A 576,716-nucleotide genomic window follows, 5' to 3' on the forward strand; every position below is an offset into this window, starting at 1 on the left:
GGGGGAAGGTACTCGCTATACACTCTTAAAAATGAACTTCACCGCAAAGCACGCTCTTAGCCAATCATCATCTCGAATGATATTGTTTTCTGCCCCGATTTGTTGAAAACGGGAGGCGTACGCCTTTTTTGTGACACTTATGCTGTTCATAATTGTCACAGAAAAGGCGTACGCCTCCCGTTTTCAACAAATCAGGGCAGATAACGATTCATTTGAGATGATGGTTGGCTAGGAGCGTGCCATGAGGTGAAGTTCATTTTTAAGAGTGTACTCCTGTCGGGACTGATGCATCCATGTTTTTCGTTTTCTTTTAGTCTAAACTGCACTCTTAGAAATGAACTTAACCGCATAGCACGCTCCTAGCCAACCATGATCTCGAGTGATATCGTTATCTGGTCTGATTTGTTGAAAACGGGAGGCGTACGCCTTTTCTGTGACAATTATGAACCGCATAAGTGTCACAAAAAAGACGTACGCCTCCCGTTTTCAACAAATCAGACCAGATAACGATATCATTCGAGATGATGGTTGGCTAGGAGCGTGCTATGCAGTGAAGTTCATTTTTAAGAGTGTAGTCTAAACTGTATTGGATTCAGAAGAAGGAATGATAAAAAAAAAGCCGGTATTGTTTCTTCCAGAATTGGCTTGGGTGAGGGGGACCAAATAAGCGAATGCTACTCGGCGATAGACCATACAATACTACTACCAATATAATAGTAATAAAAACTGGTCGTAGGCATTGTAGCTGTAGAGGGCCATCAGTGATGCTAAGTGTTTTGTCATGTAGTCACTGTACTCTAAAAACAGAACTTCACCGCATAGCACGCTGTGCTCCAACCACTGCCAAGAATGATAGGGCAGATTCACCATCGTCAGAGAAATTACTCCGAACTGGCCCTGGCAACGCGTGATTTTATAACGCATTACACACGCGCTGTGTCTTTCGCTTTCCTTTTTTTCTTCTCCTGCACACAAGCACACACACACACACATACATTGAATGATGGTGAGGTGGTAAATATCACCGGTGTGCTTTTTGCGGAAAGGACCTTCCTACGAGACCCCGGGAGGAGAAAAACCAAAGGTCGCTCTATTTCCTCCTCCTCCTGCTTCCGCGCCGCTCGCTCCCGCTTGACAAAACCACGGAGCGCGTCGCTAAAGCGCACCGTGCAGCAACTTTACACTGGTGGCGGCTTGCCTTTGCAACGAAATAAATAATCCGACAAAAAGACATCTTCCTTCTTCTTGTTTGCTTTTTTTTCCCCGTCCCGAAATAGCGGTTTGTTGAAAGCGGGAAAGGAGCGTTTAAAATAGGAACCCCGGGTTGGAACTCCCTTAGATTCTCCACCGCCAAGGGGTTCCGCCAAGAGAAGAAGCGCCAGTTGAAAGGCAGCTCGCTGCCTCATCCAAAGCGCGCGCGCGCGCGTGTGTGTGTGTGTGGGCCGCCGCGAGTGACATGTGCTTTTTAATTTCCTGATTCAGCAAGCGGGCGATTCACCCGTTCGAAGTGGGATGATGTGCGACGGATACTGCTCAAGGATACGTTGTTTCGGTAAGTGTCTTCTCTTCTTACTATACTTCTAACGAGGAGGCAAAACACGAACGCGAGACAAAAAAAAAAAGAAAAAAAAAGAAAGAAACAAAAGAAAAGCGCAGAAAGACAGGAGAGACACGAAGCACGCGTGTCTTGGTGTCTCTCTGTGTTCGTTTGTTGTGTTCGTAATTTTAGTCTCACACTCTTAGAAATGAACTTCACCACATAGCACGCTCCTAGCCAACCATCACCCCGAATGACAACGTTCTCGCCTTAGATTTGTTGAAAACGGGAGGAGGAGCCTATTTTGTGCCGTGCATAATTGACACAAAATAGGCTCCTCCTCCCGTTTTCAGTAAATCAGGGGCCAGAACGTTGTCTTTCGGGATGATGGTTGGCTAGGAGCGTGCTATGTGGTGAAGTTCATTTCTAAGAGTGCACACGCTTAAAAATGAACTTCACCGCATAGCACGCTCCTAGCCAACCATCATCTCGAATGATATCGTTATCTGCCTTGATTGGTTGAAAACGGGAGGCGTACGCCTTTTTTGTGACACTTATGCTGTTCATAATTGTCACAAAAAAGGCGTACGCCTCCCATTTTCAACAAACCAGGGGAAAGAACGATATCATTTGAGATTATGGTTGGCTAGGAGCGTGCTATGCGGTGAAGTTCATTTTTAAGAGTGCAGTTAGAAGTACGCCTTATCAAGAAGCCCGAAGATCAATTTTAATTCGTTCTTTCCATACTTGCCGATGACTACGAGCAGAGTAAAAGTGATTATTTTCCCGTTCTGGGGTTGGGAGAATTGACCGGGATCGCGGGATGCAGTTTATGATCTCCGATCACTTCAGAGGTCTTCTTCTTTTTAAGTGATGAGATGAGAGGTCAGCCAATACTTGGCTTGCCACTCTTATAAAAATAAAAATAAAATCACCCGGACGAGGTCGTTCGAGCGCCGGTTCCGCGTATACTTCGTGACTAGACGAGGGTAACATTTTGCAGATGCCACGCACTGATGATGATTATGGTAGAAGGAAAAATATGGAGATGTGAGCCCGCTCACCACGGGACAAGCTACTCCAGATCTAGTTGAGGAAAAGAAAAAAACACTGATGAGTTGCAGTGATGATGACTGGATCTAGAGTACTCGCTACTATATCGGAGACAGATACTCTTACGTGCGCAAAATTGTCGCTATATGCATTTACCGATCAATGGACGTGTACAAGCAGTCTCGCGGTACACCTCACATTCACCGGGACATCGTTGTAGTCAGAACACGCTATATGGAAACAACCTTTGCTCGTTATGTAAGTTTTCGCCGTATATAGACGTACAGAATACGGTCTCAATCGTTCTTTTTTTTTTTTTCGAACAATGACAGAAACGTTTTCGTCGAGTTATACGTACCTAGCTCGAAAAAAAAGCGTCCTGCGAGTGCGACAGACAGTGCATGTATACGCGTCAGGGGAACGGGGTATTGTTCCGTAGCCCCTCAGCGGGGCACTTTGCGCGAGCACTTTAAAAGGACGTCAGAATCGAGACAGATTCGTGTCGAACGTCACCAACTCCTCATGCAGAACGTCATGCTCGTTGTGGAGGTCCAACGCGGACTACGTCGAGGTAAACAACGAGGATTAGCCGAGGCAGGCTACAAACAAAGACGACACACACGTGCAACCCTCCTGAGTTGTTTGATTTCAACGTCGCGGTTTCCTGGCGGTTGCGTGCCATTTCATCGAAAGCCGTTTCATCGAACGCCATTTCGTCGAAAAATGGACGTTTCATGGAATCGGTGGCCGCCACTTTTTCTTGCGGCAACGTGTGAAATACGTAAAAGGCTCTCCTGACCTAACCTTGATGAGTCTCCACAACGTGTGAAGCACGTAAAAGGCACTTCTGACCTAATCTTGGTCAGGCGTCGATGAAACAGCGTTCGACGAAAAGGCGTTCGACGAAACGGTGTTCGATGAAACGGCGTTCGATGAAATGGCGTCGATGAAATGGCGTCGATGAAACGGCGTCGATGAAACGGTGTCAATGAAACTGCGTTCGATGAAATGGCGCTCGATAAAACGGCGTCGATGAAACTGCGTTCGACGAAACGGCGTTCGATGAAATTTTCGGACACCTTTTCGGGCAGGTCTACAGAGAGGCAAAGTGAGAGAGTGAAGGAGAAAGGGAAAACTTCACCGTTTGTTTGGTACCGCTGACCAAAAGTGTTGTATATGAATGCGTTCTATCCGCACGTGCACATACTTTTGTGCGCCAAAGACGTTCACACACGTCAAATAAATCCGCAACGAAATAAACGAGCGTTGTAATTACTACTTCATACATGACATCAGTTGTATAGTTCGTTGCCGCCGACGAATGCGCGTTGTACCTTTAATCGAATCTGAAATTTTCTGAAATGAGCCAGCCTGCTGACGTGTCCACACGCCACAAAGTCTCGCCTCAGACTGAAAGAAAGCGCGCACTGAGTCAGCTCTCCGTAGACGTGCACCCCATGATCTGTGACGTCATCGAACATCTGGTCAACCAGAGAACAGCGCATACTTATGCAAACAGCACATAAAAATTTCGAGCGTCAACACTGACGCATTAAAGCACTACACACAAAGTAAACCCTTTTTTTTCTCTCTCTCTCTTGCGATCCGACCACAGTCCCGAAAGATTCCGAATGCATCCGGATGAGTGCATTCACTGAAGCACACCTAAGGGGTGCAACAAACGATTTTTTGAAAGAACATCCATTATTTCACACGACCGTCAGGAGCAACTACCTGTGGAACGTGTATGAATCGGATGCGACAAGTTGATAAGTAAAATTTAAAAAAATATGGAGAAATTGAATTCGGTACCCTATCAATCCTGCAACTCAAGAAATAAATAAACAAATAAATATAATTAAAAAAGAGAGAGAGAGAGAAAGAACAGAAACTCGTGTCCTAACATACGCTACCCACCAAAACGTAGTCGGAGGCGACATTTTTTAAAGGACTCCATCTTTTGAGCAAATCATTATGGCACGCGTGACCTTTCTGTGACCTCTACTGTCAATGAAGGGTGTGTCCCGTAGTCGTAGTTTGGATTTCAAAGTGCAAAAGAAAGTCTCTCGAATGCAGCAGGATGTCGTTTGTCGCTGTTCACGCAGGCACGCCCGAAAACCTTTACATTGAGCAAGGCTGCGGTTACCCTTACGGTACCAGAAAGTATTAAATAAAACGTAACGTACGAAAAGATGGTAATATCAGGGTGTTAGGATGGCACGCAAACAAGTAGTTCGTCTGTTTGTGGTTCATGCGAAACAAATCTGATTTTCTTTAAAGCCCGATCTTCTTGCAATTCTGACTGCGCTTATTTTTTAAGTTCGGCATGGTTGATTTTGATTTATTCGCTCGTTTTATTCGGGTTTAGTACAAGTTTTGTTCACTCGTGCTCAGACATTATTTTCAAAATTTAAATCGACATACCTTCGTCAGTTCTACTCGTGCATAGGACTCTCTTAACCACACCACACCGCACCACACCACACCACATGGTGGGATTCATCTTCGCCAGCGAGAAGGCTAGGCTGGCATTCTACGACTTGCTGAACGTGTGCTGTGTGTGCCCCTCAGCGATTCCGACATTCTACGCTCACTTGGTTGAAACTGTTGAATTACCGTGTTGAGCTCCATCACTTTAACTCGTTCATCTGTTTGTATTTTCGGCGTGTAAGCGTCCTGGGGTAGCCAGTTCGGATTCGTCGTGACTGACATCTCCTTTTTTTTTTTTTTTTTTCTTGATCACATCTCCATCACCAAGGCAAGGTCACGTGCACTGGGAGAGGGCACCACCTCTTGAGAAATGCTTCGCTTTCTCTCATTTCTCTCTCCCCAAACGTTTCTTTTAGCCTCTCACATTAGAGTAAAAAATTAAGATACAAGGATTAAACACCTCAAAAGGTTTTACTGACAAGCATCACTTCTCCTTCATTTATTGTTGTTGTTGTTGACCAGCTTTCGAGCAGATTTGACTCCACTGGACTGTGTGCTTTTTATTTTTATTGCATTTCTTCTTCTCTCGTTAGGATTTCCATATATTCGTGCGCCTCCAATTGTCATTTCGGGAAAATGGTGTGACGTGACACCTCTCGTATATGCTATTGCATCCTGCCTGCCTGCAACATTTTCTTTCTTACGTGTCCAACTGGAGGTAAACAAAACCGCCGCGTCGTGTGGGAGTCACAGACGGGCGCCAAAAATACCCTTCCTGCAGGACACCCACCTCCTCGTTGCGTACATAAACGTGTGACAGGAAAGCCAACAGCTGTTGGGACGTCACGAAACGCACGCGTTCGAACGCGTCACACGGGGCCACGTTTGCACACGTGTATTTTGGTGACGAAGGCTAAGGAAAAAAAAGCGTGGATCCTGCGGGTTGTGTATCATTTAGACCAAGTTCTCAATCCTACAGACTAAAACCAGACTGAGGGGTCCAGTCTGAGTGGGGGGGGGACAGATGTGGCGATCCGTGGACGACGACGAAGTGTCAGGACTCATGTAGGGGAATACCATATCCTCTACAGTCTGAATGAGCAGGTGGTCGAAATGATACCGGACGGGACTCGCCGGACTTATATTTGCTCCAAGCCTAAAATCGTGTATACGTGTGATTCGTCGTATGAGATCACTGTTGATAGTTACTTAAATGAGGTAAAGACAATGAAACGAAACTCGAAACGAATTTCTACCACGGTACCACAGTTCCACAACTGACCACATACTATCAGTTTCTTTTTTTTTTTTTCTTCTTTCTTTATCCAGCCTGTCCAACATAATCACAGGTTCTACCATGGGAAAGTGTTCCGAGTCTGTACGAAGAAGACTTACGAAGAATGTATCAGTGAAAGGTAGGGAAATAATTCCACGTAATAAACCGATGATGGTGTGGCTAGAGTCACTATTTAGTGACTCGAGGTGTGGCCGATTCACCACCACTGTAATGGTACACTACCCCATTCTTCGACGCAGAATTGGTTCACCTCAATTTAATTCTGGGCAGGCTTTGTTACAGACTCAGAAAAAGCAACAACAGAGGTGAAAGTCAGCGAATTATGCGTGCAAACGTATGCAGATTTCGTCCTTTCGATAACCGTGAAACGGGTTATCAACGTCGATAAGGAGAGCGGATTAGAAAAAGACTGTTCAAACAAACACGCACGCATTATTTGCATGCGTAGCGACTGTGAAGCTTATCGGGGAACGCAAGTATCGCCTTGAAAAATTGAAATCGGCACGCTGATGAAAACCTTTTCTCTCGTCTACACTGACTGCTCTGTGGTGGTGGTCATCCTTTTGGGACCAGTGTTGTGTTCAATATCTTGCGAACGGAAGCAAAAGTGAAAATAAAAATTTCTCCAACTTGGGGGAAATGCTGATCCTACACTGTAACCGTTTTCACACCTTTAAAGGAGCAATAATACGCATGGCGCACGCCTTTTTCGGTGTAATTTTGGTAACATCCTAATAGAGTACGGTTTAGCACTAATTTTTCTTTACTCGCATGTCTCCTGTCCTCCAAAAATTCAGTCTTTCAAAGTCTCAACATTGTTGGACAGTATAGTACACACGTGCACGTGCACGTGCTCGATTATCGGTAGCGATGCATATATGCATTAGCACGTATCTACGGTATCTAAGACATAATGAAAGCAACATTTGCACTGACACCTGATCTTTTGTAATGCTTTCTGGGTTTTGTAAAGTATCATCACATAAATAGGTACAATGTTAGGCAACCACACTCTTAAAACAGAACTTCACCGCATAGCATGCTCCTAGCCAACCATCATCTCGAATGACATCGTTCTCTTACCTGATTTGCTGAAAACGGGAGGCGTACGCCATTTTTGTGACAATTATGCGCTGCATAAGTGTCACAAAAAAGGCGTACGCCTCCCGTTTTCAACAAATCAGGGCAGATAACGATATCATTCGAGATGATGATTGGCTAGAAGCGTGCTATGCGGTGAAGTTCTGTTTTAAGAGTGCAGGCTTGATGTGCATGGCGCACCTTTAAAGGTGTGAAAAAGTTTACAGTGTACATCAATACAACTGATTTAAACGAAGCAAAATACGATTAATACGGGAGTTACCGAATGATTTATCTTGTTTACATTAGAGTGCGTTCGCAGATCGTCGATAACGTGAGTTCCGCAGTACCGTATCGCTCGCCCCTGATCGACAGATATAGATTCTGAGTCATGCAGGACGCTGTCATTGGTTCCGGTGTGTACGATAACTTCACGGTGATGTTATCGACTGTGTCTTATCGTTTACCTTATTTGTTAGGGATCTTTATGAAAACCTTGAAGTTTCACGGTAACGTTTCCGAACACATGATAAGCCAATCGGCAGATTCCTTTGGAGAGGGTGACATCGCGTTGGTGATATCTGATAGATCTCTACCCGAGAAACGCCATCATGGATGTGCGCGGCTCCAGAAACATCTTTAGAAGGCGGTAAAGCGCGACTGTCAGAACCTGACGAATAGGCTGAGTATATAGCCATGAAGAAGACCGAGAGGCACGGACACAGAAGTGGGGGGGGGGGACGACACACGTAGGTTCTCCCCCCCCCCCCCACACACACACACATACCTTCGGTGTCCGTGTCTCTCGGTCTTCTTCATGGATCTATACCAGCTAGCCTGCACCCTTTCCCTTGTTCCTTTAGACTGTGTATGTCTGTGCTTGTACAAATATAGCGACGGTAAACGCGCACGTAATGTAATATCGAGTATAACGGCTGCAACAAGCAAACTACAAACGTGCGTCACGTGTGAAAGCAGCGATTTTTAGCTGCAGCTGAAAAAAAAAAGCGTTAAATTAAAAGTGTCAAAAATTCGTTTTTGTTGTTGTGGTTTTCATATTCTTCCATACATTCATATGCAGGAGGGGTACGCAGTATTACCGTCGCTGTGCCAATACCTGGCATTGTATAGGGAATAGTCAGCCCTTCACAACAGGTCATCAGCCACCCACACTGCTTCAGAAGCGACTGGGAAACCAACTTTAAACACGCAGCGATCACAAAGCATGCACCTTGCCTATAGGAACCTGTGAGGCGCATGACGCGGAAGTGAGGACACTGACGTCATTTCTGCATGAAATTACCGGTGACCTATTCCATTAAAGTGGCTGATAGTGATATCACGTTCCTGCGCTCAGGTCCGACGCTCTATGGGTTTCGTTGCGCGTTTCCGACAGCGTTTCGGACGGAACGCGGGCTCGCAAACACTACACGCGCCAGCTTGCCAAAAACTATAAATAGTGCGTGATTTGCGCGTAATTGTGTCGATACCATTTCACGTCGCAAAACAAACAAGATACGACGTCATGGAAATCGTGAGTCGGAAGAAAACTCTCGTCAAGGGCACAAAGGAAAGAGAGAAAACCGGGGCGGATTGAGCTCTCTATCTCTCTCTTTTGCACTCGCTTTTTTTTTCTTTTTTGTCATGGGCACAAAAACTATAAAAAGTTTCAAAAACGTGCTCAAGGTTGTTCGATGGTCAACGTTCGATATATAGGAAGCACTCATAGATATCAAGCACGGCCTATTTTTCGAACTTTTTTCGTGTATAAAACGCGTGTTGTACATCGAAAATTACGGTACATATTATTTTGTAGCAGCTGCTTCTTTTTTTTTTTTTTTAATTCCGCTTTGCCAACATTCCATTCGTATAAGTTGTAGAAGTGTCGATATGTTGCCGGTTATTGAATTGTTTGTTCTCGTCGTACAATACGAAAGACAAACTGGGGAAGGGAGAAAAAAGAAAAACTGCCTTAGACATTCAAGGTTCAAGTTGTCATTCGGTGCAATAGTCCTCTCAGTGTACATGATAGCCTACGAGACTTCTAGTATGTCAGCAACTTGGTGAAATGGTACAAGTTGCTCAGGCACGTACTGAAATTTCGTTGGGCACGTCTCTTAGCTCTTTTTTCTCTCTCTCTCTTAATATATTTTGTGCGTTCTGTCGCTCCAGCAACAAACATATATGCCAGGAAGGTTTCCACAGAAAACGCCGCAAGAGTCGGACGATGCCGCCTTCTTGTTTGCAAGTGGAGAGAAGCACACAGAGTAAGGGTGAGGCGACAGGTGCCGGAAATGAAAGAAGGGATCACTTCCGCCTTCCGTTCTGTCTTCTGCTTCGGTTGAAAAACGGCCACGAAATGACAGACGAAATGGGGGGGAAGGGAATTCGCAACCCCCTTTTCACCCTCTCCATTCAATGTCAGTCCAGGGTTCCTCGCATGTGCGTCTCATTATTTGAGTTTACAATTTGTGATTTTGGTATTGTGGATCGTGAGATGCGGGATTTTGAACGCTGGGGTATCGTGGCATAACTTAACTATTGGGTACATCCACTTGAAAGTAATTGCTTGCAACTTGTAAGGACAAATACTATATTAGATCATTATATACCGAGTCTTTTCAATACACAAACAACCCATCAGGAGTCCTACAGCATACAATCTTAAAAATGAACTTCGCTACATAGCACGCTCCTAGCCAACCATCGTCCCGAATGACATCGTGCTGTGTCTGTCCCCTGATTTGTTTAAAACGGGAGGCGTACGCCTTTTGTGTGACACTTATGTTGTTCATAATGGTCATAAAAAACGCATACGCCTCCCGTTTTCAACAAATCAGGGCAGATAACGACATCATTCGAGATGATGGTTGGCTAGGAGCGTGCTATGAGGTGAAGTTCATTTTTTTAAGCGTGTAGATATCCGAACGATGTATGTCCGAAGCCGAGTATACTTCAAAAGTGCATGGACACAGGACTTGGCCACGAGTCCGTTGTTTTTCTTTCTGAGTACGAGGTAGGTTGAACCAGGTAAATCAGAATGTTCTTCCAACCCAGAAGTTATCCCCGAGTTATCGTGACGTCGCACACAAAACTGAAACTTGCTGAAGTCATTTCGATTACACTTTCTGTCTCCAACGCAACAAGATCGCCGGTACGCCATTTGTAGATGTCAACACTTTTGCATAATGATACATTATTCACATATGAAGGAGATATAACGTGACGCCGTTATGGCATCCAGAAAGTCATCAGCGTCACGTGGACGTTACGTCGTGTGGTGAAGTGACATCCAGGATATATTTCAATCAACTTAACAAATCAGCTTTAAACTTTGCGGGAATGTGTCGAAGGGTCTGCTCTACAATACTCAAAACGGTGTATAAGAAGGGCACATCTACAGGGGGCCTCTTAATAGCGCTCCGGGGCGTGCATAAAAAAAGAGCATGTACTTCCTCAATAACGGATATCATCAGTCAATCTCCGGGAAGTCCCTTTTGCGTCTTAAACGCGTTCCCCCAATAGAACCGACGCATATAGTTGTGGTTCCGACCAGAACGAAATGTCAACCTGTGGCAATCGGATTCCAGAGAAACGTTGGTTTTCCACGACACAATGGCGAATTAGCCGCATTGCAACGCTTTCCGATGAAAGAGTGCGATGGGAAATTATGTATCGGACTTACCTGGGAATATATTCGATCGTTCTTGTCCGCATGGGGCGACAGCTTTGCAGCAAATTCATCACGATAATACCTGCGGAAGAAGAAGATAAATGTTGAAGTTGTTCGAGATTTTGCGCCACGATACAACTGTATGGTCGTGAACGACCATTTTATTTTTTCTTGATATCATATCAAATCAAATAAACGACCACAGACTCTTAAAACAGAACTTCGCCGCATAGCACGACACAGCCAACCGTCATCTCTCTCCTGATATGTTAAAAAGGGGAGGAGTACGCCGTTTTGTGACAATTAACATTTCTGCATAATTGTCACAAAACGGCGTACACTCTAAAAACGGAACTTCACCGCATAGCACGCTGTGCCACAAATGATAGGGTTATCGATCGCTTCTGATTCGAAGGAAGGGGGGGGGGGGCGTGCGCCTGTTTGTGGGAATCTTTTTCCAAATTGTCACGAAAAAGGCGTACGCCCCCCTCTCTCATCGAATCAGATCCCTATCATGCTGGTGCAATGGTTGGCGCACTGCTATGCGGTGAAGTTCTATCAAAGCACCAAACCGCGGAAGCGGTGAAAACGGCACGTATGTTTAATAAAAATTTACCGAAGTGTCATAGCGACAACATATTTTCCCGGTGCCAACAACAGGTAATACGAAACACGCTGCATCCTTGGACGCCGTGTCAAATGCGGCAGCCTCATAGAGCCGTCACGTGACAATAATACGTGGACACATGGTGTCACGTGGTGATTTGCCCAATAAAGTCATGGACGGACCTACATGATTTGCTTGTCCTGTAAAGCTATGGGTTTTTATTTTTTTTTAATCCTCTCACATTAAATCCCTCCCGTGAGTGCCCCAAGAAATTAGGATAGTTATATCGCGTCCGCAGCCATATTTCTAGGTTGGCACACTTCCACACGCAATCAGCCTCTTCCAGAGAATGTCGAGCATCGAAACAAAGCGCCAGTTTTGTTCCGAGACTTCCAGGCGAGAGATAGGAAATACCGTGTAATATAGGCACGTATATTACCACACCTGTCTGTGCTCGTCTGCGGAAGCTGCGCTTCCCTGTAAAGACTGCTATCGGGGATCAGTCAGGAATCCGAACGTCAATTATTGCTGCACAATTTTCTCCGAAATGTCTCCATCCTATCTACGATGGCTGCCTGTCAGTTTCGAAAGTGTACATGCCAGCTTGTTGGCCAATGCTCCCTGCTTTATAGGTGATGTATGTATAGGTATATATCCATGTATGTGTGTGTTTGTGTGTGTATGTGTATGTATGTGTGTGTGGATGTATGTTTGTGTATGTATGTATGTATGTTTGTGTGTGTATGTATGTATGCATGTGTGTGTGTATGTATGTACGTATGTGTTTGTGTGTATGTGTGTACGTATGTGTGAGTGTGTGTGTATGTGTGTGTGCGCGCGCGTGTTTTCGCTACGCAAATGAGCTGAAACCATAACCACGCAGTTTTCGAGCGCAGAAACGAAACGCCCTACGCGTTACCTGGTGGTGGTGACGTAACTGCTGACGTAACTAGTCGGCCACGCTTAGGTGGGCAACGTCACGACTATCGCAAACAGATTAGCGCCTCCTCCAATCAGCTCCATCGCTCCAAAGCACGTGACCCTGTCACGTGCAATGCCTGTCTCTCATCTCTTTCCGCGCTCAAGTATAGTGCGTAGTTCCGGGTTAGGCTCATTTTGCATAGCGAAATTTGGCAATTTATATCTCAAGGTACGTTCGCTTCTATCAGGATGTTGAAAAAGGACGATGGATTTGAATAATGACTGGCTCAAAACTCAAATTCTGCTATCTCGCATTTCACAGAAATATCTAATTAGTAAGTTAATTAATGAATCTTAGCTAATTAGTCGTGCATACACTGTCCTACAGGATGTCCGCCTGCAAAGATGGCGTCACCGCTGCTCTCGCGGCTCTTTTTCTTAAGAAAATCTGTAATAAATAAAATAAATTAAATAACTGCGAAAACAGGTTACAGAAGCTTTCGTTATTCGTTTAAGTACACACTTCCTTCTCCTGGCAAACGAGGGGTTCCAACACGTGTATCGAGGGAATATGCGAAGGCAGATGACGGCATCGCTCATTCATGATCATGGCATGTGGAACTTTTGTTTACGCAGTCGAACTCCCCCCCCCCCCCCTTATCGAGTCCCTTAGCAGACTCAAACGTAACTTTGCCCGATCGCTATAAATAATTTTATCTTCCGGGCAGGCTTTCTCGCACGTGCATCACGCCACTGTTGCGCTTTCCTGCTGTCGACCACACATGGGCGATGCGCAATCACGTGCAATCCCTACGCGGCACGTGATGCTGAGACAGAAGTCGGTCGGAAACGGGATATGTCTGCGAAAAACGAATACCGCCTCCGCCTGGCGATACGTTGTCGAAAATATAACCTGTAGGCACAAGAAATTTTATACCCCTGTCACACAGGCATTTCGATCCTTCTCGAATCCGATCTGCATCGAACTTCCCGAGCACGCTCGAGTTTTGACGCTGCTACACTGCCACTTTCAATGCGTATTGAATGGTTGACCTGTGCAAATGAATAAACGGAACTCATTAATTTCGCGTTTCCTATATAACAGCGATATTAGTGGTAATTTATCGTATACCGATGTAAGCATCATTTGTAGCTTCGCGCGCATGTCCGTCTTAAGTTATGACAGTTCACCGGGGTCGAGGATGCAAATGGCGGCCGTCGAGCCGTCTTGAAATTCTCAATCCTGTTATGGGAACTGTCTTGAGTCGAGCAGGATCAAAGTTCGATCCTGCTTGGAAGCGGCCGTGTGGCACCATCCGATCGGCATTGGGTTCAAGCAGGTTCGGTCGAGCAGGATCGAAAATGCCCGTGTGACAGGGGTATCACATTTGCAGAATTGTCATTACCCAAGCAGCACAATGTACTGAAAGTCGAGTGCAATAGGGGTGGACGGTATGTGTCTTATCTATGTTCTTTAGTTTCACGAGTATGTTCAAGGCCTTCCACCTACCCCTCCACCCCTATTGCACTCGACTTTCAGTACATTGTGCTGCCTGGGTATCTCGAAGAACAACAACAACAACAAGTTTAGTCTCATGACGTATAACATTCGTGACGCGGTGGTGCTAAATTAATAATTCGAGGTACTACTTCATGAAGGTGTTATACATGTTCCTCGTCCTCTTTTTTCCTCGTTCCTCTTTCTTATCATCATGAATTGTGGCCCAACTCTTTCGCTTCTTGAAGTTTCATACTATATGGGCCTGTTGCTCTGGGCCAGGTGGCGCGAGTGAGCAGCGACGTCAGCGCCCTAATAAAATCATGCAACACTCCCTACACTCTTAAAAATGAACTTCACCGCATAACACGCTCCTAGCCAACCATAACCCCGAATGATATCGTTATCTGCCCTGATTTGTTGAAAACGGGAGGCGTACGCCTTTTTGTGACACTTATGCGGGTCATAATTGTCACAAAAAAGGCGTACGCCTCCCGTTTTCATCGAATCAGGGCAGATAACGATATCATTCGAGATGATGGGTGGCTAGGAGCGTGCTATGCGGTGAAGTTCGTTTTTAAGAGTGTAGTTTAGCAGACGACGCGGCACTTTCAAATACACGGTCTCGAGTTGTTCGCGCTTTTCAAGAAGCACCGCTTTTTCTGTGGATTTCCTACAGGTTTTGTAGCTTTCCTTGGCACCATATACCGTTTGACACACACCATACAAAACCCGCCGATGAAACTACATACTGTTGGGATCCGTGGCCGCTTGGGCCCGAAATGGCGCTGTGCAAACTTCACCGCAACAGCCCTATATATTCGTCAGCATGTGACACGCTTGTAACTGCACGTCTCAACTATGCTTTTGCCAAGCCTGTGGCCGCCATTGTTCCCATGCTATCGGCAGAACGTTCCCTATATCTATAGCTGAGCTTAGGGCACAAATTATGTACATCACGTCCCAAACAGAATAACGTAGCAGAAACACACGACATAATCAGTGTTGTTTTGGGTAGCTCTGCCAAGCGAAGCATTGTACCTGTCAGATAAGAGAGTCTGCCTCCCACATGCACTTGAACTTTCAGGACGTTCTGCAGCTTGGAATCCGTCGTGTGTTTCTAATCGCCCCCTCTGAAAGTGCTAACGACTCAGCACGGCGGCAGGCTCAGGCCCGAAATAAGCGTGCATTCAGGCCCCGAGTACCAAAACAGGCAGTAAAGAGGCACGTCCTCCTGAGGATGTATACTGACTTTCTTGTTTAGCTTTTCACAATATGCGGTGCTGGTGCCGGCGCTCGCTTAAATAATATCGTCAGCATATCAGTATAGTCACACAAAAAGGGTGTACCTCGAAATAAAGTGATCGAAATCCCCGTTGCAAAATAAGCTACCATAAATAAATGTTATCTCGTTATAAAATACAGAGTCGCGCGCGGGAAACTGCCAACAGCGAAGTTAAACTAACCTGGACATATACAGGTGCAAACACCGAACTTGGACTAACCTAATAATAAAGTAACCAACGTGCTGTTCCGTCGTGTCCGCCCTACTAAGCGTAACGGCCGCCAAAATGTGGCTTTCGTTCGCTAAAACGGCTTGGACAGACATCGAATTCCCGTGATTTTTTTTTTTTTTTTTTTAACATGGCATACTATCTTCCGATGCAACTGAGCATTCTCCTTGATTTTCCTCGTTTCGAGAATGTGGATTTTGATATCTTTGATTCCGCAACCGGGAATTATCAAGGTCATCCCCACAAAAAAATAGGTATAGTTGAAGTTAGCCGTCAGTTCGTTTTCAATAACGTTAGTGACGCAGGGTGTATGAATTCCAATAACGCTATAGCTACCGTCAGAGAAAGAGGGCTGAGTCGCAATTTCAGGTTAAGGGAATTTCATTAAAAAATGCTCTCGTTAGAAATTCTGTTCGAAGCTCTGCTAAAGAGGCCACGTCGCTCCGGAATCCAGCACATTCCTGTAGCAATACGTCTGCAGCAACATTGGGACTTTGTTTGAAGAAGGGGTTGCACTTCCTCGTGTCAAGAAACCCTTTGCAACCCCGCCGTGAGGTTCACGGATCAGGATGAATGGAGCAGCCGCTACTACAGAAGGAACCGCCTCTGAGAATGCCATCAACCCCCCCCCCCCCCCCCACCTCGGTCTCCCTCGACGTAATGCACTTTTATAGAACAGGGGGGAATTCATACGTAAGGGCATGAATAGCAGGGGGTGTGACACACTGATGTGGTAAACATGGGAGCGCGTGTGCAGTGGAATGTGTGAGTTGGCTGCCGGTAAATCACACTAGCCAATGTACCCCTCTTAATGTTGAAATTGCTGTAGAGGTCGTTGAAAGGTCGTTCCGACGAGTAATCGCTAAGGCTACCTCTTCTGGTGGTGTCATCGTCGAGTCTAATTACCATCACCGCGGTTACGTCTGGAGTGGGGCAAGGACATTAAAGGTCGACTTCCTGGCAATGAGACTCCCCATTCATCGCCTAAAAATAAACTTGTTGTAAAGTTGTTGTCGACTTCCTAAGTTCCTGTTCCATTAGAAAAGAAAACGAAGGAAAGGAAAAGAGGGAACAAGAAGAGAGGAGGACAGAAAAAGAAGAAGGGGAGGTGGAGAGAAGAAGTCGGATAGTCGAGCAGTCAGTATGGTTAGACTAAAGTCTAGTACTGTCGGTTGCCAAATGTTTCCGGTATAAGATGAAGACCGCAAAAAAAGTTGAATATGCAAAAGCTGACCAGTGATGAAAGCATAGAATGTAATGGGGCTAAAAAAACAACCAGTTGAAAGCATGTTCCCTGTCTAGCTAGAGACGCGAATAAAAAAAGAGTATAAGCCTAGTAACTATCTTAATAATAATAAAACGAGGCTTTAGGGACGCGATACGAATATGGCACGTGCGAACGACAAGTTGATGTACGCCTCTACCATTGGTGAATCCAGGGGGAGGGGGAGGGGGGGGCGATCGCCCCCCCAAAGCGTCAGTTTATGCATTGGATTTCCCTCTCTCCCCTCCCCCACTACGCGCTCCTACACTCTTAAAAATGAACTTCACCGCATAGCACGCTCTTAGCCAACCATCGTCTCGAATGATATCGTTGTCTGCCCTGGGGGCTTAATCGCTTCATCGTCGTTACAGTCGTTACAAGCTAACGAGTGGCGGGAAATTCAAAAAGACGGGCGGGAAATTTAAAAAGGTGGGCACGTGATAAAACACGTGCACGGCGCTCTTCGCGCGATACGTGAAGGCCCTGGTACACGTCACGCGCAATGTGTCACGTGCCCACCTTTTTGAATTTCCCGCCACTCGTTAGCTTGAACCGACTATAACGACGATGAAGCGATTAAGCCCCCTGATTTGTTGAAAACGAGAGGCGTACGCCTTTTTGTGACACTTATGGTGTTCATAATTGTCACAGAAAAGGCGTACGCCCCCCGTTTTCAACAAATCAGGGCAGATAACGATATCATTCGAGACGATGGTTGGCTAGGAACGTGCTATGCGGTGAAGTTCATTTTTAAGAGTGTACGAAGAAGTCGCACCCCTCCCCCGAAACCGAGGGTCTGCTGGATCCGCCCCTGGTCTCTACGCACATCCCTTTCAGGACGTTGATCTGCCGAAGATAAGACATAAAGTAGCCAGCAGATGAGTGACTGTATACGTCCCCTCTCTTTTCAGCGCATACTCCGTGATTGAGCCCCGAAGATGCAACTCATCTCTGTCCGGGAATCGGTCGATGGCACACGCGAGATATAAAAGACTCTTCCGACATAAACATATTCGGGAATTCCCCTGAGAGCGCTGCACGTCTCGGGCATCACGAGCTTCGTCGCTAACGTTTTTCAAGCGCCAGAAAAAAATACTCACGGTGCTGTTCAGGGTGACATCGAAATATACCAAATAACAAATAGAGACGCGAAGAGAAAAATAAGTTGGAGAGGGACTGTTGCTTTTATTAGTAGTAATTATTATTATTATTGCGTGTTACCACCGCGAAGCATAGACAAATGGAGAGAGGACTGAGCAGGAACTAGTGGGAGGGGTGGGGGTGGAGTGACGAAATCTGTCTGAGGCGGTACAGTGTTAGTAGTAGGGATTCGAACCCTCCACCTCTCAGTCCTTATATCGTGACTTGCCAAACGGTGGTGGTAATGATAACTCCGGGTTTTTATGCCTCGAGACAGCTTTTAGTTTTAGTGCGTCGTACACGCTATCGCCTTTGCGTGCGTAAGGGATAGCGTGATATGGCTCTTCGCCCACTGCGCGAAGCGCTCTTTATGTTCCGCGCGTGCGCAGAACCGCTCACAGTATCCCTTACGCACACTCTTAGAAATGAACTTCACCACATAGCATGCTCCTATAGCCAACCTTCATCCCGAATGACAACGTTCTCGCCACTGATTTGTTGAAAACGGGAGGCGGAGCCTATTCTGTGCCGTGCATAATGGCCACAAAATAGGCTCCTCCTCCCGTTTTCAACAAATCAGGGGCGAGAACGTTGTCATTCGGGATGATGGTTGGTTAGGAGCGTGTTATGTGGTGAAGTTCGTTTTTAAGAGTGTACGCAAAGGCGATAGCGTACGATGCACGATAGTTTTTCGAATAGCGGGCGCAGTTTTAGCGCACCCAACAAACGGGACGTTCGGAGAGTTAAACCGCGTTTAACGTCCCCGACGAAGAGCTATGTGTCCGAGCCATATGTGCCCCGCAACTAAACTGCCGCAGCCCTCGACCGGCCGGGTTCGGAAATATAACCTTGGGAGCGGTATAGGTGTACGCATTCCCAATCCAGACACCGCTGTTCGTGCAAATGTGGTGATGCACGTACCGTGTCCAAGGGCTGGAACAACTTGGATAACTGAACAACTTGAATAACTGAACAACTTCTATAACTGAACAACTTGGATAACTGAACAACTTGAATAACTGAACAACTTGAATAACTGAACAACTTGAATAACTGAACAACTTGGATAACTGAACAACTTTGATAACTCAAACGTGGCCGTACCCGTCACTGAACAGCTCAGAAGGTCACATTGAACGTGATGTCCTCCCTAGAGGGGTGTATACCTCGAAATAAAGTGATCGAAATCTCCGTTGCAAAATAAACTACTATAGATAAATGTCATCTAACTATAAAATGCACAGTCGCGCGCGGCAAACTGCCAACAGCGAACTTAAGACTATCCTGGACACAGAAATGAAAACACCGAACTTGGACTAACCTAATAATAAACTAACCAACATGCCGTTAAAATTTGGCTTTCGTTCGCTAAAGCGACTTGGACAGACACCGAAAACCCGTGAATTTGAGTGGTTAAATAGTAGATGTCATGTTTTCAAAACACGGTGTATAATCTTACGAAGCAATTGAGCATTCTGCTTGATTTTCCTTGTTTCGAGTACGTGAATTTCGAGGTCCTCCCCCGTATAATAGAGCACTGCACGAGCTCGGGTTTCCGCGAAAGCCCGTAAAACCGCGTAAAGCCTGCTAGTTGCCGGGCTGGTCCGGGCTCGGGTGTGACTTTAAGGGCCCTGTTGGAACCCGGACCCGGGATTGAGCCTGTGTTACCCCACTGTCAGGTATAGTCACGGTGAACTTTTACAGCCCGCTACACTGTGCTCTGGCCGTGCCCAGGGCCGGGAAATATAGTAAGTTTTTGGACTTGGTCCGGGCCAGGTAAGCCGTCGGACTGGACTGGAGCGGGTAAATCAAAAGGAAGGACGGGCTTCGGGCCGGGCCCAAGAATGCGGCCCGCGCAGTACTCTATTTCACAATGTAGATGGGTAGAAATCCAGCGAACCGGTAGAGATGTAGGAAGGGAGTTGCCTCAGGACAGAAGCCGCCGATATTTCGAACAGAGACTGTTCGAATACAGAAGAAGAACAGTCTCTGTTCGAAATATCGGCGGCTTCTGTCCTGAGGCAACTCCCTTCCTCTATTTCACAATGGCGGGCACCTCACCGACTGCAAGCCTCAGCGGAAACTCAGTAAGGTACTTCGTACGGGCACAGCAAAGATGCTCTCGAATCTATCAAGTGCATACACCTATGTTGCACAATATGCTTCGGATGTTGTCTTCGAGTTTTTACTCGTACGTTTGAGTTGTAAAGGATCTGAACTGAAAACGATTCGGGGCTTGATATAGGCTAGTATCACGTTTTATGGAAATGGAAAAATGATATTCTATTTAAAAATCACTTTTCGCGTCTGAATGCATTCGTATAATTGGTCTTGCCACATTTGCGCTGGCTCCACCGAGACGTATACCATCGAAAGCCTCGCGCATCATCGGCAGACAGACGCCATTCATCCTTCGCTATAACCTTCGGCAGACCCTGAGAAAAGTGGCCGGGCTTGATTTCAGTCCGACGTGCAAGCGGGCAGCAAGGGTCTTGGTGCCTGTACAATCTGCTATCAACGCATTCAGCTGCTGTTGGCCAATAAAGTTGACGAGCTTCCCCCTCTCTCTCTCTTTCGCACGCGAGACACGGCTTTGCTCTTACTCCGAATACTAATTGTTCACTCACAATGTGCGTGATAAACAATGTTATCGCTGACGTGTAAATATGTGCGGACGATGCTACTGTGTGATAGGGAGGACTAAACTGTTGGCATCGTGGCAACTTGGACCCGACCGCCGGTGGCAGCGTGGCCGGCGACGGCGTCATACTGAATATGCCTCCTGCATCGGCGGCGCGAATGAACACGTGTCAGCGACAGTGCGTGAGCACTATATCCGACTGCGCAATGAGAAGCAAATTCAAAACACAAATGTGCTATCGTACTTTATGGTGTCGAGTGACGATTACTGGAACTCCGTTTTTTTTAGAGCCAGGTAGAAGGGCTCATGGACCAGCGGCGCATGGCCGACTCCTTCCTGCTGTCCTCTCTCCATCTGTCCTCATCTGTACGCCGCTCGTAGCCACTGTTGCTTCGCGGCGCTAACACGAACGCAAAAAAAAAAAGAAGGGCTGATTGATCGCTAGCGCCCCACATACGTGGAGCGGACGCGCATGGAACTGTCCGTAGCGTTTTCGCCTTATAGGAATAGACCTCTACCCGAGAAACGTCATCGTGACGTGGGTAGACAGACTGACACCGAAACAAATCGGAAGGGAAGGCTCGGTTCCACGAATGGGCACTTGTTCGCTATTGAAAGAAAACTACACTCTTAGAAATGAACTTCACCACATAGCACGCTCCTAGCCAACCATCATCCCGAATGACAACGTTCTCGCCTCTGATTTGTTGAAAACGGGAGGCGGAGCCTATTCTGTGCCATGCATAATGAGCACAAAATAAGCTCCTCCTCCCGTTTTCAACAAATCATGGGCGAGAACATTGTCACTCGGGATGATGGTTGGCTAGGAGCGTGCTATGTGGTGAAGTTCATTTTTAAGAGTGTAGGGCCGATCGTCGCGTCCCTTTCAGGGACCATCGTAATCCCCTGAAGACCGTGGCTTTCGGACGCGACCTTGCTCGCTTTCAACTCTACCAAATTGGTGGCGCTGTCGAACACTATGACGTCATTCGCTTACAAACAGAGATAGAGGTATATTGGTTTGTAAAGGCAGGAGGTGTAACAAACTCCACACACATATTCCCAGTTTTATTGGACGGGTAAGTTCTGTGTGATTGAGCAGTTTGACTGAGAGAACCGATGGAGCCAAACCTCTAAGACCCGTGGGGACCCTTTTTGATTCTCCAATGCTGGTATACGTGCAAGGCGCATTATTACGGAACATGGCGTGGCGTCCCTGTGGCGGCGCATATATAGCTCTATATAAGGATTACACAATTTTTATCCTGAGAACGTGCCTAACTGGAGACGTTAAAGGAGCACGGAGGTGACTACTACCTTTTCTTTTCTTTTTAGTTCTTCGCCGCGGTGTGTTGCGACGACGAATAAAATGAGCTCCCGGGAAAGAACGACGACGAGTGCACATGTCTCGCATGTGTACATGTCTCGCAACGCATTTTCGCGAAATAATGTTGCTCTATACCGGTTTCACCGTTTTCGGTCTTAATCGAAAGACACCGAAAAACATACGTCGGGTAAATTTTCCCTTATTCGGTTTTAACCGAAAAACGCCGAATACAGAGGGACATTCCGGGACGCGACAGAGATAAATCGCTGCACATGCCCAGCGAGTTGTTGATGCAGATCAGAAAAACCATATACAGAAATACGATGGTCGTGAAAAATGTCCGTCTACTTTTGTATCAAAGTCAGACACTGACTTTTTTCTTTCTTTTAAAAATCAATCAATCAATCAATCCGTCTACTTTTTCGTTAGCCGTAAATCGCTGCCGCAGCGAACAACGCCACGGTGGACGAGCGTCGTGCGGAAATTACATCGTGATTTCTATTCGCCGATAACTGTCTGGTAAATCATGTACGCGCCAGGAAAAACACCGAAAAACGCCGATTTCGTGAAAATCAATAAAACATCGAAAAACATACGCCGAATATGCCCAAAAATAAGCACCGAAAACGCGGAACCCTATGACTATACGTGATGCGGAAAGAGCCGCAGGCACCCCCACGTAGTACCCCTATCAGAAAAAACAGTCTGGGGTCCTGGGGTATTATGATCCTGGGGTTACCTCAGGCTCATAGTACCTCAAAGTACCGAAATTACGTAATTTCGGTACTTTGTGCCCCTTGGGGTCTTGCTGCAATGTACCGATTCAATGTGGGAACTCCCGCGAGTCTCCGACGCCGTCAGTCTTGGCGAATCTTGCGTGCGTTTACAATGCATACTTTCCGCGAAATCACCCTCGATCTCCGTATTATACGCCAAAACGAGAAGTAACACTGCCCTTTCCGCGAACTCCACTCGTGCGCCCCGGGCGATAAACAATCATCCCAGCAATCACATACTCTCGCGTGATCATACCGGAACAATCAGTGTGTCGTATTCTGCGAAAAACCTTGGACGTCACAGAAGCACGAACACCCCGTAATTTGGAAGCAGATGAACGGTCGGTAACGCGCGATATAGCGCTACTGGGTATATCCCGGCAGTGCAATGGCACCCGGAGGCAGCGATCGAGGTTGATGAGCGACCTTGGGAGATGCCCCCTATCATAATAGACCTGAGAGTAGTTTCGTGCACGTCCAGACTCCTCTAACGTCCGTGTTTCGAACGTGACTTCCCCTCCGCCCATAACGAGTCCGTCGGCGCGATCTGCAAATGTGGCGAATCTTCGATACTCTTGCGGTCTCGACGCGAACGAAGTCGCGAATTCGATGGGGAATCAAGTATACGCAATATGACGCGGTTGCTAACGCTACCTCCCTATAGAGTTTATTCACCGACGTCACTTCGCCACCATGCTGTATGTCCCTCGAAGTTATGTTCCCGCGCACTCGTTCGCTGCCATATGCTTTTTGGATGACTATTAACATCGAAGACATGGAAATTGCTTGGATATGCCGCAAATCACACAGCACAATAATTTTGAAAGATCAACTATGCGGTGAGTGCGATTTGGGTAACGGCTTCGACGGGACCTACAATATGGTGGCCGACGGCAGCACATCTGCCTGCTAGCGACAGTGGCGGTCTCCTGCGGATGACGTCATGCGAAGAAATCCTATACTGTCAACCTGACTACTTTTAGCGGAATTTCCATAAGCTACCGACGTTGTATAGGAACCCGTGGGTCATTGGTGTTGGCCGACACAGGTCTCCGTACTGACGTACTGATATTCTCAAAAATGGATTCGTTGATATGAACATTTATATGTATATGGGCACAATGCTTACACACCACGATGATGCGTTGATGTGATGCGATAACAATACTGATTTGATCGTAAGTAGCTACGTAGAAACAAAAATGCATGACCTCAACATTATATGTTCCCTATGACCAAGACCACATTGCGATTTTGCCACAAGTGACTGCTCGGTGTTGGCTATAAGAATGGTAGGTGTAGAGCGTCCTTGTGGCACACAGTGTACCAGAAAAATACATGCTCTATAGTCAGTGACAACATAGGTCATACACTTGACCCCGCCCCCACACAAGAATCGTAGTGCGGCGCGGCCAAGTGGGGACTGGGGGGGGGGGGGGGTGCGGGGAGCGACGGAGGCCGGCACTACATCGCGAAGCAGGGGCGCCGTGCAAAGAGTGGCAGCCAATCGCAGGAGCCCTCCACGGATGAGTGGGCAGTCCCAATTGTAGGACTTAAGTTGTCACTGACTCCCCAAGCAGCACAACATCCTGGCCCAATATTGGCAATGTCGGTCCAATACTGGACCAAGATTGGACCAGTATTGCCAATATTGGTCCAATATTGGGCCAAGATGTTGTGCTGCTTGGGTCTCTATACCTGTGGTAACGGCGCTCGCGGAACATCAACCAAGCGTATGCCTCCCGTTTTCAACAAATCAGGACAGATAACGATATCACTCGAGATGATGGTGCTAGAAGCGTACTCTGCGGTGAAGTTCATTTCTATAAGAGTGTAGGATTCTGTAGACACCAGATTCAGCCCGATGTGGCGCTAGTGAGTTGCATCGTAACCCTCGCGTTTACTTTACGAAGAAACGAGGACAGCGTGCTATATACCGATCTGACACTCGCTTAGGAACAGGAACGCCTAAAAGAAGCGCGAAACGATAAATATCGATAAAACGTTATCTAAACAACAACAACGACGATATACACGAGTATGCCTACTCTTTACCTATCTCTCCATTTGGCACCGTTTACATTGTTCTCCACGTATCGGCGATTTTGAATTCACAGACAGCTGGCTCACAATAGTCTGGAAGGACCTTGTAACAATCGATGGATTTCAGACGAACACAAAAGCCACCCTGCAATTTCCCCCAATATAGCTATTCCTTTGTTCCATACGCCCTCACTTACGATAAAGTCGCGTTGGGCGGAAAGTCAAACTGGCAAACTCCGGACACAGGCCATTGTCCCGCAATGAGGGGACAATTGCCGCACGTTCAGCTGTTCCAGGCAGGGCTTGCAGAGTCCGCGCAAATATTTGCTATTTCAAAGGTCTCCCTCGAATAGCTGCGCAGCTGTCTTTGTCGGTGTTGATGGGCGTTTCTCATCAACGCGCGTACAGGCTCGCTGACAATAGACCAGGGCGTGCAATCTCCCGGCTAAAGATACTCGCTCATATTTACCTCAGTTACAGTTACATTCATTGTGCGACAAAAACATGCGCCCTTGCACGAGAAATGTCTTTGATCTGTACACCTTCTAGAAACCCATCGACGCTTTCATGGTGACGCTTCAGTGGATCCCGGGAGACAGTATAGGCTCTCTCGGTAACACCCGCGCGGACACAATGGCGAGACTCGCAGCATCTGCGAGAGCTCTTCCTGCTAGCCCTTTACCCCCAACGATCTCTCACCGTATACGCGGTAGTTCCGGGCGGATTCTACCTCATGCGATCATTTCTTACGTCTCATTGACCCCCTGCATGACTTTACTATTGCCTGCCGTTGCTATATAGAGCTGAAGAGTCACTCCTCCGTCGTCTTTGAATCAATGTTGCACGCACACCTTCACTCAACTTGACGTGTGGAAGCCGACATGCGGCACTACGTATATTATACTGCAACTGGTATCTCTCTCAACGACTCGCCCTCCACAACGCCACTTGCGCCAATTTGGTTACCCCAACGTCTCTTTGTCTCTTTGGCCACTCTGCTCGACCCAGTCCTGCACAACCAGAGGGCGCTTACGAGTGCTCTCTTGCAGAGCCGGCTCTGCCCTCTTGAGCTTTCTTGAAGGCTCCGGCCTCTCGACCACATTCTATAAAGGCCCCCTCTTGTGTGTGTGTGTGTGTGGTTTTTATTTTGTGTTTTCTTCTTCTTTTTTTTTAAAGGAATAGCAAGTCGGCCTACGCCTGAGTAACCTTTCCTCCCTTTCTTTTTTCAATATACATATCCCCCCATAAGCGAATGATGTTGATGTCGATGTTGGCGAAAAAATAATAATAATAATAGGGAGAGCTTTAATTCGTCACACGTCAAATTCGGCTACTTCCATACAGAGAGTATAGGAGTTGGACTTGGAATTAGGAAAGAAGAATACGGCGATGAAAGCTCCCAAAAAAACTCAGGGCCCGGCTGATCGTTGTGATGATGCCGCACCGTAACGGATCTCGCTAAGTCACATCAATTGAGTTTTTGTGTTAATTTGGATATATGATAATTGACACAAAAAAGGCGTACGCCCCGTCTTTCTCCAAATTAGAAGCGACAGCCCTATCGTCCGTGGCCATGGTTGGCGCAGAGCGTTCTGTTCTTATAGATGTGAGTCGCGACAATGTCGGACTGGCTACCCTATAGTACGCCCACACATTGGGATAGTCAGTCCGACTAACCACACCGGAAAGGGACTTTTTTTTAAATTCCGTGTTAGCGCCGCGAAGCAACTGTGGAAATGAGAGGCGTATACAGATGTGGACAGGTGGAGAGAGGACCGAGTAGAAGGACTAGGGGGACAGGGGGGATTAGTATGCGTCCTGGGCCGACTTCAGGGGGGAACTGCACTCTAAAAAGAGAACTTCACCGCATAGCATGCTCTGCGCCAACGACACCCTAAAAACATAACTTCACCGCATAGCACGTAGCGCGCCAATCACTGCCGCCAACGATACGGAACGCGGAGGCGTACGCCTTTTTGTGGCAATTACCATATATCCAAATTGCCACAAAGAGGCGTACGCCCCCCTCTCTCCTCGAATCAGAAGCGATAACCCTATCATTCGCGGCAATGGTTGGCGCACAGCGTGCTATGCGGTGAAGTTCTTTTTTAGGAGTGTAGCACCCAAAAGGACCAAATCTTCTCCACGAGCTCTTGCGCGAACCTACGCTTTTGGAGCGCGCGAACTTATCAGCTCGGGGCACCAGATAATTACGTACTACTCTATTTTTCCTTACGGTGAGCCGAGGACCTGCCACTGTAACATCGCAAATGATCGCAGCTGTCCACCAATCCGCAAGTTATGATCTGTTACCAACTATAAACAGCTCGGCACTTGTATCCGTAGCGCAATCTTGACAGCGTAAAGCAAATAGATAACGACGAGCTGAATAGTATCTCGTATATACCTCGCACCGTGCCAATAAAAGTTATCGTTCTGCCTACAAGCGCAATAAACGTGACACTGATAAGGCCTAAAGACAAGGAGAGATTAAGGAATGGTGTCCTTTTTGACGTCGACAGCACCACACCCAAGCTGCGACATTGTGACCTTATGCCTGTAACGCTGCGTTATTGGCGTGTGCCACTGGTCGATATGGAGCGAGTACACGAATCCGCTACAGAGCAACAAAATGGATCCAATGCGGGTCTACTAGCAAACGAGGATCGTGCTCCGGCTGAGAGGCTGTTAAAGAAAATAACGAAATTTGGGAAACAGCAGAGGCCATTTCGCTGGGAAGCAAGACAGAGCTGTGTCACTGTCACTCGACACTTTTATGACCCGGCCAGGGATCTGGTCCGAAGCTTCCAATGGGGAAGGTGGCCGACTTCCCGGTCACAGGGAGAGGCTACCGTTTCCAGGAAAAGAAAACGGGGAATGCTCATGACGAAAAGGGGAGACTTGGACTCTGTGCTTCGTGCGAGCAGCACGGACTTGTATTCAGTTTTGTGATCAAGAGCTTCATTTATGTATTCCGAGTGTGGTTATAATATACAGTTGTTTGTTGGTTGCGAATATTACTGAGTCGTCTGAGTTTGTTTCCTCGTCGACAATTTATTCGACGATCGCCATCAACGTCATCTGTAACAGAGGCCTTGGCAGAACCCGTTGCGTATATATCCGGCAAACTCAGCCAGTTGGTCCAACGCCTGCTGTTGTTGCCGCTGCGGTAGTGACAGCAGTACTTTGTTTGAGTCATTCATCATCTCAAATAAAGTTGTTGTTGTTGTTTGAGTTCCGGGCGAATGCGATCTTTCTCGGTGGAGTGTTGTACCCCGGAGCGAATTGATCGGAAACGGCAAGCGGAACACGCTAATCCACTCCGGATTGACCAGTGAAACGAGCATATAATTATTCCGACGAGGAGCAAATAAATAAATAAATAAATAAACCACCGCTCCAGGGCACCAATCGCAGTGCTGGATGGGGAGTACAATCTCATAGTTATAGGGGCCTATAAGATGGGGAGTAACTGCATGCTATCTATAGGGCACTATAGAATATGTGTAGTTACTCCCCATTTCGCTATTCTTTACTCTTCACTCTTAAAAATGATCTTCACCCCATAGCACGCTCTTAGCCAACCATAATCTCGAATGATATCGTTATCTGCCCGGATTTGTTCAGAACGGGAGGCGTACGCCTTTTTTGTGACACTTATGCTGTTCATAATTGTCACAAAAAAGGCGTACGCCTCCCGTTTTCAACAAATCAGGACAGATAACGATATCACTCGAGATTATGGTTGGCTAGGAGCGTGCTATGCGGTGAAGTTCATTTCTAAGAGTGTTGGAGTGAACTGTAAGGAGGAGGGTGGTTTTGTCCCCGTGCTTTGTATTGGTCGCCCAATATCAGTCAGTTCTCGTTATTTTTCTTTCTTTCCTTTTATTTTTATTTTGCACAAAGCTACATAGCTGCACATATGCTCTCACACACAGATACAGCAGATGACGATGATGATGTCCACCGTAAAGGCTGACATCTACTCAGTTTCCCGCGCGCGACAGGGATGGGACCATTTTTTACGGCTTTGCCGTCGGGACCATTTCTTCCGGGGCCATTTTCTTCCTACACCCTTTACCGCGCGGTCTGCAGATATAGGCGCACCCCCGCACACATCTAACCGCGGAGCCACAGAAGTTGGCGAAGTGACGGTCCATGACCAGCGACGTTTGTCGTAGGTTCACAGTACGTAGCGCGGATAACGTCTACGCTAATCGATACGGTTCGGTAAGGCTGCTCGTGCGTAAGGGACTGCCAAAGCTGCTGCGAGGACGCCACTGAGCAACTTCCTCAACGTTCGTACAAGCGGGTCTCGAAACTTCGGCTTTGCCACTGAAACGACAGCTTCACGGATATCAGCTTTGAGCAGCCACTGTTTTCCTTCGACTTCGGTCCTTGCATTTCACGACACTAGCGCCAGTAATGGCTAGAGTATCTCCCCTAGCGACGAAACTCTCCAGTCATCATCATCATTAAAGGTACTATAAAGCAGTAGACAAGCAGGATATGCTGGCGACGTGGCTTGAGGCTTTGTTGCTCGTAAATCCCACATGCGGAACCGTACGACCGCCAACGCTGTCTAAATATTTTTAATTTATCACGAAAAATCCGGCGTAGTGCAGCGACGCGACGCCTGGTGTCAAACAACCCCCTGTGCAGCGAGCAACACTGTCAAATATACAAATATGTATTATGTATACAGCACTATTTTGTCGCGTTTTGTTCGTTTGGTGGCTATATTATTTCGCATCATATTTCTATTGGAGTGCAAAGACACCTATTTAGTGTGTTTTTTGCGAAATATAATCAAAAAGAAACGCAGCGCTGTTCGGCTGTCGGGCCCAGTGTTATGCGCATGCAACGTGGTCGCCGCCGTACGCGGCTGAGAGTACGGATCCCTTCCGAATACTAATACAGTGTTGCCCGTAATCTTTAATTTTAATTTTCTAATTCACTGCACCGCTGACTGGAATGAAATTTGCGCCGTTTTTGTATTGATGGCTTGGACTGTCGAATAGCCCCTCTAAATGAAATTCGGCCTCTGCTGCTTTAGAGTACCTTTAAAATTAAGTTGCTCTTGTTGTTTGCTGTTCTCCGTGTGTGCATTCCCTAGATAGAAATCGGTTTCCCGTCAAGGATTCCTTGTGCATCGTATGATCGCGAGAAAAATATCTTGAGAAAAAAAAGTGCGTCGTTAGCGTGGTGGAGAGAGATGTATTCGCGGCGTGGAAGAAGATTGAGCTTGAAAAGAACCAGAAATATCATGTGATTCCAAACATAGGAAGGTCATAGACAAGTACAAGTACCCTTCCAAGGCCGACAGGGTGTTGCACCCCCACAATGAAATCACGGATGTCACGAGGCACAATATGTACTATCCCCGGCCGCGCCTCTGGGCATCACATGTGGTTGGCATACCAGATGGGGGTTCGTATGTATAGTCTCACGGACGGTCAAAAAGTCGAGTTCATGTTCCTTTACAGCGAATTGCGAGGCGTGGAGGTAATGCTTGGTCGATGCACTCTGTCACGGGGTTTCGTATTGTTACGTTCCTACACTGTAGCAGAAAAGTGTACGTGTAACACGATCTGCGCGAGTTTTCGTGGAAGACGTTTCGGCACCGGGACGGGCGGCAGATGGCCATCAGTTCCACGAAGGTGTCGCCTTTCCTTGTTTTGGGGGACCCGTCCGAGAGACATTCGCTCCAAGACACTGCCACAGTTTCTCGCACCCAACAAAGGATTCGGGGAATGCTTTCTCATGCCGACCGAAGAGATATAAGCGGAGACCAGAGTGACCGAGGCGTCTTTCTCTCAACCGATGATGAGCAGGCTGCACGGATCGCCGACAGTTTCTCTGTATCATCCAACTCTTGTACTTATGTAAATAGTTAACTTCATTTGCTTGTACCCTGAATTGGCTCATGGTCCTTTCATTGGTGTGTTGCCACGCTACCAGAGACGACACACGCAACAGTATGTATAGGGGAAAAGAGACGCAAAAGGGGTATATCAACCAACGGTACTCCGTTCCAAATGTCGGTTGCTCCCGACTTGAGGCTTCTGATTCCACGCTCCATTCCAGATTCCATTTCTCGGAGTATATATACTTTTTGAACGGCTGTCTTATGAGGCGGATTGCCGCTTTCAAACCGACAGAGGCCGAGAGGCCTCCTATAAGTTGGAGAAAGAATTTTATCCATGTCACGCGGGAATAGACCTCTACACGAGAGACGTCACAATGACGTTGGTAGACAGACTGAAATCGAAACAAATCGGAAGGGGACGGATGGGTTTCACGAATGGGCACTTGTTCGCTTCCCCCTATTTAAAAAAAAGTAGGACTGAAGCCCGAAGGTCGCGTCCCTGTCAAGGACCATCGTAATCCCCTCAAGACCGTGGCTTTCGGGCGCGACCTTGTTCGTCTCTAGCTTCCAGCGTAGTTCAACACTACCAAATTGGTGGCGCTGTCGAACACTATGACTTTTGTATGTAAATGCATAATGCATAATGCATAATGTAAAACCCCGGGACTAGGGAACACGAAGACGAAGACACAACACGACTTCGTGTTGTGTCTGTCCCTTCGTGTTCCCTAGTCTCGGGGTTTTATATTATGCATCATCTTCAGCAGCTCGCTTGCTTCCTAGACATTGTTTTTTTTCATTTTTTCACTGTGACGTCATTTGTTTACAAACAGGAAGAGGTCTATAGATTCTAGCCTATCTTCCGATGAATATTTATCGCGAATTACTATTTCGACGGCAGGTTTATCGCTTAGCTCCGCTTCAACCGTTAAAAAACAACAACAAAGAAACCGAGAAATAAGAAGATGAAGAATGTGACTGAAGCAGGACCACGTGGAAAATTCCACACGTGGTTTACATACCACGCGTTAAGTCATCTCATTTCTCGACCATCTTGCTCAACGACAGCAACCCAATCTGAGCCCGTGTTGACGTCGCCGGACGGCTTAGGTTACGAACACAACGCAGACGACACAATACGGCGGGTATATATTACGCTCCAAACATTTCGCCACTCCGAGGAATGAATTATTTTCGATACGGATCTCTGGCATCGGATCTGTGTTGCCAACAGCGATTCTCGGAACGCGACATAACACGCGAGGAAAGGGGAAAAGGTGTTCGGGTATGGCTTATACGTCGCGAGACGACTGCGATCATTCATGAACGGCGCCTACGTCGGTCCGCGGAATCTGTGGAATCCTGAGGATTCTGTTCCCAAGTCTCAGCGCACGGCAGACCATACTTAAATGTATATACTATACATATATAAAGCAGCTGACAACTTGTTTACGTTCTGTGTTGTGTGACAAATGTGACAGGGACGCTAAATATTTTTAATACGCTAGAAAAATTTGGGTAAAACAGCTCGAGGCGACGTCTGGTGGGAAATAGTCTGCAATTCGTCAAACAACTACTGACCTATGTGCGTGACTGACTTACTCCTGATGGCTACGTAGCCCGCTTGTACAGTGTACATACAGTTCACTTTTCCACAAATTTCGTTTTAGACTTAGTGTTGTCCGCATGTAACGTAGTTTTCTGCGTAATTTTCAGTTTTTGAGCTTTCTAAAAGACCATGAGCGCAAATGAGACGAAAATTGTGACGTAAGAGTATACTGAGGACCGCTTCACAGTCACTTATTTACCGGCACCGAGGTCGGTATTTGGGCGTGGGTGTCTGTATGTGATTTTTATTTCGTGATAACACCGCGCGACGCAGCTGTGCCTATATGAGCGGCATACAGACGCTCACAGGTGAAGAGCGGACTGTAGGAAGGAGAGGGTGACGGGGAGAGAGAGATAAGGAGAGAGAGGGTCTGCGTCCTGAGCCGAATTTAGGGGGAACGGTGTCGACGTCCGTCTGAAAAGTCTGTCGGATCTCGTCGGGAAATCGACTGAGATTGAAGGAGGAATGAAGGAGGTTAATTGAAATGCACTGAATGGGAAACAAACCAAATGAATGAATGAAATAAGATAAAAAGGTAAAGGGAGAGGCGAAATTACCGTCATATGAATGTGCGAGACTTAAAACAGCGACGATGCCGGATAGATATCAGTCTTCTTTACTGAGGTCCCTTTAGAAGTTGGTGTCCGGAAATACTCGACTAGAACGTTGAACGCGGCCAGGGCATGCAGGCCTCGGATAGTATACAGCGAGTAGCAGGAAATGCTCTTATTTCGGCAAAGGTATATATACCGCATAAAATGGCGCCAATACTATATACCGCATTTTCGGTGTATAACAAGCGCCAGTTGATTTCGATGGGATTTTGACCCGACATCACCCTGCGCGTTACACAAGGTCACTGGCGGTCCTACACACTTAGAAATGAACTTCACCGCATAGCACGCTCCTAGCCAACCATAATCTCGAATGATACCGTTATCTGCCCTGATTCGGTGAAAACGGGACGCGTACGCCTTTTTTGTGACACTTATGCTGTTCATAATTGTCACAAAAAGGCGTACGCCTCCCGTCTTCAACAAATCAAAGCAGATAATGATATCATTCGAGATTATGGTTGGCTAGGAGCGTGCTATGTGGTGAAGTTCATTTTTAAGAGTGTATATGCGGAAACGCATCTATGTTTAGCGCGCACTCATATATAGATAACACGCACGGCGTATTTTTCTCACTTTTTTTCGTGCATAACACGCGTGTTATACACCGCAAATTACGGTAATCGACGCGTCTCGATGATGCAAGGTCTGAAAGGGCAATACAATTGCGTTATCTTGACGATCGCGAAACAACAAGCTGACAGATATGTCGGAAAATTCTGTGAAGCGTTATCGGCTATCAAAGATGCGTTCCACAGACGCGGGCACTTGATGGTGTGCGAATAAAATGTCAAGTGCGCCGTTAGTGCTGCTGACGCAGGGCCGGCTCAAGTAATCTATAACTGACGTATACAAAGTCAAATAGAAATGTAACAAAATGAACAGCGACAAGCGCCGCGGAAAGATTACTCGCCGTACATCTGTACCCTAAGTGCTCTGTTTATCGACCTTTACTTTACGGTACACTTTAGGACGTATACACGACGACAATTGCGTGTAATCCAACGGCGAAGAGATTATATCGCGTTATTGACGGTGCATCGGAAGTGCAGTCGGTATCCAGATAAGCCGTGCATGCTGGAGTTGGAGTTGGAGTTGGACTAAAAATAATACGGAGAGGTTGAACTTGTCACCTGACAGGTTCTGCTACTCCGAGAAAACAAAACAAAAAGCAAGCCGTGCATGCTGCTGCTCACGTAACGAAGTTCTTTTCCGGTCTACAGCCTGCTGGTATAGGTGTGTGCAGAAGGTGGTATTAAGGGTGTGGTCCGTTATTGGCTCTGTCGTGATCGCTTCACTTAGGCGGTACCCTCTCCACAGAATATGATGGCCCAAACTATACGGCAAGCATATGCATACCCACACCCGAGGCTGTCCTTCCCAGGATTCCGCCACTCTCATCAACGTACCGTGTTATATATGGTAATCATATTATCATCGTCACAACACCCTAGAAACCAGCGTAGTGGATGGGATAACGATACAGAGCCTCCCTGATAGATACCTAAATTGGTCTTAAAAATTGGTCTAAATTGGTGCAGATTGGTCTAAAGCACAGCGGCATTGCCCGGCGGGTTAGAGTGTCCGCTCGTTGATGGTTAGCCAAGGTCGTGGGTTCGAACCCTACAACCGGCTGTGTGCTGTCGGATGTTTTCCCTGGGTTTTCCGGCAGACTTTCCAGACGAATGTCCGCATACAGTTCTCCTTGAAGGTGGCCCAGGACGCATACTAGCCCCTGTACCCCACTCCTTCCTGCTGTCCTCTCTCCATCTGTCCACGTCTGTACACCGCGCCACAGTTGCTTCGCGGCGCTAACACGGAATTAAAAAAAAAGATTATTACACTAAGCGACACACTTTGAGGCACACACTAAAAACAGAGCTTCACCGCATAGCACGCTGTGCGCCAACCATTGCCACGAATGATAGGGTTATCTCCTCTAATTCGAGGAGAGAGTGGGGCGTACGCCTTTTTGTGGCAATTTGGATATATAGAAATTGCCACAAAAAGGGGCGTACGCCTCCCTCTCTCCTCAAATCAAAAGTGATTACCCTATCAGTCGCGGCAAGGTTGGAGCACAGCGTGCTATGCGGTGAAGCTCTGTTTTTAGAGTGCAAGTATGGGTCCATATACGCTATAGTTTGCGCACATGCGACCCCAAAACACGAAATTGGGCTCTGACCGTGCGCAATGACGACCTCCAACTTCATTGTGCACGGGAGGAGGGGAGGAATGAGGTTTGAGGGAAGGGGTGCTTAGCCTGCTAAGTGAACGAAGGGAGGGGGAAGAAGAGAGAGGGATGAAAAAGGGAAGGGAAAGACGATGGTGATACGGGAGCATGAGGGGTGTGCAATCTCCCTTGCTTTGGGATTTTGGGTAGCCCAAGGGAACTGCCCATCACAGAAAACACGGGAGCATCCCTCAGTAGACTTCATTGGGATGCTCCCTGTGCGTATACCACGGTAACCGCCAGCATGATTGGCGAAGTTACCCCATAATCCAACTTCACCGGGGCCTGATGGCAGATCTATATTATACATGCCGTTTTCACGGCTTCCGGTCTGGTGCCCAAACGACATCCGGTTTCACAGCAAACACTCTCTGCGTCAACTACTGTGCCGATTGATACAGTTATCGCTTCTGATTTGAGGAGAGAGAGGGTCGTATACGCCTTTTTGTGGCAATTCAAACTGCCACAAAAAGGCGTACGCCTCCCGTTTTCAACAAACGAGGAAAGCGAAAGATATAATTCCGCATGGCGGCTGGTTCCGAGCGTCCTTAGTCGCGGAAGGACCGGTAGTCTTCGTGGCACCGGAGGTTGTGGCGGGGGCTTGTTCGTGTTTACCCGAGAATGTCACGTATCGATGAAAAGCTCACCACCAAAACGATGTTGCTATGCTGCCACCGATAACGTAGCAGTATAAAGGTACTGCTTTCCAATGACGTTCTCACTTATGAAAAACACAACGGCGATACAAGAGCGCGTCAAAGCAGATCAGAGTTGAGTGACAGCGTGACGTTCATTCGTGCGCAACAGAGTTAAAAGCACTCCACGAGGATTGACGTCAGAAGACGCTTTCTTATCTTGCCAGATATAAAGTTGGATACCATAAACACGCATCAAAGAGCAGCTTCCAGATAAGCTCGAATGACAAAAACGGCTGACGAGATTAACAAAGGCGCTATATCTGTCAAAGTGGTTGTGACGCTTTAATAGAGAGGTATATAGCGTGCATGACTCAAATAAAACTTCTTGTTGTTATACTTGTTGACTGGGCGCGGTACCCAAGCAGCACAATGTACTGAAAGTCGAGTGCAATGGGGGTGGACGGTATGTGTCTTACCAATATGTTCCTTACTTTCACCAGGTATGTTCAAGGCCTTTCACCTACCCGTCCACCCCCATTGTACTCGACTTTCAGTACATTGTGCTGCTTGGGTAGGCACGTTGACTCCGCATGTTGACTATCAGCAGATAGATCAAAGTGCAAAGGACGAAACGCCCCTCTCACCCTCTTTCCTCCTGCGATCTACAAATCTAATCATCAATAAGCTACCTAATCCAGCTACTGCCCCCCCCCCCCCCCCAAGCCGACATTCAAGCGAAGAAGAGGAACATATTCCTCAACTAAAACAAATGGAGCAGCAGACTCCATATTCGGTCGTCACCGCAAGCTCCAAAACGCAGCTACTTCTACTTCGGAGGCCACATTATCATAACGGTCTACTAATAGCCGTGACACGTAGCCGACCAAGCGCAGGTTACGCCGCAAACCGCGGTTATGGGAAACCGAGCTTGGCAACCTCGGTTACGCGAGGTAACCTAGGAAATAGCCGGTTGCCATAGCCGCGCGGTTAGCGCTGCCCGTGCGACATTTCCCGTAAGTAATCATGCGCGTGCCGTGTATTTAATTATCGTTAAGCTTATTAATTATCATTATGCGCCCTTTTCTTTTCGTGAGATACGGCGTAATCAAAATATACCTGACGCTTGCGTCAAACTAACTTCTAACTGGTCACTTCTAACATGTCATAAACTGCCCTGTGACAAGAACGAACCATGGTCCACGATAACCGCGGTTTGGTCGGGTAAAGAGGGTATAATACTCGCTATTGCTGGTTGGCTACGCGCATGCGCATGCAGGACCCGAGATTAAGTACAGGACATTACCCCTCAACACGTCGTCGATAACCATATACAGAGTACACTGTAATATTAAGTAGTAGAGTAATATTTTGCGAAGTCGCTCTCACATACCATACCTCTACCCGAGAAACGTCATCATGACGTTGGCAGACAGACTGAAACCGAAACAAATCGGAAGGGGAGGGCTGGGTTCCACGAATGAACACTTGTTCCCTGCCTCCTATTAAAAGAAAAGTGGGACCGAAGGCCGCGTCCCTTTAATTGGACCATCGTAATCCGTTGCTCAAGACCGTGGCTTTCAAGCGCGACTTTGATCGCCCCCTATAGCTTCGAGCGTAGTTCAACTCTACCAAATTGGTGGCGTTGTCGAACACTATGACGTCATTCGTTTACAAACAAGGAGAGGTCTAATTTTCTGCGCGCGAATGCCGTACTACAATCCGACGAGATGTACGACGGTGTACGAGGAGTCGTGTTCGTAAACCGCTACAGAAAATGGCAGTAGGCGAAAATACCCCGAAGTACTATTCTCAACAACAACAACAACAACAATACATGCTGACGATGAGATGGGGTGTTTTACCCCAGGTCATATACAGTCAAACTCCTTTACAACGAAACTCAGGGGACAGCAAAAAAAATTCGCAGTAAAGGCATTTTCGTTAAAAAGGATGTCCATTATTGGACCTATAGGGCTCCAGCGGGACCGCAAAAAAATTTGCTGTAGTGGTATTTTCGTTAAAAAGGTGTTCGCTATAAAGGAGTTTGACTGTAGTTCGCCTTGCTTACGCACTTAACGCTTCCCTTGACACTGAGAATCCTTAGTGGAGAGACGCAGGAAGCCAATTGAATGTATTGACCTCAGTGACGAAGCCCGTAAAGGCTGTCGTCTCCAGGACGACCAGGATCGATTGTCCTTTTGCATCGCTTTCCCCTTCCTCGTGAAAGTGCGTAATGTGGGGGCTTCAACATCTTTCCAACTTGCGATCAATACCACATGGCCCGTACCCCGACACAGCGCGGTCCACTCTCGTGCACCATGCAGTGCCACACTGCGGCCATCCACTGCTGTGAATCGCTGTGCCTCTGTCCCGTGGTGTGAGTGAAAAGAAAAGGCAACCATGTATTGATTGTGTTCGAGGTCGTGCATCTTTATTGCTTTGTGCGTGCGAAAGCGTGTGGTAAAACTGTTGGTTTTCTAGTTTACGACCGTTTGGTTTAGGTGACGACATCGGAGTCAACATTTATGGTCTTTGTCCTAGGTACGTATACGCTCGATATATTTTTATTTCTTTGTCGCGTGTGATTTTAAAATAGGTGAACGCGTTTAGAATGTGCAGTAAAAGAGTACGTAATTTAAGTGAACTACCAAAATTGTACGATAAGGGGGTTCTCTGTAATCGAAAGATATCGAAAACTTTTATGAGCGTAGAACTCGTGGAAGATGGTCCCTCTCGATCAGATATGAGAGATTAGAGGTAGGAGAAATGAAAATGCGATTTTACTATAATAAACGAAGGACACGCCACAGTTAATTTAGTCACATATCAGACCGATTCCGTACTACCGTTAATCGTAAGATAAGCATTTAAAGAGATTGAAACATTTAAATAATTTATTTTACTAAAGAACAAGCTTTCGGACGGAGTCCGTCCTTCTTCAGGTGCAATACATTGAACACTTGGTAGAGATATTTATACTGATGTGCGTAAGAAAAAAGGGATTTCTTTATCCCCTTTCTCTTATACACATCATGCTAGTGCGTAGTTCCGGGTTAGGCTCATTTGCATAGCGAAATTTGGCAATTTATATCCCAAGGTACGTTCGTTTCTATCAGGGTGTTTGATAAGGACGATGGATTTGAGTATACTGACTGGCTCAAAACTCAAATTCTGCTATCTCGCATTTCACAGAAATATCTAATTAGTAAGTTAATTAATGAATCTTAGCTAATTAGTCGCGTAGTACGCTCTTAAAAATGAACTTCACCGCATAGCACGCTCGTAGCCAACCATCATCTCGAATGATATCGTTATCTGCCCTGATTTCTTGAAAACGGGAGACGTACGCCATTTTTGGGACACTTATGATGTTCATAATTGTCACAGAAAAGGCGTACGCCCCCTGTTTTCAACAAATCAGGGCAGATAACGATATCACTCGACATTATGGTTTGCTAGGAACGTGCTATGAGGTGAAGTTCTTTTTTTAAGAGTGTGTCTAGGAACGCAGTGTTCACGGACACTGCATCCTACTTGCCCAGTTCTCCGCTGCTTATTGGAGAAAAACTAGGTGGATTTTCAGGAAACCCGACAAGGCGACACCATCGAGGGCGCCGTAAAAATTCAAATTCGAGGCCAGCAAATTGCTGGTCTCGAATTTGTCAACGAGTGAGTTGGAAGAAGAGCGCTAGTCAATCACTATTCAATCTAACGTGCGTGACGATCATTGGTAGACCCCTTCGCTCTTCATTCGTTCCTATATACACTCTTAGAAATGAACTTCACCACATAGTACGCTCCAAGCCAACCATCACCTCGAATGATATCGTTATCTGCCGTGATTTGCTGAAAACGGGAGGCGTACGCGTTTTTTGTGACACTTATGCAGTCCATAATTGTCACAAAAAAGGTGTACGCATCCCGTTTTCAACAAATCAGGGCAGATAACGATATCATTCGAGATTATGGTTGGCTAGGAGCGTGCTATGCGGTGAAGTTCATTTTTAAGAGTGTACAATGCGCTACAGGCAAACGACTAGCGAAATCCGCCAGAACTTTTCGCTACTCTATCTCCGGTACTTATATCTACCACTGTGCTCGCAAGATAAAGATCGTTTGAGCAGATCGGATGATGTTCACGGTAACGGTGCCGAAAACATGATAAGCCAATCGAGGGCTGTTTCTTCCAGGTGGGTGACGTCACATTAGCCGCGAGAGAAGGACATCGTGTCGAGTTATCGCACCTCCTCGCAGCTATCTCGACCAGTGGATTGGATGACTTGGCCCAATAGGAGAGGATCTGGTGCGATGAGTCGATTTACGATACGCTTTTGTCGGACTTGACAACTCCCTTCATCGTGTCGTTTTCATAAACTGTCCCCCAATGATAAAACTCCTATTAAGCCGGTTTCACGCGACCGTATTAGTTGTCTTTCCTTCAAAAACAGAACCTACACTCTTAAAAATGAACTTCACCTCATAGCACGCTCCTAGCCAACCATCATCTCGAATGATATCGTTGTCTGACATGATTTGTTGAAAACGGGAGGCGTACACCTTTTCTGTGACAATTATGACCAGCATAAGTGTCACAAAAAGGCGTACGCCTCACGTTTTCATCAAATCAGGGCATCATTCGAGATGATGGTTGGCTAAGAGCGTGCTATGCGGTGAAGTTCATTTTTAAGAGTGTAAAGGAAACTATGGCTGGGCGAACAGCGCGAAAGCCACCGATTATTATTGCAGCCCGGTTCCGTGCACTGAGACAACGCAAACCTGACCCCGTATACCGCACCAACATACTAGATTGCGGCATAGAAGACTGCAGAAGAATGACATAGGAGCTACGTTTCTTCGTAACGTCAATAGGCAGTTTTAGCACACCGTTGATAAGGTTATCGTGCCTATCGGAGCCAATCGCAGTCGCGTGTGACTCAGAATCTTGTCCACTGATTGGTTCCGGTTGATACGGTTCGACGCAAGCCACGTTATCAACGGTTTCCTAAGGCTCTCTAATAATTCGGGGCTTTATGTCGCGCGATAACCAAGACCATGAAATAACTTTGCACGCGCGAGCACACGGAATCGTAAAGGAGCAGACAGACACGTTATGTTGGCGCAGCTTGTTGCTTGCAAACTCAGCACAATAGGTCGTACATGTAACAGGGAACGCTTTAATTTGCTCCCGCTCGTTGGTATAGGAGCCAAGGTCGTGCTAATGATTCTGAGGTGGTGGGTTCGAATCCCTCCACCGGCTGCGCTGTCTTAGGGGTGTCCCTGGGTTTCCCCAAGACTTCACAGACGAATGTCGACACAGTAACCTCTGAAGTTCCCCCAGCGTCCCAGGACGCATAACTAACCCCCCCTTCCTGTCCCCCGCTCCTTCCTGCTGTCCTCTCTCCATCTGTCCACATCTGTACACCGCTCATAACCACAGTTGCTTCGCGGCGCCAACACGGAAACAAAACAAAACAAAAACAAAAGCATTAATTTGCTAGTAAAATTGCGGTAAAGCGGCTCGGTGTGACATCTATAGTGGGAATGATCCCCAATTTGTCGAGCAACAGTGATCTATGTTCCCGACTGGCTTGCTGCCCATAGACGGCTACGTAGCCGACTTGTTTTGTTTTGGACACAATGTTGTGCGCATGCAATGTGGTTTTGCGCCGTACTCGACGAACAATGCGAGTTGGTGGCCACTTCAACACTGTGTTGGCCATAATTTACAATTTTAATTTTCTAAAAGAAACTATGAGCGCGATTGGGTCAAAAATTGTGACTCAGGCTATCGAAGAGATAAATATTCTGAGATTTGCAGTACCTTTAACATCCGCGCAATGAAGACCACGCGCCTAAACAACTGAGCCAGTGTTTCACACGTATAGCAAGCAAGTAGCACCATGGCACGAAGTTGCTCGAACTCGCAGTTGCGGAAAAATAACTCGTTACCAGGTGATCTACTGAGGCCGGTCTATATCCAAACCCTGCTTTTGTGGAAATCGTGGAATGCGAACGTCTTAGCCACAGGAGCTCTTTTTTGTTGTTGTTGTTGTTGTTCTACGTAGCCCTGATACGGCAGTGAAAACACTTTTCTGTTGCGAAGAAGTTGGCAATACCCAGATGAAAAAACAAAAAAAGAAAGAAATCGCGGTCGTTTCCCATACGCCTCCCTTCCGTTCCGTAAGTGGTCGTTGCACTCTCGGTGTGACGGTTTTGAGTCCCGAAGTAACTCATTTGATGAAACTACAGGAAGACGACATAGCTTTACGCTTTAGAAGACGCGATAGCTTTAATTCGTCCTAACGTCGCCAACCTTTCCTTTCGCGCAGGATCAATCAATTCATAATTCGTCTTGCAAGCCAATGAAAGAAACTTGCAGAGCATGTAAAGCGTGCTTGTGATCCGCAGCAAACATAATGCGATGCGAAAAAAAAGCCCGGTAAAAAGCTCCGGAAAAAATATTCGGCGGTTTACGACAAGGAACCGATTCTTGACGCCGTCACCATGCCATGCAGGGGGCTTCTCCCAAGCACTGTGCTTCGCGTGGGGGAGATGCCGTACAGGACGTATCATCGGCGGATCCCCACAAAAAGATGGTGTCGCATCGCACGATCCGTGTTATAGCACCGCGAAGCAACCGTGGCCAGTAGCGTTGTGCAAAACGTGAACAGGCTGGTATCCGGAAATCTCAATTCTATCTCAATCGCAAGCGGAGATTATATGATCTGTGATTTGTCGAGCAACGCCTACTTGGTCTATTCAACGATGGATAGACCGCGCGGTCGCTTCAGGATCCTGGTTGAAGTCGCAAACAATGCCACTGTAGGATCACGCGACATTGTGTACCTGTTCGGTTCCGCCGATGACACAAGTTGCCTATCTGCACAGCCTTAAGTATTACGTTATCTCATCTCGCAGTAGCGAGTTGCATAAAGCTTACGCCGCATAATAGCCTGCTGCTCTACCGGTCCATGTTCCGAGCAAGTCTAAAGCCAGTTACTAAAGCTAAAGGAACGAGTATATACGTGAACATTTGCAAAGTATCGCCGGAAATGTTAAACGATTGTGTAGGAGTAAAGTGGGAGTAATGGGGAACGCACGAAGTTATTTGTTCGAAAACGTGTTCATCACCGACAGTTCTCTTTTTTTCAGCTCGGATATAAGTATAACGACTGTGTGTCTTTAGTACGATATTTAGAAAAGGGAAAGTGGCTGTGTCTTTGGACATTGTGCCAAAAGTGTTCAAATGCGGTGGGAAAGCAATGGGCCATCTTCCGATCTTCGGGCGCCCGCACTTCGTTTCGGCGCCGCGCATTGTAACTTCTTCCTTCTCTTCTCGTCTTCCCCTCTCCACAACTGTTACGGACGGACCTACACGACTGTCGCCGTTGGTGGGTCCAATAAAGCTAGGGATTTAATACACACGTTACGTTATACGCGCATAACACGTAAGTGAGGGCAGTTTCTGCGAGTATACCTAAAATGCACACTTTGAGGAGATATACACCGTAGCCTAGCACAGCGGACGCATGCTCTAGAGCATGCAACCGTATTTTTAACCGACCTATTTCTGAATTATGTTCTGGCAACTTTGAATGGTGGCCCTAATGATGCTCAGGAAGGGATTACCCCTTTCTAACAGTGCTGTAACAAGTGTAACAGTGTTCCCAGTGTAACAAGTCATACATGCGACAGGAACGCTAAATATTTTAAAGTTGCCAGTAAAATTACGCTAATACGGCCCGGGGCGACGTCTGGTGGGAAACAATCCCCCATTTGTCGAGCAACACTGATCTATGTACTCGACTGCCTTGCTGATCATGACGACTACGTAGCCAACTTATTTCGTTTTAGACCCAGTGTTATGCGCATGCAATGTAGCTTTGCCGCTGTACCTGACGAGCAATGCGCTGCTCGTGGCTACTTCGACACAGTGTTGCCCGTAATTTTCAATTTTAATTTTCTCAAAAACTACAAGCGCGATTCGAATGAAAATTGTGACGTAAGACTACTAACGGTTCAGGCTATCGGAGAGATAAATTTTATCAAATTGCAGCTAATGGCCGCGCTCTGACGTATGGCGAGCACATGCGACCAGAATGTGTAGAGGGTTAGATAATCCTGCCACACATATTGCCTATCACCAGGAAATATTCAGCTAGACTCACACAATTTGCAATAGGTAAACACAGAGAGTCCATTCTCTTTAACTAGCGGGCTATAGGGTAACAATATTTACGAGTATCCCTTTCTCTACTTCGAGTGTTGCTCAGCACCGGTGCAACACTGCCACTCCTGAGTCATATAGTGAGCAGACTGACTGAGTCGACCGGATTGGGAGCGATCGGCCAACCGCGTCTGTGCGGTCTCAGCGGGATCGCAATACAAGTAACATCTTTCACACGATCCACCTTGCTTCACTCTTCAGCAACACAGTAACAGAGAGACGTTGAGAGCTGGATTATGACGCAAGGCTTCGGCGTCGGTGACTGAAGTGTTTCTTGCAACGAACGAGGAACAATAGAAACCGTAATGGGAGAGAGAAATGGAGGAAAGCAAAGGATATGTGCGAGGATACGTCGCGAAACATTATTATGATTATGAGCGACGCCACAGCGGTTTGTCGGTGGATTCATTTTGTCCACCTCAGGGTTCTTCAACGTGTGCAAAAAAAAAAAGGAAAGAAAGAAAGAGAAAAAAAAAGAAGAAGGTGAAGAAAGAAAGAGAGAGAGAGAGAGAGAAAAAAAAAGCAACTTATTCCCTCGGAAAATTGAGAACGAGATTATGAGCTCCTCCTGATATCCTGAGAACGAGATTGTGAGCGCCAACCGGAAGTCGTTCATGCGGCGGTAGTGAAGTTAGTCTAGGTCAGGTTCGCGCAGCTAGCCTATCACGGCTATATAACGTCGCATAACGAATAACAAAGTCATACTCTCGTCCTCACAGGAGTGGGGTGTTCGATATGGCAAATGTGCCTCTCGCTGCTTGCTCCCTGCCACTAAGTTGCTGGCGTTCTCGGAAGGTGTCGAACCTGCAACCTTGGGATCAGTAGACCAATTGACGGATCCACCGAAGCCGGCTGTAGGTTATTGCCTTTTATTGTGTTCACTTCACGTCAGCAGTCACGTCGTGACGTATACGCTCGTCACCTGTTACGTGAACTGCACTGCAGAAAGGAAGGCGAGCGCGTGCTTCTAGTCCAAAGACGCTATGCAGTGACTGGATATCCCACCACAGCCAAAACCTGGTTTCGTTTTTTTAGGGTTTTTCCATCGCTTCTTTGAAGCCTAAGCGATATGCGATAGGCAAGCAGCACGGCGGAGCACAGTATGCTTCATAGTTCGACATCAATAATGTTGTTTCTGAGCACGGCAGGACAAACGGTAACATAAGAAGCTCACAGAGAACGGAGCTGGACTTTCGGTCGACACACGCGCGAAACTCATCATGAGAGAGAGATGATGACGATGATATGAACCCATCATGAAATCACGAGTGTTCTGGGAGGAATCAGAGTTCCTTTCGGATCATCAATAAATATTCCTGCAACAAGAAAATAAATCGTTTCGATTTAGTGATCGACAAATACCGACTTGCACCGCTGAAGATATGACGTGACACATTGGATTGGAACGGACCGCACTATACGTCAGGGTACCAGTGTTGCTCTTCTTTGCTTTTCGTAGCGCGAGCATCCGCCAACTTTGTCGGAGTCTGGTCCTTTATAAAAATGAATTTACTCCATTCCTGCAGCGTATTTTGAAAAAGCATTTTTGGGGCTGATGATTGGAAACTGCTTTGTCCTTTCCGCCCTTTCTTTCTTTCCGTTTTCGTTCTATTCATTTTACTATCGCTCGTCGTCCTTCGAGGGTCTCTTGACAGAGCGGCGGTGCTTATCAATTAAATATGAGGAACCAGGAACCGATTGCGACACAGCCAATGCGCAACGAGATTGTAGACAACAAAGGCTCCACGGCGCAACGGTGCCAAACGTGCACGCTCAATGGGCCGGCTTGCGACTACAGCATGACTACAGCATGACTGCGACTACAGCATGACTACAGCATGACTGCGACTACAGCATGACTGTTCATATATACGAGGTCTTGTGGGACATTAAAACCGTTCTCAAGGTGCTTAATGTTCAAACCGTAAGGTATGCCGTTTTCAAGTTAAATGTGTGCGAACTGACGCGTCTTCGGAGACAATTTTCCGGAAGTCTGTTTAACCTTCTTCCGGAACGTTCACCTATATAGGATATCCCTAAGCAGTGATCTGCCGGCACAGGAATGCAGTACATTTCGAATGAAACTTATTGCACGGGCGTCCGTACATGTCTCGGTAAAAGCGCTGCATTTCCGACTCCCGGAATGAGAGAAACATGCCTCTATACAAAGAAGCACGCATACTCCCGAAAGAGAGAAAGTTCGACGCAGAACATACTTCCTTTTGCGTCTTCATACGATGTGACTTACGCAAAAACAATAATATCCATTAAAGTGCATTCCAAGAACTGAGATTAAGGTGCATGATAAGGAACTGATTGGAATGACCGTTACACGGCGCGCGTATGTGCCGACCTAATATCGGCGATAAAAACTTTCATAGCTGTGGTCTCATTAAGCACTTTCGTGCGGTAATCTCTGTTGCCACATATGATCGGCGGCGCGTGATGACGTCACTTAGCTCTTGGCGAAACGTGTAAAGTACACTATGCAAGTAGGTCAGTTGTCTGCGCAGCTCCTCGGTTTCCATCTCGCCCCTATTGCTCGTAGACCGACCTCATTGGCTCCTCCCTCAAATCACGTGGCACCATTTTACGGTTGAGGCGCACGTGCTTTCTTCTGTGAACCCGTGCCGGCGTACGAATGCCCTCTTATTGCCGCATAGTGACTGCATAGACAGACACTTTGTCACGTGGTTTCTTCCAAGTTTTTCCTTCTCCCCTGCGCAGAGGCTAGCTGTCGTAGCGTGCTCCTTTAAAGATTCGTAGGGACACATGACGATCACTGATTGCATGTCTGGCGTTAGGACTTCGAATGATGTCGTTTCATGTTACGAAATAAAACAATTATCATATTCGGAGTTCCAGTGGTGTTCCAAGGGCGGAAAAGTGGTCAGTGTCAACGCCACCTATATAGAGAGGAAGCCCGCTTAGAGCCTCCTACGTGGTCAAAAGTGTCGTCTGCTTCAGTCAATCGTCGCAGACGATTTCAAATACGGGGCTTTCTGCGGCTACAAGTGACTCTCCATGCGGCTCATGGTGGCTAGCCTCCGTAGCTATATGGCCGTCGAAGCACGATCGTGATTGGCGGACTCTTAACGACTACGTCACGTCGTTTACGCTTTGTTTGTTTACGATTTGTTTGCTCTTGGTGGTGACGTCTCTGCGCACAATACAGGAACCAGTGCCGCGAACAGAAGACTCGCAGGAATACGGCAGCCGCAACGCAGGAATACGGCAGCCGCGGTTACGTAAACCGCACCGTATTACGCCTACACGTGCTTGATTGTACGACACCCGATACGGGTGGTCCCTGGGTCGTTTATTTCGGGCCCGCACCCGTTACGCAACGGGGCCGTTGTGCGCATTTGATTCGCTGCCATCAGGTGTGCATGAAATGAGGACGCTAAATCGGGACCAGTCAAAGAAATCAACACACTCGAGTCTGGGTTGCGACCTGGAGTTGAAATCCGATGACGGGACATGACGGCAGACGGCTGGAGCAACAAGTGACATTCCGTCCGTCTTCACCTGCGCGCTCATTATTTCGGCTAAATTTGCGACCCGTGCTTAGCTCGTGCTGTGTAAGTGGAGGCCAACGAATATTTTTTTTTAAATGTGTTCGCGGTACCCTATCCTTCGCCGGGTATTTGTTGCCCGGGGGGGTCTCGATATTCCCGTACGCGAAATTCCCGATTTCGGAATTCACGGTCTTGAAACAAAGAGAATGCTCGACTGCTTTCTCAGATGATATGCCGTGTTTCAAAATCCGATATCATAAATTAACCTCTCTCGAGTCTTCGATGTCTGTCGAAGTCGTTTACGCAAAACGAAAGCCACATTTTAACGGTCGTTAGCGGGCGCGTAGCATGGCGGACAAACCGGAACAACATCTTGGTTAGTTTATTCTCAGGTTAGTCCAAGTCCGGTGTTTGCATTCATTGTCCAGGTTAGTCTAAGTTCGCTGCGCGTATTTTCCCGCGCGCGAATGTGCGTTTTAGGCAGCTTATTTTCAATCGGAGGGACCGTGAAACATTTATTTTAGACTTTGACATTTATAGACTTTATAGACATTTATAGACATTAGATTTATAGACATTTATAGACATTAGATTTTAGACATTTATAGACTTTGTGTTGTGTCGTCTGTTTTTCGTCTTTTTCCCAGTCTCGGGTTTTCGTCATGGATTTAGTTTCGGCAGCTTATTTTTGCAGCGGCGATTTCGATCACTTCATTTCGAGGTATACACCCTTATTGTTGCCCTTGTGTGTACTATACTGCAGTGCTTTTTGACACTGTGGGTTCGCTACTGGACGCCTAATCTATGGCACACGAGTTGTCGTAGGTGCGCACGCTGCATAATGGTGCATGTTTTCGCTGAATTATCGAGCGGCGTAGTGGATGTTCGCATGAGCGACCAAGCAGGCAACGCTTCCGCTCTTGATCAATGAGCGTGCGCCTCTCTACATGCGGCGTGTCTCGCTACACCATCCCAGAACAGAATGTGCGGTACGCTTGACGCGATGAAACCAACTGGACGTAAATTAGAATTGCATTCGATAAAAAAAAGAAAATAACTGGAACGTCACAAAGATTGATTTCTCTCGTGACGAACATCACATACACCGAAGGTCGTGCTAATGCACGCACTTTAATAATTATTTTTTGTTCCTTCGTTTGTTCGTGTGGTCTTTTTCACCTCTTCTGGGCGAAGGTTTCGATAATTTTATGACATTTCCTTGTTTCAGCGTTCTTGGCAGCACGCACTGAATTTGAGCGGTGACTGATTTTGCTGGCGTCCCTGTGCCCTTACCGCTGCCGAGAACGAGATCAGCATTTTTTTGTTGGTACAGGAATTGCAATGGCCACTGATCAATGATCGGTCGTGTACCGTGTGTTCGCATTAGCGACATCCTCGCGGAATATTCTAGTGGAAGAAAAAGCGAAAACACCGCTCACAGAGCCGAAGTTTCGTCCCGTGTTATGTTGAGCATTCACACGGTCCGGAATATTGAGAGTGGCGTACCGCGCATTTAGCAGATGACACTTAGCAGACGACACCGTCAGCGTGTTCTCCTGTCGTCTGCTACGGAATATCTTGTGGCTGCGTAGCAGGGTATTCCCCACGGTTAGCAGTTTACGTGAAGACACGTCGTTGAGCGCTAGCGCTCACGTAAGCTCAGCAGAAAGCTATGACGCTTTTCGAATCTTCCGCTTCTGGGGGAACGTCGCTAGTGTGAGTACACGGTTAATGGCGAATTCGTGCGCTCATTTCATATCGCAATACGGCCTAGCGCTCGGAAACCGCTCGGAAACTGCCTGCGCTGGATCACGTGACCGTTGCCACCCGAACGCGAGTGCCAGGAATCTACCGGTTTTGTGGATCACGGAGCGGTTTTGTGGATGGAGGTGGGTCACGCTAGGGGCATGGCGGTCGCACGTCTTCGGGTTTCGTCGTCTGCTACCCCACGTGAACTTCGATGTGCGGGTCACTGCGGGCCCTCGCTACACTTGCAGTGCGGATGTGACGATACCGGATATAGTGCGGGCGACCCGCTGCCCGGTTCTAAAGAGCCTGGGCGTAAAAAAAAAGTGCTAGCTGGTACATTCCGGGTGCTCGGCAAGCGCCACGCGAACATGCGTGATTGCTTCGCTTTGACCAAGCGAACGTGACTGCCCGGGATCTGGCAAGAAAAGTTGCCACGAGATGACAACACGAATTCGTCGTAAGATTCTAACGGCAGGGAGAGTACCTGGGCAATATATGTACCGTGACACTGGATAATAACGTGTGCCATACGACTATCAAAAAGGGGTTAAAAATTGGGCTGTTCGGCTTTCTGGAATCATGATTAAAAACGTTAAAACCCCAGTGGCCGGGGAGCTAAAAATCAGCGTAATGTGTCTGTGTCTGTCTTTTTAGCTCCCCGGCGGTTTTAACGCTTTTAATCATGATATAACTATCGTTACGCGTGTTCATTGCTCGGAAATTGATGATGTAGGTATTTACATCAAACACCAATTTCTCTCTGAAGGAATCTTGATTGCTTTTTTTTTTTTTCTGTCCGATTCGTAAAAAAAAATTACCGTGTCATTATACGTAAGAAACTGCATGACATCTGTCGTGACCACTTGGAAACGTCGAGCCTTCAATTGGTGTTTCTGCAACGCCTTCCACTACTATTTCCTCCCAGAACTTTCATCAAGACACACACACACACATACAAAACAAACATCCCGGAAGATCACGTGCCACTGGTCTCACGGAAAAGAGTCACTTCTTTCTTTTTGCCCTTTCATGCAGCAACTGATGACGTCACAAAAAGAAACGTGAAAGAAGGACCTCCTGCCCCCTGGTGTGTGTCCTGCTACAGGGGGGTTATTATATCGAGCGATGGCAACAGCAGAGTAGATACTGTTGCAACCGTGGTCCTTGAATTGTCGAGAGATGAGTTTGTCCGTGTTCCTGTACGGTTCCCAGCAGCACGGAATTCTCTGCGGGGTCGGGCGTTGTTTCTCCGCTTCCCACGTGCCTTTGGTGAGTTGCAAATTTTCACCGAAAAGGGCATTTTAACTTTTTTTCTTTTGTCCATTATTGCGTAATTGTCTATTTGTTAATCGTTGTATTCGGACAACTGATTAATTGCTAATAGACATAATTGTCGCACATGATAAGTAATTATGGATGCGACTTTTTTTTGCCTGATTACTTCGGTCAGAGGAATTACGTCGTCTTAATTTAACGTGCATGTTGTTCCAAGCTGACGATTATCAGAAAAAAAAAGTTATATGAAACAAGTACTCTCCTTGATGTCCATGATTGTTAATATCACTAGGAATGATGGCAAAAATGTGCGCGGTTTGTGCCAGTCACCGCAGTAACCAATACTTAGTAGCTGGGTGACCGTCAGCGCATTCCGCCATGCAAACCGAGCATTTCGAATATCCCTCGTGACAGGTCACGTTTTAATATTCGTACGTGCAGTGTCTGATTGATGTCTTGGAGTCTTCACAACTCTAGCGCCTTTCTTTTTCTTTTTTTTTTTGCTTTCACCCGAAAACACCCGGACGCAATACAGTGAACCCTCGTTATTATGACCATGGTCGTTCCCAAACGTTTTGGGAACGACCATAATGCGGAATTGTCATATTAACGGGGGGATTTCTACAGGTTTCACTGCATTGTTCCCCAGGAGTATGGTCGTAAAGCGTGTATGTCACATTATCGGGGGTCATATTAACGAGGGTTCACTGTAATTACGCATTTAAATTAGATGATGGCATCCCCTTTTTGTCCCCCTAAAATTCGCGAGAGGCACTTTTCCCGACAGAGGTTCACACCGATGCAAATACTATACACAAGATATATACTGGTGTTGTGCACGCAATACTCTGATAACCGATCAAAACTTCGGCACTCGCTCGCGGCCCTACACAGTCGCCCTTTTGGTTGATCTATAGGGTTTTGGGCACCAAACCCCCCCGCATCAAAGTCAGTCTGCGCTGCGTGCCTTGTGGTCTCATTCCTGTGTGAAAGTGGTGCCGACGATCAGTTTTGACTTTTGTGCCTCTGTTTTCTTTGTCTTTTTCTTCTTTTTTTTTTACTGCTGTGACTTTGTGTGACTCATCGTATCTGAGTGGTTGCTCTCCAAGTGTCTATGTACGTTCATGTGTCCAGAGTGATGGTGCCAATTTTCTCCTTTTCGTTTTCTTTTTTTTTTTCACTCACTCACCCGCATGACAGCACAAGCTGAGGATGACTACATGCCGCGCTGCCTGACGATGACTCTGGGGTCAATTTTCCTGCGAAAGTTTGAAACCGTTAGGAAATCGTTCGTCAGATGGCCGAAGAGTAGTTCGGAAGCACTCTAAAAAAACAACGATACGATAAATGAGGCTGTCACATCAATCATCAGCAATGTGATGTCAGCCAGTCGAAAGAAACAGCGTGATTGGCTCGTGGCGTTTTCGATACCGTTATCGCGAACACTCTCCTAAAACTCCCCAATGAGGTCGGACGTAAACGAGGTGGCGCGGGATTAGATTAGAGTGAGACGAAGGAAATGACACTTCCGTTTAGACTCCCTTGTGTAACTACGGAAAACGTCCCGTCAAAACACTCCTGGCAATAAATAAGGGCCCAGGAAATCATCCTCTCATATATGGAGAGCCTTATACATTGACACTTTATCTCATTATCTATCCGCAGAGAATAACAACCTATTTTCTCCTTCTTCTGGAAAGCTTCCGAGATGACGTACACAGATAGCAAATCCTCCGTTATCGTCACTCACTCACTCACTGCCCCATGAGTATCTTGATCTGTGCATGTGGGATTGATAGCGTCACATGACGTAAGGCTGACATTCGATCCAGTGCACGCGATGCCCTCGTTGGGTGACAATGAGCTGTCGGGCTCAACAACCACTGTACGCGAGTGAAACAGAACTGCACTCTTAGAAATGAACTTCACCGCATAGCCAAGCATCATCTCGAATGATATCCTTATTTTCCCCCGATTTGTTGAAAACGGGAGGCGTACGCCCTTTTTTGTGTCACTTATGCTGTTCGTAATTGTCACAAACAAAGGCGTACACGCTTAAAAATGAACTTCACCGCATAGCACGCTCCTAGCCAACCATCATCTCGAATGATATCGTTATCTGCCGTGATTTGTTGAAAACGGGAGGCGTACGCCTTTTCTGTGACACTTATGCTGTTCATAATTGTCACAGAAAAGGCGTATGCCTCCCGTTTTCAACAAATCAGGGCAGATAACGGTATCGTTAGAGATTATGGATGGCTAGGAGCGTGCTATGCGGTGAAGTTCATTTCTGAGAGTGTATATGCCTCCCGTTTCTAACATATCAGTTCAGATAACGATATCATTCGAGATGGTGGTTGGCTAGGAGCGTGCTATGTGGTGAAGTTGCCTTAGATGTCGGCCCAGGACGCACATTCCCCCAGGGCGTCAGTCGTGACGTTGCCCACCTCTGTGAGGCCGACGACGGCGAGCCCTTTCGCCATCACCACCATCACCATCATTTCTAAAAGTGTAGGACAATGTGCCACGGAAGGGGGTTCTATACTGGAGGCATGGACCAGGCCATGAACTACTGGAGTAACAAGCCAGCCAGGCTTTGCTAATATCTCCGAAACGCAGGGCATTGCTTGTCGCGGACCATGTCGAGCAGTTGAGTTGAGTGTGGGTGCTTCAAATTATTGCAACGCGCACAGTAAAATAGCAATTAAAAAAAAAAATCAGAAGAAAGCGAAAGCTAACCCTTACGCGCCGCCGACTGCATGAAACGCCCTCTAGCGGCAGAAGGTGGTGGGTTCGAATTCTTCCAGCGGCTCTGATGTCTGATGCTTTTCCTGTGGTTTCCGTCAGACTTTCCTGGCGCATGCCGGAACAGCTCCCCGTGAAGTCAGCCCAGGGCCCGTACGAATTCCCTATGTCTCCCACGCCTTCCTGTCGTCCTCTGTCCACTGTCCGTACACTGCCCATAGCCACGGTTGCTTCGCGGTGCTAATATGGCCATGGAGTTAACGAGAAGCTGCCTGCTGAAGTATCGTGACCGAATAATACGAGCGACGTCATCTATCCTTTATATTATATACAAACTGAGGAGGCAAATGTTAGCGTTGCCAAGGGAACAGACAAAGCCTAGTTGCCTTTGTCCCTAGCTGTCACGGGAATGAACGAAGAAAATTTATACAAGTTGAAGCTTGCCAAATACCCACATTTTAAATGGTATCGATCGATCCTTCTGCATTCGAGCGTGTCATTGCCCACACCACCAACCATCTGAAACCGCACCTCTCCTGGTCTCTTAATCAGCTGGACCCTCCCCCCTCTCTCTCTCTCAATCTCTCTCTCTCTCTCAAAATTGCTTGGTCCCTGACCAAATCCAGCCCAACAACGCTCTGCCCTCCAAGCTTTTTTGACCTTTTTGGACACTATAGGACTTCGATCCTTATCGTGAAGGGGCGCATTATTTCATTCCCCACATCACGAATCATCTCAAATAAACCTGATGTTGTTCCGCATTCGACGTACAGCTCGTTTCAGAGTAAACTTGAACGTCATTCCGGCCTGCGGACCCTGGTGGAGCTTAGTAGAAGTAACGGCAGAGGCTGCATGTTTATATTTTAGAGGGGGGTGATCCTCGTCATGAAGGCCTTGTTTCCTGCAAGAGTCACTAAATAGGGGTACGGAGTATATATCGCATTCCTTCTCCGCGCCGCAGCCGCCGTTCCGTGTCCGCGATTGGACCCGGTCGTGTCACGTGGTTTCTCCCTCCAAGAACCACAGGGGTGGCATCCAATGTATTGCTCCGTAGACGAAAGCGTGCTGGGCGAACGCAATGCATCCTGGACAGGTCCTGGTCGCACGTCACAGCAAACGTCAGGCACACGTGACCTTAAAGATGGCGGCGCCCGAGATCGGCGGCCAAACCGTTTGTAAACAATGCGGGTGTTGTTTCTGCGCGGGGATTTGGATGTCTTTCGATCACGGTAATTATTTTCATCCGATAATCTCGCAGTAAAACGCGCAGTTTTGCACATAAGGCCTCGCAGTGTTGACGACTTCCAAAGATGTGACGACGACCGCGCGTTAAGACTCACTGAGCCGATGCGATGTACTTAAACTAAGGAGAAATGGGCTACCATGTTGCGGAAGAAGTACCGCATAGTTTACGCTGGCAAAATACGTCTATCTCTTGGCGTTATGACGCCGGAAATATGTCGCTAAGCGGCAAAACGACATGTAAACAAAGTCACATGACCTCAAAATGACGTTTTCTATGACGTGCGACCAGGACAAGATGGCAGTTTTGCCAAAAGCACCCGCTTGAGGGTAGTTACAACAATGGCGGGTTTGTGTCACCCCTGTGCCAAGAACGCACCGTCCATGTTGAGTCTCCTCCATCCAAAAACGGTTTCCCCGGTTGCGAGCTCTGGCTCGATTGCGCGCTGTTCTCCTGCGGAGGAGGAGGAGACTGGCGTCCCGTTGCTAGGCGACGCAGCCGCGCCGGACGCAAGATGGCGGGCTCGCTCGCCGGCGTCGCTCAGTGTCGCTACTCTGCTCCCTCTTTAGTGAATATTTTCTGCTAGACGCTCTTTCCGCTTCGCAGGCTGGAGCGTGGAAAGAGAGAGTTACACTTCCAACAGACACTCTTTCGCAGGATATGAGCCAACGTTCCCGTTAGTCTGCGCTTCGATGTATCGCAACAATGACTTCATTGTTCCGACATTTACACCGTATTCTCGCGCAATTGATTCGGGACGTAATAGGGGTGATATATTGGAGCGAAAAAAAAAAATAATAAACGTTGGATAATGGTGTAGCGTTCCATGGTTTAAGGTGTCATACCGTGTAGGGCCGATTTTTCGCGGGTTATCCAGCTTATCGAACCCCTTCGCAGGAGTACAGGAAGACTATAGCATTCATGTGGATGCACGTAAGTACATACCTCCATGAATGCGCGTGGGTAATCATAATCGGATCAAGTATGCTGCAATGGGAGGTAGATGGAACGATGTTTGGGGGGAAAGGTGCGGTTAGACTGCTCTGGTGTGGCGACTCAGTGCACCGAGAGGGGGGGGGGATGAAATGACTCACAGGAGGAAAGACGATGGTGGTGGAGGTTCTCGCACTCGCCCCCTGACTTGTCGTCGTCAGTCAGTTGCCATCCTTGCGTTCAGGTACCGTGTAATTCATTAATAAGGGACATATTTAAGGCCTCGGTATACGAGCGAACGGGGTACAATAAAACCCCAAGGCTGTGGATTCTAGCCTGACCTGACGACGCCAGCAATCCCATGGCATGGTATAGGTTGACCATCAGACAATCTCATTTACAGAGCAAAATTCTGGAATTTATAGCTCAAGGTGCGCTCGATTCTCAGTGTGTTTAATAAGGACGATAATGAAAAATGACAGGCTCCAATTCTGCCATCTCGCATTTACAAGAAAACAATCTAATTCGTAAGTTAATTAATGAATTTTGGCTAATTAGTCGTACAGTAGTTACATGCGCCATCCTACAGGATGCCCCCCTCCCCCCCCCCCCCCCCCGGTCTGGAACCCACGGACGAAAACAACATTTATGCAGCTCTAATAGTTTCTTTTTTAAATAAAAATTCTCTGTCGAATAAAGCAAACACCCCGTATAATATATAGACGTGTAGAAATTCTGGGAACCGGTAGGGAAGTATGAAGGGAATAGACGAGTTCAGAAAATCCCAGAGTGCTTAACGCCGCATTGAACTGTGGGAGTTTACTAATACGAAAATAAAGGGTGGCCTCCAAACTGTTCCGATTTCTTCAATACCAGTCAATTGTGCACGACGTGTCAAGGTCAGCGAAAGCGAAATGTGAAGGATTATCCTTCGTTCCCAGGATGCAATGCGTGCGCAGAGAGCACTGGGATTTTCTGAACTCGTCTATTGCGAGAGTCGCCGATATTTGGAACATAGACTGTTCCTCTTGTCTCTATTCGAAATATCGGTGGCTCTCGTTCCGAGACAATTCCCTTCGTAAGCCGGGATAATATGTCTTTCACTCACCGAACACTATATGGAGTCAACGTTAACTGGTCAGAGCGTATACGTTGTAAGTGACGTTAAACGTTCGTATATATGTCGCGCGTAGCATAATAAACGGTATTTCCTCGAAGCGGAACGACGTAGGTATCCTGCAGTGCCAACTTATCACTCTGTCTTCGTATACGCTTCCTTACGCTCAAGGAAATGCTCTTTCCTGGCATACATCAGCTCGTTTGGTTTCTTTGACATTGACCTTATTTCTGTATAGCCGGGAAGGTATCCCAGCAACAGAACGCAAAGCCCCACCGATGTCTTCGTCTATCCAACATCGTCAGACACTTGACGAAGAAAGTAACACTCTTAACGGCGTTACGGTGTTGAACGTGTTGTTGTCTTATTCGAATTCTGCGAGCTTCTACACTCTTAGAAATGAACTTCCCCACATAGCACGCTCCTAGCCAACCATCATCCCGAATGACAACGTTCTTGCCCCTGATTTGTTGAAAACGGGAGGAGGAGCCTATTTTGTGCCATGATAATTGACACAAAAAGGTGTACGCCTCCCTCTCTCCTCGAATCAGAAACGATAACCCTATCATTTGTGGCAATGGTTGGCGCACAGCGTGCTATGCGGTGAAGTTCAGTTTTTAGAGTGATATGGGGGGTGTGGGGGGAGAGAGAATGCGTCCTGGGCCGACTTCGTAGGGAAATGTACGAACATCTGTCTGCTTGCGGTCACGAAGAACGGCACGCAGCGCTAACTGTGATTCGATCACATCTCGGGTCACTCCATAGTGAACTGGTCACCGGCGACTGGTGCAATGTCAGTAGTCATATCGCAGAGCATCACGGGAATTTTTTTAGGGAGGGATAAGGTGTCTGCGTTGGCTACTATAACCGAACAGCCAGCTACTCCAAATCAGTTGGTGTATTAAAACAAATAACCCGTCTACTCTATACGCAGACTACAGATATTCCCGGTATCGCGGTACGTGCTGAGGCGGAATCGGGAAGTCATTGAAACCCCGGTCTCTGTAGCATTGAGTTGTATATTGGACGTGGATAATATATTCAGTTTCTATCAGCAATTCGATTGCATCCTTCACCATACTATAAAAAAAAAAAAAGAAAAAAAAAAGCTGGGTTCAAAGCCAGGTCCCATGTATACGGATTATATCCACGGTGGACAACATGAAGGAACTGTAGCTTCTGGAATATATCCAAGGCGATCAAAATCTCAGGCGCGAACGTCTTGTAGATTAATCGCTCGCCGTTAAATAACACACCTCTTAAGGTCAAAGTGAAGACCTTGATTGCCTTTGCCTCGCAGTTCCTGTACTGCCTTGCCTTGAAGACCCTTGGACTGTCTACTAGCCCGCGCTCGCAAAACACGGTGCAACACAACAAGATTAACTGCCGTCGTTGTATATACCTATACCCAACACATTGACTCTTGGCAGTAGACGCCCACCATAGTACACACACGAACACCCACTAGAAGCAAAGCGACGGGTGACGTCACACGTCGGTTGGGGGTTCCCCCAGCGATCCCGCTCACCTTGAAAAGAACCTTGACCATGAGACGTCACGTAGTGGAACATCGCCTTAACCCCACTCCACCCGGTGACGTCATACGCGTGAATGGACGTGATTGGCCTCACACCCACTGGATGTTGCAGACGATGTACGAGCCCTACAGGACTCCCTGTGGTCCGGCTCAAGCGGAGTCACCATCACCAATCTCTGCGGAATGGAATGGACATACAAAATTAGGAACGGGCCTCGGAAGGTTAGTTGGTAACATGTTCGCTAACTGGTCCCGAGGCAGTGGGTTCGAGCCCTGCCGAAGACGTTATAGCAAGCAACTTTGCGCTGTGGTACAAGGTTCCTATAGATACGTCCTCTGCCGTCAAGGTAAACATGTGCTGAGCACAGGGAAACACGATATCAAATTCTTCGTGCATAACCCGCTGCTAATTTTCCTTTCGATGTGTTCCGTGTTATGCTTCCTTTTAATGTCTCCGGTCCAATTTGGTCCGTTTGTATCCAAGAGGCGAGGTCGCTCAACATTTACCGCTTTCTGTGTATCGAAACATACCGTCATATCCACCCTCGAACGGCAAGTAGGACCACGAAGCGTGACGTGTTAAATGTTATAGTTTTTTTTTGTTTTTTTGTTTGTTTTTTTTTTGCATGATGAACTATAGCACTGGAAACGGGACAGAGTGAAGTACCGTTGACCTGTGGTAAATCATACATTGGCCAGATGGGGCGTTGTTTAAACATTAGGCTAAGGGAGCATGCTGCTATACCCTGAGGGGTACCCCGCCTGGTCACTTGTCTGTGCATTGTAGCACGTGTGGCTGTTCTCCAAGATTCTCGGAGACGAAGATTAAAAAGGTCGTTCTTGTGATCAGCCTACACCAGAGAAATAATAGAGAAATCATTCGAAATAAGAAAAAAAGAACGAGCAACAGTGCGTAAGTCGTGCTTCTATCACCTTGTTTGATAACGAAGTAAAATTCCTAAAAATGTGGGACAATGCGAAGGATGATGAGTGCGTGGATGGTGTATATTAGCCCTGTGGGAGCGATATTTAGAGACAGTATTATGTTGCCAATACATTCTTTTGTTGGAAGTCTAGCACCTGCACTCTTAAAAATGAACTTCACCGCATAGCACGCTCCTAGCCAACCATTATCTCGAATGATATCGTTATCTGCCGTGGTTTGTTGAAAACTGGGGGCGTACGCCTTTTCTGTGACAATTATGAACAGCATAAGTGTCACAGAAATGGCGTACGCCCCCCGTTTTCAACAAATCGGGGCAGATAACGATATCATTCGAGATAATGGTTGGCTAGGAGCGTGCTATGCGGTGAAGTTCATTTTTGAGAGTGTGTGCTGTCGTCTCCACTTCTCTCTGTCCCGTTCCCAGTGTTAGTTCATCATGCAAGATCAACACCAACATGCCCGCTTTTTTTACTTCGATGTTATAGTGGGTTGCTAGCGGGATCTTTAGCTCCGTTTAATATCACTGGGTGGGAAAAGATCCAGAGGAACCCTGTGCTGGCTATATGGCAGTATACCGCTGCGGAGCCAAAACGACTTGCCCATTCGCATATCGCTCGTATTCATCTTGTTGTGGAATCATATTCTGTATTACTCCGTGGGCATGTCAAGGAGGATGACGTTCGTCATTTTCGGATCGTAAATCTTGTATTCTTAGCAACATAGAGGACGATAAAAGACAAAGAGACAAGAATACCGTCAAACAGATCAGCCCTTTCTATCTTCGAGCTAATCCGTGCAATTTCATTAACCAAGAACTTGAGAAATTGCAACAAGGAAGGGTATTATCTATAAAGCGAGCATAAAGCGAATTTGACGAGGAAGATGTTACCCAAATTAAATCTGTCGTTGTCTTCGTTGTTACTTTTTATTTCGGATAACAATGTAACGCAGCGCTGGTCATTTAAATGTCATTTTAACGCTTCGTTTTCAGTCACATCGTCACAGTCAGTTCAGTTCAGTCACAGCACACAGTGCAAATTACCGTAAAAGGATGGCAAAAATTATTTAATTCTAAGTGACACCATTCGAAGGTGGCCCATTTTGAAATGAACTACAGGTGTGTTTGTGTGGCTGCGCAAATTCGTTTCGAGTTTCCAACGGAAATACGGACAAACGTTTCGCCTGCAGTGAAATGCCTTGTACAAAGCAGTCCTCAAGCCGTAACCGTCCCAGTGTACGCATGCGCGGTTCTTTCAGCCTTCGACAGAGTGTCTTTTTCGACGCGTGTCACTCGTCTGCAGTATACGACATGTGCATTTTCTTTTTGTTTGTTCCCACAGGCAGATGTTACGACTGCATATGTGTCAATGACGTCAGCTGCACGGGTTACAGCTTTCGGCCGTAACAATGCAACATCTGCTGCAGAGACGCGTATGCATTGTTGCTCCGGTGCTCTCGGTGCGCAATGTAGTCACAGGAATTCACGCGAACACTTTTACGTGGAACTGCTATACGCACACAGACAGTAGTGTGATCTCTACTTTTATTCATGGTCTTTATTCCTGTGAATGGCGGAAGTTTAATTTTATGTAATTTCTTTTCGACTTTAGTTTCTAGATAGTCATGTAGGTTAAAATATATGTTTTGTATGCGCACGTAAATGTCCCATATGAAACGAAGGTCGTTCAAAATGGCACACAGTTAGACGGAATTCCAGCAACCGTGCTAACTTCTGTGTCTTGCATTTGTCATTCTAATCGAGGAAGGATCACCAGAAGGCGACTGAGGCATTTTTTTTTAGAGAAAAAGGGAAGGCAGTGAGGAGTTCATAATATTGTCTTCTAGGAACGTGGCACTCAATAAAAGCAAAGTAAGAATCTGAGCACCACTTCTCGACGTATATCCTTCACATATACTGTAGAAGTTGCAAACACGTTTTCGTCGTGCCGTTGAGAACGGAAAAGAGCAAATAAAAAATAGAAACAGATACAATTGATAGAATTAAAAGACTAAATGAAGAGGATTGCGATCTTGTTGCTGTTGAACATTGGCCACTGGCACCACCTAGCGAGGGGACTTCCGGGTACAGATATCACCTGCTCTCTATCACTTCCTTCCTGAGTTGTGTCACGCATGCTCACCGACAGCTGCAACAATTTCGTAATCGATGGACAAGGGAAGGCACGCAGTGATGTCACTTCCATGCGGAAAACGTAAATCGTTAAGTGTTTTCAAGAAAATAGTTCATGAATACTTTATGCGTGAAAAACATTTTGTAATTTTTAATTTTGTTTCAAGGTTAAGATGCTGGACCCCTTGCTTTTGCTGCTGGTGTTCTTTTTTCGTTCTGCATGAGACGTTTGAAATACTAGCCATTGTCTGTTTGTTATGTTTTCTGTTGATGACTGCCGATAGTTAGGCTTGAGTTTTGTATATAATACTGGATCGATTTCACGCCTATGGCGTTTGATCCTTTTAGCTCGTGCCGTTTAACGCATATCAGTTACTGTTTAAATCTGTACTGCATTAATTGTGTACATGCTGAGAACAAAAAAAACAAAAAACACGTGAACTTGAACCGTGGTCAGTACACACACACACACACTCTTAAAAATGAACTTCACCGCATAGCACGCTCCTAGGCAACCATTACCTCGAATGATATCGCTATCTGCCGTGATTTGTTGAAGACGGGAGGCGTACGCCTTTTTTGTGACACTTATGCTGTTCATAATTGTCACAACAAAGGCGTACGCCTACCGTTTCCAACAAATCAGGGCAGATAACGATATCATTCGAGGTAATGGTTGGCTAGGAGCGTGCTATGCGGTGAAGTTCATTTTTAAGAGTGCACACACAAAGAGACGATGATGAGATGCGGTGATGCCGGTCAGGGTACCGCACGTTGGTTTCCTTCATGCACGAGGGAGCCTTGTCAAGCACACTTCTGTTGCTTTTTGCCCAGTTCCCCTAGCATCGTCATCATTTATTGTTGTTGTTGTTGTGCCTTGGTGCAACATAACAAACAACAACAACAACAAATAAGTTAGTGATAATGAATGGTGCAAAATAAACTGAAACGAAGCAAAAATGTCTCTTGCGTGGATCCGACCGGGTTGACCCAGAGTTTACCCTTACTTTATGCTGCCATCTCTCTTCCAAAGCCGTTCAGCCCGCTGTTCCACGGCCTAAATGTGTCCTGTAGCAGACGACTTAGGAAGGCGAACTCCCCTAACTGGCTAAATGATCCCTAACGTATCTTGTTGTCTCGCCGACGATATCATCAGTATCGACAACATCTTCCTTCACCCGACTGGACAGCGCACCTTCTGGCAGGACGAAGGCCCTCGGTCCCTTGCCTCATCTTCAATAACCGCAAGCTTCTGTGTTCGTCTTTTTTCTTTCTTTTTTTCATCTTTTTTACCGACGCCAAGCTGGTGGATTTACTATACGACCATAGGTGCGTGATTTCTGAGGTCCTTACTTTCAATTAGGAGGACTGGAGTATAGCCAACCATCTTTACGTTTTATTTCTTCTCCCACCAACAATGGTTCACTCCCCGAGTTATACACTCTTAAAAATGAACTTCACCGCATAGTACGCTCCCAGCCAACCGCCATCTCGAATGATATCGTTATCTGCCCTGATTTGTTTAAAGCGGGAGGCGTACGCCTTTTTTTGTGACAATTATGAACAGCATAAGTGTCACAAAAAGGCGTACGCCCCCCGTTTTCAACAAATCAGTGCCGATAACGGTATCATTTGAGATGATGGTTTGCGAGGAGCGTGCTATGCGGTGAAGTTCATTTTTAAGAGTGTACGGCGAACCCTCCTCTGGTTAACCAGTAGGGGTGTTTCTTACCCGAACGGTTCCCCCTTCCAATAACAAACAGCGGTGCTGCAAACCCTCGTCTAAACAACCTGCGGCATAGAAGGGTTGCGCAACGGGTCGCAATCACCGCTCAGCTGCCAACATTCGGGCGATATTTTGGGACACGCTTTTGTGGATTTGCTCTTCTTCAACGATGTTTGTTGATGATTTTGGGATGCGTTCAAAAAAGCTCTCGGCATTGGGCATGCGGAAATCACGGAAACGCGCTCCGCTAAAGTCAAGGCCGCAGCAGAGATGATGCCGTTCACGCGGGATGACATGCTTCGTGTGGGCAACGAACGTTTAGTATTTTATTTTACTATTACTATTTTAGTATTACTTTTTGTTCTTTGCTGATCTCTGTTAGCGCCGCGAAGCAACTGTGACTATAAGCGGCGTACAGACGTGGACAGCAGGAAGGAGTGCAGGGTCTAGTGTGCGTCCTGGGCCGACTTCAGGGGGAACTGTGCCTACACTCTTAAAAACGAACTTCACCGCATGGCACGCTCCTACACTCTTAAAAATGAACTTCACCGCATAGCACGCTCCTAGCCAACCATCATCTCGAATGATATCGTTATCTGCCCTGATTTGTTGAAAACGGGAGGCGTACGCCTTTTTTGTGACACTTACGCTGTTCATAATTGTCACAAAAAAAAGGCATACGACTACCGTTTTCAACAAATCAGGGCAGATAACGATATCATTCGAGATTATGGTTGGCTAGGAGCGTGCTATGCGGTGAAGTTCATTTTTAAGAGTGTAGCCAACCATAATCTCGAATGATATCGTTGCCTGCCCTGATTTGTTGAAAACGGGAGGCGTACGCCTCTTTTGTGACACTTATGAACTGTTCATAATCGTCGCAAAAAAAGGCGTACGCCTCCCGTTTTCAACAAATCAGGGCAGATATCAGGAGCAGACAAATCAGGGTGAAGTTCTGTTTTTAGAGTGTACACTCTTAAAAATGAACTTCACCGCATTGCACACTCCTAGCCAACCATAATCTCGAATGATATCGTTATCTGCCCTGACTTGTTGAAAACGGAAGGCGTACGCCTTTTTTGTGACACTTATTCTGTTCATAATTGTCACAAAAAAGGCGTACGCCTCCCGTTTCCAACAAATCAGGGCCGATAACGATATCATTCGAGATGATGGTTGGCTAGGAGCGTGCTATGCGGTGAAGTTCATTTTTAAGAGTGTAGAAAGTGCTAAAAAAAATAAGCTCATGACGTTTCGGATGAAGTTCCACCTTTTTCGGGCCTATTAGCTACATACGTAAGTATATTTATTATCGGGACCTATTGTCCGTGTACATACGGGGTTTTCATTTTCCCAGCAAGCCCAATAATTTCAGTGGGCTACAAAAAGAAAAGTTGCCAACATTCGGGCGGTATTTTGGGACACGTTTTTGTAGCATTGCTGTAGATCAACGAGGCTTGTCGATGAGTTTGGGATGCGTTCAAAAAAAGAAAAAAAAATGAAAGAAAAGCTCTTGGAATTGGGCTTGCGAAAATCATGGAAACAAAGGCAGTAAATGAAACATCTTCCGTGCTCTACAGGCAGAGTACCTCAATTTTTTAAAAACTTTCCAGCCTCGTCAGCAACGGCCTCAAACATACAATTTAAAAAAAAAAAAACCTCACGCTGGAAAGCGTCAGAGCTGAGTACACCAGAAGTTGCTTAACACTCGCGCCAATGAAGTGTGTGTGGCTTGCAGCCCACTTGTACCTTGGCCCCCGTCATTAAATATTGCGGTGCACAGCCGTCTGGACTTGAAACCGTGGCATTTCGGGAATCCCTGTAACCGCTCTCGAAAGTGCACCTGCGTGACATCCTCCACGTACATCTGTGGAACAGTATCTTCCATTCCTAGAAGGTGCGTAAATAACCGGGACAGGTGATGGGAACAGATGGTCTTCGGGTTGGACTCCATGCACCATCTTATCATGTGGCGCCATGCGTCTGGTCTTGAAAATGATGGCGTACGGGTAAGTGCAACCAGGTCGTCGGACGTACTTAGAAATTACACTCGATAGAATGACTGGCTTCCAGTTTCGAAATGTATTTTACTTCGAAACGATCGCATTGGCTGGAGAGTACATATAAGAGATGCACTCGTTCTTTCGACATGTGGCGCTTATATCCTCCGGTTAACGATGGCAGAATCAAAGCCGATTGAGGGAGAAAATAGCGGACAAAGCTCGGGACGACAATATGGCAGCTGCTGCTGGGAGGCACAGAGGAAAAAATAATACAACAAAATAGAAGCCAGCAATTAAACGACATCGACTTGCCGATATTCATGTACTTCGTTCTTGCCGAATACTTTCTCTCTTTTTTTAATGCAGTGTTCAGGACTTAAAAAAACAAAAAACAAAAACAGTGTGACTGATTTTTTTTCGAAGTAACAAAACCTGAAGTCAGAAAATTCTTACATGTACGAATGTCCTTTGAATTCTTTGTCGGGAATAAATTGCAATGAGCGATACTTACGACACGTTTTTTTTTTTTAAAGTTAAATACGAAAATAACATACTCGCGAGCTATGCGAAGGCATTTTGACGCCGACACGGGGTCTCAGACAAATGCCGCCACCGCCTAGTCGACCCTATGGAGGCGTACGCGAGCGAGGCTCCGCCCTCCCGCCCCACCCCCCTCTGGAAAAATAGTGACACAACCTGGACTAACCTTACCCGAACTTACTTTACCTAATCTATTAATCTATCCTGATCGAAACCGGCCACAACCGTCGCCACCCCAGTACCCCCTGCAGCTGCAGTCAAAATGCATTTCTTACAGGCACGTTTCTTGAAAATCTCACGCGCATGTCTTACACATAATGCGGATTAAAATAGGCAGAAATCGGTGGATACCTTGCTGTACTGTATCCTTCCCAGATATTATTTCGTGTTATGAAGTTGTTAATTCCGCGTTATGAAGTGTTAGTTATGAAGTTACGTTAATGCTGCGAATGAATTGCTGCGGCGTCCGCGTAAAATTATGCAGGGAAGCTCGGTTGTCTAACCTCATGCACTGTCTGTCCCAAGCAGCACAATGTACTGAAAGTCGAGTGCAATAGGGGTGGACGGTATGTGTCTTATCAATGTTTCCTAGTTTCAAGAGTCTGTTCAAGGTCTTCCACCTACCCGTCCACCCCTATATTGCACTCGACTTTCAGTACATTGTGCTGCTTGGCGTCTTTGGCCAGCAAAGGCGAACCTGATACACGTGGCCGAACGGGTCTTGCACTTCATAGACAACGTTGCAAGTTTCGCAGTTAAAGAAGACCGCTGTGGATATAGTGCGAGATCTCCGATCCACATAGAGACATAGAGCTCCGCGATATGCGATTGTGGGGTTATCTTCTCGTTCCCAGAATGAGGTCAATAAACTTGGCAGAATCTGCCGTTCTCAGAAAAGTGATCGGGACAGTGCGTATGGCAGCTGAGCGGGCAACAACACGGTGCTGGTAATTTGGTGGCAAGTCGACCCAATGCCCCAGATCGCCATCTGCTGTTAGGTTCTGTGTTGCGTGCCTTCTCCGTAATGCAGCTTTCCTAAATCCATGACACGTACTTCCTCGATAAACGAAGTTTTAAAAAACAAGAACCAAACGGATAGTTGAAGTGCAAGTCACTGACTTTGAAACCGCTCGGAACTTTGAGAAGGAATTTTTCTGCCTGCATGGTTTTCATCGTGGATGAACCTATAGCATTGTCTCCAAGGGGTGTGGATTCCTGTTCATCTGGAAAGGGCTCTCACGGAGGTTTTCCCTGCGCTCTTAGGCACACTTTCCTGACGAATGTCAAATCAGCTCCTCTAGAAGTCGACCCAGGGCGCGCATTTATCCCCCTCCCCTCTTTTTCTTTTTTTTCTTCCTTTGCTGGGAATAGCAAGCCGCCGTAGCGCAGGCTAACCTTTCCCTCCTTTTTTAAATATAATAAACATATATTCCCCCCTTCCCCATGTCTCGCTCTCACGCCATAGCCACAGTTCCCTCGTGGTGCGATGTAGAGCATTAAAAATCTCCAGAAAATAGCGAGTTTTATTACATGGGCAAGTGCTCACGATAAGGGATGATAAAACGTGATACTAATCCAATGGCATTAATTCCTTCGGGGTATAGTTGACGCGACGTTGCTGGTCTTTAATTTGACAGCTTCCGATGCGCTCAGATATACCTCCTCCGTATGATCAACCACCTGTTCCGCGATTCCTCCGTTATAGTTAGCGCTTGCGTCACCAACGTAACCGACTCCCGACGTAACAATAGCGGCCGCATCGGACTACGAAAGCGGCGTGCGTCAGGTAAGTTGGAGCGAAGACAAACTGCCAGCGACAGGTGGCCCATGACTGTGGGAAAGCATGGAAGCAGCTGGCGATGGGCCAGCCTCACACACCCGCTATACTCCCCCTTTCTTCTTTCTTTTCCCTCTCTCTGCTGCCAAACTTTTCGGGGTTGCTCGTTATTACGAACAAAAAAAGATCAAAGAAAAGCAACAGAATTGCGCGATTCTATGGTTTCTCACCCGTCCACCGGCCAACGCTTCGTTGCTGTTCTTGCAACACCTGGGCATTGCAAATCTGGAGACACCTACTCGGTGCACACGTGATATATGTGTGTGCGGGGGGTGTTTAGTGACGATGGGCCCAAATTACGAGAATAACTGGATATTTGGATGAGGAGAAAACACTTTCAGAGGGTCTTTGGAGGGAAGGCCGGCTGTAGTGTGACCGTATGAAATAGATCTCTACCCGAGAAACGTCATCATGACGTTGGTAGACAGACTGAAACCGAAACTAGTGAAAGAAAAGTAGGACCGAAGGTCGCGTCCCTTTTAGGGACCATCGTGATCCCCTCAAGACCGTGGCTTTCGGGCTCGGCCCTGTTCGCCCCCCTAGCTTTGAGCGTAGTTCAACTCTACCAAATTGGTGGCGCTGTCGAGCCCTATGACGTCATTTGTTTACAAATAGGGAGAGGTCTATTGATGGATTGACTGAGTTTAGATTTTTGGCGCAAACTGGTATGGAATTGGAAAGCAAGGACATGCATATAAGCTTATGGGGAATCGGAAATGACCAAAAAGGTTTCAATTTACTTATCAACTTATCAACGAAAAGCCTCATCTAGCTCAAAGGGCTACCACATGAAATCTGCTCTCGAACGACTGAACAACCGCAACTTTGACCTCGTAAAGGTGCTCGGGTCCCTGGCCACCTGACAAGAGGGATGTGCTGCCTTGTCAGCGCTTGTGATATTTATTCGGAGCAGTAGCGTTGGAGTCAGTCTATTAGGACCGTGTGATTCATTGTGCGTTACGTTAACAGGTGATTATTTGGCCGATATTTATCGTGAAAGAGGAGGGCTTTTCTTTTTTCTTTTAGGGGGGGGGAGGAAGTCAGTTTATGGGAATATAGCCGAATTTGTCGTGTGACGAAATCAATCTCTCCCTATTTTTTTTTTTCCGCCAACTTCAACATCATCAAGGAAAATGCTTACAGTGAAAGCTGTCTATATATTACAATTTCCTCGCTTCCGTATTCCACCGCGAAGCAGCTATGGCTATTGGTGGTGCGTACACTCTTAAAAATGAAATTCACATCATAGCACGCTCCCAGTGAAGCATCATCTCGAATGACATCGTTTTTTCTCCTGATCTGCTGAAAACGGGGGGCGTACACCTTTTTTGTGACACTTATGCAGTTCATAACTGTCACAATTGTGGCGTACGCCTCCCGCTTCCAACAAATCAGGGGAGAGAGCGTTGTCATTCGAGATGATGGTTGGTTAGGAGCGTGCTATGCGGTGAAATTCAGTTTTAAGAGGTCGAGACTGGGAGGTACCCGGGTTCGAATCCCGGTGCCGGCTGTGCTGTCTGGGCTTTTTCCTTGGTTTTCCTCAGACGCTTTCAGACATATGTCGGCACAGTTCCCTTAGAAGTCGGCCCAGGACGCACATTCCCCCAGGGCGTGAGTCGTGACGTTGCCCACATACGTGAGGCCGACAACGGCAAGCCCTATCACCACACCATCACCATCATTTTTAAGAGTTTGGATGCGGACAACACCAAAACGAACCGAGAGACGGGGGGTTTGCATCCGTCATGCTTGTAAACCAGATTGACAGTACACAGCCGGAGGCAGTATTCAAAACCGGCACCTCTAGATCTCTGGCGTGACCTCAGCGCGATGTCGTCGCGACGAGTACACGCTGTATCCACTCAGCCATCGACTTGTACCCATACATCATACCGACAGAGGTCATCCGGCTTGCGTCTATGCATAACCGATATCTACACGCTTAAAAATGAACTTCACCACATAGCACGCTTCTAGCCAACCATCATCCAGGGTGATATCGTTCCCTTCCTTGATTTGTTGAAAACGGGAGGCGTACGCCTTTTTGTGACACTTATGCAGAAATGTTAATTGTCACAAAAAGGCGTACGCCTCCCGTTTTCTACAAATCATGTGAGAGAACGATGTCACTCGGGATTATGGTTGGCTTGGAGCGTGCTATGTGGTGAAGTTCATTTTTAAGAGTGTACGCCGGAAAACTTCCTCTGAGTAACATAAAGATCTATTTCCGTCGTTCCAAACAGCTCGGCAACAGTGGTCGACTCCCATTGCAGGCATTTTTTCTCGCGAGTATGTGACTCCATTTGTTTCCCTTACGAAATCCTTTAAATGGAGCTTCGCCAACGCGCCAACCTGAATCATGAAATGAGTAGGGGCGCGTCATCAGGTTTCGTCAACCTACCCATGATGCCATGCCTATAACAGGTAGTGAGCCTCGCATGCTATACGCTCGAAACTACGATGGCGCATGGTGACGTGCAGGCATAATGGGTACGCTAAGCTAGAAACTGGACGTTCGGCAATTAATTTTTTCTGCGCGTTCTCGTATATGGGATAGATTTCCTGTATAGACGACCTGCGCCCCTACACTCTTAAAAAAAAAAGGGTGTACTTTAACTCCTTTTTTTGCCACATATATAACACCCTTTTGGAGAGTACACTCTTAAAAATGAACTTCACCGCATAGCACGCTCCTAGCCAACCATCATCTCGAGTGATATCGTTATCTGCCCCGATTTGTTGAAAACGGGAGGCGTACGTCTTTTTTGTGACACTTATGCTGTTCATAACTGTCACAGAAAGGCGTACGCCTCCCGTTTTCAACAAATCAGGGCAGATAACGCTATCATTCGAGATGATGGCTGGCTAGGAGCGTGCTATGCGGTGAAGTTCATTTTTAAGAGTGTATATCATACGTGGCAGTGGTTGGCGCACAACGTGCTATGCGGTGAAGCTCTGTTCTCCCTCTGCTCTGGTCTACCTTCAAATCCGCGTGTTGATCTTTCGCCTTTTATTTATTTTATTATTTATTACTTTATTTTTTTTCTCTTGTTTCTGTTCCGAGAGTGTGGCGTACAGCTCACACCATATATGTCTTTGCATTCTATATTTCTGTGTGTTGTACAGAAGCTATACCAGCTTAGCAATATATCAGTCTCGAAAGGAGAGCTGCTGACAAGAATGCTCCCATATATACTATTGCCCATTTCACATCCAGAAGCAACACTCCTGTTAGCATAGTGGCATGAATGATAAAGCTGACCATAAAAGTGGCCGGCTCGAGGACGTTTTCTATCTTCATCTTTAACGGCTGCGGCGTTATCAATCTACGGAGAGCATGCTTCGAGAAACGTACCATTTAGTCGCGATACTGTATGGCGAGTTGTACTGGAACAGATAATCCTGTTGTGGCGTCTATAGCCGGTGTTCAACCCACGAACGGCACTTCGGGTACCGTGTAGGAGTACCGTACTTTTCCCGCGTAGGTATAACGCGCGGGTTATATCGTTAAAGTGTCGCGCAGAGGCACTGCGCGTTATCTATCGGTGCAAACAACTGGAACTTGCATGACTGTGGTGCGCGTTATACATCGAATTTGTTTCCAATTTACGCCTATTTTAAAGGGTGCGCGTGCGTTATACACCGGAAAATACGGAATTACTTCGTAATACTTTCGAAATAGATGCAGTCATGAATGCAATTATGCCCGTTAACCGCACATCGGTCTCAGATGAATCGCTCTGCACTAACTTCCTCTTCGTTTTTCCCTCACGGGAAGGGGTTATTACGTTACAAAGATGAGCCAGCACTGACGTTCTAAAGTTGCACGCGAACGTATAAGGTAGAAATAAACGCTTCCAATCGAAGCACTGCTGGCTTGAATGTTTGTCTCGTCCACGTCTCAACGTTTGGCACGACTGACCCGGGGGAAAACGTTGCCCTAAACTGCAGTATAATAAACAAGCTCGCTAACGCCCTGTTAATTTGTTCGCGGTTAAGAGGCTGCTTACTTCGTACTTTCGTTGCGCCTTTCACGAAACACGCGCGATACATTTTAATAGACAGCGCGCTTCTTAGAAAGAGCAAATTGGATATCCCAAAAGGGGGGTCTTTCACGGGAAAACGTCGAGGTTATAATCTTTCGTGGACGACGCGGACGGTGCTAGTGTGTGATTGGCCCTGCCAGCTGAAAATGCGGAGTCACAGTTCTTGTCAGCTACAGCCTCCAGGTGGTGGTGGTGGTGGGGTTGAGACAGCGTCCACACTCTAAAAAAAAAAAGGGGGTTACTATGCGTTCTGGGCCGACTTCACGGGGAACTGTACCGACATGAACATCTGCCGGAAAACCCGCGGGAAACCTCGCGTACCACAGCAGGTGGTGGCTGGCACCGACGAGATGTTGTAACATGCGGTCGGTCACTGCAAGGGCAAAACTGTGCTTCCTGGTTTGCCCACCCTGTGTACCTGCTTGTCATTTTTCTTTCTTTTTCAGTGTAGTGTATGCCATGCTACCACAAAACTGTGATACTTTACTGAAAGGACGCGTATATTTTCCTGAATAGCTTCGGGATATCCGCTGCGATCTCAGTTAAGAAGCAGGTTTTTCTCACAATTCAATTCAATTCACTCTATTTCGTATAATGTAGTAAACCGCAGTCGTTTTCCTTCTTTCCTTCTTTCGCCGTCAGCTACTATACGCATTAAACGTCCATACTTTTTTTTTTTTTCGTGGAAAGGGGAAGATTGACTGTCCCCTTTCTGAAGCATCGACGTCGATAGGAACACGATACTCCTCTTTGTACACCTGGCTTCGTTTAATAGGTCGTCGGGTACAATTGGCACATGGAGGACTAAATTTAAATGTCTACTTAATTTTAAACGGCGACTTACAGATGATTCCACAGGGTTAAACGATTCGAAAGCCCACACTCTAAAAACAGAACTTCACCGCATAGCACACTGCGCGCCAAACATCGCCACGAATGATAGGGTTATCGCCTGTGATTGGAAGACAGAGGGAGGCGTACGCCTTTTTGTGACGATTTTCATATATTCAAATTGTCACAAAAAGGCGTACGCCCCCCTCTCTCTTCGAATGAGAAGCGATAACCGTATCATTCGCGGCAACGGTTGGCGTACATTGTGTTCTTCGGTGAAGTTCCGTTTGTGCAGTTCGAGTGCAGTTCGAGTGCAGTTCGTATCAAGTTCGAAATTGCGCGGAGATATCGCAACAAGAATGCGCGATACGATAACTCTTTTCACTATCACTAACTGTACATATCCACTCGCCTCACGTAGGCACTGCCCGCACAACGTGCAATGCGGTACAACGAAGGGGTGAGAGGGAGTCAGAAAGGAGGAGGGGGAGAGAGAGATACCGGGGGGAGAGGGGGCTCAGGGAGGAGAGCGACAGAAGGCCGCGCCGCACTTTCAAAAAGCCGCGCTGTCCGCTGACTGCCTACGTTGTAAAATCGGGTCTCTCCTTGAAGCCAGTTCGGGGGACTCGACGACTGAGAGTGTGTGTGTGTGTGTATATGTTACGCGCTGGTGTGTGCCTCGTATGGATATAAGGACGCTGTAGAGCAATTTGAAAGACGGATTATACAAGCAAGCTGGGATGCTGGCAGACGTCGACGGCGCCGGTGAGTTCGATCGGGTCTGAGCACACTTCCGAGACGTACGTAGCTGACGGTCGTGGGATTGCGCCAGTATACGGGATTAGTGTATCCTGTTGGGATTCGTTCGTTTATTTATGGCGGTGATAATAATGTAATGATGTATACCGACGGATAAAGTCACCTCTGAGTTGTACTCGCTTACAATTAATGACACGTACGAGTGGCTTTCGGAACTACGATAATGAGCGGCACCACAGGTGACGGGTCTGTGGATTAATTATCTATCTATTAATTATCTCATTATCTATTAATTGTCTATCTGAAAGTTATTTCGTGTGTCCATGCAACTTGTACCCTCCCATCGATTTGCTGGTGTCCTACACTCTTAAAAATGAGTTTCACCACATAGCACACTCCTAGCCAACCATCACTTCGAATGATATCGTTATCTGCCCTGATTTGTTAAAAACGGGAGGCGTACGCCTTTTTTGTGACACTTATGCAGTTCATAATTGTCACAAAAAGGCGTACGCCTCCCGTTTTCAACGAACCAGGGCAGATAACGATATCATTCGAGATTATGGTTGGCTAGGAGCGTGCTATGCGGTGAAGTTCATTTTTAAGAGTGTACATTCTTAAAAATGAGTTTCACCACATAGCACACTCCTAGCCAACCAACATTCCGAATGACAACGTCCTCGTCCCTGATTTGTTGAAAACGTGGGGCGGAGCCTATTTTGTGACACTTATGCTGTTCATAATTGTCACAAAAAAGGCGTATACGCCTCCCGTTTTCAGCAAATCAGGGAAGATAACGATATCATTTGAGATGATGGTTTGCCTATAGGAGCGTGCTATGCAGTGAAGTTCGTTTCTAAGAGTGTAGGCCAGGTTCGAACCAATATAGTTGGACACGCTATACGAACTAATCCATCGATACGGGTACTACAATTTGAATTACAACACTGCGCTATACTGCACAAGGTACTTGTACTGTGTAGTATGTACTTGTACTGTACTATACAATTGTAGTACTGCACCGTCACGTTATAATAAGGAAAGCGGTTAATTGCGTTTATCTTCTTTCACGTTCCAGTGAGGAGAAGTTGAGTGGCCGGCGCTCTTCACAAGCACCACCCTCTCCATTTTACTTATGTTTTACTTCCCATCAAACCAAACAAAGACGTTTATTGATCCGGAGAGGAAAGGGACACTAAGACGGCGGGAAGCAGTGGGCGAAAATGACACGACGTTTCCATTATATATCGTACTTAATGCGATGTAATCCAAAAACTGTAAATATCGCTCTTCTCTAAGCAGTTTTCCTGTTGTCTAGGTGACACTTACTTACTTAGTTACAACTTTCGGCGAAACTTACTGTAAAGTGCAACTACTCGGATAGTGCCATATTTTTGTCGTATATGTTTGTTGCACGCTTTCGAGGGACATTTCTCACTAGCGAATAGCGATCCGCGGTTGCTTCCAAAAAATTAATGGGCTAGATACACAGAGGCCTCGACTTGTGCGTCTTGTTTTTTTTCGTTTTTAAGTTCCTGTCTTTCTTTTAATATTCCGTGGCAAAAAAAAAAGAAAAAAAAAGGAATAACATGCAAACGAACGCGACGTCCTTCTCTACGCAGCTGACCGGTATTATGCGACCGGTACTCGCGACGGACGCACGCTGGCTGTGAACTCACCCGAAACTGGCGCGCACTTTAACGAGACAAACAGAAAGTGTGCGCAGGGCATGCACAGCACCGAAATATCGAAATTGGTATATATACAGTGCGTGAACTCGGTAGCTCGCTCTGTAACGTGTTGGCTCGCTGAGCTCAAGGTCGCGGGTTCGATCCCTACCCAGGACGGTAGCAATATGGTTAGTGGTGAGTCCTATACCCTGCGGCAAGTGCAACATATCGCCACACAAATATGCTGATTTACCTTACGCGTAAATCACTCCCAATTTGATTTCCTTTTCCTTTTCTTTTTTTTTCTCTTTTTTTTTAAAGCCAAACTGTGAGGCCTGCACTCTTAAAAATGAACTTCACCGCATAGCACGTTCCTAGCCAGCCATCGTCTCGAATGATATCGTTGTCTGCCCTGATTTGTTGAAAACGGGGGGCGTACGCCTTTTCTGTGACAATTATGAACAGCATAAGTGTCACAAAAAGGCGTACGCCTCTCGTTTTCAACAAATCAGGGCAGATAACGATATCATTGGAGATGATGGTTGGCTAGGAGCGTGCCATGCGGTGAAGTACATTTTTAAGAGTGTGCGCTTGCGCTATCTCTCGATATGCGTTTATACAATGCGATCTGCAAACCACGCGATCCGCCCCGCTGTTCCATATACGTCCGTTATATCGCTCAGTTGTTACGCGTTGCTAACGTGCAGAAGCATATCTATAATAGAGAGAGACGGAATTGAGAGCTGGCGACCCAAGCGAGCTCGGTGTCGACCTTCCTTTTCCGGTTCACGGGTTTTCTGCATCGCCGAGGCGTCTCAGAAGGTTGCCCTTCCCGTGTATGTATTCGCTACGCACGAAGGATCCGCATTAGCACGAATGCAACGTTGGGCTTTTAAAGGACAGCTGTAAGCCACGAATGGCTGGTTGAGATATCGGTTCGATAGCTGATTTAGCGACTTACTTTGCTCCCTGCTAAATATTGTATTTGAGTGACCGAGGGCTACTGGAAGGGAAAAGATCGCTGTCGATAAAGGGACTCGGTCGGTGGAGGTGCAGTGCAGTCTATGTCGAAACTACAGAAACAGAGGAACTGTGCAGTACAGAACAATGCTGTAAAGGACACCTTATAGTTTAAGGGACGTTTATTAGACATCTTTTAGCGATATGGCGGGGAAAATTACGTGCGCGTGGTCTTTGATGGTTATAACGCAATAGAAGAAGGTGGTGTACATTCGTGTAACATGTATTACTATGGTAACAACTACCGGTGGAAGACCGCCAATGCTATAACACAAAGTCGCAGTTATTTTCATTATGAATGCTCGTTATAGCTCGACTGTCATTAAGCTAAACAATGAATCGCGGTCACAACAAATTAAGCGCAATAAAGCCCAATAATCGAAGCTAACTCCGTATAATATAAGATTTAAATTTAATTCATTTTCCAAACACGCCTTCTCGCTATGAAAGTCGTATCAATCGCATTATTAGTATTTGACAAGATTCCTTCCTGACATCAATTCATCATGGCAACATTTGTGACGGACCCAGCGTCTACTTATAGCGATCTGTCACGGCTTGGTGTTCGTTAGCGAGCACTGTTTTGATTTGCCCTTCGGAAACCCTCGTCAACGAGCGGATTAAAAACCTAGTCACCGTCATGTTCGACTGCCGTCAGCGCAGCTGTTGGTACGGCACAGAGGTGAAGGACATGAGACGAAGCACGCAATGAGAACGGTGACTACATTACACGTAGCTAGTTCCGTACTTGATGACAGTAAACTCTAACATACAATTAACATTGTTAATTAACATTAACTCTAACATTAACAAAATAAATAAACATGGTACCGAAGAGGGTCCAAAAGGGCCGAGACAGCTGTTGCTCTCTCCCTTCATATATCCGGGTTCTTTTTAATATCCGTCGGGGAGACAGACTAAGCAATGAGTGCCTGCTCTTCGTTTGTAGGGCGAGGACAGTACTATTTTTGAAGCGTGATGTGTGCAAGTCTTGAGCATGTCCCATATCCTACAGATAGCAATACGTTTACATGCCATATAGTTAGGGTACCGCGCTTTCGGTTTTTATTTTTGGGCGGATTCGGCGTATGTTTTTCGGTGTTTTCCGGTATTTTTCACGAAATCGGCGTTTTTCGGTGTTTTTCCTAAGGTGTACATGGCTTACCCGACAGCTATGGGTAGTTATCTATAGAAATCACAATGTAAGTACTGTGCGTATAACGCAACCTTACCAACAACAACCAATGCGAATTACCAGTTTTGTGACATCGAGTAAAAGTAGAAAAATAAAAGTAAGTAGAAAAAGTAAACAGACTTTCACAACCATCGTATTTCTGAATGGTTTTCTGATCTGCATCAACAACTAATTGCTGGGCATGTGCAGCAATTTATCTCTGTCACCGTTCCTGGAATGTCCCTCTGTATTCGGTGTTTTCCGATTAAAACCGGCGGGTGAGAGAAAATTTACCCGGCATATGTTTTTCGGTGTTTTCCGATTAATACCGCAGTCGCTGAACCCTACGTATAGTTCAGCCTGCCTCTCACGAGAATCAAACAGGTTCGCTCCCCGGTGCTGACACATCGCAAGTGTTTTGCGCATCACGCGGTTTTCTCTTACTTAAAAAACAAACGCACACACAAAGAAAGAGCAACAACAAATCATCAACAACATCCCCTGAGGCTCTATATCTTTCCTGATGTCGCAGTGCCGTGCGTCCTGAACACAGGTAAACATTACGCAGTATCGTCCATATTGTCACAGTATTGTCTATACCGCAATATTGCCGGAAAACAGATATGTCATCGCCGAGCATCTATCCCCTCTTAGCCATTGTCCCCTGTATAGTGGTTGAGAATGTACTATAGGATCTGTTTTAGCGCATGACGAGGGGAACAACAACAGTTCCTTATCTTTCTTTTTTTTTTCCTACCTCAAATACAACGAGTTCTAGTGCGTCGTATACTCAATCGCCTTTGCGCACGTATAAGGGATAGCGCACGATTCACTAAAGCTCACTATTCCTATTCACTATACACTGTAAACTTTTTCACACCTTTAAAGGTGTGCGCTATGAACATTCAACCTGGTTGCGTAACATTGCATCTCCAGGATGATATTTTACAAAATTTGGAAAGCATTACTAAAGATCAAGTGTCAGTGCAAATCTTGCTTTCATTATGTCTTGGATATCGTATAGGTACGAGCTAATGCATATATGCATCGCTATCGATAATCGAGCACGCGCAAGTGTCTACAATACTGTTGAACAATGTTGAGATGTTGCAAGACTGAATTTTTGGAGGACAGGCAACACTCGAGTAAAGAAAATTTGTGCGAAACCGTGCTCCATTATGATGTTACCAAAATTACACGTAAAAAGGCGTGCGCCATGCACGTTGTTACACCCTTAAAGGTGTGAAAAGATTTAGAGTGTATTAAAGATGGAGAAAATATATTGAGTTTGAGGAGTAAGCACACAGGGACACGAACATACTTCTCCCTGTTCACTATCTGTCTGCACAGCAAAGTTATCGCCAGTTGATGATTCTTTATTTGGTTTGGAGTCCAAAGCGCTCGCGTATACCCTGTATTCTTACTAAAAGTGCCTAATATCCTGCGATACTTACCCTAAGGCGAAACAAGTCAATATAGGCTTTCGGTATGTACAGCTTGGGACAAAAGTTTACGGAACACGGGGTTGTCACATTTCTCCATTTGAGCGACACTCTAGCAGCAAACAGAGGTGGACGCACACATTGAGAGATGGACAGAATAGCCGAACACCCGTTTCTTATTCAATATCTTCTTGATATGTAGCAGGGGGCCGCTCACATGAAGAAATACGCCAGTGCCGTGTTCCGTAAACTTTTGTCCCAAGCTGTACTTGTGGGAATTCGATACACCCGCGAGACGTACACTCTAAGAAAAAAAGGAGTACTTTTACTCCTTTTGGGGAGTAATTGCATTGCCACAAAAAATAGTCCCTTTCGGGAGTAAATGCGCGGGAATAAATGAATGTGACAGAGTGAAGACCGCATTTCACGCGCTGTTGTAAGAGTCCCAGGTACATAATTGGTGCGCATGCATGAAGATACTTTGAAGCAAACCGTCAAACGTGATATATCGAGTGATATAAAATCTTGCGCCATACATATAGGGCACAATTTGCGAAGAAAGATGCGCTAACTGTTTCTTACTCTGTGTGGCTGGAAAATTGCTACGTTGTGTGAGTTATACAGCCGTATGTCGTTCAAATTGACCGAGGGCACATATTTACGTAGACTTTTGCATTCAGGAGACCATTCGCGAAGTTTAGTGACAATTTGCAGTCCTGGGGAGTAAACGTCGGGACTAAATGTTGGGTTAGGGGAATAAAATGGGGAGTAATTGCAGACTAGGGGAGTAGAAGCTGCAATTACTCCCCGTTTTACTCCTTTTTTTCTTAGAGTGTATAAGAAAATAGACCCATAGTGAAAGTCACTCATGATAAAAGCGCCAAAATTAACGAGCCACTGAAGCTCCACAAGTTACCGAAAGTGCGTGTGCATTATAGGCGTGGGGGCCACTAGTAACTTTACATGAGGTGGACAGGTATAGATCAAATATGTGTTTGTTTGTTCTTTTCGTACGCATATCTGTGAAATGAAGCGCCGCAGTGATAATCCAGCCACCCCTATGGACTTTCATAATATTGTGGTGCTTAAGAGACGATGAAGCAAAAAGAAAAGAAAAAGCAAAAACGATGCATCAACGACTTTCCTGAAAGAATCACGTTCGGTAGATGTTTTCCCGCAAAAAAACACAAAATCAAGCCGACCATACAGAGCATACAGAGTGACGATGACTCACTCTTTCCCTCTTTCTTTATTTATTCCGTGTCAACACCGCGAAAGTACATGTAGCTATGAGCGGTAGACAGAAGGAGCGGAAGGCAGGGGGGACTATACCGCGCGCGCCCTGGGCCGACTTCACTAAAAAGCCACCCGGAAGTCCCAGGAAAACACCTCAGACTGGCGCACAGCTTGCTCGAAGATTCGAACATGAGCACGTCCCAGCAAACTCTACCACACTCGCTTGTATCTCGACTTCGCTCCGTATATTTTTTAACTCAGTTTTATGTACTCACCAGCATTTGGCGCATTATGGCCATAGTTGTCGATGCGCCATAAAAATCCTAATCATCATCATCATCGCCTTCGTTCCGTCGGCCTTTTGCTCTCCGCAGGCCGAAGCGGATGCATCTTTTCGACTCCCTCGGTTCTCTGCTGAGCAGTCGTAAAGCAACAGGCGCTTTGAAATACCTTCACGTCCTCAGTGTAACACGACAAGGAGCTGAAGCATGGGCTGTCGGTCGGTCAGAAGGTCGCATTACGCCAAGACGTGCAATGCGGGCCGTGTTTACAAATACCGGCGATTCTCTTTAAAATGCGGCATTACTTGAACGCGCTTCGTTATCATCAACGATAGCACTCTGCACTATGTGTGTGTGTGTGTGTGTGTGTGTGTGTGCGCGCTCTTGGGGGGGTCGTTGGCACGACAACGGTCGCTTTTTGGGGAGGGAAAGAAACTGATGAGAGTAATGCTGGAATATGCGAAGGAGAAATTGTGATGTTCTTTTTTCTTCTTTTTTGTTGTTGTTTTTTCGTATGATTCTTGCCGGTGACCAATCTTCATGTAACAACGGTAGAATGCATTGTGCGTATTTCCTTTTAGTTCTTTTAGGGCTTGTCTTTAGGGCCTGGTTAACCCCGATTCCGCAGGATTGTTCCCTCGCAGGTTAAACCCGATCTATCCTCGAATTCTAATTACGTATTACGTTTATATCAAGTATTACGTACACAATTTAGTACTAATCTGTACGCGCGTCTGATGGAAATATTATCTCGGTACAACAATAAAACTATGCGAAGCCCATTTAAAGTTACACCAAGTGGTGTTTGTGACTATATTATCACGGGGAATGCATGTGTCTGTCATTAGTACGTGCACCTCAAACTACGGGTCACTTGCTGGACAGAAAAACAAAAGTAACCTGATCAAACCCGATTTTATCAACAGCACCCGATTTCACAATAGAAGACATGCGGTACTAGTATATCAATATTTTCTCTAATTTCTTATTATCGTCAAAGAAGAATATGAAGAGCCACGCGGTGCTGTACTTTTTTTTTTTTTTTTTTTTGTCAAGCTACAGCGCAGATATTGATCGAAAAATCAGTAATACAAGCGTGTCCCACACGAATGTTGGTCATATAGGAAATTATAAGACACCCGTAAAGAATGTGTTGCCTCACAACGAGTAAACAACAACCACGTCCTCCTTCACATCAGGATACGTAGACGACAGAGAACACATCCCGTAAGATAAGCCAAACGTTCATTCGAGCTTGCACATACTGGCGAGCCGTGCACATTGGCTGTTGAGCTGAAATTTCAACCTCCTACTACAACAGGGTGCCACACTTAACTGTTGTCGCGCTTTTATCGTCCGAAACGCTTTCGTAATCCACCCGGTCCGTCAACACTTGCATCAATGATTCGTCACACATTCGCTTTATCTGTCACGCAAATTTCGTCATTCACTTCGTAAAAAAAAAAACAAAAAAACAATATTGTTGTCGTCCTCAAGCACAGTCCCTGAGGCTGCGGCACCTTTCAATCCAAACCCACTCAATACAAGTGGAAGCTGCCATGGAGGAAGCAGCGACACTTCCCTTCCTTTCCATCGAACTCCTCTCGTGATGACCTTCGTTGTGATGTCACTTTGACGTCACACGTAAGTGATGTCACTGAATACACTGAGCCCCGACGGCAGATATTAGATGGGGCGATGCGCGGCTGGCGCGGCATCCCTGCACATATGCTTCCGTTAGCGGGCGCGACCATAGCACGCACAGACTGCACGTCGCCGCTGCTCGGAGTAGACGCACATGTTCCTGTTTTTCAACATTCAATGCAGGGGAGTCACAGTTGACGAGGTATGTGACATATTTCCTGCAGACGAAGTTTACTCCGTCACAGATATGTTCCCTCGTCCTAGAGTCATTGAATTCCTTTACGTCCGAAATCTGCGCTACGGTTCTTAGTATGCGTCGGTATGATGTGCAACCAACTCTCCGCTACCAGTGTCTGAATTTTTCGAAGCAGAAGACAGAGGTTCCCGAAAATGGTTTCTGATGAGAACATCGGATCGTATAAGTTGTAGTATAGGTTGTGTACAGTAGCGTTGGTAACGTGGTCAGAAAAAAATATTTCTGGAGGGCTTAACGTAGAGTTGTGGACTGCCCTCGTCATGGATGCGAGATTGGCGAGGGGACAGGCATGTTAGTTGTTGATTTCCCCTTGACCATCAGAAACCAGCGTCTGCAGCGTAGACAGCGTCTGCCTGCTGTTGATTTCTGGTTGTCAATGGGGGATTAACAAATTAACAGCTCACACGTCAGTGTGTGACAAATACTGGAAAGTGTGTTGCACGCCCCATTGATTTGCACTGAATGCATCACTGCACAATGCAGCACTCGCTGCAACATCACACATGGCGTCCTTCCAAATATCACACGTTTTGCCGCGAACCATCGCAGATGCAAAGCACACGCGCGCCGCGCTATAAGCTTTACAGACTTCCCGTCATAGTTTAACGGCGAAGTTACACACATACACTTGAAAAATACAATTCCCTGAATAAAAGCTAATAGAGAACGCGTTGAGGTGGTGCATACCTTGCGTTCCGTGCATGCGATGCGTCCAATTGCAGACATCTCGTTCTGCCCCATCTGCTGCACACTGAATTCCTGTAGGAGCTGAACATAAATGCACAGGTTCACATTGCTGGTAGATAGGACTGCAAAAGATATTAACTCCTACTCACCTTCGCACCTAATGCGCGAAGCGCAAAATGGCGGGCTTCTTTCATTCAAATTCTGAGCAGACGATCGTCTGATAAGACGTAAGAAATTAGAGGCAAAACAGCGTTTTGGTAGGACATTCAAAATAAATCGGCAAATTAACGACAAATGATTTTAAAATGTGTTCTACGTTGATGTAATTTTAATTTAGGGCAATGACCCCACCCCGTAAACGACATTTCGCTAGGGGGCGGCAAAAACGACGCTGGGTTCGCGGTCACGTTATGCGTGACGTAAATACGTAAACAAAACAAAATTTAGTATGCCTTGCTTTCTGCGACATATCCTCTCCGTTGTGATTCCGTCTCTGTGTGATCTGCATTGTAAAATGTCAAGTACACGCTGGTAGTAAGGATCCCACATTTAGTGGTGTCAGCGTCCACCGAGAGCAGTCATGATCCAGTTAAAGAGAAGTAAGGCGCCCATTGCTCAGCGTGTCTCATTTTTCACAAGTAACACATCTTCCACGTGTGTTGCATATCTGCGGCGATCACCGCAGCCTGTCAACAGACAACATTGACATGCATAACTGACAGCATAAACTGGGACCATGTGCTCCCTAGCCTGTACTGACGGGTGGACCAACCGTGACAATTCCACTGTCTCCTTGCAGAGTTGGCGCCTGTTCCTTGCACATGCTGTGAAAACATCTGCAGACATCATCTTCCAAGCCATGGAAATCTTCGCACTCAGTGCCCTTTCCTGGTACGAATTGCTTTCTACGTTATATTCATGCATGAGGTCTGAAGCCTGTAGTAAAATAGCGGTCGTAGAATGTCCCCCCCCCTTAGTGTAAGCTTCAGAGTCAGTATAGCTGTCTGATAATTTTCAGCAGAGCAATTGAAACATGGAACAAGTTTAATGGAAACGCTGGGAATCTAAGTCGACAGGATATCAGCCATTTGTTTCGATCAATGGGGTTCTCTCCGTCTGAATCTCAAGGTAAATGTTTCCAGATGTCTGATGTTGCTTTTTTGCTTTTCTTTTGTTTGCAGTGCTGTCTTTAATGCCAGTGCAGCATCTCCTTTGACTTTGTTCACGCTCGTTCATTTATTTAATCATGGATCTGGATGGCAGTTGTGTGTTTGCTTTTGTTATGGTAAGTTAATACAACTTTTTGCGAGGGACTTTATCATGCAGATTGGCTTAAATAATTTTCCGCAGACAATATTTCAGCTCTCCGATTAATTGTAGCGCGGATTGGATTCACTGTAAATTTAAATGCTGTAATATATGGATTTCCTGGAAACAAAATGCATTAATATTGCAATTTTATTGCAATTCTATGATGTCCTACACCTCTCCATTAAGTAACAACTTTAACAAAAACCTATGAAAGCAGTATGTTAGTAGAGGGCTAAACGTAATCATTCTATGTTTTCTAATTTTGATGGACACACATTAGCGGGCTACATCCAATTCTTTGTTGTGCCTAATTTATTTTATTTGAAACCCGTTGATTTTAATTCAAACCCAATGCTGTACTCCTATTGTAGTCACTTTTACGAGTGAAAACAAATTTTTTTCATTACGACTTTCATTGTTTATTAAACTGCCATGCCAGGGCAAATTGTGACGAATTATGAAACCACTGTGTCTTTTCTTTGCAGTTCACGAGATATGGCAGTTGACACGCACGAACCACGGCCCATTTAACTTCGGCATCTTTTATATTTGTTTGTCCGAAATGAAGTACTCCAATGACAAGCCGTAAGTGTGGCTATTTTGTTACTTGTTATCACTGACTGATCTTGAAAAGTATCGTTTAAGGATACATTTAACTATTATTTTGTAACCCAGGGTACCAAGAATCGAGCCGCTGTCAAAGCTCGACAGTCGAAAGCAGCTCATGAAACGGAGGTCGGAATCTGGTGAGTTCACGATATAGCCGGTACTTCACATCCTAATAATACTTCCTCACTATTTCTTTTTTTTTTTTTTCTGACTGTATTTGTTGTTATCTGATATTAAACTAAGACCTTTTTTTGAGAGTGCATTTTGTTGAAGAAATCGCATCCCAGCTCACTGATACCACTTGCCCTGTTGCATGCCTGAAATTGCGAATCCGTCATTTTAGCGCAAGATATTTGGATTAGATAATGCTGCTGTTCATCAGTTGATCCCTGCCAAGCATATTGTTTTAGTCATGTTAATACCAAGAATATGGGATACAGTGTGTGGATTGTATGTAAGGGAAAGCTTGAAGGCATGGCATATGTTGCACATGCATTCTTTCGCTATGCTGCAACCTGTGTGACAGTGACAGTAATAACTGCTTTCAGGAATTCAAGCAGTTTTCTGCAAAAAATTCACGATAGTTGAAAGTTAAATGTCGTCCTGTCTCTGTCTCAGTCCATCTTGTATAAGCGTGTTGTTACCATGTCACATGAATACATTTTGGTTCATAAAAATTGTGAATGTTTCAACAAATTGATAAATATTGACCACTAGTTATAGCATTTTTAATATTAGAGCACTCTATTATGAAGGAAGTGCTGTTTGTTTTTCACCATCGTACTTTACCATCATCAAGTTGACACACTGATTTGTTGACATTTACCTTGTTTACTCCTAATATTACCATGTACTGCTTGTGATTGTTTTATCTGAATCCCTACTTACTTTTTCTCTCTTTTTCTTTCTTTTTTACAGTCGAAAGTTCTTATGATGGTGAGTTCTCATTTTTCTACTGGGCTTTTTATTATTATTATTATTATTATTATTATTATGTTTTCTTACTTGTTACATTTCACCACCACAGTTTTCCTTGGTGGGTCCTGCAATCCCACGACTTGGCGCACGGACACTGCCATTCCAAAACTGAAGGAATTTGGGATCTCATACTATAACCCTGTAAGTAGAAAAGTATTTCTCTTTACAAATTTTACAAGTAAGCGTGGGCTAGTGAGAAATTTCCAAAATATTGACATTAAATTCAGCAAGAAATGAAAGTACTTATGCTTTCAGAACACTGTTTCATAATCTGTCAAGCTTCTTTGATGTGAAGCCAGGATTTGACCTTTCAGTCCCGTTTCTTTTTACGAATTTTGTATCATATTGCAATAAAAAGAAAGAAGCTAAGTTTGAAGTAAAATAATTTTGACGCCATTTCAGCTACTGCGTTAATGTCCTTTCGTTGTATTGCACCAAAAACAACATTCACAACGTTTTGTTGGGAAAAAACGAGTCTAGCCGAAACTGTTGCACACGGCCGATGATTGTAATATGCTTCACACGTTTATGAAAGGTCTGTTGCATTCACACTGTTTCTTGTTTTATTACCATTAGCAGGTAGCACAATGGGTTCCTGAACTCATAGAGCGGGAAAACCAAGCAAAAGAGGTAAGTCGATAATAATTTTTAAAAAATAAAAAATACTGAGACGGCATCGAAGCTCCTTCTCCCCATCATGTATTCATGCACATGTCCAACATGTTGTCTTTTCAGAGTGCGAAAGTCATGTTTTTCGTCATTGACAACCAGACCAGGTCTGTGGCTTGCATGATTGAGGCTGCACATGTGGCAGGTGAGGCTTTCTTCTGAATCGCATAGACAGAATACCGGATATACAAGGATGTCTCTAGGATCTGACTTTTTTGGGTTAAACTCGACCCCCCCTTATTATCCCTAGAGCCTGAAGTTTTCAGGAACTATTTCTTTCTAAATTCGGGAGATAAAAATCGGGTAAGTAAACGTGTGCACCAAATTTGTGCGAATTCGGGGGAAAAGACTTCCAGTATCCTAAATTCGGGGTGAAATCGGGCTCAGTTACTCAAACTAACTGTAGTGGTTTGGTGCAAGCGGTGATTTCACTGCATTTGCTGCCAAACAAGCAAGTTAGTGCATTCCTGCAGACATCCCAGTGAGGGCAATTTGCCGGGTAAAAATCGTGTAGCATCCTAAAGAGGCAGCCTTCAATTCGGGGTGCAAATTTGGGGAAGAATCTGGTAAAACATTGTGCCAAAGGACCCCCAAGCAGCACAACATTTTGGCCCAATATTGGCAAGAGATGGTCAAGATGTTGTGCTGCTTGGGCTTGCACAATTTTACAAAGGACAATAAATTGATTAGATCACAAGCAGGGTTCAACTTTAGGCTATTAGTAACCGCCTTTGCCTGCTTTTCCTCTGCACGTGTCCTAACAGTGTGTGGGTTTCATGTTCCCTTTCTCTTTCTCTGCACACGCTTTAGGCACTGAAAGGAAGCTGATGCTCATCCTCAATGATCCAGCCGAGCCTGGAAGCCTCGTTCTGGGGGAGCCCATCTCGGAAAAGGAGCACAAGGATCTGAAACAAGGAAGGGAATATCTCAAGGACATTGTCGAGATGAGGGAGATACCCGTTTTTCAAGACATCCACAAAGCTCTGGTCGAGACCAAGCGAGTGGTCAAAGAGAACATTCCACCGCAAAGGCTAGAAACCAGGAAAACGGGCATCTCGGTGCCTCAGCGGCCCCTGGCGGGCAAGTGCCTCAAATATAAGGGGGCCTTCGACAACAACTCCTCAAGGAATGGAGAAATACAGATCACAGATGTGAGTTACATGTCCTCGTGTCCTTGTGCGCTTGGTACGTTGACGTCTTACGGTTAACTGTGAACTTTTACCGTTACTTTACTGCTTAGCTTACCTACTGTTACTTTAACTGTAACTTATTACTACCTTAACTGTTTAGCTAACTGAATGTTGCTTTCACAGTTTAACTAACTTACTGTTACTTTACCTGTTACAGTTAACGGTTAATCTCCCCTACCCATATAAACATCTTGCACAAATCTCTGGTTTACTTACGCTGGTTAACTGTTTACGTCTACAATTATTGTTGTTGTAAAGGTAGCAACTTTTGTGATCACTTCATTGTTTTCATAGCATCTTTATTTTATTTTTTTCAAAATTAATATTTGGCTGGAGTGATTCATGGTGTGTTACTTGTTGTGACACTATCACTATGTTTAGTGCACATTAGCAGCATTGATCATCACCATAGTTGTCTCGTAACATAAAATATTGAATTATTATTATTTTCTGTTACATTTGTCTGTTACGTCTGTTACATTCTGTTATTTTTGTTACTCTGTTACATTTTCTGTTTTGAACAAGCTCTTTTATTTTAATCTGCACTCAGATCTCCGTGTAAATTGCCGTTCCGTTAACTCATAGGGCCGTACTACGACATTGATCATGGAGCATGCTCACGAGCATGTGAAGATCTTTTCGTTTTTTTCGAAATACAATACAAATGTACTGTGAATATTTTATATTTCCCGAAAACATGGCTTATTTGCTAATCGAAACCCATTTGACTGTAAAAAGTGCAAAACACGACGATTTTACAGCTGCCAAATTTTTGCGTGTGTTCTCTGTGTTGCAGCTTAAGCTGGAATTCAAAGCACTCACAGGGAGGGAGCTGCCCCAAGAATGCTTGGAGGCCATCGCAAGCAGGGCTCAAGGCGCAGTGACAAACGGCAGCAAGGTAGACATCGACAACCTGCGAATAAGTTTTGACCAGTTCTGCGTCATTCTCTGCGATTTGAAGCATCAGGTAGGGTCCCTTTGTTCTGATCATAAATAAAGCCTTATGTCTTAGAGTAAAGACCCGTTTTTACCACCTCATCTGCTCAAAATCCAAGGTAAATACACAAAATCCTGGACGTGCCTGAAACTTAGGAAGCTTGCAAACTTAGCTATACGCACAGGCATGGGTGAACGCTAAATAGCCTGTGCGTGGCTCTGCCTCTTCCTGTCTTACGTTCATCTAAAATCTAGGAAGCTTTTTTTTTTTAATGCATGCTATGCTATAACCAGATTTTACCCAGCTCCTGAATTAAAACTCGACTTTTACCCCAGATTATGAAAAAGAAAAAAAAACGAAACAATATAAGAGTGTCTATTCACACACTATGTTGCTGTATCATGTTATATTCCTCCTCTTCTTTTGCAGAACAAGAACGGCAGTGTGCTCAACAACTTCTTGCAGAGCGTGGCATCCTCTTTACGTGGTAAGTAGCTGTCCTCATTCTTCAGTTACAGGTTAAACACATAGTTCGTTGCCAAATTAGTACTGGCGAATTTTTGAGGCCCCGTGTCCATGACAGTACACGGTGCAGCGTAATCAACGTGCAGTGCCTTTCCCGCGCAGGTTTGTTCTTCCCAGAACGTCCAGGTGTCCTCAACGGAGTGCTGCCCTTGGACTGCGCTCACATCTACCTGGGTGGAGCATTAAAGAGCAGCACCTGGAGAGAGGAAATTGCCATTCCAGCACTAAAGTAAGTACAGTTTCAGTAGGTCTCTAAGTAGGGCTTGACTTTTTAGGGTTATACCTAGGGCCTGACTTTTTCGGGTTTTATTTTTGGCCAAATTCGGGGGGTAAATATCGGGCGATATTTTTCATTGGAAAATTCGGGTGTATTCGGGTTAAATCCCGTTACGGCATATTCTGTCGTCAGGAATTCGGGTGTATTCGGGTGATTTTTTATTGTTTAATAAAAATTTGTCTTAACGTGGAACTAATGTTTAGCAATGTTATCAAACGTTATTTTAATGCACGCTTATGAGCGTGCCACGCGACCCGGATGTTTTCGGGTAGATTCGGGTTAAACCCGAATTTTACAGATTTCGTTCGGGGGGTAAATATCGGGCAGATACGGGTTTAACCCTAAAAAGTCAGGCCCTAGTTATACCCGATTACGCCCTATATTTATCTGACGATCACTAATTAAACTTTATTTCCCCTCAACTGCGCTAAAGAAGTCAAATTGTAGTCAAATTGGGGAAGTATCGAACAATTCCGAATAATCGGAGTCTGAAAAGTCAATTGGCCGCTCTGTATGCCAAACGTCGGTTTAATTTATCGTTGTTATTACAGGAAACAGGGACTCACACATTTCTACCCCCTCCCATCACCATGGAACGAGCGCTTCACCCCCTTGGAAATGCACCGCATAGAGAACAGCAAGGTCTTACTGTTTGTCATCACAAAGACGGAAAGGTGCCTCTCCGAGATGCTGGTGGTACGTACAACATCTGGCCGTACGCTCGTTATGTAGGGTATTCGCTCCGAGATCGAACGGTGTCGGCGCGCTGCGGAGAACGGAGAACTACCGCAGTGTGGATAGCTTCCTCGCGTCGTCTGCTTCTACACGTTTATTCCCCGTTCAGTGCAGCAGGTGGAGCATTGGGGAACCGAACAGTATCGTACCATCGCGGCACAAGTGATCTTCCGGTGACTATACGCAAGAGTTATGGAAAAGAAACTCCGAACATCGGCCCACGTGTTATCCACACTAGAATGGTGACGGTGTCTCCCCCTATAGGTGGATCTCACAGCGAATTGGTTGGGGGGGGGGGGGGGGGATTCCAACTCCTCACAATACAGGATCTTGCCATATAGCGCCTTCTTATCTGCGACTTATCTTCGTGCTGTGTCTTCCGTGTCCTAAGCCTTTCTCCATCTTCAGGCTGCGCACTACGTTGGCCGTGGTTGCAACGTCGTCCTCTGCATACAAAACTTGGAAGACGGAATCGTCATCGACGGCGAGCAGGTAATGACACCTCCGTTGTCTAATACCCTCGGGCAGGGTGTTGCCTCTGGTGATTTGGGAAACTCCCCAATCATTATTAAAATAAAGTTGTTGTTGTTGATTACTAGAGCCTGAAGTTTTAGGGTTTTACCCGATTCTTCCCCAAATTTGCACCCCGAATTGAAGATTCACCCTTTAGGGTGAAACCCGATTTTTACCCGGCTAGTTCCCCTCACTGGGATGTCTGTAGGAATGCATTAACTTACTTGTTTCGCAGCAAATGCAGTTATATCACCGTTTGTGCAGAACCATTACAGTTAGTTTGAACAACTGAGCCAGATTTCTCCCCGAATTTAGCGTACCGGGAGTGTTTTCACCCGAATTCGCATGAATTTTTACCCGATTTTTACCCCCCCAATTTAGAAAAAATATTTCCCGAAAACTTCAGGCTCTATAATGATTACTAACGTTTCTTGTCATCATCGCGATCTTTGTCCCTGTGCGACGGTCCGAACTTTCAGTCTTCGGAGATTGACAGTCGCTTACTCCTATTCAGCATAATTACAATGTTTCTCTCTCTCTCTCTTTCCTTCAGTTAACGGAGCTTGCCATCAAGGACTACAACAGGGGCAGAATGTACCTGTCGGACCTCGCCACAAGGTCTGGAGTGCCCGTGTACGACGACATTTCAGAAGCAGTCGCCGCCGCAGCCGAGAAGTGCAAAAAGTGTCACACGTGTACATAAGACTAATGGACTACAGAACAGTGCGAAAACTCTCACGCCAAGACGGGTGCTTCACATCATCCATTGCTCATTCCACAGTGTACATACCTAGCATACCATCTCTGTGCTCGACAAGAAGGGGGCGTCGTGAATGTAGGGGGTTTCACTTCGAAGCGTGTAAATAGCAGCCCACACAATTGTCCTCATCCATCTGCAAATACAGGAGCATCTCATAACATTGCATTTAATGCTATTCCAAGGCTATTTAGTCGACTGTATTAAATCTCATGTTCTGTCAGTGAAGTCGTCTTTAATGGAACGTGACGCGCCACTGCATGTTCTTTTTTGGCCTGCGAAATGGGAGGGGGCTGGCTCGTGGCTGAAGCCATTCTGCGGCAGAAAATTTACTCCTCCGCGAAGCGGGATTTACAAATCCGCGGGATTCCACCGTATCGGAGCGAAAGAGGACGTGCAGCATTATTCCGATCTCACACACAGACTCATCCCTTACACCCTTTTTCCAGCCTTTCGTAACTTTTCGGTGCGCAAAGAAAACTAGACTCAACCCTGTCAATCAGTTGTTACATTTCGTTTTGTCTCGGCAAATTCAGCCGCGTGGGTGGCGGCATTATCAGCAGTATCGGGCATTGCAATCGTGACTCGCGAAAATGTCACAGAAGCATTGAAACCCTTACACGATTTTATAATATATTGAATATTTTGTGATTCTGAGGGAAACAGACGTTTGTGCTTTTAGCCTCTGTTCCCATCCACCCGACGGAAAATAAATAAATAAATAAATAAAAAAACAGCAGGTTCCGCGAGACATGGGCAATGCTGCGATATTTCGCGGAAAGCTGGGGGGCCCCACCTACGGCAAGTTACGGGCACCCACCTGGTATTGCCTGCAATGTAATTCGCAACGTTGAACATGATGCAAAGTAACTGTTCTGAGGCAGAATGAAACAACAGACAAACACAATACAAGCCTCAAGGTGGCCAAGAACATGAACAATCGTGCCATGCACCTCTCGATTGTCCATGCAATGTGCACAAGAGGGTTTAAAGTATTTCCCAGCCCCACATACATTTTGGCTGTAGACCAAAGGTTTGCTCATTGCTGCTGCTTCATCCTTTGCTACATGGACAGAATCTCGTGGTTTAGCCAACTGTTGGAGACAGTAATCAGCACGAAGGCTGTGGCTGCTCTTACAACTCCGGGCAGCTGGTTTCCACAGCAACAGCCACGACAAGAGTGCTTGGTATTGGAAGAACAAAAACAACTTTATTTAAATGATGATGAGTGGGTGGAATAAACCTCTACCCAAGAAACGTCGTCATGACGTTGGTAGACAGACCGAAACCGAAACAAATCGGAAGGGGAGGGCCGGGTTCCACGAATGGGCACTTGTTCGCTGCCTCCTATTGAAAGAAAAGTAGGACCGAAGGTCACGTCCCTTTGGGGGACCATATCGTAATCCCCTCAAGAGCGTGGCTTTCAGGCGCGACCTTGTTCGCCTCTAGCTTCAAGCGTAGTTCAACTCTACCAAATTGGTGGCGCTGTCGAACACTATGATGTCATTTGTTTACAAACAGGGAGAGGTCTATTGGAAGGATTCCCATGGAGTCATCACCTTTGCCAAGCAATCAGGTACCAATATAGGTATAGACCAAGAGACTAGTGAAGTATTTTTCTCACGCCTGAGCTTTTGGTACTCATTGTTTTGCATTTAAGGTGAGAGTCCGTCACAATATCACGACAAAGGTTGTGATACATCTGTAATGTTTCGGCTGTCAGGAAGATGGGTATACGAAATATCTCTTATTAAGTACTGCGCAGATTTTATTGAAATGGGCCTACCACCTCTGTGAAAAAAAAAGGTTTCTGAAAGCAACACTGGGCTCACTGTTGCCGAGTGCCCTTTTCCAGCACGGCTTTTTTTGTCCTGCTCGCGTTTTCGAAGAAAACCTTATTCCAATATTAGAATATTCATGGCTACCCCGTTGAGATCAACACCACTGTGGTCCATTCAATATGCTGCGTAAGTGGTTGTGGGAACTAACCTCGAGTCTCTCTTTTTCTCAAAATGTGAGGGAGAATGAGAAGCAAACTAAACAGGTTGAGTGGCCTGCATAAATCCGGTCAAAGCCCGAGATGGGAAAGGTATTGCTAAATTCTTCGCAGGAGTGCTGGGTACATAAATCTGGGCCCCTACAGTGAGCTTCCCTTGAGAAAAATTCCGTTTGCAAACTCCAGCTCCAGTGAACTATGAACGCTAGTTAAATTTTGAAATTAGCGCAACAAACTGATTATGGTGCAAGCACTTCTAGAACGAACTACAATTTTTGCAACATTTCAAAAACAAGCACTTTAAAAGTGCAACAAAAATCCTTGATGCCACTCATTTGTTGTGAAAGTTGGCAAAGGTCACACTACTGGTTTTGCTAGTAAGCAGCATTATAATGCAGGAAAGCCACATAATTGCACAACAGTTGTGCAAGTGTGATCAAAGTGAACCTACTTATAAAATTGCACAGAAAATTGTCAATCTACAAATAAAAGCAGTTTAGCTGCATCACATGTAACAAGTGCAGACCCCAGTACCACTGCAAAGTCATGAAAGATGAAAGTCACTGAAAATGTTAGCAAGCTGTAGGACTCGAACCCACATCTTCTGGATTGCCGGTCCAGGGCTCTACCAATTCAGCTAAGCTAACACGCCTTCTCAGTGACTTCCAGGGACAAACCAGTCACTCTCTCTCTCATCCTCCTTTCACTCTTACATTTTTGCTCACTCACACACAGATTCACACACAGATTCATACGACGGGATCGACGCAGGCGGCAACTGATGAACATGAAAGAACTGATGTTCTGAGGCTGGAACAACATAGAAGGGATAAATACAAGGGACAAAGTATTTGTTCCCTCTATGTTGTTCCAGCCTCAGAACATCAGTTCTTTCATGTTCATGCAAAGTCATCTTGCTTTCATCAAGGGAGCCACGAGTATTGCACACTTAAAAAATTACATTTCCTTCGTACAAATCATCACATTAAGAGAGGCAAAGACCATGAATACTGTCTTTAGTGCTTTATTGCAAGAAACTACATACAGTCAGCAACTTTCCTCGTACAATTACAAGTGCCCGTCCACATTTTTCCATTTGAAAAAAAGAAAGGCAGTAAAAAAGAAGGTTATACCTCCTCCTCACCCCTTGCACGCAGGAGAGAAAAAATGTACAGACCTCCAACCAGGTCCACAGAGAAAGTGGGGCGGTGAGGAGAAAAAAAAACCACAGGAAGCACCACGCACAGACGACCCCCCAAAAAAAGGATCACAGGGTGGCTGCCAGCGCCTACACTGTTGCAGACAAAACTAAAAAAAAACAAAAAAAACGAACGCTAGAACTGCATGGTTCTCTCTTTTGGTACACCAAAGAATTCCACACACCAACTAAACACAAAGAACAAGCATCTACAACACCGTAGCATCATTTGTTACAAAGCGCACGTGGCTATCCCGAATAAACGTAGAGGCTATCCCGTCCTCCCCGTTCTAGCAGGCGCAAATACTTCTTTTTCGAGGCTGCATCGTTGCTGTTGGAGAACGTTCATCCCCTCCCCACTTTTTTTTTTTTTTTTTCACAACCCGCTGGTCCGCGTTGGGATCGCCACAGCTTCTCAATCGAGCCGAAACGGACAGCCCGACTGCACCTAGAACGGAGCAGGGTTTACGATGGATTGCTCTCGACAGGCTCGGTTTTAAACCAGCGGAAAAGAAAAAAAAGAAAACGTAAGATACGACATGCATCTCACGCTTGTGTGTGTGTGTGTTTGTATACATATAAATTAGGCGGAGGACATCTGAAAAATTTACAAGTGGTGAAAACATTCCAAACACAGACTCAAAACTTTTCCCACACACATCCCTCGACACGAGCCGCCTCCTGAGAAAGAAAGAACGCATCGTTTACGAGACACCGAAAAAATGCACACATCACGGGCCAAGACAGTGTTGTTCCCGGGGTGGGGGGGGAACGGAAGGAGGTGGGGGGTACCTTTCCCTCTCCCCGAAAGAACAGGGGTGGGGGGTGGGAAAAAGAATATACACTCCCCTCAACTTCAGAGGAATAAGCTTTTCTTCGCTTTTTTTTTTTTAATGGTGAACGACAAACACTGAAGAGCTATGATGTGTGTAAGCAATACATGTTCAAAGTGGCATTTACACGACCCTCACACATTTGTAAAAGTAGTGTCCCACGCGACACGAGCTTACGGACTCGACTCCATCGACGGAGAAACCTCGTCGTGGTGGCAGCACTGTCCGCTTATCAAAAAAGACCGCTTTTTTTTATTATCATTCGGGGTAGAGGCAATAGAGCCGAGATAGTGACGCTTGTTTTTTGTTTTTTTCTGACAAGAAAGTGTGGGACTTTTTTTTTTTTTTTTTGTTATCTCTCGGTCGGTACGACAGGGTGCAGAAAGCAACACGATACAGCCGCGGAGTTAACAGCAGTGGAAGATAATACCGGAGTCGGGGACAAACCGCGGCCGTCACTCTTCGACGTTCTGCGGGGAGACGGCGGGAGCAGCCGCCTTGCAGTCTTCGGCGAGCTCCTTGATGTCGGTCGCCGGGGTTGGAGACTGGACCTTGGATTCCCCGGGGGACTCCTGGCCACAGGGCGAGCCGTTGCTCCCGACGGCAGCCGGCTGGGCAGCCGCCGGCTTTGACTGGGTAAAAAAGAGCTGAGTCTGTTGCACCGCATCGGCCCGCTGCTTCGCTTGCTGGGCAGACGTCAGTGGCTGACGGAGGGGAGGCTGCAAAAAAAAATCTTTCTTGAGGTTTTTTTGTTACTAGAAGTTGAGTACGTTCTGTAGCACAGAGATGCTTAAAAAGATCTAGAAAGAAGAGCCCCCAATGTTTGTTTCAATTACAGTGAACCCTCGTTATTATGACCATGGTCGTTTCCCGAAAAATTTGGTCATTATGCGGAATTGTCCTATTAACGGGGGGGGGGGGGGGGGGATTTGCAGAGGTTTCACTGCATTGTTCCCCCTGGAGTACGGTCGTAAAACGCGTATGTCAGATTATCGGGGGGTCATATTAACGAGGGTTCACTGTATTGCATTTCCTAGGTTCCACAAGTGTTGCATGTTGGCTACCTAGTGTACCTCTGTAAATTCAGAGCGTTAAAATGCTCTAAATGTGCTCTAAATTCATGCAAATTCCAGCGAAAAAACTTTCATTAAGCTAAATTCGGGGAGAAATCAGGCTCAGTTACTCGTACAAACAGTGCTGTGACTGTACCTGCTGCCAAACAAGCAAGTTAGTGAATTCCTACTGACATCCCAGTGGGGGCAATTTGCGGGATAAAAAAATCGTGTTTCACTCTAAACAGGCAACCTTCATTTTGGGGTGCAAATTCGGGGACGGATCGGGTTAAACCCGAAAACACTTCAGGCTCTATCAAAAATTCTGTTGAAATTTGTTTCTCTCAGTAGCCTTCACGTTTCGCCAGTTTAAAGGGCTACGACCCGAAAAGGATAATCAACGGACACGAGTCGTTTACCTGGCTCCGAAATCCGGGTCCCCTCTGCTGGGGAGCTCCAACCATCTGGGGCCCCAGCAAGGTAGCCCCACTACCAGAGGGCCTCTGTATCGGGCCAGGGTACTTGGGGCCAGAAGGGATCTGCGCCACCTGGTGATTGTTACTTCGCACTATTCCCACCGCAGGCAGAGAAAGCACGTGGTGCGCCCTCATGGGGCTGGCCCGCTGCTGCGGGGCCTGCTGACCAAAGCCAAAGTGGGGCTGAGAGGGGACGTAGCCCCCGGCCTTGGAGGAGGGCGGCTGCTTCCCAGGCGGCGGAGGAGGAGGGGAGAACAGCTGCTGAGCAACGTCCGTGCCCTGGTGGTTGCCCTGGATGTCCATGGCCGACTTGAAAGACTGGAACCCGCGGAACGCCTGCAGGCTCACCGTCGACTGGGTACCGAAGCAGCCCTGCTGCTGGGAGGGCGGAGGGTAGTAACTGCCCTGCTGGGGCGGAGGGGCAGAGTAGTAGCCCGTGGTACCCAGGGGCCCGGTGGCGGAAGGTCTCAGCTGGGATCCCAGTAGGTGTGGATTCTGCAGGCTCTGCTGACCCAGCACCTGTGGTGGTGGTGGTGAAGACACGTGTCAAGTGACGTACATCTAAAGCTACGGTCCGCAGCTGCTCTCGGTCACTGCCCAAATCAGATGGAATGTTACTGTCACAGAGTCTCAGTGGATTGGCTCTTGTTGCATCATCATGTCAGGACGTTCGCGGAGCAGCCCGGAAAATCAACGCAATCCAGGTTAAAGGTACTGCAATTTCGGAAGATTTATCTATTTGATAGCCTGAGCCCTCAGCAGTAGCCCTCAAGTTCTAAGAAAATGAAAATTACCAGCAACATTGTACACACAATTTGTCAAGTACAGTGGCAAAACTACATTGCGCATAACTACAGCCTTCAGTTTTAGGGTTTAGCCCGATTCTTCTCAGAATTTGCACCCCGAATTGAAGGTTGCCTCTTTAGGGTGAAACCTAATTTTTACCCGACAAATTGCCCCCACTGAGAGGTCTGTAGGAATGCACACTAGCTTGTCTGGCAGCAAATGCGGTTACATCACTGTTTTTCTCCCCAAATTTAGCATACTGAAAGTTTTTTTCACTAGAATTTGCACGAATTTAGAGCACACGTTTATTTACCCAATTTTTATCCCCCTGAATTTAGAACTAAATATCTCCCGAAAACTTCAGGCTCTACGTGTTAAACTATGCCGGCAGCGTAACTGTCTGTCTGCAGCTTTACAGTACCTCTATGGCCTTACTCGATATATCATTAATAGCCACACCGCCTGACCTGGTTCGAAGGCACATGCTGGGCTTGGTACGGCTGCAGCCTCAATGCACCGGGTGCAAAGAGGTCCTGCGCCGCGGGGGCCGATGGGGGCACAAACATGCTTCCTTGGCCAAATGCTCCGTAGGATCCCAGGGCAGGTGGAGGGTAGGCCGCAGGCGCTGCCTGAGAGAATTGGGCCACGGCTCGAGACACCTGGGGCAGAACCGAGTCTGGGAGAAGAGTCTGGTACAGGCTGGCAGACTGTGGCATCTGAACGCAAAAAAATAGGCTCCACTTCAATGCAATAAATCAAACGCAAAATTAACGAACTGGGAGATGTTTTCTCCCGCCCCCAATAAATAAAAGGTGTCCGAGGTGAGAGAGGCTGGAAGACGTTTGGCAAACGAAACCACGTAGTCGTCGACATTATCTGCAGAATGCCAAGACTTTTAAGAAGGCCATTTCCTAAGGACAGACTTTAAAGGACTTCAGGAAGGAGGCCTGTGCTGAGAACAGAGTGAACGGTCGAGGAAAGCTTAGGTTCCTCGACATCAAAGTTGCTAAAAGACTGTCGAGAATCCTCTATCCTACGGGCACTTGTGTATGCCTTGACTATTCCGATCAAAACCACCACCAGGAGCTAGCCTTTACTAACACAGGTTTCTCAACGTGCAAAATATTCGGGGGCCTTACCTGCTGCGTTCCGTTGAAGAGAAGAGTCGCTGGCGGACTTGGCACCGCTGCAGGGATGCCTGCAGCCACCTGCAGGTTGGCCATAGTCCGCATGTCCACCCCAGCGAGTGTATGTGGCGGAGGGCTGGCTGCAGGGGCGTGCTGCTGCGGCTTCACCTTGCACATGTTCGTCGGAGGTGGCATGCCGTGCTGAATGGTGTGCTGCTGAAGTCCTTGGTGTACACCCTGATGCATGCTGGGGTGCATGTTCTGCTGCTGGAGGTGATGCTGCTGCTGCTGGTCAAGCATCTGCTGCGGACGAATGGGCTGCGGCTGCACGGCGTGTGGCTGGTGGGACTGGGTCTTGAGCGGAGACGCTGAACTGTGGTGAAGAGACCTTGCAAGTTTATTACAACAAAAAAAAGGTCTGAAAACTACACTAAACTCTCATAACGATAGCAGCACTGGTAACGAGACGCTGCTGGACGTCACCGTCTTGCAAGCTTGCAATAGAAAGCATGCTATGTTTGCCACCTTTGTCAGGTTGTGTGGAGAGCTAAGAATTTTTTCCGCGCTTGTTTTGTAGTTCGAGCGATTGTATCATGTATCGCGAGAGAGGACCATAGTCCGAACGCAAGGCGCAAACCCAACAAAGGCATGGCAGCAATTCCAGTAGCACTGATGGTACTGGCACTAATTGTGATAAAAAATTTGTAGCAAAAAGATACGTGGTAAGCAGTGGTTATTCTTGGCCACTGTCCAGATCAGATGGAATGTTACTGTCACAGAGTCTCAGTGGATTGGCTCTTGTTGCATCATCACACCAGGACATTTGCCAAGTAGCCCACAAAACCAACGCAATCTAGATTAAGGTCTGCCCCTTCCTCGATGCGTCATTAATAGTCTAATTTAGGGCCACGTCGCCCGATATCAAATAACAGCCGAATTTTTACTCCGCTGTTTTTCAAGAAATGTCAAGAAGAAAAAGAAAACACAGGTCCCTAGCTAAGATAGGTATAGGAAGAAAAATATGGAAATCTTGACATCAATAGTCAAAAATCTAGTTACTTCAAAAGCATGAATGTAAATAAGTGTGTGTGTGCGCGTTACGTACAGTTGTAGCGCGCACAAGGTGCAAAAAGTACGTAAAAGCAGTCACAATAGCGTATCCCCAGATTCTGAAATGCTCAGCATTCTTAGAGCCTGAAGTTTTAGGGTTTTACCCGATTCTTCCCCGAATTTGCACGCTGAATTGAAGGTTGCCTCTTTAGGGTGAAACCCAATTTTTACCTGGCAAATTGCCCTCAGTGGGATGTCTGCAGGAATGCACTAATGTACTTGTTTGGCAGAAAAATTCAGTTACATCACCGTTTATACCAAACTACTACAGTTAGTTTGAGTAACTGAGCCCGATTTCTCCCGAAATTTAGCATACTGGAAGTTTTTTTCACCGGAATTCGCACGAATTTAGTGCACACGTTTATTTACCCAATTTTTACCGCCCAAATTTAGAAAAAATATTTCCCGAAAACTTCAGGCTCTACGCATTCTTTATCAGTGCTATACCAGCAGCCCAAGTCCATTTCTTTTTCTTTATCCTCAACACCCAAAAAAAGGCACAATAGATTTAAGAAACACTTCCATTTACCTGAACGAAACCTCTGGGGCAACATTCTGCACGACCGATTCCTGTTGGGCTCCCTGTTCCTGAGGGGCAAACGCGACATCCGGCCCGCTGGTGAAGGAGCCGAATGTGGGCTGTGCGGGCCCTGTGCCGCCCGGGCTGCACACTTCTTCCGAAGGGGCCAGGGGCCCAGAGTGCTCCACCACTGTTGGCAGGGGTCCAGCATTTTCCCAAACCTGCAGGCACACGCCGGGCGTTATATTCCACGCCCTGCCGCGACAAAGCTCTGTTTGCCACATCAGCACCACCTAGCGTTGCCCGAAACCTCCATCTGTTAACACAGCTTAGCTCTCCCCCACGTGGTCACTTCTTGCAAAATCACTATCTTGCCCCCCTGTCGTGCGTGAGCCCTCGTGTTTCCAGGTTCTAATGTCTTTCGAAAATTGCGGGAGTTAAAAATCGGGCTTTGTTTTGAAGCGTAAAATGGGATAAAATCCGCCAAAGCATATTTTAGGGTGGAAAAATAAAAGAGCGCCTCTCGCACTTTGGTGAACACAAGTTGCGGAACAGCTGTGCTGAGTGTGCAGTGCTTAGCTCTTCCCGGTGCCTGTATTGGCCCTCGTTGGCCCTATCATCATCATCATACCATCAGAAACCACACCCTCAATACTGAATACAGTCAAACTCCTTTACAACGAAACTCTGGGGACAGCAAAAAAAATTCGCAGTAAAGGTATTTTCGTTAAAAAGGATACCCATTATTGGGCCTATAGGGCTCCAGCGGGACCGCAAAAAAAATTTGCTGTAGTGGTATTTTCGTTAAAAAGGTGTTCGCTATAAAGGAGTTTGACTGTACAACATTCGCACGTGATCTTCGTAACGAACCCTGAGACTGGGGGAAAAAAAACACGAACAGGAGTCTCAAGAGACTTCTGTTTTTGAGACTCCTGTTCAGTGTTTTTTCCCCAGTCTCAGGGTTAGTTATGAAGACCAATTACCACCAGCTTGCCTGCCGCTCTTCACAACATTTGCACACATTCTGCGCGACTAAACTTTAAACGATGACAACTAGCAAACCGAAACTGTGCTCCATTACTACGGTGGTTCGTACGAAGGATACCGCGAAGTCACCCAACGCTGTCGTCTGCTTCCAAACCTGCATCCTCCCACAATGCATTACGACTGCCTGGCACGCTACCGGCTATGGAACGGCCGCGTGGTCTCGACCGGTCTGGAATTACCTTTTTGACGGAGGCAATCTTGAAGTTGAGCTCGTCCGTGGAAGGGGAGATTGGGGAATTGACTGCCGCCACCTCACTCGAGAGCGATCGGGCCATGTGCTTGGCCTTCTCTTCGCCAAACTGAGACAGCTCAGAGCCAAAGGTGAAGTCCAGCTTCATGTCGCCCCCGTCTTCTCCCTGTACGGAAACATACGGGGCCCTGTAAGTCGCTTGCACTCTCCACCTGCCTGCCTGCTACCACTAAACGGACGGTATCTTTCAGAAAGTTCGGTAGATGGATATTGTCGTCACGAGAAATATCGCTTTGAGAGATGTCATCACGTGGGGTGTGCAGTGAAAGCTGCAGGTGGTCGTTGGTGTTTGGTACTGTATTTGTCCGCATATAATGCGAGGTTTTTTACCTCGAAATTTAGTTGCTAAAAACGCATTCGCATTATACGCGGGCTCGCATTATACGCGGCACTTTGGGGCCGTAGCCCCACGGCCATCGCAGACCTTTGTGATTCTAGGGTTCCGTGTTTCCGGAGTGTATCGCTACGCAGACACGAGGGCATCGTATCTGCACAGCGATAAACGCCAAAAACACGGAACCCCGGAATAGGAGGGAAGGTTCATGGCTACGATGTTTGTTTCGTATGAGGACTGTTATCTCATACGAAATAAACACCGTAACCATGAACCTGCTCCCCTGCTCCTTCTCCTATCTGCTCTTCCCTGCCCCGCGGTGATTGGTCTACGGCAGCGCAAGCAGTGCGTCACGTGACAACGAAACGCCTGAGAGAAGAAGGCGCCAAAGGAACGTGAGTCACTCCGTTCCACGTGTGCTGCGTTCTACAGTTGTGTTAGCTCTCCCGACATGTGCGTTGGTTGAACGACGCTATTGACGCTGTCGAGGAAGTACGACGTGAACGAGTCGAACATTCGCCTTTGGCGTCAGCAGCGGGCATCACTGTTCGCTTGTGGGCGGATAAATTCGCGTTCAATAAATTTGTCACTCAATCGTGTTTTTCTTATGGGTGATAACTGAAAAGCGACTTCGCATTATACGCGGGTTCGCATTATATGCGGACAAATACGGTACTTTGACCCAAAGCAAGCATTTTCACTGTGCTACGTTTTTTTGTCTGGTGCTACAGTTCTTAGTGCTACACATAGAGCTTCCTGTCAAATGACAATACAGTCGCCGAACGATTTTTCGGACTCTGTTTGCCCACCCAGCTAATTTCTCTCTCGGGGTGACGGCAAATATTCGTGTTCATACCAAAAGTAACCGTAAGTAAAAGTAACCAAAAGTGAAAGTATATTCGTACCAAAATAAATCAACCAACTAAAATATTGAGGCAAGAAAAACAAGGCAACGATTCAAAATGCCCATGTCCGCCCGTGCGACAGCGCTGTAAAACGAGCTTCACCTAAAGCACGCATGCGTTAGGTGAAGCTGACTTGCGGATTTGATGGCGGCGGAGGTCCCTCTGTCAGTGCACGGTGACGAAATGTCGCTTTGGGATATCATAGAGTGTTTATTTTGAAGCTTTGAAGCGAAATTCGTTTTTTTTTTACCGCTCGATTATTCGGACTTTTGCGCTGTCGCTGCAGAGTCCGACAACGACAGTACCAGCAGGTTTCACTGCACGCATCATACGAAAAGTGCCCCAAAACAACAAAAACATTCAACCACTCACAGATATCTGGTTTTTGGTCTTTTCTCCTTCGGTGCAGTCCTTTCCATCCTTCGTGCCGACGGGCGAAAGCCCACTGCTTTGGCTGCCATGTTCCTGCGCAGTTTAAGAGACTTGTAACCACCGGCGGCAGACATACGCCCGTAAATGTGCCGATGTGGGCACAGTGCCACAATCAGTCGTCGGTGAATGGATACAGTATTCATATCCTGATGGATCATAGTTGGTGGAAAGCAAGTCATCATGTGGTGTGAACACCTATCTGGAACCCTACTGGTAACTACCATGGAGGAATGGAGGAGAGGAGTTGTGACATCACAGAGAGTTTCACATGGCTGGGTACACGGCAAAGCCATTTAACGAGCAGTTCTCAAATTCCTGAAAAGGCCTGAAAATGGCACCCTATGTGGCATGCTCAAAATGGCGGCCTCCTCATATGCTGCGACACTTATGGCCAATTTGCTTAGTCATAATGTGGCAACACCACCTAGCGTCCAAAATCGCAGTCGCTCACGTTGCGGTTTCGCCGTCTGCTAACCTAAACTTTGGTGTGTGGACCAATGGGGGCTCCCGCGATGCGGATGTGAAGACACCCGATTAACCACCACTGTACCATCCATTAATTTTTGTAAAGTTTGAATAAATTCAATTCAACCTACCACATCAAACACCTCACGCTTTTTTCAAATGCCCTCAGCGCACCTCCTCCTTTCCTCCACGGTTTAAATTTGTACAAAGTTTGCACACTCACCAGCTGAGACTTGGTCTCAAACTTGTCGAGCGCGGCGTTCTCCGCCTTGAAGTTCTTGTTCTCAAATATTACCGTCCCCATGGGCTTGCCGGTGTCCAGGGACATTGACTGGAGAAAGAGACATCAGAGGTGAGCACCAATGACCACAGTGAAGAAGCCCGGCTCAGAACTCACTGCATTGCTGGCAGAGGCAACAGTAGAGGGCACAGCCTTGGGACTCCCCGCCACGCTGCCCATCAAGGACTTGACGTCGTTGCTGGGCGAGGACCTCTGGGAGGAGTTGGCAGACGCAGGCTGATCGCTCACATCAATCCCACTGTCATGCTGATCATTCCTGTCAAAGCTACTGGACTTGCTCGACGCCAGCGCCGGAGCTTCCGACACCGGTGCGCAAGGTACAGGTGGTGCTGTGATGGGCGTGGGGTTTACAGTGGTGGAGGTGGCGGCATTGCTGCGCAGCGTGTGCGTGATGGGCTTGTCCCAAGCGTTGGGCACGGGTCGTGGAGCAGCCGGAACAGAGTCTGGGCACGGAAGGTAGGTGTAACCGAGTGGTACTATTCAGCTACGTCCGCGTACCTTATAGCTATATAACACTGTTCCCACCGAATTTTGGAACGAAAATTCGTGAGTCTGGGCAGGGAAGGTATGTGTACCAAGTGGTACTATTCCGACATCCGTGTACCTTATAGCTATAACATGGTTCCCACCAAATTGTGGAACAAAACTTCATGAGTCTGGGCAGGGAAGGTATGTGTACCAAGTGGTACTAGTCAGCTACATCCGCGTACCTTATAGCTATAACACTGTTCCCACCGAATTTTGGAACAAAAATTCATGAGTCTTCCAAGGACATTTTTGAAAGCTCATGCATCGTTGTGCGTGGGCTGTGAAGTACAGTTTATGGTACAGTTTATCACACGATAGAAAGCAAGGTTTGTGAATACAAGAGCAGTTTATTTCTCGCCACTTGCTGTTCCCCCTATTGACTCCTACTGCAATGAGTGCTAGCACCTGAGGCCTTGGAAGCTACCTCTGGAACTACTCTGGAAAAGAGGAACTATGACTAGTATCCCCACATAAATAAGAAAATAAAAAAATCCAGAGGATACCATGTATAGAGGATTACGACTGCCACATTTAGAGGCCACTAATACTACATATGATTAAAAAAAGGGACAGTTCAGATCAGACGCCAAAGCACAAATTCGTAGTCTATTGTTTAAGACTAGATCTTGCTACTTGCATCCTACACTTCATGAGCTACTTCAAAAAAATTCTCACACGCAACTCAGAAGCCATGGACGCCAGACCAGTTAAGTTTCTGCAAATCTAATCCACTGAACGCAAGTACACTAGACGTTCCCATCAAAAGGTACCCAACAAGTACCTTTTATGGAGAAAGTAATCTTCCCGTCCTCCTCTGATCCGTCATTGGCTGATGGCTGAGCAACCAAAGGGAGAGTGTCAAGTTTCCCGACTAGCAGGCGGTCAGATTCCCGCTTCTTAGCCAGGCGTGGGGGGAGCTTGTTCTGCCGCCGGTGTGTTCCCAGCTTCCCGGGTCTTGCGGTCTGCACAGATTGCAACGCTCAGAGCTGTCCAACACTTTTTTTTCCCGATGCCCAAATGTTATGCTATCCTCAGTTCAAAAAGCTGTTATCACAGAATTCTCAAGGGATTGACAGATTTGAAAAGTTCATCATGATAAGCAACCACTCGTGAGTACTCCGGGCCACTCCTTTTTTTTTTCTCAAAGTTTTTAGATGATGATGATGATGATTTGAGCTTTAAGGCACAAAAGCAGCTCAGGATATTATAGTGCACTAAGTATAGTGAGACGTGATGAAACGATGGTGCTAACAGAAGTCAACATGAAAGGATAAAAAAAAAAAAAACATGTCATTAAGATAGCTGCTGTCCACGCAAAATTGACACTCATAAGAGCAGCTGAAAGGGCCGGACAAACAGGCGCGATACAGAACTTGCTAACAAACATTTTGTTTTCATCAAAGATTTCACAAATACAAAGATCAAGAGCTATTTTGTTTTCATTTTTCTTCAAATTTTGCTCACTTTTTTTTTGTGCAACGGACTTCCATCAGCCCAAGCAAATCTCCAACATAATGAAATCGCGTACACAGTCCTCGAACAGCAACAAAATCTTCACAGGACAGAGATACACCAAAACGCATTCCTGCCAAGTATCTTCTAAACAGTCACCGAACTCTCAAAAAGTGGAAAATCCTGCCATACGGCGAAGGTGTATCGCAGCAAAAAAAATTTTGTTCTACAGCTCACACACAGAATGGGCATGACAGAAACAGACGCCCAGACCCTCGAGGCTACGATCAAAATGTCAAACGAGTGACAAAAACTGGGCAACATCGTGTTCAAAGGAGGGCCCCACGTACACACGAGCAGGCACTGGGACGACATCATCACAGGGATCTCACCATGTCTTTCTTGAGTTTCTTGTTGTCAGTCTCCAGGAGAAGCTTGTGCCGCTTCTTGGACGTCACTTCCTGGAAGCCGTCGTCTGCGTCGCAGACAATGTGGTCAGACACGGCAGGATGGTCGTCTATGACGACAACGCCGGCATAATTGTTCAGATCTATTCCTTCCAGAGCATTGTGCTTGTTGTCCTTCTCCAATTTGCCATTTTTCAGGGGATCTGGTTTTTTCAAGTTCTTCCTGAAAACATGCACGCACATAATGTCTTCTACTTCCATGTACTAGACCAGCAAAAAAAAAAAGGAATAAACAAACTAGGCGTAAAAGTCTCCACCATTTGTTGCCAGTCATCTAGTGTTTCTCTGCGACTCAGTGCAACTCGTGACAATACGACATTAGAGAGGGTTTTCTGGATGTTATAGAAGGAGAGTGCACTAGAGACTTGGCTTTGTGCACAGAATATGTCAACTACAACGTCACAAACAGTGCATTTAACACACGCTGTAATAAATTCAGAACTGTGCAGCTCTGATAACAACGCTTTAACTTGATAGTATCTGAGGCAATGAAACGTCGCAGGACAAACAGCATGGTGTAGCTCGTAGCTGGAAATCTTAGTGCATGGGTTCGGGTTGGTAGGGTTCGACACTGCTTGTGTGCCTCATCACCTGCCATTGGAGAAACTAAACAGAACCAGTTTGATATGGCTCGCCACAGCAGGTAATAACCAAGTTAGGTTAATAAAATTACTTAATTACGTTACAGCGAAAGATCCTTGTGGGTACACACGCTGCTGGGCGCAGAAGCAGTACATGTGTTCAGAAGCAGCTCCATCCAAGAAACTGAGCTAATAAAACACGCATTGGGCAGAGCTGCGGGAATGTTGAGCTACCAGGAACAATTTGCATGCCTAATGCCCATCACACATGAAAGGGTGAGGAATGAAGAGCATTCCTCTCTCAACGATGATGATAGTACAAGTTTTATTAACACGCAATGCTTTTTTTTTTTTTTTTTGCCTTCTCCCTCATCTCGGCAGCACACGGCAGTAAATTTCACGGAACATTCTTTTCAAATGGGCACATAGCAGAAAAGCCACTGCAGCGAATCAGATGTGATGGGCCAGTCTCTAGAGGCAGGTAAACGCACTTGAGCTCCGTTGATATGCTTCGTCATCTTATCAAACCTAACTTTGCCAATACAACAGACAGAGGATGAAGCAAAGAACCTGCTCAGCCTCTATTATCCATCACAATCAAAGGTACCATGAAATACACATCGTAAAATGCCATTCTCAACCTTTGCGCAACACATGGTGCGATGCCACCCCTCTAAGCAGGGGTTCAAAGTAAGAACTCACCTGGCATTGAGGTCATTGAGAGCCGCCTGGACGTTGCTTGGGTCCTGCAACTTTACTTCATCCATTCGGTAGACAACTGCGGCAGGAGGAGCATCACCCTTGGGCCCCGTATCGTTGGGTCGAGAACGCGCACCCTGTCCCCCTCCTCTTGGCCCTGCCATCCTCCCACCCCTCGGCCCACCGCCGCCCCGCGGAGGTCCCCCGGCGTCCCTCCTGGGGACGGAGACCCTCCCGTTGCGATCCGAACCACTGCCACCACCACCACCGCCGCGCCGCGGCTCCGGCCTACGCCTTTCCCCTACGGGGCGAGGCGGGGGTGCGCCCGGCCCCCCCTTCTTCGACCCCACGGGGGGCTGCTGTGACTGTTGACGACCTTCGTCTTCCGCCCTCCTGTCGGCAACGGTGCTGCTCTCGGACGCGGTCTCCCAGTCCTCGTTGGCCACATCAGAGAGGTTCTCCTTGGTCGGGGGCTTCCCCTGGCGGGGCTTTCCGCGTTCGTACCCGTCTACTCTTCGGGTCTGGTGTTTTTGAAAGCGCGGAGGAAGAGGCTCCATTCGGTTTGGCCTCCGCACGGCTGGCCTGCCGCTGCCGGGACGTCCCCCTTTCGCGTCCTCTTCCTTCCCGTCCTCTTCCGGCTTCCCAAAGGGTGCCTTCGCGGTCGGGGGTCCGTAACTGCTGGGGGGCCCGTAACGCCCGCGCGAGCTCCTTCCGAACGACACTCCGCCTCCGCGGCCCCTCCGCGAGGGCTCGCCGCGGGGAGAGAACGCGCTCTCCTTCGCGGGCTTGCCCTCGTCGCTCTTACGAGGTTCCCTGCCGCGCCCGTCCCTGCGCTGCGGAGGCGCCCTCCTGTCCTCCCCTTTCCGCTCCATCTCGTCGGACACCTCGCTGTCCTCATCCTTCTGCCTCAACCTACTGTTCAACTTCTCTTCCTCCGGCCCAGAGCTCTCCTCGCTGCCCTCCTCTTTCTTCTTCTCAAACCGTGGGCCCCGCTCTGTCCTCGTCCTGCGGTACTCGCGACTGCGTCCTCGGTATCCGACCCCACCGCCCCCGAACGAGGGACCACCCCTTCCCCGGCCACGGGACGAGTCGAAGCGTCCGCCCCGCGAGCGGGCTCCACTCCTCTCCCGGCTCTCCCGCTTCTTTTCGGGGATGTGCTCTTCTCTCTTTTGTTCTTTGGCTTTGTCATCCGTCTGTCTCTCCTCTTTCCTCTCCTCTTGCTTCGACTCTGCCCGTTTGGGCTCTTCCTCCTTGGGCACGGGAGCCTCAGGAGGTGGCGCCTCGACCTTGGGAGGGGCCTCCTTCGGGAGCGGCTCCTTCCGGTCCTTCTTCAGGGGCACAAAGTTCTTCTTGCTGGGACCCACACTGTCCAGCTGCTGCTGTGTCACGGGTGGAGGGTGATGGGTGTGCCAGTCCCTCCGCTTAGTCTCAGCGGGGAACGGGGTGTCGGACCAGTCCAGCGGAGCGTGCATCTTGTCTTTGGACCTGTCAGCGGGCCGCTCCCAGCTGTCGGCGACAGGTGGTGGCATGTCTGTGCGTTCTACAGGAGGTGGCCTGCAGAGGAAGACAATCATCTGGTTGACCAGTCGTTTGGATTCCAAAAGTGTATATTTTTTTTGTCAACGGCGGAACCAGCAGACGTCCTATAAAGCCAAGGTACCATAATTACCAGATTCTAATGTGCCCCCCCTTTTTTTCCTTGCAAAAATTAGGCCTCAAAATGAAATGCCATTTCAAATGGCATTCATGAATTTAGATTTTCCTGTTTTCTTGAGCATGGCAATAGACTCCGCTTTGAACTGTGGGAACTTACTTATCTGAAAGGAGGAGGAGGTCTTCAAGCAACGCATGTGCAAGGAGCACCGGGATTTCCCGAAATAGTCTATTGATAGGGCCTGACTTTAGGGTTAAACCCGTACCCGCCCGATATTTACCCCCCGAACGAAATCTGTAAAATTCGGGTTTAACCCGAATCTACCCGAAAACATCCAGGTCCCGAAAACATCCAGTTTGTTAACATTGCTAAACATTAGTTCCGTGTTAAGACAAATTTTTATTTAAAAAAAATCACCCGAATTCCTGACGGCAAAATATGCCGTAACGGGATTTAACCCGAATACACCAGAATTTTCGAACGAAAAATATCACCCGATATTTACCCCCCGAATTTGGCCAAAAATAAAACCCGAAAAAGTCAGACCCTATCTATTGAGTGTGCATTGGCATGGGTAAATATGGTCTTCCAATGTCTAACAGTATAAACCATTTCCCTCATTCAGTCGGATGAAGGCTTTAGAAAACATCTGGACCGTTTGATAATTCAGACCAAAAGTGAGGCGTGCAGGAGCGCACAAAATCAGTACGAGCCACCCATCAAACAACGCTGGAGACTTACCCAGCCCTCTCCTCACGCAAGGACTCTCTGCTCGCTCGGCTATCCCTGCTGTCGGGCCTGGACGGCTGAGAATCCCACTTGTCCTAAGAAAGCAGCACCCTTTGTTAATAAGACTATGCAACACATACCTAGAGCCCCCAGCTTTCCACAAAATTTTGCGGAATGTGTCACGCCTCGCATAACCTGCCCTTTCCTTCAGAATTGTCAGTTCCTCACGCAATGTTCGATATCTTACGGGACTAAGTAAGGATTCCAATCGATCCGCGACATTTGCGTGGATTAAACCCGATCAGTCGCGGCTGCAATGCCCCACACTAGAGCCCTGCACCATCCGCAGATGGAAGCGGATATCCGCAAGATACTTGCGGATTCGGACAAAAATTTAGCAGTTTCTGCGGTGTGCGGATCGGATGCGGATGGCTGGAGGTCTGATATGGATCGGATGCGGATATACCGCGAGCTGTAATTTCTGCACCAGCAATTTATTTGTACTGCGCGCTGACAGCAAGCGCATGCTCGGGTTCACCTTTCACCATGCACGGCCAAGACGGGAGGGGAGACATCCTGGTGTCTTGAACCGCGCAAGCACCGGCGAGGTAGCGTTCCACGCGTTTGTTGAAAGGTTTACCTTTGCTTGTCGTAGTGAGTCCTTCCGTGACAGCATGGAGGCATCCGAAATTATGCCAACATGCTTCCGGCGGTCTTTACGCGTCCTTCGAAACGTGCGAATTTTGCGGATCGGATGCGGATGGTGAGTCTTTGCTCAGCGGATCGGATGCGGATGTGAACTACTGTGTATGTTGCGGTGCAGACTGGACACAGCTGCGGGTCGGATGCGTATGTCGAAAATCTCATCAGCGCAGGGCTCTACCCCACACCACTGATAATGCTGACACACGGCTGAATATGCCGTGACAAAAGGAAATTTAACGACAGCTATGCCCCAGAAAGATTCACAGGATTGAGTCTAGTTTTCTTTCTGCAGTAAAAAGTTACGGCGTGCAGGACGAGTCGGTATGAAATCTTGGGAGAATGCTGCACTTCCCTTTTTTTCCCCCTTGTTTTCTCTTGCCCGCAGATTTGTAAATCCCACTTTGTGGAAAAGAAAATGTACCGCCGCAGAAAGCAAGGGGGCTTTACGCATACACGCAACAGAGTGACTAAAATTCCCAACTCACCCGACCACGCTGTTCGAAGTCCCGGCCCCAGGGAGCCACGTTCTCCCTGCTGTCCCGTTTTTCCTCCCTGACAAAACGTAAAATATGCCACTTTACAGCTAAAAACAAAACAAAAAAAAAAACAGCGCAGAACAGACAAAGAAACCTTTTAAAAAAAATTGCTCACTTTCTGAACGAATCTACGTGCGGCCGTCCGTCAAACGGGGGCTCTTCTTTCTCCTGCGGTCTCTTGGAGAAATCAGGCCTCTGGTCGTAGTTGGAAGAGTTGCGGGTAAAATCGGAAACCTGGTCATAGTAGCTGGAGGACTGCACAGACTGCCGCCAGTTATCGTACGGGACCGCTGCGGCAACACAACCACGTTCTGTGACAAATTGACAGATACCACGATACCCTTAAAATTTGCAAGCCCCTAAAATTTCGGAGAGTTTTGCTATTTCAAAAAGGGTGCACAGAAATTTCAACAGGAACTAACGCTTCAAAAAGTTTGCCAGAATCAAACAGCCGATGGTTAGACCGTGAAGTTTTCGGGTTTTATATTTTTCCAAATTCGGAGGGCAGACATCTGGTCAATAAATTGATGTCGACACCTCAGCTGCTGCAGTCAAGTCTAAAAAGTAGGGGATGTGGAAACAGTAAAATTTTGTTTTGAATCTAATATTTAATTAATTTATTATTCAATTCTAATAATAAGAACAAATTGAGTACAGTATTGCTACCTATAACACATAGAACGCTTCTAGTTTCAGTATTGTCAGTATCAGTATATCATGAATTAACATAGCTATCGTGATATTTCATGCTGTATTCCTTGCGGCTTTGTAAAAGAAAAAGCCACCAGAACGCCTTTCTTACTATAGGGCATAATGGTAGGGAAGGGATGGGAAGGGAAAGAAGGATGTGAAGGCAACAGAAAACTTGCATAAACGATTATACATCTTTCATTGCAACAAGTAGCCCCGAACTCACTAGTGGCTTTCTGCTAGCGGCTAACTCACTGATACTTTAGACTCTCAAGGCACTGTTCCAGGTTGTTGGAATCGATCTTGCGGAAAAGACAATGTTAGAAACATCTAACTTCCCCGATCACGAGCAGAGATAATAATATATGCCAAACATTCATTTCCGTGGTTTACTTTACTTCACATCATACTAATATTTTGTGCGAAGCCGAAAGACCCGTATCAACCGTGTTAGAGAAAAATATTAAACGAACCGAATGTCGAACATATCACAACATTCGACCAGATCATCAAATACTCACACGGCCCTACTAAAAGCAGAAAGTGCAATCATGCAGGTCATGGCAGTAAAGCTCCACCGCAGCACAAGAGAATAGCACTAACCTGGTGGCCCATGCTGAGGAGGCATTGCAGGAGGTGGGGGCCCAGTCCTCTCTCCCGCCCGCGGCTGCTGCCAGTACTCCAGGGGGGGAGCCCGTACGGGTGGTTCCCTCCCATCGTACGCGAGCCGCTCCCCGTCCTGAGTGTAGCCCCCCTCCGTCTGACCCCCGTCCGCCCGTGGCGTGCCCAGAGGTTTGGCCCCGGGGGGACCTGCCAACGGAGGCATGCCCAGCTGACCTAGGAACTGAGGACCCCCGTGAGGCATGGCCGCCCAACGGGGGTCAAAGTTGACCCCCATGACACCCGGGGGCATTGCAGAGGGCTGGGCTGCTGCAGGGTGGGGCATGGGTGGTGGTGGGGGTCCAGAGGGTGGGACTGGCGGCCCCGCTTGCTGCTTTCGCAGCTGCTGCATTTGCTGCTGGCGCTGAAGCTCAGCTTGCTTCTGGAAACGTGGGGGCACATTTTTTTGGAAAGGCCGCTGGTAGCTCTGCAATGGGAAAACAGTCGTGTTACCGTCAATAGAGTTAAATTTAGAGCCTGAAGATTTCGGGAATTTCTTTTTCTTTTTTTTTTGGGAAGATATCGGGTAGAACCCTAAACTTCGGGCCCTAGTCAGATTTAGCTGCAAAAAATTCAATTACCTGATAGCCACCGCCGCCACTGCTTCCGCCCGCAGGCGGCATCGCCGGCGGAGGCTGCTGGCGGAACTCTCCTCTAGGCGGAGGACCTGCCTTGTCGTCGCGGAGCACCTGTGCCTCTACGTGCCTCTCATCCTCCTTGTCCTGGTGGGGGACAGGCGGAGTGTCTTGCTGCTGCTGCTGCTCGAAGCTCTTGTGTGATGTAGACTGTTTGATCTGCTCAAAGCGCTTCTCCTCCTCTTCCCTGCGCTGACGCGTCCTCTCCACCGTCAGGGCCATCTCGTCCTGCTGCTGCCGTCGCTGACGCCAAATCTCGTCATCGTCCGGCAACTCCAGGGGACGACCCCCGCTGCGCCCAGCGCTAGGTGGAGAACTGAAGGCCCCGGGGTGCTGCTGCTAAAAACATCGCGGGGGCCTTTACTAACGACCTTACGCTTCGGTCACGGACAGTAATGGGTAAAGCCCCCTAGGTTTCTGCAGTGGCAAACATTTCCACTAGGTGGGATTTTTCGAATCTGCGGGATTCCGATGGCAAGAGAAAACGAGCTAAAAAAAATTGTTTTAAAATTCTGTTTTTGCACAGCGTAGCTTTTCAGTGAACAAAGAAAATTGCACTAGACAGTGGCAATTTCTCTTCGAGTGCTCCTGTCAAGTCTTCTTTCGCCACGAAACGTTCAGGGTCAGGAATTGCAGTCACGACTCATCCGGTTTAACACGCGAAAATGTTGCAGATAGACTGAAATCCTTACATAATTCTGTAGTCTATCGAACATTACACGAAAAACGCGCAATTCTGAGGGAAGCAGCAGGCTCCGCGAGACGTGGCCAATTCTGCAAAATTTCGCGGATTTGCAGAAAGTTAGGGGGCTCTAGTAACGGAGCAAACAAGGCACGGTCTTACGCACACTCTCTCACTCGAGCACAGACGGCGTGACAACGCTAGGGACAGACTTACTTGGGGAATTGAGGTAGGAGGCAAGCGAGCGAGTGGTGGCTGCGGTGCAGGCGCAGGAAAACCCGCAGGAGGAGCTGGGGGGTAGTCCATGGAAGACCCTCCGGGGGGGCCCGGCTGCTGCTGCCACTGGCCACCGGAGGGAGCATGGTTCCAGCCCCCCTTCCTGTCGTGGGGCGCGGGAGGCTGCTGGGAGTCTCGCATCGCGGAGCGCTCGCCAGCTTCCCAGTTGACCTCCCGTCCCCCCCGACCCCCTGGGGGTGCCTGAAGCTTGGCCCCACTGCCCACGCTGCTGCTGCTGCCCGAGCGACTGCGCTCCTCCTTGTCCGCGCGTTCCTGCGGCTTCTGCTGAGGTGGGGCCTGCGGAGGGGGCTTGGGGCTCGACCTCTCTCCCGAGCCCTTGCTGGGCAGCTGCTGCTGACTGGCCATTGATGGGCCACTACTAGAAGCTGCTGGTGGGGGAGCAGAGTCCTCCTCGTCGCTGAACACCAGCTTCGCGCTGCATGCAGGGCAGTCGTGTTTAGAACGCGAATAATTTCGTGCAGAAGCGTGTAAGGCCTCAGAGACATCTGCGGTATTCATACTGATGAGCACATCGCCATACTGCATATCGGCAGCGAACATGGCATGCCATGGCAAGAGGGTCTGGATGTCCTGACGCCCTCAATATGTGTTGTCACACAAAACACATGCGGACTCACTTGTAGTCTATCTCCCCCTTGGCTGCAGCCCAGCCGTCTTCAGAGTCGTTCTGCAAAATCTCGTCAAATCCCTTGAAGTCCTTTTCACTGATAATGGCTGCTGGTCTCTGATACACATCGTCATCCGGCATGTTTCGTGCAGATCGCACTCTGTAAAAGCACGCCCACCCGTAAGACACGAAACGGTGAAAAAAAAATAAATAAAATGCTCAACCTGCTTTCCGAATAGGAGTACCCTGGACGAGCCCCAGAGGGCATACCAGAGTAGTTTGGAGAGAAATTTCCAGGAAACCCTCTTCCGTAAGCCTGCATCAGAATGGCAAGGAGAAATCTCGTCAGGTTCTGCACCCCCACATCTTCCCAGCCCAAAAAAGAAAAGTCTATACCTGTACAAAGGGTGGCACCATATGCCTATATGGGGGCAGTGCTGAGGAGGGCCCTGAGCCCAGTGGAGGCTGCGGCCCCCCAGAGGAAGGGTGCCGTGGAGGGCCCAGGGTCCCTCGCTCTGAGGGCGACTGGCCGTTCACGCCACTGCCACTGCTCTGATGCTGGCCGACGGGTAGGCCGCAGCCCAGCCCCGAGTTGGCCCCCTGTTGTTGTTGTTGCTGCTGCTGCTGTTGTTGTTGCTGTTGCTGTTGAAGAGTGCCTCGTCCCCAGGTCCCCTCCACTGCAGTTACACAAAGAGGCATTTACGTGAATCATTCTGCAGGCCACAGCGCCCCACGAGAAAATGGAAGCCGAGACGTACTCTGGGGGCGGAGGCTGGGCCCAGGGCCATACTGAGAATCCGAATTGTGCCTTTGGGCCCCATCTGTGGGCACATCTCCACCAGCTAGCCTGGGGAATTCCTGAGGAAAAAATGGCGACTGATGGCCCAAGAAGCTGCGTTCTGGACCACCATCCTCTTGGTTGGATGTCACGCTGCTCCAGGTCTTCACGCCCGAACCACCACTTGCGCTGCTGCTGCTGGTACTGCTGTTGTTGTTGGCTCCGGATGGAGCAGTCTGCGATCGTGGCACCAGTTGTCAGGCTACGGTTACCCATAAGGGTGTCGCACTGCCTACCTTTGTGACAGGTGGACCTTGTGAATGTGAAGTAGGTGATTGCGAGTGTTGTGACTGCGTTGCGCCACTGCTGAAAACGGAAGGGTAAGCTCAACTGAGTCTGGGAGAAGGAGTCACACGAATGCAAATTTAGGTAGCGTGGCAAGCACCCAAACGGAGCGGTCTGACCATCACCTCCACCGTTTCATAGACTATGCACAACGTATACAGACAGACAGACAGAACAATGTGATCGCATTCCTGAATGGATTTCAGTTTTCTTGCTCAGCTGTGTCGCGCAACACTGGAGGTGAGTAACAAGGCTAGAGACATCTATAAGGAAGATGCCTTAGTTCAGGAGCAGCATGTTGGGTGCCAATCTCGGGCAGAACGCATTATTACATTTGTAACAATGAAACAATGCTGATGTTGCTACTTCCCGCTGCTGCACTAGAGTACACTCTACTGCATAAGTCCAGAGAATTATCCTTGACACTGCACTTACTGTCTACACTATGCTCATCACAGTTGCCCGGGCCCCACGGTTCTCTCTTCTTAGAATCGTTCAGCGAGGAGGAGCTCAGACAGGCATTATCGATAGATATTCGGGTTTTATATTTTTCCAAATTCGGGGGGTAGAAATCGGGTCAATAAATTGATGTAGAAAATTCATGCAAATTCGGGCAGAAAAATTACCATCAGACTGACTTCGGGGAAAAATCGGGCATTGTTGTAGAATGAACGTTCACTGTACCGTTTATCCAGAGTGCCAGAAGTAAGGGGCCAGTCGCATATTTTGTGAGCAACTAGTATGTCGATGCCTTGAGGTGCCTAGCCTAGGTGCAGTTTTGCAGGTAGAAATCGGGTTTAACCCTAGATAGGTGAACCTCAATTCGGGGTGCAAATTCGAGGAAAAATCGGGTTTAACCCTAAAACTTCAGGCTCTAATTATCGACAGCTAAAACTTGTTGAAAATTTTTTCAGAAACAGAGGGAAAATCACAAGGTACGACGTGCCATCAGTAAGAGGAGGGGAATTCTGCAAGTGCAAGGCTTAACCGTGTTTACCTGTTTTCTTCTGGTGTTTTCCCCTTCTCTTTTCCAGCACTCCCCCATCCTTGACCTCCACTAGGCACAAGACTAATATTAGGGTTGTTGCCGCTGTTTTCGCTCTTCAAGCTTGGAAGGTTGGCCGGAGGGGGCATGCGCCGCCCCGCACCAACTTTCCCCAATGACTGCAAGCCATGTTTGGGGGCCACTGAAAGCAATCGAGACACACCATGTAGCGAGTCAACGGCCACCAGGTGGGGGGGTTGCCCCGCATCGCGCCACATTCCCAGCCATGTAGTACGAGTGCCCGTGGGAGGTACAAACCATGGCGTGAGATCCAGCTACCCCAGAGGTCAACGACAAAAGCGTGTTATGCATGTTTGCGCGTTCAGTCATCCTCCCACGCGGACAACGTGTTTTGTCGGCTTCTGTCTCTCATAGGTAGATCTGTGTTAGAGCCAAAACATCTTCCGATAATTGTAAGACAGACTCGACACTGGCAAGGCAAACGAAAGCAACATTTCTCATGCTCAACGGCTGCTCAATTCATAGCAAATAATGGCGTGAAACCGGAAGAAGTGAAGTCCAAGCTTACGAGTGGAAGTGTGTGGCAGGTTAGAAAAATGCATTAATCGTCAGCTTTACGTCATGTATTGCACAGATGTGGAACTGTGGACCCTGAACACATGAAATGCACAGTCACGAATAAGCAGCTAAAACCTAAGGCAGAGTGCTTCGATTTCATGACATGTTAGAGAAAGCGTGACTAGGAGCATGTATGTGTCGATACACTTTTGTTCCCACGTGAAACATGGCAAGATTTGTGGCCACTTTCGAATTGGCGAAACGTGATGAAAATTTGCGCATCTTAGATTGCGAGAAACGATTGTGAGCAACCCCGCAGCACTGGTCTAGTATTATATACCCAAAGGTTCTTTAATGAGTGCCGGCACACAAGGAGGAAGCAATACGGAGGTCATAGTTAAGGTAGAGAAAAGTGGATGCAGCGTACTTCTGCATTAGATAGGGCACCACGATGAAACCAACTGATCCCCATTTAGGGACACAGGAATCTCAAATGCATGACATACCACTATAGGTAGAGACCTGGTAGAAACCCATGGTAATAGTTTATGGGAGTGCGGGGTCAAGGTTTAGCTAGACTAATAGCTGCAAGAACCCCTTTCTCCCATTACTGGCTCCCACGGCTCTATTAATTGGAGAAAAAGATGCGCATATTATCACTGTCACTGCTACCAGCTTGACAATGCGTACCTATGCATTGCCTGTGGCGTACGTTGCCGCAGTTCCTGCAAACATGACAACAAACAGTGCCAACACGAACCCCGTATCGAAGCAGCAACTGCTGGAACAGTGCAATTGCTAGGTCATACCCTGGGGCCTCTACCCGTCGTCGTAGGTCTTACTCAGATGCAGCACAAAGCACTATCCCCACATTAGCCAGAAAATAACCAATTTTCGTGCCAAAACAGTCAGAGAGTAGCCAAATTGCGGCACCCTGTACGTAAACTATATCGCGGAGGACCCCGTGTCTATGCGGCAAGTTGCTGGGGTATTGCTGGGGTTGCTGGGGTAATAATCCACAGAGACCTGTATGATGGTTGGCCACACCAGCTATATGCCTGCCAGCAGCTGAGTGCACGAGAAGCGTAACTCACCGGAAGTTTTGGGGTTCTCTAAACTCTTTCCCTTGTAGAGGCTATTGATGTCCAATGACACAAACTTTGACTTTCCTTTCTCCCCCTTTGAAGTTAGCCCCGAAACCGTGGACATGCTGACGAGGAGAAGTCATTGAGCACTTTGCTGCACTGCACCCAGGGAACGGTCCGCTCCCTGAAAGGACAGGGAAAAGGAATGTACTGCAAAGTGGGCAGGACAGCAAGACGAAAATCGTGCCTTCGCATACCCTGTAACATGAAGAATGTGTGTCCTGTATTGGTAGAATACATAGGCTTGAAATGACACGCAACTAAAGGTTTGATTTTTTTATGCCCCTGTGGTCATTGTCGTAATCAGCACACCACGAAATCCTCTCAAAGAGCCATTAAAAAATTTAAAAAAAGGGGGTATACTCCTTAGTGAAGGATAAACCCATCACTTCCCTCGCGATTCAACATGAACTCCCACGTGAAGGCCAATCACAACACTTTTAAATTGCAGCCCACGTGCTCGTCCTGTTTCCCGTGCCATCGTGGATTGTTTGTAGCAAATAATACACGATATGTTTTTGAGATTGGGGCCCAGAAACCTAACCCCAACCACACTCTTGTAACAAAGCCTCAAGTATGTTACGAGTTCCTCTGTCTCAAACAGACTGGGCAGTGTTTGTTCTTGTGCTTAACAATGACATCAAGCCAGTGTACTTTATAGGTACAGATGAAACATTATGCTAGGTGTATGGGCCACTAGTGGTTATCTCCATAGCTCATTTTGAAGCTAGTCATTTGAACTCCGTTCCTGAAAAACAGATTTTTAATTCCACAACATGTATTGGTTAAGCACTACTTCGCCACTTCGTCATTCTGTGGGATCAAGTAATGCAAGCCCTTCAATTCTCGGAAACTACATCACATCTCGCATTCTGCGCTTATTTTCAATTTATTTGCAGACAAACTCACGACCATACGCGCCAGCACCAAATCAATCACGCCCGTGCACTGTGCTTGGTTGTCTACACTAAAGACTTCCATAAATTCAGGAAACAAACATACACAGCCGCAGTACACGAACTGTTGCCGGCAGCGAATCGCACATAATCGAAGATCAAGCTATCTTACAGCATGTCTTGACGTTCTGTAGTTATTGCCTCTTCCGTGGCGCGCTACTCAGCAGGTATGCAATCCAACAAGGCTATGTGTGCATGATGTTGCTGCCCGACTCAACGAAAGGTCCTTGCAATCACGAGTGATGTGCAACTCAGGAGCTACCCATAAAACAGTGGACCGCGTCTAGGACTGTAAACTGGGCTAACTACAACCAACGCCTTCGTCGACAGAGAACTTGCAATGTTAATGCGCACTTCATACTCGTAAGTTATGCGCATGTCAGAGAAAATACTAGGAACGAGTTCCGCAAGTTATCTCATCAAGGGAGAAAACAGTGGCCATGTATCTGTTGCGGAGTATCGAGTTTTAAAGTGCATCCACAAAATAGCAACGTATGACGTCGGTCACCTCAGAATGACAAAAGAGTTGTCTACGCTCTTGCCCTGAATGTTTAGTTCCAAATAGAATAGAAGTGTAAGTTGTGCACACTGCACAGTGCGCAGCGTCAAGTATTCTACCAGCATAAACATGAAGAATGCAGCAGAAACAGATCAGTGAACTCCTTAACGTCTAAACGGTCGTTGTAAGCTCCTACAATGAATCGTTGCCCCGGTGTAAATTTAGGCCTAGTGATAGCGTTTGCTCAAACAACAAGCATAACTACTTCTCAGACAAAAATAGTGTAATCACACTTTGTAACAAAGACTTAACAACATTATAAACGCAATATATTCACCGATAATCCGGAAACGTATTGGGTATTCCTTCGTTTTATAAAACCCGAGCGCTTACAATAGACTAGTCCGAATTCTACCTCTGGACGTCAGATACAATGTGTAAGCATCCAAAATATTTACATACCTCGGCCCGTCCTTATGGGTTATGTTTTTTTAGTAAGATGGATCGGTCCTGGTGAATTTTGCAGGGACGGATGAATGCAGATTTCTAACAATTAGTCCAAAGGTCGACTCCCCCAACACCAATCCAAAATGGCGAACAGCGACGATGCAACGCTTATTAACGAAACTGATGACGTCATAAAGCAATCTATCCCATAGTGCCTCACGAGTGATTGGCTGGGCGGGAAATTCAAAGAAGTTCATTGCTGTGCTGAGCAGACAATACGAGTTTTATTCAGTAAATGGATAATATGATTTGGTTTCTTATACACCTGCCATTCCTCGGTTGAGTCTCGAGCCCAAAGTACTAATCTATCTTTAAATTTGTCCAATCTTCGAGGCTCTCACTATCATCTGCTAATCTGCAACATATGATATGTCATGCCATACCGTCACACGTATCTGTCCCGTTCCGTCATCCCCTGTAGTGCTTCAAAGAGCAAATGCTGGAAGCTATCTGATGGTGTTGTTTCCGGGAAGCTTCCGGGAAGATTTTTTCCTAAAGATTCCAACTCCAGAGCGGAGTAGACGGACTTTAGCTAGCCTGCAGTTATCCCGTTTTATCACCGACCCCTGCTTTCGCAACCCCCCTCCTGAGATTTGCACATGATTTTAATCTCGAGAGGGTGTTAGAATTCCGTACATTCATATCTGGTGACTGATATTCGGGCTTTTTTTTTTTTCTTTTTGGCATGTATTTTTTGGAAAGGGGCGCTGTAAGATCTCTGGGAGTGAAGGTGTGAGGGGCACTGATTTATTCAGCCTCATCTACACCCTCCAACACCCCGTTTTTTTTGTTTTTTGTGCGTCCCCTACAGGGGAACCTTTGTCGTTTGAGCCAGACACATTTGTCGGCAATTATTAAATACCCCCCCCCCCCCCCATACACACACACACCTTTGCTGATCCCGGTTTGTTCCAACACGCACATACGTGTGCATACAGCAAGATGAGATATGAAAATCTAGAATATTTAAACGTAAAAAATGCTGTTATATACATACAGGCTGTCATGGCCGGTGATGCCGCATCACGAGATTGGAAGTAGTTTGAAAACCTCACATTTTCAAAACTATTCAATGCTGCTTAGATAGACCGCCGCCAGAAACAGCAAGAACTTTCGTGATCGTCACGCTGGATCTCTCTCTCTCTCTCCCCCGCACACACCCACCTCCTCGGATTTGCACGATTTGCGTTGGTCGGCCCGTGGTAGGAAGGGGCTGACTACGCCACTGGTCACACACACCCTTACGAGGCACCAGCACCCCCTCCCACCCGAGATGAAAACCCTGGGGAAATATCTGCTCACATGCGGCGTGTGACACATTGTGGTATAGGGGCAAGCAAGGCATACTTTATACGATATAGGGAGAGCAAGTTTATTGTCGCCCCTATTTTCTATCCCCCTACCCCTGCAAATTCCTATCTTCCACCAACTTGGTCGCATTTACTGATCTATTTCTCGTTCCCGGCCTCCTTTTCATACTGTTGCGAAATAGTGACCCCCCGCCTCTACATCGAACACGCTTTCAAATACTTCCGTAAGCGACTATAGTTCACCACAGCACTGCACCAGACTGCACGGCGTCGGGCGGAGAGACCAAACGCGACTTATACCCCACTTAATTGTTTCGCATTTTTCGCAAAACGGCTCACCTGATCACACAAGCGTTTTTGTACCAGCTTTTTTTTTTCTTCTTTAAATATGTACTGCTTCTCTATCTTTTGTAGTGTCCCCATAAAGTCGGACCCGTCCATCGCAACTACGAAATCGAAACTGATGACCCAGTTGGCCTTGAAGACGTCCTTGTGAGGCTGTCTGAGCTAACGTCGGCCTCGGCTGATACGCAATACGAGAGTGTGTTCTTACAGACGTAATATTTCGCAAACTTGTCTTTTCAACTGTTTGGAAGTTGAAAATCGCATTGGCACGCGACAAGTAAACCTATGTACTGCAGCCTTTGTTGCTTTCCATAAGTCCTTCACCTTGCTCTCTTTCGTACCTCACCCCTAGCGACACCTATATGGCTTGTTTTCTTGCTACAGTGGTTAACTGGTTGTCTCCTCGGCCGAGAGTGCAGAACGTTGTGTTGCATCGCCGTCTGTGAAATATTGACATTTCGTCAAAATGTCGTGTTTGTGACCTTCGCCTGGTGTGATCCGTGAAGTGGGGGAAATCCGATGCATTTTCATGTCCACCGTGGTAGCCAACACTATGTTTCTGTGAATGTTGGATCTGCGATTCCGACGAGCCCGTCAGCCATTCACATTAGGCTTAAGAAAGTGATATGCAAACTGACAGAACTGAGTTATTCCTTCTTAGAAGGAACCGGTGAAACCGATACATAATGGAGGAGGGTATGTACAAATATATCGTTCAACATTTTTTGTATCGAATTAATTTGTTTGTCGGCGGTTTTGTAGACACCGTGCTGCAGTCAGATGACGATCGCGTGTGAACTGTGCAGGGTACTGACCCTGGACATGAACTACGGTGCCGAGCGTTGAGTGATTTATACAATACGATTGACACGGAATGCAAGCTCTCGAATAACATGTGCTTCGCGGACGATGTACAAAAAAGACTGTAATATCGGCCCTCTTTCATACGATGTAGTTCACTATCAAAATTTCTTAATTCTGTTGAAAAAAAAATTCCTCCTTCGAGGAGTGACTAATCCTCAGTGTTGACTACACTCCGGATGCTTTGTGTTGAATACGTGCAGGATTATCAGATTTACTGGAAGGTTTGCATATGTTTGATCGGCGGTGAAGATTTGAGATTGCCCGAAGCGATCGCCGCATTCCATAGGATCCTTTTCTTGATGTCAGACGTGGTGATCAACTCGCATACTGGATGACGTACCTCGTGTCTGTACTTGGTGTGAAATTCCGCATGAGTTGGGCGATTCGTTCTGTTAGTCGTCGGTACCATTGTTTAACAGACTGTTGATAATGGCACATCGCGGACAGCACGAGTTGCCCCTGAAATCTGGCCTGCATTCCGTTCTAACTTACTTTACTTTACTTTTGCGAACAACAATGATATCTCGATGACCAAGTTTTCTTGAAATAACCTGATGGTATTGTGCATGGGGCAAATGCTAGAAATGTTAACATGTTGCGTGGAAATCGCACACTCGAAGCAGAATCGCAGGAAGTTCGCGATACGTTCTCGTCGCTTAAGCTTACTGCACAAAAATTAAATCTGCGTATTGTTCACTGCTGACAGCCTTGCAATTGTATAGTTTGAGGAAGTTAGTGTCAGAAAGGACATTGTCTAGGTCGACTACGTAGACAAACTCAGAAAGGAGTTTGTATTGCTTCGTATATTTCGTTTGTATTGCTACTTGCATTCAGTGAGCATGGAATACGAAAAAATAAAGTAACAACGAGGATGCACCTTTATTTATTTATTGTCTAATGCCCGCAAACAGCTAGCAGCAGAAAGTGTGGTACACCGTTATAGGTGAAATGAAACAAAGAACAACACACAATTCGAACATCAGTTAAAAATGCACGAGCACATAATTCAAACAGAAATTAAGAACATATAGTTTGATATTAATTAAAGCAAGTGGTGATGAAAATATTAATGTTTAACAAACAAGCAAAACTGGGGGCGGCGTTTAGAGGAGAGGGACGCGGTTAAGGGGGTGCATGTTGTGAAATCGTTGAATATGTGTCATTGGCGAGGCATCCTTCAAGAGATCAACGTAGAGCAAATGCCTTTGATCTCATTCTCCTTGAGCGCAGAGAATTCACGGGCCTAATAAAACTGCACAATCTACCACACCTCGAAGGATGCACTCCACAAATCTCAATCATAACCCACACACTTTTAACATCCCTCGTGTGTAAGTGTCCACACATGTTGCACACTTGTCCACAGTTGTGTGCACACCACGTTGCTGGCATTGTCGCGTTTAAACGGCAGTCTCTCGCAGCACCCTGGACCAGAACACAGCATGAGTGCCGCAGCACTGCAAGCGGAGTCACCACCTGAAGTGGTGAGCAGAGGTGTGAAAGGTAGTAGCCAAACCGGGGAAGTGTCCAGGCGGCTTTGTTCATGGTGGTGCAGCTGTCCATGGAGGACTTGCGCATGTGCCAAGTGGCGCCCCAGCTTCCCCAGGCGCCGCAGGAAGACGGGGCCGACGATGGGGACGATCCAGAGGTCATGCAGGTGACTGTGCCCTCTTGTTTTTGACACGGTTTAATACATAATCGGTACTGACCAACGTCTTCGGGGGCTAACCCGATTGTTCCCTCCTGAATTAGGGTCAATTCGGGTTAAAACCGATAACTTACAGATTTCTAATCACATATCGCATTTGGTCACGTGCACTATTTAGCATGCACGGCTCACGTAAATATTACCTGAGTGCGACAATAAACTATCTGAGGCACACTTTATGTTAGAAGATGTGGTACTTGTCATTGTAAATCTCGAGGTATGTGTGCTTGATATGCACTATGCACTTTAGTGGCAGGACGTTTGCCGGATAGAAAGAAAAAAAAATGAATAAAAAAATAAAAAATCTGATAACACTTGAATGCATCAATAGCGCCCAATTTCACCTCGGATTACAGATCCGGGAAAGGCATTTAACCCGAAAATTTCGGACCCCGTACATATTTGAAGTCTCCAGTAGATGTGGTGGGGGTAGGGACACTCATTTTGAGGGGACTGGAGCTGGGACAACACTGAGTATAACGCTGCGTTGACCTTGTCTTCGGTGTGTCAGGTGACGCAGGCAGGAGTGGTTAACCTGCGGCACAAGAAGCAGCGGGTGAATGGCACGGGATGGGGTCCCGAGCCGGAGGACAGGGAGCGCCCCATGTCATGGGAGGGAGAGCTCTCGGACACCGACGAGCCTCCAACAGGCGCCGCTCACAAGTCCCGCGCCCCGCACAGCCCCATGGTAGTTGAGCGGGACGAGAGGGCGTCTCCCGTCAGTCTTGCTGCAACGTCCAACAGTGTCTCCCACATGGTGTGTATTATGCATTACATGTTTCCTTTTGACAACAACAACAAAAAATCCTGGAAAGTTGTGTGACAGAAACAAGGGCTTTGGATGGAACATGTTGTAAAGCTGCTATAACAATCTATACATCTAATCTAATCTAATCTAATCTATACAATAATCTACCTTGGTGCTACAACAAGCTGCTTGTAAGGAAAAGTATATTTGAATATAGTCCAAGTGCCGGGAACGGTCATCTTTACAACTAAAATGGCAAGCTACGACAATAAAAATTTAAGCGTACAATTTAAACGTGAATTAATTAAAATAATTAAACAAATAAATAATTATTTAATGAAATAATCTAACGAATAATAATTAAGCTTAAAAATAACTTTTTCATCGTTGTAGTGCTGGAGAAGTATTTTTCTGCGTACGTAAATTAAATTTTGAGATGGTGTGGACAGAAAGCATGCTACTTTAGTTCCTCCACACCAGGAATTGCTTTTTTGCATCTGGTTATGTGTCTAAACAACACCCACTATTTTCCACCCACCTGACATTGAATGGGCATTGGATGGACATCATTCTGAGCGGTCGAAGCGATGTGCATTGTCCTTGATGTATTTTTAATTTTTGTTGTTGTTGTTGTTGGAACATCATTGTGTTCCAGCGTTACTCACACACGTGCATCAATTTTATGTAAAGCTCGCAAACAGCAGTGGGGACAAGGAGGGTGTGCTGAGGACAGCCCCAGTAAGCAGCTCGAACCACACGGTGACACCCACCGTGCCTTACGGAGGAACAAATATTGCAGCATTTCAGGAGCGGGTCTCCCACAATCCTTCTTTTGGTAAGCCATTTGAAGCACACTGTTTCAGCAGGTGTCCTTTTGTGCAGGGCTTTATCTGTTTGACATTGTCCTTTCCTGCAACTACATATGCGCAGATACAAGTTAATTGCATTATTTTCAGTCAGGTATCTCTTTTCCTTTTCTTTTTTTGTCTTGGGATAGAGGCTACACAAAATAGCACTGCCAGTAAGATCTGTCATGGCATGGATGACTTGCGACTCGCTTGTTTTGGCTACAGTCTGAGCTACCGCAGCCATCATTTGGACAGCATTGTAGACTCCTAATCGCAGGTTGAATAGCCAGTTTAAGTTTTTTGCCCGGCATATATGGCAGTAACGTAGTTGCGTGCACTGATCACAAGCAGACGCCGCGAAAGCAGACGGCTCGATCAAAAACAGCTTCGTCGACAGACCCCACATTGAGCTGTTGGTGAAACTTCAACAATTCTTTCGACAACATTTCTTCTGACAACTTGCGGAAATTGTTCAACTGTCCATCCCGCACAGGCGAAGTGTCCACAAGCGGGCGGCCAACGGTGCTTGGCGGTGGCGGAGCCTTTCAACCGCCCTGCTCCATCTACAGCGAGAGCCCCGTGCCCACACCGAGGCCCACGAGCAGCTCAAGTTCTCGGTCCTCCTACTCTCCAACCCAGAGCCCTCTACTGGGCCGTGGGGGACCCTCTTTCTCGCACGCCCACCACAGTCCGGTTCCCCAGCACCGGCACTGTGCCAGCTCTGACGGCTCGTCCGTCTACTCTCCTGCCAGCAGTCCTTTGCAGGTGAGCCAATCACTGGGTGTGGTATAGCCTGGGGAGCCCGAAGTCCGACGGATAGAAAGGTCCATGTTTTTGGAGTAAAAAAAAGAACCCCTCAGTGAATGTGTTCCCTGATCCAAGCTCGGCGTCAATAGACTACTTCAGAAAATCCCAGAGTGCCTTGCGCCGCTTTGAACTGTAGGAACTCGTGTTATCGGAAGGAAGGGAGAATGTCTGCGAACTGTTTTGATTTTTCCCCTCTCGGCACATTTGTCCGCAACGTGCCAAGGTAAAGCGCCACGTGAAGCATCATTCTCCCTTTCCCCATGACAATAAGCATCCCAGGATGCAATGCGTGTACTAGGAGCACTGGGGTTTCCTGAAATCGCCTATTGAATCATGGCAGTTGAAGAAAAGGCGCAAGCAGTAGGGTTCGATCCCATACCCACTGGTTGCCAGTCAGATACGATAGTCTGGGTTCGAAACCCTCTGCTGGTGCCTTTTCTTCAACCGCCATTATTCAATCGAAGTACGCAACTGGGCCTTGCGAGGCTCGTGTTGTCTTTGTCCTTCTACGTTTAATTGCCTCATCCACTACAACATTTCATGAGTAAGGGCCTGACTTTTTCGGGTTAAACCCGTATCCGCCCGATATTTACCCCCCCCCCCGAACGCAATCTGTAAAATTCGGGTTTAACCCGAATCTACCCAAAAACATCCGGGGCGCGTGGCACGCTCGGAAGCGTGCATTAAAATAAAGTTTGATAACATCGCTAAACATTAGTTTCATGTTAAGACAAATTTTTATTAAACAAAAAAAAAATCACCCGAATACACCCGAATTCCTGACGACAGAATATGCTGTAACGGGATTTTTTAACCCGAATACACCCGAATTTTCGAACGAAAAATATCACCCGATATTTACCCCCCCAAATTTGGCCAAAAATAAAACCCGAAAAAGTCTGGCCCTATCCATGAGTAAGTTTAGCATCATTTTCTGTAAATTTTTGCAAAAAAATCCACCTTCGCTCGGCCAGGACTTACTCCGATGAGTGTTGTATTTTTTGCGTTTCAATCACGAAAGACTTTGTTTTGACTCTTCAGGGCAGGCACGTGCCCGTTGTGGATGGAGGGTCCGTGTATTCTCCATCACAGAGCCCCAGTCAGGGGCGACACCGAATTTCGGACGGCATGTCACCTACAGCAGCCCACCTTCGCAATCTGTCTGTCTCGCGGAACGCTTATGCTGGCGGGGATCAGGTGGGCCCGCCTTACCCTTACGTGGTCATGCCCGATCCAGCCCTGGTGCAGTCAACGCCGGATGCACGCTCAACGGGTATGTTGTAACCACTAGATTGTAGTGACACTTGCACCCCTTCCCAGCTCCGCATTTGGAATATGCTAGCAGTGGCCTGTTTGTTGCTTCATCAACTTCTACAAGACTGTCGTGTTATGTGTTTGTGTTTTTTCATCCCCTGTCGTTCATTCCGTCATGTCTTTTGTAGATACACTCCAAATGTTTGCTACAAAAGTTTCCAATTTGTATCGGATTGGATTTTCACCAGTGTTGTGCGCATTGGAACCGAAAATCCGACAAATTTAGCCCGTAGAAACCGGAACTGCCAGAAGACACACCGTCACAGGGGGCATAGTACTCTCGCAATAACTAGAAACCGAGCCAGCGAAGGAGGGGCATCTCAACGTGGGAGCCGCCATGATCGATACGTTAGGCCTACCGTAACCCAACCCAACCCAACCCAACCTAACCTAACGTGTTACGAACGGTGTCTCCTACGGATTCCGTGCGGCGTTTTTTTTTTTCATGTCGCAGCACGAGGCGTACACCGTACGACACTCGTTCCCTACGGAATAAGACACAATTCGAGCGCACACGTGAGAGCAGACAATGCAAACACACTTCGCACACGGCATGGCACACGGAAAGCCCAACGGAAGCAAGCACGACTTTCATTGGATTGGATACACGTCTTCGGATTTGTCTTTACACGTGGAAAGAAGGCGGTGGGCGAATCCGGCCCAATCCAAAATCTCGATCGTGACACCTCCCGGGCTTAGACATTGGGAGAGGGTCTTGCCTCCGTACAACCCCTTTGCTCTACCCTATTACTCTCTCTCCCAGCTTTCCTTCTAGCCCCTATCCTTACAATTTCTATGACAGGGGTGTATGATCGATGACTCGAATATATTCGACAAAATACTGTTCAAATCCGATATCCAATACACGATTGCTGTATGCGGCCCATAGCATCAAGTGCATCGGTGGCATCGAGCGCCTCCGACGAATCCAACGCCTCGGACCTGTCGAGCCCCACGAGGCGTCCCTCTGCGGACGGTTCCAGCGCGGACTCTGGAGCGGGTGCGGACGCGGGACCGGGGGTCTCGAGGCAACAGCTCCTGAGTGGTCCCTGCCCCGTGTGCGGGGACCGCATCTCGGGGTTCCACTATGGGATCTTCTCCTGCGAGAGCTGCAAGGGTTTCTTCAAGCGCACCGTGCAGAACAAGAAGCATTACGTTTGCCTAAGGGGTGCTTCCTGCCCCGTTGCCATATCTACCAGGAAAAAGTGCCCTGCGTGCCGCTTTGACAAGTGCCTGCGTACTGGAATGAAGCTCGAAGGTGGGTGTGCACCAGTGATTACAGTTAACATTCAGTAAAGATTAAAAGCTATTCAGGAATCTTGACAATGAAAGCTTCCGTGTTCATTGTCACCTCATTGTTGTTCTCTCTTGCCCGCGGGATCCCGCGGAAATGCCAATTTTTCCACCGCAGAGAAGCTATCCATGACTTCCCTCGTTCAGACGTTGTACGTCAACTGTGCTCTAAATAGCTGAGGTCGTAATAGTTGCTGCCATGTTGCCAGATTTTGTTACTGAGACATGACAAGCGCTTGTGCCGTTCAGCTATTCGAGAAGACCGTACTCGTGGGGGGCGTAGCACCTACCAGTGCTCCTACTCCTTGCCCGTGCAGCTGCTCAACGACTCTCGTAACCCCTTGGACGCCTCTGCGTGCGAATCCAACAACGAACCTATTCCGCTGCTTCAGAAAGGTAACGCCCATTTCTTTTTTGCACCGTAAGTGGAACTGCATCTTTAAGTGAACGCAACAGTACGATGTGTTCTTACAATCTTTTTTTTTCTGCACCTGCATGTGGCATCCATGTTTTCCCGCTGGTCCTTGAAACACTCGAATACCCTGAAATTCGAAAATGCCATTTTCAAGGCCTGGAAAACACCACGGTCCTTGAAAATCTTCGATTTTTTTCATCTTTTCCTTATTCTCGAGGAGCTGCTATGTTAGTTTGGCTTTTCAGGGATCACAACTATAGTTTTGAAGCCATTTATTTATATAGCTTATAGATATTTTTGCGAAAAAGTCCCGGTCATAAACTGTGGTTTACGTAACGGACAAAATGACGACCGAGCCTTAACGAGGTCCTTGAAAAAACGCTCGAGTATTTGTTCCAAAACACAGTGGGAAAGCATGGGCATATCATCTGATAACTGCATCGAGTTTTGTACTAGTATTGCTGCATGCTTTTATCCGAACCCTTTAACTGTACTGCTGTTGCGGGACAATTCACGCTTGCAATTTAGGCTTACAGAAATAGTCGATTTTGTTGAAGTACATATACTATAGCCGTGTTTCTTTTGTTGGTTCTCATAAGACTCCCGAAGTACGGGGTCTTGTTCCCAAGCAGAGATGGGCCACAGCTCTGGCAGTGCGTCGTCCTCTCCACGGCCTCAGCCTCCCACGATCCCTTCTTTAGTGCAAGAGATTGTCTCGGTTGAGCACCTCTGGCACTACACGGATCGAGAAATCAGCAGGTACGAAGCAGAACAGCGACTGAGCATAATTAGGGCCTGACTTTTTCGGGTTTTATTTTTGGCCAAATTCGGGGGGGTAATTATCGGGTGATATTTTTTATTTGAAAATTCGGGTGTATTCGGGTTAAATCCCGTTAGGGCATATTCTGTCGTCAGGAATTCGGGTGTATTCGGGTGATTTTTTTTTTTTAAATAAAAATTTGTCTTAACATGGAACTAATGTTTAGCAATGTTATCAAACTTTATTTTAATGCACGCTTATGAGTGTGCCACGTGACCTGGATGTTTTCGGGTAGATTCGGGTTAAACCTGAATTTTACAGATTTTGTTCGGGGGGTAAATATCGGGCGGATACAGGTTTAACCCTAAAAAGTCAGGCTCTAAGCATAATTAACAGCATTTGAAACTGTCACGTAAAGCAGCAGCTAACTTCAAGCTTTAAAGGGACCATGAAAGGGACCATGAGTATTACATCTTTAAAGGCCCCTATCAATCTTCCTCCTCTTTCACACCGTAGGAAATACTTTTGTCTGCGTTTATTCCATAAATTCTACTACACCACAACCATCCGTCCAGGGTACATCACCATGGCCCACTACATCTCCTTTACAGTCCCAGTACAGTTCATTTGTAATAGAGCCCGATTTTTTCCCCAAATTTAGTGTACTGGAAGTTTTTTCACCCGAATTTGCTTGAATTTAGAACACACGTTTATGCACCCAATTTTTACCCCCCGAATTAAAAAAAAAAATTCCCAAAAACTTCAGCCTGTAATATGATATAATACCTACTTCAGAGTGTTGGGATATTCTGCAAACAAAAATTTTGCGCACAAATTTAGCAGCCTTTTTAAGGAGATCCTAAATGTGTTTCCCTCTCTTTTTTTAACCATTTTATTTACAGGCTTTCCGAGCAGTTTGATAACAAGGTCTCGGCGGCCAGTCCGGCGGCGCCCCAAGTTCCAGAGCTCCCAGCGATGGATGGCAGCTCCAACATCCTCAGCAGCCTGTGCAACATAGCTGACCATAGGCTCTACAAAATTGTCAAGTGGTGCAAGAGCTTGCCCCTCTTCAGAGAAATACAGGCACGTTTTCACTGCTCTGCAAGTTGGTAACATATCTCTAATGTGTCAGCGTGCTAGGACAGCGAACATTGTTGCCTAACCTTCGAAAGAAACAGTTGCATTCCAAAATCCCACAAAATGAAGAAGTTCTTGTAATCACATTCGTGTTGTTGCGCGTTGGAACTTCCATAGTGAAACCACAACTGTTTTGCTTGGAGATTCTAATTGAGGGCCAGCTCCATATCCATGAAGAGACTTCCATCTTGAACTCCTTATTGAACAACAAGAACTTTATTTTAATGATGATGATGATGATTGGGACACATTGTTGGTGGTACTGTTTTGAAATGATGAGTTACCTCACAGTGAGGGCCCAAGTCCTATGGTGTCCAAAAAAGTTGTGGCTGGATTTGGCGATGAACCAAGCAATTTTGACATAGTGAGAAGGTGAAAATGCAGCTAATTTGAAGATGCCAGAAGTGTGGTTGTGAAAGGTTGGTAGTGTCGGCGAGGGAGAAGGATGTGTTCTAGCAGTGACGGCATCTAGGAGAATCAACTTGTCACAAATGGTAACACCACTGAGCTGTAGTAAAGGCCGCATTGAGTTGCATTCGGTGAGTGAATGCAGCGTCTTGACAGGTTAGTCTCTTAGATGAAAAAGCTGCATCTGTGGTGCTGTCAGCCCTTTTCATTCCCCATGAGACCACAATGCGCCTTATTGCATTTGATTTGTCTTGCTCAATTGATTAATTAATAATTATTATATATTTCATTCATTTTTAAATTTTAAACTATCTTATATATCTAATTTAATTTAAAATATAATATATATTATATTTTTAATTGTATTATTATTATTAATTAATGATGCAACCTGCTTGCAATTCGAGTGAGCCGTGGGCAACATTTCTCCTCAGGTGGATGACCAAATTGCCCTTCTGATCAATTCCTGGTGTGAGCTGCTCCTATTGAGCTGCTGCTACCGGTCGACGGGGACACCCAACGAGATCCGAGTGTCCATGGGCAAGTCCGTGACACTGGGGCAAGCCCGCGACCTGGGCATGGGTCCGGTCATTGAACGGATGCTTGCCCTGACCGACCTGCTGCGGCGACTACAGGTGGACCAGCGAGAGTTTGTCTGCCTCAAGGTTCTCATTCTTCTCACTTCAGGTGGGAAAAATAATTAAATAAAATTAATTAAATAAAATAATAAAATTAAATTGCATAATTAAGTTAGTGATTGGCCCACAGTGATGCTGGCCCCAAGCAGCACAACATCTTGGCCCATTATTGGCTGGATACTGGCTGATACTGGTCTACCATTGGACTAGTATTGCCAATATCTAGCCAATATTGGGCCAGTATATTGGGACAATAGAAAGTTTCTGTGTGTATCATCAGAGTAACTGTAAAAGTAGCTTACGTAGTGAGAGCAGCTTGTTACCACTCTGCCATCCTGCTGGATAATGGGCACTTTAGATCCTTTGCGAGGATTTTTTTATGAACATTAGCCATTTCAGTAAGTATTTTAAACTAATTTTGCTTTGTTTTACGCAGCCTTCTAAAACTCATGCATGCTTGGGCCCTTTCATGTTTTACGTTTTTTGAAAATCATGGGCAAAAAATAAATTTTATTTCGGGAGCTGTAAAACGGGGTGAAATCGGGCAAAATATGGTGGAAAAGTAGATTTTCGGGCGAAAAATATGAAACATCACTCCTAGCATTTCAGGTGAAGACGAGATTCCGCGCTGAATGTGCAGTGCATACCATTCTTCAGTGCCAGTATTGTTTGCCGAGTTTGCACTGAGTTTGGCAAGTTCGTGGGTGTTTTCGCGGGTTGTACCCTGAGGGATGATGACGTAATTGAGGGGGGTAAAAATTGATTTTGCGAGGTTTAACCCCAAGGCACAATCTTCTACGCATACTTCACGTAACGTTTGTCTTTTAGGTCTGTCAGTAAGTAATCTATTCACATGTAACCGCACTTTGGTACAGTAGAATCTCGATGACATGAATCTCTCAGGGTTGCTGAAAATATTTGTATCATCCAAATTCGTATGATCAGAGATGAAGTAGATGAGCACACCACAGTGCAGGAAATGCACTCTTGCTATGTGTTCTCTCTCTCTCTCTACTCACGATCAAAGAAGTCTGAAAGTTTTAACGCGATCTTTCCCGCAAGGTCGACCCCAGACACTTTTGCAGCGCATTAGATCATGCACAAGCAGTTAACTCGGAGACGAATGAGAAGCGCCGCAGCCAAGGGGCCGAGGCGCGGAACGCCGTTCTTTCCTGCGGAAGCACGGGAGATGCACACTGCTCGCGCAGCATTCGCCTCTTCGTATCATCGCTCGTTTCATCGCTTTTGTCACTCGGTGTCTGAAAGTATCAGTTGTAACCTATTACACATAACTAGGGCCTGACTTTTTAGGGTTAAACCCGTATCCGCCCGATATTTACCCCCCGAACGAAATCTGTAAAATTCGGGTTTAACCCGAATCTACCCGAAAACATCCGGGTCGCGTGGCACACTCATAAGCGTGCATTAAAATAAAGTTCGATAACATTGCTAAACATTAGTTCCACGTTAAGACAAATTTTTATTAAACAAAAAAAAATCACCCGAATACACCCGAATTCCTGACGACAGAATATGCCGTAACGGGATTTAACCCGAATACACCCGAATTTTCAAATTAAAAATATCACCCGATATTTACCCCCCGAATTTGGCCAAAAATAAAACCCGAAAAAGTCAGGCCCTACACATAACACATTCCAGCTGGGTCTTCGAAAAAAATGATCGTATCATCGAGATTCTCCCGTACATCACGACCAGAATTGCCTTTCCATCACAAAAAAAAAAAAAAAATTCAAAATCCCGAGAATCATTTTCGTTACCTCTTACGCGACAGATGCAAGCGGTCTGAAGGAGCCCGAAAAGGTTCGCGCATGCAAGAAGCAAGTGCTGGAAGCCCTCCAGGCATACACAAACTCCCACTACCCATCGCAACCGTCCAAGTTTGGGGAACTTCTGCTGTGCGTGCCCGAACTGGAACGTGCCTGCCAGCTGAGCAAGGAGTCCCTGGCTGCATCGCGGCGCATAGCCTCGGCGGGGGCGGCGGCGGCGCCCTCGGACGATCCGCAGGCGCCCAGCTTCAACCTCCTGGTGGAGCTGCTCCGCGGGGACCACTGACTGGGGGACCGCAGTGCGTGTGTGTACTTGTACATAGAAACCATTGTGGACGGCCGCCACTCCAGCCGTGTCGCTGTTGTACGATTGCGTGCAGTGTTGTTCTGTGTTGTCCAACATGTTGTGCACCCGGTTTGAAAAGCCTCCCCTTTGTTTTCGTACCGCGATGTCTTACCGATGGCGCAACACACTCGGCGAAAATTTTGCCGTTCTACGCTGAAAGTTGCGCGTGTAACGCGCTTTCAATAAGTGCGTCAATTCAACTCATTTTTATTTCTTCGCGGAGTGGCATCCGATGCCGTCGAGGGGTGGCACCCAAGCAGTGCCCGAAAAAAAGTGTGACATCATCGTCGAAAAATGCAAACCGGTTGGTGTGCGTTTGCACATATGTAACGTGCAGCGTGCGATACGCAGAATTTGTAATTTAACTCAGACGATGTTTTACTGCAACGGCGAATAAGCTGTAAGGGCTCCCGAGTGTGTGTGTTGTCGGTCGGATGTTAGGGTACGGAATTTTTCTCGTTTTAGTTTCTTCACATTTATTTGAGAGAAGCTGCGACTACATAGTATTTGCGCTGCGGTCAGTGAGACTATATACCTCCGTAGCTCCATCTGTCTGACCCACGGATTTCACGAGAGGTCCCACTTCATCTTTTACGAAAAGGCTGGCTTGAAAAGCTCAGTTGGTTTTAGCAGTCTATACACCAGTTTGTTTTTTAACATCTTTTAGGTTTCTCCGAGACGCAGGCAGGAACTCCCTAGTGGGGTTCGCCCTGTGATATTTGAATGTTTACTTTGCTCCCTGGTTTGCATGTTTTTTTTTTTTCTCTCTCTCTCTCTCTCTTCCGCTCAGCTTTGCAAATTGCTCTGTGGCCTAAACGAGATTTCTGCACCAATGATAAAATGGCAGTTTTTGTCCCATCTGGCCCCTCACAGCCTTAAAAGAAAAGACACATGATTTACCCCCAGACGTCTTGGCCAAATATCGGCAATACCGGCCCAACATTGGTCCAGTCTTGGACCAGCATTGCCAGTACCGGCCCAACATTGGTCCAACCTTGAACCAGTATTGCCAATATTGGGTCAAAATTGGGCCAAGATGCTGTGCTACTTGGGCTAGTGCGTCACTCCGAGGAAGGAATGCGCCGGAGCATTTTCTGTAAACTTTTGTCCAGCACTCGACATATTGCCTACTTTGGGCAGAATTGTAGCGGTGGGTTGTCCAGTGGTGACTAGCAACGGTATCAGAATTACTTGCCTACGTGTCCAACCTTCTAAAAGTTAAGTTAAAAGTTGAGTTCCAAACGGGAATACGTCGGGCAATTTGCGTCCCAAGATTGTGTGCTTGGCAGGCGTTTCATTTATGGTTGCTGAAACATCTTGCCATCCTGGACTATTCTTTGCTCCAATTGGAAATCTGTTATAGATGCTGTAGAATGTATGTCTAAGTGTTCACTTCCACGAAACCCGCAAAAAGTTTTCCTCCTGATGATGATTGCGATGAAAACTGATGGAACATCTTGCCCCAGACGTGAAAAGCACAACGGTGACGTGAACTGGCGACGCACATGATTACCCGCTTGACGTTCCTGACGCAGCCTCGTTTCCGCAGACGTCCGACAGCTCTTTCCGGTGACTACAGAGTTGTTGTTGTTGTTGCAGAAACCTCATGATTTCTTTCCACTTTTCTGAGTTGTGCCTTGCCCTACCAACTTGCATCCTTATCTTTCCTTGCTGCTTTGACAGGTTGCTTGTTTCCTCTTGTAGAAAGTGCCATCAATTCAGTGACAGCATTGATCAATCTTGCTTTGTATGAGAGAAGCACCCTGATTGTTTTGCAGCTGCACACAGCATTTGAGCAGCTCGGATAAGTGCCATAACACACTGTTTTTAAGAGAAGCACCACATTGCAAACACACTGTATAGAGTAACATTTGTACCTTTGTAGCTATACGTCTTGGTCCTCCGTGTCTTTTTTTTTCTTTATCCTCTCTAATATTTTTAAGCCTCTACCCATAAGTATATTCAGAATTAGTAATGATGCAACATTTTAAAATTCCTTCATTTTATACCTGCAGGGCCCATTTTAGCTAAAAGCTTGCCTCGTTTACTTGCATGCAAGTTTCCTCATTCATGCATGGCGCACGATCACTTGGATGTACTAGGAGAGTGCCCTCCCAACGTTCCGCGTTGGTCACGGCGGATGCGATGCTGATTGCGGGTCGCGGAAGAATAACTCAACTTGGGGTTGGATAAGCACGACATAGAGAAGCCAAATTTACGCACGTAATTTTGTGTAGCACCAAATTTCACATATTGCTACGTGGGTTTGTTTAAGAGGAAGATGGAATTTTTAGGCAAAATATGAGAAAATAATCTGAAGTGCTTTTTTTGCTCCACAGCTGACCAACGGACGCATTTTTCCTTTGCTCTCCTACGTTAGTTTGTCTTTGAGTTGGAGTTGACCTGGAGTAGTGGTCTAAGGCAGCTTGCTATACGCTATCTTTTTTTCCTTTTTTTTCTTTCTTTTTCAAAACCCACCTGTGATAGCAACTGAAGCCTCTAACTATTGTGATAGTACTTAATTCTTTCTACACCCTGTAATGTCGTAGAACGATAGAAATTTTGTATTGTTTCTCTGCTTGCCTTTCAAATCTTGAAGTTTTGGCTGTTGATGGCAACCTTCAACGAACACAAGCGTGAAAATCTCTCCTCGCATGCCACACCAGGTGTTGAATTTGAATACAAGTGCAGGGACATGCGTATGTGTTTCTTTGCATCCAATCTCGTGTCCTAAGGTAGGGGGGGTGGCATAGTACAGGTGTGTTTCTCAACGTAGAAAAATTACCTAATGTTCTGGAAGAGGTCCTTCGAAGGTGTCGTGGCGTCCAACCAGTTGAACAGTCGAAAAGGTCTAGTGACTTTCTCACATCTTTATTGCGAGTTAAACAATGAATTAATATGACGAGAATTTTCCGAGGAAATAACTCCCCAGGTGGTAGTCGCTAGATACACTTCATCGAAATTCCCTTGTACGTTCTGCAAGCCTTGAAAGACGTCCTTGGGCAATTTCCTTGTTCCTAAGCTACTTGTCAGCTTTTTCGGAGACTGGTCCTGTAAATTCTCGCGTTGTGCAGTAAGGAGATGCAGAGCGATCAGCGTGTATGATTATGTAGAGTTATTACGAACGTGCCAAAGCGACCTACTCGGAGCCTTTTTTTTTTTTTTTTCGAATGCTGTTCCGTGCTTGTAATTTGGATACTTGCTTGTTGTTTGTTCTGTACAATCCTGCACCATTTGGGCCAGCTTCAAATGGTTGTGCAGGATTATCTTTCGTTCAAGTGCACAGATTCCCCTCCTTCACATATGTGTTACATTTTTTTTTATGTTTGAATATGTAGCAAGGATGGGTGTCTCTAGAAATATGAGCTTTGCTGGTGCTTGTAGAATTGCTAGCGTGCAAACTGAAATGCCACTTAGTCACCTTGGCAGCAGTGATGACTGTTTTTCTATGAATGTGTGCTTTTGCTTTGCGCGCCGAGATGACAGTACTGGGCATACTGAAAGGGGGGTGGGGGGATAGCAACCTATGCAAGCCGATCGGCAGTATTCAGCAGATTTCCCGATTCATTTGAAATCGACAAGGGATGCAAAGGCTGTCTAGCATCACCTTTATGCATAAGGAAAACATCGACCTTGCTATGTCTGCGGCATCCGATAGGACAGAAAGTTCGCTGATGCAGACAAATAGAAGTCTGTTGAATGACTGGCACTTTTATGGTCTGACTGGCGGTTAGATACAACTTTCTGTTTTGCAAGAAATTTGCTGCTACGGATTCATTCTGAAAACATTGCCAAATGCGCACATAATTTTAACATGCTGAAATCCTGTTTCTTTCACTGCTGCAAGAATTGAGATAAGTTTAGCCATTTCTGTTTTTATTGTCGGACCCAAAGCCTTTTAGTGCCACTTTTATTTTAGTAATGTGGCAGTATCATATTATGCTTTCAACAGAACACTAATCACACCAGAACATTTAAGAACTTTGGAGCAGCTTTATGGTCATTCTTTCACTTCACAAATTGCGCAAATTTGCCAACTTGGCACAGACTGTGTACGTATGCCCTCCACTGTTGACGCTGCTTGTGAGACGTTTTGTGAGCTGCAAGCCAAAATCTCCAGGTTGTATTTACTGTACATAGTAGACCTGACATGAGTGATTATTTCTGGTTGGTTGGTTGGATGCATTTTGTACAGTGTAATGGAAGTGGAACTTCATGTCAAAGGCTATGCAGGAAGACATCTGTTGTGTCTGTTCATCAAGTGCAGCATACTGTCATCAGCATCTTCTCTTTTCTTTTCTTTTTTTCATTTTCGTTTCTTGTCTGGGACCAAGCCACGCAGGAAAAGCTGAATTGTAGGGGGTTGTGTGATCAGTCTAGAATTATCAAATATGGAACAACCGATTGTCATTGGTGATTGAATCTGAGATATTGATGAGGATGTCTTGAAATTTGAAACTTTTGAATGTGGAGCGATTTTGCTTTTTTTTTTCTTTTTTCACAGTGTTGGAACAGATTTTGCAGCAATGCTTGTGTCCTCGAGTGTACACCACATCTGTTCCATATGTTCAGAAGAGTGAATTGAGCGGAAGTATTCAAATTTTAATTCTATGTTGCCTCAGTTCCAAGAATACCTTTTGCATCTGCAACGCCTAGGTACTGAGGAATACTTATAGAATTATTAGAATTATGCTTATTCTAGAGCAGATTACGTATATTCAGATATGCTACAGACATTCATGCAGCATTTCTTTTTTTTTTTTTTCTATGAAAACAGCTTTATTTTGGTGATGATTGGAAGTGTCCCATTGCTTGCGGTACTCCAATGAAAAAAAAGAAATTAAAAACATCAGTATTGATGAAAAAAAATTCAGCATTCAAAATATTCGCTACTCATACAACCCCAGAAGTGAAAAACAGGACAGCAGCAGCACGGTCTCTTGAATGTGCCTAACGTGTAACTGACGAATAGGAGGGTAGAATCTTTTTTCTTTTTTTTTTTTGTACGGAGTCCCAACGTCCTCCCTGAACCGAACAAGTCGAACGTGTGTCGGTGTTGTGATCCCTCTTTGATACGGGATAAGTCTGATTGATGTGTCCGATACGTCTACGAGGCGGCGGAACAGAAGCGCTCCGGAACGACGCCCGTTTTGTGACTGTCTCATTACCAAAACTGTGTGGAATGCTAGCTTCCTTTTAACTTTTTGATACCACGTGTGTAACAAACAAAAAAAAAAAATTGGGGAAGTCGCTGGCAGACGCGCGTCTGTTCCGCGCTTCCACGGGCAGGAAGAGATGAAATGAAAAGCTTGTTCTAACAGCCGGGAGAGTGTTTGAGCAATATGACCTGTGTTGCGACATGCTCACTAATAACAGTTGTAATGGTTATGCACTTTTTGTACTGTTTCTCCATCTAATGGGTGCTGTCAGCCCTATATCTGTGCTTCTTTTCCCATGTCGAAAAAAAGAGTGTGTTGCGCAGCTCAGTGTCGATTATCCCAGTGAAGTGGTATTTTTGTCCCGGTGGTTTCATTAAATGGTGCAGAACTTTCTAGTGAAGAAAAAAAAAAAAAACAAGTGTTGGTTACGACTGTGAACTCTTCATGTGATACATTTTTTTTCCTTTCTTCCCCTCATCATTTTGTTTAACTTATTTCATCTTTCTTTGGTGACATTGCACTCAAAGGGAGTTCATTCATCACAGCTAGAGAAGTGTGAATCTCTGCAATTTCTCTCTTTTTTTTTCTTTCTCTTCCCGTTAAGTGCTTCTGGGTGGAGCTCCAAAGGGAGTGCAGTGATTGGCTGAACACAGACCAATCATCATGAGCAGCCAATGTGATTGGCCACATACAAGACCTGTCGTGGTGACAGGCTCTGCTCCACACCTGTTGAAGTATCTTGAGTGCAACTAGAGTTCTATGTTTTTGGTTTGGTTCACTATATACCAGTGTAGTGTTGAATTATGTTAATTTCCGTGACAATGTGCCTCAAGTGTACGCAAGCACACTGTAATCATAAACAAATCTGGAGACTAACTAAGGAATCACTGTGAATGCTGGCTTGGTAAACCTCCATTCTTGCAGTGCAGATCTGACTTCGCAGTAAGCATTCTCAAAATCAAAACAAAAAATTTGTTTGAACTGAACAAACAAATTTGAACCTGAAAAATGTTTATTTCAAAATTGTGCAAATGCCGTTCAGGTATACCTGCTTCAATATGATAGAGGTGTTAGGATATAATATATTTGGCACTTATATTGGACCAAACCAAAAATGCAGATCCCTAGTGACTTTTTGCTTCTGCATGCTACCTATGCCTCTATGACCTCCCTTTCTCTGAGTAGCACATCTGAGTGTCGTGGTGTGGTATATAAACGCGTGTGCTATAAATCAAAATATTCTTTATTTTCCCTTCCGACTTTTTCGAGATGTCTCCTCCTTTTTTTTTTTTTTTTTACCTGTATGTATATATATGCGAGTGACGCGATACACACCTCTGGCTTTGTATAACAGTGTGGAAGTCTTCTAGAAGTTGCGCCACAAGGCGCACTTATTTTCTGGACTTTTTATAGTTTGTATACTGTGGGAGCAACCCATCCGAATAAAAGATTGCTTTGCAGTAAACGTGTCCGGAATTTGTGCAAGATTTTCAATGTAAGTCAATTTCAATACAGTCTGGGGGAGACAGGCAAGCAGAGATCATTACGGGCAGCGGTTTATCCAGAGTTCGAAGCATGGAGGGGTGTTGGAAAAAATTGGGGGGTCATTATTATAGTTACGTCATTACAGCTTAACGTATCATTAACGACATGTGTCTAAAGCTGAAATCGCAAGGGCACCCCCCTGTAGGGGGTACACAGGTGAAAAAGTTAGGGGGGTGTCACTGAACATTTGGGGGGTCTGGATAAATCGCTGATTACGGGATTTTTTAAAAATTCCGTACAGACGTGGACAGGTGGAGAGAGGACAGCACGAAGGAGAAGGGGACAGAAGGGTTATTATGCGTCCTGGGCCGACTTCAGGGGGAACTGGGTCGACATTCGCCTGGAAAGTCTGGTTGCGGGATTCGAACCTGGGTACACGTGCATATGCGCATTGCGCGTTGTTTGTAAATATTAGTCACGTGAACTTATTCTCGACCCCAGGATCGTGCCAATCGTGCTTCCTGTCAAACTGCGCATGTCTCTGAAGTCTTGCCAACATGGCAGACGATGTAGACCGAAAAGAGAAAGTTGCAGCCGGTTTAAAAAAGGTATGTTCGCTTCTCGCACTGCCTGGTTGTATTATCAATCCAGTAGAACATGTGCAATACTAACTGTGCTTTGAAAAGATGAGGGAATGTTCTCACACGGCCCTTGCTGAGCTGTCCACTTGGATCAAAATTGCGATTCCAATTAAAAACTTCTGCTTCGCTCGTACATCTCTCCGTTTCATCTTTTATTGGCTGACACGTCTGTAGTTTAGATATATTTTGACCGTGCCAACCGTGCTCCTGTGAGCACCTGAGCCTATTTCAAAAAAGAAAAAAAAAAAGTAAAATCCAGAACGAGACCTATCACGTCATGCTATCGGTATACCGTTCCCGATTTTGCAAATGAGCGCTTTGAAAGCCTTGAAAGCTATAACATTCGTCCTAAAAGGTGCTCAGGGAAACTTTGCCCCTGTCTAATTTTTCTTTAGATAGACAGGCGTTGCGTACCCTGCAAATATGTTCTGTGTGGTTGTTTCAGTTGAAGCAGTTTCAGCGAAGATCTGCCACTAAAAAGGCCACGAAGCGTCATTCTTCCGGAGATTGGCAGCCGGAAATCTCTGGGGTATAAAACTTGCACCAAAAATATTTAGTGATTTCAAATTAAATTTAGCTGACACAGAATCCCGGCTGATGAAATGCGACATTTTGTCTTTTCCAGCAAGAAGAGGTTGCAGTGCAAGAAACCGAAAAAGCAGCTAAGGAGAGGTACGGGAGAGATGCTGTCCCCCCTTTTTTTTTTACGATCTGACAATTTCAGATCTGCCAGGATTCTTTTTGACAACCGAATTACAGTGTGATAGTGCAACTGATTGATGTGAACTACAAACGTCTACAGTGTCGAATGACAATAGGGAAACCTGGTTACTTTTATGATATTGTGCTTGTTACTGCCCTCTGATTTCAGTTGTGCCACTCGGGTTCCACAGCCACCGGAATTCCACCCATTGGCCGCAAGGTCCTGCGAGGATTTGACGCAGCTAAGGGACGAATGTAAATCGGCAGCAAAGTAAATGTCTCCAGGACTACATTCCATGAGATTATTATATTATTCACGTTTCTTATACAGTATAATATTGTCCGACAAGCTCGGACGCAGAAAAGTAGGGCAGCCTCACTAATACCTACGCAATAAATGATCTGTTTTATGGAGGATCCGGTATCAAAACGCAGCAGCAGACACAAAGTTTCCTTTTGTTTTGGTCAGGGAATTCGCTTGCGATAGTCAGTGAAAAGTCGGGGAATTGTGTTTGGTAGAAACCCTGATAGCTTTTAAGGTTACAAACCGATATCTGCCGATATCGAACTAGCTATCAACCGATATCAGATTAGGTAAAATTAAAAGCCATTCTCCCCTCTAAAATGTTGATAGCCATTTGCTTGAGTTGCCAGTAATCACTGTCACCTTGAACTGAATTCTAGAAGTCATATTTGTTAAAAGTGAATAACAAAAGTATGCGTTACCTTTGAAATGTTAAGGAGTCACTAGAGCAGATATCATCCAGAACTTTAAATGATACAGAACTAACTGACCTGCATACACATGAGTCTTATCAGGCAGATGCAGTGTTTAAGAGGTTGTAGTGGATGAGGTTAAGAGGTTCTTTTCATTTTCACAATTCATCAGTGGACAGTTGACTGACTGACGGGTGAATTACAACTCATTGCTTAATTGCAAATGACCCTATATTATGTGTTTGTGGATTATATTTTGCAAGGTCCAACTACATGTGCTGGTGAAGTGGGGTGAAGGCATATCATTGCACAAAAGGATAGCGTTATCACTACTGATTTGTGGAAAGCGTACACATTTTTTGACGGTTGACATAACTGTGTAAGTGTCACAAAAAGGGGTATGCATCCCGTTTTTGACCAATTGGGAGGGGGGATAGAACGGTGTTGGTTAAGGGCGTGCTATGTGGTGAAGCTCTGTTGGTGAAGACTGGGTAGCGTGCTTCTAATCAAATTTTCTGTTTCCTTTCAGCGTGCTGTCACCTTCGGAAAGCTTGAGACAGATTACGCTTCAGATCCACGGTCTGATGAACAACACGAGTGCGGCCCTTAATGGGGACGTGTCCGCCCTCACCGAAGGGTCGGCGACTCACGAGTCCCTGCTGCTCAGGAATCGTGAACTGGCTTCCAACCTGAGTGCACTTAGGCACGAGAAAGACCAACTAGAATTTCAAGTTCAACAGTTGGTTAGTGATGTCTTCCCTCTCGCCGTCGATCTTCGCGTGTATAAAGCTAATTTGCAGCAGTACAACGCAAAATCGTTGAAAATCCCAGAAACGTCCCGTACAGGACGTTTCCAGGGTATGTCAGATTTTACGTTGTCCTTGCAGGGGTCCTCCCAGTATAACACAATGTGTATTGCGAGGAATTTTTCATTTTGCACACACTCTTTATTCCATGTTTTCAGTGTCATCCCCTAGGGCTAGTGGGAATAGCAAGCCCACGCCGTGGCTAACCTTTCCCTTCTCTTTTTCTGTTTTTACTTTGCATTAAACATATCCCCCTCCACTAAGGCATGTAATTGATGACTTAAATGCACACTTTTTTTTTTTCTGTTTGCTGTTCAAACATTACAAAGGTAAAAAAGAAAAAAATTACTAGATAGCCTTCACCAAACTTAAAGGGGTTGTGACACTTTGAAATGCGCAGTTCGTACACCAACTTCAATTTTTGATTAGAAAAGAATCATTTTTGTGTTTCCACCTCAAAGCCGTTAGTCTCGATCTTCTGAAGACTCTTATGGTTTGTCAAAACAGAAGGCGAAACTAACACGTCAGCAGAATGAATTTGAGCGACAGCTGGAAGAACGTCATGAGCAGACGAGACGAGAGCAAGGCGCCGTGAGTGATCAGCTGCAGGTACGCCCTGTTTGAACTGATTGGTTGATTGGGCATGCTGATGCTTTGTTTTGCGTAGGTGCACATCCAGACCATTGGTATCCTGGTAGCCGAAAAAACGGAGTTACAGTCTGCCCTCAATCAGATGCAGCAGACGGCGAAGCAGAAAGCAGGTACACTGTCCACCGCTATAAATAGCTTGATGTCTGCGGTTTGCATAATGATAGTTCCATTGTGACTCTCTGTCTATCACATGAAACAATATCTCTTTGTTGTTGATTATGTTTAGACCCTGAAGTTTTCGTATAAATATTTTTCTTTTCGAAATTCGGGGGTTAAAACTCGGTTAAATAAACACGCGCTCCGAATGAATGCGAATTCGGGCGAAAAAAACTTCCAGTGTGCTAAATTTGCGAAGATATCGTGCTCAGTTGCTCAAACTAACTGTACTGGTTTAGTACAAATGGTTGATGTAACTGGCATTTGCTGCCAAAGAAGTTAAGTGTGCATTCCTACGGACTTCTCACTGAGGGTAATTTGAGGGCCTGTATTTACTCCTCCAGTCAATATATAGGCAATAATCGCTCGGAAATTTGCGATGCAGTGCAGACGTCTGTGAGAAACTATCTGGGCCTTACACTTTTCTATTCGATTGGGCTCGTTTGCACTCTTTTTACACTGTCTCTTGCACTTTTTCGCCAGTCGAAGACAGCTAGCATGAACTGGCATTGTGCCGTTTGTAAACAGCGGGTATCATACGGGGATTTGGAATAATTTCAGTGGAGACAGAAGAGCTGCAGGGCCGGCTCAAGGCCCTACGAGAACGGAACGCAGACATGGAACGTCGGCTTTCTTCTGTGTCCAATCATAGCCAAGCGCAGGAGAAGGTCTGTTGTTTCTCGCATTAATGTTGCGTGTATTCCACCTTTTTCGTCTCCTCCGCTCACTTGCAGAGTACCAAAGAACACATCAAGGAAATCGATAGGTTGAAAATGGACCACTACAGGTCAAGGTAGGTCATAATGTCTGTAGGTTACATGGCTATTGACACAAGACTATTACATGACTATTGATACTGGCTTTGCTTTCAGTAAAGCAATGGAGGAACTAAAACAAAAGGTGGACGAACTGACAAACAAGCTTGAAGAAAAGGTACGTGGCTGATATTTCCTACATCTGTTCCAATATCTTCCGCCTACTTTCTGCGATTGAGCTCGCTTGTATATTCCTCCGATTATTTGCCAGCAGTCACCCAAGAAACATTATGGGATACCACAATACAAGGACTATGGGTGTCAATATTGTAAATGTTCTCAGTGATCATTGTTTGAATGCTATGGAAGTAGGCCATGCTCCTGGTACATATGCCAGTGTGTTGGAATGCTACTGCCAAAAACAGTTTGTCATCTTTGGTTTGTAGTCTGCATTGATACAAAAGGATTTTATATGAAGGTTGCCATCTAAAAAATGTAACTTCAGCTGAGGCTTCACTCTCAACAGGCAGGTAATCAGATGATTCTGCCATTTTTATGGCACTATTTAAAAAAAAATCTTTTAGCGGCATAATGCCAGTATTTTTGAAGGCACATCACGGCATCTTTTTTCTTCTGTATTATCATAATTTATAATCTATAAAATCTTCAGAGGCACAAAGAAGCCTGTTCTGTTTCGCCCTTGCACTCGATAAATGTGTCAAATAGAGCAACGAAAACAGTCACGGCATTTAGTTTAGCATTTTGGCTTACAAACCAAGCAGCACAACATGTTGGCCCAATATCGGTTAAAGGGTGGACCTATATTGGGCCGGTATTACCAATATTGGTCCAACATTGGGCCAACATGTTGTGCGGCTTGAGTTAATACACCTGATGGGGGCACTGCAATCACTTTCTTTGTCTGCCTTGGTACACTTGCTTTTACGATGACAATACTGTCGTCTGCACAGCCCACATGGTCGTCTGCTGAAGTACTTGCACTCAACGTTTTTAGAGGCAGTTGCACAATGTTTTTGGAAGAAAAATGGTGTTATGCCCAGAAGGCCGTGTAACGGCGAGCGAGTAATCAACGTTGCTGAAGTAGTGTAGTAATCAACGTTAAGTAAAGTCAAAGTAATCAACGTTACTGAGTAATCAACGTTTAATTGAAGGTGAAAGCGAACGAGGACATGCAACAAGAATTGACAGAGGCTAAGAAGCAGCTCTCCCTCACCCAGCTGTATGCCAAGCAGCTCAGTGGTAGGGACCCCGAAGACACACGGGACCGTCTCGAACAGCTACACAATGAAAAGCTCCTCCTGGAGAAGAAAGTTGACGAAGTAAGTTCACATGACCATGGTATCTAGAGATGGTAAGGCTACGGTAGTTGGCAACATTGTGCCTGAACTTCTGTGTGCTCCTCGAAGTATATACTCCTCTGCACATTGCAGTACGTATCCATACACCTGCAGATGTCAGAGGAGCAAATGGACTGACCCTAAGCTCCAGTTGTTGCATTTAGCGTTGCTTTCTGATTGTACAATGTGTGGAGACCCCCTGGAGTAAGCTGTTGTCAGTGTAATTGATTAATTCAAAAGGAATTGTTTGTAGTAGGCTCCCATTTTGTGTTGTGTTTGGGGGGGGGGGTCCGCCCCCCTTGTTAACGCCCCTGATGCTGATAATTTTAAACACAAACTGAGTTCACAAACTGCTGCCTTTGCAGGCAGAGGCATCTTCCCTGGCCATGGCTTGGCTATGGCTTCTACAAGTATTTTTGTGATTGGATGAGACCATGCCTTGTTTTATCTGGAAAGTGTTGATACGGCCCATATGTAACCAGCACATTCATTGCATAATGCTCAGTGCCTAATTTTGCAAATCTTGTCACCGATTAGCCTTCTGTGGTTATGATGTCCCGTTGTACATTTCTGTTTCAGTACAGGGATGCATTGGAAAAAATGTCTTTGGAAAAACAGCAGCTGTCTGCTCAGTACCAGTCATTTGCAGATCGTCTGTCGCAACAGGCTGACGGGCACAGGGCAAGAGTACGTACGAATTTTAAACTGTTATGCCCAGAGCCTGAAGTTTTCGGGAAATATTTTTCTCTAAATTCGGGGGGTAAAAATCGGGTAAATAAACATGTGCTCGAAATTCACGCAAATTCGGGTGGAAAAACTTCCAGTATATTATATTCGGGGAGAAATCGGGCTCAGTTACTCAAACTAACAGTACTGGTTTGATACAAATGGTGATTGATTGATTGATTGATTGATTTTATTTAAAGTGCCCACAAACAGCCGTGGCCTTTAGTGTGGTGCACGAAACACAATACATACTCTATATACAACAGGGAACTACAGATGCATAATGCTGGCTAATTAAAGATTCCTGTAAGATTGATGTAAAGATTGATGTAACTGAATATTCTGCCAAACAAGTTAGTGTGCATTCCTACAGACATCTCAGTGAGGGCAATTTAATGGGTAAAAATCGGGGTTCACCCTAAAGAGGCAACCTTCAATTCGGGGTGCAAATTTGGGGAAGATATCGGGTTCAACCTTTAAACTTCAGGCTCTAATTATGCCACCTCCATGTTTATATAACCTTTATGTCATTATTACGAGTCACTTCGCTCCTCCTGTAAGTAAACATGAAATTTGAAGTAATGGAGATCCGTTTTTTTTTACGATGAAGGTAGAACAGCTAATAGGTGAAAAAGAAGCTTTGGAGAAGACAGTAGCTGAGCTTGAAAGCAAAGAGCAAGTCTGCATGCCTGGTAAGGAAGGTGCTTTTATTTATTCTCCATTATTTATTTATTTTCCATCTCTTCATTAAAGCACCACAAGATGAAGAACTCGTGCAGAAACTGGTGCAGTACGAACAGGAGCTTGCAAACGTGAAGAGTCTGTATGATGCGCAGGTGAGAGTTGTGGGGAGTTTTTGCGTAGAGCTTTGCGTCGCTGCATTTATCAACGTGCACCTCAAGTTCGGAATTTTGGGATGGGTGCGACTTTTAGGGTGCGAATTTTTTCGCACATATTCGCACGCATTCGGTAGACATAGGGTGCGACTTTTAGGGTGCGAATTTTTTCGCACATATTCTCACGCATTCGATAAACATAGGGTGCGAATTTTTTCGCACATATTCGCACACATTCGGTAAACATAGGGTGCGACTTTTTTGGGCGAATTTGGTGGAATTTTAATTCTTGGACCCGTTGCGGCTGCACGTTCCCATTCAGGTACAGGACAACCAGCAGATGAGTGCCCTTCTTGCGGAACGAGAAGCTCAAGCAGAAGCTCTGGAAGTGCAACTGAAGAGGATACAAGATGACCACGTTGAAAGCTCAACTCTTCTGGAAGCCCTGCAGAGCGACAAGGTGGCAGCGAGCAGGGCCCTCACTCAGAACCGTGAGCTCAAGCGGCAGCTTGAGGAGTTGCAAGACACCTTCGTCAAGTTGGTGGGTTTGTTGCAGAGCACGTTTGCTTTCGAGCTTGCGCGTCATAAATAGGGCCTGACTTTTTCGGGTTTTATTTTTGGCCAAACTTGGGGGGGTAAATATTGGGTGATATTTTTCGTTCGAAAATTCGGGTGTATTCGGGTTAAATCCCGTTACGGCATATTCTGTTGTCAGGAATTCGGGTGTATTCGGGTGATTTTTTTTTTTTTTTAAATAAAAATTTGTCTTAACACGGAACTAATGTTTAGCAATGTTATCAAACTTTATTTTAATGCACGCTTACGAGCGTGCCACGCGACCCGGATGTTTTCGGGTAGATTCGGGTTAAACCCGAATTTTACAGATTTCGTTCGGGGGGGTAAATATCGGGCGGATACGGGTTTAACCCTAAAAAGTCAGGCCCTAATCATAAAGTAGTAAAACTACGTAATGTTTACACATGTTACGCTGTGAGACCAGGATGCATCCTGAGTACAAGACCTTACATCATAATACGACGAATATTAGTGGCTGTACTGCATGTATTCAAGTACCAAACATAGTGAGCATTTTTATGGGAATAGCGAGACATCCATTAAACACATTTCTGTTCTGGATGTAGCAAAGTCTTTACCGAACATTGTGTGACTGTAATCATCTTCGAGAGCTCCCCAATACGTTGACCAAGGACGGCATCTTCCTTATCTGCGGTTGACCGCTGTTGAAAAATGTTCCGTGGTTCACCCTGTATATTGTGCTACTGCACAGACAGTGTCCTCCTCAGGATATGTGGCTTTTAACTGCTGCCAATAACAACCACAGGAGATTATAACTCTATGTGCTTTATATGAATGTGTGATATAGATATCATTTGAGTGCACCAATAAGTATGCGAAGCATATTTGATGTGGTGCTGGCCCCTATAAAGCGCGAGGTAGTTGTGTTTTTTCCAATCTTTGCACTTTAACCATGGACGGGGTGACTTAGTGGGCAGAAAGCAAAATGTAATGGTGAGTTTTAGTGCACCGTACGCCAGTGATGGCCACTAACTATACTTCTACAGTAGTTTAACTATAACTACTAACTACTTTGCGATGGAGTAGTTTAACTAGTAGTACAACTACTTTTCAGGGGAGGTAGTTAAAATTACTCCTTTAACTACTGCAATGTATTTTAACGCCATCAACACCAATCCCATTCTATAGTTTGGACACCTAAATATGAATCACAAGCAGTGATAAAAGTGACGATTTAGTACACGTGCACGGCACAATTGCTCTGCACCTCCGTTCTCATCAAACAAGTAGCTCAAGGTAAAAGTGGGAAGCGCAATAGTGCCGTAAAGCTTGCGGCAAAATCGGAAGTAGTTGGCGCCTGCAGTAACCTAACTACTGTACTTAACTACTCGAAATAGTAGTTTAACTAGTAGTTGCCACTACATTTCTGCAAGTAGCTGATAAGTACTTTTTAACTACAATCAGGTAGTTTAACTACATGTAGTTAACTACTTGCCATCACTGCCGTACGCTATTGCCTTTGCGTACGTAAGAGATAGCATTGATGGTTCCACGCACGCAAAAACATAAAGAAAGCTTTGCGCATTGCGCGGAACCACCATGCTATCCCTTAAGTACGCAAAGGCGATAGCATACGATGCAGTAAAACTCTCTACACCCTATAATACCTGAATGGAACAGTAGCACCTGATTTCACTCCGAATCCGGCTAAGGCATTTGACCTGAAATGGTGAGACCCTAGATATTAGCAATGAACTGCGAATTCTGTGTACTATCCATTGCAGAGCAATGACAAACTGGAACTGACTGAACAACTCCAAAAAGAGCAACATGTGACCAAAGAACTGGGCGAACGACTAGGACAGCAAGAGGAAGAGATGCGGGATCTCAGGGACCAGGTGAGTGTCACTTATAGCCCCCTCACACGGGGCAGTCTTCAATGATCATTGAAACCAATGGCCATTGAACATGCATGTGGCACCACCAAGTGTGTAATCTGTCAACCTATGAGGGAGCATTGAATCTAATGCTCGTAGGGAAGTTGACACGTTACATGCTTGGTGGTGCCACGTGCATGTTCAGTGGCAATTAACGGTACAAAAGAATGTGGGATGTGTCGGTAAGCGGTCTTGGGAGAATGCCGCAACAGTTTTTTTGCTTGTTTTCTTTTACCTGTGGAAATCCCGCAGATTTGTAAATCCCACTTCGCGAAAATGCTAAATTTCTGTCCAGAACGCTAGGAGCTTTAACTAGAGCTGTGCGAATATCAAAATTTCCATTGCGAATAGTTTACGAATATTTCACTTACACCGCGAATCGTATTTGAATAGTCAGAAAATGTCCAATTTGAATAATTTTGAATACCTCATGGTGAAATATTTTTTGGTGTTGTGCTCGTTAGATGATGTTCTGCTCCGAACATGTGAGCCTTTTCAACCGGCATAACATATCGTGAGACGAGGGCCCCTCTGTGTTGTGGACGGTAGACTGCATTAGTGGGATGAACTGCATCGAGAGTTCGTCAACATGATCCATGCAGCCTGCTTTGTGTGCATCTCCTCATTTCTGTGTTTACATTGTGAATTTCCAGTACTTTTTTAAATAGAAACTGCACATATTTCCACCTGTTACTGAACATAAATCTCAAAGTCGGGCGTACATTTACCGGAACCTGCAATGCCCAGAGCATAGTGATGACCATGAGCTCACAAAATTTGTAGACTTTAGTGACAGAATATTGCAAACAGTGTCAATCGGGCTTCACCTAACGCTCGAGAGCAATGAAGTGAAGCCAACTTGCAGAATGGAGCCACACACCAAAAGAGCAATGGCAGTAACGTGAAGTGGGCTTCACCTAACTCTTGGATGTAATGAGGCGAAGCCCACTTGCAGAATGGCGATAACGGTACCTCGATTCAGTACTATTCGAAAAATATTCGTAAACTCCAAATACTGGAAATAGATTGTGAATAGCATCAGATATTTGTTTCATATGCAAAATTTTGAATATTTGTGCAGCTCTAGCTTTAACTTTCGTACATGCTCTAGTAAATGCGGCTCAGTAACTTGACTGCTCCTTTGACGTTATTTTATTTTATTTTTTTATGAGCAGCTGGCTGCAAAGGAAGGCAAGGTACACGACCTCGAGGAGCAGACGACAAAGGAGATGTACCAGCAGAGCCAGCTGGCTGACCGGGTGCGTCACTACCAAGCGCAGTGCCAGCTGACGGACATCCTTCAGCAAGAACTGTCCCAGGCGCAGGTGCATATGGACCGCAGTGTGCCACACTTGCACACACTTAACATGTTGTTTGTTGCCCGTACAGGAGAGGATCAACGCCTTGGTCACCCAGAATTCTGACCTGCGGAAAGCTCTGGCAGACAGAGCACAGCTAGCAGTAGACGTGAATGAGAAAGATACTGGAAAAGTACATGATCTGGTGGGTAATCATACAAGCAGGGCTGATACATTGTGACGTCACTGTGTATGATGGTGACAAGTTTTGGGAAGCGTTACGTGAATGCACGTTTTCATCGAGGAAAAGGGCAGAAGTTTAATATGTGGCGGTCAAGTGAGGGTAATTAATAGTCCAGTGAAGTGACATGCAAACCCCAGTCCAAACTATTGTTATCGTGATCAAGCATCCTACAACAATCAAACGAGATGCTTCAGTTTTGAAACCACTTTTCACAGTCCACTAGATGGCAGTATCAGTGATAAATCGGGGCTTGATATGCCGTACTTACCGGCATAATTTGCGCACTTTTTGTCCCCAAAAAAAGTTGTGCAAATGGCGTGATATTCAAACGACGCAGAATTCCACAATTTTACTACGCCGGTCATATCGGCCACCCGGTAGAGCCAGTAATGATGTTATCACTGCATTGTGCAAGCACGAAAGAAGTCCTCGCTTACCGCGTAAGCAGTGACGGTCGGGAGGCAACATACCGGGCCCGCTACCGCTCGTCCTACCGGTGAAATACGACGATACGTTGAGACGCTGCTATAGTTGCACTGACAATTAAACACACGCTATGTTTGCCAACGTTGTCATGTGTTGCTGCAAGTTTGTAGCGTGTTTATTCAGAGTTTCTTTCAGCATTTGTTGTTTTGTAGTTCGACCATTGTCCGAACGTGGGTGCAAATCAAACAGAAGCCCAGCAACACTGACGGTGTGGCGAAAACCGTGTGATAAGCGAAAAACAATCACTTTGGTCACAGAGAGGCACGGACCAAATACGGGTGTGCAGATTTTGCAATTTTTATTTTATTGGCATTTTTTCGTACCAAACCAGGGGTGCGCAAATAATGCGATGGCACAAAATACGTGAGTAAGTACTGCATTGACCATTTCAGGGGCGTACGTATGTGCTTGGCTCTTTAAACCAGTTTTCACATACTGGAATGACAAAGAGTGCACAAACACCCTTTAGAAGCCATTGAATGTAGTAATGTTTGTGGTGTATGTCACAATACTCTGAACATTCCAGGTTGCCTCGCTGTCAGCTTCTGTTCAACAGCTGGAGTTGGAACGAAACCAACTGATGCATCAGATGGATGAACAGAAGGTGCAGAGGGAGGCCCTTCAGGGACAGCTTCAAGAATTCCAGAAAGTAGAAGGTAAACGATCCTGCTTTTGCTTCGAATGTGTTTGGCACCTACTGCGTAGTGTAGAAATCAGAAGTTCATCTTCAGTGTAAAACTTTCACTTTGGCTGCATCAGAGTCGACCACATTTAGAGGAAACTGCAAGTGTCATTTTAAAAGCAATAAAAGCACCGTGCTGGGCACATAAAAAAAGGACGACACACACGTCCTTTTGTATGTGCCCAGCACAGGGCTTTTATTGCTCGTAAAATGATGTAGTACCAAACTGTCCAAGTTTTAACCCTCTGTGAGTGTGTCTACCAGGATTAACCACATTTGTAGTTCTGGGTAATCCTGGAAGCAATAATAGTAGCCATTGTGGGCATATTGGAGGCTCCTGAAATGCCCATAGCCGATGTTGTTACAATGTTGTTACAATGTTGTTACAATGTTGTTACAACGATGTTACAACGTTGTTACAATGTTGTTACCATGCTACGTGGTACAACCTGGGTACAGCAAGCTTACCATCCAGGTTAACTATCCTCTTTCTTGCACCCCAGATATTGCAAATTATGAAGGCGAAGAAGTCTCGAAAGAAGCCTTCCTGAAATTAAAAGTGGCGATGCAGAGGCTAGAAGAGCGTTTCAAGAAGACCATGGACCAGATTGCCGACCTCACCGACCAGAAACAGCAACTCGAACACTTGGTCACGCAGCTACAAGGGGAGACTGACACAATCGGTGGGTGTTCCTCATTGCGTAAATGGGAAAGGATGCCTTTTACTACCTTTCTGTTATTGATAGACTTCTGTTTCTTCACCCTTGCACATGTCAACGAAAGTTATTGTAATTGAATTTCACTGTGATTCACGTGGTACAAAAAAACAACGAAGAAAAAGAAAAACACGAAAACTGGCTGAATCTTTGAGAATCTGGGCTTTGTATCCTGGGCCTGCTTGCATGAAATGTTGAGGAGATTCCTCAGTGGTGTCCTCAGTAGCCTCGCTAGTCCTTTGGGCACACGCTACAGTCCTCACCACCGCTCGCGCGTAAAGCACTGCTAAAGCTCCTGAGGACACCACTGAGGACACCACTGAGGACACCACTGAGGACACCACTGAGGACACCACTGAGGGATTTCATTAACTTTCGTGCAAATGAGCTCTGTTCCTGTGATATGTAACGTAGCCTTCCTTGTCTCTCCACAATTGTTACTGACGGACCTACATGGCTGTCGACACTGATGAGCCACGTAAAAATATCTCTCACATAATGAGAGGAATCGTACAACCAATCCGTGAACACAAGATGGCATACCAATGTGAGATGGTTTACGAATGTGAGGTGGTGAACTTGACGCCTTGCGCATGCAGCGGACTACATAGCCCTGTACCAGGTACAACGCGGCATCATGCGGAAGAGGGCTGCGGAGAAGGACGACTACATATCGCAGTTGGCAAAGGACAGGGAGGAGCTCAAAGTGAGACGGGTGTATACAGAGTTGCAATTCAGTTCACTGATGGGGCTGTTGTTTTGCATTAGGCCAAACTGGCAGAACTGCAGTGTCTCATCGTACGCCTGCTGGATGAAAGGCAGCAGCTGGAGAATGCATCTCAACCCCTCCCAGGCAGGGCACTCACGGTGTCCACACTTTCAGGTACCTACCGTATTTTCCAGTGTATAACGTGCGTTATAGGGCCCAATTTTTTCGTGTTATATTTTTTAACAAAAATCACGGGGGTAAATATAGAGTTACACTTGGCTTCAAGAATTCGGGTCTCGCTAACGGAGTGCAAAAAGTGAGCCCCCCTCCCCCTACTGTATCAGGTAGGATGGCTTTGCGAGAAACGAAGATGCTCATCCTTTTAGTTGCTCGTGTTTTGTGGTTGTCCTATGTACATATACTACATCCTTCATGGTGGGTGCTAAGCCAAGCCAGTTGATGCCTCGCTGACTTTATAGCTTGTCTTTTGTCGGTGTCAATGTTTTTATTTTATTTTGTTATTAGTTTTTTTTTAAATTTATTATTTATCTTTATTTTTTATGTGGATTGTTTGTAGGGTGCACCGTTAGGGTAGGCCCGTGGTCGTGCACGGGCACCCGAAAAATGCAAACAAATAAATGTCCTCCCAGACTCTGGGAAAATCACCAACAATTAGCCTACACAAGCTCGCTTCGATTTTGTATGTTCCACACAAAAAAATCTAATTTATGCCAGCTTCCTCTCCACATTTAGAAGCAGCGTCGGCCATGAGCAGAAAATCGCACACAAAGGACAGCGGCGACACGGCTGCCATCGTGAACGGGGAGCCGCAGTCCCAACAGAACGAAGAAACGGCGCAGAAGATAATGACCCTGCTGTCCGAAATCGGCACGTCGACGGTGGTCGACGGGTCTCCCGTCCCAGACACGTTCCACCCGTGCCCAGTCTGCTCGGGACGACTGCTGACCGTATAGCCCCTGCCGGACCAGCGGAGGGTTTCGTTTCACTTCAGCCTAGTCGGTACCTTGAATCATTCCAAGGGCATTGAGCGCCAGTGCGTCGCTCCATGCAAGAGTGCCTTGTTTTTACGTTTTGGACTGGCCGCGTGGTCCCGGGGCAATTTGTTTGGTAGCAATTTGTGCAAGAGTGATGAAACATGTGATGCGCAACGGTTCTAGGCTCTACAGGTTTTCCCGGCGATTTTAATCCAAGTGCCAGCTAAATTAATCCGTGCCCCATAAAGTTTGCATGGCACGTGGATTAATTTAGCTCGCACTTGGATTAAAATCGGCGGGAAAACCTGTAGAACGTTGGAACCTTGGCTTGATCCACGGAGCGATTGTTTTGAAAGTGCAACATTTAACTGCGGACTCGAGGGGGTACTTCTTTTTGCGACTTGTATCATAAAAGTATGAGCCCATTTTGCTGGATTAAGCACATTTTCCGTCTTTACTATGTACACTACTTCTTTTCGGAGCAGTGCAGAAGAAAGTTGCAGTTTTGGGCTCGCTGCACAGAGTCTACCGCCTGCAATATTTTTTTCAGATTAGCAACGGCGAAAGCGGTAGAACAGAGTGTCGCTCACTGCATTGAGTACGATTGTAGTATATGCACTACTCGAGCATTAACTGGGTTATACCCTTCTGGTTGGTTACATCAAGGGCGTTGTCCATGTTGGTATTCCTTGACATTATTCCTGCATCAGCACGATCGCCGTTCCATTCCGAAAGCAGAATATCATGCGGATGATGCCATAGGGTAACGATTGCTCAGCAGTAGTAATGTGCAACAGCTAGGTCAAACAGATATCTCTATTTTTGTCAAGGCAGTATATTACGTAGCTGCAGGGCTGGTATGTTTTGCTGTGTACTAAAGTGTTTGTGCAATGTCATATCAAAGCTGAATGCACCTCAGTACCCTCGCTGGTACATAGGAGCAAGTTTTTCTCAACACCATGCCCTATAGCCCACTTCTTTCCTCCGTAACAGATTTTTTTCTTTAGTCTTATTTCATTATGTATATTTGTGGAAGTCTTCTAGAAGCACCATGTTGCATATTAACCCCCCTTTTGAGTTTTTCAACTTTTTCGAAAATGTGAGCCTAAATTTCAACTTTGTGCCAAGTTTAGAATCGTTTTCCCTTGTGCTGACCCCGTTGAGTGTACGACCCTTTTCAGTAACGTTATCTAATATACCGAAATACACAGCAAAATGTGGTCAAGCTTAGTTGTAAAATGTAATATATATGTACTAGAAGAAAATATATCCGACATTGTGCACCTTTCAATACTTTGTTCTCCTAGGTGTAGTTAACTATCCGATTTGCAATGTATTCAGTTATAATAAAAGATGACTACAACCAACACTTGGCAACAATATGTTCCGTGCTGCCACTCTTGCGATGAAATAGCAACATCCCCAATTCAAACAAACTCATGAAAGCTATTAAAGCAATGCTGGGATGTTTGTACCACACACTATTTGCATGAAACATATTGTGCTCTTTGGGTGACAAACTCCTGCGCTATGGCAATGCAGCTTGCTTTTGTTGACGTGGGGAAGGGATGATTTTACGGAAAGGTGCGCGTGATGTTGCACGCGTAAAAGAAGACACAAGATCTGTAACGTAGCTTTTAATGCACCTCGAAATGTATAAGGTTGCACAATCGCAATCTATTAATATGTCGTACAGGGATGGCAGTTTGTTTTCAACGTCTGCAATGCACATACTGCAGGAACCTGGGACCACAAAAGGTATAAGCAATCAACAGGTTACAAATATGTACACTACATATAGTATAATATTAAATATTAGAAGCATCAATGTACATGATTGATTTTACCAGCTGCTGACTGGAAAGTTTCATTAAAAACCTTTATTTGCATTTCTAGATGTGTACATTAGTTAATTTGTATAGTACGCTTAAGTATTCAAGGTTAATGCTAACATTTTCAATGCAGGTATGAAGACAAAAGTTCCACTAACCTAAGTTAATGGAATGTTGCATATTTAACAGCCGGTAATGCGTACCTCGAAATTGAAACAGCTGCTGACCGGACATGCTTAGTACGTGCAAAGCAGACGGTCACAGTATGCAAAAGTGTTCTGCAAACTCGAGTTTGACGCAGGCGTCACTGCGTCTGTGCTCGCGCCTCCAGTAAAATCCTCAGCAGGAAGCAAATCTATAATCTTATATGTACGTACGACGTAATAAATAATAATAATAATATGCGGAGTTCTTCTCCCATACCCTTACTGCCGTAATCTAAGGCTGCTATACGCTTCTGCAATGCTTTTAATCTCTAGAACGAGAAGGAAGGCAGTGACACTCGTAAAATAAATACTCTCGGAGGTGACCTCGGTGCTCGGCAATGCGGAATGTGGGCCGGTGTTTCCGCCCTAAGAGAAGTCTTTTGCGGGGTCGTCCTTGTGGGCAAGCATGCCTACCGTCCCGAAACAGATCAAGGGCCGGTTCTGCCAATATTGTTCCGATGTTGTGACCTCATCTGCAGCATTAACGACCTTTATGTTGAATATTTCTCTTTTAGGTTGAGGAGTTTTCCGCCCAATTGCCTCGGCCCAGAACGCAAGAATTGTTCAATTTTCACCTAACTGAGGCTGCCATATGTGAATTACCCCTGCCATCAAATATGTACACAGTGCCATCAAGCACATAGCCTGTCAACCTGCCGCAGGGAGCATCTGATCCAATGCCGTTTGAGAAGTTGACAAGTGACACGCTTGGAAGCACTACACGCATGTTCAATGGCCATTGGTTTCAATAATCATTTAGACCAATGATAATCCAATATATACATAGTGCCATCAAGCACGTAGCATGTCAACCTGCCACATAAAGCATTGGACCCAATGCCGTTTGAGAAGTTGAAACGTGACACGCTTGGTGGCGTTGCACACATGTTCAATGCTAATTGAAACCAATGGCCATTGATCACGCCACCAAGCATGTCACGTTTCAACTTCTCAAAGGGCACTGGATCCAATGCTTCCTGACAGGCTGACACGTGACACGTTTGGTGGTGCTGCACGTATATTCAATGCTAATTGAAACCAATGGCCATTGAACACGCCACGAAGCGTGTCAGGTTTCAACTTCTCAAAGGGCACTGGATCCAATACTTCCTGACAGGTTGACACGTGACACGCTTGGTGGTGATGCACATATATTCCATGCTAATTGAAACCAATGGCCATTGAACACGCCACCAAGCGTGTCACGTTTCAACTTCTCAAAGGGCATTGGATGCAATGCTTCCTGACAGGTTGACACGTGACACGGTTGGTGGTGCCGCACATAAATCCAATCGCCGTTGGTTTTCAATAATCATTGAAGACTTGCCGTGTGGCAAGCCTGCTACAACATTCTAGAGATCGGTCAACCCGGCCCGCGAAAGACCACCCGTCGTGGCGAAACAACCGTCCCAATAACCCTCAGGAAATGCAGTATCAGCTCTGCACGGGGGGGAAAAAAGAGAACTGCAAAGAGCACGCATATATATTGCACTATGTACAGCAATGAACAGGAAACTCTGCCCTGGAAACAATCCTTCCTGCCGGAGTCGTCATCTGGAGATAGAGAAGAGGCATCTGTCGTATATCACAGAAATGTGCTTTGTGTCTAAAAAAAAAATGGAGTGAAGCCACTCTGGATGAGAGAGAGAGAGGAAAAGCGGGGGCAAATGTTTTTTTTTTTTGCGGGGTCCTTTTTTTTCGGGACCTTGAGCGGGGTCTCACGTCATCTGCACTCCCAAGGCTCGTCTGCTGTATTCGTAAACGACATAACTGATGCTGACGGCCGGAGCCACCTTCATGAAGTTTGGGGTGATGCCTCGGTAGAGGCCACTCACTCCTTCTGTCCGCACGATGCCCTTGATGAGTCCCATCATGGTTGCTTCTTGCTTCGTTTCTGCAAGATGTTCATGCGTTCAAAAGGGGGAGTTAGTGATCACTAATTGGACGAGGTTTTTGCCAATTACGATTAGAGCCTGAAGTTTTAGGGTTTTACCCGACTCTTCCTCGAATTTGCACCCCGAATTGAAGGTTCACCCCTTGAGGATGAAACCCGATTTTTACCCGGCAAATTCCCCTCACTGGGATGTCTGTAGGAATGCATTAACTTACTTGTTTGGCAGCAAATGCAGTTATATCACCGTTTGTACCAAACCATTACAGTTAGTTTGAGCAACTGAGCCCGATTTCTCCCCGAATTTAGCGTACCGGGAGTTTTTTCACCCGAATTCGCGTGAATTTAGTGCACACGTTTATTTACCCGATTTTTATCTTTTATCTGAGGGGCCTTTGATCTAACCTGGACGTCACAACCAAATGTTGCGCGACTCTGGTTAAATGGGATTCAGTGCTCTGCACCAATTCTATGATGGAGATAACACCGGTAATATTATATGTAGTACGTAATACTTACTTGATACATCTAGTGTAAAGAGAAAATGTGTAACGGAATGTCAGCTTAGAGCCCAGCAGAATATGCCAATGGCCAGTATTCACGAGTTACTAAAAAATATGTGGCTGCTGTGTAGATATGAAGCATGGAAACTTCAAATTCAGTGCTATCTTAACAATAACTTTTCAACGGGATGGTAGTGAACTGACTACTCTAAAATACAAAAAAAAAAGGAATTGCAAAGGAAAAAATTCAGAAATTTAAGCTGATGATATTAAACCTGCTATAGCAGCAATTGACATGCCACCGTTATTATATTGTACATAACAAAAACATTCTCTCTAATTTCCGTTTCGTTTCAGTCTCAGTTGAGTTTCATCCTGTTTTCAGTCCTACACCGCAACCAGTGGCACTGCTCTATAGGCAATAAAAAAACTGCAGTAAAAAAAAAGAAAAAAAAAGAAGAAGTTTATTTTGTGATAGTCAAGTTAATAGATCTATAACCAAACAAGAATGAAACTCTGTACAGCAAAAACATGGCTTAAGAAGTACTCTACAAACAAGTCATTTAGTACTCTACACTACAACTAACCCTGTGCTTGAAGCCGCGTTCGAACCAACGCCAGCGGATAGCTCGCAATCTGACCACAAGAACTGCTGATGGTTCCACAGCCGAGAAGAACCAGGACACCGGGATCGTCAGAAAGGTCGTGCCTCCTCAGGTACAACTTCTTCAGTGTCTATGCAAAGAATGCGAACAATGTAGACGCTTCTTCTTTTAGGCTCAGAATGTATGTACCTCATAGATGGCCAAGTCTATTCCAGCATAGGGTATAATTCCTAAGAGGTTGGGCAAGTAGCCTTTGTAGAAACTCCTAATGCCCTCTCTGTGATAAATTTTAAACGCTGCATCTACGATGCCCTTGTACTGGCCCGTTTTCCTGAGCGCCAGTCGGGTTTTCAAGACCTTCGGAAACGAAGAGCAAAAGATGGCATGACAATGGCAACTATGCACAACCAATCATAGATGAAGCTCTATACGCACAGGTAGATAATGTTAGGGTTGCCACCAGGCCGGTATTATACCGGCACGGGCGGTTATTTGCGCGCTCTGCCGGTTGCCGGTAGGAAGGAGGTGATACCGGCAGCCTTTTGCCGGTATTTGTGGCTCAGCACCTTTCATAGGGGCTTTTGCAGGGTTTTCCCTTCAACGTTCCACTACAACTTGAATAAGTCTGGAGCACAGACCCAACTCCGCAGTCACCAGTCGTATTCTTAGGTATTCATTGTTATTATTATTCATCGTTATTATCAGCGTTCATGCCTGTTTATAGCAATTTCTAGTATCAATGATCCAGCCACACACAGGAAGATGTGTTTCCTCGTCTTTCTCTCTCTCTCATCCTGTGCTGGTCCAACCCTCACCCACTTTTCCTCTCCTGCGTGTCTTTCCTCCTCTCCCTCTACTCTGCCTCCTCTCCCTCGGCCGCTATTTTTCACTAGGAAAGGTGGCAACCCTAGATAAGGTACCTAGGCCCAATAATCACTTCACCACCCGTTACACGCTCACCTCCATGGGATAAATTGTAGTCTGCGCAATGCTCCCTGCTAGAGACCCGGCCGCAAATCGCTGAAAGATGCCAACCTCGCGGTCGCTTTCGCCTTTTATTAGCCTCTTGGCCTGAAAGTTGCACGAGAGAAAAAAAACAGCTTCTTACATCCCGTCAACGTTGTAACAATCGCAGACGGCACCTTTTCGTACGCTAGGAACTTGAGGGCGCTCTCGGGAGCGATCTTTATGACGTTGATGCCATTCCCCCGCCAGAGTGAAGTCATGCCCCCTTCGTTCAGCATGTGGCGCAGAACTTCTTTGATGGACCCAAACTGGCTGCCCTTCACCTGGAACACCGTCATTCGGTCATTAGTACATCAATACATGCCCAAATGCACTTCACCTCACTTTAAATCAAAATTTGGGATGCCTGTAACTTGCATTCCTTCGATGACTGCACTGTGCAAGTTACTTTTCTTTTTTTTTTTAGAAGTTTTCGACGCTACGTGCTCTCTCGCTCCACAAACACGGCCGTGTGATCAGTTATGCAGGCCGATGCGATCGAGAGTTGCGGAGGGTTAGAGTGCTGTCGTAGCTTCCTGCAGTCGAAAGTTTTCCGTAAAGCGGGCACATGCAGCCGTGTGCACCGATGCTCCCATTCAAAGGGGACAAGGCACAACCTAAACCTAAGTGCAAGCATTATCAGGGGTGTTGGACATTGCAGTCGTGACTGATCAGGTTTAACCCGCAAAAAAATCAGAGGTCGATTAAATTCTTACAGAATACTGTAAGATAGCGAATGTGCAGCGACAGACACACGATTCTGAGGGAAAAAGCAGGTTCCGCGAGACACGGCCAATTCCACGAAATCTTGAGAGCTCACGGAAAGCTATGGGTTCTACGTTATCGCTAGAGCCTGAAGTTTTAGGGTTTTACCTGATTCTTCCCCGAATTTGCACCCCGAATTGAAGGTTGCCTCTTTAGGGTGAAACCCCATTTTTACCCGGCAAATTGCCCTCACTGGGATCTCTGTAGGAATGCACAAACTTACTTATTTGGCCAGCAAATGGAGTTCCATCACCGTTTGTACCAAACCACTACACTTAGTTTGAGTAACCGAGCCCGATTTCTCCTCAAATTTAGCATACTGGAAGTTTTTCCACCCGAATTCGCACGAATTTAGTGCGCACATTTATTTACGCGATTTTTACCGCCCGAATTTAGAAAAAAATATTTCCCGAAAGCTTCAGGCTCTAGTTATCGCATTCAATTTATGACCCTGTTCTATGCTGCCGTATGCCGGAGGTGTGCAGAATGTGGCACGCCTGCTGTGAAACGCTGATTTTAGGCAAAGAAGAAGTACCTGCAGGAAAACCTTTAGCCTGTCCAACGGAGCGGTGCATGTCCTGGACACGGCCCCCGCGACTCCTCCAGCGACGAGGTGCCTCCACCACATACCCGTGTGAATCTCTTCTTCGGTAAAGTCGTCAGGCACTAACGTGTCCTCTCCTATGTCGACAAACTGGGACACAGAAAAGAGGGGAACATGTTTCTTGCGGATTTTACGTAAAACGCCATCCCAAGCCTTTAGAAAGGGCTACAGAAGACAGGTTATTCGTGACATGCCAGCCAACTATCTCATTTACTGCTTGCGACATACCTGTCTGAAATCTCCAGCCCGTGGCCCATCTATATCCCCTATCGAAGGAGCTGTACCATTATCGCCTCCGAGGGGAGGCAGCGTTTCGCACAACGCCACCTATCGGGAGACATTAGAGAGAGATCATCCGTGACACTTGGGTGTCGTCTGCTAGCGTTCTTTCCTCCATGATAGCAGACGACGCCGAAGTATTACAGATGATCTCTCTCGAATGTCTCCCAATAGGTGGCGTTGTGCGAAACGCTGCCTCCCTTCGGAGACGATATTGGTACAATCCCCTTTCACACGACGCAGCAGATAGGGGACAGCTGGGACATGAGCTGGAGATTTCATACAAGTATGTCACAAGCAGTACTCAAGCACCAGCATCTGAAACATGGCATATCACATCCCTTCACACTGGGTAATGCTTGGGCTATCTTTCTCAACTCTCTAATCATCCAAATACAATTAGTAGAGCACAGAATTCTTTGTATAATGGAGACAATATAGTAGATAGTCCATTAAATTCACCATATAAATTATAATTTGTAATGGAATACAAAGCATATGAAATGCATGTGTGTTTATGTAAATATCTAGCATATACATTACACAAGAGGCAAATAAGTGTTTCCCCCTAATGTATGGTCTAATGGTTTTCTATGGTATGGTTTCACATTAAATGTAGCACCTTCTCTCTTGATGTCACGCATATACATCAAGATACAAATAGAATCTCAGATGTGCAAAGTGTAATATACCTTAGACACAACATTCTGGGACACCATCACACACAACATCTTTTGAGCATAATTTGCTTTGAGGGACCGCAACACATAGCATCTACTCACTGTGGCATGCCGCCAGTGGCGAATGATGTCATGAATCTCGGAGCTTGGATGAAACATTAGGTAGTCCCGCCATTCTTCGAAGCTTATCGTCAGGGAACCGTCCTTATCCATTCTGCGAGGAGGAAACCCCGTGCGTCATAACATCTTATCTCTCTTACTGCTCCGTCTGATTTCACGGGACAATACAGCTGTGACGGTGACTCGTCACACAGCTGTTGTACGTGCCAAAAACGGTGTCATGTTTCACCGTGTCACATGTCAATACGTCACATGTGTCAACGGTGTCACATGTCAATATATTTTGTCAACAAAAGTGCTATTCCCATAGATGGAGACGCATGAATTTCACATTTATTTATCCGTTCATATTTTGCATCCAATGAGCACTGATGGACAGCCGAGCCTCACGCTTGGGTGGAAGTTATCTCCATCTACAGCTGTTGTTCTCCTTCCCCCTGAAGTCTACAAAGGATGCACACTAACACCCCTGCCCCTACTTACTGTCCTCTCTCTATCCTCTATTTTTCCACATATGTACACTGCTTGTAGCCACAGTTGCTGGGTAACACTTGTTAAAGGAAATAAATAAATAAAATCGATACAGTTTTATTTCATTTAGCGTATATGTTACATTGGGCCAGCAGTGGACTATAGTTAGTGCCTCCAAAATTCATGAAAGGAGATTTGCGACTGAACAATTTATTAAATTTACCAGAAATGTGCTTTCACATGATGAGAAGGAGATTTGAACTACGTTGCAAGACAGCTCGTATGAAATCGCAATGAAATGTATTATGTATTATATTACATAACCTACAGGGTAATACAAAATAACAACAGAATTGGTGAATTTTGTCGAAATAATCAGCCAACTACCTTGGGTAAGAAGGTGATGTTGCTTCTGCTCTATAGTGCAACATACGAACACTGAAGTGCCTAAACAGCAGTTTCAGACGGAGCATCCTGTACATTCTGCCATGTGTTCGCCACGAGTTAACTTACCAAAAGTCTCACTTCACAACACATACATGCTACAAAGTACAGCATGGGTTACCGCTTATCAGACAAAGGAGCTTGCCTTTTCAGGAGTCGAACGGCTTCGTCATGATCAATGTTGATTCCAAGCTTTCGGAACGACGTCTTAATCTCGTTAGCATCAAGTGACCCTGAAACCATCGGAGCATGTAATTTGACGTGGATGACTGCAGCTTTTACAAACAGCATTGTGCTCATGTTATACTCATGTTTCCGATTACAGTTACACATGCTTCGGCAGAACCGTCGTTACTTTTCTCGTTAATGCGGTGAGAATCACAAAACGTAATATGTGTAGCAACCAAAAATAAATTATGCGGCTGAACAGTCAGCAAATCAACCGGTAACAGAGCTCTGGAGATCACGGATGGGCAGAGAAAAAATGTGTTTAAAACAATTATGCGTAGCTACGAAAATTGAAAAAAAAATAATAAAGAAAGAAAGAAATATTGTGTTTAATCAATTTTTTTCTACTACTTACCATCCCTATTTTCATCTAAGCTCTTGAAGACAACCATCAAGTTCTTTTCATGCTCGATAATGTAATGGACAAACTCTGCAAAGTCAACGGTGCCATCCTTGCCCTTGTCTGATGCCTCAATGAATTTCTGAAAGAACAAATCAAGGTACAACTCGATGAACATAATAACGATGATGATTTGGTGTTGTACATCGCAAGACAACAATGACCACAAGTATGTCACGGTGTTCGGCTGCAGACGTCACGCATGAAAAGTCACTAGGGGTACTACCTGCTGGATCTTTTTTTTCTTTCTTTTTTCACGGTTTATTGGAGGAAACCAGAACCGCGTGGCAATTTTTTATGACATTTAAGCATCTAATGTGGCCTTCAATGTGCAGTTTTGCTCACGAGAAACTCTTTCCATTCACATGCACTTCGTTGTAAATGAGGCACTCAAGCTTCACGAAACTCCGTAGTTACGGTATGCACATGTAACCAGGCTTGTACAGTAACTTGAGTAGAGTAAGTGACCGTAATTTCACGCATATTAGCCGAAGCTTATGCACAATTTTTGTTTTCCTCACGGGTGCTCTGCGGCTTATCTGATGACCATTTTGCCCTAGTATTTTCCCCATACCCCAGTTTTAACGAAAGGGCTGACGGTGATTCACGTCTTCTACAACACCACTGACTCATCGATCCAGAAAAAAAAAACACGCAACAAGGGCACACTCCGATCTTGGTAAAACACAAGAACTGACCTCCTTTAGCCAACCACGGAGTATGGACCACAGGGATCCTTCTCTATGGCTTCCTTTGTTGCACGAATCACTCGCCTTGTATTGTTCATGGCTTATCTGCCCGAAAATTTTCAAAACGTTCCTAAAAATGGGTTCTGCGGCTTGTCTGCGGTGCGGCTTATACGCGTGAAATTACGGTACTTCTTGCAACAACTTCTACTCATTTTCCCCAAGTTATTTTAAAGACACTTTCTCAGTGTGTGACAGAGTGGTTGAGCGAAAGGTTATCTTTTTGTTTCGGCAGCGAGCTTTGTGTTGTGCATAGCGTCCGAGATGTTCGGGACATCCACGTCCCTCTTGGCAGCGTGCAGTGCCTCGGGTTTGGAAGCATGCACGAGGCAATGGGTTGTCCCTAAGGGTATGCGGCTAAACCATTGTAGCCCCTATCACACAGAATAGAGTACCCGTGCCGAAAGCCATAGCGAAAGAGGGCACGTAACGTATTAATAACCCTCTTCAGATTAAAGCGACGATATGGAGCAAAATGACAGTAAACACTGTTGTTTTTCAGTTTTTTTTTCAAAAAACAATTTTCAAAATTGCTATTGGATAGGAATTTTGAAAAGGAGTTGTTCCTGCGAGCTAATAAAGCTCTTTGGTAATGCCATTCCCAACATCGTGCCCTTCATATTTCTTTGATAGCGAATTCCGGCTGTGACATCAAAGTATCTTGAAAGTAACGAGTTACTTTTGAGACTACTTCATGCTTCATGTTCAGCCATGTTTCTGTCCAGCTTCATAATCGGCCAGGTGGCACTAGACCGTCCCATCAGTTAGACAGCTAAAGATCTGTATTAAGTACTAAGTACAATATGCAAATTACTGAGTCTTCAAGGCATTCAACACCCTTTTTTGTTCAAGAAAATCAACGAATTAAAAACACAACTCTAATAGGTTGAGCACGTGGTGGCTCATTAATGTGGTAGCAGAAGTTGTGAGATAATTACTCAAGAAATCACTGATGTCTCGTTCAGTATTTACAGTTATGGTTGTCGCATTTAAAAAGTCAATGAATTCGACATTTGCGTGAATCCTAATACACACTGTGGCAAAGTGCTGGGGGTCGGGGAGACCCAAGTGAGTGCCCTTGGGCATCTTTACAATTTATCATACTAATCATTTTAAAATTTATAACTTATTATTGTTATGACACACAGCAACTGTCCAGCTTGTGTAATAAAATGAACACTTTGCAAGCCTGTGCTCTCGGAGGACGTTTCTACAATAGTTTCGTTTTTGTTCCATTTCTTTAAACGTCATTACAAACGACAGCACTGTGATTGATGATGACCTCTGTAAACAATTAGGAAAACGTCCTATACTTCAGGTTACATTTGCCTTGCTTCCTCACGAGAGCTTGAATTGTCAACTTTTTTTCCTTGCGAGTTTTCATGTAAGTTCACGTCGTGCACTTTTCAATGTCGCGTAAAAAGGCACTTTATTACAAATGAAGAAGTTGGTGTGCCTCAAAAATTTCTCCCATTGCGACCTCACCACACAACTAGCTGCAACGTGAATTCGACGAAGCAACCTTGACTATACGAACCAAACTAACGCTTGATATATAATTAGAACAGCAATTGAAACCTGTGCAAACCACTGACCTCGACACTCCCGGGAGTATGCGGTAATCCCAGCCTCCTCAATCCAGTGGTGAGATCATTGATATCGATACGTTCATCTTCGTTGATGTCCAGCTGCTTGAAAAGTCTTTCGAGTCTCTCTTCAACCTCCGTAGGCAATTCAGGGTAGTAATGTGGTGGGTGGGTGACACCATGATTATGTTTTACCGTGCTGTTCGCTTGGAGCTTCATTGTATGCTAACACATTATACCAGCGGCTCCCGTATGAATGAAGCAGTAGAGATATGGATGTGAAATTGCATGAATCCACTAACTCATGTTAGCGTACAGGGATGAATATCAAGCGTGTGATGGATGGGTTCGTGCTTTCACGCAGGTCTTCGTGATGGCTAGCAGTTATGGGCTGTGAATTGAGTTGTTGGTGTCGTTAGAAAGGAAATTCTCACCACATTGCTACCGCTGCCTCCAAAAGTACGAAACGTCACCTATGTTTCACTGCGGAAAACGCGACGAACGATTAGATTTTTTGCGAGTTTCTGCTTCGGATGAGGTCCGCTTTCTGGTCGTGTCGCTCAAATCGTTTCGCTCCCCACCATTTACCACAATTTTGTTTCAACATACGAGCGTGTTTATAAAAAAATATTGACGCACATAGTTACAAAATAATTAATAAAGGATATTCACATACTTTCGGAATCAATCAGATACTATCAGACGACGCGTCTGTTACTACGTCGGTGCGGTGCGGTGCGCCTCGTGTTGTGTTCACTCTCAGCAGTGTTTCGCAGCTGTAACGAAATATTTCCCGGTGCCAGAGGCCGAGGGTGACTCGTTGTAAGTTATACTCGTTAATTCGTCGCAGAACAGCAACTGTATGATGTAATTGTCAGCTTCAGTGTGCTTGCACGGCTGAGAATTGTGCCGCTTACTGTGTTCTGTTGCACTGCCTCTTGATAGAAGCTGTTACCGCACGCGAGCATGGGCGGATTTCCGTTGCTTACGTATTTCATTCGGGCTGACTTGATTTACGCTTATTGACGTGATGTAGATATGCAGCTTGACGCAGTAGCATGTGAATGAGTGCGTCAAGTTCTTTGTCAGTTCCCAGAAATGTGTGTTGTGCATAGTTTCGTTTTTGTCCTGTGCACTTTCGACTGGCTTCGTCATTTTTATCTCGAGTTTGGTCTTCCTTATTGAGAATTACACAGTCCGATATTGAATTATGCACTTGAATGAGTTGTGCGCGGTCTGCTACCGGCTATTATGCTGCGCAGAACCTGTTCCGACAGACTTTGTTTTTGTTTTCCCGCAACGTTATGCATAATTGCACTGCACATAGGAAACGGGTGACATGCAAAGACTTACATGGGCACCTGCAGCTTGATTGAGTACAGTTGATGTTGACACGGACGCCTGCTGCTCTCTACACAAGTTTAAACGCGATAGAGATGCATTTTTTGATAAACCGTCTGCGTGTTGCGTGTCTTTTTGGTAGCCTCTTTTTGTTGACCAGACAGTGGTGAGAAATGTGGTGCGGTTAATGCTCACTTGAATTCAAGCGCTTATAGTTACCTGTGCAGGACGTTTTTACGATTTACAACAGTTTTCGAAAATCGTGCTGCTTTTTTTTGAACCGCAGACCACACGTTCATGTTTTCTCTCACTATATATACCTCTTGAGCACTGTGCAGTATGTTATGCCGGACTCCAACAGTAAATGACGGCGTTTGCTAGCTTGAACCAGTGGGGTGGCTGAGTGCATACAGTGTGCCTTCTGTTGCGGTGGGGACTTCGTGGTCACGCTAAATACAGAGAGGATGTGGAGATGAATCCCATCAGCGGATTTCGCAGATTAATTTTTTTTCTTCAAAATTCCCCTCTGAAGGCGGCCCAGGACGAATATGAACTCTCACGCCTCCCACTTCTCCTTGACATCCTCTCTTCATATATCTCTGCAACCACAGGTGGTCTGCGATGCTAAAATGTCGGACAAATGTAGGAACTCGAGTAACAATGTGGGGTAGCTTGTGTGCACTATCATTCATCAAAGCAGCATTACTGGACAAGGATAGGCAACTCTCGTTGAGAGATGATTAAGCATGGGAATACAAGTCTTAAATTCTAGAGCGAAAATTGTAAAATGTGCGTTTTCATTGGTTTGTATTGCACGAATGTCTGTACAAACACAAAAGTCAAGGGACCAGCTGCCGTGACTTAGGCTGCGTTCACACGGGGCAGCTTTTTCCAACAACTTGAACAAGTGTCGAGAACAATTTTGAGAATGCATCCACATGCAGCAACTCCGTAGCGCAACCTTATTGCGACTGGAGAATGTGGGTTCCAATCCGACTGATGGTGCCTTTTCTTTTGCTGCTGTTTATAAAATCTTAGTCTGTTTTTTTTACACCATAAGATCATCATTATCTCCAAAAATGGCTATTGATATGTTTGTGTGACATTAGCAACAACAACAGAAAAAGTCATTTCTCAGCTGCACCTGCAGGACTTGTACCCGTGAGCCCACGAACAAAATCACGTCAAGTTGTCAGAAGTCACGCAACCATGATCAGTTTCTACACTGATATTGGGAGGTGATGCAGGTTTGAATCCCTGCACCAGCAGTACTGTCTGAGGTTTTCCCTGGGTTTTCCGGTGGGCTTTCCGGTTGACTTTCACAGTTCCCGCGAAGATCAGCCCAGGATGCATACTAAATAAATATACATGATATGTGATTAATACACGATGAATATGTGATTATATATATATATATATACCCCCCCCCCAACAGTTGCATTGCAGTGCTAACACAGAATTTTTAGAAAAGCCAAGTGCTGCACTGCTATACATTAGGGCTCTAACGTAGTGTTGCATACAAAAATTAGATAAGCACTGCCAGTAGCCCCCCATTGCCTGGTTGGCATCAGTAACATTTTGTGCTTTAATGTTTTGGAAAGGAAAGTATGGATATTAAAGAGCAATTTTGAACTGACAAACATATGATTATGAATGTCTGTCAACATTTGCGACAGTTGGTTGTAGTATAATACACAAAACGTCATGCCTATCAACCTGTCATGACTTTTGTTTGGTTTTATATGCGCGCATGAAGCTAGGTTTCATTGTGTATGTTCTAGCAGATGCTGATAGGAAGCCCAGATTTAGGTGTGACAAACATCTGTGCAATATTCACGAAAGTGATATCGCAAAACCTGCTGTGCTTGCAGACTGTGTTTGTGCAAAGTAGGCAAATTGCGCGTGTCATTCATGTGCAAAGGGCAGTATGAGTTGCGCACATTAAATGTACTGGGTGGTGCGAGTCCGACAATGCGGGAGTTCATTTCGGAAATTTGATTCGTTAACACATATTTTGCACATTTTGGTACTTCGTAGCATATTTTTTTTACTTTGTTACGAGGGGCCCTACACTGAAGGTTTTTGATTGTTTCAGCAGCGGCTGCTTTTAATTCCATAAAGCCAAGAAGAATGGGCTTGCAAGCAGCCCTTTTCACTCTAGCAGGTATGTCGCAGTCTTGCTGGCACCTTCGTGCTTTTGTGTAACGAGTTCTCGTTTTACAGTTACGTTAATTGCGCTGGCACCTTGCTGTGTCGCCAAACATAAGTCGCGTAAGTCTTGGCATGCTTTTTTTCTTCCCTTACAATGAAACAAATGTAGATTTGCAAGTTACGTAGTCGTAGCGTGTTGCCTGTGTTCTTGTATGCGCACGTGAAATCTTCCTTGTCTGGTGTGATAAGGCAGATATAGTTCAGGAATAATAATATAGTGTGTGGGGTTATCCTGTACAATCCTTGTTTCTGTTGAAGTTGCGTTTCACTGTCAACCTCCTTGGGCGATTAGAAGCACCTCAGGGTATCCATTCCAATTTCTTGTGTTTTTCATTAGGGTGTCATTGTTCATCTGCATACATTTCATTTATATGTGCCACACCACAAACATTGACATACATGTTAGGCATCGGAAACAAAGCGCAGATGGCCACTGTAATGCAGTCTTACAGATCTTTTTTTCTTCTTCTTCTTCTTTTTTTTTTTTTCGATGTACTTCTGCCCTGCTCCATTAGTCCATATACAGAAACTGCCAGTCTTGTACATGTGTCGCACGCCATAAAAAGCGGCATGACGATGAGTACATTTAATTATCTCATCGCACGAGCCCATTGTTTGAATGAATACTGAATAACAATAAACATTGTTCAGTTTCCGCTAAATCACCCCCCCAAAACAATGCTAACAGGATATTAATGTAGAGTAGACGCATACATATAGTATGTCGCACATTTTTGCATTTGCGTTGTTCGAGGAAACCCAGCCGCAGTTACTTTACCAAATATTCATTTGGAATTTTCTCGGTTTGGGATTTCTCGATTTATCCCCTTAGTGCACCCACGGGTTCAATTGTCCAATAAAATGCTGTTAAAGGCAAACCAATGCAAAGAGTGACTCACTCTGGCATCATCTTGGATGCTTTGCGTCAATTTTGGCTCATCCTGGTGGACGTCGACAGGCACTGTAATACTTACCTGCGGGTAAAATGTGGATATCCAAGGGAACCGCAGAGGTGTGCTTTTTTTTTTCGCTATGTGGCGCGGTTATACGCCCGGATCTGCGGGTGTAGCCGCCCCCGCCCACACCCCTAAGTATGATTTCGTAAGGTACGCAATCCGCAATTACGCCTGGCAACATGCCTACCTGAAGGTCAATTTTGGTCTCTGCATCGTTGAATATGAATAGAGAGCAAAGAGGCTCACACTTACACTCTTGCGCTATTGGAACGTGTGGAGCTTTGTGGTGGCTTTCAAAAATTAGCGTAGGCGCCTAGTGTTCACTGACGTCATTTATATTTTGCGTGCAGAGTGTTTTTGGTGAGGTTGACTTATAATATGAAATAAAATAGATATTGTTCATTAAAATTGCTCAGTGGGCCCAGTCGGTACGTGACAAGTAAATCTTAACGGACAGAGACCCACTTTCTGATCCCTTCATCTATCTGTCTCTGTTTAGTTCATTCCAGTTACTGGTAAATCATTTCTTTAGTCTGTAGTGGCTCTTCAGAACGGAGAACATTTGTTCCTATTCGTACCCAGTTTTGACTCCATTTCTAGTAAGAGAGAGAGAGGAGAAAGTTCTCTCCCATGAACCTGCTTCCATGATCCCAACGTCTTGTAACTTTTCTATCTTCACTTTTGCAGCAAATTGCCCGACGGAATTGAATTTGAACGCGACGGAAAATCTCAAGAGCTTCACGTGCAGTTTTAAGGAGACGAGTTACAACCTGAGTGTAAAGGTTGATGCTGGCAAAGAAGCGGGAATATTCCTGAAGTTCACATCTATTCAACTGTTTGAGGGGGACAACTTCTACTTGCTCAGAGATGCCTCCGATAAGAGCACTGCCTTCCTTCACACCCAGGGACCCCATGAAGGTGAGTGACAAAAGCGATTTGGTAGCTCCTGCCAACCACCCTTACTGGAGGCACTGTGCGCAATAACTTTCTACACCTCTGGTGTCCTTTCCCCGCACTGGTGTTTCCCTTTCCCCAAGTGGTTGAAATCAAACCCACCATCTTGCCCTGGTCGCTGTAGTGGTGGGTTCTTTTACCTCTCAAAGTGCTACACTAGGATACTCTGGAGTATGTTTATAGTGCATAATGTAGAAACCCCCGAGACTAGGGAACACGAAGGGACAGACACAACACGTGTTGTGTCTGTTCCTTCGTGTTCCCGAGTCTCGGGATTTTTTTACATTATGCATCGTCTTTACCAGCTCGCTTGCTTCCTAGCCATTTTTTCAGTGTTTATAGTATTTCTCAAGACATTATCAGGGTGTGTACCAACCTGGAAACCACGGGAGAAGCTGGAAAACTGGGAAATGTCAGGGAATTGTGATGCGGCTGGAAAAATGTGAGAACTTGCCAAAAAGCCGCTGAAGTCGCGGGAAAATCGCAGGCACGTGCAGTGATGATGTGCAGTGAAGCCAGTCAGTGGTTGAGTGGCAGTGCTGCAAGTGGCAGCTTTGCAATACAACAAGCTCGGGGGGCAGAAAAGTAGGGTAAAGGGTGGCTGCAGGTACCAAACCTCGTCTTTGTTGGGGAATTCGCTTGGAGTAGGCTTTGAAAAACCTGGAAAAGTCTGTAGGAAGGGAGTTGCCTCAGGACAGAAGCCGCCGATATTTCGAACAGAGACTGTTCTTCTCCTGGGCTCGCCCAGGAGAAGAACAGTCTCTGTTCGAAATATCGGCGGCTTCTGTCCTGAGGCAACTCCCTTCCTACATCTCTACCGGTTCGCTGGATTTCTACCCATCTGGAAAAGTCTGGGAATTTGACTGCTACAGCGGATACTGTTGGCCCCTTTATTTGTGAATGGAAGTCAGGTGCCAAAGCATTACCTCAGGTGCTGCATGCGAAAAGAATGCCGAAAACCCTCTTGCTGAATCGGTCAAATTGCCTGCAGAGTCGAGACTTTGTCGATAGGTTAAGCAGAACTCGCGACAACATGATCTGAACGTGTTCACGACGGGTTCCAGGTTGTTTTGCGCAGCTATCATCCTCACGTGCGCCATATGAGCTGTAGAATAGAAATGAAATGAACGCAAATTGCATGGTCAGAAATCTGTCCCCATCTCTGGAGGGTGGACTTTTGTCCACATGAGTGAATCCCTGATGAATGGGGGCTCACTGGTTGGGGGGAACATAGGTTTATTGCAAAAGAAAAACCAAACAACAGAGGAGCAGTCACAGGCCCTGTGTCAGCGTGAGCCCTGTATCAGTCAGAAAGCACATGAGTTCCCTTCCGACACTCCACTGAAGTGTGCGTTGCAGGGGGCCCAGGTGCATTGCCAGCGAAACCTCCCTCAGCCCCAGGGCAGCAAGCCGCTCCATGAGAGTGGCACGGCGACAGTGGAGGAGCAGGTGGGAAGTGTTGCCCTCGGTAGAGCAGGCTGCACATGCAGGGGTGTCAAGCGTGCTCATTTGGAAGAGCCGTGTTGGCGTTCGTGCCACGCTTAACCGCAGACAGTGGATAGCAGATGCCTCCCTCCTCGTGATGTTTGAGGGAGGGGCGTGTTGCATTTTTAGGTCGAGGGAGTGCAGGAATGTATTGGGCGAGATGGAATGTTCTGGAACACGGCGAGAGGACAAGCGACGTATTTGGAGCTGGCAGGCCGACATTGAGAGCGAGACGCCGAGACAAGGGGCAGCCGTGGGGTGGGCATACTGTATCAAATGCCCCGAGGATCTCGGAACTGTCATTCCAGGAACAGCGACTCTTAGTTTACTGGTGCACCCTTCCAGCCTTGTCACCGCTGGGGAACATGAGGCTGTCATATTTTTGTATAAATCATAAAAATTTAAAAAAAAATCATGAAAAAAATTCATAAAATTTGTAATTTTCAGAGTTTTCCTACTACGTCGCTGCTGAAGAAGTCACCGTGCTAGTTGAAGGCTCAGAACGTGGCAAGCAGGACAGGGTTTTAAAAGGAGTGGTCCACACAGGTGAGTTGCATCTGCGTCTGCTGAGAGACTGCACTAAAAAAGAGAAAGAAAGATAGGGTACGAAGGTTTATTTGCAATATACGGGGCATTTATTTTATCCTTTACAGATTTTTTATTAATAATCTGAGCACAGATGTCATTTTTGCATGTGAGTTATATGGCCAGGCAGACATACTCTCGAAGAAAGCACGCCACTTCAAGGTGACTAATTACCTGCAGTTTGTTGACTCTCTAATTAGGGGTCTTCGGGTTAAAGTGAGATAGCGGAACGTTGAAAGTCATGCCATGTTCTAAAAACCCTGGAACAGAAAAATGCGCATTAAAATGCCCACCTCCAAATTTTCATACGCAAAATGAGCCAAAACCATAGACACTGGGAATTCAGGGAGCTGGGAATTTAGAGCGCTGGAGATTGTTGCAGTAGGTGCCGATATGCTTGTCAGATAAACTGCTCTCCTTCCCAGATAAGCCTCTCTCGGCAAATATGATGGGATTACTGTAATCGTAATTCACAATCGTAATTGCTGTAAACGTATTTTTATTCGCGACGTATTAATTTTCGCGGATCGCGCATTCAGTCATTTGCGAAGTTATTTGTGAGTATTTAAATTCGAGATTCCTGGTCTGTTTCCTTTTTGCGGAATAAACGTCGAGTTGTGTTTGTGCGAGTACAATTTTTGGCAATTTTTAAACGGTCGTGAAAATTCGCAAAACTAATACGTTGCGAATAAAAATACGTTTACAGAAATTAATTTTAGATTATTAGTCCTCATTTAGTTGCTCCCTTCCAGAGGATGTCTGCCTGGAAGCAGAACAGAACAAAAAAAGAAACAAAAACATCATGTGTGCTGGTCTTATAGCTTTTTTGTAAAAACTCTGTAAAGGGTTAAAAAAAAACTTCCTGTATGTAGTGTACCTGGTTCAGTTAGCACTCTCCGTTACAGGGCTGGTGATATTTTTGTCGTCCATTGTCGCGTGATGCGGTTTGGATTACGTGCGCTACAAAATGTTGTAAACACGCGTAATTTGATTCAGGTCTGCCTGCTGCCATAAAAATGTGCTTGGTATCTTGCTGGCACAAATGTCCAGCAAATATGCGCATCACATTTACTTGTCAGTTTGTTCTTATCAATGCTCAGTACCCCTCGCTTGTACTTGCAGGCTGCCAAGAAAATATCACAGATGAAGTTGAAATGTACAAGCTGTTTTCCTACAACAACCAGAGTGTCACCACAAAATGCACCATTAGAATTCATCCGCAGAGCAAAGGCACGCACGTTGCAACGGCCACCGTTAGAAACGTTTCCCTCTCGGGGAAGAGTTCGCTGGAAAGTGACGGCCTGGCGATCAACTACAACAGTAAAAGTGAGTTACGTGACAAACACAACGCACGAGTCTTGGAAGTCTTATTTATTTATTTTTTATACTGTAACTGACTGCCTTTTTGAGTAGCTGACCCGTGTTTCAAAAACAGGTTTTACCCTTAAACGCAAGGACCTAAGTATGCGCTGTTCTGTTAACTTTTCTTTCGTTGTATCGAGATGTTTGTTTGAAACTGTTTCGTTCTAGCGAGTTTTAAAATGCATTGTTCCCTATGGTTGTGTCGCAAAATTCGTTGTATCGTGTTTCCGTTTGACAAGGTTTTACCATATTGCAATACGTTAAAACCTTGTCAAATGGAAACACGATACAACGAATTTTGCAGTGTGGTAAAACCTTGAGCCCTTGAAACCTACAGCAGTACATGTGAGTGGAGGAAATGTCCACCACATTGGTCAGTAGAGCATTCCATGTGCATGTTATCGGGTCGTGACGAGTCAAGCCAACGCCCCCTTGATACAGAAGGCCTGCTTGGTGCCTCCCTTCCCTCCTTCACTAAGTTGGCTACGTAGACACATAAAGTCGGAATTCGTCTGCTATCGTGATTTGCCGTTCTGCAAATTCAATGCCTTGCCTTGATAGCAGCTAATTTTGCAAATTTAAACCTGTAGAAAAAGTGAAACACGCTTTCCAGAAAATCAATTTTGAGAAAGATATGGGGCAAGTTTTACGCTTTATTTTTTGTGGTCCCATTTAGTACGAGGGGATGTTCAGTACTTGCAGACGACAGTGGCTGCCCACGTGGCTGACAGTGGCTTGTCTCCATGCTCCGGCCACTGAAAGCACATTCGTCATTGGCTACGGCCATTGAAAACAGGATCCTCATTGGCTGACTCTCACGTCGACGAGAAAGCAGGCTTTCTCTACATAGATGGTGTTGGTCAAGCACAACTTAATGTGCCTCATGCCACTGCTTAGACAAAATGCCCAAAGGCCCTTGACCTCGGCCGTCCTTGTCTCTTTCTCTGCAGCGATGGCCGCAGCACCGTTTGAGCTCATTCACGAAGAAATTACCCTGATACTGCAACTAGACCAGAGCATCACGGATCAGTCGTTCACGTTGCTGCTTGGCAGAGTTAATAAAGGTAATTGTGGCAGTTGTCGTTTGTGGAAAAGTGTTCCAGAAGCTGAGATTCGTCACGGATATAGGAAAGGGGTTTATACACAAATTTAACTAAACAACAACAAAAAAATTGTTCTGAAGTTTCGTTTCACACGCGCCCGCATGGGTCTGCCCGATGTCTCCCGCATGGAGAAACGAAACGCCAGAATAAATTGTTTTTTGTGTTGTTTAGTTAAATTTGTGTATAAACCCCTTTCCTATATCCGTTATCTTTGACATAACTCAGCAATTTTGTGGTTTTCGTGGGACAGTATCTGGCAACAGTGAGCCTGAGCCCAGGACTTGATAGATGGACCCTGTTGTATAACGTAGCTGTCTCGAGACGCAAAGCCCCAAATTATTATTAATATTAATATTAGTATTATTATTACTACCCCACCCCCCTTGGATGTACAAATCTGCCGGATTCCATAAGCAAGAGTAGTCTAGCAAGAAAGCGGCATTGTGCAAAGATCACCGGCTGACGCTCTTTTAAGCTTTTCTAACTTTTCCTTAAGATGTTCCTGTCACAAAATTTTCTTTTGTTGTGGCACGTTCGGCCGTGCCAGCAACAAGTCGCGTCAGGCATCGTGGTCACGACTGCTTGGGTTTTATCCCGCAAAAATGTCGCAGACAGATTGGAACCCTTACGTAATTCTGTGATGTGTAGAATATTGTGTGGAAAAAAAAAGAAAAAAGAACACGATTGTAAGGGAAACGGCAGGTTTAGCGGATTCGTGTAAAGCTGGGGGCTCTAGACTGTGGCCTGCGATCACCGTCGTGGAGTGAATACGGTGACTGTAATGCGGTGCTGCTTTCTCCCTGGCCGTCGTCTGCTTCGGGCAGGCAAGCAGTGAACCGCACGTCCTGACTTGGTGTGTTCACGATCCAGCTTGCAGTGGCATGTACAAGGTAGAGGACAAGCAGAACCTGACACTGACCGCGGGTGACGAGAAGCTGTACCTGAGCGATGTCGACTGCCGCTGGGTCCTGGAAGGACAGAAGGACAAAGTCCTGGGTGTGACTGTCTCCGAGTTTGCTCTGCAGCACGCTCAGGACTCCTTCGTGGTGACCGACGGTGGTTCGAGGGACTCTCCACCTCTGATGCAAGCCTTCCAGGCTGACAGCGAGCGTGCCAAGGGTGAGCCTTTAAGAAAATGGTTCACGTTTGTTTCTTGTTTATGGTTAAGGCCCTCGGTTTTATGTGCCCTGTCTGTGTTTGTCCTGCAGCATGGAAAATTTTGTAAAGCAGGCTTCACCGCATGCAGGGAAGCGTCGGGTGAAGCCCACTTCTGGGAGGTGCCGTTCGTATTCCGCGAATAGTCGAATATCCGGAAACCCGAATGTTGAGTATTCGATTCGCGAATCTAATACTTTGAGTGATTCTAATATTGTACTTAAATTCGAGAACTGGAATATCCGCACACACCTAAAAAAATAAGGGATGACGTGAAATTCTGTGCCAAGCGAAGGATTCCACGATTAATTCCGCTGAATCGCAGCATCGCGGAAAAGCGAGGGCCTTATTTATGGTAATGCTGTCATAAGTAGTCATGTCACGAACTGTTCGCGAGGTTCAACAAACTTTCAGTGTCCAGTCCAATGTGACCGGGTTTCACAAAGGTTTGCAAAGTTGACCTTTCTAACGAAAAGCTACATATGCTACGACTGATATAGCTCTTAAAATTTTGAACATCTGTTTGTCAGATGCGACAAAACATTGGGTAGAGCTACAAGTTCACGATGAAACGTGCTCACAACGGACAGGGACTGAGGAGGAATGACACCGCACAGCGGGCACTCATTAGTAACTACGGAAAGTTTATCGAAAACACCCGCTCTTATAATAATGCATTCGCAGCTCACAGACCTACCCTATATGATACCCTACCCTGTACCCTACCCTGTACCCTACCCTGTACCCTACCCTGTACCCTACCCCGTACCCTACCCCGTACCCTACCCCGTACCCTACCCCGTACCCTACCCCGTAACCTACCCCGTAACCTACCCCGTAACCTACCCCGTAACCTACCCCGTAACCTACCCCGTAACCTACCCCGTAACCTGTATCTAGGGTTCCGGGTCTTCGGAGTTTGTAATTTTTGAAACCTCTGGGAATGTGGAAAATGTGAAACCCAAAAACAAACTACAGTGACACAACATTGAATGGGCTCGTAATATTACGAAATAACGGGATAAGTTCCGTTTGTCAGCCACACCTGCCACATTTCCGGAGGTCTCAAAAATTATCCGACTCCGAAAATCCGGAGCTCTACCTATATCTTGACCACATGTACGCATGTGCTTTGGAATGTACGTCATTACATAAAGGCGGGAGGAAGCAATACTCATTAGCTGTTTTCACTGTGCCTTCACAGGTCTCCTAATTCGTTCTTCGGGTCAATACCTGTGGATATCGCTCACTCTCGCAGAGTTCGTGGGAAAGGACAAGTTCGATGCTATGGTCAATGTGTACGGTAAGTGACCGTAAGGTTGGTTCCACTAGACACTTGGGTGTTTCTGCATGTATTGAAATTATGGTGCCACTTTGGATTAAAAATGTGCTTCATTTTATTTCGTATCTTCTTTTCTGCTTCGAGACTTGGTAGCCGAAATAAAATTCAAACGGTTAGGAGAACATTGATTTAGTGAGATGCTTTACCGCAGAACCTGCACCTTATCAGCCGATGCAGTGCAGATTCTGCACAAAATGCTGTCATTGAAGCTCCTAACCATTTGCATTTACAGCTAGAAAAGGAAAATATGAAGGTGGTGGCTATTTGAATTTAATTCTGACTACCTCCATCATGGACTTGAGAGTTTTTGCGTTTGATCTATTTAACCAAAATAAAGAAATGAGAGTCGATCTTCTCGAAACTGGAAATTCTGAGAAACAATACCTGTTGTTTGTTTAGTAGCAAAGGTACAAGTTAGGTGAGATTCTGAAGGCAGATAATTTATTAGGGAGAATGATGCTTGTCGCCACGTTGATCCTGTTGAGAAATAAAAAGAAATCGATTCGTCGCAGGTGGAGGGAAGCGTCTTTTCAAGAACGGCGCTGTGAGCATCAATTCGGACGGAGTGGCGTACTTCTTGGAAGTTGATCCGGGACAGCAGGTGCTCCTCGAACAGCCCTCTTTCTCCCTGAAGCCGTCTTCGCACGTGCTCATCTACTCCGACTTCTCACGAAACAGTCCACTGCTGGAGGACCTGAAGGAGAGCTCTCCAAAACGTCCCATTGTGTCCACTGGCAATCGCATGTTGCTCTTGTCCAGCGGCTTCCAGAAGTCTGACAGCTTCAAGGCCAACTTCACCACAGCCAATCCAGGCACGTAACCGACATGTTACCGTATTTGACCGTAGGTTTTTAAAGCTAAAAAATGAGCCTTCAAAGATATGTATCGTATTTATATGTCGAGCCTGAAGTGTTTGGGTACAAATCCATGTACTAATCCAAAATACAGCTGTAGATAAGCATAACATGATACTTTGAACCTGATGACATGGTACTTTGATACTTTGAGGAATGAACACAGTAACGGCAGAAAAACAATTCAGTGTTTTTGTAGAATTCTTCAGTATCATACTGCACCCGCTTCCGTAAGTGAAAATGTCTAGTCATGACTAGAGCCTGAAGTTTTCGGTAAATATTTTTTTCTAAATTCGGGGGGTAAAAATCGGGTAAATAAACATGTGCACTAAATTCATGCAAATTCGGGTGAAAAAACTTCCATTACGCTAAAATCGGGGAGAAATCGGGCTCAGTTATTCAAACTAACTGTAGCGATTTGGTACAGACGGTGATGTAACTACATTTTTCTGCCAAACAAGTAAGTTGGTTCATTCCTACAGACATCCCAGAGAGGGCAATTTGCCTGGCAAAAATCGGGTTTCACCCTAAAGAGGTAACCTTCAATTCGGGGTGCAAATTTGGTGAAGAATCGGGTAAAACCCTAAAACTTCAGGCTCTAGTCATGACACACGTCAAAGTGAGGGATGCGCCAGACGGGCCAACGCCGATGAGAGCAAAACAGTAGTAGGTAAGGACGAGATGGAGATGAGCTCAACCAGTGTTGCCAACATGAGATACGTGGTACACATTATTAGGGCCTGACTTTTTCGGGTTTTATTTTTGGCCAAATTCGGGGGGTAAATATCGGGTGATATTTTTCATTTGAAAATTCGGGTGTATTCGGGTTAAATCCCGTTACGGCATGTTCTGTCGTCAGGAATTCGGGTGTATTCGGGTGATTTTTTTTTTTTGTTTAATAAAAATTTGTCTTAACATGGAACTAATGTTTAGCAATGTTATCAAACTTTATTTTAATGCACGCTTATGTGTGTGCTACGTGACCCGGATGTTTTCGGGTAGATTCGGGTTAAACCCGGATTTTACAGATTTCGTTCGGGGGGGTAAATATCGGGCGGATACGGGTTTAACCCTAAAAAGTCAGGCCCTACACATTATTTTTCCTCTCAGTTGGATGATTCGGGGGGTAAAGGCGGTACGAGCCGTAGGTACATCTACCTCCTGCACCAAAGCTGCGTTCCTCAGTCGAGATTCGTAGTTCCGCGAAGTTCCGTACTTAACCCCGAATTCCGCACACTTTCGCGGAAAAGTCGAGGCCTTGATGGTAATGCTCTGTGCCTAATGTGTGCTTTCGTTTGATTTACTCGCGTGCTCAGTAGAAGGCTGTATTGAAATCAATTCTCTTTCAGGGTGCCACAGCGTTACGTTGGGCAGGCATGGGTTCTACACACTCTCAGGCAACTGTAACACCAGCTGCAGCTGGGTGGTTCGTCCACCTTCGGCGGAAAATAATGGTAATCTTTCGTTACTAACTTATCTGCACTCTGTACAAAGGGTGGTCACACACTCATGGTTGGCCCATGGAATACATGCATAAACAGACGGAAAAAGATCAATTCTGAAATGTGTCTGTTATGTCGGTTAATATTTGAGTAATGCACCAAACGCTGCCTAAAAGTGGAGTTTGTGTAACATTGTAGTGGATGAGGTTTTACCTGTTTGTGTTCTACCAAACTGTGCAATGAGACGTTTGACTGTGTTTGGGAGGCCAAACGTGCTGCTTACCAGGGGTAAGAGAAATTATTGTTTCGGTAGTGTTGCACAGCAATCTGGGAGACGAAACTTTTCATTCGTCATTATAAAATAATGTACTCGTTGTTGTTGTTGCTGATGTAGGTAAGTAAGTCTCCTTATAGTACGAGGAAAAATATAAAAACAGCAGAATAATGCAATATGTATTTGAGAAATGGGAAGCGCCTCTACACAGGATTGGGGCAAGTCGTGTGAGACATTAAATGTGCCCGATATTCTAATACATTTTTTGTCCCTTGAACGCTAGTTTCCGCTATAAAAGTCTTCCCAAATGTTTTCTACAGGAAAATTACTCGTAACCTTTAGTCACTTGAACTTTGGAGCTGGTGGAACCCTATCCCTGAGCACACTGGACATGAAGCCACTGCTCAAGGCCAACTGCTCATCGTCCACTGTGCCCCCGATCGAGGTGAACGCTTCGGATGGCCTGTACCTGAGTGTGAACCGGGGCACGTGCTCAGGGAGTGATGCCAACAGCACGGGTCTCTCCGCAACGGTTACCTCTGTGCCAAGTAGGTGTTACGCTTTATATGCGCACACTTTTATACGGCACATTTTGTTATTACCGTGTTTTATGTACTTTATTTGCCTTCTTGCTGTACATTATTTGTGAGTGGGTTCGCTTCTTTCGAAGCAGCGAGGTTCAAGTGTTCTTTTGCTTCTGTGGGTATCTACCCTGCCACCTTAACCAGATCACTGTAAGAGTAGAAATTTTCACGATCGAACGTTTTTTTCGCAAAATTAGGGTTCCGCCAAATATAGGTAGCGGAAATGAAAAAGTATGGCCACTGGAATTTGCGACTCTGTGAACTCCACAAAGACATTGACTTACTTGACGACCTTTATCCTCACACTTTGTTCTTGTCGAACATTTCTATAATTGAAACGCCACAGCAACGTAAGTACTTGATTTGCATGGGGTATCACTTGGCATGCAGATACATGCCTTCACAAAACCACCACGTGTGTCACTGTTATGGGATTTGAGTTTACGTTAAACGTCTAGAACTCAGCCAGCATGTAGATGGCGGCTAATTCTTGTTGTTACTGTCCGCAGTGTTATGATCATCCTGCTTTCCGCTTTCACACAATTTCCGCTTCCACACGAATTTGCGAATTATTAAGACCATGAAATTAACTGCTTTTATGGTATTGGTTAAACTTATGCTCACGGTGACTGTAACGTTGATGAAACGGTGCCCCATGGGTATAGTAATAACGAAATGCTGCTATTTAAAAATTATTTGAATTTATTAAAAAAATTATGAAACTAATTAAAAACTAATCAAAACTACCAAACCAATCAAAAATTTTGAACTAATAGTAAAAAAATTATGGCATGATTCTGCGGCATTCGCATAGGTGAGACAGCTACGCCAGAGTTGGAGCCACACGTGGGCTATGCACTGCGATCCCCACGGTACCCCAACCAGTACCCTCTGAACTCTAACCAGAGTTGGTCGTTCAAGACCAGTGGCCTGGGCGGTTTCCACCTGACCTTCAACAGCTTTGACCTGAAGCCCGGCCACTTCCTGAACCTCAGCAACGGAGCCATCAACGTCCCTCTCTACGGGTCGACGCTTCCGAAAGACCTCCTCGTTGGCCCACAGCTCAACGCCCTGTTCTCGTCTCCGTCCTCGGGTAGAAAGGAGAGTGGATACGGATTTGATGCTGTCCTGACACCGTGTGGTAGGTACTTCGGGAGTGGGCCAAAAATTCCTCCTATGACCAATTTCTTATCAAAATGTACCGAGACCCCGGTTAATTCGCAGCTCATTCCGAATAATTAGGGCCTGACTGTTTAGGCGTGTACCCGATTATGCCCCGATATTTACCTCCCGATTCGGATCAGGAAAAGCGGGGTTTAACCCGGTGTTTCCCCGAAAACTGTTGGACCAGGGGGAATCCGAAGTCATCATGACTGACACACAGCTTTGGAAACTGTGTTGTAACTGCATAAATATGCTAATATAAACTGTCGAAACAGAGACTCTGCTGCCTCTTAGATGCATAGACTAAATATTGATACCCTGTGTCTACTGGTGTGTAGAGATGCGAAGCCCCGTAAAAAAAAAAAAAAAAATTGTGGGGAAAAAAGTTTTCAGATTTTTTCCTCGTCTCTGGAAAAATAGCCCCAGATTTCCAGGTGACAATATTCAAAAATGTAAATTTTCGTGCCTTTGATGCGTCAACAACCCGAAAACGTTTCTCCCCCCCCGAGTGATTCAAAATTTCCGGAAATTTTGCATTTCAACTAGTGTGTCATGTTATGCCTAATAAACCGGAGATTTACGCCTGACCCAACCGGATTCAACCAGAATTAGGCTGAATCAGGTTCAGTTCAATCGCGATTACACCTGAATTATAGAAGCAAAATCTAACCCAATATTTAACCCTCCCCGAACTCATTCGCTCAACGAGTGCCAATCTCATATGAAATGCCATTGGCAGTGGTGTCACCATGTGGCAGTGAACGAATGTCATTCACTGGGTGTGACACTCAGCTAGCCGTAGGACAGTTTTGAAACCTCCCCAATTCGGTTTTCCCCAAGCTGGCAGGTCTGCATTGATGTTTTTTTATCGTTCTCTGAAGACAGACACGTAGCCCTCACTGCCCAGATGTCGCAATCACGGAGATTCTTTCTCGCAGACGAGTTCCACGATGTCGTCAACAAGAGCGGATTCGTGGAGACACCGTCCTATCCGGCACCTGTCAAGAAGAACAGCCTTTACTACTGGTCAATTACCGTGCCTGACCCAAATAACAACACCGCTACTGCTGTCCGTTTCAACATCTCGTACAACCTGACGTCTCCACCACCCAATATATCTGAGTACGTACGGAAGATGTAATGTTAACATGTTTCGGAAGATGCAATCTAAATCAGAGTTCTATCTGTTGAAGGATTCTGTGCCTATTGTGACGAGTAAAAATCGATTTTTTTTGTTAGAAATTGTTATTGAATTTGTTATTGTTATTACAGTGAACCCTCGTTATTATGACCCCCGTTAGTCTGACATTCACGCTTTATGACCGAATTCGTGGGGAACGGTTTTTTCCCCATGTAAATCCTTCCTGTTAATATGACATTCCGCTTATCGGACTATGACCGAGATTTTTGGGCACAGCTGGGGTCAAAGACACGTATTATCCTCCCGTTATTATGACCGCGTCACGCACCCCTTTGAGTGGCTGCTTAAGTTTCTCAGGAACAAAGTGACACAGTTAAAGTGGGGCGCAAAGGATTAGGGTGACTCGAGGCGTTGTTGTCTTCAAGATTACTCATACCTCTTCTCGGATTGCTAAAGCAGTGAAGCACTGAAAGTTGCCTTATTGTTTTTTGAGCAACACAATGACATTAACAATGTTTGCGTGATCAATAATACTCTTGTACAGTTAGAAAAGCTGATCACTGCAAGCTACTCCAAGCAGTCATTGCTGACAGACTTTTTTTATTAAATAAATTGTTGTACAGCATCATGCGTACGTTTTGTTCTGCCGTGCATGCCCTCTGGTCCCCACTGCACCGCTTTCTCGTTATTATGACAATTCGCTTTATGACCAAAATCTGCGGGAACGGACGCGGTCATATTAACGAGGGTTCACTGTATTATGTTGTTTATTGTTTATATTGTTATTATTATGCTATTTATGTATGTTAGGAATTGTTATTTATTATATGTTATGTTGTTATTATTGTTATTGAATTGAATTTGTTAGAAACAAGACAAAAGGTGTTCCCTCTCCCTGTTTAAGTGGCAGAGTTTTTGAGCCTTGGCGACCGGATCTGAAGTTTTACCCGAGATGACAGCGATGCAATTCAGGAGCACAAACTGGTGCTACTGGATTTAACCTTAAGAGACGTCTGCACGCACATAATACTGATTTTTGTGTTTTCTCGCTTCCCTTCTCCCGACACACGAGGGACGGTCTCTCTAATGCTGCCTTTCCCCCTCTCTCTCAGTTTCCTCATCATCTATGATGGGGACAGCGTAAGGAGTCCTCGGATTTCAAACTTCACCAGCGACCTGCTCATCAGTCGGACGAGGTCGCTCCTTGTGAAGTATGAATCGTCTAAAAACGAGGCGTCTGGAACTCCAGTACGGATTTCCTTCGAAGCATACTGTAAGTAGTTCTGTTCACTGCTCATCTTTAGGGCCTGATTTTTTAGGGTTAAACCCGTATCCACCCGATATTTACCCCCCGAACGAAATCTGTAAAATTCGGGTTTAACCCGAATCTACCCGAAAACATCCGGGTCCCATGGCACACTCGTAAGCGCGCATTAAAATAAAGTTTGATAACATTGCTAAACATTAGTTCCATGTTAAGACAAATTTTTATTAAACAAAAAAAAAATCACCCGAATTCCTGACGACAGAATATGCCGTAACGGGATTTAACCCGAATACACCCGAATTTTCGAATGAAAAATATCACCTGATATTTACCCCCCGAATTTGGCCAAAAATAAAACCCGAAAAAGTCAGGCCCACTCATCTTCCCCTGTGGTAGTGTACCGGTTGGAGTTCAGAGTAAGCTGCTGGAGGGCACATTTGGATGCCATCATTCGTGTCTGTTGAAGATGAGATAGGTTGTGGAAGATGAGATAGGTTGTGGAAGATGAGACAGGTTGTGGAAGATGAGACAGGTTGTGGAAGATGAGACAGGTTGTGGAAGATGAGACAGGTTGTGGAAGATGAGACAGGTTGTGGAAGATGAGACAATGTTGGCGTAACATTCAACAGTGTCAGAGGCCCCCAGCTCTTTGCAGTTAAAGGTGTCGTAAAGGAGCAGACAAACAGGCTGTGCTGGAGGTGTAGTTTTTAACGGCTTGTTGCTCGTAAACCCAGCGCGACAAGTTACGCATGTGACAGGGAATGGTAAATATTTTTTTTTTTATTTGCTCGTATAATTGCGGTAAAAACTGAACAGTTTATTCGGAGAGTTTGGCAATTGGGAGTGTGTCATCTTACGCAACACGATAGGCGGCGCCAATGCCTGAGCCGCCATTTTGTAGTGGAGAGTCCTCCTCGAAATTTCCCCGTGCCTTTCATTCCGCCATTTTGGAGCGGAGGTACGGCGTTCAGATCTCCGCATGCCGCGGCGGCTCGCCTTTCGTTCCTGCCAAGTGGGCGGAGCGATGACGTATGCGATGTCACACTGGACGACGTCTTTGGGCAGCCCAGGATCAAAGAATGGCCAAACTCTCCTCATATGCAGCTCGGGGCGACATCTGGTGGGAAATAATCCCCAATCTATCGAGCGACTGTGGATCTGTGTTCCTGACTGGCTTACTGCTCATGATGACAAAGAAGCCTACTTTTTTTGTTTTACACCCAGTGTTATGTGCCTGCAGTATAGTATTGCCACTGTACTTGACAAGCAATGCGATGTTGGAGGCGATGTCGACACAGTGTTGCTCATAATTTTCAATTAATTTTCTAAATAAAAAAAAACTACAGTTGGGACGTGAGAGATATGAGGGCTCAGACTATCAAAATAGATAAATTTTCTAGGATTGTACCTCTAACTGCGTTATAGTAGCTGTCTTCGAACGGCGAAAAAGTGCAAGAGGCAGTGTAAAGGGGTGCAAATGAAGTGCAAATTTCTGAGCAATTATTGTCTGTAAATTGACTCGAGGAGTAAAAACATGCCCATCATAACAAAATTGATTGACAATACGCGCTATGTGGACGATAAACGATCGCCACAACCGCTCGACCGTCGTCTGCTCCACTGTGCGTGGAACGTTGCACAGATGTCTGGGACTGTGCAGCATTTTCGTGAACTCTTGCTGCACTTTTTCCAATCGAATGGCAGAGTGTAGTGCAAAGGCTGCACCTCCGCTGAATCGAATGCGGCAACTTGCACCGTTTGCACCAGTCGAGAAAGTGCAGCCCGATCGGAAGAGGCGCAGCAATACCGGAGCTCTGTGGGGATCTTCGAATCCCACGTATTAAACGACTACGGGACACTTCGAATGGTTTTCTAGTACTTAGATGTGATAGCATGGTGCCTGTTCTCTTGACACCGTAGCCAGCTTCGCCTTTTCTGTAATATTTTCGCTCTGCGTTATGTTCCTTTTTTTGACTCACAATAACACCACGTAGTTTCATATCAACCTGTGGACCTTGTTGTAAGCTCTCCCAACTCTCTAGCTCTTGTATTATCAATCTGTTACATTTTAATTGAGTATCTTGATTTACTAGTCTTTGTTCACTGTTATTTATTACTGTTTTGTGTTTTTTTCTTTTTTCCCACTCCCTCTGTAATGCTCTTGTATTATCGACACATTTTAATTGAGTATCTTGATTTACTGATCTTCGTTCACTGTTATTTATTACTGTTTTGTGTTGTTGGTTTTTTCTTCTTCTTTTTTCCCACTCCCTCTGCAATGCCCAACGGGTCTTGAGGGTATAATAAATAAATAAATAAATGTTTCCTCTTGATTGCTGTTAATAATACACTTCTCTGCTGTGCTCAGATTGCAACAAGTCTGACACATGCCACAACACGGGATACTGCATCCATGAGGACTGGCGCTGCAATGGAGTGAACGACTGCGGCGACAACACGGATGAGCTGTACTGCGGGGGCGTGCCTCCGCCCCAACCGCCCCCGGCTCCCACGACCCCCGCGCCCGGTCCTCCGAGCGAACATACTAGTGGCGGAGGTATGTCGAGCAACGTGTGGCAGTTTAAACAACCAGTTTTTTCAGACCTGTACCCGTTCGGAACTTGTTGTAGGGGAACACACAGTCTTCCCCTCAAAGGCATCAGATCACACTAAGCGTAATTGCTAAGAATGTTCAAGTATTAGTGCAAAATGTAATGCATTACACTTCAGTTATTTCGATTTTGGTCACTTATATTTCTCGCGTAGTTTCATCTGGTCTATGGGTAAGGGTCCGAATTTTCGGTGTTTTCATCTGGCAGTGGTCGGGGGACACTTGCCAGATTTTTTAATTTCTGGAATTTGTGACTTTTTTTATATACGTTTCAGAGAACATACAAAAAAATGCCAAATTTTCCAAATTTGGTCAAAATGCCAAAAATTTTCTCCATTTTCAAATTGAGAGTTGCGGTGGGCGCCTTGCTATTTTTGCCAAACGAAAACACTGAAAAGTCGGAACCTTATGGGAAAACGTGACACTGTCGTCTGCAAAGGCCGTGCAACCTAGTTCTCAGATTAAATCTGATTGCACCTGTACGTGGCCCAAACCCAATTTTTGATACCGGCGAGCGGCATCTAATTTTTTCTCTCGATCTCTTATCTCTTTACAGTGTCTCCAGCAGCATTTGCCGTCAGCATTATTATCGCCCTCATACTGGGTATCGCAGGCACGTTGGTGGCGCCGGTGCTGGTGCGCCGGTACAGAGCCTACCGGTACTCCCGATTCTCGAGCGTGTCAGTCACGGAGTGACTGCGGCGTAAGTTCGTTCCCTGCACAAAGGTGCAGGTGCATTGTGATACCGTGGCGTACCTTCAGCATTTAGTTAGTTGCAAACAGTTTCTGTTAAGTGTCAGGATACATTAGGTTTTCCCGTAGCATGTTAAGGAAATAGTTCGGTTCCCTGTTTGTTTTGTTTGTTACGTACTTCGTGTTCTGGGGAGAGTTCGCGAAAACCAGGGAGACTAACACTAACCATAGTAAAGGAAAACCTCACCACACACCGTCCATTGCCCCGAATGCATTGCTTTATCGAAAGGGGGCGTACTTCTATCAGAAAGGTGTTTCTATGCTTTTATGAAATCTCACATTGTTGCGTGCCTCTACGGACTCCACTGTAGATATTAATGTAGAGGAGCATGTTGTGTGTCAGCAAGCAAGCTGCGCTTAACGAGAGCAAGTCACATGTAACAGAGGTACGTTAATTTCCAGCACTCTTCACTCGTGTATCTTTCATTACATTTCTTCTGTGTGTTCTGTACAGGGTGCTAGTAAAATGGTTTTCTCAAGTTGAAACGTTGTTGGTTGATACAAATCGCTCGTCAGCGACCGTGGTTGTAGCGTTGAAGCTGTTGTGCATCCCGGGATGGGTCAGGGTGAACAGGGTTAGTCTAGGAAACATCGATCGCGTCGTAAAAATGGAAGAGTGCGTTTATCCTGCATCAAACCTTGCAGACTGATAGTGATTTGTCTTAAGTTTTTGTTTAATTTTTTAAATTTTTATTTAATTATTATTTCATTTTTAATTTTTTGCGAACATTATGGTCATGTAGAGAAAATATAAACACACTAGCAATATCTCACCCCGTGCATTTTCAATAGCGTGTATTAGACGCCATTTTTTTTCTCGTGCCTGCTTTTCTTTGTCATCGCTACACGCAGATGGCGCTGCCTGCAATAATGTGACATGTTGACGCTAAGAACTAATCCCCCTTTTCTGTATGTTGGCACCACCTGTGTGTGCCGATATGAAAGTGGAGGCACACAGGAAAAAATGGTTGCCTTTGAGTAAGGTAGGCCATAGAAAATGTGTGGGGCACAATTTTTTCTTGACTCAAAATTTTTTCTCTACATGAGAATAACGCTCGAAAAAAATGCCAATAAATGTTCGGACAAACGGGCTCTCGGTCTGCAAAGTTCCATCTGGGATAAACGCAGTCTTCTATTTTAACAGTGCGATCGGTGTAATGTTTTTATAGACTATCCCTGCAGACACATTGTAGCCTCATATTATGTGGGGGGTGATCACTTTTGTAATACTATGCCTGTTTTGTGGACACAAGGTCGCAGGTAGAAACCTCTGCACAAGAGGTCGTGTGCGGAGATTTTGGTACACTTTCAGTTATTGTTAGTTTTTGAAATCGGTCTAGGCTAAAGTAAGCTCAGAGTGTCTACCAACCTGATAAAACTGCGAATTATCGGTGAATTTTGATGGAACTGCAAAAAGTCATGGAAGTTGCCAAAAAGCAGCCACGCTGCAGTAGGTAACAGTTTCCCAATACAACAAGCTTAGAGGCAGGAGAGCAGGACAGCCGACACACTAAAAAAAGATTAGGGTCATAAGTGAGGTACGCTATGACTAGAGCCTGACGTTTTAGAGTTTTACCCGATTCTTCCCCGAATTTGCACCCCGAATTGAGGTTCACCTTTCTAGGGTTAAACCCGATTTCTACCTGCAAAACTGCACCTAGGCTAGGCACCTCAAGGCATCGACATACTAGTTTCTCACAAAATATGCGACTTCTGGCACTCTGGATAAACGGTACAGTGAACATTTATTCTACAATAATGCCAGATTTCTCCCCGAACTCAGTTTGATGGTAATTTTTCTGCCCGAATTTGCATGAATTTTCTACATCAATTTATTGACCCGATTTCTACCCCCCGAATATGGAAAAATATAAAACCCGAAAACTTCAGGGTCTAGCTATGACGCATAAATGGTAAGGTGTGTTTGCTTGAACACGAGAGAGAGTGTGTGTGTGTGAGAGAGAGAGCTCTATAAAAACGTAGGGGCAGACACCAAGTTCCGTTTTGTGCATGCTACAGTGCCGTAAAACACCCTGAGGCCTCGTAGAAGTTCGTGAAATATGATTTTCCTGAGAAACAACGTTTTGGTGCTGCCTATACCTTCTATAGCCCACTTCTAGTTCAGCGGTGGTATCTAAACAGTTTCCACAACAACATGCGGGAAAAATTTGAAAAACATGTTTACTACACAGCTCAGCAACAACTCAAGCAGTTTCGGATGATTTCTTCAGGTCTCCAAACACTTCCTCGGGAACCAGCCTCTGCTCAACAGCCACTTCTGAAAAGAATGGCAAAAAGTTGAGTTGGGAAAATGGAATACACAAAATGTGAAATATATTTTGAATGATCTGGGGGTTCGGACGGTGGTACCTTCTACCCTTTGGTCGTCATCCGATTCGTCGTCATCGTCGATGTTGATCTCGTCTGGGTTTGCTGTTCTGCTTCTCTCTGCCAGGTTGTCTTCATCTGCAGTGGTGCCACCTCTGCAAAACACAGCGTGTGGAGACAGATTGATTTTTCGACGCTTTTACACATATTCTATCCAAGCTGTGCCTTGAACGGAGCAAAATGACCATTCAATTCACTTAAAACTGTGCCTGATGGAGTAACCACATTTATGTTATAAATATGGAAAGTGTCTCAAATATGAGAGTAGCTGGCCAGCCTTCATGTTGTGACAGTCAGGTGCTATCTCATTTGTTAGAGAATGTCAAGAGAAATCAAATCAAATCAAAATCCTGATCGCGACTATACAATATATTTGATTGGTGCTGACATTGTGACGTGAAAACTTCTGATGTGTCACATCAGATGCAGACTTAAACCACACTAGTATCTCTTGCACGAAAATGCTTAAATGTTTCATGCCATTCTAAAAACACATTTTCTAAAAATACTGTTGGGGTTCGTATCACAAAAAGTACTAAAGCATGAAACCCGAATACTTGAGGGTCTATGCACAGCAGAGTACGAAAGACATCCATTCAAGCACATAAGCAACACCGTTACTCACACCAACATGACATACCTCACAAAGAGAATATCCTTTCCGGGTTTTCTGGCTTCCTCAGCCAATACTCTTGCTGCTGCCTCTAGCTGTTTCATGGTGTCCTTTGGCTCTTCTGTTCCAGCTGCAATGATACAATGAAGTCCCTTTGAAGGCGTCTTTGGCATACGGAAGAGCCGTATTCGCAGATTCGTTCGAATATAATATAACATGCTTGCCAAGGATCCACACGTCCGAGCAACTTGTACCACGTCACTAAGTTGCTGGCGTGTTCGATTGGGTTTGAACTCTCAAACTTGTAGTCTATAAGTAGGGCCTGACTTTTTAGGGTTATACCCGATATTTACCTCCAGATTCAAATCGGGGGGGAAAAACTGGGTTTAACCCGGTATTTCCCCGAAAAGTGCTGGACCAGGGGAATCCAAAGTCATCACAGCCAACACACAACTTTGGAAACTGTGTTGTAACTGCATAAATATGCAAATACAAACTGTCAAAACAAACTCTGCTGCCTCTTAGATGCGTAGACTAAATATCGACACTCTGTGTCTGCTGGTGTGTCATGTGTTATGCCTAGTAAACCAAAATTTAAACCCGATCCAACCCGGTTCAACAAGAATTAGGTTCATTAGGTTCAGTTCAAACCGATTACACCCCAATTATTGAAGCAAAATATAACCCAGTATTTACCCCCCCGATTTTGCTGGAAAATATAACCCGAAAAAGTCTGGCTCTATCTATAAGCAGACACGTTAGAAACTGGTCCGCTAAGGTCAAAAATTGCTACATTGTGGAAAGTATTACCATTGGCTGCAGCTTCCCGTGCCGTAGCACTGAGCATTTGCGCTGTCATGAAGTTGACCTGAGTGTTGTACGTTGCCTGGACGCTCCTCTTGATCCTCAACATCTCTCTCACCGTGTCTTCGTTCCCGTGGTGCACCTCAAACTCTTTCCACGTGTTCCAGAAGTTGGACGTCGTCTGCGAAAAAGAAAACAAAAAAGGTCACTCGAGCAACGGAACCGTTTCCGAAACCGACCCCCGCGTCGCACTTACACGTGGATCGCATATCTGGCTACAGTGAGCGTAGATCGCCCGAGCGCGGTCGATCTCTCCGAGCTTCCTCTCGAGCTCCGCGAAACGCAGGCACATGTCTCGGGCTTTGTCGTCCTGGAGGACTTCGATTGCCTGCTCGTAGATCTGCCTCGTGTGAGTCAGTCCGTAGATTTCTGCTGCCTTGCGGATGTACACGTTGAACATCTGCGGAGAGGTGGTGTGAATGTGCCGGGTCTCTTCCACGAATCCAGCGGATGACCTAAAAGCCTCCTCGCGTACGGTTCGGTATGCTATGTGCTGTCATCTTATATATTTTATGGGAAGTACGAGAAAATGGGACTATGCTACAACAGAGTTCAATGCATTTGTGTTGCTTATAGTCATAGGAGCATGGTTTCAGTCAATCTCTGTCAGCAAGCTACTCACTTCCCAAAACATAATGTACAATGAAGATTGTGGTGATTTTTCGGGGGAGTGGCCAAACTTGTATTTAATTCCCTGTATTTCCATACTCTGTATAGCCACCGGTTTGTTTCACCTTTTGTTTAACCTCCGTCCCCTAGCCCTAGACTCTCATATCTGATGGTACTCCTCAAATTAAGGGTGAATAGGAGAATGACACAAAAAGATTTATAGCTGTTTTAAGCACCATAGAAGTTGCCACAAATTTCTCGAATCAAAAACACATATTCTAGCCTGGGCTCTCAGAATTTTACCTCAAACTGTTCTTCCGGAAGCACCGCCTTGCAACCGCGGTCGTAGATGGCCATGGCATGTCGGGCAAGACCGTGTTCTTCTTCCAACTTCGCATACAACAGGTACAGGGCTGTGCAGTGATGTGAAATTTTATTACGTGTCAAATGGGCCTCAAATTTGTTGTGCACGGCGTAGTTTATGGCACATTTGGAGCCCAGTGAGATTGTGAGCGATTAATGAAAGGCAGCTGACGAAAGGTACCAGCAGTGGAATTCGAACCAATGCCCTGCTTTCCGAGTGGGTGCATCTCGGGTGCATACCAGCCATGGGTAAATTACTAAACAAAAAGTAACCGAGTTATAGTTACCCTGCAGAAATAGTAAATATAGGTTAAAGCTACAACTCAGTAACTTTACAGTTACATCTTAAAGGGACTATGAAACGATTTTTTTCTTCGTTTCGTTCGAAAGAAGACATTTTTCTGAGTCTAGAACCGAAATTTTACTTTCGTCGCGCGAGCGGATTTCTCGGGAGCGAATTTAATCGTAGCGGCGAAGGGAGGACACCTGGCGCCACGCCGTGACGAGCTGCCGAGCGGAGACACAACGGGTAACTTGACGCGACCACGGCCGGCTCAGCAACACGTCATCGTGACGTGTTGCCGAGCCGAGGAATCCCGCCAGGAGCATGCGCCGTAGGATCCCGCGTATGCGTTCATCGGGAGTGGAAATCTCCATGACAGCAGCTTTCGCGCGATCGGCAGGTTTCGGCAGTGGCGGCAGCCACAGCGCGAGCTCGCGGCATTACTTGCCATTGTGCAACACCGGTGACGTAACGGGGAACCGAAGAGCGGTCCGTACAGTTACACCATCGGCAGGGAAATATGCGCGGGAGAGGAGGAACGCGGAAGAGACATTTCCAGCGCGCGCTCCTCGCAGAGTGGAGCGATTTCGTCCGGAAAAATTTGTGGCATATTAGTTTCTCTGCGGGAAGAACAGTTTCCATCGAAAAAAAGTATGGGGGTTCGGGAAATTTCATAGTCCCTTTAAAAAAGTCTGATAAGAGGTGGCAATTTTTCTTGGGAACTGTACTGTCCAAGTGTAATTATTCCGTATTATAAACGGAAGATTTCCGGTGGCCAGTGTAAGGCCGTAGGAGTTAGTCTTGGGCCACCCTGGCTGTGTATGGGATGAGAAAATTTGTGGAACTCCTGCTTGCAAAAAATGGCTGCGCATCTGACGTTTCAACAAAATTTCTCTAGAGAACCGACGCGTGGAAAATACTGCAACACCTGAATAACCTATTTATATTTTACAGTTACTTTAACCAAAAGCAGTAACTACTTACTTTTGTAGAAAAGTAGCTAGTTACAAGTTACTACCCAAGACCGATGCATTACCTTTCGCGTATTTTGCGGGACAGCCTTCCAGACACTGCTCGAAGAGATCTCTCGCCCGCTCCAGCTTACTGCCTCCCTGAAATGGTTGAGAGAAACGGGTGTGAAAAAGGAATCACGAACCAAGAATGGCATTACGTAAATACAGTGAAACCCGCGTATAACGATACTGACGGTAATCGCGACTTCCATTGTTATACGGGGTACATTGTTAAACGAGGGCTGACCTAAATAGCGCATCCCCGAAAAGTCGCGCCACCCCGCGTGTAGCAAAACAAAAAGAAACAGATGCAAAGAAAAAACGCGAAGCTGTGTGACATCGCACTGGCTTGGGAAAACAGCGACCAGAACTCGTGGAGAGAATCAGGGAACATATCGGACATCTTCTGGCAACACTACACGTCACCATTCCGCAAGTCGGCTTCACCTAGCGCCTGCGTGCTTTAGGAGAAGCTTGCTTTAGAACACTGTCGCGTGACTCGCGGGTTTAATTCGTTTGATGCGAATTTCGGATGATACGAATTCTTTCCGCTACCCCGTGAGATTTGTATAATCGAGATTGTACTGTATCTTATCGTGATGAAAATCGCCGCGAGGTTACGCGCACGAGACAGCGTTCCACATCGTTATACGAGTACTCGGAACCGCGGCCTCCATCGCTGTACGCGGGTCGTTTCCCCATAGAAACAATGTATATTTTGACGGTAAAATCATGAACCATCGTTTTACGAGGAATATCGTTATACGCGTTATCGCTATCCACGGGTTTTACTGTATACAGCAATAACATTGCTCAGTTTGCTCACGTTGGAATTGAGACTGTTGTAGCGCTTGAGAAACTTTGTGAGGTATGTGTTCCAGATGTCAAAGACGTTGGGCCACTTGAAAAGTGCTATTCCTTTCTCGTAGGCCTGCAGAAGAAGTTTTATTGCACTCCGTTATTCTACCAATCAGTCACGAAACAAACCTCCTTACATGCACATGTAACTTTGCAAACAGACTTCACTTAAGTCCTTAGATAAGAAAACTCGATACAAGACATTCATTCCAACAGCAGGTGTCGAGGTACCTTACATAATGAAATCTGTACACGAAAACGTAGTACAAGTTGTCTTCTCTAAGGCTCTCAAGAAATTCTTTGTGTTCCTTGTACGTAAACTCTGCAAGCTTTGTGTGTTTGACATACGACTGCCTCATTTTTAACATATTAACTCCAGGAAAACCTATCTCGTATTCTGGTAACTAGAGCCCCTAGCTTTCTGCGAAATTTTGCAGAATTGGCCATGTCTCGCGGAACATGCTGTTTCCCTCTGAAACGTGGTTTTTCGTGGAATATTATATAACGAGATTATGTAAGGATTTCAACCGATCTGTCACATTTTTCGCAGGCTAAACCCGACCAGTTGCGACTGCAATGCCTCATTTGACCGATACTGCTGGCACTTACAAGGCTGAACGTGGCGCAACGGAAGAAAATTTAACGACAGGAACACCCAGAGATAAATTGGCAGAGTTGAGTCTAATTTGCTTTGCGCACTGAAAAGTTGCAGAAGGGCTGGAAAAGCGTGTGGGATGAGTCGGTACGCGTTCTTGCGAAGAATGCTGCAATATTTTTTTTGCTTGTTTTCTCCTGACCACAGAATCCCGGGAATTTGTAGATCCCGCTTCGAGGAAATGTTAACCCTCCACAGCAGAAAGCTAGGTGCTCTACCCATAACTTCCGTTCGACATCACGAGACACTGACAGGATGTTGGTCACACAGTATTTACTTACACACATTCCAAAGTGTGGAGGGATAATTTATAACGCAATAAATATAGCGCTTTATTTGAAGTAGAAAATTAACCTTGAATGCGTCTTCATAGTAGTTGTTTTCCTCCAAGAACAAGCCATAGTTGATGATGATCTGCGGTGTCGCTATCCTCAAGTCGATGATACGATCGTAGACTGCTTTTGCGGTCTACAGAAAAAATAAATAGAAAATCTCATCACACACCGACCAACTTGATAGGAGCATTGACATACCTTAAATGTTCCAAAGCTTTCTTCCAGATCTGCATACAGGGACCAAACTTTGAGCGATTTGTACACTCTAAATTGGACAGGTTCGTTCTGGAGACAAAGTAAGTTTCGTTAGTTTTCCTCGACAAGCGTAAAAGTGGGGGGGGGGGGGGGGTCATTGTTACCTGGTCGTGATAGGCAACTTTACGGGATGGAACGGCAGTGGCTCTCCGCATCAACTTCAGAGCCCCTTCGTGATTCCTTTGCAAAGAGAAACAATGGAGTCAAACTCGACCTGGACATTGTCAGGCCGTGTATCCGTAGCTTTTTGCCTGACCTTAACACCGTAATGGTGAAATAAGTAAGTTTGATCGTACAGACAGGTCAAAATGGGTGTGGTTTTAGAGAGATCTGAATATTTTGAAGCTGCACACCAAATCTTTTTTTTTTTTCACTTTGTTTTGTGTGTTTTCTTGCAACACAGCATTCATTTAATGCCTTCAGTGATCAAAATATATTATACCAAAGTATTATATATCAAAATATATTATACCAAAGTGGTATTGTACCACGTGTCATGCTGAGTGACGTGATAGTCTGTGATGGCATTGTTGAGTGATGTTATGCCTCGTTGCTGATGTTACTGATGGTCTGTGAGGGTGGTGATGAGCAATGATGGCAGTGTTGAGTGATGTTGTGTGGTTTGACGATTTTCTCACAAAATGCTGCAGCAATGTGACGATGAATTGTGTTTTGTGATGGGGTAATTATGGTGATGCGAAGGAGCACCTTGTGATGACTACAATTCCCACGAGTCAGCCAGCAGCCATGTTTAGGGATAAGTTATGCAAGTAGGTCAGCTGTCACCCCAACACCCCAGTTTCCCACAGTCCCCTATTGCCCACTCCCCCGGACAGACACTTTGCCACAAGGCTTCTCCAAACTTCGCCCTCTCTCCTGACACAAACTGTCTTAGTGTATAGAGCAACAACACTGGGGTCTTACTCGTGCCGAAGCTCCATCTCTGCCCATTCACACCAGATGTGGGCAAGATCTTCCACCTTGGTGTACGGGACTTGCGTCGCTTTCTCCAAGATGATGCGTGCCTGTTTTCAAAGGAATATAGTTTTCGTTCAAATTTGACTCCAATCGTCAGTCAGCCGACTTATTAGGAAACAGCACATTGCATCCACGACTCGTACTAACATCCTCAATTTGTTCATTTTCCTCGTAGAACTTGGCAAAGGCCACCCACAAGCTGGGAAGCTTCCCGGTTGCTAGCTTTGGGTCTATGGTTTGGACAGCTTCCGTGAAGGTGTTGATGATCTGTAAATTACAACGTGGAGTCAGCACCACCACCAGTTAGCGTAACGTTGAAACGGTGAACACACACTGACCTCCCGCGGTTTGCCCTCGAGTAACTTTACTCTCTTTAGCCACTCGTGGACGTTGTGAGGGTTCTGGCGGAGCAAAACGCTGCAGAACGCACAAAATTGTTAATGTAAGCTGTCGAATTTTATGCAACTGAGTAATTTAGTTGAACGAACCAAGAGTCCATACAGGTGACAGATGCAAAAAAGACAGACAAAAAGTGCTGTCTAGTAGTAATGGGTAAAAAGTGCAACAAGGTTACAATTAGTTACTCCTTGAAATATAGCTTGCTACAGCTAGTTATGTCATTAAAGTAACTTGAAAATTGTTTTAGCACTCGTAATAGTTATACCGCTAAATGGCTAAGCATTTGAATCCTTGCCAAAATGACCCTGGAAAATAGTGTAACTTAGTCACACTTTAGAGTTAAACAACAATCAGTAATTATTTACAAGTTAAAACATAAGGCTTGTCTCCTGTATGCACTCTTCGGTTTTTATCGATTATGTGTCACCAGTGTGCCCAAATTGCCATTGTTACCGAGTAAGCTGACCTGTTTAAAAGCAGAGGTCTCCGATCCATCAGGTCTTCAAACCTCGCCAAACGCAGCTCCAGATCCAAGTCGTCTGCAGGTAAAAATGTGTGGATGTGACAAGTGAAATGAAATGGTAAGATGTGCAATCCTCGTGTCGTTCATCTCATTGAAAGACAAAACAGAGGAAAGCTAAAGTACTCTTTAGATCCTTGAAGTATTTTTGCCAGTATTATTCCAAATCGTGCACTTCATGCAAAACAAGTTCGTCGTCTGCTAAGCACTGTATCTGGTGGCCGATGACGTCTTGGACAATTTTTCGTACCTTCTTCAGTTGGCCGAGCTTTGCTAGTCTGTTCCATTTTTGCACAGAGGATGCTTTCTTCAAATTGGGCAAACGCATCGAACACCTGAAACATGATAGTGGTGACTTGTTACCGTATTTCGTGTTACAGTAAACCAGACTTTTTCAATCTTGTACGAGAAGCTGCCGTGGCGGGAACTGAACAAACCTGAGTGAAGTCCCTGACAGTGAGTACTGTTCTGACGGCTTCTTCATAAATATCCCTTGCCTGAAAAAGTAAGAGAGTTTCTTTCCTGCACCAATGACATCGCAGAGAGCAATCCCCCGAAGCTCTCGTGCGGTTGGATCACAACAGACTGACCCTTTCAAACAGTCCAGCTCTGATGTAGTAGTCCGCGAGGGAATTCCACAGCTGACCAATCTGATCCGTGTACCTCCTAAGACCTCCGCGAATGATGGCGTCCACTTTGAGGGAGTGCACTTTATCCGGATTCTTTGAGATCAAATCGCAGAGTTCGTTCCAAAGCTAAGACGAATTTTTTACTGTTATTTACAGTTATTCATTTATTTATTTAAGGCTCCATACCTGATGCTTCGACTTCCCTTCTTTCGACACAAAGTCTTCCTTGTTGACAATGTCGGCCATCAACACTGCAGCATCATCGAGCTTCCCAACTTTCTTCAGGTATTCTACAAACTCCTCCGCATTCTCGGGGCAAAGCTGAAGAGAAAAACAGCAAAGTGTCACTCTGTTCCGAAAAGCAAAAATCTGGAACGGCTGATCACGCTCAACCCCTATAACGCAAGCAAGCGGATAAATGTGTAGCTAGACATAACAACAACAGGGCTCAGCACAAACTATTGTCTACACCAGCGGTTATTTGTTCAGAATTTCAATACTGCTATTCTAATAGCAGTTCTTATTTTGTAACAACCAGCGTGTAAGTTTATCTCGTAACGCTGATCACTGTACCTTCAGATATCGTCTGTAAACTCTGACTGCAGTCTCCTTGATGTTGTGCATGTTCACGAATTCTAAATACAGTGGCCATATACGATGATGTTGTGTGATCGGCAACGCCCGCAATGCACGATCAAAAACTTTCCGTGTGCGCGTGATCTTCTGCTGTTGCGTGAGGAACTTGCAGTAATCCATCCATATGCGAGGCATCTGCAAGGAGAGAGAGTTTCGCACAACAGGTAACTGCGTTACTGATTTATTACGACCTACCTTATGCATGAATACGAGGGATTTTTCGAATGTTCCATTCACTTCTTCATAAGCGGGATCCGTTATGCAAAGGTCCCGAACTTGTTTCAATCGCAGCCTCAGGTAGCTGTACCAGATCTTGTAGCTGAAGCATGTACGTAACAGTCATTATTTGAGATATTCGTTATGTACCACCACAAACCTCCCAGGAAGTTCTTTCAGTGCTCGTTCGTAAATTGTGTTGATGACATCTTTCGGTTCGTCTTTTTTGTGCTCAATGTATCTCATCCAGTGTTTGACCGAAAAAGGATTACGTTCAATCTCTTCTTCGTATGGTTGGTCATCCTCCTCCTGGAAATTGTTAGAATATTATACGCATTCCGTGTTGCTCACATGGGTTGCTTTGAGTGAGTCTTGCGTGCCTGTGTTCGTCACACCTGTGTGCTACTCACGTTTAGCATTTCAGGGGTGATCTTCATGGTGAAGGGAATTGGGATGCTTCCACGATAGAGATTATTTACATGTGATGAAGTTCACTTTAAAAATACCCCGCAAAACACCACAAACGGTTAGATGGACACCACTCCACAACGTTTATTGACGCTTGTTTTTGTGGATTTGGATTGTATTGGCTCTGGCTCTGGCAGATGTGCGCAGAGCCGTGAACGAGAGACACAAAGTCAATTTCACTAATCGCAAAAAGACTTTCTCAGATGATATGACGCTCAGACGCTTGCAGTTACATCTATAGCTAAGTTTATAACTGAATAATACTTTGATTTGGAAACAATAACTTATTCATTCTCGTTTACGTCACTGCTCCACAACCTCGCGATCGTCGAGACCTCACGAGACCTTTTCGGCTGTGGCCATTTTCCCTTTAGGTATGTTGTGCGGTTTTTGGGAGATATATCGTTTGACATCTACGTGAAATTATTATTTTTAAGTAATCAGTAACCGTAATTTGGAAGTTACGGTTATGACATTTCTTGCACACGTCGCAATTTGTTAAAGTTTTGGTGGAATACGTCTGGTATTCGACGCCGAGTATCACGGGCCTCACTTCTGTTTGTGTATCGTACAGCAAATGTCTCATTGCATTCAAATTGCTTGCATTTCAGCACCATGGCACCTCGTAAAGGAAAGCAAAAGGAAGAACAGCCCGTTGTGGCTCTGGGACCACAAGCACTGGACGGCGAAAACGTGTTTGGTGTAGCGCACATCTATGCCAGCTTTAACGACACGTTCGTCCATGTTACCGATTTGTCTGGCAGGTACGTCCGCAGTTTGTCAAATTTTCTAAAACGCACCGAAAAGAGCCCTGCATCGTAGGGTGTTAACGCGCCGCGATGGATGCAGGGTGTCATAGTAGTGCAAAAGCAGATGGAGAGAAACGTTTTCTGTTCTGTAGACCCTTCATTCACAGGACAAAAAATACTCTTGCACATGTTTACGCCGGATCGCCGATCTGCTTCACGAGGGCGTTGTTGGCGTTATTCGCCGAGTTTGCATTACAGTTCATTTGGGTACCTCGCATAATAAGTGTATTGTGAGCCAGAATTTTTTTTATAGTCGCTATGACACCCAAATACGTTAATATTACTTTTTCACCGCCAACTGTAGCCCACCGCCAACTCGATTTTTCACGCTCGATTCTACAAAAACAAATGATGGTGCTCTGTTCATAGTGGTGCCATATTCACATAGAAGCTGTGGGATTTTACTATGGTTGCCAAATTTTGTCCAAAATGTGAATGAGAAAATGAAATTGTGAGCACAGTTTGTACAGAGATCGATGAACGTTGTTAACTGGCAGCGAAATGTGAACATTCATACGTGCATAAAGCATTCTGCTTCAAATTTCAGTAGATACGACGTTTATTAGAAGGCGTACGGCCACAGTACACATAAGTGGTGCATGCAATGCTTGAAACTAGAGAATATACATAATGTGATCGTCAGGGTGGAGGAAGGGGTTCCCGTAGCTGATCACGCTCTGCTTGACAGTCTTTTGGGCCATGCGGAGAGTGCCTTTTAAAGCTGCTAACACGCTGTGCAGGGAAACCATTGCCCGTGTGACGGGAGGCATGAAAGTGAAGGCAGATCGTGATGAAGCATCCCCATACGCTGCCATGTTGGCTGCTCAGGATGTGGCAGAGAAGTGCAAGGCGGTCGGCATCACGGCGTTACACATCAAGCTACGTGCCACAGGGGGTACCAGGTGAGAGAGAACATCTTATGACACACTAAATTACTTTTACTGCAGTTACATTTACTGCGGAAAATGACCGCAGAAAGTAGCTCACAGTCTGGCTGCTCGAAGTACCGTAAAAGTACAAATATTCGCGAGGACTTCATCTTCGCAAAATATAGGTAGGGCCTGACTTTTTCGGGTTTTATTTTTGGCCAAATTCGGGGGGTAAATATCGGGTGATATCTTTCATTTGAAAATTCGGGTGTATTCGGGTTAAATCCCGTTACGGCATATTCTGTTGTCAGGAATTCGGGTGCATTCGGGTGATTTTTTTTTGTTTAATAAAAATGTGTCTTAACATGGAACTAATATTTAGCAATGTTATCAAACTTTATTTTAATGCACGCTAATGAGTGTGCCATGCGACCCGGACGTTTTCGGGTGGGTTAAACCCGAATTTTACAGATTTTGTTCGGGGGGTAAATATCGGGCGGATACGGGTTTAACCCTAAAAAGTCAGGCCCTAAATATAGGTAGCGCCACTTATGCATATATGTACGGTATATGCAGGGCTGAAATCAATTACAGGATTGTTGATCCTGTACAATTACAGCAGTGTTACATTTGTGTTGCGTGTTTGCACTCGAAAGAGCTCGGCATTGCTTCGGTGCGAAAGTGCCGCAATGGCGTGTCGAGTGTCATATGAGTGCCACAGCAACTGGGAGAATCGTTTTCTGTTCTGTTGCCCACCATGCACGGGGCAAAAAAATACTCTCAGACAGTCCCTTTCTGGGCTCCTCGGACTTCCAGTGGGATGGACAGTCGTGCGCTCTGAGAATGTTCGTAACACGGCACCCCTTCTTTTATCTAGGACAAAGACACCTGGTCCAGGGGCGCAATCGGCACTGAGGGCGCTCGCTCGATCAGACATGAAGATTGGTCGTATTGGTGAGTAGCCGTCTTTTTCGGAGCTTGATGCATTAAAGAGACGGTAAGGTTGGTTACCGTGGTTAGTGGTTCATGAGGAATGAAATGGCACTATAGTTTGAGAACCTGCTGGAACGGATGCGAATGTAAGGTGACTTTAAAGGAGTTCCGCTTCAGTAATATTTGAAGCTGAAAGCGAATGGTCAGAAGGGCACGGTTGTTGTTGGTCTATGGAAACTGTGGTTCCGTCCTTGACGTGTTATTCAAAGGGCCCGACTTTTTAGGGTTCTACCCAGTTTTGCCCGGTATTTATTTCACGGGTAAAATGGGCAAAAACAGGGTTTAGCGTGATATTTCCCCGAAAACTGCTAAACCAGGGGGATCCAAACTTTGGAAACGGTGTTGTGAATGCACAGATATGCTCATGCAAACTGTCAACAGACGTGGACTAAATATTGGTACTCTGTCTGTGTGCCGTGGTTCAATCTAATCAGTTCAATCTAATTCAGCCGGAATTGAGTTGAATCAGGCTCAGTTCAACTCTATTACACCTGAATTATCGAAGCAAAATATAACCCGATATCTACCCCTGATTTTGCTGAAAAATAAAGCACGAAAAAAAATCTGGCCCTAATTATTCATGAGAATGCACTGGGTCATAAATTTTTCGAATCTAGGGTTGTCCAAGGAATAGTTCCTTGCGAACTCAGCAAATCCTGCATGTTAGCTGTGCCTCATGCGCAAATTAATCTTTTTTAATTTGATAATTATACGAGACATCCGTGTGTGAAAGTAATGTTCTCATTTGCCAATTACCTGCACTGGTTTCAAAACCCTCACATCCTTGGAGGGATTGGAATCCTGGCACTGGCTTGTCAGGTTTTCCCTGGGCTTCCTGGCAGACTTTCCAGGCAAATGTCTGCCCAGGACTAATCCCCTTATTCCCTGCTCCTCCAGCTTTGTTAGCTTTGCGACAATAACGCAAAATTTTCCCCTTTTGTTTGTTGTTGAGACCATGCTGGAATACGCATGATTCGCATCAAACTTGTTTTCCTCTTGTTTGAAGCCCAACAAGCGTAGGTAATGCCGTCACAACATGTAAATCAGGATGCTCAGTCTCATGACCTGCGTAGCGTGTCGATGGGAGTTCATGTATGATGGTGATCTTAGGCGAATGAGAGTTCCTGCTACTCTGTAGTAGCAGAGCTACAGCTGCGTACCCTCATGCTTTGCATTAGAGCACCACATTAGAGCTTGCTTTCCGACACGTGGGTTGGCAGGTGTCGATCTGGTGCCACAGCAGTGACCGGTTCCTGGCTGGTTTAGGGTCTCTGGTACCATTTCCTGTGCCAGGGGCTCAGCCTTAAAGAACGGACATGCTTTGCTCGTAGTAGAAGATCCCCATTGATTTGGTTGTGGCATGGGGGTAAAATAAGGTGGAGTAACAGGAAGGGGGGGCTTCATTCGGGAGGGGTGGGGGAACTCTCGTTCTTAGTCAAAGCAGTCAGATATTGTGCTTCAAACATCATGTTCTAATTCCTTTGCTTAGGAATGCAAACAACATTTACACATAAGTAGGGGTGGTGCAAAAAACATTTGTGAGGCTAAAAAAACAGCATTATGTATGAGCAGCGTGTCGTTTAACATTTCGATCAATTAGATTTCTTTGTTCAGTAGGGCAAATTAAAGGTCTTCCTTATGGAGTCAGACGCATTGCCCTCAGTGAAAGGTCTTGAGAACACACAAAAAAACTTCGTTTTTTGTTGTCCTTGCAGAGGATGTGACGCCAATTCCCTCGGACAGCACACGCAGAAAGGGTGGTCGCCGTGGTAGGCGTCTGTAAATGTCGTCTAATAAAACCTTTGTCGCTGCACTTTCTTTTCTAGCGTGTTTGTCTTTCACTACATTGCACTTCCAACACCTCCCCACACTGTGCAGGGGCTGACAGTGCCTGCTAGATGCCGTCAGGCGAAACAGATTTTGTTACAGAAGGGCTGAATTCCAGAATGGTTTTGATCACTGTTTGATCAGAACAGCCTGTCTGCACGTGAACATCAGTACTGTGCGTTTTGAGGTTAGCGTAGGTGGTTCCGTGAAATTTCGAACGTATTAAATGATATTGACAATGTTTTCTGCTAGTACTACATAAAAAAAAAAACTGCTGCACTTCGTTTCATGGCCTTTTTTTGCTTTTGTGCCAATAAACTTCATCAACATAAACAATCATCAGCATCATCACTTCCATTCATATACTAAATTTTTATGTATGTACCACAGCGTAGAACTGGATTGAACGATGTTGTCCACTGAGTACCCACCACTGTTTTGTAAGGTGGTTGATAATGTGCCATAAAACTTGTCATCCACCATGTTCTCCATAGCCACTCAGTCCTCGTGAATCATGCCTTGTGCTGTCTTATAGGTCCTCAATTTTATTCTGCAGTGTTAACCAATGAAGTACAAAATGTGTTTGCTGAAGGTTGATTTCTCACTACCACTTTGCCCAATGGTCATACAGGTTTGGCCTGCCACTTTATGCAGTAGAAGAAAAAGCTTCCATTGTTCACCATACTAAGCACTGCTTCCTGTTTGGAGATACGAGTCCTTTCAAGGATCACTAATTCGAATGAAGCATGCATGCATGCATAACTAGTTCCCTTTATAGCTCAAAGCAGGTTGGGTGTGTATTACTCAGCGCTTCGTTGGAGCACAACAGTCTTGTGTGTGTATCATCATTTCAGTTCCGACCGTCATATCAGCAAGAGCAGTTGTATCCTGCTTCGGGTACGTAGATCGATACATTTTTCTCGCTTACTGCAGACGTTGCCCTTTTTTGAATCTGACTCGAAACTGCATAGTGTGACGTGGGAAGAGAGGCTTCCTGACGTAAATATGTGCGCACTGAACGTTGCCCCGCTATCAATCACGTAAGGATGTGTGCAAAGGTGGCAGAATATGTACATCGCTCCGCATGCCTCTGTGCAGCGAGTGTTTACGGTAGAGTTTGAAGCATGGGTGCTGCGTATGTTGTCCTTGCATTTTTGTGTGAGTAGAGCTTTAATGTTCTTTCCTTTAAATTGAAGTATTGTAGAGCAGTCAAAGCTGTAAAATATAAGTTGTCCAGGTGGTGCCATATCTGTCCACGCAACAGTTTCCAAGCATTTGGTTCTTTAGATCTTTAGAGCATTACAGCAGGAATGTTTAAGCACCTTTTGGTGTTGGAAAGGTGTGCGAGCTGAAACGATGGGAGCTGAGTGACGAGAAGTTCACAAAACAACTGCTGCGCATGTGTAACAAGCGTGCAGTATAATTGTGCTTTTCTTTTTTCAAGCTATCTGTAGTTGTAGCTTACTTTCTTAAGCAACTTATCCATGACCCGTGTAGATTTTTATTTTATTTTTTTATTTGGTCATACGTTAAAGACGCAAAGGGTGCATGCGAAGATGGCATTTTCAGTGGTTTAGTGAGACAGATGTAATGAACATCTTTGCTTCAGGCGCATTTCTAAATACATGTATCTGCGCTTGATTACCATCTTTAGGAGCTCTCTCAATTTTTTTTTTTTTTTTTCTGAAAATCGTAGTGTGCAAAACATACTGAGCGATTCGTCTTTGCTAGCACTGCTAGTGTGCAACTTTCTTAGCAAATTGATTTGTTCTCTTTTTTTTTTTCTCATTTACTTTCTGAGGTTTTCACTACCTTTTTCCATTTCATTTATCAAACAATTCAATCAATCAATCATCATAATAATATTAATAAAACTGAACATATATTAAATATTATGAACCAACGGTTATTGAAATCATTTGCGTCTTATTTCATTAATATTGTTTCATTAGCTTGCTTTACGTCAACAAGAGTTCAGCTGTGAACATTTGGAGAAGTGCAACACACAGTGCTAATATGAATGCGAAGGGACAAAATCTTTTGCTCCACTTTTGGCATTGAGATTTTTCGCATGTTTCAGGTTACGCTTGTGTTGTAAACTGTGACACAACCGCTGATACCAAGGAGGGTACCGCGCACATAACAAGTGCAACAAAAGGAACTACACCAGAGGTTCCAACTGGAAAAGCTCAAAAAAGTACTTCGCCAGTAACTACAATTACAAGCAGAATCTCTAACAGTGTGGGCCAGACAAGCGAGGCTTCATTGGAAACGACAACACCAGCTGCTGTTAATGATGTGGTGACACTGGGACATTTACCTATGGGGAATACCGCAAAACATACTACATCCAAGCCAGATCCGACAACAACAGCTGATGAGAATTCGGTTACAGAACCTGCAGGTACTATCCCCGTATCGAGCCCCGTACAGGTGTCAAGCCCCGCTACTCCAACGGAATCCAATACAGCTTCATCAACATCAACATCAAGCTCAAATTCTGCATCGTCAACACCGCATCCACACTCTACCATCACTACTCCATCACCTGAACAAATCACGACCGTAAACACGATGAGTACCAGCATGGTTACGGCGGCCGATGTGACGAAAGGGAACGATGCGTCAACTACAGTTGAAAATACGCACCCAGGTACCCTTACAACGGTGACCACAGTGTTGCCCGACACGACACCTGTCACCAAACCTTCTGGCTGTGGCATACTGTCATCCGAGGAGAGTCGAGAGAAGAGCTCAGCATCGAAACACACCATCATAGCGATGGGCGTTTGCATTGGGATTTTAGCCATGGCCATTGTGGTACTTGGTTTGTGGTTCTATAACGTCAGGTAAGCAAATTTATGTGCCGTCCGATGCAGGAGAGCATGTTCCAAACATTAGATTATTATTATCTAATTAATATTATTATTAATTATATTAATATTACTATTATATTAATATTACTAATGAATATTATCTAATTAATATTAATCTAACCTAATGAAGTCAATCTAATATTTTTCGACAACAAATTCACATTTCTCAAAATTGGGTTGTTCGATTTTTTTTTATTTCTACGCCAGTGTCATTTTGTTACCTACGTAATTAGTCAACTGTATTTTACAATTCAGAAACTCACTAGGCTAGTTATTGTAGTTAACCGAATGCTGTCTTATACAATGAAGGATTTCCATCGCTAAAAATTAGCCAGCTTTTGCCACGTACATAGTTAGTCGGCAAATTTTCCACAGTTAAGAAATTTGTTATGCAAGTTGTTACACTGCATAGATTTTCGCTTGGTGCCAAACAATGGTGACTTCGGGCCTGTTTACATACTACAGTGCTTTGCCAAGCTCTGTTTTCTACCTTTGTTTTCCCGCCTGCAAAGGAGAGCGCTCGGCAGCTCAAGTCTCGCGAAACTCCACTGGTGACGTGATGCACTGCTGCTTTGTCTTATGCACATTCTTGACCCCCGTAGGCTATGCTCAATCTCAAGTTCAAGCTCAGTCAGCTGGGAAAATGTGATTCCATGTTCACTTCGCCACGACACCGACACAATATCGCAAAACCTGGAAGCAAAACAATCCCACAGCTCCGGCAACGTCATCTGTAAAACAGCCTCTTGATTGGCTATCACAAACCAGCGCTGAAAAAGTTGACAGCAGCTCAGCTCTGACAAGCTCTGTTTTCCAGCTCTTCCTAGTCACGCGAGGATGAAAAAAACAGTGCTGTTTTCTAGTGCTCCGGAGCAAAGCGCCGTATGTAAGAACAGGTCCTTTGAATTTTGCAAATACTGCTAGAGATGTGAGAGAACTGAGGCTGAGAATGTTCTGAGGCTGGAACAACATAGAACTTCCATCTATCATCATTGATTTCTTAGGCAATTTGAGGCTTTGTACGCATTTGTCCTTTCTATGTTGTTCCAGCCTCAGAACGTCGGTTCTCTCACGTTCAACAGTTGCCGCTTGCGTCGATCCCGTCGTACGATTGTGTGATGTATGAGTGAGAAAAATGTAAGAGTGAAAGGGGGATGAGTGAGAGAGAGTGGTTGATGTGTCCCTCGAGATGACGCACCCTCGGAAGTCGCTGGGGAGGTGTGTTAGCTGAGCTCAATTGGTAAGAGCCCTGGACCGGTAATCCAGAAGATGTGGGTTCGAGTCCTACAGCTGGCTAACCTTTTCGGTGACTTCCTTGTTTCATCATCACTGCTAGAGACGTTGCTGAAGGCAGATAATATCGTTACAGGTGGAAGCTCCATAGGAAAGATGGCCCTCTCCTTCGAATAAATGACAGTCCGGTGACATCCAGGTCGTACAGTTCAGTCGAGTACCTCAATGATGGGATTGAAAATGTTAATATGAGGGACATCTGATGAATCTCGTGTCCACATTGAATATTTATCGCAGCCGCACACAGAATACCGTTGAATACTTACGGCAGCGGAATATTTATGCCGTACACAGATGTGGTGATGCTTGGGCATTTCTTTTTGCATTTATATTTGTAGAAAATAAGATGATGCTGTGAACTTCAAGTAATGACTAAATTCAATGCAGCAATAACCTTGTGCATTCTCGAAGCCCAGCAAAAATAGATTCCGCAGTATTTTGTACGTACGATTTTCGAGACAGTATATAAGACGCACTTTTTAACGATAACTGCAAGTAATCCCCACAGTGCAATCTCATGTAGCATGGAGGTTATTAAATGATCTACAAACAAGCACCCTTTGATGTCATACTTTACGCTGTTTAGTATGTTTCTTTTCTTATATATTTTATAGTTTCTTTCCAATATTTCTTTTCTTGCATGATACAGCAATTCTAATTCAAAATTTCTTCTAATTCCTCCAACATTATGAATTTCATTTTTTTTTTTACACCCAAGGTCAATGCTCTTCCGTTTATCGAGCTGAGACAGTCAGTCTTCGGTAATCAATTTTCACCTCCCCCCCTCCCAAAGTTTTTACAGGATTTTCATGTTCACTCTCAGGAAACACGCAAATCTTAGGATATCCCTCGCAACGTTCATCTTGAGTGTCAGCTGGGTAGACTTGTTGGAAGGGGCCTGACCCCCCAAGCCCCCACACAGTCAGTGCCTATGATGTACACCACTATCCAGCAAGCTTGTGCTCTCTCATGTGTAACGTAAACACCCAACATAAGCTACCTCCATAACAAGCTACAGCAGTGCCATCTAGAGTATCTGCAAGCGAAAGCAGTACTCCTGCACAGACAAAGTAACCAAAATCCTGACTTAGTAGATTTCTGCATCTTGTAAGCGTCTCTGTGCGGGAACCAATCAAGGAAAATAGTCTTACTGTAACTATAAAACATTTTTTTTAATGTGCTCTAGTTGTCCACTGCAGTAGCAATTACATTTCAGTTTTGTGATGTAACTTTAGTGGGCTATGGGGCTCATTTCTGTTATTAGCAACATCAGAGAAAAATTAAATGTCAACACATAAGTTCATAGTGTGACATTTAGCAAGTTGACTGCCCATTACACGTAAACATTATGCACAAAACATTTTTATTCAACTTGGAAACATCATCAGACGATCCGATGGCAACCAGATCATATGGCAGAGTATAATGCTGCTTGGATTACATAAAAAATGTTGATCTGAGGTTCACTTGTTTGCATATGTTGTGTTTCGCTTCTACAGTTGTTGAATTCTATTTGTGCAAGTACATTTGCATAGTACTCATGGCAGTCAAACCTCCTCTGCATAATAACTTACTAATGAGCTTCGATCTAATCCGTGAAGCAACAGGCCCTGACGAGTAATTAAAATTAAATACCTTAATTTATGATATGTGGTCTAACAATGCAACGTCTGTGCAGGTTTCTAGCAGGTTACAAAGTGATGCACAGCACATGAATATGGTCCTATTAAAACTGTCACAAGGAACAGTCTTCATCACCAGGTTCTTAGTTCATCGAGCACTTGTATCAGGACTGGATTGTGGCCGTGCGACTCAGCTTCTTCACGCGCCCTGCAGGATAAGTGTTATATTTCGAGACACTCGGTACCACGGACAGCATGTTTTTTACTTTCTGTGCTATCACTTACACTTGTTAAAGCCTCTTACACCGAAAAACATTCTTAAACTCTCGCTACCTTTAAACATGTTACTCTTGTTACTCTGGGGTTGTGCTTTCTTCATAATTTTCACACTGAACAAGGAAAACAAATCGTACATGCACATTTTGGCTTTGCATTGATGTGACAATAGCGGACGTACTTTTGCAGACGTCACAAGAATATGCGTGACAGAGGACAGGTCGAAGACTTGCTAGAGTGTAATTAAGCGTAATAACTTATTATTACACTCTAGCAAGTCTTCACGTACATTCTTGTAACGTCTGCAAAAGTGTGTCTGCTATTGTCACATCAATGCAAAGTCAAAGTTGTTTAGCAGACGATATTTGCTTATTATTAATAATAATTATTATTAATAAGCAGATATCGTCTGTGTAGTATATGGCCCTGATGCTTCAGAGGGTAAAAATCAGAAGCGCAAAAATCTGGACGGCCACTTACTCCGCGTCGAGTTCCTGCAACGTCCGCTTGGTGTGGTCGAAAGAGCCGAGCTTGTCGAGAATGTCGATGGCGTACTTCTTAATCTCTATATCCGTCGTTCTCTTTCGTATAATATCTGGTGGTGTGTGTTAAGGTGACAAGTTCCGTCTGACATGAATGAGTTAGAATATATCTGGAGGTGTTACTGCACTCGCTCGAACACAATGCGACCGTCTTTGATGGCAAGCCCTGTAGGCCACTATAGATCACGGAGACGTAACAGAATATTTTCCGTTTTCCGTTATCACCTCCGTTACTGGCCCATATTCGTTTCTGTTTCAGTCTCTGTTGCCACCACTGTTGTTTTTGTTTCCGTTTCTGTTTTGGTACCACCCCAACCCGTTTGCTACCTCTCCCTGCTATCGATACACGAACCCGACGAATATTGACAGTTGGTTTTCCAGTCATCTAGAACAGTTTAAGCCCTTTTTTTTTTTCACATTTAGCTTTCAACTTAACAAGCCCTTTGTACAGAACCAATGTGACGGAAACAACAGAGTCGGCGATACATAATGCATGCTCCCACAAAATTGAATTTACAACAATGTACAGGGTGCTTATTTTTAGCCTTTACAGAATTTTTATTAAAAATAAAAAAAAAACTGAGAGCAACGTAGATGTTTTTGCAGTTGAGTTCTACGGCCAGGCCGACATCCTCTCGAAGAGAGAGTGTAACTACTCGATGACTAATTACCTAAAATTCATTAACTAACTCTTTAATTAGGGAATTTCGGGCAAAAGCGAGATAGCAGATTGAGAGACTATCCCCGCTGTACGCCATTCCACATTTAAAAAATCCTGAAACATGCACGTGCATTTTTTTAATAAAAATTCTGCGATGGCTAGAAGACCCTGTATACTGCCAATCTGTGAAAAGCATTCCACGTGAATACGGGGGACCCTAATTATAATTGTCCTAGTTATCCTTCGAATTTCCATTATCCTAGAAGTAGAGACTATTTTTGGGTGCTCTGAGGTATCCTACTATAAAAATGTAACGACAAACGTGCATTTTTTTTAAAATAAAAATTCTGCGATGGCTAGAAGACCCTGTATACTGCCAATCTGTGAAAAGCATTCAACGTGAATACGGGAGACCCTAATTATAGTTGTCCTAGTTATCCTTCAAATTTCCATTATCCTAGAAGCAGAGACTATTTTTGGGTGCTCTGGGGTATTCTACTATAAAAATGTAACGACAAACGTGAGGATAAAGTTAATTTTTCTGCGCATAGCAACAAAGCATAATACAACCTGCGTCATATGACACTGTAAAAGGAGATGCAATTAAGCTGGCAGCAGATACTCATCATCCTTGGATCATCCGGGTATGTCTGAATGGCATTAATGATGGGGAATGAAAACTTTCCTTCGGTCAGGTCTTCAGCGAAGCTCTTATTTTCTGTATACTGAAATTCGAAAAGTATGATTACTAACTGTATCAATTCATCAACGATTCTATCAAGAACGAACGGGTTACCTCTTTTGAGACGAGGTTGGCATAATCGTCCCTAATTTGAAAATACAGTCCTAATGTGCCAATGAGCCCTGTGAAGTCACTAGAAAGAAAGAGCACTCATGCATTTACAGTGCAATGCTCCGCTAGCACTACCGTAAGTATTAACACCAGTTAATAGGGCGGTCGCATTCATGGTGACAACTGCACTGCATTTCACAAGCTCACGTGCACAGAGTGCAACCACTAAACTTACGTTTAAGATTGAAGGCTGGAGCAAGTGATTGTATGTACCTAGATTAAATGAAAAAAACTGAAGACGTGAAAACTTGCCTCTTGTTCTCACTAAACAGCTGCATGAGTCTCACGGCCAAACCAAAGAGCCCTCCCGTTTCTGGAACAGACAAAAAAATAAAAAAGACCCGCCTTCACAAACCGTGTAGTTATAAAAAGCACAGATGAACATGAAATCTATGAAATGCCTGAGAAGATGTATTGAGAACAAGTTTTGATTTTCTTGCATGTTGGGTAGCCATGTTCACACTACTGCTGCAGAGTCCTACCTGTCCATTGCTGTTGCCAGCTTTCTGACATCTGAGTGATATATTCCCAATTTTTATTGCATATTTAGGATTTTCCTTTGCCTTGTACTCACTTCTCTTGACCATGCGAGCGTATTCTTCCTCCGTTGGACAGATGTAGTTGTCTCTCCAGAAGATCTCCATCCCCTGACCACGATGAAGCTCCAGACACTGTTCTGATAAGCCAAAATGTTCGCTATCAGTCCAGCGTGGTGGTTAAGGATAAGGAAGCTCGAGGTTTCATACAATGAATCTGCACCAGCTAGCCAGAGTTCTATCGATCATCTCAGCTGTGTAACGTAATCATGTTGTGTTTACCCGTAAAAACCGCAATCGCCTCTGGGTGTCCGAGCTGGAGACATTTTTCGAGGCCGAGGAAATAAACGAAGTTTGCGGAGTTGATGGTGCTGGCGATGCCAAAGATGTTGTGGGCCACGGGAATGCCTCGACGCAACACCGAACTGTCTTCGATGTCGTCGATTCTGGAAATATAATTGCTGACAAATATATCGACTTAAGTTCGGAGCTGCTTGCCGCAGGATTTGTGTGTGTTCCTCGGTTAACTCTGACCGCAGCATTCTGCGTGTACAGTAAAAGCCAGTATGGTTCATAAAAATCTATACTCACAAGAGACTAGCATTATGAAGCATCTGAACAATTTCTCCTATCGCGTAGCACTTTTCCTTCGGTATTTTTAACCACTGGTTGAAGGCCTGGAACGTACCAGTACTCGTATAAGCTTAATGAAACAAAAAAAGAGAGTTAACAGTATCGACGTGATGTTTGTGAAATGTGGGTACCTGGGCCAACTTTGTGCGAATCTGTTTCCCTGGTACCTTCATTATGTAATGATAAGGCTGAAGAAAAATCTGACAGAGGAGGAACGTCATATTGTAACGCACGGAAATCAGTGAACACACTGTGGAATAATACAATAATCGGGAAAATATATTACCTTGTCTTCTTCTGTACATTTAAGCGTCGAATCAGCATCCATTTTCGCGCTTACTTTTGTGCGTGCGGTAAATACGGACTTTCAGCAATGTCAGCGCAGAGAGGACTGAAGTAGGTATCAAAGCCGGCTCGTACTTGTACTCAACGACGTACGTACGCTTAGGAAGATCCAGGTACGGCAAATTCAAATAGGAGGAAACTTTCAAGACACAAACCGAGGGCACTTGATCAATAGCGAAGCTCAACAGCGATCAGTATGAATTCCCCAAGGACTTTTCCTGAATAACAATGACGTTTTATGACAGTAGTGTGACATCGCGTAAGTGGCGGCAATCGCCTTGACGGTGAGTTCCTTCCTCAGTAATGTTCAAGGTTCAAGGACTTCGCAAAAGCCAGTGCGAGTATCATTGGACGTTATCCGACAGGAAGTTAACACACAGAGTACAACAAGACCGCGTGGAAACGAAAAGCACGCCGCAATCTCAACAACTGCCACTGCTACAAACACGCAACAAACGTGAAAGCCGATCACGCTTTAGTTGACTCGTTATATCACTAGGGGGTACTAGCGGTACTAGGTGCACAATAACGAAACTGAAACCACTGCAAGTGGATTTTGATAGTGTGTACGTTTTCTTTTATGCCTATACATGTTACTGGGATCTTTAAAAAAAAACGAATAACAACATTTCTTTCTCGTCGAGAAAGATAAATGAATAAAATTGTTTCCTGGCCGTCCGTTCAACGACTTCTGCTTCTCGGCGCCGGGAGGTTGCGAACAAAATTTAAAGACCTGTCAAATTCAATATCAGATTTCAAGACACGACACCCGATGTAAAGTGGATTCCATTTTCCTGCTGAACAGCCTCAATGTCCTGCATAACCACATAACCTGCGGTACGTTAATCTGCGCTAAGGGCGGCGAGCCGGCGACGTCGCGTTCGCGTGAATATGCTTGAATGATGCTATTTGTAGATGGCAGCACGGTACGCGCGCCTAGTATCGATTCAGCTGTGCGGCTGTGCCGTGTCGTAAAATTTTGTGACAAGATTCTTTCACAAACATTCGCATTTCTTCGACTCAACACAATCCGACGATATAAGCACGCAAGAAAACGAGTATGCAAAACTTCGAAGCTGCAGTTCGTTATGACAGATTACTATGTCAGTCGTCCTGCCAGTGTATCTGTTCTTGGCACTCCTCGTGTTGCAGTCACTTTGCCTTCGTGACACCGTCATTGGCACTCTTTGCGCGTCACTCGTACATCAAGTACTGTGAAGTTACACTGCGGCAAGGAGAGGCGCTGCGCTGCCGTTAACGTTCAACAGGTGGATATCCAGAGCGCCGGTGTACGTGTGGTGCGTGTCGGGAAAGGCGACGTACAGCAGGGAACGCGTATATTTGCTCTTACTTGGATACATTCCGCGGATGTAGCTGCTGAAGTGGGATATAATTCATGCTGCTGAGGCGCAGGTGAGTTCGTTTCACTCTTCGTGTTCAGCGTCGGTCACCGCGTGGCATGGTAGCATGATTTCGTCCGCTGGTTGTGGTAACCCAGTCGAGCTGGGCCACGCAACTCGTGCATTCAACAGCCTTTCCAATCGTTATATTGAGTGCAAATTTACGCGAACGTGGTGGAGAGCACAACGCACGTGAAATGCAGGACGTGTTTCACATATATACGCAGTTTAGGGGCTGCAGTGTATCGCAGTCTTTCGAAGAGCTCAAAAAGGGAGAGACATTTTAGTTTTTCTTGGTGTTTTCGTCGTGCGTACGAAATCATGCGGCAACAGAATGATGGGAACAACGAAGAAACAAACACCCACTGACGATGGCGTGAAGGAACATGAGATGTCATCGATCACAAATGCATGCATTGGTCCTGCGAATGATCCCAATCTGTCATGTACCGAGCATTTTTGGGAACGCACAGAGATCTGTGACGTGTCAGAGTTTGCTGTAAAGTTTACATTTCTTATATACCAGGGCTTTTCCCAGAACCCCACCAAATAGCTAAAATATATGCAATTTAAAAAAAAGCTTCCATAAAAGCGCTAGAGGCCAGGGAATACGGGTGTCACACTTCCATTTGGAAGTTGGACAACCTCTGCGCAAATCCCTGATACACCTAATTGCACATGTGTTCAGCAGCCTATGCAACGGCGGTTGTCTGAGATAAGATCACGTGAAACACAGTTGGATTTGTAAAGGAGCGCACGTTCGTTCACAGGTTCGATCTGTAATCTGAAACTATAGTGGCGCCCCATCCCAATACAACCGCACATATCGTGTAACTAGAGTACATATTTTCCAGATTTATTCGAAAAACTCTCTCTACTCGACAGGCCGGCATTTAAGACCGCTTCTCAAGTTTACTTGGAAAATGTCCAGTCCCTATATAGGGCTCTCTTTTCCCTTTTCCTGTAAATCGTGTTTCCCCCTTCCTCGATGTCCACGTGGTGGCGCATATTGTCTTCTTGAAAGGATAGCTATACTTGTTGCAACGCAGCAGGGGCGGATCCAGACCCCAGACCATCGTTTGTTTTGTTTTTTTGGGGGGGAGGGGAGGTTTCTTTGTCGGAGCGCGTGGTGGGGGATGGGAGAGAGGGAAAAACACTCCCGACTCCGAAAAACGCTCTCCGACTTCTCGCGCAAAAATAAACTCCGAAAACCCAAAACCCTACGTTATAACACAGTTCCGCCCTAGAAAGCCTCGGAATTTTCCAAGAATCTGCCTCACTCGATTTCGGTTTTTCACGATCACTTCAGTTTCCTCTCAGCGTCTTCAGAGGCACGTGACATGTCTGCGGATGGTGCTCGGTAAAGGAGGGCATCATAAGAAGTTCGATTATATATATTATCCGTTGCGATTCATTCCAGAATATTTTTGGCCCAGTGATGGGGAACCGTATTAGAAATCGTACGACTGCCCTTTCTTCTGTACGCTAATCCGCTTTCTTTGACCTGCAAATCTGGCATGGTGACCTCGAGGCACGGGCGCCGCCAGGACTTTTCCCGGGGAGAGGGGTGGGGACAATGTTTGACGTCCTGGTGCGTCAACTGCGCTCGCAACTACATTGTCTTGGCTCAGAAACACTACGCTTCTGAAAGCCGGGGGGGGGGGTGCAACGCCCCCCACCCAACCCCACCCCGTGACGGCGTCCATGCCTCGAAGGCTGCCCATTCTTGGACTGGACTGGAAGTGACGGTGGGAGATCGGCGGTGTGGTGGGGGAGCTACACTCCATGGAACATCACTCTTGGTGGTTTTTCCTGGTGACAACCAATTCCACCTGATACTTGTCCTCCCGAATTTTATAACTCCGTCGCACTGGTTGGGCCAAGCGAATGCTTTCAACTGTTGAACGATTTCTATTACTGATTTGACCATGATATAGCGTGCAGTGCAGTGTGATAGCCAGAAAATATTTCTGGGGTGGGGTGTTCTATGGGGGACTTTACATGGGAAAGAGGGATTACGCCTTCGTTTCCCGCTCCCAAATGCACTACCAAAGGTACGATTTCGGGGGTGCTGACCCCCCCCCCCCCCCCCCCCCCGCCTATGCCCCTGATAGCGTGCGACGTAACGAAAAAGGTGGTGTTGCGGGAACGGCGCAAAACGGAATGAAATGCTAGATGTTCCAGCGAGGGATGCACACGATCGTGGCGATACCTCGCTTTACCGTCCGTCTCAACGCATTCCCGGTATCTCGCCCAGCTGTGTTGTCCAATTACTCTTTCGTGAGCGATCCCCTATTGTGTGTACCAGGAACCTGAGTCACTTCACTTACTGTTCGCTCTACTCTTTTCTCGACACATCAGTAAAATGTCCTTCGCCGCTAGCTATAAGGTAGCAAGCACGCGCGGGAGGGAAGCTTCAGCGTCTCTGCTTGGTCGATGACGTTTTATTGCCGAGCGCTCTGCCTGCCAGTGTGGCGGCACGTTGCTCGGGTTATAGTGGAGAGCGTGCGTCCTGGGCAGACTTCGCAGGGAACTGGGCCGACGTTTGCCTCGCAGCGTTTGATGACGCTGCGAACAAGAGTGCGCGTCTGGTAGTGCAGCAGGATAATGTTGTGGTTTCGGGTATTTTGCGACGTCAGTTATACAGTGAACCCTCGTTAATATGACCTCCGATAATCAGACATACGCGCTTTACGACCATACTCTTGGGGAACAATGCTGTGAAACCCCCGAAAAACTCCTCCGTTAATATGACAATTCGGCATTATGACCAAAATTTTCGGGAACGACCACCATGGTCATAATAACGAGGGTTCACTGCAGGGTTGCGGAATGGGGCCACCAATCCCATTCCGAGGAATGGAGATTTGCGATAATTCCATTCCTTTCAATTCCTCGGAACGAAAAGTTATGGCCAATTCCCACTCCTGGAATGGGCTTGGCAATCCCATTCCATTCCGTTAATTCCGTCAATAAAAGAAAAGGGGCCGGTAATCGTACTGGCTATCCCAGCAGCCACCCGGTCGCCCAGACCATTCCATTCCCATTCCCATTCCATTCCAATTCCATTCCGAGCTGTGATAAATCTGGAATCACTCCAACTCCGGAGTGGCAACTCTGCAACCCTGGTTCACTGTATTCTAATTCATCGATACAGTCGGAAAACTTTCTGGTACTAGTCGTATAACGCTGGACCGGAGAATGGAGTCAGGAATCAGGCAACATCGTGTAACTTTGCCATCACTCGACATTATCGTCATCACGGACCGTCACGTTACGAAACGTCACCGTCACAACGTCAGTTACCCAACCACCCGTCATGGTTACCGTCACATCGCCCAACATCAGCAACTCATCACACGCATTACTCACCGCGTTTTCACCGCAGCTTTGTCACATCACGGAGTATCTCACATTACAACTCCCGTCGCATCATTCTTCATCACTCGTCGTCCCTTCATTCTCCACATAATGTGATGGTGAATGATGTTCTTTAGGTCTATTTACCGAACAGTGCACAACATCAACGCGTTACAATTACGTTACACATTAAGTTACATATTATCACTATTTAACAAAATCAACTATATCTGCACAGTTTGCCAGTCGATTGTTATTGCGAGATGTAGCAGCTGTGCGGTTTCATAGGAAGACAACAGGAGCTTGAATTTTGTACGGAGCGTGCTTTGCGCTGCCGGCCATTTTGAATGTTAGATCTCAAATTGAAAGAGAAATTTACGAGGCTAACTCGATATAGATAAAAGGGGTTAATTGGGTTGCGTCCCTTCATAGAGTTAAAGAAAGAAGAGCTCTCGTTCTTACTTTTTAGCTGATAAGCAAGATTAGATATGTTTTTGTCTTCGCAAATTCCGGTCTGTGAGTTACTGATGGCGCCGTAACGAAACTGGTAATTAGTGTGTAAAAAATAAACTTTTCAGAGAGTACGCAGTCTTGTCGTCTGCTACAAGCAGAAGATGCTAAAAGCGTCATAGCTTTCTGCTGTCACGTGAGCGCGAGCGCTCAACGTCGCGTCATCACGTACACTGGTAACCGTGGGGAATATCCCGCTTCACAGCCACAAGATATTCCGTAGCAGACGACAGGAAAACACGCTGACGGTGTCGTCTGCTAAGTGTCGTCTGCTAAATGCGCAGTACGCAACGCCCGTTACTCTGCACCGTGTGAATGCTCAACATAACACGGTACGGAACATGGGCTCAGTGAGCAGTGTTTTCGCTTTTTCTTCCGCTAGAATACCCCGTGAGTTGTCGCTCGTGTGAATACATGGTTAGTGTCTCCCCACATCTTCAACGCCACTCGTAGCCACCGTTGTTTCGGGATAACACGCGTGAAGTCTCCCGCGTAACGCAACTATTCCATTGTGTGTGTGTGGGAGACACCTAAAAAAAAAAGGTAGAAACAGCTGGGTTTATATGAAGTCTCGGGTCGTGACCAAGGGCGTCTGGGCCCATTCAAAAGCATCTGCGTCTGACTCAACCACTCAGACGTTCCTTCAGTCGTCTGCGAGACGGCAGACAGACATTTCGCCCTGTGCAACCACCCTGGAAGAATGCATACCTTAGACCTCCGCGGTATTTCGTCGATGAATAAATTCAGTTTTCAGGGTCGTTTCAATGCAACGTCGTCGCATTTCGTTGGTAGTCCCGGAACGAGCTATATATACACTGCGTGTAACACCAGCGCAACTCTCACCACACCGAAAATATCGCCGGTATACACCGTATCCCTCTTTGATTAGAGGTCGTCGATCGCCTCCATGGTGTTGCTGGCATTCCAAAACAAGGCAAACAACGAAGGTAGGGGAAGCAAAAAATGGGTCATTTATTACAATTTAAGCTATTAGAAAGGTATCTACGGGTATGGTCAACGTTGCGGCGGAAGCTCCGCCTTCGTCAGGACTAAGCCTGACGAAGACATAACCCCGCAACGTTGACCATACCCCTAGATACCTTTCTAATAGTTTAAATTGTAATAAATCACCCTTTTTTTTTTGCTTCTTCTATACCCTTCGTTGTTTGCCTTTCATTCCTTCATAACTGTATTTACTTCGTGGCCTTCTGAACTTTTATCTTTCTGCATACTGCGAAATAGTATATATGTACATATATGCGTCTTACGTATACGTCCACATGCTGCCCTAGTGTACTAAGTGCAGTCAATGAATATGTGTCTTCGTCCATGTGCATTTTGTACATATCCCGGTGCCAGTTGATGTGAGTCAAATTGCAGCAGTTTCTGTGGAAGCTGTCGGACGTGAAGAACAATAGATATACATGACTCAGCACAAACACCTGTGCGCTCTTGAGCGATTTTCTTCAAGGACGGTCTTTAACAGATAGATATATCTTTTCATATGAAGTATAGTATGTCTGCCTTCCGTTTCCGCGAAGGTTCTATATATACTGCCAACTCCCGATACATCAAGGGAGAGAACTTCTCGGACACCATTCATATAAATTCATAAATAGAAGCTTTTCATGAATGGAGGGAAGACGAAGTGCTATAATGAAAGGACAACAACAACAACTAAATCATGACTATGGCCTGGGTAATGAAAGGAGGGCTTTATGGAGCTTGTCAAAAACAAGAGAGAACCAACGACGAACACTTCTTTAATGGACAAGCTAGCTTTCATGTAGCAGACTACACACACACACACACACAAAACCGAGGGTCTGGCAATGAAAAAATGACTAGGAAGCAAGCGAGCTGGTGAAGATGATGCATGATGTAAAACCCCGAAACTAGGTTACACGAAGGCTCAATGACTTCAACTGACACAAAGACTTCGTGTTTGTGTCTGTCCCTTCGTGTTCCCTAGTCTCGAGGTTTTACATCATGCGAGGGTCCGGGTCTGTTTGTATCCCACATATGGTTCTGTGCAGATCAATCGACGACACTTCATAGCAGCATAATTCAGCACAGTAGCTATGCCGTACTTCTCCTCTGTGTATAAGTTGCACTTGAAAGTAACTTGCCCCGACGAATTAATACCAGTCAATGCAAACTACTCCCAACGCCAACCTCTCGTTGATTTCACCCTCGTACGATGTTCATGTGGGATGATAACTTTATTCCTGTTTATACACGTTGGCGGCTGTTTCAGCTGGACGAACTCGGTCGTGCACCTCACAGACTGCACCTGTTGATACGTCACAGCTGCCCTACTTATATGAAGCTCGGGAAATCATCCGTTATTCCTTCTCAGTTCCGCATCAGAATAACCCATTTCGTCTGTATAGGATTAGGTAGACATTAGAGAGTTTTAGAGAATCGTAATCCAGCTCCCGTGGTTAGGATGGTCGTTTTCCACGCCGAGACTGGGAGGTGGCACACCGACTGTGCTATCTGAGGGTTTCCCCGACGAATGTCGGCACAGTTCTTCCTGAAGTCGTCCCAGGACGCATACTAACTCCCCCTGTCTTCCACTCCTTCCTGCTGTCCTCTCTCCATCTGTCCAGGGTCTGTAAAAAAGGAGAGAGAGAATCGTAAGCGCTCCTCCGATTCCTTCTCCGTTGTCAATCAATCAGATATCTGCAACGAGACGTCAACCGCTTGAGACGTCCATGGGACGTTTTCACGTCATAAGCAGCTAACTATCAGCGTATGCGCATGCGCCGCGCCGCCGATGACTTTTTTTGGGGGGGGGGCGCCGGCCGAGGTAATCTCCGTATTCGATAGATGGCGCTGAATGGGGCCGACGGTTAGGCGATTTCAGATATTGCCCTTGTGCTCCGCACGGGGGCACTCCGTCGCCCAAGTCACGTGCATCGCGCAATGCGTCGTGGGAAATGGTTTACATTCGTGCTCGCTGCCTGTTGCTCGAGGTTGCGGGAGGTGAAGGAGAAAGAAAACCGAAACTGTTTGCGCTCTTTCTCTTCTCTCTGACTCATGAAAACTAAATCCCAAGATGCAGCGGGACTTTCGCAACACGGCGCTCTCTGGTGGGCCACCCATGCAATTTCTGAAATCGTCTATTCGTCGGCACCACTCCAAGACCGGTTTTGATCCAGGATCAGGTTGGCGCGCGCGCCTATAGACCTGTTTTTCTCTGTGCCAGGTGGCGCGAGTGAGCAGCAACGTCAGCGCCCCAAATTCTGCGACACGCGGTAGTTTAGCAGACGACGCGGCACTTTCAAATACACGGTCTCGAGTTGTTCGCACATTTGAAGAAGCACCGCCTTTTCTGTGTATTTCTTACATATTTTGTAGCTTTCATTGGCACCATACCGTTTGAAACACACCATGCAAAACCCGCCGATGAAACTACCTACTGTTGAGATTCATGGCCGTTTGGGCCCGAAATGGCGCTGTGCAAACTTCACTGCAACAGCCCTATAGGGTGGTTCGAGGGCCCCTAGGATACGACGCGACCCAAGCAGCACAATGTACTGAAAGCCGAGTGCGTGCAATGGGGGTGGACGCGTAGGTGGACGGCCTTGAACAGACTCGTGAAACCACAGAACATTGATAAGACACACACCGTCCACTCCTATTGCACTCGACTTTCAGTACATTGTGCTGCTTGGGCGAATGTGAAAAAAAAGGTCCTTATCATGTTGTCGGAAACGTTCTCCTAAAACTCCCTATTATCACTGTTCTCTTTCCCTATATACACAGTGAAACCTCGATTTGCGAATTCCCCCGCGTTATGAACGCTTCCTCATTCCAAACCCCCATTTATGAACGATATTTCCGGGAACGTTAACCGTTCATAAGTCCACGGTTGACTGCAATTCCATAGGAATCATTTTGTACAAAAAACAGAATCAAATTAAATCGCCAAGAGAGACTCAATCGTCGAATATAAACGCTGTTAGCAAACGTTATGTAATCGCAGTAATTTTCCAAAGAACTGTATGGCGAGGGCTTCACAAGTTTCGCCGGAGCTCTTTATATTCTGAGAATGGAACGACTGGTAGTTGCGATCACATTGCGTTCAGTTCCGGAAGCTTCCTCGTTCAGTTCATATCCGATCGGATATCCCCAGTCGCTGTGCACACCCGTTTTCGTCATTTCAAGTTCCGACAGGGAAACGAAAGATAAGGAGTGCAATGCACTCACCTGTCACTGCCCCGATACTTTCCGGTAGTACACGTGAATGTATATATACTTGGGAAACCGGGCCAGGAATATACGGCACATGGCCGTATATGTTTTCGGGGAACGGGTTATAAAAGGAGGGGCACACCACCACCGTGGACTGCCTTCCGACGGTAAACCAGCGATGCTCACAGTTCCACGTCTCACGACAAGAGAAGGATGATCTCGCGACCTGCCTGAGAACTCTCATCCTCTCCAGAAGCGAAAAGCTCTGGTTAGAGTTCGTTCGTCAGAAGAACACGGACATTCCTCGCAAAAAATAATAATAAATAAATAAAAGGGGGTGCAGCGTTGACGCCGAGCTCTTCAACGAGCCGTCCAGAGCATTACCGCCTCGCACGCTGTGAGCGGAACACTCAGACGGTGTGCGCGCCGTGGATGATACTCCACGGGGCAACCGATGTTTGTTGAACGGTTGACCAAATGCAAGAACAACGTACGTGCAACGTGGCAGTCAAACAGACCTTCTGAGTTGGCAAAAACATCCAAGTCACGAGTCTGACAACTTTTGTGGACGTTCTACGCCAGTGCAGCCGGAACGTGTAGAAGCTGCACATGAGCAGTAACTTGCATGACATTTGTGCAAGTTTGTCCAACAACAAAAACGTCCCTACACCCACATTGAGAACCGCTCAACTGGGTTACTACGCACAATACTCGATGTTACTTATAACTATATAGACCTGTCGACTCAATGGCGTTATATACAGTTTGAGGCAAGTTGACTCTTCCCAATGCAGTCACTGCGGTGCTGTAGAAGATCTCGAAAGCATATTCTTCTGCATTGCCCACACTACCAACCTTCCCGGACCGTATGCTCTCCGAATCCCTTGATATTAGCGAGCTGGACTCCCCCCCTTCTCTCTCTCTCTCTTTCTCTCTCTTTCTCTCTCTCTCTCTCTCTCACAAAATTGCTTGGTCCCTAGCCCCATCCAGCCCATCAACGCTCTGCCCTCAAAGCTCTCTTCACCTTTCTAGATATCATAGGAGTTCGATCCTTATTGTGAAGGGGCTCATTATTACATTCCCGACATCACCACTAGCAATGGGATAGAGTATCGCCCCCTGGCGATGGAACTCCCCATTCATCATCTTATAATAAAGTTGTTGTTGTTGTTGACCTGTCGAAGTGTGATTTAAAAAAAAAATCCCGATGTTCTCCCTCAACGCAAGTGGGCAGAAAATATCTATAAAAAAAAAGATACAGGAAAGCCAAAATAGTTCCCTAGGAGTAACTGCAGCTGATAACTGTAGCTAGAACTACATTTCCAAATCAAAAGTAACAAACCCAGTTACGATTTGCACGAGCTAACTGTAGCTGGGTTATTTTGACTGATATTCGCGTATGTTCGTGTATGATATTCGTGTATCGGCATCTGGGTACGAAACACACAAACTAAAATGTATCAGTGTTTAGTCTCCGCGGAAAGTTTGCAATAGTGGAGCTACCGGTTTTTTCTTTTTCTTCTTCTTTCTGTCTTTCTTTCTTTCCTTCCTTCCTTCCTCCTTCTTCTTCGCCGCATGCACTCTTCTTCGGCAAGAAGCTAACCCTCCCTGCCCGTTTACGTCGTAGGTAATCTCGCTCCCCATCTTCCTGTATACAAGCCTTATAAGTGTGTTTTGTATTTCCCTGCCTTCGAATGTAACTGCTAATTTGTCTTCAGTCTCAGACACACAAAATTGCCCGAGACAACCACGCTAATGACGTCATCTTCGCACTTCGGAGATTTAATTATAGTCGACCGTCACCAGAGCGCGAAGAAAGCTCATCTTTCCCTTTAACGGCATTTCTCTCACCTTCCGACAGGTTCGCTGCCATCGCAGACTCCTCCGCCGCCGCCTCCGCCGCCGGCTTCACGGCAATGTGCGCCTGTCTTGCGGGGAAGCCCGTCGCTCGGGACACAGTGGCCGTCGTACCCCATTCCAATTGGTAACAGCTGTCTTCTCCGTGAGGAACATGGCAGGCTGGAATGCCGTCTCCGGATATCTCAACCACAAGCCCGGAGGAGGTGAGAAGACACCCATTCACTTCTATATACGTAGTTTTTGGTTCGGGTTAATACCACCATATTTTCCGGATTTCACCGTAATTTCGTCGCGGTGACACCCCTGCCGGATTCATTTCCTAATTGATTTCTGGCAAAGAAAGAAAGGAAAAAGATTTGAGGAGTAAACTCGCCTTTACTTTCCTACATGTTCTTTTTTTTTCTTTCTCAACACTCACAGAAAGCAAACAAAACTACTTCTTCCCTGTAAGCCTCTGTCCAGAGCATTTACATCTTGACAGCCTTCTGTCGGAGACAAAGCAACTGTCAGTATAGCTGCTACTAAATACACTGACGCGAAGGATCACATCACACTGTCACCTTTGGGACGTGAGACAGCCAGAGTTCAATTTTTCAGCGTCGCTGCCAGAGGACCGCGTTGCCAAGACGACACTCGGTGCCTATATGCTACACTGTGCTGAGATAATTACTTTATTTCATTTTCAATGTCATTGCTATTGGAGTCGAGATATCAACTACCTCCGGGGATGACTGCCGTTCTTATATCAGCTCCAAACCCTCGTCATCTGCGCACCGATGCGACAGGGAAGGACTGTTAACTTGATAAGTGCGACAGGGGTAGATGAAGCATGTCAATGCCAGGTCATGTCATACCATGTCAATGCCAACAGTGGCTAGACGCGCTGACACACATGCGTTGAAGCAGGCGGTCGCAGTGTTTGGTTGGTAAGTCGCTCGGCATAGGTCCGTGCAAAGGCGGATTTGTGGGGGGGGGGGGGCGTAGGGGCGACCGCATCCCCCATACGGCTGTGTTGCCTATGTAAAAACCCTATCTCCTGGATGATGCTGTGCCGCAAAGCACGAAATTTCCTTAAGACCGCCCCCCCCCCCCACCAATGACAGACCCCTAAAAATCCGCCCCTGGGTCCGTGGCCCTTTAATATCGGGTTTTAGTACATCAGAAGGAACTTTACGATCTCAAACCGAAGCTTAGCAATGTGACGCCACCCACTTAAAAGAAACCGGGCGATTGGCTTATCATGTTTTCGGAACGGTTATCGTGAACACTTTCTGATGTAACTAAAACTCGCTACTGACAAGCGCTGGAACGCCAGGGAGCTCCCATGGTGATGCCGAAAATCGCTACGAGATCGAGCGGTGTCGGCGCGCTGCGGAGAAACGATGAACTACCGTAGTGTGGACGCGTCGTCTGCTTTTACAAGTTTATTCCGCGTTAAGCGCAGTAGGAGGAGCATTGGGGAACCGAACAGTATCGTACCATCGCGTCACAAGTGATTTTCCGGTGAATATGCGCAAGAATTACGGAAAAGAACCGTCAACTCCGAACATCGGCCGGCGTGTTATCCACACTAGAAAGGTGACGATGTCGCCATCTATATGTCGATCTCGCAGCTAATAGCTTTCCGTTGTTGGCCGCACACGCGCGGGCATCGTCACGACGAAACGAAAAAAAGTGTGTGGGGTGGGGTGGGGGTGGTGGGGCAAAAAAGTTAAAGGGAGACTTCGGAAGGATTCGAAAAAAATTAGGTGAGCGTCATACCGAACACGGACCGCTTCCTTGATACCGAATACAACATTCGCATTCATTTTGTGCGAGTAATTAATTCCTAAATGATGACAATACCAAACCGAAACCAACGTGCAAAGCGCGCAGCGGTTCGCTCGGAGGAAGCTACTGTGACGTCACCCGGCATTGTCGTCTGCTACGAAGCTTGCATTCTTCCATGCAGGATGACGCCGGCAGTGTTGCTTTCAGCGCCCTCTTGCTTCACAAAGGCCGAAGCGCTCACTTCGTAATAATTCGTTCGAATAAAATCTGCGCACTTTGGGAACGCGATATTTCGTATGTATGTTCCTGATGATATGTATGTTTCGTAGGTATGTATGTTGTAGGTAGGATGGAACGACGACTGACGAGACCGAAGTGCATTGTGGATGAGAGGTGCACTATAGAGGGGTCTCTGCACGAGGCTCGTTTCTTGGACAAAACGCACGAGGTCGCGACTTTTGACAGTTCGCTCTGCATATAAGAACCTTCGGGTAATATAGGATGTCCGTCGCTATGCCAGACCCGGAGTGTAAGGCCAGAAACACTGTGTGAATGAGCCCACAGCCTTATGGGAGCGTCTGTGCGATTGAAGTGACATGCTGCGTCTGAAGGGCTAGCACAAAGCTATACAGTGAACCCTCGTTGTTATGACCATGGTCGTTCCCGAAAATTTTGGTCATAATGCGGAACTGTCATATTAACGGGGAGGATTTGCAGAGGTTTCACTGCATTGTTCCCCAGGAGCATGGTCGTAAAGGGCGTATGTCAGATTATCGGGGGTCATATTAACGAGTGTTCACTGTATTCATTCATGGCAGGGTTGCGGAATGGGATCACCCATTCCATTCCAATTCCATTCCGAGGAATGGAGATTTGCGGTAATTCCATTCCTTTCAATTCCTGGGAATGAAAAGGTATATGGCCAATTCCCACTCCTGGAATGGCTTTGGCAACCCCATTCCATTCCTTTAATTCCATCAATAAAAGAAAAGGGACCGGTAACCGTGCTATAGAGGAGATATTGACGTTACCCATCACGAAAAAAAGCAAAAAGACAAGGTTATTTCGCCCTTGACCGTGTGGCACCCATTCCAATTCCATTCCGCCTGCAGAAAAAAGAAAAAAAAAAGAAAAAAAAGAACCTAATTCCATTCCATTCCAATTCCATTCTGGGCTCTGGAATGATTCCGGAATCATTCCAACCCCGGAGTGGCAACTCCGCATCCCTGATTCATGGCAACGTTATCCAGGCGTTTAGGCTCGCAGCCTGCGGTTCATCGAGCGGTAAACGCGACAAATAACCGGAAGTTTGAACTCGGCCTCCGCCTGCGACTTGTATACATAAGGCTTATTTTGCGAACGGTACAAATCGATATGGCTGAACTATATAGTGCCGATATAGGAATTTTTTTTCATTATAAGCTGCCCATATTAACCCAACCCCCATATTAACCGAGCAAAGTGGAATTTAATAAAACGAGGAAAGGAGGGGAAGACTGTTTACAATGCGATAGATATAGGATAATTAAAAATGCAACAGAGCACTTATAAAGATTGAGGGCACTCCGGTTCGTAATCTTTCCCAGTCATGGGCAAGGGCGGATTTAAGGGGGGGGGGGGCGACTGCCCTCCCCCCATACGGTCGTGCTCCCTATGTAAAAACCCTATCTCCTGGACGATGCTGCGCTGCAAAGCACGAAATTTCCTTAAATGGGTAAGTTACTACAAAAAAGTAACCAAGCTACAGTTAGCCTGCGAAAATAGTAACTGAGTTAGTTACAGTTCCTCCTTTTGAAATGTAACTATAGTTACAGCTACACGGTTACCACGTTAATACTTTATGGTTACCTTCTAAGAAGAAAAAAAAAAGTCGAATAAATGTAACCCTCGGAACTTTGTTTTTGCATTTCTACTATCTTAATATAGTTACGCCGTTTTATAAACAGAGGATTTCCCGTGGGCCCTAACAGCACGGTGGGAGAGGGTCTAAGGCCGTCCTGGCTATATAGATAAGATATGACCAATATGGTATACAAAATGTAGAGATTCGAGGAACTCCTGGTTGGTAAAAACGACAGCGTATACTTGAAGCCTCCACAGAACGACGCTATGGGGAACTGAGGGGAGGAAAATATATTGCCATACCTGGGTGTAACTTAGTTACAACAGTTACATTTTGCAGTTAGTTTAACCAAAAGCGCTCACTATAGTTACAGTTATAGTAGTAACTTTTCTAGAAAAGTAATTAGTTACTATAACTAGTTACTGCAAAATGTAACTAGTTATTATGAGCACCTATTATTAGTGATGTGATGTGATGTGAATAAAGAAAAAAAATGGGGATGTTAGTTTCGACGAAGTAAAACTGGCTACCCCAGTACACTTAATACAGAAAGTTCAAACCGATGATGAGATGATGAAAACACAAAGGGATGATGTCCAGAGACGAACAGAGATGATAATGGAATAAGGTCATGTATTAGTACTAGTATCTTATTTATAGGGTTCTTCGTTTTCGAATTTTATGATTTTTCCAATTCGGGGGGTAAATATCGGGTGCTATATTTACACACGAAAATTCGGGGAGAAATCGGGCGGTACGATCTCTGTTTGATCAGAGCCGTTTATAGGGAGAGTTTGGCCATTCTGTGATCTTTTGCCGCCCGGAGATGGAGGAGCCGCCGTGACGTCACAGACGTCATCGCCCCGCCTACTTGACCGGGATGAAAAGCGACCCGCGGCGGCACGGAGGAACTTCAAGGCTGTGCCTCTGCTCCAAAATGGCGGAATGGGAGATTTCAATGCGATAGCCCTGATCCAAAATGGTGTCACTGGCCTTGGCGCCGCCCATCGTGTGACGTCAGATGGCGCGCTTTGGGACAGGCTCCTCCCAATGGCCAAACTCTCCAATAAACGGCTCTGTGTTTGATATGTCATCGGGGAATTTTTGGGGTGAAGCGAAAGACATACGAAACAGGCCATTGCTGTGACACTTGGACCAGAAAAAAATAATTTTTATATTTCCACTCGGAACTGGGGCAGTGAATGAGCGCGGTATTCAAACACTTGCCCGCAAAAGATCGTCTTTGACTCCTGCAGGAGGCGATTATAAAATAGGAGGAGAAATAGGTTGTCACAAAATAGCTCTCTTTGCCGATGTTATGATCATACCTGGGTAAATTACTTCTAAAGTGTAATTAAATTACGTTACTCGTTACTCCAGTTAGAATTTAATTAAATTACATTACTCATTACTGCAATTGATATGTAATGAAATTACATTAGAATTACTACGAAAAAGTAATGACATTACAAAGTCATCACTGCGAGTTTAATCGTAATGATATTGAGGATGTGGAAATTCATTGTCAAACAACACTACGTTGTAAAAACGAGACATGTTTTATTCTGTGCCGATTGAGTGCGTCAGCGTTCATGGGTGGGCGTTGGAATTCTTTTAACTCGCCAGTAGGGCAACTCTCTTTCTGCCAAGTGCCAACACAGAACGCACACTCGATTATTTTGTAAAAAGTAACTAGTAATGTCGTTAAAATTACTGCCAAAATGTAATTAAATTACATTACAAATTACCTAATATCAAAAGTAATGCATTGCATTACAAATTACCAGAAAAAGTAATTTATTACTGTAATTTCATTACAGTAATGACATTACTACCCAGGTATGGTTATGATTCACTTTTCCGACGGTTTAGCTAGAACGACAAGTTGAAGGACCGCAAGGATTTCGGGTACACACCGGGTTCTACCCGAATTCTTGAAAACTGGTTCGAGGGGGAACTATCGTCAAAAATCGGGCTTTACCCGAAATCGAAGAACCTTACTTATTTACTACCCGAGACTGGTCTCTTTCCATTCCTTTTCGTGTTTGTGTCTGCTCTCTTTTAAAGTAACCCGCTACAAATGTTGTCATGAGATGCGCCGTCTGCGTGCAAATAACATTCCTCCGTGAACTATGCTATAGGGCAGAGCTCGTCTGTGCTTGAGGAATGCGTGCAAGCATTTTCAAGTCCTTTGACGTGTTTCAGACACTTTCAAAGGCGCACAGTATGGAGCGAGCTGTTTGGAAGTTATCAGTTTTCAAGCGGTATAATGGAGTGCTGCTGGGAATGCGCAAAATTAAACGGGGGCGTTTCGAAAATTTGGACGAAAAAGTATCTCCCTTTTATTTTTTTTGTACTTTGTTTTTGAGTGCTCCTCCGAAATGTACTCAGAAGAGCACTTCTGTGAGACACAGTGGTGCAGACGTCGCTCATTGACTTCGAGAGCCGTGCATGCTTCCCACATGCCGGGTCTCCAACGTATATAGTTGCTTTTTCTAGGCCGTTTTGTAAATCTAATTTCGCAGCGATAAAACATTGCACAGCGAAAACATTGTGCATGATGGCTCCTGATGAACTCAACGAATGAAGCAGGATTTTGGTTAATTGTAACGCTCCTCGACTCGAGTGCGTGGAGGAGGTCTGAGACTCGAGTGAGTGATGTTAGAAGCGCTCTTCCATCTTGAGGAGGCATTGCGTTTCGTGGAAACACCGGCACTATATACCGTGTTGTACAGGAAGGAAGCGCGAAGGACTTCCTCCGCCTGGGGGATGTTTCGAAAACCAGTCCCGAGGAGCAGCTCGAGTGGCAGGTGGAGCCGAGGATAGTGCCCTAACGGCCGTATTCACAATCGTACCTCAACTCCAGTGAACGGAGGAAAGAACGCGATCTTCCACTTGAGGAGCCGTTGCACTTCATGGAAGCGCCGGCGTGACGGTGCAGCACACGAAGCCTGCGCGAAGGACTTCCTCAGCCTGGGAGCGTCTCGAAAACCGGTCTCGAGTGGAAGGTGGAGTCGAGGGTAACTGCCCTAACGGCCGTATTCACAAAACGTACCTCGACTCCAGTGAACGAAGGAAAGAAGGCACTCTTGCACTTGAGGATCCATTGCACTTCATGGAAGCGCCGGCGTTACGGTGCAGCACAAGAAGCCTGCGCGAAGGACTTCCTCAGCCTAAGGGCGTCTCGAAAACCGGTCTCGAGTGGAAGGTGGAGACGAGGGTAACTGCCCTAACGGCCGTATTCACAAACGTACCTCGACTCCAGTGAACGAATGAAAGAAGGCACTCTTGCACTTGAGGAGCCGTTGCACTTCATGGAAGCGCCGGCGTGACGGTGCAGCACACGAAGCCTGCGCGAAGGACTTCCTCAGCCTGGGGGCGTCTCGAAAACCGGTCTCGAGTGGAAGGTGGAGACGAGGGTAACTGCCCTAACGGCCGTATTCACAAACGTACCTCGACTCCAGTGAAAGGAGGAAAGAAGTCACTCTTGCCCTTGAAGAGCCATTACGCAGCGAGGGAACACTTGCCCTACCCTGGAGTACACGAAGAAAGCACGAAGGATTTCCTCCGCCTGGGGGGGCCTTTCGAAAACTTGTCTCGAGGAACAGCTCGAGTGGAAGGTCGAGTTGACGATACTCCCTTAAAAGCTGTATCCTCAACTCCAGGTTACAGCTGTCGAGTCGAGGAACACGGCCATAAGTGTTACTTCCTTGCTCCTCTGTCTAGACGTGGCTCTGAGTGGTCTTCAATAAAAATCGCAGTTGCAAGTTAGCTCTCTCTGCCCCTCGTCCCATTTCGTTGTCAGGTGACCAACAGGTTCAACAATGGCCGCTTCGACACCAGCTTTCGAAAAACGGGCTGCGTTGAAAATAGAGCGTTGCACACGTGATCTATCCAGGGCATGACAGCTGTGTTTGTCCTCGTGCAATGCGCAAAGCCCGGGGATCGGTGGTTGTAACACATATGCGGTGTGTAGCAGGTGTAACCGTTTCCTGCCTGCCTTTCACGTTGCACGGATATTGTGTGCGTCGCTTTCTTATCGTGTCATTTTTCCGGGTTGAATGCCGGCCATTCCCAGATGCTGGTGGGGGAGTAAAAACCGCATACTACTACTCTATGTTTATAATTCGAGGCTACGAAATATGCTATTTACGGTGCCTTCCGGTGTTTCAAGGCCGAAGTAATAAAAGTACATATTTTGCTGAGCGTCGTACCAACCACGACTACAATAGTTGCAATTTTTAAAGTTTAGTGTGAGCACTACGGAGCACCTGGAGCCATGAGCGGTATAGTACCGACGTGGACAGATGAAGAGAGGACAGCAGGAAGGACTGGAAAACGAGGGGTGGGCACACGTCATGGGCTGACTTCACGGGGAACTGTGCCGATGTCTCCGCTCTAAGCCCGCTGGAACATCGAGGGAAAATGACAGACACCATAGTCTGTGGTGGGATTGAAACACACCACGTCCCGGTGTTTACCGTGTCCTCGGTGCTGCCACCACAACGAACATCCTTCGGTGCGCCTCGCCGGTCCACGTTGCAGGATCGCCAGCAGTTCTGGTATGGTGAGCTCACCAGTTCTGGTTTCAGATTAGAGCGACGATGTTGCCAGACGGGAGCCGGTTGGTGATATGGTGGTTGCGTGCGCAGATCACAACGTAATATGAGTTCTGACAGAGTATCTAGAAGTGTGCTAAAAGTTATGTTCCTGATTGGCGTTTTGACCTTTCTTTTTTACTTTTTTACGACAAAAGAAATAGTCCGAATCGGACATTCCGACTTCCCGCTGAGAGAATCCAATTCGACGATCCCTGTACTCGATTGTTTTCCAACATGTGCGTCCCAGTTAGTGTCAGGACAAATTGTTCTTTGCACAGCGGTGTCGTTGTCATGGAAACGTCGTCGCCGCGACAAAGGCCATTTCAAAAGTGCATCGGCCTCACCGTGCTTCTGCGCAAATATGCTCACCTGGCTATGTATAGCTCTTGTATATTGACATAACTGACGTGCAGAGCTGTTTATGAGCGATGGGACGAACGCGGAGTTTGATAGAGAGCCCGAGTTTAAGCGCTAGCTTTGCTCGATTTTTGTCGTCGGTGGCAATTTCGGTCATTATCGGTATCAGACAGGGCTTTTGCCGTAATCATATTTATTGGTGTAGCGCTTCTTGTTTTCGCGATATTCACAGATACGTAACACCGATGCGTGTGCACTGACTGCAATTTTCACGCAAAATTTCTGCTTCTTCGACGTTCAACGTCTTTATTTTGCGCCAGTGACCATGTTATAGCTATGAACAAATACAGATTTGCGAATCTACGCAAAACTGAACTGGTGGCTGAATCCAAGAAATTCTCACAAACAGGTTCATGTTGTGGAAGGGCGTGTCTTCGTTTTACTTGGATTGAGTCTATTATTCGAAACAAAACAGAAGTCCAAAGCACAAATCGGATTGAACGTGCTTTTAGCCTGCGGACGATAGTTTAGTCACGTATCTCTTCGCAGTTTGGCAACCATGCTAACTCGGGCGCGGGCTGTCGTCTGCTTCGCAGTTTCGTTCCTTTGCGCCAGTAAATTTGAAGCGTCTGCGCAGATTTCAATGTTTGCGATTTATGCTTAGAAGTACAAAACCATTTTCTTCACTTTTAGCGTTGTATACAACAACCGAGGACGTTAACTACCACGCGACAATCGCACATCTGTTATTTTAATCGTGGGACCGTACTACGCGCTCAACAAGTGGGGCACAACCATGGGAGACCAAGTCGTAGAAGAAGTTCCACACTTCGAGACAGAGGAAGAAGAGTTCTTCCAAGATATCGACGTGCTCCAACAGCACGGCATCAACGTCGCAGATATAAAAAAACTGAAGTCAGCCGGAATATGTACGGTGAAAGGGATTCAGATGACGACGCGTAAGAGGCTTTGTAACATCAAAGGCATATCGGAAGCCAAAGTGGACAAAATTAAAGAAATCGTCGCCAAGATTGCCGAATGCGCCGGCTTTCTAACAGCCCTCGAAGTAAGCGAACGACGCCGGCTCGTGTACCGGATTCCGACAGGCAGCAAAGAACTGGACAAGCTCATGGGCGGAGGAGTTGAGAGCATGGCAATAACCGAAGTGTTCGGCGAATTCAGAACGGGCAAAACGCAACTTTCTCACACACTTTGCGTGACGTGCCAACTTCCGGGGGATAACGGTTACAGCGGCGGCAAAGCCATATTCATTGACACGGAAAACACCTTCAGACCGGACAGACTCCGCGAAATCGCGGATCGCTTTAATCTAGATCACGACGCCATGTTGGAGAATATTTTATACTCACGAGCGTTCACCAGCGAGCACCAGATGGACATGTTAGACCAGGTCGCGGCCAAGTTTCACGAAGAAGCTGGTATTTATCGCCTGCTGGTCGTCGACTCCATCATGGCTCTGTTTCGCGTCGATTTCAGTGGTCGAGCTGAACTTGCAGATCGTCAGCAGAAGCTAGCGCAGATGCTGTCGAAACTCCAAAAGATTTCCGAAGAGTACAACGTGGCTGTGTTCATCACGAACCAGATGACGGCCGACCCCGGGGCGGCCATGAGCTTCCAGGCTGACCCCAAGAAGCCGATCGGGGGCCATATTTTGGCGCACGCGTCCACAACGAGAATTGCGCTTCGAAAAGGACGAGGCGAAGTTCGGATCGCGAAGATCTACGACAGCCCAGATCAGCCTGAAAATGAGGCATCCTTCGCGATCACTCCAGGAGGAATTGCTGATGCGTCCGAGTGAACGTCATTGTTTTTTTTAATAAAGATTTTGTGACAAAGTATTGGCTATGGCTTCGTGAGCTCAACAATGTAATATATATTATGTCAGTTTGTGATGTCATCAGTGTGGATGCACAGGGTTAAAATAATAAAGCTCGGTTACAAGTCAACCAGCATGCACTTACAGGTTGCATCATACATCACCATCAACATCGCCCCTTTAAGAAGAAGAGGACGCTCCGCTTTGTTAGGCTGATGGAACATTGCAGGCATACCACCCTGCGTTAACAACGCCGCCGACAAACTGGCCAACCAACCTTACTTGTCTTGGTTATCAGTACATGTTTTATCATACTTGTTGGTACAGTTCATATTCCCCCACTCCTTTGCTTGGTGGGAGGAATGCACTCTTGCAATATTGCAGCTTAGAAGTCCTATACCAAAACCGTTCAAACCTACATATACATACATACAAACATGCAGGGGTGTTCGGTACCCCTTCACCAGTCTACTTTGCCAAGTTTCTCTTCCGCGAACTGCTTACGTATTAAGTAAACGAGTTTTAAAGATTCGCACTCCCTCTGCAGTTAAAGAAGCCCCAGCGATAGTGACATCGTGATGACGTAAGCCAGGCAAGCGAATGGGACAACGCCACCTAGATACAGAAGGCATCCTCCTTCGCACGTAGACGTAGTCCGCCAATCGTAGCAACCAGCCCAGATGTCAGCCAATCGCCGCAGACTATTTTGAAACACAGGCTTTCTGCGACTACTAGTGGCTGATGGCGGCTCGTTTCCATAGCTACGGCTGCTGGAAGCAACGTCGTGATTGGCGGACTCGTAGTTGTTACGTCGCAGCGCAGGTGATTGTCTTCGAGCTTGTCTGCTTCGCGTTCGCACCGGTTGCCAGAGGCCTTCCGGCCGCTGCCTGGTTGGAGTTGTCCGCGCCAGAGGGCGCTCACTGATTGTCCTTGTCCGAGTGACGTTTTCTCCGATTTTCAGAGAGGGAATTCCGGCATACTCTCAACATCCGTCTTCTGTTCTTGCCATGCATTACATCAAGTTGCGCAGAAAATACTCTACTAATTGGCGTCGAATTTTCGGCGTTATTGTCGGTGATGAACAGGGATTGAAATGGCACTATATCGTTTCAGCGCTGGCACGTCTCAAAGGAAGAAGGCGGCAGTGGTACGTTTTCGACAAGTCCGATTGTCGTCTGGTGTCCTACAAGAACGAGTCGGATGCCAACCTCGAGAGGCCACCACTGGCGATGATAGACCTCAAGAGTGCAGCCATCACGCTACTCAGCGACGAGAAAAACAGCTTTGTCATCCAGTATGTATGCCGACGCATTATTGCCGAAACCTTTACACAGAGAGCAAAATTCATTGAGTCAAAAAGTACTTATTTCTCGTTCAATAGCTCAGAAGGGAAAGAATTCGTCTTCGCTGCCGACAATCATGAGTCCATGATGATATGGGTCGTGGCACTTCAGGTAAGACGTTCTTTTTTTTTTTCTCGAGGATACTATATTCAGAAGTGGCACGTTGACGTGAGTGTGCATGTTGCCTGCTGTTTCGCTTTGCCTGAGTAAGGTTCTAATAAAAAAAAAAGAAAACTTCTGAACCCCCCCCCCCCTAAAAAAAAAAGAAAGAAAGAAAAATTGAGTGTTAACGTAAGCTTTATAGCGACTAGCGGAGAAAGATGGAAGTCACTGAAAAGGTTAGCCAGCTGTAGGACTCGAACCCACATCTTCTGGATTACCGGATCTGGACTGGATGACGGTAATCCAGAAGGTGTGGGTCCCAGTCCTACGCGCGCGCTGGCTAACCTTCTCAGTGACTTCCATCTTTCTTCGTTAATTTCTTAGGCAATTTGAGGCCTTGTGTATGTATTTGTCTTTTCTATGTTGTTCCAGCCACAGAACATCACTTTTCTCATGTTCTCAGTACCTTTCAAGGAAAAAAAAAAATAGTAAAGATGTCTGGCAACAATTACACGCAGTGATAGTGATAATGCCTGTTTCACACCGTAGGCGAATAGAGACACATTCCGCGACAGCACCACTGAAGAAGCACAGCCGATGTCTGCTCCGGAACTGTCGAGGAAATGCTCACTTCCTGTAAGTGTTGTCAGAGCCCCTATACAGCTTTCAGTGATTCCGCAAAATTTCGCGGAATTGGCCGTGTCTCGCAGGAGCTCCTGTTCCCCTGAGAATCGCGCGTTTTTCGCGGAATGTCCGATGTATTGCGGATCTATATGTAAGGATTTCAATCGATCTGCGAGATTTTTCGCGGGCCCAACTCGATCTGTCGCAGCTGTAATTATACCCCACGCGCCTTATCGACTGAACGTGCAGCGACGAAAGAAAATCTAACGGCAGGAAATCCCGGTGAGAAATTGTCACAGTTGAGTCTAATTTTCTTTGCGCACTGAAAACGCTGAGTCGGTATGCTTCGTGGTCTTGGGAGAATGCGGCCACGTTTTAATTATTTTTTGCTTGTTTTCTCTTGCCTGCGGAATCCCGCGGATTTTTAAATCCCGCTTCGCGGGAATGTTAATTTTCCTGCAAATATCACTGCATGCATGGTCGTCGCGTACACATCATTGTTCACCACGGAGACACGAGCTTCGATGGGAACAAAGTTGCACGACTTTATACAGGGTGTAAACACGGCGGCGATCTACCAACATCGTTATATCGTGTGTTTTCATAATGGTTGTTGCTGACTTGTTTGATACACGTGCTGCACAGGGTAATGTTAATAAGTCGAGCCCGTTTATTACGATGTTAGATATAACGATAACTCCGATATTACGATCCAGTTGCACTTTCCCATAAGCTCACCCATTGAGGTACATGTAAACGAGACTTCGATACAGCGATCGTCTTGAAAGCGTTTGTTCGCATATCGCACGAGATTGAGAAGCAATATTATTATTATTATTATTATTTCCATTGAAAACAAATTAAGGATGCATTTTGAAGAGCCTTAGTCTTCACAAAATGAGAACGCGGTGCTTTACCTGCGCATAACTGACGGGGATTGGATGCGTGCGTTGCAGAGCGCGCGACTCCGAAGGCGCTCGCGGGAACTGGAGGAGGTTGTCCCTCTCCACATCGTTCTCTCGCCCTCATGTTTTTTCTTTTTTTTTTTTCCATTAGTTGTTTGCTACGATGGCGTCTGCGGTAGAGCCCTGCACCATCCGCGGGTGGAAGCGGATATCCGCAACATACTTTCGGTTTCTGATGAAAATTTAGCACTTTTTTGCGGCGTGCGGATCGGATGCGGATGGCTCGAGGTCGGATGCGGATCGGATGCGGATGCGAAGGCAGCGGATCGGGTGCGGATATACCGCGTGCTGTAATTTTTCCACCAGCAATTTAGCGAGTGTGACTAACTAAGGTGTCACAGAGTTTGTAAGGGTACAAAGGGTTGTGTCTGCCGACGTGGAGGTAAGAACATTTAGATGTGTTTAGTGGCATCAGCCAAGTTGAGCACCATGAGTCAATAAGACTAAGGTCTGATTGGAGGCGTATTTGGTCTTGGGGATATGTCATATGTTTATAAACGACACAGTCGTCGGTGAATAGTCGGACTGCAGATCAAAGATTAGTTGGGAGTTCATTGAGGTAGCTTGGGAATAGTAGGGGACCCAATACAGAGCCATGCTGGACACGTGACGTAATGTGAGAAAGAGAGGAATTATCATTAACAAATGTGTATTGTTCACGAGAAGGCTTTTCTGCGAGAAGACTTATTTTGCCAGCATGTCGTGGTTTCTCTTTAACAAAGAAGTTTCCGTTGTTTCAGACCGACCGAGAACTTCGATGTCCAGGCAGACACCTAGGAAATGGAAAGCGACGGTGGCTACGCAGTCAGTCCTTTCGTACTGGTCCCGAGAGGAAGTTGTCGATGCACTATCCTCAAAGTGAGCGACACACGGAATTGTTCATGTGTTGTTGTGCCATTTACTTGTGGCAGCTTGACAGGGTGGTAGGTCATTGTGATCTGTTACTGCTATAATACATACTGTGTATAATATGTATACATCCTCTGATTAGAGCCCCTAGCTTTCCGTGAATCTGCGATTCCGCAAAATTTCACAATATTTCGCGGAATTTGCCACGTCTCGCGGAACCTCCGTTTCCCTCAGAATCACGTGTCTTTCGGGAAATATTTGATATATTACAGAATTCCGGTCAGTGCCCCGGAGCGCGAGTGTTCCAGACACCGCTCACTTAACGCGACACAAGCGCCGCTCGCTCACCCAGGAGCGTGAGACTCCTATTCGCTTTTCACGCGCCCGTTTCGTTTCGGTGCATGGAAGCAGATGATCTCCGGGTTCTCGAGATTTTCCGTGATGCACTTCCTGGTGAGCGGCGGCAAGACGACCTTCGAAGTGTGGGCTCTGAAGCAAGATACGGACTTTCTATGTTACCCAGTGCTCCGATTTCAGTTAGCTGTAATATTTTTATAACTGTTATCATGCACTTTGATTAGCGGACAATTTCCACACGGATATTCACGGGAAATGCGGTGCTCTATTGCAGCCATCTTCACAGCAAACAGCTCTTATGACGTCTGTTACAATTTCCCATTTTGTTCCATTTCATTCGCTGTTACAAGGAGAAGTCTTCACAACCGTACTCGTCTCTTCCAACATTACTATAGGTTCAAACTAAGCCCCAACAACACAGAATGTCCTCTGGATGTACCAATAATGTCCTAAAGAGTTCATACGTCCGATGGACATCCCTCGGATATCCATCGGACGTACGAATCCGAGTCGTACATCCAGAGGACATTCGGTGTTGTCAGGGGGCCAACGTGTTCTTCCTCTGTGCACTGCATGAGCAGACAACAGGGAGCGGCATCAGCGCGCGAGCAGTGTAGCGCTCCAAAGTTGCTTTTCGTTGTGTAGTGGCCGCTCCGGGTGTGTCATACACCCGATTTGAGCGCGCCAGAAGAGGGGCGCCTACTTAACGCACCCACTGTCACGAGTCACATGCCAGAGAGGATCACGTTACGCCACGACGTTCCCTCGTTCTCCGCTATGCTCGTTTCACGAGTGGAAGATTCTTGAAAGGTCTGCGGGACAGATGCCTCGTGCACGCGCTCGAAGAATTTTGCTGATTTTTGCTCAGTTGGAGCTCATTTTATCTGTTATAAAACATGCTGCAGCAAAAAAGAAAGAAAAAAAAAACAGAGGGAAAGAAAGGGATGACTACCTCAGTGCTCCTTTAACGAATTAAACAGCTGCGCAAATGTCACAAGAACTTACTCTCGTTTCCGCAGCGAGGTCCATCCATGCATCAACCCGTCTTCCACCCATCCGCCATTCCTCGTCCGTGGAAGAAGACGACGTTGGAAAAGAGAAACAAATTTCTTACTGCCCTTCCGACCGAGCCTTCCGCAACTCGAGCTCGTCTTCCGACGGAGTTCCGGTAACGGAATCCGTGCCCGCTTCAGAGCCTCGTGGCGAGAATGGGGACGGGAAGGCCGATGGCTCGGAGCAGCGCACCCGTAACTGCGATTGCAACGAAGCAGACCTCTTGCGCAGAGCCAGCCAATACAGCAGCACGACAGGTGTCACGTCGGACTGTGATACAGACTCTGACGTCGGAGATCTAGAGAAAGGGTACTGTCCACGAAGTGCAATCGCGGAAGAGCGCATGAGGTACCTCCGCATGATAAATGCGGATGCGAGTAAAGAGTGTTTTAGGACGCAACGTGCAAGGTGTGTATTATGTATACTGGGAAGCTTTTCAATGTGCAGCTTTGAACGTAAATTGCAGTTCCACGTCGGGTCAGTCCGTATCCAGCGACTCCGCAATCAGCCACGGAGAGTCGCTGCTTTCTCTACGGCTGCAAGATCTGGAAGCCGAACTGATGTGAGTAGGAATTACTGTTTCTTTTTTAATTATGATTATGTTAATTTCTTTTTTTCAATATGATTCTGCTCAAAGTAGGGAGTTCCTTAGATTTGAGTACAACTCATCCTGTGTTGGAGTTTGCCGCAGAGACATATCCGTAGTGTCTTGTCTTTGCAGCCATGCAAGGCATTGCTTATGGCACACTTATTGAATGATTTCTCAATCATTTCTGGCTTTACATCCTTCCACACGTCAGAAACCCGGTGCATGATTGCCCCTGGCAACACTCTTCACTTCTTTCCTGGAGGTGAATGCACTCGGCTACTATAGCCATCCTTGATACTCTGCACGCAGGTTTGCCTTATAGACTCATTAACAGAAATGTTGAGAGGCTGCAACACTGCTGTCAGTTCTCCAAGGATAACCACAAAGCCGCTGTTATGTTTTTTGTACAGTTCTTTCGCTTTGTCATGCAGATGGCGATGGGGCATGTCTAGCTCCAACATTGATGGCATATCGAAGAAAGCCTGCAAGGCCGCAACAGCAGTACAAATTTCAACCAGTGTGTCATCAATTATGATTCTGTGCACAATTTCACTTCTTGTTTGAAGGAATATGATGTCCTCTCAGAGTTCATTGTAGCAACTTCTTTTTCGCTTTGTTTTTGGTCTGACAGCAAACAAGGGAATGAAAGTTCACAGCTCATAACCATCTCAACCCTGGTTCACACAATGGGAAAAGAGCCCGACTAGCTCCTGGTCATGTGACACCCTGACGTGGTCGTGCGAGAGGAGTTGGAAAGGGTGCCCAGATTTGTGCGCAAACTTTTTTTCGAATCCATGTTGTCGCAAGCGAGGAAGGGTCCTTAGGATTTGGAGTCCTTAAATTCTGGAAGATGTCTAAGAAAAACAGCTTGTCATGTATTTTGCAGGTTCAAATTTTGTACATAATAATAATATCTAATCATTCATGAAAAGTATATTTCATAGATGTTTCTCTGTCACATTACTCAGCCTCGAATGTTTGTCTTTTACTGATTGATAAACTTGTGATCTTACATCAGTTACACAGTCAACATTCCTTTTGGCTTGCTAACGCTTTTGAAGTAGTCTCGCTTGTCCATTTATTAATTGCTTAATCGTAGCCTGCACCAGATCTTCACCATCATTATGTTGCAGGGCAACAAAGTGTGAGCTTGCCAAGGCCCTGAATCGAGAAACTTCTCAGAAGAACGAGCTTATTGAGAGGGAGGAGATGCTCTCAGAACTGCACGAACAGATCCATTTGATGGAGTCTTCGAGCGAAGAGCGCAAGTGAGTCATGTACACTAACAATCGTATGGTGCATGCCGTATGCGAGGATTCATATATGTACAGACGGGATTCATATATTCAGACTTTTCAGCAATTCCCAGAAAATGCGCTGAAATTAGGACGTATCGCTGAATTTTGCGGAACTATGGAGCTTGTCTGAAGTAACACAGCTTTAGTGCTGGAGGTGGATGGACTTGCAGCTCATAACGCAGTTTTTCACGCAACCTAACTGCTAGGAAAACAAACATGTACCACGCATCTCATGTTGGCAACACTGGTTGAGCTCACATCCATCCCATCTTCACCACTTCTGTTTTGATCCCATCGGTGATATCCCATATTGCGTGTTCCTCGCGGTGAAGCGTGCGATGACTAAGCATCCCACTTGGAGAAACAAGGGTGCAAAGGTTAGTATGTCATGAAGAAGTCTACGAAAACACCTGATTGTTTTTCAGCCGTTACACTGTGTTATAACTGCGTTATGCTACTGTTAAAACAGCACAAGGTACCATGTGGTGCTTAGCTACAACTGTATTTGGATTTGTGTTTCGAACACTTTACTTCTTGTCATGCGAGTTAATACGTAAAGATTTTGTCTTCGTACATCTCTGTCGGCCTAGACGCGCAAACACTTCCTGCGGAAAGTTGCAGAATTTCTGATTCCCTACCACTAAATTCTAGATTTTCCGCAGAAAAAAAAAACCTTGATTGCCTAGAACCTTCTAAAACCTGTCTCTACCTACCTCCCGACTTGCATCACTGTTGCTTTGGGCAAAACTTGCAGAAGCCTGTGAACCAAAGCTTAGCAAAGCACAAACTCAGCCAGAATGCTTTGCATTCATTGCTTTACTTTTCCTCATGAAAACCTGCTCATTAAAGTGATATTGCCAGATTTTACCATATTTTACCTCGTTTTACAGCTTCTCACATAAAACCGGATTATTTAACAGCCAATTTGGAAAAATTGTAAAAAGCTGAGAACGCAATGCTATACATACATGCACACTTATATGGTATTTTTTCTCACTAACTGGGCCTTGCTGCATATATGTCTCTGTCTATAGACCAATATCTTACTTTGTTGTGTTCCAGATATTCTCCGTGGAAGGGTACGGGATTTCAAAAATTGAACGACAGGTGTCGAATCCTCCAAAGCCACAATCGTTTCCTCAATGAAGAAGTGCTCAAGTTGTCTAAGATGCTTCAGCAGCAACAAACGGATGCCACATCGTATAAGAGGTCAGTACTTAGCTTCTTCACAGTTTTGTCGGAGTTAACTGCGAGTGGATGAGGGGGATTCTGATGTTATTGCAGTTCGCTACAAGACCAGTGCAAAGAAATAGACCAACTGAAACGAGACTACGTGTTCTTGATGCAGTCTGCCATCAGAATTCGTTCGAGTGAAGGCCCAGAGAATTTCGAAGTTTACCTCTACGGTGGTGATAGGGTAAGAGAACCGTTTTCTCGTGACGGAGGCGGCCCTGTCTTGCCTTAATATCCGGTTTACTTTTGGTTCCGTTTCAGCATGCAACACGTATCCTACAGCTCCTAAGAGAGGCCCGAAAAACCGATTCTTCATTACCTACCTACGACAGGTATGTCGAGATACACAATGAATAACAAATTACCATACTTACTTGCACAATTAATGCACTCCCAACTTGGGTTCCCAAATGTTAGCCTTAGGGTGCATGCTTCATGTACTCTGACTTAGCAGTGCCAATACTAGGATATGGTGACGGCTGCACAACAGTGCAGAGTGATGTTACTGTCGCTAGGGCTTCCTTAGCTGCAGAGGCAGTGCAAATCTTTAAAGCTGGATTCACACATGCGTTTCTTGAGGCGGTGCCGCGCGCTCTGAGACTGCGAGGCAGCTGTTGCGCGGCGTTTCCAGACGGTTTTCGAGAACCGCTCCATGCTGCATCTCCGCAGCACTGCACCACAAACGCTTTTTCATCCAGCCAATCGGAGCGCTCGGAGTTGTGGAAGTAGCTTCCTTTTAGTGCCAGCGGGCAACGGCGGGCCTCCCGATACCGCGCTGGGATCTTTTGTCATTTGTGAGCGTGTGCTTGGTAGTACTGTGTGAGTAAATTCACCAGTAGTTTGTGATCTGAGACGTCAACGATGAGCTAGGAGTTTGTGCAAACCACAGAATTGAAGAAAATAAATACGACTTGTGCATGACCCTGTGTTGGTCATCCGTAGGTAAACATGTGTCTTGCTTCTTCTGCCGTTCTCTCACTGCATCTGTGCTATGTTGTGTCGCATCTGCACCTAACTTATGCGTATCCTTCAGGCAGAACAAAACGCTTCAGCATGTTGACGCCCTGGGCTTCCAGCACAACTTTACGGAGGAGAGCCTGGCTCTGCATTACCTCTGCAGGAAGCTTCATCAACACTACAGGAATCTCATGCCCACATCTGAGATACACCTGTTGCATTGGAATGAGTACCTTGTGCAGCATGGCGATGACCTCACAAATAGAGTAAGTCATCATCAGCTGGCAATTGCACTACTGTTTTCTGCAACAACAACAACAACAACTTTATTTTTAAGATGATGAATGGGGAGTTTCATCGCCATCAGCGATACACTACCCCGTTGCTGTTTTCTGCTACAATTCTATCCATGCTTAGAGCCTGAAGTTTTCGGGAAATATTTTTTCCTACATTCGGGGGGTAAAAATCGGGTAAATAAACATGTGCACTAAATTCATGCAAATTCGGGTGAAAAAACTTCCAGTACGCTAAATTCGGGGAGAAATCGGGCTCAGTTATTCAAACCAACTGTAGCGGTTTGGTACAAACGGTGATGTAACTGCATTATTCTGCCAAACAAGTAAGTTAGTGCATTCCTACAGACATCGGCATTCCTATCGACAATTTACCGGGTAAAAATTGGGTTTCACCCTAAAGAGGCGACCTTCAATTCGGGGTGCAAATTCGGGGAAGAATCAGGTAAAACCCTAAAACTTCAGGCTCTATCCATGCTGTGGGAATTTGTGCATTCCAAGTGTATTCCACAATTTTGGCGTGCCACATTTGTAGCATATCGTACGAATGGATCCACCTATAATTGGCATCCAGATACCATACCCCTTGTTTCATTTGGTCTCTCTACATTATTAATGCGCGAAACTTTGTTTTCAACAGACCTGATTTTAGTGGACTATTGGCTACAGCAGATAAAATTTTAATTTTGTTTTATTAGGGTGTAACAATGGACTTTTGTGGCACTGGGTTCCAATGGTTGAGTCCCACTTCACACTTTAGCAGAAAGAAGAGTGTCTGACAACATTTTATGTGGTGAACTGATTGATAGAGGGGCTGTCCTAGCATACCGTAAACTTGATAGCAAAAAACAAAGGAAATTCCTTTTTTATTCCTTAGTTTTTATGTACTATAGCATACTCTAGGCACAACTTACCTTTTCTGCTGGATTATGAGGGTCCCTTATATCGAGCCTTGACTGTATATTCATATTTCCACTTAATTCTGTCCTTTCACATAGAAAGAACTGAAAGCTCTGGTTCGCAACGGAATTCCGGACGCGTTTCGGAGCCGTGTCTGGAGAGCTCTCTTCTGGTGCAGGATCCAGGACATTGTCGAAGACAAAGGAAAACATTATTACAGCAACCTGTGCTGCATGGCCCCAGAGTCTGAGGTAAATTCTGACAAAAAAACTAGGTGGTATAATCATGTGTAACTTTGATTGCTGAAAAAACAGTAATAAAATTTCCGAAGAAGTCATTGATTGTGATTCGTAACAGGCTAGGTACTTCGTTACCTGCAATGTATTTCATTACTTTTGCTCGCTACTATTCAGGTGGTCTCGCAGAATAAGCGCCAGATTTCTCTGGACCTGCTAAGGACGCTACCCAACAACATACGTTTCGGTGATGCTGATGCCGACGGGGTGAGTGGTGTGTCGTTCGCAACTCTTCTATATTGGCTTTGCTCAATTCTAATTCTTTGCGACGCAGATCCGCAAGTTGCAGGAAGTGCTACAGGCGTTCTGCCTTCATAACCCTACATTAGGGTACTGTCAGGGAATGAATTTCCTCGTTGGGATGTGCCTGCTTTTTCTGGAGGCCGAGGATGCATTTTGGTGAGCATCCATTTGACCACGGCTGTCCTTGGGGGCGGCTAAGAAACCAATGTGTCGTGAAGCCCCTAGCTTTCTGCTCTCTGAAGCGGGCTTTACAAATCCGCGGGATTATGTGGGCGAGAGAAAAAAAAGAAAAAAGAAAGTGCAGCATTGTCCCAAGATGGCACACCGACTCATTTTGTGCGTTCTTCCAACCTTTAGTAACTTTTCAGTGCACGAAGAAACTCAATCTCTGTCTGGGCGTTGCCGTCGTTAGATTTCCTTTTGTCGCGGCACGTTCAGTCGTGTAAGTGCCAACACGGGTTTAACTGACGCAAATGTCACAGATCAGATGAAATCCTTACATAATTCTGTAAGATTGAGTATTCCACGAAAAACAGACCATTCTGAGGGAAACAGCACGTTCCGGAGACATGGCCGATTCCGCGAAATTTCTTGGAATGCTAGAGGCGGATACCTCGGGGATGCAGGCTGCTTCTTTTCAAACATCCAAAGCGCGGTATCCTACAGACGTCCCTGGGACATCAGTTATTTACTATAGGTGAAACAAACGCGAATGTTGTTCTGCGATATCTCACAGATATCGCTTGGATATCCAGATATTCAGGACGTTAACGACCTTGTAGGGATATCTTAGGGATATTAGTGGTTTACTGGGATAATCATGGGTGTGAGGGCAGGGTGATCCATTGCCGGAGAATCTCTCGAGCAAGTGTAATTGAATGATCGCCTGGGCTGGAGTGTAGTAACGTAGGATTGAAGTACCCTAAAACACAAGTACCCTAATACCCTAATGATCATCTTCTTCAGCAGATTTTGTCCTTTGTATGTACTTTCACAGGTGCCTAGTGGCCATCACCGAGAGGTACTTTGCCAGCAACTACTTCGACCATAGCCTAGTGGGAGCCCAGGCCGACCAGGAAGTGCTCAAGAACCTGTTACGGGAGACATTGCCTCGCCTGCATCATCACTTGGCCCACCTGGACATCGAGCTCTGCACCGTCACCCTCAACTGGTTCCTCGCTATCTTCTTTGACTCAGTGCCCTTTGAGGTAGGCCATCCCTTATTATTCATCCATTGTCTTTTGTCTTGTTCGTGTTTCACACGTGTTCCCGAAGTGGGCGTCGTGATGTGAACAAGTTCATAAATACTATACTTTTACGCAGTGAGACACTGGAGTGAATATTTGAATGATGAATGCATTTACTCGTGCGTTTACTCATCCACAATGCAGTGGCGGATCCGGGGGGGGGGGGTAAAAAACATGTCACGTTATACGTTGGAATTCCCTCTCTCCCCTCTCCCATTACACGCTCCGACAAAGACCCCCCTCCCCCCTCAAAACTGAGGGTCCGGATGTGCCCCTGACACGATGTGCTACTGCTTGGAACTAGAGCCTCGTGTTTTAGGTGTAAACACAGCAGGATCCTGTGTTTGCTCAAAAGAAATATTATGTGTATGAGAAAATTATGTAGGAGCGAATGTGAAGAGAGCGAGCGTGTTGAATAAGGTAAGGCGTTGTGTCGGCAAGCAAGCCACAAGCCGTGCCAGACCGGGTTCATCTGGAATCTGAGACACCCTTTTTTTTTACTTTTGCACATGCAAATTCCTTCTTTCACGTGCCGCGATTATTATCACGTTGCCCAGATGGCACTGCTTGTACCTGGTTGTGTTGCCCTCGAATTCTGAACAGAATATTTATCTCGCTCGTTGACCAAATGTGCGTAACATGAATTCTTGTCACGTATATTTAGGATCTGAGGCTTTCGGGAAATATTTTTTGCCAGATTCGGGAAGTAAAAATAATCGGGCGGAAAACGTCAGCATCCAGTGCGGGTGAATTCGGGTGTAACGTTTCTGGTATTATATGTACTTATATGTATTATATATGTTACTGGTATTATATGTATTATATACAGGTAAAAATCGGGTTTATAAGGCTCGTTATGCATGTCGCAAATGTAAAAAGAAAACTGCTTTTAAACTGAGTAATGACACTGTGTCAAAATGAAGACTGTGTTAGAAGGTCTATGGCAATTCGAACCTGCATTGAGTGGAATGAACTAAAATATGCGTGGCTATGGCAAACCTGCACACGGGTTAAAGTACTACTTCGGTAGTATATTCATCGGCGATTCATCGGCGATTCATCGGCAGTTCTTCTTACTTTGGCTCCTGACTCTTTTCTTTTCAGAACTATCTAAGTTGCTTGGCGCTGGGCGCTGTTTCGGCCGCGGGGCGGGCGGTACCGCCATCCCGAACGGGCGCGACACGCGGAACTGCCGGAAGCCACGCGCGCCGCAGCGTTTTTCCGGCGGTTTCTCGACGCGCGCGCGCTCGGCGTGCGTGTGACATCAGAAAACACAATCTTAACGCGCCCAGAGACTTTACGCCGGAATCTGTCTACTACTGATATTCGCACGCGAAACGCTTGTGGTCGACGAGCGTGGCAACATTGGCGCGCGTCACTCACTCTGTCCGCGTCTCATATGCTTTTCGGGTGGTGGTTTGCGGGCGTTTCTTCGCCGCGCGTACAAGGTCACGGCGTACACGCGACGTTTTGACGCTGGGGAAAAGTGCGTCCCATGCGTTTCGCACTCACGGCTGCGGTGTCACCTCTTTCCATCTGTGATCCCTCCCTTCTCTTCCACTACCGCGGTCGTGCGCCGTAGTTCCGCGTGGCGTGCCAAAAGGACCCCGATTCGGGTAGAAATCTGGTTTTACCCGAATCGGGGGGTAAATTCGGGGAAGAATCGGGTAAAATCCAAAAACCTCATACCCTATGTATATTTAGGGAGTGACTTTTTTGGGTTAAATGCCTTTCTCAGATTCGTGGGGGAAAAATCGGGCGCTATTTTTAAGTCCGTAATTAGGGGAGAAATCGGACGATAATTGTACCTTTGCGTGTTTTTGTTTCCCCTCTTGTCTATTAAGCCCTTTCCTTCTTTCTTCTTCTTTTTTTTTTTGTGGGTGAATTATCAGCGCTAATCCTCGAAGGCATAGACAGCGCTGACACATATGGGTGTATTTCTCGGAATGTAAGTGACACTTTCTCACACGTGTTACACGTGGTGACCTTTGTTCGTCTTCAGTGGAAACGTTGCTCGAGGATTTCATAGTGACTGGAATTTGAGGAGAAATCGGGTTTAACCTGAATTGGTGGGAAGTCACAGTCTGGGGGGAAAATAACTGGACGGAATCGGGCTTAACCCGAAAAAGTCATCCCCTACGCATATTTCTTCCCACCCGCACGTCCCCGTACAGGAATAAATAACCAGACCGAGCAGATGTAGCATTAGATGATAAATCTTTAATGTCTGTACATGATGAACTAGCAATCACTCGTCAAAGACATGAGCTCTCCTAAAATCTCTATGACACACTGGATGCCCCTCCGAGGGGGTCAAACATACAAAATGTGTAGCACTGTGCTTTTATGCGAGAGAGATGCGGCTTATATTAAAATCTCTACATGCGACTTTCGTCCTTCGTGGCAGTTCTGCATTTCAGTATGTACACTATTCACAGTGGTTTCATCCGTAGACCATATACAGTCTGACTAGCAAGTTGGCTTGTCATTCGAAAAAAATACAAAAGGAACAGCGCAGCCGTAACTGCACACTTCAGTGACTAAAGAGTTGACAGAGACCGCCGATATTTAGGCAAATTCTCTACAAACCTAGGCAATGCCAGCTAATGCAGGCTAAATGAGAATTCCTGGATACTCTTTGTTTCTGATGGCCAGAAATCTTTTGGAAAGTTCTGGCCCGGCAAGGAACATAGGCACTTAGGTTATCGTCGAATCGATTGATCAAAAATTTGATTTTTAGCACCTATAGAATGCCTGTTTTGCAGCTTTCTGTTTCACTTTCCCGAGGCAGTAAGGTTGTGCCTCAGAAGTTGCTTTTTTTCTGCAGATGGTTTTTAATATATGTTTGGAAAATTGAATCGTATTTTTCACTGTGATTTTGCCCTACGTATCCCATGTACATTTGATGTGCCATTTTAATGCCTGTTTGAGGTGCCTAGGGGGAAAGTTTAGTGCCATAATATCAGCAGCCTACTATGAATAACACAATGAGACTAACTCAACAAATAACACATGCCATCAACAAAGTTGGCAATATAATACCTATGCACTAGAAAGCCAAGTCGAGGAAACGTTTGTTGCAGATGCGGTAACAAAGTGTGATAACGAAACATGATACACCATTACAGGTCCTCTGAATTAAAGGAACAGATTTTCATACCTTAAGTGCATGTCCCATGGATTGGACATTAGTAACACTTTTGAATGGCAGAATTTTAGATACAGGCAGGTAAAGCTAGACAAACATGCTGGAAGTATCATTTCTCTGATAAAAGTAAGGCTTTTCAAGCTCCAAAGTGGTCATTGGAGGTGCTTAATGACTGAGGTACATTCCCTGCCATGTTATTGTCTTGAAATGACATATGCTTTTGCAGCTCTTTGACAAACGTATGATATTCTATGCGTATAGTATGCTAGCATGTTCTTATGTGTACCTGCAACAAATACCGTATTTACCCGCATAATTAATGTTCCTCAAACTTGGGTGCCCAAATGTGTCTTGAGGTCTAGTGTACCTCCCGCCGTATGGCGCTACTCGACACTCCTTCGACTAATAACGTGACTTCGGCTCGTGCGGGTGCACTTCACTCCTCTACAGTTTCTACATGACTTCGCACTATCGGCTCACACTCGCCACGGCAAGCAGAACAAGTCCGGCAACAAAGAGCTGTGTCCGGGACACACTTTCCCGTTTTGGTCCCACGCTGTGTCCACAACGAAGAGCGTCAACTTGCCAAAAATGGGGGAGTCACACGTATGGCACTGTCTTCGACGACTGTTCTATGTACACAATTAAATTACTCTTAAATTAAGTGGAAGAGAAATCACTGACGCACATCACGTCCGCTTCGTCCACCCCTGGGGTCTGATTTTCATCTCAACACGAGACAGCTGCACCCACTCGAGGGCGTCCATGTCGTACCACGTCAGTCCAACGTTGTACTTTCCGTTGACGTTGACGTACTGGCAGTGGTTGTACCACCAACCAGCCGAATAGTAGACGGCACAGTGTGTACTGCTCAGGTCGTTGTCACGATCTGGCGTGCTGAATGCCATGCCTGAATGGTACTCGAGGGCGTTGCTGGCGTTTCCACGGTAACCGTGGACTTCGAGAGGGTAGCCCTTGGATTCTTCCCCGACAGAGAAGCGGTCGTATTCGACGTACTTGTAGTGACCCGAGGCATCCCAGAGGTCTACTCGGAGCGAGTAGTTTCCAGACTGTGACAGTTCATGAAGAGCAGCATTGCCTAGCCAGTATTCTCCGTCAGGGTCGCCAAAGCCTCTGCGATAGTCGGACCAATTGCGATAGAAATCGACAGTGCCATCAGTTCGTCGCTGGACTACAGTCCATCCGCCTCCGGCATGGTCCATATCGCAGAAGACCCTTCGGGCATGGTCCGAGCCTTGAGGACGGATGAGGTAGACGCCACTCTTCAAGACAGTCGAAGGTGTGGAGCCTTGCATGGTGCAGTCTGCAAGAAAAAGTTTCGGTCAGGTTGAGGAAAAGGGCTTTCATCGTTTAAATCGTGCTCGGGGATAGGACATGGACTTACCATGTGGCAGGTTGCTCTCGAATTTCCCAATTTCCCTCTTGAGCCACGTGAGGTTCCCCCTGAGAGCAGGAACTTGCGAACTGACGTTCTTGATGGCATCCCCAAGGACCTGCTGCTTCTTCTTCCACTCTGCAATGGTCCTTCCGTCTGCAGCCCCTTCCAGCCTCCTCGACAACGACCCCAGTTTTGCACTGTTGGCGTCAACCTTGCGGTCCATCCTTGCCGTCTCGCCTTCGAGTCCAGCCACTCGGACTTGGAGCTCGGTCAATTCATTTCCGTGTCGCCTCTTCAGGATTGTGGCGTTAAGTAGCAAGCCTTCGAGGGCAACTGTCTTCCGACGGTCCTTCTGGAGTTCACCACGGAGGCGTCGCAGGTCTGCCTTCAAAGAACCGATAGCGCTCAGCCGACTCGTCTCATCCTGTCTGAGGTCCCCGGTCGCAGCGAGGGCTCGAGCGACGTCGAAGTCGCATTTTGAGACTTCTTTCCGGAGGTCGGCGAGTCCATGGTCTAGTTTCTTCTCGAGCGTTCCGAGGTCTCTGAAGAGCTCAACAGTGGTTGCGTGGAGCTTAGAGACGCTCTGCGTCGTCAGGGTGACGTTTCGGACTAGGTCGTCGTGACGTCGCGTAAGGTCTAGGTTGGCGTTGGACTCGACGGCTTCTAGACGGGTAGATAACAGGGTGTGGTTGTGACGTAGACGAGTCGAGTCCTTGACCTGCTTTGCATTGTCGCGTGCGATGGCGTCGACGCGGGCTTGAAGGCGTACGAAGCGGGAATGAAGGCCGTGGTGGCTGCGATGTCTGGTGTTAGTTCGTCCTGGGGTAAGAGAGAGAGTTTTCGTTATTATACTTCCCGTAGTGTTCGTCATGGCACGTCGCATAATAAATATGTCACTCTACGTCAGGGCTTACGTATTGCATATTACAACATTTCAAGTAACTGGTATCATAAGAACGGGTTTATGTGCAAGAAGGGCGTGATAAATATGTGTAAAAAATATGAAAATTTATTTATTTATCTAATATTTGTTATAGCTTCCATAGGTGGCTGGAACCAGCAACAAAAAGCCACTGCACGTGGCAAAATGGAGCTCAGAATCTTCGCACAAAATCGGCATTTAGGCGAATTTTCGAAGACACCAATAGTTGCCCACACGCACTACATCATAGCAGCATTTACGTTATCTCTATTTTGACATCGTTTATGATCTGTTCTTACGAATGACGAATAGGGAAGCGCAATGTATCCTTCTGATGCCACGAGTTTCGGCCGTGCGCTAAATTTCGTCCCCTTCCCAGCGGCCGTCGATGCTTGAAAAGTTTTCCATTATTTCCGGCGTCGGGATATAAATTCCACGTATTCCCTAACCGACGATTGATGGTCATGCTCCTTCAACCACGCCAACGGAAACTTGAATCGCGAGATCGGGTTTCTGATTTTCCGAACCAGCGGCTCAGTATCGGCAGAAAAATGGAACCGACGGGAAGCTGTTCCAAGAAGAAGAAAAAGCGCAAAATGATGTCGGCTGAACTATGGAGAACAACGAAGCCGAACGGAAGGGACTCTTGGTACCATATTGAGGATAAGAAGGCTTCGTGAAAAGAAGACGCTGGGGGTTTGAAAGGGATCGGTGTGAGATCGTCTTCGACAGTCGGAAACTTTGTACTGCGCGGTGATCGCTGAAAACAGGGTGAAAACTCCTATCAGCAAATTATCACTCCATTTTCGTTAACGCGCAATAGACGTCTACCCGAGAAACGTCATCATGACGTCGGTAGACAGACTGAAACCGAAACAAATCGGAAGGGGAGGGCTGGGTTCCACGAATGGGCACTTGTTCGCTGCCTCCTTTTGAAAGAAAAGTAGGACCGGTGGTCGCGTCCCTTTCAGGTTCCCCCCTAGCTTCGAGCGTAGTTCAACTCTACCAAATTGGTGGCGCTGTTGAACATTGACGTCATTTGTTTACAAACAGGGAGAGGTCGATTGTTTTTGGGCGATACGGAGTTTTACGCGATGCAGAGCAATGTACCAGTTGCGTTTCAATATCCAGATATCAGCGTGATTTTAAGTATGCGCTGATCGTAGTGTTTGTGGTCCATATGCAGTTTCATCTCGAGATATCTTGTGGTGCTTTCAAACTCTGGTTACACGCGAACTGTCTGCGTTAGAACGTTTTGTCAGTCCTGCGGAAGCGGCAAGTACTTGTTACGCCTGCGTGTCGGTATCTAAATCTGGATCGTTTTTCTTTTCCCTTCGAAAATATTGTTGTACGTTGCGCGTATAACGATGAACAGATAGTCTTTCCTATCACGGAGTACTCACCATCCCCACCAGATGGCGTTTCATCGTCGTTCTCTTCCATTCCAGAACCGTCGTCTGCCAAGTATACGTCGCCTTGTTTGTCGTCCTGAAAGGATAAAAACAAAAAATATTAAGGGATTGATACGCGATATAATGAGAGTGGTATGGGAGAAAATTAGCTCGTCGTTGAAGCGCCCCCATATAACGAACTAGAGCTGACGCTGTAATTCGATCGTGTTTTCCAGACTGTTCGTTGTAGCGGCATCGATTTTAGTAGCAGTCCATCTGCTCTTCTTTTCCGCTGGAATCAGAAAATGGAGAATTGCTTGTTTCGTAACCTTTTGTTCGTAGTTTGGTTACGACTTTGATTAATTGGTTTCGCCCGACTGAGTCTAACGCTTCAGTTGCTCGCCTTCTCATTTCAGCTTTAATTTATGCGCTTGTAAACACGTGTTCTTTCCGAACGAGTTCACGATTAATCCCTGAAACGCGTACTTCATTTGCTCTTGTTCGCTTTCATAGGGAAACGAGCCTTCGTTTTCCCGCAAATGTTATCCGCAAAATCGGGGAACGCTGGCGATTCGTCCTGACTTTCGTGTCCTTTGGTAAATTTCCTACGTGTCTACGTTTCATGTAATGTTGATATCGGTATTTCCGTGAGGTTGCCTCTGATTCGCTGCCGCTGCACCTGGAACGTCGCGATGCAAGGTGTCCGTACGTTCGGCTATGCCGCGTCTACAGTAACGATGAGGCAAAGCCACCTTTACAGGAGCTAACATTGAACGATGAGGCGAAGTTGCCTTTACAGGAGATACCTACCTCGTTGTTATGCTGTTTCAGCTGCAGGTACCTGATGTCTTCCTTCAATTCGGACACCTGCGAAAGACAAAAATGACTATAAATTGGAGATCAGGCAGATCAAGGGAACCTCTGTTAACAATAAGGGGATAAGTCGAAAAATCTCAAACCGAGAATAAGGGCATGATCTGATAGTCACACATTCATTTCCCGTTTTTTACGCTCCTGTAGCTGGGCAATAAATTTCAATACGGTCCTAAGTTTTCTCTGGCAGGTACATACTGGTATGTAGATGTCATTGCAGCAAAAATAGTAAATAAGGGGATAAGTCGACTTATTGCATACAGGAGTTCACTTGGAGATCAGGCCCATATCGTTGTAACCAAAGAACATATTCTTCAAATATATATTCCACACGCGTGTAAGAGACACCAAAATGATATGTTGAGCAAAAGAAGGCGATGACTTATCACTCATTTTAGTTTCATTCTCAGACACAGCGCTTTATCTTGGAGATACGCTGCACGATTGTTATGCACACTCTGTTTATAGAACCTCACAGGATAGAAACAGTAGTTAGGCACAAAGTCTCATGGGAGTCGGAGCAAAAAAAAACAGTTCAGGAATATCCGGTGACAGACGAGCTTTGTCTGTGTGAATTGTCTCACGCGTTCAAACGCAGACGACCACTTGGGACTGGCGGCTGTTGAAAGGAACCCACTACCGGATCGTGGGAATGTTGTGACATGTTACGAATGTATGTCTCTTGTCTCTGCCACGACGGAACAGACGGGACGCTGTCTATCTGTTTCAGAAGTAGTGCCGCCTGTGATTACGTGCTGTAGGAGTGTATGTATTTTTTGCGTTTTGAGAATCAGTTTGGAAGGCAAAGGCACTTTGGGAAATGGAATGGTGATGATAAAGAACTTTTGCGGGTTTTGTGCACGAGAAGTGTTACTATTGATTTGGTGTTGGCACATAGTGGGGGTAGTACATAACAAATATGCAGTGACAGTGCAAATTGCAAAAAGAAAAACAAATAAAACACGGTTTGCGTTTCTATAGCATTGAACTGTACATTTAGTGCTTTATTTTATCAGGTTGCAGTAATATTGTGTTATTATTATATTAAAGTACTATATAATAATATAGGGTCAACTACTCTGTATATGTCCGTCCGTAGCTTTATAGGGCCACGTGACCGAAAATTTACTGCAAACCATCGCAAAAAAAAAAAAAAGAAAGGTGCAGTGATACCTATGTACATTACTACAGCAACCATATCAGATCGCGGTGACGAGTAAAAAGAAGAAGAAAAAAAGACACGAAGAGTTAAAATACATTAGGTAACTCGATTCCCAACGAAGATTTTGCAGGAAAACAGGATATACCATTTCGCCCATAAACATCGTTACGACCTTTATTATCCGCGGCAAGAAATGGATATAAGAAAAAAAAAAATGCATCACAAAAGTAAAGCATATATATCCCAGAATCCATTCTGCCTCAGCATATTCTTTCCCCGGAAGCATATCTTCCAGCACATTGATGTTTTCTGAACCGTACAAAGGAAAACGCACGCGAATTTGGGTGCTTCGGTCATGTATCATATTGTACGACTCCCGGGGATTATTATTATTATTATAGGGGGCAGCACTTTTCGGCAGAATTTGGACGAAAAGTCGATTTTTGTCTCGTCTCTAACCTATAGCTCTCTCTCTATATAGTCCGTTTCCTAGTATAATATGGGGCTTACGTGTATCTATTTGTAGGTGCGTGTCTATGAAAGAGAGCTAAATTGGTAGGTGCTCTGCTCTGGGTGCTTCTGTCCCCATCTGTCGCTTCACTGAATAGGAGTAGATGCTTCCATATATGCCTTTCATGGCGGGGGGGCCTTTTGTGTTTGTCGTTTGAGGGCGCTGTGTGAGTCCGCGTGTGTGCTTCCCTGGATAGTTGTGCGGGGGAGAGACCGGAGAGGGGGGGGGGGGGTCAGCCGGAAAGCGTCCATCTGTGTCGGTACTCCGTCTGTGTATAGCACGTGCGCCAGACGCACGTGTCATGGTTTGCCGCTGAGTTTGCCCGTGTTCAGCTTTTTTCGTACGCGCGTATTTGTGACGGTTGGGTAGGATGAGTCGTTAGGCGTGACGCTGAACACAGCACATGTGGCGGTCGTGATGGAAGCTGTGGGAGACGAAGCTCGTTGGTTGGGAGAGGAAGGCTAGCGAGCACAAGGTTTCAGCGTGATGTTTTCGAGTGCATGGGTTACTTACTGGGTTAGCGGGTACTGTAGCCTATGAAGTTTAAAAGATTCGGCTGGTTAGTGTGGTGCATTCGTAACTAAGGGTGCACGAAGGAAGACATAAGGGTGGATAGAGTGAGAGCGAAAAAAGGGTGAAGAGAGTGTTGCTGTAGCGTTGCTCTCTTCACCCGTGTGTGTCTCCCTTCGTGCACACTCAGTTATGAATGTAATGTAGCGTGGATGCAGGAGATGACTTTGTGTTGTGGCACGTGATAATAAATACGTAAGTCCATATGTCGAATTCATGAAAGCATCAGAAGATAGCGGTATGGACGGATAGATAAGATTTCACCCGGTTGTTTAATTCGAAACTATTCCTGTCCAGTGCGCCCCCTGTTATCCCCTTTTGTCATTATCTTTCCCTCTCCCCATTTTTCACATTTATGATCTGGTGCCTCACGCATTGAAATAATTGATAAATCGTCGCTTTACAACGCAGACAACTACTACTTCTTTTTTTGCGTACGTACTGTTGTAGTCAGTTTGGCGAGTTTGTAGAATGAATGACGAGATATGAGGAATCCGGAACGCATATAAGTCGCCTAGCAACGACCATCACTGCAGACTGGTCCCAGTGACAGGCCGACGGCGCGAAAGCTCGGGTGTCGACAAACAAATTAGGATGGCGGAGAAAAGAGGACGGCATCGGATTTATGCGCCATTAGGGTTTTCGGACTCCCGTGTTGGGAGTGTCTCTGATTCTTCGCTGTTCTAGACAAGAAGCATAAATGAGAGTCGCCTCCTTAAACGCTCATGTGCACGCGACTCCGGTTACCTCTCTCGTGTGTTCTTTAAAGGTGCTGTAAAAAGCACAGCAGAGCTGCAATCTCAAAAAAAAAAAAAAAATATGTATATCTGTTCGATAGCCCGAGCCCTCGGTATCCTTACGTTTTAATTTTCGTCCGAATTGTTCGTCACGTAGTTATTAAAGAAAAAAATTGAAAATAACGGGCAACACAGTGTCGAAGCCGCCACCAACCGCGCACTGCTCGTCAAGTATGGCGATAAAATTACATTGCGTGCTCACAACCCTGTGTCTCAAACGAAAGATGTCGGCTACCTAGGGCGTTTATGTGTATTCGCTCGGAGGCTCTCCGACTAAGACTTTTTCAGCGCAGTCGCTCTCAGTCCGAAGAAAGGAGGTTCCAAACCCAGCCCGCAGAGTGATAGTAGAAAAAGTGAGAGTTCCTGAAATTGGGAGAGGGAAAGCATGATCCCTGCGAAACCCGGACGCGGTAAGCCATGCCTGTGTTATCTCTTTCTGCGGTGCCGCTGGGTTTCTAACCTCTTTTCGTATGTCTGACAACGATTGCGCTGAAAAGTTTGTCGCGCGCTAGCTCCATATAGAGCATGATGTTTCTAACGGGATAGCCCCTGAATATGCCTGGCAATTATTATGAATTTGAGTAAATTAGACACGCACTTCACATTTGTGAGGTAAAAAAATTGACCTTTACTTGGCAAATTTCCGACTTCAGCTCGCAAAAATTGACATAATTAAACTTACGTTACACGACATTCACATCAGGAGGTGGCAAAAACCTAGTAACAAGAAATGCCGTTGACCGCATTATTGTATGTGGCGTAGTCGTTTTTATTATAATTCAATGACACGTTTTCTGGGACACCCTGTATATATATATACAGTCCCCAAAGGGATTGATTTTTAATTTTTTTGATATTCTTAGAGTGCACTCCGTGCAGCACGACAGACCCTCCTCAACGACGTGAGGTTCCCTCGCAAAATTAAATCTTACCCGCAAAATGGTGGGAAAAGATACACACGGCGGTTAGCTGGCTCATCCGCAGAGCTCGTACGTAATGAAGGAAAGTCACCACGCAGGATGAAAAGATGATGATGCAAACGATATTACCAGGCAGGAAAAGGACGCTGGCGGTGACGTGGCGGTCGTTATACTTAGAAGAGCTCTCTCTCTCCATATACACAGGATGCTGAAAGGGGCGTACACCCTCTGCCTTTAGGGAATCGATCGGGCTGTCTCTCTCTCTCCGGCGGCGGTCTCGTCGCTCCATAGAATAGTAATGAACCCGTTCTTTTTGCCATTTCTCTGTCTGTGTGCGCGTTATAATGTCATATACACACAAGCGGGGCTTCTGTACGATGACGGTTGTAATATGTACATAGCATATGTGTTTGGCGATGTAAGAATGAGTGATGCACGCGTACATAAGGGCGGTGAAGCGGCCCGTGAATGTGCTAAACGCTGCTGTGCGGCAGTTAGTCCCTTAGGGGGGTAAGTCGTGTTGCAGTGTGCTCCGTTCCTTAATTTTTTTTTTTTTTTGTTAGCGTCACGGCGAAGAATGGCATACGGTCGTGGACAGATGGCGCTAGAAGCAGTGGGAGAGAGACAGGGGGATAGTATGTGTCCTGGGCCGACTTCATGGGGAAGTGTGCCGACACGCGGCTCGAGAGTATGCCAGGAAACACAGGGAAAAGGCCCCAGATAGCACAACCAGTGTTGGGATTTAATCTCCCGTGAGCTATACGACACTTTTCTATTTAGACGCGATAACAATAACGCCCGAACGCGAAAGTTCGTCTTTTTTTCTTTTTCTTTTTTACCTCGTGAAATTCTAAACGGTATCTAACCTATATAGGAGATGTATTACGTTTTGATTTTTTTAATTTATGCAGCACTGTAGATTTTGATTCTTATCATCTACGTTATCGCCGTTGCCTTCATTTAATTTGTCTCAGTTTCAATCTTCTTTCGTTGCTCCGTATCTCGAAGTCTTCTCCTTTTCCAAGCAAAATGGCGCCGGAAAAAGTAAAAAAAAAAGAAAAGAAAAAGAGAACAAGAAAACAAGGCAGGGAAGACACAAAACTTCTACTCTAATCACTAAAGTAAGTCGGGACATTTGAAACAGAAAATGAGTATAACAGGAAGAATCTCGGGCTGTTTTCCTCTTACTTAGTTTCTTTTTTCTTTTTTACGAGGTCGCTTTTCTGACTGCGTTTTATACACCATTACTTTCCTGGTGATGGAATGGGGAGAAGAATGGGAAATAAGGAGAGCTCGGATGGGAAGACAAAAGGAAGGCAACCGACCGGAAAAAGAAGCAAAGATAGGAGCAGGAAATTGAAGCCAGTCTCGCGTCTGTTGTGGCGATAAGCCGCGCGACAAGTACTGCAGGGGAAGCCAACTTCACGGGTAGACTTGCCTGAGTGAAGGGATTCCCTGTACGCATTCATGGGAGACGATGTTGACTAACGTGTCACGTGCCCCCGTAACATGTCAGCTATATACAGTAGTACGATGGCTACCCTCGATGTCTTCCGAAGGTTGCGGGTTCGAACCTTAGGGCGCTTTACATATACGTATCGCGATTTTCTGTAACTTATATGAGGTCGTACCTTTCTTGTGTGCTTTGTATACTGTTGGGAACACGGTTAGCTAAAATCGCCTACCAGTACTTCGCCGTCCCATATATTACATCTGTTGTGCTTGAAAGTCACGTGCCAATAATAATAATAATAATAATAATAATAATAATGATAATAATAATAATAACTTTATTCGACTAGTTTTACACATTGAGAAAACAAGGACACCGCCTGCGTGCTGTCTGAGGTTTTTCACTGGGTTTCGCGGCAGACTTTCCGGACGAATGTCGGCACAATTTCCCCCGAAGTCGGCCCAAGACGTATACTAACCCCCTCTGTCCCCTGCTGTCCTCTCTTCATTTAGTCCTACGTATGTACGCCGCTCATAGCCATAGTCGCTTCGCGGCGCTAACAATTACTTAAAACAGCAACCAAGATCATAATGCGCCAAACACTGGCCTAACGGATTTCTGAAACTAAATCAATGAATTTATTAAATTAACCTGATAGGGCTAAGGGCTTATAGGCTCATGCTTATGACAGGCAAATAGCTGAGCATCTTACATATCTATTACGCCGGAGCGACCTGAAAGGCTTTCGCGTTTCATGCGCGAGTCATCACCTGTGTTCATCATGGAGTCAGCCATTGAAGTAAGGAGGCGCCGTGAAGCACCCATCTTGAAAAGCCAGGTGGTGTTCGCCTCCCGCTAATCAGGAGGAGGAGCAGCTGCAGCGGCAAAGGTCGCCATCCAGCTGCGCGTGTATACATACTTTGTCTTTCCTATATAGCATCAACTTCCTCCAGCGCGAATACCATTCGCTGCGTTGTTTCCAGATGCGCGAACCTTCGTGCTTTATGTGGTTAGCGTGCTGGCCATGTCACGTCGAGACTGGGGGGTACCCGGGTTCGAATCCCGGTGCCGGCTGTGCTGTCTGGGGTTTTTCCTGGGTTTTCCTCAGACGCTTTCAGACATATGTCGGCACAGTTCCCTTAGAAGTCGGCCCAGGACGCACATTCCCCCAGGGCGTCAGTCGTGACGTTGCCCACATACGTGAGGCCGACAACGGCAAGCCCTATCGCCACCACCACCACCACCATCGTGCTTTATGTGTGTGTGTGTGTGTGTGTCGTGGATACGTTTCGCGGGAATTTCGCGTGATTTGTGACGTCATAATGAGAGCGAAACGTGCCTGCTTCGCGATTCGTTCGCATTGCTGCGAAGCGGGGGAAGGTTATTCGGGTAGCTGTATATCTTCACGCTCAAATAGCTGATTTAAAACGGTTGTTACCCCGGAGTTGGACCACTGTAAGCGTATGTCCAGTAGTTGTTTATCTCCAATTCCATTTGCAGTAAGCGTGTGTCATTGTTACGTAGCGAGTTGAGGGGTGTATTAATTGTAGCAATCGAGCAGCGCCTTTTTGGTGACTAGTATATACTGTTGGTGTGGAGTTACCAGCTTTCGTACGAGATCAAACTGGTGACTCCAGGGCCATGCTTAGTCTAGTGGTGGGATCGAATAAACCTCTCCCGGTTTGTAAACAAGTGACGTCATAGTGTTCGACAGCGCCAACTTGAACTACTCTCGAACACGGTCGCGCCCGAAAGCCACGGTCTTGAGGGGATTACGATGGTCTCTGAAAAGGAGCGCGACCTTCGGTCCTACTTTTCTTTCAATAGAAGGCAGCCAACAAATGCCCATTCGTGGAACCAGGTCCTCCTCTTTCGATTTGTTTCGGTTTCAGTCTGTCTACCAACGTCATGATGACGTTTCTCGGGTAGAGGTCTATTCTGCCACTGGCTGTGCTATATATGAGGGTTTACCTGGGGATGTCGTCATAGTTTCCCCTGAAGTCGTCACAGGACGCATACATTGCATCATCCTGCCATTGTGTCCACGTCTTTACGTCACGCGTGGCCACGGTAAACCTTTTACCCTAAACTGAAACAAATGCGTGACGTGACACGCAGCACACGTCCAGATCGAGTAGCAGGAGCCATAACTACACGATTAGCGCACGCGTCCTCCCCGAGAACGATCGAACAAAGCCCCATTATTGGCAACCCAATTACCCAGTAATATGGTAGAGAACTCCCCGTGCATGCATCGAACGGACGTCCAAAGGATTTTCCATCCTTTCCAATCGATACGTAATCGGACGGCTCTGAAATGGGCTGCCGATTCATTTTGATGTTCCCCCGATGTATTTCCTCAGCGTAATTTCCCTTCTTCTTTTTTTTTCAATACGGTGGCGTATACGAGCCCCTTTCAGAGTCCGAATATCGCCTTTCCGTGAACACGGTGTTTCTTCTTGTAGTTATTTTTCGCGGACTGACGCTTTGGAAAGAACGTGCCGCATTTATTGATTGCACGCGCGGTGTTCGCAATGTGCGCGCGTACAGCCACAGCATGTGCTTCCCGCAGAGTTGAATCTTGATGCTTCGTGACTTGAAGGACATGTAATGCTACTCGAAAATCGGTAGTTATCCGTAGATCTATACAGCTATTACGATATTTATATGATTATATCATTATATTTATATATTATTATCATCTCTGTTTCTAATGTTAAAATTATTTATTATTATTATTACTATTATTGGATGCTAGAAAAGTGCAAATACCACGTCTATAGACACTGCTTATAGAATTGAAATATATAATATATATATAATAAATATAATACATATATATTATAGAAATATAGAATATAGAATTGCTTCGTGATACGGAATGATAAAAGAAACCTTGTAGCAACCAGAATTATTGACATTGTTATTTGCTATAGTTTGGGATTAATGTTCGAGTAATTGGCATCTGTGGAGCAATCCTCAAGCTCGTAACATTTGTTTACACTTGAACTATACTGACGTGGACGCCAAAGATACACATTCCGTTTACGCATCAGTTCAATTCGCTCTGAAGTGAGCCTGGAAACTTTTCGTGAGCCGGAAACATCGACCGTGGTCGATGACGTACCACGCTGACAGCTAATAAAACCTCGGTAGCAGTTATTTACCAGTAAGTCACGCACGCGTCAGCACTCGACATATATAGAGTGGCGCTTAGCAAGCGTTAAATTCTGTGCTTGTGTACTCAACATTGACACACACCGTACCCAGAATGAAGCCCCCCTCAGTGACTCAGCGACTTCTCAGTTAAAATGAAAGAGGGGAAAAAAAAAAAGAAAAAAAAAAAAAAAAGAAAACGCGCTTGGCAAACGCTTTATTCTGCCCGTCACCTTATTCGTCGGACACCTTATAACTTTGCCGAGCTTCAACCTTCCACTTTATTGGTCTGCGCAACCTCCTTGTTTGCTCTGCTTCGTTTCTTTCTTCGTCGCCTCGGGGGTCTTGACAGTGTTCCAGGAGTCACATTTCATTTCCTTACTTCTACGAAGTGTAGGAATTTTTTTTTGTGTGTGTGTGCCTTTCAGCGTGGAGATTCGTTTAGTTTTACCTATATAAAGTACGATATATCAAATTGGTAGAATGTGCGCGGATCTTATCGGTTTCCTTTAATTATCTCCGTATACCTGGATAGTCGCGCTCTCGGATGACAAACTTGCAACGTCTCAAAGAAGGGAATCTTTTAGCACTTTTCTCAGCAAGACGCGTACGTGTAGGAGTGAGATTCCATTATATCGAACTGGGCATTTTACCGCTTATAGCGATGTTTTCTTGCGTACGCCTATACAATAACTTATACGTCACCTTTCAGTGCGCCGCGCAATTTTCAGAATATTTTACGTCCTGCCTATATTTGTAGAGCTCTATAATAACGGGTCCTTCCCGTATATCCCATGTCTCACGACACAGTGTACGTACATTTTTAAATGTTCTCCTTGTACGTTTGCTTTATATCATGTCCATATGGTGGCGTGTTGTCGTGCTTACGCCAAAGATGAAAAAAAGAAAAAAAAAAAAAAAGGAGAGTTTTGGTCTCGCCTTTGCGTGGTAAACACTTCTCCAAAAACTCGAAACCCGTCCTGCATATCTGAACGTGCAAGCAATACTTGCATGTGTGAGTGTGGGAGTCAACGAGAGGATATCCGTCCAACTTCGGGTTGCAAATTTATGTGCATCGTCATAGGAGTATATAAATGTATTCGTTGTACGTTTACCATATGTTACATCGGCGGATTTAATAGCGGAAGATTTCGTTTTTTTTTTTAGCTTCGAAGGTCAGTGGGGACTTTCAAAGTGTCATTGCGGCTATTGGAGACAAATGTGGCATTACGTTTAATAATGTAATCTCAACCCTGGGCAGAAATAACGGCGATTTGACTTTATCGACATCCTTATCGTTTCCAACCTTGTATTCTTTTTCACAATAGTTTTTTTTTTTTTTTGTTATTATGGAACTCAAGTGTAGTCATAGTACAGAAAAAAAAAACCGTAGCGCGTGGAGAAAAAGCTGCTGGGACAGCTTCACTGGCCGCACATGCCATTCAGTAACCTGACAACATCAGACAACATGCTGATCAATATAAAACAGCATTCACAGACAGCATTAGTAAAACAGTACCAAATAATTACATAGGGTAGTACTGCACGTTAACAACAACATTCACAGTCACCAGTAATAAAACAGAACCAGATAATTATATAGGGTAGCACTGCACGTCACACAATGTTGTAGAGAAGTTACGTGGTATACGTGAGCATTGCGTATATTTTGCTTTTTGAGAGCAGCATTAAACGTTCTTCCGTTAAGCCGTACTTGTAATTTATGGCTGATTAATCTGACTATTAAATTTGCACCCGATAACGTCCATTAATCGTCTACCAACGACACTATCATCATTGGTCACGCAGCGCAACCAGAAAAGCACACGTACAGTTCCCATCAAAGTTAATAATAACACTGGAAAAAATTGTCTAATTTCCCAGCGTGATAACAGCCACCCTGGGTGCACCGAAGGCATGTTAAGTGAACAGAATCCTTGCGTTAAACTAACAGAGTAATTTTGTTCAATTAAGATGGCGCTCGGAGAGGAGACACATTTTTTCCAGCGTTATTATTAGCTTTGACGGGTGCTGTACAACGAAACCAGTTTGTTACGTGCACAAAAACAGACTGTCACCGTAACTCTGTCGCGTGGACGCATAGTAACCAGTCTCATTAGAGGTAACGATCAGATCAAAGGGCAGAGCCTTCCTTATCACAGCCACTCGTATCATCACTTCCTGTTCTTTAAAGCCGAGCAATATTATGGGCATTCCATTCAAGGGACAACGACACCCCGTTTCAGCGATGCCGTCTGCATACTACGTTTGCTGCACGCGTTAAACCGGTCAAGGTGGCCCCGGGGCCCCTGCGACAGTAGCATTTTTAGCAGGGTCGCTGAGGGGGGGTGACGGGCTACCGCATGCTGCCGGTCCCTCATAATTGATCTGAGCGGTTCGTTGCCTTCCCGATGGCAAAACCGCCCGCCCCGTGTTTTTTTCTCTCTTTTTCTTTTTTCGTTTCTTTGTTATTATTGTTCTTTTGGAATTCCAGGGTTCGTTAGGAAGTTAGGCTGTTGGGCAACATTGGTGAACCCACGTGGCTGCTTTTTTTATCACTTTTATTTACCGGAATTTATAATGAATGTATCTTCCCGGAATTCGATTTACGTGATAGTCTTGCGGTGCGACCATCATGGCAGAGTATATATATATTTCCTTTTTTCTTTTTTTGTCGGCGTAGTGTGAAGGATCTAACGATGGTAAAGGAAGTTACTTCGCCTCTCAAGATTACCGTTGGAATTCGTTTTATGCGGGCACTTTCTTGAACGACATAACGAGTTGTGCGTTTTAGCCATCCTTCAAGTTTTTAAGGAGTAGAGGCTGGGTTGGGCATTTGGTGTTACGTATTCTATAGCAACTACTCCTCTAAGTAAACATGTTCCTTTTCGCACACTTCTCGCATTGTTTGTCCTCCTGTGCAGTTCTATTTCACCTCTAAAGTAGGAGTGGTCACCTTGTGCGTATAATGGAGACTGACTCTTCCTTCGTTGTTCCGTCCAATCTGGAGCGTTCTCACCACTGGCACGCGCGGGGGACGCTCACTTTTCCTTGACCCTTGGAAAATAGGGATTAGTCCTAGTTTCCCGTATATACAAAGCCCGGACTACGTTATACGAAGGGACTAACTGACACGCTTACTCCCATGATGGTGTGACTCCGACTCCTTCCTCTTTAAAACTACCGTAAAGCCGCAGACAGACAGGTTATGTTGGCGGAGTACTTAACAGCTTGTTGCTTGTAAACCCAGCACAACAAATTATACCTGTGGCAGGGAACGCTAAATTTTTTAATTTTATTTTTAATTTGCGAGTAAAGTTGCGTTACAACGGCTCGTGGCGACGTCTGGTGGGAAATAATCCTCAATTTGTCGAGCAACAGTGATCTATGTTCCCGACTGGCTCGCTGCTCGCGATGGCTACGTAGCCGACACGTAGTCGACTTCTTTTGTTTGAGACACAGTGTTATGCGCATGCAATGTAGTTTTGCCGCCGTAGTTGACGAGCAACGCGCAGTTTGTGGATACTTCGACACAGTGTTGCCCGTCATTTTCTGTTTTGATTTTCTATATAAAAAAAAAAGAAGAAAGAAAAACTATGGGCGCAATTGGGACGAAAATTGGGTACTGAGGGTACTGAGGCTATCGAATATATATATATATATTTTCTAAGATTGCGGCTCTGCTGCTGTACGCGACCTCTAAGTCGCAAGAATCCGCCCATATACGGGGATGCTGACGAATATTGAACGAATAGTGATACGAACCCATCGAGGAGATGGCTTTTCTTTCTCGTTGTCCTTTTCTGTTGTGTGATCCGTGTGGCACATACATCGTGAGAACGAATTCCCCTCCTGTTCGGCTGGACAGATTGTAATGGGAGGCTGCTCCTGATGGAAGAGCTTCTCATTCCTGTTCCTTCGATTTCCGAATGGAGCACTTTTTTTTTTCTTTTTCTTCTTGAATCGACCAAATGGAGGGAGGGCCTGACTTTCCCCTCGTAGAGTTTCACCTTCGTTCAATTTCGCTTCGTTGCGTTGCACGTATGGGTAGAATGGCTAACGCTGCGTTTAGTGCTGATGAGCAAAATTTAGACACGCGAAGCATTTGCACTTCTTTTTTTTTTTTTTTCGTGCGACGTTGCAGTGACACAGAATCTCTAGTTTGATAGGTATAGATAAGCAAATGAACCGAGACGGGCTCCATCTAGGGACAAGCACAACACATACACTCTTAAAAATGAACTTCACTACATAGCACGCTCCTAGCCAACCATCACCCCGAATGACAACGTTCTCGCCCTAGATTTGTTGAAAACGGGAGGAGGAGCTTATTTTGTGCCGTGCATAATGGCCACAAAATAGGCTTCTCCTCCCGTTTTCAACAAATCAAGGGCGAGAACGTTGTCATTCGGGGTGATGGTTGGCTAGGAGCGTGCTATGTGGTGAAGTTCATTTTTAAGAGTGTAGAGCCTCCAAGAGCCTAAGGGACAAAATCAACGAGTAATTCGTGAAAAAGCCGATGTTATGCGTGGTATGGCAACATAACGTTCCCCTCATCGCAACTGTTGGCAGTCTTCCAACGTGGGGAGGAGAGCGGAGACCGGGAAAGTGCGCCTTTGCTAGGAGACGACGCCAGAGAACCTCATGACATCACCTACACTCTTAGAAACCAACTTCACCGCATAGCAGGCTCCTAGCCAACCATAATCTCGAATGATATATCGTTATCTGCCCTGATTTGTTGAAAACTGGAGGCGTACGCCATTTTTGTGACAATTATGAACAGCTTAAGTGTCACAGAAAAGGCGTACGCCTCCTGTTTTCATCAAATCAAGACAGATAACGATATTATTCGAGATGATGGTTGGCTAGGAGTGTGCTATGCTGTGAAGCTCATTTTTAAGAGCGTAGACTTAGAGAACCCTAAACAGTCCGAAAGTTTTGCGGAAAGTGTTTTGGAAAATGGGGAGAAGCGAAGTAATTACCCACTGATGCTGTTGTACGTATGCGTCTTTGTACAAAGTTGATTTTTGATACGAAATAAAATAAATATCGTCTTTTAGTCCGGAGTGACACTTTTGTGAGTGGCAAATTCTGACGTCGATTAGCCTAGTTAATACAGTTCGAGTACATCGGTCGCCGGAAGCTGGCGGTCTTATTACACCAGGGACAGTTCTTCGGGTCGTTATACAGTTTAATGGTGCCTCCGAGGTTACGAATGATCAAGTTCTTTTCACACTCTTCCCTCCGCGGCAATCACCAGATCCTTTACACTTCCACGACACAAAGCGCCTGACGGCATAACATTCCCGCAAGGAATACGATACGCTCGGTCATCTCAAAGTATAAAAGATAAATTATTCTCCACATTTCGTCCTATCTTCACGTCACTTTATATGACCGTTATTTATGGCAGGGCGAATAACCTTTCCTGGCGCTCGAAAACTTGGTAACACCGCGCTGGAGGGTCGAATACCATCTTCTATTGATAGCCTTCGTGAAACTGGTATGGAGAAGCGTGCCGTTCTGACACTGATAACATATTAATGCGCGCTGTCGATATATAGTTCTGTATTTGATATTTTGAGGCCCGGAGAGTCGAAATATTCCGCTCATCTCACTTTCTTTCCTTTCACCGATTTTATCCGAGAGCGAGTGAGGGGTGCGCGTGTGTCGTCTGCGTAAACGGACTACAATGGAGAACACTGCCTCTCTCTCTCCGCTCGTGCAGCTACGTCATCCAGATGCAAGGGGGCGTTACCCTCTAAGGCGCCGTGGTGCTTGGCTATTAGAGAGTGTAGTAGACCGTTGATAACGTCAGCGTGAGGCTATACCGTACCTACCGGAACCAATGGTAGCGAGCATGACTCATAATCTTATCAGTTGATTGGGTGCGGCAGACACGGTAACTCGGAAGCCCGTTGTCAACGCTCTACTATTAGCGAGGTTTAGTATACACTCTAAAAACAGAACTTCACCGCATAGCACGCTGTGCGCCAACCATTGCCACTAATGATAGGGTTATCGCTTCTGATTGAAAGACAAAGGGGGGGGGGCGTACGCCTTTTTGTGGCATACGAAAATTGCCACAAAAAGGCGTACGCCCCCCTCTCTCTTCGAATCAGAAGCTATAACCCTATCATTCGTGGCAGTGGTTGGCGCACAGCGTGCTGTGCGGTGAAGTTCTGTTTTTAGAGTGTACGGGAAGAATTCTACGAAGACGGTACGATAAAACACGTTATCAAATGCAAGCTTAGCAATGTGACGTCACTTTCTTGAAAAAAAAAGAGATGGTGATTGGCTTATCGTGTTCACGATAGCGAAACTTCATTGTCAAACCTCTATAACCAACGCTTTTTTTTTTTTTTCTTGTTTCAGGTAAGCTCTTCTATTCGCATCGCATCAAGTCACGTGAGTTGACTTGCTGCTCTTCATATTTATTTTTATTTTTATTTTTAAAGTTTTCGAGCACACGATTTTCTGAGGCATATCGCGATATACTTCTCCCTGTCGCCCAGTTCCAGTGAAGCCGCACACCGGCGAAAAACAGTAATACAGTCCCAGTGACAGATAAAATCCGTGCTTCGAACATTTTGCTGAGTTTTAGGGTTTTTTTTTTATAAATTATATTACTCCGTTGGAAGTAATCTCTGTCCTATACATTCTGCTCGAGTGTGTTCCTGTTACATCAGCGCGCACGCAAGTGCTAGAGAAAGTAAACGGCACACACAAAAAAGGCACACGACAGATTTCAAAGCTGAAAAGAAACGTGACACGTAGTGCAAAGACGTGTCAGCAGAACTTTTGTTTTTCGATTTACTGTCGTTAGTTTATTGTGCACGCGCGCGCGAGAGAAAAACATCCATCTAAAAATGGTCTAAGGAATGTGCCACTTATGTGTGTGTATGTATGTGTGTGTGTGTGTGAGAGAGAGTTCCTTCGTTTGGTGTTCCCACGGGTGCCTCATGATTCAGGCTGCTTTCTTTCGCGAAGCAGTATAACTGCGGTGGCGCTGGGGCATCCACGAAGCCCCCCACCAGGGTTCTTTTCCTAGCTATTTTTTTTTTGTCTTTTTCTTTTTCTCAAGGGCCGGATTCCACGCTCGGAAGATGCTTTCTTTCTCATTTTATTGTGATGTTCTTTTCCCATAGACATGTCTGCGAACGTCTTTTTACGACGGTAGTCTCTCTCTCATTCAGTGGTGAAGAGAGAGGGGGGAGGGGGGCATGTCGAGGGCAGGAATGGAGGGCAAGATTGGAATGCCCGAGATTATTTTCGGTGCATTCGACGGGGGAAGAAAAACCAAAGCGGGTTTTCATGACCGAAGGTTACGCGAGCGGACTACCGCGCTACGCGGTCAGTGTTTGCGGTTCCGTTTGGGCGTTAAACGAGAGTAGTGGAAGCGCTAGCGTACAACGCTTTGTGCTAACAATGTTTCGATCTAAGTTGGAATGTTAAAAAAAAAAAAAAGTGAAGTATTGTCTTTGACCTGCCAGGGGCCGTACGCGTCAAACCGCGGAATCTGCATCGTGGTTGGACGCTTCAAATTTGAATTTTGAAAGATACAAACGTCAGAGCAGCGTGGAGCTGCTCTCGAAGCGCGTGTAGTTGCGATAATTATGATTTATAAATTGCGGAATGATCTGCTGTGGGACATCCGCAGCTTGTACAATGGAATGAATATGTAACACTCGAAGAAGCAACTCTGTGGGGAGAGGTGCCAAAGACATGATCCTATATACTAGGTTGTGATCCGGAGCTTGAGCGTCAGATAAGTCGCGCGTCTAAGTATTGTGGCTCCTACGCGTTTTTCTTTTTCTTTGTTTTTTTTTCTTTTTTTTTTTTTCATTGTAGAAAATAGTACAGGGCGACCGGAGATACATTTTACATCGTCGCTTCTCGGAGACTTGGCAAAGCCGACAGCCATTGTGTTGTCTGCCCCCGAAGCTGTTGAGGGGCATCGGGTAAGTAGGCGCCTGCCGCCCTAATTGGGGGTTGAGGCGTGCTTACTAAAAAAAAAAAGAAAAAAAAAAGAAGGGTGCCACTGCTCGTAGAAAGAGTTGTACAGGCAAACTACGATGACACAATCGCTTAACACCTTTGCTAATTTGCTATGCAGTACACGAAAGGGAACACGAAAATTCCATCACGCGCGTGCATCATGGGGAGATCGGTTGCTGTCGACGACGCACCCCGAACGACTAATCCAGCGTCGACACAACATCGTTCTTATTGCCCGTCACCGGCAACGCGGTCCCTTCACCATCTTCACTTGAGCGCGAGACAAACTCAGGGAAGGATCAATTCATCACGTTGAGCAAACGAACGTCGAGTGGCGCCACTGACAAGTCGACAACGAGGCCGCCAGTGGCGCCGGCTATGACGCGCGGAAGAAATGCAGTAATTGCGTCAGGGCTGCCGTTTCTGCTTTCTCGCAGTTCAGGCCCGCAGAAAGCATACGACAGGTATACTGGCGACAGGACAAGCAGGAGAAGAAGCAGACGGACGAAGACGGAAGCAGAAAACGAATCGAGAGGTGGTAGTTGCCAGACTGGCAATCGATAACAAAGCGGGAGTGTGCTGAATTTGATCGATATGACGGGTCCGGTTTTCTGGGCATTGTCTTTTTGTCGGCCCATTAAGAAACAAAAGGACGAGGGCTTTGAAGCCGAAAGAGGGCGTCTGAAAAAAAAAAAAAGAGAAAAAAGTCCTCGGTATAAATATAAATGTCGTAGGTGCAGGACAGTATTCCTCGGCAGCCCGAGCCTCATTTTGTAGCAGAAGATACGCCTGCTCTCCAGTAGTTTCTTTGCATTTCCCTATATTTCCTGAAGACGATTTTTTTCCCCCGTGTTCTTTTATTCGTCCGCAACGGAAAAAGGAGACGTTTGCGTTCTTCTTTCTTTTTCGATGACAATACTCCTTCGTTTCTCTTTGTTGCGTGTCGTTGCGTTGTTACGGTTTCTTTCCGCGTCGTCTGCTGATTAATTCAGGATACATATACTTCTGCTTTCTTATTCTCGCAGCGCCATCTATATCGATTTTGCCTTTCTCCTTTGTTGTTCGCAGGGTCTGTTATGCACTCGCGTGCGGCTCTTGCGTGACAGTGCCCACTGTTTATGTTGCCGCGCGCATTTATACGAACACGTATTCTCCCTCTCTCTGTGCGTGGCTTTCTGCGGCGCGCGCGAGCTTTTTTGCATCGCAGTGATTCGACTGCCGCGGCGCATGTCTGAACACCCGCGAGGGGTTCGGGCACGGCTTGTGCGTTTTAAAGACTATTGAGAACACGACGAAAATGGCTTTTACACAAATGTATCGCAAACGCAATTCAAGCTCGTTTACTCAATCGCAGAATCAATTAGTCTTTCGTATGCTAGCTCAGATTGCGAGTCAGCGTTATTCAAGTCTTGCGCATGTCTCTGTCATTCGACGTTATGCCGTATTGACCGCTACGGCGGTTGAAAATTGACGTATCTCTACGGGAGAGCGATATATCAATGTCACGACATCCACAGTGCATTTTGCTTGTTCTCTTTGACCTACTTCTTCCCGCGCATGGATCTTAGTTAATCTCATTTATTGAAGCTGTGTTTCCTGTGCATGACAAACGATCGGTGTATCATTTGTCAATGCGCAAAAGAGGCTCTGGCCTGGCTTACGCGATGTATGGACTTTCCTGCCTGCTTTGGCGCACTATATTTCGTTCAGTCAACGACAGTCGGCAGAATCCTCCGAGGCTGGCAAACTGTGGTTTTTCAAGCCCTTGATAATGTAGGAGTGAGATTGGATCACGCTTTTGAGATGTTTACACGTTGAGTTTGCCGCGATCCAACCTCCTCTTGGGCCTCTCAGAAACTGCACACTTGCTTAAGAAACGCGAACTTTCTTAGCTTCATTAAGTATACGATATATAGGAAGGCGCGCATAGGGCCTTGCTACGAAGGATACAAAGAATGTTCTGTTAATCCTCAGGACAAGAACAGAGACTGTTCTTCTTCTGGGCTATACAAAGCACGTACCCCAGAATAAATACGTACAATAAAAACTCGTCATCTCAACACTAACCAGGAGTCAGTCATGCTGACAGCAAGCGACCGCTTAAAGTAAACCCGCTTAAAGCGTCAATTTTGGTTCGAACGCGAATTTAATATATACGGAACTTCATTTTCGCAGTCCAACGAACAACGGCATATATACATCAAGCTGTTAGTAAAACAAAAAAAATTTCGTCACTTTCTTTTTCCTCTCCCTCAACGAGACCTCGAATGGAAGTGAAAGTGAAAGCTGTGTCTGCGCAAAATGCACGTTATATACATAACGAAGGGATGGCGACGAAGTATATACGGAACAAAAAGTCGAGGGGGCTAGTGACAGGAAGAAAAGTTGTCTTCTACGGTACCATGTTGACCGGCGCCACGCGATAAAGATGGAGTGAATTTTGCGGCCATCAATCTATCAGGGATGACGGCGCGTCGCTCCTTCAACGAAAATACATGGACAGACTGAGCGTCCTTTTCTCTCTCTCTCTCTTTCTCTCGAAAGTGAATCTGTACGATACGTAAGAAATAGGAAGGCGTGAATTCAGGCATAGATGGATATTTCAGTCCGGAACGTTATAATGTAGTATACATGATAACGTTCCAGACTGAAATATCCATCCATGCCTGAATTACTATGCCATGTGTTTGTTTTACTAACAGCTCGATATAGTATATACGTCGTTGTTCGTTGGACTGCGAAAATGAAGTTCCGTATATTAAATTCGCGTTCGAACCAAACTTGACGCTTTAAACGGGTTCACTTTAAGCGGTCGCTTTGCTGTCAGCATGACCGACTCCTGGTTAGTGTTCAGATGGTGAGTTTTTATTGTACGTATTTATTCTGGAGTACATCCTTTGTAGCCCAGAAGAAGAACAGTCTCTCTTCTTGTCCTGAGGATCGCCTACTAACGGAACATTCTTTGTATCCCTTGTCGCGAGGCGGTTTGCGCGCCTTCTTATATATTGTATACTTAATAAAGCTAAGAAAGTTCGCGTTTCTTAAGCAAATGTGCAGTTTCCATAGTAAGAAGTATGGTGTGCGTTCTGTATTGCTTGCTTCATCTATTTGTAGTGAATATAGCACGCTGTCACTGAGTCACGCAATAGACTGGGATGCTACGATATTTCCCCGTTCCTTTCCATCTGTCCAAGCATTTGGATACCGCTTATAGCCACATTTGCTATTGCAATATACAGTTGCTATTATAGCACGGTGTAAGAGACGAAATCACTTACAGACTTTTTTTTTCGTCTGCCGATAGACAATTTTAGATTGACGGTGCCTGAACAACGTCGAAGTTGAATACTATAGGGTGAAATAAGGGCAACGGAATGAGGTGTCGTCACTGCACGTGCTCCGAACACGCTGTACTGCGCAGTGGCAGCTCCGAAGGCTTACGGCAGACGCAAACGAAGGCAGTGCGAGAGTTTTAGAATGGGGTTTCCCCAGCGCAACTCAAAATGCTAGCCCCTTCCGCACGCAGCATCATCATCATGCGGTAGCACAGCATTCAGCACGGTATTCATTTTGTGTGCGAAATATATTTCACTTGAAGGATGCTAGTGTTGGTTCTAATATCATTGTCGGATTAATGTTACACTAAACGATGCGTCAGCTAATTTTTGAAAAATATTGCGCGACTCCAACGCTTGGGTCCCGGTTACGCGTGTACCCATGGATCGTGCATCGGCGATCCCCAATTTCATTGGGCCCCCCCAAATCTCTTGGGCACGCTGTTCTAAAACAGCCTAATGTCGGATGTTTTTTTTTTTTTTTTTTTGCGTTGGCGTTGTACTACACCTAACATATTACTATGCATAAGATATATTATAGTATAACGCTATTTCTATGAAAGAAAATCCGTTTCATATTACCAGCTCCTTGGTATCTCAGCAGAGAACGTCATGTATGGGAGCCCCCTTTTTCAGAGAATACCACGGGCGTCTCCGGGCAACCATGCTTTCGAGCCTTCCGTCGAAAATGCAATTAACATCGATTTCCTCGCCGAGGAGAGTCCTTCTATACAAAGTGTATATATGGTAACTACCTGTGTTTTCACCCGTGTCTGTGTATATATGCTGCAAGATGGCCGCCAAGACGAGTTGCACGCCGTCAAATTCCGGAGCCCCAACTCGCCTGAGTTGCGGTTGAGCGCTAGCGCTATATGGAATCTGGTTGATTGACTTCGAAGTGTATATAGTCACGCACGCGTGAACAAAGACTCTGTGTTTATGTTTGCGTTAAGACACTGTTGAAAGAAGGTTTACCTAACTTTTATCGAAGAGACACTTTAATGTCTGTGTGCTGTTTGTGTGAGTGTTTGAGTAATGTCGGTTCGTGGATTCACTTAGACCACCTTAGCGTTCTTTAAAGTGCGCTGAAACCCGAGCACACGCGGCAAAACGAGGCAAAATAACTTGTATCATGTCGCTTGTTGGTGACGTGCTCGGTCCGGGTTCGAAATCGAGCCCTCAACAATGACTGTGTGACTTTGGAATATAGAGTCGGAATTCACTTGCAGTACGCCAGGGCGTTCACATTTGCTGCATGGAGTATGTTTTGTACACGTTAAGCATTTTATGCTTCGGGAACAACAATCGGGACAACAATCGCTTCGGAAATTACGTGCCATATGTATCAATAATTGCCCATCGCGCACTGCACTGAAACAAATAAAATTCGAAGACAATTGTCTAGATACAGAGGCCGGCGTCACAGGAAGATGCACGTCTGGAAGGAGTGAATGAGAAGTTGCTCCTCGGGGCCGAGGAGGTCCCTTGCCCGGTCCCACAAGCATCCCTTCTCCGCGTCCTAGCCCTTACGCTGACAGCATGGCGTCTCCAGCCGGAAACAGTCCGGTTGCTATATACCTCAGATGAGCTTCGAGAAATTGCGACTGCAATATAACGGGTTTCTCTTTTGCTCTCTCCTGGCGTCAATTCAGACTGCTGCGTCACCTTTAAGTCTGTGTATCGATGCAGATTTCGCCACAGGGTAACAGAGGAGCGCCTGTGATTGAAATGCGCGAGAGCTTCTCATCTGGCGGTAGGAGAACTACTATCACGGACCGCCTCGTATTGCTTTTAAGTTTGATCTCCTGCGCTGAGGGGGGCCCCTCGTGCGACCTTGCCTGAGGCAGCGGGGATGCCTCTCGGTAATTGCCTCGTTAGGATCCAGCTCCTGATCTAGGAGCCGTTGTGGGGCAGCTAGCGCTGTGTCGCTTCCAATGATGGTCTTCGGAGAGATTTCTCGTCTAACGGGGGGGTGTCCTCCTGGTGGATAGTTGGTGTTCGAACGGGGCTATCGAATTTGTCTTAGGATGAGCTATAAAGTTTGAATATTGGAGAGCTACGGATAGTTATATATGAAGATAGTATTATGGTGGTAATTCCTGTTAAGGAATGTTTATTACCTTTGGAACATTGAATGCGTCCTTAAACGTCTCCCTTCCACAAGCACGTTGTGATAGTCTGTGGTATCGGTCCGTGAACACATGGACGTGGTTTGGTCATTTTTATGGTTTCTTTTTCATAGCCTGTCGTACTTGCAACCTTGATGTTATCGTACAACCGATACAGCCGCTGGCGACAAGCCAGCATCTATAGCCACGGCTGTTAGCGTTGCTGACAACAAGCCCGGTTGAGTACAGTTTTTCATTATTTCTGATGCACCGTGCATTGGTTCGAAAAACATACATGACCTCAAAGAAGAAACACCTACCTGCTGGGACATGTCACGTTGTAGAATCGCTTGCTTCTGCACGATCCCTCGGAGCTCGGCGATCTCCTGCCGAGTCTGCGCGTCGCGCGCGTCTAGCCGCGCCGTTGCCGCGCGTAGGGAATCCGTTTCACTTCTCAACGCATCCAGGTCACCCCTGAACAATCGTGACTCCGATTTGAACTCCTGGCTCAGTGTCAAGGCTGACGTCACGTTTGCTTGACGCGACAGTTCGGCAACTTCCGTCCGCACCTCCTGCAGGGAACGTCGTAGCCAGGTCGCAGTCGCTTCTTCGGTTCGCGAGTGCGCGATGCCGCGCGCTACGTCTTCGTCGAGACTTGCGCGCAGGGCCTCCACTTCGAGGCGTAATTTCTGTACGTCCGACCTCAAAGGAGTTTCTACTTTGGCCGCATCCTTCAGGTCCAGTCGCATTCTTTGTAGCTGAGCTTGAAGCTCGTCCAACGCTGTCCTCTCGCGTTGTAACGCGCGCAGAGAACGTGCGAAGGCACGCTGTCCCGCCGCGTGATGTTGACGGTGCGGCCGGTGACGCGACGGCGCCGTTGGAAGCGGCGTTGAGGGCACTTCCATACCGATATCAACAATCCGTTCTTCCAGGCGCTTGAGCGCCTGACGGTCCTGTTCTCGACCACGCTGTAACGCCTGAATCTCCGCTCGTAATTCCCTCACGACGTGGCTTAAATCATCGTCCGAAGAAGTAGACGTCGAGCTCGCCACAAGGCACACAAAGCAACAGATCGTAGTAATCACCCACATCGTTGTTTTCGGCACTTTGGCTACACGGGAGGGGGATTCCTTGCACAGAATTTTAGCACTCAATCACATTCGGGCATCTAGCATTGCTGGACACGCTGCGGGCCTTGACTGATCATACTGCACAGTAGATTTTCACTGCCGCTTAAGAATACTCGTAGCACGTGCGATGGCAGAAGGGTAGTCCACAGTGTTCCGCGCTCGCCTGTTGGCGCCCTCCGACTGAGCTCCGATCGTTTTTGCGGGAGCGCTTTAGCGGTCCGCTCTCTTTCCCCATTTCTCTTTCCCCGCTCGCCCGCCGCGTATCTTCCTCCTCCGTCGGCGTCTCTTTTTTCCTGCATCTGTCGTTGGGGCGGTGCACCTGGCGTTCTCGGGGGGGACGTGTGTATGCGCACTCTGTGCTCGTCTTGCAGACAGACCCGGGACACTGTGATGTGTAGATTGTCTGCACGTGAGCGCGGGGGAAGAGTGTGCACAAAAAGAAACAAGCAAAGGTTGAACGCGTTATATATATATATTTTTTTTTGGGGGGGGGGGGAGGGGGAACAAAATACCTAGAGAGGAGAAAAGGAGGTGGGGCAATGTGCTTGGCCCCCCATCCTGTCTGCCTAGTGGGGGAATTTGAGGTAGCTGGGGTCAGAGGAGAGCCACAGTAGCTGCGGAGAGTTTGGGTTTGATTATTTGGAGGATTTTTATTGTTGCGTATTCAATTTTTTTTCTGTGTGTATGTATGTGTCTTTTACATCCACGCATTTCGTGGGCTCGTGCGCACACGTGGAGTGGATCTTGTGGAAGAGGGTACCAATATGGCGACGATGGGGGAATGTCGAGAGGGGACTGCACTGATGTCTGGCCGATTGTTAAGACGAGACGGGGGACTGCGCTGGTTTGTATGCAACGGTGGGCTGCGAGCACGCGAGATGTGACCAGCACGGCAAGGTAGTAGAAACGTCACGAGATGGCGCACTGCGCGCGCACGGTTTGCCTCAGCATATAGTAGGGAACTGGGAGGTGGTGGGTTCGAATCCTACCACCCTCTGTCCTCTCTCCATCTGTCCATGTCTGTGCGGCGCTCATAGCCACAGTTGCTACGCGGCGCTAGCACGAAATTAGAAAAAAAAAGGAAGATGAATATAATAGAATATGCGGCTGAAAACACAAAGAAAAAAAATACAGAAAAATTTGGCTCTGATTTCCACGAGATCAACCGCAAGTCGACAATCCATGAAATCACGAAAGATCTGCGTTTCTTCGCTGATCCAGATTAACTTTTTAGTGCGTCGATAAGCATTGGTGTAGATACAGAGCCTTATACAACGAACCCTCGTTATTATGACCATGGTTGTTCCCGAAAATTTTGGTCATAATGCGGAATTGTCATACACAGCGTAGAATTTGCAGAGGTTTCGCACTGCATTGTTCCCCAAGAGTATGTTCGTAAAGCGCGTATGTCCGATTATCGGGGGTCATATTAACGAGGGTTCACTGTACCACTTAGGAGGTCCTATATAACACTTGGACTTTAGCTAAGGCGCTGCCCACAATATCACGCCGGAGGCGCCATAGTAAATTTTGAATGTGCCCTTCGAGGAGTCCATTTTGCGACAGCATTCCATCAAAGCCTCCGTCGCAATGTGTATCGGACGAAATAGAAATAGGAGTACTTTTCCATTTCCCCCCCTTGGAGACGGATTATGCCTCAATACTTCTGTGCAGCGCGGACGGGTGAAGCACCCAACGGGGTCTTGTCGTGTTCAGATATGAAGCTTTTATGATGGCACTCGACAACTTTGATATTGCTACTGTTATAAAACGACCCAATCGATAGAGCCATAAAAAGGAAACGAGTGTCGTGTTCTCCTTTTTTTACGATATTGGCGAGAGGTTGTCGCTTGACATGTGCGCAACATTACACTCTGTAGCTCTTTATTCCGTAATATATATATATATATATATAAATATGTAAATATATATATATATATATATATATATATATATATATATAAATATATTGTATATGTATGTATATATATAAATATGTAAATATATATATATATATATATATATATATATATAGATACTCATTGAACGATGCACAGCTACCCAGGGCCGACGAGCCGCAAACACGGCGAAACACGTGTCCTCTGGTGCTGTCGCATCGTTCAATGAGTATCTGTTTCTCTACGTGCAGCCATAGAAGCCATTTTAATCTGTAAGTTTGAATTTCAAACACGTCTAGCATCATTTACTTATTTTTTTTCATGGCTTTTCCCCCCTCTTTATATATATATATATATATGGATGTGACAGCGTAGAACCAGTGTCTTGTAGAACGTGGTTAAAACTCAGTTGAAGGCAGTATTTCCTATAGAGTGCAACTCTATGCATCTCCTTGAGCTTGAGGTCGTTCTAACCATGAACAAGGTAACAAAATGGAAGTGAGTTGGCTTTGTTCGTGGTTAGAACGACGGGAAAGCAGCCGAGCCGGCGGTGACAAACGTCCGTACATAAAATTCTGAGAATCTCAAACACAGTTGAAAATTACTATATGGTTTTCTTTTAAATAATCAATCAATTAGTCACTATACAGGGTGTCGCAAGGCGCGCTTTTTACGGTTTCGGTTTCACGGCGCACGCTCTTTTCTAGAGTTTAAAAAGACATACTGGCTTTCAACGAGGATTGTCTCTCATTCTTCTTCTATCTCACTTTTGCCCCAAGTCTCCAAATTAATGAGTTAATTGATGAATTTTAGGTAATTAGTCATCTTGTAGTTGCATACTTTCTTCGAGAGAGGGTGGTCGGTCTGGCCGTATGACTGAACTGCAAAACGACATTATGCGTTTTTCATAGTTTTTTTTTAAATAAAAAGTCTGGACAAAGGATAAAAATAAACACCTTGTATAGATGTCGCCTCGTCATTATTTTTGTACCTGGTGAAGTGCAGTCGACCACATGAAAGCTTGCACGATAATAATCAGTAGTTTCGGTGTTACATTTTTGTCACTTGTGTTCACCGCGTCGTCCTCGACTCAATCCGACAGTCCCCGATAAGACAAACTAATTCGCTTCTGAAATGTTGGTTTAATGGGCCGAAGTGTCAAGCGGAAAGTTGTAGTTGTAGACCACCGCACGCGACCGAGGTTGATGTTGATGTTGGCTAGGAAGACAGCCCGCGAATTCCAGGAGAAATACCGCGTGAAAACGCGCCCGCGGGTCGCGATTGCGGCTCGCTTGATCATCTGCTTTGTTTGTCTCGCGTTGTTTTTCTCGTACGTGGACTTCTTTTTGAGTCCGAAAAAAGCCACATACAAGGGAGCATCCCAGGGCCATTCTCGGCCTCTCAGACAATGTAGAGTGAAAATAATAAATAACAAAGAAAGAATAATAAAAAATTCCTGGCACGCAACAATCGCTTGCTTCTTTGGCATCGTTTGCGCCCAGCATCTTGGAATTTACCCAGTTTGGAACTTCATGTACTCGCTGGTCGCAGTATACTTCATTATATCACGAAGAAGAAGTCTTCCTTCGTTTGTTCTTTCCCTCTCTCCCTCTCGCTCTACTTTTTTTTTTTTTTTTGTCCTTCCAGCTTCTTCGTCCTGGAAGTAATCCTCAGAGAGCGTGGTTGCTCCTTGAGCAAACGTGTTAATCACTCTTTCCCAAGTTTCCTAATTACAGTTTCTCCTCCCCCCCTACTTTTGTTTACCCTGCCTTTGTTTCCTGCTCCCCGTTCATCAACTTTGTTCCCTCCGTTCAAGTTTTAAATCGATCGTCACTTATCGTGTGTTACTCTTAAGCCGCTTCCTTTGATTGGCTGTCAGTCGATTGTTCAGAGGCGCGCGTAGGAGGGGGGGTGGATCTTTTATTAGTTGCCAGGGTGCAGTTCGGTTAGTGACAGTTTCCGATTACGGCGCGGGTATTCCTTGTTCTAAGTTTACGCCCGAGGTTGCTATTGAAAAAAAAAAAAAAAAAAAAAAAAAACATATACGTGCATCATTTCGAGCGTTGGAGCCGCGATTGTTGTGAGCTAAGCTTTAAGTGGCTTACTTTTAGCGCGAACGCGATTGGATGCGCGTTCTATTTATTTTCATTTTTTTTTAAATTTTAAATGGCGCTGCAGTGGTGCGTGATTGCGTGAAAGACGGGATTATAAATCTCCTTCTAAAAGGCTGAGTTTTTCGCGCGATTTTTTTCGTGTGGGTGGCTTCGGAAACTGGGAAACATTCGTCAGTGCGTAAAGCTTATGGCAAAAGAAGCGTCGCGAACATAAACGTTGCGCGTGGGATGATGCTTTCGGCCTGCGTACGAAAAAGGTTGCGAGTGAAGAGTTATACGTGCTGATAACACTTCACTCACTCGTATGTTTTTGCTGCCATACCGTATCATAGCAGGCCGCGTGGGAGGCAAACGAAGCAAGTTCGTTTCGCTGCATTGCACGGCTGACGCGCTGGAAAAACAACTTTAGAGGCACTACTTTTATGGCACTATATTACGCGGTACATGTTTTGTGGAGAAGCAAACTCAGGAGGAGCTACGAAAGCTGCAGAGTGGGGTTCTTGTACCCATTGGAAGAACTCGGTACACAAGTCGAACGGGAATGAAAATGTGTCAGCGCCAAAGAACGAATTCGGTTCCAGGAACAGAAATGGAAGATATGGATACATGACGTGCAACCACACGGTCGGATAACACCCCATGGGTGACGTTGAGGGTAACGCCATGTTGTAAGCACATTTGTACGTCCCCCCCCCCCTTTTTTTTTGAGTGGGGAGGAGTGTGCTGTTTAATCCTTTGCCTCCGGACCTACATTTTTCGTTTCATCCCTTATTTCATGCAAGGGTGTACGCTATACACAAAGCGGTATTCCTAGAAGTCCTTGTCCTTTCTTTCACCCCTGTCTCGATGTTCGTATGACTGCATTAATCCAGGCCTCGTTAGAGCCAGAAAAGATCTCGCAGAAGAAAAAGCCGAGCTCGAGAAGGCATCGTTAAAGCCTCTCTCTCGGTAGTGAGGTTATTACTGCATTTCTATGTTGTCTCGTTCTTTTTCCGTTTATTTTTATCACGAAAAAGCGAGCATTTAGTTCGGACAGTAATTATCATTTTGCTACGCGAGCACAAAGCCGTCGCCATTCATTGGCTGGAAACAGGTCACGTGATCTGCAGACGAACGATTTCTTGCTGCGCGACAGTTTTCGACGGTGTCGTCTGCTACGAAAGAAGAAGAAGAAAGGAAGGATGGCTAAATTAATCTCGTAGGCGGATACGTGACTGTTAAATCTTGCCTTGACTCTCCAAGACTTTTGAGTGAGGAGGTTTGATGAGAAACGAGCAAAAAAATAAGAAGATATAAAAGAAAAGTTTGCCTCTCATAACAGTGAGCAGAACAGTGATTTTGAAAACTGCTCTTGACGGGACTTATCCACCGGAAGTTTTCGCGGCTCTTCGGTTCCTGCTTGAGTGCGTCAAGTTAAGCGCCATTTTAAGCGGTTACAAAAAAGAAAAAAAGAAGAGCAGCAGCAGAAAGAGAGCAGCACCTGCTGTGTGTCTTGAAGCGTTACCGAGAAGTGCGGTTGAAGTGATTTTTCTCTCGAACGAAGGAGCGGCTCAAACCGCATGCGGTGCGTGCTGTGTGTGCAGTCGGCGGTGCGAAGCGTCTTTTGTCAGAGATAAACAAGCGAAGATTTTATTTTCGTTTTGTTTTGTTTTGTTTTTCTTTTGCCCGGAAGAGCCGGTGTCGTCAACTGTACTATACACTTCGAAGCGCCAACCAGATCTCCAGCAAGATTGTGCCGCCGGTAGATTGTTCCACCGAGTATTGGGAAAAGTGATTTTAGGAAGTATAGCTACTTACTACAATACCTGGGTAAATTACTTCTAAAATGTAATTAAATTACATTACTCATTACTCCAGTTAGAATTTAATTCAATTACATTACTCATTACTGCAATTGAAACGTAATGAAATTACATTACAGTTACTACGAAAAAGTAATGACATTACAAAGTCACTACTGCGAGCTTAATCGTAACGATGTTGAATATTTGGAAATAACTCGCCGGTTGCCAACTCTCTTTCTGCGAAGTGCCAACAAAACGCAGACTCGATTCTTTTGTAAAAACTAATGAGTAATGTCACTAAAATTACTTCCCAAATGTAATTAAATTACATTACAAGTTACATAATGACAAAAGTAATGCATTACCAAATTACCAGGAAAAGTAATTCATTACTGTAATTTCATTACAGTAACGACATTACTACCCAGGTATGCTTGCTACAGTTACTCTGAACAAAGAATCACTGGCTAAGTTGCAGTTACAATTATCTTGGGTACTTTATGGCTACTTTCCTAATCGGCAAGAGCACGAATCTAAAGCCTTTTCCAAATTCTACGCTAGTGCAAAGATTGTATCTCATTACGGCCGAAGTCTCATTACGGCCGATGTCTCTCGGACACATTTTGGGAAGCATAAAACACAGTATATACACAGCTAATATGGTGGATGCTTCTTTTTTTCTTTTTGGCCGTTATGAGACATCTTCGGCCGTAATGAGACTACCTTCGGCCGTATTGAGACTTTGGCCGTAACGTGACACTTGGGGAATAAAGGATTTTCGGCCGTAATGAGACTTTCGGCCGTAATGAGACTTGGGCCGTAATGAGACTTCGGCCGTAATGAGATGTTACCAGTGCGATTTGAACGTGCAGCAGTGGTCTTCGTCTGTAGTAACATTTGTCACGTCACGCTCTTGTTCCTGAATAGTGGTGATAGCTCTGTTCGTTTCCGGATACCTGATTCTTCGGAATTGCGGATAGTTAAGCCGTGGATAATGGTCAGCAACAGGTAGTGAAAGAAAATGTAAACGGTTCCCAAAATTACAGCGGGAAACAATGCGATTCTGAAGGAAATTAATTAGTTACTGTAACTGTAGCTACGCGAGCGGGTAACTGTAGTTGCAGTTTGCACGCCGTTACTCCCCGAAGAAGAGTAATTTAATGCATTTACTAGTTACTTTCTCATGAACTAATTACTTCCCGAGACTCGTTGCATCCATATAACACTTTACACTGTGCATTGTAAGATTTCTTTCTTTCTCTCTTTCTCGCGTGGTGTATAAATCGGAGTAGACGATTTATGTCGAGTATGTATACTATGTAGTGATTTTATATCGGGTAGAATATTTATGTCCGGGCCCGGCTGCGAAATTACCTGCTAATTAACTACTAAAAATTATTTTTTTAAAAATGGCAGAGATCATCTGCACATAAAATCTTGAAGGTTCATTGCGCTATATACAGTGGGTAAAAAAAAAATTAAAAAAATAATAAAAAAGATCCTACAAGTGCAGTTCGGCGGTGGAACACAAAGTTCGGCTTCTTATAGTATATAGAGCATCTTTCCAACGATTCCAGTTTTCAAGTCAACTACAATGACAACAACAAGACAATTTTCGAAGGGACCGTACCATTAAAAGCCACCAGTGGTATATATGTACAGAGCAGACAAGTTGAGGCCGCCCTCAAGTTCCTCAGCCCACTCTGCATCATAGCGTCGTCTTTGTCGGCACCGTCGAATATAACCTTTCTTATACGCATCGCGTACCCGTTCCTCGAAAAAGGGCGCCATCCTTTATTTCGTCGTACATACACCCACGTACGAAGGGAGACATTTATAAAAGCCGAGCCACGAAGCACGTATAGCCCGTATATGTATACACACACATACATATAGCAAGGCTGAAACATGTCTTTGTCTCAGAACGGAATTTCGCTCGCGCTACGAAGACATATTCCGGCCGCGTTGGCGGAATTCTTTTCTTTCGCGCCGCTCATCCGCAGATTTCCCTTTTGAAGGAAATTTATTCGCCCGAATTTCGCGCGTGTGCGTTTGTGGGTGTAACTGTGCGAGGGAGAGAATGGACGCAGATTTACGAGCGGCAGAAATGCGCGCGATTTTTTTTTTTTCAAATCCTTTTTTTTTCTTTTTCGCTCGCTCGCATCGTTAGAGGGAGTCTTAAAGAGAGGGAGGGTTGATGTAGGGCTTCTGGATGGTGCCAACTGCGGGAAAATGAGGAGAACAAAGGAAAGAAAGGTGAGTGGGGGATTCAGGGCGCGAGATCTTTCCCCCTGTTTCTCTTTTTTTTTTTTTTGGAAACGAAGGATTGCAAGTTTTGGTGTTTAGTTTAAGTGCGCCAAATTTCGGTGTCCTTCTGTTTGCTTTGTATCCTACACTCTTAAAAACGAACTTCACCGCATAGCACGCTCCTAGCCAACCATAATCTCGAATGATATTGTTATCTGCCCTGATTTGTTGAAAACGGGAGGCGTACGCCTTTTTTGTGACACTTATGCTGTTCATAATTGTCACAAAAAGGCGTACGCCTCCTGTTTTCAACCAATCAGGGCAGATAACGATATCATTCGAGATAACGGTTGGCTAGGAGCGTGCTATGCGGTGAAGTTCATTTTTAAGAGTGTAGCGTCCCTGTAGTTAAAAAAAGGAAGGACAGAGATTGGGGAGATCGCACTGTTGTGGAACTGCGGAGCGAACGGACCAACCTGGTGACAAGAGACAAACCACGACAACCTTAACCTTATACACAGCCGAAGGTTTGTTACAAAACCTCCTATGTGTTATAGGCACTTCACTTCCGCACTGCAGATCACCGTACGCATCCCAGCCGTCTCTTACCTACACTGCGTCGTTGGAAACGTTTTCTGGCACGTTCTCCAAACAGACACGGGCGGAGTTGCCCGCGAAGTCGTCCCATGCAAGGCCTCGTAGACTAAAAGAGGCCTCCTTTTCCTCCTTCGCTACATGGACACATAAATATCGTCCGCATCAGGCAATCGCCGCACACGATTTGAAACGCAGAAGGCCTGTGGCTTCCGTTGGCTTCCTTTGGCTGCGCCTATGGCTGACAGCGGCTCGTATCCATAGCCACGGCCGCTGAAAGCATGGCTGTGATTGGACTGGATTGGATTAGATTGTTATTTGGGGCGTGGCGATTATATCACGTGGATTATAGCCATCAGGTCTCATTCTGTCTAGATATAAAACGGAGCGCTTTGACAACAGCTTCGGCAGTTGTTTCTTTCTTCAGTCGCTCTGGCTTAGAGCATTGGTACCGTCAGTCGAAGATACCATAAGTGAAAGGTCCTATGTAAATACGCCGACTTTCGCATAAACGCGACCATGTCACGTGGAACACAGTGTTACGCTCCTGGCTGTACGAAGACGTCCGGCGTTAACCCATTTCGTGACATTCTATAAGCAGCCCCCTAATGGGCTGGGCAGTATGTTTAACATCCTCCGGCACTAGCTTCCTGTGCCTCCCTTTTTTCTGATGAAGAGCGTCCGCTCGAAACGTTAAGTATGGTTCCCCCTTTTTTCCCCTTTTTAAGTACACCAATCCCGGTTTTTACTCCTGTGTTTTGTGTACCTGGCAGTCCTTTTTATCGTTCTGACATTCTATAAGCCGATCACAGACTGTTCGCGTCCTGCGAACGCAATTCCACTCACCCGCTGGCCGCCAAAGGCCCTGCGGCCCCTCTCTGATTGGACTTGTCCGAGTGACGTTTTCTTCGATTTTCGGGGAGGGAATTCCGGCACACTCTCAACATCCGTCTTCCGCTTTTGCCATGCATTACTCAAATTGCACGGAATCTACTCCTCCAATTCTCGACGGATTTTCGGCGTTATAGTCGGTGATGAACAGGGAGTGAAACGGCAATATAGTTTCGGAATGTTTTTTTTTATTCCGTGTTAGCGCCGCGAAGCAACTGTAGCTATGGGCGGCGTACAGATGTGGACAGATGGGGAGAGGACAGCAGGGAGGAGTGGGGGACAGGGGGAGTTAGTATGCGTCCTGGGCCGACTTCTGGGGGAACTGTGCCGACATTCGTCTGGAAAGTCTTCGGAAAACCGACGGAAAACCTCAGACAGCACAGTCGGTGGTATAGGATTCGAACCAACAACATCCCAGTCTTCAGCACGACCTTGGCTACCACCAACGGGCGGTAGTTTCGGAATCGACACGGACGGATGTGACAGTCCCTTTAAACAGGACGCCCCCCCCCCCCCACTGTTGTTTTGTGGAAATAACCTCTCCCTCTCTCTCACTCTCTCCCACTCCCTTGTGCTGGCCGATCTGTTCTGCTGGACACTGCTAACCGTGGGGAATACCTTGCTACACAGCCACAAGATATTCCGCAGCAGACGACAGGAAAACATGCCGGCGGTGTCGTCTGCTAAGTGTCGTCTGCTAAATGCGCAGTATACGCCACTCCCAATATCCCGCACTGTGTGAATGCTCAACGTAACACGGGTCGGAACTTGATCTATGTGAGCAGTGTTTTCGTTTTTTCTTCCACTAGAATATTCCGTGAGGATGTCGCTCGTGTGAATACACGGATACTACACGGTGCTAGTGCGGCATTAAAAAAAAAAAAAAAAAAACAAGAAGAAGAATTCCGCCTCGGTCGTTACTCAAACCTTGTATCCATATCTCCGCGGCAGGCAGACACGTATTTGCGATACGACTTCACAAATCTCCCGCTGCGCGCCTCATGCAAAATACATCATAGCGACTTCCTCTATGTTTCAGTGAGAAGTCTTAAATGCGGCCCTCCTCTTCCTGCAGAACTGGTATTATATATGGAAGGCGAGACACATAACAACCTTTTGTCAATATGTCTCCCTCCAGCGCAACATTCCGCCGAGATAACTTTTCGCACCTCGAGGCGTTGTATATGTCTGCTACCGCCTTTCTGGTAATATGCTGATTTATGCCACGCGGTAATACTTTATTTCAATACGGGAGAAAAGAATGCTTTATGAGAATACTTGTACCTGTCGGAGACCTCCGCGGTGTGTGTTTATTGCGTCGCTGCAAATATATCTCTTCGCCCATGCAGTTCCTTTCACTGCTCTGGTGATATGCATATGTACTCCCTTGAGGGAGTAACTTTGCGTGTGTTATATCCCCATGATTTTGGAATATAGTTTCACGATGGAGTGGGATAACGAAGCGGCATTAAAAAAAGGAAGAAGAACGGCTGGATTAGAGCACTAGAAAGACAAGTTTCAGAGTTGCGCTGAGGTGGAAGAAGAAGTTTCAGAGTACTGCCAATCGCTTGGCTTGACTTGACTTCAACTCACGTAACTAGGCAACGCCACCATTTCCCTTCCACGCCAATATGGTCCGCTGTGTTAACGCTCTGCGACCAATTCAGTTTTATGTAAACTCGCGTGAGATTACCTGTGCGAGACAATCCTAGGCGCGAAAAAGTTTTCCTAGGTAGCGATAATATAATCTCAGCTAGACAATAATTTGATTTGAAAACACATACGTCGGACTGTAGCGTTTTAATTAACAGCGCCATTGTGATCAAAGGCAGCAATCCAAATGAATAAATAATTGGAAGGGATATGGTGGATCACGGTCACGTGGGTGGATTCGGCCAATAGCCATCGCGGCGGCGAGGGAAAATGCTGGCGGTACTCTGGAACTTGTTTTTTCTAGTGCTCTAGGATGGATGGATCCGATTGATTATTCTATTCTTATTCTATATTGGTTTGTGCAAGTAACAAATGAATCCCTGACCAACCACTGATCATGGTTGTCTCGCGACGTAAAACCACGAAGTCATTATTTACTTACTATTACATCCTATTGGGGAAGAAGGGGGCATATATTTATTAGAACAAAGAAAAAAAAAGAGGGGAGGAGAGGTCAGCCAAACGACTTGTCGGCTTGCTATTCCGCAGAAAAAAAGAAGAAAGAAAAGAACAAAAGAAAATTAAATAAAAGTAAAATAAAAAGAAAAGAATTGGGAAATAAAGGATAAACTAAGAAAATGTGACAGCAAGATGAGATAGATTAAAGACAAAGATGGACTTTAAAAAAAGGATGAGGGTAATGCGTATGAGGGTGAGGGTGGGACAGAAGGCATCCTGTATACAAGTGAGCGCGATCCAGTATGAATGTGTTGTTGTTGTTGTTGTTGGTGCTTATATTACATACAGCCCCGTTTCTGTAATTTAAACGCGATTTTGCGCTCCGCGCGTAAATGCACAGTTACAAGGAGATATAAAGTAGTGCAATCACGGTCAGAAGAGATAAGACGTCGGTTGATGACGGGATCTCTGGACGTGGTGGCCGTGGATACCGACGCTTTATAGCAGGGTTGCCGCAGTTTACGATCTAGTTACTTTTATGGCTCTCGGAATAAATCTTTTAATGAGTTCTGTTACTTTTTATGGCTCGCCTCGAGTATATGGCATGCTGGCACACGTTACCAACGGGGTGCGCGACTCGCTTTCAGATTTTACTGTCAGATAATGCTAAAGGGTTGCACCATTAATTAATTGTACGGTGAAAAAGATGTTTTATGGAAAGAAAGTCGAGGCAGACGTTCCGAACCAAGTGCATCGGAAAGTGTAGTTCCGAGGCTTCGTGGTATACAGTCAAACTCCTTTACAACGAAGCTCAGGGGACAGCAAAAAAAGTTCGCAGTAAAGGTATTTTCGTTAAAAAGGATGTCCATTATTGGACCTATAGGCTCCAGCGGGACCGCAAAAAAATTTTGCTGTAGTGGTATTTTCGTTAAAAAGGTGTTCGCTATAAAGAAGTTTGACTGTATACTTTGTACTTTGCACAGTTTTTGAGGTACATGCCCACCACTGCGCGCAGCATATAGCTAGTGTCTTGAAGTGAACTCGAACGGGCGTCACTTAGTTTTCGAACATACGGCGTGGCTCAGTGGATACAATATAGAAGATCTTTCGAGGTCATATTAAACACTAGGAGGAATTCCACCACCGGCCCCGCTGTCTGAGATCTTCCCAGAAACGACTCTCAGACTCTTTACACGGCTCACAACCAAACTTGTTTCGCCGTGCTAACGCAGAATACTAAACAAAAATTAATTGGGAATAATTGACTGCGAACTCCAATGAACTATGCGGTATCCCGTGCACTTCAAGAAATGACACGTTGTTTTTGGTCGAAGCATTGCGTGACAGAGCAGTTTCCAGCAAATAAAGTCGTGCTATAGTGTTAGCCATTAGTATTGGAGAAAAAAAAATACCACTCGAATACTTGACCTTATTAGTATAAGCTGGGTGGATAAATACTGGCCCGTAACAACCCCAGGATATACTACACTGGGATGGATCTCGATGTATACGCTATAAAACTAACTGTTTTAGTCCACAACTTCTTCCGGCGAGGCCAGCAGAGGGTTTTCATATAAGGGCCCAATGTTTTTCTTCACCGGGCGACGTTTATATGGCCCAGCTATTTTTCCGCCGGCTCGGTTTCATCGCCCTTATTGCGATCTGGCTTCCTTTGGTCAACCAGGGTTGGCAACTTGCTTTTTTTGTTTCTGGGCTGCTCATTGGCGGGAGCTTGATGTGGCGCTAACAGTGTGCGTCAAATGGCCCAGGTCTAAAGAAGATATATATACACAGGGTGGGTAGGCGACTGTATATAGGATAATGCTCGTATGGCACGCTGGGATATATTGTCCAGGAGGCGGTGCGAGATTACTGGACGCGTGGCTGTGGAAGATAAGATAGCGTTTATATCGCTGACGTGAACGGCAAGCGTAAAACGAATGAGTATTTTGTGCACGAGTTGTAGCTCTTTAACAAAAAGAAAAATGGTGGAGCCAGTACATGAGAATGGATCCTAATCTATATACCTACATATACCTCTATATCTGCAGGGCATCTTAAAAGTAAGGAAGCCCCCATAGAAAATGAAAACGGCCTGGCTATACTGGTGAGCTCTGCACTCTTAAAAATGAACTTCACCGCACAGCACGGTCCTAGCCAACCATCATCTTTAATGATATCGTTATCTGCCCCCTTTTGTTGAAATCGGGAGGCGTACGCCTTTTCTGTGACAATTATGAACGGCATAAGTGTCACAAAAGAGGCGTACGACCCCTGATTTCAACAAATCAGGGCAAATAGCGATATCAGTAAAGATGATGGTTGGCTAGGAGCGTGCTATGCGGTGAAGTTCATTTTTAAGAGTGTGGGGAAACCTGAAACCTGTATGGCGGCCATCTTTTATTTAGCCCTTGTTTATTTGTTTTTTAAATCTGACTGGTAAATAACTTAACCAGAAAAACACGCGTGTCACATACATAAAAAACAAAAACAAAAAAAACTTACGTTGAAACCAAGATGACGACATCCAAGATGGCCATGGTCACGTGGCCTGACAGCGTTGCTCCTTCCCCGATAAGTTTCTCTTTGATATGGATGTTTCCCAGCACTAACAACTGCGAGAAACCACGCATAACAAGCTTTCACATTCCACGTGTGAAAGAGTGACACGTCGGCCTATACAACATATGCTTGAAGTCATTTTATGAAGGACAGCCTTATGTCTTATGTTGACGAAGTAACCCTCCATCCTTCACCTTCTGTAGAATGTACAATCTTCCCCCATTCATCGTATTACTTTTCGTCGAAATACGTCCTCGAAGGGACGAAATAAGTGAAAGTGACGTGTAGTGAAAGACTCCCTCCAGGGCACGACGAAATACGAGTCAATTCCTTCCTGGAGACCACTTTGCCATGCCAACTCGTCCCATAGTCAATGCGCGGAAGCACTGTCTTTTTTGTTCGCTTTCTCTTCTTTTTTTGTTTTTGTTTTTTTGCGTTTAGAATGATCTACCTCGTATTTTCACCGAACGAACTGTCAATTAAAGTCGAAAGGGCTTTGCATACCTGCGCTGCTGCCATAGTTTCGCCAGCTGTCATGGGAAATGTCAGTCGAATGGCGTGCCGTCTTTTCTTCGACGGACAAATCGAAGACATATTTTTTCTCTCCCTCTCTCTCTCGCTCTCTTTCTACCTTCTAGCTGTTTCTCGCTTTGCAAAAAAACAAAAACAAAAAAGAAACATCGTGTAGATGGCCCGAGTACTACTTTTGCTCTTTTTCTTCTTTCTTCTTTATTTTTTGAAAGTACAAGCGCGTGATACTTGGCTTCTTTCGTTCCGAAATCGGCAGGTTTAAAAATCGGATATCTAAAAAAAAAAGAAGAAGAAGAAGAAAAAAAATCCTGTTGTCGAGCAAATACTAACTTCCTAAGAAGAGTGTTGTCTCATTTTTACTGTTATCGTCCTCATATTTATTGTATGACATCCATTTTTCTTGTGTGTCGGTGATTAAAAATAAAAAAGAACCGATACCGAAAGGCTAGTAAGATGCTTTTTTTTTTTGCTCGAACATTTACAAAATGAGGTGGGCATTAATGTTTACAGCTACCAAGCTATTATAACATTTTTATTTAGTTTACATTCAGTTGAATTCCGTCGCTACGTCAATTATATGTGCAATAACTTATGGTGATAGACTTTTTCTCGAACGGACTGGAACTGACCTGCAAGTGAAGTGTTTTACGACTGCATATCGGAGGCATCAAGGCTATGTTGGCGTTATAGTGTAACGGATTGTTGCTTGTAAACACAGCACAACAAGTTATATAAGTGACAGGTAACGCTACATATTTAAATTTGCGAGTAAAATTGCGGTAAAACGGCTCGGAGCGACGTCTGGTGGGAAATAATCCCCAATGTGTCAAGCAACAGTGATCTATGTTCCCGACTGGCTTGCTGCTTCTGACGGCTACGTAGCCGACTTGTTTTGTTTCAGACAGTGTTATGCGCATGCAGTGTAGTTTTGATGCGGTACTTGACGAGCAATGCTCAGTTGGAGGCGACTTCGACACTGTGTTGCCCGTAATTTTCAAGTTTAATTTTCTAAAAAAAATCTATGAGCGCAATTGGGACGAAAATTTCTGAGTAAGAGTGCTGAGAGCACTGAGGCTATCGAATAGATAAATTTTCTGAGATTGTTGCTCTAGTCCTTTACAGTACCTTCCAGGGAATAACGTTAATGATCACGGAAATCTGCCATATAACTCGATATCGACAACAAGCGTAGTTTCGCCCTTACGATGTGAGTTGGCGCCCATAAGGTTTGCAGACGAGACGACATGGCTCATTGCAGACGGCATATCCGCCGTGTAGCCGGTTCCACCCTCGTTTATGAAGCTTTCTGGGCGTCCCTCTTTGCTTCTAATATACTTACTTTGTCGACACCCATTCATATTCTTAGCATGAATGGATATGACAAGTCCGCATGCGTCATTCAACGGGCGACGTCACCTTGGCCCCAACTAACAGCGTTTGAAATGTCATGCATTATGGTTTGCTACACAGCTACAAGATATTCCGTAACAGACGACAGGAAAACACGCTCGCGTTGTCGTCTGCTAAGTGTCGTCTGCTAAATGCGCAGTATGCGCCACTCCCAATATTTCGCACCGTGTGAATGCTCAACATATAACACTGGTCGGAACTTGGTCTATGTGAGCAGTGTTTTCATTTTTTTATTCCACTAGAATATTCCGTGAGAATGTCGCTCGTGTGAATACACGGTTATTGGAACGTTATACTTGGGCGGAAGTGTGTTTTGAGCGGCGTTGAAGCCCAAGTGACGTCGAAACGAAATCTTTTTATCGCACCGCGCACAATCTCCTCTTTTTACACGTTCTAACGTGCCGCCATGTATTTTTATTCGGCTCCACGGAGCTTGACTCCCGATTAAATATTGACCGGTCTGCTGTATTTCGGACAGCAACGCGGCCAGGCCCGTATAGCCAATCAAGGGAGGAACGCCGCCATTGTGGAGGCAACGAGGTCAGATAAGGACGCGCATTTGCAAGATAAATGGAGATTTGCGGCTAGCCACTCGCGGTATACGCGGCGTTCGAGAGGGCATTACTGAAAGGGTCCCTGATTAAACGTCCCATCTGTCGCGAGTGCCGAATAAAGGGCCACGCCTTCAGATAGGGTGAAAAGGAAGCATTATCAATGTTATGACGCAATTTTTAGGGCGGGATGCGGCCCGGTGACTTACATCGTTAGTGCGATGCTGGATTAAATTGGATTGGGCTGGACGTATGGTCGTAGGTTCTGACCCGATAGGCAGACGCCACATGTTTCGCGGTCAGTAATGTCATCTTCCGCAACGGCAGGAGGATGAGACGACGAAACGACAAAACAGAAAAAGGTTGAACAGTAAACTGTGCCTGGGAGACTGTCCCCGGAAATATAACAACTCAGTCGCGGTATTTTCTGGTGTGTAACGCGCACTTTCCGAAAACGGAGGAATCTGGACAATACTCGATTGATAATGCTTACAAGTCTTGACTTTGGGAACATCATTCGTTGTGCTGTTAGCACCGGAGCAGATACGTAACACATTGCTTAGTTTGTATAGCACTCAAGAGCAAGCTACAATGGGGAGGCTTCTTCGTATGTACTTGGGGATAGCTGCTTCGGGAAAAACTTCCCCAGCACAACGAGCATCGGCGGGTAAAGGGTATTGCTTCTTCGCACCACATTTTACCACGCATATCGCGCGTATTATACGCCGAAAAATACGTTAGTTGCCATGGCTATACCATAACTGCCCAATCATGCGAAACCACAAATTCTGAACATTTCATAGACTTGCAAACGCATCTATGTTGTCTAAACGGCGCGAGGGTCCTGCGACACGAACCTATATACGACGACATCATCGCTATGGACGCGCGCAGATAGGGAAAAATAAACCCTGATTGGCGCGTATCTGGGAAGCTTTTATAATCGCTCTTCAAACACGACTAGGCAGCCTTAACTTGGTTTGCTGGGAGAAAAGCCTCTAAGTGGATTATTTCTAGTCTGATAGTAGGCACTGATCAGTTCTCGACAGCAGAACATAAAAAGGAAACCGCTATCCTCACATTCCCGGGTAAAAAAAAAAAAGAAAAAGAATTGAACTCCATTGAAGCGTACGTAAGAATATTGACTATGCATTTTTTTTTAAGTTCTCCCGTATCGTCCTTTTCACTTTTTCCCTTTTGTTCCCTTTTTGCCCTCGAAAGCTTTTCCGCTCGAACGGCTTCGACGCATGCGCAGTAAGATATCCTGGAAAGGTAATTACGATCTTTGCGGCCAGCTACGGTTCCTCTTCTTTTTTTCGGAGAATAGGGTACAGTCGAGAAGAAACTACTTCCTTCCGTGAGAAATCGTTCGCGAAATTCAATCAGGTTTCCCCCTTTCCTCCTTTATGAGCGATTTTCCTTCTTTATAATGACCACGATATACTTGAAAAGGTTCTATTTAGCTGGCACGAGACATTCGCCCGACCCGTTGCTATTTGGTATTGATGAACTGAGTAATTTCCTTGTATAAGCGTTCCCCATTTTCGCGTAGTATCCCGTTTTAGGGAGTGAGTACTGAATGCTGGGATAGAAAGAGAGAGATTCTGACTGAGGACTTTCTCGATGACGCCAAGCCGAGAAGGACGGGTGAATTTTTCCACTATCCGTGTATCCACACGAGCGACATCCTCACGGAATATTCTAGCGGAAGAAAAAGCGAAAATACTGCTCGCAGAGCCGAAGTTCTGTCCCGTGTTATGTTGAGCATTCACACGGTGTGGAATATCGGGAGTGGGGTACTGCGCATTTAGCAGACGACACTTAGCAGACGACACCGTCAGCGTGTTTTCCTGTCGTCTGCTACGAAATATCTTGTGGCTATGTAGCAGGATATTCACCACGGTTAGCAGTATACGTGAAGACTCCGTGTTTGCACCTCGAAACAACTGTGGCTATGAAAAGTGTACAGTCGTGGATAGAGTCGAAGTTAATATGCGTCCTGGGCCGACTTCAGGGGAAGGTGTGCCAATATCTAATCTGTCTGGATACCGGACAACCTAGAGAAAACCTCAGTGAGGACATGCCGTATAGTGGGAGTCGATCCTGCTACCCTGTGTCTGACCCTGGAGCTTCCAGAAAAACGAGCGGATGTGAACCTTTCCGCATGTTCCCTCGAGGCGCAATATTGCAAGCAGGGTTGCCAGGTCCAAATCCTGAAAGTCGCCAACGCGCGCCATGAGAAAGTAGCCAAAAGTAGCCAGTTTCCGTCGTACGTAGCCAGTGGTGTGCATGCATCATATTCAATGGAATAAATGACTCGAACGAGTGCTAAAACTCCAGCACACAAAACAGAACAATACAATATGAAAGACATCGTACCGACTGAGAAGCATTAAGGCCGATCGTCAACCTAAGCAGGACTAAGCGCACACTGCGTACTCCGGCATTATGTGTTGCACGATGAAAACAAGGAGTCTCCAACGCAGCGAGAAGACGTATCCACAAAAGCAGCGAATTTGGCGCAAAGGAGCCAAATCTGGCAACCCTGAACCTGTGCAAGCCACCGCATGTAAAAATGCTATAGGTACCTTCCGCTTGCTGGCGCACATAATACGAGAAAATACGAGTCGTATACGTTCGAGTGCAGGTTTTACTTCCGGAATAAATACTGAACATCTCGCGCAATCACCGACGCATAAGCCATATAGATCCTCCCCTCTCTTTCCTCTATACGCGTCCCGCATAATTATGCAATATACGTGCTCGAGCATAGTACCTACATTTTTCGGTCGTATTTCGCGCGTGCTTGATCACGGCCGCTTCCAAAGGAGGTAATGGCTCATAAAGTTTCCGGGCCCGAAAAGTCGTTTTTCCGCTCCAAGCCCTCATGTTAGACATGTCGCGAGAATTTCCTTTCTCCTCTCTACTGAAGGAAAGATAAGATTTTACTGCCAAGATATGCGGGGTTTTCGTCTTTTCTTTTCATTTCATTTTTTTTTAAATCGCGTTATTCCGAAAAGCGCTGCTTTTTAAGGGTATTCAAGGAACTGACTTCTGCCTTTGCTGCAACCATAGAAATCATGAGGCGAGAAGGTAGGTGGGAGAGAGAGACGAAATTGGGGAAAAAAAATATTTGTATAGTGTTTGTAAAGATGCGGTGTCCTCTTCCGATGTTTGCTCTACACTCTTAAAAATGAGTTTCACCACATAGCACGCTCCTAGCCAGCCATCATTCCGAATGACAACGTTCTCGTCCCTGATTTGTTGGAAACGTGGGGCGGAGCCTATTTTGTGACACTTATGCTGTTCATAATTGTCACAATAAAGGCGTACGCCTCCCGTTTTCAGCAAACCAGGAAAGATAACGATATCATTCGACATTATGGTTGGCTAGGAGCGTGCTATGCGGTGAAGTTCATTTCTAAGAGTGTAGATCCGCTAAAGTTAGCGGAGTACGGTAAGATAACAATAGAGAGTTTTTAGTAGACCGTTTTTCCTTCTCCGATACGATACCCGCTACGACGTTGGTCTCATGGCGCATGCGCGACGCTATCGGAGCATCACTAGCGTATCGCCGGTATACGGGGGCCGCTTGCACGAAACACTTCTCTACTGTCCTCAACGCTCGCCTTCCTCAAGCATTTCCGTCCTGAACTGAGAAATGTATCGGAGGCAACACTAAATGGCTTGCACGAACGATTTGAGAGATGTCCTAATTTGAGTGAGTCGATGCTAGGAATTTCCGGTAGGCTGTTATTGGTGGAAGGAACTTCAAGAGCTCCTCCTCGGAAAACATTCTTCGTTTTACATTTTGTGAATTCTGTCAATAGCGAGTGTTAGCAACCCGTTGATACGGCGATGTTCGAAGAACCGCATCTATACCTAAACCAATCAACGTTCTGAGTCGCAAAGCGCTGCGATTGGTTACGATGCGATCAGTACGATCGCGCTGGCGTCACCAGTGCGTTAGCTGTGACGTGTGTGATGCCGACAACGGCGGGCCCTTTCACAAACCGATGAGTACCCGCGCGGTACTCACCGGGTCGTTATACGCCGGAAAACACTGAACAGTATCTACAACCTAAGAGGCGCACTCCATATTTACCGACAATTACCGACCAGTACCCGATTAGTACCTACACTTGTTCGTTATGCTACGTCATACTCTGAAGGCGTCGCGAAGAAGATAAGGGAGTCATAAAAAGTTTGCCAATTTGGCTTTCCTTCTTTTTTTTTTTTTTTTTTTCACGGCTCGTTGGCTCCGTTTGTAGTTCATGAGGCGAACGTTTGAGGGCAAGAGACGCTCCATTGCCTGATGTCTTCCTTTGCGGCGGGAACCGAGGCGAGAAATCTTCGTTGGCGGTATTTTTTTTTTTTTTTCTTTTCCGGCCTCAAACCTCGTCGGGCTGGGCGCCAACTGTGTGATGACCATCCGACCAGCGGTTTGCGGCGGGAGGCCCTAGCATGCACATACCACATCTTGCCACGCTTTATACGCTCTGTGTTTTCCGACGCCAAGAAGTTGGTCTTTCTTTTCCTGGGAACAAGTTTTTCGCCTCGACGGCGCCCTCTTGATGGATGGTGCTCTGGGCGCCATATTTCCTCTTTTCCCGTTATTGTAATACGGGCTATTGTTTTGGGAAATGGGGAAGCGTTGAAGCTCGGGTAACGAGAAATTCGGGAAAAACGAATCCGCGCCAGTCGCTTAATTTTTCTGAAGTTTAGTTCACACACGTATAAGGACGTGTAGTTCATTTCAGTGTACAGGGTGTGTGCAGAAAAACATGGCCCGCATTTTTACATGTAACTCGTTGTCTACTTACCCGAGGAACTTCCGGTGGCGCACGACGGCGTATATATGTGTGCGAAAGCTACAAAAAAATCCTGGAAGCCATACTCAGTGTAAAAAAATAAACAGAGCGCGAAAACATGGGCTTCCATGCATTAGAATAGGGCGGTCATGACAGTGCATGGTAGTGCATTTCGGTCTCATGAGAGTTATGTGCAGGCACCGCTAGGGGTACTGCCGATGAGCATCCATGTGGGACATCGTTTCAATTTATGCACCGATAGCTCCCCTAGCGGTACTTGAACACAACTCTCCTACGTGCACCATGTTGCCCTTTCACATACACCCTGTTGTCCACCATGTTGCCCTATTCTGATGCACGGAAGCGGACGTTTTCGTTGTTCCGTTTATTTTTTAAGCTGAGTATGGCTTCCATAATTTTTCTACAGATTTCGCACGCATAAATGCGCCATCGTGCGCCACCGGAAGTTCGTTAGTTAGGTAGGCAACAAGCTATGTGCCTAAATACGGGTCACGTTTCTCTGTATATATACACACCCTGTATATTGATTAAAATAATTTTAACGCTGGAGGTATTAATTACCGACTGACCTCAGTTAGCAACCAGCCCGCCTATTGATTGCAGGTACGAATCCGTTGGAGGAGTTGACACTGAAAGAATGGCGAGAAAACAGAGGCATGGCACGAATTACGTAGACATGTCCTACCTCATGAGTGTTGCGCGTCGAGTTCTGCGCGTACGCTAAAGTACTCTCCACTGGACAAAATTAATCGGCAGTCTGACCGCTGTGGCGTCGTTCATCATCGTAGTTGTCTCGTGACTCAAAACCTGGAATTATCACTATTATTACTATTGCTATTATTATTATTACTATTATTATTATTATAAGCAGATACGGATCGCAATCTAGCGTGTAAACTTTTACATGATTTATGAACTTTACAAAAAGAGAAAAAGAGAATAGAAGCAATTCTTCAATATCTCGTCCGATACGCTTTTTTTCAAACGAAAAGAAAGAGAGAGGTTCTCTTTCCCTCTCTGTCTCCCTCTCCCCTAGATTCACCCTCGGTAAGGCCTAGATTACTGGGTACGTCGTGATAAATACTAAACGGTGCAGACTGTGTGTACATTTCTCATCGCCTATATACGTCTAATCCTACCGCCGTTGGGAATTTTCGGAGCTTGGTGGATCCGAAACCTGGCTCATCATCGCCCGTTTATCGCTTCGTTTAGTTTAGTTTTTCTTTTCGTTTCGTTTCTTTGTTCTCTTTGTTTATCTTTTTGCTTCGTTGCCTAGTTGTTGTTGTTCTTCCGTGCTTCGGAAGATGAAGGCGATAAATCAGAAGGGCCTTCCTTCAGCTCAGCAGTTCGGTTAATCTTTCGTAATCGCTATGTATCGCGAGGGATTCGCGATTAGAACAATTAAAAACACAGCGTTGTCTCGTCAGTTACGACGCCTTATCACGCCACTGCTAACACAATGTAGAGCGATTTTTTTTTTCTTTTTGTAATTTATATCACAAACTCAGTAAGTGACCACATATTTAGCGAAGCGACCAGCTAAAAGTAAACAATACGAACTCTCTCGCTGACAAGCTAACAATGACGTTGGCAAACAAACGACGAAAAAAATTGACAAAGACAAAAAAAAAATGACAACGGCTGAATACTGCCAAATTAATTTACAAAAGCAAGCCAAGTCGCTAGAAATTAACAAGTAAGAAAAAAAAAACTATTGCTTTTCGAATACCGAAGTAACTGACAAACAACTAAGAGAAGCACCACCATGTTTCGTACAATAGTATATAATATAAAAGGTTCGTGCTATTGATTTCCATAGAATATGGATTACTGCCGAACATTTACTTCCCTATGAATTATTGTATACTCTTAGTACTGATCACATCATCGCCTGCTTATCGGAGTGTCAACTGCTGTAGCCCGCTGCTGCTGTGCCTTTTTTTTTAAAATAAATTCATATTTTTTATAGTGTTATACATTTTTGAGTGTTATAAATATGAACGCTCGAGATCCGATATTTAGTTTTGTCATTACAGTGCGCCCAACGTTAGCGACCTCACGCATAGTACTGCTGTGAGTTTTAGTCCGGCATAATTGGTCTTCTCAGATTATAGGAGTAAAAAAAAAGTTATTGTTGTTCAGCAGCAAACGCTTCTCTCTCTTATACAGACATGACAATAACGAAGCTCAAACCCTGGTGCTGCCGATTGTTTAACATAGCATCCATGCCGCGAATACAGATCGTTCTTCCCCCAGTCGGATACAAATATTAACATCCGGAAGACAGTTGTTGATCCCGTCGTTAGTCAAACACACATACACCAGAGACAATCCTAAAAGGCAACTTCCGTATCATGGTCCGAATGCCTTCGCCTGATCCCCTCCCATTTAAGCCGGAATTAATTCGTCAAAGGTGGCAGAATCTCGGGGCGCAACGGAAGAGGACCGACATCTTTGCACTCGCGGGCATTTCTCCGCATTGTCATTTTTTTTTTCTTTTTTACGGTATAAACTATAGTCCTACGTATATCCTGTCGACGTCCCTGAGTGCGTTTTGTCTAATCCGAGCGTAAACACTGACGGGGTTTCTGAAAGCTTGTATAAGACGGACGCTTCTATGTTATACTTGGGGTTATAGATTGGGGGCTTTTGATACATGCCCTCATTTCTTTTTTTTTTTTTTTTGGTGTGTGTGTCGTTGATGCATTTGCTTTCAAAAATAAAAGAAGATACGAAGGCGCGAAGAAAGACAGAGAGGCACAACAAGATACAGAACAATTAAAGCAGTAGAGCTCCAATTTAAAATTGATCTATTCAATAGCCTAAGCCCTCAGTACTCTTGGGTCACAATTTTCCTCCCAATTGCGCTCATAGTTTTTTTTTTTTCTTCTGAGAATTGAGAATTACTGGCAACACTGTGTCGAAGTATCCACAAACTGCGCATTCCTCTTCAAGTACGGCGGCAAAACTATTGCATGCGCATAACACTGTGTCCGAAACAAAAGAAGTCTGCTACGTGTCGGCTACGTAGCCCTCATGAGCAGCCAGCAAGCCGGGAACATGGATCACTGTTGCTTGACACGTGAGGGATTATTTCACACCAGGCGTCGCCCCGAGGCGTTTTACCGCAATTTTACTCGCAAATTAAAAGTATTTCGCGTTCCCTGTCACGTGTTATACACTTGTTGTGCTGGGTTTACAAGAAACAAACTGTTGAACTATACCGCCAACATATAACCTGCCTGTCTGCTGCTTCACGGTCCCTTTAAAATTAAATAGTTAACTGTGGATTTTGCCAGTATTTAGGGAATGCTGCTATTTTTAAAGTCATGCATTCTCTGGAACGGTTCACTACGTATCGTTTTCCCTCTTCGATTTTTTTCTTTTTTTGTTTTGTTTTAACAACTAAATAAAACCAAAAATTGAGTACAAGCCAAAAATAAGTTTGTGTCGACCCACAACTAAACCTCTCTCCCGATTTAAGAAGTTAATTTTGGAGTTACCACAATTTTTATCTCTTCCTCCTCCTCCTTTTCTTCCAGGCCATATCGCGCTGAACAAAAACTTCTCTAAAAACAACATGCGGCGTCCAATCACGCGCCCCAATTCACTTTCATATAGTTCCCCTCTCCCAAATTCCACCGTAAACTTTCCAGCACCATTGCTTCCTATAGTTTATCGCTCGTCCAATATTATTATTTTTTCTTCTTTCGATTTTTAAACGTATAGTCTGGAAGAGAAATTGCGCAACCTCGCGCGAGTATAATCGCCTTTCGGGTGACTAATCGATTTTTGGCGGATTTTCGATTCTCGGAACCCTCTTCCCTAATGGCGCGGAAAATAGGTTTGTTCCGACCTGCATGCTTCCCTTTGCCCGTAATGACGTGCCTACGTGTGAAGCGCCGTTAGGACTAATTGCGAGAAGCCGCGTCAATCATGCGCACGACGTTTGCTACGCATACCCAGCTTCAGAATGCAAATGTCCGGGCGCCGTGCCGGCATGTCTCCAAGTGACAGTTTGCACTCGAACGTATAGAGAAGAAAAATGCAAACCTGCTATATAGCGATTAAAATCACCCTGCAAAATATTTCCGTCGTAGTAGAAAGGTATACAAAATTCACCGAGCCCGTCAGGCTTTTGTAACGTTCCCGTCATAGGGCTCTTTATGATATGCAGATATCAACACCCCATCTCATCATCATCATTTATTGTTGTTGTTGTTGTTGTTGTTGTTGTGCAGATATCAAGGCAGCCAAAAAGGGACCTCTCGACAACTAATCCGCTATGATAGATAAGGGGCCCGATATGCTGAACTGAGCGTAACGTTCGTTGTCGTTCGTTTTTTAACTGACGCGCTGAAAACGTCACGCGATGACACGTGAGATGTGTTTCGGTAGCCCGGGATTTCGAATAAACAAACCAGCAATGGGGTAGAATATCGCCCCTGGCGATGGAACTCCCCATTCATCATGTCACAATAAACACCCCGTGAAGTCGTCCCAGGACGCACGGTCTACCCCCCCCCCCCCCCCGTGATAGTCGTGACGTTGCCCGCAGGTGGCGTAGCCGACTATGGCAAGCACTTTCATCACCGCCAACCATGCACCATGGAAAAGTTGAGCGCCTTGTAATACTATACGTCGAAGCTCTGCAACATAGAAAGGCCTCTATACCTAATACGTATTGGCTCACTGTAAAATGTGTGCACGTTCCAAGTTTGTTGCAAAAACTTCGGAGCCAGAATTCATATCTTGGCGCCTCCATATGCGCTATATTGAAACGCGCACCGAAGAACAAGAAACGCGCCTGGTGGCAAACGACTTGGCAAGCGGACGCCCAATGTCGATAACGAAATGTAGCCTCGTGTAACCAAGAAGAAATAAAAGTGCCCGAGGAAACTTTCTCCTATTCCTGATATCGAGATTTTGTTGTTGTTGTTGTTGTTTTCCGCATCTACAGCGTTGACGGCATTTGACGTGGGCAGACTTAGCAACTTTGTGTGTACGCAAGTTTTGCCCCCGCTGGAACAAATGGAAGAGCCATTTCTTTCCTCAAGAGGGTACAGGGAGCAAATAGAAGCTATATAGCGTAACACCTGCTGGTCTTTCCCCCTTCCCCTTATATGATCTCTGTTTCTCCATGGCCGGGGGAAATATGGGATAGCTGCTAAGAACAACGGGCGGCCAGCTGTGGCATGTCAGGAGCGAGGTTGCCGTTGCATACGGCGTCAGCTGGTCGGACCCATGCCTTGGCCGATGTGAGAATACGGAACAGTATAGCCATTGGCTCGGCTGCTGTTGATCGCTTCAGGGTTGTGTGTATCGTTGACGTGAAGGGCTGTTACAGTGGACGCTGCTGCTATATAGAGGGGGCTGCTAGCGTTGTGTCGCACGAGTGTAGGCGATTAGATAGTGGGAATATGAACCAGCTTATAGTGCGGGTCAAGAAAAAGCCAAGCTCTTCGTTGGTATCAGGGACTGTAGGAGGCGGGGTTATTACTACCACCAGCTTTGGTTATAAGCATAACAGTGTAAAGTCTTTATATGATTATTATTATTATTAATTTTATATTAGCCGGTTTGTTAACTCGAATTTCGGTCCGAAAATTCTGACAGTGCACTGCGCTTGGTGTGGGGACTTCTCCTTAAGAACTACAAACTGGGCAAATTTTGTACTGGTTCATAGTTCAAAATTAAGCACAAGCGGAACAAGGACAGGGGAACTTTCTCGATCCGTGTTCTGTTTGAAGTATCTTCCCAATATGTATGAAGTACTTTGAGGTATATGTGTATACAATGGAACGTGTCCAAATATACTGCGTACTTTGTACAAAGTCAGTTTACTTCCACACTTACGCAGATACCCACACGCCCACATGGATAACACCCGAGGCGTGCTGCAACCAGTGTCTTTCATCAACTGAAATTCTTTAACCGGAATATGCAACCGAACATTCATGAGACATACTGTTCCGTTGGTCTTTTTATGGAACCCGAGGTAGCATGAAAGGTTCCGGACCCTGTTGTTCAGATAGCAGAGGAAGACAGTTGATCGCTATGAGAAGATATCTAGGTACAATAACGTATATTACGTCAACAAGTAACTCACGGAAAAGCCAATGAGTGCCAAGGCTCACTGGCTGATTGGCACTCATTGGCTTTTTCGTGAATTACTTCTTGACTTTGTCCCTTTAGACTCTTGGAGGCTCTATGCGTTGTGTTTATCCCTAGATGAAGCTCGCCTCGGCTCGTTTGCCTATATATTACGTGTTCTGAAACATTGCAGATGCACCGATTCAGTTTTTGTGACTGTGGTACCCTGTAAACTGAAGAACACCCTTATGGGTGTAAATGGGTTTGTCCTATAACTCACACCACTTTTTACACCATATGGTGTGGAACACCCTTTTTAGAGGGTGTATTCTGTGTAAAACACCCTTTGAAAGGGTTCTTTTTCTTGAAAATGCCGTTTTTGCACCCTTTCACACCCTTTTAGGAAGGTGTTTAACAATGTTACACCCTCATAAAAGGGTGTTTAAATGTTGCAAAAGAAGGCATTTTCAAGGAAAAGCACCCTTTCAAATGGTGTTTTACACAGAATACACCCTCTTAAAAGGGTGTTCCAGACCGTACGGTGTAAAAAGCGGTGTAAGTTATAGGACAAGTCATTTACACCCATAAGGGTGTTTTTCAGTTTACAGTGAACGTTCCGCCTGTGCACTCTTTGTCCCGCGACAAAGGTGAATCCACGCTGAGTTAGAGTGCAAAAGCATGCCCTGATCTGCACCGTCCAGTAGCGCTTACAAATTATTCAGTTCTTCTTTTTCTCTCACTCCCGTGGTTTTGTGCCAGCTGGCGTTGTACCAGCTAGCCTCGTCTGTCCTTCGATCTCCCCGTCTGCATCTTGTCTGCCGTATAGTATCGATAACCGGCAATGGAACAAAGTATAGTCATAGCGCGTCTAGTCAAGTGACGTTGCCGAAGTTCTTGGGCTTGTCAGCCTTGAACTTCACGCAAGGCGGGAAGGAGTTGAAAACACCGTGAAACACGCGTATACGAAGAGAAGGCAAATACGACGACGCAACGTACGATGGCAATTATTATTCATGGACATCCGGAGCATTAAAAAAGGAAAAGAAAAAACTGTTACTATATGCGTTAAGGAGCGGCCGCGCTGTACCTTATCGCATTAAATTGTTACGTCGTTTTGTCACTATACAAGATGTTGACAGCTATACTACGAGAAACAAAGTAGAATACTCACAGGCTCCTCTGGACTTCAAAATTATTAGGCTTTGGCTATGCTCTCAATCAGTGTTTAGGGATTTTCCGTGTGTTTCAGGATGACCAGCAGTCGGTTTGGAATCGAAAGAACAATTTAGAGGTGGTCAGCAATGTTGCCACTTGGTGGTAAACCCGCGTACATTTACGACATAACGTTTCTCAGATATATACGTATATATATATATTTTTTTTTTTTCTGTAGCCCCACTACGTCATCATTATTTATTTGTTGTTGTTCTGTAGTTTTTGTGCCATAGCTAGGTCGTTATTGACTGAAAAATCAACGTTACACACTTACGAAATCTTTATACGGAAGAAGGAATCGTCTCGTCTCTCGAACAACTTGGCTACCTGAATGAAGGTAGATCGAACTCAGAAGCATCGGGTCGTGATATTTCGAACCGAAAATAGTCTTCCCAACTTGTAGAGGCTTTCGAACAGAGACCCAGTAAAAGAACAGTGCTGAAACTCCTGCTTCACTTTAGTTACGTAAGGACAGTCACGGAAGAGTAGCGAACAGTATTCAGAGCTCCACTCTACAAAGAGGCGCATTCTTACAGTCCTCGCAGTGACGAAAGGAAGATCGTACACAAAGAGACATTTCGTGCTCGTCGATGATTAGACAGCCGTTTTTTTTATATATATATTCTCTGTGTACCGATGAATCAAGCTTAGCCTCGCCCATTGAACAGTCAGCTAGAGGGCCAAAAATACATTGCCTCGAAGCACGCGAGCCGCTCTTTCATTTGCGAAGCTCCTCGGGACGGCATTAAAGATGCAGTGATGCCCGGGTTCTCTGCCGGCCGCATTGCTCGAACGAGAAATTGAAAGTGGTTTCTGCCTCTGTTTTCATTTCATTGCGGTCCATCTTACGAAATGGGTACCTCGAAAGATTTCGTTCTTCTATAACGTATATTCCACCATAATTGAAGTAGTCCGCGCTGTGCGGTGTGGTTTCAACGTTGGCGAGCGACTTGGTCGTAGATCAGGGTTTATCTTTTACCTCGTATTTTTGTTCCGCGAGAGAAAAGAAAAAGAGCTGCGTTGATTTTTTTTTTTTTTTTGAGAGCGCAGCTTTTAGGCGCCCGTTTCTGCGTTGAGCGGCGTCGGCGTTGTAACCGGCAGAGCGAACGAGGAGCGAAGCGAAGGATAAAAAATACGGGAGAGCGTGAGGAGGAAAGCAGCGGGCAAGCGTACGGCGAGAGTGAAGAAGGCGCGAGGAGAGGAAAGCGAAGGAGGAGGGTACGGTTGGGAAGCCGGAACGCATCTGGTTGCAATTCGGTGAGCTTGGCTCACTGGACTGCGCACTGGAACTGTGGCACTGAGTCGCACTACAGACGTAAAGGGGCTGTAGCTCACCAACGTGGACAACGACTTCGCAAGGACTAACAGAAAATAAAAACAGTGGTCTATAACTCAACCTCAACAGCTGCGCTCAAATTTCGCATTACCGACTATCGTAATCGTCCAGTGATTTTTTTTTTATTACTTAGAAATTTGTGGAGGGAGTTTATGTCTAGTTCGGTGCTGGAATTATAGCATGCGATCCGCATCGCTACACAGAGGTATTAGTCCGCGTGATGTACGGATAGTGCACTATGTGCGCGAATGTAGTCTCCATTCGTGGCAGCGGCCGGCCTTATGCGGTTTCTTCCGCTTGAGACAGGTTATAACGATTCGAACGGATTAGATGAGGCCGGTTATAACGTTTTGAGAACGGTTATAATGATTGTAACATTACGCGAAACAGGGCTGCTTCCTTCGCTAACAAAGGTACATATCTGAGTTGTCGTGTGAGACCGTCGGTGGTTGCCTCAAAAGTCATACTGATAAGGGTGGGTTCACACGAGGGACGCATCCCCGGGATAAGTCCGCGGATGGTGTAAACGTCACAGCCTACGTCATCAAAATGTGCGTCTTCTTCGGTCCGCGGAGGACCGGAATCCCACCGCGGACCATTCGTCTCCCACCCCACAGATCCCCATGAAGTCGGCCAGGGACGCAAACTACCACTCACCCCTGTCTACCTCTCCTTCCTGCTGTCCACGGCGGCACACTGCACATAGCCACATTTGCCACGCTGTGTAAGCAGTCTGTCCTTTTTACTTTCCTGTCTGTCTGTTTGTTTTTTTTTCTTCTTCCCGTCCATCACTTTTCATAGTGCCTTTTATCAATATTTTCTTCAGTACATATTACGTCACGTGTCATTTCCAGCGACGCAATTGATCAACGCCATCGTGTCGTTTAAGGGAGCTGTCACGTCTAATCAAAACGGGACTGCGCAACGCGTGAAGGCGTCTGCACAACTGGCGTTATCGAATAAGCTGTCGCTCGAAAAATCGCTCTCGCAGTTCGTTCCTCCCGAAGGTTTTAAAGACTCTTTTTCGCCGTGAGCACTCGGAGTGTCGGGGCAACGTCGAATGTAACGCATTGACGTGCTTTCGAGGAAACGTGGGGAAACATGTGGATACGTTATGTTCGCCATATGCGTGACGTCACGCCCACATGTTGTTCACCGATAGAAGCGGCCGAAATACTAAAAATGAAAAATCGATTTAAAGGAAACCTTGAAAATGTCTTCGTTCAATACAGCCTTTCCTGGGACACTAGTGTTTCTTTTCTAAATTTTCCTCGGTACTTTCTCTTTACACTTGTTGGGTACATGTGTATGTATACTGTGTTTCAGTTTCACTCTATTTTACTTTCATTGATCTAAAATAAATGCGCTTCTCTTACAATTCCCCATAATTATATCGCGCGTCCTTGTCAACTGACCCTGTCATTTTCGCGCTTCGAGCTTCGTGATGATACTTTTAGCAGTTTTATAAATGATAGATTGATTCATTGATTAATCGTACCACGTTTCGTGCCTGGGGGCATGTTGCTCGGTCGTGAGTTCTGGGCCGACTTCACGGGAACAGTGGGGACATTTGTGTTAACGGAGTTGAAGGAGAAGAAGACAATCGTCCCAAGAATACGGGACTTGAGTACCGAGACCCTAATATTTATTAGCCAACCAGTAACTATAATAGCATTAGCACGTCCACCGCCCCGTATGTACATTACGATAGAAACCCTTGCTGGACTTGTTATATGACGACTGGCACTGACAGACGAAATGTCTAAGAAGATCTGCCTCCCCCTATATCTTTTTTTTTTTAGCAACCGTGATTTGAAAGTCTAAGATGGCAGAGGAACGGGTTCCACCCCTCGTATAGAAGAGGAATGTTGGATGAAAGGGAGAGAGAGTGAAAGAGAGTTTTGCCGAATTTGAATAACGGGCCGAAAAAGAATGAGCTAGTGGCGGCTGGATGTGACGGCTGGAATGAATGTGCTGGGCCGCGTTCTCATATTAAAGAAAGAACTCTGCTGGGAGTTTTATGTGCTGGAAGAAGGAGGTGAGGAATGATTGCTGTCTCTGCTGGCGCTCGACGCGTCATCTAACGTCCTTAGCGTTGCGTTTCCGAGTCTTACTGATTTGTAGCGCAAGGTTGTCATAATAGAAACGACACGCAGCAAGATACCTGTTAAGTAGGGTTCCTCGTTTTAGGTTTTAATCCAAAAACACCGAAAAACATACGCCGGGTATCCCTCATTCGGTTTTAATCGAAAAACACCGAATACAGAGGGACATTCCAGGAACAATGACAGAAATAAATAGCTACACGTACCCAGCAAGTTGTTGATGCAGATCAGAAAACCATACAGAAATACGATGCTTGCGAGAAATGAGGGCCACCGAGGGCCGGGCGAGGGCCTTTCTGAGGGCCACCGGCCTCCCTTCGCGAACTGTAGGGATTTCCTTCCCTCGTCATCCTTTCATGTGAACCTTTTTGGAATGGGGTAGGGTCCTGCACTCAACGCAGGGAAACATCCCACATCATCATCATCCATTCATCTATGTTGTTGTTGTTGCGAGAAATGTCCGTGTACTTTTTCGTTAACCGTAAAACGCCACGCTAAATGAGCGTCGCGTGGAAGTTACATCGTGATTTCTATTCGCCGATAACTGTCGGGTAAACCACGTACAGGCCAGGAAAAACGTCGAAAAACGCCGATTTCGTGAAAATCAGTACACACCGAAAAACATACGCCGAATCCGCCCAAAAATAAAAACCGGAAACGCGGAACCCTATTGATAAGCTGATGAAGGAAGAGAAGTCAAACACAGCTCGCTCTCAGAATCGGCACTAGCGCCACGGTCCATTGGATGGGGGCCACGCATTCATTTGGTAACAGCATTTAGTATAGCTCCATGTTTCAGGCTGAATACTGGATGCATGGTGGTGGGTTCGAGTCCTTGCTGCTGTGCTGTCTGTGGTGTTCCGTCGGTTTCCCGGACTTTCCGGAGGATGTCGGCGCAGTTCTTCATGAAGTCGTCCCAGAGCGCATAGTCGTTCTGTGTCCTATTCCTTCCTGCTGTTGTCTCTCCATCTCTCCACGTCTGTACGTCGCTAGTAGCCACAGTAGCTCTGCGGTGCCTTTGCCCTCTTCCATTTCTCTCTCTCCAACAATATGAATGCAAAAACGCTCGTATCATTAGTGTGGTTGGCGGCGATGTTGATCGTAACGTCGAATAGGTTGATAGCTTGTTACCGTACGTACTAGTATATACCGATAGTATCATTATAGCACATTATTTGCACGGTCATAGAACTGTACCAAAGCAGCAGCACTTGTGCATACAGCAATGATCTCTCTGTCTTTCTCTTTCTTTCTTTTTTTCCCCACAAATACGTGTCTGACGCAAATGATCATCGAAAATTAGAAGCTCCAGAAGTCTCAGGATATGGAATAGCCTTGTCATATCGATTTTTGATTATCCGAGTTTTTTTTTTTTTTTTTAATGTTTCTCAGAGACTCGCCGATTATTTCTTGGGTCATCACATTTGCACCATTGACATTTACACGCACTGCGGAGCAGCTAATTAATCGATAGTTCGATAAGATTTTCGCTCAGAAAATGAATCTCTGTCGTTGCTTCACATGCGCGTAAGGAAGGGATCTCGTCGATGCAATCTGCTTCCAAGGCTAGTTCCCCTAATCATAAAAGCAAACAGAGCAGCCTGAACAAACGGTCGGGGTTCAAACACGAAAATGCCATTTGAAGGCGCACATGAATATGCTAACGGCGCGCTTCTGTATGTCATGTACCTTTTTAGGGGAACATGCTCGGGTATGTCACGGCCCCTGTGGGAATTTAATCCGCGCAACAGTTTGAAGGGGTCTCGGGCTAGAAGTCGTCGTGTCAGAACAGACCGGGTTTGTGCAAGACATTTCAGGGCAGTTTCGTTAAGAAACTCGGATGTACAACGCTCGTGAAGAGTTGACTTGTGTTGGCTTGTTGGCTTGGCTATGGCTTGTGTTCACGCGTGCTGTGTATGCTCTGGCTCTGTTCTGCATGGTTAGCGGTGCGCAAGTAACTAATCTTTGCCTTCGCCGGGCATGCAGTGGTAATTATGGTAACGTATGCTGTTGTCATAGGATTGCTAAGACGTACCAGCCTCTTTTTGCATAAGGAGGCGACGAGAATACATGTTCTGACGAAACACACAGATGCAGTCGCACTCGCCCCTTCTTGTGTGCTGCTATTGTCTCCGAGGGAAACATCTCATCGAATGTCTCATCGTCCGAAGTGGGCTTTTTTTTTGGACTATGCTTTTTTGTTTGTTTGTTATTGATGGTTAGGTTAGGTTATTGAATTTATTGTATTGTATTATTGTATTGTATACTGTTATTGAATTAAATGAAACGAAAGGGAGCGTGTTTATGATTTTCAGCTAATTATTATTTTTCAATTATTAACCCATATACATATATGGCTGATCGTCCGGCATTGTCGTCTTGCAGATAAGAACACGCTGATGCAAGACTGCAGATAGACTATCCAAAATCGCCCTTGAAATGGAATTATGATAAAAATCTCACCCAACCTATATTTGCATTCCCAATTAGATCTTTCACGACGCGTACCGGCGTACGTCGGCGTCGCTAAGCCTAACCTCGACTCGCCCGGTGACCCTCGAGAAGCAGATGCAAGCTCGCGTGCCGTTGACCCGTGGTCACGCGTCTGCCGACCTTGCTCCAACACGAGCGCCTTCATCCCCCATTACCACACTAAACATGCACGCGTTGCGTCATTGTTTAGTCTGCTATACATGACCGACACTCGGACGATAGGAGCACGTCCCCCGCCTCCTCCTCCACACACCAGGTGGCACCCCGCACTTCCGGCGTCTGCTCGCAACTTCCGGGCAAGTGTCGCGCGTGGGTGAAGCTCCTCGTCGACGGGTCTCAGGGTGGGGACCTTGGGTCGTGCCGTCAACCCCGACCCGATATCAAGGTCTGCTACCTCAGAATAAAACTTTACTTCCTGTCACGCGGGGGGTTAGTTCTTTCGTTTTACGCAACCGTCGGTTGGGGGCGCTATCCTGATGCAACGGGTGGGTACCGGGGAGGGCTTTTGGAATCCGTGAGGGTGCTTCGAACCGCATTATGTTGGAAGCTCAAAGGGGTATAGCATGAGTGGGGATAAGGTTATTTGTATGAGCGATATTCGTTATTGATCGAATATTATGTGAAATATTACGGGGGGGGGGGGGCGGGAGTAGGGGTGCTGATACATAGTTTGATTGTGTCTTATCGGTGTTGTTATCTACACTCTAAGAACATAACTACACCAAATAGCACGTTGTGCGCCAACCATTGTCACAAATGATAAGGGGGGCGTGCGCCTTTTTTGTGGCAATTTGGATATATGAAAATTGTCACAAAAAGGCGTACGCCCCCCACCCCCCCACTCTGCCTTCCAATCACCAGCGATAACACTATCATTCGCGACAATGGTTGGCGCGCAGCGTGCTATGCGGTGAAGTTCTGTTTTTAGAGTGTATGGTTCTCAAGCATGCCAGGACGTTTTCGGTACATTCTCTGTCTGTCTTTATTATTAATATTTGTCCGAGTTTCGTAAGAAGCTTGTCGAACTTTTGCATCAGTAAGTGAACAGCTCACCAACTGCACTCTTAAAAATGAACTTCACCACATAGCACGCTCCTAGCCAACCATCGTCTCAAGTGATATCGTTATCTGCCCTGAGTTGTTGAAAAAGGGGGCGTACGCCTTTTTTGTAACAATTAAGAACAGCATAAGTGTCACAAAAAAGGCGTACGCCTCCCGTTTTCAACAAATCGGGGCAGATAACCATATCATTTGAGACGATGGTTGGCTAGGGAGCGTGCTATGTGGTGAAGTTCATTTTTAAGAGTGTGGTCCAAAGAATGTACCATACGGTCTACCAGTGCCTTCTCATCCGGGTCCTTTCGTGTATATATATATATATATATATATATAGTGCTCTCTCCGTTAGGCATTGCACAACTGGATGCTTTTTCACGGAGGTGTTCTCCAATTTCTTTTCCGCATATAAGCCGTTCCATCTTCCGGCACTCTTTCACATCCACCAACCGCCCCCCTATCTTCGCATTGGGAAGCATATATATCCTATATACTTTCATTTCCCATAACATCTGCCACCTTCCCCCACGAAAAGAGAAATGCGGAGAAAGGGAAATCTGCCAGGGTCTCGAAGAATAGAACAATGACGTCCCATCACATTCGCTGTATATCGGCACTCGCGCAAAAACCGCATCACTTTTTTGCCCCTTTTCTATAACATTTACCAACTTATTCCTTTCTTTCTTTCTTTCTTTCTTTCTTTCCACCTGGACGATACCAGGTTCACTCTCTTCGTCATCCTTTCCCTCCCCTCAGGAAAGTAATAGCAATAAAAGAACGAAGAGAGAGAGAGGCAATTTATCCACACGGAATATGTAATACGTCTGGCGCGTGCACAATAATGTAACAAACAAACGGTTGAGGGGGAGGTTACCGTTTTCCTGTGTCCCCCCCCCCTCTCACCTGTCGCCCGGTGCACCACGGGAAAAGAACGGTTCTTTCCGACATTGTCAACTGCTTCCTATGCGAGAAGATGTGCGGGGGTTGTGTATTGGGGGGGGACAGAGGTCGCTTCTTTTTTTTTTTTTTTTTTTTTGTAAGGGGGATATATGGAGGGGGGTATATAGTTGATGTGGCTCGTGCCGTCCGGTTGGTGAACTTTCGCTTCCTGTCTCCTGTACTGGTCAGCTGGTCAGTCGTGCGCAGCTGCCACGTGGGGTTCATGGTCACTTTCTGCCGCTCTAGACGCGGGATCCAGATATGCAATAACGAAAAATATATATGCCTTCGTGGCGTACACGGACGACGCACATTAAAGCGGTAGAGCTGCATTCTCAGAAAATTTATACGTTAAAAAGGCTGAACCTTATCAGTATACTCTTACGTCCCGATTTCCGTTCCAATTGCGGTTATGTTTTTTTTAATAGAAAATTAAAATTTAAAATAACCGGCAACACTGTGTCGAAGTAGCCGCCAACTGCGCATTGCTCGTCAAGTACCGGCGTCAAAACTACATCGCGTGCGCATAACACTGAGTCTAAAACAAAAGAAGTCGGCTACGTAGTCATCACTGTTGCTTGACAAATTGGGGATTATTTCTCACCAGACGTCACCGCGAACCGTTTTACCGCAATTTTACTAGCTAATTAAAAATATTTGGCATTCCCTGTCACACGTATAACCGGTTGTGCTGGGTTTACAAGCAACAGGCTAGTAAACTATTGGTAGGTATTCACAACGTGGACTGCTTACAACGATAAATAACAACATCCAGTTATAGTTGTTCCTTAGAGTTTGTTAAGCCATATAGTTTGTTAATACTCTCGTAAATAACCCGATGTCTCTCCCCGTTTTTATGCGGGAGGCGTCACGTGCTTTACGAAAACCAATAGGAATGGCAGAAGCTCGTGCTCCTGCATGACGTCAGAGCTCGACGTCGAAGTTTCTTTAGTGACTTTTTATCTCGCACTGTTCAACCTGATCACGCGTTCTGCTGTAATGAACCACATACATATATTTGGAATTTCACAAATCCTTCAACTTTGATCGTAAAGATAGGTCTCTCTCGTCCGTGTCCTTCTCTCCCTTCAACTTTATTCCTGCTTTAACGTTCCCACAATATCAACACACCCACGTTCATGTTTCAGAAGATCACGCAACAGTTCGGCGGACACTCGCATCAACATCACCGCCGCTGACATTTTTTTTCTCACTTTCTGCGATTGCTAAAAGTTTTACGACTTTTAAACTTTTACGACGTCCAAGTAAACAGCGAGCAATAAACAGCCCCGGAAGCGGGTGCTCCCCTCTAACATTGCGAGTGTATCTCTTGTCGCTTTCGCCTTCCTGTAAATTTGCATTCCGCGCCTCTTTTGCGGCATGTCGAAGTTGTCGCCACTTGAGTAATTGCTGGTATAGCCGCTTTAGTTTGCGTTTTGTAAACATCGCGGTGAAGAGTTCGGGTTTTCTTCCTCACGTGGCTCATTATATTTATTGAATATTGTGGAATTAATCATAGTGTTTTCAATTATGTGTCTGAACAACAACAACAACAACTCGAAGCCCGTAGTTTTATTTAAACTTTCATTTAAATCGGTTTCCAGAGCAATTTTTGTGCATTTTGAATAACTCTTTTTGTTAGTTTACGTTCGAACGAAACCCATAAATCATTCTTTCGTACCGGTTCACCTTTTCACCCTTTGGCAGCAACACTGTTTTGAAAAAAAAAAAGTCACAATCAACCAGCGTTATGGCCGAGTCGATAGAAGCACTCGCTTCTTGGTGGTTACGGATCCTGCCACCGGCTCTGCTGTCTGACATCTATGCCGCTCTCGTGGCATTTTTTTTAAATAAAAATTCTGTAAGGGGTAAAAAAAAAAAACCTGTATAGAAGACCTTGTTGGAAAGTGTCTGCAAGGAAGATTTCCTGTCTTGCATTGTTATAGTAGTCTCCAATTAAATGTAAAAGAACAATTTGAGAAAGTAACGAAGCACGTAGTAATGTAAAAAAAAAAAAAAGAAATCGCACCCTCAATTTAATGGTATTGCATTACTTTACTGCTTAATCTCGAAAGTGACGCATTAAATCGCAAACTACCAGGAAACGCAATTACTGTAATGTCCAGCCACGCATGCTGGCGTCCATCCAAAAAAGTCCCTCAGAATGCAGTAGCCGCAATCTAGATGCAATTTGCGCCTAAAATATTGTAAACTCTCGAAAAGGCATCGAGATATGGTACCTCGTAGACATATAGTACCTCTTTCGCTAGAAGCCATCATTTGTACGTTTAATCCCTTCGCAAATTTCTACAACGGCCGAACACTCATTCGACAGAGACACGCATATTTAATTAAAAAATATATGTATCAGTTCGTCTGCCAGGATAACTACGAACGAATGGCACGATTTCGGAGTGTCGCGAAACCCCAATTTATCGAGCACAGAACACAACATGGGGGCTTTTTAATCCCCCGCCATTTCCGTCCCGTGTGACAGACGACACGGACGAGCCTTCATTAAGCACACGTCACTGGATGTCGTCTGCTTTAATATTAGAGTACGACGGCGACGCTAATATTCGCCCCCCTTCGTGTTCTCCCGCTTGCCGCTTGTATGTGCAGACTGCATGTGTCATCTCGAGGGTCGTCTGCGTTGGTGAAGTGTCACGTGATGTTTACCGTGGACCGTGTATCTTGGTAGATATTCTGTGCCGTATACTTCGACCGCGTGTCAGCTGGCGAGCCGCGGGGTGTTGGTTTATGGTACGCGCCATGGAACTAAGCTGTGTCAAATGTCGCCACATGGAATGACATCTGTATCGAGCAACTGAATGATGGCAGTTGAAGAAAAGGCAGCAGCAGTGGGATTCGAACACACACCCTCTAATAGCCAGTCAGAGAGGCTACTAGTGGCTCCTAGCGGCTCTCCAGCGAACCACGCTCGGCACGTACCAAAACAAATCCACGTGGGTATAGCACAAAGGACCAAAACCGGTCCAAAGTGGGAGCGCGACGAGCTCGCGCCGTTCGTGCGGTCTCCCCACTGATCCCCACTTCAGTCATCCCCATACTGTGCCATCTAGTGAAGACGGAGATAACGCTGCCGGCGCCTCAAGGTCATGCGCATGCGCCGTTATGAAAAAAAAAAAGTCCATTATAGCATGCTATCTATACCTGCTCTTCAACGTATAAGTTCTAGGTTTCCGACTTTTCGGATTTATCGGACAAACTCCGATAAACTCCCTCCATAGCTTTTGCAAAAAACAAACAAACAAGGGATTTATCCAATAAACTCCGATAACTCCCTCCATAGTTTTTGCAAAAAACAAACAAACAAGGGATTTATCCAATAAACTCCGATAACTCCCTCCATAGTTTTTGCAAAAAACAAACAAACAAGGGATTTATCCAATAAACTCCGATAACTCCCTCCATAGTTTTTGCAAAAAACAAACAAACAAGGGATTTATCCAATAAACTCCGATAACTCCCTCCATAGTTTTTGCAAAAAACAAACAAACAAGGGATTTATCCAATAAACTCCGATAACTCCCTCCATAGTTTTTGCAAAAAACAAACAAACAAGGGATTTATCCAATAAACTCCGATAACTCCCTCCATAGTTTTTGCAAAAAACAAACAAACAAGGGATTTATCCAATAAACTCCGATAACTCCCTCCATAGTTTTTGCAAAAAACAAACAAACAAGGGATTTATCCAATAAACTCCGATAACTCCCTCCATAGTTTTTGCAAAAAACAAACAAACAAGGGATTTATCCAATAAACTCCGATAACTCCCTCCATAGTTTTTGCAAAAAACAAACAAACAAGGGATTTATCCAATAAACTCCGATAACTCCCTCCATAGTTTTTGCAAAAAACAAACAAACAAGGGATTTATCCAATAAACTCCGATAACTCCCTCCATAGTTTTTGCAAAAAACAAACAAACAAGGGATTTATCCAATAAACTCCGATGTTTCCGAGGCCCACGTGGCAGCCATACGGTTTTTCCCGTTTCCTTCTTCCTTTTTCCCCTTCTTCCACACCTACTCTTCGACTTCAAACTGATCCACGCATGAATTACAAATATAGTGCATAGTGGATAGTGCACACACTTGTCCCATCTGTTCGATGCATCCCTCGTGCCTCCACTTGACCCCGGGCGCTGGGCTAGTTTGGCACAGAACAGTTCTGTGTTCGTCACAGCTGCTACCCGGGCACCATTCACAATTTGTGCAAATATGCTCGTTTGCACTTCAATAGCTCTGGGGGAGTAAAACATCCGTGAGCTATATCGTGCGGTTTCAGTCACTCTGGCACTTCTTTCCTTGCATTGTCTCCGCGATGACTACTCCGAAATACTCCGAAATCGGCGCCGTTCATTTTTCAGAATTTTTATTTCTCCCGGAGAAACTCCGAATTTCAAAAAAATTTAAAACTCCGATAAACAGCTTCCGAATTTTACAAACTGAAAACTCCGAAAACTCACTCGGAGCCCTACAACCAAGTCACACTAGGAAACACAGGGACACGCGCGCCCACCTTCAGCGCCTCAACACAGTCTCTCTTACATTGTTGCCAGCCACTCCGACATTCACACACTCGTGACGGGCGGCATCTTTCTCATATAACGTTGTAGTGGATGAGGCAGTTAAATGGATGGATTAAAGTGGATGAGACACGTTCACGTGGTTCCTTGCGTGGCTTGGCACAGGGGCAGCTCCCATTCTGCTGCCCGGCATCAGCCCCATCGCATCGTCGTTTCCTCATATGTGTGTGTGCGCGTGGTGCTAGCATGGTGTAATTTGCAGTGATGGCCACTAACTACTTCTATAGTAGTTTAGCTATAACTACTAACTACTTTGCGATGGAGTAGTTTAACTAGTAGTTGGACTACTTTTTAGGGGAGGTAGTTAAAACTACTTCTTTACCTACTGCAATGTATTTTAACTACATCTCTAACTACTTAACGTTGTCCATCAACACCAATCCCATTCTACAGTGTTCCTGGACACCTAAATATAAATCACGAGCAGTGATAAAAGTGAAGATTGAGTACACATGCATGGCACAATTGCTCTGCACCTCCGTTCTCGTGAAACAAGTAGCTCAAGGTAAAAGTCGGAAGCACAATTGTGCCGTAAAACTTGCGGCAAAACCGGAAGTAGTTGGCGCATGCAGTAACCTAACTACTGTAGTTAACTACTCGAAATAGGAGTTTAACTAGTAGTTGCACACTACATTTCTGCAAGTAGTTCATAACTACTTTATAACTACAATCAGGTAGTTTAACTAGTAGTTTAACTGCGCGTAGTTAACTACTGGCCATCACTGGTAATTTGCAGTATCTCTGACCGGCAATCAGAGGGTGTCGGTTCGAATTCCACTGCAGGTGCCTTTTCTTCAACTGCAATATCATTCAACTGAAGCATGCAACTGGGCGTTGTGAGGCGTGTGTTGTTTTTGTCATTCTATGTTTAATTGCCTCATTCACTACAACCCTGTATGGAACAGTCTAGCATCGTGGCGACAAAACTGTAACACTGCTTCTTATGCGTGTGAGCAAACGCACGTAGAAATGATTGATTGATTTGTAAAAGAAAAAAAAAATGGAGATGTAAAAATACTCATGGCGAATTCCGGTGGTCGTGCAGAAAAATATCCGCTGGTTCGAGCGTGCATGTCACACGCGGCCGCATCAGTCCAATGTACGTCGCCTTTCATTGGTCCCTCCCGTTCGCTCTTAGTTCGTTTCCAGGCTGATCCCAACGACCCTTCTAGCCCTTTGCTCTCCCCGACGGGCTCTCGCACCCTCTACGTATCTCCGCCCTTCATCCTACATCCGGTTTTTTTGTGTGCTATAGTCGTGACGAGACTCAATTCTGTGGAAAATGACCAGCAGAATTCGCCATAAGATATGTACTATAGCGTCTTCCTGTGAGCCCCCTTACGTACCAGACCACGTATAAAATATTCCTATATTTCAGATATCTTTTTTTTTTTCAAAATTTTCTTATGATTTCTGCAAGCGCCAAGGCATTAGACTCGCAACAATCGTTGAACGACATTAGCTTACAAGAAACTGGTCTATTACAACTTACATAAGCATTAGGGATTAGTCTTCCCTAAACTTGATGTTAATTGTCACCCCTGTTTCACCAATGCGGGACAGCGAGACTTCCCCTCAAACAGGGTCGCCGAGAGCTGTTACACAGTTTATGGAAGTCAAATCTCGCTTCAAGTGTTCACTGGTGTGAAACCGGGCCATGACCTCTTCCAAGTGTCGAACTGTACGGGGACTCGTTTAGGGACTTAAAGCACCGACGTTGGCCTGAGTCCTATATATTTTGTTTCGTTAGTGCGAACGGTGTTAACCTATGCCGAGCAACCAAATGTGATTAGCTGTTATAAAACTAGTACTAGTACTATTGGCGCACGATTGATCGTGAATACTACACGAGTAGAACAGGAACATGCGCTCGGAAAGAGGCTTTCGTTAAACACTTACCCAGCGATACTATTATTATTATTATTTTTTTCGCATCATTACTGTCATCAATCCAAGGTTCCACGAGACCCATAAACGCGCCTGCCACAGCCGCACGCACTTGGCGCCATTACAAGCAAACGCGTGAGGATTAGGACGACTCCACGCGGGAGAATTATTTTTCGGTTAGTACGGAACGTTCTAGGGATGGGAGGAAAGGGAGAACGGGCTCTCCCCTCAAAACTCATCTTCGCGTGTTGGAGATTAGAGCGGGATTTTAGCAGCTCTCAAACAGCCTCATCTTTTTCCTCCTAACGGGGTTAATGCCTGTGGGAGGGACGAAACGCGAAAGCGTGTTCCCGGGTCTCCTCGACCTCCACATGCAACAGCCCTGGGACTCTCTCTCAGCCGATAATGGATTCGAAGTAAGGTGTTTGTTGTGGCAGGAGGGAGAATTATGAAAATACACTCGGAAGAGATGTATGGTACTGGAACGCCGAAGCGAGAACGGTTTTTTGTGTGTACCCTGCGGTGCAACGGCGAAACTTTTTAAAAGATAAAGGAAGCGAGATACGCGTCGTGTTGTTTTTCCCTGTCCCTCATTCTCAGGTTTTCTGTTATATGCAGGGTTAGTTACCGAAAATATTACTTTTTCCGGTAACTGAAAAACTCGGCTTTTCGTTTTCGTTTCCGTTCCCGTTTCTGGACGATTTTAGTTAGATTTAGTATTTAGTAGATTTAGATTTAGTAGCGGTTTCTGTTTCCGAGGTAATTTCGGTGCTGGTTTCTGTTTCTCATCCAGAACTCGTGCTGTCTGGTTTTGGCTTTTTCCTGGCAGATATTCTAGTTACATAATGGATGCAAAAGGACAGCCACACCAAACACTAAAGACTTTAATGCAAAGTTCGTCACGAATCTTACACACCGCAAGTAGATGCCTCTCTAGGTTGCGGAAGTACATGCCTTTAAGTTTCAAAAGTCTCCGCCTGTGTAAAAGGAGAGAGGTATCTAGGGGGCATACAAATCAAATATATTTCTCGCGCGGTACAGGCATCGCTCTTGCGCTAGAACGCGTGTTACTCGTCGCATTATACGCCACAGTTTTCATTGTCCATTTCGTTCGCGCTTCGTTCGTTTCTGCACTCAACCCGCACTACTTCTTCTTCTTCTTCACTAACTGAGCGGGAGTTGGAACTTGGTGGCTGTCCAAAAGGGCGCCTGCAGCTCCATTTCTTGTGAGTTTCGCCAATATGGCAGTGACTATCATACGTGACACTCTGTAGTGAGCATCACATGTACTATTGTGTTTTGTTTACACTTGTTCTTTAGTAGCGGCTCGATATGCCGCTATTCTTCAAGAATGCACATAATGCTTTCATGGCCTTGTCTTGTTGTTGAGGACTGGACCAAGGTCCAAGAATCTTGTAGAAGCTGAATGGACGGTTGTCAAGTTTTTCCAGTGTCGTTTGAAGTTTATCCCTGTCCACAAATATCCCTGTCAGCTTAGACAGAACTATTCAAACAGCTATTCACAAGACCCGACTGGGACAATTATATACAAGAAAAACCCTTCACAAAATGAAGCTAGCAAACTCCCCGCTCTGCAGAACTTGCAACGTCCCTGAAGATACGCACCACACGTCATAATGCATTGTCCAGTGTTTGAGAAACATAGAAGAAAACAACCCACACTACACCGCGTTGCACGCGAACGACGAGCGGAATTCACCTCGCACGTTCCAACACTATAGCGCTTAACAACCATTAACGAAGTGTCTGCTAACCATTAGCACAGAGCGCGGTACCCGTGGACAACGCGGATCAATGGGATTTTTCTTCGGTCTCGAAAAAAGCTCTCGAAGCAGGCACCTGAGCCCAACAAGTTGGAAAGTTTATTAACAAACGGCCGCGATAATTAAGTCCGCTTCGTTCCGACCAATTAGGCCCACAGCTAGCAGGAGGCTTTATTCCCAGAACACTCAACCCGTTTCACATCCAGCGTTTAATTAGGTTATCTCGCATGTTCTGGGAGTTTGATTAGTTTTATCTGAGCGTGTGATTAATTTGGACCAATTCGCCTCCGAAACAACCACTTCCAGCCGTGGCGTGACTGTGGGGGTATTGCCACCCTCGCGATTCCACAAGTGAACAACTTTTCATGGTTGCATATAGTCTCGGAAGAGCGAATAGGGGAATGGCCGCTTCTATGATATGTAGGATCGTTTTGTGTATTGCACTGTCACGTATATAGTACTGTGCACGTGGTGTATATACGTACACCGTTGTGACACAAGCCGTGAGGGCATGCTCGCCTCTTGGAAACTTTAGGAAGCATATAACATATACAGTGATTGCTAACATGGCGGATGCTTCTTTCTTTCTTTCTTTTTCGCCAAAAAAAGTCCAAAATATAGTGTTTTAATGAACCGTACGCCTGCGTTTTGCGACTACGCTAAGATGCTACGCGTTCACTGTCCGACGAAGCAAATACATTTTTAGTATGTCCTGCTCTTGCTCACGATCTCTGTCCGCAAACGCTGTCGACACAAGACTCACCAACTGTTCGTCTGCAGCTGAGTCTCGCGACATTAAACGAAGCCGAAATGTCCAAGGACTGACAAGACGCTGTTACACCAGAAGTACGAATTTATTTTTGTAATATTTGACGTCATTTTGTATTTCGTGCCGTCCTGGCTGCTCGTGCGCTATTCCCTCCGGAGGATCCTTTTTCCCTTTCGATCTTTTAAAAAAAGTACGTCCTACGTAGGTACGTCCTAAGTAGGTCCTACGTAGGTACGTCCTAAGTAGGTCCTACGTAGGTACGTCCTCAGTAGGTCCTACGTATAGGTACGCTCTCTCTGCGATCCACCCGCAATCCCTTCTTCGAGAACACAAAGCGTTGCGCACGCTGGAAGAGATATCAATCAGTCTTTGAAATAGTAGTCTCGCCAGAGAAGAGCACCCGCAACGTCGACCCCCCTCCCCCACCACCCCCTATCGTATAACGTTGCCCCCCGCACACAACGTTTCCAGCTTCCCGGCTTCAGGAACACACGCACAAGGGGTCCGGTTTTCTCGTCCTGATAATTAACGGGCTGCCATTAGCTAAGCAATTAATTTGCACCCGTCTTCCTGCGCACCGATATTTCCAACTGTCGTGTATACGGGACCTCCTCTCTCTTTCTCTCTCTCTCTCTCTCGCCCTGTTATCCGGCCAGCAAAGCTTTCGGGAAATGATGTAACGCCAATCGTTTCCACCGCTGTAGAACACGCCCTCATATCGTTAATTAGTCTGTTCCCTGGCGGAATCCAATATGCGTTGATGACGGAGGGAAGGAACCGTCTTTCACACTGGTGGCGTTATATACGGTTGACAGAAGTACTGTGGTTTTTTCTTTCTTTCTCTCTCTCTCTCTCTTTTATATGTTTATTTATGTTTTCGCGTAGAAAGTATTTTTTCGGAATTTTTTTTTGAAGAATTGTCTCAAAAAGCGCGACTCTTTCGCGAAATCATGTGTTCGTGAAAGGGGATAGGGGTGGGAGGTATCGGGCCACTACATCCAACGTGCCATTACATCCAAAGAGCATGGAGTGGTCCCCTTTGTTCAGGCCCCATTCAGAAGTTGATGTAGTGATGGCACGTTGGATGTAGTGGCATGGAATCGGGGTGGGACATTATGAAAGAGGAAAGGTTAGCCAGGCCCACGAAGGGCATGCTATTCCTCAGGGTGTTGGAAGCACTGTTTGATTTTTAGCGTAGGTCGAAGCTCTATTAATGCAACGTTTGCGTGTTGTTACTTACTAATTAGAGAGTTTTAGCAAACCGTTGATAACGTTGCTCGCGTCGAACCGCATCAACCGGAACCAATCGATGGGTAAGATTCTGAGTTACACGCGACTGCGATTGGTTCCGATAGGCACGATAACCTTACCGACGGTTTGCTAAAACTGCCTATTACTTATGTGCAAGGTATTTGCGGCAAAAGAAGAAAAATAACCATATAGTTGTCTCTAAGTGGTCAGATGTTCGCCAAAAGAACCCGATAATTATTATTTTTTTTTTTTTCAATTTCATTTTCTGCAACATTTTTGTGCCGTTTTATTGCGCAAATAGCCTTATGTCTGCTGTTTGTGGCCCTCTATATCACATTTAATAATCCGTTCCCACTCCAAAACGTGATATCTTTACTCCTGGAGGACTAACAACTTCGCCTTCTGCCTCTATTTCGCCATCTTGCGGTCTCTTTCGTCAAATGCCTCTTACTTTTGTTTTTTTTTTTTTTCGCCAAAACTTTCTCGGAGACGTGTGTCCACTTCAGATAAGTCTCCATCTTTTGTGGTTTCCTCGGGAATTCGATTTTCTTTTTCCGGGCCTCATCACGATTTCTTTTCCGTATCTCCTTTTCAAATGATTTTGTTCCCCCACGCGATTGTTTGTTTGTTTGTCCTGCTTCGCTATTTCGGAATTCGAAAGAGCTTCCGTCGTCGCTGCCTTTCAATTACGTCACGACTCCTCCACATAATGCCAAAGTGTTTTAAAATTTATTTTCGTGTTAGCGCCGCGAAGCAGCTGGGGCTATGAGTGGCGTACAGGCGTGTACAGATTAATGCCGAAGTTCCTTTGCGTTTCGTTCTGTGTCTTACGACCGTGAGCGACATATCTAATCACGGAAAATACTGCGCTCTCACGGGAGATCACAGCTTGGAAGTAGCATCGACATCAACAACAGCAACAGCCCCGATGAGCATCAGCGCCCTCGTGCGACACCTCCGGACTCTAAATAAGTCGCTCCGTTGTATTCCGCTGGAGTTTTCTACACTCTTAAAAATGAACTTCACCTCATAGCACGTTCCTAGCCAACCATCATCTCGAATGATATCGTTATCTGACTTGATTTGTTGAAAACGGGAGGCGTACGCCCTTTTTGTGACAATTATAAACAGCATAAGTGTCACAAAAAAGGCGTACGCCTCCCATTTTCAACAAATCAGGGCAGATAACGATATCAATCGACATGACGGTTGGCTAAGAGCTTGTTATGCGGTGAAGTTCATTTTTAAGAGTGTAGAGTCACTAAATAAGACTGTAGAGTTTTCTGACCAGAGAGAGTATTGAGAGACCGTGGATAAACTTGCCGGTTTGATGACGGAAGGAAGTCACTGAAAAGGTTAGCCAGCTGTAGGACTCGAACCCACATCTTCTGGATTACCGGTCCAGTGCTCTTACCAATTGAGCTAAGCTAACACTTTGTATGTATGCTAAAATACTACCACGTATGCTAAAACTTTGTGTGTATTTGACCTTTCTATGTGTTCCCGCCTCAGATCATCAATCCCCATCTTACCGGCTTACTTTGCTGGACATCCGCTGTCACACGGTGACGTTTTCACTCGTGACTTCTGACGTGAGACTTACGGCTACAGGGAGAGGCGTCTGCAGACGCGTTGCGTTGCGCTCGAAATACTGTGAAACCCTTTAATTTCGCGACACAAATTTTTGGCGAATCGGGAACAGGGCACATATTCGCGGCTACTAAACTTCGCGAAATCTAGACGCTAAAGTTTGTGGCTTGGTTGCCTCACTTTGGTGATGCGCCTTAAACTGTCCTTTCTATATTTAATTAAGGCTCTATTGCGCACGCTCGTGCTATAAAACAGTACTGACTAGCAACCAAGCGTGAGAATAAAGTTTATGATTGTTCACTGTTTTGAAAGTGTCAATTTTCGCATGCCCTTAAATTCGCTAAAATACTTGCGCGCGAATATAGAGTTTTTACAGTACGTTTTTTACTTCCTCCATTCCACCCAGACCTGTGCCCGTTACTCCAAAAAAGTAATTGATTACCGTTGCTCTTCTAGCAAAAGTAACTGATTACTGTTACAAATTACTCGACTCAAAATGTAACTGAGTCACTAGTATAGAAGTAACGCGTTACTCGGGCCGTAACTTTCAATTCATGCAAATTTCCGCCCCTGTGCGCTTCGAAAAAACAAACAAAAAGAATAACCCAAACTTCCAAATGATCGGGACAGCTGAAATAGCGCCAGAGACCCGCGCGCGAGAAGTAGCAATAATATTTTTTTCCCGCTTACTACGGTAGAACAGCCCAACAAAGACGCAGGAAATTTGTCACAGAGCATCGTTATTTTGAGTCAGACTCTACTTCAAAAGTAACTGATTACTCAGTAATTGATTTCTCAAAATTGTAATCGATTTACTCGAAAAATTACTCGTTCAAAAATGTAACTGATTACTCGAAAAATTACAAAAAAAAAGTAACTGATTACAAGTAACGCAGTTACTTCTAACGCGTTAGGTATACAAGTCTGATTCCGCTCCTTGCCTTTTACCTCCACCACGTCCATCTTTTTTTTTTTTTCAGCACATTTATTGCGCAGCCTGTGCATGCGCTGGTTTACCTTAATCTTAAATTACGCTTTCTTCGAGGACACCTCAATGGAGAGAGAGAGAAAGTTCTAGTGGACCACTTTAGCTGTTCACCAGAGCGTATACCGCCATGATTAGGATCGTTTCGTGCTTTTTATGAATGGTGCGCGCCCTTCGTAAGATTTTTACACCTGCGCGATTTTTTTTTTTTTTTTGAGGCAGATGCGTCGGTTTTGGTGACCCATGAAGCTCGACCTTGTCTTCCTCTTTCCGGTTCCAGTAGAAAGTTCTGAATGGAAGGATGTTGCAGGTGTCTCAGTTCCACGTGGTTTTCTTTTCTATATGAAGCTGTTTTATGTAAGCTTTCAATGTACTCTTAAAAAAAAAAGTTTTTTTTTCCTTTTGTCTTTACGCGGGTCATCGTTTCCACGTAGCGTGTGTACGTCCTGCTAAAACCTGCCAGATTTATTTTAAATATGATGACGCGTGTTCCCGTGCGCGTAGTTTTCTAAAAACTGAACATACTACACGCATTTTGCGGCTGTCGGCACAGTTCCCCCTGAAGTCGGCCCAGGACGCATATACCAACCCCCCCTGCGTCCTCCACGCCTCCCTGCTGTCCTCTCTCCATCTGTCCACGTCTGTACGCCGCTCATAACCACAGTTGCTTCGCAGCGCTAAAACGGAATTTAAAAAAGAAAAAAGCATTTTGTGGCAGATATTGTTCTGCTTTTTTGTCGAACTGAACACATTAGCTCTCTTTTTCGTATTACCAGCGTGCTGCTATATCGTTACGAGGTGGACTTGATGTTTCTCACGCATTGGTACGTGATTTTTTTATTTATTATTATTATTTTTTTGTCGCTTCGTGTTATCTTGCTCGACAGCATTCTTTGTTCCTCCATTCTCCGCAAAAAGAAGAAGAAGAAGAAGAAAAAAAAAGAAAAGGAATGAAGGTGAGACAGACGGCAATGAGTCGCTTATAGACTCCAATCGTCTCCAACGTAAATTCCACACGTGGCCATGATTAACGGGCCACAACACAAGCGCAGCACCGTTACCCTGTCGCGAACGCGCTATAAAAAGTGGGAATGGAATATATGAATAATTCAAAAGCATGTGTCTATACCTATAGCCCGCATTAACAGGTCATTACAAATACGACGCTCTCTGTAAATCACGCTCATTTTTTATCGAACGAAAATAAAAAAAGCAACGAAGAACACACGATCGCCCTCTTTTTTTTCTTTCTTTCTCTGTTTTTTAGGACTGAGGCAGGTGGTTAAACGGGGAAAAAATGTTGCTTCTTTTTTTTGTCGGGTGGAGCCCATTGCCGTTGTGAAACATGGGTAAGCCCTTCGCAGGCAAGGTGTTATAAGTGTGTTATGAGATATAATTTGGTTGAAAGCAACGCATAAAAAATAAAGGAAGGAAGAATAGCGCGCGTGCGAGAGAAGAATTAAGAGTAAATATACACGGAAAAGTAGTAATGACTGGTAGTCGTTTACTTTGGAAAACAGTTGTAAATATTATTGAAGGGAAATAATTTGCATTAGGCAGTCATCACAAAGTAGTAAGACTGCACCGGTTTCAAGAAGGTAACAAGTAATTGCAACAGCAGGAACTTGTAGCTGTAAGCAAAAATGATAATACCGTTTTGACAACGCATGACAGGGTATTTTAGGTTAGTGCATCTTGTAAATTCGGTTCATTAATCGTTGTAACGTCATGTAAAAGTATTTCAGTGAGAAATAGCTGCTGGCTTTCCGAATAATTCATTTCATTTTCATTTCATTTTTATCGTGCACGCGGTGTTGCGTATACCACAATTGTCACGCACTTGTTTACAAGTACTCCGACGTCGCCGTGCCAGCACTGAACAGCTGTTTCGGCCTTATTGGGCCATGCATCGTCAGCAGTGCGCAGTTTGGCCACCTGCGCACTGCTGACGATGACCCAATAAGGCCGAAACAGCTGTCAAATGATGGTATACGGCGACTTTTGAGTATTTGTAAACATACATGCACAGTACGTGCAGCCAAAGAGCTTTGGCTTTAAGTAGCTCAGGGAAAAGGTGCTGACGCCAGGAATTGAACCATCTTTTTTTTTTTTTTTTTTTTCCTTTCTGTCATGCACTTGTACTTTGACGTTATGTGCGATGCCGGAAAATGACACACGTGATGCCGGTGGTACGAAGGCATATTCTGTGCTCAGCGTGGCATCGCGCTCAGCTATAGTTTTGACTAAAAGTTTTGCAAGTAGTCCTGCATTTTCCCCAAGAATTACTAATTGTCAAATTCAGATTACGCCGTCGTCCGTGTACGCAGAGAAATGGATTTCTTATGATTTCAAACGATCGCCGTTGTCTCTTTCACAATTCAAATCCGCCGACTTTGAGCGGGGAAATTAACAACAACATCAACAACAAATAAATCGTGACTATATGACATGGGGTGATTCACCGCTGGAGAACAGTACACTACCCCATTACACGCGAAACATTAGCTGTGAGATATGATAATGAACTTAGTTATAGATGTACAAGCACAACAATTGGGCTGTCCTCCACTGCCTGAGGTATGCCGCTCAAACGGAAGATGAAGAAAACACACACACACACACATGCAAGATGCACCAATGGTCATTGAGATACAGAGTATGTCTCTACAGCGTCTGGAGCAAACCCGTAACAAGAGGAATTCCAAGAACATCGGAAGACATTGACGGCGTTGCACGTGGCTCTGACATGGACTGCCGCAGCTCAAGGCGAAAAACACCGATTTCGGGGGAAAAAGTTACACATTGAAAAGCATACCCCGAAATTCGACCGATAATAAACACCGAAAACGCAACGCCTTGCACATTAGTTAACTGAGATTGTACTAATAACCTAAAAACATTACGTACTTCCAGCAAATGAACGCCAGATACAGCATAGAAGACCAATATTTATAGCGCTCTACACGATGATAATTTTAATCGACTTTCAGAGAGACAGATGGCAAGCGGCATTTTTGATTGAATAACATCCAGTTGCGCAAGATCAGTAAACACGAGTGTCTCTTGGCGGCGGTGCCAAAATGAAACAGTGTTGTCACATGTTAACCGCCAGAGGCAGGTGGTTCGGCTGCACCCCTGCCGGATCACCTGCCTCTGTTTTTGCAGCTGCCGTCTTTTTTAAGGTCACCGAGCCACGTAATCTTCGATGGCCTGCCGCTGTTGATGTAGCACACGGGCGGTATATATGATGGTTCCCGATAATGTGTATGAAGTCTATCAGGCGGTGCTTGGAGCGGTGCCTTGGAGGGACGACGACTGTTAATCCCGTGTTAGCGCCGCGATGCAACTGCGGCTATATGAGCGGCGTACAGACGTCGACAGGTGGAGAAGATGACAGTATAGGAAGGAGTGGGAGACTGGAGGTTAGTGTGCGTCCTGGGCTGACTTCAAGGGGAAGTGTGCCGACATTGGTCTGCAAAGTCTGCCGGAAGACCTTGGGGGGAGGATATATTTATTAGACGAAAGGGAAAAAAAAGCGGGGGAAAGGTCAGCCAAACAGAACGTCGGCTTGCTATTCCGCAACACAAAGAAAATTAATGAAGATGAAGAAAGAAGAAGAAAATAAAGAGAAGTATGAAGGTGAAGAAAGAAGAAAATAAAGAAAAAGAAAAGAAAAGAATCAAGAAGAAAGAAAATAAAAGAATCAAGAAGAAAGAAAAGAAAAGAATCAAGAAGAAAGAAAAGAAGAAGAACGAAGATGAAGAAAGAAGAATAAAATAAAAAAGAAAAGTATGGAAGAACAAAGAAAAGAAGGCTTCCACCAAAGAACGGATGCTTTAACCAGCATCGAACGCGCCGCTGGACATGCGGCTTTCTTGGGCCGTAAAGAGGTAGAAGAAGTGCACATGTACTAAAATTTAATCCTGCCGGCTGAGTAGGATGGACAGATATCGAGGATAAAATACTTTGGCAACGGAGTGAGAACATTTACTCTTTATATAGTGAGCTACGCCTACTTAAAAGTTATCTTCTTTTGTCGCTTAAATGTCCCGCGCTTCGAGGTCCCGCAGAAATTTTTTTAAAAATAAAACGTTAAATGGTGAAAAAAGTGCAGTGGAATATTCGATTATAAATTCTACAGGTCTACGTATAGGTCCACGTCACGCAATACAATTTTGCACGACACGAGCGTACACTAAATTAAAACTATAACCATGGTGCTACTAAGCAGAAACTACAGTCAGATGAATTTCCCAAAACTATTTGACGTGTTCTATGAAAGCAAATTTACCAACAAAAGTTGATGCTATTTCTTGTGTCCAGCCCGAATCGATCTTCAAGCAGGAATGAAAATGTAAAGGGGTCTGTATGAGACGAGCTAAGGTGTGACATCTTTGTTTCGCTCGACGTAGATATACGTAGTACGTTCGATATGTATTTTGCAAAGTTTATCGGTGTGTGGCGAAATATCTGAAAAAAAAAAAAAAAGTAATCGTGTTTCTCTACTGCCAGCAAGTACTATGTCTGTATCAGTTGATTCTCATAGCTGCTGTCACTGTGGTGCTCTAGAAGACTAGAAGATCTATAGAGATCTATTCGATTCTTATTGTGATAGGGGCTCATAATTTCTTTCCCCACATCACCACCAGCAGTGGGGCATACAGTATGGCCCCTGGCGATGAAACTCGATCATCTCACGATAAAGTTGTTTGTCTGTATCAGTGCTTGGTCGACGAAAATTTAACGCAGACACGGCATTAAAATATGCGTTCACATATGCTGAACGCGTCATAAAGGATTTTCACAAGCGAGACGTGGCGCAATAGACCTCTCCCTGTTTGTAAACAAATGACGTCATAGTGTTCGACAGCGCCACACCACTTTGGTAGAGTTGACCTACGCTGGAAGCTAGCCGGCGAAGAAGGTCGCGCCCGAAAGCCATGGTCTTGAGGGGATTACGATGGTCCCTAAAAGAGACGCGTCCTTGGGTCCTACTTCTTTTTTTTTTTTTTTCTGTAGGAGGCAGCGAACAAGTGCCCATTCGTGGAATCCAGCCCTCCCCTTCCAATTTGTTTCGGTTTCAGTCTGTCTACCAACGTCATGATGACGTTTCTCGGGTAGAGGTCTATAGAACACTATATGCACTTCCATGTCGAAAAGTGAAAAAATCCAGCGATCCACGAAGCTTCAGGTCGCGAGCTGTTGATATTTCGCTTCAGACCTGAGCCTTTTGCATCAGTATGCACTTCCATTGGCACATGGGGCTTGCTAGCTTTTCAGAAAAGCCCAACCGTACACTGGACGACGTTGTATCGAGGTCTACTTAACGGAGTGCCGCTGGAGGCGCAAAGAGCGCCGCAACAACCGCGTCCAAAAGAGAGGGATAGCCGGAGGCGTTGGCACGCGCGCATTGAACACCTGCTCCTCCTCAATGTGCACTCCGGGCAGGTTCTTTATCGTAACCTTCTATCGACCTCGTAACTATCTCCAGCGGGCATGCGCACAACGGCACCAACATCTGGCGCGTGCGTCCGAATCGGCTCGCAGCTGCCACCGAATGCGGATATGTATATTGGACCCATTATCGCTAATTTCGACGTCGCGAGCCGCGGCGACGGTGCCCCGAATTGAATCGTGAACTGGGATAGATTGGGGCTTTCATCTGCTCCGTAACTGGCCGGGTTCGCATGTGCGATTTTCCAGCTGCTCTTAAACGAAGGTTGGGTTCACACATGCGTTTTTCAAGCTCGATTGCGTCGGCGTAAGAGGATGCTTTCCTGAAGGGGGAAGGCTAGAGCTACCCTTCGTAATAGACCTCTCCCTGTTTACAAACAGATGACGTCATATGGTACAGCAGCGCCGCCAACTTGGTAGACTGGAACTACTGTAGCAAAAAATCAATAAGTCGGAAGAAAGCCACGTTTAAATATAAGGGAAAAAATTAGCCGAAGCTCTTTGGCTGCACGTATAGCGTATGTTTGTAAGTGCTCAAAGTAAGTGCTCTCAGTACTGGCATGGCGACGTTTGAGCACTTACAAACATCAGTACTGTCATGGCGACGTTTGAGTACTTACAAACGTTTAAATATAGTTTTTCATATCGTAATGTTTTACGCAATTCCTCGCATATTATCAGTTGTATGGCCTCGTTCTGCTTCGTTCTACCGGTAACCCTCTCTTTTCGGTAGCCCTTACTAAAGATGACTACCGGGCTTTTTCGTCTTCAGGAGTCTGGAGGGCACGAGTTTCTCCCGGAATGAACGTGGTCGTGGGTACAAAGCAAGCGCGAACTAATAACAAAACACATTGCGCACAGGATTACGACGTTGACTTACGAGACGACCCAAGCAGCACAATGTACTGAAAGTCGAGTGCAATAGGGGTGGCCGGTATGTGTTTTTTTCAATGTTCTTTAGTTTCACAAGTCTGTTCAAGGCCTTCCACCTACCCGTCCACCCCTATTGCACTCGACTTTCAGTACATTGTGCTGCTTGGGGATGCAACCAACCCTTGGGTGGAGCCTTCTTTTCTTTCCGCGGCCCAAGCAGCACAATGTACTGAAAGTCGAGTGCAATAGGGGTGGACGGGTAGGTGGAAGGCCTTGAACTGACCCGTGAAATTAAAGAACATTGATAAGACACATACCGTCCACTCCTATTGCACTCGACTTTCAGTACATTGTCCCCAGCAGCACAATGTACTGAAAGTCGAGTGCAATAGGGGTGGACGGTATGTGTCTTATCAGTGTTCTTTAGTTTCATAAGCCTGTTCAAGGCCTTCCACCTACCCGTCCTCCCCTATTGTACCCGACTTTCAGTACATTGTGCTGCTTGGGGTGCTGCTTGGGGGTGTATCGGGATGACGGGCACGCGAATGAAGAGACCAAAGGGATTAAAAACGTGACATCATTGGTGTGTACCACTAATACAAAGAAGCGACCCTTGACCTTCGTGAAGGAATACGGCTTTGTGAAACGGCGATGTTCTCCATCGGAGCTGTTTCGGTTTCGCAATGTCTACCGACGTCATGATTACGTCACGGTGACGTTTCTTCGATAGAGGTCTATTCGCAAAAATTGGCAAGGAGAAACGTTTCTGTTTTTGCAAATTTTTGTGTTCTCTAAGCGACAGCGTTCAATCGCCAGGTTACGAACGGTGCTGTTATCGAAGGCATAAAATGGATGGCAACCCAAGCAAGCTGCAAGCAGCGCAATGTACTGGACGTGCAAGTACGCATAGGTGTAGGTGGATAGATGGAGGTGGTTCGTGGGGAAGCTCTACGAAATGAAGTACTGCACCGCGATAGGGCACCTTGTCAGCCACCCTCATGCGCTCGTACTTTCAGTACTGTGACATTGCGTTGCTCGTTAAAGAAGATAAGATAAGAGTGTGAGTGAAGAAAGAAGGAGAACATAGAGAAGAAGAAAAAAAAACTGAAAAATCGATTATTCAGAGAGAGAGAAAAAAAAACTGTTTTTAGGTAGCAGAAGCACTCCACACTGAGAAAGTGACTGACTTTTAAGAGTGTATCAATGTTCTCTGGAACTACCGGCGTATCCATTCTACTGCTTCCGAAAAAGAAATCGGGAGCAACTCAGCAGCCAAGCATATATATTCCCCAGGGCCAAAGACGAGGGGGGCCTCCCTCTGCCGCGGGTGCCAGGTGCACTCGAAGGCTCTTTCTCTCTCACTCCATTTCTTACCACGCGGGCGTTTCTTTTCTCCCTGATCCGCTACTTGCTCAATACGCAGACAAGAAAACGAAGATCGCCTTCAAGATGGGCAGCAGCAGAATCTAGTCGCCACCTGCCGATGCCTCGAGGGTGGCACGCGATCTGGCGGGCGCATGGTTCGCACGCGCGGCATCGCCTCCGCCGCCGCCTTTGTTCTGCGGCGTTAGACTTAATGATAATTAACGACCGGTGCATGCGCCATTGTTCACAGGAAAAGGCCAAGTTTAAGAAAGATGTGCGGAAAGATAACGCTGTGAAATATGGAAGGGGATTCTAAGACAATGGATGCTGAAGACTGAAGAGCTCTGAATATAATATTTACTCTTTTAAATACGTACGTGGGATTTAAGTAGCGAGTTATGATTCGTTTTTTAAGAATATTCTCCGGCAAGAAGGGCAGAAATTGGTAATAATGTTGATTGGGTCTAAACATATATCTTCAGCTTCTTTAGCTATGATGTACCCGCGTACCTGTGTGCAGTGTGTGTGTTTTAGTGTGCTGTGGTTTTGCCTATACCGTTCTGACGTCTTACTGACTCCACTGACTATTGACCCTATTTAGCATCGTTCATCACCTCATCATCGGGACACATCGCATCCTGCCCCATTGTGCCTTGGGGTAGTGGGCCGCACCTTATGTGGCGAATTTCCCCATTCATTATCATTACTTTATTTGTTGTTACTTGAAGCTAAAAAACAACTATATACGTAGTCATGTAAGACATAAAAGTCCTCGAGGATGAAGTACTTCATCTTAAAAGTCAAGACTATACGGAGTACTGATAGTTAAACGCTAGCAGAGCTTCGAGGATGTTAATCGTGAAAGGTGTTTTAAGCTCCCGAAACGCATAAAAACCGTGAAGAGCGCTAAATGTGGCTGCAACGTTAAAATCTCGACGTATATTTTTTAAAATCGATCGTGTTGTACCCACTAGTATACGCGTAAAAAAGGACACAAAAAAATCCGCTTGGAAAGCTAAGCTCTGAACTATTAAACACACTTGTTACATTTGAATAGCTCACTTACAACGTATACACTTGCCTTCTGATGCCAACACAGGCTTCTCATTAACGTGATTGTGCCTTATACGTCGTCCTATTCCACCGAATGTACGACGAGAAGCTCGCCCACAGAGTGTTGTCGCGGCAACAAACACGACGCCTTTGTTCCGAACAACCGTAATGTAATCATATATTAGTTTTGGCGCATATATATAGTTGCGTAAGTTTCGTACCGTACGTGCCGGAATTCCTGACAGTCGTACGCAGGGGGTGGTATGCTATAATGAGGGAAGCATGCAAATTACCCTCCACGCATATTTCCCGATGGGGAGCTTCCGGCGAAACTTTGCTTTCTGAGGAATGTCTCATTAGCTGAGAGAACGACGTGTTTTGGGGGATAGGCGACTTCCATATCCCGTCTCTCCCGTCATTTACAATGATCCGCTTGTAAATAAGCAAAGCGTTGGATGTGTGACAGGCATGTGCGCGGTATACGAGCGTGGAGGTAGGTATTTATATTTTTACCATTTTTGCAACCGCGAAGCAGTTAGTATATTGGCTTTGAGCGGGGTGCAGACGTGGACAGTCAAATGTGGTTGTTTGTTGCTTCGTTATGGCCATTAAGAGAGGTTAGCCTGGACAAGCCAGCTTGCTACTTTTTGCGCGCTGCATGGTCGGCGGATGGATACGGTCAAAATGTTCCGCGCGGTTTTTCCTGTGCTACGGCTAGAGGGCGACACAGAATGACGCGGTTTACGGGGCTTTGAGACGGTATTTATCCGTACTCACTTTTCATGCTTTTTTTATAAAAACGGAAAGTGGTAGACATATAACTTTGATGTCTATCGATTCCTCAAATAATTCCAGAGAGAGTAAATGGAAAGGTTTTTTACAAATGGCTATAGAAGTTTAATGAAACCTGTTCAAAGAGGGAGGAGAAAAATTGTGTATTTTTTTTCGCATTCGTGACGTCGCCGTAAAATACATACGACGTATATAAGAAATCTGGTAGCGTAATGCTCTTCATCTCGTCTTCCTCTTTATGATGAAAGCACCCGCGTCAAAATCTGCGCGGCGGTTACCGAGAGAAAGCATAAAAACTGTTCCATAGGAAATACATTGGGACGGAGACTGGGAGTTGTCGCGGGTTGGAATCCGGGTACCGGCTCTGCTGTCTGAGTTTTTTTTTTTCTTCTTCTTTTTTTGCCGGGTTTTCCAGCAGTCTTTCCAGGCACATGTCGGTACATTTACCCCTGAAGTCGGCCCATGATGCAAACTAACCCCCTTCTCCATCTATTCGTCCTTGCGTCCAAGGCCGACATGAGAGGAAGGTGTGCAGCGATCCGCTTCGAACCACCACTCATGGCCACAGTTGTGTCGTGGTGCTATAATATGGAGTAAAAAAAGACTAGTTCTTCCTATATCGCACGCTTCTTACTCTGTGAAGCACATTTACGAAGCATAAATTACGAAATTTTTATCGTGCAGTTTAAAAACGTGTTCAATTTTTTTTTATCTTAAAATTTCTAATGTGCGTGTGTGTTTATAGCACGTTTCTTCAAGGCTGAGTTACAGTATAATATTTCGTTTAATACTTTATTGTAGGGTATAATGATACTTTTTTCTGTCCCCGATTTGTCCGCCTCCGCGCTTGCGTCGGCTGCATTGTTCACAGTACCGGATATTAATGTCACTTTTTATCGTTTCGGCACCGGTTTTTTATCAGCATAAATCACGGGTACCGGATATTAGAAAAGACGCGCACAACGCAGACATTATAATTTTAAGGGAGCGACCAATTGACGAAGTAAGGTGCTGTTACTTTTAGAATAGTGTACCAACCTGCACGTAACGCAAAACACGTTATCTTGTCAAGCTGTATGCTGTCCTCTTCTTTTACGACTGTTACATATTATTTTGTCACTTTTCATTCCTCCATGCTGCCTCGATCAAAGTCATCTCCAATGTGTGACACTGACACGCACGATTAACGCGTGATGTGTACCTGTACCAAGCGTAATGGGGGTAGATAGGTAATCTATGGTATACTAACCACAGAAAGGAAATTGAAACGATCGTTAAGTCCTTCGAAGCAGGCATCCATCATCTATAGGCTGCGCCTCAATGTTCCCCACAACGGCCGTCTATTGTTTAAGCACCGAAAGGTTCCCTCGCCAAATTGTAGCGAATGCGACGTCACAAAGGACGCTGCACACGTCATTTTAGACTGCACTAAATACAGAGACCATCGCCGTTTCTTAGAATCGTCGCCTGCCCATCTGGATAACCGCCCTTTCAGCACCGAAAAAAAAAAAGTTCTTGGATGCTGGCCTCTACCGGTCGTACATGTGGTTATGGAATTTTTCAAATCACGTGACCTTCTCAACGTCCTCGGATGCCTCCGGGTTTCGAAAATTCACTAAACTGTTTCACTAAAATGCTAAACCAAGTTCACTTCAAATTACATTACAGGCTATGTTAATTTCGTACCTGCTATCACAATTCAAAACTTTAATTCTGTTACGGAGCTACAATCGAAATTATACCGGTCTCTTTTCTTGCTTCGGCGCTAAGCAGTGTACGTCGTTTCAGCTCGTGCATCGGTGGTTTTAGTCCATGTTGCGCGTGCCACGCCATGGAGCAATCCCGTTGAAAAACATAGTGCGCGTTAGGAAGCAGACTGGCGTCGCTGTCCGAAGGATGTGATGATGAAAGTTGTTAATGGAACATTCGCGATGACTGTTGCGGGCCACACTTCAGTGAATCGGTATTGAAAAATGCAGCAGTGCGCATCATGCCGCTCATATACGGAACACTACGATCGAACCCGTTCACCACAAGCTCACGACAGGTACGCGCGCGATTCTCCTGCTGTCTCATTGCCTCCGGGGGATCTCATTCGTTGCCACCAAAGACGGCTCTGTTTTCATTGCGTTTTTCTCCTAAACGGTCGCGCTGTGTGAACTAATTTTCCTTGCATTATACTTTCATTTGATTAAAGGTACTGTAAAGCAGTAGACAAGCATGATATGCCGGTGATGTGACTAGAGACTTTGTTGCTTCTAAATACCATATGCGGAACTATACGACCGACAACGTGTTATAAATATTTTTAATTTGCCACGAAAAATGCGGCGTAGTGGAGCGGTGCGACGCCTGGTGTCAAACAACCCCATGTACAGCGGGCAACACTGAAAATTGGTATTACACACTATTACATCGGAACTTCGTTATTTTAGTAACCATACTATTAGTTTCCCTGTTCACCTATGCATTCTAAAACCCCTGTTAGCAGAGTTTTTTTGCGAAGTAACCCAGCGCTGGCCGCTGTTCGATGGAGGCTCTCCCTACTTCTCTACTGCGCCTGCGCGCTCCTTCTGTTCGCGGCCTCTTTCGAACGAACAAACTCTCTCTGCGAACCTCTGTGAACAAACAAGTCCCGACGCTGTCTGGCTTCTTGAACGTCTGACACATTTTTTTTCAACGGCTCAGCATTTCATTTCAGTTCGCTTATCCGTTTATCCTCAGATGTGGATCGTTGTGCGAATTGCAGGGACGGATCTTATGGTGGATTGTGGTGTATTGTTATGTCGGGCCCAGTGTTATGCGCATACAATGTGGTTGCCGCGGTATGTGGCAGGAGTACGGAATCATTTCTAATACCTAGTACAGTGTTGCCCGTAATCTTTAATTGTAATTTTCTAATTCATTGCACCGTCGATTGGAATGAAACTTGCGCAGTTTTTGTCCTGGTGGCTTGGACTATCGAATAGCCACACTAAATGGCATTTGATCGGTGCTGCTTTACAGTATTTAGTATTTAGTCTATACGTTCATTTGAACTCTTATTTCATTCACTGGACTTATTCATCAAGTGGACCCTACTTCTTTTGCTTTGTTTTGTGTGTGGTCTTTCTTATTTTTTAATGCCTCTTGGTCATCTTGAGGTTTGTTTTTCCCGCTTTCTTTTTTATTCACGAGTACTGGAGTAGCCGACCCGACTTTGTCTCACAGCTCCATATTTTTCATATACCTCAATCAACAAGCAACAACAACAAATAAATCATGACTATCAGTCAATCGTTCGAAGCAAAAATTGCTCCGTTACGTAAGTTATTCCGATTATTTTGTATAATCGCCGCTATTTTACCGTCCGTTGATACCGTTTAGAGCTTGTGATTTCCTTTTTCAGCGAGGCATTCACGCTAGATGACGCTCTAGTTGACTGCACCTGTCGTCAGCTTTAGGGCCCACTTTTCGGCACGCTTGCTTGCACTGCTCGCGGGCTTTATTTCTTTGAGGCGTCACCTGCGTCTACTTCTCATTACGTTGGACACTCTCGGAGAAACTAGGCAGCTCAGAGAAAAAAGATAACAAGATAAAAAAAAAACGTCTGACGGCCTTATAAATAAATAAAAAAAGACGGGACTCGCAATTACACGCTTCTATGGTTCCCAAGTACAACGGGCAAGAGCTCTGTCTTCTCCAAGTACCCCCTCTTCTCGTTTCTTTCCCCACTTTCTCTTTCTCTCTCTCTCTCTCTCTTTTTTTTTTTTTTTTTCAAATCGTGCTTTAGTTTAGCAACATTGCTTTTTTTTTCTCTCTTTCGTTTAATTTCACCGAAACGAGAAAATACGCTTTTATGTTTTTTTGTTTCTATGCACCACGCGTTTGCTCAAAAATTAGAAAAGCAAAGAGACAGATAAATTTTTGAATCTGTATTGCACCACCATCTACGCAGAATGTATATACTTGTGACGTTCTGTTTACCATGTGTTTTTTCAAGATTGGTACTCGAACGCTGAGATTAAATGCCTTCTGACTTTTAATCTCGCTAAGCAATCTCACAGAACCACACAGCATCTTAAGACTTTCATGATCGTACTATAAGCTCTTTATATAGTGGCCTCATCGTTCTGGAGATATAGCACCTTGGAGATACGGACTTAGGAATAAATTTATCGAACTATTGCTAATCCTCTTAGTCTTTTTTGTGTCGTCATATAAGATAGGCGCACGCGTACGAGCATTGAAACATTTGTGCTGATGGTCCATTCGGTACGCACGAATAACCCAGTTCTGTGTGCTTTCGAAATAGCAATACTTCAAACGCTCCAGCAACGTATCTAAGTGGTAAAGGTCATGCTAACTGAGAAGTGGTGGGTTCGAACCCTACTACTGTCTCTGATGACGTTTTCCTGGGTTTCCCCGGCAGGCTCCCCAGACAGCTGTTTGCACTGTTCCCTCTGAAGTCGGCCCAGGACGCTTACTAACACCACCGTGTCCTCCTCCTGCTTTCTCCAGCTAGCCCTCTCTCCATCAGTTCACGAATGTACACTGCGCATATATATAGCGACAGTTACTTCGCGGTGTCAACACGGGAGGCGTTTCGCTGTAGTTGTTCGCACAGATATTTAATCGATAACGTATTGAACATCCCTTCGTCCCCGCCGAATATTAACGTGTTCCCCTATCCATATATTCTCGGCGCCATATTGGAAAAAAAAAATGTTCAAATTAAAACCGCCCCGATAAATCTCCCCCCCCCCTCTTTTTCTTCTCTCTTTCTCACTCGTCATTTGTGTAATGGCTGTCACATTTCACCGCCCATTTCAATCCAGCCATTTTCTCTCTCTCTCTCTTTCTCTCTCTCTCTTTCTACCCCAACCAGTAGTACCGTACGTCAGTTGTAATATACGTTCACTGCGCGGAACCAGTCACAGCTGCGGTGAATCGGCCACTGTTGGGAACCCAAGCCTCTTTTCGCTTATTATCACCACGAAGAAATATGTCGGAATTAACCGGTAGCCCCATCTAGCGGAGGAGTAACGCATTCCTTCCCAGGATACGACGCAGCATTGATACTGCGCGTCATTGATATTTTAATAACCCCCGTCTAGACGCGTGGCTGTCGTCAAGACGGCGCTTTCGAAACCCATTCTTGGAACGCCCGTTCCCAAGGGCTTGGTATTCGTAGCGATTATGCGCGATGTACACTTCTTTTTTTTTTTTTTTCGAGTATGGTTTCGATATTTATGTGAATTAGAATATGAATTAGGGTGATCTGGGATTCTCCGGAATGGTCTGAATTGCGTGTAAGTGTCTTACGAAGTTACGTTGTGTTCTGGCTTCTGGTAATACTCTAGCGGTTTTGATCTTGAGCTGCGCACGAGACAATGACGCTTGAAAATTTTGCGTCGTTCAGAGGCGATACTGTTAGGAGAAAATAGTACAAGAGTTCGCTTCAACCTCTGCGACTCCATACGTCTTTGGGTGCTCATGTTAAGGTGTATGCTGAAGGTTGGTCTTTAAGGTTGATCAAAATAATGGTCGCGGTTCCGCTTAAATACTAAGAAATATATATGCGTTCTCTATTAATTTATTTGCATATCTATTTATAGTTATTTACTAGAAAGTATTATTCGTTTAGATAACCATTAACATCAATTTTATTGTTATCTACCTGGCACAGAACAGAGCGAACCCTTTGAAGAAGTTGAGCTTGAGTTTGATTATAGAAGAAAAAAAAAAAACGATATTGAATTCGTCACCTGACGAATTCTGCTACTCCCACAAAGGAAATGAAATGAAATGAAAAGATTAAAATAGAGAAACATCACCCCTGCCGGCCACCGAACTCTGTACGTGCACATGCGTAGCTCCATCCCCTAGAAGTGAAATGAATTGCGAGAACCTAACAAGAACAGGGAACTCGACGACACATGCCTAGAATGCGCTCCTAAAATACAGATTCCATATCACTGCTCACTATGACGTTGACAAGCACTGATAACTCCGCATCTCTCTTCTTGGGTTTCCATACACTCAGCGCCTTGTCTGTATCGAAGGTTCTATTGTCCAAGCGGTCTATACAGGGTGTTTCAGTTAAATCCCCGGGCTAAATAATTCGCGAACGGGTGCACCAATCCACGAACTTTCTTTTTTACAAGTATCTGTCCGATACCACCTACAAGCTGCACACCGTGTGAATGAGTGGGAGGCGCTCATTATTAAAATAAAAATGCAAATGAGTTTTGTAAAAAAGCTTCTGAAGCAGGGCGCTGTCGCCATTAAAATGGGTACTACCCCTTTTGAGACCTTCAATGGACACCTTTTAGAGAAAAATCTGCCATCGAAGCGGGTCATTTGTTGCAGTAATTAATTGGTTTCGGTTTACGTATTTTTGTCGCGGCTGGTCGCGGCGCAGCGCAAAAGGACGCTCTCTCACTCCCTTATCCATCAATAAATTACGTCCTTACATTAATGAATTACACCAATGAATTACACCAATGAAATACGCCCTTTTGCGCTTCGCCGCGACCAGCCGCGACAAAAACACGTAAACCGAAACCAATTAATTACTGCAACAAATGACCCGCTTCGGTGGCAGATTTTTCTCTAAAAGGTGTCCACTGAAGGTCCCAAAAGGGGTAGTACCCATTTTAATGCCGACAGCGCCCTGCTTCAGAAGTTACGCTTTTTGACGAAACTCATTTGCATTTGTATTTTAATAATGAGCGCCTCCCACTCATTCACACGGTGTGCAGCTTGTAGGTGGTATCGGACAGATACTTGTAAAAAAGAAAGTTCGTGGATTGGTGCACCCGTTCGCGAATTATTTAGCCCGGGGATTTAACTGAAACACCCCGTAGAGCAGACTTCAATGAAGAAGTCATGCAGCCGTGTTACAATAGCCCCTACCTGCAGTTCACAAACACACAGCTGAGCGAAGAAAAAAAAAGGGGGGGAAGAAATAGCGCCTGGCAACTTTCAACCAGAAATCCACTTATAACGAGTGTCTAGCAGGATAAATTGCTTTCAGTGAGCCATATAGTGTGCTGGCGTTGAACGCACAGCGCCTGCCGTCAGGGAACACCGCTGCTTCCGCCAATCCTGGAAGGATAATCGCATCGAGGTTGGCGGCAGGGAAGGACGCCGTTGTTTGGCTAGCCAAGTATAGTTAATTAACCTTTGAAGAGCTGCGTGAGCTAGATAGGAAAGTGCTTTTCTAGTGCGCGCGCAACGGGCAGTATTCCCGCCGGCTTGGTTTTCGCTCCACATAGAGCGCATGTTGTGCAACGCCACGGCTATATGATAACTTCAACTTGCACAAGGAAGCGAAACATCGCTGGTTTTGTTTGTCCTGTTGTTAGTTCAGAGATTTTGTAACTACTTACATTGAATATACGTATGTTTAAATACGTTATATGTGCATACCAAAGCGTCACAGCTTTCTGTGAGATCTCCAAAAACATCGCGGCCGTCTATGCCCCGCTCCAATCTCTGCTCCTCCGTGCACTACGTGTTCTTTTACGTTGGTTTCCTCGTATGTGTATAACATGAGGTTGGTAGCCTCGTACAATATGAATTCACTGGCTTATTCGCTCGTTGTCACGTCCTTATCCATATTGTGTCACTCCCGAAACACTTCCGATATACAGGGAACAATACAGTTCAGATATAGTGAACAGTACGTTCCGGATATAGTAAACAATATAGCGCGTGTTGCGAACCAGAGGGCCCACTCCGTTTAAATGTGCTGCAGACGTATACTTCTGTAAGAGCGCTTGGACTATACATAGTTGTTTTATAGTCCCTTATGATGAAGGCACAGTATAATTCCGGTACGCCACTTGTTAGTCGGCACCCCAGCCGATATCTCCCCTACTCTATAGTGCAGGCCACACGCTGTGAATTGGAAGCTGTGAAGGATATTGTCGAAGAGGTATTGCCTTGAACTATTAATGGTCCTGAAACTATGCGGTCACTAGTAACCCCAGTGTTTTGCTGCCATTGCTGTCCATTCCCGGATTTGTTTGTTTGCGTGGATGTTGATGTTGATGTTGAAAATACTAGGGAGAGGTTGAATTCGTCACACGACGACGACGACGACGACGTCTACGTGGATAATTATAGCAAACTGCCTGTAATAATGTCCTAAAGCACGCTATTTGTAGTTCCTATATTGTCCGTGGGGTACCGTAAACTATTGATAGTAGAGATAGTCCACACAGAACACACAGAAAAGCCTTCATACACCATACTTTCATATTTTTTTTTCCTTTTTTTTAAATAGCAGATCTTTCCATTTCATTTAATAAACTTTCATAACCCCTCCCTCCCCTCATCCATTCACTACATCGAAGGCGCGTTGTAAATAACTTCGAAGACATGCGCGCCGTCTGACTGTAATTAGTTATCCGATATTTCTATCGGTTCCTATAATGCGGACAATAGTAGAGTGTTATAATAAGTGCACCTCTGAGCCGCGCAGACAGGGTGCATGTGCTATAAGTAAGACTTCGCTTGACGCTGGAAGAAAATTTCGTATTGTGTGTGTGTGAGGGGGAGTTGGCGTTCAATTTGTGTTTCATCTGCTCTGTTTGCACACTGTATTGCATCGCCCTCTCTGTTGACTCGGGGGTTCCGTCGGTGTGGGGGGACGATTGCCACCTTTATTAGGGGATCTTTTTTTCCTTCTTTTCGTTTCTCTTTTTTTTTTTTACTGTTTTTTTTTGCTTGGAATTTGTGATCTGTTGCAGGGAGGTCGCAATCTCGAGTCTTATGGAATAGTTTTCTCGCCTATACCCACGGTTCTCTTGGCCTTTCCTTTTTTTTTTTTTTTTTTTGAACATACTCTATCTTCAAAACTTACGAAAGAAATGCGCAGTCTGAGTTACCGAACGCAGGGCATCAGTATACGATTGGACACAAAGCCGGGAAGTGTGTCGGACTTTTCGGTGCATAAAGGTGCACCTACAATCACTACATAAGTGACTGTACTTATATACCCGAGCAGCACAACATCTCGGCCCAATATTGGGCCAGTATTGCCAATGTTGGGCTAGTATTGCCAACATTGGGCTAGTATTGCCAACATTGGTCCAATATTGGCAATTGGGGCTAGTATTGCCAACATTGGGCTAGTATTGCCAACATTGGTCCAATATTGGCAATTGGGGCTAGTATTGCGAATATTGGTCCAATATTGGGCCAAGATGTCGTGCTGCTTGGGTAGTGTGACTGACGCTTATATAGAGACTGTAGGTTCACCGATATATACGTACATCACCGAAATTTGTCGGTCTTCCTTGGGGAATGTTTCACAGAGAGAAGTCGGCCCAGGACGCATACTAAAACCGTCGTGGCCCACTCTTTCCTTTATACGTTATTGTTTGCCTTTCCGTTATCCCCCGCGGTACGGACACGAATAAAGACGTCCATAACTTTCCAACGTGAATGTACACACACGCTGCTATTTCCTCTCTTTTTCGGATGCCCTTTCTGTGTTCTTGTATTTTTCTTTTCTTAAAAAAAACAACAACAACAAAAAAAAAAGAAACCGATTTCCGAATTACGATTCACTGCAGGCCTGCAATCTTCCCACCTTTCGTTGCCCCTCTCTTTTATAGCATACGGTGGAAAGGGAATTTGTTGAATCCCCCCCGCTTTTTATATGCATAGAATTCGATTTCTGGAAATGTCCCGCGCTCTGCTGCTGCTGCGGCGGCGGCGGCGGCTCCTCTATTGGCGATACAGACCTCGGAAATCAAATTCCTCTCATACAGGTGGAATAAAGAAGAAAATGGCCTTCATAGGAATCCGAGTGGCCACCAGTGCTTTGGTCACGGTCGCCATAAAGAGGATATAGCTTTGTGTATATATCTCTTATATATCCTCGGGTGATATCAAGAAATTGAAATTTCCAAGTCGTGTATCTGTATATATAACCCTGGCTGCGTTTCGAAGCCCCAATACGGTATATATATACGTAACGTTTTCTTTTCTTTTTATATATGTGATTCTATTTTACGTAATCCAGAAACTTAACATCGCGTATGTATACTGTTCGTTGTCGCTGAAAACTAAATAAAGGAAAAACGGATGAAAGAAAGTGGACGAATAGTGACAAAAAATAAAGGGGGCGCTCTACGCACAGTGAGTTTTGTCTGTGTCAGACCGATTTTATTGAAAGAAACTAAGCCGTGCTCTTTTCGTAAAGTTTTTGTCTATTTGAGAGCAATATGGGCCAGTACGGAATCGTGATTTGTACCCCTACAAGGGGTGGGGGACTTTATTTTGTTGGGATGCCGGGAGATAGACTCCCCTGCATTATACTTTGTGTGAAATATCTCCGCAGTACACACATTTCTCAGGGTTTCCAGTGACCAGTGGGTTGTTGCGGAAGATATCAGAAGCTCGCGCGCGGCGACTCAAAAATATTCTTTTGTTTGTTGTTGGACTGCATGAAATATCTGTCGTGTAGTTTTGTGATCCGGGATACTATATCGAGATGGCAGTGGGGATGACATGTCTTTTTTTTTTTTTTTTTTACTTCTTCGTCTTTTCTACAATATCAAAGTGTATTCCTTTCGAAAAATTTCGCGCGTCAACGATTTTTGGAGACCGTTTCTTTTACAGGCGACGTAAAACTCTGCGGCAGTCGCGAGACAGGGTAGTAAAAACAGAAAGTGGCATTCGGCGTTACTTCGACGCTTGAGGTCAAATTGGCTCTCGCAATGTCAAGAAGTGGAGGAAAGCTCTAACATGGTATTACAGTGAGTGCAACACACACAAACGAACAAAAAAAAGAAGATAATCTTCAGTTTCGATATATGCGTATATATATATATATATAAACAGAAACACGACACTGATTTCGAAGTAGTGGTACAGGGCGTACCTGAGTACCCCCCTCCCTCTGACTCCACCCCTGCGGTACTTTGATTTCATACATGATTTCAGTCGGCGTGCCTGTAATGTGGGTTTTCTCTGTTCCTTGTGCACTCTTTTTCCTTCGGTTTCATGTTCTCTGTGTGTGTCATTAGCGTTTCTTTTCTTCCGTTTCTTTGATCGTCCGCGGCTCTGTTTTCCTGATTCCGAATTTGGTTCTCTTGTGTGGATAAACGGCAATAATCAATAAATAAAATACTTCGACAACTGCAGATTTCTGTTTTGAATACAAGCTACTACTAGGCGATAAAAAAAAAGTCTCCAAGATTATGACCACATAGACGCATCCCATCATCTTCTCAGCGCTCAGATTTCTTCTTAGAACCCATCATTCCACAATGTCCACACGATCCTGACTGTCTGAGACGCTAAAGGACGGGTTTACATACCGTATTTTCCGGTGTATAACGCGCTCGTTATACAGTAAAAAAAAGTGCTCCGAAGAGGTCCTGCGTGTTATCTAACGGTGCGCGTTATACGCGGAAATATTTTCCTGCAGAGTTCCTTTTCACGTCGGTGACGTACAAATTCTATAGCCTCTTCCAGGGTGTGCTGTGGCTTTCTCCCAAAATCTCTTAGGGTCAGTTTTGAGAACTCACTGGCCGCATTTGTTCTGTGCTGCAGTACGCATATATGGTAAACCCCCTTGGTTTATTATGTATATACTGGTGGCAGTACAGAAGCTTTTAGCAACAGCCCGGGTGTGTGATATCTCATTTGCGTGTGTCATGTGTGTGTGTGCGCGAGTGTGTGTGGCTCACCTTTTTCATCGTCGTCCCACTCATATATATTAACCCACATGCACCGAGCTATGGTACCGCAATTGTTGCGGTGAATCACCTCATCCCATGCATCGTCATTCGCGTAGTAGTTGTTGTTGTGTTTGTAGCGACATTGCGGTGCACGTTAATACACCGGAAAATACGGTAACTTGATAACCCCCCAGTCCCACTCTGTGTCTAGTAAGGCTAATTTCCCAAAATCCGCTCGATCGAAATCCGACGTCTCGATGACTCCTATATAGTACCTTTCTTCCTCTTTTAATCTAACCGGCGAAGTCGCAAAATATACGTATAGTCTAGGTCCAGTCTCGCAGTCCCGAGCGTGAGCTGATTGGAATTGACGAGATTTAGCAGCAGCGCACGTTGAAGAGTGTCTGTCCTTTCTTTTTACGTCCTTTTAAAATGAAGAAAAAGGGGAACAGGCACGCTTTCCTCGAATATTTGAAGAACGAAAACATGAGAGAAGAAACTTACGACAACCCCTCGGCTCCTATTGGCCAACATAGTCGCGCTGCACTATTTTTTTTCCCCTTCATTGTCGCGGAATAAGTGAAGCTGCCTACACATAAATATACTGCGGACGGATTCGTGGCGCCTTCGATCTGGCGCAATTTTTCTTCCTTACTTTTCCTTTCTTCCCCTTTTTCGCTTAGTATTTCTTTAAGAAGACCGAGAGAAATGCTTAGAGAACGATATTCTGTTTGTCCCTTGCAAAGTGTTTGGAGTGATAGTTTTTTCCTTTTTTTTTTTTTTTGTCGAGGGGGGGGGGGGACCCTGAGTTCTTCTGTGGGAGTTCTAAATTTGGTGGACCGCTTTGTTTCACCGGCTCCGTTTCCGTAGTAGTGTTCTCTCGTAGTGACTTATTGTCTTCGGTTTGTTCAGTAAGGCCAAGGGTGATAAATTGGACGGTTGGAAAGATTGTTTGGAGTCCTCTTCCTCGCATTTACTTTTAGACGGGAGCTCTCGTTGGTTAGAAGGACCTCGGTTCTTTTCAGCGAGGCTTGTTTCCCCCAACGGAAGTACTAGCTTTGTGGACCCGCTTGCTTCCATTGTCCATACGTCGCACGGTTAAAAAAAAAAAGCACTATGTGATCGATCACCTTCATGTACCGAAGATTCCGTACAGCACTTTGCTTTGTATCTTAGCCTTTTTTTTTTTTGTTCTTGCGTGTACAGGCTTTTTAATGCTGCGTAAGCGTAAAATAAATAAAAGAGGTACGCCCTTCAGAACGCCGTCGGAAGGTGGGGCAAAATGAAATGCCCCCGTTTTATATCCCATGCTATATACCGCACGGGCCGAATGCAACCTTCCATTAACACCGCGCAACCCCTTTCCATTCGACTTCAAAAGCGCACACTTTTCATTCTCGCTTCATAAAATTTCGAATCACGCACAACTACTCTGGACCTCGTATCCCTATTTCCCCCTTCCTCCCCATTCCGTTCCTCGCGGGTAGATGATGGTCCTCTTCAATGTAGCTGCATTCACTACATTATTTCTGAAAGCTTCCACGATGCTGCCCACGAGCGTAGAGCGCCGGTTCAGGCAGTTCAAGGGCAGCTATACACTAGCACTCCGCGGGATCGCTTCCACAACGAATGAGGAAGTACCTCGGCACCGTTGCCTTGCACTCTTGCTGCACTTTTTTTTTCTTGATTTCAGCACATATATTCAGCAACTATGCAGTTACACAGTCCCGCACAAAAAAAAAAGAAAAGAAAAAAAAAGAAACAGAGAGAGAGAGAGACAAACGTGAAATGAAATGAGTATACCGATCTAATATATACATCTTGTGTGCAAATATATAAAATATGTAGAAAGAACAGAACTATGATTCAGTACCAAAAAAAAAAACACACACACACAGAGGAAATATTGTGAGAACACATGTAACATGGTACCACTGATGTCTTCTATTTTCATGGTAATTCTACACTCTTAAAAAAAGGGGTGTACGTTAACTCCTTTTTGGGGTTATATTTTGGATGTATCACTCCTAAGGGAGTGATTTATGTGGCAAGGGTGTGCTCCCAAAAAAAGGAGGTACGTACTGTACATCCTTTTTTATTATCGTATAGTTATACATAATTTCAGATTGCAATGCAGGAGTGACATCAGATTATGTTCAAACATAGAATGACTGGTCGTATTGCGAATAGTAAGGGCAGAGCATTCCACATCTGACAACCAAAGTATAGTAGAGACAATTTTTCATAACTTGTTCGTGGTTTGCTGGTATTTTTAGCATACAATCATCTTTCCTCAATAATCACGGGTATATCTGGCGAAGGAAATATCAAGTGCACCAGAAGGGTTGTGCAGTAGTTTATAAACCAGACAACAAACCTTGTGTCTGACCATTCTGTGGATATCCATTACTGAAAGCAAGCGAAATGCAAGTGTACATGATGGAATCACTATAGGGGAGGTTGCGAAAATTATCCGCAGGGCCCCCTTTGTTGTGATAATAAGAACTCCCTATATATATATATATATCCAACAAGCGCAGGCCTGCTGTGAGCTCGTCCAGAAACTAGACGTATGGCGGGCTAGAATGAATGGTGTGCTGAGCGAAGGATGAAGTCGGGTCGGGACGATGGGCCTGCCGACAGGTGGCTACCACGTGCTTCTTGCGCTGTCGTTTCCGGCGCCCTCACCCTCACGTGATAGGGTATGTGAACAGCATCTGAGCGCGCTCCGGAGTGCAGCGCATGAGAAAAATAGATGGAATCTACGGAAAACAGAAGAGCGTTTGTGAGCACCACAAAAATGTGACTTTCCGCGTGGCGCGCTGCGAGCGACAGCGCAAAAGCTCGTGCAATTCGCCGCCATCTTGTCCACGGACCATGCTCCCCATGCATTAGATTAGGCGCTTGGCACACCAGTCCTTCTAGCCCGCCATACTAGACGATCACTTTTACGAAACGAGTTCAGGGCGCTCGCGGCGCTGGGAAAAACGAAATTGCTGCGCTGCACGAACTAGTGCGGCGAGTGCAGCCAACTCGAAAGGGACCTGATAGTATTGTGCCTCGATACATACAAAGTGCGACCCGGTGTTTTAATCTGCTCAGTATGTAGTGGCACGTTTCCTGATTTCCCTAATGCCGAATGACGTTTCATTGCAGGTAAGCCTCCCTTTCGTCCCTACACACGGTTTAGGATAGAGGCGGCACCCGCGGAAGATGTACGTCCATACACCAGCAGGCGGCGCTAATGGTATTTGCCGAACGCTTCGCTCTATTCAACCGGGACTCCCAAACGAGGACGAATTAACGGCGGGACGTTAATGAGGAACGCGGACTTTGGTCGGCTTTCCTACTCGGAGCCGTAGTTGATGATTATTTCCTTCCTTTTCGGAAGATTGAGAAAATAATCGTTGTTAAACTAAGCTTATTATTGCGATTGGAGAAGTACGAGAAATATGGAAGTACCTTATAGGGACGATCGCCTCGAGAAACCACCCCAACGACACCGAATATCCTCTGGATGTACGAATAATGTCATAACGGAATTTTACGTCCGATGGATATCCTGAGGATGTCCATCGGACGTACGAATTTGTTAGGAGATTATTCGTACATCCAGAGGATATTCGGTATTGTTGGGGCATGTATGAAACAGATATTAAGTCGGCATCGGCCTGCAAAACAGTTAGGCTATTTTTTTTTTCGTCCGAAAAGTGTTCCGATAATAAATAAACGAAGGATCAGCGCTGCTTCCGCAGCTGCGGAGGCTCCGGCGACAACGATATCACCGTGACGTCACTCCCTAACAGGAGGAGTGAGAGGGTGTCGCCCAGAAGAGAAAGGCGCCGTCCACACTCCCGTACCGCCACGGCATCCCTTTCCTCAAGGTCGCGCTCTGATTGGTGGTGTAGGGAATGACGTTTTCGCCTTTTTCCAGAGAGGGGACTACGGCATACTCTCAACATCCGACGTCTGCTCTTGTCATGTATTCCATCGAATAGCAGTCAAACCGTGCCACTATTTTGCGTGGGGTGTTCGATACAGTGGTTAGTAGTCAGCGAGGAATAAAATTACACCATAGTTTCGAGATCGGCTGGAGCTGATGCGACTGTCCCTTGAAGGGTATTCGGGAGATGTCGACATCTTTTGGGATTAGATTGTAGTTACGTTTAGATTCCGAATGCAAGAAGAAAAACCAGCGGCACGCTCGCATCCGGTTACTCTTTTATGGTGACGTAATCATGTGTTACAAACACTCCCTGCCGGACGTCACGATTGTGTACGACCGAGATAAAGCTGATTCGGGACTGTTTCAAAATAAGGCGAGAAAGTAATCTGCAATTTTTGTCTCGATTCTGTGGCTTCAATCGCTTTGCCGAACAAGAAGCCGGAAGTTACCGACGATGACGTCACGTGCAAGAGAGCACGTGACAGCGTTCGTTTAGCTTTGGTAATAATAATAATGGTGCCGTGATGTTTGCGTCCAGACTGTCACTTCAGAAAAAAAAAAAAAAACGCCGGTAGATTACCTTCTCGGTATCCAGCAGTGATGTTGAAGAGTGACGGTACGATGCGGGAACGCAACATCACCGCGCACCAGACGATGGTGACCCCGCTTGCAACATCAACCTGAGAAGGAAATGAAAATCGTTTCTTGGTATAAGTGTCGAAGGAGAGAAATCAAACAAAAGTCGTTTACGCATGTCAAATATGACAAATCAGTTTCATGAAGCGCTTTTCTCACTATCCAGAAAGTTCTTGAACTGCGTTAGTTTTCAAATTACGAATCGCTCCCTGTTCTCTGTCAGTATGCGACTGTAGTCAGTGTTGACGTAAAAATAACGAACATGCATAAAAAACGAACTGGACATGTATACTTATACGATGAGTGACAGAGGCACAAGTTTTGAGACCAGCTCCCGTGGCATAGTAGTTAGGATGATCGCTTACCACGCCGAGACGTGGGTTCGAACGTCGGCACCTGCTCTGTGCTGTCTGAGGCTTTCCCCGAATGCCGGTACAGTCCCCCTGAAGTCGGCCCAGAACGGAAGCTAACCCCCTTGTCCCCCACTCCTTCCTGCTGTCCCCTCTCCATCTGTCCACGTCTGCGCGTCGCTCATAACCACAGTTGCTTCGCGGCGCTATAGTACGGAATTAAAAAAAAAAGTCCCGAAGACACAGGGACAAGTCCTGTCCGGTTGTGTTTTGTGTCTCTGTCCCTACCACCTCCTCATGCTCGAGGAAACGATACCGTCCACCCAATATACAGGGTGGCCATGCCTATAAACGTTTACCTATGAAGGAGTAGTAAGTCAAGGAGTAGTAGGCCAGCCCTGTCTTGGCCAACCTCTCCTAAAACCGATACCGAACAAACAAACAATTACTCAATGCACGTGGGAAATTCCTGTGTCCGCGTGGAACTCTAATTTCATACCGATCCAACATCGCAGAAGCTCGCACATTTGCAGCCTTTTACCGATTTTTGCAGTGTTCAGCGTGGAACGCATTTTGTGACATTTCCCCTAAACTTTGGACTAACGACCGTACACGCGCTCTGCCCTGCACCGTTCGCAGCGCCCCCTCGTTCGACTACCATTATATAGGTAGATAGCGATTTAATTAAACCCCTCCTGGCCACATCTCCTCCTTCGCTGAGTATAATTACTTTAAAAACCTTCCTCCGCATTTGTAGGGCGTGCGGTTCCGGTAATTTTGCGGTCAATCACGGGTAATGACGGGAAACCTATATCGTGCGTAGATCGGCGATTAATATCGATTTTTTGAGCAATATTAGCGCTCTCGTGCAGCATTGCTAGGAGGGCGCCGAGATTGAACGCATGATGGCGATTATACCTGGATTATAATGGATTTTCACGGGCTGTTTTGCGATGGAACATTTTCTGGTAAATCCCGATGTCAGCCAAAACTCACTTGCCTCTCTCCCCTCCCCTCTCCTCTCCCTCTCCCCCGAGCAAGATGCCGCCAGCATGGGCAGGCAGACCGCTCGTCTACCCAACGTTACCCCCCACCCCCACCCCCCCTCACTCCGCCTATCGTCTCCATATTTTTCTTTCCTAACTCAACTCAACTCAGTGAACGTTAGTTTTCCCATGGTAACATTATAGTAGATGAGGCGATTATAGCTTTTCCCCTTTTGACGATTCAATCATCCCCACAAGTGATCCGGCACTTTGCGTCGATTGCTGCGGTTTTCTCTGCCCTCAGGGACCCCTATGCAGTGAAATGTGCCACAGCTGCCTGCGTTGCACAGTCTGCCTCCCACAAACTCAACAACAGCATTGTCTGCTCTGCTGTGCTTGAATCTGACCCGTGACCCTTGAAGTGTGCTGGTAGGAGGAATACGGCGCTTAGATATTCACGTAATCGAAAATATGCCTAAGATTTACCATAACCATAAAGTTAGCTCCTGTACGCTACGATGTGGCTACGATGCGACTACGATGCGACTACGATGTGGCTACGATGTGGCTACGATGCGACTACGATGTGGCATCCGACGCCGAGACTGGAAGGTGATCGGGTTCGAATCTAGGCGCCGGCTGCGCGGTGTTTTCCCTGGGTTTTCTTTACACTTAAAGAAAAATATCGGCACACAATTCCCCGTGAAGTCGCCCCACGGCGCACGATCCCTCCGAGCAACATGCCGTAACACCGGCAGGCAGATCGCTCGTCAATAGCGCACCACCACCATAAAGGGTGCTCTAGCTATTAGTTCGATAAGGTCGACATCCCTAATTGGGAACATTTTTTCGATCGCTGTTATTCAGGCGGCGCTAATTAACGTATGCCTACTATCAGCAACACCCCGATACCCTTTTCAGTGCAGCACATTCTGAATAGCAGACGTCGTTAGTATAAAATCTGTTTCAAAATGCTCTCGGCCTCTTTTGGTTACATTCTGCATTCATCAACCTTTTCTGTATCCTTTCAAATCCACGCCAGCGTACGCGTACCGTGGAAAGCCTCAACTGTACAGCCGTATTTCCAACTTCATCGATAAAAAAAAAAATCGACAAAATTTTCTATCTCTGTCCTGTTTGAAGTTGTAAATTAGTTCGGGTCGAACTTTCGCCAGCCTCGAGTACAAAAATAGCTGAGCTCGATTTTTTTTTTCTCTCCTCCTTCTAACTTCTTGATCGGAACAAGTAGAATCTTAACAAGAAAGGACACGAAAAAAGTAATAAAGAAAAGAATGAGAAAGAGGAAGTCAGCGAGTATTCTGTCCTGCAAAGGATCTTTTTGACTTCGTCGGCAAAATTTGAACAGCCTTTTCACCCTTCGAGATGCAATTACATTGGATGTTCTTCTTGTGCTGCCCCTGGCGGCGGGCAAAGACACATCGTTCCTTGTTAGACTTTCGATTAATACCGTGTCGCGCGTCTGTCGCCCAGGGTGTACGAAGCAACTGCCGCTTTTGTGCTGAGTTTGGCGGAGTTCTGCGGCTCGTCTGGTGGCGTTGTCCGGGACCTGGCCAATATTAAATTTTCATTTCGAAGCAAAAAGAGAATACGTTTTTTTTTTGTTTTTTTTTTTCATCCCTCGTTAGCGCCGCGAGACAACTGTGACTTTGAGCGGCGTACAGACGTGGGCAGATGGAGAGTGTGCAGCAGGAAGGTTATGGGGGGACAAGGGGGTTAGTATGCGTCCTGGGCCGACTTCAGGGGGAATTGTGTGCCGACATTCGTCCGGAAAACCCGCCGCAAAACTCGGGGAGAACAGAAAGTGTTGTAGAGAAATGTGAAGATTGTGTGGAGAAGTGAAAAGAATTAGTGAGAAGAAGCGTGAATGTGAGAGAAATACTGCGAAAAGTATTAGTGAGAAATGGTGAAGATTGTTGCGCTTGGCAACCCCTTTAAGCGGTAGTTCGATTGAGTGAGGAGGACTGGTAGACATCCTGCCATCTGTGCTACCCGTCATTCCAAACACAAATGACGTCTTTTTTTTTTTTTTTTTTTAAGACATCATTGGTCCGCGGTGCAGAAGTTGGAAACAACTTAAGATGTCGTCAGGGGGAAAATAGCCATTAGCAATGAAATTCAGTTTTGAAATTTTTAGCTCAAACCCCCTCGAAATCGTACCTTTGGTAGCACATTTGGGTGAGGGAAACGAGGGGAAATTCTCCTCCTCCTCCTCCATGTAAAGTCCCCACTGAATCCCTCGCTCGAAATATCTTTCTGGCTACGCCACGGCCACATAGCCCTCTTCGTTATTTCGTACTCTCCCGTACCTTATATATATACGCATCTCTGTCGTTGTGTAATCTCTCGGGAGGCGACAGGTGGTGCCCGCATCGCCCCTTGTCCCTGGAGATGAGAGCACGCATTTTATTTTCGGCATCTAGAGGTCGCTGTAACAAAGGGGGCCCCCTATGGCAGGCAGTGGAAACAATGTGTAACATCCGCAAACGGGGGTGTTTCAGAGGGGATGGTACGGACACGAATGCTCAAATTGGAGCCAGAACAAAAGTATGGGTGCCAGGTGGCGCTCCGTTACGAGTGTGCACCACGGTGACGTCATATAATGGGGGAGGAAGGAAGGAAGGCGTAAATTGGCAGCTTTCATCGGCAAATAATGTGCAGCTGCGACAGTTGCGTTCGAGTAGGGAAGTGTGCTAGGTATACTGAAGCTCGATTTTATTGCGTTATCGGCTAAGTGTGCTTAGCCGATAACATAATTCGGTTAACGATACCTACTTTTTGGGGCATTGCATCCATAACTGTATCTGTTCACTTCCACGTGACTCGATATGTATGCAGTATTTACTAAGCCACAGAAAACGCCCACTTTGCAGTCTTGGGTGGAAAACTAAATTACAATCGCTATAGTTACGTTTCTTCAGAAGTAACTCGGAATTTACCGCTTTTGGTTAAAGTAACTGTAAAATGTAACTGTAACTAAGTTACTCAGATATTGCAATATTTTCCTCGCGTCATAGTTCCCTAGCGCCTTTTTGTCGAAGCTTCAAATGCTCAATGAAAGAAAGGAAGTCACTGAAAAGGTTAGCCAAGCGTAGGACTCCAACCCACATCTTCTGGGTTGCCGGTCCAGGGCTTGTGGGCACTCTTCCATGTATATTGGCAACATGTCGATAGAGGGCGCAGTCCTCATCGGTCCGCTGTTCGGGAAGGGCGGCGTGGTGGTGCTTTAAGAGAAAGGGATTTAAGGAACAGAAGGAAGAAGGTACGGGAAGGCTCTCCTTGGTGGATGGACTCGGGTAAACTGCTGAGGCACGGAGGTAAATAAAACTTGGATGCATTGACTTGGTTTCTGAGTTGCTTTCACGGGCCGGATGGGCGAGCACGACCCCGAGAGTGGGAATGGTCCCCACAGGCTCTAGCCGGTCGGTCTAGACTAGTCGGTCCAGGGCTCAGAGTTCTACAGCTGGCTAACATTTTCAGTTACTTCAATCCAGTTAGTTCAATTTCTCCCTGGTTTTCTTTTTTAATAATCAATCAATCAGTCAGTTACTTCCTTCTTTCATTGTTCATAGGCAGTTGAGGTTTGTTTGTTGTTGTCCTTTCTTCTGTGTTCCAGTCTCAGAACACCAATTTCCATCGTCTTCAAATGCTCTGCCGTTTTTTCTAACCAGGAATTCCAGGAATTTTGTCATCCCATATACGCAGCCTGGACAGTACAGGTACTAAAACAATTTTTTAGTTACATTTATTCGGCTTCAAAAAAAGAGAAGGAACTGTAACTGTAGCTAGTTACATTTGAGAAAGGGTAACTGTACTTTTACATTAGTTACTTAGTTACCTGTTTTAGTAACTTAGCTGTGACTGCATTGTAACGTGCCAACGTTTCATGAACATATACACGCATTGTAAGCGTTACAACTTGATTTCAACGGCACATTCGCCAAAGTTGAATAACGTGGAGGCTTGCGTGGAGACGATTTAATACAAAGTCACAGTACTGCGTAGAGACAATTTGAAAGAAAGTTAGTACCGCGTGGGGACGACTTACAAAAAAGAAAAAGATTTAGTACTGCGTACGCTACCACAAACCCTGTGTAATATTTGAAGCGTCAAATGTGATGGCCAAGGGATGACCAAGGCAGGAATCGCAGCAAGCGTCAAACATTTAGACTGCAAGTTAAGCGTGAAGTATAAAGAAGTAAAGTAAGTGAAGTAAAATATCTGAAGTGTCGTTAATAAATCCCGGTGCATGTTTCGGAGAGATGCGGTTGACATACTATGCGTTACAAAGCCAGCCGTACAATTTGTAAGCTTTCGTTTTCTCAAGAGGCTTCTTTCCCCAAAGGCACGCGAGTTCGTAATCCGTCATGTTTTGAGTGCTACCTCGAAGATATTTAATATACCCCGGGCATATTACATCCTTATACGTAGGCAGTAATTGCACTGTGCGCGTACCACGCTGCCTTTCTTCTCGTGCTCTTACACGACATTTTCTCTTTTCCCCTCCAAAAAATCTTGAGTGATAAATTAAAGGGCATCCGCAGCCATCTTCCTTTCATGTCGTTCCTCTGTCAAGACTACAAAAGGGCGTCGGCTACCACGATGACCTCTTGGGAGCCTGCAAATAAAGACGTCCGCGCAAATACAGACGACGTCGACAAGAAAGGGGAAGATTTTGGGCGACCCGGGATTTTCGGGATGATAGATGAGACTCTTCTCGGCTGTGAAGGATATTGCCCCTCGTGCGGCGGAACACTTGTACTTTTTGCTTATCCCGCAGCGTTGTCTCTCGTTTGGCGACACTAAACTGCGAAAGAGGTCGATGCTGACTTTTAAAGGGCGCTTCGGTGCCTCGATGGACGCCGATTGCTGGGTAATCGGTGTCCTGACAGCCGCGGAGAGAAGCAACGGAGGGAAGAATTTGTTCTCCCGTATCGAATTGATTTCGTGGAATGTTACTTTCTTTCTGAACTTCATCTTTAGTTGGAGCCCTTGAAAGTCGAGCTCAGACTTAATTGGGAGGGGATTTGTGAACTGTGGCTTATTATACCTAAAACGCACTGACGCAGGATCCACAGCGCGCGCATTCGTGATTAGACGATTTAAAAAAAATGCGCGCGCCACCAAGCGCGCGCGGCGCAAAGCAGCATGGGAACTTTGAGGGACACTGCTCTGTCGTCTGCTTCGGTGGCTTCGGTTCCCCGGCTGCCGCTGCTGCTGCGCACACCAGGAATGTTGTTGTTCTTCTTCTACCTCCGCCTCTGGTCGTCTCGTAATGCTTTAAGGCGCTATAAGTTCCCATGAGCCCTTGCGTGCCACAGGTGGCGCTTGCTTTTCTAAAATAGTCTATTGCGATCGTCCGGACAAAGCGAGTCTCGCCGACAGAGATCAACAACGCAAACACTTGTCCCGCGTTCGCGAACATGATTACACACTTCAAGGAGGGTTGGCGCACGCGCAGTGGCTTCCTTTCACTTCTTCGTCTTCTCTCTACTCGCACTGCGGGTTCCAGGCTGGCAAGAAGGCGGTGATATACATACATGTGGTTTCTTTGAACAGCTAATATGAACAAGGTTTACATGAACGCTTCTCACGCTTGCAACTTGCAAATCACCACAAGTGTATAAGAACTAATCTACTTTTATTTACTACTTATATGCTCCGGTTTGATAGTTCGTTTTAGTTTTAGTTCGTCAGTTAATTTTAGGTCGCTTCATTCAGCTTTATTTCGTAAATTTATCTAACTGATACGGGATTGTAATAATTCGGGTCCTGGCAGATTATTATACCATAAATTATTTTCGTTTCCGTTCCCGTTACCTGCTATACTTCCGGTATAATACAGTTTCTGTTAGTTACTCTGCTGCTGACATCGGAACAGAAAAAAAGTGCAACACGTATAGTAGCGGCTTCGCATGTTTGGCCTTACACATATACCCGACAAGTAAGCGAGTCCTTGAAGGAAGAAGCTCCAGAAGCAATGCGGCTCCTGCAAAGTGTCCAGACAGATGACAGTCTGGACTTGAGCCTCGAAGACCACATCCGGTCGAGCTGACAGACTGGAGTCAACTCTTTACAGACGACTTCCTCTTCCGGAGCCATCTGCCAAATGATGATGGCTTCCTTCTTTCTGCCACGCCCTAATACTCAGCTTATCGCTCCTTTACTTTTTCCCGCCGCCTCCGACGGGGATTAATAATTAGTGGAACGACCTCACCTAAATGTTCGCGATGTCAGAATTTGACGACGGTGTTATCAGAAGAGGCGCAAGTGCACCGAATCGTTAGAGTTTTTTCGCGATAGTTTATAGTTTGCCTTTATCTGATTTTGTCTTCTAGGTCACTTTTTTAAAACATAATAGTTAAACGTCAGAACCGGGAAACAACTGCACTGTTAAAACAGAACTTCACCACATAGCACGCTCCTAACCAACCATCATACCAAATGATATCATTCTGTGTCATGATTTGTTCAAAACAGGGGGGAGGCGCCTGTCTGGGACAAGATAATCTGTCCCAGATAGGCGCCTCCTCTCATTTTCAACAAATCAATGCACAGAATGATATCATTCGGAATGATGGTTGGCTAGGAGCGTGCTATGTGGTGAAGTTCTGTTTTAACAGTGTGGAGCTATGGGCGGTGTGTGGAAATGAGCAGTTGGAGATATAGGACCGGCAGGAAGCATGTGGAAGCGGCCGGAATATAGGCTATTTTTCGACACACTCAAAACCTACTGCTCGACGGTAGCTACATCACACAGGACAATGGCAAACCTTGGCAATTATTTGAGGAAAAAACCATCCCTTAGCGTAGCATCGTTCTAATATACAACGTGTCAGGGAAACAAAGAACATGCGCAGTAAATATTTGACACCTCTTAAACATCCTATATAACGACAGCAGCTAGGTAGCTTCCCATTGGCCAAGAGAACTTATGCGCCTCAGGCATGCATGAGGTACACAAAGCCCTGCTTCGACGTGATCGTTACAGGCAATAAAGCTAGTACAGCGTCAGAGTACACAACGCATACTACACACAATTAGCTAACCCACATGAGCAAAAAAAAAGAAAAGAAAAAGGAATGGCGGCACACACAGAGTAAATCCACGCATAGCTTCATTACCCCGTACGCATAAAACCGTACATTTTTTACCAGTCCCCGATTAACCCGGGCACCGAACACGACAACAGCCACAATCTCCTTTCCACGCACTACATAATCAACCCCCTTGAACACGCACGAAGGGGGAAAAAAAAAGTCCTAGCACATCCTTCGTCATCCTTCACAAAGGAAGCATCATACATCACCCTTCTTCCACCTACGGCATATAGCTCGCGCACATCAGCCACTTAACATTAACTCCTGCTTAACACATAAACACCCGGGGCAGAAAAACGACGCACCAACTTCTTCATTAACATAACGAGCCACCAGAGAGAGCGCAACAAACAAACGTACAGGCAAACAACAACAACACCGTATAGCGAAAGCGAATAATAAACAAAGATGTTTTTAACGCGCCGAGCCCGCCTGAGGGGGCCTCCACGCGATTCGTGCATGTTATCTATGCGAGAGCGAAAAAAAGGGGAAGAAAAAGGAACTCTATCCCAACGTATAGCATGGGGGAAAATTTGTAGTCAAGAGACGGGTAGCTTCGGCAAGAGGTGGTCGTTATGTTAATGTCGGTTCCATGTCGCGTTGTCGACTGCTTGTAAATAAGTAAACGGAGTAAATATGCTCTTTCTAGAGTGGGGATATTAGACGTGGCCTGGGCCTCGTTAACGTCACCAGGTTTGCTTGGCGACGCGTGTCTATGTATTTGCCCGTTTGTTTTTTATTCGGCGCGTTAGCAGCGCGAAGAAACGGCGTCAATGAGCGGCATCCCCAGGAGAAGACAGGGGGTGTCTATGCGCCCTGGGCAGACTTCAGGAAGAACTGTGCTGGCACCCGTCTGAAGAGTAACCGGAAAAGCCAGGGAAAACATCAGACAGCACACTCAAAGAAAAAAAGGAGTAAAACTGGGAGTAATTGCAGGTTCTACTCCCCTAGTCTGTAATTACTCCCCCGTTTTAGTCCCCTAACCCAACATTTAGTCCCGACATTTACTCCCCAGGACTGCAAATTGTCACTAAACTTCGCGAATGGTCTCCTGAATGCAAAAGTCTACGTAAATATGTGCCCTTGGTCAATTTGAACGACATAAGGCTGTGTAACTCAGACAACGTAGCAATTTTCCAGCCACACAGAGTAGGAAACAGTTAGCGCATCTTTCTTCGCAAATTGTGCCCTAGTATGGCGCAAGATTTTATATCACTCGATATATCACGGTTGACGGTTTGCTTCAAAGTATTTTCATGCATGCGCACTAATTATGTACCTGGGACTCTTACAACAGCGCGTGAAATGCGGTCTTCACTCTGTGACATTCATTTACTCCCGAAATGGACTATTTTTTGTGGCAGTGCAATTACTCCCCAAAAGGAGTAAAAGTACTCCTTTTTTTCTTAGAGTGCACATCCGGTAGCAGTATTCCAGCCCACCACCTCCGAGTCCTCATCATGACCGTGGGCGACCACCAAGGAGGTGGCCCATGTATTCAGCTTCTTCGATATACAGTGTTCGTTTTATGGCTGATCGTTATATGCGGGTTCGTTTTATCTGCTTTTGATAATGGGTGACGATGTTTCGCGCATTTATATCGCAGCCTAATGGCCGCATCGTGTAGTCTCGCTATAGATCTTCATAGCATAGGATCTTTAAGTCGTTAGTATAACGTGTATGTAATCTGTGATGGTGCAAGGGACGATATCATAGTTATTTATTTATTGGTGTTTATTTATTTTATTATATGTTCTGGAAAGTCCCGAATGAAAAGCAAGGGGAAGGTCAGAAGAGTGGCTGGGCCGCATTAAATATACTTTATTACGACATACTGAGAGCATAAGACACAAAAGTCAATATTACTCTCGCATTATCGGAGATGCAACGCGTGCTGCTTTTGTTTGTCGTATAGTTCGTTCGCAGCTCTTTTTTTTTCCCCTCCTACATGAGAATTTACGGGTGCGTTCCAAGCGGAGGAGGAGGAGGAGGAGTGTCGTTGGGAGGAACCCGAGAGGTCTGCCTGCCTGATTAGGCGGCATGTTTCTCTGGAAGGGAAAGGTGGTGGAGAGGAGGAGAGGAAAGGGTGAAGTGGAAGCTGCGTCCATGGGTCGACTTCAGGGGAACTGTGCCGGCATACGCCTATTACACATCTGAGGGAAACCCAGGAAAAACCCCAGACGGCACAGCCGGCCCGCGGATTCGAACCGCGGACCTCCCAGTCTCCAAGCGCACGCGTTACCGCTGCGCCACCGGAGCTGGTGCGTTCCAAGCAACTCGTATTGGGCGGGCATTTCGACGTCTCACAGATCATGCTTTGAGCAATAACTTGAAGTACATATGACGTAGTTTAAAAAAAAAAGAAAAGAAAAACAGAGGAATAGCAATAGAATAGAGCCCGCAGCACTGTTACTGTCGTCCCCGGCCAAGTTCGAACCCACTACCTTTGGAGTATATATACATATATTATATAGTATATATACCTCGTCGAAAAAGCCAGACAACAGCGGGAACCGAACCACGCATCTCTGGATTGTCGGTTGAGTGCGTTAACCAATTACGCTAGGCTGGCATCTGCCTTCCAACGACTTGCCAAGGGGCTTCATTCAAATAACGCGGTCACTCACTCACTCATTCACTGTCTGTATTTGTCTGTTTGCGTGTTTCAGACCCAGAACAGTTACTTTTCATCGAGTATATGTACCTGACCATTCCTCATTGATTATTTTACACTTCACAAAACTGTCGCGAACGTGAGTTGGGACAAATAATCGCCTAATTTCGGACTTTTAAAAAAGGGCGAGAGGAAAAACAAAAACACTAGGGTGTCCCTCCTCTGCAAAATTAATAAATAATACTGAGAAATTTTCAGAAAGCACTAGTAGGACCACGAGAAAATATCGTTTTTTTTCCGCCAGAAATGCCCGAAAGAAATTGCACGTCACAGGGCCGTTCGCGACTTTTACCTCCAGAAGCGGGGAAAAAAAAAAACGGCACTTCCCCAAAACGAGAGTTTGTGCCGTGTATGCCCCTTTATCGCGCGCAATAAAGCGCAGAGAGAAACACGCGCCAGGATCACCGCAAACAACAAACACGTTCCCTACGAGCGTACGGGAAAACTGCATGCAAAATGAGTCGCGGTGAGGGGAAAACACATTCCTTTTCTCCTCAAATTCCCCGCAGAGAGACGCTGCCGAGCGAAGTGTCGCCGCTAAATGTCCCGATTTACTCCCCCCGAGCGAAACATTTTCCGCAGTACACGCAGACGTACAGGAAAAATCTCCCTACGGAGTTAACAAGCTCCTGTCATCGCGTTAACGACGCCTTTGCAGTTCATGACCAATCGCACATAAACACGCCGTCGGGAGTGACATCGTATACGAACGAAAACAGGCGGTCAAAAAAAAAAAAAAAAGTGCGTCGTTTCCAGATGGCACGCCGTTTAAGGTCGCTTAGCAACACGTCCGAGCTCCAACCGCCGGAGCGGAAAATAGTGAACAGCGTACTTGTGCAAGCACGAGAAGTCATCCATGCATGCGGGGCGATGTCGCCGTCCCCGACGGTAAACGTTGCAGAGCGGAAGTCAACGGCGTTTTGGTGTGGCCTCTCCACGTAGTTGAACCGAATTAGTTTTGGAGTTTTAGTTTCGTCATGTGAGGAAGTTCATAACTCGGAGTCAGGCTATAGTTCGAAGCGTTGGTTTCCAAGAAGTATACGGCTCAGTTGACCGTGACGGCTGAAAGTACACTTTGGAAAACGTGATGCAAGGAAGCTTCTGCGGAAATTTACTCACCGAGAAAACACAGAGTAAAACAGTGAGGCGGGCACTGGTTTCGATTGAAATGTTACAGGGGTTGCGATACTTCCTTCCAGACATGGGTGAATTACTACTCAAAAATAGCAACAAAAATAGTGAGTTACAGCTACGGTTATTCTTTTCGAAATGGAACAGTTATAGCTAGTTATTGTATTCGAAATGGAACTAGTTAGAGCTACAGTTATAACGTTGAAATAAAGTTACTTTGCAGTCACCTTTTAAGAGAAATAAAGCCGAATAAATGTGACTCTCAAGATCTTTAGTAGTTATACTGTCCAACCATAATTATACCGTCTGATAAACAGCATCAGCAGGTGCCAATAACGTTCCAGGTCACTCTGCGCGGATCATCCAGTTCAGTTCATGTCCATACTCTATCGATATAACGTTCTAAAGAACGACAAAACGACGTCAGGAAACTGACGCGTGGAAAATACTGCGGACCTAAGTACTTATTGACAGTTACATATTGCAGTTGCTTAACCAAAAGCGGTAACTAGTTACAATTAAAGTTACTTGCAATTTACTACCCAAGGCAGCAATGGGGGCAACGGACGCGTTGCGTCGACTGACGCTGCGAATACCGAAACTCATCAGGCTCTAGGCATCACTGCCAAGCATCTCCGCCAATGAGGCAGCGTGGGAGAGGTGACGCGCTTAGGAGTACCAATCGGAATGGTCACGGCTCTATCCATCCTGTGATGTCAGAGCTTTACGCGTACGCGTCGTATGTATGAGAAGAAATGTAGGAGAGAATGTGAAGGAGAGTGAGTGCCTGTCTCGTTAGTTGAATGAAGCCCCCTGGTAAGTCGTCGGGGGGGGGGGGGGGCAGATGCCAGCGTAGCGGAATTGGTTAACGCACTCGGACCGGCAATCGAGAGATACGTCTTTCGATTCACGCCGCTGTCTGGCTTATTTTTTTCGGCGACTGCCATATTTCGAAGGTTTAACAGTGAACCCTCGTTAATATGACCCCCGATAATCTGACATACACGCTATACGACCATACTCCTGGGGAACAATGCAGTGAAGCCTCTGCAAATCCCTCCCGTTAATATGACAATTCCGCATTATGACCAAAATTTTCGGGAACGACCATGGTCATAATAACGAGGGTTCTCTGTATATCTCGACGAGCACGAGATAGAAGAATAGCGTAGAAAGATGGTTCTTTCTTCCTCAAAGGATGACGTAACGAACCATATACGTATATCGCTGTATCACCACAGCTTTGGGTATATAGCTGTCGGAGAACCAAAAGCCCTGAAAAGTCATTAGTGAATCTTCCAGACTCTCACGTTCATGTGCTGCGGGAGTCCTAACGGTATCCTGACAAGGACAGTACAGAGCTATATACAGGGTGTTTCAGTTAAATCCCCGGGCTAAATAATTCGCGAACGGGTGCACCAATCCACGAACTTTCTTTTTTACAAGTATCTGTCCGATACCACCCACAAGCTGCACACCGTGTGAATGAGTGGGAGGCGCTCATTATTAAAATAGAAATGCAAATGAGTTTCGTCAAAAAGCGTATCTTCTAAAGCAGGGCGCTGTCGGCATTAAAATGGGTACTACCCCTTTTGGGACCTTCAGTGGACACCTTTTAGAGAAAAATCTGCCACCGAAGCGGGTCATTTGTTGCAGTAATTAATTGGTTTCGGTTTACGTATTTTTGTCGCGGCTGGTCGCGGCGAAGCGCAAAAGGGCGTATTTCATTGGTGTAATTCATTAATGTAAGGACGTAATTTATTGATGGATAAGGGAGTGAAAGAGCGTCCTTTTGCGCTGCGCCGCGACCAGCCGCGACAAAAATACGTAAACCGAAACCAATTAATTACTGCAACAAATGACCCGCTTCGGTGGCAGATTTTTCTCTAAAAGGTGTCGATTGAAGGTCTCAAAAGGGGTAGTACCCATTTTAATGCCGACAGCGCCCTGCTTCAGAAGTTACGCTTTTTTACGAAACCCATTTGCATTTTTATTTTAATAATGAGCGCCTCCCACTCATTCACACGGTGTGCAGCTTGTAGGTGGTATCGGACAGATACTTGTAAAAAAGAAAGTTATTCGATTGGTGCACCGGTTCGCGAATTATTTAGCCCGGGGATTTAACTGAAACACCCGGTATATAGTGGAAGCAGGTGCACACCGGGCCTATAAGGCAGTGAAAATCACACTACAAAGACTTCGTCGGAGTGCAAGATCAAAAGGGCGCTTCCTATACTCTGTGTCGGAAACGCGGCCGAAGATTGCATTCTGTTATATACTCTCTGAGGCACCCATTGCAGAAGGAAAAAAAAAAAGGAAGAGCCGTTTCGATGCCCTTTTACGATGTGCAGCTAAAAGCTCCAATAAACCGGAGCCATTACTGAGCGAGCCGAAAAAGAGGGACTCTCAAAGAGCTCCCTCAAATCGATTGCACTTCGTTCGGAGGAAGATAAAGGCACCGAGGATCCACGCAACACGAACTCATAACACTGGGAAGGGTTCACTTCTATATATGGTGTGGGATGAACTTAATCAGTCATTAGACGTTATCCCCGGAGATGTATAGATGTATCCTGTGTGCTACTTTGATGCTTGTTACACATCTTAATGAGTTACGCATGCGCAGAGAATGTTAACGTGTTGAGCTACGTGTGCGTTAATCATATGAGAAAAGACCCGCCTGCATATCATTCTGCCTGACAGGTGTTATGTGGGAATGGTTTTTCGTCAATATTCGTATACTAAAAACGTCGCGGTTGAGACCTTATTTATAGGTTTACTGTACGGAAATTTAAGTGACAAATTTAGTCGACTTACTAATCAACTTTACAGTGCCGTTTTTGAGACGCATGTAATAGTAACATACCAATAGGTGAGTGTTCAGAAATGTTCGTGTCGAGCTCGTCTGACGAGCATATATACGTTTGAAGTGCCACTTTAGACAAAATCTTGTATTTTCAGATCTCCTGCCTAATTTATCAGTCAATCAATCTCTCATTAAATAGTTTTAAAATGTATTGACTTTTTTTATATACCGAGAAATGTTTTGAGATTTACTCAAGTCACCTCCCAGCAGTGGCGTAGCCACACTCTTAAAAATGAACTTCACCACATAGCACGCTCCTAGCCAACCATCACCCCGTATGACAACGTTCTCGCCCTAGATTTGTTGAAAACGGGAGGAGGAGCCTATTTTGTGCCATGCATAATGGCACAAAATAGGCTCCTCCTCCCGTTTTCAACAAATCAGGGGCAAGAACGTTGTCATTCGGGATGATGGTTGGCTAGGAGCGTGCTATGTGGGGAAGTTCATTTCTAAGAGTGCAGGGGGGCTTCAGGGTTCAACCCCCCCCCCCGAAATCGTACCTCTGGTAGTACATTTGGGAGAGGGAAACAAGGGGGAAATCCTCTTCCATCATGTCCCCATAGGACAACTTCCGAAATATTATTCTGGCTACTCCAACTGCCGCCCACTTTGTGAATGCTCTCTTCGCCACATGATTGTTTTGCTAAACTGGAAATTGGAAAGGCTCCTTAAACATTTTGTAGGAACACATCACGTTATGCTCATTCTGTATCGCTTTTAGATTTCGCGTAGTAAGTTTTTGAGCGGCGTTCTACAAAACAAAAAAGGCCCTCTAAAAGAGTCTGTTTCATAACAATTTTTACGCCAACTTTTTCGGACAGGACGGCGATCCCCTAAGAGCAGATAAATATGAAATACCGTTCAAACTGACAATAAATTTCGCCACGACGTGGCTCTCCATCACGAGTCTAACGGCGCAATAAATATCCGCCGCAATAAATGGACCAAAGTGCCGTTTACCGGGGCGACAATATATCGAACGAGAACGAATGACAGCATCGAAATCCCCCATTGCTCTACAAAGAATGGCGACACGTCACCCAATACTCTCTTTTGATTTTTTTTTTTTTTTTGTCGTTCAGAAGATGGCTCGGGAACTTCTTTAAACGTTATTGCGAATAGAAACAGAGGCCATACGCCTTTTTGCTAAGACATCGCTACCGAAGACGGTATAGCAACGTCAGGTAGGTAAAGATTGCTTCCAGCACCGTCCCCACCAACACCGGATATCCTATGGACGTACGAATAACGTCCTAACGGATTTGTACGTCCCACGGATATCTGAGGGATATCCATCGGATGTGCGAATTCGTTAGGGCATTATTCGTACATCCAGATGATATTCCGTGTTGTTGGCGGGGGGGGGGGGGGTCGGAGATTTCAGGCGCACGTCAAAAGAACCCCTGGTGGTCGAAATTATTCGCAGTCCTACACTCTTAAAAATGAACTTCACCGCATAGCACGTTCTTAGCCAACCATCATCTCGAATGATATCGTTATCTGCCCTGGGGGCTTAATCGCTTCATCGTCGTTACGGTCGTTACAAGCTAACGAGTGGCGGGAAATTCAAAAAGGTGGGCACGTGACACATTGCGCGTGACGTATACCACGGCCTTCACGTATCGCGCGAAGAGCACCGTGCACGTGTTTTATCACGTGCCCACCCTTTTAAATTTGCCGCCCGCCTTTTTGAATTTCCCGCCACTCGTTAGCTTGTAACGACCGTAACGACGATGAAACGATTAAGCCCCCAGATTTGATGGAAACAGGAGACTTACGCCTTTTCTGTGACACTTATGCTGGTCATAATTGTCACAGAAAAGGCGTACGCCTCCTGTTTTCAACAAATCAGGGCAGATACCGATATCATTCGAGATGATGGTTGGCTGAGAGCGTGCTATGAGGTGAAGTTCGTTTTTAAGAGTGTACCCGGCCTGCGGCACGTGCAGCATGTCGCCACACATGTAGGCTGACACACCATACGTGTAAATCTACTCCAATCAACCACCGCGATGCAACTGGGGCTATGATGAGTATGGGGAAGATGGAGAGAGGAGGACAAGTATAGGAAGGGATGTGAGATACGGGGGTCAGCAAGCGTCCTGAGCCGTTAAATGGAAACTGCGCTGACATCGGCTTGGGAAGTCGCCGGAAAACTCAGACAAAACCTCATACGCCACAACAGAGCACGACTGGAATAACCAGGAAGTTTTAATGAATCGTTTTTGAATCTTGGCTGTTTGGTGACGTTTTATGGTTGACGCGATCTGGCCGCCGATATGGTACGACTTATGACTTGATTATTAATATATATATATATATATAATATAGTTTATTAGCACATTAATACATAACACATACAACACACCCCGTCGAAGGCAGCGTTGACTGCCGAAACGTCGACCCCTATTCCTATATGTGTTAATAAACTCCCCTTTATGTTTTCCTGTAAGCTCTTTTTCGTCTTCTGATTTTTCCTGTCTATATAATAAAAAATATAATTATAATCTTATATATAATTTTCTTATTCTCGTGGAGCTGCTGGTGCAAATTCCGCTTATCCGGAGTCAGAACTGTTCGGAACCACATGCACTCATTCCACTCGTGCATCATCATTACTTATTTGTTGTTGTTGTTGTTGTTGTTATTGTTGTTGCAGTAAAGGAACCAGCAGCGGAAACTAGAAGGGCAAGAAAATTAACCCCGTGCTGTATTCATCGACCTTCCTTTTCAATCTTATATTTTCTTCAACATTCAGGAGTCGTATATCACGGTTATGAAAGGACCACTGTTGTGCAGTTCCCATGTGTTGTCCCCGGACCTGTTTGTAGCTTATACAATATTTTTACGCAATATTGAAGCCCTGGCCATAAACTGTGTTTCACCACGTCTCCTTGAAAGATCCTGGAAGTTTTGGTTCCAAAATTCAGTAGGAAGCATGAAATCACGACCTTATTTTGTGCCAAATTAACAAAATCATTTCATTCAATATTGGTCGTACTTTTCCCTTCGTTTTGACAGGTCATATATATTCAAACGCAACCCCGCCTTTGTTTCCATCATATGACCTCGTTTCTTTCCCAATCGTTATTTCTCTCCAGCTTCCACTCATCGTGACACACTTCCAAAAAAAAAAAAAAAAGACACTTTATCATTTATCACCCGCCATTACCCTCGATACAAACGTATGAAGTTACGCGGTGACCCACCCTATAAGAAAAAACCGTTATAATTTCTCGCACGTGCCTTATTGTTGCCCCCTCAGCTGCCTTGACAACAAGAGACACGCGTATGTACGTGCATATGGATTCCATCTCGTCTGCAATTGGCACCGTTAGGCGAAAGCGATCTCACAGCTGCTCCCTTTCGAACTTCCTTCTGTGAAACATTCTACCCTGACGATTGTATTGTCAGAGCGCGCCGGCTGCTCCATGTCGCCTTCGGTGTCTGTCATCCCAGGTGTTGTCTTGCGGCTTCGACAAGGGGGATTCGATCCCGTTCCTTTTTCTTTGTGGCGTCGTTTGTGCGCGCGCGTGCGGAGTACGTGCCCGTGTTACATGCACTTATTGTCAAGTGCACGTCCTTATGTTTGTAGCCTTTCTCTCCTCTTTTTTTTTTTTTTTTGACGTACACTCTTAAAAATGAACTTCACCGCATAGCACGCTCCTAGCCAACCATCATCTCGAATGATATCGTTATCTGCCCGGATTTGTTGAAAACAGGAGGCGTACGCCTTTTTTGTGACAATTATGAACAGCATAAGTGTCACAAAAAAGGCGTACGCCTGCTGTTTTCAACAAATCAGGGCAGATAACGATATCATTCGAGATGGTGGTTGGCTAGGAGCGTGCTATGCGGTGAAGTTCATTTTTAAGAGTGTACATCTTGAACCGTACGTGGTGTTCCAGTGGTGGGAAAGGTTCTGTAAACTGGGACGGTCGGAAGAAATACGAGACTAAATTACGTGAAATTACGAGGCGCTAAAATTAACGAAAGTAATGTATTGGAACCCACACTCTTAGAAATGGATTTCACCGCATAGCACGATCCTAGCCAACCATTCATCTCGAGTGACAGCGTTATCTGTCCTGATTTGTTGAAAACGGGAGGCGTACGCCTTTTTTGTGACAATTATGAACAGCATAAGTGTCACGAAAACGGCGTACGCCTCCGGTTTTCAACAAATCAGGGCAGATAACGATATCATTCGAGATTATTTTTGGCTAGGAGCGTGCTATGCGGTGAAGGTAAGGAAAAGGATCATCGTCTGCCCCATCTGATCCAATAATGAAGAAAGAGAATTAATTTAATGTGGCTTAGTTTTTATCTGTGGTAAATGCCAATGATCCATTGTCTGTGTAGTTAGTCCATTCCAGTGGCCTAGTCCACTGTCTATATACGTTGCAGGAGGTCATGCTCATTGTCCACATTGCAGGTGGTCATGCTCCACAGTGGACTGCTCCCAGGGATGGGCATAAATACATCTTTTGAGTATTTAAATATAAATACGAAATACTTTGTTGAAAGAGGTATTTAAATACTCTGCATAAATACTTTTCAACATGAGTATTTAAATACAAAATATAAATACAGTATTTAAATACCGTAACTACTACCGTAAATACTGTGAGGAAAATGTCATCTGGAATTACAGAAATAACGATGATCATAACAAATCAGCAACGAACAATAGCATTTATTTGTTAGATTATCATGGCAATTTTAATATTAGAAGTTTCTCGAATATTGCATCTCTTAGGCATCTTCTGTTCGGCCGTACAATCAGATTCGCAAAGGAGAAGAGCATCTCCACAGGTGCCGATGAACAAATGCTTTTATTAAATTTGACGAAGATGCTTCGTACAACAAGGTAATTGGCTAGTCGCGACCGTTGTCCGCAACAACAGTGAAAAACTTGCCATCTCCATTTTTTTCTTTTAAAATCAATCAATCAATCAATCAATCAAATGGTTTGTCGCATGCGCATGCTAGCGCAAACACAGCATAACTGTGCCCCAAACTCTCTCTTCTTCCCGAAAGGTCAAATGGAGGGCAACTTTAAGATATGAGTCAGTATATACTGTATTTAGGAGTATTTACAAAGTAGTTACAAGAATAAATACCCAAAAATTGGTATTTAAATATAATTATAAATACATTTTTCAGGTCTGTATTTAAATACAAAATATAAATACATGTATTTATATTTTAAATAGTATTTTAATTACAATGTATTTAAATACTGCCCATCCCTGACTGCTCCATTGTTTACGTAGTCCATTCCAACGGTCTGGTCCATTGCCTACGTAGTATAGCCCATTCCAAAGCAAATCTGGTCGACAAGGCTATGTAATTTCTTGTCCTCCTGTCTTTCCTGACATGCCTCTCCAGCGTAGCAACAAGCATAGATGTAGAAATGCAGATGGGATGAACTCCCCTTTGTGGTTGGGAGTGGCGATCCGATAAACGAGGGATAGCATTCCAACACGCACGTCGAAAGCAGGACTTCAAAGCCACCTCTTAGGACGCTCATTAGCCCACAGCTTCGCTGTCCTTTTTTCTTCTTCTTTTTTTCGTGTAGCGTCACACCCTACACTCTTAGAAATCAACTTCACCGCATAGCACGCTCCTAGCCAACCATGATCTCGAATGATATCGTTATCTGGCCTGATTTGGTGAAAGCGGGAGGCGTACGCCTTTTTTGTGACAATTATGAACAGCATAAGTGTCACAAAAAAGGCGTACGCCTCCCGTTTTCAACAAATCATACCAGATAACGATATCATTCCAGGTGATGGTTGGCTAGTGGCGTGCTGTGCGGTGAAGTTCATTTTTAAGAGTGTATGCACTCTTCAAAGTGAACTTCGCCGCATAGCACGCTCCTAGCCAACCACCATCCCGAATGACAGCGTTCTGCCCCTTGATTTGTCGAAAACGAGAGGCCTGCGCCTTTTGTGACACTTATACAGTTATGTTAATTGTCATAAAAAGGCGTACGCCCCGCATATTCTACAAATCGGAAGTGATAAGGGTATCGTTCTGTGCAATGTTTAGCCTTCACAGTGCTATGTGGTGAAGTTTTGTTTCAGGAGTGTAGTTTAGAGAAACACAGTACAGAGTTGGGTAGGCAAACGAAATGTTGTGCTTCCTGTGAACTTCACCTATATATCTGAATCAAGAAGTAAACGTTCAGCTCAACAGTTCTTTAGCTGGAGGCAGAGGAAGAGATGTCCTATCGAACGCCTCTTTCGAAACTATCCGGGAAGCTTCACATGATCCACCTCCGAGGTTGACGCACTGTCCGAAGACCGCATTGTTAACCTCTCGTCAGGCCTGGTACATTGACACTAGTACTCGACAAAACGACTGGCGCCGCCGCTTCGAAAAAAGGTCTTCAACCGGGGGCCACGTTTTCCCTCTCATTTCAAGAACCTTGGCTGCCAATACACGTTTCGGGAAGAAGGGAGGGAGAGGACGCTTTCGTCCCCTGGCGGCCATTATTGTAAGTGCGGGCCACGTGGGGCATCCGGTGGTGTGCGCGTGTCATGGCGATGACAAAAAAGTATGCGGGGTCTCCGAACTGGGCAACGAGGTCGTGAATTGAGGTCATTGCCTGTGCCTCCTGCCCGGTACCGTTGGGAATGGGAAAAATAAATACAGACGTGGACTGTGACCTTCCGGCGCAGACAGTCTGCGTCTCGCGGTTCGAACTTTGAGAGGGGAAGAAGAAAAAGTAACGGGCACCTGAACTGGGCAACGCGGCCAGGAATTGGGGTCAATGCTTTCTATTGCGTTTGTCGACCGGATACCCTTGTTGGGAGGGGAGGGCTAATGTTGCTCCTATTAACACCTGGTTTTACCCTGATGTGGATGTTGTCGAGGCTGTTTGTGGCTATGAAAACGATGTCCCAGCGTGGCACCTTCGTTAGAGCAGTTTGAGATTAATTTTGGATTGCGATATGTCTGTCTTACGAATAATGAGATTTTAAGACTATGCGAAGTGACAGTTGTCAGGATTAGCTTTCTCTCTCTCTCTCTCTCTTGATGTGTGTTTTCGGAGGAGTACGTTTCTAGATATGGCGACATGCTGCTCGGCAGGGTCTTCCGTCCTGGGCTGACTTTACATGAAACTGTGATAATTATTATTATTGTTTTTTTATTTAATATGTGCCCATCAACAGCTTTCACCTCACAAGTGGTGCGCAGTGTTCATAATGACCGAGATAATTCCTGCCAGACTACTATGATCATGGGAATAAGTAATCTTGCCTCTTACGATAACAACTCATATAAATAAAATATAAATAAAATATAAACAACTCATATAAGTTTACGTTCTACCTCAGCAAAGATGGACACACGAGAAATAATTTTTTTTTTTTTTTTTGGCAGGTTATCCTCATTCTCACTGCTATGACTGCCGGTTCCGACCTATTGATGTTCCTATAATGTATTGGGTTGAAAAAAAAATTATAATAATAATACGGAGAGTTTTGGTTCCACGAATTTGGGAGCCAGTCTACAACGGGAAGCTTACAGTTGTATAATGCACACGGTAACGTTACAGATTAACAAGGTTCAAACCTGTACGCCATTTTCGCAAAATGTGAGTCGTTACGGCCTAACTTTACAAGTATGAAATGATGATGATGGTGTTGGAATGTAGTCCGCCTTCAAGGCTGACTTCTGCCCTGTCGCACTTGAAGAATCGGGCGAGATGATTATGATTAGAGTACAATAACAGATCACAGTGGCGCACTGAGTAAGGGAATAGGGAAATATTGAAAGAAGTATTCCGTTACACTGTGCGCAAAAAATAAATAAAAAGAGAAAAAGAAAAGAGCACCTGAAAGCCGTGCCTGACTTACTTCTGCTCCTTCTCTAAGGCTATGACGGCATGTATCACCGTGGCATGCCATGTCAGAGGAATTGAGGGTAGCTCTTTCTCACTCCCAGGTGCACTGCACCAGAAGCGTAATATTTCTGTTTACATCGCTCCAAGCTTTAAGCGTTGTAAACAGAAATATTACGCTTTCAAAATCTCGAAACTATAGTTTCATCTAAACGGCCTTGCCTGCTCTATCACCCTCCATCACCAAGAACACTTCATAAGCGCCCATTCACAAAGGCCCTCGCAGCAGCATCTGTAACTACATAACAGCGTGATGCTTCGACAACTCTCTGTCTATATATATACCTCTATACCTCTCTCTCTTTCTATATATATATATATATATATATATAAAGCCATTATATGAACGTTACGCACTCCCGTGAACTACCTTGAATACATCCCTGACACCATATTTCAAAGCCACTGTCGTCATGGGGGGGATTTAGGCCTATATCTAGGTCAAGGCAGCTGCCTCGGGGTTCTAACCTCCCCTGGGCGGGTGGATGATGTGATCCCATCCCTAATGCAGCGTCACATCTTACACCACTCACTTTGTGTTGTGTTTTTGTGCTTCCGGTGATGCCTCTTCGGGGATTCGTAAAATTGGAAGGCGGGATTGGTCTCTCGCTGTATTTAAACGTGATCTGTTGATTTAATCCTGAGGGACGATCGCGTTAATTCACCAAAGACGTCACGGATGCTGTTATTGTGTTACAAGGGCGAGTGTCACAGTCACGATTTCTTTGTTGTTGTTGTTATAAGTGTGATCGATATTATTAGATAATATTGTATTCGTTTACTTGGACGAGTTAAGGGGAACAGCTCGTTACAAGCTACTCTGAATACATCCAGGTATCTGTTACTGTCGTCGATACGTGATGTCTCTTATCGCATGTGGAGTATATCCGTACCGTTCATTGACTTGCTTGTGCCCTGTTGTTGACGAGCCAGTGGGGGTGAGCAGTGGGTGAGGGGTCTGCCTGCTTCTGTGCGGATGTTGCTCGGTGCAGAGTCGTTCTGTCCTCACGTTTGCGCACTGCTCGTAGCCAAAGTCTTTCATCCGTTTTCCGCCGGACTTTCGGGAAGGATGCCGATACAGTTCCCCGTGAAGACGACCCAGGACGCATATACTAGCCCCGCCCACTGTCTGCACACCGCTCGTGGCCGCAGTTGCTTCGTGGTGCTAACACGGTATAAAGAAAGGGTAGTTTACACGCTATTGCTCGCTTCTTAATGCGCAAAACAGTTTTTAAAGCAAATACAGAAGCATATTAAACAACAACGTCTATGTATTTTTGAATACAAATCCGCGCACAATTTGCTTTAAAGGTACTACAAAGCAGATGCTGCAACCTGAGAAATATTATTCGATAGCCTGAGCCGTCAGTACTCTTGCGTTACAATATTCGTTCCAGTCGCACTCGTAGTAGTTAAAAAAATTAAAATTGAAAATAACGAGCAGCACTGAGTCGAAGTAGCCACCGGCAGTGCATTTGCTCCGTCAAGTACAGCGGCAAAACTACATTGCATGCGCATAACACTGGGCATAAAACAAAAGAAGTCGGCTGCGTAGTCATCATGAGCCGCAATCCAGTCGGGAACGTAGCTCACTGTTGCTCGACAAATTAGGTATTATTTCCCACCAGACGTCGCCCCGAGCCATTTAATCGCAGAGCTCTGTTTTACCGCAATTTTACTCGCATATTAAAAATATTTAACGTTTCCTGTCACACGTATAACTTGTTGTGCAGGATTTACGAACAACACGCCATACTTAAACTACGCCGCCAACATAACGTGTATGTCCGCTGCATTATATGATACCTTTAAGACGACATTTATAGCAGAATGCACGTTAGACGATGGAAGTTTCATAAACTTCTAATCCCCCTCTCTCCAGCTTTTCACGTATCTTTGTATTTCCTTCCTTCATAGCCGCTTTAGATTCATTTTTGAGCCCACCCTTCCTACTGAATCCCGGGGCTCAAGGAATACGCCACGTTGGCGTTACCCTAATGCCTTTATTTTTACGGCCCTCTCTTCTAGGTTACGAGTACACGGAAAATTAATGACCGGGAAGCGGATGCTTCATTGTCCATTTTTAAGTCTCCTCTTTCTTTCTCTCTGGGTCCCCGTGGTGTGGCCTCTTAGAAATCAACGGAATGTGCTCTTCAAAGCCAAGAAGAAAAGCCTTGTCCGACCCAATTAGGCTGATGATGTGGAAAATTCGGTTTTGTACAAAGTTTGCTTCGTTTGTGTGCAGCTGGTCATTATACGTGTACTCCTCGAAGCGTATATGTCTCTTTTGCGATGGCGCAGCTCGAAGTGGAATGATAAGAGTCTTTTAGAACACGATGTGACGTATAACATTGAGGTTTCATATATGGAAACACGCACTTTGCGTTAATAAGTGGCTCGGATTATTGACATACTACTAGTGTGACGGCATTTACGTTCTGGATTTCATCTTACATAAGAGGTTTCTTCATGTTTCTTAGCACTTGTTTCTCACCACCGACCTCAATACCACGAGTACGCCGTTTATGTTGCTTTAAAAACCCTTGCTTTAAACTAACAGTATAATTTTGTTCAATTAAGATTTCCTTATAGCCCCAAGAGTTGCTGTAATCGATATTTTTTTCCTGCGTTATTATTAAGGTCGATGGGAGCTGTACAAGAAACGAGTGAATGTTGTATGCGCACTATACTTGTGATTTAGTAGTGTCGTAATTGCGTTTCCTGTTTTGTCATCCACCAGCAGGCGGAGCAGCTGCTATATTGCTGGACCGGGTTGTGCGCCGAAATAAATAATGGAACATAAAACCACGGTCCCTGGACCGTGGTCAAGGGACCGTGATAAAACGTTAAAAGATACGTGCTTAAAAATACACTAGTCAAAATCCACTTTCTGAAATAAATCGTTGAAAAACCCACGCCCTCAAAATAAACACTGCCAAAATAAATCATAGTTAGGCCTAAAAGTCTCGAACGTTAATTCGAGGGCGACACAACGTTGTTTTCAATGCAACGCCCAACCTTTTTTTTTGTTTTTTTACGAATATTTCTACCGTTATTAATGACGTGTCTTCTAGTACGAGCTGGAAAAATTGAAATATCCAGCTTAAAAGTGCAGAAGACGACGCGCGTATGAATACAGGGATAACAAGTGCCCGGCATCGGAATCCGTGGTCTCGAAAAAAAAGAAAAGAAAATCCTCGACTGTTTCGCAAGATGTTATGCGTGAATCCGATATCACTAATTAACCGCTCAGCCTCACGAGTTTGCGATGTCTGTGAAAGTCGTTTTAACGAATGAACTGACAACATGCACTTCCGACGTGTCCGCCCTATATACTAAGCCCATAACGGCTGCAATGTGACTTTCATTCGCTAAAACGACTTTCACAGACATCGAAAACTCGTGAAGCTGAGCGGTTAATTAGTGATGTCGAATTTTCGAACACGGCACATCATCTTGCAAAGCAGTCGGAGCGTTTTCTCTGTTTCGAGACCGTGAATGTCGAGATAGGGAATTTCGCAATCGGGAATATCGAGTCCCTCCCAAGAACAGCGGTACTATTTTTTTTTTTTTTGAGGCGGACGCAGGGTACTTCGGCATTCCACCAATCAGAGAGGATTTATTTTGACAGCTTTATTTTGAAGAGTTGAAACGTTGGTGTATTTGTACGAGTTCATTTTACCGCCCGTGGATATTGACGGAGATTATACTTGAAAATTTATTTTGAAAAGTGGATTTTTACGTGATTTATTTTTCATTGTTTTATTCTTCAGTGATTTATTTCGGCGCAGACTTGTGCCCGTTACTCCAATAAAGTAACTGATTACCGTTACTGTTACTCTTCTAGCAAAAGTAATTGATTACCGTTACAAATTACTCGGGTAAAATGTAATTGAGTAACGAGTATAAAAGTAACGCGTTACTGGGGCCGTTACTTTCAATTCATGCAAAAGTTTCCGCTCCTGTGCGCTTCGAAAAAGAAAAAGAAGAAAGAAAGAAAAAAAAACAGCTCTCAAGTGATTGGGACAGCAGAAATAGCGCGAAAGAATAACCTGCTATGAAGGACTCGCGCGTGAGACGTAACAATAATATTTTTTTCCGCTTACTACAGCAGAATAGCCCAATAAAGACACAGGAAATTTGTGACAGAGCATTGTTATTTGGAGGCAGACTCTACTTCAAAAGTAATTGATTACTCGGTAATTGCTTACTTAAAATTGTAATCGAATTACTTGAAAAATTACTGGCTCAAAAATTATAATTGATTACTCGAAAAATTACTTAAGAAACTAATTGACTACAAGTAACGCGTTACGTACAAGTCTCTTTCGGCGTCAACCCAATGGGCCTTGTCCTGAACGAGGGACTTCCCAACAGCACTCCCTCGATTTTTCAAGATGTTTTATAAATCGTTAAAAAAAAATCGTAACATAATTTATTTCCTTTCCCTCATTGTTCTTCTTTCCTGCCCTCTATACATAAACAACGCCTTGCGATCGCCGACACCGCGAATAAACCTTCTCTCCTCGCGGGCTTCCAGACATCCACAACGACAATAAATGAGATCCCATTTTCTGCGCATAGAACACTCTTACTGCTTCGTCGTAAAACATACCATTACTGTCGTTTTCCTTTGTCGTATGATCAAACCAGAAACTGCACATTCGCCCTTATAATGCGACATTTTCTTTCGAAGGAAAAACGCTTTCTCCTCTCGGTGCAGTGCAGCCATGCGATGCCCATCTACTTTGCTTTTGTCCAAATAATAAACGAGCTCTTCAGATCTTCAATAATGCCATTATTCGCCACTCTCGACGTTCAAGAACAATGCGCGCCTCAGACTCCCCCCCAAAAAAAATAAATAAAAAGGAAACCGAAACCATAATACCGCGCGCATAGCGCGCAAGGAAAAACGCCGAGGAAGCAAAACTGCCGGTTCTCTTAATTAAAGTTTGAGGACGAACATTTTTATCTTCCTTTTTTTTGTTCCCCTAATTTCCCTCGTCCTGAAACCCTAATCGACCGACATTAATCAAACGACCCTTGTTAATCTCGCTGGGATGGTATATTGTGTAGGCAGTGCTAAACAAAAGCGATTATTTCGCTGATCCCCTTTAATCTTTGATATGTACTTTTCTTTTTGTATGGGTGAGTACGATATGAGCGATCAAGTAAGGTATTATGAATGCCTGCCATAGCTGAACGTGGGGGTTTTAGAGGACCAGCGTATAGCGCTAATTATGGCCGATAACGCCACGATCGTTCGTAGAGGCTTTCGCTTCTTGGGTATTAAGATCGCTGGTTTAAACTCGGAATAATCTTTAATGCGATGGATAGTTAGGGACAATGTTGGGCTGTGTGTTTATGTTGGAAGAAAGGTGAGATAGAAGCCTTTGAGTTGGGAGACACTGTTGATGGCACGTGTGCTGGAATGGAGATAAGGAACAGTTTGTTAGATAAAATGTCATCGGGTGCTTGCGTACGTAGAAACGTAAAGTTTGTTGGGTGTACATGTACTTAGTGCGCATCGCCGATTTGAGAAGGAGGTTGACAGAATTATCTTGGTGAGAATAATTGTTTCCAGATTCGTGGCTCCAGATTCTTATCTACGTTGTGATATTGAAATCTACGCGTCTTTCGTTTTATTTTCGCTTAATATTGTTTACGGCTGTGTCACTGAGAAAATATACGTAAGATGAATTTATAATTTTGACTAATTTAAAATTTAAAGATGCGCGTGATCGAGCTTCCGTCAGACTCCGCTATCTCCAAATCGCTTCCATATCCAAGCGAGAGCTGCTGGTACCCGGAGGATTACATTACAGAAAGATGCGTGCGCTGTTGCTAGGAGACGAACGTTTAGCGCGCGTGATGACGTCATCTGCCTCTAAGCAAAACGAAAATTTGTAAAGGCTGTCGGAGTTTTTTCAAAAATTTCTTGAAATACAAAACCTTCTTTAGCAACGATTATGTTCTGTTGAGCCCCGTCAAAACTGAGATGTACCAGCACTGGCGCATACGATGCGAGCCGACCGCAACGGAATTCTCATTACACAAACACCCCAACATCAGCACGCATACTTCCTATTTATTCATCCCCTGTCTTTCAACACGTCCTGTTTAATCTCAGTAATGAACACAGTACTTTCCCTCAGGTCTAAATTAATATTCCGCACACGGCAGGTGACCCCGCCAGTACGATAAAATATGTACCCCGCACACGGGTTCTGTACTTAGGTTAATAGCATCGCGCTTATAGATATCAACCTGCAGCAAAAAACACGTCGTATATATACGGAGAGCTGGCTAACAATACCGAAAACGGTTTTTGCCGCCGCGATACCGGGTATATGTGGAGAGGAGAAAAGAAAATATTGGGAGCAATCAAGTAAATTGGGTTTTCTTTTGCCGCGTTATACGACCGACTGTTCGAAAAGGAAGAAAAATGTGGACCTGTCTATCGCTGCAGGACATTATAGGGGCTCAAATACGAGAGCAAAGAGACAATCTATACGGGTTTCGGTTTGTTTCATTCTTCGATTGGGGGAGGAGGGTGCAACGTTTGATCGTGCCAGCCTCTCGAAGATGGTGGTTGGGGCGCAACTCGGGGGAGCACTCTTTGTTACTATATACGAGGCAGTCGTCTGGAATTATTGGCGAGGGTTCCGTAATCTTTGTAATTTGTTGGCGTGTTGGTGTTCGGTCATAAGAGTGCGATTGGGGCGGGGAGAGTGTGTGATGTGATGTGCTCTGACGCTTTAATGTTTGATGCGGGAGGGGTTGTGTGCAGTATAAATGGGGTTGCCACGCCTTAGGAGCATCGTAATGGGAGTTGTTAAGACGGGATAGTAGTAATATACAGTGATGGCCACGAACTACTTCTACAGTAGTTTATAACTACTAACTACTTTGCGATGGAGTAGTTTAACTAGTAGTTCAACTACTTTTCAGGGGAGGTAGTTAAAACTACTTATTTAACTATTGCAATGTAGTTTAACTAAATCTATCACTACTTAACGTTGTACATCAACGCCAATCCCATTCTATAGCGTTCTTAGACACCTAAATATGAATCACAAGCAGCGATAAAAGTGCAGATTTAGTACACTTGCATGGCACAATTGTACCGCACCTCCGTTCTCATCAAACAAGTAGCTCGAGGTAAAAGTCGGAAGTACAATCGTGCCGTAAAACTTGCGGCAAAATCGGAAGTAGTTGGCGCCTGCCAGTAACCTAACTAGTGTAGTTAACTACTCGAAATAGTAGTTTAACTAGTAGTTGCACACTACATTTCTGCAAGTAGTTGATAACTACTTTTTAACTACAATCAGGTAGTTTAACTAGTAGTTTAACTACATGTAGTTAACTACTGGTCATCACTGGTAATATAGTATAACAGTACAGAATATGGTAACTATAAGTTCCTCTGCATATGTCGCCGCAGTATATGATGGAGGATATTAAGTATGGAGAGCGGGAAGACGTACGCTTCGAATTATGTTGAATATGAGTTACTGTAATGTTCAACGAAACCCTGTTGTTTCTTTGTACCTTAACAAAAACAATAACAAGAGCAAGCAACATAACGAGGATCGCTTTAAGTGTTTCTCAGCAGTGACAGGGAAGTAAACTAATTAGAGTATCGAATAATAGGACTCTAATTATCGCGCATACCAGTTGATTGACGTTTAAATTACTATCTACTTTGAATACCAATATTCCTTTCCCATAACCGCGTCTACCGACGTAGTTTTCTACAAGCTGCAATAGATATTAATACCTCACACCTACAGCACGTAAACCGAAAGAAATTTTCTTTTTATAGCAGATGTACCTCGGGACAAGATAACTCCAACATGTGAGCTCCGCCCACAAATATAAAAATGGCCGTGATTGGCCCAGACGTGCGCACGGCGCCTCCGAGTTATAACGTAGTGCGCCGAAATGTTACAGACCGTTGCTTGTATACAGAGATCATCGTCGGAGACGACGTACTCAGACAACATTTGCGTGCTTTTCAAGCAAACGTGTAAAAGTGAATTCCACTTCCCGTCTGTTCATCGTGTAGGGTTTATTCACATGACGTCATACGCAGGAGAGCGCCACTGTCGTTGGCAGATTTGCCGCCATAATGTAGGTCCCTCAAGTTTTAACTGTCCGTCCCTTCACCCATATCTCGTTCACCGTGCATTTGGTGTTTCAGTGTTACCGTACTGTTTGAACGTGTCACATCCAGGTAATTTCTATTTTTTGAACGTTAATAGCCCTCTAAATAGCAATAAACTTCGAAGGACCTACATGATGACGGCGATCTTGCCTTTTCGAAGCTAGATGGGTAGAAATCCAGCGAACCGGTAGAACGTAGGAAGGGAGTTGCCTCAGGACAGAAGCCGCCGATATTTCGAACAGAGACTGTTCTTCTTCTGGGCACCGTCCTCATCATTGGCATGGTATTTAAAGGGTTAGGTGTGAACCTTTAAACACGTCACACCTAACCCTTTAAATACCATGCCAATGATGAGGACGGTGCCCAGAAGAAGAACAGTCTCTGTTCGAAATATCGGCAGCTTCTGTCCTGAGGCAACTCCCTTCCCCCTTTTCGAAGCTACACTCTTAGAAATGAACTTCACCGCATAGCACGCTCCTAGCCAACCAGCATCTCGAATGATATCGTTATCTGCCCTGATTTGCTGAAAACGGGAGGCGTACGCCATATTTGTGACAACTATGAACCGCATAAGTGTCATAAAAAAGGCGTACGCCTACTGTTTTGAACAAATCAGGGCACAGAGCGATATCATTCGAGATAATGGTTGGCTAGGAGCATGCTATGTGGTGAAGTTCATTTTTAAGAGTGTAGTACGCTCTGGAGGGGTGGCGTCGGCGAATAAGCTCTATACCACACTCTCAATGTGTGTACATACTTCATTTTCCACTGGCGGAGATATACCTCTGTGACTGGCGCTGTCTCGGAGTATAGCTCGGATTTCTAAAAAGCTCCGGAGCCACATCGTAATCCTGACGTAAGAACGAAGCCGTGCCAAGGCATAACAAGACCCCAAATTGATAGCGACGGCGATGGTATCTCCCATCATCCTGCACGGGGAGCACGGAGATCATCGACCGTGGGTGACGTTAACGCCATAAGCGAGGAACCAATCATCGTCTCTATCCATTATGGTGTGGGAGCCAATTTGGGAACCCGAAACAGCGGATCACGATCATGGCGGCCACACACCGAGATAAGGCCCGTCCATATAACTAAGGTTGATGGAGCCGGCGCGCCATAGCTTCCAATCCACGCGCCATACTCTACTTGTTCTCTCACTTCCTTTGTGTCGGGGTTGGTCGACAGGATGCCGAGATTATGGCGTTGATACGAAGTTACGGGTAATGGTCACTGCTTGGGTTCAGGCAGTTTGACCAAGGAAGTCGGACAGGGTGGAGCAAAAGTGTGTGTGTGGGGGGGGGGGGGGGGGGGGAGGTTGAAGCTTTTCAGAGATGTTTTGACTTTTGAGAATATGTACGTTGAGAGTAGGGTTTCGCGTGTTCGGCATTTGCTGCCAAAAAATGCCACAAAACACCCGACGAACATTTTTTTTTTAAATTCGGGTTATTCCGAACCGGTACACTCTAAATCTTTTCACACCTTTAAAGGTGTAATAGCGTGCATGGCGCACGCCTTTTTAGGTGTAATTTTGGTAACATCATAATGGAGCACGGTTTCGCACAAGTTTTCTTTACTCGAGAGTTGTCTGTCCTCCAAAAATTCAGTCTTGCAACATCTCATCATTGTTCAACAGTATTGTAGACACTTCCGCGTGTTCGATTATCAATAGCGATGCATATATGCATTAGCTCGTACCTACGATATCCAACACATAATGAAAGCAAGATTTGCACCGACACTTGATCTTTAGTAATGCTTAACGAATTTTGTTAAATATCATCCTGGAGATGCAATGTTACGCAACCAGATTGAATGTGCATAGCGCACACCTTTAAAGGTGTGAAAAAGTTTACAGTGTACCCGATTGCATTTTTTGTCCTCCGAGGCATCACATTGTCGTTTTTCCTTCACCTCGTTTCAAGACAGAATGAGGGGATACCGCCCTGCCGAGCCTCCTGCCTCTGGTTCAGGAAAAAAACCTTACTCTATAACATTTTTATCAGTGCGTCAAGGGGGTTAGAGTACAAGCGGAACCCTCCAAAGAAGGAAAGGAAATTCTTCGCGTTCTCAATGTCCTAATACTAAGCTGCCCGCCTTATCCTTGCGTTAGTCGTTATAGCTGCCGACTTTTCGGTATCTGTTTTTGGCGCAAATGTTCTAAAATGACGAAAATATTTGAATCTGACAAAACATATAAATGCCGAAAAGAACCGCCGAACGCGGAACCCTAGTTGAGAGCTATGGTAAGGAGAGTCACTTTGTTGTGATGGTCACTGAAATGACTCTCCTTAACATGGTAGAGAACGTAGAGAAACAGGGACGTTCCTTACCATGTTCAGTACTAACCAACTTCACCTTCTTGCATTGATTCTCGTTAAGTTTCATGCGTGGTGCAGGGAAGCCTTAGGCAACAGTTAACGCCAGGATGGCACACCGTTGTTGACCAGAACTCGAGAATTTCTCAAAATCAGTCTTTTTAAATCTATATAGTGCACAGCACCTTGTAGATAACGCCCGTGGCCTTACAGGCGCTAACCACCTCGTGTAGCCTTATGACGACGTGATATGGTCACGTGACGGCCTTATAATGATAACGCGCTTATAAACACAATGCCCAAAGATGCAGGTAATTTTTCTTCTCGGATTAAGTGCCCTTTTTACAAACGTAAGCATTATACGTCTTCGTGTGTCCAGTTGAAAAAGCAGAGAGAGAGAGAGAGAGAGAGAAAACGACTGATTTTAATTATTGAAAACTGGAGAATCCAACGATCCGGTAAACGTAGAATGAAGACGCCGATATATCGAACAGAGAGCGTTCTTCTACGGTAGAAGAACAGTCTCTGTTCGAAATGTCGGCGACTCCCGATATTAGGTTTTTTTGCTTGAATATGCTTGTAATTATGTATTGTTCTTTCCTGCGCAATTTCGAAACGAGGTTACAACTCCATTACTAATGAAAAACGAGGCAGATATGCGCATGACCGCACAGCTATACGAAATGTCTATATAGGTCGGAGGATGGGAGCGTTGTTTACGTCCTCTTTCCCCGTAAATTGTAAAATAGCGAAGCCCACCCATTAGGAGTATCGTTGACAGAACATTCTTGCCCAGCGCCACTTTGTTTTATATTTTCACACGCTTTTTTTTTGTCAAGTCCCGCATATCTGTACAGTAGCAAACCCTAAAGCTGGCTTCACTGCAATATGTATCGCTACGCGGCAAAAGCATCTTTACAGGTTAGCGTACGTGGTCGATGCTTTCGTTCCGGGTACAGTGAAAGTGGGAGCATCTACTGTATACCGCTTTCGGGGGATAGAGCTTACCCGCAGTACTTTTCTGATGCAGTCACGGTAAACGTACTAAGAAAGCTAACTAAGTTGGTTACCCTGCAAAAATAGTAACTGAGTTAATTAAGTTACTGTTTTTTTAAATGTAACTGGTTTCAGCTATGGTTACCACATTGAAACTTACTTAAACATTGGCACTTAGTTACTTTACAGTTAATTTAAAAAAGCAGAATAAATGTAACTAAAAAATGTCTGAGGTATTGTACTGTCCAAGCGTAATTGTACCGTGTTATAAACAAATGATTTCCCTATGGGCCCTATCACAGCTTGGTGGGAGTTAATCTAAGGCCATCTTGGCTGCATGTGAGATGATAAAATTCGTGGAATTCGTGGTTGGCAAAAACGGCAGTGTATTTGAAGCCTCGACAGAACGATGCTAGGAAACTGACGCGTGGAAAACATTGCAATATACCTGAGTGTAACTTTGTTATAGTTACTTTAACCAAAAGCTGTAAATAATTACAGTTATAAGTTACTTTTGTAGAAAAGTCACTAGTTACTGCAAAACGTACCTATAGGTACAGTTAAAAGTTACTTGTAACATATTTGCTATCCACGACTGGTTCGATGTCCATTCTCTGCGTCGCCTACACGTTAAGCGAATTTCCACGTCTTCCCGTGTTAGTAGCACATGTTGGTAGAGTCTCCAATGTCATGATTAAGGACAGTTCCCCCTGAGCTCGGCCCAGGATGCATATTCTCGTCTATCACGTCCCATAGCTGCGTCGCAATGCATTCAGAGCGACAAAGCATACCCGACCGTGTTCACCTTTTTCGTACGGCTCCCCGCCATCACAACACACTCGCAGCTATATACTGTGCCCGTGCGAGCATTGTTTTTGCAGCTGTTCTTCCTGCATGGTCGGGTAGCAGTTTGGGGCTGTGTTTCCCCGTATCGACCGGCCCTGGCTGCTTCCGGCCGATCGGTTTGTCTTGATTCGACACGACTCACTACCTTCTACGGGAGACATTGGAGCCTTCTTTCATTATTGATTAGCGTGTATGTCTCTGTGCATCGGGCTAGAAGCTTTTGACTGGATGGACAGTGGATATATAGTTACGTGGATGCAATGCCGTGTGTGGATTGCTCTGGATGTGACAATAGAAGAATTGTTGAGGAGCTGGACTTTTTCGATATTACGCGTTAATCACTGACAAGGCAGAGTTATCACGCTTATTTTAACGTATAGAGCGCTTGCCGCATTGTATAGTGATAATTTATTGGGGAGTTCTAGAATCGGGGTGCAGTTTAGTCAGAGCCACATGGACACGAAAAATTACATTATCTTCTGCATTCGAGTCTCGAATGACATCATTTACGAACGCTTGAGTCTGGGTAGCAACTAGAGAGACAGGACAAACACACAACTCAAGTTTGTCCACCAGCTGGCCTGCATGTATGCCATACTCTCAATTATTTACGAAGCTCGTGCTACGCGTCATTTTCTAATGACATTAAACGCAGTGATGTCGATGCGGCCTACTCACTATGTAAAATATAAGTTATGCTACTTTAGAAAGTAAACCTTGTGAAACATGTTTGAAAATGCGCGTAATATTTTGAAATTAATGCTATCAAGTGGGTCTTCATGTGGAGCATTTCTAATGTATTTGAATAACGTGGTCAGTTAACGTATTTGCCAACTGGTGCCCAATCCAAAACGAGCAATATGGCAGCACCTCAAGTTCTTTGTGCTGTTGTCGATGAAAATAACCGACAACTTGGGTCTTCATTCGTCGAAAGATGTTCGCGAAAGCTCAAATTTATCAAATCACATTGCGTTGTACAATAGGAAGTGGTTTTAAGCCAACTAAAACTGTTACTCTGCGCAAACAATGGGAGCGAGAGTAGGCATTTCACGGAGGAATGAGTTGTGGCGAACACAGTAAGCAGAGAATGGCATTAAGGCAAATGCCATTAAAGCTGTCCGTGTGGCACCGCACGAATGACATCTCAACTTAACTCACTACGCACTTAATGTTTTTTTTGTGTGTGTGTGTGCCCATGTAGCACAGGTATTATCGTACCAAATTAAAGGACCGAAGTGCTGTGTTCGTTCACAGAAGTTCGGCAGGGCGAATATGGGCGAGGCTAGTCTCTGACACACCCCTCCTAAATGCATGAAAGCGCAATATTTAAACACAGCGCTGTCACACAAGTGGCACAACACCATAAACGCAGCCTGTCGTGCATTTTTAAGCTCCACCAAGATTAATAATAATAATAATAATAAAAAGAAGGCTTCGTGTTCCTCATAGCGGATATTTCTGAAAGTTTGCGACAAACCCCTCTTTTATATTCTTCCTGGTGCCTTATTGTATTACCCCGTGCAGAGAGGAATGACACGTACTCCTAATTGGCTCTCTTGGGTCTCTTCCTCCATCACTCCTTCCTCCCTACGTTCTATTTAGAAGGAACAAAGGCTCTGAATGGAGATTGGGGAAAATCCTTCCGCAGCTTTTTCCCAGCTTGATAGGGGCGTGGTGCGGTAGCACGGTACGCCTTTGTTTGGGCCAGGAAAAAAAAAAAAAAGTGCCACCAGGAACGGATGAAGGAACGCTGTTACGTCAACCTGGAGTTTGTTTCAAGTTCTTGTTCTTCCCTAATCCTGTCAGGCTGATACAAAAGTGTACGTACCGTGGCTCGATTCTTACAGGCTATAGAGTATACCCGCATCCTAGCAAGGATCTGAACTTTTGCTGTCAGCCAACCGAACCATTCCTTTCTTAGCGGCCTGACTTCAGTGCATCATGTTGGATGACATCGGTGGCGTGCCGTATCGGTGAGCAAGATTAGCGTGTTTTCTTAGTTGTTTTTTTTTACTTCTTCTTACGTTTCAGCGCTTGGGGCGCTACGACAACATTAATCAACCAACGTCTTATATATACGACTAGCTACATTGCGTAGCGTCTTTCTTATAGTTGCGCGCAGTGAGCAGTTAGTTTCTCACGAATTTTGTTTTCGTTTTTCGACGTGAGAAGGGCGCTGTGATTGGATTACGACCGAACGTTGATTTATTACGTCAAAGTTTGTTTATTAGACTTTATGTTCTTGGGTGTGCGGTGATACTTTAGTGAGACATGGGGTGTGAAACGTAGTGAATAAGGGAAACGGAATGAGCCCTGTGCAGTGACGTCACGTTTGGTCACGTGACATTGGAACAGACGCCGCTGCCTCATTCGTGCCGCAGCAGGACTCCTGTGACGCGTCCCCATGTCACGTGGCTTCGAGGCGCTCAAAGGCTGCGTGCGTGAAGTCACGTGCACGGGTCTCATTCACTGAGCGTCACGTGCTCATATGCTCATTAGTGAATTTTAGCGCGTCGTACGCTATCGCCTTCGCCGTACGATGCACTAAAACTCACTATTAACTCCTTGCACCGACTCGGCAGGTTTTCTCTCCTTGACAGACTTCCGCCAGCCACAGTTTGTCCTCCTTGCGCTCTAAGGAAAAAGCAGTTAACTTGGGAGCAGTTACAGTTTCCAGTATTGATTGATTGATTTATTGATTAATTCGTGGCCAAGAACAGCCACAAGGACCTTGGTGTACTTAGCGTAGACATTTAGTCCCATCCCTGACACTAAAATTTACTCCCCAGCGAGTATATAGGACTATAGGGACTATAGGGAGTATGGAGACTATAGACTCCGCATAAACTCCGTGCATTTAGTCCCTAAATGGACAAATGGCTGTGGCCATACAAGTAGTAGTCCCCCAATGAACAAAAATTACTCCTTTTTTTTCTCTCTCTCTCTCTCTGAAAGTGTGGCAGCGTCAGTCGCCAACACTAGAATTGACGTAAAATTGTGTAAAAATTTACAGCGTATGAACGTACCCTACGCGTTACAAGAGCGAGATATGGTGATTGATTGATTTGATGTCGAGATGTGACCTCTGCTTTGCGATGTGCAACCACGGCTATGAAGACTGCCATGGAGGAGCAGCAAATTGGTGACGCTTTCCAAGCAAACCGAGATTCGTTTTACGGTAATCGCTGTAAGGAGCAACATTGCTGTCTCGTCTCGTCTCGTCTCGTCTCGTCTGTAGCGACATAGCGCGGAGCGTCTTGTACAGTGACTCTTTGCATTGATTCTAGGCGTAACCAAAGGCAACAAAATGGAGGTCCATTATCCTTCCGCGAAGCGATGAATCCAGAAGTATACGAAACTTTCGTACACGTTACTCGAAGATTATTCCATTTCTTTTTCTGATGGTCGCTCAGAATTGACGATAATCTCCTTTTCCTGATGCGTTTTTCGAAGCTCTCATCCACGTGGGAGAGAGAGAGAAAAAAAAAAGGGGGGGGGGAGAGATGAGAATGTAACGTTTCTGAGGAGATGGGCGCCAAACACACTTCGTCGAACGGATCTTGCAATGTAAGAAAGAAAGGAGGAAGCAGCGAATAGTATAAGGAGTAAGGGCGGGATAATCTCATCGGGCAGGCGCTCTTTGCGTCCCGTCTAATCTGATTGCGAAGACTCTCTGCGCCGGCTGAATAATTTACTCTTGCATCTGTGAGTGGATTATATAAAGTCTCAGCCACCGGCCGGTCACTGGGCCCCCTTCACATATTCTATACACTAATCTTTGATTTCGGCTCAAACAGATGCGATGAGAATGAAAAGACGGAACCTTTTTTTTTTTTTTTTACCTCAAAGATGGATTTGTATGCCACGTTACGTATTCGAACGGATATAATGCGAAATATCGATATATCGAACGTAGTGTTATCGATGCCATTAGAGCCGGTTAATTATGGACAGTGTGGAGCTAGTGTACTTCCTGGGCCGACTTCTGCGGGGAACTGTGGCGACATTCGCCTGTGGGCAGATTGCCGGAAAACCTATAGGGAAAACCTCAGACAACATAGCCGGTGGTTGACTTCCTCATGACATTGGGATCCATTCGATCATGCGGTTGGTCCCTTTGATGAATAAGGGAAAAGTACTTAGAAAAAACGCGTGCTTACCACTTGGGCAGTAAAATATCGTGATGTGTCCCACAAGCGTAACTGTTCGCTTCACAACAGGGTAATACTCTCTTATAACTATAAGTTGTTCGCTCACGTGAAGAATGCCATTTCTTAACACGCAGGAAACCTTATTTGTCCAGATTGCAGGTGAACAACGATACTTTACAGATGCTATACTGATGCACCCTCATAATTTCTTCCTTCCTTCTTCCAGTTCTCCTAATTCAGAGCTACAATACTTCTTCCCGTCCAGTAGCATTATTTTTCCCTATCTCCTCGAGGAAAGTTTATAGTCTTCGAGGAGCCGGCCAGGACTAAATCTGATGTCATCAATAAGGCAAAACTCAATTTGGCACGACTCCCCCCGTGTAAATCACGCAGCCTCGCGGAGTCCTGAACGAGCGCTCGGGACACTTAATGTGATTTATAGCGCACTAAACAACAAGGAAAGGTCGTCTCTTTTTGTTCCGATCCGCACGCACACTTCATTTCCGTCGAGTTTCCAGGTCTTCCACATTGCAACGAAGTACGGGAGGCGTTGTAAATTATTCTCCGAACGTATAAAGTATATATGTGTCTGCATTATTTTAGCGTTGTTATCAGATTAGATGAGGAAGCGAGAGAGCATCAATATTGATCGACTTTGACAGCGTTGTACACTTGTTCAACTATACATGCCACAAAAGGTACAGCTATATAGGAAGGTATTGGCTCAAGCGGTGAATCACCCCAGGTCATAGTCATGATTTAGTTGTTGTTGTTGTTGTTATTGGCGCTGGTAATGTTGTTGCCTTACCGAACTCTTTTTGCCTGCGAGTATATGCTGCACTCTTCTCGAAAGGGATTGTATGTCCTGGAATGTCTCCTGGGGGAACTGCCGGGTTTTGGTTTCGTTAAGAGAGGTTAGCCAGGACAAACCGGCTTGCCGGGATTAGAGATGCAAAATTTCCGGAAATTTTGAATCGCTCGAAAAAAACAGTTTCTTCTTTCGTTTTTTTTTCCCGAAAAATTGGAAAAAATGGAAACAAACGCGGACTGCTAAGTCGAAGCATTGCCGGCCAAGCCACAGCATACAATGAGCTAGAAACTTTAGTAGTATTCACCCTCTAGGCATAAATGCGGAGCAGAGCATCCCATGAGACTGCTGTCTACTCAGCGATAGGTAATTGGAACAACCCGTCCACTCCGAGCAGAACTCCGACATTATGCGAACGCGATGGCGATCGCTTGGAGCAGCCAGACGGAGCTCTAAGTTGGTGGTTGTTGGCGGATTAGAGGCACCTGAATCAGGCACTGTTGGCGGGTTGGAACGCATCGAAGGCACGAAAATTTACATTTTTCAATTTTGTCACCTGGAAATTGTGGGCAATTTTTCCGGAGACGACGAAAAAAACCGAAAAAAGACTGTTTTTCTTCCCCAAAAATTTTCGGGGTTTTTCCGTGGCTTGGCATCTCGAAGCCGGTTCACCTCCAGAGTATTTGCACGTCCAGTTCTTCATTCTGAAACGTGCGAGAAAGCTACACCTTTTGATAGAAACTATATGAGAGAAGAACTATATGAGCAAACGTATAAAAAGAAAATGTTACGGCATTGAAGGCTAATGCAATGTTGACGACAGAGTAATTTCGTTTTTTTTAAATTCAGTGTTAGCGCAGCGAAGTAACTGTGGCTATATGAGTGGACAGCAGGAATGAGTGGGGACAGGGGGGGGGGGTTAGTATGCATCCCAGGCCGACTTCAGGGGGTTGTGTGCCGACGTTCGTCTGAGAAGTATGCCGGAAAACCCAGGGAAAACCTCAGACAGCATAGCCGATGAAAGGATTCGAACCCGCGGCAGCTCCCAGATATCGGCAATTTACCGGCCCAATATTGGTGTAATATCGGCAATATCGGTCCAGTATTGGATCAATATTGTGCCGGTATTGCCGATATTGGGCCAAGTTGTTGTGCTGCTTGGGTAGTCAGCGTCGTGGAATGTGTGTGTTATGTGTGCCCGTATATATACTGTTTAATAAAATTTCCCCACAGCAATGTACTAGTAATAAAGACAATAATATTAATGCGGGTCGACGTAAATTGACTACTAGACTCTCCGTTTTTTATGCTACTTTCGTAACTGGTACAACGAGGCGTTTTCACGTGTGGTTAACCGAGCCGAACGTGGTGTGCGCGCTTAACTTTCTTTTTTTTTTTTTTTTTTTGCAAACCAGTTATGCCGCAAGCCACCGTCGTTTTCCGCCACTTAGTGGTTGCTTGTGTAAACGACCCGAGTCCGTGGTTCCATTAATCTTTCCGGCCAGTGTTGGATGCCGCCCGGTTTTCATTCCTCACTCCTTTTGAGCGGAACACAAGCCTTGCCCTTTCCTTTGTGTTGGGGCCGCCTTCCATTGGAATTGCTTTGCGGCGATGCTCTATATATAATCTGGTTAGACGGGATTCAATGGCGTGGCCTAAGACGTTGAAATGCGTCTTAAATCTCGGGTATTTAGGGATTTAGAAGTTGAATTGGATCGTCTGTACCGGTGCTCGGAAAATGCGCGGCGCAGTGTACATTTGTGGAAGCTCGAAATGATGTGCTTGAAATCTACTCGAAATATAGGCATGTATGCCATGCAACTCTAAATAATACCTAGAAACTTAAGTTACAAAAGGTACGTAGACAAAAGGCAAAGTTTGGAGTGCCTTTACCGCAGGGATGGGCATAAATACATTTTTTGAGTATTTAAATATAAATACAAAATACTTTGTTGACGGGGGTATTTAAATACTCTTCATAAATAGTTTTCAACATGAGTATTTAAATACAAAATATAAATACTGCATTTAAATACCGTAACTACTGACATAAATACTGTGAGGAAGATGTCATCTGGAATTATAGAAATAATTATGATCATAAGGACAAATCAGCAAGAAAGAATAGCATTTATTTGTTAGATTATCATGGCGATTTTAATATTAGAAATTTCTCGAAGACTGCTTCTTTTAGGCATCTTCTGTTGGGCCGTACAATCAGATTCGCAAAGGAGAACAGCATCTCCACAGGTGCCGATGAACAAATGCTCGTATTAAATTTGACGAAGATGCTTCGTAGAACAATGTAATCGGGTAGTCACGACCGTTGTCCGCAACAACAGTGAAAAACTCGCCATCTAAAATGGTTTGTCGCATGCGCATGCTAGCGCAAACCCGGCATAATTTCGCCCCAAGCTCGCCCTTCTTCCCGAAAGGTCAAATGCTGGGCAACTTTAAGATATGTCAGTATATTCTGTATTTAAGAGTATTTATAAAGTATTTACAAGAATAAATACCGGAAAGTTGGTATTTAAATATAATTATAAATACATTTTTCAAGTCTGTATTTAAATACAAAATATAAATACATGTATTTATATTTTAAATAGTATTTTAATTACAATGTATTTAAATACTGCCCATCCCTTTACCGGAGCGACACAAGATCACGGGTGTCACGCAAAAATCATTCTACGTTTTAGGACCGGTTTCACAGACGCTGGTTATAACTTTGAACCGGGATCAAGGGTTGCTAAAACTTGAAGATAACGCTCAATTCTTTTCTTTTTTTCTTTTTTTTTTACAAAAGTTAGTTGGTGACGTGATGAATGCTTCAGTAACAATAACTCGCTTTTTGTGAAGCAGAGTTTTGCGTTAAATTAAAGCTAAGGGACCGTTGATATCGGTTCAAATGTTAATCGGCGTTGGCCTTATGGGTGTAAATGGCTTGTCATAAAATTCACACCACTTTTTACACCGTATGATTTGGAACACCCTTTTTAGAGGGTGCTTTCCCTTGAACTGCCTTCTTTTGCACCCTGTAAACACCCTTTTAGGAGGGTGTAAGATTGTTAAACACCCTCCTAAAAGGGTGTTTTACACAAAGGGTACAAAAGAAGGCATTTTCAAGGAAAAGCACCCTTTCAAAGGGTGTTTTACACAGAATACACCCTCTAAAAAGGGTGTTATAAACCATACGGTGTAAAAAGTGGTGTGAGTTATATAGCACAAGCCATTTACACCCATAAGGGTGTTTTTCAGTTTACAGTGGGGGCTCTGGAGTCGGCTTCTTTATTCAAAATACACATATAAGCGTTTGTGTCATTCTACAGTGCTGGACAAAAGTTTACGGAACACGCTCCTGTGCGTTCCTTCCTCAGAGTGACACGCTAGCAGCGAATGGGACCGTACGGACCCACATGACGTGTGCCTAGGTCACGTGGCCTAGGTAACCCAATCACCTGTCTGCAAGTCCGTACGGTATACCATTCGCTGCTAGCGTGCCACTCTGAGGAAGGAATGCGCCCGAGCGTGTTTCGTAAAACTTTTGTCCAGCACTGGTGCGCTCATGACAGAGAGAAACCGTAAACAACGTTTTATCTCAGCCTTTTGAGCTGTCCACTAAATATATTCTGGACAGAAACCGAAGCAGCGAAAGCACGTAGGAAAAAAAGCAAGCTGAGGATGTCATTAACCGGAGCGACGGAACTAAACGCATCACACACAAAGAATGCTACGCCTTAAAAAAGATCTGAAGTCGAAAAAAAAAAAACACACACAGAAAAAAAAGCGTATCTTTGTTCGCAGTGACAGAACCCACCCCCTGACAAGAGAAACACATCGGAATGAGACACCAACTGGCTCATCAGCCGCAGACAAAAGAGCCGTAGAAAAGAAACGGAAAAAATCGCGCGCGTTCTTTGACGCGTGCCTGCCCGAAATTATCGGCCTTAGCAAACCGAAAGTAGCCGTTCCAAAACGACCCGGGGCGCGCGCGTGCTTCGTCTCAACCATGGTGGCCAGGTGGCTGGCGGGGCAATTTTGTTCGAAAATAGAGATGGTCTTCCTATCCTCTACTAATGTTGGCCTCCTGTTTCTCTTCCTTTTTTGACGCGGAAAGTACGAGGAAGAAAAAAAAAAAAAAAGATACAGTTGGTGCGCCCGGCTGTCAGGCTCGTGTTTCTCTGTATCAGGATGGACCAGACGGCCGCTTGGCTTTTCGGGCTCCAATATAGAAATGGACTTTTTCCTGAAGGCAGTTTCCCGGATGATGAACAGCACGGCCTGGTGAAATGAAATGGAGGAAAATGAGGTTAAAAGTTTCCCCGCAGTTGTACATTATCTAAAGTGCCCCGGAAGTTTTGCGTTGTATAGAACCCAAGAAATGAAGCAATGGTGAAATAGGATGCATTTCTCTCGAGTTTGAGGGCAGAGACCGTACGAAGTGGACACGAACCCTTTATGTATCCCGAATCAAGTGACTATATGGTTGCAATTTCGCTCACGTAACTGGATTTACAGATTGCAAACTAATATTTCATTTATATATATTTCATCCCCCCCAAAATGAGGTAAGATTTGCATTGGACAGGCAGCTTGTTTGTTGTCTGATCGTGGGCGTGCGAATAATTCTAGGGTGTATAATTCTAACACGTCTGACACATTTATCGTGTTATAAGTCCTTGGGTAGCGTCGCTATATATTATGCCGGAAGGATCATAAAAAAAAAAAAAAATTCGGGTCTCCGGAGGCAAGATTTTTAGTATCATTACGTGTCTTTCCTTTTTGTGCATCTGTGGTTCGTCAACTTTCGAGTTCGTGGAAGTGTAATTGTACATGTACAAGTAATTCATGTCAAGTAATTTAATTTAATTAACCGCATAACAAGTGCGGTTTTTCAAGACCGGTTACTTCTCCAAAAAGCGCATATACATATACAATACCAAAAAAGATGTAGAATTGTGAAAACATCACAGGTTCTAGCCTCCTAAATTGCACTTACTCCCCATTTTCCCCATTACTCCCGTTTTTCGTCGCCTGGTCGACCCTGAAATTTACTCCCCAACACTACAAACAGTTCCTATATAGACGTCCTATAAACTTCCGTGCATTTGTTGGCTGGAAAGGACTAATAATTTAGTCTCCAGAACGACTAGAATTGCTCCTTCTTTTTCTTGTGGTGTGCTTATACCCCTGCCTGTATTTTCGTAACTTTTATAATAATCACGAAAGCGTGAAATTTACACTGTAAACTGGAAAACACCCTTATGGGTGTAAATGGCTTGTCCTATAACTGACACCTATTTTTACACCGTATATGGTCTGGAACACCCTTTTTAGAGGGTGTATTCCGTGTAAATCACCCCTGCAAAGGGCGCTTTTCTTTGAAAATGCCCTCTTTTGCACCCTTTAAACACCCTTTTAGGAGGGTGTAAGATCGTTAAACACCCTCCTAAAAAGGTGTATAAAGGGCGCAAAAGACGGCATTTTCAAGGAAAAGCACCCTTTCAAAGGGCGTTTTACACGGGATACACCCTCTAAAAAGGGTGTTCCAGACCATACGGTGTAAAAAGAGGAGTCAATTATAGGACAAGCGATTTACACCCATAAGGGTGTTTTCCAGTTTACAGTGTAGGTGAACAGAAGCCGCAGGATGCCTCTTGACGAGGCTCACCACCCATACAGCAGTGCAGCAGCAGAAAGCAGCTGGTGATCACATTAATGTAATAGCTATGTAACTATCGCTATGTCACTATATGTATGTAAAACGTAATTAAAAAGACTCAAAAGCATTAAAAAATCGACAATGTCACCCTTCTTACTATACACAACGTCAATACCTACATCTTCAGTTGAACTGAATTAAGAAGCGCAGGAACAGTAAATTCTAACATTTGTTTGACATAATTGGTTCGGGGTCGGAGAATATACCCAGCCGCGGCCAAGACGAAGAGGGTAGTAGTACGTGCACTGTGTGCGAAAGCTTAAATAACGACAAAAATACTTCTTTATTTGTTTTAACTGCTGCGCGATATGTCATAGACAATCTGTAGTTGTGTAGTTTGCAGATATTAATAATTTTATATTTTTTAAGAAAGCCCGTTTCTAGTATGGCGCAATGGAATATCCTCCAGTATACCAAGTATTTTTTATTTTTATTTTTGCTAGGAACAGGCTGCCTTTTAGACCCCTTCTGCTCACTGATTCGTACCGCTGGCACAAGCTGCGCATGTGTTGCACATTTGCATCAATTAAACTAATTCGGCCGTTCAGCGTGCATGTTAAGCGTGGCCACCAAGAACATCGTAACATATATAAGAGCCAGCATTTTTGGATGCAAATGTCAGCGATAATGCTCGTCGCTGGAAGCTAATTAGCGGGAAGATCGTTAGCAAATATTGCTGAGAGGCCGGCGCGATAGCGGAGGAAAAGTGAAACCTTCCCATTGATTTTCCTTACGAAGAAACCCTTCATTACCCTAATGGAGAGCGCGCACCGTATCGCTCCACACCACCGGAAGATAACGTCTTAATACATAAATATGCCGAAGGTGTACGTCCGGCGAAACGTTGCTTCGGTGATGCAGGTCATACTTGCGGGTGATACCTCTCTCTCTCTCTCTCTTTTTCAGGAGGGGGTAAAGAGGAGGAGGAGAGAGTTCACCGGTAGATATCGGAAAATGAACGCTTACTAAGCGTTAAAGCGGGGGTGAGACTTCAAGTTGAGTTATCCCGGATAAGTGGCTTTTCGGGCAGACTTTTCATGCGAATGTCGGCACGGTTCCCCCTGAAGTCGTCCCAGGACGCATACTGCTGTCCTCTCTCCATCTGTCCAGGTCTGTACGCCGCTGATAGCAGCAGTTGTTTCGCTGCGCTAACACGAAAAAAAAACAATAAATAAAATAACCAAAAATCATCTGGCGTCACGACGAGCATCTCGATCGCCGGCAGTGAGATGACCGTGGGAGAAGTCACGTGCTTATGAGAACCAATAGGAATTAAGTTTCTGGCATCTTATTAATACATAGACAGCCGTGAATACATGATTTTTATCTTCTCAGAACCACCTAAATGAAATGGAGCTGCAGGCGCCCTTAGGGCAGCAGCCACCCCCTGCTCCAAGTCCTTCCTCCTCCTTTTTTTCCCCTCAGTTTTCGCAGTTATTTACTACTACTACTATCTTCTGCGCACTGACCATTTCTTCACGCAACGCGCATACATCGTGTGAATACTTTATACAATTTTTTTTTTATTATCAGCCATTATATAGGATCATTTCTTATAAAGAAGCTGGGTGACTGTTCCAGCCTAACGAGCGTTGCCAGCCGTGACTGGACTTCTTGCGCACTTCTGCCCCTATATATTGTAGGAATCAATGCGTTAATGCCGGCGGTTATGGCCAACATTCCTTCAGTCCCAGCGCCCTTCCGACATCTCTTTGTTATCTGCCACCGGACAAAAGGAGGAGCTAGAAATGGTGGCACGTATATCGGAAAGGCTACTGTGAAAGTACATTTTGTTTTTTCTCTCCCGTGGAAAGTATTTTCGCGATTTCCTTTTCTTTTTCTTTTTTGCAAAATTGCCGCGAAAAACGATTAGAAAAGACGTCGAAGGCGCTGTTCAGTGATAAGCTCGTATCGCTTCAGAGGTCAGTCTTGTACATACTCACACTCCGAGCAGCGTGCCAGAAGACTGAAAGTAGCAAAGAAGTCATTTATAATGCCCTGTTTTCTTCCTATAAAAGTAAAAAAAGTTAAGTAGGCTAGTAAGATGCACCACGCGAAGTAGTTCACACCACGGAGTCATAATTATCGCAGAAATTGAATTTAAAGCACGCCGCAAAAAGCGACCGTGCGCAACGGCGGTGAAGAGCAGAACCAGCCTGTGATCTGCCTGGAACCTCGCGCTGACGCTATAAGGAGAACGCTTCCTGATTGGTCTAAAGAAATGTCGTCTGCTACTCGGCTGTTCGTGGTTCTGAAAAAGCCTTCCTCATGTCTCGGTAATGATTCGGCCCCTCCTTCTATCCCCAATTCTCCGTGAGAACTGGCAAAACTGGTTTACGGCGGCAGAGCGACGAGGCGCAGACCTCCACTGAACGGCGAACCAGAACGAGTTCTCCTTATAACGTCATCGGTGACGTAGCATCATACCTTCTCCACCTCGTAACACCCCGGCAGTGGCGCGGACCCATGTTTATGCGAGTTTTTTTTCTGGTAAACAAATTGCACACATCAAACCTTTAGCCGCATTCGGTAAAATGACACACACACTTTCATCAGACGTCTTAATCTGAAATTTTTTTGGAAGGCATTCTGTACTCCTTGAAGTCCTGCCGTGTTATAGTATCCAGGCTGTATGACAAAGCCACGTCGAGCTTGTGAGTAAATGTGTGTTTCTCCCTCTGAAAGCTAGAGTGAATGCAGTCCCGGGAAAAGCTCGTATTAATTCGGCATTTCCACGGTGTTACTTCTGTTCCTCAGTTCAGTCTATAGCGGTTCGCAAGCAAAACGAGAAGACCCATAGACGGCGGTGGAAATAAGCTTTTCTCCAAGAACTCGTCGAGCGCAAAGGGTGCAGGACTCAAAGGCAGTGGATATATGCTCCGGTACAAGCGCTTTACGCTGGATGAACTGATCCGAATTTGCATGTTAATGCGAAACTCCTTGGAGCGGTGTTCGTGACGCACTGGAAGAACGTTCTTGGTTTTGTACATTGTTTACGTCGGCAGATCTTCTTTTCTCTCTCTCTCTCTCTCTCCTGCGTGTTAGATAGCTTCGGAGAGTGGAGAGTGTGTTAATACCGAGGCAGTGTCACGTGGAAACATTAACGTGCGCTGAAAGGATAACGACATGTCGAAGTAACTTGTACCATATGTCACCAGCCTCAGACGCTTTCAGACACATATCGGCACAGTTTCCTTAGAAGTCGGCCCAGGACGCACATTCCCCCAGAGAGTTTGTCGTGACGTTGCCCACCTCTGTGAGGAGCTCTTTCGGAAGCACCATCACCACCACCATGTCGCCAGGTCGCTAGCGTTTACGGACCAGCTCGCGTGACTGTGCGGTTATAGCGTGCTGGCCTTGCCACGTCGAGACTGGTATAGGTACCCGGGTTCGAATCCCGGTGCCGGCTGTGGGCCGGGGTTTTTCCTGGGTTTTCCTCAGACGCTGTCAGACATATGTCTGTAACTGCGTCCTTAGAAGTCGGTCCAGGACGCACATATTCTCCCAGGGCGTTAGTCGTGCGAGACTACCTTTGGCCGTAATGAGATTTGGCCGTAACGAGACACCTGGAGATTGAAGGATTTTACTTTCGGCCGTAATGAGACTTTGGTCGTAATGAGACTTTGGTCTTAATGAGACTTTGGTCGTAATGAGATGTTACCCTGTGGGGCCGACAACGGGCAGCAGCACCACCTAGCGTTTACGGCCAGGTTCAAGCACCCAACATTGGGAACGAAAAGGGACTCTCTGCAGATTGATCCATCGAGGCTAGTGGACCATACCCTGTTAAGTCGTCAAATCTCTCTCGATTTCTCATGTGAGACAGATGGGATTCTATCCAGAGGGCGCCCGCTTGCACGAACGTTGAAGTTACTTCTCATTGGCATCCTCAGTAGCTTCGGCAGTGCTTTGGGCACGAGCAGCGTTCAGGACTGTAGCGCGTGCCCAAAGCACTGTACCGAAGTTACTGATGACACCACCGAGGAATCTCCTCCTCAACGCAAGTGGGTTCGGGTCTCCGGATTACTTATACAAACTAAGTCACGTCTTGGGAAAAACCGTTTAAAAACTATTATACAGTCGGACCTCGTTTTATGAACCCTCGATATACGAATTCCCTCAACTTACGAACGGCTCCACAGGGAACCAAACTTTTTCCGTGTATTTTGACCTCGTTTTACGAACCCTCGATATCCGAACTACGAACGGATTATTAGGGAACGGACCTAAAGTAGCCAAGCCATTCTGACCTCGATATACAAACGGGCGTTATAAACGTTCAGAGGACAGGCCAATGGTCCGGAGGATAATGAAAGTTCCTCAGTACATGCTGCCAAGGTCAAACACACAATGTCCCAACGTCGCTATACGTTCCACAAACATGATTCACCATTTCCTGAAAGAATAATTCGGGTGTTTACAGCCGAACGGTTGTGAGTTTGGACCAGGTCTCCGAGATGGAAACATCTTGCCGTTCCAAGAGAAGGCGTTCAGTCCTAACAGCCGGTGACAAGCGTGATATTTGCCATTGGAAACAGTCTCATCCGCGCGCGATACGTTGATTGATTGATTGATTGATTTTATTTAAAGTGCCCACAAACAGCCGTGGCCTTTAGTGTGGTGCACGAAACACAATACATACTCTATGTACAAAAGGGAACTACAGATGCATAATGCTGGCTAGATAACTTCCGAGATAACTAAATTAAATTAAAGAACGTTACTTTGAGGACCGGGTGGATGAGTCAAGTGTCAGACTTCCTGTCATCTCTTCTAAACAGGATAGACCCTGCAAAACGTATGGTGCAAAGCACAATTACGCAGTATTTTCAAAAATAAAACTTATTCAAATCAATTTCCCGTGTTTTTGTGAGGTATTTGTGCACTGCACTCCTCGGACCTCGATTTACGAATACCTCGATTTACGAACGATTTTCTGAGAAACGAAGGGTGTTCGTAAAGCGAGGTTTGACTGTATTCGTAATACTTAAATTGCTTCGAATGCTCATCCTTGGAAGAATATTTGTGTATACTGATACGAAGCACCACACGAAATCCGAATCGGGTGGCGACCTTTCAAGCTGTACTTCAAAAGCACGCGTTGTTCAAACGGAGCAGTCATCGTTATTTCTTCCTGTTTTCCAAATTTCGCTTCAAAGCGGGAGATGTACGCGTTTGTTTGCGTGCACGTGCGCATGTACGTGATACGGGTTCTGCAAGATGAATAATGCATCGACGGCGTGGAGGGGGGAGAGCCGTTGAGAACGTCGGCTTTTCTGCATTGCATTGCGCGGTCACCTGCGGTTTGTTTCCTTCCTTTGATGTTCGAAAGAGTAGCTTTCCGCATATATATTACGAATTAAAATAGTCTCTGCATAGGCTGCGAGGAATCGTACGCGAAGGTCCAGTATGACACAACGTGAGAACGGTTTAAAGATTTGTTTTGCAGCGAGAGTTTTTTTTTTTTTTTGAAAGCGATCGGTTTGAGGTTTCTCTTCTTGGGGCTCCTGTGAGGTTTTCCGTAGTTTTCTCGGCAGTCTTTCCTCCAACATAAAGTCGGCCCAGGACTCATAACAGACCGTCTATCGAAATTCTTTCTGATGTCCTCTCTTCGTTTGACCACGGCTGCGTTAATAGCCTCGAACCCAAGAAACCATAAGGTCAACCAAGTTCATTCCATGCCAAACGCCCCAACCATTGTGGTCGACCGCCCTCGATTTCTTACAAATAAATTGTGGTTGATTGCTCCCATGTAGCCAATGCTCTCCTGGCTTATTTTTGCTGAAAAAAAAATCGCGCTGTGGCCGTTTCTTGGAGATTGTGATTTGACATGTAACCTACCTGGCGAAAAAAAAATTATACCAAAATAGCTTTTGCGCAAATTCCAACCAAATCTCTTCTGAGTGAAGGCAAAGCATAACACTTTCGTGCCAGGGCAGTTGAAGATTGATCGACACTTTTTATCGCGAGTTTATGTCCCGAGAAAACTGTAAAATTTCGGGAACTTTTGGATTTTTTTATGGAACTCTACAATTTTTTCATAGCTATTTAAACTGTTGAGCGCTCTTGTGTACGCGGCATAGAACGTGTTAAACATATCTTGAGACTCGCAGACTTGGAAGAGTACACAGAAAAAAATTGTGAATTTCGGAAATATTGCTTTTTACCACATATTCAGCCGTCAGTTGCACTGAGGTGGCCCTAATAAAAAAATGAGACAAATTGCATTTGATAGCACGCCCCTTGAACATTTATTTTACATAGTTTCATCGAAACATGTTTTGTTTTAGCAGCGAAAAAAAAAAGAAAAAAAAAAACTTGACCATCCCCGCATTCATCAGGCCTGGTCCCGCAAAGCTGCTTCACCGCAAGACGCACAGCCGGGAGAGCATTGGCTGCATGGCAACAATCAACCACATAGTACTTGAAAAAAAATCGAGCGCAATGTTTGGAACGTTTGGCATGGAATAGCCCTATACTGTGTGAAGTTGTCAGCAGACAACCTCCCAGCGTAACCCTGGGCATATAAAAAAAGAAAAAAAAGAAAAGAAAAGCTAAGCTATCTCTTTTCTCGTCCTCGCCTATACACACACTAAGGAAAGAATATGGGAACAGCTGCAGTTTGTAGTTGTAACCCTATAGGTTGTAACTGCAAATAAACCCTAAACTTCTTGTTCTTGTACACTTGTCTCGAAAGGGATTACTACTATAGTAGTTACGGGAATTCACATATAGTCCTCAGAATGACTCCCTTTTGTTTACTTCTGTATTTACTTTTTTTTTTCCTTAGGATGTGCCACCTCGCTTTCAATACAAACGTTCCACCCTATACGTCGACGTTAGGTAGAGCAAAAATTTCTTTTTTCTGTCCATCCCTTTGAGAGCTTCGTGTCGTAGAGCCACTCCGTCGCTGTTCAGTCCCTCTGCTCCATCGTCATTGTTCGATCTTTTCTTCTTTACCTTTTCGATTCTGAAGTGCAGTTTCCTATGGAACCATCCAGGAAGTTGTCGACATCCATTTCCGCTTAAAGAACACACTAGAAAGGATGGCTAACTGTGTGCATTTCTGTGATATCCAAGATCTTGCCTCTGTTCTCGACGAGAAAGAAGAAACAAAAGAAAGCGGACAGTGCCGTGACTTTTCTTCCGTCTTCCATCTGGATCCCAGTTCTCAATCTGTCTCTTTCTTTTTCTTTTTTTATCTGTTCGGAAAAGCTTTTTTTTTTTTCCCCAAGAGACCCCGGCGTACCTCTGGGCCCTGAGCGAAGACACCGTCGACTGCTACCGAAGCTATTGTAATGGAAAAGTTTGAGAAACAAACACCTACGCGCTTTGCGTCTTCTTTCTCGTGTTTTATTTTTTAAACGTTAGTATACGGACGGCTTGTGAAAGCCAAGCGAGCTCCAGTAAATGTTTTCGAAAAGGATATCTCAACACACGTATCCTCTATTTTGTCAGTTCCGGCACTGTACACTACTCAACATTAGCGGGCGAAAAAAAAAAAAGAACAGAAAAAGAAGGAGCAAAACGCAGAGAGTTCAGGAAATGTCGACACTCATTTCCTCCAACGGAACACGGTATAAAGGATGATGCTTGTGCCGTGTGCGCTTCTCTGATATCCAAGATCTTCTCCCATCAAGAAAAAGAGGGATAGACAGCCGTGACTTTCCTTCTATTCTCATAAGAGTCATCGCCACGCAAAAAAAGAAAAAAAGAAGGCCTTCCTTTTCCGTCCCCAGGAGGCCCCTGGTACCCCAGAGACCTCACCGAGAAAGTGCCCCGAGAAAAAGGCCTCGAGTGCTTCCGAACGGTCGAAAGAATCGTGGCCAAAGTGGAAGCTGCCCCTTCCTATATACGATGTGTCTTTGCTTCTTGTCCTTTTGCTTGTGGAAGGGACGTGCCAGCCAGCTCTTCCTTGTTTAGGGACAAACGAAGCCTTTGCGTTGAGCCGGTCATTTCGTGCGGAATAAATGACTCGCCGAAGGGCAAACTGGTGTTGCAGTCTATAGTCATTGTGCAAATGAAGGCTGTGCGTCTACACGGGACGTCTACAGGCTGTCGTGCGGACATGGGTTGTACCGGAGGTGGAAATAGCTTACGGACGTGTTCGGGACGTGTACGTTGCTACTGACTGTTGGCAAGGGATACGTTTTCTTCTTCTTTCTTTCTGTTTTTTACTCGCGATTAAGTGCTGGACGTTTGGGTACTGTTTGTTAGCTTGCTTGCTGCATACCATGTCGGGACCGCGAAACAACTGAACAGCGTGCACTGTACGTACGCTACACGGCTACTACGGCTCACCAGTACAACGCTATATACTTGCGTTCATGTTGAAAACGAGCACGCAAAACGAAGACTGACAGCATGCACAAGCCTAAACGTGGACTCCGACTGACGTGACAGACTTTCTACACTTGCAATCTGCGTTTTATTTCTCTTCTTCTTCATCACGTGACTTTCCAAATCTCGTATAGTGAGTAAACAAAAGAAACTTTCACCCTCTCTTCATCAACAACTAATTGTCCTTCCTTCCTTCCTTCCTCCTTATCGACCGGGCAGGTTTTCATCCGAAACGCTCCTGTCCTAACGAACTCGCGAAGAAGAACTTTCAACTCCGCAAGAATCAGGGGCACACACGGGAGAGGTTGCCTTAAATTGGATCCCTATGCTAATGCGATTCTCGCTGTGTCCAACTTTCTTCGGGCTTCCCCAGGATGGCTTCGTATCACTTAAATTTAAATAATGGACCCCTCCCGCTAGATCGCTGGTCGTTATTCGTGCTCGGAAAGGAATACGGGGTCAAGTGCAGCATTAGCTGATTTGGTATTTGCTTTGAAAGATCCACTAGAGCCCCTGACACCGTATAGCGTAAATTGCAGAGGCTGAATCGACAAACAAACACCAGCGTCATGGCCAAGCTGTTTTGAGGCGTCCTGCTCGTTCACCCTTAAAAAAAGGGTGTACTTTAACTCCCTTTTTCTACATATATATCACTCCCCTTTTGGAGAGTACAATTATTCTCACTCCCTTTAGGGAGTGGGGTTAGGCTCTAACTCCGTGCTGCACTCTAAGAAAAAAAAGGAGTACTTTTACTCCTTTTGGGGAGTAATTGCATTGCCACAAAAAATAGTCCATTTCGGGAGTAAATGAATGTCACAGAGTGAAGACCGCATTTCACGCGCTGTTGTAAGAGTCCCAGGTACATAATTAGTGCGCATGCATGAAAATACTTTGAAGCAAACCGTCAACCGTGATATATCGAGTGATATAAAATCTTGCGCCATATACTAGGGAACAATTTGCGAAGAAAGATGCGCTAACTGTTTCCTGCTCTGTGGGGGTTGGAAAATTGCTACGTTGTCTGAGTTATACAGCCTTATGTCGTTCAAATTGACCAAGGGCACATATTTACGTAGACTTTTGCATTCAGGAGACCATTCGCGAAGTTTAGTGACAATTTGCAGTCCTGGGGAGTAAATGTCGGGACTAAATGTTGGGTTAGGGGACTAAAATGGGGAGTAATTACAGACTAGGGGAGTAGAACCTGCAATTACTCCCAGTTTTACTCCTTTTTTTCTTAGAGTGTGGAGAATAATATTACTCTTCGGTAGGGAGGGAGTAATGTTACTCCCTTGTGTGAGTGACGAGGCTCCTTTTTGATAGTAATTGTACTCTCCAAAAAGGGAGTGATCATCTTGCAATTACTCTTTTGCATCATTTTGCATCTCTATAGGCACGCATGGAGCCTGTATTCACATACATTTTCAGATTCCGGTTATTCACCTTTCGTTCGCCGGACTCATTTGCAGGGTGTAATGCATGGTACACTGTAAACTGAAAAACACCCTTATGGGTGTAAATCGCTTGTCCTATAATTGACTCCTCTTTTTACACCGTATGGTCTGGAACACCCTTTTTAGAGGGTGTATCCCGTGTAAAACGCCCTTTGAAAGGGTGCTTTTCCTTGAAATGCCGTCTTTTGCACCCTTTATACACCTTTTTAGGAGGGTGTTTAACGATCTTACACCCTCCTAAAAGGGTGTTTAAAGGGTGCAAAAGAGGGCATTTTCAAAGAAAAGCGCGCTTTCCAGGGGTGATTTACACGGAATACACCCTCTAAAAAGGGTGTTCCAGACCATGTACGGTGTAAAAAGAGGTGTCAGTTATAGGACAAGCCATTTACACCCATAAGGGTGTTTTCCAGTTTATAGTGTAGCAGCAACGGCCTTTCATTACCTCCGGCAGTGGCAGTGTACTAGGATCAAAGCAATGGCTTTCGAAGTAAGCTAATGTTAACGCGCGTGCTTCCGCACGTCTGTCGCGAACAGGTGTTTGAGCGACGATGTCCTGCCGCGCCCCTCACGAGAGCTGCCACTGGAAACCGGCTTTCTGCCCCGATTGCCCTCCAGAAGTCGTGTGGCGCCTCTGCGGAGAGGGCACGACGGCCACAACACATCTGTCGCGTGCCTGCGCGTGTATGGCGCCGAAAACACACAACGGCATTATATAGTTTTGCCCGCTGACTCGTGTAAAATTCGATGTGGAATGGAGGAGATACAGAATATGGGAGGAAGCACTTCGTTGAAGCCGAAACACCAGAACACCGACGAAATATTGAAAACTGGTCAAGGAAGGGAGTTGCCTCAGGACAGAAGCCGACGATATTTCGAACAGAGACTGTTCTGAACAGTCTCTGTTCGAAATATCGGCGGCTTCTGTCCTGAGGCAACTCCCTTCCTACATCTCTACCGGTTCGCAGGATTTCTACCCATCTATGAAAACTGGTCAAGTACGACCTGACACTGCATTCGGAAAATGTATATAAACTGCATGATGTGATCGAAGAAATCGTGTGCCGACCGTGTTCGTACTGTTGTTTGGTGGCGTCGTTCGTCGTGGGGCCGACTTGAGGGTGAAGTGTGTCGGCAGTTATCTGAAACGCGAAAAACAAGCCACGACTGGTGGCCGGGTTTCGTTGCCAGGTCACTTCACAGTCTCTGCCGTGAGTTCAGGCATTCAGGCGTAGCACCACAATGCACCGCACGCCTTGACCTATACAGAACACGATCCTTGACAAAGGAATATCTGACCCAAAGAGCCGCACCCACCTTCCTCCCTTGTTCACAACGTGCAAGTGACAGGTTGCGCGTGCCCCGCACGCTTACTTCCACCCCCCACCTATACACCACAAAGGGTATATTCACCGCCCGAGTAAGGAGCACGGTTCCTCAATTGACAGACATGCGGCAGAAGGGAAACGGTCCTGTTCTTCCTACCGTCTTGCTAACTCTCGGAAGACAGCATTCTTCCTCTACCATAAGGTGCGGTTCCTCAAGAAACTTTTCTTTAAAAGAATCTCGTCTTTGGGGCCCCTCCTGTTATTACTCGCCGTCTCCCCAACCTTCACAAAAGCATCCATATAATTCCCTCTCTTTTCCGTCGCGCGGCGCCACGTGCTGTGCTCGTGGTGCATCCGAGGAAACATCCTTCCCCGCTTATTTACTCGCGCTGTGTGTACTTCTTCACTTTCGAAGTTCGAACCGCGCGGCAGTTGTTTACCGGCCCAGAAGACGAAGCAAACAGCAGGTGAGATAAGGGGGATCCTTGCCACCAGCTGCCGACACTGCCGCCTGGTGGGAGTTTCATGGGGAGGTTTAAAGCGGTTTTAAAGGGCACGTCGCCTCGAACCATCTGCCGCTCCACGCACGCGGCTATATGTTTGTGAGTTGCTGTTTTTTTTTGTTTTTGTTTTTTTATGTGTCGCGATGTTTTGAGAGAAGCACGCGCCCGTCTGTTGAGGGTGTCTGAGCGTGACTGTGATGCACCATGAAGGATGGTAGTTCGATAGAGCACACGTGCAGTGCGTGTGCTTCGAGTGACAGGTTCATGTTTAATTATGGGCTGGCAGCAGGCTCTCGCAAGGCATCACGCTTCGTTTTTAGAGTTCTGTATAGAGCGATCCGAAGTGCGGGTGCTATACTTTTTGTAAGCTTGGCATCACCTGCTGGTATAGCCTGCTGGTTTTGTGCTCTCGGGTACACTCGGTTTCTTTGCATTCGTTTAAAAGAGAGAGAGAGAGAGAAATAGTAATTTGAGTCGGCTTTGGTGACTAGGTGCATTGCAACAAACATTATAGTCCTTGTAGAGACTAAGTGAATGAGGATAGGAATTTGGGGATTGATCGCGCGGGTCGATTTGCATTGCTGGCGAGTAAATTTCAGTCCAGGGGACTAAATTTGAACCTAAAGGAGTAGAAGCTGCAATTGATCCCTTATTGCGATGAAACTCTCCCATTCATAATCTCAAAATAAAGTTGTTGTTGATCCCTTATTTAATTATCTTTCTTCTTCTTCTTCTTCTTAGAGTGTGGAATCCGTTGATCAAAAAGAGAGCTGCCTCTCTGGTTTTTTTTTTCCCTTTTTTCCTGGGCAGAGTTTCCTGCGATGTGTCGGCACATGTTTTCTGCGAAGTCTGCCCAGTATAAGTACTAATAACCACCATCTCTCCTAATCCCTTCACGTCTGTGTACCGCTCATACCAGCAGTTGATTCGCTGAATCTGAAGTTCCTGTCGTTCCTAATGTCTGAGTCAAGCTACATAGGAAGGTAAAGCGCTAAGAGACCGGCATCGTGCACATTTGCAACGTAGCGGCAGATAAATCATGATAAACCAGTCCCTCACCTCGGGGAACAACACCACACCTAGCAAAGCCGGTGGTGACATATGCAATCCCACTACCCTCCAGGTGGTGGTGGTGGTGGTGGTGGTGATGGTGAAAGGGCTTGCCGTTGTCGGCCTCACGTATGTGGGCAACGTCACGACTGACGCCCTGGGGAAATGTGCTTACTGGGCCGACTTCTAGGGGAACTGTGCCGACATATGTCTGAAAGCCCCCTCCAGCCTTACCAACTAGCGGATGTTGTATCCAATTGGCCACGTCGCTTGTAATACCCCTGTCACACGGGCATTTTCGATCCTGCTCGACCGAACCTGCTTGAACCCAATGCAGATCGGATGGTACTACACGGCCGCTTCCAAGCAGGATCGAACTTTGATCCTGCTTGACTCAAGACAGTTCCCATAACAGGATTGAGAATTTCAAGACGGCTCGACGGCCGCCATTTGCATCCTCGACCCCAGTGAACTGTCATAACTTAAGACGGACATGCGCGCGAAGCTACAAATGATGCTTACATCGGTATACGATAAATTACCACTAATATCGCTGTTATATAGGAAACGCGAAATTAATGAGTTCCGTTTATTCATTTGCACAGGTCAACCATTCAATGCGCATTGAAAGTGGCCGTGTAGCAGCGTCAAAACTTGAGCATGCTCGGGAAGTTCAGTGCAAATCGGATTCGAGAAGGATCGAAATGCCCGTGTGACAGGGGTATAACTCGGACGTTTTCATGAATCCTCGTGCAACACTTTGCCACATGATGAGATAATTAATTATTGCTTCTAAGTCAGTGAACATCTAACAACCATCGTATCATACTTGCGCAAGGCGTTTGTGGGGGGCATGCAGTTCCGTGTCATAAATAGGGGCGGTCTTCCTTTTTTTTCCCTTTTTTTACGGACTGCGTGTCGACGTAAATTTCCAGTCACGTTTCTGTCAAATGAGAACGTAACGTGCCTCTCACTCTAATGGCTGCTGTCGCCAACGGTAGTATAGTTCATGACGGGTCAGTTCCTAAACGACATTACTCTGAATAGGAAGGCCGTAGAGTCCCACGCGCACACTGCTTGCCACGTTTTATTTTATCCTTTTTGTGCACTGGTGTCGTTAATTAATAGTAATTACTGGCTAAAAGTCGCGAGACAACTGTGATCATGAACGACAGTGATGGCCACTAACTACACTGTAAACTGAAAAACACACTTATGGGTGTAAATGGCTTGTCCTATAACTGACACCTCTTTTTACATCATATGGTCTCGAACATCCTTGTGAGAGGGTGTATTCTGTGTAAAACACCCTTTGAAAGTGTGCTTTTACTTGAAAATGCCGTCTTTTTCACCCTTTATACACCCTTTAGGAGGGTGTCTAACAATCTTACGCCCTCTTAAAAGGGTGTTTAAAGGGTGCAAAGAAGGCATTTTCAAGGAAAAGCACCCACTCACAATGGTGTTCCAGACCATATGGTGTAAAAAGAGGTGTCAGTTATAGGACAAGCCATTTACACCCATAAGGGTGTTTTTCAGTTTACAGTGTACTTCTACGGTAGTTTAACTATAACTACTAACTACTTTGTGATTGAATAGTTTAACTAGTAGTTCAACTACTTTTCAGGGGACTAGTTAAAACTACTTTTTTAACTACTGCAATGTAGTTTAACTACATCTATAACTACTTAACGATGTCCACCAACACCAATCCCTTGTAGTGTTCTTGGACACCTAAATATGAATCACGAGCAATAATAAACTTTGGCTCAAGCCATTGCTACGATCGTCAAATACAAAGCTTGCGGCGGGATTCTTTCTGTACCTACGTGATAAACTAAGTTGCAGAATTATTTCGCAGCAAATGAGGCTTCACTAGACAAGCATTAAAAGTGAAGATTTAGTACATATGCACGACACAATTGCTCTGCACCTCCGTTCTCATCAAACAAGTAGCTCAAGGTAAAAGTCGGAAGCACAATCGTGCCGAAAAGCTTACGGCACAATCGGAAGTAGTTGGCGCCTTCAGTAACCTAACTACTGTAGTTAACTACTTAAAATAGTAGTTTAACTAGTAGTTGCCACTAGATTTCTGCAAGTAGTTGATAACTACTTTTTAACTACAATCAGGTAGTTTAACTAGTAGTTTAACTACATGTAGTTAACTACTGGCCATCACTGATGAACGACACGCAACACTGGTAGGTCTGTTGATTAATTGTGCAGGGTGTCTACCAACCTGGAAAACAGGGAATAGTCAGGGAATTATTTTGATGTGACTGGAAAAGTCAGGGAATTGTCAGGGAATTTGGCTAAAAAGCAGCTGAAGTCAGGGAAAATAGCAGACAAGTGCCATGATGATGCGCGGCGAATCGCGAATGCCGACCGGTGGTTGAGAGGTGATGAACGCAGCAACGTTACTGCGAGTAGCAGTTCACCAGTATGACAAGCTCCGACGCAGAAAAGTAGGGTGGCCTCACTAATGCTTAATAAATGGTCTGTTTTATGTTGGATCTGGTATCAAAACGTATGAGCAGGCACCAAGTTCCCTTTTGTTTTTGTCAGGGAATTCGCTCGAAATAGTCAGTGAAAACCTGGAAAAGTCAGGGAATTTGAAGGCTGCAGTTTGGTAGACACCCTGTTGTGCGGTTTGCCCACCTGAGGGCCCTTTAACTTTTCACTGAAATCTCAACACGTGGTACACCGCTTTAACGTCCCTGTACCCTGTCCTGTACCCTGCCACCAAGTTTTAGGCGTGCTCGGCCGGGTTTGAATCCGCAACCTTGGGGGGTCCGAAGACGAAAAACACGTTACCAATAGACCTCTCCCTCCCTGTTTGTAATCAAATGACGTCATAGCGTTCGTCAGCGCCACCAATTTGGTAGAGTTGAACTACGGTCAAAGCTAGGGGGAACAAAGCCGGGCCTGAAAGCCACGGTCTTGAGGGGATTACGATGGTCCCTGAAAGGGACGCGACCTTCGGTCCTACTTTTCTTTCAATAGACCTCTACCCGAGAAACGTCATCATGACGTTGGTAGACAGACTGAAACCGAAACAAATCAGAAGGGGAGGACTGTGTTCCACGAATGGGCGCCAAGATCAGGTCCGTGCCTCTACATTTCAAAAATGTCTCTCAAAATAATGCTTTCGTTATTTCATGTAATATTTTGTGCAGATGACACTTGTAGGAAAGGCGTTCGAAATCAGACAAGGCAGGACCTGGTTACTGAGAGAGTTCATATCTCCTTTAATCAGTTAATAAGAACTATGGGTTTGAATAATGACTGGCTTCTACTATCTCGCATTTCCCAGAAAATATATGAGTAATAAGTTAATTAATATTAGATAACTAGTCGTGTAGTATTTGCGTAGTATTTGTGTAGTATTTTGTAGTAATGCGTATTTGCATACGCTGTGCTAGGGGATGCCCGCTTGCCAAAATGGCATCAGCGCTGCTCTCACAGCTTTCTTTTTTTAATAAAATAATCTGAAACATATTGTATATGAACTACGTATTATTATGTTTTCCTGCTATCGTATATTCATCTGTCAATTTTCTCATACGATATAGTAGTGTTTCGAGAAAACCCAATTAGTCACTACAGCCATTTTGATACTGTGAATAAGGACACGCACTTATATTATAGATCGTCTCATGTCAAAGAAATTCTACAGTGCAGAATAATAAGCTTTGCGAAAACACCTGGTAAGAGCAGCGACGAAATTACGTCTGCGAACCCGTGCTGGGAATTTAATCTATTTTAAGGCGATATTGGTAGGGTGGAAGTAAATAGCATTACCAGAAGATATTGGATGAATGATTGGCCGAATAATCATGCATGAAAGACTCGAGTAACAAGGTCTGTGTAGAAATGGGAATTATTACGGAAATCCTGCGTTATTTGCGTTCAGCGAGCAGAACTACTGCGTCGTAACATGCGCGTATTGCTGTGCGGGTTTCCAGCATCGTTCGCAGTAAAATATGAAGTTCCGAATGCTTGCAATCTCGAATTATCTTATCCTTATCTCCCTCGTGAGTTGAAGAATGTAGAGGGTTGGGTCAAGGTCCACTTGGCATAAGTAACAACAAAATTATAAAACACTGAAGCTTCAGTGTTTTAAAATTTTGTTGTTACACCCCCTTGTGAGTACGGGCAATTCGGGTCTTTTGAGCCTCGATATTTTAATGCGTTAGCATTAGGAGTGTCAGAGTGGAAAAAACTGTATGTATGTATGTATGTATGTGTGTGTGTGTGTGTGTGCGTTTTATTTTTTTTTTTTTAATTTCGTGTTAGCGCCGCGAAGCAAATGTAGCTATGCGTAAGTGGAGATGTAAAGGGGAGATAAGAGGGTAAACGTAAATGAAAGTAGATGATATGAAATTGAAGTAGTTGAAGGTAATTAAGAGTAAGAGTCATTAAGGATAATTAAAGCAAGAAAGTTGTAATTAAGAGAAAGATTACATGAAATGAAAGATTGCCGAAGGTAACCACAGGTTACCGGAGGTAATTAAAAGAAATTAACGCCAATTAAAGAGAAATTGAGAGTAATTAAAACAAGTAAACGTAATTAGAGGGAATTTAATGAAATTCAAGATTACCTGAGGTAACCTGCGGTTACTTTCAGTAATTAGAGCAATTGAAAGTAGATGAGGCCAATTAAAGGTTAATTGAATGGACTTACATATAGTAATTGAAAGTGTCGAACCGGAAGTCAAGTTAGACCGTAAGTGGGTACCTGAAGTCAACTATAGACCGGAAGTAGACAGCCGAAAGTCGAGTGCAAGGAAAGTTTCAAAAAATTCCACAAAAATATCTTTGGGTCACCAATGTAAAAGCCGAGAAAAGGCGCTTAATGCTAACGCATTTCTCTCGCCAAATCGCCACTGGACTTTTTAATTCTCAGTATTTCCGAACATTCTTACTTCATGATGAACGAACGCAAAAGAGACACCGCGCTCTGCATCTTCTGGTCATTGGATACGTATGTCCAATACTCCGTATTTCGGATACGGCGCGTGTCGGATATTCCATAGCTTTTATACTCTGAGTTAATATAAGTGACCATATTTGGAATATTTTAATATCGTATATTTCATATTTTATTTGTTAATGTTGCCCGACAGCACTAGCATTTCAATTTCTATGTAACGTTTTTTGTGGTGTGGTTCCTGGTTCCGCTTTCCCACTCGTACACATTGAATAGGTTATGTTTGCAGCAAAGATAGTGTTGGCCATGACAATATCGCATTTCTTCCAGCGCATCACTGTCAAGTAGATGCACGAAAACAGTCCCGTCCGTCCTGTACCGTTGTGCCAGCACCACGTGAACTAGCGCCGCCTGTAGCCGTCTGAGTGAACAAACGTGCTCACTGCCGCAGCGGGGAATTTGAACCCAATATTTTCTTTGTCAGTCTCCGCGAATAGGACAATTTTGATATTGTGAACTCCGCTGGTAATACTAGCTGTAAAAGGGTAGCATAGCAAAACTCAGGATTACTGATATATTGTCTCCCAGCCATACAACCCAGCGAATAGCCGCAACCAATATACATGTGCAGTAATAGCACAACTCTCATACGCCCCCACGCGTTTGGAGAGATCGCGCGAAAAGTTCGCCAGGTGTCATCCATTAACCGTGGCATTTTGTACATACAGTACTTCGGCCGCGTTTCGCAGTTGCACAGAACGATAAAGTCCGCTTCGCTGCAATGCTCTGGAGCATTGCAGAGAAGGGCATGCACAACTTTTGAAAGATTGCGTCTCATTGCGTGTCTACGGAGAACTCATATGGTGCAAATTTGCTGTCTGACTCTCCTCTTAAGACTCTCTTTTTCAGTCATTCATAGAGTTTGAATGCGTCAGCTTCGTTTGTTTGAGAAGGTAACACTCAACTAAATTCGAGTGGTGATCATATGCTTCACTGCAAAATTCACATACTCGTACTCAAAATACTCATAGAGCGAGATATTTGGTCTACTTTTTCTTTCCTTTTTGTGATTTTGAAATTCTTACTGCATTTCAGACTTTGCTGCGAATCTGGGATTGTTTCTTGCTGGAGGGCCCTAAGGTTCTCTTCCGATTTTCGCTCGCCATACTTAAAATGCACGAGGACGTGTTGCTCACAAAGCACGACACAGTCTCCATCATGCGTCAGTTGAAAGCTATCGCGAAGCTCTGCTTTGATGCTGACGCTCTCATCAAGGTAAGAAAGAAACGTTCAGCTTTGAAGTCTTCCCTTCCATTGAAAGGGTGCACACTTTAATTGTTTTTCTACCCGATAGGTGGCGTTCGAAGGGTTGGAGCCGTTTCCACGTCGCCAGGACATCGCGGCAAAGCAGGCCTGCTACCAGAAGACGCTCAGAGAGCAGTCAAGGAAGCGAGAACTGGAGAAACAATCTCTCTTTGGCAGAGACAAATTGGTAGGCGGGTCTTGTATATAGCCTTCTATGGCGCTCAATGCTGAAGTCATTCACAGGTTGGTGATAAATCTTTAAGGTGCCACCACAAACTAATTCATATTAAGTATATTAAATTTTAAACCTAATTTATGTCATTGCAATGTATGTATCTCATATTGTACTCTACTCTCCCAAATCGTTACCCAAGCAGCACAACATGTTGGACTAATATTGGCATTGTCAGCCCCTTATTGGTCCAAGATCGGACCAATATGGGGCCGGCATTGCCAATATTGGGCCAACATGTTGGACTAATATTGGCAATGTCGGCCCCTTATTGGTTCAAGATCGGACCAATATTGGGCCAACATGTTGGACTAATATTGGCAATGTCGGCCTCTTATTGGTCCAAGATCGGACCAATATTGGGCCGGTATTGCCAATATTGGGCCAACATGTTGTGCTGCTTGGGTACCTTTTCTCTGTGTGATGCTTGCGGAAGTATCATAAATTAACTTGTAGTTTTGAGAAATATGACATGACAATGTGCGCAATCTGTCACCCATCAGGCAACATTGTTCCCCCAAGGTTGCTTCTCCTCTCCTCACTGGAGCTGCTGGTAGTCTTCCAAAGTGAGGCAACAGTGCAGAGGCTGAGATTGTGCCTGGCACTGTTGCTAGTGGGCAGATTCAAAAGCTCATAATTATGCCATCTAGTCTGGGAGAATCTGAAGCTATGAAGTTTTGTCGGTTCTTTCGAAAATTTGTCTGAGTGTGTAATGTTTCCTGACAGCACATTTTTGTTTCAACAGTGTTTCATAATATATTTCTTGCTTGTTTGGCGTTTCTCACACATAGGCCGTGTGTAACACTTGAGGAAAGTGTAGGCAAGCCTGTAATCTGCTACACAATATGCATTTCCATTCCAGCTTGAAACGTCAGAAACTCCGGGACCAGATGTCCTCTTGTTGGAATGTGCAGCTGTTTGTGATACAGGTCAGCTGATTTTTGTCTTAGTTTAAAGTAGTAATGAAATGACTCTCTATCCTCATTCATAAGCACCTCTACCGAAAGATGTAACTATCATGTAACTATCTAGATACAACTATCAGCCCCATATATTGTCCCTGGCACATAGGCTATGAGAACGTCTAATTATGAACCACTGTTGCCAGAGTACCATGCTCGCCTGGCCCGGAACCGGGCATGCGCTTGCTCGATTCTCGCTGGTGGAGTGCATGCCTTGACTAATGTACGGTCGTGACCTGTTGTACATGCTCTTCTCTGGAAGGAAAAGTCGCTTGTGGGAAAGGAAAATGTGGGGCTCTCACATATGCTTAAAATTCTTGAACTTGAAGCACTTTGTAATGTGTGAGCAACGTGTTGTCTGTCATTTCGATTTTTTATTTTTTATTTTCAGATAAGATCTGGGTTTGTCATGGCAACCACAACATTGCCTGCCTGTCTCGGATCAACTGTGAGGAGAACATAATGTACAGGCTGAATATTGACGTAAGGCTCTTTTATGTTTTTGCAAAGTCTTCTACAGCAATCGTTACACTTGTCCAGTATTCCTTCACAAATAAGTGTTCGATGCTGTAGTGTCTGTCAAATAGTTTGACACCACACACACTAAGCATCAGAAATATAATTATCTTTTGCGTCGGTATTATACTATCTCTTTCTTTGGTGATAAGTTATTTTTATTTATTTAATTTATTAAACATTTTCAGCTTGAGTCACGTGTGACCTGCATGCATTCCCTGAACGACGACACCGTCATACTTGGAACGCTTTCACACTTCGTGCATTCCTACAGTACAAGGACCAGGTATCATTCTTTGATTGACGTCAATAATACAATGCATTATAATACGTCCACACGTGGCTATAATTATATTAACGTGTGTGTGACATACCATCACATATGATTAAACCAAATCACTCAAGCACAAGTTAAAAAATGATTAAGAACTGCCATTAGTGGGAACGTACAGCACTATTTTGCCTTGTTCTTAGAGTCGCAGTTGGCAGTTTTGTAAAGCAGGCTTCACCTCATACAGGGAGACATCAGGCGAAGCCCACTTTCGGGGTCGTGTCGTTCGTATTCGGGGTAATAGTAGAACATTCGGAAAAACCGAATATTATATATACGTCTCGTGAATCGAATACTTTGAGTGATCGATATTCGATACGAGTTCGAGAATTCGAATATTCGCGCACCCCTAATAATTATCGTTTTATGGAACTCTCTAAACACCGACTTCTGTCTGCAGGAAATTGAAATGGGAGGCCCAGTTAAATGACTCCGTTCTGAGCCTGTGTTCGTACGAAGGCGACGACCACCACCAGGTGTTTGCCGGCTTGGCGGATGGAACCATGGCTGTCATAGAGGTAATATACCACTTGTACAGACATGGAGACTGATGTTATTTTCGACGTTTGTTTGCGATTTTCTTGTTTCAGAACTTCTCGGTGCACGTCGTTAAACCGGACAGCTTTTACATCCAGATCGGCAGCAGCCCTGTCACTTGTATGCGACTGGTGGACAAGCGGATTTGGTGTGCTTGCGGAAACCGAATTGTGATACTCAGCGCGAGGTAAATATTGCCATTCTCTCTTAAAACCTGCATTTGGTTTTCAAAATCAGGGACGCCATGGCAAGGGGTCCTTAAAATTTTTTACATGTGGCGTTTCTTGTAATTAATGTTTATTTCGGTATCTGGAACAGTACCCAACGCCGCAGCCTTACATGACAGTTGGATGCAGGATGGTTAATGCAAAACTAGTAATACATGTACTAATTTCTAATTGTCAAGTACGTGGTGCCTAAAGTGTCTTGTTTATTTACTGTTAGAGTTGCTGTTACTATAGATTACTGCAGTCGCCGACCGATTTTTCGGACGCGTTCGCGGAACGGCCACGGGCCCCATATAGAGTTAATGTATAAGAGCGTCCACAATTTCGGACGCCGTACAGCCCCGTCGCTCGATATTTCGGACTCGGTTTGCCCAGCCAGCGAGCGTCACGAACGGTCGCCAGCTCACCACGTGTGTATGACGCAATGCGAAGGTCAGGGAACTGCGCTTTAGTCATTCCTTCCTTGTAGCCCACTTCAAACCAAATATAAAAATGGAGGCAAGAAAATAGGCAATGACTATTCATTTCCCATTACTCTGAGTGAAGGTCTGAGGCGCTTTTGCGTCTTCGTTTTGGCCAAGGCTGCCGAAATTCACGAAGGCCCAGCACGTGTTGTCCAGCCGCGAGTCGCGCGACAGTGCTTAAAGCGAGCTTCACCTAAAGCATGCAGGCGTTAGGTGAAGCCGACTTGCGGAATGGTGACGCGTCTAATATTGCCAGAAGTATGTTTCCTCCACGTGTTCGGGATATCGACGACTTGCCGTCTTCCAGCGCAGCCGTCAAACTCGGAACTAATGAAGGCGATTGCGGTGCTTTCGTGCGTATACGGTGACGAAATATCACTTCAGGAAATAGAGGCCCATGTTATTATGAGGCACAGATGGAAGACTGCCCGTCAAGACAGCATCAACAACGTTATCCGGCCTAATAATGCTTAATAAAGTCGACTTTTGAAGCGAAATTCGTTTTTTCGGACTGCTCGATTATTCGGACTTTTGCGCGATCCCCGCCGAGTCCGAAAAATCGGACGGCGACTATTGCTACTATTACTACTGAAAAGGGTTTCAATACAAGTACAAAATGCCAAACTGTATCGTACGCTTACCCACATCGTGGCATCGTAAGTCTTATTTGTACCAAAATATAGCCATATTCACCAAAACCTTTCATTGAATTTTGTTCGTATCTTTGCCTTTTCTTGATATCTTGGGTTAAAATTGTGCCCTAAGGTACAGATAAAATAAGTGGGCAATATACCTGGATCCTTCTTTTACATTTTTACTTCGTCTGTAGCTTTCCACCAATATTGCATTGAAGCAGAGATGAGGTTTCAATAGGAGATGCCATGTCGCAAATAATGACGGTTATAGTAATCATCAAGCGCTAACTCGTAAGCGATAAGTTCTATGCTGCACACGTTCAGTTTTTTTCAGACACCTCAATACCCTGGATTGTGTCTGTATTGGTAAGGGTGTATATCTGTTTCAGAACCTTGGACACAATAGACCAGTTCCAAGTGTCACTGAGCACATTAGACTACGTCTCACTCATCCAGCCTAACAGGTGCTCCAGCGGGGACTTCGTCCAGGGTGTGTGGCTCTCTATTCGAGGCTCCTCGGTCATTCAACTATGGGACCCACATGCGCTCACGTGCAAGCTCTTATACGACGTCCGAGATGACAGGTACCCAAAGTCGCCAAAGGTACATCTACCTCTTTTTACACATCCTCACGGAATATTCTAGTGGAAGAAAAAGGGAAAACACTGCTCACAGAGCCAAAGTTCCGTCCCGTGTTGTGTTGAGCATTCACACAGTGCGGAATAGTGGGAGCAGCGTACCCTGCGCATTTAGCAGACGACACCGTCAACGTGTTTTCCCGTCTGTCGTCTGCTACGGAATATCTTGCGCCTGTGTAGCAGGGTATTCCCCATGGCTAGCAGTGTACGTGAAGAGACAACGTTGAGCGCTCCCGTTTACGTGACAACAGCAGAAAGCTATGATGCTTTTCGCATCTTCTGCTTCTGGAGGAATGTCGCTCGTGTGAATACACGGTATATAACCTTGCAGGCACAAAGGAACATTCTGTGTGCGTGATAATGTGCACGATTTATGCAGAACATGTCTCCCTGGGGTACAGTGCAGGAGCGCAAAGAAAGATACCATGAAAGTTAGGCCAGCACAGCTCTAGGAGTGGTTTCGAGGTTGTGCAGTGCAGTATTGCTGCCTTTTGCAATGTAGAAAACAGGACTTTCCAGGGGAGGAGTACACATAAGATATACCTTTTGAAGGAAAGTCGATAGTCTTCCCTCAACCTCATAGTTTTTCTTTTGTTTTCCCTGACACACATGAGTGTCACAAGCACTACAAGGGGTTGACGTATTGATCGTGGCCTACTGACGTATTAAATGTGTATCGAGGGTAGTCTGGTGAGGATCAGCTAGTCCAGAAAGAGAGGTCTACAACAATGAGCACATTAGAAAGAAGAAACTACCCGCAATTCAGTTACAGTTAGTACTTTGTTAATAAGTAATGTAGCTCTGTCGCTGGGCCTGTCACAAGAAGCCATGTTGCTTGTAGTAGTCACTTAGTATTTGGTTATTAAAATAACAAATTAGAATATATGGTGCAAGTGAGCTGATGTACTACCGTAAAAACAGATAACGTTTCCTTCATTTTGAGGAACGTTGATACAAAAAGGACGAGGACAAAAGACTTGTCTCGCCCTCGTCATTTTGTATCTGTGTTCCTCGCTCGAGGAAAACTCAAATGTTTCAAGCTCAGGGAAATGTTATCACTTTTTGAGTTATTAAAGGTGCCTCGCAATTTCATATGTTGCTAGCCTAAGAAAATGTCGAACTATAGAAGCATTAAAAAAAATTGCAAAAGTGCAGAATACTCTGTTTCAGGATGAAGAACATGAGCTAAACCAGGCCCGCATCACAGCTCTGCTGCCCCTTCACGGAAGTGTTCTTGTAGGAACAGCCGAGGGGTTCCTGATAATCTACGACGTCGTTAAACGAATTGTTGCAAGTGGTTCGACATATTCAGCGCATGCAGAACAAAGCTCTGTACGTCTTTCTGTTCAAGCTTTTATGTTGCAAAGCATTAGTCAGACCATTATAGTTATACAGTAAAACCCGCGGATAGTGATATCGCGTATAACGATATCCCTTGTAAAACGATGGTTCATGATTTTACCGTCAAAATACACATTGTTTCTATGGGGAAACGACCCGCGTATAGCGATGGAGACCGCGGTTCCGAGTACTCGTATAACGATGTTGGGCGCTGTCCCGTGCGCGTAACCTCGCGGCGCAAATCGCCGCGATAAGATACGGTAGAATCTCGATGATACGAATATCACGGGGTAGCGGAAAAAATTCGTATAATCCGGAATGCACATCAAAAGAACTAAACCAAAATAAAAATTGAGGCAAGAAAATAGACAGCGACTGTTCATTTTCCAATACTGTCAGTGAAAGAGGTAGGCGGTAATGCTTTTTTGTCTCCGTATTTGGCCAATGCTGCTGAAATTCGCGAGATGATTCAAAAGGCCTAGCACATGCTTTCCACCCGCGAGTTGCGCGACAGTGTTCTAAAGCGAGCTTCACCTAAAGCACACAGGCGTTAGGTGAAGCCGACTTGCGGAATGATGACGTGTAGTGTTGCCAGAAGTTGTTCCCTGGTTCCCTCAACGAGTTCTGATCGCTGCTTTCCCAAGCCAGTGCGATGTCACACAGCTTCGCGTTTTTTTAGCATCTGTTTCTTTTTCTTTTGCTACACGCGGCGTGACGCGCGACTTTTCGGGGACGCGCTGTTTACGTCATCCCTCGTTTAACGATGTGTCCCGTATGACGATGGAATTCGCGATTACCGTCAATATCGTTATACGCGGGTTTCACTGTATATGTTTCCCGAAAGACCTGTAATATTTATGAGACACGTCCCGTAGAACTTTATGAAGTTCAGCCCTAAAGTATGTAGAGGGTGTTATATCTCCTGTAGTTCTCAAGCAAAATTTATTGTAGAGTGCTTTTGGTTAGAAGATGTTGAATCATTGTGAATGGTTGTTATACAGGGTGTTGTTTTTGATTTTTTTTTTTACCCATTACATATCTTAAAAAAAGGAGTTGTGAGAGCAGACACAGATGCCATTTTTGAGTGCGCATTACGAGGCCAGGTAGACATCCTGTGGGAAAGGGCATATAACTACTGGATGTCTAACTAAATTAATTAATTAACCTCTCAATTAGATTTTCTGAGATAGAGAATTGGAGCCAATCATCATTTAAATCTTTCCTCTTTTTTAAATATCCTGAAATGAGGACATACTTTGATGCACGTATATAAATTGCCAAACTTTGGAATGCAAATGAAACGAAACTAAAACTATGCACTTCTCTAATTAATAAGTCGTCAAGTAGTTACCTGCTGTTTCCCATAGCATGTCCGCCTGGCTGCATAACCCACCTGTCAAAAACCGCATCTAGGTAGCTCCCCTAGCTTTATTATAAAAAGTCTGTAAATTATTTAAAAAAGCATCCTGTATATAAATATCATTAAATATTTCTTTACAATACCATGCGGGAGTCTTCAGTCGTACCCGAATAAAACGCCGCATAATTCCTGGAGTAAATCTGTGCTGAGTTTAAAAAAAAAAAAAACTACATCGTACTTTCAGGTTCAGGACGACGCCAGCAAGGACGACATAGACTCTACGGAAGACTCAGACAGCAGAGCCCGCAAGGACAGCGGATACCTGACCTCAAATTCGGGCGCCATCTCCGTGATACCTCCCATGATCACCATCGACTCAATCGGCTACAGGAGCGAAGGCTCCGTCAACGACACCAGCGGGAGTCAGCGCTCCGCCAAGACCGTCATCGACACCGACGCACCTGGCCCGCAGGAGTGCGCTGTCTGCTCCGAAGATTCTAGCACACCCGTTGGGAGCCAGGCTTCGAGGGACGAGGTCTTCAGTCCAGAGGACGGGAGCGTGCCTTCTCTGTACGCCTCGTGGTTGTCCGACATAAAACGAATCTACCTAGAATCTCAACCGAAACCGGCGTCTGACCCCAGCGCTCTCGCTCAACGGCGGTGGAGCCTCCACACTTCCTTGAGCAGCTCGATGCTGGAGTTCCAGGAGAACCGCAGGAAGACTGCGCTTCAGCGCCTGTGCCAGAGGAGGTTCGGCTACAGGAACGGCCCGAGCGCCATGAGCACCGACTGCATCCCGGCGTGGATCGGCAGGGACACTCCGAGCTCGTCGTTTACGAGCGACAGCTACGACTTTGACGATTTTTTCATCACCTACTCGGACGATGTCGGCGTCGCTCATCCGCAAGAGGACAAAGATACGCAGACGTGCAGTTTCAGAGCTGACGGTAATGCCACCGCGGACGATGTGGACGTGCCGGCGTCAAAGTCAACGAGGCAGTCTTGGTCGACGGCGCTCGAGAGTAATGGCCATTCGAGCGGTTGCTCTTTTGTGACTGGAAACGGCGACCTTGAGACGTCAACCACTCAGGATGCAAACGCCGATGAGTGGCTAAGTACAACCTGTGATAATAGTCGCTTGAGCAGCGACGCTGGAAGTAGTGTTTCCTTTGGTAGTTTTGAGCCACCGTATTCGTATGAGCTGGTGTTGCAAGAGAAGATAAAGATATCTGACAAGGCAATACGATGCCTGCTCGACATCAAGTAAGAACGTATCTCTCTCTGAATAACTAAGCATCTTTTGCAGTGCTGCGCGAATAGGCATTTTAAAACTGAAGCAAATACGAAGGGAATGCCATAGTCATGTAGTCTAGCTAATTGCATGTGTGCAATCAGCATACAAATGTGATGTACTATATGCATACTGATCTTCATGTGGAGCTGCACTACACTTTGTTTTATATCCTCTCTTGTGGTGTTTTTGGGCTTACGCATATTTAGCTGGGATAATTTAGGGTTTGAAGCGGTGCATAAATCTTAAGTGGACGTTTTAATATTTCCATGACTTCACTAAGTTCACTAAACAGTAGCAAAAAGACAATGTACATATATAGAAAGTCATGGCGTAGCACTAAAAGTTATCGTCGTCTTTGTTTATGTGAACAGGTGCAGTGGTGAGACGACAGTTATCAGTGGAGCAGGTTGCTACGGTGACGATGAAGCCATCTTGAAGTGGGTGAAAGAAGGCAATGAGGTATCTGTCCCTTCACAGTTAACAGTGCTCACCGCATAATTATGTACTCAGGACGTGAATCGCTTTTGCACCTACGACACAGCCGAGATATATAGTACACATACCGTGAATGCTGGACATGCCTATAGTGGCCAAACGTTTTGTTAACAACGGAATTGCTGTTTCTGTGCAACGGTTTGTAACTTATTTGAGGAGAACGAAAACGAACTTCACGGTTTGTAACTTCAGTAATTAGTTTCATTTGGTGTCCTCTCGGTAATACAAGTCCATTCGGAAATGAGGCCTTGGACTGCTAAACAGTCCCAAAGATGTAACGCACCAGAGCTAAGACTTACTCAGTCAGTGCAATGCACTTAGGAGGAATAAGCTGCCATGTCACACGAAAGCCACCGTATGACTTACACCTCCAAAATACGTTCAGCTCTTGGTTTTATGCTGCTGGGAATATGTCGGCAAGCTCTAAAACGGAATACAAAGAAAGTCCTGTGACCTGGGAAATGTTCTTGTCTACTACGTGTGTGCTTACGGACAAGTTGGTTATTTTGCCACGGGGTACCACTAGAGGGTGCTTTAAAATATCAGTTGGCATAGGGACACTCCTCAAGCGACGAAACGATGCACCAGTTGTTACTCGTTTTCACTCTTATCCAATGACCTTTGCAGAAACTCTGGACAAACGACCCAGTAATCGAAGTGTGCCCGTACACAAACACAATCAAGCCATCACCATACACGCGGTCTCGGATGCCCAGGAAATCATCCATAGCGAACGGACATGCGACTGGATTCCTACGGAAGAATCATTCAGCCGTTTTTGCGCCCACTGTCCATGCTCAAAAGGCGAAGCCAGCCCTGCAGAAGTCAACGAGTGTTGTCGGCAGCAGCCTTGCCCGTGTACAAAGTATTTTCACAAAGAACCCGTGAGGAGTTTGGATGTTATGTGCATCAACAAAGTGTGAGTGGACCTTGTGAAGACATCTCTATGACTATAAACTTTCATTTTTTTCTGACTCGTGAATTGGCTACTGTGTCTTCATGCAGTTTGTGAACTCAGTGCATGCCAACTTCTTATTAACTGTTCATTGTTCTAAGGGTGGTTGCTTGCATGAGCATTACAGCTGAGTGTTTTGCAACGTCAAGTGTTTGTTTTTATCGTGTGGTTTTGACCGTTGAATTTCTGGTTGGAAACCTAACCTCTGTTTTCCTTCTTCTTTGTATCCGATAGTTTTGATATTTAATTGCCTTGTGTGATGAACTCTTGTGAGCATTGTGAAATTTTCTACCCTCCATCTAACCTCTTGGCTCTTTTCTCATCGTGAGGGTAAACTATATCTAGACATTGTATATAAACCAGGATCCGAAGGTGTGTCTATTTTAGTGCTACAGGAATACAAGATAACCTGCTATTTTGGAAATTTTTACAGGCATCTAGAGGTGCTACACAGATGCACGTACGTGTATTTGTAAATATACTACAATGCATTAAGCACATTCAGATATAGATATTAGAATTGTTTCTGTACAGTTTTTTTCCTTTTTTTTTATCTTTGCTCACCTTGCAATTGTCAAATTGTGCAAAAAAAAGGTGAAACTTCCTCCTCTAATTTGAGTGATAAAAACCTGGAGAAGCCCGGATATGTCCTAAAGGGGATAGCCAATGAGTTTACTTTCTGAGTTGCATGTATATATGTCTGTGGGCAATACCACTCATAAACCGTCAACCACAACGTTGACCAACGTAGTCCAATGTTAACAGAGAGCATCAGAGCAAAGAGTGCACATTGGAATCACTCTATTTCTATTGGGAGCTCATATGAAAGTCCATATGGATGATGCCATGGCTGGTGCAGTTTTCTTATCTAGTGGAATGGTACTGCCAATAAAAATATGCACGCACATACAACATGTATGCCCATAATATGTGCAGCTCAGAAATTATGCATTTAATTTACTCATTTAAGTTGCTTTATGAAATTAAAAGGTCCCTCCTATTTTACCACTGAAATTAAGGTAAGAGCTGCGGAAACATTGCAGCAGATGCTGACACAAATGTTTACCTCTCGACAGCCTCTATTTTAAGCCCTGTTACGTTGTATAATTCATGTTATGCATATCCAATGCAATTGAACCAGTAGTACTGGTATTGCTGAAAATACTGAAGCTACTATTGTTATGTGCTGATAATATTCTGATGTGATATCCAATGATGTTCCTGTTTTTTATCGGCAGTATGCAGGGCCAAACGAAAGGAAGCCCTTGGAGATAATGCCACCTTACCCTGTACGGAAGGTCAACTTTCTGTAGGAATTCTTGTTGAGGGAGTGCAAGATTTTCACTATTTTCACTTTTCCAAAGAAAACTTTTATGGAAGAATGTACGTTGAAATCATGTTTTCTAGAACCTTGGGCTTTGCAACACCTTGGTGAGAAAACACGCCTCCTTATATCAACTCTGACGGCAAAGGGTCCGGATGAAACTTGGATAAGGAGACAGTCAGATAATGGGAGAGTCTGGTTCAAAGGCAGACTGGAACAAAAATTCCTACTAGGAAAAGCCCGAGACTGACCCAAGGGGAACGACTTCTTCTGGCCGGGTGTGCCGTGCCAAACAGTCCATACATGTTTATTTGTGGAGGCTCACCGGTAACTTCCCACTGGTAAAGTTTATGGACCGTTCTGGCTTGATCTCCTTAATGAGTAATTTCGAGATAATGTGTACATATTTACATGTGGCAAAGTCCCAGGTGGTGCAAATTACTCACAAAATTTTAGCTTTTTAATTGCACGAATTTAACTGCAATAATTTTTTGAAATTGTAAGTATCTTAAACTTGAGCTGGCAAATATGCACCTTTGAGAAATCTCACATGAAGGATTTGGTAACCGTAGTCCCGTATTATGTGTAGTACCCATTGTACTACTTCCAACTGATAGTTGTACCTAGGGCTGGCGATGGGGGGGGGGGGGGGGGGGGGGGCAGCTGGGGATTGAGCCCCGGGGCCTCTTCAGGGGCCTAGTGTCCCCAGACCCGTAATTCCTCTCGCCAGCCCTTGTTGTACCACAAATAGTCAACTGCTGGATGCAGTCACTTTTTTTTTTCTGGGAAGTGCCAAACCCATTCGTTCAGCATGTATCTAAATCCGTGCAGTAAACATATTTTTAGATGTACACACTGCAAATAATCCAGTCCACGTCTCTTCTGTGATCATGTACATAACTATGTGACCTCAAATGGAATGTGTTCAACTAATGTGTACCTACAGTACGATATTTACCAGGCTAGCGCTAAATAGACTCTACTTGTAGACATGGAACCTTCCACATCAGTGCTCTGCTGCACTGAGACAAATTTCCATCTGGAGCAGTATAAATGAGAAACCTCCCCCCCCCCCTCCCAATGACCCATCATTATGTCAATAACAATACTAAATGTTTGTACGGCTATAAAACCTTGTACTACGTACGAAATATGTATGTGTAATGTGATACTTACGTGATAATCATCGTGGAGGTGTCTACAGCAATGTAATCTCGCTCAAAATGTGTCGTGTGCCATACATATTTTGTTCTTGCTGGTACTGTGGACAGAAATAACTGTTTCTCAGGTGCATGTTCTAACCGTGCATGTTCTAAATATATCTATGCAAATCAGAAATAAACCTGTTACGTGTCTGGCGATAAAGCATTACTAAAGTAATCCACTTTCGTCGTTGCCGTTTAATCCGCATCTCGGCTAATACATGAAGTTGTGGAAGCCAGTTTCTCTCTGCCATTGGTAACGTTAGCGGTCAGTGATCATTAGAAATACTGGCAACAGAAGTTGTATGCATTTAATTGATGATTAATTGGTAATGCTAGGATTTGGATATTGCACAGAGGCAAATGGAATTGCTGTATTATTAAAATGTATCGAAAGTAACTACCGTAACAATAATGCGTTTCGGTTACATAATCCGCACTTTTGGCTCCCAGCTGAAGCAAAGATGCAAATAACTTTGGTACTCATAACCTTTGGGTCAATAAGTATTAGACAGTTATAGATAACCAACAGAAAAATGTGAAAACAATCCAGATAATGCTACTACGTAGGTAATTTCTGCATTATTTCTGAAATAATGTTACAGCTAGGTGTGTAGCAATTGAGTGTGCATCTATGTATTCTCTTATAAATTAGCGTCCCGCTAATGTGAGGAAGCAGATCATGCTATTGCTTGGCCTGTCTCTCCTTGGTGCGATGCATAAGTTTGTCAGACAGAAGTTAATTTAGAAATAATGGGTGCCTTCAAGAGACACTCACAGCAGAGAAAAGCGAGTGTCCAAATGTGTCCAGGTGCCTAAGACATTTAAGAATTATGCAGATGTCTATCCTGCTGTGGATCTATCTATTATGACAATTTCTACTCACATATTCAGTGTCATCTTGTCGCAGGAATATTGGGTGACACGCCTATAATGGTGAAAATGAAAAAAATAAATTATATTTTTCGTTATGTACAAAGGAAACCCCTCAGATGGAGTTCCTATACACTGCAAGTAAAGCAGCAATTGGTCTTTTGCTGATGGTAGTTAGGTGTGGTTGCTATGAGACGGAGCGGTCACTCAATCTGGCTTCTCATCTCCTTTTGCTTCTTCTCCTTCCCCTTCATCACCTTCATCTTCATCGTCTATTTTCTGCAAAAAGATTATTGTGCTTGGAATTAGGCTGAGCTTGGTAAAGCAATAATGAGATGGAATTAGTAAAATTAACGGAAGTTTTGGAGGTTGAATCAGCGGTTACGACAAACACAACACATAAGTAGGGCCTTGTGTTTTTGAGTTTTATGTTTCTTGAAAATTTGGGGGAGGGGTAAAAATGGGGTTTTGAATTTCAGGAAAATCGGGCAATATCGGGTGGAAAATAAAAAAAGGAGCGCTTCTCGCCCTTTGGATAAGCACCAGATCCGAAGACCAGCAGTACAGAGTGTGTAGTGCTTGGTGTTTTCCAGTGCATGTTGTCTGAATTGGCACTTTGCCAAGTTAGTTATCGGGGTTTTTCGGCTTTTACCGTAAGTGACGATGATGCAAATTTGGAGGAAAAAATGGGTTTACGGGTTTAACCCTAAAATACAAAGCTAACATAACCATCAGCAACAGAAAACCTGCAATGATTTCCAAGGACATCATTGTAGGTTGACGAGAACGCAGCAGGTGCTGGCGGCGGGAATCAAACCTACACCTTTCTGGTAGCAGGTGGGGTGTGTAACCATTACGCTATGGCGGTCATCTTGCTTTTATCGACGTACGGGAACCTCGTTCATCAACGTAGTGGAGCCCGTTTATAACGATATTGACGGGAACGCGAAACCCGATCGTTATATCAGAGTATCGTTAAAAACGAGCTTTTGCGAAATCGACGGTCGGGATCACATCAATGAAGTAGAACGGCACAAGTAGAACGCTGCTGGACATGCGCGCGTTTGCTGCGAGCGCAAAAGCGTTTTATCTAGCTCTAAATTGACACAGCTTTGTGTCGAAAGCCTTTCTACATACGCGCCGATACCACGAGAGGCTCCGGACTTCTTGAGATCGACGACTTCGTCCATTGCTTGCCATGCAGTGCCGTGTAGTCATCATCATTCTCACTATCTGAACTGCATTGCCCATCAGAACGCAAGGGCCTCGCCCACGGGTGATTCATCGACGCGACGCCATCGTGTGACGAATTCAATCTCTCCCTATTATTTTTTTCGTCAACATCAACATCATCGAAGCGTGTCTGGGTGGCGACACACAACTGTCTGCCAACTCACGTTCGGGAAGCCAGGGTACCTTACAACGACGTTTTGCACCAGTACAAAATCCGTCGCGCACGTGCATATTCGGGTCGAACCACGTGCCTTTAGTCGTCAAAACGAGTCCCGGTACCGCGGTGGTGGTGGTGATGGTGAAAGGGTTCGCCTTTGTCGGCCTCACAGATGTGGGCAACGTCACGACTGACGCTCTGAGAAATGTGCGTCCTGGGTCGACTTCCGAAGTCCCGGTACCGCAGACGCCATCGTGGCACGCAACAAACCAGTAAAAAGCTTGAGGGCGAGAGAACAATGTTAAGGGGGAACTTCCTCCTACTCTACTTCTCGTGGGCCTCTTCGAAGTCGCGGGCCTTGTACCGCGCTCATAATCCCCGGCAATCATGCGCGGGTGAAGGCGTGCGTTCTCACTTTAATGCTCACGGAGGCGAAGGCCCTTGAAAATGCCACTGGAATGTGTTTTCAATGAGAAGATGGAATTTGCTTTTCGATTTTCACGCGTTTTACCGGCCTCCGGGAGAATTCTGGTCGCTACACGCGAGCAAACGCTTTCGCGGTGATCGTTATATCGATGTCTTGTTTACGGGTGACGGGAACCAGCAGTGTGATCGCAATATCGGAGTTATCGTTATATCGAAGATCGTAATAAACGTGCTCGAATGCGTAGTAGACTGAGGCAACTAAGGGGACGGTCACATCAGGAATCCCATCAACGAAACGGATACCGCTATGTTTGGCACCGGCCGACAATCTACTTGGGTAATTTTTTTGCGTCGGGAAAAGTGCTTAGATATGAAATGAACAAATATTAAAGATTGGCGCCGCTTCCGCAGCTGCAGAGGCCCCGGAGGAGTGAAAGGATGGCGCTCAGAGGAGAAAGGCACCGTCCAGACGCTTTTAACGTAGCAATTTAACATAGAAGGACAAGCACAAGAAAAGCCTCACAACTTGCTGTTGCGTACTTCAGTTGAATGCTGGCTGTTGAAGAAAAGGCACCAGCAGTGGGATTCGAACACACATCCTCTGGTTTGCTACCAATTACGACATGCTAACTAGCACGGTCATAGCCTCCTGTATACTGTGGAGGCTGTGGCACGGTAACGAAGCTAGCATGTGTAATTGGTAGCATCTCTGACCGGCAATCAGAGGGCCTGTGGGTTCGAATCCCACTGCTGGTGCCTTTTCTTCAACAGCTAACTGAGATATTATTCTGTACACCCAGGTGCAGCACTCACCCTTCCAGATCTTGCATAGCCTAAGAAAGGCTTCATACGAAGTCCGCCCAGCAACCTCCGCGGCTTAGTCTTCTTAAACACGACCATCTGTGGAGGTGGGGGAACGTGAACTGGCATAGGCAGTGGAGGATCTGCGTTGCCTCGTCGTCCGATGGGGCCCATGAGGGGACCAGCAAGAGGGCCTAATGCTTGCTCCAAGCCAAACAGGTCACTGTTGTCTTGCAGGGCCACTCCTGACTGAGGCTGCAGGAATGCCAACTGCTGTCTCGGAGGCGGCGGTGGACGTCGTTGAGGACGCTGTGGTCCCGGACGCTGCTGAGCTGGGGGTACCATGACCAATGTTGGGATGGATTCTTGAGGTAAGGAACCCAAGTGCGGATGGTGAGGCGGAGGACGTCCCCGCGGTGGGGGGATGCGGTCGCGTTGGGCCCACGGTTGAGCACGTGGTGGTGGCCTGTATAGATGGAGACTAACTTGTGTCAAGATTATAAGCAGAGCGAAGGAATTAAGGAGAAAACTAGGAAAATCAGTGCAACACTAGATGACAAAATAAAGATGGACTTCACAAAGTTATTTAGAGCCTGATGACTGAAAATAGAAAACATCTGCTTTTCATACTATGGCCCTAACTCTGAGGTAACCTTAATACCACAGGTCCTGAAGTAACCTCAACACTTTAGGCTCTGCGATAGCCTCAACGGCTCTAGACGGCCCACAATATCTCAAGTCCTCAGACTCTGGGACAACCTCGGGAATGATTTTTCAATAGGAAAGGCGTATGGTGCTTCGTTGTGGGAATAGACTATATGGTTGACAGTCCTAAACTGCTGAAGAAGCATGGTTTAATATAGGTTTAATCGTTTGGTCTGATTCTCACGATTATAGATGTATATTATTAATGGGTACTTTGCCCCCTAGTGCATAGCCAGTGCATTACTTCCCCATTACTCTTCCTTGGGGTACATGTCCATTGTGCACGAATAAATCGAACATGGGTTCAACAATCGAATCAATCGAACAACTGGGGTTATGAGCGGCGTACAGACGTAGACAGGTGGAGAGAGGACAGCGGGAAGGAGTGTGGGACAGGGGGTATTAGTATGCGTCCGGGGCCGACTTCAGGGGGAACTGTGCCCACATTCCTCTAGAAAGCCTGCCGGAAAACCGAGGGAAAACCACAACCGCTGCGGGAATTCTAACTCGCGTCACCTCCCAGTGTCGGTGTGCAAAGCGATCATCCTAACAACTCTGCCACGGAGCTGGTATTGAAAATTAGAATCTGTTACGTTCTCATAAACGGGACCCTTACTATAGGAATTAAAGGAGCAATGAGGTGACATTTAACGTGGCTCGAAACCCTCGCTCCTCTGTCAAGCTGCACATCAGGAGTCACCATGCCAAATATTTTCGCTGTGCGGTGTGTTATAACTGCGCAGTGAAATTTACAAAAACAGCCGCGGACGGCCGACACCATCCTCGCGTGACGTCGAAGAGTCCCCGGCCCGTGCCCTTTCTTCCTTCTTTCTTTCTTCTCAGCTCACGCGCTTGAACTGCGCAGGTCTACGTCACGACGTCCCCTCATTCTCCAACATGCTCTTTCCCCAACATGCTCTTTCCAAGCAGAGGCATCGCACGCGCGCTTCAGGTCATTTCCGCCCGTCTTTTTTTTTTTGTTCGCAGGAACTCATTTTATTTGTTGCAAAACCAAAAAATGCCAATAAAAAATGAAATAAAATTGGGAGTCACCTCAACGCTGCATTCAGATATTGTCGGATTTTTACAGTTCAATAAGTAGTGGCACGTACATAATGTTTAGCATATAGACTTCTACTGTGGGAATCAAACCATGTATGACCGCTCATATTGGTCCAAAATTACCACGTGACAGCGCGATCGCGCGCAGCGATTTCAGCGCGAGTTGTCACGTGGTATGTTCTTGTATATTGCGCGGGCTTTCTGTTCACGGGTACGAGCAACAAAAGATAAGACGCCCTGGTCGGGTGTTTCCCAAGGTACTCTACAACTTTCTAACTGACACCTCCATGCACCTGATGAAGGACAGCTCCCACCGAAAGCTTGTACCATAGTAAAAATTTTATACAATTTTTTATCTTTGTGTTCTTCAACTACGGTCTTGACTGCCCTTCTACGTCTTTGTGCTTCTGACACCTCCGCCTTAAAACCACGATTTTAAAAGTTAGCCAATCAATTAATTGATTATACACAAGGAATCTATATTGCACGATACAATACCATATCCAAGGACACGACTGCTGCCAACATTCGGTTGGTCACTCGCATAGGGCGCTCGGTCTTTTTCTAAATCTCTGCGCATGTTAATTGGAACATCTCCCCTGCATATTTCCTTTGTATATCTTTGAAACCTCCGAATCGTTATCATTAAAACTGAGTATAGTTGTGTCGCTTTACCTCCGAGGCGGAGTCAGTCGCTGGAGCTCGGCGTGCGGCGGTGTCCAGCGGTCGGGCACGTGGTTTCTTTGAGGAGCTTGCGGGGCATGGTACACCGTAAGTCCAGTCGAAGGACTTCTACGGGCAGGACCGGGAGACGTTTGAGCTTGGTCCCCGACGTCGTAGACTCCTTTGGTGAGCTGCGACAGCTTGTCTAGTATTGGCGGGGGCTCGATGGTGATTTGGAGCCCCGACGGAGAGGGTCCCACGTCGCCTCGGCGCATTCTGAAGTCGCACCCGCTAAAGAACTCTTGCGTGTTGCCGGAGCATTTGTGGCTGAACATCATCCTGCGAAAGAGGGGTCGTTCTCATTCTCCTGTGCTGGATAGACATCAGGGATGCCGTTTAGGCTGTTATGGGCTATACTTCGACGGGACCGCACGGCGCACGATCGTATATCCTTCGATGCTCTCATGCGGGACCGTTCCGAGGGTAGGGCCAGAGAGGCATCCGTCCCGGGCACCTTACCCTGAGGGGGTGCCTGGCGTCAGGTCCCACGAACTTAGTTGCACAGTAACGCAAGACCCAAGAGAGTTCTACAGCCCCGAACTGCAACTTTTTCGGCGGTACTGCTGTACCGTTATTTTACTTTTTTAGACCGTGGGGGGAGGGGATCTTTACGCTTATCCTGCCTGCCTCAGGCGGAAGCTTGCCTCGGGACGGTTCTGCTCTCATGTACTGGTTGAAAGCAGATCCACATTTTGTGGTGATCGCTGCAGAAGAGCGATGCGATCTTCAGCGTGCAGCGCTAGGGTGTACACGCAGGCTGTTACGTGAATGTGTTTCCGAACCCTATCCTTTTTTTTCCTTTGTTTTCTTCGGCAAACTGAGACGCAAAAACGCCTAAAGGTAGATCGACCTAGGTGAAAAGAAAGGTCGATCAGCATGGCGTGTTTTGCGTATATGCGACGCGCGACAAACGCCAGTGTAGGTGCATCCGCGTGCACCAACAGAAAAAAATGGAAAGAGGCACAGAACAACGCACCCCAAATAGGATAGCAGCGATTTGGGGCAGTTGGTATACGTACTTGAGTTATTGATCAGCGGAACACACACAAAGAGACACTATACCGTTGAACTGACAACGGTAGTCATGCGTGCTCTGTCTTTGTCTGCGTTTTGCCGATCAACCGCTCCCCTCGAATACTTTGCTTGCTCGTATAACTAGCGTACGATATACGTAAACTCTCGTATTCACGTGATTGCTCGACCGGTGCTCACTGGCGAGAGCCGCTTCCTACTTTCGACGGCGTCGCGACGTGTTCAGGAGAGGTTAGCCAAGACAAAGCTGGCTTGCTAGCCCCGGACATTCGCGCTGATGGGCCGGGCATTTGGCAAAGGTGACCACGTGTGCGTCGAAACTTCGCCGCGCCGAGGAGACGCGTGCGAGAACGCTTCATGCGGATCGCAAGCACTGCTTATCGTGGAAACGCACTTAATGTGATTCAATGTGTAATTCAATGTGAACACTTAACTAACTTCATTGTGACACAAACTCACCAAGCGTGAAAGCCGTGCCTCCTGAATATTTTGTTGACGCACTCCACATCATCGTAAAGGTTGTCATCTCGAAGAACTGTAATGGGAAACCCAATATTTCGGCACATTGATTAGTCATAGCACTAAATTCCGCTGGATAGACATTAATTAAATTAATTGATTTAAATGTGGACTCACGATAACACGGCATCCTGCACACGTTTTCGCTGTACCCTTCGTGAGGCTGACACCAGTGCTTGTCATTGATCTGAAATGGTTACACTCAAAAGTTATACGTTTAAAACAAACACGACGGGTACTTTTGCACGAAAAAAACAATGACTATTTTCATAGGATGGAACGTGCTTGCTGTTGAGAATGGTTGCGGATAATGGTGTTGTATATTTTATGGCTGATATAGTTGAAGTTTGCAACAAAAAAAATATTGAACAGTTACTTTCCATTTTTTTATCAAAATACTACATATGTTAGAAACAGTTCCGTAATTTTACCTTTATTTTGTCCGTTTTTGTTCCACCTATTATTTGGTTACCTTCGTTCATGTGTCACCTCAATATCCTGCCTATGTTTGTACGCCACTTTTGTTTTTATAGTACGTTTTATACAGGGTGCTTCAGTTAAATCCCCGGGCTAAATAATTGGCGAACAAGCACCAGTCGAAGAACTTTCTTTTTTACAAGTGTCTGTCGGATACCACCTACAAGCGTGCGCACGGAGGCGCTCACTATTTAAATAAAAATTCGGGTGTGTTTCGTGAAAAAAAAAAAAAACATAACTTCTAAAGCAGGGCGCCGACGGCGTTAAAATGGGTACTACACCTGTTGGGGCCCTTTCGAGAAAAATCTGTCACCGGAGCGAGTTATTTGTTGCACTAATTAATTGATTTCGGTTTACATATTTTTGTCGTGGCTGGTCGCGGCGAAGCGCAAAAGGACGTAATTCATTGGTGTAATTCATTGGTGCAAGTACGTAATTCATTGGTGAATAAGGGAGTGGAAGAGCGTCCTTTTGCGCTTCACCGTGACCAGCCGCGACAAAAGTATGTAAACCGAAACCAACGCCTTTTTTTTGTGACAATTATGAACAGCATAAGTGTCACAAAAAAGGCGTACGCCCCCTGTTTTCAAGATAACGCTATCATTCGAGATTATGGTTGGCTAGGAACGTGCTATGCGGTGAAGTTCATTTTTAAGAGTGTACCTGCATTTTCGAGTCGCTTTTAATACTACACTCTTAAAAATGATCTTCACCGCATAGCACGTTCCTAGCCAACCATAATCTCGAATGATATCGTTATCTTGAAAACAGGGGGCGTACGCCTTTTTTGTGACACTTATGCTGTTCATAATTGTTACAAAAAAAAGGCGTACGCCCTCCGTTTTCGACAGATCAAGGCTGATAACGATATCATTCGAGATGACGGTTGGCTAGGAGCGTGCTATGCGGTGAAGTTCATTTTTAAGAGTGTACCCGCATTTTCGCGTCGCTTTTAATATCACCATTTTCTATTTGTACCCAAAAACGTTCGTCCGAGTGAAACCCAGTAAGCGATCGTTGACCGGCCATCTTTTAAAATCTCATCCTTACTTTTTATCAGCGGTACAGAGCAAGGCCACTCCGTGGCCTTGTTTCTCCTTCTAACTATGGGAATACGACAGCCGAACTGGGCGATTCTCCACCACCTACAGATAGCAATCGAAGCGGCATTCGCTTCCTCCAGACAGCCCGCGAGGCGTTCGCTACAAATACGGAAGATACGAGGCTAAAACTAGAGCGGACAGCCCCTTTACGAGAGACGTGATACCGCCGGGAGAGATGAGATTTCGTATCGAGCTTTGGTGGATTCTGGCAGATTTTGCGTTCTGTGTCCGAGGTTTTCGGGTTAAAAACCCAATTCCCCCCCCCCCCCCGATTATTCCCTCCCGAATCAGTTTTGGAAAGATTCGGGTTAAACCGGATCTCTCCCTGAGTTCTAATCATCAATCACGTTGTGTCACGTATCACACGCACTGTTTTGTACGCATGTCTGATGTAAAATATTACTTCACTGCGACAATAAGCTATAATGTGAAGCACACTGTATATGTTAAAAGATTATGCTTGTCGTTGTATTTCGTGAGGTATGCATGTTTTGACCAATATATGCACTTTAACTGCGGGTCGTTTGCCGAAAACAAAAAACAATAACATGATAACGACCGAATCCATCATAGCGCCCGATTTTACCCCTATCTACAGTTGCAAAAGTAGCACCCGATTTTTCCCTCCCCGAATCCGGGAAAGGTATTTAACCCGATAAAGTCAGGTCCTATGTATGTAGCATTTAGCAACTTTAACAACTCCCATTTACATGTATTCTTATAATGTCGGCGATGGCGATGAGTCTTCCCCACACTTATTTTTTCTTTTTCTTTTGAGAAAAGCTTCGTCTATATAGAGGCTGTGCTATATGATATTTTCCCAGAGTTTTTCCTACAAACTTTCTGCAAACAACAGGGGTTGGCATCGTCGCCCCTGAAGTCGGCCCCAGACGCGTTATTTTTTGAGCGATAATTATTATGGGCAAGAACAAAATAGGGATTTTCAAAAGCCGCGCACCATTTTCGTATTACACGAGAGAGCGACGTTATTACGTGAGACAACACATCACGTGCAGCATTTCGAACATTATATTGTCTTATACGGTGCTGAAATACAGGGAGAAAGTGTTTTTATTATTTTTATTATATATTTATTACTACTGCCTGCTTTGTCAACCTGGAAATACCTGGAAAATGCCGTGGTCTCCGCTGCCGTCGTACCTGCCCTTGTGGTATGCCCGAGTGTCGAACCTGCTTTCCCAGTACGCCAGGCATAACCCTAAAAAGTATCAAATTGTGTGATTGGTGCACAGATGATCATATTCCATTAACACTATACAACTAGAGATGTGACAGGGCATCCTGACTCGCGGATGGGAATTGAGCGTTTTGAAATCTGCGCGAATAAAATGTGGTTGCAACATGCAATATATGCTCCGTTTTCTTATTTACACTGATTCATGCCATGCCTTCACTCTTAAAACGAACTTAACCGCATAGCACGCTCCTAGCCAGCCATCATCTCGAATGATACCTTTATCTGCCTTGATTTGTTGAAAACGGGAGGCGTACGCCTTGTTCGTGACACTTATGCTGTTAATAATTGTCACAAAAAAGGTGTACGCCTCCCGTTTTCAACAGATCAGGGCAGATAAAGGTATCATTCGAGATGATGGCTGGCTAGGAGCGTGCTATGCGGTGAAGTTCATTTCTATAAGAGTGTTGATGCTACAGAGACGAAAATCAAAGCGAAACTCTTCAGACACGCGCGGCTAACCACTCCAGAAGTTCCAAAACTATTAAATGCGTTAGTCCAATGAAAACACACATACGGGCACACGCTCGCGAACACACATACAGGCACACACAGAAGCGCATGTTCTTCTTGATATTTCCGGTTTTGGAATCGAGAGCTGCCGTTCGTTGTCCTTATAACCGTCATAGCACCGGTACCAGAAAAAGCTCCAAACGATTCTAAACCTGTTTCGAGAAAATTCGTCTTCCGTGATCATCTCAAATACACTTTAGGCTCCGTATTAATGCCATCTCCGAGACATTGACGTAGAGGGCTAAGTACTCTGGAGAGTTTATTTAAAAAACAAAAAGAGTAACATTTCTAGCTGTACTCATATAGACGGGGCAATGTCGAAATACCAATTGAGAGACTCATCAAACCGGCTTCCGAAGATCAGTGTCTACAAAAACCTCCACGTGGAATGCTGTGCGTCGGGTGAATGAGGTCTCATACGAGAAGGTGCTAATATATCGGGTGGAATTGTGTCGAGGTTGGGTGTGGGACTGGCAGACCTAATTAAGGAAACATTGGAAAATGTCGACATCATGAACGTGTTTAGGGGTCGAAGAAGAGCGTCTGCGTTCGATGCGATAGCTCCATTTTAAGGTGGAGAGCAGAAGGTGAAGTAAAAATAACCTCCCTTATTTATTATTAGTATTATTATTATTTTTCATGCACCAAACCAAAGCAAGTCAAAATCTTTAAAAAAAATGTCCAGGAATACAGTCCTCTTTCATTTGATCATTAATATAAGGCTGGTAGGCTGGGGGGGGGGGGGGGAATAAGCCCCGAAAAATAAAACCCGTTTGATGAGTCGAGGTGCCTGTTCGAGATTTTGTTCCCGGACTCTATCAACGTACTTTGTATTCGGCTATTTTCGCTGACCCGCTTTCGGAGAATACTACATTTGTCTCGCGAGACAATCAATGAACCGATATCTGACGATACGAGGCCGTTCTCATATATATGAACACCTTGTTTTCTACGATGAATGCTTACACTTGTCGAGATCCCTTTTGGCGAACTTGAACCTATCGTGTAGTTCCATGGCCAACTCGCATCGGTCGTACACCTTGGCCCTGACGACCGTTACTAGGAGTAGCCACTGTAGCCACCAGGCGTATCGACGCCGCATCCTCCTGCTGTGGACCTGCATCGAGACAACCATCCACAATCACTTCACGTGCAGTCACCACTTCGTTTAATCGCTTCATGTGTAATCACACACAGAAGCAAATCTGCACACAAAGTGGCGGGATCGAAGTTCCTGCTCAAATCAGCCCAAGTCGCGTGCCAAACCCGTTTCCTGCATATATGTACACTCTTAGAAATGAACTTCACCGTATAGCACGCTCCTAGCCAACCATCATCTCGAATGATATCGTTATCAGCCCTGATTTGTCGAAAACAGGAGGCGTACGCCTTTTGTGTGACAATTGTGAACAGCATTAAGTGTCACAAAAAAGGCGCACGCCTCCCGTTTTCAACAAATAGGGCGGATAACGGTATCATTCGAGGTTGTAGTTGGCTAGGAGCGTGCTATGCGGTGAAGTTCATTTCTAAGGGTGTACACTCTAAAACAGAGCTTCACCGCATAGCACACTGTGCGCAGACCATTACCACACTCTAAAAACAGAGTGGACATCGTTCGTTCTCCTGGTTTGCTGAAAACGGGGTCGTACGCCATTTTTGTGGCATTATGCAGTTCATAATTGCCACAAAATGGCGTACGCCCCCTGTTTTCATCAGATCAAGGGAGAGAACGTTGTCATTCGGGATGATAGTTGTCTAGGAGCGTGCTATGTGGTGAAGTTCATCTTTGAGAGGGCACGATGATATAATTATCGCTTCTGATTCGAAGAGGGGGTGGGGGCGTACGCCTTCTTGTGTCAACTATCGTATATCCAAATTGACACAAACAGGCGTACTGCCCGCTCTCTCTTCGAATCAGAAGAGATAACCTTATCATTCGTGACGATGGTTGGCGCACAGCGTATTAAACGGTGGAGTTCTGTTTTAATTGCCTCATCCACTACAACGTTTCCAACACCTTCATTATATCTCTGTTCACCCGTACACGTCTACACACCGTTCACGGCCAACCGTGCCTATACTATATACTGACCCTAAAGGGAACCTTGACGAGGATGCCAGCAACTTCGTGGCACGGTACAAGATGCTAGATGCTTAAGCACACAAATACAGTGTGCTGATTGCCAATTCGATTGAGGACAAATTCTGCACACGCTAAAGAACCCTGAGCAGAATTGGCGGTCACCCCGATTTAGTTCACGAAAGTGGCACCACGTGGCGTATCTACCTTCAACTCTCCCTCATGTTCTTTTCCCCCTTTCTTCCTATCCTTTCCCTTGTGCTCTTCGATACCCCGTCGGTAATCCCGCTGCCATACGCACAACGGAGTACAATGTGCTCTTCTGGCCTAGATCTTCAAGTACACCAACAAAGCTGTGAAAACCAGTAGAGCTTGGCCGTGTCGTGTGTTTTGAGATTTTGCCAGTCGTTTTCCCCCTGCAAAGGAGTCGCGTTTGACAAAATCGTCTGCGAGGTTTCTCTCGGACTGCCAAACAGAAATTTCACGAACTTTGTTGAGTGATAGCGCATGGTGTGTAAAAAACAAAGTCCGAGCTGCTATGGGAGAAAAGAGAAAGGTCCCGTGCGCGCCTACGCGGTATATCGATGTCCGTGAATACAAAAAAAAAAAAAGAGAAAATAAAGAACCGCATTACCTTTACTGCCCGCTATGGTTTAGTGAGCATCGTCATGAGAAAATGAGAATATGTCACAGCCTAGCGAGTTATGTTTTAGAAGGAAAAAAAGAAACAAACAAGCTCGTTTCAGAGTAAAGTTCTGGTTTCGGTACCAGGTTTCTTGTCTTGATCGCCCTACAGTATACGGGGAAATTTCGATATCTGCGTGTATTCCGTATTGTTAGCTGTGCTCCTAACAAATGTTACAGTTAGAAGAAATTTTGTCATTACACGAAAAATATAATCATCTGTTTTTTTTTTAAATCTCCAATTATAAAGTGCAGTATCAGTTACTGCGCAGTAGGTGTATTCGCAAGATTTCAATCTATGCAAAAGGTGAAAACAGTTCACTTTTGATCGAAGTCATCAATAATACAAGGACAAATAGAATGTGTCAGCGTAGCATGTCGTCTTCTTTAGTGCGTCACTGAGGACAGAAAGAAAACCGAAACAGAGGCCGTCGTGAAACCACAGACATGTACTCAAAAACGCTATTCTCTGAAATGTAGCAGGTCACTGTTTCTTCCTGCAGAGGTACATTTCTCGTACTGGGCTCACTTCTTCGATACCAATGAACGAGCTTCGTGTGTGTATGTGTCGTCCCCTCCTTTGCTTTTTCAGTCGTCTACGGGGCCGTCTCAGACTATCGGATTGACAATTTCAACAGCATTGTCCATTATTGTGTTTGACATTACGGTGCAGGGATCCAGGACAATTGCTCACCGGACAATTGGTCACCAAAAAACTGCTGAAGCCGGATAGTTGCTAACCGCCTCTTTCACCGCACTTATATGTCACGATTTTTGTTCTCAGATGTCATAATATTATCATAATCAGTCCGCGCCACGGAATGCGGTAAGGTGGTTGCATGCTTTGCCCCCCCGCCCGCTGGAAGCACAGGGCTGCCCCCCCCCCCATGAAAAAAATCCGATAAGAACGCCCCATGGACGCAGGTCCTGACAAAGACTCTTCAAGCGTGCCTGCATCTCTCGCCTGAACGACCTCTCGCCTCCCCGTCTTCACTGGTGGATTTCCTAGCTATTTGAAGCAACTTAGACAGCTAAAAATGAAGTGTATCTAACATTAAAAAGTCAAGCGCCATAAACGCGAAATCAAATCACAATATAAGTGTGGTGAGAGGCCCGGTGAGTAATTGTCCAGCTTCAACGGTTCTGTGGTGAGCAATTGTCCGGCCTCAGCAGTCTTTTTTTGTGTGTGTGTGTGTGAGCAATTGTCCGCGCCCCACGGTGCAGGACGTCTCGGTGTACGGACATTTTGGTGTACGGACTAACGGGAGTAGGACAAAATGTAGTTGTGGATGTGAAAGAAAAAAATTATCCCGCAGGCTCCTGCGCGCCCAAAAGTACAAGCGCATGGTTTCGCACGGCTCATGAAACACATCACAACTGACCAGGTGGTGCTACCATTTGTTCTCCCGATTTGTTAAAGTTCGGAGACACATTTGTTTTTGATGAGTTTATGTCGAAAAGTCGAAGGGCGGATTATAACAAGACCGAAAAATAAAGAGTTCCAAGAGGATGTCGCAACTATTAAATATATCTTTAGGAGTAAGTGAAAGGCCGATAAATACACTAGATTATTACACTAATGCTTCGCCTCTACCGACATAACCCACTAGTACGGGAGTCCTACCACGCTTCCATGCTTGTGCACATGTATGCTTCAGTCATGCGTGTGGTTAAAAACATGACGTTGAAATTTGATGTTCCTCTCTAGCCGCCCTCCCTCACCAGCCGCAACGAAGTGTGTTCTCCTGAAAGAAACATTTTTCTGTTGTACTGTGTCACTGAACGCGACACATAACTTGAGAAAACAGCGGGCAAAAGACTTGGTGAGCATTTGTCTGCTTTGAGCTTTCGTACTGTGAGCAAATGCCCTGGATTCGCATTTTTGAGTGTGCAGGAGCCTGCGGGACCGTTTTTATTTTATTTTTCGCCCACGCAACCACCGACCTTTTTTTTCTACACCCAGCGGGATCCAGGACATTTGCTCACCGGACATTTGGGCACCGTCCGAATGCTTAGGGCGGACCAATGCTCAACAGGATTTTTACGTGCGTCCTGTTTTCAAAAATTATGTGTCGTGTTTGGTGGCAACAGTATACCTAATAATAATGATAATAATATAATAATAATCATCATCATCATCGGATCCGGACATTTCGGTGCATAACGTTGCTGACGTGTCCCGGAAAAACGGTCTCGGGAATGGCTGTCACAATGTCGACATATCGTAACAAAATAAAGGGAAGAGGGCGGCTTGGCATCAAAAGTAGTGTTGTCAAGGAGTTTGGTTTACATAGAGAAGAACGTGCTTTACGTATTTTTTGTGTATTATAAATTTAAGACCTGATCTGCATGTGTTTGTGGTCTCTGGTGGCTTTTAAACATTTGGGGAATTTTCTTTCTTAATATTCTACACCCCACGTTCTGGTCGGTGCTGTACAGATATTTATTTTTTGCTTATTTTTTCAAGAGTAGATGAAGAATTGCTTTGTCATTTTGTAGTGAGTATTATCTCGAAAAGGGTATCCTCAAGGTACGGATACTATGCAATTTGAATTCCATTTGTTAGATCTTGAGTGGAAGCATTTGATTAGATGTTATTCCCATTGTATTTCTACATACTTTTTCCTCGGTGATGGCCGCGTATTTTCAAGGCCTAAACAACGACATAGAATTACCGTGGTGCCCCTCCAAAAGCTGTTAGACTCGCTAGCCATAAAATTATTGCGGTGTCCTAAAATAATAAAATAATTTCAAATAATAAATTACGTGATTGACAATTATACAGGGTGCTTGCTCTCACGTGTCCAGAAATTTTATTTAAAGCGAACGATAAAAGAGAAACGAGCTCCATTTTTTAGCTACTTGAGAAAGCAGTACCTGTTGCTTACACAAGTAACAGAAAAGTACCACTTGGTTTTCTTTTATCGCTCGCTTTAAATATGATTTCTGGACACTTTAGAGCATACACCCTGTATACTGCTTCTGTGGTTTCACCTCAATCTTTTGTTTTCGTAATTCGAGAGCAAAAGCTGACTGACTGAACCTATGCGTAGTGCAAGTCGGAGTACATTAAACGTGTCACTTTTGTCGCTCAAGTCAATTTTTTTTTGTATAGTGTTTCGTTTACTGCGGACCGCATTATTTTTAACATAATTCATCACAATGAATCACTCCGGGGATGGCCATAATATGATAAAATGGCTTATTCCATGCTTTAAGACTTTTGTTCCATTTATGGAAACTTGAAGGGCAGCGGGAAGGTGCAGAGTTTTTATCGACACCAGAACACGGGAACGCGACATGGTAACTTGGTAAGCTTTTTGGAATACAAGGGAAATAACGTCTAACCAAATGCTTACACCAAAGCGGTAACCGACAAGTCCTCAACAAATTGAATTAAAATTGTATAATATCATAATTGATATTGTTTGTTGCAATAAAATGAGTTGAGTTGAGTTATCAGTACCTTGAATATACCCACTTCGAGATAATACTACAAAATGACAAAGAAATTCTTCATCTACTCTTGGAAAACGGAAAGAAAAATGAATATCTGTACAGCAGCGACTACAACATGGGGCGCAAAATATTAAAAAAGAAAATGCCCCAAAAGTTTAAAAGCCACGACAGACCACGATCACATGCAGAATAGGTATTAAACCTATAATAGTAAACCAAAAAGCACGTTCTTCTCTATGTAAACCAAATTCCTTTACAGCACTACATTTTATGCCAAGCCGCCCTCTTCCCTTTGTTTTATTACGATATGTCGACATCGTGGCAGCCATTCCTGGGACCATTTTTCCCGGAACCGACGTTGCAGTGATCTCCAGCCCCCGCCGCTGTAACGCTTTGCACCAAAACGTCCGTGCACCGAAATGTCCTAGACCCAGTAATAATAAACTATTGTCCCAGGAGAACGTACTGTGGAAACATAGTAAAAATCACTTCTGCCACTAGAGTTATAGTAACAGTTACGTTTTTAGAGTAACGCGTGCAACTCTGAGAATAGCATACAATACAACAAGTGCAGACGCCCATCACGGCTTTCGTACGTTGACTTCGTCGAAACTAACATTCCCATTTTTACTTTATTCACATCACATCACATCACATCACGCTTTCGTACGTGCATATGACTCTTAACGTTTCAGGCCCGTATCAGGCCAGGAACTTGAAAACACGGAAACACTACATTTCACGTCTTTGTTGCATCGCACTTGTTATTTCTAGCTTGTACTGCAGAAAACCAAACTAAAAATTCCACTGGGATGCCTTTGCTTTGTGTATTTGGGGAGAAGGTTGCTGCTTCCTTTTTGTGGTTCCAGAGCAAACTGTCCAGCGGGGTGCACAATTCCCTTATTTCAACTTCTGCGTCCCGGTTCTTTGGCAAGAAACAACCGGCTCATTTCAACCGACCCCAATTCACTCGTCGCATTGCTTCTCCCGGCGAGTCAGACATTCCTCCATTGTCGCGTTCAACCTAAGAATGGCATTGTCCGTGCATCCTGTTCTCCCTTCATGGGAGTTGGGACAGGGAACTGGGCTACAACCTCTGTCACGTGGAAGGCCTGTAGAAATTTTTAGGTAGTGTACGTCACAGGAAAATTCAACCATCAAATTATGCCCATATTATTTTTAGTTCTGAGGTATAGCCATGCATTTGCAATGACTTGTGAAAAGCACATAAATCCCATACAGCATGTGTAAACTACAATTGTCTGCGCCTTGTGCCTTTCACATATAAAACATTGTTGCGTCTAATTTACTTATACTTCGCTACCGCAAAGAAGAAACATTAAAACACAAAGAACATTAAAATCAGGGTGAATGAATTCCAGAAGTGAGCGGGGTCAACCACGTCATTGAGGTATATTTAAAATGCTGTAAATACAAAATGTATCGTCACATGCCACAAGTGACAACCACCATGCCAGTGGCACGTTGCGACTTTCCCTATTATATTCTGTAAAATTGAAGGAGCCATGCCTTTGTACTAGAACCTCAATCACTCTTCCAGAGTAGAACAACGAAATTAACCACGGTTTTCAAAGATTCGCACGTCAGTGTAAAATGTACAGACAACTATATTAATTTATGACATCTCAAATACCTGTCAGATAACGTTCAATCACGCTACAAATGTGGTACAATTATCAATGTGGTAGTCTCACCGACCAAACGCTCAAGGCGTAAAAATGCTCACCAAGCTTTTTGCGTTCCTGTTGTTTTCGCAAGTGTCGTAAACAAGGAGAAATGGCCAAGAGAGACCGAAGGGCACGGCCAGCCGGGGCGTCGGTACCTCTTTTCCCTGAATTGTTCGAAATCGTTATTTGTCGTGTTTGGTTTGTAGCACAGTATGAAATGTTTGTTGCAGGAGTACACACTTTGTTGTGGCTTGGGGGATCATCATGTTTTCAACCACGCGCATGACTGAAGCTCCTTACAAGTAAAATAATTCAAACACGTGCACAAGCACGATAGGGCTCAACTGGTAATGGGATATATCAATAAAAGCTGAGCAGGAGCGCAGGGCATTTATTGGTCGTTCATTCACCTCAAAAGATATCTTTAATAGTTGCGAAGCAGACTGATTTAACTAGTGAAAATTTCGCGTGACTGACAAGTGTAAAAGTGTATAAACATAGCGCAGTATAAGAATAAGCGTGGTCGTTTCGTGCCGTGAACTCTGCTTTTCTTTTTTCTTTCTTTCTTTCTTTTTTTAATGCTTCAACAGCTACATAGTATATATGGTGAGATGCTAGGAAGATTATCCGTATATTCCTGGTCGGTGAACCTTGGAAAGGTATTTTGTACTTCATACCTCAGGGAGCGGTGCTGATGTGATGTGGTGTTCTTCTGTACAGATAGCGAGCACTAGAAGGATTGTGCACTATGCCGACTAAGCAATTTTGGTTCAATACCTCCAAACAACAAAGAAAAGCGAGTTGTGGATATATAGGGCTACAATGACTGACAGCATCTAAGATTATCACAAACTTGAGTCAATGGAGTCATTATTGTCTGTTATAAGTTATTACCCAACAATTACCATTACCCCCATCGCAGGAAGACTGAAGCTGGTCTTTTAGCAGCTGTTGGACGATGTATTGCTTCTAAAAAGTTCGAAAAAAATGATTTGAGGAATATAACAATTTATTATTCGTTATACGATGACTCAATGGAAAGGATGAAAATAAATTATGAAACTGTCAGGGTAAAATCGAACGGATGAGCAAATGTCCGGTCTTAGCTAATATAATTACTTAGTCTGTATATTATTAATTAATATCCCAGATTATAGGACCCGGGTCTCGTTCCCCTGTTGCACCCACTGTCAGCGCGTTTGCTCAAATCTTCGTCCAGACGGGCGTCTCAGACGCCAAAATGACATTTTGATCAACTTTGATTGAATTGATAATAACACTTGATATAAAAGTGATATCAGAGATGTCATCATCAAATTATTTAGTCTGTATATTATTAATTAATATCGCAGATTATCGGACCCGGGTCTCGTTCCCCTGTTGCACCCAGGGTCGGCGCGTTTGCTCAAATCTTCGTCCAAACGGCCGTCTCAGACGCCAAAATGACATTTTGATCAACTTTGATTGATCATAACTCTTGATATAAAATTGATATCAGAGATGTCACCATCTAATTATTTAGTCTGTATATTATTAATTAATATCCCAGAGTATCGGACCCGGGTCTCGTTCCCCTGTTGCACCCAGGGTCGGCGCGTTTGCTCAAATCTTCGTCCAGACGGCCGTCTCAGACGCCAAAATGACATTTTGATCAACTTTGATTGATCATAACTCTTGATATAAAATTGATATCAGAGATGTCATCATCTAATTATTTAGACTGTATATTATTAATTAATATCCCAGAGTATCGGACCCGGGTCTCGTTCCCCTGTTGCACCCAGGGTCGGCGCGTTTGCTCAAATCTTCGTCCAGACGGCCGTCTCAGACGCCAAAATGACATTTTGATCAACTTTGATTGATAATAACACTTGATATAAAATTGATATCAGAGATGTCACCATCTAATTATTTAGTCTGTATATTATTAATTAATATCCCAGAGTATCGGACCCGGGTCTCGTTCCCCTGTTGCACCCACGGTCGGCGCGTTTGCTCAAATCTTCGTCCAGACGGCCGTCTCAGACGCCAAAATGACATTTTGATCAACTTTGATTGATCATAACTCTTGATATAAAATTGATATCAGAGATGTCATCATCTAGTTATTTAGACTGTATATTATTAATTAATATCCCAGAGTATCGGACCCGGGTCTCGTTCCCCTGTTGCACCCAGGGTCGGCGCGTTTGCTCAAATCTTCGTCCAAACGGCCGTCTCAGACGCCAAAATGACATTTTGATCAACTTTGATTGATCATAACTCTTGATATAAAATTGATATCAGAGATGTCATCATCTAATTATTTAGACTGTATATTATTAATTAATATCCCAGAGTATCGGACCCGGGTCTCGTTCCCCTGTTGCACCCAGGGTCGGCGCGTTTGCTCAAATCTTCGTCCAGACGGCCGTCTCAGACGCCAAAATGACATTTTGATCAACTTTGATTGATAATAACACTTGATATAAAATTGATATCAGAGATGTCACCATCTAATTATTTAGTCTGTATATTATTAATTAATATCCCAGAGTATCGGACCCGGGTCTCGTTCCCCTGTTGCACCCACGGTCGGCGCGTTTGCTCAAATCTTCGTCCAGACGGCCGTCTCAGACGCCAAAATGACATTTTGATCAACTTTGATTGATCATAACTCTTGATATAAAATTGATATCAGAGATGTCATCATCTAGTTATTTAGACTGTATATTATTAATTAATATCCCAGAGTATCGGACCCGGGTCTCGTTCCCCTGTTGCACCCACGGTCGGCGCGTTTGCTCAAATCTTCGTCCAGACGGCCGTCCCAGACGCCAAAATGACATTTTGATCAACTTTGATTGATAATAACACTTGATATAAAATTGATATCAGAGATGTCATCATCTAATTATTTAGTCTGTATATTATTAATTAATATCCCAGAGTATCGGACCCGGGTCTCGTTCCCCTGTTGCACCCATGGTCGGCGCGTTTGCTCAAATCTTCGTCCAGACGGCCGTCCCAGACGCCAAATTGACATTTTGATCAACTTTGATTGATAATAACACTTGATATAAAATTGATATCAGAGATGTCATCATCTAATTATTTAGTCTGTGTATTATTAATTAATATCCCAGAGTATCGGACCCGGGTCTCGTTCCCCTGTTGCACCCACGGTCGGCGCGTTTGCTCAAATCTTCGTCCAGACGGCCGTCTCAGACGCCAAAATGACATTTTGATCAACTTTGATTGATCATAACTCTTGATATAAAATTGATATCAGAGATGTCATCATCTAATTATTTAGTCTGTATATTATTAATTAATATCCCAGATTATCGGACCCGGGTCTCGTTCCCCTGTTGCACCCACGGTCGGCGCGTTTGCTCAAATCTTCGTCCAGACGGCCGTCCCAGACGCCAAAATGACATTTTGATCAACTTTGATTGATAATAACACTTGATATAAAATTGATATCAGAGATGTCATCATCTAATTATTTAGTCTGTATATTATTAATTAATATCCCAGATTATCGGACCCGGGTCTCGTTCCCCTGTTGCACCCACGGTCGGCGCGTTTGCTCAAATCTTCGTCCAGACGGCCGTCTCAGACGCCAAAATGACATTTTGATCAACTTTGATTGATCATAACTCTTGATATAAAATTGATATCAGAGATGTCATCATCTAGTTATTTAGATTGTATATTATTAATTAATATCCCAGAGTATCGGACCCGGGTCTCGTTCCCCTGTTGCACCCATGGTCGGCGCGTTTGCTCAAATCTTCGTCCAGACGGCCGTCCCAGACGCCAAATTGACATTTTGATCAACTTTGATTGATAATAACACTTGATATAAAATTGATATCAGAGATGTCATCATCTAATTATTTAGTCTGTGTATTATTAATTAATATCCCAGAGTATCGGACCCGGGTCTCGTTCCCCTGTTGCACCCACGGTCGGCGCGTTTGCTCAAATCCTCGTCCAGACGGCCGTCCCTGACGCCAAAGTGACATTTTGATCAACTTTGATTGATAACTTGATATAAATATCCCGGAGTATCGGACCCGGGTCTCGTTCCCCTGTTGCACCCCGGGTGTGCCCTTTGGATATCCGGAAGGAATAGCCCTTCGCCTTTCGAACTCTTTCCGAGTTTAGACGCATGCGTATTACGATAATACTAGAACTTAGTGCGCGGGACGCCTAAGAACAGATTCTTGTCTGGGACGCATCTTTAAAGGCCCAGGGTGCATCAGGGTTAACACTCACACACCGTGCGGTGGTTGATATGTGGCCTGGAGGATGTACAGATTCAAAATAGGCGATGACATTTCAAAAATTTTACTTTCTTTGTCGAAAAATCATAGTCCAAAAATGGGCCCTGTGCAAAAATCGACGAAATCCCCATAGGCGCAATGCATTAAAATTCATTTGACCTGGGTGCACTAGATGTACATTCTGCTACTGCCATTCTTGTTTCCAGGGGTTCTTCACATGTTGTTCTTACTTCTTAGACGATGACATCTTCAAATTTTTATTCAGTTTTGGTGTTAATTGGCGTAAACACAATTTCTTATTGTATTCCTGTCCTGTAAGGTCGCTTCCTGCAAAGCAGTTCGGTATAGCGGTGGAGCGTGCCGACGGGAGGGTGACCGCGAATTCTGCGAATGATGCGGTGAAGTTCATTTCTAAGGGTGTACACTCTAAAACAGAGCTTCACCGCATAGCACACTGTGCGCAGACCATTACCACACTCTAAAAACAGAGTGGACATCGTTCGTTCTCCTGGTTTGCTGAAAACGGGGTCGTACGCCATTTTTGTGGCATTATGCAGTTCATAATTGCCACAAAATGGCGTACGCCCCCTGTTTTCATCAGATCAAGGGAGAGAACGTTGTCATTCGGGATGATAGTTGTCTAGGAGCGTGCTATGTGGTGAAGTTCATCTTTGAGAGGGCACGATGATATAATTATCGCTTCTGATTCGAAGAGGGGGTGGGGGCGTACGCCTTCTTGTGTCAACTATCGTATATCCAAATTGACACAAACAGGCGTACTGCCCGCTCTCTCTTCGAATCAGAAGAGATAACCTTATCATTCGTGACGATGGTTGGCGCACAGCGTATTAAACGGTGGAGTTCTGTTTTAATTGCCTCATCCACTACAACGTTTCCAACACCTTCATTATATCTCTGTTCACCCGTACACGTCTACACACCGTTCACGGCCAACCGTGCCTATACTATATACTGACCCTAAAGGGAACCTTGACGAGGATGCCAGCAACTTCGTGGCACGGTACAAGATGCTAGATGCTTAAGCACACAAATACAGTGTGCTGATTGCCAATTCGATTGAGGACAAATTCTGCACACGCTAAAGAACCCTGAGGAGGGCAAAATTGTTCCAGCGTGACGTAACTTATGGTCATAGTTGCCTTCGCAGCGTCACGTAAAGTCACTCAGGATACCATGCATCGATCTGAATGCCACTTTAATCAATTACTCATCCCCTCGAATCCTGTCCGAGTTTCTCGCACATTTCCCCGTTTCCGAAATGTGCATTCCTAAAAATAATACGTCAATATAGCAGTCATCAGACCCGCAAACGAGGTACGACAAAAACGCGTTTTGTGCAGAGCTCTCGATTGAACGATGCCAGTTGAAGAAAAGGCACCAGCAGTAGGATTCGAACCCGCACCCCCTGATTGTCGGTCAGGCTGAGGATGCAACTGGGCGTTGCGAAGCTTGTGTTGTGTTTGTCCTTGTATGCTAATCGCGTCATCCTCTAGAGCGCTGCAGAGCTCTCGCTTCGTCGATACCGTTTCTAATCATAATGCATGACACGTATCTCCTGTCCGCCGTCACACTCGATGTATTTTGGGTCTCGGCGTGTTACACACAGCCTACTCGAGCAGAACATGCATGACTAATTGACCGACGCACCACATATAGTAGAGTTCAATGAGGCCCAACCTCTGACACGCCATCGGCGCGCACACTTTCATCGTGACCCCATGAAGTTCGTACATATAGCGAGTAGCGACGAACAAAAGTTTGTCTGTTGTTCCGCAATATGCATCTCAAATAATTTGCCAGGACTTCACAATTCATTAACAGCGAAATATTAGTGATTAATCATTCGAAGGAATTCACATAAAAACAGAAAGAAACAAAAAAAGTGCTGAAGCAGTTGTACTGACACTTCCCTGGCCTGGAGCATTATACAACTTACTAATCGAGAGATCAAATTGTATCCCACAATCCACTATACTATACACAATAATGGACACACACACACACACATCTGTGTATGATGCAGCAAATCCCAGGATGCCATGCGAGACGACATGGTTCCAGCCTGTTTGTTGCAGTGGGTATGGACCGTGTCATATTAGTAGGGGCATTACAATCGCAGCAGCGCAGAATCCATCATCGATGGGCCCGTCGAGACCCCCCTCCCCCATCCCCCCATCCCCTGGTCATTCTTAGGAAGGCAGGGTCCGTTTGTTAATGACCGCCGCTGAAGTAGGAAAACAAAACGTTTACCGATGGGCTACTCCGTTTTTTTCCCACACTGTAATTAGATTGCAGGAAGTTGAACGTTGCCCGGCATGGAACGGCATTTTCTTCGAAATACTATATACTCGTCGTGCGGCTTGGCCGGTTTGGGTTACACTTCGAACGGCGCTGCAGGCAACATGTACTCCTGTTCGCGTCGAAAAAGCACTGGACGACGTCGTCTGAGTTAGGCTTCGATGGCTGTGGCCTGTGGGTTATCCAGAATTGCAAGCAGCAGGGGGGGTCATTATTACACCTACTTTGTAACAGCCTTGTGCATCATTGCAGACATGGATCTATAGCTGAAAATAACAAATCCCCCATCCCCGTAGACAGGATGCATAGGAAAGAAAGACGTGCATGGGCGTGCGCCAAATATTTGGGTCTGAATATAAATCACTGTTCGGTGAATAATATTGCCATATTGAATAAACTATTGTATCGGACTAAACCGTTACAGACTCGAATTATAGAACTAAATTATGTGTTGGTTTATCTGCCTTATTGAGCTCTTTGCCTGCCTGATATATGGCGATCGGGATGGGTGGGGTCGTATATTGGGTTTAACCTAACCCAAGTTAGACTTAACCTAACCTAAGTTTGCTTAACCTAACCCAAGTTTTGGGCCTAACCTAAGGTTCTTAGGCCCTTTATACGTCCTTGGCCGACTTCATATAGAACTCTACTGACATTAGTATGAACTAAACGCATTGCGACCGAACTGATGGGTTACGGACCAAAAGCAAGTATCATTTCCAGAAGCAAATGAAGAAGTAAGCACGTCCTTCAGCCTGGGGTTACAACAACAACAAAATAACGAAACGAACGAAATACTTTGCTCGAAAGTACGTGTGCTAGCTTTCGCAGTTACTTTAACTGGAACTTACTTCTTGCTCTTTTTCAAGGCAGTGCTACGAAGCAGCTGGCAGGGGAACTGGAAGGCGTCTACGGTTGCATAGCAACGATGATGGAACGGCTGGCCTTGATCCATTAGCCAGATAGCCACGCGCGGTTTAATTCGAGGGCGGTGTGGACAATGCCACGTGACCATTGACCTCTTGCGGAGGTTTGTTATGTCTGGGGATCGTTAGCCAGTAGAAGCGGACGCTTTTTGTTTCCATTGTCTGCTGAGTGTTATCACTGTTGTCTTGGCTGACGAAGTTCCAACATTTAATTACGATGTCACACTGCGTTGTAACGTACAGTGATTGTATAGCCGGCTTCCTCCGCACAAACTTTGAAAATGTGTTGTTTCAGTGTGTGTACCTCACACTTAACACACAGGGCAGTACCGCAGTAGCGGCGTCAGTAGACTTCTGCACACATATCACAGGGATGTGCCAGGAGATAGATTAAGCAAATTTGGCTTAATAGCAAAAATACGTTTCGGGGACCGTGGGCTTTGCGGTTTGTGATCTGGAAGATGGTTATCCAATATTTTTTTTGTGTGAAGTAGTTTCGCCAGTTTCTTTTATAATGCTAACAGTTGCAGATACTTTTCGTTACCACTACCAGTTAAGTACCAGTTACGATTCGTATGCAGTCTTCATTGAATACATCTTTTTTGTTTTTGTTTTTTTTTAGTATGTATTTTCCTTTCGGTTGGAAGGGGAAGCAAAAAGCCGAGGAAGGCGTTAGTCTCTAGTTGCGGTAATGCAATTAAAGGAATTAAAATTAGCTCACGCCACGCCTATACGGACGCCTGAGCTTCTACAGTACGTCGCGGGTGGGTGACACATTTAAGCAGCAGTAGCTTGTACAAAGTGAAACAGGTACTGCCTACCAGTATGAGAGCGCATATAGTGGCAGGTGGCGGGATCGAGTCCCCACACAGCCTGGCAGATCCTCCGGACAAGTGTAAAGTCACTTCCCCGTGAAGTCGACCCAGAACGCATGATAACCATTCAGTCGTGGTGTAAGTTACTTCTAAAAAGTAACGTAACAGTCAGACGTACGTTGTGAAAACCTTTGTTACCCATACAGTTACTTTCTTTATGCGCACCTGAGTTACAGCTACAGTGATCACGTTAAAATACTTTGCAGTCCGAACGAAATTCCGAACCTTGTTTTTCATTCAAGCCCTCGAACTGTGCAACAGAAAGAAACATCACATTCTGGTTACGCTTAGTCAGTAGTTGTTCTTCGAAGTTATCGTCGGCGAACTGCCATCTATATCCAGTCTAAACACGTCCCTTCCTAAACTAGAAAGTCGAACAGCAAGAGTTCTGGAAGGAGCGCTTGTATCATCTTCTCGGTGAGAAAGTCGTTTAGAAGATGCGAACGTAACGCAAAAATAATGTCACTACTCTATCTCTGTAAGTTTGTTGCATTTTACAGTAACTTTCACTGAGAGTGGTAACTATAGCTAGTCCGCGACCGTACATCTCTCGTGACCAAAGGTATTTCACGGTGCTCTCAACAAGCATTGCCCGTCTTCTTAGAAGCAAGCGTATGTTTCGCTTCATTTTTCGGTCAACTGAGTAGCCAGTCCGGAGTGGCTCGAGACTAACATCTCCATTTTTTTCCTTTTACAAATCAGTCAATCAATCAATCGGTCAACTGTGGGAACCTTCCCAGCACTGCATTCTTAAAAATGAACTTCACCGCATAACACGCTCCTATAGCCAGTCATCATCTCGAATGACATCGTAATCTGCCCTGATTTGTTGAAAATGGGAGGCGTACGCCTTTTTTGTGACACTTATGCGGTTCATAATTGTCACAAAAATGGCGTACGCCTCCCGTTTTCAACAAATCAGGGCAGATAACGATATCATTCGAGATGATGGTTGGCTAAGAGCGTGCTATGCGGTGAAGTTCATTTTTAAGAGTGTGCAGCCGAAACCATTTTTCTCCTGGGCTCGCCGGCTCTGCAACGGCTCTAATCATGTGTACACACTAGTGCTGAGGTTCCACATTTCCTCGACATACGTATTATTATAATTATTACGTTTTCTTCCGTTCTACGCTGCCCTATACCAAGTTCCAAAAATTCCAGCTCCACGCCGCTCCTGCTTGTTTGTGTGTTGATTTACGGAGGGCGAAAAAACCGGTCGCCCTCGTCTCGAGGTTCTTTTGGCGTCGGTGTAAGTAATTTCCGTGCCATGCAGTCCCTCGCGTCGTTGGGAAACATACAGTAGATAGAGAAATATATGACAATATTTTCGAGCAACGGGATTAATACCCTAGTCAGACGGCAAACTTAAGGCCGTACACGGAACGGCCCTAACTTCACCGGTAGCCTAACTATCATCTCAAAGGACATCGTTCTCTCCCCTGATTTGTTGAAAACGGGAGGCGTGCACCTTTTTTGTGACAATTATGCCATACATAATTGTAACAACAAAAGGCGTACGCCTCCCGTTTTCAACAAATCAGGGGAGAGAGCGATGTCATTCGAGATGGCTGGTTGGGCTACACTCTTAAAAATGAGGTGGTGGGTGCTGGTGGTGGTGATGAACTTCACCACATAGCTCGCTCCTAGCCAACCATAATCCGGAATGTAACGACCGTAACGACGATGAAGCGACGAGCGTCGGACCACGCTTCATCGTCGTTACGGTCGTTACAAGCTAACGAGTGGCGGGAAATTCAAAAAGGTGGGCACGTGACACATTGCGCGTGACGTGTACCACGGCCTTCACGTATCGTGCGAAGAGCGCCGTGCACGTGTTTTATCACGTACCCACCTTTTAAATTTCCCGCGAGCCTTTCTGAATTTCCCGCCACTCGTTAGCTTGTAACGACCATACCGACGATGAAGCGATTAAGCCCCCTGATTTGTTGAAAACGGGAGGCGTACGCCTTTTTGTGACACTTATGCAGAAATGTTAATTGTCACGAAAAGGCGTAGGCCCCGCGCTTTCCACAAATCAAGAGTGATATCATTCTGTACAGTGGTTGGCCTTCAGCGTGCTATGTGGTGAAGCTTTGTTTTAAGAGTGTACGGGTGAAGTTACGGCCGTTCCGTTTTTCAGAGATACGTCGGCACAATTCCCTTAGAAGTCGGCCCAGGACGCACATTCCCCCAGGGCGTCAGTCGTGACGTTGCCCACCTCTGTGAGGCCGACAACGGCTAGCCATTTCACCATCACCACCACTACCACCACCACCACGGCCGTTCCGTTTACGGCCTTAAGTTTGCCGTCTGACTACACTCTTAAAAATGAACTTCACCGCATAGCACGCAAGCAGCCAACCATAATCTCGAACGATATCGTTATCTGCCCGGATTTGTTGAAAACCGGAGGCGTACGTCTTTTCTGTGACACTTATGCTGTTCATAATTGTCACAAAAAAGGCGTACGCCTCCCGTTTTCAACAAATCAGGAAAAATAACGATATCATTCGAGATTATGGTTGGCTACTTGCGTGCTATGCGGTGAAGTTCATTCTTAAGAGTGTAGGGTATAACACCGTACCATTTTCTTCCTGCGTTAAGCAAAATAAGGCTTCGTGTCAGCAGGGGCTGATGTGGGTAGGGGAATGATAATAAGCATCGTCCTCACTTGGCCATGAAACAGCAGCCACGCGCTTTGCTTCCTCTGGCGCTTAGCCCGGAAGAGATTCTAAGCGTCTTCCTACAGTCAGCCAAAATACACTGACCCAATTAGCAGATCGGAGTCCAGCTGCGTGCTTCGCTCACGGGTCGTCGGTCATCCGAGTCGTCTCCATAAAGGGAATGCTGCCGACTACATCTACAAAATCTTGCGTATTTTAGTTGTACCGCATTTATCTATTGCAATCTGCAGATGGGGCCGGACCACACAATCCACCGTCCACAGTTGGACACTGCAGGTTCTCACCAAACGAGGGAACATTAAAATGAAGAGCATTCGAGATCGCTGCGTTGGACCGTAAGACCCGATTGGGGCTATACACTCTTAGAAATGAACTTCACCGCATAGCACGCTCCTAGCCAACCATAATCTCGAATGATGTCGTTATCCGCCCTGATTTGTTGAAAACGGGAGGCGTACGCCTTTTTTGTGACAATTATGAACGGCATAAGTGCCGCAAAAAGGGCGTACGCCTCCCGTTCTGAACAAATCAGGACAGATAACGATATCATTCCATATTATGGTTGGCTAAGAGCGTGCTATGCGGTGAAGTTCATTTTTAAGAGTGTACTTTTTCGGATTACACTCTTAAAAATGATCTTCACCGCATAGCACGCTCCTAGCCAACCATAATCTCGAATGATATCGTTATCTGCCCTGATTTGTTGAAAATAGGAGGCGTACGCCTTTTGTGTGACACTTATGCTGTTCATAATTGTCACAAAAAAAAAGGCGTACGCCCCCCGTTTTCGACAAATCAGGGCTGATAACGATATCATTCGAGATGATGGTTGGCTAGGAGCGTGCTATGCGATGAAGTTCATTTTTAAGAGTGTAGATGGCTTTCACAAATTCCGGGTATGGCAAAAAGCGAGTCCTCCTATATAACGCACTATGGAAGAATACGGGTGTATTTTTGGTACACGGATCATTCTTACACGGGAGACTGAATGTCATTAATTTATTTATTTATTTATTATACGTCATTCGTAATGTCGTATTAAACGTCGTATTATTGTCGTAAACACGTCGTAATTCCGACAGTCCGATCAGGCTGTCTGTGTGTCTTTTAGCTATGCGAGAAGCCCCCGCATGGTTTAAGGGGTAAAAAAAAAAAAGAAGAAAAAAAAACACACACACACACGCAGCGTCGCGGTCAGTCCCACACAGAATGAGATAAGGCGAGGACGCCTCACTAGTATAGGAGACAGTAATGCAGGCTAATAGCATTCGCACGTTCCCGGTTTTGCATGCGGTGGTGTTCTCATTTTACGAGGATGTTGCGTAGTATAGTTGGTCGTGAAAAATACGCTTGCGTGTTGGCGTGAATGAAAGGACGTACTGGATACTCTTTATATGTTTGTTTCCTATCTTTGGGACGTGCAACAGACAACTTTGGGCGCAAATGATGTTCATTCTGAAGAGCTCTCGAGTCTCATATTTTTTTTTATTATTGAAGCTGTTGTACATACTCCCTGTCTTTAAATTTACATTTAAAGACTGAGCCGAGCAAAGGTTTATTTTTGTGGTGCTGATTTTGAGCAGTGATGAGGAGTAGTTGAAGTATTAGGTGCTCATTTTGAGTACCACCTTTCTTAGTACTTGTACTTTACTCAAATTGTGTACTTTTACTTCCTGTGTATACTTTCCCGTCAAGTACACAGCTGGTAGACGAAAGTCGAAAATATTGACAACTAATTTGTGTGTCCGTACAGGTAAATAAGTCGGGGAAACAATACAATAAGACCTTGTAAATGTGCAGCTGTTTGTCTTGCAAATTATGACATCTGACTGGGTGCATATTCATGAGCAGGCAGAAAACGGCACTTCAAAACTGGCTTCAAAACCGGCAAAAAAAAAAAAAGGAAAGAATGAAAAGCTCGATAAGAACGTGCTAAAACGACAACAGAAACGTTGCAGCACCACTTTTTGTCACCACCAAACGGTGAGACGTAAAGCGATAGCTAGATTTGCAATGCACTGGATAAGTACACTTTGAAGTACCTTTGCCTATAGTATATACTTTGTAGCTTACTTCAACTACATTTGCAGTATAACACTTCCTATACTGCACTTAGATTGCCAATCGTACCAGGTACGCCGTACCTTAGCTCAGTTTTTAGGTGCTTTGTCCATCACTGGTTTTAAGTAAGATGGACCGTTAATCTACAATCGTGCCCGAGTGGACCTTCTCGTTTTTCTAGTAGATCCAGTAGTTTTAATAGATCCAAAGTCACTGTAAAGACTGGGATCGCATACAACACCGAGCTCTATACGGTCTCAGATTCTCTCTTAACTTTACAGGCTTTCGATAAATGTCGGTACAGTTTCTCTCACGCTTAAAAATGAAATTCACATTTTTGTGTACACCATTTTTGTGGCAATTAGTTTTTTGCCTCAAATATGGCGTACGCCCCCAGTTTTCATCAAATCAAGGGAGCGAACGTTGTCACTCGGGATGATAGTTGGCTAGGAGTGTACTGAGCGGCGAAGCTGTGTTTTTAGAATGCTTGAAGCTGGCCCTGGACGCATAGTTCTCTCTCTCTCTCTCTCACTGCTTGGTGTCCTCACTACGTCTTTTCATGTTTGTACAACGCTAATGATTCCAGCTGTGCTTCGCCAGCGAACATATACACACACTCTTAAAAACGAACTTCACCGCATAGCACGCTCCTAGCCAACCATCTACTCGAATGATATCGCTATGTGCCCTGATTTGTTCAAAACGGTAGGCGTACGCCTTTTTTGTGACACTTATGCTGGTCATAATTGTCACAAAAATGGCGTACGCCTCCCGTTTTCAGCAAATCAGGGCAGATAACGATATCATTCGAGATGATGGTTGGCTAGGAGCGTGCTGTGCGGTGAAGTTCATTTCTAAGAGTGCGCACAAAATAAAAATATGCCATCCAAAATGTGGCTTAATTCCCGTTCCAACGTCTTGCGACATCCTGAACTTCACGCTAGTTACAACTGCATAAGTTCATATCCACATACTTCTCCAGTCGCAGACTTCATGACCATGGTTTTCATTTTCAATTTTTTTTTTTTTTAGTGTGCTCTGTGGTACTCTCCGGACATTCATGGCAAACGGTATGCAGCCTCACGGACTCAAGTTCACGTGTTAAGTCGAATGTAGGTCATGTCATTCCTTTCGTGTCCTCTGGTTGTGTATGCAGCGTGACTGTAAATATTTGCTGCGAGATCTCCATTCGTCACAACGTAGGTAGGAAGCCGTAAAAACAGACAAGAACGTAGTATTAACGGCGCAAGCGAGAGAAAAAAAAAAACAAGCCGCTGAGGAGCGGAAGCGTTTCTTCTAAAATTCCGTGAATATATTTCGCGAGGCAACAGTGGCTGCGAGGAGCGACGGGCGTTGACGGATGGAGAGAGGATAGCAGGAAGGATTAGGGGACACAGGGCTCTTACGAGGCCTATAGCCAGACTTTACGTTGAAATTTACCGACAACTAACGGGAAAGTTAGAAATAAAATCAATTAAGCAAAAAAGCAAAGGAGTAGCAGAATTCGTCAGGTGACGAATTCAATTTCTCCCCCTTATATATATATATAATGAGGGAAAAAGCAATTAAAGAAACAAGTAAATGAAAGAAAAATTATTTATTGGCTTTTTTTTTTTCCCTCATTATAATTCACTGGCTTGCACTGTGGCATTGAGGAGTGCTCAGTCACCCTCCTAGGTGTATATCGCTCGCTGAGCGACCCCTGGTTTGCCAATTCCGAACGATGCGCAGCTACCCAGAGCTGACGAGCCGCAAACACGGCGAAACACGTGTCCTCTGGTGCTGTCGCATCGTTTCATGAGTTCCATGAGTTCAACTCGACACGAGACAGGTCGGAGCTCTGTTTAGAGCACTTCCAGTCAGTGTCGTATCTACGGTGCGGCAGGTGTGGACACTTGCCATGGGCGCCAGGTGAACAGGGGCGCCGTTATGTGGTCGGGTGTGAATGTGCCAAGTCGGGCACTCAACCTGGCACATTCATAAATGATGTAAAGCACCCGCCATTAGAGAGGTTGTAGTGTGAAACCTAGTGCGGACGACACGAAAACGCATCCCCAAGGACATCATGTTAACCATGTTGCCATGGGCGCAGGTAGCTCTAGATACGCCACTGCTTCCAGTAGGATAGTGGCTTGCAAGACCGCAGCAACAACTACAATAAACGAAGGAGAAGTGATGATGACATGCAAGACCACTAAGGAGCAGATGCTATGCACTTATGGTTACTGCGCTGTTTTTGTTTTTTTTCTCCTTTTGCTTTTTGCTACAGAAAACGTTTTACTACGCAAAAATCTGTTAAAAACGCACACACGCCACAGAACCCACGTCGAAAAATAGCGCACCATACGTGAAACAACTATGTACAAGATGACTTCAGGTGCAGTGGGCCGCTGCATGATGGCACGGATTATCGTGTTATTTTCTTTATCAAATGTAATCCGCCGTTCGTTGAAACACTACATTTCAAGCTCGTACCAAGAAGGAAACTCATCACGTTTCTTTTAAGAATAGCTCTTTCTACTGGGGGAAAAAAAGTGCTCACGAAAGCAGCTTTCTCATGGTTTGCGTTGGACTTTTTCTTCCTTGATATTCGCGTAAAAGAGATTATCGTGCACGTCTCAACCTGACATATGCTACTTTTTATCGCGAAGTCTTTGTTTGGCTCGAGCGTGTACGAACATAAATACATTAAATGATGCCGAAAGCGCAGAGCCACTCTGGAAGTGTCACGCCTTTCAAATCATCCGCTGTTGAAAGCTCGAGCATCCATTTCGTGGCGGACCGTAGCGTGAGCTGGCCATTTGCACACGCACAGAAGTCGTTGCGATGCATTGAAGAAAACATGTTCATTTGCTATTATAGTATCTGCGCGCTTGCTTTGCTGTCGACGGTATAGAAACTATAGAGCTGGCGCACAGGGATGTGGAGGCCGCGTTCCTTATACGAGACAGTAATATCGGAAAATATTTTATGGTTCCACGTTCGGCCGGAGGGAAATAATACGTTTGGGTTCCGCAGAAACCGGTGAATGGCAGTTATTTCTGGTTCTGCCTTACCCTCTCTGGGTTTGCGATAAGATCTGATGATCTGGGGATATGGTAGCTCTATAGCCACGAAACTTTTTTTTTTCCTTTTGTATCTTTTTTTATTCTCTGTTAGGCTGACCGTTGTGCAATCAACTGACAACTGCGATCATGAGCTAGCGTTGTAGAGACGTGAATAGATGAAAATACAGCAGCAGTTACTACCCAAGACTCTGTGTGCCTCAATACCGCAAATAAATTACTTGTCTGTTGCATTTCTCTGTATTTTTTTTTTCATAAACCTGATAAAATAATAATATATATAATATATTTTTATCTTTCACATTCGCCCACTTTTACCATTCAATATCAGCATGGTCTAAAACAAGGACTCTGATCTTACGAGTATGACGATAATGATAATTATACGATTTATTTATGTTGCGAAATCGCTGTCGTCACGAGCGCCCACGCAAATGTTCAATTGTAAAGTTATTTTGTCAATGTGGTGGCTCTTCAATGAAACGCCATATATCAACAACAAACAACAACTACATGAATGAGGAGGGAATGAGATGTTTCACCCATATATCAGCTTTCCGTAGTTCCATTGTTTTTGTCCAGTGGGCACCGGTATGCCGGTGGGCCCGGTGATGTCCAAACATGCTTTGCTTTGGTACTATAACCTTCTCTGTTCGGTTACCACAATCACCTGGCTCCTAATTGCAGGAAGAATGCGACTAATAAGTTAAATTTCTCCCTATATTCTTTTCGTCAACATCAACATCTACCGTGGAAAATACGGCTGCAAGCAGACTGGAACGTAAAATGTCGGGACTATCAGACAAAAGAAGATACGCGAATTATTCGCGAAATTTCTGATTAATCATAGTTGACGCTACAGGTTAGAATAACGCCCATACTTGCGTGTAAATAAAAATATACGGTCTATGCATACCTTTGACGTTGGTATCGTATTAAACACAGACACGTCAGCATAAATTTATTTGCTGACAGTATACTCCTCTTTAAATACGCGCTAAGATATAAAGACTTCATCTAAATTCACTAATATCGAACAGTATGTCTCACGCTTCCCCCACATCATCATCATCATCATCATCCATTCATCTATGTTGTTGTTGTTGTTCCCCCACACAGCTTGGAAATAGCTTCGAGCACGCGTATAGCCCGTACATTACTTGCTACGCGAAAATAGGCTTTCCATATGCTTTCGTTCCGGACGTAATATATAAGGGGGAATCCCACGTGTTAAGTGGTTGTCATGACAACGACCGATAGGGGATCTCTGACAGTGGAGGTGTGCGAGGAGAGACTTCTTCCAGACGGAACGGAGAAGAATTGGGGCACCTCGCTCAGTTATGTACATCCGCCTTTCGTCGAGGCCGTCCGCACCAACTTCTCTGGGAATTATACTGCCCTGGGAAATCCATGCTGAATCCGCAAAGGAAGGAGGAATTCTTTTCTATTCTCTTTTCATTTTCACTCCTCGACTATCATTTTCTTTACTTCACTGGATACTTAATTGAAGTGGAGTAGCCGGCTCTTTTCGTGAGCCCTACATTCTCCATTTTATTTTTCCCTACACCAAACCGAACCAAGAAAGAATTCAACGAGCAGACTATATAGACTATATAATAGTCTATAGACTATAGTAGACTATAGACTACTACTATAGACTATAATAGACTATATATAAGACTATATAAATGTTATCCTGAAACGTTAAATAGGTTGTTAGAGAAAGTTATACCGAGTATAGTGTGTATGAGAGAAAGAGAGAGAGAGAAGCAACAACAACGGGTTGGTGGTAGGTTGCTCGCCAACTCAGATTTGACCCAAAATAAGTCTCTTGATATCCACTTTTTTTTTTGTTATTGTTGTTCTTAAATTCTGCGCTAGAACAGCAAAGTAACTGCAGCTATGAGCTGCGTAAAGAGGTGAACGGATGGAGAGAAGAAAGAAGTGGGATGCGAGGGGGCTATATTACGCGTCATAGGCCGACTTCACGGGGAACATTTTCTTTGAAGCGTTTGAGGGAAAAAACAAAAAAGAAAAAACACTCAGGCTGGTGTAGGGATTCGAACCTTCGTCACTTCCTAGTACTTCTAGTCGGGTAACCCGAATGACGCTAGTTGAGACTTTAGCCAACCACGAAGAATCATCCTTACTGAGTTTTATTAGTTTTTTTTTAAACAATAAAATGTACGGTGTCAGACCATTCCTTTGTTTGTAATATGCATGCTTGTAAATGTCAAGCTTGCCAGGCGGCCAGTCTGACCGGTCCATCAAGTCCGACCCATCAAACCGACGAATATCAATCAGTTTTCGTTCCGTAAACATTGCATTCCTTTTTCGCTCACACGTCGTTCCATTCTTCGACGCTGACACCCCTGGCTTTCCCGCCAATGAACAACTGACATTTTCCCCCCGTCTACGGTGAGAAGAGTTGATCCAACGCTCGCTTTTCGCATGCCACGAAACACCTCTCGTCAATGTGCTGCATTCATTCATCGAATGCGACTCGATGTGGCTTTTACAGCTCAGTGGCGTTACCGCTTGAGACAGGACGACTCTCCTCACTCCGGGTGCTCTAGAGGATCTAGAGCACATTCTTCTTCATTGCCCACACTACCAACCTTCCCGAACAACACTCTCTGGGTCTCGTCCCAGCCGTCGGTCATTTAATTCTTGAACTGATTTTCTGATGAAACGAACCGATGTGGCAACAAGACAGGACACGTATATGGCAGCTCTGTGTGAGTGCCCTGCACAGCCAGAGGTCGGTGTACTAAGCACTGACAATGTACTGAAAGTTCAGGTGTATATACAGTTTGGGACAAAAGTTTACGGAACACGGCACTGGCGTATTTCTTCATCGGAGCAGCCCCCTGCGCTAGCTATCAGGAAGAGATCGAATAAGAAACGGGTGACCGCTATTCTATCCATCTCTCAGCATGTGTGTCCCCTCTTGTTTGCTCCTATAGGGTATCGCTCCAATGGAGAAATGCGGCACCCCGCTGTTCCTTAAACTTTTGTCCCAATCAGTACATGGGGTTGTTGGCAGGTCCCTTATCAGTAGGGTTGCCACTTTTCGAAGTGAAAAATAGCGACTGAGGGAGGGGAGGTGGAATAGGGGGAAAGGAGGAAATGCTCGCGGGAAAGGGTAGTGGGTGAGGGGCGGAAGAGCACACACAGAAAACCAGAGAGAGAGAGAGCTCAAGACAATAGGAGGAAACGTGTTCCTGTGTGTAATAATAACAATAATAATAACAGTAATAATAATAATAATAATAATAATAATAATAATGAGTAACTAAGGAAACAACTGGTGACTGCGCGGAGTTGGGTCTGTGGTCCAGATTTATTCAAGCTGTAGTGGAATGCATAATGTAAAAAAACCCGAGACTACACTCTTAAAAATGAACTTCACCGCAAAGCACGCTCCTAGCCAACCATAATCTCTAATGATACCGTTATCTGCCCTGATTTGTTGAAAACGGGAGGCGTACGCCTTTTCTGTGACACTTATGCTGTTCATAATTGTCACAAAAAAGGCGTACGCCTCCCGTTTTCAACAAATCAGGGCAGATAACGGTATCATTCGAGATTATGGTTGGCTAGGAGCGTGCTTTGCGGTGAAGTTCATTTTTAAGAGTGTAGGGAACACGAAGGGACAGACACAACACGAAGTCTCAAATCTTCACCAGCTCGCTTGCTTCCTAGCCATTTTTTCATTGTAGTGGAATGTTGAAGGGAAAAGGCCGCCCTATGAAAGGTTTTGAGCCACAAATACTGGCAAAAGGCTGCCGTTATCACCCTCCTATACCGGCAACCGGCAGAGCGAGCAAATAACCGGCCGTGCCGGTATAATACCGGCCTGGTGGCAACCCTACTCATCAGTGATGAGCTTCATTTTGCGGATCTGCCCTATAGGAAGCAAACAACCTTGATATACCCGGCCACCCCCTTACGCACTCGCGCTTTCAGTACACTGTACTACCCGGGTCCTGCTGCCTGTCGCAGCCTCTCAGTAAACATCTACCTGCAGTGTGCGTTGCATTTTTCGTCTCGCAAAAACTGGTGCTGCAATGATGATGATTGATGTTTTCTTGCAGAAACCGGTGCTGCAAGCAGCTTTGTATGGCCCTACAATAATCGACCGGAGTTATGCGAGCAGTATTTCTATTTGCAGTGTCGGCGCCGATCCTTTGATGAAAAGCCGCTGGTCATCTGTCATGCCGAGGTGACCGTGCCAAGAGTAATCATCCGCGCTGAACGAGAGAAGCTTCTCTCTCACAGGGGCTGAAGATGGCGTTAGAATACGATTTTGTAGAAGCTAGAAAATCTTATCTGAAGATTTCTAAATCCAACTTGTGTCATTTGAAATTGAAGATTAAACGGAAGGTCCAACCCATCGAAAGAAGGAAAGCAGTTATGGCTATCAAAGAAGGTGAGTACCAGATGTGCTTTCGTCAGTGGCTGGATGCTGGAATAAGTGCATGCAATCACAAGAACGCTGCGTACAAGGAGACAAGACCTAGCAGCCGGTAAGTCTGAAGTCTTTAAGACAACTCTTTTGGTAAAACTGCTCATTTCACACACACACAAAAAAAAAAAAGAAAAAGAAAAGAGAAATAAAGAGGAAGGTTAGTGAACTATCTGTAGGTAAGGATAGGGGCTTTAGGTTAGGTACGGAAAGTTTCCATTCCACAGGTCATGTGTCAGGTTTCGGTAGTGAGTTTCAATGAATCATTAGTGCGCTTTAGTGCATCCTACGCTATCGCCTTTGCGTACGTAAGCGACAGCGCGGTGATTCTGAGCATCGCGCAAACTCTCCGTGTTTTGCGCGTGCGCGGAACCGCCAACGCTATTCGTTACGTACGCAAAGGCGATAGCGCAGGATGCACTGAAACGCACGGCTTTCGCTTTTCGGGTTGCGAATTGTTTTGCCGGTGCGGTGCCCAACATTCTGAGTCATGTCCTGATCGTGTCCTGAGTCGTGTCCGTGTTCTCCTGATATCCTGAGCTTGTCACCCGCGATACCGTTTGAACGAAAACGATTCACTAACATTAGTGAGTTTTAGTATACCGTTGATAAGGTTATCGTGCCTATCGGAACCAATCGCAGTGGTGCGTGACTCAGAATCTTATCCACTGATTGGTTCCGGTTGATACGGTTCGACGCAAGCCACGTTATCAACGGTCTGCTAAAACTCTCAATTCCTCGATGTGGAAACATAGCCACAGAGAACGGAGTGCTCGCACACTCTAAAAACTGAACTTCACCGCATAGCACGCTCTGCGCCAACCATTGCCACGAATGATAGGGTTATCGCTTCCGATTCGAGGAGAGAAGGGGCGTACGCCTTTTTGTGTCAATTTGGATACATGATAATTGACACAAAAAGGCGTACGCCTCCCTCTCTCCTTCAAATCAGAAGCAATAACCCTATCATTCGTTACAATGGTTGGCGCAGAGCGTGCTATGCGGTGAAGTTCAGTTTTTAGAGTGCAGTGCGCAGAATCCACATCATTTTTTTTTTTTTGTTCAATGTTCCACCATGCGTGAAAAGCGCCGTTTGCGTTCACGCTCCGACTGCGATTGCTTGGTCTACCGGCAGTTACCTGCGTCCTTCACATTGACCCAGATTCCCTCCCGGCGGCCAGACACATCCGATTGACATCTCGTCTATCTCATTATTAATGGGGTCCGTGAGGTTCGTATATACCGTGCACCTCGTCATCATGGGGTATGCAATCAATCTTCGGACAAATGGAAGCTACAGTAACCTCGATTCATTCCTGAACAAGGATAGACAAACAGATATATGTTCGCACTTTGTTTTTAAACTCTCGTGTCGGCGTCGTGAAGCAAGTGTGGCTGTGAGCAATGCACGCACGTGAGGAGAGAGTGAGAGACAGAGAGGGGACTGGGGGTTTGGATAGTGAGAGGAGGGAAGAAAGGCGTGGAAGCACGGGGCGTTTACGTATAGGGAGAAAGAAGCTTGAGAGACAGAGAAGGAATGTGTGGGGGCTTCAGGGGGCATGCACATCAAAGCCGGATACAACTTAGTCGTATAAGGTTCACAGCTCCGGACTGTCTCACGAATGTTGCAAAGTACTTTGGAAGTATAGAATACGGAGGAAATAAAATAAGATCTAATGCGATTCCGCCCAAGCACAATTAGTCGTCTGCCGACAGTGACCCCATTCTAGCGATGCCCAAAATTGCTGTTCGCAGCCTGTGTCGTAAATACAAACAGGAATGTTGGTCTCCTCCGATCTTTCCTCGAAACTTTTTTTATCTTTATCATCATGATCATCCTCGTCAAGGCAAACCGACAAACGCGAAGCTAAATTGTGCGTGCCCTAAAGAAACGAAAGAAAAAAGAAAGTTGCCCAGGGCGGATAAAGCAGAACACGATATTCATGAGCTCCATGACCAGCTGTTACAGTCATTCGGCATGCGACGGCTCTGAGTGCGGCGCACCCGCTCGTTTGTCGCAAGTCCAGGGTCATGCGAAGGACTGGGAGGTAACAGATCAGTGTCGATACAGTTCTCCGTGAAGTCGGCCCAGCATGCGTACCAACCCCCTCTCACGTCGTCTTTTCACGTGAACTTCACAGCCACTTCACGTGAAAACAGGAAAAAGAATATGAATAGGATTTGATATGTACGAAAGCTTATTGCTTTAATTTAGTAAAAGCAATTATAATATAAAGACCATGCGATTGTTCGTGGGCATCGTTGCAAATGATGCCTACCGCAAGCGTTATGACGATATATACATTTATATATACATTAGTCAATTCGCCACACTGATATAACGTGAGGCAGACTGTATTCTCAACGTCGATCCCAGTCAATAAATTGTCAATAGCGAATCAATCACTTTCCATCTAATAAGAACTACATGTATAAGAAAGAGCTCCTTTATTATACATGTCTTTTTATTCAATTTTTAAGGGAGCATTAGGTAAAAGTGGCATTTTCGGGTGAAAGCATTAGGTCTGCCGTACCTTCGCTGTCCTTTCGCACTCTGGTTAGCGCTAGCAAGTGTCAAATATAGGAACTAATATATTGATTAATATCATGAATGATATGGACCATAGTTCATATTTCAATTCTCCTTACTAGTACATGACATGCCACAAGATTTTACTGTGTACGTTGGCTTACCGCTAATAGAATCGCATTAATAATCGCCGCAATATAATGTACTACACAGTGTCATATAGTATGCTTAATGTAGACTGTAATCATAAACATTGCTGGTGCTTTTAAAACATCTGACGTGCCGTAGTGGTTCGAACCTCCCCCTTTTTTAAATAGTGTAAATCCGTTCCTTTTCACTCTCAGAACTGATACCAGCAAGATTGTGGGCTAGAACTCTGCTATCCACTCTTAAAAATGAACTTCACCGCATAGCACGTTCCTAGCCAACCATCATCTCGATTGATATCGTTATCTGCCCTGATTTGCTGAAAACGAGAGGCGTACGTCTTTTTTGTGACACTTATGCTGTTCATAATTGTCACAGAAAAGGCGTACGCCTCCCGTTTTCAACAAATCAGGGCAGATAACGATATCAATCGGGATGATGGTTGGCTAGGAGCGTGCTATGCGGTGAAATTCATTTTTAAGAGTGTACCCCAGCTAGCAGTTTACTGAGTGGAAAAGGACAGCGGCACCACCGGGCCACCTGAGACATGTTGATGCCCGGTGCAGCGGGCTGTAAAATTTGACCGTGGCTAACTAACAGTGGGGTGACACATGCTCGAGAGCGATCTAGACCCGGAAAATGTGAAACCCGTGCCCAGCCCAGGCCCGCAACACGAGGGCCTCACCCAGTCCGGCACGGCCCGTGCAGTGCTCGAGGCAATTCAGGGTTCCACACTCTTAGAAATGAACGTCACCGCATAGCACGCTCCTAGCCAACCATCATCTCGAATGATATCGTTATCAGCCCTGATCTGTTGAAAACGGGGGGCGTACGCCTTGTCTGTGACACTTATGCTGTTCATAATTGTCACAAAAAAGGCGTACGCCCCCTATTTTAAACAAATCAGGGCAGATAACGATATCATTCGAGATTATGGTTGGCTATGAGCGTGCTATGCGGTGAAGACCATTTTTAAGAGTGCATGTATGCTACAGCCTCGGCTTCCACGTCTTTCTTGAGACAAATCAATCTATTTTGTTTCATTACATAGTGACAATTCACAAGAAACTATAGGTTTCTTTTTGCTTCTAATCTATTAACTCCAGCATTAACAAAAGGACACATTTAACAGCAGATTAACAAGAAGCCTCGAGTAGAATATGAAATTCGGTACCATTATTACCCATCGGCAATCAGTAAAACTCGCTTGAACAACCCACCTGCAATGCTACACATTTAACAAGAACAGGTGTTTTTGTTATTTATAGCAGCTTCTTTTCTCCCTGACATGCACACATGTATGCACATATATGTGTACACATATGTAAACACATATATGTGTTTGTTCCACACGTAATATTATTACCAACCTAGGAGACTGTTCAAGTTTTAAGTAAATATTGATCCCGTCCGAACGTTACGTTGTTTCTCAGCACGACCTGCATAAAAAAATCAATTATTACTGATTTCACCGTTAAATTCGCATTATGTTTGAGGAAGAGCACGCGACTTTGTCGTGTATGTCATCTAATTTCTTTCATACTCCCGTATCTCTCATGGACGCGTACTTTTATAATAAATACACGTAAATATACGTAATTCTATAAAGACAGAGCGACATATTCTTACCTTAGCATGAAACGTGGTCAGTAGTATCCACAACGTACGATGCGGCGTTATTTTCCGGGCTCCTCTAAGAGCACAGCGAAGAAGACTGGCTGGAGGTCCACATTTCTCGGAGCACGCACGCACAACCCACGACCACACACACACACGCACACACTGAGGTCTCTTGACGGACGACCGCTTCGCGTGTTCCATTTCTTGGGGGCCTGGAGAAAGAGGAGGAGAGGGAGACGAGACGGAACCGGACGTGATGACGAGACCTTGACGTCACTGCCTTCGGTCAACGCCGGTTAGAGGATAGTGATGTGCAGATGTCTCATCGGCAGAAGTGAAAGGAACTTCCAAGTCCATCGTTGAGGTGGTCCAAGGCAGCCTTGGGTAGTTAACTAAGTTGAAGTAACTTGTAACTGTACCGTTTTTGGCTAAAGTAACTGTAAAATGTAACCGTAAATGAGTTACTCCGGGATGGCAATATCTTACGCGCGTCAGTTCCATAGCGTCATTTTGTCGAGGCCTCTATTATACTGCCGCTTTTTATCCCCCCCCCCAAACCAGGAAATCCGCAAATTTTTGTTATTTCATACACAGCTAACTCACAACGTGGAAATTCCTCTTTTTATAAGACGGTATAACTATGCTACGACAGTAAGAGTGCTAAAGCAAAGTTTTCTGAGAGTTCTATTCATCCGGCTTTTTTTTTCCTTTGAAGGTAACGGTAAACTAGCTAAGTTATTTAACATCTTAACTGTATAATGTAACTGTATATGGTAACATATATAATATATATTACCATGTAGTGTAATATATATGTATATATATATATATATATATATATATATATGTAATGGTAAGTGTATATCGTAACTATAGTTACATTTCAAAAATAGTAACTGTAACCCAGTTACTATTTTTGCAGGTTAACTGTAACTATAACTTGGTTACTTTTGTAGTGCGGGGATGCAAAAAACTGACGCAGGCGCCATGACAGGTGTTTTCGTTTTCCTTTTTTTTTTTTTGTGCTTTGTTGATGGCCAAGCAACAAGCGGAACTTACTTTCTGGATACCCCCTATATACAATGCGGAACCCTCGTTGCGAGCAAATTATATAGTCAAGTAGTATATTTACCGTAGTTCCTCCTGTACGGCGTGTTCCTGCTTACCTGTAGTTACACTACCTTTTCTATCTTTTATCAGGAGATACACACATATATATAGATGGTTGCATACAGATACTTAATGAGCCAGAGAAGCAGCATCATCTGCGTTGGTCACGGTGCAATTGGGGAAAGTTACATCTCAGAACCAGTAATCGGCATAATTACGATGTGCCTTGCACGAAGAGTTCGTCACTGCTAAGTGCCTCAAGAAGTTATCGCCCTCGATAAATGAGGAAGAAAAAAAAAAAAAACGAGAGAGATAACAATCTGCCAGCTTTTATAATATTCCCTTCATCGGCAGACGCCATTTCCCGTCTTTGCTGCTTTTGGTGGTGGGGACACTGCACGCATCACGCTATCTGATTTTATGAGCGTGCATGGAAGCAGGTAAATTCCACCCCCGGAAAGCCCGATTTGCATCCGGCTAAGCTTCGATTCACGTTGTTCCCGTCGTCGTGCTTTCCGGTCAGGCACTTGGAAGCTAAAAATACAAGATGTTCCAACTATAACGCGCATCAAGATAAAGAAAAAAAAATAAAGAAGAAAGATAGTCTACACGAATTAAATATCGTGAGCAGCCGTGTGTGGTACACCGTCGCCAGCATTTTTCCATTGTGCCTAACTTACTCATTATACACTCTTAAAAATGAACTTCAACGCATAGCACGCTCCTAGCTAACCATCTCGAATGATATCGTTATCTGCCCTGATTTTGTTGAAAACTGGAGGTGTACGCCTTTTTTTGTGACAATTATGGTGTTCCTAATAATTGTCACAAAAAAGGCGTATGCCTCCCGTTTTCGACAAATCAGGGAAGATAACGATATCATTCGAGATGATGGTTGGCTAGGAGCGTGCTATGCGGTGAAGTTCATTTTTAACGGCAACGGCAAGCCCTATCACCACCACCACCACCACCACCTCATTTTTAAGAGTGTACAACACAGCGAATATGGACACAATAAGGACGCATGCACAGGCTGCGAATACGCGTAACCCTATTCTGTCCACGCATAACGAATCAAATGCAAGAACTGTGACATACAAGTTCGTCTACAACACTTCACTGGGCATGTCAATTCCTTATCGTACATCTCGAAGATACGTGGATGACTCTGTCTTGCTTAGCATATTGCCTTTTTTATGCGGAGCACCGATCTCAATTTGGGACAACTTACTTTGTTAAGCTATTTTCCCCTTCATCGGAGCATAGTGCATGCCAAATTTTGGGCTGTTACGATGACGGAAATATTTTTGGTGCCATATTCGTTGTGGCGCAGCAGTGTGATAACACATATTCAAAGAGGTGGTAATGTGATTTCAGAGAGACAGCAAAATGATGTAGATATGTATACTGAGTATAAGCCAAAGCCAGTCAGCGAGGAGTTTAAATAAAATTGATATTCTAGTAATAGGAAACTCATCTCACCCGGGGAAGAAGGCGTAGGGGCTAGAGAAAACGGATTAGTACATCGGATTGGCACTTTGACAAATACAAGAGACAGCAAAATGGGTTGTATAATGTACACTGAGTAAGCCAAGCCAGCCAGCCAGTCTAAATAAAATTGATATTCTAGTAATAGGGAACCCATCTCACCCGAGGAAGAGGGCGTAGGGGCTGGAGAAAACGGATTAGTACATTGGATTGGCACTTTGACAAATACAAGAGACAGCAAAATGGATTATATAATCTACACTGAGTAAGCCAAGCCAGCCAGCCAGTCTAAATAAAATTGATATTATAGTAATAGGAAACCCATCTCACCCGAGGAAGAGGGCGTAGGGGCTGGAGAAAACGGATTAGTACATTGGATTGGCACTTTGACAAATACAAGAGACAGCAAAATGGGTTATATAATCTACACTGAGTAAGCCAAGCCAGCCAGCCAGTCTAAATAAAATTGATATTATAGTAATAGGAAACCCATCTCACCCGAGGAAGAGGGCGTAGGGGCTAGAGAAAACGGATTAGTACATTGGATTGGCACTTTGAAAAATACAAGAGACAGCAAAATGGGTTATATAATCTACACTGAGTAAGCCAAGCCAGCCAGCCAGTCTAAATAAAATTGATATTATAGTAATAGGAAACCCATCTCACCCGAGGAAGAGGGCGTAGGGGCTGGAGAAAACGGATTAGTACATTGGATTGGCACTTTGACAAATACAAGAGACAGCAAAATGGGTTATATAATCTACACTGAGTAAGCCAAGCCAGCCAGCCAGTCTAAATAAAATTGATATTATAGTAATAGGAAACCCATCTCACCCGAGGAAGAGGGCGTAGGGGCTGGAGAAAACGGATTAGTACATTGGATTGGCACTTTGAAAAATACAAGAGACAGCAAAATGGGTTATATAATCTACACTGAGTAAGCCAAGCCAGCCAGCCAGTCTAAATAAAATTGATATTATAGTAATAGGAAACCCATCTCACCCGAGGAAGAGGGCGTAGGGGCTGGAGAAAACGGATTAGTACATTGGATTGGCACTTTGACAAATACAAGAGACAGCAAAATGGGTTATATAATCTACACTGAGTAAGCCAAGCCAGCCAGCCAGTCTAAATAAAATTGATATTCTAGTAATAGGGAACCCATCTCACCCGAGGAAGAGGGCGTAGGGGCTGGAGAAAACGGATTAGTACATTGGATTGGCACTTTGAAAAATACAAGAGACAGCAAAATGGGTTATATAATCTACACTGAGTAAGCCAAGCCAGCCAGCCAGTCTAAATAAAATTGATATTATAGTAATAGGAAACCCATCTCACCCGAGGAAGAGGGCGTAGGGGCTGGAGAAAACGGATTAGTACATTGGATTGGCACTTTGACAAATACAAGAGACAGCAAAATGGGTTATATAATCTACACTGAGTAAGCCAAGCCAGCCAGCCAGTCTAAATAAAATTGATATTATAGTAATAGGAAACCCATCTCACCCGAGGAAGAAGGCGTAGGGGCTAGAGAAAACGGATTAGTACATTGGATTGGCACTTTGACAAATACAAGAGACAGCAAAATGGATTATATAATGTACACTGAGTAAGCCAAGCCAGCCAGCCAGTCTAAATAAAATTGATATTCTAGTTATAGGAAACCCATCTCACCCGAGGAAGAGGGCGTAGGGGCTAGAGAAAACGGATTAGTACATCGGATTGGCACTTTGACAAATACAAGAGACAGCAAAATGGGTTGTATAATGTACACTGAGTAAGCCAAGCCAGCCAGCCAGTCTAAATAAAATTGATATTCTAGTAATAGGGAACCCATCTCACCCGAGGAAGAGGGCGTAGGGGCTGGAGAAAACGGATTAGTACATTGGATTGGCACTTTGACAAATACAAGAGACAGCAAAATGGATTATATAATCTACACTGAGTAAGCCAAGCCAGCCAGCCAGTCTAAATAAAATTGATATTATAGTAATAGGAAACCCATCTCACCCGAGGAAGAGGGCGTAGGGGCTGGAGAAAACGGATTAGTACATTGGATTGGCACTTTGACAAATACAAGAGACAGCAAAATGGGTTATATAATCTACACTGAGTAAGCCAAGCCAGCCAGCCAGTCTAAATAAAATTGATATTATAGTAATAGGAAACCCATCTCACCCGAGGAAGAGGGCGTAGGGGCTAGAGAAAACGGATTAGTACATTGGATTGGCACTTTGAAAAATACAAGAGACAGCAAAATGGGTTATATAATCTACACTGAGTAAGCCAAGCCAGCCAGCCAGTCTAAATAAAATTGATATTATAGTAATAGGAAACCCATCTCACCCGAGGAAGAGGGCGTAGGGGCTAGAGAAAACGGATTAGTACATTGGATTGGCACTTTGAAAAATACAAGAGACAGCAAAATGGGTTATATAATCTACACTGAGTAAGCCAAGCCAGCCAGCCAGTCTAAATAAAATTGATATTATAGTAATAGGAAACCCATCTCACCCGAGGAAGAGGGCGTAGGGGCTGGAGAAAACGGATTAGTACATTGGATTGGCACTTTGACAAATACAAGAGACAGCAAAATGGGTTATATAATCTACACTGAGTAAGCCAAGCCAGCCAGCCAGTCTAAATAAAATTGATATTCTAGTAATAGGGAACCCATCTCACCCGAGGAAGAGGGCGTAGGGGCTGGAGAAAACGGATTAGTACATTGGATTGGCACTTTGAAAAATACAAGAGACAGCAAAATGGGTTATATAATCTACACTGAGTAAGCCAAGCCAGCCAGCCAGTCTAAATAAAATTGATATTATAGTAATAGGAAACCCATCTCACCCGAGGAAGAGGGCGTAGGGGCTGGAGAAAACGGATTAGTACATTGGATTGGCACTTTGACAAATACAAGAGACAGCAAAATGGGTTATATAATCTACACTGAGTAAGCCAAGCCAGCCAGCCAGTCTAAATAAAATTGATATTATAGTAATAGGAAACCCATCTCACCCGAGGAAGAGGGCGTAGGGGCCAGAGAAAACGGATTAGTACATTGGATTGGCACTTTGAAAAATACAAGAGACAGCAAAATGGGTTATATAATCTATACTGAGTAAGTCAAGCCAGCCAGCCAGTCTAAATAAAATTGATATTCTAGTAATAGGGAACCCATCTCACCCGAGGAAGAGGGCGTAGGGGCTGGAGAAAACGAATTAGTACATTGGATTGGCACTTTGACAAATACAAGAGACAGCAAAATGGGTTATATAATGTACAATGAGTAAGCCAAGCCAGCCAGCCAGTCTAAATAAAATTGATATTATAGTAATAGGAAACCCATCTCACCCGAGGAAGAGGGCGTAGGGGCTAGAGAAAACGGATTAGTACATCGGATTGGCACTTTGACAAATACAAGAGACAGCAAAATGGGATATATAATGTACACTGAGTAAGCCAAGCCAGCCAGCCAGTCTAAATAAAATTGATATTCTAGTAATAGGGAACCCATCTCACCCGAGGAAGAGGGCGTAGGGGCTGGAGAAAACGGATTAGTACATTGGATTGGCACTTTGACAAATACAAGAGACAGCAAAATGGGTTATATAATGTACACTGAGTAAGCCAAGCCAGCCAGCCAGTCTAAATAAAATTGATATTATAGTAATAGGAAACCCATCTCACCCGAGGAAGAGGGCGTAGGGGCTAGAGAAAACGGATTAGTACATCGGATTGGCACTTTGACAAATACAAGAGACAGCAAAATGGGATATATAATGTACACTGAGTAAGCCAAGCCAGCCAGCCAGTCTAAATAAAATTGATATTCTAGTAATAGGGAACCCATCTCACCCGAGGAAGAGGGCGTAGGGGCTGGAGAAAACGGATTAGTACATTGGATTGGCACTTTGACAAATACAAGAGACAGCAAAATGGGTTATATAATGTACACTGAGTAAGCCAAGCCAGCCAGCCAGTCTAAATAAAATTGATATTATAGTAATAGGAAACCCATCTCACCCGAGGAAGAAGGCGTAGGGGCTAGAGAAAACGGATTAGTACATTGGATTGGCACTTTGACAAATACAAGAGACAGCAAAATGGATTATATAATGTACACTGAGTAAGCCAAGCCAGCCAGCCAGTCTAAATAAAATTGATATTCTAGTAATAGGGAACCCATCTCACCCGAGGAAGAGGGCGTAGGGGCTGGAGAAAACGGATTAGTACATTGGATTGGCACTTTGACAAATACAAGAGACAGCAAAATGGATTATATAATCTACACTGAGTAAGCCAAGCCAGCCAGCCAGTCTAAATAAAATTGATATTATAGTAATAGGAAACCCATCTCACCCGAGGAAGAGGGCGTAGGGGCTGGAGAAAACGGATTAGTACATTGGATTGGCACTTTGACAAATACAAGAGACAGCAAAATGGGTTATATAATCTACACTGAGTAAGCCAAGCCAGCCAGCCAGTCTAAATAAAATTGATATTATAGTAATAGGAAACCCATCTCACCCGAGGAAGAGGGCGTAGGGGCTAGAGAAAACGGATTAGTACATTGGATTGGCACTTTGAAAAATACAAGAGACAGCAAAGTGGGTTATATAATGTACACGGAGTAAGCCAAGCCAGCCAGCCAGTCTAAATAAAATTGATATTCTAGTAATAGGAAACCCATCTCACCCGAGGAAGAGGGCGTAGGGGCTGGAGAAAACGGATTAGTACATTGGATTGGCACTTTGACAAATACAAGAGACAGCAAAATGGGTTATATAATGTACACTGAGTAAGCCAAGCCAGCCAGCCAGTCTAAATAAAATTGATATTATAGTAATAGGAAACCCATCTCACCCGAGGAAGAGGGCGTAGGGGCTAGAGAAAACGGATTAGTACATCGGATTGGCACTTTGACAAATACAAGAGACAGCAAAATGGGATATATAATGTACACTGAGTAAGCCAAGCCAGCCAGCCAGTCTAAATAAAATTGATATTCTAGTAATAGGAAACCCATCTCACCCGAGGAAGAAGGCGTAGGGGCTAGAGAAAACGGATTAGTACATTGGATTGGCACTTTGACAAATACAAGAGACAGCAAAATGGGTTATATAATGTACACTGAGTAAGCCAAGCCAGCCAGCCAGTCTAAATAAAATTGATATTATAGTAATAGGAAACCCATCTCACCCGAGGAAGAGGGCGTAGGGGCTAGAGAAAACGGATTAGTACATCGGATTGGCACTTTGACAAATACAAGAGACAGCAAAATGGGATATATAATGTACACTGATTAAGCCAAGCCAGCCAGCCAGTCTAAATAAAATTGATATTCTAGTAATAGGAAACCCATCTCACCCGAGGAAGAAGGCGTAGGGGCTAGAGAAAACGGATTAGTACATTGGATTGGCACTTTGACAAATACAAGAGACAGCAAAATGGATTATATAATGTACACTGAGTAAGCCAAGCCAGCCAGCCAGTCTAAATAAAATTGATATTCTAGTTATAGGAAACCCATCTCACCCGAGGAAGAGGGCGTAGGGGCTAGAGAAAACGGATTAGTACATTGGATTGGCACTTTGACAAATACAAGAGACAGCAAAATGGGTTATATAATGTACACTGAGTAAGCCAAGCCAGCCAGCCAGTCTAAATAAAATTGATATTCTAGTAATAGGGAACCCAACTCACCCGAGGAAGAGGGCGTAGGGGCTGGAGAAAACGGATTAGTACATTGGATTGGCACTTTGACAAATACAAGAGACAGCAAAATGGATTATATAATCTACACTGAGTAAGCCAAGCCAGCCAGCCAGTCTAAATAAAATTGATATTATAGTAATAGGAAACCCATCTCACCCGAGGAAGAGGGCGTAGGGGCTGGAGAAAACGGATTAGTACATTGGATTGGCACTTTGACAAATACAAGAGACAGCAAAATGGGTTATATAATCTACACTGAGTAAGCCAAGCCAGCCAGCCAGTCTAAATAAAATTGATATTATAGTAATAGGAAACCCATCTCACCCGAGGAAGAGGGCGTAGGGGCTAGAGAAAACGGATTAGTACATTGGATTGGCACTTTGACAAATACAAGAGACAGCAAAATGGGTTATATAATGTACACTGAGTAAGCCAAGCCAGCCAGCCAGTCTAAATAAAATTGATATTCTAGTAATAGGGAACCCAACTCACCCGAGGAAGAGGGCGTAGGGGCTGGAGAAAACGGATTAGTACATTGGATTGGCACTTTGACAAATACAAGAGACAGCAAAATGGATTATATAATCTACACTGAGTAAGCCAAGCCAGCCAGCCAGTCTAAATAAAATTGATATTATAGTAATAGGAAACCCATCTCACCCGAGGAAGAGGGCGTAGGGGCTGGAGAAAACGGATTAGTACATTGGATTGGCACTTTGACAAATACAAGAGACAGCAAAATGGGTTATATAATCTACACTGAGTAAGCCAAGCCAGCCAGCCAGTCTAAATAAAATTGATATTATAGTAATAGGAAACCCATCTCACCCGAGGAAGAGGGCGTAGGGGCTAGAGAAAACGGATTAGTACATTGGATTGGCACTTTGAAAAATACAAGAGACAGCAAAATGGGTTATATAATCTACACTGAGTAAGCCAAGCCAGCCAGCCAGTCTAAATAAAATTGATATTATAGTAATAGGAAACCCATCTCACCCGAGGAAGAGGGCGTAGGGGCTAGAGAAAACGGATTAGTACATTGGATTGGCACTTTGAAAAATACAAGAGACAGCAAAATGGGTTATATAATCTACACTGAGTAAGCCAAGCCAGCCAGCCAGTCTAAATAAAATTGATATTATAGTAATAGGAAACCCATCTCACCCGAGGAAGAGGGCGTAGGGGCTGGAGAAAACGGATTAGTACATTGGATTGGCACTTTGACAAATACAAGAGACAGCAAAATGGGTTATATAATCTACACTGAGTAAGCCAAGCCAGCCAGCCAGTCTAAATAAAATTGATATTCTAGTAATAGGGAACCCATCTCACCCGAGGAAGAGGGCGTAGGGGCTGGAGAAAACGGATTAGTACATTGGATTGGCACTTTGAAAAATACAAGAGACAGCAAAATGGGTTATATAATCTACACTGAGTAAGCCAAGCCAGCCAGCCAGTCTAAATAAAATTGATATTATAGTAATAGGAAACCCATCTCACCCGAGGAAGAGGGCGTAGGGGCTGGAGAAAACGGATTAGTACATTGGATTGGCACTTTGACAAATACAAGAGACAGCAAAATGGGTTATATAATCTACACTGAGTAAGCCAAGCCAGCCAGCCAGTCTAAATAAAATTGATATTATAGTAATAGGAAACCCATCTCACCCGAGGAAGAGGGCGTAGGGGCCAGAGAAAACGGATTAGTACATTGGATTGGCACTTTGAAAAATACAAGAGACAGCAAAATGGGTTATATAATCTATACTGAGTAAGTCAAGCCAGCCAGCCAGTCTAAATAAAATTGATATTCTAGTAATAGGGAACCCATCTCACCCGAGGAAGAGGGCGTAGGGGCTGGAGAAAACGAATTAGTACATTGGATTGGCACTTTGACAAATACAAGAGACAGCAAAATGGGTTATATAATGTACAATGAGTAAGCCAAGCCAGCCAGCCAGTCTAAATAAAATTGATATTATAGTAATAGGAAACCCATCTCACCCGAGGAAGAGGGCGTAGGGGCTAGAGAAAACGGATTAGTACATCGGATTGGCACTTTGACAAATACAAGAGACAGCAAAATGGGATATATAATGTACACTGAGTAAGCCAAGCCAGCCAGCCAGTCTAAATAAAATTGATATTCTAGTAATAGGGAACCCATCTCACCCGAGGAAGAGGGCGTAGGGGCTGGAGAAAACGGATTAGTACATTGGATTGGCACTTTGACAAATACAAGAGACAGCAAAATGGGTTATATAATGTACACTGAGTAAGTCAAGCCAGCCAGCCAGTCTAAATAAAATTGATATTCTAGTAATAGGGAACCCATCTCACCCGAGGAAGAGGGCGTAGGGGCTGGAGAAAACGGATTAGTACATTGGATTGGCACTTTGACAAATACAAGAGACAGCAAAATGGGTTATATAATGTACACTGAGTAAGCCAAGCCAGCCAGCCAGTCTAAATAAAATTGATATTATAGTAATAGGAAACCCATCTCACCCGAGGAAGAGGGCGTAGGGGCTAGAGAAAACGGATTAGTACATCGGATTGGCACTTTGACAAATACAAGAGACAGCAAAATGGGATATATAATGTACACTGAGTAAGCCAAGCCAGCCAGCCAGTCTAAATAAAATTGATATTCTAGTAATAGGGAACCCATCTCACCCGAGGAAGAGGGCGTAGGGGCTGGAGAAAACGGATTAGTACATTGGATTGGCACTTTGACAAATACAAGAGACAGCAAAATGGGTTATATAATGTACACTGAGTAAGCCAAGCCAGCCAGCCAGTCTAAATAAAATTGATATTATAGTAATAGGAAACCCATCTCACCCGAGGAAGAGGGCGTAGGGGCTAGAGAAAACGGATTAGTACATCGGATTGGCACTTTGACAAATACAAGAGACAGCAAAATGGGATATATAATGTACACTGAGTAAGCCAAGCCAGCCAGCCAGTCTAAATAAAATTGATATTCTAGTAATAGGGAACCCATCTCACCCGAGGAAGAGGGCGTAGGGGCTGGAGAAAACGGATTAGTACATTGGATTGGCACTTTGACAAATACAAGAGACAGCAAAATGGGTTATATAATGTACACTGAGTAAGCCAAGCCAGCCAGCCAGTCTAAATAAAATTGATATTATAGTAATAGGAAACCCATCTCACCCGAGGAAGAAGGCGTAGGGGCTAGAGAAAACGGATTAGTACATTGGATTGGCACTTTGACAAATACAAGAGACAGCAAAATGGATTATATAATGTACACTGAGTAAGCCAAGCCAGCCAGCCAGTCTAAATAAAATTGATATTCTAGTAATAGGGAACCCATCTCACCCGAGGAAGAGGGCGTAGGGGCTGGAGAAAACGGATTAGTACATTGGATTGGCACTTTGACAAATACAAGAGACAGCAAAATGGATTATATAATCTACACTGAGTAAGCCAAGCCAGCCAGCCAGTCTAAATAAAATTGATATTATAGTAATAGGAAACCCATCTCACCCGAGGAAGAGGGCGTAGGGGCTGGAGAAAACGGATTAGTACATTGGATTGGCACTTTGACAAATACAAGAGACAGCAAAATGGGTTATATAATCTACACTGAGTAAGCCAAGCCAGCCAGCCAGTCTAAATAAAATTGATATTATAGTAATAGGAAACCCATCTCACCCGAGGAAGAGGGCGTAGGGGCTAGAGAAAACGGATTAGTACATTGGATTGGCACTTTGAAAAATACAAGAGACAGCAAAGTGGGTTATATAATGTACACGGAGTAAGCCAAGCCAGCCAGCCAGTCTAAATAAAATTGATATTCTAGTAATAGGAAACCCATCTCACCCGAGGAAGAGGGCGTAGGGGCTGGAGAAAACGGATTAGTACATTGGATTGGCACTTTGACAAATACAAGAGACAGCAAAATGGGTTATATAATGTACACTGAGTAAGCCAAGCCAGCCAGCCAGTCTAAATAAAATTGATATTATAGTAATAGGAAACCCATCTCACCCGAGGAAGAGGGCGTAGGGGCTAGAGAAAACGGATTAGTACATCGGATTGGCACTTTGACAAATACAAGAGACAGCAAAATGGGATATATAATGTACACTGAGTAAGCCAAGCCAGCCAGCCAGTCTAAATAAAATTGATATTCTAGTAATAGGAAACCCATCTCACCCGAGGAAGAAGGCGTAGGGGCTAGAGAAAACGGATTAGTACATTGGATTGGCACTTTGACAAATACAAGAGACAGCAAAATGGGTTATATAATGTACACTGAGTAAGCCAAGCCAGCCAGCCAGTCTAAATAAAATTGATATTATAGTAATAGGAAACCCATCTCACCCGAGGAAGAGGGCGTAGGGGCTAGAGAAAACGGATTAGTACATCGGATTGGCACTTTGACAAATACAAGAGACAGCAAAATGGGATATATAATGTACACTGAGTAAGCCAAGCCAGCCAGCCAGTCTAAATAAAATTGATATTCTAGTAATAGGAAACCCATCTCACCCGAGGAAGAAGGCGTAGGGGCTAGAGAAAACGGATTAGTACATTGGATTGGCACTTTGACAAATACAAGAGACAGCAAAATGGATTATATAATGTACACTGAGTAAGCCAAGCCAGCCAGCCAGTCTAAATAAAATTGATATTCTAGTTATAGGAAACCCATCTCACCCGAGGAAGAGGGCGTAGGGGCTAGAGAAAACGGATTAGTACATTGGATTGGCACTTTGACAAATACAAGAGACAGCAAAATGGGTTATATAATGTACACTGAGTAAGCCAAGCCAGCCAGCCAGTCTAAATAAAATTGATATTCTAGTAATAGGGAACCCAACTCACCCGAGGAAGAGGGCGTAGGGGCTGGAGAAAACGGATTAGTACATTGGATTGGCACTTTGACAAATACAAGAGACAGCAAAATGGATTATATAATCTACACTGAGTAAGCCAAGCCAGCCAGCCAGTCTAAATAAAATTGATATTATAGTAATAGGAAACCCATCTCACCCGAGGAAGAGGGCGTAGGGGCTGGAGAAAACGGATTAGTACATTGGATTGGCACTTTGACAAATACAAGAGACAGCAAAATGGGTTATATAATCTACACTGAGTAAGCCAAGCCAGCCAGCCAGTCTAAATAAAATTGATATTATAGTAATAGGAAACCCATCTCACCCGAGGAAGAGGGCGTAGGGGCTAGAGAAAACGGATTAGTACATTGGATTGGCACTTTGACAAATACAAGAGACAGCAAAATGGGTTATATAATGTACACTGAGTAAGCCAAGCCAGCCAGCCAGTCTAAATAAAATTGATATTCTAGTAATAGGGAACCCAACTCACCCGAGGAAGAGGGCGTAGGGGCTGGAGAAAACGGATTAGTACATTGGATTGGCACTTTGACAAATACAAGAGACAGCAAAATGGATTATATAATCTACACTGAGTAAGCCAAGCCAGCCAGCCAGTCTAAATAAAATTGATATTATAGTAATAGGAAACCCATCTCACCCGAGGAAGAGGGCGTAGGGGCTGGAGAAAACGGATTAGTACATTGGATTGGCACTTTGACAAATACAAGAGACAGCAAAATGGGTTATATAATCTACACTGAGTAAGCCAAGCCAGCCAGCCAGTCTAAATAAAATTGATATTATAGTAATAGGAAACCCATCTCACCCGAGGAAGAGGGCGTAGGGGCTAGAGAAAACGGATTAGTACATTGGATTGGCACTTTGAAAAATACAAGAGACAGCAAAGTGGGTTATATAATGTACACGGAGTAAGCCAAGCCAGCCAGCCAGTCTAAATAAAATTGATATTCTAGTAATAGGAAACCCATCTTACCCGAGGAAGAGGGCGTAGGGGCTGGAGAAAACGGATTAGTACATTGGATTGGCACTTTGACAAATACAACAGACAGCAAAATGGGTTATATAATCTACACTGAGTAAGTCAAGCCAGCCAGCCAGTCTAAATAAAATTGATATTCTAGTAATAGGGAACCCATCTCACCCGAGGAAGAGGGCGTAGGGGCTGGAGAAAACGAATTAGTACATTGGATTGGCACTTTGACAAATACAAGAGACAGCAAAATGGATTATATAATGTACACTGAGTAAGCCAAGCCAGCCAGCCAGTCTAAATAAAATTGATATTCTAGTTATAGGAAACCCATCTCACCCGAGGAAGAGGGCGTAGGGGCTGGAGAAAACGGATTAGTACATTGGATTGGCACTTTGACAAATACAAGAGACAGCAAAATGGATTATATAATCTACACTGAGTAAGCCAAGCCAGCCAGCCAGTCTAAATAAAATTGATATTGTAGTAATAGGGAACCCATCTCACCCGAGGAAGAGGGCGTAGGGGCTGGAGAAAACGGATTAGTACATTGGATTGGCACTTTGACAAATACAAGAGACAGCAAAATGGTTTATATAATGTACACTGAGTAAGCCAAGCCAGCCAGCCAGTCTAAATAAAATTGATATTATAGTAATAGGAAACCCATCTCACCCGAGGAAGAGGGCGTAGGGGCTAGAGAAAACGGATTAGTACATCGGATTGGCACTTTGACAAATACAAGAGACAGCAAAATGGGATATATAATGTACACTGAGTAAGCCAAGCCAGCCAGCCAGTCTAAATAAAATTGATATTCTAGTAATAGGGAACCCATCTCACCCGAGGAAGAGGGCGTAGGGGCTGGAGAAAACGGATTAGTACATTGGATTGGCACTTTGACAAATACAAGAGACAGCAAAATGGGTTATATAATGTACACTGAGTAAGCCAAGCCAGCCAGCCAGTCTAAATAAAATTGATATTATAGTAATAGGAAACCCATCTCACCCGAGGAAGAGGGCGTAGGGGCTAGAGAAAACGGATTAGTGCATCGGATTGGCACTTTGACAAATACAAGAGACAGCAAAATGGGATATATAATGTACACTGAGTAAGCCAAGCCAGCCAGCCAGTCTAAATAAAATTGATATTCTAGTAATAGGGAACCCATCTCACCCGAGGAAGAGGGCGTAGGGGCTGGAGAAAACGGATTAGTACATTGGATTGGCACTTTGACAAATACAAGAGACAGCAAAATGGGTTATATAATGTACACTGAGTAAGCCAAGCCAGCCAGCCAGTCTAAATAAAATTGATATTATAGTAATAGGAAACCCATCTCACCCGAGGAAGAGGGCGTAGGGGCTAGAGAAAACGGATTAGTACATCGGATTGGCACTTTGACAAATACAAGAGACAGCAAAATGGGATATATAATGTACACTGAGTAAGCCAAGCCAGCCAGCCAGTCTAAATAAAATTGATATTCTAGTAATAGGAAACCCATCTCACCCGAGGAAGAAGGCGTAGGGGCTAGAGAAAACGGATTAGTACATTGGATTGGCACTTTGACAAATACAAGAGATAGCAAAATGGATTATATAATGTACACTGAGTAAGCCAAGCCAGCCAGCCAGTCTAAATAAAATTGATATTCTAGTTATAGGAAACCCATCTCACCCGAGGAAGAGGGCGTAGGGGCTAGAGAAAACGGATTAGTACATTGGATTGGCACTTTGACAAATACAAGAGACAGCAAAATGGGTTATATAATGTACACTGAGTATGCCAAGCCAGCCAGTCAGTCTAAATAAAATTGATATTCTAGTAATAGGGAACCTATCTCACCCGAGGAAGAGGGCGTAGGGGCTGGAGAAAACGGATTAGTACATTGGATTGGCACTTTGACAAATACAAGAGACAGCAAAATGGATTATATAATCTACACTGAGTAAGCCAAGCCAGCCAGCCAGTCTAAATAAAATTGATATTATAGTAATAGGAAACCCATCTCACCCGAGGAAGAGGGCGTAGGGGCTGGAGAAAACGGATTAGTACATTGGATTGGCACTTTGACAAATACAAGAGACAGCAAAATGGGTTATATAATCTACACTGAGTAAGCCAAGCCAGCCAGCCAGTCTAAATAAAATTGGTATTATAGTAATAGGAAACCCATCTCACCCGAGGAAGAGGGCGTAGGGGCTAGAGAAAACGGATTAGTACATTGGATTGGCACTTTGAAAAATACAAGAGACAGCAAAGTGGGTTATATAATGTACACGGAGTAAGCCAAGCCAGCCAGCCAGTCTAAATAAAATTGATATTCTAGTAATAGGAAACCCATCTCACCCGAGGAAGAGGGCGTAGGGGCTGGAGAAAACGGATTAGTACATTGGATTGGCACTTTGACAAATACAAGAGACAGCAAAATGGGTTATATAATCTACACTGAGTAAGTCAAGCCAGCCAGCCAGTCTAAATAAAATTGATATTCTAGTAATAGGGAACCCATCTCACCCGAGGAAGAGGGCGTAGGGGCTGGAGAAAACGAATTAGTACATTGGATTGGCACTTTGACAAATACAAGAGACAGCAAAATGGATTATATAATGTACACTGAGTAAGCCAAGCCAGCCAGCCAGTCTAAATAAAATTGATATTCTAGTTATAGGAAACCCATCTCACCCGAGGAAGAGGGCGTAGGGGCTGGAGAAAACGGATTAGTACATTGGATTGGCACTTTGACAAATACAAGAGACAGCAAAATGGATTATATAATCTACACTGAGTAAGCCAAGCCAGCCAGCCAGTCTAAATAAAATTGGTATTCTAGTAATAAGGAACCCATCTCACCCGAGGAAGAGGGCGTAGGGGCTGGAGAAAACGGATTAGTACATTGGATTGGCACTTTGACAAATACAAGAGACAGCAAAATGGGTTATATAATGTACACTGAGTAAGTCAAGCCAGCCAGCCAGTCTAAATAAAATTGATATTCTAGTAATAGGGAACCCATCTCACCCGAGGAAGAGGGCGTAGGGGCTGGAGAAAACGGATTAGTACATTGGATTGGCACTTTGACAAATACAAGAGACAGCAAAATGGGTTATATAATGTACACTGAGTAAGCCAAGCCAGCCAGCCAGTCTAAATAAAATTGATATTATAGCAATAGGAAACCCATCTCACCCGAGGAAGAGGGCGTAGGGGCTAGAGAAAACGGATTAGTACATCGGATTGGCACTTTGACAAATACAAGAGACAGCAAAATGGGATATATAATGTACACTGAGTAAGCCAAGCCAGCCAGCCAGTCTAAATAAAATTGATATTCTAGTAATAGGGAACCCATCTCACCCGAGGAAGAGGGCGTAGGGGCTGGAGAAAACGGATTAGTACATTGGATTGGCACTTTGACAAATACAAGAGACAGCAAAATGGGTTATATAATGTACACTGAGTAAGCCAAGCCAGCCAGCCAGTCTAAATAAAATTGATATTATAGTAATAGGAAACCCATCTCACCCGAGGAAGAGGGCGTAGGGGCTAGAGAAAACGGATTAGTACATCGGATTGGCACTTTGACAAATACAAGAGACAGCAAAATGGGATATATAATGTACACTGAGTAAGCCAAGCCAGCCAGCCAGTCTAAATAAAATTGATATTATAGTAATAGGAAACCCATCTCACCCGAGGAAGAGGGCGTAGGGGCTGGAGAAAACGGATTAGTACATTGGATTGGCACTTTGACAAATACAAGAGACAGCAAAATGGGTTATATAATCTACACTGAGTAAGCCAAGCCAGCCAGCCAGTCTAAATAAAATTGATATTCTAGTTATAGGAAACCCATCTCACCCGAGGAAGAGGGCGTAGGGGCTGGAGAAAACGGATTAGTACATTGGATTGGCACTTTGACAAATACAAGAGACAGCAAAATGGATTATATAATCTACACTGAGTAAGCCAAGCCAGCCAGCCAGTCTAAATAAAATTGGTATTCTAGTAATAAGGAACCCATCTCACCCGAGGAAGAGGGCGTAGGGGCTGGAGAAAACGGATTAGTACATTGGATTGGCACTTTGACAAATACAAGAGACAGCAAAATGGGTTATATAATGTACACTGAGTAAGTCAAGCCAGCCAGCCAGTCTAAATAAAATTGATATTCTAGTAATAGGGAACCCATCTCACCCGAGGAAGAGGGCGTAGGGGCTGGAGAAAACGGATTAGTACATTGGATTGGCACTTTGACAAATACAAGAGACAGCAAAATGGGTTATATAATGTACACTGAGTAAGCCAAGCCAGCCAGCCAGTCTAAATAAAATTGATATTATAGTAATAGGAAACCCATCTCACCCGAGGAAGAGGGCGTAGGGGCTAGAGAAAACGGATTAGTACATCGGATTGGCACTTTGACAAATACAAGAGACAGCAAAATGGGATATATAATGTACACTGAGTAAGCCAAGCCAGCCAGCCAGTCTAAATAAAATTGATATTCTAGTAATAGGGAACCCATCTCACCCGAGGAAGAGGGCGTAGGGGCTGGAGAAAACGGATTAGTACATTGGATTGGCACTTTGACAAATACAAGAGACAGCAAAATGGGTTATATAATGTACACTGAGTAAGCCAAGCCAGCCAGCCAGTCTAAATAAAATTGATATTATAGTAATAGGAAACCCATCTCACCCGAGGAAGAGGGCGTAGGGGCTAGAGAAAACGGATTAGTACATCGGATTGGCACTTTGACAAATACAAGAGACAGCAAAATGGGATATATAATGTACACTGAGTAAGCCAAGCCAGCCAGCCAGTCTAAATAAAATTGATATTATAGTAATAGGAAACCCATCTCACCCGAGGAAGAGGGCGTAGGGGCTGGAGAAAACGGATTAGTACATTGGATTGGCACTTTGACAAATACAAGAGACAGCAAAATGGGTTATATAATCTACACTGAGTAAGCCAAGCCAGCCAGCCAGTCTAAATAAAATTGATATTATAGTAATAGGAAACCCATCTCACCCGAGGAAGAGGGCGTAGGGGCTAGAGAAAACGGATTAGTACATTGGATTGGCACTTTGACAAATACAAGAGACAGCAAAATGGGTTATATAATGTACACGGAGTAAGCCAAGCCAGCCAGCCAGTCTAAATAAAATTGATATTCTAGTAATAGGAAACCCATCTCACCCGAGGAAGAGGGCGTAGGGGCTGGAGAAAACGGATTAGTACATTGGATTGGCACTTTGACAAATACAAGAGACAGCAAAATGGGTTATATAATCTACACTGAGTAAGTCAAGCCAGCCAGCCAGTCTAAATAAAATTGATATTCTAGTAATAGGAAACCCATCTCACCCGAGGAAGAGGGCGTAGGGGCTAGAGAAAACGGATTAGTACATCGGATTGGCACTTTGACAAATACAAGAGACAGCAAAATGGGTTATATAATGTACACGGAGTAAGCCAAGCCAGCCAGCCAGTCTAAATAAAATTGATATTCTAGTAATAGGAAACCCATCTCACCCGAGGAAGAGGGCGTAGGGGCTGGAGAAAACGGATTAGTACATTGGATTGGCACTTTGACAAATACAAGAGACAGCAAAATGGGTTATATAATGTACACTGAGTAAGCCAAGCCAGCCAGCCAGTCTAAATAAAATTGATATTCTAGTAATAGGAAACCCATCTCACCCGAGGAAGAGGGCGTAGGGGCTGGAGAAAACGGATTAGTACATTGGATTGGCACTTTGACAAATACAAGAGACAGCAAAATGGGTTATATAATGTACACGGAGTAAGCCAAGCCAGCCAGCCAGTCTAAATAAAATTGATATTCTAGTAATAGGAAACCCATCTCACCCGAGGAAGAGGGCGTAGGGGCTAGAGAAAACGGATTAGTACATTGGATTGGCACTTTGACAAATACAAGAGACAGCAAAATGGGTTATATAATGTACACGGAGTAAGCCAAGCCAGCCAGCCAGTCTAAATAAAATTGATATTCTAGTAATAGGGAACCCATCTCACCCGAGGAAGAGGGCGTAGGGGCTGGAGAAAACGGATTAGTACATTGGATTGGCACTTTGACAAATACAAGAGACAGCAAAATGGGTTATATAATCTACACTGAGTAAGCCAAGCCAGCCAGCCAGTCTAAATAAAATTGATATTATAGTAATAGGAAACCCATCTCACCCGAGGAAGAGGGCGTAGGGGCTGGAGAAAACGGATTAGTACATCGGATTGGCACTTTGACAAATACAAGAGACAGCAAAATGGGATATATAATGTACACTCAGTAAGCCAAGCCAGCCAGCCAGTCTAAATAAAATTGATATTATAGTAATAGGAAACCCATCTCACCCGAGGAAGAGGGCGTAGGGGCTGGAGAAAACGGATTAGTACATTGGATTGGCACTTTGACAAATACAAGAGACAGCAAAATGGGTTATATAATGTACACTGAGTAAGCCAAGCCAGCCAGCCAGTCTAAATAAAATTGATATTCTAGTAATAGGAAACCCATCTCACCCGAGGAAGAGGGCGTAGGGGCTAGAGAAAACGGATTAGTACATTGGATTGGCACTTTGACAAATACAAGAGACAGCAAAATGGGTTATATAATGTACACGGAGTAAGCCAAGCCAGCCAGCCAGTCTAAATAAAATTGATATTCTAGTAATAGGAAACCCATCTCACCCGAGGAAGAGGGCGTAGGGGCTGGAGAAAACGGATTAGTACATTGGATTGGCACTTTGACAAATACAAGAGACAGCAAAATGGGTTATATAATCTACACTGAGTAAGTCAAGCCAGCCAGCCAGTCTAAATAAAATTGATATTCTAGTAATAGGGAACCCATCTCACCCGAGGAAGAGGGCGTAGGGGCTGGAGAAAACGGATTAGTACGTTGGATTGGCACTTTGACAAATACAAGAGACAGCAAAATGGGTTATATAATGTACACTGAGTAAGTCAAGCCAGCCAGCCAGTCTAAATAAAATTGATATTCTAGTAATAGGGAACCCATCTCACCCGAGGAAGAGGGCGTAGGGGCTGGAGAAAACGGATTAGTACATTGGATTGGCACTTTGACAAATACAAGAGACAGCAAAATGGGTTATATAATGTACACTGAGTAAGCCAAGCCAGCCAGCCAGTCTAAATAAAATTGATATTATAGTAATAGGAAACCCATCTCACCCGAGGAAGAGGGCGTAGGGGCTAGAGAAAACGGATTAGTACATCGGATTGGCACTTTGACAAATACAAGAGACAGCAAAATGGGATATATAATGTACACTCAGTAAGCCAAGCCAGCCAGCCAGTCTAAATAAAATTGATATTCTAGTAATAGGGAACCCATCTCACCCGAGGAAGAGGGCGTAGGGGCTGGAGAAAACGGATTAGTACATTGGATTGGCACTTTGACAAATACAAGAGACAGCAAAATGGGTTATATAATGTACACTGAGTAAGCCAAGCCAGCCAGCCAGTCTAAATAAAATTGATATTCTAGTAATAGGGAACCCATCTCACCCGAGGTAGAGGGCGTAGGGGCTGGAGAAAACGGATTAGTACATTGGATTGGCACTTTGACAAATACAAGAGACAGCAAAATGGGTTATATAATGTACACTGAGTAAGCCAAGCCAGCCAGCCAGTCTAAATAAAATTGATATTCTAGTAATAGGAAACCCATCTCACCCGAGGAAGAGGGCGTAGGGGCTGGAGAAAACGGATTAGTACATTGGATTGGCACTTTGACAAATACAAGAGACAGCAAAATGGGTTATATAATGTACACTGAGTAAGCCAAGCCAGCCAGCCAGTCTAAATAAAATTGATATTATAGTAATAGGAAACCCATCTCACCCGAGGAAGAGGGCGTAGGGGCTGGAGAAAACGGATTAGTACATTGGATTGGCACTTTGACAAATACAAGAGACAGCAAAATGGATTATATAATCTACACTGAGTAAGCCAAGCCAGCCAGCCAGTCTAAATAAAATTGATATTCTAGTCATAGGAAACCCATCTCACCCGAGGAAGAGGGCATAGGGGCTGGAGAAAACGGATTAGTACATTGGATTGGCACTTTGACAAATACAAGAGACAGCAAAATGGGTTATATAATCTACACTGAGTAAGTCAAGCCAGCCAGCCAGTCTAAATAAAATTGATATTCTAGTAATAGCAAACTCATCTCACCCGAGGAAGAGGGCGTAGGGGCTAGAGAAAACGGATTAGTACATTGGATTGGCACTTTGATAAATACGAGACTGCAAAATGTGTTATATAATGTATACAAAGCAAGTCAAGCCAGCCAGCCAGTCTAAATAAAACACTATTCTATTAATAGGAATGATGCAATAAGAAACCCATCTCACCAAAGGGAAAGGGCATAGGGCGGTAGAGACAACGGATGAGTACATGGTATAGACAATTTGACACATAGAAAAGACAGCAAAATGTAGTAGATCATGTATATTGAGTAAACCGAGCCAGCCAGCCAGTCTAAATGAAACGTCTGCTGTATTATAATAGGAATGATGCAATAAGAAACCCATCATACCAAAAGGAACGGGCATAGGGTGGTAGAGAGAACGGATTAGTACATGGTATAGACAGTTTGGCGCATAAAAATCTGGCAAAATGTGAGATGATGTGTACTCCGTAATCAAAGCGATTCAACCAGTCCAAATGAAAGGTGTGTTCAATCAACATTTTTTTGGTGAACCGCATACTTATCCGATCGCTCGTTCCTTCCAGCTGCCTTCTTGTATTGCACATCTCTAAAGAAAGAAGGGAAAAAAAGCAATGACCAAGCATGTCGTTACTTATTAGCAATATAGGGACCCCCAGTCACAACCAGACTTAGGCCCGGTTTCACCAACGCTAGTTAACTTTGAACCGAGATCAAGCGTTGCTAAAACTTGAAGTTAACATTCAGTTCTTTTCTACAAACATTAGTTGGTGACGTGATGAATGTTTCAGTAACAATGAATCCCTTTAGTGAAGCACAGTTAGGCGTTAAATTTAAGTTAAGGGGCCGTTGATCTCGGTTCAAATGTTAATCGGCGTTGACGAAACCGAGCCTTAGTCGCACCCACACTTACTATAGCTGATGGCTATTACGAGACAGAATGCAACGTATTTCACCTTTGACCATAGATTATCCGCAAAATACCCTATTATCAAACGCTCTCGCCGGTGGCATATTAGGCAGAGAACCGCTGTGGGACCATGTCGCGTTCTGGACCTAGAGTTTTGCTCGATGCCTCCTAGTGACACGAACCCGATTTGGCTGATTATAGCTGCGCCATGCAGTTCAAAAAGTACGTGACTTTCGTACTCGTTTCCCCAGTGTCGCCTACGTCCTGTGCACCTATGTTACAGTGCGTGCCTATATGTAGTCCTTGACGAGCTCTCGACCAGTCAGCAGTTGCTTGATAAGATGCTGCGAGAGCGGAACTCCGTCTTCAAACGATAATGCGGATCCACATCGGCATAGCTGTCGTTTACAAAATTCTCGTAACAGTACATTAAAGAGGTACAAGAAAGGGGTTGTGACACTATGGTATGTATATACAGGGTGTTTGCTCTAACGTGTCCAGAAATTATATTTAACGGCATATAACTCTGGCGAAGTGTCACAAGCCCTTTAAGAACGGAAATCGAGAGGGCGAGCACGAGGAACTGAACGGTGGCGACCGCGCGGAGTGCAGACGACGAGGCCTCTGTAGCGTGTACGTGTCCATTCCTTTTAGACGCACCTCACTGCTCTCCCTTAGAACATCATACCACCATTCCTTTTGGAATCAACAGCATAGCGCTTAGTGTCGAAGCTGCGCATGACGTGTCTCAACATCAACTGCACGCTCACGGTACCATCGCCGCGCTTATCGGAACAAGTGCAACCAGATTGAGGAGACATGCAGAGTCACCGTGTCGTGCACTTCGGCCAACCACCGCAGGATTTCAAACAAAGAGTGCCTGTGACGAGTACCCCACTGTGATTTATCCAGACCATGGATCCAGACCCTCCTACACTCTTAAAAATGAACTTCACCGCATAGCACGCTCCTAGCCGACCATCATCTGGAATGACATCGTTATCAGCCCTGATCTGTTGACTGACAGCGTTATCATCGACTGACCTGATCTGTTGACTGACATCGTTATCAGCGACTGACCTGAAAACGGGGGGGGGGGGCGTACGCCTTTTCTGTGACAATTATGAACAGCATAAGTGACACAAAAAGGCGTACGCCCCCCGTTTTCAACAAATCAGGGCAGATAACGTTATCATTCGAGATTATGGTTGGCTAGGAGCGTGCTATGCGGTGAAGTTCATTTTTAAGAGTGTAGGCTCCTTACAGCACCCAATGTTTGGCGACATATCCCTTCGCTTTCTTTCCTGTGCACCCTCTATTCAGTGTCTCTGTTATTTCTGGTGTGTTCTTACACGTCGTTATATAATGACACCCCAAGTTTTTGCAACAGCCTCGATTATGGATAAAGATAAACCATTGGAACCCCTATTGTCTACGTCACATGGATCCTACACTCTTAAACATGAACTTCACCGCATAGCACGCTCCTAGCCAACCCTAATCTCGAATGATATCGTTATCTGCCCTGATTTGTTGAAAACTGTAGGCGTACGCCTTTTTTGTGACAATTATGAACAGCATAAGTGTCACAAAAAAAGGCGTACGCCTCCCGTTTCCAACAAATCAGGGCAGATAACGATATCATTCGAGATTATAGTTGGCTAGGAGCGTGCTATGCGGTGAAGTTCATTTTTAAGAGTGGATACCCGCTCAGCTATGGAGAGTTTACTCGCTATAGTGGCTGAGCGGTTAGGACAAATGCCTTGCGCTTTGGGGTGACACTAGTTCGAAACTGGGCACTGGATGCATGAGCTGTCTTCCATGGGTTTTCCTCGTGTTCCCTGTGGCGCTATAGATAGAGTTTGAGCGCGGATAACATTGGCAGTTTGAAAATATCCGCGTTACTGGGAACCACAACCGCGCTCCTTGAAATAAATGCATCCGCTAGAGGTGCGGATCAAGAGGGTGAGGGCGTCCGGATGTGCTGACCGCGGTTTAGCCCGCCTTTTACCAGCGAGGATTTGAAAATGCTTCTATAGCAGCCCGTGGAGACGTATATATACGACATGCCCCACTGCTGTCGTGGGCCAGCAGACCAGCTGGTCAATCTTGTCGACAAAGAATGGAGTGGTTCCAGGTGTACACTCTTAAAAATGAACTTCACCACATAGCACGCTCCTAGCCAACCATCATCCCGAATGACAACGTTCTCGCCCATGATTTGTTGAAAACGGGAGGAGGAGCCTATTTTGTGCCGTGCATAATGGGCACAAAATAGGCTCCTCCTCCCGTTTTCAGCAAATCAGGGGCAATTAAGAACGTTGTCATTCGGGATGATGGTTGGCTAGGAGCGTGCTATGTGATGAAGTTCATTTTTAAGAGTGTAGAAAAGCACCCAAGCACATCCTGCGATGTGCTTGGGCTCATGTAGATGAACAACTATCTCCTTCGCATTTGATAATCCAGACGACGAACACCTTAGTACACAATATGGCCCTTCCTCATCCCAATGTCCGTGTGTTCCTCCTTGTTCAAAAGTCTTTCGAGCTTTTAATCGTGAATTCGGCCATCCACCAACAGGTCCAAATGGCAGTTTTGAACCCCAACCCAAATTTCGAAAGATCACCCACGGACCACCCCGGAAGAGCTATCGCACGGTCCTCGTTCCTCCAAAGACTCGCTAGGTGGGTCCGGATGACCTGACCCCCCACCCTCAATTTCAGTCTTTGATAGTGTAATAGCATGCTGTCCAAAGCAGGACCCCCCCCCCCCCCCTCTGTCAGAAGAATCCGGGATCCGCCCCTGCCCACGCCCATCATCGATCTGCAGCACAATTCCTGCCTTCTACCAGTCGCCAGCACGCAACGGTTATCTTCAGAATATCACGCCGCTTCACGCTTTGCGACAGTCCTCCTCGGGCGTCAACCAGACCTTCCCGCCGCTCCAGTACTGGTCGCGGTACAGCGCCGTCGACCGCACGGCTCCTCCTCGCAACCTCGAGGCCAGCGATCCATCTCCTGCCTTTTCCCATCGTTCCCCGTCATGGGCAAGTTGGCAGCCGAGCACCAACTGCATGGCGCACAGACGACTCGGGACCACGGATCCACTAGACCACTCATCCGCAGGGAGACCACAGTCATCTTCATTCCCGGACTCCATCTGCTTCGGTACTCCTTGGCACTTTCCAGGCGACACGTATACCCCTTCGAGCTCTCCGCTCACGCACAGGTCGCGGTACGGCGGTACTCTCGTCTCTTTCGTCCTCGAGCCCCCACGCAGCACCAGCGACAGTGAACAATTGACAGTGACCAAGACAGTGAACCATTTCGTGACTTGTCCGCTTAGTGATCCCAAGGTTGCAGGTTGGAACTTCACCTACATCTTTGGTAGCACAAGTACCCCTTCCCTGGTGGTGAGACACGAAGGTACTACATCGGACAGGCAAAATTAATACACGGACGGACCACTGTGGCAACGCTCGTAACGATAGTTGCCTTGCAACGTGACGATCCAGACTATCATTACTGTTTCCTGTGTGCTGTACTAACTGTCATCGTTGTAGCTAATGCAATGTAACACATGGTCTACAGCAAGTGTTTTTCCCGCATGCTACATCACTCCAGCGATAAAACACGTCGCTTGCCGACGCTGGCAAACGAAACGTAATGGCCGATAATCCTTTCGGATTACCAACATATTTTTCTACGCGATCTCTTATGACATTTTCTTCCTGGCGCAATGCAAAGTCACCCTTTTTGAGTGGGGAAATCGATTCTCTTCTACATTACACTGCAATTGAACAGATATTGAAAGGGGTATTGTGGATGTCATAAGATTAGTAGGAGTCACTAGGTCAGGCCTCCGAGCCTTCCCGCTCGGTTCCGGATTAGGCCTAATTATATGTTAATGATAGAGATACAGTATCTCATATTCAGCTCCTATAGCTGCTGTTGGGCTCGATGCCGCTACTACATTTTGCGTTTTCTGATTCTGATGTGCCTTTTTTTTCTTCCCTGAGGTTTTAATACATTAAAAACTTTCGCTGAGGAAATCTTGTGCCTGGGCGGGGAGCCCCGGGTTACCATGACCCTCTACTTCTTTTTATTACCGCATTTCGCATGTAGCAATCTGAAGAAGATTTCGGTGTTCTCCAAAGCTTATGTGTACTCTTTTTGTTATTTGGTAATATAAAATAATAAGAACTTACGCAAACTGACGCTGTCTTCGCGAATGCGAGGTCCTTGAACGCACATAAGAAATTTGCCATCTGCGAACTTCTGTCGTCTGCAATTGAGAGGAAGGTTCCAGATGACATTTCAAAAGTATTTTTCGCTACTGGAACTTCAATACTCACTAGTTTATAAAATTCGTTGTGTGACTCATGTTTTTTGTTTTCTGTTTTGCTGAAGTTCCCACAATTTATTTTCAAGGATGCTGTTCAGGTTGACTGTGCTGCTGCCGCTGCTGCGACCGGCGCAGCCCGTCGCGTTCAGACGGCGCTGTCGTCGTTCCGTGTCGCAGTGACGCCTGTGAGTCTGTGCTGTAGTAAACGGTGAATTGTTTTGTATTTTGTTGTGTGTCTCCCAGTGCGTGAGTCTTCGTTTGGCTGTGTAGCGCGACCGTTTACTCATCGTCAAAAGTAATTGTGTCAAGTGAGTGACTTCCCGCTTCGTAACAAGTAGAAGCCCTTCTGTCTCACGACCGATTACCATGATTAATTTAAGCCTAAATTAAATCTCTGATGGCTCGCGGTTGACTTGTGAACTTTGAACTGGCCTTTCGAGATATAACTTTTAAACGGCACGATTATCGCCTTGCTTTTCGTGTCTGCAGCACTTGATGAGCGGTATTGTGTGCCGTGAGAACGTTATCTGCATTGTAAACACTGCAGGGCATGTTTACATTCTACATACTTAGACTGCAGCATGTATTGGCTACGTACGAGTAATTTCCTGTACGTTTTAGTGAAATTTCCAAAAATAAAGATTGTCGAGCACCGTGAATCGTGATTGACTGGGCGTACAACGCCTATACTGCTGCTATTGTCCATATGGCATCGCTCCAAATCATTCATCTCTGTTCAGCAACTTAGCCTTAGCTACCGAATGCGCTAGACTTTTTGTACTGAGTGAAGCACTGCATAGTGTCTGTATTCAGAATTACATGTTTGAGTACGCGATGAGTGACATCACATCATTGAGTCGTGTCGAAACAGCTACTCGAATTGAATCGACTATTCTTTTTGCTTATTAGTTGATGACAACTTTGCATAGCCGACACTTGTTATGTTGTTAAATTTTTCTGATGCAAGAATTCAGGTTTGACAGTTTTTAAGTTTGCATGGTGCACGTAAGTTAGAATGAACATTACTGGAGAGAAACGGTGCTTTTGCGCGCAATTAAGCACTAACAGTATATATGAATGGGGTCATCAAAGTAAGATTAATTGCTCCGATTGTTTACGACCGTGTTTTTGACTCTCGCGCACATTTACATTTAGATGTCCCTGTCAAAATGAGTGACCAGTCTATGTTGTCTCAGTTTTGCTAGTTGTACTCCAGGAGAATGCTGCAAGTTCAGAGTACCACCTGCTAAATGTTGCTGGATGATTTCCAAGAAACAAACTCTTCGATGTTATCGGAAAAACAATGGAGTTTAATGAACTTGTCATCATTACGACACGTGTCGAGGGCTCTGTCCTGTCCGTCAGACGAAATTGTTACTAGAGGCTTCCCTGCGAGACAGTATAGCAGTTGTTGTGCCTGTCTCAATATTTCTGCAGCAACTGCTTGTCTGGACATCTTTTAGACGATATTACCAGTGCACAGCACCAAGAAAAATGGAGACGCTAATACACACCCATGGTCTATTCCACGTGCCAAGGGCAATTCTGCAGTTCACTTCCAAATCACATAGTCATAATTTATAATTCCCAATTCCCACCAACGGCGGACTCCTGTCAGTGGATTTTGTTTAACAGAAAACCTCGCTGTGCCAATGCAGACTGTGGGTTGGAGCAGTGAGAGGTTTTTGTTACCGTTAGCTCGAAATAAGAACTGTTTCGGTATGAACATCCTTGCCTCGCAATCTTGAAATGGGGATGCTAAAGCATTATACCAACTGTTCATACGTTTTCAGTTTCAGTTTATGACATTGCATGCAATACATGTAACACTGGGACTGCAGGGCAAGCCCGTGATGCAGTCCCTATAATCTGAGGTCTTGCTTTTGTTGAGTTTAGGGTGAATATTCATTGTGGTGCAGTGTGTTGTAGTCGCAGCTTGTGGTAAGCTAAGCAGCTCTCGTGATTAATTTAATGGCCTTGGCACACTTTAAGTCACCTTTAACAAAAAAGGTATGGGTCATAAATACGGCAGAGTACGAGATCTCCCTACTGTGGGGAAAAAAAATGGGTTCTCATAAACAGTAAGGAGACGCACATATTTGTATTCTGTTTATTTGAATTCAATAACTGATCAAAACACGTGAGCAAGCACCACGTTCCCTTTTGTTTTAATCGGGGAGTTTGCTCAAAATAGTCAATGGAAACCTGGAAAAGTTGGGGAATTTGAAAGCTACAGTTTTGTAGACACACTGGTTTATCTGCATCTAACACTTCAACTTCCTCTGCAGCTCATCTTGGCCGGAAGAATGGACTTGTCGCGGGCAACTGTGGACACATGATTTTCTCTTTATGACTAGACTCTTGTTGTTTCGTCAAAGATGACCTAATGAGGTAAGGAACCCCTCTTTTATAAAGTCATCGTTTAAGCCATTCTCTGCAGAGGTGCCCAAAAAGTGACATTGAATTTCTTAAATCCAATCCAGCACACATTGTTTCCGAGTTTTGTTTCAGTGCTGCAGTATGAAGGATGAAAGCTCATTCTCCTGCACAACTTCATTGCTTAATGGAGAAGTGAAATGATTTGCCATATTTAGTCGAAAACCACTTGTATCGAATCGCGTAGACATTTGTCCGCATCAAACTATGCAAGTGCACAATGCAAAAAAGAAAACAAAAACGTTGTATTAATTCATTACACACATGCACTCGGTGCAAACTGGGAAAAGGTTTGCTGATTCCTACGTCTGCTTCTGCCAGTTGAAAATTCAAATTTGTACCGTCCAATCACGATGCTGACATCGCAGGTCGATGCGTAGCGCCCATAGCGGATCACACGGACGAGCTTCTGCCAGCACCACCTAGATGTAAAGTCAGAATTTGTCCGCTACAGCGTTTCGCCGTTCTGCGAATTCAAGAACTCGCGAATGATTGCAGCTAACTTGGAACCTGTCGACTTGAATCTGTAGACAAAAAGTGCAACACGCGTTCCAGAAAATCAATCTTGAGAAAGATATCAGCTCATTTTGCGCTTTATTTTAAAGTTGTGCCATTTAGTACGCCGGGACGTTCAATCACTACTAGCAGACGACGGTGGTTCGTCTCCGTGGCCACGACCGCCGAAAGCACGTTCGTGATTGGCTACGGCCGTCGAAAACTCGATCCCGATTGGCTGACTCCGACGAGTGAGAGCTGGCTTTCCCTCCTATCTAGGTGGAGTTGCTCCTGCGCGGGAGTTCCCAATTGTTTCATGATCGCTAAAACCTAGTCGGTCGTGGGTAGGATGTGACGGTGATTTCTTTTCCTTTTTTTTGCAAAGAATGTGAGCAGCAGGACAGATATCCAATGGGAGGAGGAGGCTGCTCATGAGGGATGCTCCTTCGACGGATCATCCGGCCATGGTGGTGCAAAGCAAGCCGCCAGGTGACCCACCATCGATGCTTGGGCGTGGCCATTGCCCTGGGACTTGTCTCCCTCATCTACTCCCTCTACGTCATCAACTCGAACAGCACTCACGGGTACGTCCTGGCCTCCGCGTGAAGCGGGAGGAAATCGTCCGTGCGAAGATTGGGAGTTTGATGCGGTCGCCCTTGTAACTGGCAAAAAGTGAAGCAGGGAATCGATGAGTAGAGCCTGAAGTTCTCGGGAAATGTTTCTAAATTCGCGGAGTAAAGATCGGGTAAATAAACGTGCGCTCTAAATGAATGAAAATTTCGGGTGGAAAAAAACTTCCAGTACGCTAAATTCGGGGATGAATCGGGGCTCAGTTACACAAGCTAACTGAACTGGTTCGGTGCAAACGGTGATGTAGCCGAGTTTGCCGCCAGACAAATTTGTGTGCATTTTTACAGACGTCTCGGTGAGGGCAATTTGCCGGGTATAAATTGGGTTTCGCCCTAAAGAGGCAACCTTCAATTCGGGGAAGAATCGGGTTAAACCTGAAAACTTCAGGCTGTATCAATAAGTTAGGAAACGCACGGTCCGTAGAAACAAAACTCTGCGGATTAAAAATTCCGACGTACATAAAACGTTCCGTGTGCTCTAGTGTTACAAACGGGGACCTCGAGGTTTAGCCTCAACGGCGCAGCGATAAAATCGTTGCGATCGCGCAAGCATTTATGCAGAAACAACAGATCGCCGTAAATACTCCCGTTGGACAAAAGGGGAATTTAATCGCAACCCGCAAAATCCGGAAAAACGATAGTTAAGAATTCTCGAGAACTTGTGCCCCACTCCCTCTATCATCTCCTCTGCTGTCTTGGGCTCTCTCACGTGGTGTCGTAGCGTATCGGGACGCCAGTGCTGTGGTAGTAACCCATTTTGGGATGGGGGTTTAATTTCAGGTTCATTCTACTACGTGTGCCTCCTCAGCCCACTTTCCAGTGCCGCTCCCAGCTGGACGGGGCCGAGGGGAGTGGGGCCAACGTCCATGCTTCGAGTGCGCAGCTTCGTCTCGACCCTCGCGTCCTAGTCTTTGTGGAGACCCAGTTCTCCAAGCTTGGCAAACAGCTTTGTGAGATACTCGAGGCTAGTCGCTTTAGGTGAGTACACGGCCAGGGAGACGTGGAACTTGGTGGCACGGCACAAGTGCTTAGTGCGACTACCTAGGGTCGGCATCATAATCGAAATTAGTTATTAATTGTTACAATTGATTGTATTAATAATTAAAATTAATCGTTATAAATAATTAAAATGAGTCGTTATTAATAATTAAAATTAATTGTTATTAATAATTACAAATAATTATTATATCGCAATTAATTATTTTATGGCTTAAAGGAGCAATGGAATGACACTTAGCGTTGCTCGAAACCCTGCATCATTCATAGAGTCTGAAGTTTTCGGGAAATATTTTTTCCTACATTCGGGGGAGTAAAAATCGAGTAAATAAACATGTGCACTGAATTCATGCAAATTCGGGTGAAAAAACTTCCAGTACGCTAAATTCGGGGAGAAATCGGGCTCAGTTATTCAAACTAACTGTAGCAGTTTGGTACAAACGGTGATATAACTGCATTTTTTTCTGCCAAACAAGTAAGTTAGTGCATTCTTCAGACATCCCAATGAGGGCAATTTGCCGAGTAAAAATCGGGTTTCACCCTAAAGAGGCAACCTTCAATTCGGGTAGGAAAATTCGGGGAAGAATCGGGTAAAACCCTAAAACTTCAGGCTCTAGTTATTAATTGTTACAATTGATTGTTTTAATAATTACAATTATTGTGAATAATTACAATTAATTGTTATATCGCAATTCATTATTTTGTGGCTTAAAGGAGCAATGAAATGACACTTAACGTCGCTCGAAACCCCGCATCATTCATCGAGCAATTTATCGTGAAACGCCATGCAAAATATTTTAGCTGAATGGTGTCTCACCACTTGTGTAATTTAATTCGCGAGAGTGCCCTCAAAAACTAGCCAGAAGCAGTGCGGCTTGACCTTGGAGGCCGGATCTCCCGGTATGACATGCAGTTGCCACAGAGCTCCTTCTTTGTGTGGCAGATTCAAAGTGGAGACGACTGGAAAGACGCTGCCGGTGCTCACCAACCTGGACAAGGGGAAATTCGCTGTCATAGTGTTTGAGAACTTTGAGAAATACCTCACCATGCACAAGTGGAACAGAGAGCTGCTCGACAAGTACTGCAGGGAATACAAGGTTGGGATCATTGGCTTCATTCGACCCAAAGAAGACACCTATACTGGTGCACAACTGCCTGGTAAGCTTTCTCTAAATATCTCAAGCACGTAGCTCATAATACTTGGAGCCTGAAATTTTTGGGAAATATTTTTTTTCTAAATTCGGGGGGGTAAAAATCGGGTAAACAAACAAGCGCACTAAATCCGTGCGAATTCGGGTGAAAAAACTCCCGGTATGCTAAATTCGGGGAGAAATCGGGCTCAGTTGCTCAAACTAACTGTAATGGTTTGGTACAAACAGTGATGTAACTGCATTTGCTGCCAAACAAGTAAGTTAATGCATTCCTACAGACATCCCAGTGAGGGGAATTTGCCGGGTAAAAATCGGGTTTCACCCTAAAGGGTGGACCTTCAATTCGGGGTGCAAATTCGGGGAAGAATCGGGTAAAACCCTAAAACTTCAGGCTCTGTATAAAGCCCATAGCCTCCTGCGGTGGAAAATGCCACTGCTCTCAGTGTTATCAGGCATTGCTGTCATTACTGATCTGGTTTAACACGTGAAAATGCCGCGGATGAATTGAGATCCTTACACAGTTCTGTACGGTATCGAATACCGTATTTTCTCAAATATAAGACCAGGACGACCTCTTTTTCCGAAATCCAGCGTTCCAAAGTCTGTGGTCGTCTTAGTTTCTAATATCCCCACCACAACAAGGCCAGTGGAGAGGCGGGCAACGGGATAGGGCCAACGGGATAGCCCAACCGGATAGGCCAACGGGATAGGCCAACGGGATAGGCCAACAGCACGGCGAGACCGATACCACATGTTGCGGTTGTCAGCGCGGAAACAAACGAAGCAATGTAGATTGGGACAGACTGTCATGACGCCGTTACTGTTGCGTTTCAACGCAAAGCTATCCCTTTCAACACTAAATGCGTGAACAGTTTAGCTGGGGCAGGAGGCAGAGACAGAGAATTGTGCCAGCACAGCGGATTTGAGACGCCTGGTGTGACGTGCTTTTAAGAAGTACGGTTTGTTTAACGCTTTGAACGGAGCGCAGTGAGCTGTGGCAGATAAGCGGCGAAGGAAGTGGTGATGAATAAATGGTATCGTTCATCTTTTCCAACTGTTATGCTGTCTCCCAATCCCTGTTTACATATTTTTTTTTCAAATTTGTGTACCGTGACCTCTTAGGTTCTAGAAAATACGTTATACTACTGCGAAAAACGGACGATTCTGAGTGACACAGCAGGTTCCACGAGACATGGCCAATTCCGCGAAGTCTTGCAGATTTGCGGAAAGCTAGGGGTTCTAATCATGGTCCGCCGTCTTGTTCGCGCAGATGTGAAAGAGCCTGAAAGGGACGTCAGTCCTTTCTCCGAACAGTAATGGCTTGTACACGCTTGCATATTGGGCATTTTCAGGGCTTCCACTGTACATGCACACAAACATGGCCCTGAAGGACTACCAGCTGGACGCTTCGTCTTCCATTCTGCGGCTGACACGGTCGGGCGAGATGTTCCTGGGAAACCTTCCCGGGGAGGATTGGACGGTGTTTCAGCCCAACCACTCTACTTTCGTTCCACTGTCGCTTGCCAGGTCTCAGAGCGAAGAGTTGTCTGGCAACTCTGAGCCACACATCACTGTCATTCAGGTAATAAACGGATTCAATACCCCTGTCGCAGGGCAAAACGAATGTCGTTCCCAACAAATGACGGTCGTGCTGAATGTCGTTTGCTCGAGCAAGATGGAGCTACGCGGCAGAGAAAGATGTCGTTCGCAAATGATGACAGTGATGATCCATGAAATAGTTTGACTGTGTTATGTGAGAATATTGATTGGGATTTCTTATAAATTTATTGTCTACTTCAAAGATTTTATGCATAATTGACTAATTAATTGATTCCCTTTTGTATCTGGCCCTCATTTTCTATGGAAACTAAAATTAAATACGGATGAACCACAGAAGTCGAAAGATACTTTTTGTGGAACACTTCTGGTCTGTCAGGTTGAAACTGAGGCTTAGTCGTACATATCTGTGTCAGTTACATTTTATATTACATTGCTCCTTAAAATTACTTTTTGTTTCGGTGTATTTGTCCTTTGCGCCGTGTCTCATTAAAGATATTGCTTCCAGGACAACGGCAAGTACGACGGCATTGAGAGGGTCATCTTCGGCAGCGGCTTCAACTTCTGGCTGCACAAGTTGCTCTTCCTGGACTCCATTTCGTATCTGTCGCACGGAAAATTGAGCTTACCCCTGCAGCGTTACCTGCTCATCGACATCGACGACATCTTTGTCGCGGAACAGGGAAATCGCATGATTCCCAGCGACGTACAGGTGAGCCGCTGCCTCCCAGATTGCTGCGCAGAGAAGAACGTTATACAGTTTCTTTTCCAATCTAAGATAAGGATCTTGAGACAGTGCTTATTGCTTTGCCCCAGGCCCTACTAGCAGCACAGGCAAGGTTCCAAAAGCTGATCCACGGATTCCGTTTCAACCTCGGGTTCTCGGGAAAGTACTTTCACCGTGGGTCGCGGGAGGAGAACAGAGGAGACGACATGCTGCTTTGTAAGATAGTCTGTTTTTTTGTTTGGAGCTTCCTGTAGTCCAGTGTTTCCCAAACTGTGGGTTGCAACCCCCAGGGGGTAGTCACAGATTCGGCGGAGGGTCGTGAAAAATCTCGGGAACTTCGGAAACTCGGGGGGGGGGGGGGGGGGAAGGACAGCAAATGATGTCCTTAGGACCATGCTCTGCCCACTATTCTGTGTCACACTGAGGTGTAACAAACAAGCTCACTTTGCTGGATAGGAACAGCCATTTCTGCTGGCATGGCTTCTTGGTTTTCTTTTTGCTATGGTTTCTCACCCAGCTGATTCACTCTCACTACATTAACTGTCAAATTAAATGTCAGCATCAATTTTGTGTGTTCCTGTCTGGATAAAAGCTTGGGGGGGGGGGTGATAATGGGGGCAGATGGCTTCGAACTTGGACGGGCTGTGACGTGCAAGATAAGGACATTTTACGGTGTATCATTATGTGCTCATCAAGTAAAGTTTTTATTCTCCCTGTAAGAGAGTGTATGCACTTTCCACTTTGCCCCTCAGTATATTCCGCACTGCCCTCCTCATGGGGCAAAGTGAGAAATTTTGGTCACTTTGCAACGTAATTTGTTATAAAATATCTCTAACAACCAGCACTATGGCACACTAATAGTGTTCTGCCAGAAGACCAAAGTATCTTTGAAGCGTAGAATTTTTGTATACCCACGCGCATTAACATGCTAAAAAAATTATTCAACATTAGTATAATCGCTTATGCTTATCAGGGCATTTGAGCGTGGTCGAATCGAGCAGAGAGTCGCAATAACAAAAGTTGAATTGAAAATGCATATATTACTACACTAGCAGTTTTGTATAGGTACTAGGAAACTTAGGGTTGTAGTCATAGTGTTGAGTTCCTTTGTTCATACATACTTGCAGCATATGCCCATGAGTTCTGGTGGTTCTGCCACATGTGGAGCCACACTCAACCTCACCTATACGACAACGTTACCCAGATGGAGAATGAGATGAGGTTGAACAAAGAGTTTGCAAAGGTAAACCAATATTTTTTTTTTTTTTCTTGTCTCTTAGTTTTCTGTGGAGCTAGTGGGAAAACACATTATGATCACAAAAATAATGTGTGAGGTAGAACTTCTCATCAGGCTTTCACCGTATTCCTCCCACTCTCTTCTTGTACTGCGTCCAGTGTACAGGTTTTCTTTCCATCATTCTTGCAGAAGCATCACATCCAGACAGACTCTGGGTACTCCGTAGCGCCTCACCATTCGGGAGTGTACCCGGTGCACGAGCCCCTGTACGACGCCTGGAAAAGAGTGTGGAACATTCGGGTTACGAGCACGGAGGAGTACCCGCACCTGAGGCCGGCTAGGCTGCGGCGAGGTTTCATACACCGAAACATTATGGTATAGTGTTCCCTTTTTCTTGGTGTGTATAGATAATAGTTATTGCCTGATAAGGATGAAAGGGTACATACTGTGTGTTTGTTGAATAATCTCTATGGGCAGTGCATCCAACATGTGTGGTACCAGTGTGCACTTCACTGTGATAGAAGCAGATAGCGTTGAGAGATATTAAACGAAAGAAAAAAGTCTTTTTTTTTTTTTTAGTCAAGCCCTTTAAGGTTTGTATAATCTATGCATCTGTGCTCGACTGTTCAAAATAACTGTTGGGACTGAAATTAGTTGCCTCACTTTATGTACGATTACCTTTCATGTTTGCATTGCTCAAGATATGATGCTAAGTCACCTCGGATGGAGTGATTATGTGCAGTGATTGGTTGACCGTTGATTTATAGGTTCTTCCGAGGCAAACGTGTGGCTTGTACACCCACACAATATTTTTGGACAAATATCCGGGGGGCAAAGAGAAGCTGGACAGGAGCATCCGGGGTGGAGACCTGTTTTACCTCTTCGTTTTTAATCCAGTAAGTGTATTTCCCACTGTCTCTGCCACTACCGTGTAAACGCACCAAGTAGCTATGCTTTACGTATACGTTTTACATTCACGTGAAACACTTCTACTCACATCTGATCAACAAGTAAAATATCATTTCTGGTGCATGTTTAGGGCCCTGTTTTATCCGGGTTTGCGGGTAAATAAACATTTGCTCTACATTCATGCGAATTCCGGTGAACAAACTTCTAGTATGTTAAATTCGGGGAAAAGTCAGGATCAGTTACTCAAACTAACTGTACTGACTTGGTACAAACTGTAATGTAACTGCCTTTGCTGCCAAACAAGTTAGTGTGCATTCCTACAGATGTCTCAACGAGGGCAATTTGCTGGGTAAAAATCTGGCAAAAAAAAGAGGCAACCTTCAATTCGGGGCGCAGATTCGCGGAATAATCGTGTTAAACCCCGAAACTGCAGGCTCTAGTTATGCCAGATGATCAAGCTGGGCTGTTCAGGCCTGGTTCTTGAGGGCAACTGTATTGTGCGGTGTCGAGACACTGCTACGAAAAAATGTTTTGCATGGTGGGTCTTGATAGACTCTTGATGAATGAAGCACAGTTCTGCTCCCTTGGGATATCTGCAAAGATATGAAAGAGCAATAAATCTTGTTAACTTGTTCACTTCAGATCAACATTTTCATGACCCACCTGTCCAATTATGGAAACGATCGTCTGTCCCTGTACACCTTCGAAACGGTACTTAAGTTCATCAAGTGCTGGACAAACCTGCAGCTGCACACTGTTCCGCCACTGCAGCTGGCTGAAAGGTACTTCCAGATGTACCCCGACGAAGCAGATCCTGTATGGATGGTAAGATACACTGACATGTTCTACGAGAAGTTGAGCCGTAGACCACACTGATTTGGTTCAGGTTCAGCTTGTAGATGAGTCACTGTACAACCTACAGTGAAATCTAGATTTGCATTTTTTTTCATGGCATTTCTTAATAAACTGGGATTTGCAATAATCATATACTGAAATAATGTAAATTTGTTAACAATATTCTAGTACAATTTCAAGCTAACCGGCATTTTGTGGTTAACTGCATTCAAATTATTCGTGTTTTACTGCGCTTATGTAGTGACAGACAAAGAGGTCTGTGTCAGTGTCAGCTGTGTGATGAAAAAATTTGGAGCCGTTCAATTAGAAAACGCGTTGCAGAATTAAACGCTACTTCTCTCTCTGCTCAGAACCCCTGCGGAGACAAGCGCCACCTATCAATCTGGTCAGCAAGCAAGTCATGTGAACAGCTGCCAAAATTTCTAGTCATCGGTCCACAAAAGACAGGTACGGTAGTCTTCGCCTCACAGCACAGGAAGGTGGCTGATGTTAAAGCGCTTAGTACATTAAGGATAGAACAGTTAAGCAATGGCTAGTCTCTCTGTATAATAACAGAAATACACATCTTTAGGATTGAAATGTGTTTGTGTAAGACTTGTAATAAAGTGAGTATGTATCTGTGGCGTAGCCAGACCTCCAAGGTAGGGGGGGCTCGATACGAAAGTTCGCCCCCCACCCCCCCGCTGACTCTGTGAGCGAGAACAGACACATATCTGTGCACACTGCAAAGTGCGGATGAAAAAAGAAAAGTTGATTTGGAGATTCACAATACGATTACATGTATAGGCTGCCATGACCAAGGAGATGGTGTCACGAAATTGGAAGCATTTTGAAAAGCTCATACATTGAAAACCATTCAAGAGTGCTGCTTAGATAGACGCCATGATCTGCAAGAACTTTCGTGATCGTCAGACTGCCCCCCACCCCCTTATATTACGTTCTCTTCGGACTTGCACGATTTGCGTGAGTCGGTCCGTGGCAGGTAGGGGGGGCTCGAGCCCCCCCTAGCCCCCCCGTGGCTACGCCACTGGTATGTATATACGAAATATGCAGATTGTCCTTACTACTAAAAAGATGTTGCACGTAGTGAGCAGTATCCATGCAAACGAATGCATTCGTTACGGCAAACATTATCAACAATTGTCATTCGTAAACAATTATCATTATTATCATCACACACCCTTTCAGGACTCCTGTAATGTGTGCATCTTCTCTGTTCCAGGAACAACTGCTCTGTACACTTTCCTAACCCTGCACCCCACAATTCAAAGCAACCACCTGAGCCCCGAAACGTTTGAGGAGGTGCAGTTCTTTAACGGGAAGAACTACTACAAGGGCCTCGACTGGTCAGTTTAACGAGCACGCTCCTAATAAACATTATTTCGAACCGAACCTTTTCTCTCTCCCTCGTCGTCACATTATGCAGGTACCAGAGCTTCTTCCCGACTCCAAGGAACGGCAGTTCTCAGTTTTTGTTCGAGAAGAGCGCTAACTACTTTGACGGGGAACTGGTTCCCCTACGTGCCCATGCCTTGCTACCACACGCCAAACTCGTTACCATACTGATAAGCCCAGCGAAGAGAGCACATTCTTGGTACCAGGTAAGAGGTCTTCCCTTGCTGTGTTTAAAGGGGTTGAGAAACCAAAAGCCGAAACGCTGCAAAAATGAACACCAAAACAAGTTATAGTAGTGCAAGATTGAATTGGCTCGTAACATGATGGAAATAATAGGATAACTTCTCTTTGTGACTGATCTTCGCCCTCTCTCGTAATACCTCGAAAAATGTAAACTCCGGAAACCCTAGTTGTAGTCCATAGATTCGACACGCAAAGTCCCACGTTCCTCATTTGAACATTTTTTAAAAACTGTTGGGTGTTTAAAACTGCTATTATATTCAAGCCACCGGTGACAGTGGCGTAGTGGTTAGGATGATCGCCTTCCACGCCGAGACTGGGAGGTGACACGGGTTCGGATCCTATCACCGGCTGTGCTGTCTGAGGTTTTCCCTGGGTTTTCCGAAGACTTTCCAGACGAATGTCGGCACAGTTCCTCCTGAAGTCGGCCCAGGACGCATTCTAACCCCCCTGTCCCCCACTCCTTCCTGCTGTCCTCTCTCCATCTCTCCACATCTGTACGCCGCTCATAGCCACAGTTGCTTCGCGGCGCTAACATGGAATTAAAAAAAAAAAAAAGTGGCGCCGAACAGCGCTGAGAGGCGTTGGCAGACGAACGGGAAGTGATGTTTTATCCGTACACGCTTGCCCAAAGTACCCGAAGCTCACCATAACGAGGGCCGTGCTCTGGTGGCCAGCTCCCTAAGTCCTCATTGAGTGGCCTATATCCTCATGGAATGGCCCATGTCCTCATGGAATGGCCCAGCGCGCAACCTTCAGCGTGCAATTAGCTTCATAATGCGGGATCGCATAAACATAGTGTGCATGTTCAGTACGTGTAAATCAATATTTAGAACGTTATTTCTTCGAAAGTTTGGAAATGGTTTCACAACCCCTTTAACGCTATTGAGTATGCCAATTTTTATTCGTGTTACTCTGTGATGCTGTAAATACATTTTTCTTTGCTCGATTTTTTGCTATTCTTCAATTCGGCCATTTCTAAAGATAACCTGATGCAGAATCTGATCTTGCAATTGAAAAAGCTGCCTTCTCTCGCAAAGTGTACGCAAGGTTCTGTTTTGTGTTTCGATGGGCATGTGGTTCCGGTCAAGTGTGATACCCCAAAAAGAGCTTCGCAGAAGATGGGTCTTGGCCTTCAATACTGGCTATGTAATCTCTGAGAATGGTGGCACATTTACTATTTCTTTTGACATCACCATATGACTGCAAGGAGAGGAGGGGGGTATTCAATCAGTTGTCAATCACCAAAACTACAGATGGGACGAATCCAAAATTTTTCGAATCCGAGTCCGAATCCGAATCCAAGGAAGCTGTTTTGGGCACTCGGATTCGGATTCGGATTCGTGGATTAGGTTGGCACATCCCTAACCAATACCATCATCAATGCCATACGCAGCATCAACGTTCCCACGGAGATCCCACAGCCTTGAATTACACCTTCTACGATGTCATCACCGCTAACAAGCACTCACCGAAGCAGCTGCACGAACTCAGGAATCGATGCTTGAACCCTGGCCTGTATGCGCAGCATTTGGAGCGCTGGCTCTCCTATTACCCTCCTCAGCAGGTGCGTGAAAGCGTAAGAATGCATATATAATGTGGTGCCGTCAACATTGCACTTGCATGTTGCAGCTCATGATCATCGATGGCGAAGAACTGAAATCCGACCCCGTTCACGTGATGAATAAGTTGCAAACATTCCTAGGGATAATGCCGCTGTTTGAGTACAACAAGTCACTGAGGTAAGCCGACATGTACTGCGTAGATATGCCTGTTGTGCAAATAGGTGGGTAAAGGGGTGCCATCTGCAAATGGTGCATTGTGATGTGATTCGTGCGGACTAATTAAAGGGTGAACCCTGCCTGCAGTTCAGCAGTCGTCCTTGTTTTTTGCAAGATTGTTTTCTGTGCTTCACGTCTTTGTTATGGGGATCGTTATATTCATGTGCAAATTGGTTCCACCACTAATAATACAAACCATGTGCTGCCCACTGGCAACTTAGCCGACTGCGAGATAGGTGTGACCATGTCCATGCAGGAATTTGGCGTATGCGTTTTCTTTCGCGTGCTTCTGCAAGATGTGAGTTTTGTCAAATGCATTGATTCTGGCAGCAGTGTGACACACAGAGGTCACAGATGAGTACATCATCACGCTGATAGTACGTAGTTGGCAAAAAACTTGTCATGGACGGCAAGGAAAGGGAGGAAACGTCTGCGTCTGTCCTTGTTTAAGTTGTCCATGAAGTTGTCCATGAAGACACTCAACTGCACTGGACACTGTGTCCCCCTGTCCTTGCTGTCCTTCTCCCACATACCTAATATTTTGTATCTCAGCCTCCGATGCAGTGCCATGCAAACAGGGGAGATTAATTTTTTTATCTCTCAAATTTCCCAGTCAAAGCATGCATTTATACAAAAGCATGCAACATAAATCCAAATGTGCACTAACTTGCAAAATATGCATTTTCACGAATTTCAAATTTCAAAATTTGTTTTCGTCTCTCTTTCTTGTCTTACCAGTCGAAGCGTGGCTTTATGCAAAAATGTGCAACATAAATCTAAATATACACTAACTTGCAAAATATGGATTTTCATGCACCTCAAATTTTGTAATATTGCATTCATGCGGCCCTAAAACATGCCAATATCATCTATGTGAAGCTGGGCATACCCAAGAAGAAAAGCATGCAAGACATGCAGGTCGGCAGCCTGGTGATGACCCATTTTTATCAAGGGACCATGGCTACAATCCTTTAGCTGCAACACTTGTAGGGCAAAAGGGAACGATGGCTTGAAGTAAACAAAGACTGTAACCAGCTGTTTTGCTGGGGATACACTTTGGGGAAGTCTTAGAGGGAAAACTGTGGCATATATGCACATATAGTCTTCGCTGTGATGTTTGTGTGATGCTCTTCTTAGCTTTTATGTGAGTAAAACGTATGCCCTACCATCAGTATGTGCTTCTACAACGCATTGCTCCAAATTCCTTAAAGTACGATTCTGCAATAATTGCAGATAAAATTTGAATTGGGTGTCCCTTTAACTCGACATGTATAACACACAAGTAGCATGTGATTTCGCTCCGGATTAGGTACATATCATTGAATTAACGCCTGGACCATACCCCCGAATTTGTGAAAGGCGTTTAAAACGAGAACGTGTGACACTGCACATTTGGTGTCGTTCATAGACACTGAGAGGTTGCACAACACCCACCTCTGCACAGGTACGACCCCGCCAAAGGATTTTTCTGTAAGGTGCAGTCTCAGACAAACAGGACCAAGTGCTTGGGACAAGGAAAGGGTCGCGTGTACCCGCCGATGGACATTAAGGCCGAGAAGTTCCTCAAGGCTTACTACCTATCGCACAATGTGGCCCTGTCCAAACTGCTGAACAACCTACGACAACCTCAACCACGCTGGCTGAAAGAAGACCTCTCGCGCGGATGAAACGGTGAGAGCTCCGTAAGTGTTCTTCTTCGAGCTGGGCGCCGAACAACGTCCCTGGGACATCCTGCCAATGATATTGTGCGCCTGCAGCCCCGAACATGTTGGGTCCGAAGCTGACCTTTCCCAGAGGAAGCCTCTGCCATGTGTTGGGGCAGCAACGTTTAGAAGGGATGCGGTTTTTAAGCAGTAACCTGAGTGAAAGCGGAGACAATTTAAAAATATCTGAACCTTCATGAAGGTTGCATCCCTTGAACATCCTATTGACATCCTGTCCATGTGGCATGAGCTGGCTTCTGGTACACATGTGTCCATAGTTGTTGCTCTGTTTTAGGAGTTACTGGTGACTGTTTTACTCTGTACCATAGTACTACTTGTTTTATGTTTTATGTCTACGTCTCATTATTTTGTATCCCCTCTTTGTTCTGGGGTTTGTGGGTGCTAGGCCTGTTTTCTACAGGGCGTCGCAAGATAACGTACTAACACATCCTTTGTGCGCTGCAAGGAATACTCGCCGTACGGCAGACGTAAAATGTGCACAAAAACGTCGTACTAATTTCTGTGGCTTTCCACATTTCCTCCTGTAAATTAAGAAAAGTTGGAACAGCTCACACCTAACAACCAACAACAGCGTATTACACCATTGTTCTTGATTCGTTGGGGGCCTCACCTTCATTTTGCAACTAAAATCCGAGTGCATATTAATCCTGAATCTCCGGATGAAATTGATGGCGTATTCCATTGGCAGAGCTGGGTCAAAGTTTTGCACTGGGAAGGGGCAAAATCTGTTCCATTCGCAGAATCTGGGTATGTGTTGAATGTTCCATTGGCGGAGCACGGGCAAAAAATTCGTTTTTACGTTTACTTATTTAAGTAGTTTTTGACCCAGCGATTTCCTCGGGGCAAAGCCAGCGGAACACGACAGAAAAGAGGGGGCATGTTCGAGCTTTCTTTTCTTTTTACTCGTTTGTTATGCGTCTCTTGAACAGTGGGAACGTGACGCCTCTCGTTGTGTGTAATTATATAGTGTGCGATAGTGTGTGCTTTGAATGTTGACAGACCAGTGACAAAGCAAAGCCATACACCCCTGCTGGCAGCAATGCACTGAAACCTCACCCAGTGCAGGGCAAAAATTGCTCTCCCAGTGGAATTCGCCATGAGATTCTACGAGTCATACTTGCTACGGGTGACACACACACACACAAGAGAAATAGTACTTGCTATATTTTTGAAAGTTTTAAAACTACTACTCAGTAAATGTAATCATAATCTCGATGATGCAATGAAACTAAACAAACCTGCATATGAATGAAGCTGGGCCTAATTAATGGGCCTGGGTTAATGGTCTCTAGGCTATTGTGGGAACGTGGGGAAGTGCTGAGTGCAAAGTTCCCATCCCAGCATAACTGGCTGCATAAGCGGCACTTTGGCAAGCTTGGTCCCTGGATGACAGTCAGGCAAATCTGGGTTCTACCGTGCTTAACCCTAGAAGACAAGGTTCTATGTAAGATTTAATGCTCAAGCGGCTACTTTCCCTCATTTATGTCTCATTGCCCACCCAGTACTTTGCCTTGGGAAGCCCTGTAGACTGACGTGACCTTTTACTTGACATTTAAAGGCTGGAGTTTAGGTGCTACCACATTTTAGCACAATAAGTGGGCGAAGACTTGGCTGTTGCCGCAGTGCGCTCAAAAATGCAGGCTTTCACGTGTTAGTAACAAGACAAAATGCATGACAGATTTTTTTTTTTGTATCTTGTACAGTAATTAATTTTATTAGTGCAGCAAGTAATGACTAATGTTAAAAATATCGAACGTCTGGAAGATATTTAGGGTCTGACTTTTTTGGGTTAAGTGTCTTTACCAGGTTTCTTTTCTTTTTTTTGTGTGTTTTTCGTGGTGGGGATCGGGAGCTATTTTGAAATATGAAATTTGGGGTGAAATTTGGTGCTATTGATACTATCGGGTGTTTCCGGCTTACTGTTTTCTTTCTGTCCAGTAAAGGCCCGTAGTTGGGGGTGCACATATTGGTCATACATGCATTCCTCGCGATTTATAGTGGCACTTGCACATGATGTAACAATTAATGTGCTTCACATCCTTTATTGTTGTGCTCAGATAATATTTTCATCAGACGTGTCCACAGATTGCTACTAAATCGTGTACGTGGTACGTGATACAACGTAATTCGTGATTGGAATTGGGAGAGAAATCTGGTTTAACCCGAATTGGTTCGAAACTGACTCTGGTGGGAACAATGGGGCAGATTTGGGTTTAACTGGAGGAAGTCAAACCCTAAAAATATTGTCAGTGAGTTCACTCAGGTCTTCACTCTACAAGCCTTGTGGCAGTTCCACTCTAAGCAATAAGAAGTTCAGCTGTGATCTAAAAAAAGAGGTTTTACCTAAACCCAAGGGGTCCCGCCTGCAGTTCTGTTTTCCAGCCACAGACTAGGCTTTACTGGCTGACTACGCGAGAAAAAGAGGGGAATATATTTTTGTGTTACGTTGATGTGACATTTTTGTATGATACTTTTGTTCTATACATGTGTCATAGTGGCACTTCGCATTTTATACAAAAATGAGCTGCTGTGTGTTTAAAGACAAGTATATTTACAACCAAATGAGTTTTATATTAGCTGAGACAGTTGTATCACTACACATGTGTTCTCTTGTCAAAATGTGTTTTCTGTATCTCATGTTCAGAGTAATTAATGTGCAATGTGCATACATTTCTGACCCGTGCCCGATTCTATTATGTGCTGTCGTCCTCTTTGTTGTTTCCTGTTTTCACGCCTGATAAGTATGGTAGCTTTTGCAATGTTAAGAGAGCAAAAAAAAAAAAAAAAAAAGAACATTATATTATTAGAGCACATAATTTAGAAAACATTATTTAAACAAAAAGACACATCTCACTTTGCACAGACACCAAAATTATTTTGTCTGACTACATTTTAATGGTCATTTTAATTTGATTCGAAGTGAGCCATCCTCTTCTCAGTGACTGAAGTGAATGTCATTTACTGGACATTAGCCTAACAATTTGCTGAATGCCTACAATGTCCAACATTGGACATTTGCTGGATGTCACCTAGACGTCAGTGGGAAGTTCACTGCATGCCGATCTTGTTGTGGGTCGCGGAGAAACAAATTGGCTTGTGTTTCGAAAAAAAAAAAGATAATGTTTCATGTAGTATGCTTTAAGGTAGACAATCAGGACTATTTATAGTACTTAAAATGACAGCTTCAGAGCAGGAACGATGGATACCTTGGACCATTGCAAAAAAATGGCGGCTTTTACAAACAGTCACCTCACTTGACATCCTTAAGTGGCCTTTGATGTCGTGGAGTTGCATTTTACGAAGATGATATAATCAGCGACATGGACCGCCAGAAAAGCCAGTACCAGTGTTTCATCTAGGAAGAGTGCTCAACTTTTGGTTTGATGGAACCACAACAACCTTCAGCTTTTCCGATGGTTGAATAATGATAATGAGTTGAAACAGGTTTGAAGTGTTTGGGAACGTTGTTTGACTCATGCGCAAAAATAATCCGAGCATAAATTCGCAAGAAAGTAAACGTGTATGCGTAGATGAGACGTTTATAATTAGATGCAGCGAGGTCAGTGTAAATGAACGAATAATTGTTGAAACTCATCTAAAATGTCATGTTTGGCTACACGCTTGATTACATGAAGCATGAAGAAACATGTCCTTGTTTCTGTGAAGCCTCCGTGATGAAATTTCCTGTGTGTCTTGTGTTCAGTGCTTTTCAACGTGTCGTCGAGATACGTTTCGTTCCGCTGTCCTATGGTAGCTGCTTGTGACTGCTTACAAAGTAGATCGCTATTTCTAGCTTACTACCACGCTTCTGGAAAATTTGTACTTTGCAGTCCCCACACTTCAAAATTTTCTTTTTAAAGGGTCTATATTGGTTGATTACACAAGCATGCATTGTACTGCATGCCAAAGTACAGAGCAAAAAAGAATTATTTTTCTACGCATTGTAAAGTTGGCAACATACAAACCCTTGAACAAACTTTGGCATCCAGCTCTGATGCCAAACGAACTTTTGGTTCTCATAGGCACATGATTTCTCCTGCAGCTTTATATCAGCCGTGTTTTATATTTATCTTGCACAACTTGAGGCAATGTGTCACCACCTCTCCAACTTTTGTTTGATGCATCACCAGTTGCTTTTGTGCCATAAAAATGCCAAATTACCCTTTGCCACCAGCTCAAAACTTCTGACAAACTTCAGGTTGAGCACTCGTCCAAGATTCCTTCGAGGTACATTTTTATACAAGTCCCCCCTGGTTCGAACAGTTGTCTCCTCGTGTCATAAGTGTTCATAATACACAGGTGCACCTTCGGGTCACCGATGCGACATGAGAAGGAAGGGATGTTTGTCCGACGGAACAACTTTGTTGGACTTTCGCAAGTGCTAGTTTTATTTCACACAAACCACTAGTCTTTCAGGGTGACATTTGTGATGGAAGTGCCATATGTTGATCTGCCAGCAAATAACTGTTTACGTGCCTCGTGTTTGTATGTGTGCTTTGTTCAGAACAAGTGCCACTGTTCGTGATACATCACAATTTCTGGCCCATAACACACGTCGAACCTCTTCACCATTGTGCACGCATGTGTGGTTGAACACGTGGTTGAACATGTGTGTGACTGACGTAACATGAAGCGTTATAATTACATACTCGCGCATTTGCTAAATTTAAGTGAAAAGACAAAAATCTGTGTACAGGCTTTGTGCAAGTTACCAGTAGGCAATCGAGTTCTCGCATATTTCCTTGAGATCTGCGGTAAATATACAAATACATATTTTGCTACATTTTGTTAGTGCCAGTTTTGCAATCTGTAAACGCCTATTTCTGCTGCTGTTTGCATTTTCTTGGTGAGCTACATGCATTGACAGCTCCTTTTTCCTTTTTTTTTTGCATTTTATGTGCTGATTTCAGTTCGTCAGTGTTTTTGGCACCGAAGGTAATTCTATCAGTTTAAGGGACCATGAAGTGATCTTGTCAAAGTCTTGCTTTATTGCTTTTCACGGTTCCTGTGTTGGTCAGCTGTACCTGTCCCAAACTTTAACAACAGAAATTGCAAAGGCTGAAATGACAATTAGGACAAACACAGCACATAAGCCTCACTAATGTCCAAGCAATGATAAAGCAGTTCTTTAAATTTTGAGAGCAACAGATGTGTGTTATTGGCTGGAAATTACTTCATTTCTTTTACGCCGTTTTGATCGTCAGTTTGCTGGAGTCTGCGGAAGGGCGAAACACCTTACCTGGTTCTTTTGTAGTGTAAGGTAGTCCGAACACTGATGTTCCACGAACGAGTAGCAGAATAGTCATGAAGAAGTCTTTTGGGGACACAGCGTTTGTGTTCTTGTACCTCAAGTCGGCTATTCCATTCTGTACAAATTGGTTTTAGTCTTCGCGTGTACCCAAGCAGCACAACATATTGGCCCAACATTGTACCAATATTGGCAATACTGGCCAAACATTGGTCCAATATTGGGCCGACATTGCCAATATAGGTCCAATATTGGGCCGGCATCGCCAATGTAGGTCCAATATTTGGCCGACATTGCCAATATTGGGCCAAGACGTTGTGTTGCTTGGGTTTTTGAAAATTTTTGAGTTGTGAACAAGGTGTGTTACTGTACCAAGTTGTGTTGCCCTTAGAAACCGACCAGACGTGTCATGAGTGTTTCGCCATTGTGTACGAGAGTTCCTGGTGCTGACAGAAAATAATTTGGCAAAGGCTTTCCTAGACCATCTTTTTTCTTTCTTTCTGTGTGGAACATGTAAAGGGTGTTTCAGGTCAATGTTTCCGACGGCATGACACGTGTTGAGACACACACGTGAGTCTCATCTCTCCATACTTTCTGAGTGACTGAATCAATGAGATTCCTTTCAGACAATTTTTGTATTGGTTTTTTAAAGTTTGCATTTCTGCTAATCCACGAGGAGGGTCGTGTTCGGCTATGGCTGTGTAAATATTAGGAACTTTAAACTGACATTCCGGTCCGAAACCAAAGCTGAGTAATCCTGTCCTGTATCTCATGTCCCTAAGTAACATCCCGTTTCGTATTTACAGCTAACTACTTGTTGTTGGATATTACTGCGAACACATCGCTGTCAGTAACTCCCGGATTTTGTTCTGGCAAGCGATGGGGTCACTAATTGCAGACGAAGTTTGCCGGTTACGTTTTATGATATCTCAAGACCGCCCTCAGTCACATTTACCTGGGTCACTAGAGCACCGCATGGGCTCAGGCTTACCCGAAAGTCTGAGCTTTGCCCGTGGGCCGGGCTGGGTAATGCCTTCTTTTTGTGGGCCTGGGCCGGGCTCACAGTTTCGCATTACGGGCCGGGCAAATGCCCGTACATTGCCGGTCCCAGGTTGGGCTCAAACCTGTGTAACTCCACTTTTTGCTAGCCGCGGTAAACACTTACAGCCTGCTTCACTGGGCTAACGTGGGCCAGGCCGGGTAGCCTAGAAATTGCTCGGGGTCAGGCCGGGCTTGGGTCGGTCTGGGCCTAGGAACGTGGCCCGTGCAGTGCTCTATTGGTCACACACACTCATTGCGTCCGCCAAAGCTGGAAGCTCATGCTTTTGTGACTGTGATACCGGATATAAACATGCCATTTGTTCTTCACGAAAAACTGTGACGCTCTGATGGATAAAATTTTGCATATGGCACCTACCCGTAATTTGCAGTCGAATGCAACTTTATTGTTGAAATCGGACAACTACTCCAGACTCTTCCTTTAAGCACGTATGTGCCGTATTACGCGTTGTCAACACATCACATCATCTTATGCGTCAGCCACATTGGACAAAAAAATAAAAAAATATTGTAAAGAAATCAAGTCAAATTAGAAGGTGACAAAAAGAAATTAGAAAATGCTCAGGAAGGATGATAAAATTCACCAGTCATACCGAACGACATCTTTCGCTCCCACGATTTGTTGAAGACGAGAGGTGTATGCCCTTTTGTGACACTTACGCGGCTTGATGTGATAATCGTCACAAAAAGGCGAGCGCCTTCCGATTTCCACAAATCGGGAGTGATAAAGGTATCATTCTGTGCAATGGTTGGCCCTCAGCGTGAGTGTGCTACGCGGTGAAGTCATGTTTTAAGAGCGTGCCGCTACTTTGTTGTCCTAAAAATTACTTCTTTCATATTCTAAGCCCCCAATATTCACACAGCCCTAGCGCGAACAAATTTCTCATGAGCATTTTTCTCCAAAAAACAATGTCTGAATTGATGAGACAGGAAAACACTTGCCATCCCCCTCCCCCACTTAACTCCTCCTCGCCCGGTACGAGCGAGCACGTGAACTTTCCTGCCTCCACAAATGCCACCCAACTGAGTTTCTACTGGCAGTATTTTTCTGAATGCTATTTGAGCTATACCATTTATAAATCTATTGTCATGCCTGTATAAGTGTTATTGCCGCAGTGCGTGTCGGTAGTCAAAGGAGAATGGCAATCTGTACACGAGGGTGTGTGGAAAGGTGACCGGAATTGATTGGAAATTTCCATCACTCAATTGGAGGTGATTGGCTTTTGCCATATGCTAAGACACTCAGCACGTGATACTTAAGGAGCACAGATCTCATTGTTCGTCCTATGGGAGCTGTCTTGTGTAGAAATATCTCTTGGGGCACCTTTAAGAAGCCTACCCTGTGAGTCGGTGCAGTGAACAAATGAGTAAGCAGAAGGTAGCAGTTCAGGCAGGGCCGTTCAGGGTATACTAACAATTCTCTCACGAATCTTCCATTACTGTATATGGGGAGTCTGTTTCTGTTACTATGTCTTTACTTCAACTTCATGGTTTTGTGAATACCGACACATAACTTGATTTGAGGCCGTTTTGTTTCTCGGTTTCTGTTTATATTTTTTTACTGCACTTCAGTTTCACTTTAGTTTAATATTTACTTCTGTTATTGTGGTGTGCTGTTCTTTAGACCACAGCTTAGACCTAGTTTCACAGTAGAGACCTGTGGCTGGGTTGAACAGATTTCCTTTCCGTTTTCTCTGCACAGGTTGTCCCAACGAACTAGTTTTACTTTTCTGTCCTTATGCAGGATTCTAAACTAACAGACTACAAGTTCTGTTGCTCTGTTCCTGTCTGAACTGGGTAACAGAAGTCTTGCTTGAAAGCTACATAAGAGAATGTTCTAGAGTTCTAGGATGTTAGCACTGTACGGCAGCTACCTTTCTTCCAACTCTCGCTAGAGTTATTAGGCCTTTCTCGGTTTCATACTAAATGGATCATTGTTGGCATTAGTGCGAGGGTTAGGCACTCGGAATATAAACACGCACTTGAGCGTTAGGAAGCTACCATATTCTTGGCACATACTTCCCCAGTTCAGTGCCAACACGTATGTAGGCTGTATACCACAACACTGAAGTGTCTCTTTCAGTGTTACAACTTATGATATGTTCACGCCTTTGTCACCTACCGGAGATATGTGCTCGACATAAAAGCACCTTGACTACTGTAGAAGGCCTTATTACAATAGATATTTAGATTACATTTACTTATTTCAGGTTATACTAAATATAGCACATGCAAAGCATAAGTCCATGCCATTCACCTTCTCTAGTAAATTCAATCAATCAATCAATCAATCAATTGGGCTATGTCACCACTTGAATTCAGAGTTAAAGGCCTTCTACAGGAAAAGTAAAAGCACTGTAGTCATTTCACAGCGAGCGTATGTGCAAACAATGTGTCCGTTTCCTAACACTTGATCAAGCGTATGTTTCAAACGTGCCTCAGAAAGCACCCCAGAGGTACTGCTTGCGACACAGTTGTCCGTAACCTACAAAACATTGCAAAACCTAGGCGGCGCCACGCGTAAAAGCTATACCAAACTCATCTCCGATGGGAGGCGTGCAGTTCCCGCTCTGGCTCTAATTTCTGTTTTGACGTCCCCTCTGAAGCGATTTTGTTGCCCCTCCTTTGTGCGCCACATCGCCGATAGGGGGACGTTCCGCTCCGAGCTGGAGACTGTAGACAAGTGTGTCGCAAGCAGTACATGTGGTAGGAATGTGAGGGACTATGTCTAGCCAACGTTAGTTATTCGCCGACTAGTGTATGGATTGCGATTCTCGAGCAGCGATGTCAGACAGTGTACAGAGGTTATTGTTACAGAAATGTTACATACATCACGAGTGTTTCATGTTTTTGCATTGGTGTCAAAAGAATCTATGGAGTTTCTTTTCGACGATTCTTTCTGCTTTCTGTGAAAGCTTCACAAACGGTAGGGTAGATAATCTGTGACAAGGTGTTGAGTTGTCTACCGATGTATCGTACCTTATGATTTGAATTATACATGCTTCATCGAATCCTGTCTTCCTGTGTGTCTCAACCATGCAGGCGTGTGCTGTACCAGTGGGGGAGGAATGAGAAGTTAAACGGGTTCTGAAACAGTTTCGAAAGAACTGCCCTCGTAAATATTAATCTATGTGTACTGGACGTGCACATCAAAACGCTATGTCTCTGGGATCCCGCGCTACGAAGCTATACGCTCTGCAAGTAACCGAGCGGTCTGCGCATATCTCCTCTCCCGGTTACTCCACTCGGGAAACCCCATTGGCTACGGCGGCACCCTCCCTCTTCCCTCTCACTACCTCCTCTCATGCGCAGAGACGCACTTGCACACCGTATTGCAATCCGAAGGTCGCGCGCTACGACGGAGAAAGGAGGCACATTCCGTCTCCATGACGACGTAAGCTGTTGGAAAGTGGGAGACGGCCGCCGGACCGGCCCTGGTGCGGTCGGTGACCTTCGGGCAAGCGCGCGCACCTAAAACGTCACTTCTTGTTCGTCTACCAATGTCTCTCAGCGCTGTTCGGCGCCACCATCGACGGTGGCTTGGGAAAAAATGCCGTTTTAATAATCCAATATATATAAAAAAAAAAGACGTTCAAGTGAGGAGTGTGAGACTCTGCCTGTCGGCTCCATGGACTACAACATACGAAATTAGAGAGTTTTATCAGACCGTTGATAACGTGGCTAGCGTCTCACCGTATCAACCGGAACCAATCAGTAGATAAGATTGAGTCACGCACGAGTGAGATTGGTTCCGATAGAGACGATAACTTTATCAACGGTATACTAAAACTCACTATTATGCCGTACATTTAGTGGGTTGCATTTGGTTTCTGAACCCCTTTAATGGTGAGGTTTAGTGCATCGTGCGCTATCGCCTTTGCGTACGTAGGGGGATAGCATCGGTGGTTCGTCACACGTGCAAACAATAGTGAGTTTTAGTATACCGACGCTATCGCCCTTGCGTACGTAAGGAATAACGGTGAAGGTCCTGCACACGCGCAGAACATCAAGGAAGCATTGCGCAGAACCACCACGCTATTCCTTACATACGCTATCGCCTTTGCGTACGTTAGGGGTAGCGTTGGTGATTTTGCGCACGCGCAAGACACAAGAGAGCTTTGCGCATTGCGCAGAACCACCACCATATGCCTTTCGTACGCAAAGGCGACAGCGTATACGATGCACTAGAACTCTTTAATGAGAACGTACAATAAACGCACGAACGAGACAGAAAGTTTACAGCGTGCGATAACAGCGCATAATCACGTTCAATCACTTCAAGCCGGTCCAGTTCGTAGGTGGCTCGTCACGCGGAACTGCAAAGTTTGCTGATAAGCTACTCCATGCTTCTCGGTGCGTTCCTGCAGACGCTTAGCGCGCGTTGGCGCGATATCAGTCATGCCAGTACGGCGGGTGGATTGGAATTGTGTCCGTAGCGTTACCCGTGTGCATTTCAGCAACAGAAGCTACTCCTGTGGGCATTTGTGCTTTACCAGGACATCGAAGGATGTTGGTGTTTATCTCGTCCCGGAACCACTGTCGTCCAGGACAGGTACGTGCAGGAGCTTTGTAGTACCCTGTGTAGTCCATACCGTCAGGTCTACCTCTCGCATAGTGTAGCAATATAATCCCCGATCAAAGACACAGTTCGCGGTACTTTGTCACGCTGTTCGTGAGGGTTAAATCCGAGTGCGGTCACGACAGAGAAAGCGTGCACTTTGAAGAGCAGTGTAGGACAGATATGGCTTAGATGTTCCACGAAATGTACGTGTACAACAATTAGAAGACGGTTCTGCACTTCATCAGCAGGTTATAGTTTTATAGAGTGTACGGCTGAGTAGAGGGCTGTGTGTATGGCAACTAAAAGTTGCTCCTAGCCGTACTCTCATTCTCGTTGTACTAGAAGGTACGAAGGCAGAAAAAATAGGCGATGTCAAGTTGCCGGTGGTGAGTAAATCAAAGAGTGATATTAAACGGTAGGAACAACTTATTTATTTACACATGGTAAACAAGACTTTCGTGCACGAGACTGCACTTCTTCAGGTTACAATAACCTGAAGAAGTGCAGTCTCGTGCACGAAAGTCTTGTTTACCATGCGTAAATAAATAAGTTGTTCCTACCGTTTAATATCACTCTTGTTGTACTACATAGAAACGCCGATTGTTTACATCGCCTTGTTATGTGTTATATTATGTTCCACGCTATTAGTTGAATGTCTATAAACTGCGACATTTCCTTCACTTTGTTTCTGTATCCTTCCTGGGGACAAAATGTTTACTCTCTACTCTGACACTCTCGCCTTAGATCGTTCCGGAACAAAAAAAAAAAAAAAAAAAATGTTTATCGGAGTACTTTTTGAAGAGCCTACCCTCCATACTTGCGCAACCAGGTGATACCAAGTACCGCGGTGAGGGAACGCGCTTTCTTTTCTCTCTTTTTTTTTTACAGCTATACAACTGTGCAATGACTTTTATTTCGGTATAAAAAGTTTCCACTTGAGGCAAATATTGCGCGAGCCGCGCGCAGAGGCATTCGAGGTTCGCATAAATTTGTTTGCGTGGAAGCGAATTTAATTTAATGAGACGACGCTTTTGGAAACACACCAGCCGCTTTCTCTGCCTCGTCCTTTCATGCAATGGAATCGCGCGTAAACAAAACTGTTTTTTTGTTTTTTTTTTCGTTTACAGAACAGCTCACAAAAACGGAATATGTCACTCAGTATATTCTCTGTTTAGAGAGGGCATCCCAATTAACTAGCATCCAGCGCTCTGAGGGCTCTAAGCTCTCGAGACCGACTGAATGCTGTTAGCGCAGTCACGTATCGTAGTCGACGGTATTTTTAAATTGTGATTAGAATAAAAAAAATAAAAGTAATTAAAAGTAAAAGTAAACGGGATAACGCAGCACGATTGCACCTCTTATTAGAGAGTTTTAGCGCATCGTACGCTATGCCTTTGCGTGTACACATAGCGATAGCGTTTTATGGTTCTGTGCAACGCGCAAAGCTATGTTTTGCGCGTGCGCAGTATCACCAACGCTATCTCTTACGTACGCAAAGGCGATAGCGTACGATGTTCTAAAGCTATCTATTAGTGAGTTTTAGTATACCGTCGTGTCTATCGGAACCAATCGTAGTCACGCGTGACTCAGAATCTTATCCACTGATTGGTTGATACGGTTCGACGCAAGCCACCGTTATCAACGGTCTGCTAAAGCTCTCTATTGTTACGTAATATTTTTGTGTTTCACGGTCGTTCGTGTTAGGACGAAAGAAAAGAAATTACAGAAACCGTACCTCGTGTAAGACCTCGACCGGGCGTTTTTCAAGTCGCTCCCACAACGTTGCAGTTCATATACTTCAGCCGTTAAACCAATATTTTAAAGGTTAGCGGTCTAATTAATTAATTAGGAATGATCTTGGAGGCGCGGATAGATCTGCTGCCGTACGTATGACGTAACGAGCCGAGTGTGAGCTAGTCACCTGACCGGCAGTATTCGTCCTCATGACGTCACGGAGTGATTTCCATCTCACTCATTCTCTGGCGGGCTGCCTGAAGGAGTTGAGGGAACTCTAGAGTGCGTCAGGGTCAAAGGTATCTCTCTCGCACGCTGAAAAGGCGCAACCAAAAACAAAAATAATAGTGTCATTCACTGTTCCTTTAAGGATACCCTAAAGCAGCAGAGACAGGTTATGTTGGCGACATAATTTAACAAGTTCTTGCTCGTAAACCCAGCACAACAAATTATTCACGTGGCAGGGAACTTTAAATATTTTTAATTTGCGAGTAAAATTGCGGTAAAACGGGTCTGGTGGGAAATAATCCCCAATTTGTCGAGCAACAGTGATCCATGTTCCCGACTGGTTTGCTGTTCATGATGACTACGTAGCCGACTTCTTTCATTTTAGACACAGTGTTATGCGCATGCAAGGTAGTTTTGCCGCCGTACTTGACGAACAGTGCGCATTTGGTGGCGACTTCGACACAACGTTGCCGAAAATTAGGAGGTGGTGGGTTCGAATCCTGCCACCGGCTCTACTGTCCATGGTTTTCCGGAAGGCTTTCCAGACGAATGTCGGCAAAATTCCCCCTGAAGTCGGCCCAGGACGTACACCAACCCTCTCCTGTCCCCCTCTCCCTCTGTCCACGTCTGTATAGGCCGCCCATAGCAACAGTTGCTTCGCGGCGCTAGCACGGAATCAGAAAGCAGCAAACACTACGGAGTTTTCGCACATCGGAAGCTCTCTACGAAAACTATACGATAAAGGAAGCCGTCAAATCCAATCCAATCCAATCCAAAAATCCAATCAAATCTAATTTTTACTGCTATCAAATCCAAGATCAGCATCGTGATGTCATCAAGGAACCAGGGGTCGGATTCACAAACGCGATCGTAAGTTACGCTAATATGCGCTAAGACGTCGTAGCCTGCGACGCGCGTACGACGGCGTCGTAAGCGCCATTCACAAAGCTATCGTAGTGGAGAGGGTACCCCCTCTGACGAGGAAGAGGAAGTTGCTCGCTTCCTGTCACGTGCACCTCGGAGAGAAACAGCCAAAGGGTGCAAGACTATGTTTTCGCTATGGTAACGATGACGAAAATTTGTAATCGCACCAATAAGAGTCGTCCCATTAGAAGAAGACGAAGTTGTTCGTCCCCAAATGTTTTGTTACTGCACGTGCTCTCGGTCTTTCGGTAGCCATAATCATGCAATCACAGGCGAAACGCGTTCGATGACACAGCAAATATATTCCCAGTATGTTCGTCTCGGGGAGGGGGTGGGTGAGGATGTTTTGTAAGCGGTGTGTGGCACTCAGTTTTGCAGCTTTTATGGCTTCTTTTGCCTTTCTTGCAGACAATTTGAAGGGGTGTTGGGGGTGTCTTAGCGGGGTGTAGGGGATGCTTGAAAAATCCCTGCGACCCGATTTTGCGGAGCACAAAGTTGAAGCATTTGTTGAAGGTTACCAAGCAAAAAAGTGCCTCAATGTCACTTCGGGGTTGGTCTCGAAGGTTCTGTGGCAAAGTGCAATGCGTTGGCGCGTATTACGGAGTCTTTGTTTGCCGTCTCCCAATCCACCGGTGCCAAATAACGCCGCCATCTTTCTTCGTAAGACTGCTCGGGAGCTCTCGCAGGGTTCCGCCGTAAGCTGCGAAGATTTTGCGACGCGCGCCCTTCGTGAATCTACAGTTCGTCGTAACTTTCCCGTACGACGGAGTTACGACAGATTCCGTCGCACGAGCTCTTTGTGAATCCGACCCCTGGTACTTTTCTTATCATGTTTTCGGAACCGTTATCGTAAAGACCTTCCAATCCTTCCAAATCTCGCTACTGAACCGCGGTAAAGAAACCTCCCCAAGCAGTGTAACGCGACGCAGGCACCGAAGCCCCCAACCCAGACAGCACAATGTACTGAAAGTCGAGTGCAATAGGGGTGGACGGGTAGGTGAAAGGCCTTGAACGCACTCCTGAATCTAAAGAGGATTGATAGGACACATACCGTCCACCCCTATTGCACTTGACTTTCAGTACATTGTGCTGCTTGGGAAAGTGCGTTGAAGAAATACCCACCCACCCAGATCCATCCTGTTTGACTCGTTCACCTTTACGGCGCCGTTCGTGATCCATATCCTTATCACGAAACGCGCAGCTATCAACCAGACACTGTATACCTATATTGGACCGTAATATCAGCACTTATACACAGCCTTACTGGCTCGAGAGGTATTCCCGAGTGTCCTCCACACCCCACTTATCAGAAGACGGCTGTCTTCTGGCATGCGGCAAATTAGCGCACTCCAATTAGTCTCGGAAGCGAACAAGACGCGCCATTCGTATGGGATCGATTAGGTGGCCGTTTTCTCCCCTTACGTGTTGAACGGTCCCCGAAGTTGAACGTGAGGACTCCAGAGGGCGTCCGACTCGAAAGTGTTGCCGCAGGCAAACTTTTAACTCACTCCGAATACGCGGCATTGGTGTATTACTGTGACAAGTGGTCATTTGCACCTGGGTGGCTGGTCACCGCTATGGTATGAACGTAGACCGACTGTTATAGCTACGATTGTAGTGCGCCAAAATAGCATAGTAATAACATGAACATAACACAAAATAAGACGAGCATAACGGGAATAACGAATAAAAAACAGCAACATAACACGAATAACACGAGCACGGCAAGAGTAACACAAATAAAGCAAGAACAACACACAATAATACGGACATAACAATTATATACCGGAGGCTTGGCCGAATGGGAACAGGATTCGTGCTTTTGGGATATGCAGAGCATCCTGCATTTGGAATATATGTAGACGAGGCTGAAATCCTCCTCCTCCATGTAAAGTCCCAGTAGAACCTCTCCCGAAATGAGATTTTTTTTTTTTTTCTGGCTAGTAGTTACGTTACTGGCTTATACTGGTGACAGCCCGAAAGTCATGCTAAACAGTCTTGGCTTATAGGTAACCAGTTTATTAAGCTACTAGCTACTTTCGGTAGGTTAGGTTAGGATAGCTACTTTCGCTTTTCTATGAAAGTAACTAGCTAGTTACTGCTTTTAATTAAAGTAATTCTAAAATGTAGAAAGTAACTATAAGTTACTCACGTATTGCAATATTTGTCGCGCGTTAATTCTCCAGCGTCATTTTGTGGAGGCTTCAAATGCCCTGCCGTTTTTGCCAACCAAGACTTCTCGCACGCAACCAGGATGGGGCTATAAGATGGCCTTATAGACTTTCTCGGCGTGGAAAGCGATGACACTAACTATGCACTTTGCCTGACTAACCTTTCCTTGCTTTTTTTCTCAATTAACATATCCCCCCCCCCCCCCAACTATACTATGCCGTGGAAGTTGGTGTGCCATCGTATTTCTTTCTTTCGGCCCACTAACTCTGCTGGCCTAACATTCTACAAAAAAGAAGAAAAAAAAAAAGAGAAAGCGAAAAAAAAAAAAGTAGCGTTTGTTTTTAGGGGATTGCGTCGCTCATTTAACTTGCCCATTGTTTATCTACACACGTCGACTATAGCGTGGGCATTACGTGATTCCCTGTTGTGTAATTAGCGCCGTACTGGCTGTACGAGGCTCCAGCTTATACTCTAGCTGTTTTGCAGACATAACTTGCGCAAGTAGCCGTGCACAAGTTGTTACCGAAACCGAATCTGGCTCTCTCTGTTTGTCCGCTTTGTTGCTCGTTAGCAGACGTAATTATGCTACGTGCCTCGCTGAGTTGCAAGCGTATGAAACACGCGTTCGTTACGAGCTTACGACTTCCCCGCTAGCTTCGTTCGTAATGAGGGCGCCACCTTGTTCAATCAGGCGAAAGCATGCAAGCAATTTGCCTTCAAACGCAGCTTGTTGTCTTTCCTTTTCTTTCTTTTTTTTTTTATGAACGCGATATGGTTAGTTGTTTCTTTGTCTCTTTTAGTAAAGCGTTACCGCTTCGGGCTTCTGTTGGGTCTGATAGGATGGACCGCGCACTAAAATGCTAATTGAAGCCAGTGGCTTCCAAAAAAAAAAAAAAAGAAAGAAAGAAAATCTGTATATAAAAAAGTAAAAACTGACTTGCCTGTTACACCATGATTGCACTTTAAAAAGGGAGTGTTCTGCTTCTTAGAAATTGTTCATCTTTTTTTTTTTGTGTATTCCCTTCGTCGTAATAATATTTCTACGTAAGATAAAGAGCTCGATAGTGCCTCCAGCAAAGGTGAAGCACACAAGCGTTAAGTCCTTTTAAGCGGAGGTATTATATTTTACGGTGAGGACCGTGCGGGCATTGATGGCGCGGAGTTATAGTGAGTGCCAGCGTTTTATTTTGGATAGAAATTTAGCTGTCACTCAATTTCAGGCGGAGATTTGGGCAAGTTGGTGCATAACTACGTGAAAACAGCGCAGAGACGGGACACGAAGAACAGAGAAGCGCACACAGAGAATGCAGCCTTCTGCATGTGCACTTGTCTCTTCTTCGTCTCTGCGCTGTCTTTACGTAGTACTGTCACTCAAGACATTATGAACTCTAACTATTAATTTCCCGTATTGATATATCAACATGTATATCACAAATGAAAGATGAAAGTCACTGGAAAGGTTAGCCAGCTGTAGGACTCGAACCCATATCTTCTGGATTACCGGTCCAGGGCTCTACCAATTGAGCTAAGCTAACACCAGTTCTCTCATGTATATCACAATCGCATATAGGGATAAGAGGGAGATATAGGGATAAGAGGCAATAGGGATAAGAGGGATATAGAGGACAACCATAAGGAGGGGGGGACATGGGGTAATGGTGTATATGTCTACTCAAAGAAGAAGAAAAAAGAAGGAAAGAAAAAGGACATGTGACAGCAACAACTTTATTCCGGTGATGATGATGTTCCGGCTGAGTGCTTTTGTTCCATTGCTCGCGGCGATGATTTGACATGGGAGGTGGACATAGAACATGTACATAGCGGATGGACATGGGAGATATTCGCTGTGGATGGAAATAGAAGATGGGCATGTAAGAGATGAACTCGCTCTCTCTTTCAGATAATTCTTTATTCCGTCTTCATGCTAATAGTTCCATGGAAAAAAAAAGAAAAGAGAACACCATTAGCGAGCCTCATGTTGCTCATGGTTTCGGAGGTGCAGATATTCGTCTTCCTAATGGATGCATTTAATGGAGCACGCTAGGCGTTTCACGGGGAAATCGATGTGGTTGCGACGCCGTATATAATGATGAAGGCTCTGAATATGAAAGTTTCCTATACATCTGGTTTCAAGTGGGAGAGCAAGTGCTTGAATCGAAGTCTGGTTTCTTTCATTATCCTCATATCGGAAATGGCTGGACCCATAGATTGCGCAACAAAGAACGAATTTTTTTTTCAAGATAGAAGAATGACAAGCGATAAAAAGGATTCAGCAATAAGCTATAAGACGTAGTCAGCATGTATCATCCGTCTGATCAGAAAGCGTAGGGTCCCAGACAGCACAATGTTCTGAAAGTCGAGTGCAACCGGGGTGGACTACCATGTTATTTAGTTCCGCGGGCCTGCTCAAGGCCTTCCGCTTACCCGTCCACCCACATTGCACTCGACTTTCAGTACATTGTGCTGCTTCCGGTGCGGGTTCGTGTGTCCGCATAGACGACCCTCTGTTTACAAACATATGTGACGTCACGAGAAGACTGGTTCGAGGTTATATTTTGCTGTGGTGGGCAAGAAGCGGGAAAAACGGGTCGGCCGATATGCTGATAAGAGCTGATAGTGCCGACCAGCATGCTTTGCGCTGCGGTGTTACGTAATCAACGACGTAGGGGTGCGGGTCGTCTATACCAACGACGAAATTGTTGGTCACGCCGCAGGTCACGCGCTTACGGGAACCAATGGGAACGACCGAGGTTCTTTCCTCAGAGCCCGACGTGGAAGTACAGGTGGGGTGCGATAGGGTGCGCCAGTTTACCAGAAAGAGGGAAAAAGCACGGGTAGCGCTATGCTGTGACGTCACATGCACGCCACTGCAACACGCAGAAAAATAATCTTGTTTTTTTCTTCCTCAATACTATGGAATATAGTCCAATAGTTGCATGATGCAATGGACCACGTCTATGAAAGTGCCGACGAAAGTCAACGAGATTCCCTCCTTAAGTCTGACGTGCAGACGTGGCCCAAGATATCGCTGAATCATTCAGAGCAATATAGCAGAGAAATTATCGGAGCCAACAGCCAGGTAATTTGCAATTCCATCCGTCTATTATTATCCGACCTTTGAGCTAAGTCTGCATTCAGATCGCTCTCGTAAAAGGTTATCATCTGCGGTTCCTTTATCTATATAAGTCATCCCCTTGGGTCCTATATCATTATTCATGCGGGCCGCGGAAGCTCGTGAAGGATACGGCGAGATGGGTTTGTTCAGTGGGAAAGAGGCCGGACAATAGGTTCGGCTTCACTGCACACGTGTTCATTATTCATGGCCTAGGAGGCACCGTTAATTTAAGTTAAGGAGTTAGGGTAAGGTTCTAGAAAGTCTGTCGGTATACCTCGGGGTCTTCTGTCACGTTCCTTTATAGACTGCGTGAAAAAGAATTTTATGTTTCGCTTCGTAAACGTAACGCCGTTGCAGAAAGCATTTTTGTAATTTTTTTTTTATAGCTTGGTTTTCTTTAAAGCAGTGAAAGGTAACGGAATCTTTTTCTTTCCGTTACCGCCTCCATTACTGACCCTTATTTGTTTCCGTTTCAGTTTCTGTCACCACCATTGTCGTTTTCGTTTCGGTTACATTTTCGTTTTGGTAACCGCCCTACCCCTTGTTGTTTTCCTTCTTGTTATTTTTTTTTAGTAAGCTTTCAGATCGTGACAAAACATAATACCTCTACATATATACTCTGAAGTCTATTTTGAGGACTTCAGCGATACGTGCACAGAACAGTCAACATTTTTTTCAAAAATATGAATACGTGATTTCTTTGAAGAAAAGGAGTAAGTAGGGGAGCAGTTGTAGCTTCTACTCTCCTAGATTGCAATTACTCCCCTACCCTTAGATTTACACCCCCAACACTGTAAGTGGTCCTTGAATGTCGCATAACCTTCCGCGCAATCTGTACGTGCGTGGTTGTGGCAGCGCATCTGGTCCCCAAAAGGTATAAAACTACTCCTTTTACTTCGAGTGTACTTTTTGTGAAAGTAACTGTAAATGTAATTAAATTACTGGGGTAGTGCCATATTTTTTTGCCGTGTATTTGCATGCTCTGAAGGACTTTCTGCGGCATCGTGATGCTGATGTTTCTGAAATTCAGTGCGGAATTCCTTCTAGCATGCATTCCCGTTGAAGGACTTTTTCTTATATGGGGAGAGGCATGTACTTGGACTGAAGAGATGGAAGCTTACAAATAAGAAAGGGAGAGGAGGCAACTTTGTGCTCAGTTGAGTACTGCTAGCGGACAGACATTCAACCTGGCTACAATTTTTGAACCATGTCAGAGCCACGTGTAACAACGTAACACCGTCGATGTCCTCTGATGTTATTGGAGTTTCTCTTCTTCTACCGGTTTGCTCCCGACGTTGTAGAGTCATACTCTGTATCTCAATGACCATTTGTGCTTCTTTCATGTGTGTGTGTCTGTGTTTTTTTCTTCATCTTCCTTTTGAGCGGCGTAGCACACAGCTAGTGGAGGACAGCTCACTTGTTGTGCTTGTACATAACTTTAACTTCATTCTCATATCTTTGTTTGTTTGTTTGTAAGAAAAAAAAAGAGAGGAGAAATAATCTCGTATCTTTCATTCTCATCTCATATAATGTTTGGCGTGTAATGGGGCGGTGTATACTGCTCTCCAGCGGTGAATCATCTCACGATTTATTTGTTGTTGTTGTTGTTGTTACAAATAAGAACTTCCGAAAAACAACCGTTAATATGCGAGGCTTTGCCCCGCCGTCTCTTTTGCTTGGAAGACCGTGAATGGGGAGAAGAGCGTAGAAATCGGAAGAAAATTAACAGCAACAAGAAGTAAGGAAAGGCACGTAGAAAGTTTTCTTAAGAGACGCACCAACCCTTTAACGTGCTCGGTTTCCGCAAAGGAAGCCCTTGAGCTCGCAGGAGCAGCATTCAAAGAGGACGGTCTCCATTCACGCACCACACAAAGGCGCATACATTTTGTTGATGGGATCAATTTCGACACTGTGCCCGGGAAGCGGCGCTAACATAAGCTGGGGCAGCCTGACGGGCGTCCACACGAACTCCTCGTGGCTGCAAATAAGTAACAGCGAAAATGTAAGCAAATGTGCCTGCCCAGGGGGCGCTCGTGTAGTGTTGCCATCAGCGCCGCTTGTGGCGTGTGGCGGAAATTCTGTGAAGATTTTTCGATTTTTCAGTGCAGTGTGGTTGTCTCTTCTTGCTCGTTGCGTTTTTATTCAGGCACTGAGGCCTTTTAGCGCGAAGAGGGAAAACTGTTTTTTGCGTGTGTGTGTGTGTGCGTGCGTGCTCGTTTTTCAGGGGCGTGCGTTAACGATGTCAAGATTCGAGGCTCATGCATATTGATATGCATGGTTCATTCGTCAGTGCAGCGGATAACTAGTTGTGCTAGTTTTATGGAGTTGTGCTAGTTTTTCTTGTGCTAGTTTATGGTTAACTCTTGTGCTAGTTTTATGGAGTTTGCAGACAGCGCTAATAGGATATAGCGCTCACTCCAAGCATCAATTTGTATAAAGCAAGCGAGCTGGTGATTAGGATTCATATTATCGAATCCCCGAGCCTGGGACACTACGAGAACAGACACACGCGGACAAAGTCTCAGTGTGTGTCACGTGTGTGATGAAAAGTATACTCGTTCTGAGGCTGGAACATACAAACAGACAAACACAACAGTCGAGAGATGCGTGATTCAAAACCTGCCGCTATCCTCTTTTTCGGCGGCTGCCATATTTCAACTGTCACGTGTGTGTGTATATGTTTTCGTAGTTCCGTATAGTCTCGAGGTTTTGGTAGTATGAATAAATTTCTTGATGTTTGTTTCCACACTTAATGCATCCCCTGACTTAACGGATCTCTGCTTCACTTTTCGCCGTCTTGAGCGGTATGATGTATTATCGGCGTTATAAATAATTGGAATCTAGGCAGCTTGAAATAGACGATTTTAAAAAGATGCGCGCGCCATCAAGTGGGTGGCGCAAGGCAGCATGGGAACTTTGAGGGACACTGCTCCGCCGTCTGCTTCGGATATGGTTTATATCGGCTGACGCTGTGGCTGCGCACACCGAGAATGTTGTTGTTCTTCTTCTGCCTCCGCCTCTGGCCGTATCGTAATGCTTGAAGGCGCTCTAAGTTCCCATGAGCCCTTGCGTACCACAGGTGGCGCTTGCTTTTCGAAAATGGTCTATTCCCGCGCAGACAGACCTATGCGCGACGTCACTGTGACGACACGAGGGCATTCCTGTGGCGCGGCAGTAGAATATGGATCACTGCACCCAGTAGGGATGGAACGATATCGATATTCGTATCAATATTTTATGCCTGCGATGTTATCGATGTTTTTAAAATATCGATAATACATCGATATGAATATCGATATTACATCCATATACTAGATATCCACAAGTATGACAGGATGTGAAAAAAGGAGCGGGTAAACGAGTTTATTAACCAAACTTGACGAGTTTTTTTCGCTCTCTCCCTCTTGATTTGGTTTTGCAACACGATGCCGATATTTCCGGTGAAGATGTGACACACGTTAGGGGAAAAAAACTTTGTTTCTAAAAGTTCGTGGGTTATACAACGGGGCTCTATTCCGTGCCGAACGACGCATGGGGATGTGTAGAACGAGCTCGCCGAGCGCGCAACGTATACGCGGTAGTTGGAACAGTGTGTTGCGTTTCAATAGAGCAACACAGTACGTCTTTACACAGAGACGCTCTATGATTAGACCCTGAAGTTTTCGGGTTTTATATTTTTCCAAATTCGGGGGGCAGAAATCGGGTCAGTAAATTGATGTAGAAAATTCATGCAAATTCGGGCAGAAAAATTACCATCAGACTGAGTTCGGGGAGAAATCGAGCATTATTGTAGAATAAACGTTCACTAGTACCGTTTATCCAGTGTGCCAGAAGTAAGGGGCAATCGCATATTTTGTAAGAAACTAGTATGTCGATGCCTTGAGGTGCCTAGCCTAGGTGGAGTTTTGCTGGTAGAAATCGGGTTTAACCCTAGATAGGTGAACATCAATTCGGGGTGCAAGTTCGGGGAAAAATCGGGTTTAACCCTAAAACATCAGGGTCTATTTATGATTAAGAACAACAAAAGGGAGTACCCGAGAGAGAGAGGGCGTACCCGTGGTTCTGTATTCGCAAACATCCACTCCTCGAGGAACAAAGGAGGAGGAGGAGGCAGGCAAGCTGCTGGCGCGGATCTGAAGAGGATCACATCCTCTGCTCTCACCTAAATTCTTGCACCAATTATTCCCCAATCTTTCCGACAGGATAATTGAGGATGTATCCTCATTGGTCCTCGTAATGCACGTTGTTCGTCGGCGTCTTCATCACGAGCCTCAGCGGTAACACGTATGGGAGATAATTAGCGAGTTTTAGTGCGTCGTACGCTATCGCCTTTGCGTACGTAGGGAATAGCGTGGTGTTTCTCTGCACCGCGCGAAGCTTTCTTTCTGTTTGCGCGTGCGCAGGACCGCCAACGCTATCCCTTACGTACGCAAAGGCGATAGCGTACGATGCACTAAAACTCTCTAATACAGATTTTTAGTACATCGTACGGTATCGCCTTTGCGTCAACGCTGTCCCTTACGTACGCAAAGACGATAACGTATGATGAACTAGAACTCTCGAATAAAACAAGGGCAACTTTTTTTTATTTGTTCAACTAATGGCGTGACTGCTTTTCAAACATCGATATATCGATATTTCTTTTAAAAATACCGATATATGGATAAAATATCGATATATATATATATATATATATATATATATATAGATAATTTATCGATATAAATATCGATATTTTAATCGATATTATTGATTATTTTTTTTTACGATGTTGATATTCATCGCTATGAAAAATTTCGATATTTTTGCATCACTAGCGCCCAGTCACCATGCACGTTGCAAGCCATTTGGCCGAGAGGGTGTGCGCGCTCTGATTGGTCGACAATGTTTTGAAATCACATTTTGTACGCGCGCATCTGCGTGCCGTGCAGCGTCGCGCTCACCCGTGTTCTGGTGGTTTGACAGTTGACAGGTACTGCTTTCAGAGATATGTTCGCGGGTTTATTCGTGCGTTAAAGCGATTCTACGCGTGCTGTGCTGTTTCTCGACCCAACTATTGTCCTACGAAAAGTCTATCAAGTGCGGAACTGCAGTACTGTCGTCAGTTGGAGCGTGAAGAATACGACGTTCGAGCGGCGTCGCATTTCGAGGACTGACAAAGACAGGATTTCCGTTTCGCTGCAATGTATGTTGCTCTGCAAGCGACGTTGCTCTGCAAGACGTAACGTACACTTGTGCCTCTACACTTATGGTAAATATGTCTTCTAAGTTAAGTTCAAAGCGTCATCGATGCCCTGATATATTAAAAAAAATGGCGGTATAGGGTATCGAGAATGTGTAGCGAGAGATGATTTTAATTTTTCATAACGTACTGGGAACATATCTGGAAGCTGAAAAATTGTGAATGAATTTGACAGTTATTCGATGGAATGCATGGCAAGAGCAGACGCCGGATGGTGAGAGTATGCCGGATTTCCCTCTCTGGAAAAAAGCGAAAACGTCATTCCCTACACCACCAATCAGAGCACGTCCTTGATAAAAGGAATGCCGCGGTTATGCAGGCCTCTGGACGGCGCCTTTCTCCGGGTGTCTTTCTCCTCTGAGAGGACGGCGCTCAGAGGAGAAAGACACCCGGAGAAAGGCGCCGTCCAGCTCCTTATCTTAGGTAGTGACGTCATGCTGATGTCATTGCCTTAACTTAAAAAGAAAGCCAAGTACTAAGCCTAAAACTTAGCCAAGTGGATTGTCGGCCGATGGCGAACATAGTGGTGTCTGATCATAGTTGGGTTTCCGGATGCGGTTTCCTCGCTCACTTCACATATCATTGACGAAAGTTTCGATGTCTGCCGTTCCTGAGGTATACTTACCGGTGTGGAAGAAATACCGTGCTTTATCGCGGGTGTCTCCGCATACCAAAGATTAGGCTTTTTTTAATAATGTCTTTTGTATTTATTATGCTTTCTTTTTGTTATTTTGGGTACGAGACGATAAAATTCGTGAAATTCCTGGTTGGGGGAAACGGCAGGGTATTTGAAGCCTCGGCAAAGCGATGCTAGCGGTAGCTGACGCGTGGAAAATATTGCGACATCCGAGTAACTGCGTTACATTGAACGGTTACTTTACGGTATCGAAAGCGGCAACTAGTTACAAGTTACTTTTGCAGAAAAGTAATGTGTCGCTGTAACCCGTTACTGCAAAATGTAGCTACTTACAGTTACAAGTAACTTGTTATTTACATAACTTACTTCTGCAGAAAAGTAATGAGTCGCTGTAATCCGTTACTGCAAAATGTAACCAGTTACAGTTACAAGTAACTTGTTAGTCACAAGTTACTTTTGCAGAAAAGTAACGAGTCACTGTAACTCGTTACTGCAAAATATAACCAGTTACAGTTACAAGTAACTTGCTAGTTACAAGTTACTTTTGCAGTAAAGTAACGAGTCATTGTAACCCGTTACTGCAAAATGTAACCAGTTACAGTTACAAGTAACTTGTCAGTCACAAGTTACTTTTGCAGAAAAGTAACGAGTCACTGTAACTCGTTACTGCAAAATATAACCAGTTACAGTTACAAGTAACTTGCTAGTTACAAGTTACTTTTGCAGTAAAGTAACGAGTCACTGTAACTCGTTACTGCAAAATATAACTAGTTAGTTACAAGTAACTTGTCAGTCGCAAGTTACTTTTGCAGAAAAGTAACGAGTCACTTTAACTTGTTATTGCAAAATGTAACTATAGTTAAAGCTACAAGTAACTTGTTAGTCGCAAGTTACTTTTGATGAAAAGTAGCGAGTCACTGTAACTCGTTACTGCAAAATGTAACTAGTTACAGTTACAAGTAACGATACGAAGCCGACGTTAGTTTCCCCCGAACAAACTGCAGCCGAGCATCCCTGAGAGACAGCAATGTCGAACGGGAGGGAAGACTCCGGTGGGAGCTGTTGTCATGAAGATGCTATCGGGGATACGAACTAAACTATGGTAATGAGTCTCCTGTGCCTTTTAGCAGAACTGTATACGATGCTCGGAGATAGTAATATGCCTCCCACGAGACTTTGTATCCGTTATACGCGCTTTCTTTATATTTGCTACGTACATTTTAGGACAGCAAAATAAACGTGACGAATCGATGGACTTATTCTCTGCGTTCCTGCTCAAAGAATACGTATTGTTACATGCTTGAGACCCAGTGACTGAACTTCGTAATGGCAGCGTTCGAAAACTTTAACTTGTGCGTCACTCAGAGGAGACATTGATGTTGAATTTAAAGATGGTTCTACAAGATTAAGCATTTGCACGATTGTGGAGCTGGCTTTTAAATACGGTCACATTGAGTGTTTTTGCACATAGGCTACGTTACAAACATCGTTTATGAATGGAATCATCTATACAGGGTACAGGTACAGGGTCTTGACGACAATGCCGCCCAGCTGCCAAGCGATGTTTTTGGAGGAGTGCCACTCTCGATCATTCCTATTGGTTGTTACGATCACGTGGCCTCTTCTGTACCGTCGGCTGGTTCAACGGTTCAACAGATTGTCGTGATGTGACAGCGGCCGTCAGTTTCAGCAGGGGAAACTAACGGACTGTTTTTCGTTTCCGTTACCGCCTCCGTTACTTGCCCGTATTTGTTACTGTTTCCGTTTCGGTTACCACCATTGTCGTTTCCGTTTCCGTTACGGTCCCGTTTCGGTTTTTAGTAAGCTTTGAGTCCGTTGCAAAACTTAATACCTCTACATATATATTTTGAAATCTATTTTGAGGACGTTAGAGATACGTGCACACAAGAGACAACATTTATTCAAAAATATGCATACAGTGTTCCTTTTTTTTTTTTTTTTTGATAAGCTAATATGAACATGGTTCCCACGAACGTTACCCACAGCTGTAACTTGCAAGTCGTAAGCGTGTAAGAAGTATGCTCCTTCTATTTACTCTGTTACTATTTACTATTTATTATTTTTAGTTCCTCGTTTAGTTATAGTTCACTTCATTCAGCTTTATTTCATAAAATTTATTTGCACGATACAGTAAAGAAATGGAATAATTCTGGTCCTGCAGTATCCGAATTATTACCGCAAATTATTTTAGTTTCTGTTTCAGGTTTTCCGAGTGTGCGATATCCGTTTCTGCTACCTGCTGTATTTCCAGTATAATACCATTTCATTTTCCCGAATTTCAGCGCTCGCAAATTCGATTCGGAATGTAACGCCACGACTATCCGTGCCATATCTCTGCTTTTCGCTGCGCCCTCTGGCAGCCATTTCGGAGGAGAAAGCCCTTTTTCGTAGATGTTTCGTTTTTCCCTGTCGCAGACTGGGCAAGAAATAACATACGCTCTTGCACAAGAACGATGATCATGGGTGACGTTTAGGGCACGAGGGAGGTGTTTGATCCGCACGTCCTCTAGGAACCTGATCCCCCTTTTGAGAGAGCCCGTTAAGTGAATGAGCGGATGGTGACGTCACTCGGTGACGATATACAGTTTCTCCGCAACTAACGCCAATCGAGCCTTGTTCGTGGTAGCCATGCAGACTTGAGCGTTATCGCGTTACTAGTAATTGCGTTACTTGTAATCAGTTACTTTTTGAGTAACTTTTCGACTAATCGGTTACTTCACTCTCAAAGCAATTTTTCCTGTAATCAATTACAGGAAGTTAACAAAAACTACTTTATTTAGTGGGTAATGTAACACAAAGGTTATAATATATGCTATGAAACGTTTAACGTTACTATACTATTAAACGTTATCTCAGTATTTTTTTCCTGTCAGTAACTCTAACTGTAACTTAATTACTTTTGAAGCTGAGTATCTCTAACTGTAACTTAGTTCCTTTTCAAAAGTAACTTTAACAACCCTGGTTATTAGCTACATTTTTAAAAAGTAACTAAGTCTTTACTTAGTTACCAAAAACAGTAACGCGTTCCTTGTAACGCGTTACGTACAGCTCTGCACAACAGCAACTCGCGGCACGAAGACAAGGAAAGGGACCCCAATCTCTTTCCGACCAATGCCCGGAAGAATGACAGGGTTCTGCTGTAGTTAATCTGCACCAGTAATCACGAAGAGAATGATGAGTGATAGCTCGACACTCCGTCTTCGGTAAAAGACTCTGGGACTCGCCCATCAGTCATTTGCGGTCCATTATCGCCTTTCACGAGATAAGACGCTCTGCCACAGAAAGCGACTTTTTTTTCCCCGTCTCGCATTCCTTGGCCCCTGGTTTCGACGTGGGATACAACAAAGGGGCTCTGTGGCATTCTGTAAGGTTAACCAGGTTGGTCGGTCTGATATCAGTTGGTAATAGGCAGATAATGTAGTGTCCGTGTTTGTGTAGATTACTGCGCGCACTCGGGGTAGTTGGTATAAGCTATAAGGCCAGCACTATCTTGTTTTTCTCGGTGATCATCCGTGTGCTCACCGTGTTCGAGTCGTTTGCCTTTTTTTTTTTCTCTCGCTTTTCACGGGTTCGCCGCAAGCGCTACCGTAAACGCAGCAGTGTGAACCAGCCTGATGCACAATACTGCGCTTACGGTGGCGCTTGCGTGTTACGAAAGCTGTCAGCAAATCATTACAACGGAACACCCTTCAGGATAGAACGAAGGTACACGTAAGACGCTGTACGGAGCCGTAAACCCATTAATAGAGAGTTTTAGCAGACTGTTGATAACGTGGCTTGCGTCGAACCGTATCAACCGGAACCAATCAGTGGATAAGATTCTGAGTCACGTAGGACTGCGATTGGTTCCGATAGGCACGGTAACCTTATCAACGGTATACTAAAACTCACTAATGTGAATCAGGTTACCTTGCGTACGAATGAAAATGCTTGGCTACGCAACGCGCATTTCATCGTACGAACCGCTTCCGCTTTTGTTTTCAACCATCCGCCATGGGTATGGCTCATTGGCCTGTTCGTTTATGGAGGACTTCGCCAGAGCAGCTCACGTGACTCAGTGGGTAGCTTCCATGTCACATCGTGAATGGGAGGTACCGTGGTTCGAATCCCGGTGACGGCTGTGCTGTCTGGGATTTTTCGGAGGTTTTCGTCAGATGCTGTGAGTCATATATGTCGGCACAGTTCCCTTAGAAGTCGGCCAAAGACGCACGTTCCCCAGAGCATGAGTCGTGACGTTGTCCACCTCCGTGAGGCCGACAACGACGAGCTCTTTCATTCACGATTTTAAAAAGATGCGCGCGCCACCTAGAGCGCGGCGCTAAGCAGCATGGGAACTTTGTGGAGCGCCGCTTCGTCGTCTGCTTTGGTTACGGTTTATACCGGCTGACCCTACACTGCTGCGCACACCGGGAATGTTGTTGTTGTTCTTCTTCTACCTCCGACTCTGGCCGTCTCGTAACGCTCTGACGCGCTCAAAGTTCCCGTGATCCCTTGCGTGTCACAGGTGGCGCTTGCTTTTATAAAAAGGTTTATTGGCACCACCACGAGCAGCTCTCGGCTCCGATTAATTGCGAAGCGGGTCGCGTTGAAGTATATTAAAATTGAAGCCTGCCCACCGCGAAACGTGCCGTGTTCGCACCAAGTATTCATTCCCAGCTGCGAGTAAGTGAGGAAAACGAGTGGGTGTCGTGGAAATAGCGGCCGCTTATGTTAATCCGCGCCACAGGGCCTTTTTGGAGGAAATGGAATTTGAAAAGCGTCTCCGCGACCATTTTGCGTGAGTACTTTTCGTGGGTTGAGAGTTTTAGCCTAAGAGAAATAAACGGCGCTTTGCGGAACACTTGACGTGAATTAGGCTTGGAGCTTTCACGTGGTGAGGCGAGTACGTACACTCTACTACTCTACTACGTACTACAAAAAGGAGTGAAACGGGGAGTAATTGCAGCTTCTACTCCCCTAGTCTGCAATTACTCCCCATTTTAGTCCCCTAACCCAACATTTAGTCCCGGCGTTTACTCCCAAGGACTGCAAATTGTCACTAAACTTCGCGAATGATCTCCTGAATGCAAAAGTCTGCGTAAATATGTGCCCTTGGTCAATTTGAACGACATAAGGCTGTATAACTCACACAATGTAGCAATTTTCCAGCCACCCAGAGTAAGAAACAGTTATCGCATCTTTCTTCGCAAAATGTGCCCTAGCATGGCGCAAGATTTTATAGCATTCGATATATCACGGTTGACGGATTGCTTCAAAGTATTATCATGCGTGCGAACCAATTATGTACCTGGGACTCTTACAACAGCGCGTGAAATGCGGTCTTCACTCTGTGACGTTCATTTACTCCCGTGCATTTACTCCCGAAAGGGACTATTTTTTGTGGCAATGCAATTACTCCCTAAAAGGAGTAAAAGTACTCCCTTTCTTCTTAGAGTGTATGTTCCAGATGTTATCCGTCGTGTAGAAGCAACAACAACACACACACACACACACAGATGGGATGATGATGGGGTGTGTCATTCACCGCCGCTAATGCGGTACGCTGCCCCCATTGCTCTTGCAGAAGGGATGAGAAAAGGATGATGATGGAAAAGTATCCTATTAGAGTCCATTAGTCCAGTGCAGAAGAGGAACCCAGCAACAACTCGTAGGCCTTGCGTCTGACGTGTGGGGCCCGAGAATTTTCGTTAAGCTGAACTGGCGTTGATCGACGCAGCAACAGATACACGGAATGGGTTGAACACACTTAAGCTCCGATCACAAGCAAAGGGTTATTCGAAGACATATTTGTGTGACGATTTAGCTTTTATTAGAATCGTACGTATATTATGTATTTGTGCGTAATTATACATTACTAGTAACCATCGTGTTCATTTATAAGTCTTACATGATCTATCCGTTCATTCGAATGTAGCAGTGGTCGGTTTCTGCATTCATTCGCGGCATAATTAAAGGGGTCGTGACACTCTGATATAATTTGTGCTTCTTTCCAGATCGAGCTGATTCGAATAAACGCTGTTCTGTTGGCGAGGTAGATATGCCCAGATAAGCCGAAGCGATGTCATTTCTGCGCTCGAGAAGTGCATGTTTTCGGTTTCGGCTCATTTGCATACCAAAGTTTGGTGATTTATATCTCGAGGTACGTGCCCGGTGTTACGATGTTTAGAAAAGAGGGCGGATTTCAATAATGTCTGGCACCAATCCTGCTGTCTCGTATTTTCGTGAAAACATCTAATTAAAAAGTTAATTCAAGTGTCTTGGGTAATTACTCCCACAGGATGTCAGCGGAGCCGTAAAAAGCGCGCAAAAAAAGCATAAGTGTTGCCCCCCATCCAGTTTTTTAGAAAATCTGTAAAGGATGAAAAAAAAAAAAAAAGACTCCCTGTAGAAGTGCATGGACACATCTGCGTCATCGTCTGACGTCAGAGGGGCGAGCGGTTCCATCCATCACGCCCATTGGTCCCCGTAAGCGGGTGACTTACCGTCTCCCTCGCGGAGATGCCTGCCGGGATTTTTTTTATTTATTCCGTGCTAGCGCCGCGAAGCAACTGTGGCTATGAGCGGCGTACAGATGTGGACAGATGGAGAGAGGATAGCAAAGAGGAGTGGCGGGAAACAAGGGGTGGATATGTTTATTAAGAAAAAAGAACGGAAAGGTCGGCTTGCTATTCAAAAAAAAAAGGAAAATGGGGGAAGAAAGGAAAAGAAGAAAAGAAAAGGAGAAGAGAAAAGGGGAAAGAAAAGAAAGGAAAAGAAGAAAAGGAAAGGGGAAGACAAAGGAGAAACGAAAAAAAAGGGAAGACAAAGAAGGAAAGGGAAGGAAAGGAAGAACACAAAACTAAAACTGAAACGTCACACACACGGTCACACGATCACAAGGGGGTTAATACGCGTCCTATGCCGACTTCAGGGGGAACCGTGCTTACTGGAAAGTTTTCGGAAAACCCAGGGAAAACCTCAGACAGCACAACCGGTGGTAGGGTTCGAACCCACCACCTCCCTCCCGGCCACCAACGAGCCGGGAGAGCCATGCACATGCCGCTGGCCTGCCGGGATGCCAGCGCCGGATGAGTTTCAATATTTGGGATGCCGACTTCTTCTCACTGTCAAAGTTGCCTCGCTGTTGTGACGCACAATTTAAATGCTCCGTTTCCATTCTGTAAACGAACAACGGGTCGGATTAAACAGAAAGGCAATCTCCGAAATTAATGTGAGCGAACTGCGTAGCGATAGCAATTCTTCGTTAATTGGCGCATCCTGAAACTCTAATTGCGATGGAACCTATAATTAGCCCGGATGCAAACGAGTTCCGGACGTCCGATGACGCCATTCTGCGATTGGGCAGGAGTCGTATAGAAGGCATCGCTTTCCCGATATAGCCGCGCGTCGCGTTGGCGGGTTGTCATGTTTCCTGCGTTTCTTTTGTGTTGCCGGTCGTTCCTGATGATAGAGATCAGTTAATACAACGGGAAGCTGGACTGCCTTTAATGAACGTAAGATTAGTAAAAATATCCAAAAATGGCAGTTGTGGTTATGTGTAGGAAGGAAAATATGATTGCTACAGGATTCGCGATGCATTCCGGGCAAGGGCTGTTGCAGTGAAGTTTGCACAGGTCCAATACTGGTCCAATATAGGGCCAGAATTGCCAATATTGGTCCAATATAGAGCCGGTATTGCCAATATTGATCCAGTATTGGGCCAAGATGTTATGCTGCTCGGGATCGTCGTCTGGCACTAGTTCCATGTCGTCCCCGTATCTTCGTTCTACTGCACCAAGAGTCCACTTCAACATTTCCCGGAAATGGTTCCAGGCCGAGGGTGACTTCAGGTTCCCTTCCCGCATAGCCTACAGCTCTCCGCGTCACTAATGCACACAGAAAACAATCACCGATTCCTACGGTATGCTTCCGGTTTTGTGGGTCAAGAAAAATTGGTCAGCTGCCAGTCGACGTCGGAATCGAGTTTGAGCACTTTTTTGAAGTCGGCCCAGAAAAAGGGAGGAGATTCTGCCGACCAGAAACTCTCCACGTGCGCTGGTGCGTGGTATTTGTATCTGGAGGACTTTCTTTTTAACAAACTGGGAACTCTATAAAGTTATATAGCTGCACTGATTCTATACTCGTTCCTTGCGAGAGAGTGAAAGAAGTCGAGTGTGCTATGCGGACCAATTTTAGAAAGCATCCGCGCATTCCAATTCAGCGATTGTGCGTTTGGAATTGCGTTCAAGTCAAACAGGGATCCTTGAGTTGGAAAGACATTTTAATGACATTACTCGTAGGGCACCGTATACGTCACGTAGGAACCCTTCACTGAATATTCATGAGACACGAGCGCCCTCTCTCCCCCGTTTTTTTTTTTTCTTTTTGTGCCATCTGTTTCGAGATTACTTTGCAAAGACCTGCGATTGATCCTGTAAATTGCTGGCCGCTTCTGGCCAGCTCTCCCTCGCGCATAATCGAAGGTTAATCAAGGATCTCATCTGCGGGACAGACAGCGATATAAAACTTTTATAGCCCTTTTGGCACGACGTATCGATGGGCAAGGAGCTTGTTTAAGTATAGTATTGAAGGATGGCGTCTTCTGCTTTGTTATGTGGGTACTCAATATTCGGATACATAGTCTGAAAAGAAAGAAGGAGCAATTTCAGGAGCAATTACAGCTTCAAGTCCTCCACATTGCAACTAATTCCACTTTTTTCCCCTAGCCCTGAAATTTAATCCCTATAGCGCTGCAAACATTCCCGGATCTCCGCATGAACTGCCGTGAAATAAAAGAATTGACTTCAGCCTTCTTCCGATCCTCATCCTCGGGCTCTGAATAACGCGTCCTGGAGTAGCCAGCCAGCCCCGAGTGGCTCGGGACTAACATCTCCATTCTTTCTTTTACAAGCCAATCAATCAATCGATCAATCAATGAATCAATCAATGAATCAATGAATCAATGAATCAATCAATGAATCAATGAATCAATCAATGAATCAATGAATGAATCAATGAATCAATGAATGAATCAATGAATCAATGAATCAATGAATCAATCAATGAATCAATGAATGAATGAATCAATCAATGAATCAATCAATGAATCAATGAATCAATCAATCAATGAATCAATCAATGAATCAACCAATCAATGAATCAACCAATCAATGAATCAACCAATCAATGAATCAACGAATCAATCAATGAAATGAAATGAAATGAAATGAAATGAAATCAAATCTTCGGGCGCCCGCACTCGTTTTGGTGTCATTCTAACTTGCCTCTCTTCTTTCCTTGGACGGACCTACACGGCCGTCGACATTTCTGGAACATGTAAAGCTGTGGCACTGTAAAGAGTGCTTCGAGGGCTGTCCGTATACCTAACACTTCTCGCGTAACACACACCAGACATTTCTACCGACGCTCAAACACCAGAGCGACTTCAACCAGACGTCGAACTCTAAAGGCACCTCCTCCTCCTCCTCCTCCCGAAATATACCAGCCCTTTCCTGCCCTATATTCGGAAAACGTCTTCCTTTCCTCCCGTATATCCAACGATTTCCCGTCGTTATATTTCCTGGTTAGGGATAATCGCTTTCATGGGTGAAAACACCCTTAAAGAAAGGTATAACGCGCATCTCCCAGATGCGCAGTTCTCGCTCGACGTACGCCGTATAGCGATAAATCATAAATGTGGCGCTAGAAATGGAAACCCTCTCGGGGCGCCCACATGCTTCGATATAAAGCGGCAAAAGAAAACTGTTGTTGTTGTTGTTGCTTGTCGGGGCCTAATACCTGCACAACCAAGGAACACCGTGGAGACGCTGCATGTTCCGCATTCTGAGCATTTTTGTTGTGAAAGCGCGCGTCGTTCTTTCGTACCCGGGAAAACTCCATTTGTTTTTGACCCAAGTTATGTAAAAACCACAGCGTAAAAATACGAAAAAAAAAACGTTAGGTAAACGCGGAGAGTTTTATCCCTCTCGTCGTAGAAGTGCATCACGTGGCATCCAAGGTATATGGTATACGGCTAGGGTTGCCACCAGGCCGGTTATTTGCGCGCTCTGCCGGTTGCCGGTAGGAAGGTGATACCGGCAGCCTTTGCCGGTATTTGTGGCTCAAGACCTTTCATAAGGGCTTTTACGGGGTTTTCCCTTCAACATTTCACTACAGCTTGAATAAATCTGGAGCAGGGACCCAACGCCGCAGTCACCAGTCGTTTTCTTAGTTAGTATTACCATTATTCATTATTAGTATTATTATTCATTGTTATTATTATCATTGTTATTCATTAAGTCTTGTGTTCGGTGGGGACAAGAGCAGTGGTTGTGCAAGGCTGTTGGTGGTTGTGTCGAGCCAGCTAGAACGTTCCTCACCCAATTTCCCTTTCCCACGAGCCTTTCCTCCTTCCCCTCTATTCCACCTCCTCTCCCTCAGCCGGTATTTTTCACTCCGAAAGGTGGCAACCCTATATACGGCGGTTAAGCAGGTCACGTAATGATTCAATCAGGTTAGGCGAGTCGCATTAGCCTTTTTTTTTTCTTTCCATTCGGCGTCGGCACCGCGAAGCAACTGAGTTCATGTTGCTTTCACAGGAATGGCATATACGTACCACTCTTATAACAAGTATTGTCTTGTGGCGAAATCATCATCTTGTCCTGGTCAGGGTAACATCGTCAAAGGTAACATCGTATGAGGCCACGGTTTGGTATAACCGATCGTGGCCGTTGCCATTTTTATGGTCACATCTACGTTGACGTTTGTAACATCTGAAAATGACTTTGGAGTGATTTTTTTCTTCTAATCTTGCGTTAGCCTATAGCTGTTCTTCAGCGAACTACTCTTTTTCAACATTCCACGACCCTCCGTGACAAAATTTGTTTTGGGAAGCGTTCCACATGGATGGATGGATGGATAGATGGATAGATACTGTGGCCTTTCCCTTTGGAGCCGGGAGGTAGCTTGCGCCACCTAGCCTAGAATTGACACAGCAGATCCAGTTCTCCGAGGAGCCCTAGTGACACCCCACGAATGAGCGATTCACTGTTTTTTTAATTATCTCTAAACTATACTTGACTGGGGTATGTTTTTTTTTTCGTGTTTGTCCTGATTTTTTGTCCTCACTCAAAAGGGATAAGACGAAACTGAACCTGAACCATTACTTGGATTGAAATTACTTCAGATGATCAGGACCATTCACACTGCCGGTGATTGCATTGTAAACAACTATGCATCGGCTGCGCGACGCGCCATCTGTTGTTTGCGAACAGAATGTAAATTGTCGCCTCCAAACTAAAGGGCGCCTCGCGCATGTGCATAAGTGGAAAGTGTGTTCTAGAACGTTCAGTGGAGCAGAACCGTTGCCGTTTCCTCTTCCGGTTCCTTCCATTGTCGTCTGCATATTAATCCTAGTTCGGAAGGTCCAACTGCACTCCGTACATAACTCCTACATTAGCAAAGAACAAAAACAGCGGAAACAGGATGGGTAAGAAAATAAATATAATGAGATGAAGACGGGGAAAGCAGGAATGAACAATTCTGCCCAATGTCAAAGAAATATTTTGTCTGGCGTGACTGCTGCAAACAATGCATAAGGAGCAGTAAAACAGGGTTCTAATTTCCTGGTGCTTTTAGTCTTAGTTTAGTTTTGTCATTACTGATGTTGGGGCGGTGAAATAGTCTGTATGTTTGCGACTAAGTAGGATTCCGTGGAACAAGAGTTCGAAACGTCACTTTGTTCTCCAGTGGAAGCTAAGAACAGGGATACCCGTGGTCAGAAGAGCGGCCGGCTGACGGCTATACGATATGAGAATGCAGCAGTAGTGCATAGCTGACGGTTGCATTTGCAACTGTAGAGGAGAAGCTTTCTGTTATTAATTTACCTTCGTTAGCGAAAGGGTGAAAAAATTAAGATTTCACCAGGTGTTTAGTACGTTGGTAGCCCAAGTACGAATGGGCACCTAAGTATACAGTCTGGTGGTACGACAAACAACAACAACAATAAATAAATGGAGAAGTGATGGTGACATGGGATGTTTCCCCGTGGTAGCCACATGACCCTACCCGACTTGAAAGAGGTTAATATGAGACGATGAATTAATGGTGAGCGCGGACGGAGTCCAGGTCAGAGTTCTGTTTAGAGCCCTTGGAGGAGGCCGGTAGCTCGCACGAAAATATCAATTTTATTAAATAAACTCAAACTCAAACTCAAAGCAAAAAGGGCGCGAAGAGCTCGGCACTGATGCGCAGGGGAGCCCCATGGGCCAATGACGTTGGACAAGATGAATGGTCTGTGGTCTGTGGCGGTACAAATGCACAGGTGACCTAGGAAGGGGACCATTTGTCAACGTATCGAGTTACTGATCTTAAGGTTGCGGTTTCAAACGCGGCCGGGGAGGCCTGCAACTTTGGTGGCACGGCATAGATGACCTGTACTCGTACGTCATTGATGACGTAACGCCACCTCGCAAAGCATGCTGGCTGGCACAGCCTATCAGCTTCTTGCCAACCAGAGCAAAACATAACCTCGAACCAGTCTCCTCGGGACGCCACATGTTTGTAAACAAAATCGCATCGTCCTCCGCAAGAAGCGCTATACGTCTCGACCCCTATGCACTGGCGCTTTCGGTACCCGGCTCGGGAATTGTCTCTCCTCTAACAGGTCAGGCACACTTCCTACCGATAAACGCAGAAAAAGTAACTGAAGACAAAGAACTTATTTACATTGCGAGTAAAAGGATTTGATCTTGCCTTCGCCTAACAGTAAAATACAAAACGCAAAACAAAAGGTCAAACAGAATAAGACGACGATGGCTGGTCAACAAGATAACTGCGTACCCAAGCAAGACTTCCCAAACTGTCGAGTTTTCTCAGCGTTTACGAAGTGCAGACCCACACACGGCATGATGAGCACCCAGACTTCCCTATCTTCCGTCGGCGGCCGACACTGGCGCCGCAAACCTTCGATAAGGACAGAGCGCGCACTGAAAAATGGTTTCGGTAATCTCTTCGGCTGCAAACATCGTCGACGCTGGTGGACAAAAGAAAAAGGGAAAATCCACACAATTTTCTACCGAAAATGTCTTTAATGTCTTTTCTTTCCTTTTTCTTTTTTTTTTTTTGTTCTAAATCGGAGCTTTCTGAGTCCCGTGAAATCCTAGGACGTGAAAACGCGTCACTCGGAAACGGGGGAAAAAACGGAAAGTGCCGTGACGCCCGTGCCAATGCCTTATCGGCGCAAATTTGATTTGTCTCTCGCTGTTTTCTACGGGGCAGTGTTTTGATGGCGCGCGTGTTTAGCACAAGGACGGTCTGGCTTCTGCGCAAGACAATATAGAGAAAGTTTGTTCGCGCACCGCTCAGAAACGGCGTAAATTATATCGTCAAAACAGAAGTACGAGACGCACCAAACTTTAATTTATTAAAAACCTAAGGCTCAACCTTGTCCTCTAAAAAAAATACGTCATTGACTAGAGAACAACAACAACATATATATTGTGATGATGAAGTGGGGAAAGACTAGACTAGAGAAAAGCTCAGAGAACACGCCAGTACCAATCTTATGATGATAGTTTAGAGCGCTCGCGTGTCGTGTGCGAACGAAAATCGTCCATAGATTTCTGAAGAAGTGATTCCCCCTTAAGGGGTCAAGACACGTGAAGTTCCATATTAGGCGGGTTGGTGAGGGTGGGCCGAGACTTTCGTAAGGAAGTAAGAAAGAAAAAAAAAAAAAAAGCAGAAACTCCGCAGAATCAAGGAACAGTCCTGTTTGTTTGGTTGATTGTGTGCCTCCACCCCGAAGCAACCTTGGCAATGAGCATCAAGGAACAGATCTCGCATTATTTTGTTTAGTTTTTTGGCAGCGTATACAGAAAAGCGAACAGCTGTCCACACCCGGTTTCCGTTACTACGGAAAGGTAAGCATGAGCTACCGCTCCTTTGGTGACGTCACGAGTGTGTGCTTCCGTGATGTAGATGATTGGGGACTGTTTTGAGGCAACTAGAGGACTGTTTGTATCCATCCATATTCAATGCAGATGAGAAGCCAGAGCTGCTGACAATGGCGTCCACGGCGTCAAGTATACGCGTATTTATTTATCTATTATTTTTTTTGCCGGTAGAAGAAAACGTTTTCAATACTTTCATGTCATCGATGTCCCGTCAAGTGCTAATAAGTTACCGTTATCAGTCGCTTTCACATCGCCGATGACAGTTAAACGATGTGCCCGAAATTGATCACTTAGTTGCGAATGGAGCTGACATACCCAACAAACTAAGGGAAGATCGAAAAGGCTGTTTTACACACCACACCTCGGTATGAGAGAGAAACATATGTTGCGAAGGATGTCATGAGATTCATAGCCACAACAAGATTTGATGCATCTCACCGCGCGCCCCGTTGTGGATCATGCTGGTGATCCATCACTTGAACCTGCCGCACGGTGAGTGAACTCAAACTTGGAGGAACGCGTATGATTGAATAGTGGGAGAAATAGGTTTATTAAGAAAGAAAAAAAAGGAAAGGTTAGGCAGGCCAGGAGCCGGTTTGCTATTCCCCCCGTCCTCCCCCCCAAAAAAAGGAAAATAAGAAAAAGGAAAGAAAGAAGAAAACAGACACTCTAACAACGATGAGTGCCCTTCTATGTTGTTCCAGCCTCAGAACATCAGTTTATCTCTTGTTTAACTCTAACAACGTCACATGCAGTTCGTAAGTCCTGACGCTCTGAGAAAAAACTGAGGAGAGCGGCAGTGACAGCCCATTGGTTGAGGTGCAGGCCATGGAGAGTGGGCCAATGAAAAGGCACAGTTCCCTTAGAAGTCGGCCCAGGACGCACATTTCCCCTGGGCGTGAGTCGTGACGTTGCCCACATACGTGAGGCCGACAACGGCAAGCCCTATCACCACCACCACCACCACCCGCCAATGAAAAGGCGTTACAGCCGATCTGGAGCAGCAACGCAGAATGTTCCCAATGACAATGCAGGAGTTGGTGTGTGATGTCACCGTCCACGCCACAGACGGTGCAGTTTGGGAAATTTAACCGGCCCCTTTGGAAGAGAAGCGATGGTGTACGGACAACATTGAGTCGCAGGGTGTGGAGACGGGATTCTTCTTTACGACGACTGCGGCGGCAAGCGACGAGAAACTCCATCAACGGGTCGATACACTGTAGGAACGTAGTATAAGTCGTCGTTTAAGCCCGGAGCTGCCGGGAACATGTGGCACACCGACGGCGTATATTTGGACGGCATGCGGAGGCTGTAAGCGGCAGATGGATTGATATGGGTATTCGTTACTGGTTATGCCGTGCGAATATACCGAGCATAGATTGAAAAGTTACCCGTCAAAAAGAACTCGTTACAAGTTAAGTTACCGTGTGCAAAATGTAACTAAGTTAATCACGAAGTTATTCAGCATGAAATGTAACTCGCAGTTACTGAATTACTTAAAAAAAAAGAACGAGTTACTCCGGACACAAAATAGCATTACGCAGGTGCAGCGCGCGTGAGCAGTTGAGTTAGACCTTGAGTTGCCCGTGGAGGAGTGAGATCCTTTTCTTTTACGTCCAACAATAGACCTCTCCCTGTGTGTAAACAAATGACGTCATAGTGTTCGACAGCGCCAAAATTTGGTAGAATTGAACTATGCTCGAAGCTACAGGTGAACAAGGTCGCGCCCGAAAGCCACGGTCTTGAGGGGGTTACGGCATGGTCCCTTAAAGGGACGCGACCCTCGGTCCTACTTTTCTTTCAATTGCTTTCAATGGGAGACAGCGAACAAGTGCCCGTTCGTGGAACCCAGCCCTCCTTCCGATTTGTTTCGGTTTCAGTCTGTCTATCAATGTCATGATGACGTTTCTTTGGTAGAGGTCTATTCGACGCTTTGCACCTTACCCCCTGTGGGCGCACAATGGTTCAGCTTCATTTCAATGGCAGCGGTTCTTACTTCCTGAATAAAACGCTGCCACTGATTGAATATCACGTTTTATGGGAAAAAATGCCATGAAGTAACCGGAGAGAAAGAAAGAAAATATGTGGACGTGAGTGAAAAGTAAAGTAATTTGGAACTTAAGTTACTTTGGGAAAGTTACCTGAAAAAGGAACGAGTTCCTCTGAAAGTTACCACGGCGCAAAAGTACCGAGTTAAGTTACAAGTTACCAAAAGAAGGAACTTAGTTACAGTAACGAGTTACCTCGAACTTTGATACAGAGTGTTGCAGTTAAATCCCCGGGCTAAATAATTCGCAAACGGGTGCGCCAATCGAAGAACTTTCTGTTTTTACAAATATCTGTCGTATACCATCTATGAGCTGCGTACCGTGTGAATGAGTGGGAGGCGCTCATTATTTAAATAAAAATTCAAATGAGTTTCGTGAAAAAAAGTAACTTCTAAAACAGGGCGCTGTCGGCATTAAAATGGGGACTACTCCTTTTGGAACCTTCAGTGGACACCTTTTAGAGAAAAATCTGCCACCGGAGCGGGTGATTGGTTGCAGTAATTAATTGGTTTCGGTTTACATATTTTTGTCGCGGTTGGTCGCGGCGAAGCGCACAAGGACGTAATATTCAGTTGTGTAATTCATTGGTGCGAGGACGTAATTAATTGGTGGAAAGGGCTAAAAGAGCGCCCTGTTGCGTTTCGTGGGGACCAGCCGCGACTCCTTCTTCCTCATTGCATATATACCCGCGCTGACATTTGGTTGACGCAAGCCACGGAAATGACCAACGCAATCCTCTCATGTAGTATGAAGTGAATGGTTGATGCTTTTATCTGTGGCAGACGGCATGCTATCGCGACGTATCTAGCCTGCACGTGACGAGATGGTGGTTACGAAACTCGCCGAGAGGGTAGCCTAACGAGATGTCCATTAATCATCATTTCTTCCGTGGTACTTTTGCTTGTGTGGATCGATGCAAGAGTTGTATCAGATGTGGCTCCCTGGACATGATTAGTATTTTGGTGGGCCTCTGAAAGATCGTCTGCAACTTCTGTTTCCCTGATTGGATTGGCTTGGATGACGGAAGGATAATACGGTGCCACAAACACCGCACTATTGTGTCGTGTTTGAGGAACTTCAATGAGATTGATCGCTCCACACTCTCGAGACAGAGCTTCATCGCATTACACGCTGAAGGTCAACCATTGCACGGAATGACACTTATATCACAAACACCTTTACCACAGTTCCATTAGAAGTCGGCCCACGACGCACATTCCCCCAGAACGTTAGTGGTGACGTTACCCACCTCTGTGAGGCCGACAACGGTGAGCCCTTTCAGTACTACCACCACCACCACCACCTTTATCACTCTTCTATTTGTGGAAAGCGCTGGGCGTAGGCCTTTTTGTGACAATTAACGTAGCTATACGAGTGTCACAAAAAGGCATACGCCCCGAGTTTTCAACAAATCGGGAGAAAGAACGACGTCATTGGAGATGATGGTTGGCTATACAGCTACGTGCTATGCCACTGCAAGTTTTGTTCACGATTACTTCAACGCGAGCGTGTGACGTTTTTTGATTCCGTGTAAGCACAACCGAACAACTGTGGCTGAGATGTCCAGAGAGATCAGGAAAGAGAGGTACAGAGGAGGGAGTGCATACTTTCAGTCAGAACTGTGCCGGTCTCCGACATGAATGTCTATCGGAAAACCGCGAGGAAAATCTCTATGGCCTAAGCTGCCCTTATGCTATTAAACTCCGAATCATCATCGTCATCATCATCGACGTCGTCGTCGTCATCATCGTCATCGTCGTCGTCGTCGACGACGAAAAATCCTCAGACAGCATCTACTACCTCCAGGCCCATGCCCTTGTGGTGGTGGTGGTGATAGTGAAAGGGTTTGCCGTTGTCGGCCTGACGTAGGTGGGCAACGTCACGACTGACGGGGAATGTGCGTCCTGGGCCGACTTCTAAGGGAACTGTGCCGACATATGTCTGACATGCCCTTGTAGAGGTGCTCGTCCACCATGCTTCTGCCAACGATAGCGTGCAGCTGTGGAATGGTCGAATGACAGAGGATGAGAAGCAGGTCGAGGCGGAGTCATACAGGCAGCAGACGTGTGTTCGATAGGTTGGGCCAGGCAGAACAGGAGGCCATACTTTAGGTCCATTCGTATGCTTCCAGGGTCGACCATTACTGAAGCACTGCAGAAAAACAGGTGCTTCGCATTCTGCGGTGTATCTGCGCGTTCCGCCGGAGTTGTGCTTTCAAAGGACAATAGACGATTTTACAAAGATGCGCGCGCCACCAAGTGCGCGGCGCAAAGCATCATGGGAACTTTGAGCGACACTGCTCCGTCGTCTGCTTCGGTTATGGTTTACTCCTGCTGACGCCGCTTCTGCGCACACCGGGAATGTTGTTGTTCTTCTTCTACCTCCGCCTCTGGCCGTCTCTTAATGCTGAAGTTCTATGAGCCTTTGCGTGCCACAGGTGGCGCTTGCTTTTCTTTTCTTGCTCCTGCTCACCTAGGAGCACGTTGACATGTTTCCGCGGTACCTGCGGCTTTTGTACACGAGGCTCTAACGGGACGAAGGACTGGCATCAAAGAGAAAAGGCTTAAGGGAACCCTCGGAGAGGCTGTGCGGCGTACTCCGCTAAAAACGGGTACCCCTATTTAAAACGGGTAACCCCCTCCCCTTTCCTTTTTCTTTCTTCCCTTCTTTTTCTTTTTCGTTTTTTTTTCTTCCTTTTTCTCTTCTTCCTTTTTTTTGGAATAGCAGGCCGGCTCTTTGAGTGGCTAACAACCTTTCCTTTCTTTTTTTTTCTTAATAAATATATACCCACCCACCCCTCTCCCCGCAAAAAAAAAAGGCTTCGTGGTGTAACGCGCTCTCGCGAATAACGTGCACTGATTCTCGGTGACCCTTTTTTATCACGCATAGGGTGCGTTATATACACAGCAGTGTACGGGGGTATTGCCAAAAATGGAACTAGGCCAGGTTTGCCCATGCCGCCGTTATCCGCACCTGTTGTGCCGAATGGGACGCGCGAGCGCCATAATAGCCGCCGCATAAAAAAAAAAAAAAAACAAACAAACAAAAAAAAAAAAAAAAGAAACAGGCCCCTCGCTCGGTTATGCAACACGAAAGTAAAAATGTAGTCCGCACCGCCATAACATACCAGCATCACTTCGAATGCATACATTTATTTTGTCATTTCTCCCTGAGCGCCATTGCACGAAAAAAAAAGAAAGAAAACAAAGAACGGAAAACGCTGAAGACGTCAATATGCTAATATATTGAATTCTGCTCACGTGTTATGTAAGGTTTCACGGCGTGTTATGTAAAGTTCAGCTTCCGCTGAACTGCGCTGTGACCGCCGTCAATACTGTTGGAAACAGTGATTTTAGAAGTCCGCGTTCACTGTTTTTCTTCATGCTGTTTGCATGCAGATTATATGCACCGTTCGCGAACCGCAGCACGTTTATAACGTCTGCATCTGCGGAAAACATTTGAGTTTTAGTGCATATCGTGCGCTATCGCCTTTGCGTGCGTAAGGGATAGCGTTGGTGGTTTTGCGCGCGCGCAAAACATAAGGAGAGCTTCGCGCTAAACCACTCCGCTATCCCTTGCGTACGCAAAGGCGATAGCGGGAGAGAGCGGCATGGATTTTGTTTATGTTAGGAGGATGGAGGAAGTATCGGGGGGGGGGGGGGGATACGTTTATTAAGAAAAAAAGAAAGGAAAGGTTAGCCAGGCAAAGAGCCGGCTTGCTATTCCGACAAAAAAAAAGGAAGAAAAGGGGGAAGGGGGAAAACGAAAAACAAAAAGGCGAATCAAAAAAGAAAAGGGAGGAAACAGAAAAACGAAAAAAAAAAGGGTGAATCGAAACAAAGGAAGGAACGAAAAAAAGAAAAGAAGTATGGCGTCTCGAGCATTCTATGGAACAGCGAAAGCTTCTTCTACATTTTTCGTTTTTGGGTCACGCGGCGTATCCTGCATCGAGCATAACATGCTCTCTTGTGCAAAAACCATGGTCATAGCTGACCCCGCGAGGTATCTCTTTAGAAACCCCGAACTCCATAACGTGCTCTCATCCTCTCAAACATATTTTTGTTCTGAGGTGCCATCTGAAATAAAGAGGTTAAGGGACTGTCAACGCGATGCTCCAACGAACCAAAGCTTATTTGGTGACCCTAGTTCGGGTGTGCGTTCGAGAAAAGAAGGGATGTCGTCAGCATTTAGTGCGCTCCAAGATATTACTCTATACTTCACATACAATACACTTTTACTTTTTCCTTGCTAGGATAAGCTAAATAGGACAAATATCACTTTTGTACGTGTACATATACTTCTGTACTTTTTGTTTGAGGGGCCGTTTATGAAGTTCGTGCTTACTAATAATTAGGGAAGCCGAACAACACAATATTTTTTTTGAAACTCGGCATATTCCGAAAAACTCCGAATTATATTCTTCCATATTGTGTTACATGCCGAAAATGCCGGTAGCAGCTTGCAATTTATTCATCCGGGGCTTCATATTTTTTGTTTTTCTTTCACCTGATTTCCAGGTGGAATGTGGGGAATACCGCACTGCAGAGCCTGCTAGCCTCTAGTTAAGGGAAAAACCTTTCACTGTAACACTTTTATCAGTGGGTCAAGGGGGGGGGGGGGGGGGTTCAAGTACATGTAGAACACCCAACAAAGGAAATGAAATTCTTTGCGTTCTCAATGTCCTCATTCCATGAGTCATTATAGCTGAGCCAACGTTAAAAAATACGGAAAACACCGGAATTTGACAAAAAAATATAAATGCCGAAAAAGGCCCGCCGAATCTCCCTGGGAATATAAATGTCGAAAACGCGGCGCCCTACTCATAATGTACAGAGGCATGTTTCGAGCAGACTTGTGCCCGTTACTCGAAAAAAGTAATTGATTACCGTTACCGTTACTTGTACGGAAAAAGTAACTGATTACCGTTACCAATTACTGGACTCCAAATGTAATTGAGTAACGAGTAGAAAAGTAACGCGTTACTTCGGTCGTTACTCTGCATTCATCAAATTATACCCGTCTTTGTGTGCCTCAGAGGGGGGGGGGGGGAGAAATCGTTCAACAGCGGAACAACTGAAATAACACGAAAAACAAAAACGTGCAGGACAAGTAGATCTGTACGTCTACTGTATTTATCACCTGGGAAGACGTTCACCCGATTGTGGAAGAGCATTGCGTGGATCTTCCCATGACTCACTACACCTCCAAAGCTACCACAATGGTACCACCGCACTGGTGTAGTAAGAGATTAGGGAGAGAGACCCTGAAATTCCACAACCTTATTACAATGACCTCCGCTTGGTATAGTAGAACGGTCCAAAAAAGGCTCACTGCACGAAGGTCTTGACTTGGGGCAGAATATCTGAAAGATGAGTTAATCTCTACCGGTAAAGTAATCAATTACTGAGTAATCGATTACTCAGAAAAGTAATTGATTACTCGAAAAATTACTTTGACAGTAAAGTAACTCATTACTCGAAAAATTACTCATAAAAGTAATTGATTACAAGTAACGCAATTACTAGTAACGCGGTACGCACAAGTCTGGTTTCGAGTGAAGTCGCTCCGGCAAGCTAAAACAGCAGATACCACAACGGACAAACTCAAGACTTCCGGAAGCCACTTTATCGCGTCCATCCACTCATTGTCCCTCCCCCGTCCCAGCGTCGTTTTCCAACCAACAGAATGAACATTATCTGCATTCCACGTGACCAATCACTCAGCATAGCTTTCTGGGAAAGAATGCCTGCAAAGAAGCAACTTCCTCCAATAAACATGTCTCCATTTCGGCAAAGAAGTTGGGCGAGAAGTCACGGAGTCTTCTTCCTCGGAAGGGAGCAGTCCGTTATGTTTTAGGGAAGACATGTGAAGACTTGCATCCTGTGACGGGGAATACACGTAGGACCGCTAACGGAGACCAGAAATAGCGAAGTTGCCTTCTTTGGAGGATTACGCGTTGCTCCTCGCGAAGGAAAATCACGTACCTGACCCGATGCTTATTTTCTATCAAAAGCACCGAGAGGACGGTGTGGCACGTTCACGATTTATGTTTGCCGCGGTGTTGTTTGTACTGTCCAAAGTGTGTGTGTGTTCAGTTGCGAAAACACCTATAGGTGGAACAGCGGTGAGGGCTGCGTACACGTAATACGGATGAAGTGCAGTATATAGAGTTGCAGTTTAACTTCTAACTGCTGTTTGTTATATATACTGCGGTGAGCAGTGACGTTTCGCGTTTCGAGGAGGATCAAAAGAATTTGAGGGAATTGGTAAGGAAGCGATGTTTAGATTACGCATAAACTGGGAAAACATTAAAAATAAGGAATCTCATTGTATCCTTTTTTATTGCACATACGGGTACAACATAACGGAGGGTTAGCGCAGTTAAGGTGTTCATAATTGACACAAAAATGTTACAGATATCAGTTGTCTCGCGACGTAAACACCCAATTATTATTAATTAAAAATGTTACAGCATCACAACATGTTATTAAGTTGAATAATAACGCCAAGGTATTACATCAAATTCACCAGGAACAGCAAAAAGCAATCGATTATAACATAACATGCGCTACTAAAGGTACTAACAGTACTTGGGGGAAAAAATCCGGAGGTATTCTTATGCAGTTTAAGGGTAGTAAGTGAGGAGGAGCAGAGATTAAGATAACCCCGTTTGATTAAGTGCTAATAAATGATACAGCAGACTCCTGTAGTCAGAGGACAGCGCAGTTCCCTCTGAAGCCAGCCCAGGACGCAAAATAACCTCCCTGTCGCTTGCTCGACCGTGCTGCCCTCTCTGCATCTGTCCACGCCCCCACACCGATTATGGTCGTAGTTGCATGGCGGTGTTAGCATAGGCTGAGATGAAAAATGTTAATGGAACCACGTATCACCTTTTTCTATACTCAGTATCTCTCTTATCTTTTTTTTAGTATGTGATAAAGCGCAGTTTCACTAGGCGTCTCTATCTCTCTCTCATGTACTTCTGACGCGGGAAAAAATTTGCAGGATGTGCACTTTGACGCATGCCGTAACACATTCTTCTGAAAACGACTACTTCTACACTTTTTTTTTCGTTCACCTTTTACTTCTCTCATCCTTATCAGTGTTTCTTTTCTGATACATGTAATAACCTCGCTCAGTTGGTCGCATCAGGGGAAAAAAGAAATAAAGAAGAAGAAGAAGAGAAAAAAAGGGAAAGCAACAGAGACGAAAAATGTAGCCAGTACATTTAAAACAGGCGAAAAAAAGTTAATGTGTTTCCAATGTCATGGAGGAGACGAAAATGTCATTAAAATCGCCTTACAACGAGAAGGAAAAAAAAAAGAGGTATCTTTCTTCTTCTTCGAGAGCAGAAACAGTCGAAGGTTAGGTCATTCTTCTCCCTTTTTCCCTATTATTTGTACCCTGCTGTAAATTATTCTGCTAAGGTCACAGCCTACAAACGCCACATGTACTTTACTTTACTTTACTTTACTTTACTTTACTTTACATGTACTTTACTTTAAAGGGTGTACTTCAACTCCTTTTTCTTGCAACATATATCACTCGCTTTTGGAGAGTACAATTACTCTCTAACTCCTACTGGAGAGTAATATTACTCTCCGGGATTAGGGAGCAAGGGAGTAATGTTACTCCCTTGTGGGAGTGAGGAGACTCCTTTTTGAGGGTAGTTGTACTCTCCAAAAGGGAGTCATATATGTGGCAAGAAAAAGGAGTTAAAGTACACCCTTTAAAGTAAAGTTTTTTTTTTTTTTTAAGAGTGCCCTTTTTTTTTTTTTTTTTTTTTTTAAGAGTGCAGCAGAAGAAAGAAAGAAAACATTGCGGCCTCCCTTCGCCATGGTTCGTCGAGGCCTTGAAAGCTCTGTCGAGCAAAATTTGCACGAAGAGCGTCAAACCTTCCGGAAAAGGGATAGATAATAGAGAGTTTTAGTACATCGCACGCTATCGCCATTGCGTACGTAAGGGATAGCGTTGACGGTTCTGCGCACGTCCATAACGCCACTAACGCTATCCGTTGTGTTCGCTATCGCCTTTGCGTACGTAAGGGATAGCGTAGCGGTTCTGCGCAATGCGCGAAGCTCTCTTTATTGTTCGCGCGGCGCAGAACCACCAACGCTATCCCTTACGTGCGCTATCGCCTTTGCGCAAGTAAGGGATAGCGTTGGTGGTTCTGCGCACGCGCAAAACATAAAGAGAGCTTCGCACAGTGCGCAGAAACACCACGCTGTTCCTTGCGTACGCAAAGGCGATAGCGTACGATGCACTAAAGCTCACTATTTTTCGTAGCGGCGTACGCATTCGCCTTGCGTACGCAAAGAAATATAGCATAATGCGGAGGCGCCGTATGCAAAGCTGCATTCTGCGCATACTGAGCGGACACTGAAGCCTTCCCGGCTCCGACTGCCTATCACCATCAGCCAATCAGAGTGCAGGAAACGGAGTCGTGTAGGTGTTACGTTTTACCGAAACATAACTCACGGTAGCTGAAACGGGTTCACGATTCCTTCTGCGAGTGTAATGAGAGGGGGGGGGGGGGGAGGAAGGGTAATGGCAGGATCGGCTCACCGTAATGGGAGTGTAATGGCGGCTGCCAACAAAGAGACCACCGGTGAGCGGCATATCTCGCAAGAAGTTCACAGTCGACGACGATTTGTTCCTTCTACGAATCTGCTTGAAGACGTTACTAAATGGCTGTCAACTACGGAGTAGCGTTTTCTATTATCAGATGGCGCTGCCGTGTATGATATGGCAAGACCGTTTATAAGGCCCTACACTGTTAAAACAGAACTTCACCACATAGCACGCTCCTAGCCAACCATCATTCCGAATGATATCATTCTGTGCATTGATTTGGTGAAAATGGGAGGAGGCGCCTATCTGGGACAGATTATCTTGTCCCAGATAGGCGCCTCCCCCCTGTTTTGAACAAATCATGACACAGAATGATATCATTCGGTATGATGGTTGGCTAGGAGCGTGCCATGTGACGAAGTTCTGTTTTAACAGTGTATAAACGGCTCTGTGATACGGAGTCGCAGCGTGAAGTACGTGAAGCAACGCGACTCCTAAAATTCGCTTTCAGTCGATGAAAGATGAAAGTCACTGAAAAGGTTAGCCAGCTGTAGGACTCGAACCCACATCTTCTGGATTACCGGTCCAGGGCTTTTCCATATTGAGCTAAGCTAACAGGCCTTCTCAGCGACTTCCAGGGTGCGTCATCTGAAGGGACAAACCAGTCACTCTCTCTCTCTCTCACTCACTCATCCTCCTTTCACTCTTACATTTTTGCACACTCATACACACATTCATACGACAGGGATCTTGTTCTCTTTCTGTCGCCACGTTATGCAGGCTGGAACCGTAAGAGGGAACGGAAACGATTTATGCTTACGGTTAACGCACGCGAAGCGATTGCATAGGCAGGAGTACTATATGCAGCTGCACGTGCGGGAAGCCTATTTGACTGTTCGGATATCATGCAACGTCTCTTCGCACGCGATAACAGCCTTCGCACTCGCGGACGTACATACTGGCCGTTGTTGCGAGAAGCTGTAATCCTCTTTCGGAAATCCTAATCCTATCTCCTTCATAAATCTTCTGATCCCGTGCTTACTGGGCTGTGGGTGTACTTATGAGAAGGGCCGCCCTGTTTAGGCGATTAATCGTGCTAAAAGGGGCAAATTCAACCCCGAGAATTCCTTCACAGACAGAGTTCCTCCTCGTTCGGAGCGAAACTCGTGAGCGCTACAACCATGCGCTGGAGCTTATAGTTTCCTTTTGGTTTTGGTTTGTTAATCAGTTATACAGTGCTTTGTTGCTATAAACTACGAGGTGAACTCTAAGCTGCTATGGAAACTAAGTATATAGGCTACTACTTAAATTACAAAGTGGATTGTCTACTAAACCGGTGAGTAGACCAAAGTAATTGAACTAAGCTATCTAAAGTGACGAACTAACAAAGCGGAAGTTAATTAGTCCGGTCTTGGGTTGTAACTAAGTTACAAGTAACTTATGCGTAGCTACTTTTAGCAGTAACTAGATACGTTTCTGCAAAGACGACTTATAACTGTAAAATGTAACTGTATCTAGGTTATCCAGGTACTGCAAGTGTCAGTTTCCTATAGTGTCATTTTGTCGGTTCTTCAAATACCCTGCCGTTTTTCCAAACCAGGAATTCCGCAAGTTCTGTCATCTCACATGGTCTCAAACTAACTCACACCATGGGATTGATTGAAAAAAAAAAAAAAAATTGAAATGTTACTTTCAAAACACTCGGGACTGGCTACTCCATGCCCATGGGAAATCTTCTGTTTCTAACACGGTATAGCAAGACAAATGTTTGCGTTACATTTATTCTGTTTTTTTTTCTTAAAAGGTAACTGTTAAGCAACTAAGTCACTTTAATGCAGTAACTATACAGCTGTAAGTACCTACTTTTCAAAAAGAGTAACCGCAACTCAATTACTATTTTTGTAGGCTAACTGTGACGTTAAGCTTGGCTCCGTCTTTTGAGGAAATTACTCGTGAGTGAATTAGTCTAGACCTATTTGGTTTATATTCCAGTTTAGTAACCTAGTTCAGTATGGTTTCGCTGTCTGCACTCCAAAATTCAATCTAATCATAAAAAAGAGAAAGGTTCAAGCTATTCTTCATTAGGAAAAAAATAAAAAATTGAAGGAACCAATATTGCTTTTCCAGTACGCGAACAGGGAAGCTCTCAAACCACGCTGCATTAAGGTGCATAAATCAAAGCCTAAAATTCTACGGGGCCCTTTTAGAAGCACTCTGCAGCCATTAAAGCGGATGATGGATTCCTAAACTAAAAAGCAAGAGCAGCGTCAAGAGATAAATATCAAGGAAGCCAAATATTCCCGTGAGAGGCATTAAATCTTCTTTCAGGTCAGCTCAACCGCGCTATAAATACTCGGAGGGTCCATTGGTCAATGGTTATGGCGTCGGAAATTTCGGAATCGTCGCCCAGTTTCAGCCCTTTATGGTCCGTTCGTTTGTCGGAATTGCTTTTTCTCCCTTCTTGATATCGGTTGCAAACACCCATATTGGGAGCAAACGCCAAAACTGCCTTCCAGACAAAACAAAAACAAACAAACAGGCGAACGAGCAGAGGGGGAGTTCCATCTGGGGACAAACACAACACATAGAGCCTCCTATGGGACAAACTGAACGAGTAATTCACGAAAAAGCCCATGAGCGACAGCGCCAGGGGCCAGCGCCAGCCCCTGGCGGTGGCACTCGTTGGCTCTTTCGTGACTTGTCGAAACCACGACCTACTAGATTATAACGACCATGTCACAATCAGCAAACCCTATGAGGTGCCTGTCCGCACGATCCGCCAGGGGCGCTACTGACGCACCCTGGCAGACTGGCGCACGATTGGACGATGGAAATTTGAATTTTGAACTCGCAGAAGCGTATGTACGACAACCGTAGCAGACGACAGCGATAGCTCCTATGAAAACGCGTAGAATGATGATAATAATCAACCTCAGAATTAAACATCTGTGGAAGTCCACAGCTTGTACAGAAATACTAAGGTAAGCTGAAGTACAAAGTATTGTAGAAGTTGAGGAAGCAATAACAAGGACGATCAGAAGCGCCACCGCTGCCTTCCAAAAATGCGGCGCATGGGAGGGGTGCGCCTGACGTGGTCGTTATAATCTAGTAGGTCGTGGTCGAAACACATATCTCTATTTTAATGACGATGATTAGGGAGTTTCATCCCCAGGGGCGATGCTCTAACCTCGTTGCTGGCGGTAATGTGGTGAAATATAGTAATGAGTCGCCTCACTATGGGACAAAGACAAGACAAATACGTACTCGTGTCTCCATACTAATAAAAGCCCGAGCGTTAGACTGAAGAGGACATCTCTTTCTCCATTTCTCTATACCACCTCCTCTGCACAGACATCCCCTTTGATCAACTCTGCGCAGAGGTCGAAAGCTAACAAAGCGTTAAGGTAATCATGTACCACGGAACTACTAATTAGTACTCATCTCAAGATGTGTCATCTCTTCTCGACGCTTCGTAAGAGCTTGCTACGTGTTTGCACGTTATTGAGTTACCCGAGCAGACGGATCAAGTTTCCGAAGTAGGCGGTGCACCTTGCCGCCCGCTTTGGAAGTGTCGCCCGCTTTGAAAGGTATCGCTTCGGCGGGTGTATGCGGAAAGATTTATTTCGAAGGGCTGATTTTGCAAAGTTTTTATTTTTTTTCGAGTTTATTACTTATTTTTAAAAGTTTTATTTTGGAAGTTGGATTTTTAATTGATTTATTTTTCGAGAATTTATTTTTGAATGGTTTATATCATAACCAGCCCGTTTGAGCTGCCTCGTCTTACCGCCTGCCGGAATACCCTGTCGTGAATATCCGACTTCAAAGAGAATTCATCGACCACAAGCATCGCTGTCGAGCACTACAGCAACCGTTTTGTCGTCTTATAATGGGCTCCCTCGTTGTGTGCTTCCGAGACTATTCCTT

The 576,716-nt window shown here is 45.2% G+C and overlaps 13 protein-coding genes, 1 long non-coding RNA gene and 1 other non-coding gene across 30 annotated transcripts; 8 read left to right on the forward strand and 7 right to left on the reverse strand.

Moving 5' to 3' along the window:
* Positions 1–1,398: 1,398 nt before the first annotated feature.
* On the forward strand, positions 1,399–91,058 carry LOC135368971 (uncharacterized). 6 transcript variants are annotated; one of them, XM_064602552.1, is made up of 16 exons: positions 1,399–1,552; positions 83,134–83,225; positions 83,353–83,462; positions 84,131–84,230; positions 84,321–84,391; positions 85,173–85,190; positions 85,282–85,373; positions 85,809–85,862; positions 85,968–86,046; positions 86,712–87,052; positions 87,888–88,058; positions 88,458–88,515; positions 88,656–88,782; positions 89,382–89,526; positions 89,974–90,057; positions 90,632–91,058. In XM_064602552.1, exons 2-16 carry the CDS (start codon positions 83,194–83,196, stop codon positions 90,779–90,781), a joined length of 1,632 nt encoding a protein of 543 aa, XP_064458622.1. In that variant the 5' UTR covers positions 1,399–1,552; positions 83,134–83,193; the 3' UTR covers positions 90,782–91,058. The 6 variants fall into 6 exon arrangements, with proteins under 6 accessions (XP_064458622.1, XP_064458620.1, XP_064458617.1 ...); XM_064602550.1 differs by lacking the exon at positions 1,399–1,552 and adding an exon at positions 72,718–72,930; XM_064602547.1 differs by lacking the exon at positions 1,399–1,552 and adding an exon at positions 81,480–81,593.
* Positions 91,059–93,839: 2,781 nt separating this feature from the next.
* LOC135368974 (protein PRRC2A-like) lies at positions 93,840–120,493 on the reverse strand. 2 transcript variants are annotated; one of them, XM_064602557.1, is made up of 26 exons: positions 120,339–120,493; positions 118,371–118,545; positions 116,710–116,899; positions 115,664–115,730; positions 115,348–115,603; positions 114,986–115,266; positions 114,814–114,905; positions 114,600–114,749; positions 113,902–114,397; positions 112,950–113,342; positions 112,312–112,795; positions 111,134–111,329; positions 110,968–111,034; positions 109,790–109,872; positions 107,398–108,948; positions 106,040–106,277; positions 104,977–105,157; positions 103,764–104,110; positions 103,590–103,697; positions 102,842–102,934; positions 101,160–101,336; positions 99,943–100,154; positions 98,316–98,676; positions 97,644–97,892; positions 96,334–96,909; positions 93,840–95,581 (listed from the first exon to the last, which is right to left on the reverse strand). In XM_064602557.1, the coding sequence occupies exons 2-26, from the start codon at positions 118,483–118,485 to the stop codon at positions 95,318–95,320; spliced, it is 7,227 nt and encodes a 2,408-aa protein (XP_064458627.1). In that variant the 5' UTR covers positions 118,486–118,545; positions 120,339–120,493; the 3' UTR covers positions 93,840–95,317. The 2 variants fall into 2 exon arrangements, with proteins under 2 accessions (XP_064458627.1, XP_064458626.1); XM_064602556.1 differs by having other exon boundaries at positions 115,664–115,733.
* A 1,910-nt stretch (positions 120,494–122,403) lies between these two features.
* LOC135368973 (nuclear hormone receptor FTZ-F1 beta-like) lies at positions 122,404–140,666 on the forward strand. Its single transcript, XM_064602555.1, has 12 exons — positions 122,404–122,734; positions 124,324–124,559; positions 125,122–125,367; positions 126,049–126,193; positions 126,700–126,971; positions 128,055–128,286; positions 129,217–129,585; positions 129,870–130,016; positions 130,635–130,794; positions 131,698–131,878; positions 132,775–133,027; positions 134,774–140,666. Exons 2-12 carry the CDS (start codon positions 124,446–124,448, stop codon positions 135,052–135,054), a joined length of 2,400 nt encoding a protein of 799 aa, XP_064458625.1. The 5' UTR covers positions 122,404–122,734; positions 124,324–124,445; the 3' UTR covers positions 135,055–140,666.
* A 1,614-nt stretch (positions 140,667–142,280) lies between these two features.
* On the forward strand, positions 142,281–158,601 carry LOC135368977 (golgin subfamily A member 2-like). The gene is made up of 23 exons (XM_064602562.1): positions 142,281–142,366; positions 142,845–142,928; positions 143,025–143,071; positions 143,271–143,372; positions 144,348–144,561; positions 145,132–145,233; positions 145,292–145,385; positions 145,993–146,099; positions 146,166–146,224; positions 146,304–146,364; positions 147,359–147,526; positions 148,124–148,231; positions 148,881–148,962; positions 149,024–149,106; positions 149,429–149,647; positions 151,428–151,541; positions 152,756–152,905; positions 152,970–153,083; positions 154,135–154,264; positions 154,794–154,973; positions 155,606–155,712; positions 155,775–155,889; positions 156,469–158,601. The coding sequence occupies exons 1-23, from the start codon at positions 142,316–142,318 to the stop codon at positions 156,687–156,689; spliced, it is 2,712 nt and encodes a 903-aa protein (XP_064458632.1). The 5' UTR covers positions 142,281–142,315; the 3' UTR covers positions 156,690–158,601.
* Positions 158,602–160,213: 1,612 nt separating this feature from the next.
* On the reverse strand, positions 160,214–169,802 carry LOC135368978 (calcium-binding mitochondrial carrier protein SCaMC-2-like). Its single transcript, XM_064602564.1, has 10 exons — positions 169,085–169,802; positions 166,699–166,825; positions 166,261–166,348; positions 165,183–165,294; positions 164,053–164,211; positions 162,890–163,036; positions 162,708–162,818; positions 161,937–162,104; positions 161,730–161,877; positions 160,214–160,642 (listed from the first exon to the last, which is right to left on the reverse strand). The coding sequence occupies exons 1-10, from the start codon at positions 169,292–169,294 to the stop codon at positions 160,467–160,469; spliced, it is 1,446 nt and encodes a 481-aa protein (XP_064458634.1). The 5' UTR covers positions 169,295–169,802; the 3' UTR covers positions 160,214–160,466.
* Positions 169,114–192,145, forward strand: LOC135368975 (cubilin-like). Of its 4 annotated transcripts, none has more exons than XM_064602560.1 (17): positions 169,114–169,133; positions 172,515–172,580; positions 172,640–172,687; positions 174,271–174,501; positions 176,470–176,568; positions 177,730–177,933; positions 178,920–179,033; positions 179,943–180,191; positions 181,432–181,530; positions 182,082–182,381; positions 183,773–183,877; positions 184,460–184,687; positions 185,538–185,864; positions 186,826–187,009; positions 188,141–188,301; positions 190,664–190,852; positions 191,463–192,145. In XM_064602560.1, the coding sequence occupies exons 2-17, from the start codon at positions 172,547–172,549 to the stop codon at positions 191,600–191,602; spliced, it is 2,712 nt and encodes a 903-aa protein (XP_064458630.1). In that variant the 5' UTR covers positions 169,114–169,133; positions 172,515–172,546; the 3' UTR covers positions 191,603–192,145. The 4 variants fall into 4 exon arrangements, with proteins under 4 accessions (XP_064458630.1, XP_064458631.1, XP_064458628.1 ...); XM_064602561.1 differs by having other exon boundaries at positions 169,118–169,133; positions 172,512–172,580; XM_064602558.1 differs by lacking the exon at positions 169,114–169,133 and adding an exon at positions 169,798–169,897 and having other exon boundaries at positions 172,512–172,580.
* A 1,676-nt stretch (positions 192,146–193,821) lies between these two features.
* Positions 193,822–203,863, reverse strand: LOC135368982 (pre-mRNA-splicing factor syf1 homolog). Its single transcript, XM_064602568.1, has 23 exons — positions 203,684–203,863; positions 203,434–203,582; positions 203,253–203,376; positions 202,995–203,192; positions 202,608–202,742; positions 202,383–202,547; positions 202,230–202,289; positions 202,043–202,127; positions 201,739–201,811; positions 201,212–201,290; positions 201,021–201,140; positions 200,820–200,920; positions 200,000–200,075; positions 199,839–199,925; positions 199,660–199,773; positions 198,619–198,723; positions 197,816–197,891; positions 196,437–196,546; positions 195,721–195,924; positions 195,471–195,645; positions 194,688–194,790; positions 194,030–194,142; positions 193,822–193,937 (listed from the first exon to the last, which is right to left on the reverse strand). The coding sequence occupies exons 1-23, from the start codon at positions 203,708–203,710 to the stop codon at positions 193,864–193,866; spliced, it is 2,553 nt and encodes an 850-aa protein (XP_064458638.1). The 5' UTR covers positions 203,711–203,863; the 3' UTR covers positions 193,822–193,863.
* Positions 203,864–204,022: 159 nt separating this feature from the next.
* LOC135368985 (mucin-17-like) lies at positions 204,023–212,964 on the forward strand. Its single transcript, XM_064602576.1, has 6 exons — positions 204,023–204,115; positions 204,353–204,505; positions 205,291–205,452; positions 206,297–206,373; positions 210,320–211,088; positions 212,485–212,964. The coding sequence occupies exons 2-6, from the start codon at positions 204,357–204,359 to the stop codon at positions 212,609–212,611; spliced, it is 1,284 nt and encodes a 427-aa protein (XP_064458646.1). The 5' UTR covers positions 204,023–204,115; positions 204,353–204,356; the 3' UTR covers positions 212,612–212,964.
* Positions 212,965–213,752: 788 nt separating this feature from the next.
* LOC135368983 (terpene synthase-like) lies at positions 213,753–218,359 on the reverse strand. 7 transcript variants are annotated; one of them, XM_064602570.1, is made up of 10 exons: positions 217,818–218,359; positions 217,663–217,731; positions 217,490–217,575; positions 217,181–217,359; positions 216,937–217,038; positions 216,615–216,675; positions 216,306–216,384; positions 216,111–216,234; positions 214,787–214,901; positions 213,753–214,238 (listed from the first exon to the last, which is right to left on the reverse strand). In XM_064602570.1, the coding sequence occupies exons 1-10, from the start codon at positions 217,857–217,859 to the stop codon at positions 214,163–214,165; spliced, it is 933 nt and encodes a 310-aa protein (XP_064458640.1). In that variant the 5' UTR covers positions 217,860–218,359; the 3' UTR covers positions 213,753–214,162. The 7 variants fall into 7 exon arrangements, with proteins under 7 accessions (XP_064458640.1, XP_064458641.1, XP_064458639.1 ...); XM_064602571.1 differs by having other exon boundaries at positions 217,181–217,344; positions 217,490–217,601; XM_064602569.1 differs by having other exon boundaries at positions 217,490–217,601.
* A 459-nt stretch (positions 218,360–218,818) lies between these two features.
* LOC135368981 (TBC1 domain family member 2A-like) lies at positions 218,819–435,200 on the forward strand. Its single transcript, XM_064602567.1, has 29 exons — positions 218,819–219,289; positions 229,208–229,409; positions 240,728–240,908; positions 240,996–241,068; positions 241,609–241,695; positions 243,389–243,506; positions 244,874–245,315; positions 245,374–245,469; positions 246,630–246,764; positions 247,857–248,003; positions 248,079–248,211; positions 248,289–248,359; positions 249,061–249,250; positions 250,276–250,428; positions 250,591–250,680; positions 250,748–250,872; positions 251,714–251,924; positions 423,026–423,205; positions 423,285–423,422; positions 424,330–424,396; positions 424,821–424,912; positions 425,134–425,231; positions 425,677–425,794; positions 425,867–426,000; positions 427,529–427,742; positions 428,948–429,109; positions 430,723–431,741; positions 432,144–432,231; positions 432,895–435,200. Exons 2-29 carry the CDS (start codon positions 229,358–229,360, stop codon positions 433,153–433,155), a joined length of 4,875 nt encoding a protein of 1,624 aa, XP_064458637.1. The 5' UTR covers positions 218,819–219,289; positions 229,208–229,357; the 3' UTR covers positions 433,156–435,200.
* On the forward strand, positions 238,471–239,635 carry LOC135367995 (meiotic recombination protein DMC1/LIM15 homolog). Its single transcript, XM_064601082.1, has one exon. The coding sequence runs from the start codon at positions 238,574–238,576 to the stop codon at positions 239,594–239,596; it is 1,023 nt and encodes a 340-aa protein (XP_064457152.1). The 5' UTR covers positions 238,471–238,573; the 3' UTR covers positions 239,597–239,635.
* Positions 246,570–248,595, reverse strand: LOC135368986 (uncharacterized). Its single transcript, XR_010414915.1, has 4 exons — positions 248,402–248,595; positions 248,194–248,312; positions 247,842–248,041; positions 246,570–247,148 (listed from the first exon to the last, which is right to left on the reverse strand). It is a non-coding gene; the product is annotated as an uncharacterized LOC135368986 (long non-coding RNA).
* Positions 254,158–283,013, reverse strand: LOC135368979 (angiopoietin-4-like). Its single transcript, XM_064602565.1, has 5 exons — positions 282,030–283,013; positions 259,634–259,690; positions 258,836–258,920; positions 256,517–257,329; positions 254,158–256,435 (listed from the first exon to the last, which is right to left on the reverse strand). Exons 1-5 carry the CDS (start codon positions 282,798–282,800, stop codon positions 255,801–255,803), a joined length of 2,361 nt encoding a protein of 786 aa, XP_064458635.1. The 5' UTR covers positions 282,801–283,013; the 3' UTR covers positions 254,158–255,800.
* On the reverse strand, positions 331,267–331,340 carry Trnat-ggu (transfer RNA threonine (anticodon GGU)). Its single transcript has one exon. It is a non-coding gene; the product is annotated as a tRNA-Thr (tRNA).
* A 72,118-nt stretch (positions 435,201–507,318) lies between the features above and the next one.
* On the forward strand, positions 507,319–532,619 carry LOC135368980 (bifunctional heparan sulfate N-deacetylase/N-sulfotransferase-like). Its single transcript, XM_064602566.1, has 18 exons — positions 507,319–507,477; positions 509,458–509,560; positions 510,486–510,684; positions 511,510–511,707; positions 512,669–512,883; positions 514,229–514,458; positions 514,942–515,145; positions 515,250–515,376; positions 516,288–516,403; positions 516,587–516,772; positions 517,165–517,293; positions 517,949–518,131; positions 518,512–518,608; positions 519,384–519,507; positions 519,588–519,762; positions 521,193–521,363; positions 521,429–521,538; positions 523,022–532,619. The coding sequence occupies exons 3-18, from the start codon at positions 510,539–510,541 to the stop codon at positions 523,242–523,244; spliced, it is 2,634 nt and encodes an 877-aa protein (XP_064458636.1). The 5' UTR covers positions 507,319–507,477; positions 509,458–509,560; positions 510,486–510,538; the 3' UTR covers positions 523,245–532,619.
* The last annotated feature ends 44,097 nt before the right edge of the window (positions 532,620–576,716 follow it).

The sequence above is a fragment of the Ornithodoros turicata genome, chromosome 9, assembly GCF_037126465.1.
Source record: "Ornithodoros turicata isolate Travis chromosome 9, ASM3712646v1, whole genome shotgun sequence".
Lineage (NCBI taxonomy): Eukaryota > Metazoa > Arthropoda > Arachnida > Ixodida > Argasidae > Ornithodoros > Ornithodoros turicata.

What these genes read in the sequence shown, in the direction of transcription:
- LOC135368983 (XM_064602569.1), bottom strand. An exon ending in CCAACCTCGTCTCAAAAGAG is followed by an intron (nt 216,235 to 216,305) that starts GTAACCCGTTCG and finishes TTCGAATTTCAG; the next exon opens with TATACAGAAAATAAGAGCTT. An exon ending in TATCTGCTGCCAGCTTAATT is followed by an intron (nt 214,902 to 216,110) that starts GCATCTCCTTTT and finishes ACACACCACCAG; the next exon opens with ATATTATACGAAAGAGAACG.
- LOC135368982 (XM_064602568.1), bottom strand. Translation starts at nt 203,710, where the DNA reads ATGAAGATCACCCCTGAAATGCTAAAC. An exon ending in GAGATGGAGCTTCGGCACGA is followed by an intron (nt 200,076 to 200,819) that starts GTAAGACCCCAG and finishes CTCTTTGCAAAG; the next exon opens with GAATCACGAAGGGGCTCTGA. An exon ending in AAGTTGCCTATCACGACCAG is followed by an intron (nt 199,926 to 199,999) that starts GTAACAATGACC and finishes CTTTGTCTCCAG; the next exon opens with AACGAACCTGTCCAATTTAG.
- LOC135368981 (XM_064602567.1), top strand. Translation starts at nt 229,358, where the DNA reads ATGGCAGGCTGGAATGCCGTCTCCGGATATCTCAACCACAAGCCCGGA. An exon ending in TCTTCGAGCGAAGAGCGCAA is followed by an intron (nt 246,765 to 247,856) that starts GTGAGTCATGTA and finishes GTTGTGTTCCAG; the next exon opens with ATATTCTCCGTGGAAGGGTA. An exon ending in ATTGTGATACTCAGCGCGAG is followed by an intron (nt 426,001 to 427,528) that starts GTAAATATTGCC and finishes TATCTGTTTCAG; the next exon opens with AACCTTGGACACAATAGACC.
- LOC135368973 (XM_064602555.1), top strand. Translation starts at nt 124,446, where the DNA reads ATGGTGGTGCAGCTGTCCATGGAGGACTTGCGCATGTGCCAAGTGGCG. An exon ending in CCAACAGTGTCTCCCACATG is followed by an intron (nt 125,368 to 126,048) that starts GTGTGTATTATG and finishes TTTTATGTAAAG; the next exon opens with CTCGCAAACAGCAGTGGGGA. An exon ending in TACTGGAATGAAGCTCGAAG is followed by an intron (nt 129,586 to 129,869) that starts GTGGGTGTGCAC and finishes TGTGCCGTTCAG; the next exon opens with CTATTCGAGAAGACCGTACT.
- LOC135368977 (XM_064602562.1), top strand. Translation starts at nt 142,316, where the DNA reads ATGGCAGACGATGTAGACCGAAAAGAGAAAGTTGCAGCCGGTTTAAAA. An exon ending in GAAAAAGCAGCTAAGGAGAG is followed by an intron (nt 143,072 to 143,270) that starts GTACGGGAGAGA and finishes CTCTGATTTCAG; the next exon opens with TTGTGCCACTCGGGTTCCAC. An exon ending in CTGACGGGCACAGGGCAAGA is followed by an intron (nt 148,232 to 148,880) that starts GTACGTACGAAT and finishes TTTACGATGAAG; the next exon opens with GTAGAACAGCTAATAGGTGA.
- LOC135368971 (XM_064602547.1), top strand. Translation starts at nt 81,546, where the DNA reads ATGTTCCTGTTTTTCAACATTCAATGCAGGGGAGTCACAGTTGACGAG. An exon ending in GGGGAGTCACAGTTGACGAG is followed by an intron (nt 81,594 to 83,133) that starts GTATGTGACATA and finishes GTCTCCTTGCAG; the next exon opens with AGTTGGCGCCTGTTCCTTGC. An exon ending in GCACTCAGTGCCCTTTCCTG is followed by an intron (nt 83,226 to 83,352) that starts GTACGAATTGCT and finishes GATAATTTTCAG; the next exon opens with CAGAGCAATTGAAACATGGA.
- LOC135368978 (XM_064602564.1), bottom strand. Translation starts at nt 169,294, where the DNA reads ATGAAGCTCCAAGCGAACAGCACGGTAAAACATAATCATGGTGTCACC. An exon ending in GGCTAAAGGTTTTCCTGCAG is followed by an intron (nt 163,037 to 164,052) that starts GTACTTCTTCTT and finishes ACGGTGTTCCAG; the next exon opens with GTGAAGGGCAGCCAGTTTGG. An exon ending in CTACAATTTATCCCATGGAG is followed by an intron (nt 162,105 to 162,707) that starts GTGAGCGTGTAA and finishes TCGTTTCCGAAG; the next exon opens with GTCTTGAAAACCCGACTGGC.
- LOC135368975 (XM_064602560.1), top strand. Translation starts at nt 172,547, where the DNA reads ATGGGCTTGCAAGCAGCCCTTTTCACTCTAGCAG. An exon ending in TGCTGTCCTGACACCGTGTG is followed by an intron (nt 185,865 to 186,825) that starts GTAGGTACTTCG and finishes TCTTTCTCGCAG; the next exon opens with ACGAGTTCCACGATGTCGTC. An exon ending in CGAACATACTAGTGGCGGAG is followed by an intron (nt 190,853 to 191,462) that starts GTATGTCGAGCA and finishes ATCTCTTTACAG; the next exon opens with TGTCTCCAGCAGCATTTGCC.
- LOC135367995 (XM_064601082.1), top strand. Translation starts at nt 238,574, where the DNA reads ATGGGAGACCAAGTCGTAGAAGAAGTTCCACACTTCGAGACAGAGGAA.
- LOC135368985 (XM_064602576.1), top strand. Translation starts at nt 204,357, where the DNA reads ATGGCACCTCGTAAAGGAAAGCAAAAGGAAGAACAGCCCGTTGTGGCT. An exon ending in CATGAAGATTGGTCGTATTG is followed by an intron (nt 206,374 to 210,319) that starts GTGAGTAGCCGT and finishes CGCATGTTTCAG; the next exon opens with GTTACGCTTGTGTTGTAAAC. An exon ending in TTGTGGTTCTATAACGTCAG is followed by an intron (nt 211,089 to 212,484) that starts GTAAGCAAATTT and finishes ATATCGTTACAG; the next exon opens with GTGGAAGCTCCATAGGAAAG.
- LOC135368980 (XM_064602566.1), top strand. Translation starts at nt 510,539, where the DNA reads ATGCTCCTTCGACGGATCATCCGGCCATGGTGGTGCAAAGCAAGCCGC. An exon ending in TACTACAAGGGCCTCGACTG is followed by an intron (nt 519,508 to 519,587) that starts GTCAGTTTAACG and finishes CACATTATGCAG; the next exon opens with GTACCAGAGCTTCTTCCCGA. An exon ending in GAGCACATTCTTGGTACCAG is followed by an intron (nt 519,763 to 521,192) that starts GTAAGAGGTCTT and finishes TGCCATACGCAG; the next exon opens with CATCAACGTTCCCACGGAGA.
- LOC135368974 (XM_064602556.1), bottom strand. Translation starts at nt 118,485, where the DNA reads ATGTCCACGGTTTCGGGGCTAACTTCAAAGGGGGAGAAAGGAAAGTCA. An exon ending in TACTCCTATTCGGAAAGCAG is followed by an intron (nt 114,750 to 114,813) that starts GTTGAGCATTTT and finishes GTGCTTTTACAG; the next exon opens with AGTGCGATCTGCACGAAACA. An exon ending in AGAAACTCAAGAAAGACATG is followed by an intron (nt 105,158 to 106,039) that starts GTGAGATCCCTG and finishes CAATCTGTGCAG; the next exon opens with ACCGCAAGACCCGGGAAGCT.
- LOC135368979 (XM_064602565.1), bottom strand. Translation starts at nt 282,800, where the DNA reads ATGTGGGTGATTACTACGATCTGTTGCTTTGTGTGCCTTGTGGCGAGC. An exon ending in TGAAACAGCATAACAACGAG is followed by an intron (nt 258,921 to 259,633) that starts GTAGGTATCTCC and finishes TTATCCTTTCAG; the next exon opens with GACGACAAACAAGGCGACGT. An exon ending in CGAGAGCAACCTGCCACATG is followed by an intron (nt 256,436 to 256,516) that starts GTAAGTCCATGT and finishes TTTTTCTTGCAG; the next exon opens with ACTGCACCATGCAAGGCTCC.